Source organism: Alligator mississippiensis, chromosome 15 (assembly GCF_030867095.1).
Source record: "Alligator mississippiensis isolate rAllMis1 chromosome 15, rAllMis1, whole genome shotgun sequence".
In the NCBI taxonomy this organism is placed as follows: Eukaryota; Metazoa; Chordata; order Crocodylia; family Alligatoridae; genus Alligator; species Alligator mississippiensis.
In genome coordinates, this window is record NC_081838.1 from 20,775,568 (window position 1) to 21,333,214 (window position 557,647).

A 557,647-nucleotide genomic window follows, 5' to 3' on the forward strand; every position below is an offset into this window, starting at 1 on the left:
CCAAGGGCCTGGATCTCTCCAGGGCACAGCAGAAGGAATCCCACCTCCTCTCCCATCCATGCCTGGGCTGCAGCCCTCTCCTCAGCATCCAGGCTGGGGTGGGGCCCGGATATGTCTAACCCATGCTGGGGTGGGGCCTGGACACATGTACCCCAGGCCGGCATGGAGCCCAGACTTGTCCACCCTCGGCCACAGTGGGGCCTGGATATGTCCACCTCAGGCCAGAGCAGGTCTACAGGCAGGGTTTGATTCTGCCATCGGGTGCTGCTGGAGTCACCCCAGCTAAAGCTTCATCCCAGGCTTGACTCCAAAGCCGGGGACCTGCGAGCAGTTTGGGGAGATGCAAGGTAGGGGAGGTGATGGCTGGGCTGGGGCTGTGCAGCCCATGGGGAGATGGGTTGGGTTCAGGACTATGTTGGGGGTATGGGAGGGGGGGGGGGGTGTCAGGGCTGGGCTCAGGCTCTGGGAGCAGCTGACCTGACAGCCTGAGACAGGGCTGTGGGATTCCCCAGCTGGAGGAAGCCCAGGCCTGTAAGGTGTACAAGGCTCAGTGCCACGTTGGCTGTGCCCTGGAGAGACAGGCTCTGCTCTCAGGCCCCTGGGGCAGAGCGAACTGGGGGAGCTGGGCTAAGGTCTGCCTCCAAGCCGTGGACATGAATTGGCCCCCCTTGATGACCAGCTCAGGCACTGCTCCAGCCCTGGCTGGCTCACGGCACAGCGGGCACCCAAGCAGACTGGACCACAGCCATGTGCCCACGCAGGCCCCTCGCTCTGTACAGGAGGGGGCCCCTGGGGGTCTCAGGGGTGAGGGTGAACAATGGGGCAGTGTCCAACGTGGAGGGATGGGGCAGGGGGGCTACACAGGCACCAGGGAACTGTCTGCTTGGCTGCTTCCCAGGCTGACTGTTAAGGGACCGGCAGTGACAGCTCCTCAGGGTAATTGGCAGTAATTGCATGGAGTCCCCGGCTGAGGAGCCGCAACCCTGCCACATCCAAGGGAGAAAGGGGCTGGGGTCCATTTGCGGAGGCTGAAGCAGCTCCTCCCTGGCAGAGGGACCCTTCTACCAGAGCAGGGGTGAGGGACAGACCCTCACCTCCAAAGCACCCCTGCCTTAGGCGGCAGACAGGTAAGCCAGGAGCTGGCCTGGGCACAAAGCAGCCCTTGAAGGGCCTCTGCAGCAGCGTGAGCTGAGCTGAGCTGAGCTGAGCTGCTGAGGGTCCCCCAGGGATGGACAGAGGTGAGAACCGAACCCAGGAGTCCCGACTCCCGCAGCCTCCGGGATCCTGGCCCCCAGAGCTGGGAGCAGAACCCTGCAGCTCCCAGGAGGAGGCACAAGGGTCCCTGTCCCGGCAGGGTCCCCTCCAGGCATCGCTCCTACCCGGGGCTCTGCACAGGAATGACTGCCCCCAGCCAGTGCTCCCTGCCTCTGAGACCCCCTCCTCTGGGTGGTCTGGCACCGCCTGCCTTGACCCAAGCCACTGTTGGACCCAGGAAGAGCCCCCGGGACGAGGGGCTCAGGCCCGATTCAGGGAAGACTCTCCCCCTCCTGCTCTGGCTTCTCTTCCACAGCCCCCCCTGCCCCAGCCCCCCATACCTGCCACGCAGCAAAGCAGCAGCCACAGGCTGGCGAGTGCCAGGTGGCAGCTAGGGGGTCTCTCTCCAGGGGCCATTGCTGGGGCTCAGCTCAGTTCAGTGAGCGCATCCTGCTCTGCTCTGCATGGATGGCTCCCAGCACTGCCCCTCTCCTGCTTTGTGCCCAGGATGGCACAAGTGGCCCTGCCTCTGACGCTCCCAGCCCCTCCCCAAGGGCAAGCTCGGCCCCTCTCCTGCACTGGGAGAGAGCAGAGGAGAGGGGTCTGAGCTGGGGTCAGAGCAGGGGCCCTTTGCCCCCAGCCCATCTCCAAGCTGGGGCCAGCTGCCTCTGGGCAAGAGGCCAGAGATGGGCAGCGACTGGCGCCTGCATTTCCTTTGGCCCTGACCAAGCACCGCCTCGGCTCTGGGGGCAGGAGGGTTTCAGTGTTTTCCCCAGGGCTCCCAGGGCCTTGTCTGCTTTGGGCCCAAGTGGGTTTTCCAGACATGATCCCCACCCTTAGGCTGCCTGAATTGGGCCAGCTGCAGGACTGGGCTGGGGAGGAGGGGGGGGGGGGGAAGGAAGGGCTTGAACACACCTGTGGGGCACGCACGTAGGGTGGGGATGGAAGAGGGGGCTGCACTGGGGTTCACGCCATACTCACCTCTGCCACAAGAGGCAAATGTCTGCTGGCTGGTAGGAGCAGTAGGTTGTTACCTTGCATGCAGCCCCAGGGGTTCAGCCCCCAGCCTGGAAGAGACTCCTGTGCTTGCTGCTGGCTGATTCTGGGCCAGGATCTGGCCCCACTGCACAGGCAGACAGGATCCCCCAGCCCAGTACAGGGTCAATGACTGCAGCTGAGAGATGCTCGGAGCTGGGGTGGTCCCACAGCTGGTTCATATGGGAGTGGGGGCGGACGGTTACTGGTGTCATTACAGGGGTGCAGAACCTGCTGCAAATGCCACTAGCTGGTGATGCAGTGGCCAGATCCCACCATAGCCCCTTCTCTTTGCCATCCGGGACCAGCTAGGCCAGTATGGTACAGCTGCTGCCATGGCAGGAGCGTGAGGACTGACCCTGGGGAAAGCAGACTTGCTTTGTATGTGGGGAAGGCCTTTGTGCCTGGGCCCGAGCATCCGGATTAGCTGCAACCCTGGAGCCTGCCCACACATCACCCCTTCTCGCCACTCTGATGCATGTGATAATGATGGAAGGGGGTCTCTAAATGCCCTAGGCTGCCGGGAGAACCCCGGCCCCGAGGGCAGGCAGAGATGTCCACCCCCTGCCCCACTTGCCTCCTCCCTGGGGTTACCTGGCAGTTCAGGCACTGGGCTAGTTCTCAGGTGAGCTGAGTCCTGGCCCCTGCTGTGCCCGGTGCCTGTGGGCTTGCCCAAGGGGATCAGGCTCTTGTGGCCTGAGGTTCCTGCCTGTGCTGTGGGGCCTGTGAGGCTCTTGGGGGCAGCGACCAGTCTGGGTCAGCACTGCTGGGGACAGGGAAATACCCACTGAAGGGATCAACCACCTGCTACAGCTGCACTTCCATCTGGCTAGATTTTGACTCCTTCAGGTGGCTCACTGCAGGGCATCCTGCTCCAGCGCAGCCCAGGATGGAGACCCTGGCGCAGGACTGCCTGGACCACACCAGGCTATGGGCCCTCCGCGGCCTCCAGCTGCAGTTTCAGCTGTGCTAGTCCCCCAACTTCTCATTTATGCTCTTCCCATCTGCAGACTCCTGGTCAAGCTCCTTCTGGTTCTGCCCAGGCTGGCCCCCAGCCTGCCCAGGAAGGAGGCTCTGGCTGGGAGATGGGGTGAGTGGGGGGCTGTCTTCCTCCCTCCTCTGCTCATGTCATCTCACAGGCAGCATCTGTCGCCTCTCTCCACTCACCAGGGGCCAGTCGGCACTGGCCCAAGCACTCTACTCTGGTTCCCATCCAGCTCCCTTCTTACAAACCTGCCACCTCCCTCAGTCCCTGCCCTGATTTTTTATGATCTGTCTCCAGAAATCATCTGCTCCCATTTAAAGCGGACTCATCCCCTTTTTTCCAGGAAGGCTTAGGCTTAGGGTCAGCAACATTTTGGGGCAGAGCACCAAAAACACCTGCAACCTCGACTTGGAAGATGTTGGCGGCAGACAGCAGGGAGCTGAGCGGGGGCCTAAACTTGTGCCAGCGCAGCCCCAGCCCATTCCCCACCGTCTGCCTCGAGGTGTGCACGCACCCGCCAGCAACAAGCCAGGCTGCGGCTCCACGGACCCTGGTGCAGCCGCTTGCAGCCTCCTGGCTACCTGGCACAGCCGGCCCCTGCCGCCCGCCACTGAGCCCAGGCTGCTGGCAGCAAGTGTTGGGGAGGCTGCAGGCAGCTGCACCGGGGTCCAGGGAGCCCTGGCCTGACTTGTTGCTGCCTGCGGGTGCACGTGCACCTCAGGGCGGGCAGCCCCGAGGGGCTGGATCCTTGTGGCAGCGCAGCCCCCACCCTTCCTGCCTCTGCCCCGAGGTGCACGTGCCAAGAAAACACCTTCGTGGGCTGGGCTCTGGTATCTGCGTTGGCTTCGAGTCACTTCGATCACCCCTGGCTTCGAGTCACTTGTTGGGCACTTGCCCACGATCCCCTGGCACAGCCCAAGGCCTGGCTCTAGCCGGGCAGGAGGCTCTGGCTGGGGTCGCCTCATCCCTTCCCGTCTCCGGGCAAAGCCGTGCCGGGCAGCGTGGCTGCGGGGAGGCCGGGTGGACTCTCTGCCCCCGCTCCCAGGCCTGCTTCCCTGCAGCTGTGCCCTGCTGTGGGGCTCCAGCGCCCCGGGCCCGCAGGAACCTGGCAAACCACCACCCCACGTCAGTGCAGGTGCGGGGGCTGCAGCACCCCCAGGCCCCGCCCCTTCCCAGCCAGGGGGCGGGGCTTGCAGGCCGGGGACAGTGGGGAAATTCTCAGCCCGCCGCTGCAGCGCAGAGGAGCTGCAGGAGGGGCGGGGCCGGGCAGGCGGGGCCAGTCAGGTGCAGGCGGAGCGGGTGGGCCCCGCTGCTCCGTGCGGCCGGGAACTTGCAGACGGGGCCTTGCCGCGCCCTGCCGGGGCTGAGCCAGGTTATGCTACACGTGCGGGGACTGCTGGGCCGGGCGGGGCTGCGGGGCACTCGCACCTGCACCGGCCCCGGCCCCGGCAGCACCAGCACCAGCACCATGCAGCGAGGTGAGGCGCCCGGCACAGGCCTGTCCCTGCGGGTGGGGGAAAGCAGCTCAGGTGCCGCAGCCCGGGCTCCTGAGCACGGCGGGGGGGATCAGGAAGGGATTACCACGGAGGGGGGATCAGGAAGGGATTTTGCCCCTGGTCGGATTGCTGTGGATCAGGAAGGGGGGTTGCCTTTCCCTGTGGCAGGGGTATGGCCCCCACCGGGGACCTCTCGAGCATCTCTGGCAATGTTTCGAAGAAGCAGGATATGGATGGAGTGACCCCCGGCTTTCGCAGCTTGGGTGTCCGGTCTGTGCCGCGCGGAGGGTCGATGGAAGTTTTATGTCGAGGTCCGATTGTGGTTTGTCTGGGATGCTTTGCACGGGGCTGATTCCGCCTCAAGCAGGGTTGGAGTAGATGTGACCTCTGGAGCTCCCTTCCAGGGTTTTCTGCCGTGTCATTCCCTGGTCAGACCAGTTTTTTGAATGGTTTTGCTTGGCGCTACCACTGGGATTGTAGCTGAATCCACCTGGCGCAGGCAGCCTTCCCAACAGGTGCTGCAGGCTGGGTTTTGGCCTGGTGCCTGCCCAGCCCAGTCCACAGCTTGTTCACCTGAAAGCAGGTGGCAGCACTTCAGTGCCCCATCCCAGCTGTGCCCCATCCCAGCTGCTCCAAAACCAGGGAGAAAGCCGCCTGGTTTCCTGGCCTGGGAATGTGACGTTGCTGGAGGGAGACTGAGAATGAGGTGGCTCTGAGCCGGCCCCGTGGGCTTTCAGCTCTCCCTGTCTCCAAATAGATCTGGGATGACTTAAATGAGATGCCAGGCTACAGAGAAGGGGGATATGGAGAAGCTGTGCCTTCTGCTCCAGTTGGTAAGGTGGTTGCTGGGTTTACATCATGTACATGAGAGCAGGATTTGGCCTGTGGTGCCTTGGGCAGGCAAAAGTGTACAAGACCACAGGGCTACTGGAATCCTGTTCCCAGGGTATCAGTGATCAGGGGTGATTGTAGGAACCCAAAGCTGGCTTTCACCTTCTCTGTCGTAAGCAAGGCCCAGGTCATGTGTGCTTATTGGGTCGTAGTCTGGGGGAGGCTGGGAGTCGCTCTTCCCAGGCAATGGGAAAGGCTGCTGGGGCACATCTCTTACTGGCTGCAGTCGGGACTCCCCTGGTGAGACCGCACTTTGCAAAGCTGGAAGCAGCTGCCTGACCCTTGCCCATCAGGGGAGGGGCATTGATCTCTCACAGAGAGGGGAGGTGGTGACTGTTGGCTTGTTTCTGTGGTTGATGTAGGTAACAACATCTCCTACGAAGACATGAAGGCACTGGTCGCTGGCGGGGGAGCTCACATCTTTGACGTGCGCTCTCCGGAGGAGGTGGCCAACGGGCACATTGCCAACTCCATTAATATCCCAGGTGAGCATGTCGGAGGAGCTCTCCCTGGCACAGGATGGTGCTGGAGCCCGACGCTCTGGACGGGACGGGGCTTTGTCCCGGTTGTCTGTACGTGGAGGGGGTGGGATCCTCACTAAAGATCCTCTACTTGTGCTGAGGCCTGTTCCCCCTGCTGCCCTGGCCACACTCCACTTGGGGCAGCTGCCCTGTCTCTCTGCAGGGGTCTGACTCCCAAACCCTACCTGAATGTGCCCGTTTCTGTGCCCTACTCGGCTGCTGCATTTCCACAGTGGGTGAAGTGCCTGCTTGTCCTGGGAAGCACTTGGGGATTGGGGATCCCATCCACGGACTGTAGAGCATTATCCCCTGTGCAGTCGCAGGGAGGCTCTGCCCTCAGTCCCTTCAGCGTCGAGATGAGGTCCTCTGCCGTCTGTGCTAACCAAGCAGCTCCATCAGAGGGAAGCAGCAGCAGGCTGCTATCTGGTAGGGACTGAGTCAGTTAGCTGAAGAGGACCTCTTCCTAGGGCTACCCCAGCGCTGCCCTCCTTCCTCTTCTTTCTTTTCCAGTGACAGAAATTGAAGAAGCCCTGAAGATGGATCCTGAGACATTTAAGATGAAGTATGCAGTGGACAAGCCCCAGGTGGATGAGAAGAACCTCATCTTCCACTGCCAGATGGGCCGGAGGGGGGCTCTCGCCGCAGAGATTGCCAAGACCCTCGGCTATACCAAGTGAGCCCACCTTCCCCAGAGCAGCCCCTGGCCATAGTGTGTCTGACCTTTTGGGCCTCTTGTTTGCATGCCAGGAGCACTATGAGCCTGGAGGCATGAACAGGGTGCAGTGCAGCCCTGGGGGAGAGCCTGTGGGTGTGTTCTCGTCTGGCAGGTCACAGAAGAGCCTTGGGGTTGATGGGGAAGGAAAGGGTACTCCTCCCAGGAGGTCCTGGTTCTGCTTTCACTGGCGTGCAACTTGCACCAGGGCCATGGTCTGGTCTTAGGGAGAAGGGACAGATTCCCCAGGGCATGGTCTCAGGCCCCCAGAGCCCAGCCTGCCTTGCAGTGGATCTGTTCCCTCCCCATGTGCTGCCCTAGGCTAGCCTGTTACAGCTGTCTGACCTGGCTGAGGGGGAGCTGGGCTGGGAGAGCTGTAGCCTGTAAGGCAGAGGCCTGATACCAGGGGGACTGAAGGTCCTGAGAAGGCTGCAGGATGTTACTGAGCTTGTCCCAAGGGCCAGTTCCACTGAAGGGAACTGGGTGACCACAGGGATCCGTAAAGTGTGTCCTGTACCATGCTGTCGTGCACCTCAGGTCTGTTGTACAGCTCCCTCCACTGGTCTGGGCTCTGCTGCTTTCATGAGGGCTCCAGGCTGGGACTGACTCTTTTGGCCCTGGCAGCTGTGGGTAAGCCCTGGTGCCCATTATAATCCTGTGCGTCTCCTCCTTTTGCTGTAGTGCCCGTAACTACGCTGGCGGCTACAAGGAGTGGTCTGAGAAGGAAGGGAAGTGAGTGTGGCAGGGCTTGTCAAGGCCAGTGCCTTTGTCTTTTCACCTAAGTGCCAGCACCGCACTGCAGACTCTTCCTCTGCTTCACTGCCATGTCGTCCTCCCCTGGCTGCTTTTGCCCAGTGTTGCGGTGCGCCTGTCTGGACATCCTGCCTAAAACACCGGCCTTTGAAGCTGCCGCTTGACTCTGAGCCTGGCCTTCCGGCCTGGAACCTGCACTTGTTCGTTCTCTACCTGCAGCATGGCTGTCCTCTTAACCCCGGTATTTGTACCTTGGTGGGGGTCCTTCCTCTTCTCCCAGGTCTGTCCTGTTGATGGGGAAAGAGGCTTTTTTAGATGGCAATAAAATTGGATGCTTTGCAACACCCAACTGTGTTTTGTAGCCCCCTGTGCAGGCATGACCCGCTGGGAGAGAGGTGCTGGTGTGCAGTATGGAGTCCATCCAGGGGAGCTGATCTGAAAAAAAGTCCATAGTAGTAGCTCCTAGCAAACATGTGCGTCTCATCCACAGAGAGCCACCAAGCTAGGGCACCTCATCAGTGATCCCAGCAGGTTGTCAACCCTATGCTTGCTGGGCGTGGGGTAAGGACGCTTGGGGTCTTTTCCTGGCCTGCTGGAGGGGGGGAGGGGAGTCGAGTCACTTCTTCGCCTCAATTTCCACACGTGTATAACGCTGACCTTTCTTTTCCTGGATGTCTCTGGGAGAAGAGCCAGGCATTGCTATTCTCTGGCTGCTGCGTGGGTTTGAAGGCTGGATTGGGTGTGCACTCAATGCAGTGATAACAGATGGGAGGGGCAGGACTGGAATTAAGAGATCTAGCACTGAAATGAGGCAATGCTGCAGTTGCACAAGGGTTGCAGATCAGCGGAGAGAAAACCGGCTCCCCAGAAATGCCACCCTCTGCCTTTTGTAGCAGAGAAGAGCATACCTAGGCTTTGCTAGCATCTCATGGGTGGCAGGCAGGTGCCATGAGGCTTGGTAAGTAATTACTGTGGAGCTGCAGGCAGACACAACGTGCAGATGCAAGAGCTGGGCTCCAGCAGCAGCATAACAGGATTCCAGCCTCTCTGAGGAGTCCCGTGGATACCGTATATAGCACCTAGGGGCTGGCTTAGTCCAGGGACTGTGGTAATTGGACCACGGGACAGTGCTAACGAGACAAGCAGGACCGGTTTGGCCATGTTGTCAGAGGAGGTGCCTAGCAATAGCAGCTCTGTAGGGAAATGGTGGGGGGTTCCTTAGAGACAGCCACAAACAAAGCCACTGCCACCTGGCTGGTGCTGTTGCAGGCAGGGCTCTCCAGCTGCTGAAGCCCTCAAGGAGAGGGAGACTGGTCTCTGATGATCTTGTGTGCTGCTGTCTTTCCACCCAAGCCGCTCGCAGGGTGAGGGAGGAAGGGTGCAGTGCAGGACTGTAGGCATGCTGTCCCTTCCAGTCTCTCTGCCCACTCAAAAGTACAGCCTACTGGTACTGTGTGGATAGTGGCACCTGATTCTTAAGCCCATGGACAGACAGTGTTCAGGAATGAATCCCATGTCCCTCTGTATGGAAAGGCTGAATGTTGACAGCTTGGTGGGGGTATCAAAGCTCTCTACTGGTGCAGAGCTCAGAGGCAGATGCTCAGCCATGAGTGTTGGGGATATAGGGTGGTCCAGGGCCTCCTGGGCCATCAAGCCCAGCTCTCCCTGCCTTTGTAAGCAGCCATAGACCCAAGGATTCTCCCAAATCACTTTAGATCCTCCCATGCAACTCCAAGGAACTGACCATAAGATGCTGAGGATCCATCCAGCATGCCACGTGGGAAGGGGGAGCCAAGGGCCCATCCTTGTAATGACAGGGAAGTAGCTGGTTAATACAGGATTCACAGGTACTAATTAGGACTGTACACTGCATTAGGGAGGCGGGGAAAGTCTCCGGAGTCCACGCCAGTGTTATCTAGGGAAAAATCTTTCTTGATCCTCAAACAGGGATCAGGCTAGCCATGAACATGAGAATGAGATACTCTGGCCAAGACTTTTAAGTGGGAGGATCCGTGTACTCCAGTCAAACCCTGCCAGCCTTAGTTGTGGCCCACATGCTGATTGTTGACCTGAGAAGTCCCTGTCCTGTCATGTTATCCCTTCCATAGACTTGCCCAAGTCAGTCTTTAAGCCAGTCAGGTTCAATGCTCTCACCACTTTCCTTGGAAGAGCATTTCAGAACCTGCTCCTTTGGTGGCAAAAAAATGCTTGATTGACAGTCTTCACTTCTCTGTAGCCAGGGTGTGGCCTTTTCACCTGGTGCTGGTGTTGGCTTTTCAGCCTAAAAAGCTCTTCCACTAGTGTAAAGGCTGTTTCTGTCCTCTCCATCTCCAGTTGAAGTAAACCACCGCACTCCTTTGATCTTTCATAAGAAAGTTTCCATTCCCTTGCCATCTTCAGGGCCCTTCTTTACACCCATTCTAATGTAGGTCAATTGATGTTAATTGAACATTGGTGAACAGAACTACACAGAGTCCTGGGGTCTTTCCAGTTCCTTGTGCAATGGTCCTAGGGCCTCGTTGCCTCTACCTGGGGCACCCTAGGATAATAGCTTGCAGCCCCTTGCTCAGTATATGGCAGCTCGAAGAGCACACACAATTTCTGCTGACACCCCGGGGTAAATAAAAGCTAGCCCGTAGCGGCTCGGCTCTCAGTGAAAGAGGTCAGCTTTCATTTACTTCTGGGTAAGAACAGGCAGTTCCTACAGAGCAGCGGATGCAGGACAAATCCTACCTCCCTTATCTCCCAGTAACCAGTTTACTGTATTTGTACAGTATCTAGTACAATAGGAGCCTCCTCCTGGCTGGAAGCTGTTCACATCTAATACAGCCATTCTCAATCTGGCAGTCATGACCCCAGGTGGGGAAATACAATCAGCAGTCAGGCTCATGTATGAGCTGGGCATTGGGTGCTGGAAAGGCTGGGAACTGGTGTTCAAATGATAACACCTGGTCGTGCCCCAGACACTCAGTGATAAATGACTAAATCCTGTTTTGTGCCCCCCGAAAAATGGGGGCGATGATGATAACGTCCTATCCCAGGGGAGTATGGCAAGGACCTGAAATCCAAGTATTCTTTGCCCTTTGAATGCGTATGCAGGGTTAGTATTTTATACTGTTGTCAGTCCAGCACTGGCCACCAGAAGTCAGTGTGTTCCCAACGATGGGCTCACAGTACACGCAGCAGCAATAGAGATGTCCACGGAGTTGGGAGTCATCTGATTTGGAATGACAAAGTCGAAAGCATTGTCTTGGTGTGGATAAAATGGGTGGTGTTAGCATACGTTACAGGCCGGCATGGGCATGGCAGCCTCGATTTAACCGTTGAACTAAGCAGCAAGGTTCCACCCTAGATATTAAGCCAGTTCAGCGTGACTTAGCTATGCTGATATTATCAAGGTCAAGACTTCAAAAATCATGAGCAAGGCCAAAAAACATCATGAGAATAACTTAGAAATAGCAAGAGAGGCAAGGGGGTGTTTGGACAAGGCTTTTGGGTATAAACTGGCATTGGTCAGGTCTGAGCAACGGGTACTTTGTACCCAAAAGTTTGCCTAACATCTCTTAACTATATAGCGGATCCAATAAAAGATACCTCAAAAAAACCCTTGCTTCTTGAACGTTTCCTGGACTGTCATGGCTGTAATAATACTCCAGACCTATTTAAAAGGAGCAAGTTTAGGTTCTTTCTGTTTTCTGAGTCTTCATGGTCACACACAGATACATTTCAAGCTTTTACTTGCATCTATAATGGCTAGAAACAACAAGTGATAATCCCCCTGAGTTGCGTGACTCCAAGAATTAGAACTTGGAGAGAAAACCTGATGGTGTTTGTAGGATTTTCACTGGTGGAAAATCTTTTTTATGGCGCAGTTTTCTGTCTCTGCATCTCCATTGCAAAGCCTTTTGCAGAAACACGCTACCTTTGACCATGTTTTTTAACAGAAAAAAGTCAAAGTGTCATTTCAGCCTTTTTCCCATTTCCCTTATGTTGGAGTTTTGTCTCTGTGGGGTGGGAACGCTTGGGTTTCATTTCAGCTGCAGTAACCTCTAGGGCTGTGCAAAATTTCACCATCAGTTTTGTTTCGATGCTGTTTTGACCTGTTTTGAAGTCAAAACAGCAAAATCGAAACGGAACAGATATGGTTGAAACAAAATGAGGCAAGTCGAAACATTTTGCTGTTTCAATGCTGTTTCAACGTTTTGCCCATGGGCTATAATGGGAAAGGTTGAAACAGCCTATAATTTTATCATTTCTGGCCATATTTAGATGAAACTTGCACAAATGGTAGCCCCTTTTGAGGGCATGATGCCCGCCAAGTTTCAAGAGAAGGTTGCAGGAGGTTTGGAGAAACTGCACTGCAAAATCTTGAAAGCAAAACTCATGTCACATGTATGTGTTAAGCCACAGTGGGGTCAAAACTGCAGAGATGGTAGCCCCTATGGAGGCCACAAAGCCTGCCAAGTTTCAAGGAGATAAGTGCAAGGGGGGTTGGGGAAACTGTACCCCAAATGGTCACAGTCTGGACACCGTAGTTGTGAAGTAGTTTTTCCTAATGTTGAGCCTGAAACAAGCCTTAAACGATCTTCCAGGAGTTTGTGACCATTACTCCTAGTTTTCCCTAAGGGTGCCCTGGTGAACAGTTGTTCACTGATCCCTAGATGCATGCTTCTGATGCAGTGGCAAGCTGCTACCAATTCTCTGCTCAGCCTTCTCTTTTTCAGGCTGAAGAGTCCTAGGTCCTTCAACCTTTCCTCATATGGCTTGCTGTGCAAGTCTCTGATCATATGGGTAGCCCTTCTCTGGACTCTCTCAAGCACTACCACGTCCTTGTTAAGGTATGGAGCCCAGAACTGGACACAGTCCTCCAGCTGCAGTCTTACCAGTGCTGAGAAGAGCTGAGTAGAGCAGGAAAATCACTTCCTTGCAATGGTTTTGCTGCAGATGCATCAACTGATGCATGCCAGCGTATTGTTGGCCCTGCTGGCTACAGCATTGCACTGCTGGCTCATGTTCATACTGTGGTCAGTTATTACCCCCAGGTCTGTGGTGGCGAGTGATGGGGGATCTTCAGTCCTGCTGCCTGTTGAGAGGCAGCAGTTGCACAAGCACCCATGTTACGAGTTTTGTCTGTCAGCAGCTAGAGGTGCCCGGCCCCAGAACCCCTCTGCACTGATCTCCTCCACAGCTGCAGGCTTCGTGGCTGCAGCAGGGCCTAGCAGCCAGGCCTGCAGTAGTTCCCTCCTCCCCCTCCAACCGTGCCCCAAGACAGAGACAGCCAATTGCGCGAGCACCCATGACACGAGTTTGCCTGTCAGCAGCTAGGGGTGCAGGGCCCCAAAACCCAGAACCCCTGCACCGATCTCCTTGACAGTTGGCAGGTGTTGTGGCCGCAGCAGGGGCCACCATCCCTGCAGCTTTCACCCAGCTGCGCCTTAACACACAGTATCACCCCGTCATGAGTTTTGCTTGTCAGCAGCTTGAGGTGCAGTTTCCCCCAAACCCCTGCACCTATCTTCTTGAAAATCGGCTGGCTTTGTGGCCTCCACAAGGACTAGCATGCCTGCAGTTTTGACCCCGCTGTGGCTTAACACACACACATAACATGAGTTTTGTGTTCAGGATTTTGGGGTTCAGTTTCCCACCTATCTCCTTGAAACTTAGCAGCCTTTGTGGCCTCCACAGGGCTACCAACCCCACAGTTTTGACCCCGCTGTGGCTTAACACGTGCACATGACACGTTTTGCTTTCAAAAATTTGGGGTTCACTTTCTCTGAACCCCCTGCACCTATCTTCTTGAAATGTGGCACGCTTCATGCCCTCAGAAGGGGCTACCATTCCTGCACGTTTCATCCACATCAGGTCAGAAATGACAAAGTTATAGCCTGTTTCAACCTTCCCCATTATAGCCTATGGGCGAAACGTCAAAACGGCAAAACGTTTCAATGGAACAAAACGGAGCAGCCGTTTCGACTCGAAACAGAAGTCAAAATGAAACACAGATCTGTTGAAGCTGAACGCTGCCGTTTCGCACGGCCCGAGTAACCTTTGCAGCCCCTAAATAGCGACACTGAGAGATGCACATTTGTAATGATTTACACTCCATCCAGGTAAAGACCTATAGTGTTTATGTGCATTTTGCTTTGGCAGCACCTGAAGGAGATGATTGCGCATGACAAAAACTTCCCGCTGCTTCCAAATCAAAGGGTGTTGTTTCGTTTTTGTTTTTGCAGTTCGGAGCCCGTGAAGAAGTGGGAATTGTGGAGTTCTGGATGGAGATCCTACCCCCGCCCCGACCCGCCGGCCCCTAGCGGTGCGGCCAAGCGGGCCGTGCTCGTTTAAGCAGGGCGACGCATCCTCAGAGGCGAGAAGGATGGCGCCCCGTGATCCCTGCCCCACCCAAACTGTAAAACCAGCTGCCGGGGAGGGCGGTGGCCTTTTTTGGGGCAGTGCTGCGGGAGTCACGCGGCTTCATGGCATATTGTCACCGCCCTGATTCCTGCTCATCTCTCCGCTCCACGGGCCCTAAGGACCCTCCTTGGTTTGTAACGGTGTCCATGCCCCAGGACTCAAACTGTCCTGTGCTCGGCAGTGCTGCTATGTAACGTCTACGGGACAACTGACGGAACAGCCTGAGATAGTTTTGACTATTTCTTTCACCGGTTGTGACTCCTCTGACTCTTCTTGCTCTCTTCACTATGCTTTGACTCTTGGACTATTTTTTGTTGACTCTTTTGACTGTCTGTTGGGTTTCTGTGACACACTGTAGATGGAGCCCGTGTCCCGATCCGATTGTACTGGGTTTTGCTCTGATCTTAAAGTGCGGGCCAGGGCGAGCCCCTGCGGCTATTGGTCAAGTTTTTAGTTTCTCGTGAACTGCAGGGAAATGTGTCATGCTACAAGTAAGGCTTTGCCCCCACACAGTCCTGGATCTGCTGCCACGATGGGGCTCTAATCCTGTACGACTGCACGGGGGTGGGGGGTGCATCCCCTTCCCAGAAGCCTCTCTGATTACCACCCCCCCCCCGGACTGGGGGTGGCCTGGACACTTTAGGGCTTAAAAGGCCCTGGCACAAGCATGGCCCTGTCACCATAGCAACCCAGGTGCCTCTTGGGCGGGATCTCCCTCTCAGGACGTCAGGGAGGTAGTGCCCCTAGCTCGGCTTCTGATTGGCTGCCCTCTGGCCTGGCCTTCCCTCTTCTCCCTTACCTGCGGGCGCTGCCTATCACGTTTCAGCCAATCAAAGCAGAGCCTCAGGTGAGCGAGCCACTCCGGGGGGCGGGGCCTGTTTTGGAGGCACCCACGAGACCGATTCCGAGCTCAAGGAAGGGGGTGGGTCGTATGACCTGGAAGGGGAGAACCAATCCGAGCTTGGGAGGGCGGGGCCTCACTTGCGAGGGGGCGGGACTTCAGCATGGGCGGTGCCGCGGGGCGGGAAGCGGCAGCGGCGATGGCGATGGCGGGGCGGACGTGCAGGCGGCTGCTGCTGCTCTTCGGCTGCTGTGAGTGCGAGATCTCGTGGGGCCGGGGCCGGGACGGGCTCCAGGCCGGGTTGGTCCTGCTCCGCGGCCCCGCCTGTGCTGCTCGATGTCCCCGCGGCCCCCTGACCCCTCCCAGGCTTCCGGGCTGTCCCGAAATGCTGGCAGCGCGGGTGGGAAGGGACCTCCAGCCCCAGCCGGACGCCCGGGGCGCGCAGGGAGCGAGGGGAGCCCATGGTACCGTGGGGGCGCTGCCCAGAGCCCCCCTCGCCCCGCGCCTGCGGCCCTGGCTTTCCGCAAGAGTCAGCCCGAGACCTGCGAGCCGCTCCTTGCTCCTCCGATTTCCCCCGCGAAGCCCAGCCCCAGAGGGTTTCGTCACCCCGGTTATTCCCGCGGGTTCCCGTGCCTGGGCGGGCGGGACGCAGGCACAACAGGTCAAGCGCCGAGAAACCAGGAGCGCGTCCGCCCAGGTCCCCGCCAGACGACCGAACGCGGCTGCTCCCCAGCCCGCTCGGCAGGGCGCTGCCCGGAGAAACCCCCGCCTGTTTCTCCGACCGAGGAGAAAGCCTCTGGTTTTGGCTTTGTGAAACTTGTGGGTTTTATTTTTCGAAGGAAAGGGCTCCGCGCTTGCTGGCGTCTGAGCTGCCGGCAGCGTGGCAGCGACGGGACGGTTATTAACGCACAGTACCCTGCTGTTTCCTACGAGCATCTATGGACAAGCCAAGTGGGACAGATAGGGACGCTCGTAGAGCTGATGCGTGATTAGCAGCTTCTGCTTGGCTCTTGTGGTTAGCTGTGCAAGTGTGGCACAGGGCGGTGGCCAAATCAGTTGTGTGTGATGCTGAAGTAGCTGGGGAAGGCTCTTTCTGTCCCTTTTAAAACCCTCCAGTCTGCCCACCTCCCAGCGCCTGGGGCACCACTGTTCAGTAATCGCTTGTAATGACCTTCTCCTCTTTCTAAGGCACCCCCCTCTGCCCGCTTCTTTGTTCTCATCTTTTGTCTAACCCAAGTCTGTGTGCCACAAGTGGCATCGGCAGCTTTGTGTGCACCAAAAAGGTTGATGCCCGCTGATTTAAACCTCAGCGTGGGAGTTGTTTATGATCCAGTTTGTGCCACGGGTCCTAATTCCTGCTCCGTGTCCTTGGGTACTGCTCTGCCAGAAGTGAAACAAAAAAAAAAGAGAAAACTGCTGAAGACTTCAGACCTTTTACGCAGAGAATAGACGCTGCTTTAACTTGACTCTGAAAACAGGCGCTCCCTTAAATGAGTTAGGTGCTTGCAACAGCTTTTCCCATAAAGGTTTTACTGATTTAATCTGCGGTGGTGGAGTCTCCATCCTTGGAGGGTTTTAAGACCCAGGCAGACAAAACCTTGGCTGGGATGATGCTGGCCCTGCTATGAGCAGGAGTTTGGACTAGATGTGACCTCCTGAGGTCCCTTCCATCCCCCATGCTCTATGATTGTAACCCAAGTGCTGCAAAATCCTTTCAAGGTTGTCCTCGACGGTCTGTGCAATAGTGGCACTGCGAGGTGTGCTACATACAATTCAGGAGAGAAATCCAGAGACTTCCAGTAGGAATCCAGCAAGCCACATGCACCCTGCCCTGCCGTGGGCTTAGCAATACAAGAACTGCTCTAGTATTATTTTTTTTCCATAGTCAAAAAAAATTACAAAGTGGAAACGAGAGCTGTTATTTTCAGAGGGGCCTTGAGTCTAGTGAGAAGCATTGGTTTAAACAGCATCTTCCTTCCCTTCTCGCCTGCACTGGATGGGGAGCAGGGGGGTTGCCACCATCTTTGCCTGTGCTGGAGTAATGAAGGTGATCTATGGCAGCCTCTGTCTGTGAATCAGGAAGGGCACAAGCCAAGGACCCCAGGTAGAGTTTGCTTTCCACCTAGGGCTAGAGATACTGTCAGTGGGCAGTGCCCCGGCAGAAGGGGAAGGCTCCTCAGTCATCGGAGGAGTGTGCGTGCATCTCAGATAAACTCGCTTTGAGCTTGGGACACGCAGGCCTGGCCACGTGTGCTTGCCCTAGGCCATGTCTCCACTTTGGACTAATGATGTTGCCCCAGCAAAAGTCTTCTGGCCTGGCTGAGGGGTTTAGGAGCATGTGAAGTCCTCGGTCGTTCAGCACGGCTCTACATGTCCCAGCACTTGGTAAGAGCAGACCAAGAGGCTGCGTCACCTGCTTTGTTTGCATGTTATATTGCATGAGCCTCAGAGCCCTGCCTTTTTCCAGGCTGTCTTGCGCTGCAGGCTGCTCAGTAGGCCAGCCTTTCAAGAGCTGGAGGGTGTACCCCCCCCAACCTCCCCCCAGCCCGGCCGGTATCTGTTGGTGAGGTCATTTCTGGGAAGTGGGGAATGTGGCTGAGTCAGGACCAGAGCCCAATTCTCCCTAACCATTAGGTTGTTGAGCAGTATGTAGGTGGGCCCTTGCCTTCCAAGTGCAGTGCAGCCAGCCCGGCTCTAGCAGTGGAGCTATGTGGGGTTTGGGTTGTGAATTGTGGGCACCCATTTCAGGCTGCAGAGAATAGCAGAAAGCCCCTACCTCCAGAAGAGGACTGGGGTCCAGATACCTCTGCATCTGGGGTCCAGTTGCAGCAGTCCAAATGGAGCCCATAAGGGGTTCACATGCAGATACCTAGGCATCTCTGGGCATCCTGTGAGACCCTGCGGAGCAGGTGGCTACTGTGAACCCTGGGCCACAGTCCTGTGTGAATGGATGCTTAATTCCCCTTATGGGTGCATGGGCCTACATTTTGGGCAGGACAGTATACAGTCCCTTGGCAGCTGAGTACCCTTGATCTTGGCCCTTGTGTGCACTCAGCTTATACCAAATTCTTCCCATAAAATAAGTTTTACCCATAAAAACATAGCTTTGCTGGAACGACTGTTTACCCGGCAAGCTGTTGCCTGGTCTCATACCCATTGCCTCCTGACTGATGCTGCAATGCTGATGGATTTGCAGCATAGGTTTGGCCTGAGGCAGGCATCTGGCTTCAAGGAATAGCTGGCACTTGGTGCTTCCATGAAACCAGAATTTCTGAATGCCTCTTGCAAGACCATGCAGTACTGTGGACGGGGGTGGGTGGAGAGAGCAACATCGTTCAGCTTTAGGGAAACAACCTGAGGATGCTTGACTTGCTGGATGCTTAACCCCCCCCCACCCGCTAGTTTAAATGCAGATCTTGAAGGAAGGGGAGTGACAGGGCTCTGTGCATGGACTATCAGAGTGATGCTTGTGTATCGTGAGCATTTGGTGTTCAGCAGCCAGAGGGAGATGTTTCCAGTAGCATGCTGGTACTGGCCATGGTGTATGTGGATCTGAGAGCTCTTGGATGGCCAGCACTGTCATGAGTCAAACATTCCCGAATGTCTCTTGGCCTCTCTCGATGTCTAGTGCACATTCATTGTGTGAAGCTCTGAACAGCTCTTAGCTGTCAAGGACTGACTTGGCACCTGTCTGCGGTAACCTGGTATGTATACAAGCATAAACAGATCCACTGCGCACGTTGGCTGTCGTGTTTCTGGGCACGAAATGCCGCTTTGGCAGCGGTGATGCTGCCTCCAGCTTGTCAAGTGGGGGTCAGCCACTCCTGGGCACATATTTGGAAGGAGGCACACAACTGAAGTCTTGGAGGAGAGCATAGGGGAATGGTCAAGGGGAAGTCTGGCTGGAAGGTGTCTTGGGAGGTTACAGCTCATCCAGCCCCCTGTTCAAGGTCCTGTCTGAACCATCCCAGCGTGCACAGAGCCGTGTCTGAAAGGGAATAAGTAGCCAACGCGGAGACTTGAGGCAGGAAGTTGTGTTTACAAGTGCGCATCACTTATCCAAGGGGGAACATCCCACCAACACCTTTGGCCTCCCGCAGGGAGCTCTGCCATGTAGGCTAGAAGTGAGAGGGGCTTGTGGTACAACATAGATTTCATAGACACTGGGGCTGGAAGTGACCTCATAAGATCATCAGGCCCAGCCCCGTGCCCAAGAGGCAGGAAGTCTGCTAGGGTCAAAGGATCCCAGCAAGATAGATGTCCAAATGTTTCTTGAAAGAATCCAGAGTAGTTGCTTGCACCACTTCTGGGGCGAGTTTGTTCCAGGCCTTGGGGGCTTGGACAGTAAAGAAGTTATTTCTTACGTTCAGCCTAAAACAGTCTTGCAGGAGTTTGTGACTGGTGGACCTTGCCATCTCTTGGGATGCTCAGGTGAACATGTGTTCCTTCAGATCCTGATGCACACCCTGATGTACTTATAGGCTGCGACCAAGTCACCCCTGAGCCTGCACTTCTCCAGGCTGAAGAGTCCCATAGCTCACAGCCTCTCTTCATAAGGCCTGTTTTCCTGCCCTCTGTTCATGCATGTGGCTCTCCTCTGGACTCTTTCAAGCTTCTCCATGTCCTTCCTAAATTGTGGAGCCCAGAGTTGGATGCGGCCGGGCTGCCTGTGCCTTTCTCGCTACTTAGACCTGCTCTGCTCTGGGCTGGGTGCCTTTGATTTACTCTTTGTTTCAGGCTGAGCTAAGCCATTCTTAAACCAGAGAGCGCATCTCAGCTGGGGTTTGCCCTGGCTTTCAAACTGCCCCCATCTCAGGCAGGACCTCAGTTTGGAGCCCTCAACTGAGATAGCAGTGCTCCGGCATTTCATGGGCCTGCTTACCACATGCATGCCGGGAGGGCAATTTGGGGACTCCTGCACTGCATTTCTACCCTAGAAGACATGGCAAGAGCTGCTGCACGCTCCCCTGACTTTGTCTTCTGCTTCTCCCAGCAGCCTCTTGGGAAATGGCCCACAGTATGGTGATGATTTTCTTTGGGAATTGGGTTCACCTGCACATGGCTGTTCCTCCAAGCTGCCCTTGTCAGTCCATGGATATGCCACTGAATGGGCTAGGAAAGCAAATCTATCCTCTGTCTAGAGATGCATCCACCAGGGCAGGATGGCACTGTGAGCCCCCCGCATCCTCTTGCCTTCAAATGACCCCCCAGCTCCTGCTGACTGGGCTGGCCTAGTCCTGCTAGACTTAGCAAGCTGCTTATCCCAGCCTCTCCTTGCCTGGAGTTAGAGAGCCAAAGTTAAATAGTTACCCAAATGCTGCAAGTCTCTGCTTCATCATCAGGCTGCGGGGACTGATGTGGAGCAAAGGATTGTTGATTTGAACAACCTGAGTTAAGGTTTTTAGCTCAAACTAAAACAATCTGCAGAGCTGTGAAATGGAAGAGAAACATTAGCTGTTTGTCAGCCTTTCCTGGTAAATTGCAGAAGAAAGGATAGGTGGAATAGTGGAAGATGAAGACCATTAAAAAGCAGAGATGGTCGTTAACATGAACGGAGTGGAGAGTTTAGCAGGAATCAGGGAAATGTCAATGAGCCATGAACTCAAGTGACTGCCTCAGTGCTGCCTGAACAGAAATACTGCTGCCAAGCAGTTGATTTTTAATATCTGAATCATAGAATCATAAAAAAGAGGGTTGAAGGGACCGCAGGACATCACATGCAGTCCAACCCCCTGCTCAAAGCAGGACCAGCCCCAAATGCATCATCCCAGCCAAGGCTTTGTCTAGCCAGGACTTAAAAACCTCCAAGGATAGAGACTCCACCACCTCTCTGGGTAACCTGTTCCAGCGTTTCACCACCCTCCTAGTGAGAGTTTCCTAATATCCAATGCCCTCTGCCTTGTTCAGGTAAAGGAAGAATCAAAGGGGGCGTGTGTGCGGGTGTGCCCGCCAGTGGTGACACACATGCAATGGCTGGGAGAGGAGGGTTGCTCAGCTTCTTTTAATGGCACTGTAGCAGCACCCAGAGCTCCAGGCTGGATAAGAGCCGGGGTGTGCTGGGAGCTGCACGTGTCACCTCCTCCCTGCCTTATGACCTGGGCCACAGCCCTGGTTAGACTGACTTCACAGCAGCTGTCATTACTGCTGCCTTGCAGACTCTCCCCTCTCCTTCTTACTGTGGTAAAAAGCCTGTGTACAGAGGGCAAGCTCAGCTAATGTGGACAGCTCATTGCTACGTGCTGCAGCGCTGGTACGAGCACTTGTGAATTTGCAGACGTGTCATTTTGGTGGGGGAAGGGATGGAGGGGGAGCTGGGATGCCCTCTGGTAGAAGAGAGGAAGACAAACTGCTCACAGCTGCAGGAAGGTGAAGCAGTGGGACTGGGAAGGAAGATGACTCAAGCTACAAACTTGCCTGATGGATGTTGCTGGCTTCTGGGTGATGCATGGAGATTGCCACAGGCCGGGGGGAGGGCCCAGAGTGTTACTGCAGACATAAGAGCTGTGTCTGAACTGGTTGCCGGCCAGCAGCTGGCCCAACTGAGACCCCAGAAGAGTTTGCAGACCAGCTCTGGGCTGGTGCTGATGCATTATCTTCATTCCCATGTGCGCCCCTGCTTTGTTGTTCCCAAGGCGTATCAATAGTCTCATAGAGAAGGCCTGGAAGGGACCTCCACAGCTCATCTAGCCTAACCCCCTGCCTGAAGCAAGACCAGCTCCATGCAAACCATCTCAGACAAATCTATTGTCAAACCTTGTAGAAAAACGAGTCAACCCTGGTGCAACACAAGACCTTGCACCTGAACCTGCCAAGGTGAAGCAGGGGGACCTCCACAGCCGACATCCTGCTGCTGCAGAGGCTGCCCGTGCGCTCCAGACTTTGTGAAGGTTTGGTCCTCCGTCTGCTTGTGCATCCTGGGTGCTGAGAGGGGTTAAACCTTTCCCTCGACTCGCTCCGGTCCAGTGGAAGTGAGTTGCTGCTGCCTTAACCACCCTTGTGTCGGCTCCTGTGTGAACTGCTCCACAGCTGTCTGTTGAGACCAGGTTCAGAGACTTATTTGCTCTTCAAAAGCCACTGGATCGTGCCCGGTAAAATAAGAGTTCCTGCCTTCGCTTGCAGAGTGGGCCAGAAGTAAAACATGGGCCTGCTCTCTTGGGCCACGAGGGATGCAGTAAGTGAGATGGCAGGTCCTAGGCACTGCTACTGTTAAGGAGTAGCTGTTGCTAGACTTGGAGCTGGGGCAGTGGCTTGTGTTGCTGGGCAGAGCCTGTGCTGGCTTTCAAGCTCAGTTCTGCTCTGTGCTTCGGTGCAAGAATCAGTCATGATCAGGAAATATTGGGCCTGACACAGTGGGGAAGTGAAAACATGGTCTTAGCTTCTATTTACTGTAATGCCTGAGTATGTAAGGACCCCATTAAGGAGCAAGCCTTCAATACCCTTGACACGGGGGTGTGTGTGTGTGTGTGTGTGTGTGTGTGTGAAGTCTGGCTGGAAGCAACCTCACAAGGTCATCTAGTCTAGCCAACTTCGGGTCATCTGCAAATTTGCTAAGTGTGCACTCATTCCCATTGGCCAGCTCATTAATGAAGATGCTAAACAATAGCAGATCCAGGACACATCCCTGGGAAACCCCACTTGATACCTCCTCCTGATGACTGACTGCTTGTTGAGCACAGTGATCCAACCAGCTGTGTATCCATGTTACTGTCCTTTTCTCAAATTCAGTGGTTTCCAACCTTTTTTCATGTGCAGACCCCTTTGGAAATGTTGAATGCAGGTGTGGATGCCTTTGAATTGTAAGAGTGGGTATTCGCATACTCTTGATTGATCACAGCCATCTTTTGCAGACCCCTTGGACTAGTTTACGGACCCCCAGGGGTCTGCGGACCACAGGTTGAAAACCACTGGTCTGGTCTGTATTTCCTTAGCTTGCTAATGACAATGTCAAGGGAGACCAGTGTCAAAAGCCTTGCTAACATCAAGGTACATCAAATCCAAAGCTCTTCCCCCATCCACGGAGCCTGTCACCTTATAGAAGTGAATCGGGGCATGGGAAGTGCCGTGGTTCCTGTTTGACTTAGCCCAGCTGGAGACTTGCTTTTTAACTTCCACAGGAAAGTTGACTAACCGGCTCCCAATGAGAGAGGGAGGGGATCTGGGCAGAGGCAAGGAGGTGGGCTTGGCCCGCAGCACAGAACAGGTCAGCAGCAGCAGAGCCCCTCGGCATCATCTCCAGGGCCTCAAAATACCCCAGATGCATTGGGGAGCTGAAAGCAAGCAGCTGGCTGTGGAGGGAGCAGTCAGGAACTGGCCTGTAACCTGGGCCTGGTCAGTGTGGGGTTAATCTGGTGCTTCCAGGCTCAGCAAGGCTTTGTTTTTCAGAAGAACTCGACCTCTGCAGGGTGCCTTCCTTCGCTCTCAGCCCAGGCCCTCTTGCATTGTTCTTCTCTGGGGGGGCTCCCAGCAGAAACCCCTTGATGGCTGAGGGCCATTATTGCCTTGTATGACCTGGATCTTGCTGGGGAATTGCTTTGCTCTCCACCTTCCTGTCAAGAGGGGCTTGTGGCGGCTCAAATCGCATCCCTTGCTGCCACCTACTTTTGCCTTGGGATCCTACCAACGTCTGAGCTCTTTGTTACTGGCCTCTTTCACTCCAGAAGCAATATCGGGCACAGCAACGAGGCACCGAAACGTTTCTGCCTGAATTTTGAAATTGAAGGTCGGGACCCCTGTCCAAAGCTTGCCATTGGATCTGCATTTGTCAGAGTGCAGGGTCTCGAGTGAGGCTCTTAAATGCAGAGTGCAATTCTTGGTGGGAGCTGCCATGTTATTGAATGAGCTGCATGGTTTGGGAAAAAATGAGGCAAGCTTTATTCACCAGGTGTGATGAAGACCTGATGAAGAATGCCGTGCATTCAGTGCTTGTCTAACTATTCCAGCCCTACAGTTAGTCCAATAAAAGATTTCACCCCCCACCCCCGATCCTTGTTTCTCATCATTCCTGGACCATCAGGGCTGTAACATCACTCTAACACTACTCTTCAACGCCTCTTTGTTCCCTTGCTGAGGGTGTTGGCTCAGAGCATCAGGTCTTGGGGCTGAATTCCTGCTTCCTGCAACTCGCAGCTCAAACCCTGGAGGATCGTGGCGGCCCAGTCTTCAGGTGTCCTTTGAGTCCGTTTGGATCTGGTGTTCCTTCCTCTCACTAGCGGAGGAGCAGGTGAAGCCAGACTGCTGTCAAGTTGGCCATCACTGCTCCAATCCTGCCGAGCCCTGCAGCCAATCAAGGGAGCAGGAAGCAGAGACCTCTGATATTTTGAACGCAGAAGAAATTCAAGCAGGGCTTTCCTGAAAAATGGAGTGTGTTCGTACATGGGGATTGGCGAAGGGCAGAAGCAAATGTCTTGTTTTATAGCTCAGCTTGACCAGAGACGAGCAGAAGTTTTCCGGAGGCTGTAGGTGAGCAGTAGAAGAAACATTTTCATGGTGTCCTACCACCCCAGGAAGCAGCATTGTTCCAGGTGTGTTTTTCAGCCTTCATGCTGTGGTCTTGGACACGTCCTGAGTGAACGCTGCCTCCTGGGCAGCCACCGTTGAGCTACCGTGACTTCTAGACCTCTAGGGATTCGTGGTTCTGCACTAGGCTGTAGGTGGCAACTGTGGCAGAAATGCCACCATCTGTGTGTCTCCAGAAATCTGTCCCTGTCAGCTTGGGACACTGGGGTAGGGGATTTTCCCTGCCTGAGTGACAAAAGCCTGGTGCCTAGGCGGTGGTCCCTCTGGTCACCTGAGTGGGGGAGGGAAAACCCCCTGCTCATCTGCCCAGGTAACCAGTGATGCTTTTTAAATTGGTTGGCTAATTGCCAACACTGCTGGCTTCGATTGGACTGGGCTGCTGAGGTCAGAAAGGCGATATAAGGGCCTGGTCCAAGAATGAGGAGGAGAAGCCATTTTTCCAGCATGGCACAAGCATCAGGACACAGGGAGAGAGCCTGATCCATCTGAAACTCTCTGGAAATCTCCGAGCCAGATCTCTACCATCTTCTGAATGATACTTGTAAGCGTTTCTAAAGAGCTAGTCAGTTCACAGTGATGCATTTGCGCATCAAACGGCTACCTCAGTCAGACTGTTTTGCTCAATGGTGATCCCTTGATAGTGCTCTACATCTTACTCTATTCTAACCCTACCCTTTGCAACCAATACAGTTCTCCTTTGTGACTGGTGTAGGAGACTTATTGAGGGGTGGGTTTAATGATGCCTAGGAGGCCCCTTGGGCAGTGGACTAAGGGAGTCTATCCTTTTTGGCCCCTGACTTGGGGCAGTGCCCCAAGTTCTTGTATTGGGTTGAAGTACCCATAAGACTATTAGGCCTGTGTTTCCCTGAGGACACAGGACCCAGACAGTCCCTTCTCAGGGTGGTGGCAGCACACGTTACCCCTGGAAACTGCAGTGGGGCTCGAAAGGGGGTCTGCCGGGGCTTGGGTGCCCCCGGGGAGACTCATGGAGTCCGGTAGGTGGACGGGCGTGGTGAGGTGGGAAGCTCAATGCAGGAGTTTCCCCTACTGGCCCACCACAGCACCTACCAGATAGATGGAGAAGACAGGACTGTCTGTGCCTGGATCTGGCACTGGAGGGCCCTTCAGTTCAGCAGGAGGCAGCGGGAGATCTGAAGTTGAACCTCCAGAAGCGCAAACTGGAAATACAGGCATGTTTTCTGGCATCCTCAGAACAGCAAACCAAAGGCTGGCAGTTGGAGGTCCTATTGCTGCTGATCCTTAAATCTGGCTAGGTTCCCTAAAATCCTGATTTGTGGCTCGCGTGTCCCTGGCTTCATGCAAATATTGTAGTATGGCCATGCAGGGAATCGGCCTGAAGGTCATAGAGCTATTTGTAGTACTTTATACCTACGACTCTTCAGCTCTTCTTGTTTCCCAGGCCTGCTGTTCTGCTTTGCTGTGGAAGCAGGGAGAAAGGGTCAATGCAGGATCATCAGGGTACAGGATGCTACTCCTGCCCTGGGGAATTGTGGGCTGGGTACCCCCAATGCACTGGGTAGAGGGTCGGCTGATGCTTAGCCAGACTGAGTTGGCATCAGTGAAGTGGATCTCTCGAGGAGCTTTGTGTGGAGCTGACTACTGTAATCTGGAACGCCCTTGACCATTTCACTTTCTCACATTTGGCTGTGTTGACCTTCCCTAAAGGAATTGCATTCTCATCTGAGGATGGTGTGGTACTGGCTCTCGCTCTCTAGTTACACAGCTGATGATAATCGATAGCTGTAATTTGATGTGACCAATATCCAGTCTGTTGCCGTCACTAAGTTTAATAAAAATGGTTTGCTATTGCTTAGTGTCTTTGGGCACCTATACACATGCCTGATGTCTTCTCTGATGCGTGCTACTTAGCATGTGTCAGAACAGACATCTGACCCATGTCTAGCTGCTAATTAGCATGCATCAGAGCAGACTTGATTAATGTAGTCCGCTGGAGCATGTTAATTAACACACTCCAGCAGCCTCCACGTCACATCTATTCAGTGTCCCCCGCACCCCGAAATGGTGGTGGGGGCACTTTGTCCAAAGCTGACCGAATAAGGTTTAGTTCAAGCACCCCTACTACTATTTTGAAGCAAGGAATGCTGAATACATGCCATACTGCAGGTGCTTTAATTATAGCGGCTCTGAGTCGCTATAATTAAAGTGCCCCGCTCCACCCCGGGAGCATGTGTACAGATGCCCATTTTTTCCCTTGCTCATTTAATAGTCACAAATGCTTCATATTTCACCTACACCCTCTATTTCATTGCATATGCTTGTACTGCATCATTCTCTGTCTTTCCTTTTCTCATTTTCCTGCTCCACTCCCTGTTCTGGGACAAAACTCAGCAGTATCAATGTAATAAATACATTTGGCAGAAAATGGAGGTGTGGTAAAACAGCCTGTGTGCTCTTTGCTTGTGTTAACATTTGACTTTGACTAAGCCCCTGCGTTAAAAGGGGTTGGGGTTGGACTAGATGACTTATTATGGAAGTGCCTTTCAGCCTGGCTTATCTGTGATCCTGTGAAAGGACCTGTCTGCACCGCACAGACTATTTATTCCAAGACAGCTGTGAAACATGTAGCTTGGTTTTTATCAAGGACCGAACCAGCCCTTATGTGCTTAAGGGCAACTGGGGTCCCTCTGTGTCTTGGCAGGAGGTTGAATTGGGGGCAGCCGCAGTCCTGCTGGGAAGGGATTTCCCTGGGAACCAGAGAAGGGAGGCAGCTGCACTTTGTGCCCCGTTGAACCTGAGGAGGCACTGCATCTTGGGGACAGGCACGGTCTTGTATGGGTCATGACATCGGGTCCTGCCCCTTTGTGCAAGCCTGGAGGTTCAGGGTATGCGTTAACGTCCTTATCTTGGAATGCGAAGCCCTCTGAGGTTGGGATGAGTGCCGTTCCCATAGTTGTAATTTCTCAGCATCTGGCGTAATGCCGTGACATCTGGCACACAGGTGGGTGGCACTGAAGAGACTGAACTGGGCCTTCGTACTTGCTGGAAGGTGGAGCTTGGCTGGTGTCCTGGCTCCTGGATCTCTTGGTTCCTGTAGCTCACATACAAGTGTGTCTTCATTGCGTTTCCTTTTTCCTTCCCACAGGGTCCTTGGTAGCAGGCCAGGTGACACAGAGAGAAGTGCCGGAGAATGACCGTAAGTGCTTTGTTGCCCCCTTTGACCCAGGAGACTTCCCCAGCTGGGACATGGCCTGTGACTGATGTAGCTGGCCTTCCTTCCAGCATGAGCTCCTGTAGTTACTTGGAGGAGCTCTGGCTGGGTATTCATGCTAAGCTGAGTGCGTGTTTGCCAGGGTTCGCTAGTGCCAAAGGCCTGAGTGTGAGGCACGCTCTGGGCTGCCCCAGCTGTCCTGCAGGTACCTGGTCACCGAAGAGCCGCACGCGAATGCCATGGCTCCCATGCTGGCAGAAGTGGGGGGAGGCAGGGCTCGCGCAAGTTTGAACCATTTTGATCGTCTTGGGTTTGATGGAGCACGGCTCTGTTCTGAGCTGGAGTCTGGGCCAGGGTTTGGACCTGGTCAAAGGATGGGGTTAAGCCCCAGTGAGTCTTCCCTCCTGCTTCAAAAGGAGTCGAAGGGATTTGAGAGCTCTCAGAAGGCTCCGAGTACTCCTTCCTGCCCAGCCCAAGTTTGGCTGGGCTTGCAAAGGTGCCAGAGAAACACAGGTCCCTGGCAGGGTTTTCCGGAGCAGACAGGTAGGTCTGACACCCACCTCCCACTCATTTTTCCTGCTTGAAAAATCCTACTAAGTGCCTGTCTGCATCTTTAGGTGCACAGGTTACCATATTTTCTCACATAGCGAGTCCCAGAATATGACGCACACCCTGTTTTTCAAAGGAAGGAGGAAGAGAAGGATCTGTTCTTGTAGTAAGCAACTGAGTAGCCGCATGGAGGGAGTGGAGCCTGCCCGTTGTTGGCTGGGTGCAGATTTTACTGTCCTTTTTGCCTGGGCCAGCTGTAGAAACTTACTGTATTTGTCACAGATGCCGTGCACTCCAATTCCCTGCAGCTGTTTTTTGTGTGTGTTTTTTAGAAAAAGGTGGAGCGAATATGGTACCTTTGAAAATCTGTCCCCAGGATGCTCTGTGGAAATGCCCCTCTTTTTTAGGGGTGCCTTGTCCTGACCTTTCTAATTTTAGGCAGGAGCTGCTTTCCCAGTACTCGACACTTGCTGGCAGTAGGAGGGTGATGTTCTGTCAGACCAGTGGTTTTCAGCCTTCTTGGACTTGCTGGACTCGAGGCAGCCCTCCCTAACTCGTGTGAATTGAGCAGCACCTCATTAAGAAAATTAATATATCTTGTCCAGTGCTAACCTCCTTGCAATGGGGCAAGGGATCTGCCGGGCTCGGATATTATCTGTTTATCTCCTTGCACTTAGGGGCACTCCTCAAAGGATCTGGCGGCACCCTGCTTGAGAATCGCTGCATTAGATTAATAGATTCATAGATGTTAGGGTCGGAAGGGACCTCAATAGATCATCGAGTCCGATCCCCTGCATAGGCAGGAAAGAGTGCTGGGTCTAGATGACCCCAGCCAGATGCCTATCTAACCTCCTCTTGAAGACCCCCAGGGTAGGGGAGAGCACCACCTCCCTTGGGAGCCTGTTCCAGACTTTGGCCACTCTTAACTGTGAAGAAGTTCTTCCTAATGTCCAGTCTAAATCTGCTCTCTGCTAGCTTGTGGCCATTATTTCTTGTAACCCCCAGGGGTGCCTTGGTGAATAAATACTCACCAATTCCCTTCTGCGCCCCCATGATGAATTTATAGGCAGCCACAAGGTCGCCTCTCAACCTTCTCTTGCGGAGGCTGAAGAGGTCCAGGTGCCCTAGTTTCTCCTCATAGGGCTTGGCCTGCAAGCCCTTAACCATACGAGTGGCCCTTCTCTGGACCCTCTCCAGGTTATCCACATCCCTCTTGAAGTGTGGCTCCCAAAATTGCACGCAGTACTCCAACTGCGTTCTGACCAGCGCCCGATAGAGGGGAAGTATCGCCTCCTTGGATCTGTTTGTCATGCCTCTGCTGATGCACGATAAAGTGCCATTAGCTTTGCTGATGACTTCATCATACTGACGACTCATGTTCATCTTGGAGTCCACTAGGACTCCAAGATCCCTTTCTGCTACCTTGCCGCCGAGCAAGTCATTTCCTAGGCAGTAGGTATGCTGGTCGTTTTTCCTCCCTATGTGCAGCACTTTGCAATTCAACAAGGAGAAATGCATTCTTTTGTTTTCTGCCCATTTGTCCAACCTGTCCAGGTCTGCCTGCAGCAGTTCCCTGACCTCTGGTGTGTCCACTTCTCCCCACAGTTTTTGTATCATCCGCAAACTTGGACAGAGTACACTTCACTCCCTCGTCCAAGTCCCTGATGAAGACATTGAAGAGTATCGGTCCAAGGACTGAGCCCTGCGGGACCCCACTGCCCATGTCATTCCAGGTCGATACCGACCCATCCACTACCACTCTCTGGGCATGGCCCTCTAGCCAACTTGCCCCACACCAGACTGTGTAATCATCCAAGTTACAGCCTCTTAATTTGTTCACCAGATGTTTAACCGTAACGTCAATCTCAGCAGGCTCAAAGCTGGCAGGCCCTGGAGTCCTTTCAGACGCGCTGCTTGTCCCTGCTAGTTTCTGCTGCGTCACAGCGTGTTTCCTAGTTAAGTTTCACTCTGCCTTCTGCTGGGCGAAAGGAGAGGTCCTTGTAAACTGTGACCTCTCGGGAAAGCACCGAGACAGACTGTACGTGGTGTTGTCAAATGCACAGAGCAAACAAACGGCTGCAACATTTTGTTCTAGAAATCCTGCAGTACTTAACAGCAGACTGAATTGTCAGACAGGTGTGGTTCGGCTGGGGGCTGTGACTAACTTGTTGATTAAGGTGAGAAGGAACCGGATCCTAACCAGGATTGTATTTTTGCTCCGTTAATCCTACATCACTAAAGAGGTGGTTCGTTGTGGTAGTCAATTAATTTAGTGAGTTCCAAAAGCCCACACCTTTTTGATCCAGTTAGCCTGCAGGGTGCCCCCCTGCCTTGCCAGTCTGTTAATCTGCATTTAACGTAATCCTGTGGCTTTCAGCTAAACTATGATTGCCCAGAAAGACCTTCATTCTCTCTCGGAAGAGGTCAAGAGATGGAGAGAATCGTAGGAAATGAGGGATGAAGGCACCTCAGGAGATCACATCCAGTCCAACCCCCTGCTCAGAACAGGACCAGTCCCAACCACATCATCCCAACCAAGACTTTGTCTAGTCTTAAAAACCTCCGAGGATGGAGATTCCACATCCGTGCTGGGGAGCCTGTTCCAGTGCTTCACCATCCTCCTAGGGGGAGAGTTTTTTCTGATATCTAACCTGAATTTCCTTTGCTGCAACTTGAAACCATTGCACCTTACTCACCAGCTGGGTGCCACCAGATCCTTTGAAGAGAGCCCCAAAGTGTAAGGAGATGAGTAAATCATGTCTGAGCATGGCAGATCCCTCACTCCCACTACCCAGCCCCTTGGCCAGGGGGTTAGCACTGAAATATATAGGTTAGCTTTTGAAATCAGGTGCTGCTCAATTCAGACCAGTCCAGCTCCATCCTCTTTAGGAACCACCCTTCAGGGAGTTGAAAGGTGCTGTTTCCTCAGCAGTGTGTTCTGGTGGTTAACTTCACTTACAAGTTAATTCTTACCTGAAGGCCTGGTTCTAACGTCCTGCCCTTGGCTCTTGTTGTGCCTTTCTGGTGAACAGAGAAAAGTGCTCCTTGGTACTTGGGTCTCTCCTGATGAAGGTACAGAGGCACCATCAAGTGCCTCAGTGGTTTTGATAAACTGCTTGCATGCAAGATCTCTCAAGGCATGTTGTCCTTCAAAATCGGGGGGAGCATAATACAGTGGTGCCCAGCCAGGTCCGTCCACGGGCTGGATCCTGTCCGCAGATCTGAACCAGCTACATGGTGCTTGGGAATTTGGCAGCAGATGGATGGTGATAGTGTTTAATTGCCACCACTCCCCCACTGCCAAATTTCCAGACCCCTGGGGAGCCCCACAGGCCAGCTGATATAGCTCTATGGGCTTAATCATGCATGCAGCCCGGGGCTGAACACACTTGGCATAGTAGATTGACTAAATTATACACCTGAACCACAGACCCTTGTGTAAATGGGACGTGGCCCAGCTTTCTTTGTAGAGCTCGCATGCTACCTGCCCAGCTGTGTTCTGTACAGTGCAATTGCCAACTCCCTGCTGCTCCTTTTCAGCGGTTGACCTGTCTTGTGATGCATATTTGGCGCAGCAGGGAAATCCCCGGATCGAGTGGAAATTTGAGAAGGGCGAGACTGTGACGCTGCTCTACAGGGACTCTCAGTTCACAGGTATAGACCTCTGCGTAGGGGCTGTGAGTGATCCAGGGGGGTTGCTAAGCTGCTTCAGGTTGTAACTTCCCAGCAGAGGTAAGGAGCTGCAGGTGTTGGCACAATACAGTGCTTTGCAGCTGGAAGGCAGTGAAAGCACTCGCAGTAACACAACTGGATCCCAGGGGTCCCAGACACCCAGAGCAGGACCTGTGCATTCTGGGTGTGCCAAGGCATTGCAAAGGCAGGTGAGAATCAGTCAGCCAGTCGTTTTGTGCAGTCTGCCCTGCCCATGGCATTCTTGCCCTTTCTGGCCACCTGCAGCTTAGCTTTCCAGAGGGAGCAAATAGTCTGAAAGATTGCAGTAATATTGATGGATCTACTCTTAAGTGGTTGGAGGAGTCGACTTCCTGAAGTCACATGCAAGAAGAAGCTTTCCAGATTGAACAGTTTGAGAGAGTGGGGAAAGAGCAATAGGAAAAGAAATGTGGTCGATTAACTGTAGATTAGCTTTCAATTTTGTTAAAATCCAGGCCCTCCTTGGAAAATACCAGCATGTAGTTTTTGGTTTTTTGACTACAGAAAAGCAGGTATCTTGCAAGTTTGGGATGTTTTGTATTAGAAATGCTTGGATTGATCTTTTGAATCTTGTGCAAGTGTTTACATACCTAGCGGTGCTATTATTGTGCGGCATCCTTAAAAGGAGCTCATGACTCGCTGGGGTGTCCCAGCACCCCAGGAGAGAATTGCTGCCTTCACAAGTGGGTCATACTGGGATGTGAGCAGCCTAATGTCAACCCTTCCTGACGGAATGGGACCAGTGCCCCTATCTGCCTGGCTCTCAGGGATTGGGCCCCCTGTGCTACACCAGATAGGGGTGGGGGCTTCCTTTGGAGGCGTTTGGTGGGGTGGGAACAGCCTTTCCTCTGGTGTTGACTTACTCGGTGTTGCACATACCTTCATGCCCATGTGCCTCCTCCTGTTTCTCCACAGAACCGTACAAAGGCTGTGTACAGTTCACACCCTCATCGATCCACTTCAGTTCGGTGACCCGGAAGGACACTGGAAAGTACATCTGTGAGGTCCTGGGGGAGAGCGGCCAGCTCTCCAGGTCGGAGGTCAACCTCGTCGTCCAAGGTACCTGCCCCCTCCTGTAGCAAGTCGCGTAGGGGCTGGCTGCATGGAGCTGAGGCGCAATGCCTCTTCAGCCAGGTGGCTTTGGAAATAGCAGCAAGAGGAGTGGGACCTGATCAGATCAGCACTGTTTGAAGGGGCATCCTAACCTTTGCTGCTCTTTTCAGTACAATTGAAGTCTGTTGTGGAGAAAAGAGACCTGCCAGCGGATATGTAGCCCATTGCATGGCAAAGAAGGAAGCATCCTACCAGTGCTAGTCCTGCTGGTGTTTCTGTAAGGGGAGGGCTGACATGTCACCGTTCCCAGGCTGGCAGGTCAGGGACGTATAGTTGGCATACGTTTAGTTTGTCTCCTGTGTAAGTGCTGTCTTTCCCATTTGTGGCATAGTGGAGCATGCTGTCAGCGCTGGCCTGATCTTCCTTTGCCTTTTGCTAGCTGGGAAGGTAACGCCATGTGGTAACAGCTCACAGGGAGGTGATGGCCTTGCCCTCCCTCGGAGGAGGAAGTCAGATGCTTGTTTGCAAAAAAAAGATGATGGAACCCAGGTCCTCAAAAACTGGGTGTGGACACGCAGGCCAAACCCTGCCTCCATGATCACCGGTCCCTATGTACTGAGTCCTGTGCTTACCTTGTGCTGTTGTAAGCCCTGGAGGGAGGCAGCTATTGACTCTGTTGGGGGGCCTTGGCTGGAGATCTGCAGGGTTGGGGAAGGGACTTGTCCTAGTGCCCAGTTGAATGACTTCTGGGCTTTCACTTTCCTCCAACGCACCAGACTGGCCCTGGCTAGAGACAAGACACTGGATGGGGTTGGCAGTGCTCTGAGAAACCTTCCTTGGTGCCTGGCTGATGTCAGCTGCCCAGGGTCAGAGAATTGCCAGATACAGGTCAGGTCAGGAAGGCCTGGGAGAGGCCTTGGTGCAGGTAGGAAACAGGCTGCTTCTCTGGGTCCAGTGCTGACCCCACACCTTTTCAGCTCTCACCAGTGGCAGGCTCGAGCTCAAGCAGTCACTTGTATTCATCTCCCCAAGTGAGTGCAGTGAATATGATGCCCTGTTACCCTCTGCCTTGTTACAGCCATTAGTCAGAGGAGATGGTTTGACAGTGGTGCTGTTCTGATTTGGTTTCATTTTAAGTACCACTTATGGTGGCAGCAGTGACTGCTCCAGAGCTCTGGCAGTGAAGAACGGGGACTATCTAGCCCAGGGTCATAAAATCATAACAACTGAGGTTTGGAAGGGACCTCAGGAGGTCACATCTGGTCCAACCCTGTGCTCAAAGTAGGAACATACCCAACGAGATATTCTCAGCCAAGGCTTTGTTGAGCCAGATCTTAAAAACCTCCAAGGATGGAGAGTCCATCAGCTCTGTAGGTAACCCATTCCAGTGCTTTACTACTCTCCTTGTGCGAGTTTTCCCTAACATCCAACCTAAATCTTCCTTGCTGCAACTTGAGACCATTGCTCTTTGCTCTTTGTTCTGTCATCTGCCGCTGCTGAGAACAGTCCAGCTCCTTCTTCTTTATAATCATCCTGCAGGGAGTTGAAGGGTGCTGTCAAATCCCCGCTCAGTCTTCTTTTCTGCAAATTAAATAAGCCCAGTTCCCTCGGCCTCTCTTCACAAGTCATGTGCTCCAGCCCCCAAACCATTTTCATTCCTTGCCTCAGTGCAAGGAAGAGGTGCTGTCTGGCATCCTACTTCAGAAAGCCAAAGCAACATCCAGGGAGCTGGATGTTATGCGGATGCTTGTGCTAATCTGAAGATAATCAAAGTCTAGTGCAGAGCTGAATCTCTGCAGGGGGCAGGAAGGAACTGCCTCTGGCTCCTGCTTGCATACAGCACCACTCCATTACAAGGTGCATAATCAGAATCCAAAAAGGAGGGTGGCTCGAGGTCTGGATCATGCCCCTGGAGCAGCGCAGGGGAAGTGCAGCCAGCTGGGAAACTGGCCAGCCCGAATGCCTGTTACTGCTCTCTTCACTCAAAATGGCCTGGCCACGTGGTATCGCTGAGTGTGGCTGCTCATTTAGGCCCAGGTCCGTCATAGAATCATAGGAAGTGAGGGTTGGAAGGCAGCTCAGGAGGTCACATCTAGTCCAGCCTCCTGCTCAAAGCACAACCAGCCCCAACCAGATCATCCCATCATTACCTAAGCATGACCAGCAAATGCTGGTATTCCTGTCTGGGGTGTCCTGGTAGCAGCCACAGTGCCTTGTCCTTTGTGCTGACTTGTGCCTCTTCCCTGGCAGTGGCCCCCTCCAAGCCTGTGGCTTCCGTACCCGCCTCAGTGACCATCGGCAACAAGGCTGAGCTGACGTGCAAGGAGTCGGATGGCTCCCCGCCCCCCACCTTCCTGTGGTACAGGAACAACATCCAGATGCCCGTGAACCCCAACACAAGCGAAGCCTTCAAGAACTCCTCCTACGAGCTCAACCCCAAGACAGGGCAGCTGGTATGTGCGCCAGGAGAGTCGGAGATTTCTGGTTCCTGTGGAGTGAGCGTGTGCCTTGGCTCACATATCTCTTGTACCTTCTTTCCCTGCTGTAGACGTTTGATCCTGTGACTGGCTTTGACACGGGGGATTACTACTGCGAGGCACAGAACAATGTTGGGACCCCTCAGAAATCGGACACCTATCACTTGGAAGCTAGTAAGGAAGGGATGCTGTGTGTATGTGCGTGTGGGCTGCAAGGCTTATGCTGGCCTCTGGGTCTCCTCTTTCCTCGTGCCCAGAAGGACGCTGGTTGCCCACAAGTGTGACCATAGATGTTCTGGAAGAAGGGACAAATCCATCTGGGTGTGGGGAGAGAGGAGACCCAGAGGCCTGCTGGGCAAGTCTGAGAAAAACAAACCTGGAAGAACTCTAGTCCCCTAAGAGCTGGCAGGAGGCTCTAGACACATTGTGTCCTGAACGTGACTCTGGGCATGTTGTCTTGGACATGGCCCCGTGTCCTCCTATAAAGAAAAGCAGCTTTGTGTCAGCCCCTTGAGCCAGCCTATGTCACACTGCTTCTGACTTTCCCCCTTGATGTTCAGTGTGGCAGACTGGGCCCTGGGGCAGTAGGCTCCTGGCCACATGCTGGTCTGTTGAGCCCCAGGGATGCCCTCAGGGGGACACGGTTCTGGTATGAAGGTTCAGCCCCAGGGAGTGTAAGGAGACCTCCAGGGTCATGCGGGGCAGCTCTAGCTTCTGGGGCAGCCATACCAGCACCCACCATGGCTCAGCTGCTGTGGTCAGAGGCTGCCCCATCCACACAGCCCCAGCCTCCTTCCCTTGAACAGTTTTTGTCTGATGCATGACCCACAGCAAGTGGCATCTGACACAGGCCACCACTCCCCCACCCCAGGTACCTGCGTAGCTTGTCACCGGGTGCTGCATGTCAAGGGGGTCCTTCTCCCAGGTGAAGATGGGGGTTGGCACTGCTTCCTCCACAGCACAGGACAGGAGGATGCTGCCCCCTTCCTCCCTGCTGCCCTCGTTGGAGCGCACAGGCCGGGAGGGGGGCAGTGTGGGGACACACCAATACCTTACCAGGGGCAGAGCATGCCCCGTCCAGCTCTCCCAGGTGGCATCAAGACCTATCCTAGATTCATAGATTTCATAGACATTAGGGCTGAAAGGGACCTTGGAAGATCATCGAGTCCAGCCCCCTGACCCAGGGACAGGAAATCAGCAGGGATCATAGGATCCCAGCAGGATTAACATTCAGATGTCTTTTGAAGGTGTTCAGAGTAGGTGCTTGAACCCCATCTGGCAGCAGTCTATTCCAAACCTTGGGGGCTTGGACAATAAAGAAGTTCTTCCTTATGTCCAGCCTGAAACGGTCATGGAGGAGTTTGTGACTGTTCGATCTTGTCATCCCTTAGAGAGCTCTGGTGAACAGACGTTCCGCCAGATCCTGGTGAGCACCCCGATAAACTTATAGGTGGCCACCAGATCACCCCTGAGCCTGCGCTTTTCCAGGCTGAAGAGTCCCATGGCTCTCAGCCTCTCTTCATAAGCTCTGCTTTCCTGCCCTCTGATCATGCATGTGGCTGTCTTCTGCACCCTCTCAAGCTTCTCCACATCCTTTTTGAATTGTGGAGCCCAAAACTGGATGCAGTACTCCAGCTGCGGCCTCATGAAGGCCAAGTACAAGGGGAGAATGACGTCCTGGGATTTACTTGAGAAGCATCTCTGGATACAAGCCAGCATTTTGCTTGCTTTACTAGCAGCAGTATCACATTGCAGGCTCGTGTTCATCTTGTGGTCAATCATGACCCCCAAGTTTCTTTCATCCCTAGTGCTAGCCAGCGTAGCACTGCTGAGCGTATAAAGATGCTGCAGGTTTTTCTTCCCAAGGTGGAGAACCTTGTATTTTTCAGTGTTAAACACCATCAGGTTCTCGTCCACCCATTTCCTGAGCCTGTCAAAGTCAGCCTGGATCGCCCTCCTGTCCTCTGGTGTGGACGCTTTACCCCAGAGTTTGGTGTCATCAGCAAAGGTGGCCAGTCCGCTTCTGATACCAATGTCCACATCATTAATGAAGATGTTAAATAGTATAGGCCCAAGGGCAGAGCCCTGGGGGACCCCACTGGTCATAGCACACCACAACAAATTACTTCCGTCAACCACCACCCTCTGGGTCCTACCACGGAGCCAATTGCCCAGCCAGTGGATCGTGGTGTGGCCGAGGCTGCAGTTAGCCAGTTTTACTAAGAGGTGACCATGGGATACCAGATCGAAGGCTTTTTTAAAGTCAACATATACGACATCCTGAAACAAGCAGGATGAACTAGCGCTCCTGCTTGCACTAAACACCTATGGCTTAGTGGGGCTAACGGAAACCTGGTGGGATTCATCCCATGACTGGGCGGTACATATTGAGGGCTATAGATTGTATAGAAAGGACAGGGTGGGGAAGAAAGGGGGAGGGGTTGCGCGCTATGTCAATGAGCGATATACATCAACCCTCATCAAGACGGAATCCGAGGATGAGGAAGTAGAAGGATTGTGGGTTAGGCTACATGGGGGGCAAGGAGAAAGGGATTTGGTGGTAGGGGTCTGCTACAGACCCCCACATCAAGGGGAAGAAAGAGATTCGGGACTCCTGAGGCAACTCTCAGAGACCATAAAAGCTAAAGAGGCGGTAGTCATGGGGGACCTAAACTACCTGGACATCTGCTGGGAGACGCAGACAGCAAAGTCCCACCGCTCACGCAGGTTTCTAACCTGTGTACAGGACCTCCCTGACACAGGAGGTACACTGTCCCACTAGGGGGAATGCTATACTGGATCTGGTATTGGCAACGGGAGATGACATGGTAGCGGACCTCCAGATCGGTAGCCATCTGGGGGACAGTGATCACCTAATAATAGAATACACCATAAGATGTCGAGTGGGTAAGGTAACTAGTAGGGTGGAAGTGCTAGACTTTAGAAAAGCTGATTTCAGTGAACTCAGGGGATTAGTCAAGGACGCACTGCAGAGTAGGAGATTTGAAGAAATGGAAGCCCAAGAAGGGTGGCTGTGCCTTAAGGAAACGATCCTTCGGGCACAAAGCAAGACGATCCCTGAGCGAGGCAAAAGAGGGAAAGGGGTTAGGAGGCTTCCCTGGCTGACCAGAGAAATCCAGGGCAGCCTAAGGGCCAAAAGGGGAGCATATAAAAAGTGGAAACAGGAAGAGATCACCAAAGATGAATATACGTCCTCTGCTCGTGCTTGTAGGGAGGCAGTTAGATGGGCCAAAGCTACCATGGAGCTGAGGATGGCAACCCAAGTAAAAGACAACAAGAAATTGTTTTTTAGATATATTGGGAGTAAAAGGAAGGCCCAGGGAGGAATAGGACCCCTGCTAAATGGGCAGAAACAATTGGTGACAGACAGGGGGGACAAGGCTGAACTCCTCGACGAGTTCTTTGCCTCAGTGTTCCTAAGTGAGGGGCACGACAAGTCTCTCACTGGGGTTGTAGAGAGGCAGCAGCAAGGCGCCAGACTTCCATGCGTAGACCCTGAGATGGTGCAGAGTCACTTGGAGGAACTGGATGCCTTTAAGTCGGCAGGCCCGGATGAGCTCCATCCGAGGGTGCTGAAGGCATTGGCCGACATCATTGCAGAGCCACTGGCGGGAATATTTGAACGCTCGTGGCGCATGGGCCAAGTCCCGGAGGACTGGAAAAGGGCCAACGTGGTCCCCATTTTCAAAAAGGGGAGGAAGGAGGACCCGGGCAACTATAGGCCAGTCAGTCTCACCTCCATCCTTGGTAAAGTCTTTGAAAAAATTATCAAGGCTCACATTTGTGAGAGCCCGGCAGGACAAATTATGCTGAGGGGAAACCAGCACAGGTTCGTGGCAGGCAGATCGTGCCTGACCAATCTAGTTTCTTTTTATGACCAGGTTACGAAATGCCTGGACACAGGAGGAGGGGTGGATGTCGTATACTTAGACTTCAGGAAGGCCTTCGATACGGTATCCCACCCCATACTGGTGAACAAGTTAAGAGACTGTGACTTGGATGACTGCACAGTCCGGTGGGTGGCGAATTGGCTGGAGGGTCGCACCCAGAGAGTCATGGTGAATGGGTCGGTTTCCACCTGGTAGGGTGTGGGCAGTGGGGTCCCGCAGGGCTTGGTCCTTGGACCGATACTCTTTAATGTCTTCATCAGTGACTTGGACGAGGGAGTGAAATGTACTCTGTCCAAGTTTGCAGATGACACAAAGCTATGGGGAGATGTAGACACGCCGGAGGGCAGGGAACAGCTGCAAGCAGACCTGGACAGGTTGGACAAATGGGCAGAAAACAACAGAATGCAGTTCAACAAGGAGAAATGCAAAGTGCTGCACCTAGGGAGGAAAAATGTCCAGCACACCTACAGCCTAGGGAATGACCTGCTGGGTGGCATGGAAGTGGAAAGGGATCTTGGAGTCCTAGTGGACTCCAAGATGAACATGAGTTGGCAGTGTGACGAAGCCATCAGAAAAGCCAATGGCACTTTATCGTGCATCAGCAGATGCATGACGAATAGGTCCAAGGAGGTGATACTTCCCCTCTATCGGGCGCTGGTCATACCGCAGTTGGAGTACTGCGTGCAATTCTGGGCGCCGCAATTCAAGAGGGATGTGGATAACCTGGAGAGGGTCCAGAGAAGGGCCACTCGTATGGTCAAGGGCCTGCAGACCAAGCCCTACGAGGAGAGACTAGAGAAAGTGGATCTTTTCAGCCTCCGCAAGAGAAGGTTGAGAGGCGACCTTGTGGCTGCCTATAAGTTCATCACAGGGGCACAGAAGGGTATTGGTGAGTATTTATTCACCAAGGTGCCCCCGGGGGTTACAAGAAACAATGGCCACAAGCTAGCAGAGAGCAGATTTAGATTGGACATTAGGAAGAACTTCTTCACAGTTCGAGTGGCCAAGGTCTGGAACGGGCTCCCAAGGGAGGTGGTGCTCTCCCCTACCCTGGGGGTCTTCAAGAGGAGGTTAGATGAGTATCTAGCTGGGGTCATCTAGACCCAGCACTCTTTCCTGCTTATGCAGGGGTTCGGACTCGATGATCTATTGAGGTCCCTTCCAACCCTAACATCTCTGAATCTATGACATCAGTCTCTTCTCCTTTGTCCAGGTGATCGGTCACCTGGTTGTAGAAGGAAATGAGATTGGTCAAGCAAGACCTACTTGCAACAAACCCATGCTGGCTATCCCTCGGGATGTTGCCATCAGCCAGCCTGTTAAGAATGGCCTCTTTGATAATCTTTTCTAAGACATTCCCCAGGGTAGAGGTCAGGCTGATGGGCCTGTAGTTTGCCGGATCCACTTTCCCCAGTTTTTTGAAGATTGGCATCACATTGGCTTTCTTCCAGTCTTCAGGCACTTCACCAGAGCGCCAGGAGTTCTCAAAGATTTGTGCCAGGGGCTGGGCTGGGCTGTGATGCTCGCCAGTTCCTTGAATACCCTGCAGCACTGGACCAGTGCAGAGCATTCCTCCTTGGAGGTGGATCCCGTCCGCCTTCCTTCGTAGGTCTGTCTTTTTAGATGCAGGAGGTCCGCTAGTTCCCTGGAGAGCCAAGCGGGGCTGCTGTGCCCTTTTGCTGCCTTTCCTCCGAGACGGGATAGACTTTGCTTGTGCTTCCAGGATCGCACCTTTGAGGAGCAACCACTCATCCTGAACTCCCTGCCCCTTTGAGTAGTGGCCCTTTAGGGCCTCACTGACAAGCCTCCTGAGCTTGTCAAAGTCAGCTTTCCTGAAGTCAAGGACTTCCCTGTTGCTGACTGACTTGCCAGCTTTACGGCGTATGGTGAAGGTGATCAACTCGTAGTCACTGTTACCCAGCTTCCCATCGATCGTTAGGTCGCTGATTAGGTCGTTCCCCATTGCCAGAACCAGGTTGAGCAGTGCTTTACCTCTCGTCTGCCCATCGACTTCATGCATTAGATAGAGTTTCTCCACGCATGAGGGAAAGCTTTGCAACCTCTCAGATTTGACCAAGCGCTCTTCCCATGAGATGTCTGGGTAGTTGAAGTCTCCCATGACAACTATGCACCAGGAGCGTGCAGCCTCAGCCAATTCCCTGGCGAACTCCTGGTCAAGCTCTTGACCCTGGGTGGGAGGTCTGTAGTAGACTCTCACCATTGTGTCCTCTGCGCTGTGTTCCCCACGGATTTTAACCCAGAGGGTCTCCAGTCGTCCGCCCTGGGTGCCAGTGTCGGCTTGCTGGGATGTGTAGCTTTCCTTGACAGAGAGAGCAACACGCCCGCCCCTTTTGTCCACTCGATCTCTCCTGTACAGGGTATAGCAGTCTATACCTGTGATCCAGTCATGGGTGGAGTCCCACCAGGTCTCTGTTATCCCTATGACATCATAGTTATTTGTGTTAAGCAGGAGGACAAGTTCCTCCTGTTTCTTCCCCAAGCTCCTGGTATTTGTGTACAGGCAGGCAAGTGTCCCCTTGGTGGCCCTTGTCTTGCCCGCAGCTCGTTCCAGGGCTGGGGCAGGGGTGGGCTCCCTTAAGCGCGTTGGCCTGCTGGCTTTGCAAGGGCTGCTCAGCGGCCAGCATTGGCAGTGGTCCCCCCCATCCCTGGCTGGCTTAGTTTAAAGCCTGGTGGAGCAGGTCAGCCAGTCTGGCTGAGAAAAGCCTCCTCTCCAGCGGAGACAGGTGGAGGCCATCCCTTCCCAGCATCTCACTGCCTCTCTCACCAAAGAGCAGACTGTGGTCATAGAAGTCAAAGCCTTCCTGATGACACAAGCGCCGCAGTCTTTGGTTCACTACCTGGATCCTCCTCTCCCTCCTCAGCCCGTAGACCAAGACTGGGAGGATCGAAGAAAACACCATCTGTGCCCCAAGACTCTTTAGCCCCACTCCCAAATCCCTGTAGCACCTCATGACCCGGCTGGGAGTGCTCCAAGCAGTGTCATTTGTGCCCACATAGATGAGGAGCGTAGGATAGTGGTCAGTAGGCTGGAGAAGCTCAGGGATCCTCATCACAATGTCTTGGATGTGGGCTCCCGGGAAGCAGCAGACTTTCCGAGTTAAGGGGTTGGGGTGGCAGATTGTCCCCTCAGTCCCCCTCAGGATTGAGTCCCCCATGACAAACACTTTGCGTTTTGTCTTGGAGAGTGGGGATGGTAGCTACAGTTGAGCCTGTGTTGCCTGCGGGAGTGGCAACTAGCAGGCTGTGGTGGGGCTGCAAGAGGTTCATATCTGTTGCTAAGCTTCAGCAGGACAGGGACCTTGGTGCAGCGGGCCTTGGAGCCCTTGACCACCTTGGTCCAACCCCTGGGCTGGACAGTAAGGGCGGTCCTCGAGTCCTCCCTTGTCCTGGAGGGAGACTGTGGTCTACCCTCCATCTCCTGGGAGAGAAGGGCCTGGCAGTAGGAGTCGATCTCCAGCTCAGTCCCTGATGGCGCGCAGTCTCTGGACTGCAGCCTGGATCTCCTCCAGTTGATGTGCTAGACACCCCAAAAGGGAGCAGACCCCACAAGAGGAGGTGGCTATGCTTCCGGGCCCCAGAGCCTGAAAAAGTGTCAGGCAGCCCCTGCAGCCAAGAGCCAGGGGCTCCATCCATGTGGAGCCCGGAACCATGGGTCCATCTGGGTGGAGGCCGCGAGGAGCCGGGTGCGGGGGCCGTAGACCCCGAGGGGACCCGAAGGGTATGGCACGCGCCCGTCTGCAGCATGCTGCTAGTACGCCGGCTGCAGCTGGGACTGTCTACCCCGGGGGGCTCACAGGCAGGGCCTTAGGCTCTCCCACGTGCCAACTCGCGCAGCCTGTATCCGCGGCTCTGGTCGCATGGCTCCCTGGGGGGCTGGGCGAAGTAGGGGTGGGGGTGGCAGGGGTGGGGGCATGACCCTCCCTGCCTCCAACTCAGCCGGCTTCCAGCTGGCTAAATTGGCCAAGTCGCACCCACCACGGGCCCCTGCTTACCTGTGGGCAGGCTGGGCTCGTCAGGGGTCCTGGGGGCTCTTCTGGGGGTCCCTAGGCTCACGGGGGTGCAGCGGGCTTACACCCGTGCATCTCGCCCTACTGGATCATTGCCAGTAGGCACAGAGCTGCAGAGTGGGAAGAATGGGCAGGGTCTGCGGGTCCCCAGTGGAAAGGTCATCCCTATTAGAGACTGGACAGGTGGGCACACGTGTGCCCTCCCACACACACACCTGCACAGCCTCATGCTAAGATGCACAGTTACACGCACTGCACCACAGTGCTGCTCAGTTCTGTACAGAGCCCAGAACACATGGGCAGACATGCTCACATGCATGTGTGCTCTCTAAGCCATGCAGATGCACATGCGGGGCCCTTGGCACTCCTGGCAGAGTGAAATGCATGGACAGGGGACATACCCAGTATGGTGAGCCAGACAGTGCCGATGTTGGGCATGGCATGATTGGGTAGGTTCATCACGCTGCATTGGTAGGTGCCACTGTCTGAGCTGTGCATGGCTTTGAGGGCTAGTGTGACGCTCTGCGTAGGTGGGAAGGCACAGGTCACGCGGCCTGTGTGGTGGACGGCCTGTCCCCACACCTCCCCCTGCTCATAGGCCAGGACCTGCCCAGGGGACATGAGGCAGAACGAGGTCTGAACAAGCTACGCAGCTGGTCCACCTGCCCTGTGCACTGTGGTGATGTGTGTGCAGCAGTGCACATGGGTCATGGCACGTGCTGGGGTCGCACAGGCACTCACAGGTGGGTCTTGGCCCCTTCCCACTCCAGCGCCTGGATCCCAGAGGAAGTCTCAGCACTACTGCAATCGCAGCAGCTACTGCAGCTCATGGGGTGTTGGGGAGGGGCCCACGCTGCACCCACCTGTCGGGGGGAGCTGGGGTCAGCCACAGGCATCACGGTCCAGGTGATGTTGAGACGGTTCAGCGGCACTGTGGTATGGAAGGAGCAGGGCAGCAGGACGCTTGCCCCGCTCGCCACCTGGACACTGGTGGCCCCCACTGACACCTTCACGGCACCTGTGGCTGGAGGAGATGTGGCAGGGATAGCAGGGGTGATAGGATCCTGGCCAGGCCCTTTGAGTGTGGGGAACGAGTTGTGCTGACCCCAGGAAGGCAGAACCCAGGTCAGGGCGTGAGCAGATGAGCTGTAGTATGCCTGCAACCTTTGGTGGACAGGAGGGTCTTGCACAGCCTGCGGGGTCCTGCCAAGAGCCTGGATCTCTCCAGGGCACAGCAGAAGGAATCCCACCTCCTCTCCCATCCATGCCTGGGCTGCAGCCCTCTCCTCAGCATCTAGGCTGGGGTGGGGCCCGGATATGTCCAACCCATGCTGGGGTGGGACCTGGACACATGTACCCCAGGCCGGCATGGAGCCCAGACTTGTCCACCCTCTGCCACAGTGGGGCCTGGATATGTCCACCGCAGGCCAGAGCAGGTCTACAGGCGGGGCTTGACTCTGCCATCGGGTGCTGCTGGAGTCACCCCAGCTAAAGCTTCACCCCAGGCTTGACTCCAAAGCCAGGGACCTGCAAGCAGTTTGGGGAGATGCAAGGTAGGGGAGGTGGTGGCTGGGCTGGGGCTGTGCAGCCCGTGGGGAGATGGGTTGGGTTCAGGACTATGTTGGGGGTATGGGGGGGTCAGGGCTGGGCTCAGAGTCTCGGAGCAGCTGACCTGACAGCCTGAGACAGGGCTGTGGGATTCCCCAGCTGGAGGAAGCCTAGGCCTGCAAGGTGTACAAGGCTCAGTGCCACGTTGGCTGTGCCCTGGAGACAGAGCCTCTGCTCTCAGGCACCTGGGCAGACTAGACCACAGCCATGTGCCCACACAGGCCCCTCACCATGTACAGGAGGGGGTACCTGGGGGGTCTCAGCAGTGGGGGTGAACAATGGGGTAGTGTCCAATGTGGAGGGATGGGGTTGGTGGGATTTGTGGGTACCAGGGAACCATCTTCTTGACTGCTTCCCAGGCTGATCATTAAGGGACCGGCAGTGACAGCTCCTCAGGGTAACTGGCAGTAATTGCAAGGAGTCCCTGGCTGAGGGGCCGCAGCTTTGCCATGTCAAAGGGAGAATGGGGCTGGCGTTCATTTGCGGAGGCTGGAGCAGCTCCTCCCTGGCAGAGGGACCTTTCTGCCAGAGCAGGGGCGAGGGCAGACCCTCACCCCCAGAGCACCCCTGGCCTAGGTGGCAGGCAGGTGAGCCAGGAGTTGGCTTGGGCACAAAGCCCTTGAATGGCCCGTGCAGCAGGGTGAGCTGAACTGAGCTCCTCAGGGTCCCCCAGGGATGGATAGAAGTGAGAACCAAACAAGAGGCAAATGTCTGCTGGCTGGTAGGAGCAGTAGGTTGTTACCTTGCATGCAGCCCCAGGGGTTCAGCCCCCAGCCTGGAAGAGACTCCTGTGCTTGCTGCTGGCTGATTCTGGGCCAGGATCTGGCCCCACTGCACAGGCAGACAGGATCCCCCAGCCCAGTACAGGGTCAATGACTGCAGCTGAGAGATGCTCGGAGCTGGGGTGGTCCCACGGCTGGTTCATATGGGAGTGGGGGCGGACGGTTACTGGTGTCATTACAGGGGTGCAGAACCTGCTGCAAATGCCACTAGCTGGTGATGCAGTGGCCAGATCCCACCATAGCCCCTTCTCTTTGCCATCCGGGACCAGCTAGGCCAGTATGGTACAGCTGCTGCCATGGCAGGAGCGTGAGGACTGACCCTGGGGAAAGCAGACTTGCTTTGTATGTGGGGAAGGCCTTTGTGCCTGGGCCCGAGCATCCAGATTAGCCGCAACCCTGGAGCCTGCCCACACATCACCCCTTCTCGCCACTCTGATGCATGTGATAATGATGGAAGGGGGTCTCTAAATGCCCTAAGCTGCCGGGAGAACCCTGGCCCCAGAGGGCCGACAGAGATGTCCCTCCCCTGCCCCACTTGCCTCCTCCCTGGGGTTATCTGGCAGTTCAGGCACTGGGCTAGTTCTCAGGTGAGCCAAGTCCTGGCCCCTGCTGTGCCCGGTGCCTGTGGCCTTTGCCCAAGGGGATCAAGCATTTGTGGCCTGAGTTTCCTGCCTGTGCTGTGGGGCCTGTGAGGCTCTTGGGGGCAGTGTCCAGTCTGGCTTAGCACTGCTGGGGAGGGGGAAATACCCGCTGAAGGGACCAACCTCTTACTGCAGCTGCACTTCCATCTGCCTAGATTTTGACTCTTTCAGGCAGCTCACTGCAGGGCGTCCTGCTCCAGCACAGCCCAGGATGGAGACCCTGGCGCAGGCCTGCATCAGGGTGTGGCCCCTCCACTGCCTCCGGCTGCAGTTTGGGCTGCAAACAGCTGCACGGGTCCAGGGACCCCTGGCCTGACTTGTTGCTGCCTGTGGGTGCATGTGTACCTTAGGGTCGGTAGCAGGGGAGCCCTGAGGGGCTGGATCCTTGTTGTGGCAGCGCAGTCCTTCCTGCCTCTGCCCCGAGGTGCACATGCCAAGCAAAACACCTTCGTGGGCTAGGCTCTGGTATCATTGTTGGGGGTTGCCCACCCCTGGTTTTGAGTCACTTGTTAGGCACTTGCCCACGATCCCCTGGCACAGCCAAAGGCCTGGCTCTAGCCAGGAAGGAAGCTCTGGGTGGGGGCACGTCTTTGAGCCCCTCATCCCTTCCCGTCTTCAGGCAGAGCCATGCTGGGCAGCATGCCCCAGCTGCTGGGAGGCCAGGTGGACCCTCTGCCCCCGCGCTCCCAGGCCTGCTTCCCTGCAGCTGTGCACTGTGCCCTGCTATGGGGCTCCAGTGCCCCGGGCCTGCAGGAGCCTGGCAGCCCCCCTGGGCCATGCAGATGAAGGGGCTGAAGAGCCCCAGGCCCCGCCCTGTCCTAGCCCAGGGGCAGGGCTTGCGGGCAAGGCGCTCCCCGGGGACAGTGGGGAAATTCCCAGCCGGGCCCTGCAGCTCCGTGTGGCTGGGAATTTGCAGACGGGGCCTTGCTGCGCCCTGCCGGGGCCAGGCCAGGTCATGCTACACGTGCGGGGACTGCTGGGCCAGGCAGGGCTGCGGGGCACTTGCACCAGCACCATGTAGCAAGGTGAGGCTGCCTGGGGGCTGCTCGGCACAGGCCTCTCCCTGCTAGCAGGGGAAAGTCCCGGAGCAGCCCAGCGGTCCTGGGGAAGGAGCTGTGGCCCCTGCTTCACTCCCCGTGTGGGGACTTCCCAGGCTCACCCACTGCCCACCCTCCTGCTCGGGAGGAGGGGGGGGGTGTCTCCTCTATAGGGGACAGGGCTGTGCCGAGGCTGCTGTTGGGAACCAAGTCCTGGCTGGAGGGCCTTATGCCTTTGCTTGGGCTCAGATGCTCGATTTGGGGTTAGGAAGGGATTTCCCCCCTGGTCAGATTGCTGTGGACCAGGAGAGGGGGTTGCCTTTCCCTTTGGCAGGGGCATGGCCCCCACCAGGGACCTCTCGAGCATCTCTTGGCAATGTTTTGGAGAAGCGGGATGTGGATGCAGCGGCCCCCGGCTTTTGCGGCTTGGGCGTTCGGTCTGTGTCATGTGGAGAGTTGGAAGTTTTATGTTGAGGTCCGATTGTGGTTTGTCTGGGATGCTTTGCACGGGGCTGATCCCACCTCAAGCAGGGTTGGAGTAGATGTGACCTCTGGAGCTCCCTTCCAGGGTTTTCTGCCGTGTCATTCCCTGGTCAGACGGGGATTCCTTGTTCCCAGGGTATCAGTGATCAGGGGTGATTGTAGGAACCCAAAGCTGGCTTTCACCTTCTCTGTCATAAGCAAGGCCCTGTCCACTGTAGCCAAGTCACATTTGCTACGTCCCTCCAGAGTGCTTATTGGGCTGTAGTCTGGGAGAGGCTGGGAGTCGCTCTTCCCAGGCAATGGGAAAGGCTGCTGGGGCAGATCTCTTGCTGGCTGCAATCGGGACTCTCCCCCGGGGAGACTGTCCTTGCAAAGCTGGAAGCAGCTGCCTGACCCTTGCCTATCAGGGGAGGGGCATTGATCTCTCACAGAGAGGGGAGGTGGTGACTGTTGGCTTGTTTCTGTGGTTGATGTAGGTAACAACATCTCCTACGAAGACATGAAGGCGCTGGTTGCTAGCGGGGGAGCTCGCATCTTTGACGTGCGCTCTCCAGAGGAGGTGGCCAACGGGCACATCGCCAACTCCATTAATATCCCAGGTGAGCATGTCGGAGGAGCTCTCTCTGGCACAGGATGGTGCTGGAGCCCGACACTCTGGATGGGACGGGGCTTTGTCCTGGTTGTTCCCCCTGTTGCCTTGGCCACACTCCACTTGGGGCAGCTGCCCTGTCTCTGTGGAGGGGTCTGACTCCCAAACCCTAGCTGAACATGCCCGTTTCTGTGCCCTACTCGGCTGCTGCATTTCCACAGCGGGTGAAGAGCCTGCTTGTCCTGGGAAGCACTTGGGGATTGGGGATCCCATCCACGGACTGTAGAGCATTATCCCCTGCACAGTTGCAGGGAGGCTCTGCCCTCAGTCCCTTCAGTGTCTAGATGAGGTCCTCTGCCGTCTGTGCTAACCAAGCAGCTCCATCAGAGGGAAGCAGCAGGAGGCTGCTATCTGGTAGGGACTGAGCCAGTTAGCTGAAGAGGACCTCTTCCTAGGGCTACCCCAGCGCTGCCCTCCTTCCCCTTCTTTCTTTTCCAGTGACAGAAATTGAAGAAGCCCTGAAGATGGATCCTGAGACATTTAAGATGAAGTATGCTGTGGACAAGCCCCAAGTGGATGAGAAGAACTTCATCTTCCTCTGCAAGGCGGGCCGGAGGTCGGCTTTCGCTGTAGAGATCGCCAAGACCCTCGGCTATACCAAGTGAGCCCACCTTCCCCAGAGCAGCCCCTGGCCATAGTGTGTCTGACCTTTTGGGCCTCTTGTTTGCATGCCAGGAGCACTATGAGCCTGGAGGCATGAACAGGGTGCAGTGCAGCCCTGGGGGAGAGCCTGTGGGTGTGTTCTCGTCTGGCAGGTCACAGAAAAGCCTTGGAGTTGATGGGGAAGGAAAGGGTCCTCCTCCCAGGAGGTCCTGGTTCTGCTTTCACTGGTGTGGAGCTGGTGGAACTTGCAACAGGGCCGTGGTCTGGTCTTGGGGAGAAGGGACAGATTCCCCAGGGCATGGTCTCAGGCCCCCAGAGCCCAGCCTGCCCTGCAGTGGATCTGCTTCCCCTCCCCCTGTACTGCCCCAGGCTAGCCTGTTACAGCTGTCTGGCCTGGCTGAGGGGGAGCTGGGCTGGGAGAGCTCATTTGGGACTGGCTGTCTCGCAGAAGCAGCTGTAGCCTCTAAGGCAGAGGCCTGATACCAGGGGGACTGAAGGTCCTGGGGGGGCTGCAGGGTGGGGCTGAGCTTGTTCCAGGGTCAGTCTCACTGGAGGGAACTGGGTGACCACAGGGATCCATAAAGTGTGTCCTGTCTCATCCTGTCGTGCGCCTCGGGTCTGTTGTACAGCTCCCTCCACTGGTCTGGGGTCTGCTGCTCCCACGAGGGGCTCCAGGCTGGGACATAATGGTGCCCATTATGAACCTGTGTGTCTCCTCTTTTTGCTACAGTGCCCGTAGCTATGGTGGCGGCTATGACGAGTGGTCTGAGAAGGAAGGGAAGTGAGTGTGGCGGGGCTCGCCACGGCCAGTGCCTTTGCTTTTTCACCTAAGTGCCAACACTGCACTACAGACTCTCCCTCCACTTCACTGCCACGTCGTCCTCCCCAGCTGCTTTTGCCCAGTGTTGCAGTGCGCCTGTCTGGACATCCTGCCTAAAACACCGGCCTTTGAAGCTGCCGCTTGGCTCTGAGCCTGGCCTTCCGGCCTGGAACCTGCACTTGTTCATTCTCTACCTGCAGCACGGCTGCCCTCTTAACCCCTGGTATTTGTACCTTGGTGGGGGTCCTTCCTCTTCTCCCAGGCCTATCCAGTTGGTGGGGAAAGAGGCTTCTTTACATGGCAATGAAATTGGATGCTTTGCAACACCCAACTGTGCTTTGTAGCCCCCTGTGAAGCGTGACCGGCTGGGAGAGGTGCCGGTGTGCAGTATGGAGTCCATCCAGGGGAGGTGATCTGAAAAAAAAGTCATGATTGTAGATCCTAGAAAACATGTGCGTCTCATCCACAGAGAGCCACCAAGCTAGGGCACCTCATCAGTGATCCCAGCAGGTTGTCAACCCTGTGCTTGCTGGGTGTGGGGTAAGGATGCTTGGGGTGTGTTCCTGGCCTGCTGGGGGGGGAAGTCACTTCTTTGCCTCAATTTCCACACGTGTATAACGCTGACCTTTCTTTTCCTGGATGTCTCTGGGAGAAGAGCCAGGCATTGCTGTTCCCTGGCTGCTGCATGGGTTTGAAGGCTGGATTGGGTGTGCACTTGATGCAGTGGTAATAGATGGGAGGGGCAGGACTGGAATTAAGAGATCTAGCACTGAAATGAGGCAATGCTGCAGCTGCACAAGGGTTGCAGATCAGTGGAGAGAAAACCGGCTCCCCAGAAGGGCCACCCTCTGCCTTTTGTAGCAGAGAAGAGCATACCCAGGCATTGCCAGGCATCTTGTGGGTGGCAGGCAGGTGCTATGAGGCTTGGTAAGCAACTACTGTGGAGCTGCAGGCAGACACAATGCGCAGATGCAAGAGCTGAGCTCCAGCAGCAGCATAACAGGATTCCTGCCTCTCCAAGGAGTCCCGTGGATATCATATATAGCACCTAGGGGCTGGCTTAGTCCAGGGACTGTGGTAGTTGGACCGTGGGGCAGTGCTAACGAGAGAAGCGGGACTGGTTTGGCCATGTTGTCAGAGGAGGTGCCTAGCAATAGCAGCTTTGTAGGGAAATGGTGCGGGCTTCCCTAGAGACAGCCACAAACAAAGCCACTGCCACCTGGCTGTTGCCATTGCAGGCAGGGCTCTCCAGATGCTGAAGCCCTCAAGGAGAGAGAGTCTGGTCTCTGATGATCTTGTGCGCTGCTGTCTTTCCACCCAAGCCGCTCATAGGGTGAGGGAGGAAGGGTGCAGTGCAGGGCTGTAGGCATGCTGTCCCTTCCAGTCTCTCCTGCCCCCTCAGAAGCCCAGCCTACTGGTACCGTGTGGATAGTGGCACCCGATTCTTAAGCCCGTGGACAGACAGTGCTCAGGAGTGAATCCCATGTCTTTCTGTATGTGAAGGCTGAATGTTGACCTTGAAATAATGGCAACTGGGTGGGGGCATAGACCCAAGGATTCTCTCAGATCACTTTAGATCCTCGCATGCAGCTCCAAGAAACCGACCATAAGATGGTGAGGATCCATCCAGCATGCCATGTGGGAAAGGGGAGCCAAGGGCCCATCCTTGTAATGACAGGGAAGTAGCTGGTTAATACAAGATTCACAGGTCCTAATTAGGACTGTACACTGCATTAGGGAGGCAGGCAAAGTCTCTGGAGTCCATGTCAGTGTGATCTAGGGAAGAATCTTTCCTGATACTCAAACAGGGATCAGGCTAACCATGAACATGAGAACAATTTCCTCTGGCCAAGACTTCTAAGTGGGAGGATCTGTGTGCTCCAGTCAAACCCTGCCAGCCTTAGCTGTGGCCAGTGTCCCAGTGCTGCAGAGGAAGACAACTGCTTCCCTCCTCCCCTCAACTGGTGACCAGCAAAATCCCTGGAGCGCAGGATTGCCTGACACCTTCCATGCAGTAAAGAGTTACCCCTAGTCTAGACAGGGATTGCAAATGCTCGATTCCACCTCTCTCACACACTGATTGTTGACCTGAGAAGTCCCTATGCTGTCATGTTATCCCTTCCATAGACTTGCCCAGGTCAGTCTTTAAGCCAGTCAGGTTCACTGCTTTCACCACTTTCCCTGGAAGAGCATTTCAGAACCTGCTCCTTTAGTGGCTAAAAAATACTTGATTTACAGTCTCCACTTCTCTGTAGCCCGTTTGTAGCCTTTTCACCTGGTGCTGGTTGTGGTGGGCCAGTAGGGGGTGCTCCTGCGCTGAGCCACCCACCTACTGCGCCCGACCTCCTCCCAGGCTCCGAGTTCCTCCCTGGGGGTGCCCCCTGTCTGGCCGACCCCCTTCCTGGAGCACACCCGCTAGCCTGGGGGTAGAGCTGCCACCACCCAGGGATGGGCTTGATTCTGGCACTGCGCCCCCTGGGAAACACAGGCCTAGTAACCCTCAAGGGTACTTGACTCACTTCAAGAACTTGGGGTGCTTCCCTCAGTTGGAAGTACGAGTAGTGATTTCCCTTAGCTGAACCAAGGGGAGCCCAAGGCATAATCTGTACCCACTCCCAATAAGTCTTCCACGCTAGTTATAAAGGAGAACTTTATTGGTTATAAAGAGTAGAGTTGGAATAGGGTACAGAGTTGAGTAGTATCAGAGAAATCCCATAGAGCAAACAGGGTGGCTGGAGTAGCCTTACATCATGTGTCTGAGTTACTGCAAGCTATATATCTAGTTAGATCTCCGGTAGCTTACTCACGAGTATCATTCAGAGACGGGGAGATTCCCTCTGGAGGCAGGCAGTTCATTGATCATGAGTTTTGAGAGAGAGAGAGCAAGTTTCACATGGTCCAGCTTCTCTCTCTCTCTGAGTTTTCCTCATGGCTGCTACCCCTTCCTCCTGGGCAGTCCTTAACTTACATAGATAGCCCTTACGGCCTCATTTACCTGGTCCAATAAATGCCAGCACCTGTTGACTGCCAGCCAACCAATTTGAAATGTATCACTGGTTGCTGGGCAGACTGGCAGTCTCTAACCCACCAGGGAGCCCAAGCCCCTCACCCAGGTGTGTGAGTCCAGTCACATAGACAGAGGGAGCAGGATTCCCCCCTCCCTCAGGAATGTATCCAGCTCAGGTTACCTAAAGAGCTAGGGTAAGGTGTGTAGCCTCTGCAGGGCCAAAATTGTCACAGAGCACAGTTTTTGGGGAGAAACAGAGGTGGCCTTCTGCCACACTGGTGTTTGTTTTTCAGGCTAAAAAGCTCTTCCACTAGTGTAAAGGCTGTTCCTATCCTCTTCATCTCCAGTTGAAGTAAACTACCGCACTCCTTTGATCTTTCATAAGAAAGTTTCCATTCCCTTGCCATCTTCAGGGCCCTTCTTTATGCCCGTTCTAAAGCAGGTCAATTGATGTTAATTGAACATTGGTGAACAGAACTACACAGAGTCCGGGGGACTTTCCAGTGCCTTGTGCAATGGTCCTAGGACCTCCTTGTCTCTACCTGGGGCACCCTAGAATGATAGCTTGCAGCCCCTTGCCCAGTATATGGCAGCTCGGAGAGCACGCACAATTTCTGCTGACACCCCAGGGTAAATAAAAGCTAGCCCATAGCGGCTCGGCTCTCAGTGAAAGAGGTCAGCTTTCATTTACTTCTGGGTAAGAACAGGCAGTTCCCATAGAGCAGCGGATGCAGGACAAATCCTACCTCCCTTATCTCCCAGTAACCAGTTTACTGTATTTGTACAGCATCGAGTACAATAGGAGCCTCCTCCTGGCTGGAAGCTGTTCACGTCTAATACAGCCATTCTCAATCTGGCAGTCGTGACCCCAGGTGGGGAAGTAAATCAGCAGTCAGGCCCATGCAGGAGCTGGGCATTGGGTGCTGGAAAGGCTGGGAACTGGTGTTCGAATGATAACACCTGGCCGTGCCCCAGACGTTCGGTGATAAATGACTAAATCCTGTTTTGTGCCCCCCGAAAAACGGGGGCGATGATGATAACGTCCTATCCCAGGGGAGTATGGCAAGGACCTGAAATCCAAGTATGCATACGCATTCAAAGGGCAAAGAAGGGTTAGTATTTTATATTGTTGTCAGTCCAGCACTGGCCACCAGACGTCAGTATGTTCCCAGTGATGGGCTCACAGTACACGCAGCAGCAATAGAGATGTCCACGGAGTTGGGAGTCATCTGATTTGGAATGACAAAGTCGAAAGCATTGTCTTGGCATGGATAAAATGGGTGGTGTTAGCATACGTTACAGGCCGGCGTGGGCATGGCAGCCTCGATTTAACTGTTGAACTAAGCAGCAAGGCTCCACCCTAGATATTAAGCCAGTTCAGCGTGACTTAGCTATGCTGATATTATCAAGGTCAAGACTTTCATAATCATGAGCAAGGCCAAAAAACATCATGAGAATGACTTAGAAATAGCAAGAGAGGCAAGGGGGTGTTTGGACAAGGCTTTTGGGTATAAAGTGGCATGGTCAGGTCTAAGCAATGGGTACTTTGTACCCAAAAGTTTGTCTAACATTTCTTAAATGTACAGTGTATCCAATAAAAGATATCTCAAAAAAACCCTTGCTTCTTGAACATTTCCTGGACTGTCATGGCTGCAATAATGCTCCAGATCTATTTAAAAAGAGCAAGATTTGGTTCTTTCTGTTTTCTGAGTCTTCATGGTCACACACACATATATTTCAAGCTTGTACTTGCAACTTTAATGGCTAGAAACAACAAGTGATAATCCCTCCGAGTTGCGTGACTCCAAGAAGTAGAACTTGGAGAGAAAACCTGATGGTGTTTGTAGGATTTTCACTGGTGGAAAATTTTTTTTATGGTGCAGTTTTCTGTTGCTGCAGCTCCATTGCAAAGCCTTTTGCAGAAACATGCTACCTTTGACCATGTTTTTTAACAGAAAAAAGTGTCATTTCAGCCTTTTCCCCATTTCTCTTATGTTGGAGTTTTGTCTCTGTGGGGTGGGAACACTTGGGTTTCATTTCAGCTGCAGTAACCTCTGCAGCCCCTAAATAGCGACACTGGGAGATGCACGTTTGTAATGATTTACACTCCATCCAGGTAAAGACCTGTAGTGTTTATGTGCATTTTGCTTTGGCAGCACCTGAAGGAGATGATTGCGCATGACAAAAACTTCCCGCTGCTTCCAAATCAAAGGGTGTTGTTTCGTTTTTGTTTTTGCAGTTCGGAGCCCGTGAAGAAGTGGGAATTGTGGAGTTCTGGATGGAGATCCTACCCCCGCCCCGACCCGCCGGCCCCTAGCGGTGCGGCCAAGCGGGCCGTGCTCGTTTAAGCAGGGCGACGTATCCTCAGAGGCGAGAAGGATGGCGCCCCGTGATCCCTGCCCCACCCAAACTGTAAAACCAGCTGCCGGGGAGGGCGGTGGCCTTTTTTGGGGCAGTGCTGCGGGAGTCACGCGGCTTCATGGCATATTGTCACCGCCCTGATTCCTGCTCATCTCTCCGCTCCACGGGCCCTAAGGACCCTCCTTGGTTTGTAAGGGTGTCCATGCCCCAGGACTCAAACTGTCCTGTGCTCGGCAGTGCTGCTATGTAACGTCTACGGGACAACTGACGGAACAGCCTGAGAGAGTTTTGACTATTTCTTTCACCGGTTGTGACTCCTCTGACTCTTCTTGCTCTCTTCACTATGCTTTGACTCTTGGACTATTTTTTGTTGACTCTTTTGACTGTCTGTTGGGTTTCTGTGACACACTGTAGATGGAGCCCGTGTCCCGACCCGATTATACCGGGTTTTGCTCTGATCTTAAAGTGCGGGCCAGGGCGAGCCCCTGCGGCTATTGGTCAAGTTTTTAGTTTGCCCCCATAAAATCCTGAATCTGCTGCCATGAGGGGGCTCTAATCCTGTATGACTGCACTTGGGGGGTGCATCCCCTTCCCAGAAGCCTCTCTGATTACCCCCCCCCCCTCCCCGGACTGGGGGTGGCCTGGACGCTTTAGGGCCTAAGAGGCCCTGGCACAAGCAAGGCCCTGTCACCATAGCAACCCAGGTGCCTTCTGGGCGGGGTCTCCTGCTCAGGACGTCAGGGAGGTAAGTGCTCCTGGGTCGGCTTCTGATTGGCTGCTCTCTGGCCTGGCCTCCCCTCTTCCCCCCTCACCTGCGGGCGCTGCCTATCACGTTTCAGCCAATCAAAGCAGAGCCTCAGGTGAGTGAGCCACTGCGGGGGGCGGGGAGAGGGCGAGGTCGGTTCCCCTGGCAGGGGAGAGTCGCGTGGGCGGGGCCTGCCCAAGAGCCAATTCGAGCTCGGGAGGGCGGGGCCTCTCCTGATAGGGGCGGGGCTCCACCTGCGGGCGGTGTGGTGGGGCGGGAAGCGAGAGTCGGCTCCGAGCCGCCGCGGGGGTCGCGTCGCGGGGCAGCGGCGATGGCGGGGCGGGCGTGCGGGCGGATGCTGCTGTTGCTGCTCTTCGGCTGCTGTGAGTGCGGGATCCCGTGGGGCCGGGGGCGGGCGGGGCTGGGGCTGGGGCTGGGGCCGGGGCGGGCTCCAGGCCGGGTTGGTCCTGCCCCGCGGCCCCGCCTGTGCTGCTCGATGTCCCCGCGGCCCCCTGACCCCTCCCAGGCTTCCGGGCTGTCCCGAAATGCTGGCAGCGCGGGTGGGAAGGGACCTCCAGCCCCAGCCGGACGCCCGGGGCGCGCAGGGAGCGAGGGGAGCCCATGGTACCGTGGGGGCGCTGCCCAGAGCCCCCCTCGCCCCGCGCCTGCGGCCCTGGCTTTCCGCAAGAGTCAGCCCGAGACCTGCGAGCCGCTCCTTGCTCCTCCGATTTCCCCCGCGAAGCCCAGCCCCAGAGGGTTTCGTCACCCCGGTTATTCCCGCGGGTTCCCGTGCCCGGGCGGGCGGGACGCAGGCACAACAGGTCAAGCGCCGAGAAACCAGGAGCGCGTCCGCCCAGGTCCCCGCCAGACGACCGAACGCGGCTGCTCCCCAGCCCGCTCGGCAGGGCGCTGCCCGGAGAAACCCCCGCCTGTTTCTCCGACCGAGGAGAAAGCCTCTGGTTTTGGCTTTGTGAAACTTGTGGGTTTTATTTTTCGAAGGAAAGGGCTCCGCGCTTGCTGGCGTCTGAGCTGCCGGCAGCGTGGCAGCGACGGGACGGTTATTAACGCACAGTACCCTGCTGTTTCCTACGAGCATCTATGGACAAGCCAAGTGGGACAGATAGGGACGCTCGTAGAGCTGATGCGTGATTAGCAGCTTCTGCTTGGCTCTTGTGGTTAGCTGTGCAAGTGTGGCACAGGGCGGTGGCCAAATCGCTTGTGTGTGATGCTGAAGTAGCTGGGGAAGGCTCTTTCTGTCCCTTTTAAAACCCTCCAGTCTGCCCACCTCCCAGCGCCTGGGGCACCACTGTTCAGTAATCGCTTGTAATGACCTTCTCCTCTTTCTAAGAAACTCGGCACCCCCGTCTGCCCGTTTCTTTGTTCTCATCTTTTGTCTAACCCAAGTCTGTGTGCCACAAGTGGCATCGGCAGCTTTGTGTGCACCAAAAAGGTTGATGCCCGCTGATTTAAACCTCAGCGTGGGAGTTGTTTATGATCCAGTTTGTGCCACGGGTCCTAATTCCTGCTCCGTGTCCTTGGGTACTGCTCTGCCAGAAGTGAAAAACAAACAAACAAACAAAACTGCTGAAGACTTCAGACTCTTTACGCAGAGAATAGACGCTGCTTTAACTTGACTCTGAAAACAGGCACTCCCTTAAGTGAGTTGGAACATGCTTGCAACAACTTTTCCCATCAAGGTTTTACTGATTTAGTCTCTAAAAAGAAGCCACAAGGAATCTTTATCCTTAACGTTAAGAGAGCTCTGCAGGGTTGGGGGTCAGTACTGTACGCTCAGGACACCAGCTCCAGAAGGAGGGGAAACTGGTCTAGACTGGACAGTTAGTTACGGGGGTCTGGTCAGGGCAAGGACTTTCATTTTCATTCCAATGTGCCTCTAAAATCAGTGGGCACAAGGTGCTTGCTAACCTGGATGCAGCAGGTGGAATTGCACAGTAAAAACTCATGCAGATGCTGCAGGGAGGCGGAGGAATATCTTTGAATATCTTTGCTGGAAATGTTAACATCTCAGCAGGAGATGAGGAGAATACGGCTTGCTGCTGGTGGTGGTGGGGATTTTATAACCCCTCTGTGGCTCTTTCCTTTTGTAAGTGCTTAGATCTGCTCTGGTGCTCCAGTGCGCCATTCCTGGGTGTGGATTTTTGTTAAAAAGTTATAAGGTGGATCTGGGATAGTGGCAGGTAAAAGCCAGTCTCTGTAGCTAGATGGGGAAGGAGTCAGCACTACGCTGCTTTCTCCTGCAGCTAGCTGAGGCTTCTGCCTGAGGATCTATTCGATATCTTCAGCAAACAGCTCTCGGAGTCATTTAATTAACATCCCTGGCAGAAGCTCGCTGTCAGAAATCTCTTAATGGCCTTTAAACTGCAGTATAAGTGCTGTTAGACATGCAGCCTAGGCAAGTTCATAAACAGATGCTGGCACCGAAGGGGAATCAGTCCAGTCCAGAAGGGTAGGGGAGCTTCCAGGCATCAGCTTCCTGTGGTGTCGGGAGGGCCGATATAGAGAAGTCCAGGCTCCTTGTACCACTGTTTCTTTTCCTGGGTCTCATTCTCCCAGAAAACCTGTGCCCCCTTGAGTTCCAGCTCCTGGGCAGGAGTTGTTGGGTGTCCTCAAGACTGTCCTGGGTGCAAGATGGCTTGGGTGGCTGTCCAGCACGGGGGCAGCGAGCTGTTTGCGGTCCAGCTGTCAGGGGGAGGATGATCTCGGTGCCTGAACCGGCCCTGTGTGAATTTGCTGTTATCCGAAGAATTTGGACCCTGAGGAACCACAAAGGTGCCCAAGCGACAGGCTCATGGGTAGGTTTTTCCTGCTGGTCATAGCCTGATCCAGGTGGGGTGCTGGGAGCTTGCCTACAGCTGGGCTCTTCCTATCATGTCCTCATCAGGCTGATGTGTTTGGGGAACGGGTCACGTTGCTTTTCAGCAGTGAGGGTCTGGCAGTGGCTCAAAGAGGCAACTGCCGCCCTTCTTCGTTGCCATCTTCTGCGGGCAACCCACCCTTGAACTGCCTCTGCTTTGTCTGCTGTGACATCTAGACCTCCTAGCACAAGGTTGGGCAATTATTTTGGGTGGAGGGCCGCTTACTCAGTTTTCACAAGCCATGACAGGCAGCCAGGGGCAGATAAATATTAATTCTCTAAATATTTTAGGGGCCCCGTGGGCTGGATAGAACAGCCTGGTGGGCCATATCCAGCCCACGGGCCACATTTTGCCCACCCCTGTCCTTGCAGCTTTGTGGCTGATTGTGATACCATTAGCCCAGCCTTTTGTTACAGAGCCAGAACTGATGGTCCCCAAGGGTGGTTTTGCAGTCAGTGATACGAGGATGAGGAGCGGGGAGTGCTGGAGCTGAGGCAGTGGGGCCAATATTTTCCTCTTCATTCCACTTTGACAGAAGAGGTGCACGGTGCTATCTGTGTGTTGTGGTCCATGCAGCCCTGGACACTGAACCAGCAATTCTCAACCCTAAAACAGTGATTTCTATAATCCAGTGACTTCTCACAAGGAGCATGGTGAAACACTGGAACAAGCTACCCAGAGAGGTGGTGGAGTCTCCATCCTTGGAGGGTTTTAAGACCCAGGCAGACGAAACCTTGGCTGGGATGATGCAGTTGCAGCTGGTTTTGCTTTGATAAGGGGTTGGACTAGATGTGACCTCCTGAGGTCCCTTCCATCCCCCATGCTCTATGATTGTAACCCAAGTGCTGCAAAATCCTTTCAAAGTTGTCCTCGAGGGTCTGTGCAATAGTGGCACTGCGAGGTGTGCAAAACAGCTACATACAATTCAGGAGAGAAACCCAGAGACTTCTAGTAGGAATCCAGCAAGCCACATGCGCCCTGCCCTGCCGTGGGATTTGCAATACAAGAACTGCTCCAGTATTATTTTTTTGACTATGGAAAAAAAAAAAACCAAGTGCAAACAAAGAGCTGTTATTTTCAGAGGGGCCTTGAGTCTAGTGAGAAGCACTGCTCTAAACAGCATCTTCCTTCCCGCCTCACCTGTGCTGGCGGGGGAGCAGCAGGGGTTACCACCCACTTTGCCTCATTAAGACAAGTACAGTTTAATTCCCAGGTGCACAGCTTGGTCCCTGCCTTCCCCTTATCCCTTCGTTTCCCAGCACCCTGTAATTTGGAGGTGTGTGGGTGTGAGGGAGGCCTGGGCTGGGCTGCTTGCTCCAGCATGGGGCTGGGCTCCCTGCCTTGTTTACCTGACTCCTTTGGGAGCCTTTGGTGGTTGCTAGCTGAGACTGCTCCCCTGCTCTGGGTGGCTGTGCTGAGCTCTGCCTGGCTTTGTCCAGCGTCTCCGGTCAGGTCTTGGGGCCATGATGCATGCTGGAATGGGGGAAGAATCTGGCAGAGCTCATGGCTTGCCTTGTGCCGATGCACGCCTTTCCTGCTGCCCCCCAACCCATTGCTGTGGCTGAGCCCTGGCTTAGGAGCTCTCCATGCTCAGATGCCTGCACATCCCTTGCTCCAAGCAGAGGATTCTTCACCACAGGCTGCCTTCCCCTGAGCCATGGAGTTGGTAGGGGGCTAAGGGCACTTGGAAAGGAACCTGAAATTGTGAGCTGCTCTTAGCGCATGACTGTCCTGAGGGGGCTCTTGGCAGAGGAGGACCCCTGCTCGGTCTAGACCAGAGGCTCTCAGTCTTCTTGGACTCCAGGCAGCCCTCCACAGCTCTTGTGAGTTGAGACCCCATTTCAAGAACTGACATCTATTCTGGGGCTGGTCAGTGGGAATGAGGGATCTGCTGGGCATGGACAAAGCCTGAGCCTGTGATTATGTGCTTATCTCCTCACATCTCTTGTGGCACCCTTCAGAGGATCCTGCAGGATCCCAGGGTACTATAGCACCCTGGTTGAGAAGCACTGGGTGAGACGGACATCGGGTACCTTACATGTGAAACTCATAGTTGGTGCGAGCCCTCGGAGATGGGGCAGAGCTGCCCTTGATGGCCGGAGTGCTCTGTGCTGGCACTTGGGGAAGTGTGGAGGGTTTCTGGTCTGGGTGTGGAAGGAGGACGGGAGGAACTGCATTGCCCTCTGCTGCAGTAACAAAGGTGATCTATGGCAGCCTCTGTCTGTGAATCAGGAAGGCAGCACAAGCCAAGGACCCCAGGTAGAGTTTGCTTTCTACCTAGGGCTAGAGATACTGTCAGTGGGCAGTGCCCCGGCAGAAGGGGAAGCCTTCTCAGTCATCAGAGACACGCAGGCAGGCCTGGCCACGTGTGCTTGCCCTAGGCCATGTCTCCACTTTGGACTAATGATGTTGCCCCAGCAAAAGTCTCCTGGCCTGGCTGGGGGTTCAGGAGCATATGAAGTCCTTGGTGGTTCAGCACAGCTCTGCATGTCCCAGCACTTGGTAAGAGTGGGCCAAGAGTCTGAGTCATCTGCTTTGTTTGCATGTTATTTTGCATGAGCCTCAGAGCCCTGCCTGCCTCCAGGCTCTTGCGCTGCAGGCTGCTCAGCAGGCCAGGTTTTCAAGAGCTGGAGGGTGTGCCCCCCACCCCCAACCTCCCCCCAGCCCAGCCAGTATCTGTTGGTGAGGTCATTTCTGGGAAGTGGGGGATGTGGCTGAGTCAGGACCAGAGCCCAATTCTCCCTAACCATTAGGTTGTTGAGCAATACGTGGGTGGGCCCTTGCCTCCCAAGTGCAGTGCAGCCAGCCCGGCTCTAGCAGTGGAGCTATGTGGGGTTTGGGTTGTGAATTGTGGGCACCCATTTCAGGCTGCAGAGAATAGCAGAAAGCCCCTACCTCCAGAAGAGGACTGGGGTCCAGATACCTCTGCATCTGGGGTCCAGTTGCAGCAGTCCAGATGGAGCCTGTAAGGGGTTCAGATGCAGATACCTAGGCATCTCTGGGCATCCTGTGAGACCCTGCGGAGCAGGTGGCTACTGTGAACCCTGGGCCACAGTCCTGTGTGAATGGACACTTAATTCCCCTTATGGGTGCATTTGGGCAGGACAGCGTTCAGTCCCTTGGCAGCTGGGTACCCTCGATCTTGGCCCTTGTGCTCACTCAGCTTATACCAAATTCCCCCCATAAAATAACTTTTACCCATAAAAACACGGCTTTGCTGGAACGACCATTTATCCAGCAAGCTGTTGCCTGGTCTCATACCCATCACCTCCTGACTGATGCCGCAATGCTGATGGATTTGCAGCATAGGCCTGGCCCAAGGCAGGCATCTGGCTTCAAGGAATAGCCAGCATTTGGTGCTTCCATGAAACCAGAATCTCTGAATGCCTCTTGCAAGGTCATGCAGTGCTGTGGACGGGGGTGGGTGAAGAGGGCAACATCCTTCAGCTTTAGGGAAACAACCTGAGGATGCTCGAGTTGCTGAGACTTTTGAGTTCCCCAAGGTGCCCAGGGTTTGAATGGGTGGATGTCGGCTCCTTCCATTTTCTTCTTGCGTGATACATCTGTGGCAGGGGTGGCTTGTGCTAGTCCTGCTAGACTTAGCAAGTTGCTTATCCCAGCCTCTCGAGTTAATGTGTAGCTACTTCTTGCCTGGAGTGAAAGCGCCAAAGTTAAATAGTTACCCAGATGCTGCAAGTCTCTGCTTCATCATCAGGCTGCGGGGACTGATGCGGAGCAAAGGATGGCAAGGCTCTGTCCGTGCCCTTCAGAAATGCCCCAGGGTAGGTGCTGCTGATGCTTCTTCGCACTGGGTTGGGCCGGTCTGCTCTGAGTAGATTTACCAACCCTGGTGTGGAGCAGAGCCTGTGCTAGTGACCGTGAGCAGCCCTAGGAAATGCCCCTAGTGTAGGCAGGGCAGCGAGAAGCCGTGTCCTGGGCCCTCCTAGATGTGGAAGGGAGCTTGCAAGTGAGCTCAGGTCATGTCTGCATCTGGGATGTGGCCCTGCGTGAGAGCTGGGAGGAGTGGGGAAGCTGAAGGGTTTTGGGAAAGGAAGGGAATGTGGGAGACCAGCAGGAAAGGGGCTGGTAGGATTTGGGCCCAAAAAGAGACCAGGGTTTGGCTGGAGTCTGAGTGGAGAGAGAGGTTGTGGGTTTGAAGTCACCTGAAGGCAGGGCAGGACTTTGGAGGCCTGCTGTGTCAGAGCATCTGATGAAGCAAGCTGTCGCCCGTGAAAGCTCCTGGCTCTCTGAGCCGGTCGGTCTCTAAGGTGCCACCCTGCCCTGCCTTCTGCCTGAGGCTGAAGGAGAGGAAAAGGGCTCAGGAATTGGATCTTGGTGGCGGCTCTTCACCCCCCGCCCCAAGTGCTTGGTGAGCGGAGAGCGCAGACCGCCTCTCTGCGTACAGGCTGCCTCCGGGACGTTGCTCTTGGGTCCGGCTTCTCCCCCTGCTTGAGGTCTTCTCTAGTGATCCTTGCTGCAGTCCTCAGACAGCCTGGGCGGGCGAGGGAGGACAAGTGCCTTTAGTTGCCCTGCTGTGTGGCCTCTCGGAAAGGTCCCTCGCATACTCCGTTTTCTTTACTTTGGAAATGCAGCCAGCTGGGCATGGACTTCTACAGCAGCTGTATGGCTGGGTTTTCGGGAAGCTGCAGCTTCCGGGGTTTGCATCTATTGAAAACAGTTGGGTTAGAAATTGTTCCATCTCACGTTAAACCTTGGAGCAGGCTCAAAAACCGAATGGTGTTGAGACAAGACTGGCAGGTCCGGGCATTGCAAGGGGATCAGCTGGAAGGTGCGGTTTGCAGGGGTCAAAGAACAGTCCTGGCGACCTTGGGAAACTGAAACAACTTGGTATGGCAGGTATGAGGTTAGGAACTGCACCGAGAGCCATTGCTGCCTTCCAGGACCGAGGGTCAGCACACGAACCTGCCGCTCCTTCCAAAGAGGAGATGTGCAACCCTCATATACAATGTGGTCTCGCTACAAAATATTTACCTACGCTGTTTGGGCTTGGAAGCAAACCAAGGAGGAGGAGAACTGCTGATCCAGGCAGTGAGACAGGCACCAGCTCTTGGGGCTTGGACCTTGGATTGAGTTGGAGAGCGGGATGTCACTAGTTACAGAAGTGATGGGGGTCACCCAGGCCTGTCGTCACTCTGTGGTGACCGAAGGCATCCGTCTGGTGTGACGAGGCCTGGTTGTTGCCTCTCTTGCCGCTCAGTAGCTGGACCTTCTGGGCACTTGGTTGGGAGGAGGTGGTAGGTTGGCACTTGGCTGCTGTCTGGCTCTGGCCCCATGCCTGCCCCGAGCCATGCTTTCCTGGTAGAGCTGCTCTTTCCCAAACCTGATTCGCCTGTGCATGGTTTTTAAGCTTGGGTTTTGAGCTTTCTCAACAGTTGTGGTTTGGTGATGAGCTTGGTTTGACCAAAGCAGGGTGCTTGCTGCATCCTTCTGACTGCATTGCATGCAGAATATCAGGGAAACTCCAGCGGAGTTACAGGAAGCAGAGGAGGGGGGAGCATGATTGCCTCACAACGTCCTGGGTAACCTAGCTAAGCCGCTAGCCCTTGGAAGGTTGTCCTGGGCACTGCTTCTTGCCATAGTCTCCGGACGTTGACTGCTCAAAAGGAGATCCTAGAAACAGGCTGGTCTCTTGTCCCATCCGGTGCAGCCCCGGAGGCAGCATGTCCTCCTCTGCTTTGTTCCCTGGAAGTGTGTGCTGCAGCCAGGCATGAAGCTCAGGAAAGAGGCTTGCTGCCCGTGATCCAGCAGAGACCGTATCTTCTGGGGTTTGCCTCCCCATTGCCATGGCTTGACTGAGGCAAACAGTCTTTTGTCTACTGCTGGCTCCACCTCTTCTAGTGATGGGTTGGCAGCCAGCTGCATCCTTGGCACCCTGCACCCATGGGAGTGGAGGCTGCACAAAGCGTGTTGGGGCACGAACGGTGTTTACCAGCAGAAACAACCAGGTAGCAAGCAAGGCGGTTTTGCTGGCACCTGGTGAGACAGAATTGCTCCAGTATTTGGATCAGCTAGAAACTAATTTCCATGGATCCTCACTGTGGCTGTAGGCAACAGGAGGGTTTGCACCTGTGCAGAGGCTACAAAGGGATCTATGTAGCTTTGTCCCATGTCCTGCCTGGCAGCCAGGGCTCCTGGGTTCTCCTCCTGGCTCTGCCGCTTCATAGGCTTGATCAAGGCACGTCTGTTGCCTGTGTTGGGGGCCACCGACCCACCTCTTCTAAAGCATGGAGTCAAATGCTTGTTACTGGTGGGCACAGAAGGTGGGAGAAAGGTGAGAAGGCTGTGGGGTTGCTTCTGAAATCTCCCATTCCCCCTCGTCCCACCTCCCAAGGACAAGTTTTCAGGTTCTCATGGACAGCATTATGAATAGGGGACAGCTAAACACCCTGTGATGCCAAGCCTGGGAACATACAGGCAGGAAGCTTCAGTGCGAGAGCCAAGTTCCAGGCAAAATGCAGTCATGAGGGTATAATTAAACCCCATCATGAATCGCGAGTTCCTCACCCAGGGGCCAGGCCCGAGTCTGCTCCATTTGGCTGCAGAAAGGCCTGATGTCACGTGGGCGAGTCTGTGGCCACAAAGACCTGTTGCATTGTTTGCTATCGGCTGCCACTGCCTCAGCTCTGGCAAACTTGTGCAGTCTGCCACCGTCCAGTCTCCGTGACGAGCTCTGAATGAGGAACCGGGGGACCCAGATGCTTCATATAGCCTGGAGTAATACTGCACCCACCTAGAGGCTTAATGCTCCTTGGTTGAGTTGCTGTCAGGTGGATGGAGGCTAACTGCCCTGGCAGCAGCATCTGAGAAATCAGAACAGTTTGTGTGGAGTCCAGCACCTGTGCATCTTGCTCCATATCTTGTGTCAATGGACAGGCTGGAGCAGGGCAGGAAGGAGGTTGGGCATGCCCCTAATCCTCACGCCTCAAGTGCCCATGCCAGCCTCGAAGGAGGGCGTGAGCACAGAACGGTGGGACTCTTGCATGGAAACTCTCATGTGTGCTGAGCACTGTCGTACCCATGCAGCCCTCCAAAGGGGGTTTTATTGGGATTCTCTTGTGGCCTGGAGTCCTTTCCCATCTTTTCTCCCCAGCACGGCATAAAGCAGAGCCGCAGTTGTGGTGGCCCAGGCACCCGGCCCTGCCTGCCGAGTGATTAGATGTGGCTGGGAAGAGTCACAGGTGCATCACTTCTGCGTCCTGGGTGGGGAAACAGAGCCATATCGATCCAGTCTACCCACTTGGCAGCAGTGTGGGATGAAAGGTCAAATTCCTTCTGCATGATGCTAAGCTTGAATTGCAGCGAGTGCTGTGGGATGGTCAGGCTGGCTCTTCTGACCCTGCTGTGTACCAGTGTGGCTCTGGATTTAATGCTTTCCCAGGCTGCTCCACCCTAGCCACATGGATCTTGATTGCAGGCTTTCTGGGGCACAGCCATGTGTGTGCGCACAGTCAGATCTCAGATTTTGAAAAGGGAGTTCAGATGGGGTGTCGCATCATCACATGTACCAACCTATATTTTACTCCAGTTAAAGAAGTTCGAAGCTAACCAATATGCTGGGAGTCTAGCGCTGTATTATTCAGTTTAAGATCAAAGCAAAAACAAATCTAAATGTATTGATGTGTACTAATTTGCTACATTAGATGTAATTAATTTTTAAAAACACAAGAAACCGGGGGGAAAATTGTGAAAACATATTGTTTCATTAGTAATGTAGTCATTATAGTTGAATGTACATCTGTTATTCAGATTTGTAAAACAAAGTCTGGCCTTCTTGAGTGTCTTTACAGTGCCTCCAATGCTTTGCCTTCAGTCATTTCTACACCAGAGTTAATTTGACCACACCCGAGTTAAGGTTTTTAGCTCAATCTAAAAACAATCTGCAGGGCTGTGAAATGGAAGAGAAACACTACCAGGAAAGGCTGACAAACAGCTTGCAGAATTGCACAAGAAAGGATAGATGGAATAGCGGAAGATGAAGACCATTAAAAAGCAGAGATGCTCGTTAACACGAACGGAGTGGAGAGTTTAGCAGGAATCGGGGAAATGTCAATGAGCCATGAACTCAAGTGACTGCCTCAGTGCTGCCTGAATAGAAATGCCGCTGCCAAGCAGTTGATTTTTAATATCTGAATCATAGAATCATAAAAAAGAGGGTTGCAAGGTACCGCAGGACGTCACATATAGTCCAAAACCCTGCTCAAAGCAGGACCAGCCCCAACTGCATCATCCCAGCCAAGGCTTTGTCTAGCCAGGACTTAAACCTCCAAGGATGGAGACTCCACCACCTCTCTGGGTAACCCGTTCCAGTGTTTCACCACCCTCCTAGTGCGAGTTTTTCATAATATCCAACTCCCTTGCTTTGGATGAAAGCAGCCTCCTTTGTTCAGCTAAAGCAAGAATCAAAGTGTGTGTGTGTGTGTGTGTGTGTGTGTGCCCGCCCACCTGCTGGTGGTGACACGCATGCAATGGCTGGGAGAGGAGGGTTGCTCAGCCTCTTTTAATGGCACTGTAGCAGCACCCACAGCTCCAGGCTGGATTAGAGCCAGGGTGTGCTGGGAGTGGCACGTGCCACCTGTTCCCTGCCCCACAAGCTGGGCCACAGCCCTGGTTAGACTGACTTCACAGCAGCTGTCATTACTGCTGCCTTGCAGACTCTCCCGTCTCTTTCTTACCTTGGTAAACAGCCTGTGTACAGTGGACAGGCTCAGCTAATGTGGGCAGCTCATTGCTGCGTGCTGTGACGCTGGTACGAGCACTTGTGAATTTGCAGAGGTGTGTCATTTTGGTGGGGGAAGGGATGGAGGGGGAGCTGGGATACCTTTTTGGGCTCAGGACACATCCAGCTGGGTCACAGACCCTCTGTCCCCCATTAGTTGCTTGGCAAACCTAACTGGGACTTTTGTTCCTGATCCCAGCTTGTGAGGTTCATCCTGGAGCTCCAGTCCCAAGGCTGGCTCTCTTGCCTGCCAGGCTGCTCCAGAGGAGAGGCTGGTGCTGCCTCTTGGTAGAAGAGAGGAAGACAAATCGCTCACAGCAGCAGGAAGGTGAAGCAGTGGGGCTGGGAAGGAAGATGACTCAAGCTACAAACTTGCCTGATGGATGTTGCTGGCTTCTGGGTGATGCAGAGAGATTGCCACAGGCCGGGGGGAGGGCCCGGAGGGTTACTGCAGACATAAGAGCTGTGTCTGAACTGGTTGCTGGCCAGCAGCTGGCCCAACTGAGACCCCAGAAGAGTTTGCAGAGCCGCTCCGGGCTGGTGCTGATGCATTATCTTCATTCCCATGTGCGCCCCTGCTTTGTTGTTCCCAAGGCATATCAATAGTCTCGTAGAGAAGGCCTGAAAGGGACCTCCACAGCTCATCTAGCCTAACCCCCTGCCTGAAGCAAGACCAGCTCCATGCAAACCATCTCAGACAAATCTATTGTCAAACCTTGTAGAAAAACGAGTCAACCCTGGTGCAACACAAGACCTTGCACCTGAACCTGCTAAGATGAAGCAGGGGGACCTCCGCAGCCGACATCCTGCTGCTGCAAAGGCTGCCCGTGCGCTCCAGACTTTGTGAAGGTTTGGTCCTCTGTCTCCTTGCGCATCCTAGGTGCTTGAGAGGGGTTAAACCTTTCCCTCGACTCTCTCCGGTCCAGTGGAAGTGAGTTGCTGCTGCCTTAACCACCCTTGTGTCGGCTCCTGTGTGAACTGCTCCACAGCTGTCTGTTGAGACCAGGTTCAGAGACTTATTTGCTCTTCAAAAGCGATTGGATTGTGCCTGGTGAAATAAGAGCTTCTGCCTTCACTTGCAGAGTTGGCTGGAAGTAAAACTGTCTCGGGCCACGAGGGATGCAGTAGGTGAGATGGCAGGTCCTAGGCACTGCTGCTGTTCAAGAGTAGCTGTCGCTAGACTTGGAGCTGGGGCAGTGGCTTGTGTTGCTGGGCAGAGCCTGTGCTGCCTTTCAAGCTCAGTTCTGCTCTGTGCTTCGGTGCGAGAATCGGACATGATCAGGAAATATTGGGCCTGATGCAGTGGGGAAGGTGAAACATGGTCTTAGCTTGTATCTACTGTAATGCCTGAGCACGTAAGGACCCCAGTAAGGAGCAAACCTTTGTTACCCTTGGCACCGTGCGTGTGTGTGTGAGCCCCCCAGTCCATACCTCTGAGGCTGGGTCTTATCCTGGAATAGCATCATAGGAAAGTCTGGCTGGAAGCAACCTCACAAGGTCATCAAGTCTAGCCCCCTGCTCAAGGCAGGGTCATCCCTAACTAATCCATCCCAGTCAGGCATCTGTCCAACCTGCTCTTGAAAACGTTCTGGGTTGGAGATTGCAGAATTTCTCTAGGCTGCCTGTTCCAGTGCTTGACCACCCCCATAGTTAGAAAGTTCCTCCTAATTTCCACCCTGTTGCCTCTGCTGCAGCTTGAGGCCATTGTTCCTAGTCCTGTCCTCTGTGGCCACAGAACAGCCCATCTCCATCCTGTCTGTAATCGCCCATCAGGTATTTAAAGACTGTGATCGTATCCCCTGCTGTCTTCTCTTCCACAGACTATATAACCCTAGTTCTTTCAGCCTTTCCTCCTAAATCTTGCTTTCCAGGCCCCTGATATTTTTTGCTCAACACTAGGCTCTTTCCAATCAGGTCCCATCCATCTTGAAGTTTGGGGCCCAAAACTGGGTGCAGTGCTCACCAGTGCTGAATAAAGCGTTAGAAATATTTCTCTTGCTTTTGTGAGTGATGCTCCTATTAGTACAACACAGGATGCTGTTGGCTTTTCTTTTTGCAACAGGAGCACATTGGCTCATACTCAGTGTGGCCTACTGCAGGGTGCTGGGGTATGCTGGAGTACCTTGAGATTTTTCTGTAGACAAAAAAAAGAGTGGAAACAGCTGGCATTTCCCAAGGGGTCCCTTGAGTCTGAAAAGGTTGAGAACCACTGATTTACTGTAACCCCCCAGGTCCTTCATTGCAATACTGCAGCCTAGCCAGGCACTTTCCATTCTGTATTTATGTATGCAATTATTGCACCCCAAGTGCAGGACTTTGCACTTGTCCTGGCTGAATCTTATCTGATTGATCGTGGACCATTTTTTTTTCTGGTCTGTCATGGTCATTATGGAGCCTAGTCCTGCTCTCCTGAGGATCTGCAGCTCCACCCAACTTCGGGTCATCTGCAAATTTGCTAAGTGTGCACTCATTCCCATTAGCCAGATCATTAATGAAGATGCTAAACAATAGCAGATCCAGGACACATCCCTGGGAAACCCCACTTGATACCTCCTCCTGATGACTGACTGCTTGTTGAGCACAGCGATCCAACCAGCTGTGTATCCATGTTACTGTCCTTTTCTCTAGTCTAGTGGTTTCCAACCTTTTTTCATGTGCAGACCCCTTTGGAAATGTTGAATGCAGGTGTGGACGCCTTTGAATTGTAAGAGTGGGTATTCACATACTCTTGATTGATAACAGCCATCTTTTGCAGACCTCTCGGACTAGTTTACGGCCCCCCAGGGGTCTGCGGACCACAGGTTGAAAACCACTGGTCTAGTCTGTATTTCTTTAGCTTGCTAATGACAATGTCAAGGGAGACCAGTGTCAAAAGCCTTGCTAACATCAAGGTATATCAGATCCACAGCTCTTCCCCCATCCACGGAGCCTGTCACCTTATAGAAGTGAATCGGGGCATGGGAAGTGCCGTGGTTCCTGTTTGACTTAGCCCAGCTGGAGACTTGCTTTTTAACTTCCACAGGAAAGTTGACTAACCGGCTCCCAATGAGAGAGGGAGGGGATCTGGGCAGAGGCAAGGAGGTGGGCTTGGCCCGCAGCACAGAACAGGTCAGCAGCAGCAGAGCCCCTCGGCATCATCTCCAGGGCCTCAAAATACCCCAGATGCATTGGGGAGCTGAAAGCAAGCAGCTGGCTTTGGAGGGAGCGGTCAGGAACTGGCCTGTAACCTGGGCCTGGTCAGTGTGGGGTTAACCTGGTGCTTCCAGGCTCAGCAAGGCTTTGTTTTTCAGAAGAACTCGACCTCTGCAGGGTGCCTTCCTTCGCTCTCAGCCCAGGCCCTCTTGCATTGTTCTTCTCTGGGGGGGCTCCCAGCAGAAACCCCTTGATGGCTGAGGGCCATTATTGCCTTGTATGACCTGGATCTTGCTGGGGAATTGCTTTGTTCTCTACCTTCCTGTCAAGAGGGGCGTGTGGCAACTCAGATCTCATACCTTGCTGCCACCTACTTTTGCCTTGGGATCCTACCAACGTCTGAGCTCTTTGTTACTGGCCTCTTTCACTCCAAAAGCAATATTGGGGACAGCCACGAGGCACCGAAACGTTTCTGCCTGAATTTTGAAATTGGAGGTCAGGACCCATTTGCAGATGACACAAAGCTATGGGGAGATGTGGACACGCCGGAGGGCAGGGAACAGCTGCAGGCAGACCTGGATAGGTTGCACAAGCGGGCAGAAAACAACAGGATGCAGTTCAACAAGGAGAAATGCAAAGTGCTGCACCTAGGGAGGAAAAATGTCCAGCACACCTACAGCCTAGGGAATGACCTGCTGGGTGGCATGGAAGTGAAAAGGGTTCTTGGAGTCCTAGTGGACTCCAAGATGAATGTGAGTCGGCAGTGTGACGAAGCCATCAGAAAAGCCAATGGCACTTTATCGTGCATCAGCAGATACATGACAAATAGGTCCAAGGAGGTGATACTTCCCCTCTATCAGGCACTGGTCAGACCGCAGTTGGAGTACTGCGTGCAATTCTGGGCGCCGCACTTCAAGAGGGATGCGGATAACCTGGAGAGGGTCCAGAGAAGGGCCACTTATATGGTTAAGGGCCTGCAGACCAAGCCCTACGAGGAGAGACTAGAGAAACTGGACCTTTTCAGCCTCCGCAAGAGAAGGTTGAGAGGCGACCTTGTGGCTGCCTATAAGTTCATCACGGGGGCACGGAAGGGAATTGGTGAGTATTTATTCACCAAGGCGCCCCCGGGGGTTACAAGAAACAATGGCCACAAGCTAGCAGAGAGCAGATTTAGACTGGACATTAGGAAGAACTTCTTCACAGTTCGAGTGGCCAAGGTGTGGAACGGGCTCCCAAGGGAGGTGGTGCTGTCCCCTACCCTGGGGGTCTTCAAGAGGACGTTAGATGAGTATCTAGCTGGGTTCATCTAGACCCAGTACTCTTTCCTGCTTATGCAGGGGGTCGGACTCGATGATCTATTGTGGTCCCTTCCGACCCTAACATCTATGAATCTATAACCCCTGTCCAAAGCTTGCCATTGGATCTGCATTTGTCAGAGTTCAGGGTCTCGAGTGAGGCTTTTAAATGCAGAAAGCAATTCTTGTCGGGGGTGGGGGGGCTGATATCTTTTATTGAACCAGCTGCATGGTTGGAAAAAAAATGAGGCAAGCTTTATTCACCAGGTGTGATGAAGACCTGATGAAGAATGCCGTGCATTCAGTGCTTGTCTAACTATTCCAGCCCTACAGTTAGTCCAATAAAAGAGATCACCCCCCACCCCCGATCTTTGTTTCTCATCATTCCTGGACTATCAGGGCTGTAACATCCCTCTAACACTGCTCTCAGCGCCTCTTTGTTCCCTTGCTGAGGGTGTTGGCTTGGAGCGTCAGGTCTTGGGGCTGAATTCCTGCTTCGTGCAACTCGCTGCTCACGCCCTGGGGGATCGTGGTGGCCCAGTCTTCAGGGGTCCGTTTGGATCTGGTGTTCCTTCCTCTCACTGGCGGAGGAGCAGGTGTAGCCAGACTGCTGTCAAGTCGGCCATCGCTGCTCCAATCTTGCTGAGCCCTGCAGCAAATCAAGGGAGCAGGGAGCAGAGACCTCTGATATTTCGAATGCAGAAGAAATCCAAGCAGGGCTCTCCTGAAAAGCGGAGTGTGTTCGTACATGGGGATGGGTGAAGGGCAGAAGCAAATGTCTTGTTTTATAGTTCAGCTGGACTGGAGATGAGCAAAAGATTCCCGGAGGCCGTAGGTCAGCGGTGGAAGAAACATTTTCATGGTGTCCTACCACCCCAGGAAGCGGTGTTGTTCCAGGTGTTTTTGAGCCTTCATGCTGTGGTCTTGGACTCGTCCTGAGTGAACGCTGCCTCCTGGGCAGCCACCGTTGAGCTACCGTGACTTCTAGACCTCTAGGGACTCGTGGTTCTGCACTAGGCTGTAGGTGGCATCTACCAGATAGATGGAGAAGACTGGACTGTCTGTGCCTGGATCTGGCACCGGAGGGCCCTTCAGTTTAGCGGGAGGCAGCGGGAGATCTGAAGTTGAACCTCCAGAAGCGCAAACTGGAAACACAGGCATATTTTCTGGCATCCTCAGAACAGCAAACCAAGGGGTGGCAGTTGGGGTCCCATTGCTGCTGATCCTTAAATCTGGCTAGGCGCCCTAAAATCCTATGTTGCGGCTCACGTGTCCCTGGCTTCATGCAAATATTGTAGCATGACCATGCAGGGCATCGGCCTGATGGTCACAGAGCTCTTTGTAGTCCTATATACCTACGACTCTTCAGCTCTTCTTGTTTCCCAGGCCCACTGTTCTGCATTGCTGTGGAAACAGGGAGAAAGGGTCGATGCAGGATCATCAGGGTACAGGATGCTACTCCTGCCCTGGGGAATTGTGGGCTGGGTACCCCCAATGCACTGGGTAGAGGGTCGGCTGATGCTTAGCCAGACTGAGTCGGCGTCAGTGAAGTGGATCTCTCTAGGAGCTGTGTGTGGAGCTGACAGTCTGGAACGCCCTTGACCATTTGACTTTCACATTCGGCTGTGTTGACCTTCCCTAAAGGAATTGTGTTCTCATCTGTGGATGGTGTGGTACTGGCTCTCGCTCTCTAGTTACATAGCTGATAATATTCGATAGCCGTAACTTGATGTGACCAATATCCAGCCTGTTGCTGTCGCTTAGCAAACCATTTTTATTAAATGATTGCTTAGTGTCTTTGTGCACCTATACACACTCCTGATGTCTGCCCTGATGCGTGCTACTTAGTATGTGTCAGAACAGACATCTGGCCCATGTCTAGCTGCTAATTAGCATGCATTGGAGCAGACTTGATTAATGGAGTCTGCTGGAGCATGTTAATTAACACGCTCCAGCAGCCTCCACGTCACATCTATTCAGTGTCCCCCGCGCCTCAAAATGGTGGTGGGGGCACTTTGTCCAAAGCTCACGGAATAAGGTTTAGTTCAAGCGCCCCCACTACGATTTTGAAGCAAGGGGTGCTGAATGCATGCCATACTGCGGGTGCTTTAGAGTGGCTCTCAGAGCCGCTATGTTTAAAGTGTCTCCACTCCACCCCGGGAGCATGTGTACAGATGCCCTTTATTTTTCCTTGCTCATTTAATAGCCACAAATGCTTCAAATTTCACTTTCACCCTCTGTTTCATCACACATGCCTGTACTGCGTCATTCCCTGTCTTTTTCCTTTTCTCATTTTCCTGCTCCACTCCCCGTTCTGGGACAAAACTCAGCAGTATCAATGTAATAAATACATTTGGCAGAAAATGGAGGTGTGGTAAAACTGCTTGTGTGCTCTTTACTTGTGTTAACATTTGACTTTGACTAAGCCCCTGTGTTAAAAGGGGTGGGGGTTGGACTAGATGACTTATTATGGAAGTGCCTTTCAGCCTGGCTTATCTGTGATCCTGTGAAAGGACCTGTCTGCACCGCACAGACTGTTTATTCCAAAACAGCTGTGAAACACATAGCTTGATTTTTATTTATTTTTTAATTGTCAGGATATAGAGAAATGTTCCCCAACAATTATGTTGCATTAATCCTGAAGGGCTTCTGGAATAAATTAGTTTCTTAACATGGTAATGACACTTCTCTTGCACAGAAGGAACTGTGAGTGGGTTGAGGCTAAGTTTGATGAGGCTTTTCACTAGTATATCTAGGCTTGGGGGCTTTGCTGGTTGCCAAATGGGGCTGAGAAGGAATGCTTTTTCCGCCTTCTGTTGCTACATGTGCTGGGGGGAAGGGGTTGCCTTCCTCCAGAGGCACTGGGAGCTGGCTGCAGTGCAGGCTGGGGATGAGGACTGGACTGTGCCAATGATCCTGCTGGCACTTTTCTATCCTCCTGGCACTGCTGTAGTAACCCAGTCCCTCTGCAGCACCTGCCAAACCCTGAGCTCCAAAAGCCTGCGAGATCAGAGCAGATCTGGAGTGCTCACTGAGCAGGCTGGGGGGTGCATGCATGCACACACATGCAGTCACGGGCCTCTACTGCCCTCAGTAACCCTAAAACCAGTGGGGGTTCCTGTGCCCGTCGTACTGACCCTGCTGAGCTGGGAAGGGCAGGAGGAGCCCCTGGCAAAGCAGCACAGGAAGGGAGCTCACTCCCTCTTGTACAGGACCCCTGTATAAAGTCCTGTCTTGTATAAGCAGAGTTCACTGAGCAGGAAGTGGTGCCTATGAGCCTGGGAGGGCAGAGTTGTTGGGTAATACTGGCCAAAGGTTCACTGGAGGAATACAGGCGTAGTTTCCCCTGAAACTTTGCAAGGAGCGGGCACGAGGGAGGGGCCACCCAGAACAGGTAGGACAGGAAAATGCACCAGGTGCCTGGCAGAAGCTAACTTCGGCCTGCTCCACCCCACCCAGTGCCCCCTGCTGATAGCAAGGCTTGGTTTTGCCTCCTTGTTCTCGCCATGTAATTGCCTTCTTTCACTTCCTCTTATCAGCATTCCTGTCTGGCTTGCCCCTGCCCTTCCTCCGGGGCCAGGGCTCTGCTCCATTACCCTTTTCTTCTGCGGCAGTCAGAGGAAGGAGGAGGAGGAAACCTCCCTGGGTTTTAGGCAGGCAAGGTTCTTTGGGTAGGTGTGATTATCTTTTATTAGACCAACTAAATGGTTGGGGAAAAAAAGGGGTTTTTTGTAGGCTTTCAGGCACAAACACCTTTCTTCAGGCATTGGAGAGAGTCTGTTGTTGGTTTGGGTGCTCACCTGGGCTTCACTGTTCCTTAGCTCAGCTGGGGCTTCTCTTGTAAAGAATTCACACAATTTATTTTAGGGTTGCGTATTTGACCGGTCAAAGTTCAGTCCGTTGCCGGGTCAGATATCAGTCAAACAACATAGTAAAAAAAGAAGGAAAAAAAGCTGAGAGGTCTAAATAATACGTTGAAAAAGCACTCATTTCCATTAAGAATGTCAAAAACATTAAAAAAGCACATTTCCATCAAGAAAACTACCAAAAAAGTAGGGTTTTCTTGTAAAATTGCTATAATCTTTTACCTTTTGACCTAGCCAAAAACAGGCAGTCAATTGACAATATTTGACTAGGTTCCCAACCCTAACTTATTGATGAGGTGGATTAGACCTTTCCAGAGGCAGATAGCGGGGCAGCATTACTGTAAGAGATGATCACGCCTAAGCAAGTGGGCTAGTAAAAGAAAATAGGAAGCTAAGCCAGCATGGACTGGATTACACATTAGCTGCAGGCCTGAAGACGCAAGGTTGCGTGGCACACCTTTGTTTGGGAGAGGAAGTTCACCGGGTTGGTCTCAAGTCCGTCAGAAGGCAAACTATGCATATCTAGTGGTAGCTTTGATTACGAGGGAAGACCCAGATCCGTACGGAGATAACTGCCTTGGGTCCCCCAGAAATCAGTTCTGGTCTGGACCTGTCTTTGGTATTGGCCATCTAGGTCTTGTTATCCGCTTTCATAGGCAACAGCCTACTGTGTCAGACGCAAGTCCATTCGTGGCATCTGATGCAGTAGGCTATATTGCTGAAAAAAGCTTGTGCATCTGAATCAGTTGGTCTGAAAGCAGGGTGGGGGAAACTTAGACTAAAATGGGAGTTAGGGAGGGGAAGCAACATGTTTTGCCTGAGTTCAGGAGCTTCTGAATTCACCAGTGGGCCAAACCGTGGAGGTTGTCTGGGCTTAAACTCCTCTCCTCTCCCAGACTGTGCCTTAGCCCCAAAACCACCTCCTGGGAAGGGTCTTGTCTGCTTGTGCTACAGGAGCCTGTGGCTTGTGGGAAATGCGCCATTAGTTATCAGCAATGTGGACCAAGCATTGCGAGCAGCGATGGGGACATGGCCTGGTGTGCGTCGAATCTGGTGCTGGAGAAATCCACCTGGGAAAAGGAGCTTGTGCAGTTGCCTTGGCCTGTCTGTGGGGCTTCACCCTGGGGCGGGGGTGCCCTTGGGACCTCATTTGGTCAGCCTTCACCCTACAGCCTTCCATTGCCTGCCAGGCTGCTGAGACTCTCATGAGGTTCCCACTGTCAGTCCTCTTAGGAGCTTGGCTGTAGCTCGGTGTGGTGCTGCAGTGCTCCTGATTGCAGCAGAGGCTGCCCTCTGGACCTGCAGAGGCAGCACCTGGTCTCTGCTCACAGGATATATTAGAGACGGGGCATGGCATCCACTATATATACATGAGTTGTTGAGCAGCGGCAGTAGCCCAGACGGTGCTTTCACCCGCTCTAGCTAGCCAGGCCCGCAGTCCTCCGTGCCCCATGGCTCTGGCAGGCGGGAATACTGCAGAGCTCTGTGGAGGACTGCTCTTGAACCTGGTTGGTCCCGCGTGGGCTGCCGAGGACCAGTGCGGAGGCTCTCTAACGGTGAGCAGTTGCGGCTCAAGGCGTCAGTGAAAATGTTTGAGCCCTGGGCTGGTAGGGCCGCAGCTGCCAGCAAGAGATGGCTCTTTATCACATCCTAGCCATTGGAATCACTTGGAAGATGCCATGCTCCAGCCTAGACCCAGTGCCAGAGTGCTTTAGCACAAGCTGCAGTCATCTCAGAAAGCTGTTTTTCCCCAAAGAGCTGGCATCGAATAACAGTGTGTCAAATAAAGTGGGTTCAGTTGATCCTGGCAAAAAACCAGCGGGTGGTGACTTCTGGGGCTGGCGCCCATCAGAGCGTATGGGCACATCCAAGGTGGCGTTGGCTTGAAAGGTAACTCTGATGGCACTTGTTGTCCCTGAAAACTGCTTACAGGGCACAGCCGATAACTATGTGCCTGATGCAGTGACAAAAACAGCCCGGGTGGAGCTACAGACACAGCAGATCTGCTGTCTCAGTATCTCGAACGTGCTGTCTTCTGCCTGGCTTTACACTCCTCGTCTGCCTCTGTGCAGCAGATCACTGCTAGAGGCTGCCTTCGATGAGGACACCCGGATGGGAAAGAGCCCTTTCCCCTGCAGAGGGAAGGAGCGACCCTGCTCGGGGCAGGCCGGAGGCAGCCGTGGAGCTGCTCCTTGGCTCTGGACCAGGTGCTTGGGCTGTTATCTGGAGCAGCAGGGGGGAAGCAGAGCATTCCTTCCCTACTGGGAAATGCACGTGACCTGTGCTCAAAATACCTAGGAGGGTCCCTGCAGACTAGGGCCTGGGAAGTTCAGAGTGACCTAGATACACTGGAGGATTGGGCCAAAAGGAACCTCATGAGGTTCAGCAAGGACAAGTGCAAAGTGCTGCGCTAAAGACAGAGAAATCCCATGCACCGGTACCGGCTGGGGGTGACTGGCTGGGCAGCAACTCTGCAGAAAAGGACCTCAGGGAGACAGTAGATAAGAAGCTGAATGTGATCCAGCATGCATTGGTAGGTGTGTTGTGAGTAGTTCAAGGGAAGTGATTCTTCCCCTCTCTTCAGCACTGGTGTCTGTGTCCCGCTTTGGGCCCCCCCGCTACAGAAAGGATGTTGACAAATTGGAGAGGGTCCAGCTCACGGCAACACAAATGGTTCAGGGGCTGGGGGACGTGACTTATGAGGAAAGACTGAGGAATGGGGCTTATTTATTCTAGAGAAGACGAGAATGAGAGGAGACTTAATAGCAGTCTTCAACTACCTGAAGGGAGGTTACAAAGAGGGTGGAGGTGGGCTGCTCTCAGTGGTGGCAGATGACAGAACAAGGAGCAATGGGCTCCAATTGTAGCAAAGGAAGTTTAAATATTAAGAAGAATTTTTTTCATTAGGAGGGCAGTAAAACACTGCAATAGGTTACCTGGAGAGGTGGTAGAGTCTCCATCCTTGGGGGTTTTCAAAACCTGGCTGGACAAAGCCTTGGCTGGGGTGATGTAGTTGGGGCTGGTCCTGCTTTGAGCAGCAGGTTGGATGAGATGTGACCTCCCGAGGTCCCTTCCAACCCTCACTTTCTGTTATTCTAACTCCAGCCCTCAAGAAGCTCTCACGTCCCAACACACAGCTCTGTCAGGAGCGCGGTCATCAGGGTACCATAGCTCGGAGCTGCCGGCGGAGGAGTTTAGACTTGCGACTTCCCTTAGCATAGAAATGGGACTCAAAGAATTCCTTTTCTTGCCTGTCTCTGTTTTTCCAGGGCACAGTTGGGTTCGGCCTCCCCTGGTCTGCCAGAGACATCTTGGGGCTGTTGTGTGGGGTGTAGGGGGCCAAGTGCTGACTGTGGAGCCTGCAGGTCCTTTCCTCCAGCACATTATCCCGAGGTGGCATGGACCATGCAGGCTGCTTGCCCCCTCTCCCCTTAGGGATGGCACTGTGCCCTGCAGCCCTGCAGTCAGGAGGGGACCAGCCTTCATGTGCTTTGGGCAACTGAGGTCCCTCTGTATCTTGGCAGGAGCTTGAATTGGGAGCAGCCGCAGTCCTGCTGGAACGGGATTTCCCTGGGAACTGGAGATGGGAGGCAGCTGCACTTTGTGCCCCGTGGAACCTGGGGAGACACCGTGGCTTGGGGACAGGCACGGTCTTGTATGGGTCATGACATCTGGTCCTGCCCCTTTGTGCAAGCCTGGAGGTTCAGGGTGTGCGTTAACGTCCTTATCTCGGGATGAGAAGCCCTCTGATGAGGTTGGGACAAGTGCCGTTCCCATAGTTGTAATTTCTCAGCATCTGGCATAATGCCGTGACATCTGGCACACGGGTGGCACTGAAGAGACTGAACTGGGCCTTCGTAGGAAAGCCACCTTGCTGGAAGGTGGAGCTTGGCTGGTGTCCTGGATCTCTTGGTTACTGTAGCTCACATACAAGTGTGTCTTCATTGCATTTCCTTTTTCCTTCCCACAGGGTCCTTGGTAGCAGGCCAGGTGACACAGAGAGAAGTGCCGGAGAATGGCCGTAAGTGCTTTGTTGCCCCCTTTGACCCAGCCAGGAGGCTTCCCCAGCTGGGACATGGCCTGTGACTGATGTAGCTGGCCTTTTTTCCAGCACGAGCTCCTGTAGTTACTTGGAGGAGCTCTGGCTGGGTGGGTGTTCACGCTATGCTGAGTGCGTGTTTGCCAGGGTTTGCTAGTGCCAAAGGCCTGAGTGCAACGCACGCTCCGGGCTGCCCCAGCTGTCCTGCAGGTACCTAGCCACTGAGGAGCCACACGCGAATGCAATAGCTCCCATGCTGGCAGAAGTGAGGGGAGGTGGGGCTCAGGCAGGTCTTGAACCATTTTGACTGTCTTGGGACTAATGGACCATGGGTCCCTGTTCTGAGCTGGGGTCTGGGCCAAGGTTTGGACCTGGTCAAAGGATGGGGTTAAGCCCCAGTGAGTCTTCCCTCCTGCTTCAAAAGGAGTCGAAGGGATTTGAGAGCTCTCAGAAGGCTCCGAGTACTCCTTCCTGCCCAGCCCAAGTTTGGCTGGGCTTGCAAAGGTGCCAGAGAAACACAGGTCCCTGGCTGGGTGCAGATTTTACTTTCCTTTTTCCCTGGGTCAGCTGTAGAAACTTACTGTATTTCTCACAGATGCTGTGCACTCCAATTCCCTGCAGCTGTTTTTTGGGTTTTTTTTTTCAAAGGTGGAGCGAATATGGTACCTTTGAAAATCTGTCCCCAGGTTGCTCTGTGGAAATGCCCCTCTTTCTTAGGGGTGCCTTGTCCTGACCTTTCTAGTTTTAGGCAGGAGCTGCTTTCCCAGTACTCAACACTTGCTGGCAGGAGAAGGGTGATGTACTATCAGACCAGTGGTTTTCTTGGACTTGCTGGACTCAAGGCAGCCTTCCCTAACTCTTGTGAATTGAGCAGCACCTCATTAAAAAAATTAATATATCTTTTCCAGTGCTAACATCCTTGCAATGGGAGCAAGGGTTCTGCGAGGCTCGGATATTATCTGTTTATCTCCCTGCACTTTGGGGCACTCCTCAAAGGATCTGGTGGCACCCTGCTTGAGAATCGCTGCGTTAGATGTTTAACCAGAACGTCAATCTCAGCAGGCTCAAAGCTGGCAGGCCCTGGAGCCCTTTCAGACGCGCTGCTTGTCCCTGCTAGTTTCTGCTGCGTCACAGCGTGTTTCCTAGTTAAGTTTCACTCTGCCTTCTGCCGGGCGAAAGGAGAGGTCCTTGTAAACTGTGACCTCTCGGGAAAGCACCGAGACAGACTGTACGTGGTGTTGTCAAATGCACAGAGCAAACAAACGGCTGCAGCATTTTGTTCTAGAAATCCTGCAGTACTTAACAGCAGACTGAATTGTCAGACAGGTGTGGTTCGGCTGGGGGCTGTGACTAACTTGCTGATTAAGGTGAGAAGGAACCAGATCCTAACCAGGACTGTAGTTTTGCTCCGTTAATGCTAGATCACTAAAGAGGTGGTTCGTTGTGGTAGTCAGTTAGTTCCAAAAGCCCACACCTCTTTGATCCAGTTAGCCTGCAGGGTGCCCCCTGCCTTGCCAGTCTGTTAATTTTGCATTTAACGTAATCCTGCGGCTTTCTGCTAAACTATGATTGCCCAGAAAGACCTTCATTCTCTCTCGGAAGAGGTCAAGAGATGGAGAAAATCGTAGGAAATGAGGGATGAAGGCACCTCAGGAGATCACATCCAGTCCAACCCCCTGCTCAGAACAGGACCAGTCCCAACCACATCATCCCAGCCAAGACTTTGTCTAGTCTTAAAAACCTCCGAGGATGGAGATTCCACATCCGTGCTGGGGAGCCTGTTCCAGTGCTTCACCATCCTCCTAGGGGGAGAGTTTTTTCTGATATCTAACCTGAATTTCCTTTGCTGCAACTTGAGACCATTGCACCTTACTCACCAGCTGGGTGCCACCAGATCCTTTGAAGAGAGCCCCAAAGTGTAAGGAGATAAGCAGATCATGTCTGAGCATGGCAGATCCCTCACTCCTACTACCCAGCCCCTTGGCCAGGGGGTTAGCACTGGAATATATAGGTTAGCTTTTGAAATCAGGTGCTGCTCAATTCAGACCAGTCCAGCTCCATCCTCTTTGGAACCAGCCTTCAGGGAGTTGAAAGGTGCTGTTTCCTCAGCAGTGTGTTCTGGTGGTTAACTTCACTTACAAGTTAATTCTTACCTGAAGGCCTGGTTCTAACGTCCTGCCCTTGGCTCTTGTTGTGCCTTTCTGGTGAATAGAGAAAAGTGCTCCTTGGTACTTGGGTCTCTCCTGATGAAGGTACAGAGGCACCATCAAGTGCCTCAGTGGTTTTGATAAACTGCTTGCATGCAAGATCTCTCAAGGCATGTTGTCCTTCAAAATTGGGGGGAGCATAATACAGTGGTGCCCAGCCAGGTCTGTCCATGGGCTGGATCCTGTCCACAGATCTGAACCAGCTACATGGTGCTTGGGAATTTGGCAGCAGATGGATGGTGATAGTGTTTAATTGCCACCACTCCCCCACTGCCAAATTTCCAGACCCCTGGAGAGCCCCACAGGCTAGCTGACATAACTCTATGGGCTGAATCAGGCCTGCAGCCCAGGGCTGAACATACTTGGCATAGTAGATTGATTGAATTATACACCTGAACCACAGACCCTCATGTGAATGAGTGGCCCAGCTTTCTTTGTAGAGCTCGCATGCTACTTGCCTAGCTCTGCTCTGTACAGTGCAATTGCCAACTCCCTGCTGCTCCTTTTCAGCGGTTGACCTGCCATGTGGTGCATATTTGGCGCAGCGGGGAAATCCCCGGATCGAGTGGAAGTTTGAGAAGGGCAACACCGTGACGCTTTTCTACTGGAACTCTCAGTTCACAGGTATAGACCTCTGCGTAGGGGCTGTGAGTGATCCAGGGGGGTTGCTAAGCTGCTTCAGGTTGTAACTTCCCAGCAGAGGTAAGGAGCTGCAGGTGTTGGCACAATACAGTGCTTTGCAGCTGGAAGGCAGTGAAAGCACTCGCAGTAACACAACTGGATCCCAGGGGTCCCAGACACCCAGAGCAGGACCTGTGCATTCTGGGTGTGCCAAGGCATTGCAAAGGCAGGTGAGAATCAGTCAGCCAGTCGTTTTGTGCAGTCTGCCCTGCCCATGGCATTCTTGCCCTTTCTGGCCACCTGCAGCTTAGCTTTCCAGAGGGAGCAAATAGTCTGAAAGATTGCAGTAATATTGATGGATCTACTCTTAAGTGGTTGGAGGAGTCGACTTCCTGAAGTCACATGCAAGAAGAAGCTTTCCAGATTGAACAGTTTGGGAACGGTGCCCTAGGCACTTTTCTTGACCCTGTGCCCCAGGCTGCTATACAGTGAATCAGCTGAACTCCTGTGAGCTAGGGATTTTTGAAAGCCTTGAGAGAGTGGTGAAAGAGCTGTAGGAAAAGAAATGTGGCCGATTAACTGTAAATTGGTTTTCAATTTTGTTAAAATCCAGGCCCTCCTTGGAAAACCAGCATGTAGCTTTTGGTTTTTCAACTGCAGAAAAGCAGATTTCTTGCAAGGTTTTGGGATGTTTTGAATTGGAAATGGTTGGATTGATCTTTTGAATCTTGTGCAAGTGTTTACATACCTAGCGGTGCTATTATTGTGCGGCATCCTTAAAAGGAGGTCATGACTCGCTGGGGTGTCCCCGCACCCCAGGAGAGAATTGCTGCCTTCACAAGTGGGTCATACTGGGATGTGAGCAGCCTAATGTCAACCCTTCCTGACGGAATGGGACCAGTGCCCCTATCTGCCTGGCTCTCAGGGATTGGGCCCCCTGTGCTACACCAGATAGGGGTGGGGGCTTCCTTTGGAGGCGTTTGGTGGGGTGGGAACAGCCTTTCCTCTGGTGTTGACTTACTCGGTGTTGCACATACCTTCATGCCCACGTGCCTCCTCCCCTTTCTCCACAGAACCGTACAAAGGCCGCGTACAGTTCACACCCTCATCGATCCACTTCAGTTCGGTGACCCGGAAGGACACTGGGAAGTACATCTGTGAGGTCCTGGGGGAGAGCGGCCAGCTCTCCAAGTCGGAGGTCAACCTCATCGTCCAAGGTACCTGCCCCCTCCTGTAGCAAGTCGCGTAGGGGCTGGCTGCATGGAGCCGAGGCTCAATGCCTCTTCAGCCAGGTGGCTTTGAAAATAGCAGCAAGAGGAGTGGGACCTGATCAGATCAGCACTGTTTGAAGGGGCATCCTAATCCTGTGCTGCTCTTTTCAGTACAATTGAAGTCTGTTGTGGAGAAAAGAGACCTGCCAGCGGATATGTAGCCCATTGCGTGGCAAAGAAGGAAGCATCCTACCAGTGCTAGTCCTGCTGGTGTTTCTGTAAGGGGAGGGCTGACATGTCACCGTTCCCAGGCTGGCAGGTCAGGGACGTATGGTTGGCATACGTTTAGTTTGTCTCCTGTGTAAGTGCTGTCTGTCCCATTTGTGGCATAGTGGAGCATGCTGTCAGCGTTGGCCTGATCTTCCTTTGCCTTTTGCTAGCTGGGAAGGTAACGCCATGTGGTAACAGCTCACAGGGAGGTGATGGCCTTGCCCTCCCTCGGAGGAGGAAGTCAGATGCTTGTTTGCAAAAAAAAGATGATGGAACCCAGGTCCTCAAAAACTGGGTGTGGACACGCAAACCTGCCTCCATGATCACCGGTCCCTATGTGCTGAGTCCTGTGCTTACCTTGTGCTGTTGTAAGCCCTGGAGGGAGGCAGCTATTGACTCTGTTGGGGGGCCTTGGCTGGAGATCTGCAGGGTTGGGGAAGGGACTTGTCCTAGTGCCCAGTTGAATGACTTCTGGGCTTTCACTTTCCTCCAAAGCACCAGACTGGCCCTGGCTAGAGACAAGACACTGGATGGGGTTGGCAGTGCTCTGAGAAACCTTCCTTGGTGCCTGGCTGATGTCAGCTGCCCAGGGTCAGAGAATTGCCAGATACAGGTCAGGTCAGGAAGGCCTGGGAGAGGCCTTGGTGCAGGTAGGAAACAGGCTGCTTCTCTGGGTCCAGTGCTGACCCCACACCTTTTCAGCTCTCATCAGTGGCAGGCTCGAGCTCAAGCAGTCACTTGTATTCATCTCCCCAAGTGAGTGCAGTGAATATGATGCCCTGTTACCCTCTGCCTTGTTACAGCCATTAGTCAGAGGAGATGGTTTGACAGTGGTGCTGTTCTGATTTGGTTTCATTTTAAGTACCACTTATGGTGGCAGCAGTGACTGCTCCAGAGCTCTGGCAGTGAAGAACGGGGACTATCTAGCCCAGGGTCATAAAATCATAACAACTGAGGTTTGGAAGGGACCTCAGGAGGTCACATCTGGTCCAACCCTGTGCTCAAAGTAGGAACATACCCAACGAGATATTCTCAGCCAAGGCTTTGTTGAGCCAGATCTTAAAAACCTCCAAGGATGGAGAGTCCATCAGCTCTGTAGGTAACCCATTCCAGTGCTTTACTACTCTCCTTGTGCGAGTTTTCCCTAACATCCAACCTAAATCTTCCTTGCTGCAACTTGAGACCATTGCTCTTTGCTCTTTGTTCTGTCATCTGCCGCTGCTGAGAACAGTCCAGCTCCTTCTTCTTTATAATCATCCTGCAGGGAGTTGAAGGGTGCTGTCAAATCCCCGCTCAGTCTTCTTTTCTGCAAATTAAATAAGCCCAGTTCCCTCGGCCTCTCTTCACAAGTCATGTGCTCCAGCCCCCAAACCATTTTCATTCCTTGCCTCAGTGCAAGGAAGAGGTGCTGTCTGGCATCCTACTTCAGAAAGCCAAAGCAACATCCAGGGAGCTGGATGTTATGCAGATGCTTGTGCTAATCTGAAGATAATCAAAGTCTAGTGCAGAGCTGAATCTCTGCAGGGGGCAGGAAGGAATTGCCTCTGGCTCCTGCTTGCATACAGCACCACTCCATTACAAGGTGCATAATCAGAATCCAAAAAGGAGGGTGGCTCGAGGTCTGGATCATGCCCCTGGAGCAGCGCAGGGGAAGTGCAGCCAGCTGGGAAACTGGCCAGCCCGAATGCCTGTTACTGCTCTCTTCACTCAAAATGGCCTGGCCACGTGGTATCGCTGAGTGTGGCTGCTCATTTAGGCCCAGGTCCGTCATAGAATCATAGGAAGTGAGGGCTGGAAGGCAGCTCAGGAGGTCACATCTAGTCCAGCCCCCTGCTCAAAGCACAACCAGCCCCAACCAGATCATCCCATCATTACCTAAGCATGACCAGCAAATGCTGGTATTCCTGTCTGGGGTGTCCTGGTAGCAGCCACAGTGCCTTGTCCTTTGTGCTGACTTGTGCCTCTTCCCCGGCAGTGGCCCCCTCCAAGCCTGTGGCTTCCGTACCCGCCTCAGTGACCATCGGCAACAAGGCTGAGCTGACGTGCAAGGAGTCAGATGGCTCCCCGCCCCCCACCTTCCAGTGGTACAGGAACAACATCCAGATGCCCGTGAACCCCAAGATGAGCGAGGCCTTCAAGAACTCCTCCTACGAGCTCAACCCCAAGACAGGGCAGCTGGTACGTGCGCCAGGAGAGTTGAGGATTTTGGGCTCTCATGGAGTGAGTGTGGGCCTTGGCTCATATATGTCTCTTGTACCTTCTTTCCCTGCTGTAGACGTTTGATCCTGTGACCGGCTTTGACTCAGGGGATTACTACTGCGAGGCGCAGAACAACATTGGGACCCCTCAGAAATCGGACACCTATCGCTTGGAAGCTAGTAAGGAAGGGATGCTCTGCGTGTGGGCTGCAAGGCTTGTGCTGGCCTCTGGGTCTCCTCTTTCCTCGTGCCCAGAAGGACGTTGGTTGCCCACAAGTGTGACCATAGATGTTCTGGAAGAAGGGACAAGTCCATCTGGGTGTGGGGAGAGAGGAGACCCAGAGGCCTGCTGGGCAAGTCTGAGAAAAACAAACCTGGAAGAACTCTAGTCCCCTGAGAGCTGGCAGGAGGCTCTAGACACATTGTGTCCTGAACTTGACTCTGGGCATGTTGTGTCTTGAACATGGCTCTGCCCCATCCAGTAAGAACAGGCAGCTTTGTGTTGGCCCCTGGAGCCAGCCCATGTCATGCTGCTTCTGAATTTCCCCGTCGATGTTCAGTGTGGCAGACTGGGCCCTGGGGCAGCAGGCTCCTGACCACGTGCTGGTCTGTTGAGCCCCAGGCATGCCCTCAGGGGGACACGGTTCTGGTATGAAGGCTAAGTCCCAGGGAGCGTGAGGAGACCTCAGGGGAAGGAGGAGTGTTAGGATGGGAAGGAAGCAGACTCCTCCTTCCTGCTTAGCCTGAAATTCAAGCTTCGGAGGTGGGGCCTGTGTTGGCCCAAGGATTAGTGGCTCACAAGCCCAAGCTTGCCGAAGGCTGGGCCACCTGGGGCAATGCTGCTGTGCTTGGAAACAAATATCACCAAGCTCTGAGCCCTCTGAGGGCTTGGACCTGGGTGTGGGGTTAGTGCAGGGAGCCCAGTCCAGGCCTCTGCAGGGTGGACAGTGGGGTCAGAGCAGCAGAAAGCCATCCCTGGATAGCCAGTCTGGAGTCCTGCTTAGTGCTGGCTGGAGCAGGAGGTAGGGCCTATGGTCTCGGCTTCTCGTTAGGATCTGAATAGATTAAGTACAAAGTAGCTGTCAGTACTGGGCCTGCCCCAGCTCTGACAGGAAGTGAATGTGTTGAATCCTGCCCTGGTGCTCATCCTCCCACCTCTGGGCAGAGGCTTTAGCTGTCATAGAGGAGTCGGGGTGGGGGGGAAGGGGTCCAGCTTGTGCTGATGGAGGTGGAGGTGTGGACAAGCCTTTTCTACATGGGAATGTGCCATGCAGCAGGGAGACTGAAACCAGGGACGTCTGCCCCTTGCCCCTTTCTCTGCCTGCGCCAGGTCCTGCAGTAGGTGCTCAGAGCACTGCCCTGTTTGCATTGGACATGGCCGCAATGATGGATTCTGCCCACTTTGGTGTGTGCCCTGCTGGCAGTGCCTCTGTGTTGTTTCACACCCTTCCAGCTCCCTAAGCCTGCGTGGGACTGAACTGTGTCTAGCCATGGGTGGGAGACTGTCCTCACCCCCTTACCCCCCACCCCAGTGCCTGCAGGCTTCCAGGGGCAAGGGAAGGAGTTGGTCCTGGCACCTTTCCCTTTCCACACTTAGCAGCAAACATCCCCACGTGGTGCCTCCACTGCAGCAGAGTCTTCCTGGCAGGGGCTTTTCTGCTTCAAAAAAACATACAGCTCTCCCCCAGGAGAGAGCATGGCCCGGCCCCCAGGCTGGGAAGGGAGGGATGCTTGCTGAGGGAGAGCCAGCCTGCCAGGGGCTGAGTGGGCTGGACTGGCCTGAGGCATGCTTAGACTAACCTGGGCCTCTCTACCCTGTGGGTCAGCCAGACATTGGGGTAAAAGTATCACGCAGCTTTCCTCCCCTCCAAACCACTGCAGCTGTGTGGTGTGGCTTGTCTGCCGGACCCACGGTGCAGACTAGAGGTCTAGCCAGTCACTTCACTTCCCACCTCAAACTGCCTTTCCCTTGCTGTGCTCATCCAAATCCCCAGCTGGCTCCTTGTGCCTCTATCACTGCAGAATGGGTGCTGATGTCCCTTGCCCTGCTTGAGGTCTTTGAGCTGGAGCAGTGTTCTCCTGCGCGCCTTTGGCAATGCAGCCTGCAGCTGTTGGGGGCTGGGGTGCTGTGGTGTTGCATGCATGCCTGGTCTCTGTCTGACACCAATGCGATTCTTCCACCCAGGTGAACTCAACGTGGGCGCCATCGTAGCCACCGTGGTGGTGCTGCTGATCCTCCTGGGGCTCATAGCCTTCGGCATCTGGTTTGCTTACAGCCGTGGCTACTTCAACAGTGAGTACTGCCCTCCAGGCTCTGCCCTCCCCTTCTCCTGGCAGCTTCTGGGTGGGGTGATGCCTCCTGGGATCTGGAGTTTCTGTTGGAGAGGTCTGTCATGCAAGGCTCCCACTCCTTGAGTCTTGTGATTTGGGGGCCCACAGAAACATGATGGCCCGTGGGACTTTTCTTGCCTAGAGCAGTCCAGGGCAGGTGTGGTGGTGGGGAATGTGGTGCTCGGTGTTGGCATTTAACTGTCCTGCGTCCTTTCTTTTTTCCTTTTCAGAAAGAAAAGAGTAAGTGGAACCTCCGTTCCCTCCCCGCCGGCGGCTTGCTGTGTGCAAGCCTCCCTGCAGGGACCCGCCAGCTGGCGCTGGGGAGCGGGGACGGTGTTCTCTGGGCAGCCGGGAGTCAGCGCAGAGACCCCACCTCCTCCCGAGTCGTTCACATTCACCTCGGATCTTCCCTGGGGCTGGTGGAGTGCAGGGTGCCAGTGCTGATGACTAATGTCTCACTGCCATAGCCCATCCTTTGCTGGACTCCTGTTTCATGGGGTTTGGGCTCAGGCAACTCTGACTTCTCCTCTTTGCCTCTGAAGCATCTTTCTGCTTTCCCTGCCACCAGTCACCCTTTCCCACGACCCACCACTGCTGTTGCAGCCATCCCCTGGGGTCTGCTTCATGGCCCCCATTGGCCCAATTCCTGCTGGATTCAGTCATGAGGAGTCACCTGGGTGTAGTGTGATTTTTCTGCAGCCTCTCAGACTTCAGGGAGATGCTGCCACTGATTGCTGTCCCAGGAAGCAAAATGTGGGAGTGTCCTGGTCACAATCCCCTGTGGAGCAGGACAGTCTGCGGCCTCTTGGCCGGTGTGGGGAGAGCCCCCGAGGGAGCTGGGCACTCGATGGGGAAAAGGCTTGAAAATGAGAGCCTCTGACAGCAGCTGGGGAGCAGCAGCTGTTATTGCTGGGTGGGCCTAAGAGAGAGCAGACCTTTGCATCATACATCTGATCCCCACTCTCTTCTTCTCTCTAGCAGCACCAACAAGAAAGTAATTTACAGCCAGCCTTCCCAAAGGAGTGATGTAAGTACTCCCCTCCCCTCCCCTCCCTTCTCTAGCAGCATGAGCTGGCTCCCATCTCACAGGTCCTCATGCCCCATAGGTGCACCTCTGCTCGGGCAGGCCAGCCTGCAGGTTGGGGCTGGCTCTGGCCTTTTGCAAATGGTGCAGTACACACGGGCTTGGCCAGCCCCAGCTTAGGCAATAGATGATCCTGATCCCTGCATGGAGAGAGGGCAGAGTGGTGGGCATGTTACCTGGCAGCTTGGCTTACTGGAGCTAGAGCCCAGGGGAAAGCCTTGGCCTTTGCACCTGTAAGAAGGGGCTGGTCCAAGGCAAGAGCACTGTCGGGCAGGGAAACTGCTTTGATTCCCTGTTCTACCACTGACTTCCTGGAGGACCCTGGGCAGGTTGTTTTGCTGCTTTGCCCTGGTCCCTTGCTCATACAAAAGGGAAGGTGACTTGCAGGGAGTGGCCAGGAATGCTGAGGCAGTGGAGTACCCTGAGCTGCATAACTCGCACAGCAGGTAGAGTTGGCAGGCTCACTTGCCCCCCCTGGCATTGGGGATAATACTTCAGGGCCTGACCCGGCCTGGTGGAGGATCCCTACCTACTAGCGCTGTCATGTCTGCTGGGCCTTTAAATGCTTTGCAGCCCTCTCGGTATCATAAAATCCTAGAGTTGCTGGGCTGGCAAGGCCCTCTGGAGGGTGCATCTAGTCTAAGCCCCTGCTTGAGGCAGGATTGTCCCCATCAAACCATCTCAGGCAAGTGTCTGTCTGACCTGTTCCTGAATCTGTGGCCAAAGACAGCAAGATCCCCTGAACCTGCCCCAAGGAAAGCAGGGGAACAAGGGCAGGTAGTGTCCTGCTGCTGCAAGGGGTGTTAAAATGCACTTGGAGATCCAAGGCAGAGGTGCACCACACCCTGCATGGCAGAGGAAGGCAAAACCCCTCTGAGCTACCCCAATGGGCTGGACCCTGGCAGGGGCACTCAAAGTGCTGGCTGCTTCCGCATGCCTCCATCTTAGGCTGGCACAATGCTTCGGAAGCACCAGCGTCCAGCTTTCAACAGCAACTAGAAGCGCCTCGCTCAAGGGCCCAGTGCTTGAAGGTGTCTGTTAGGTTAAAAAGGGTGTTGAGGTGCTCTTGGCAAGGCCACTGGGCTCACATGCCTGTTAGCCCCCAGATAGTGGGAACTGAGCTCCTTGCTCACGTGCTGCTTAAAGAGTCATCTGCCACTTGAGGGACAAACGGTCTCTATGCTGAGACCCCAGCACCATGAGGTGTGGAGGCAGGTCTGGCTTGAGAGCCAGAGGTGGGGCCTAGGAGCAGAGGGCTCCTGTCTGTGTTTCTCTTCTGCCCTCAGCGTCGAGTGCACTGCAGGAGCCATGGACTGTGGGGCCGCTTAGAGCCCCAGGCAGAGGAGGGCTGCATAGAAAGGGCTGCAGGGCAGGGATGCGCTGGGTCACCCCCAGAATCGTGCCACCCAGGCCCTGCCTGCCGTGGCCCTGACCCGTGTCAGGGCCGAGGAGGCTGAAAGACCCCCACTGGAGCTGGCAGAGCCCTTGCTTTATGCCTTGCATCCCGCTGAGCCAACACTCCCACCATCTGCCGTTGGGCCGGCACAGACTTAACACAGCCCCATCCATACTCCATGGCCAGTGGCAGAGCCATGAGGACATGGGTTCCTAGCCTGCTCCCTCCATGCTGCCTCTGTCGGAGCACATCAAGCCATGGGAGGTGTGGGGGGACCACAGGCAGCAATCTGCTGTTGTGTGGAGGCGTCCACCACATCTGAGCCTCTCTCTGTTCTTGCTCCCCAGGGAGAATTCAAACAGACATCGTCCTTCCTGGTGTGAGTGCCGGCTGGACCTGCCGCGTGGCGCGTTGGCCCTGCCTTCCTACTTCCCCCAGGACTGCTGCGCCTGTGCCCTGAATCCTGGGCCCTGCCTCAGCATTTTTAGCTGTCAGTTTTTTTTTTTAAAGCTCTCCATGGTGCCTTTTCCGTGTCACCCAACCCTCCCCGCACCCCTTTCCCCCTGATGTCAGGGAACATTGCTGTTCTGCAGATCCTCCTGCCCACCTGTGCAAAAGTGGCTGCTTCACACGAACCCTTGGCCTATCCTCCAGGAGCAGCTGACATGTTGCAAGGGCTCTGGCCCCCTCTGCGCTTCGCTATGTTGCTTGCCTCGTGTTGAGGGCAGGCGTGATGAAGGAGATGCATGCTCTGGGACTAGCCTGTGGCCCTCTCCCCTGCACCCCAGCACTGAAGACAGGCAGCTTGACCTCACTTTTGTGGCTGGAGAGGATTGGGCTGGGGCTTCCCCCTTGGCATCACCAGAGCCTGCCGGTGTGGGGGGAAAGCTGGAACAGCATCATCGTGGCCTCTGACATCCCTGTGGCTGTTCAGCGGGGCCTCACAAAGTCCTGTGCCCTCACCTGGCCTTGGCCTGCAGTGAGTGTTGCTGTGGGGGCAAGGTCTGGGAGGCATTGTGTTTGGAGCAACCTCCCACCCTGGTGTGGCCCTGCCTGACTCACTCCAGCACAGCTATCCTTGCCACTCCAGCGTGGGATGGAGCTGCCTTCTGCACAGCTCTGCTCTGCCCAGGGGGGGCAATCCACGCTGATAGGAGCCATGGCTTGCATAGTGCCAGTGCTGCTGTGGGCCATGTCAGCGGGGCCGGTTGGGCAGGTGATGGAGGGAGCAGCCCCGAGATTTTCCTCTGGGCAGCCCACAGCTCGGTTGCCTGCTGCTAGTTCCTCCTGCCAGCTCCACACTGGTGCTGGCAGCCTGGCGTTTCCCCACAGTGGCTCTTGTGTAGACCTGAGGGGTCAGGCTGCTTCAGGTGGGAGCCTGGCCTCCATTATGCTGGCTGTGGTGTGTGGGGCTGTTGTATGAATGAAACCTGGTTGTAGTTCTGAGTGGGGACGGCCAGTGGGACTGGGAGCAGTCCAGGTGGTAACCCTATCATCACAGCCAGGGAGAGGTCTGGCCAGTCATGGCTGAGACCCAGGGCGATGGGGACTAGGGCCACAGACATGGTAAGGAGGGCAGCTGTGAAGGCAGGTGCAGGGAGCCCAGGCACTTCCCCGGAAGTGGAGCTGGCTGATCTCCGGGGCTGAAGCCCAAGTGGGAAGTTCCCCTCCCCTCCCCCCCCAATCACTTGGGCAGGTGGACCTAGGCCGCAGCTGTCATGGGGTCTCACTGGGCTGCCCTGGGCTGGGTCGTGTGTTGCCACAGCTGTACCAAACTCCTGTGATCTACTGAACGTCTACCTGGAAATAAACCTGTTTGTGCGAGCCTGCCTCCTGTCCCGCCTCCACGCTGCTCCCTCCTTCCCTGGTGCCTGGAGCATCTGGGGGAAGTATGGCTGGGCTGTGCCCATGCTGTGAGGACCCAAGACTGGGTCTGGGCTCCTTATGGAGTAGCAAGGGGGATGGGCTCCATGTCTCAGAAGGGTTGAGACACCCCCCCCCCCCCAGCTGTGCCATGAGGTGGAACCAGCCCTGGTGTCTGTGGCCCCATTACCTTGCTGGCCCAGCTCCTGCCCCAGAGCAGCTGGTGCCAGCCCCCTGCTAGCCCATCCCTGGGAGCTGCCTCCACCCAGTCACCTGGGCGCAGAGCTGCAGAGGGTCCCCTGTGCAACAGGGCTAATATCAAGGGGGCTGCTGGGGAAGGGTCTTGCTCCCCCCCTCCCCCTTTGTGGGGCATGTCCTCAGAGCCCGGAAAGGTGCCCATTACTAGCTGTATTAAGCTGGACTATGTCCCAGTGCGACTCTTGCAGAGTAGCCCCAGCTGCCAGGCAGAGCACACCTCTGACCCCCCTGGGGCAGCGATGGGTTTGTCAGCTGGGCCTAGGGGGCCCGTTCAGTCCCACCAGTGGCTTTGCAAGACACCGCTGCTGGCTGTGTGCCTTGGTCTGGGCTTGGGGTATCCCTTCCACCACCTTCCTCTGCTCCTCCTGATCAGAAGTCCATCCCTGCCTTGAGCACCCCAGTGTCAGGGGGAGAAAAGAGCTTGCACAGGCTCCAGGCACTGGTCCCCTCTTCACCACTGCTCTTCACATAAGCCCAGCTCAGTGCTTTGCAGCCTGGTGGCAACCAGTAGCTCCCAGTGAGTGTGGATACACTAGGTGCTGGTACTTTCCCATGGGCCTGCTCCACCACCACCCCACCCTGCAACCAGGAGCCCTGTATGCAAATGAGTGATGGCATGATGTCGTGGCGCCATGCCTACTGATGTCACATAAGATGGCTCAACAGGCCAATCGGCAGGTAAAGCTGAGATGTGGTCACGGTTTCATCCCAGCCCTTCGTGGGCCAGCAGATGCCCCTGGGTCCAAGCACCCGTGTGCCAGGCAGAGCTGGACTGGCACCAACCCCATCCACATGTGAGCAGCCGGCCCCAGGGGTTGGTGGGGGCCAGCACAGCTGTGTCTGGGAGGGACAGGGTGGAAGGGCACAAGGGAGCGCAGAGGCAGGACTCCCGACTTCTATTCCTGGCCTTCAGAGCGGATCAGGGGCTAGAGCAGCGAGTCTTAGCCAGGGGTACCCTGGGGTGCTTTGAGATCCTTTCAGGGGTGCTGCAGGGTGCCACACCAGGCTAGCACTGGTAGAGGTGCAAACACATTTCCCAGGATAAACCTGGGGGTGTCAAATAGGAGCCCGGAGGGCGAGGAACAGGCTGCCCTCTTGTGTCTTCTGGAGCTCTTTGCAACAGAAGAATTGCTCAGGGACTTTTCTGTAATCCAAAACCGAGTGAAAACAAAGAGCTGGCATCTGCTGAGGGGACCTTGAGCCTAACGGGGGGTGCATGGGTCCAAAGAGGGGTGCTTCGAGCTTGAAAAAGGTTGCGAACCCCTGGTCTAGAGCAAAGGGACTTCAGCCATGTGTCCGTCAGGCTAAGAGACCCTCCTGCCATCCAGCACCTGTCTCCTCTAGCCTCACCAGGAGCCATCCTGAGAGCCTTGCACCATCCAGTGACTGGGGAAAGTCTCCTTCTGGATCATGAGCTCATGTGACCTCATGGCCCCTGGTGTGACATCAGCAATCCCTTGCCTGCCCTGGTGTCAGGGGGTAGACCTGGGGGCAAGGTGCTGCTGGCGCTGGGCTGGGCTGGGCAGGCCAGCAGAGAAGGGGCAACCCCTGGGAGAGTTGCGGTGACCAGGGACCTCGGTGAGGGTCTCAGCTGACCCTGCCCCCTCATGTGAAGAATCGGCCTTTCCCTCCCATGAGACAGGGGCTGCAGAGCCAGTGGGAGCCACCATGGCTGCTCAGCCCCCCAAGGATGTCCTCAGGCTGTCTGCAGAGGAGGTGGAGGCCCTGAAAGTCGCCTTCGAGCAGGGGAGCCTCCCAGCCACTGCCTCCAAGCTGCAGGAGACGCTGGTATTCCTGGAAAGTGTCCGGCTGGATGTGGGCATCACGGGCGAGGCGGGCTCCGGAAAGTCATCCTTCGTCAACGCGCTCCGGGGGCTGGGCGATGAGGATCCAGGAGCTGCCCGCACCGGGGTGGTAGAGACCACGCGGGAGCCAACTCCGTACCAGCATCCCCGCTATCCCGGCGTGACCATCTGGGACCTGCCGGGCATCGGCACGCCTGGCACCCCCCCGGACACCTACCTGGAGCAGGTTGGTTTCTCACGCTACGACTTCTTCATCATCATCGCCTCGCAGCGCTTCACGGCCCACCACGCCGCGCTGGCTCGCCACATCCAGGACACGGGCAAGAGCTTCTACTTTGTCCGCTCCAAGGTGGACATGGACCTGACCTCCTCCCTCCAGCGCCGGCCGGCCAGCTACAGCAAGGCGGGGGTGCTGCAGACGATCCGGAAGGACTGTGAGGAGGGCCTGCGGGCCCAAGGGATCGAATCACCCAGGGTCTTCCTGCTCTCTGCCTTCAAGCTGGGCAAGTACGACTTCCACCTCATGCAGGATACCTTGGAGAAGGAGCTGAGCCACCACAAGCGGCGTGCCCTCCTACTGGCCCTGCCGGGCCTCTCCCGGCACATCCTGGAGCAGAAGAAAGCTACCATGCAGGAGCACATGTGGTTGGTCTCCACCGTGGCCTGTGGCCTCCACGCCGTGCCCATCCCGGGGCTCCTCGTCTCCTGTGACGTGGACCTCCTGGCCAGGACGCTGCAGGGCTACTGCAAAGGCTTCGGCTTGGACCACGACTCCCTGGAGAGGCTGGCAGCACAGACGGGGCAGCCGGTGGAGCAGCTGAAGGCTGTGGTCCGGTCGCCCCTGGCCAGCGAGGTCTCTGGCATGCTGGTGGTGCAGCGGCTGAAGGATGTGGGGGTCGAGGCCCCCACGCTGGCTCCCAACGTGCTCACGGCCATCCCAGTGCTGGGCTCCGTGGCCTCCACTGCTCTGTCCTTTGCCACCACGTACAAGATGTTGAGGAACTTTGTGGACGACGTGGCCGCTGATGCCCAGAGGCTGCTGGTCATGACCTTCAGGGTGGAGGCCAAGGAGTGAGGCGTGGCCCTGGAAACATGGAGGGATTTTGGTGGAGGGAGGTGGCACCAAGTCCAGCCCTGGGGTGGCTGGGGGTCCGGAGACCCACCGAGCTTTGTGCAGTGGCAGGACATGAGATACAGGAGTGAGCCTCCAGGGTCTCTGCTGCCTTTATTGCTCACTGGGTGAAAGCCTTCCTCGTGGATGTGTCTGCCCAATGCCCAGGGCTGTCATGCCTGGAGGGATGTGGGGATCTCCTTTGGGGTAAATCTGGCTGGACGTACTGCCACGAACCTGGTGCACTGTTTGGAGATGCTGGCCAAGAGCCAGCTGCACAGGCATCAGCGGGTGCCGAGGGGACCCTGGGGCAGGGGCTGTGGGGCAGGCCTGGTGTGCAGAAGGGAAGGGAGCACCCCCCTGTGCCCACCCCATGAGGAGCAGTGCTCAGGGCCCTCTCCACCAGGCTGCATTGTATCGCTGGAGCCAGGCCCGTGGGCAAAAAACAGGGGTGCTGAGGAGGTGCTCTGTGATGATGCCGCTAGGTTGGGGAAGTGTAGCCGTGTCCCTCAACAACAAGGGCCCAGTGTGTGCCACCCAGGCGGGAGGGAGGCGCAGGTGTTCTGGCAGGCAGGGCTGATGGTCAGGACACGGGCTTTGCTCTCTCACAGCGGAGCCGGTGGGGTGCAGTGGTGCGAGCTGGGCAGTGGGTCTCAGGAGTCCTGGTTTCTCCACCGCTGGGACCATGGAGCCGTGCCCTGCCCCGGGGGGGCTTGAGGCTGGATGCAATGACTGCCTGTCCTGTGCCCTCTGCAGAGACTGCCTGCAGACCCAGAGGCTTGGAGGCCCCATTACAGTCTCCCCCTGTGACCCCTCCTCCAGCACAGCCCACCCAGCACCCCCTGGCTATAGGATGGAGCATGTTCCCCCCCCTTCACCTTCCCCTGCCCGCTAGGTTGTGGGGGTGATGTGCCAGCCCCTGCAGAAGCAGAGCGTCCAGACATCCAGGGCCCCATCCCACCACATGTCACTTAGCCGGCCTTGGGGTTGCTGCGTGGGCAGGTGTCCATGCTTTCAGGGTCCAATCCACCCAAGGGCATGAGTTGGGCACTGCAGTGATTAACTCTCCCCTCCTGCTGACACCCCCCTGTTAGGCAAACCCTGGCCCTGCTGCTTCGCTCAGCCCTGGGGCAGGGGCGCAGGGGTCTCAGGAGCTGTCATGCTGATTACTCGGGACCCTGCTTGTGGCAGGAGACCTCACAGCTGGAAGGGCCCATCCAGCCGCCAGCTGAGTTGAAGCCCCAGCTTCTCAGAGACTCATCCGGTCTGCGGCAAGGAGCTGGCCAGGGACTGACAGGTCTGGTACTTGCATCCAGACGCCTGTGCCAGTGTGAACCTGCCCCCATACGTGCCCTATTGGCAAACCCAAGTCACGACACCCAAAACAGACCTAAAATTTGCATATTTTTATTTAGTACCTTTTTTTTCCCCTTTCTTCTGAACAGAGGGGAAAAAACAACAAATAAAACATTTTCCCCCCTGAAATAAAATCTGACTTTTAGTGCGCAGTCTGTCCAGTGGATAAAAATGCTCCTTCCCTAATTATATATATATATATATATATATATATATATATATATATATATATATACACACACACCACATATATATAATTGCTCGTAGTACAGTGCAGAATTAACAGGCGAAGCACGCGCGGAGCTGGTCTGTTCTTTTGGAAACAACGATGTTAATGTAAAGATCAGCTAAATTAGCAGGACGGAGTTTGCTTTACTGTTAGGTGTGTCCCCGCAGAGGTGTACACACCGGGTACGCACCCAAGCCTAGGGTTACTGCGGCAATTAGCCGACTACTGCATTTCTCATACCACTAAGCCACTTTGATTTGGTGCCGGGAAGCTGGTATTAAATGCCGTATTAAAAGCACACAGCTCAGCCCGCTGGGGACAGGGCTTGGGGTACTGTGGGCAGTGATTTCATAGAAAATGTCTCAAGGTTTTACATGTGATTATCGTTAAATGGCAATGCATCCTTGCCACCTTTCGCTTTCTCCAAGGACTGCGCCCTGCTACCTCTTGCTTAAGCAAGCAGCTGCCAGTCAGGCCTCTGAGCCTTCTCTCAGCAGGCCGAGGATGAGTTTAATTAGGGACCAGTGACCTTTCATTTAAACCCACATCAGAGGTGGGCAAAAGAGCTGCAAGAAGAAGGTGGCTTTTGCCAGGATCTGAACCACAGACCCAGCACTGCGCGTCCATTCGAACATCTCAGCTAGGTGCCCCAGTTGCTGGGTCCATGGTTCAGATCCTGGCAAAAGCCACCTTCTTCTTGCAGCTCTTTTGCCCACCTCTGATGTGGGTTCAGCTCTGGGGTTACACTTCTCAGCTGTGAATAATGAGTAAATGGTTTCCATCACTACTTCTTCCCACCTGTAGCAAAAGGCATGAGCATATCCATCTATTTTTTTGCATGTCCTGGGTCAGAAATGAACTTCTCCATAAGTACTTTTGTCAAAATTTCAACGGTTTGGGGCTAAACGTCCAAACACATGGTTCACCTGTCTTTCCACTCAGGTTTCAGAGTTAAACAGCCAAACTTCTGACAACAAATGGTTCATCCCAAGTGCACCAGCCCATCTCCACAACATTTCAACACAAGCTACTGCCAGCCTTAGACATTTCACATGGAAGTTTCCCTGTCTCAAGGATTTCCCTGGGATCTTTACACCTTGGTTGCCAGAAACTTTTGCCTCCACCCCTCTGCCCCCACCTCCTCCAACAAAGTGCTCAGTCATTCTGTTAGTTCTCCCTAATAAAATATATAGATTTTCCTTTATAGACATTTATATATTTCAATAGACATTTTAGACGGAGAGCAAGCCACTTTCTCCCTCGTTCTAGCTCTACGTTGCATTGCTTTGGACATGCTGCCAGGACTCACAAAGTGGTGGTTCCAGGATGGGGCCAGCCCCTTCTCTGCACCCTCCTCCAGTAACACATAGTTCTGCCCCAGCACTCCCAGTGGTGGGACTGCTCCACCCCTGCTCTTTCCAGCTAGGCCCACCCATCTGCTATTGGTCTTGGCTGGGACGATGCCCAGGACTAGAAGTCATCAGTCTCCAGTTCTCCAGGTCCTGCCAGAGCAGGAAAGTCCCAGTTCCCCCTAGGTAGGCCAGGACAAGGCCATGCCTCAATGCCCTGCTCTGCTTCCATGGGTGCAGCAAGTGGCAGCCTGGCCCTGCAAAATTCCCCAAATGTGACAGCTCCCAGAGTCACCCCTAAACCTGCTTTCCCCAGGCTCCTGCCAGCATCCACACACCAATCCTGTGACCGGGCACCCTAGTGCAGTGCCCACTTAGCTTCCACTGAAACCACCCGTGGGTCCTGCTCTCACTTGAAATTGGGGAATGTCTTGGGGAATGTATGTGACCTGTGTCCGTAACCCAGGCCGAGCCTCAGGGGCACAAACAACAGTCAGTCCCAGTGTGCAGTTCTGGTGTAAAACCATACATTCACCCAGCCAGCCAGCCAGCCAGCTAGCCATTCATCCAGCCAGCCAGCTGTTTATTCATCTGTGCATCCATCCACCCATCCAGCCAGCTGACCATCCATCCGTCCAACTAGCCATCCATTCAGCCACATACATACACACCAGTCTCTCTCTCTCATATTCTGTATCTATTACACAAATATATTAATAAGAACACAATATTTATACAGAGCTAGGAAAAATTATAACATCTTAAATACATTTATTCTGTCTAGTCATACAGAGAGAGAGAGAGAGAGAGAGAGAGAGAGAGAGAGAAGTGATCTATCTGCATAGCCATATCAGACACTGGTTTAATAGGGACTGTTAATACTAATTATGTGGCATCGATTCCATGCACAAAGTTGCTTTCCCATGACACTGTCTGTAGCTGTTATATATACCTCTGTATATACACACAGCCATAGGCACATACATGTGCCTGTTCATAAGCATATACACAGGCTGGACACGAAGGTTGCATTGAATTGCAAAGCCTGCTCTCCAGCTGGAAAACACAAGTCCTGTATTTCCCTCCTTCCCACTCGGTCACGTCAGCCTACTCCTGTAAGCCCCTGCTCTGCACCTGTCTGTCCCCATGTGCCTGGCCAGGTGTGTGCTTGCACGGTCGCATGTGTGTGCATGGGGTGGGGGGGCAGAACCTGCCTGCCCTCCATCCCCCCATGTTCTGTCCCCATGGCCAGCCCTCCTCTGCCTCTGGCACAGCCCTCAGTGGGCAAGATGTCTCTATGGTGACTACATGGAGCTTGGGCTGTGCAGATGGCGCTCCGGTTGTGCAGGGCTCCAGCTGCAGCTCCAGCCTCCTCCAGTTCCAAGCCCGAGAGACCCCGTTCTGCGAGCTCCCCCACTCTCAGCGGTGCTGACCACAGACTGGGGCCTATCTCAGGCTCCTGGGGATGGAGGAGGGCTGGCGATTCCTCTTTCTCCGTGCCCCTGGCTGTATTGCCCCCCCAGGTAGCCAGTGTCACCAGTGGGGACAGCAGGGGGGAGCACTAGGTTCCCCTCCTGTGACTGGCCCATAGCAATATACCATCATGCTTGTCCCCACTCCAGAGTGGCTGCATTTCAGTGTGGGGTGAAGACTTTCCTTTCCTGCCTTTCCTGGCTGTATGCGGCTCAAGTACGAACCTAAGGAAATCCTCTTGGAAAGTCCTCAATATCTGATGCGGAAGGGCAAAGCCTCATTGCAATGAGGTCGGCTGCAGAGTGAGGCCATGCACAGAGTCCGAGGCCTTCCTCCACGACGGGTGTGGGAGTGCAGAGACCTCTGGCTGTGGGCAGCACTGGGGCTTCTGGGTTTGGGACCGTTCTTCCTCCAAAACTTCCTTCCTTCACTTTCCTGTAGTCTCTGCTGAGAGTCTCCCACCTTCTCTGCATGCCTCTGCCAGGGGCTGTTTCTCCATCGTGGCTTTTATGGCTGCCCTGTCTTGCTGCTCTGTGAGGATGTGAGCTCTAAAAACCAGGGTGTTTGGCATTCTGCAATGCAAAATCTGAATGCTCTGGAAATCCGACTGGCACGGTGCTCTCGAATTTGGGGATGCTACAGGCACAGGGGCAACAGGGCACTACAGTCCAGGACGGTCCAGGGGATGTGTGGGGCCTGGCGTTCCAGACCTGAGGAAGAGCTGTGAGGCAAGAAGCCAAGAAGTTCTGCAAACAGAGACATTTTTGGAAGAAGGGGAAAAAACTTGAATGCTACAGCTGGGCAGTGCTTGGGGTTTGAGAACCCAGATTACCTGACCAGGCCGGATGGTCCAGGACCCCGAACATCTGAGCAGGAGCTCGGTTCTAGAGTGCACAATCTTGAACCCGGATCATCCAACCAGGCCGGACACTCTAGAGCCCAGAACATCTCCGAGGAAAAGTCCCGTCACGCTGGTAGGAAGCAGGCCTCCCAGAAAGCATTCAGGAGAGCACCAGGCTGGCCCAAAGGATACCCAGCTCTGCTACCGACTGACTGTGTGGTCAAGGGCAAGTCCCTTCCTGTGCCTGTTTGCTTTGTCTCATTAGATGACAAGCTCTCTGGGGCAGGCAGGCTCTCACGAAGGGGATGTGCAGCACCCAGCGCATTGGGTACAAAAGCTACTGGGCCATGACTGACAACTCTGTGGACTTGTCAGAAGCTGGATATGAAACTCCATCCTCCATCCTGTTACTCCAGCGTGGCCATGCTAAGGCCCCCAACTCACACGGCAGGACAGCCTTGCTGCACGGACGTCCCAACAGCGTTGTTGCCCATTCCCTTGCTTGCTTGTGGGATCCTGACCAAGGCTTAGGGATTTCCATGTGTTAGGAGGCAGCAGCAGCCAGCGACAACCCAAGTGTAGGCCAGCCCATCCCTTCCCCACCAGGAGATGCTCTCTACCCCCTGGACAGGACAACCTTTCAGGCACTGCAAGTATTGTCCTTGTTCAAACCGAGCTGTGCAAACTATGCTGGGTTCCAGTTTGGTGGCTGGACCAGAAAATTATCCCGGCTCAACCAAAGTGCTTTGTTTCTTATTACTAAACCCCTTTAAAATCCCTTTTAAAATAACTTAAGTCTCCTTCCCACCAAACAAGTCCTTTCAATCCTTCCTCAGTGCTGAAACCTGAGTCAAGCTTTTCCAATAGCTCTTTCTTGTCCCAGCCCAAGCAGGGCACTGGGTTCTACCTCAGTCACCTGAAAAGATGGATTTTGCAGCAAAGTTACCTTTTGAAAAACGCTGCCTGCGTCCAGTAGGAGCCAATGTGCCTCTGCCATGGTTATAAGCAAGCTGAAAACAGAATAACCTCAGTGCGGGGCTTAGGTAAAACTGGCCAGCAGTCGGTGCCGAGTGTCTAGTTAGTAATTCCATGAGTATCTCCGATGGGAAAAGCTCTGTATGGTAGGGGTGAAAACACCAGGACTATATTGAAATTGCAGTGGGGCTATGTGCAATGGAAATGCTGCGGGGGGAGAGAGAGGAGGTTAAAAATTAAGACAAAAAGTGCTATTTGCTGGTGGTCATTTCTGTGACATTGTAGTGCATGCAGGCTGCAGGCTGTTGCTCTCTGCAGGATATTCCAGCCAAGGTCTCACCTCCTTGCTTGTCATGTGGAAAGGAGACCAGCTGGATTTCTCTCTGATGTTCAGCTTCACAAAGTACTTCAGGAGCGCTGCTTCTGCTGAGCACTGGGTGGCGGCTGTGAGATCCCTAGAATCACAGAATCCTAGAAAACGAGGCTGGAAGGGACCTTAGGGGGTCACATCGAGTCCAACCCCCTGCTCAGAGCAGGACCAGCCCCAACTACATCATCCCAGCCAGGGCTTTATTGAACCGGGCCTTAAAAACCTCCAAGGATGGAGACTCCACCACCTCTCTGGGTAACCTGTTCCAGTGCTTCACCGCCCTCCTGGTGAGAGTGTTTTTCCTAAGATCTAACCTCATCTTCTCTTGCTGCAACTGGAGCCCATTGCTCCTTGTTCTGTCATCTGCCCCCACTGAGAACAGTCCAATTCCAGTCCTCCAAAGGGTGCCATGTGGTGCTGTGCAAAATTAGAGCTAGTAGCTATGCAAACACCTGCACATGATTCATGAGATAGGCCTACAGGTTTCCGATAGGAATCCATCCTGCCTGCTGTGGTCTTTTTGCACATTTGGCAATGAACGACTTGCTCTAGTATTTTTCCATAGGCAGAAGAACTGGGTGGAATCAGTTGTTTGAAACTGCTCAGTTCATTACAGTTGTGGAATGAGGTGTCTATGAAAAGTTGAGAACCTGTGAACTGCTCTGTTGCTTCATTTTCACAGCCTCTTCGGCCAAGTGCAGGTGGTTTCTTAACATGTCCTAGAGGCCATGCGTGAATATGTGAGTGGAGTTACAGGGCTGCCAAGGATGTTGGAAGAGCTACCCGCTTGTGGAGCCTTTCTTATAACGCCCACCAAAGAGCCAGCCCCAAAGTGAACAGGCGCAGATGGCTACAGCATGTGCCTGGCTCATGCAAAACCCTGGTCAGAAGGTAACGGGTGTGCAATTGTGCATGCAAAAAACCCACACACGGACACTCTGCCCCTGGTGCTCAGATATACACACACGTACACACACACACACCTGTCCCCTAGTGCTCATGCACACACCCACATACACTCCCTGCCCCTGGTGCTCAGATGCATGTGCATATGTGCACCCCCCCATGTCTCTAATATTCTGGTACAGACATGCACACACACACACACACACACACACACACACAACTGCCCCTAATATTCTGGTACAGGCATGCACACACACACATGTGTACACACACACTGACATACACACACAAACACACACACCTGCCCCTAATATTCTGGTACAGGCACGCGCACACACACACATACACACACCTGTGCCTAATATTCTGGTACAGGCACGCACACACATACACATACCTGTGCCTAATATTTTGGTACAGGGACGCGCGCGCACACACACACACACACACACACACACACACACACACACACACACACCTGTGCCTAATATTCTGGTACAGGCAGGCACGCACACACACACACACACACACACACACACACACACACCTGTGCCTAATATTTTGGTACAGGCATACACACACACACACACACACACACATGCATGCACACACTGACACACACACACACACACACACACACACACGTGCATACACAGAAGTGCATGCTGCCCCCCGGTGTTCAGATACAGTACTACATGTGTTCACAAGCCCACAACTTCCTAAACTCCCAGGACCCCCGTGGCATGGTGTCACTGACCCTGGATACGAGTGACAGAGCCGCCCGGGGCAGGACACAAGACAGAGCTGCAGGGGAAGCCCTGGCGGCAGAGAGGAGTGGGACCACTTGGGAATCAAGGTTCCCATGGCCTCCACATCCGGAGTTGGCATTTCTGCTACGGGTGTTTTGCAGTCCTGGTGAGCCGCTCTCCCTGGGGTGGGCTGTGACCCTCCAGCTCAGCTGCCAGTCTGGGCCATGGGGCTGGTGCTGCGGGTGGTGGGGACAGTGCGGGACTTCCCAGGGAGGTGCTGGCACTGCCTTGAATGCAGGGTGTGCAAGTGCTGGACACGGTGGCTTCCTTCTGCTGCAGTCAGCTGTGCTTGGCGTGGCTGGATGCTCCATGGCTGCAGGGCCCAATGCTGCTCTGGAGCCCCGAGCACCCGGCAGCACCTCCACAATGCAGGGGATCTGTGGCAGCCTCGGGGCTGAGACCTTCACCGTGCTGCTGATGTGAAACCCTCCAGCCCCGGGCACAGCTGATTCCCTGCCTCCCTTGGGTGGATGAGCAATGGGCACCAGAGGCATCATATGCAGCCAAGCCATGTGCAAGTCTCCCTGCTGGCTGGCTCAGGCTGCAGCTGGGCTGTGGGTCCCTGGGGATGGGGGTTTTCTCAATGTGTGAGGGTCTCCCACCCAGGGGTTGGTGTAAAGGAGCAGCCAGACGGGCTGGTCTCTCAGGAAGGGCCTGAGACCTCCTGAGACCTCCTGCCAGGCCATCAGGAGACCTCCACAACCATTGCAGCACAGGCCAGGCTGCAGAGGCATGCTGGGCTGGCTTCATGCCCGGAGTCAGGGAAGGGGACCATGGGCAGGGGGTGGAGGCAGCGGGGCTCCAGGCTCTGCAGAGCGCTTGAGGGGACGTAGCCAGCAACCAGGGGTCCTCACCACCATCATGGAGATCTTCATCACCGGCTTCTTTTGCCTGCCTCCTGCCCAGCGAGGAAGTGTCAAGGCAGCTGTTCAGGGAGGCAGGAAGAGGCTTATTCCCCTGGCTGCTGGACACCTCCCCATACCCCAGAGCTCGGGGCTGCCAGAGCCTCAAGTCCCCCCTGCCTCCACTCCAGCACCTCGTTAGTCAGTGCCCAGCACTGGTCTCAGGGTCCGTTTCTGGGGGCTGCAGCTTTCCGCCAGCCCAGCCTGTGCCAAGGGAGATGCTTCCCCCACAAGACTCCCTGCCAGGCCATCAGGCCAGGTGCTCAGGGGTCTTCCAATGACCACGGTGATCCTTGACATGCAGCAGGCTGCGCCAGGTCCTGTGTCCACCAGTGTTGCAGACAGCAGTCGCCTGTTCCTCCAGGCTTGGATGCAGGGAACGGGACTGGGTGGACCTTGGTGCTGACCCAGTCTGGCCATTGCTGTGCCTGGGGCAGGGTGGGCAGTGCCGTTAGCAGCACCCTGGTATAGGCTGCTGTCCTGGAAGCGCGCCTGTGCCTCGCGGGGGATTAGCAGGGTGTTAAGTGTGAGTTGAGTCTGCAGGCTGGGAGCAAAGGCAGAGTCCATAAAAACAGCCCACTGGGCTGTGAGGCGATGCCACCCTGCTGGCTTGGGCTCCGCAGGGCCCTGGGGTGCCCGGCACTGTGCCAAAATCAATGCAAGCACCAGGCCCAGGAGGAGGAAAAAGGGAGGTTGGCCACCCAGCCTCTCCCTTGGGAGGTCCCAGGGACAAGGTGGGAGCAGTGCTATGGGGGGAACTAACGGCGCAATCCTTCGGCATGGTCCTATGGGAGAGTGGATCACTCGAACTGCCCCGTGAGACTGGCAGGGAAGGAGAGAGAAGAGCGGGGAGGAGGGGAAAGGTTAGAGGGGAAGGAGTAGGCACTGAGAGGCTGGGCGTGAGCCGTGGGCTGCTCAGACGTTGCTGATGCGGACGCTGAGTGGGCTGCCCTCACGCTCTGCCTTCTCCCGTAAGGACTCCTCCAGCTTCAACTTCTCAGGGTCGCCGAACCTCACGGTCTCATGGATGCAGCAGGGTGGTGACACCTTCACCACCTGGTCGAAAAGGCTGAAGTCGGCGACGTACTTGCCACTGGCCGAGAGGGAGATGACCGGCGTGAACTCGTAGCCCCACAGGATTTCCTCAGGCAGGTAGGAGGTGCGCACCTGGCAGGTGGCACTGGTGGACTCCACCGTGCCGCTCAGAATGACGACCAGCTCGAAGTCGCCTTCACCTGTGCGCAGGGACATGTCCCGGAAGGGGCTGACGTCGTCCACGATGTGGTAGAAGGTGAGGGGCAGGATGAGAAAGGGGCTGTCCGAGGACGTGTCCACCTGGAAGTCCACGTTGACCTGGTTGAGCCGGACGTTCTCACCTTCTTTGGTGAGGTAGGTCTGCAGCAGCTTGCCAGTCACCTGGCACCCGATAAGCAGGCTTTTGCGCATGTTGGCCACACGGATCATGAGGCAGGTCTTGCCATTGTGCTGGGACACCGCGGCGTTCTGGCTGAACTTGATGGTCTCCGCTCGCTTCTTGGGCCGGGCGATCTTGGCTAGGAAAGTGCCCGTGATGAAGATCTCCATGATGGTGGTGAGGACCAGCTGGCTGATGAGTAGGACGATGGCCAGCGGGCACTCCTCGCTGATGTAGCGGAAGCCATAGCCGATGGTGGTCTGGGACTCCAGGGAGAAGAGGAAGGCCCCGGTAAGCGTGTGCACCTGCATGACGCAGGGTGTGTGGTTGGCCGGGGGGTCGAATTCCAGCAGGTCCCCGTGCACCACGGCCACCAGGTACCAGACCACACCGAACACAAACCAGGTGCCGGCAAAGGTGGCAGAGAACAGCACGAGCTTGTAGCGCCATTGCATGTCAATGAAGGTGGTCCACAGGTCCTTGAGGTAGAGGAACCGCTTGTCGGCGATGTGCTCCATGCGCACATTGCTCCGCCCATCCTTTGTCATCACCCGGCGCTTGCGCAGGCCCGAGCTGATCAGTGGGCGGCTGTCAGTCTGGGTGGTTTGGCTGTAGTACACCTTGGTGGCAGACGTCATCTGGGAGGGAAGGCAAAGAGAAGGGCACATGGTTAGGAATCACCAAGAGCCATCAGGGCCAGGTCTGGGCAGCGGCAGTGGAAGGGATGGAGAGGCCTGGCTAGGGACACGCATGGATTGATGAGTAGGGAGGCATGGGCAGAGAGGGAGACAGATGGATTAATAGGTAGATAGAGGGGATATATGGGGTTAGATAGATAGGGAGGGAGGTAGCTAACCAGATCGGTAGATACTTAGGGTGTATTGGGATATATGGATGGATGGGTGGGTGGGTGAGTGGATGGATGGATGGATGAACGGACAGGCAGATGGGTGCATGGAGAGATAGATGGGAAGATGGACAGGCAGATGGATGGATGGACGGATGAGTGGGTAGGTTGGTGGGTGAGTGGATAGGTGGCGGGTGAATGGGTAGGTGGGCGGGTGGATGGATCTCTTCAATACATTTTAAGCCCCCTTGCAGTGGCAGGACACTGCCAGCCCTCACCCCCTGCTTTACCTCTAGCAGGTTTGGGGGGCATTAGGTTTCTTTGGGCACTGGGCCTTGTTGCTGTGCAAAAGGGTTGACTGTGTAGATTTAGGACTAGGACAAGCATGTGTCACGGATGACCGAGATCGACAGAGATGATCTTGCCTCGAGCAGGGGATTGGACTCTTATTAAGGGTGGCCAACCTGCGGCACGAGTGGCACAAGTGCCATGCGGCAGATCAGGGTGGATGCAGGCAGCAAGCAGCAGATAGGGCAGGGAGCAGAAAGCAGAGCACGAGACCAGGCAAAGGAGATTGGAGTGGCACTCAAGGTGGGTCTGGGAAAGGGGCTGTCCTAATTTGTGAAATGCCTGCCAAAAAGGTTGGCCCAAACTTCAAGGGTGCTTCCAAAAAGGATGGAGCTGGGCTGTTCTCAGTGGGGGCAGATGACAGAACAAGAAGCAATGGGCTCAGGTTGCAGCAAGGGAAGTTGAGGTTAGATATTAGGAAAAACTCTCTCACAGGGAGAGCAGAAAAGCTCTGGAACAGGCTACCTAGAGAGGTGGTGGAGTCTCCATCCTTGGAGGTGTTTAAGACCCGGCTAGACAAAGCCTTGGCTGGGACGATCTAGTTGGGGCTGGTCCTGCTTTGAGCAGGGGGTTGGATTAGATGTGACCTCCTGAGGTCCCTTCAACCCTTATTTTCTATGGTTCTATGATCTCTTCTGAGTAAAATCCTGGCTCTCTTGAGGTCAACAGCAGTTTTGCCATTGACTTTAGCAAGGCCAAATCTTCACCCTTGTCCCCCACCATCCCCATCACCCTCTCATGACTGGGTGAACTGTCTGTTTGCCTGTCTGTGCACATGTCTGTGATGGATACAGGATGCATGTACACGTGGCTATGGCATCATGCTTTAGTACTTCCTTTTGGAAGCACTAAAGCATGTAAGTGCAGGCGATTACTGTGCCGTGCGGGCAGCGCACACTAAGATTTCCCTGCTATGTTGCTGTAGCAGTACGTTACAGCCACGGAGTGCACTGCTATGGTGACATAGCTGGCGATCACGTGTACAGCTGTGTGATCGCTATGTCATGTAGCGTGCCGTATGGCAACGTAGTGCGTCACTATGTCACCGTAGGGCAGCATGTTGAAATGCCCACAGTCAAGTAGATGGATGCTCTAAGGAGAAACTCCAGTGTGCTGCTTCCCTATGGGCCTGGTAGAATAACAGTCCTCAGTCCAGCTGAATTCAGCTCCATCATCTCACATATGGGAGGAAACAGAGGGCAACTTTTCCATTCCCACACAGTGACTATCTGTGCTGGCCCCCATTTGAGAAGCTGGGCATTTGCCTTCACCATATTCCATCAACAAGGTATTGAGATTATCAGCATCAATGATTATACTTCTAGCCCATCAGAAAATAAGTTACAGTACAGAACGGTGAAGATGATGACGATAAAGCTGCCTTAGACACCCTCTGTTTCAGGCTTCCCTGTGTTAAGCACTTTCCAAATGTAAAACTAAGACCGGCCCTGCATCAGATGCCTTAAAATCTAGAAACAATGTGCTTGTAAATAATTTATTCCAGAGTTAATTTACAGTTGCTAGCCTGGCCCCTGGTAGGAGTGTGAGACCAGAAGTAGCTCACACGTACCCAGTCCAGCAGCATGGTAACGCCTTGGCCTCATGGCCCCTCACGGCCACTGAGCGGTTTTCTCTCAGGCAAGCACAGTGTCAAGAGTGAGAAAGAGGAGTTGTCCTGCTGGTCCCAGAGCAGGGACTGGCAGCCTATGGGCTGGGCACAAGAGGTGGCCCGCTGTCCTGAAATGATGCCATGGCCCCCCTGCTTTATCCGCGGCAGGTTCGGGTGTGAGGTTTTGTGTTGTGTCAGGGTTGATGGTAGTTTTGCTAAGAGCTTAGATGATGGATGTGCCTGGGATGGTTTGGGCAGGGCTGATCCTGCCTCAGGCAGGGGTTGGATTAGATGTGACCTTTGGAGCTCCCTCCCAGCCCCATTTCTCTTTGATTGTATGATGCTAATCCCTGTATGAGATAGCTGAGTCTCAGCATATGAAATCAGCTGCACACAGGCTGGCTGGCTCTCTAGTTGTAGAAGCAGCTAGCTATCGGTCGATCTGTCTCCTGGATTGCTGGAGACTTGCTGGCAGATGCATGGACTCATAGAGGCTAAGGGCCAGGCAATCATCTGGTCTGATTTCCTTCCCAGGCCTGAAATTCCACCTTCTTCTCCTTATGCTGAGCCCAATCACTTGCATTCAATGAAAGCATCTCCCATAGAGGCATCTTGTCTGGCTACAGGGATCAGAGAGGGGGATACCACTGCTTGTGCCAGGCCTTTGCTCCCAGGTTCCTCACCAGAACATGACCAAGTTGCTTGTTTGCTGGAACCACTGGCAAACTCAATGCGAATCAACCCATGAGGTGCGGCCAGAAAAATATATAAGATGCTTAATGGAAGGAGTGGTTCTGGGATGGGAACACAGGTCCTGAGTGGATGCACCTTCCTTCAGCTCTTTGCTAAGGAAATCCTCCATTGGCTTCCCTGCCGCTGTGCTCACAGTCTGCCTGTCCTTGAGGCCTGGATCACTCCCTGCCCTGTGATTACAGGCCCCCTGTATCAGGTCTTGTTTGCAGCTCTCCACCATGCATACCCCGTGGCTCTGCCTTCCCAGCTGGGCTCTTCTCAAAGCTTCTCTGGTTACCTTGTGTCCTGCAGCATTAGCATTGAACTGTATGAAGATGCACTGCCGTGGGAAACAGCTCCTGGAGTCACTGCTAAAAGGGGAGACGGGTCTTTCCCGTGGGCAGAGGGGCCTGCTTTTCCCAGGCCTTCCATGGACAGGGCTTGGGGTCAAGGCCACTGGTGGGAGGAGAGATGAAAGGCTGCGGTGCCCATGTGAGCATGGAGATTAGATGACTTGCTTGTGTCCACATGGGGCACGGGTGGCATTGCAGGAAGGAGCCTGGCTTTGATCTCAGGGGCAGGCTTCCCAGCTACAGTCCCAGATTGTTTTCCCTTTGCTGCTATTATCTGCCTGGTGCCACTTGTTCAGGCGGCAAGGGAGCCAAGAAGACATGACGTCCCTGCCAGCCCCTTATCTCTGCCTGTCTCTTGAAAGAGCTCGCTCTGTTTGGGACACCAGAAGGAGGGTTAGGAGGTGACTGGATTGGGGGCTGTAAGAAGCTCTGTGAGGACAAAACACAGGGCATTCATCTAATGGGGAAAGAGAGAGCCAGCACCGGGGCTGGGAGCAGAAGCCATGCAGATTCAGAGCATTGGGCACAGCATGGAAGTGCCCGACCTCCAGAGCAGAGCAGTGGACTGGCTGCCTTCAAATCTGGTTGGGAGACGCTTTTGCTAGCTTCAAGTGACTGGCCTTGCTGCAGGGGACCTGGGAGAAGCTAGTGCCCTGCGTTGTGCCCTGAGCCGGCCGCACGGTCTTCGACCTGGTGCTCAGTGGGTCAATGAAAAGCTAAGAAAGACCGCCAGTTCCCACCTCTAATTGCAACTCCGAGCTACCTTGGCTTGGTCTCCCCAGCAGGTGGCACCACCAACACGCCCAGCACGGGCACGGACCGCCACCCCAGCACCCGGGATAGAAGCATCAAGAGCCACCGCTGCCCCTCAGCTCACACCGGGCAGGCCCACCACCTCTACCCCTAAGAGCAAGTCACTCGGCTGCAGGGAATCCTGCAGCTGCAGCAGGGACCTACCTCTGCCCACCTTGAGTTGATCCACAGAGGGGTGGTGGTGGAGCTGGGAGGCTGCCCCTCTGCATACAAAGCCCCAGCCCCGCTCCATTGGAGGGAATGGAGCCGGTCACCTGTGCTCAGGCTGAGGCCTCCAGACCCAGCCCCTGACAATGAGCTTTATAGGGACTGGGGGCTCTGACACCCCCTGAGCTTGATGTCTCCCCCTGGGCAGCTCCTGGCAGCTCCCTGCTCAGCGCACGGGCTGCCCGGACCCCCTTCAGAGTGACCCAGACACTCTGGAGCCAGGCTGTAGCTAACCCAGGCTCTAGACTCCCCGGGGGGGAGGGCAGGGTTTTTTTTATTTTTAAGGAAAATTTGTCATGTCCCAGGTCAAATTGGCCAAAGCAGCCGAATCAGTTCCAAATCCTTTGAATTGTTCAAGAACCATATGTGGCCCTACTACCGGGATCCTCCACCCCAAACTTTTCAGCCTGGGGCTTCAGATACTTCCAGAGCTTTTGGCAGGCATCCTATGTGCAAGCCCAAGCATGAAAACTTGGGGTTCAGATGCCTCCAAGTTTTGCTTGCCCTCAACCATACAGCCGCGGGCGCCCATAGAGGGGTGGGGGGGGCCACCTGTGGATTCAGGGGGCTGGCTGTGAGGCCCCCCTCCAGCCCCACGTTTCTGTGCTCCTCGAGTAGAGCGGAGGTGGTGGCCAGGTTGATGGGCTCCCCACAAGCTGAGACGGGGCCTGCATGCAGCCCTGGGTGGGAGCAGAGCTGTCCCATGGTGGGGGGCGAATCAGGGTGACCGCCCCAGGCCCCGCGCTTTGGAGGGCCCTGCGGACAGTGCCATTGGTATGTGCTGAGGGCACCCCCAGTCCATGCAGCCATTGAGTGCCACCATCTCCACGCTCTGGCTGCTTGCCACCCCCTTCCCCCCACCCCACGCTCCAGCTGCTTGCCACCCACCCCGCACAGGCCCTGCACAGGCTGGTATGCTCCAGGCCCTGCACACCCCACAGGGTTGGCTCTGGGTGGGAGGGACTGGGGAACACTGTGTCTGCAGGAAGTGTGTGGGGCGTTCTCCGTGGGTGACTGCTGGGAGGGAGGGCCATGGCGCCTGGCCCAGAGGGACTTGCCCAAGCTCATGTCAAAGTTCAAGGAGCAGCCACAACCACCAGAGAGGCTCCCCGCCCAGCAAGCCCCATGAGAGTCATTTCAGTGCCTCTGCTTCAAGCCCTACATGGTCAGTGCTCACCAGGCAATGCAAGGAGCCCCCTTCCCTCCCCAAGCACCAGGCAGAGGCATAGGCACCAGGCAGGGAGCCCCCTCTTCCCACCCCAAGCACCAGGGAGGTAGCCCTCCTCATGCCTTTCAGACCAGGGGGTTGCAGCAGCAGGTACCGAGACTGGCCTGGTATTGGCACCTGGTGACTGTGTGCTGCAGGGCCAGTGAACCGAACCCAGCAGCAAGCAGGCATGAGGCCACCACTTGCTACTGGGCCACTGACCGCGGATGCCCCATGTGGGCTCTGGCTAGCAGCGGCAGGTAAGTGTCAGCCTCAGTGCCTGCCTGCTGCTGTGTAGATCCCTCATGCCTTGGGGAGCAGGACCCAGACCGCAAATCCGCATGTGGTACCATCCCTGTGCTGGAGCAGGGCCATGAGCCTATCCCTGCCCCGACAGGCACGTGTCCGGTGCTGTTTGGGTCCAGCAGCCCTGCCAGGAAAGCACCATCTTGGCTGCGAGGAGGTGCCACGTTCACAGCCAGGGCTCAGTGTCCATCCATTGCAGGTGTGGGCAATTATTTTGGCTGGAGGGCCGCTTAACAAGTTTTGCTGAGCTGCCAAGGGGCACTAGGGTAGCCCCACCCTCTGACAGGTGCCCTGCCCACTAGTCACCATCTTGGGACCAGAAGCCCTGCCCCTAACCAGAAGCCCTGTCCCTCCCCTAAGGGGAAGGACTTCCTTCCTTTGCCCCTGGAAGCCCCTCCCCTTGCCCCCAGAAGTCTTCCTTTTGGGAAGGGGTTTACCATCTTGGAACCAGAAAAAAATATATACTTAGAATCAAACATCTACAATAAAATATTTTAATTTTATTTAAAAATATATGTTTGTCCTGATTTGTGTGTGTTTGACTTATGCACATAGCTTAAAATTAAGTCTTACTCATGTATGCTGTAGGGGAGTGTGGGTGGGATGGGCAGGTGGGTAGGGTGTTTGTGGGGGCCTGTGGGTGTATGTGTGTGTGTGTATGTGGGGTATGGGTGTGTATGTAGGGTGTGGGTGTGCATGTGCGTGTATGTGTATGTGGGGTGTGGTGGTATGTATGTGGGGGGTGTGTATGTGAATTGTGTGGGGTTTGTGGGGGGTGTGGGTAGGTAGGTATTGGCTTGTGGTGGGGCTGTGGGTGTGTGTGGTGGAGGGTGTGTGGATGTGGGTTGTGGAGTGTGTGTTGGGGGTGTTTGTGGGGATGTGTGGGGGCATCTGTGTAGGTGGGTGTAAGGTTTGTGGGGGGTGTGGGGTGTGTATATGGGGTTTGTGGAGATATGTGTATGGGTGTGTGTGGGGTGTTTGGGGGCTGTGGGGTTTGTAAGGGGAGGGTGGCTGTGGGGGGGGGGTGTGTGTGTGCAGGCCCCTGGGGCACTCACAGCCTGCAGCAGGCTGACCCCACTGGCATTGCATGGTCCCAGCAAGCCCCAGGACTGCCCACGGCCAGGCTACCAGTTCCATTGAGCTCTGTGCTGCCGGGGGGATCTGTGTGTGATGAAACCAGCAGTGCAAGTCGTGAGGCTCGGTTGAGGCGGCAGGGAAAGGGGAGCCAGCCCAACTGCATAGCACAGAGCTCCCCGCCATTCCCCCAGCAGTGAGTGGGGCTGGGCCGCCGGCTGATTCATGCAGGGCTCCCCTGAGCCACGTGGCTCAGGCAGAACCCGGGAACTGCATGTGAGCCCCATGCAATGGAGCCAGACGGTCCCCACGCCTCTGCCAGCCTGGGCTCCACGCTTCTGCCGCCCTGCCCTGGATCCCGGCTGGGCCCCGTGCTCCTGCCCAGCTGCCACTTTGCTCCCACCCACAGCTGCCACCGCCACTCCCCCACCGCTGCTGCCACTGCCACCACTTCCACCCTTCCCCTGCCGCTTCCCTATTTTTCCCCCTGCCTGCTGCCCCTCCTGCCCACCCACCTGCTGCTGCTGCCACTTCTTTCCCATTGCCACCACTTCCCCTCCCCGGCTTGCCTGCTGCCACAGCTGCTTCCCTACCTGCGGGGCCATCCCATGGGTGAAGGTGGGACCACAGTGTGTGCTGTCCCCATGGGCATGAGCAGAGCTCAGCCCCATGTGAGCACAGCAGGGGCAGCCTGGGGCTGGGCCAGATACAGTGAATTGCTAGGCACCTGCCTGCAGGTTGGATGAAATCACCTGATCGGCTGCATGCAGCCCACGGGCCATATTTTGCCTGCCCCTGGATTGGCACCTGGGGTCTCCACAAACTCACTGAGCCCAGCACCAGGCACCCGCCACATGAGCCACAGACACACACCAGTCCATGTGACCATGTGGAACCAACAGGACCTTTGGGATCCACAGAGCAGCCTCCAGGGTAATACCAATGAATGCAGGAAGCTTGTAATGGAAGACACAGACAAGTTCAACCCCGATCTTGCTCTGCTACCCTGTCTGAAGTTACATGGGGTCTTAATTTGGTCCCACTGAAGCTCCCCCCTGCTGTCCCCGCCCTTTGCTGATCTCAGCCCAAGCTACAGGCTTACACCATATTGCTCTTAAACTGGTCTCACAGCATCCACACAGGTATTACTTGATCTTAGCCAAAAAGCCAGCACACAGGAGACTTGCAGTATTTAAACAAAACTAATTCCAAGCCTCGATCTCCGGCAGGGGATTGTGTTTTATAGATTCACAGATGCTGGGGTCAATAGGAACCTCAACAGATCATCGAGTCTGACCCCGTGCCTGGGCAGGAAAGAGCGCTGGGGTCAGATGACCCCAGCCAGGTGCATGTCCAGCCTTCTCTTAAAGACCCCCAAGGTAGGGGAGAGCACCACCTCCCCTGGAAGCCCACTCCAAATTTTGGCTACCCTTACCGTGGAGAAGTTTTTCCTGATGTCTAGCCTAAATCTGTTCTCTCTCAGTTTGCGACCATTGCTCCTTGTTACCCCAAGAGGCGCCCTGGTGAACAGAGCACCTCCCCGCTGAGGAGAGCACAGCCCAAAGTGTCTCAGCTGCCAGACATGAAGGTTTAGGCAGCACGAGCTATAGGCAAACAGAGTCCATAGTGCTGATAAGGGAAGGGGGCTGAGTCCCAGCAGACTCCTTTCTCTAAGACGAAGGGAGCACTCCCAGGAGTAGGCGGTAGGTAACTCAGGGCAGTGAGAGTCAGGTGCATGCAATGAATGGTCATAGTGAAAAACAGCCCCCACCATCCCCTCGAGTCGTGGCTGCATGGCATGGTGCCTGCAGTGACCCAGGAGGTCCCAGTCACACATGGAATAATAATAGCCATTACTGCGCTGGCCCTGCACGTCTCAGCTGGACAGGTCCCTGCTGTGCTGGGTGCTGTACGGATGGATGGTAAGGACTCCATGGAGCTGGATTTTGTTGCAGCAAGGGGGCATCTACATGTCTTTAAATGCCTGATTGCAATTCAGTCCTGCCCTGCTTAAGTTCCTAAAAGCCAGTTAATGCCAAAGGCGGGTTGGTCCTCCCTCTCCTCACTGCCATTTGGTGATGCTGTCTGAAGGGTCAGAGGACAGCATGTTCCTAAAACATCAGCATTCCCAGTCCAGGTTTGGGCTCCCCACTACAGAAAGGATGCGGGCGAACTGGAGAGAGTCCAGCGGGGGGCAATGAAAATGGCTAGGGGGCTGGGGGATATGACTTGTGAGGTGAGGCTGAGGAAACTGGGTTTATTTAGTCTGGAGAGAAGACTAAGCAGGGATTTAATAGCAGCCTTCAACTACCTGCAGGGTGGCTCCGAGAGGATGTAGCTGGACTGTTCTCGGTGGTGGCAGATGACAGAACAAGAAGCAACGGGCTCAAGCTGCAGCAAGGGAAGCTGGTGTTTGGATATTAGGAAAATCTTTCTCCCAAGGAGGGTGATGAAGCACTGGAACAGGTTACCTAGAGAGGTTGTGGGATCTCCATCCTTGGAGGTGTTTAAGACCTAGGTAGACAAAGCCTTGGCTGGGATGATGTAGTTGGGGCTGGTCCTGCTTTGAGCAGGGGGTTGGACTAGATGTGACCCCTGAGGTCCCTTCCCACCCTCATTTTCTATAATTGTATGATCAGGGCTTGAGCAGGAAGTGAATTGAACATAGGCATTCCTTAGGTGCCCAATCAGTGGGAAAGGATCCAGCCCATGGAGTCTACCATCAAAGGCAAGACAGCCAGTGAGGGCAAGATGAGTCCTGGGGCAGGAGCCGGGATGAGGCTGTTCCAGCACTTAATGGCTGCATGGGGGGTTCGTAGCTATGGGGCAGGATCACAGCTCTCCTCCTCCTCCTCCCCCATGGCTTTGCAGTGTGCGGAGCATTCTGCCCCCTTCGTTACATCACTAATTATGGCATCAGCCTGTGTCTGGAGGCCCCAGGACTCCTGCAGCCAGCAGTTCCCCAGAGGCCTGACACTCCCTGTCATGGACCCTGCCACCAAGTCCCTGCAAGCTGTGGCCCTTCTGCTTTGCCCCCAGAGATGACTCATCTGCCTGCTGCTTCTGACTGTCCCAGGCTGGGTAGAGAAGAGATGAGATGTGTGGAAAGTGCTCGTGCTCCTCGTCCCAGATGCCTAGTGTTTCGCATTCTCAGTTTTACCGATTTTCACTGATAAATTCCCTGATTTTTTAAAGTCATTCAGTTTTTACTGGTTTACACCTATTTTTCAGTTCAAATCTCTGTTAGCTGGCATGAGTGGGGGATGGCCCATTTCCCACTCGAGCCGGTTAACAGGGATTTGAACTGAAAAACGGGTGGTGCTGGTAAGCTAAAAATGCTGCTGTGCTTCATAGATTCACAGATGTTAGGGTCAGAAGGGACCTCAACAGATCATCGAGTCCGACCCCCTGCATAGGCAGGAAAGAGTGCTGGGTCTAGATGACCCCAGCTAGATGCTCATCTAACCTCTTGAAGACCCCCAGGGCAGGGGAGAGCATCACCTCCCTTGGGAGCCCGTTCCAGACCTCGGCCACTCGAACTGTGAAGAAGTTCTTCCTAATGTCCAATCTAAATCTGCTCTCTGCTAGCTTGTGGCCATTATTTCTTGTAACCCCCGGGGGTGCCTTGGTGAATAAAACCTCACCAATTCCCTTCTGTGCCCCCGTGATGAACTTATAGGCAGCCACAAGGTCGCCTCTCAACCTTCTCTTGCGGAGGCTGAAAAGGTCCAGTTTCTCTAGTCTCTCCTTCTAGGGCTTGGTCTGTAGGCCCTTAACCATACGAGTGGCCCTTCTCTGGACCCTCTCCAGGTTATCCGCATCCTTCTTGAAGTGCGGCGCCCAGAATTGCACGCAGTACTCCAACTGCGGTCTGACCAGCGCCCGATAGAGGGGAAGTATCACCTCCTTGGACCTATTCGTCATGCATCTGCTGATGCACGATAAAGTGCCATTGGCTTTTTTGATGGCTTCGTCACACTGCCGACTCATGTTCATCTTGGAGTCCACTAGGACTCCAAGATCCCTTTCCACTTCCGTGCCACCCAGCAGGTCATTCCCTAGGCTGTAGGTGTGCTGGACATTTTTCCTCCCTAGGTGCAGCACTTTGCATTTCTCCTTGTTGAACTGCATCCTGTTGTTTTCTGCCCACTTGTCCAACCTGTCCAGGTCTGCCTGCAGCTGTTCCCTGCCCTCCGGCGTGTCCACTTCTCCCCATAGCTTTGTGTCATCTGCAAACTTGCACAGAGTACATTTCACTCCCTTGTCCAAGTCACTGATGAAGACATTAAAGAGTATCGGTCCAAGGACCGAGCCCTGCGGGACCCCACTGCCCACACCCTTTCAGGTTGAAACCGACCCATTCACCATGACTCTCTGGGTGCGACCCTCTAGCCAATTCGCCACCCACCGGACTGTGTAGTCATCCAAGTCACAGCCTCTTAACTTGTTCACCAGTATGGGGTGGGATACCGTATTGAAGGCCTTCCTGAAGTCTAAGTATACGACATCCACCCCTCCTCCTATGTCCAGGCGTTTCGTAACCTGGTCATAGAAAGAGACTAGATTGGTCAGGCACGATCTGCCTGCCATGAACCCGTGCTGGTTTCCCCTCAGCATAATTTGTCCTGCCAGGCTCCCACAAATGTGAGCCTTGATAATTTTTTTTTCAAAGACTTTGCCAAGAACCATCTGTGCTGGTTACCTGAGGCACAGATTTTCGGCTGGATGTGGGGGGAGCAGTGGTGGCAGCCGCATGTGGATTGGTGGGTGGGGGAGTGGCAGTGGCCACGCAAGGGACAGGGGAGGGTGGCTGGCTGCTGGCTCTGACCCTGGGTGGGGCGGGCCGGGCTGTGGGAATCACTCCAGGGGCAGGCAGGTCCGAGCTGCACCCCAGTGGCTCCAGATTTGGCCCTGCCCCAAGCGCTGGGAGCTGCGAGCCCTGTCGGAGGGGGCAGGTGGGAGAGCCTGGCGCCACTCCCTATGGTGGGTGCTGCATCCAGCCGCTCTGCACAGGCCCACGGGGATGGAGCTGCTGCCTGGGGGCACAGGGCTCCTGGCTCTGACCCTAGGAGGAGCGGGAGGTGCTGGTGCCAGGTCCCCCCCTCCACATTCAGCCGCGCACCACTCCCCGCTTCCCCCAAATGCCAGGGCAGCCTGGCAGCAGGCTGCTGCAGCAGGGGTAGGGGCATGAACGCAAAGAAGAAAGGCAGGGCGCAGAGCTATGTGTTTTCTGCCACTGATGTGGGGGCATGCGCCTCCCAGGAAGAGCCCAGCACATCCCCCCAGCCCTCCTGGGGGCATGTAACAGCAAGAGCTGTGCCTCCGCACCCTGCATCCACTGCCAGCTCCCCCCGCTTTGCTCTCTGATGCAGGCCTGGGAGCAGCCTATGGGCTGCCCTGCGTCTCTCCCCCCGCCCCTTCCTACTTCCAGCCTCCCTCCCTCACCGCTGATTTTTCCCCAGTTTAAACTACTTTTTTTCCTTTTATCCTGATTTCAACTTGGTTTTTATGTTTCGAAGATAAGTTCGAAAAATTCCTGGATTTGTTTTAAAAATAAAAACTGCAAACGTGGAACACTACTGATGCCTTCTACATTGGGAAGCCGACCTCACGGGCCCTGCACCTGCTGCCTCTCACCTCGGCAGTGCAAGCCTTTGCCTCTCCTTAGTCAGAGCCTGGGAGCAGCTGTAGGGCTGGGTAGGGGGGTTCGGTGCCTGCTCCCTGATCAGCCTTCGCCCTCAATGCAGAGGCTGCCAGGCTAGTGCTAGGGGCTGTGCTAAGGCAGGACAGCCAGCTTGGGCATTGAGTAGCCTAAGCCCAGCAGGGCTTCACTGCAGCCCTGAGCCTCATCTCTCCTGCCAGCCACAGGGCCCACTCGGTGCTTCCCCTCCAGCTTCCTTCAGGAGGGTCACAAGGGTCTTCTTTGCAGCCTCTGCCCTTTGCAACACCCCCGCACCCGCCATGTCTCCCCTTCAACAGTTTGCCCAGCTCTACCACCTAGGCTCTGGGATGCCTTCATCTGCTGCTGGACATGGTTATGGTTTGCATAGGGCATTGTGTGAAACACTTCTGTATTAGCATCCATCCAGGCTGTCAGAGCCTGGAGTCTAGCAGGACCTGTCAGGGCCCCCTTACTAGCCATCCCATGAGGCTTTGCTCACTCCCAGGGAGGCCAGCTGGGACTCTCCAATACCAGACCCCAAGAAGTGGCACCTTGATGATGAACCCTGGGCCTCACTCTGTCGCAGCCTCATGCCCACTGCTCTAAGGAGGTCAGGGCTGCCTTTGCTGGGGTGGGCACCGGGCTCCTTTCCCCTCCCACCCCTCTCCTTTAATTACTATCACTGCTCCTTCCTGCCACAGAGAGCGAGTGGGGCAGGAGGAGTGGAAACACAAATGCCCTGCAGGAGCTCTGGCCTGTCCCCCACGATGCACAGTGCTCTGGAAACCTGTCTCAGCGCCGCACAGAGCCAGCAGTAACCGGAGAGGACAGCTCCTGTTACCCACATGGAAGACTGCAATGAAAGGCAGCTCCAGAATCCACCCGGGAGGAGTTTGCAGCTGAAGCATGGGCAGGACCGGGGCTCAGTTCCCAGCTGACTTCCTTGGGTGACCTCAGGCCAGTCACAGGCCTGCCTGTGCCTCAGTCTCCCCAGCTCTGCTGTTGGGGATGTGGATACTGGGTGTGATGAAGCTGATCAGCATCTCAGGGGCAAAGGGCTGAGGGTAACAGTTGGTGGCATATGCCAGGGCTGTGCAGAGAGGAGACTCCAGGCTGTGTAAGCTTCAGCGGCCAGCTCCCCATGCACACACCCATTCATTGCATCCTTCCATCTGTGGGTGCTTTGCCCAGCCCGGGTGGTATCAGCCTCTCAGTGCTGAAAGGAGGAAATTCAGGCGCAGAGGAGGGATGTGACTGACCCAAGAGACCCGCTGTCCAGGGAGCAGAGGACCTGTGCGACCTGCCAGATCCTCCATCTGCCAAGTCCCTTGATCTGCTTTGCTTCCCCTCGCCTCTCGGAGCTGGGAACAGAGCAGAAAGCCCTGGCGCTCAGTTCCTGGCTTCAAACACCAACTCATATCTGACCTGACATCAAATACGGGATTAGATTGAGCAGCTGAAGTGTGAGGGCGGAGAGTCAGACCCAGCTCTGGGGGGGGGGTCCCATGGGTAGAGCAGGGCACTGGGACTCGGGCACTGTGGAGCCTTTCCCAAGTATCAGCAGGTCTGATCATTTCAGAAGAAAGAGCCAGGGACCGAAAGCCTGAGACTGGCTTATGGATGACCCCATTAGGGCACACGGAACTCATGCGTGGTCCTGAGCCCTGGTGTTCCCCTAGATCACGTCTTTCAGGTCCCCCCACCGCCGCGCGGGCTAAGACCATATCTTTCTGTTAACGAATGTGGCGGCTCTCTCACTTCCACAATTTGGGCTTCAAGAAAAACACCAAAGGTCCCAAGAGATGTCACACTCAGTCCTCACCCAGAGGCTCTGCTAGCATCAGGGACCGAGCCCAGGCTCCAGCTCTGGCCACTGGACCCCACTCCCCTTCCAGAGCTGGGGCTGGAGCCCAGGAGTCCTGATGCCCGACCCCTTGCTGGTCCAACCACCTGCCTGTCGCCTGTTCGGCCAAGGCCACCCTGTGTTGTACAGGGAGTTGCTGCCTTTGGGCTCACGGGCTAACACATGGTTCAGCTCCTGGGGTTGCTCAATGCTGTCCATACACACACAACACAACACAACACAACACAACACAACACGGCTGTGGATGGTTGCTTGTCCTCCCCAGCCTTCCTACAAATCCCTAGGACAACCTGGCTGCTAGAAGACCTCTTTGTGCCCCCCTGCCTCTGCCCCCATATCATGTCTGGAAGTCACCTGTCCCCACCGCAGCCTGCAGCAGGGCTGCGCTTGTTAGTACCCCTGGGACTTTGTGGCCTGGAGGCCCCAGTTTGCCTTTCCCCATGGGCTGGAGGGACTCTTCACCCGCTGAGAATGAAGGGGCGGCGGAGAGAGGGGAGAAACAACAAGGAGAGAAGGGCCCGGCTGTATTACATAAGGCCCAAAGATCTGGGCTTTATCTCCCCTTGCTAATCCTCTCCGGGGACATCAATGGAACCAGACAGAGACAAAACCGGCCGGGAAGAAAGCGATGTGTGTTTCCGACTGAGTCACGGCCCGGCCCCCCCGGCCCCGCAAGCAGAAAACAAGTACGGAGGGAACAAGAAAGGCCCTTTTCATCCCTGCGTCAATGTTTGGAAACTTCTCCTGGAAGCGAAGGGCTCGCCGGGCCCTCCAATCTCCACTGGCCCCTGCCTGGTCCTTTCTCGTCTTCCTGGCTTTTCCGGTGGCTGCTGAAAGGAGGAGCGTGAGGGGGACAGGGAGACATGGGCGGAGGGCCCAGGAAGCGTCTTTCTGTCCATCCACCCCATTCACCCCATCGTTCGCACCACCCTGAAGGGCCATTTGTCCATCTGTCCATCCATCTGCCGGCTGGAAAGAGGGCACAGTGTTCCCTGCCCGTAAGAAGCCCATGGTTGGCACTGCAGGTTTCCTCTCTGCCGGCCAGGGCCCAGGGCGAGGGCGGCACTGCCAACTGCTGGGGTGAGCTGGCTGCTTTTGCACCGGAGCAGGACAAATCTGCCTTCATTACCATAATTTTGACAGGGCGAGAAGCTGAGATGGAGCAAAGCCTGGCTGGGGTGGGGGCAAGAGCACCGGGTGTGCAGAGAAGCCTGGGGAGCATTTGGGGTCCCTTTTGTCTGACTCAGCCCCATGTCCAGGGGCTCCTGAGGTCTTTGGCGGAGTCCTGCAAGCAGCTAGGTTACCCCCCGTGAACCTCTCCCTGCAGAATGGGGCCTCTTTCCTTCCAGGTTTCCTTCTTGCTGCCGCTACCAACGTGGCCTTCCAAGAACGAGAGAAGAGGACGGGGCATTGATCCGCTGGCTGGCCCCTGGGAAGCCCTGTGTTAACATTCGCCGCCATGCCGAGGGGTACAAAGGCTTGGGCATCCCTTCCGGTCCCTGCTGGAAGGCATGGCCCGCTGGGCTGTTGCCACAGCCCTGACTCAGGGGACCTTAAAATGCCTCTGAGCACAGGTGGCAGGAAAAAATATTATTTGGGGGGGCTGACCCCTGCTCCTCCCTCTCGCAGGGCCAGCACGCGCTGGTGCTGTGTGCGGTGGTGGAGGAGCAGCACCGGGCACTACGGGACAGCGGCGCCGTGGTCCTGCTGCTGTTGCTGGCTACCACAAAATTAGTTTGGGGGACTAAGCCCTATTAGCTCTGGCCTTCCACTGCCTATGCCTCTGAGAAGCAGATTTCCCTTGGGATTTTGCCCCTAGGGCACCCACAATGATGGGCGCCTTTTCAAATGGTTGTTCTCCCCCCAAGCCCTTCCCTCAGCCCCTGCAGCTCTCAGGCCTGCCACGTGCTGGGGTCCTTTCTAGGCCACGTCCTCTCAACTGGAGACGTTCAGCCCTGTATTTACCAACCTATCTTGTCCAGGTGTTTTGTTTTTTTCCTTTCCATATCGTAACAAGCATTTTACTAACTCAGTTGTTGGAAGCCCATGGATGTTTTCTTTTGCTGAATAGTCCATGGGGAATGCATGTTTAACTTGCAAAATAAAATTAAGAAACTGCCAAGGCAGATACCTTGCTAAACATCTGGTTATTACTATTAGGAGTTTTGCCCCCTTTTCAAGCCTTTAATTGTGATGCATGGACCCATTTAAATTTGATTTCCTTTCCCTTTGACTGTATTTTAATTTGGTAAACAGTAGGAGTCGCCTTATTTGCAATTCTGGCAGGTCCAGCCCTGATGGAGCACTGGCTTTTTTCCAGTAAACTGGTACACATAATCATAAAAATGAGGGTTGGAAGGGATAACTGGTCCAACCCCCTGCTCAAAGCAGGACCAGCCCCAACTCCATCATCCCAGCCAAGGCTTTGTCTAGCCGGGTTTTGAAAACTTCCAAGGATGGAGACTCTACCACCTCTCTGGGTAACCTGGTCGAGTGTTTTACTGCCCTTCTCATGAGAAAATGTCTCCTAATATCTAACCTAAACTTCCCTTGCTGCAACTTGAGACCATTGCTCCTTGTTCTGTCATGACCGGGTCACCAGCTCTTCCATTGACAGGTTTTTCAAGCGGCCCAAAATGCCAGTCCATCTGATTACATTTTACCTTTAAAGCTTGGGCATCTGCATTTTTCTCTGCCAGTCATGGCTTAGTAGTGGGAAGTCACTTCACGAGCAACTGCTGTTTTTCACAAAGTCCTGAGAATCAATGGCTATTTTACATTTCACTCTCTGCCTTGTTGGTTCACTACTTCTTTAGAGCCATTTTTAAAGTGTGGCTTGCCCATTTTACTTGCCCAGAGCTCTAGGGATTCTTAATTTCAGAGGCCTGACAAGCCCTTTTTATTAAACTGAATTACTTTCTTATCAGCTTGCTGTAACCTAACCAAATGTGTGTGTGCAAACCACATTTATCCAAGTTCCTCTTCTTTTTTTCCCATTACTTACAATTCAAAATGAGGCACCCATATCAATTAACATTGATTGCCTTGGTGCCACCCCCTTTGTATCAAATTTTGACCTAGACAGAAACAGTTTAGCTGTTTAATGGGTGTCAATGACTGCAAGGATTAAACTGGGGAGGGGCGGGGGGGCAGACAAGTTTGCCCTTTGCTTGGGGGAGCCAAGGCTTTGCCTTGATTCCCCTCCTGGTTACACTTTATAGTCTTCTGCCCAATTTTGTAGCTGTCTTTAGCTCCCTGCATAATTTTCAGTGGCTGCTATCTTTTGTTATGAAAAAGCACTTTCCTGGGGAACAAATAGTTTTAACACTAAGTAATCTACCCTTTACATTAGGGAAAAGTGCTGCAAAACTTTCGGATTCATACATTCCCGATACCAATTCACCAAAATCACCCACAATATAGTGGTTTCCTTTTCTCAGCAAATTTACTGCCGCTGTGGCTCACCAGGCTGTAGCAGTCTGTGGTGCTTTTGCACTTGCACCACAGAATTGAGCTTTATATTTATCAACCTTTTTCTTAAGCTGCTCCCTTTCCCATAGCAAAGCAGCTATCTGTTGTTTGTGGTTTTGAACTAAACATGAATAGTGCTTTGCAACCTTCCAGAGAGCCCACGCGGCTCCTGTTTTCTGCTTTTCCTCAGTTATTTTTGGTTGGTGGCAGTAGCCCAAACACTGAATGCCTTTCAACCTGCTTTAAGGCATCGTGTCCCTGAAAGGCACTCAACTCCATGGACAAGTACCTTGTTTTTTAATCCATTGTTCTAATAGGGCCCATTGCTCTACCAGCGTCTGGTCCCCATCAATGGGAGGATACTGGTTGGGGTGGTCATTCTGGGCAACAGGTTGCGACCCTAGTCACCAAGAAGGACTAGTTACTATAATTTGTGAGTGTCTCAAGTATCGCTTTCCCAAGGTCCAAAATGACCTACATCCATGGTCAGACCGTGGGAATGAATAAATGACCTACCTCAGTCATATCTAAATGACCTACATCCACAGTTGCCTGATGACCTACATCTATAGTTGTACCCTGGGGGAAAACCTTGTCTAAAGCTTAAACAGATGACCTCCAGCCACGATCATCTGACAACCTACATCCATAGTCATGCCTTGAAAACGTGTGTTTTAGATCTCCCAAAATGACACGATCAGACCTGCATCCTTCCACAAACCAGAAATGACTGCACCATGTTGCTGGACCTACAGCCACAGCCCAAACAACACAAGGGAACCTACATCCACCGTCCACACCCGTTACCTGGCTGCCTGCGTTCTCTGCCAATCTATTGCATCCTTGTGACATTGTAATGGGTCTTATATCAGGAAAGGAGACTAAGACACAGTTGTCCTAAACTGAAGGTGAGTTTATTGAACCCTAACAGATACAAGTGGTAGGTATGTTAGTAGGTACGTAGGTGTGTTGCCAGGAGGTCAAGGGAAGTGATTCTTCCCCTCTATTCAGCACTGGTGAGGCCACATCTGGAGTCTTGTGTCCAGTTTTGGGCCCCCCACTACAGAAAGGAGGTGGACAAATTAGACAGAGTCCAGTGGAGGGCAACAAAAATGGTTCAGGGGCTGGGGATCATGATTTATGAGGATAGACTGAGGGAACTGGGTTTATATAGTCTAGAGAAGAGGAGACTGAGAGGGGACTTAATAACAGCCTGCAAATACCTGATGACAATGGAAGGTGTGAGCTGGACTATTTTCAGCGGTGGCAGATGACAGAACAAGGAGCAACGGTCCCAAGTTGCAGCAAGGAGAGTTTTGGTTAGATATTAGAGAACGTTTTCTCACTAGAAAGATAGTAAAGCACTGGAACAGGTTACCCAGAGAGGTGGTGGATGCTCCATCCTTGGAGGTTTTCAAACTTGGCTAGACAAAGCCTTGGCTGGGATGATGGAGTTGGGGCTGGTCTTGATTTGAGCAGGGAGTTGGAGTAAATATGACTTCCTGAGGTCCCTTCACCCCTCATTTTCTATGATGCTATGATTTTAACTCTAATTAGAATTGACGCAGCATTAGCAGTTAAACATTTGAAGTTTGTAGCTAGTCAAAGCAGAGGCTCACCACCATGTAATGTTGTGAAGGCAATTTCACTGGTTGATTAGGCCATGAAGTCTTGTCTGGGGCTCCTGGTTCCCAGGTCTCATATCAAGACAGGATCTTGGATCAGTGACAGGATCCAAGGCTTTCCTCAGGGGCAATCTGGAGGGTTCCCTCTCTCACCTCTCTTTATATACATGCATAAAATTAACTGAAGCCTTCCTCTTAATGCAAATTAATAATTTTGCTTTCGTTTGCCAAATATGGTTCCCTTGAACTGGAATTTTCAATTCCGAGGTAATCTTATCATTCTTGGGAGAAGGTAGATTTTGCTCTGACTGTTCCTCTTTTGCCCAAGTTATAGTTATTCGATGTGGTTAACCAACTTCCTGATTCATTTTAAGTCAGGGACAGTATTTTTCCATCTGCTCCTTTCACTGGGTTCATGTCTCAACTGCAATTTAGCTAAGCATGCAGCTTGAGCTATGCACAAAGATCAAACCCAGGCCTGAAGGCCTCTGGGTCCCAACAGCCCAGCCTGGCCAAATAATGAGATCCCGAACAACACACATTGAAAAGGGCCTGGCGTTCCCTGCTCTCTCAGGTCCAGCTCGGTCTCAGGACTTGGGGGTGAGCTTGTAGGACGGGAGCGCCCAGGGCAGGCGGTGTGTATATGCAGGGCGCTGGCACAGCCCCTACTGTCATAACCCCTTCCATAAGGCTCTTGTCCACCCAGTGAAGCAGGGCTGAGCTCCCATCCCCTTTATAGATAGAAGGAGAGAGACCCAGAGGGATTCAGGGCTCTGCAATGGGGAGGCCAGTATGGAGGCGCTAGGTGACTACCAGCAGTTTGCATCAACCGGTCAGTAGATAAAGCACGGTTGTTACAACAGGGAGTGGATCCCATGTCCCCAGTGCCACAGCCTCGTCATTAGATTTTCTCTCCCAGTTCACCCCTCCAGATGCCCCTCACTTATCCTTGTGCCACAGGCCTCAGAGTGCCAGCTGAGTTGTGCTCAGCACAGACCCCAGGGGCAGGAGAGTGAAGCTGGCCTTAAAGTTTGTCTCTCCCCCTAATTCACTGCAGCCCCAGGGCTGCTGTAATGCCTGCAGCCCCCAGGGGCTTCTGCAGCAGCTGGGGTGCATCAGAGCTCTGCCTCCCCATCCCCTCCCAGGCATGGTTCAAATTGCAGGGGAGTTTGCCAAGGGCTGAGCCGCCCCAAGAGACAAGAACCTGCCACAGGCCGGTAAGCACCCCTTGCCCCCCCACAACAGCCCAGAGCCGATGCACCACCGCACACAACCCCTGGCTCGCCCAACACCTTTCTAAGCAGCCCAGGCTGCGGTGGCATTGGCTTCTTCCGGCTGCCACCGCTGCTAGCCCCAGCCCTGTGGTACTTGCTGGGATCTGTGTGCACAGCCCCAACCCCAGACAGCTTTTTTTTGCAGACCTCCCCCCCCCCCCAAGAGTCAAAGTTTAATTCGAACCCTGATCGCAGGCCATGCCCATGTGCAGGTGGCTGTGAGCAAGGGGCATGGGAAGGAGATGCATCTGCCTACAGCTTCAGCCTCTTCCTTCACAGTGTGATCGGGAGAAAGTCTTTAGCGGGGAGAATAAGCAGTTCACCCATTCCTCCCCCTGCCTACCGAGAGCACAGGTTTATCACAACATAAGGGGGGATCATTTGCAGAGCCCCCCACAGCAGATCACAGGCCCAGCCCCCTTGTATCTGGGCATGAGATTCATAGATTCATAGATTATAGAGTCGGAAAGGACCCACTGGATCATCGTGTCCGTCCCCCTGCCCCTGGCAGGAAAGAGGACCGAGGTCAGACGACCCCAGCCAGGTGATTGTCAAGCCTCCTCTTGAAGACCTCCAAGTTAGGTGACAGCACCACCTCTCTTGGCAGCCCATTCCAGACTCTGCCACCCTTACTGTGAAAAATGTCTTCCTAATGTCTAACCTAAATCCACTCTCCACTAGTTTGCACCCATTATTCCTAGTCACTCCCTGGGTTGCTCTGGTAAACAGTGCATCCCCAATTCCCTGTTGTCCTCCCCTGATAAACTTATAGGTGGCTACAAGGTCACCCCTCAGCCCTCTTTTGTAAAGGCTGAAGAGATCCAGATCCCTCAACCTCTCTTCGTAGGGTCTTTCATGGAGACCACTAATCATGCAAGTGGCCCTCCTCTGAACCCTCTCCAGATCCTCCATGTCCCTCCTGAAGTGCGGCGCCCAAAACTGGACACAGTACTCCAACTGCGGCCTGACCAATGCCGCATAGAGGGGGAGCAGCACCTCCCTCAATCTGTTGGTCGTGCATCTGCTAATGCACGACAAGGTGCGATTGACTTTGTTGATGGCCTCGTTACATTGCCGGCTCATGTTCATCTTGGAGTCAACTATGACTTCAAGATCCCTTTCAGCCTCTGAGCTTCTGCGGAGGTCATCCCCCAACCTATAGATGTGCAGGGGATTCCTCCTTCCTAGGTGGAGCACCTTACATTTATCTTTCATAGATTCATAGACGTTAGGGTCGGAAGGGACCTCAACAGATCATCGAGTCCGACCCCCTGCATAGGCAGGAAAGAGTACTGGGTCTAGATGACCCCAGCTAGATGCCTATCTAACGTCCTCTTGAAGACCCCCAGGGTAGGGGAGAGCACCACCTCCCTTGGGAGCCCGTTCCAGACCTTGGCCACTAACTGTGAAGAAGTTCTTCCTAATGTCCAATCTAAATCTGCTCTCTGCTAGCTTGTGGCCATTATTTCTTGTAACCCCCGGGGGTGCCTTGGTGAATAAAACCTCACCAATTCCCTTCTGTGCCCCCGTGACGAACTTATAGGCAGCCACAAGGTCGCCTCTCAACCTTCTCTTGCGGAGGCTGAAGAGGTCCAGGTGCCCCAGTCTCTCCTCGTAGGGCTTGGTCTGCAAGCCCTTAACCATATGAGTGGCCCTTCTCTGGACCCTCTCCAGGTTATCCACATCCCTCTTGAAGTGCGGTGCCCAGAATTGCACGCAGTACTCCAACTGCGGTCTGACCAGCGCCCGATAGAGGGGAAGAATCACCTCTTTGGATCTGTTCGTCATGCATCTGCTGATGTACGATAAAGTGCCATTAGCTTTCCTGATGACTTCGTCACACTGCCGACTCGTGTTCATCTTGGAGTCCACTAGGACTCCAAGATCCCTTTCCGCTTCCGTGCCACCCAGCAGGTCATTCCCTAGGCTGTAGGTGTGCTGGACATTTTTCCTCCCTAGGTGCAGCACTTTGCATTTCTCCTTGTTGAACTGCATTCTGTTGTTTTCTGCTCACTTGTCCAACCTATCCAGGTCTGCCTGCAGCTGTTCCCTGCCCTCCGGTGTGTCCACTTCTCCCTACAGTTTTGTGTCATCTGCAAACTTGGACAGAGTACACTTCACTCCCTCGTCCAAGTCACTGATGAAGACATTAAAGAGTATCGGTCCAAGGACCAAGCCCTGCGGGACCCCACTGCCCCACACCCTTCCAGGTCGAAACCGACCCATCCACTACAACTCTCTGGGTGCGACCCTCAGCCAATTCGCCACCCACCGGACTGTGCAGCCATCCAAGTCACAGCCTCTTAACTTGTTCACCAGTATGGGGTGGGATACTGTATCGACGGCCTTCCTGAAGTCTAAGTATACAACATCCACCCCTACTCCTGCATCCAGGCGTTTTGTAACCTGGTCATAAAAAGAGACTAGATTAGTCAGGCATGATCTGCCTGCTAAGAACCTGTGCTGGTTTCCCCTCAGCATAATTTGTCCTACCGGGCTCTCACAAATGTGAGCCTTGATAATTTTTTCGAAGACTTTACCAACGATGGAGGTGAGACTGACTGGTCTATAGTTGCCCGGGTCCTCCTTCCTCCCCTTCTTGAAAATGGGGACCACACTGGCCCTTTTCCAGTCCTCCGGGACCTGGCCCGTGCGCCACGAGCGTTCAAATATTCCCGCCAGTGGCTCTGCAATGATGTCGGCCAGTGCCTTCAGCACCCTTGGATGGAGCTCATCTGGGCCTGCCGACTTAAATGCATCCAGTTCTTCCAAGTGACTCTGCACCATCTCAGGGTCTACGCGTGGAAGTCTGGCGCCTTGCTGCTGCCTCTCTACAACCCCAGTGAGAGACTTGTCGTGCCCCTCGCTTAGGAACACTGAGGCAAAGAACTCGTTGAGGAGTTCAGCCTTGTCCCCTCTGTCCGTCACCAATCTTTGTTGAATTGCATCCTATTTCGTTCTGCTCATTGATCCAACCTGTTCAGGTCGACCTGTATCTGCTCCCTGCCCTCCGGTGTGTTAACTTTGCCCCATAACTTGGTGTCATCCATGAACTTGGAGAGGGTGCTCTCCACACCCTCATCCAAATTGCTGATGAAGATATTAAATAACACGGGTTATAAGTGTGCCACTTCTCGGGGCTCCTGCTTTGCATACGCGTGCACATGCACACATGCATGCATATACACACGTGAACATAGAAACACAGGCCAACATCAGAACCACACGTCTGCTCCCTTTCCTTGCAGGGCAAGCAGGAAGGGCTGGAGTTAGTGCCAGGTCTTGTGCAGGGTCAGACTGATGCCATATTTGGGGGTCAGGAAGGATTTTACCTCCTGGGTCAGACTGGTATAGACTGGGGGGTTTTACCTCCCTCTCTAGCAGGGGCACAGCCTCTATCTGGGATCTCTCCAGCATATATTAACACCCTTTACAACAGCAGGACATTGGCTGCCGCAGTCCCCCTGCTTTCTCTGTGGCAGGTTCGGGTGTGATGTCTGGTGTTGTGGCAAGGTTGACTGTAGTTTTGCCAAGAGGTTAGATGACGGCAAGCTGGGCCGGCAGGGCTGAGCTCCCTCCCCCAGGCAGCGGCCCCTGCTCCAGTCGCTGTCTGCCAGCCAAAAACACACTGTGCAAAATCTGAGCTGACAATCTGCCACAGCACTGAATAGCCGGCAGATCTGGTTCCCTGTAACCTCACTCCCGGGACCTTCTCCAAGCAGTTTTCTGGAAAGCCCTTGGAGCTTTGAGAGGCACAAAAGATGGGGAGGGCGGTGGGGAGGGGGATGTATGTGTGTGTCCAGCACTAGAGGCCCAGCTCATATCATTTTGTGGTCTCAGGGGGCCAGGGAAAAGCCACAATGGCGGTCTAAATTTAGGCTCGAAAAGCTTCCCCACCAACCCTCCTGCAAGCTGCAGAGACAAGGAGCCCTACAGAGCAGCACCTGGTGTCTCTAGCCCTGCTCTGGGGTGTCAGCGACCTAGGTTCAGCCCCTAGCCTGGCTGTGCCTGTCCTCTGCCAGCCTCTTCACGTCTCTCTGCTTCAGCTGTTTAATAAAACCCGACTGAATGAGACTGTGGAGAGCCGGGATTTTCCCACTGCCGACAGTGCTGGATCCAACAGCGATGGGTCAGCTTATAACAGAAGATGGTCACAAAAGACACTTCTAAATTGGGAGTGTTTAAGTGTCCAGCTCTGGGGCAGGGCATGAGATTAGCAGCCTGGGCAAAAAAACCTGAGCGTGAGTCTCATTTCCAGTGGGTTGTAAACAGCTTGCGGGGAGGGCACCAGCTCTGTGGGCCCGGGCTGTGGATCTTGGCTCCTGGGATCATGGGGTGTGGATGCCACGAACCTCAGCTTGCATTAAAAAGAGCTCCTAGCCCCTGGGTTGGCAAAGTACCTTTTGCAAATGGGAGACCTGTGGGATGGATACAGCAGCCCCTGCCAGAGTCTGCCAAGAGCCTGAGTCTATTGCCCCCCCATGGTGTTAACCCTCAAACCAGCGGCAATGAGAGCACCCACAACAGGTGTCAGGAGGGGAAGAGCATATTGAGCCTGGCTGGTGGGGCCTGCTTGCCCGGGGGACAGGAGGCATCTCTCTGAACCTTTCTGGGTGCCTGTCCCAGCAGGAGGGGGCCATGACATAAGGGCAGAGCCAGTGGCAGCCCCTGTGGTGCTATGACCCTAATCCACCATGGAGGGAAGCAAAGGCCTAGTCTTGCCCGTCCTCAGTCTCCCTGTGCCAGCCGGAAACAAAGCCGCGGAGCACCGCTCTCAGTGGGGAGCCCCGGGGGGAGCTGGGGAAGGCTGTGCTGCCTGGTTCTTCAATCTCCCTCTGCACAAAGGGGGCTTTGTGGGCCAGCAGACCGGTTTCGCACCTGCACACACTGAGCAGGGCAGCTCTGGGGAGGCAGTGGAAAGCAAGGAGCGCCTGGGAGGCAAAGCTGCTTTACCTGTCCCAGGAGCATGCAGGAAGGGGCAGGGGCTCTGCAGAGCAGCTGGGCCCCTTGCTGCTAGCACTCCTGGGGGCTGGGCTCAGGGAAGTTCTCCCCCTCCCGTTTTTTTCTGTAACTGGAAGATGACCAGCTTCATGTGGCTTCCCATGCACCCAGCTCCTGTCTCTGCACAGGCCTGGGCTGCAGGGGAAGCCTCTGAGAAAGATCCTGTGCCAGGGCACACAGTGCAAGAGATGGGAACCCAAACCCTCCATTCTCTGTTCTCCTTGGTATTCCCCTGGGCTCTGAGTGTGGGCAGTGGCAGCAAGGAAAGGGTTAAATCACACACACAAACACACACACACATGCACTCTCTCTCTCTCTCATGTGCACGTACACACATGCCAGCCTGCGCACATGCAGACACACATACACAAATGCACACGCACATGCCTGCACATGCACACACATGCATGCAGGCACACACACACAGACATGCATGCATGCACACATGCACACACACACACGCACACACACACACACACGTATGCATATGTGCACATGCACTCACACACAGCCTATCTTTTTGTGTTTCAAAAAGCTCCATGGCCAACCCAGAAAACCAGCTTGAAGAAGGTGCTGAGCGTGAGGCTCAGCACCAGTGATCACCCCTCCTTGCTCCAGGCCTGCTTGCAGTTCAGCTGCCCAGCGCCCTGGCAGCATCTTAATGCTCCCTTGTTCTGGGACCCGTAGGCTAATGCATCCCCAGAGATGAAAGCAGAGCGGCGGGGGTGGTGGGCAGGCGGGTGGGGGACTCCAGGTGAGTGCTGCTGCAGCTACATGCTGCGTTGACCTGAAACACAGGCGCAGGCACCTGTAGCCTGGCCCTGCTGCATCTGTCCTGTGCTTGGTGCCTGGGGGCCATACTCACCTGTGTGAGCTGAGCTGCCCTAGCCTGGGGTCACTGTTGCCCCGGTGAAGTCACAGCAGTGCCCAAGCACCACCCCTGGGGAGCCTAGACCCTGGGTGGGTCAAGACAGCCAGTGAGGAACCAAGCCCCCAGCAGCATGGCCCTGCTGGGAAATGATGGGAAGAGACCAGTGCTCAGTGTGCTCCCCAGCACCCAGCCCCATGGTTCTTCACCAGGATTGGGGCTCAACAGCAAGGGAAGGGTGACCCAATGGTTAGGGACTGGCACAAGCTGGGGGCCAAGCTCCTGCTTTGTCCCAGACCCTAAGCATGTCTTTCGCTGCATGCCTCAGTTTTTCCATCTCTGCAAGGGGGGCTATAGCCCTGCATGGCTGCACTAGGACACTGTGAAGAGGTTGGAGAAGCATGGATCCAGCACGAGCTTTCCCCTTTTCCAGGTTCCCCACTGTCTCTGGGACTGAATTTGGATGGGTGTCATTACAACCATTCATAGCAGGCAGGGGTGTGGGCTGGGGGTGCAGAGACCAGGCAAGGGACTAGGAGCTCCTGGACCTCCCTCTCCATCCCCTGAACCTCCTGCCAGTCCCACCATTGGACAAGACCCTAACCCAAAGTCCTCCTCTGTGTGTGCCTTTAGATCTGTGCCTCATTTTCCCCTTGTTTCCAACAGTGCTAATAGCCCCGAGCTACCAAACGAGGGAGGATTAGTGACCAGGCCTGTGTCTGTACCCTGTGGTGAATCATGCAAAAGGCTGCCCTTGTGCCTGGAGCCCGATGAAGCGGGGTGCTGGTCTGAGAGCCCAATGTGTGTGCATCACCCCTTGCAACCGGCTGAAGACCCTGCTTGGTCTGACCTGGGTGAGTGCCTGCTGCTGGGGCCTGGGGCAAAAAGCAGCCCCTAGGCTGCATCCGGCCTGCCAGGCGGTTGCATCTGGCCTGCAGGTGGGTGCCTAGCATGGGGTGCTCACACGCGGCCAACCCTACTCACTCCCATGGGGGCAGTGCACACTGCGCTCACACATTCACCCGCAGGATGGCCCTGACCACAGCCCTGCAAGTAGGGAAGCAGCGGCGGCAGCAGGTGAGCTGGGGAGGGGAAGTGGCGGTGGTGGGAGGGAAGTGGCAGTGGGGGTGGGCAGGTGGCGGCAGGTGGGGGGGAAAGTAAGGAAGTGATGGTGGTGGTGGCAGTGGCAGTGGTGGCAGTGGTGGGTGGGAGTGAAGCGGCAGCTGGGTGGGAGCATGGGGCCCACACCGGTGCACCAGGGCTGGGGCTGCCAGGGATCTAGGGCAGGATGGCAGGAGCACGGAGCATGGGTTAGCAAGGGTGCAGGAGCCACCTGGCTCCATTGCGCAGGGCTCACATGCAGGTCCCCGGGTTGTCCGCCTGAGCCGTAAGCCCAGGGGGAGCCCTGTGTGATGGAGTTGACGTCCCAGCCCCACTCACTGCTGTGTGCAGGTCACGGGGGATGGCGGGGAGCTCTATGCTATGGAGCTGGGCCACATCTGCCCCCCTCTAGGCGCCCCAACCGAGCCCCACCACTTGCACCGCCGACTTCATTGTGCAGGGCTCTCCCTGATGGTGTGGGTCTCAATGGAGCCAGCGGCCCAGCCACGGGCAGTCCTGGGACTTGCTGGCACTGTGCACTGCCAGGGGGCTCAGCCTGATGTGGGCCGTGAGCACTGCGAGGGCCTGTACCCACAATCCCGCACACACCCCCCACAACCACCTCCTCCTACACATACCCCACAAATCCTAAACCCTCATACCCCCACAAACCCCATACACATGCCCACACCCCACACACACACATACACCCACAATCCCCCACAAACCCCATGCCCAGTCCCCCACACCCTTCCACAATATACAAGACTAAGACTTCATTTTGACCTAGGATGCGATCATCTCTATATACATGATACAAACTCACTCAAGTCAGGACAAAAATGTTTTTTGAAATACTATTAAAATATTTTATTGTAAATGTTTGATTTTTTTAGTATATATTTTTTCCCTGGTTCCAAGACGGCAAACCCCTTCCCACAAGGAGCACTTCTGGGGGCAAAGGGAGGGACTTGCAGTGGCAAAGGTCAGAGGTTATGGGGTGGGCCTTTCTGTCCCAAAATGGCAACAGGGGCGGGGCACCTGTCAAGGGGCGGAGCTACCCTTGCAGCCCTCACCGGTCACCAGAAATCTTTAAGCAGCCCTCCAGCCAAAATAATTGCTGGTCCCTGGCCTAGGGGAGATGGATGAACTCGCTGCCCCGGCTGTTCTGCCAGCGGCGTGCCACTTCTCCCACAATGCACCGCGGCCAGGAGCACAGCGATTTGGGAAAGCAGCTCCCTGGATGGGGTTGGATGCCAGTGGACAGGCACCTGTGCGGCATGGCCCTTCCTGCCTCCAGTGTGGTGCAGAAGGGCTGGGGCTGCAGGAGACCTCTAGCGAAGGCCATGGGGACCCTGCCAGCCCCTCACACCAGCCACTCCCAGCACCTGCTAGTCTAGCCTGGGAAGGGTGTCGGGTCAGTCCTGGGAGCCAGGAGCCCTGGGTTCTCCTCCAGCCTGGCAGGGGTGTGGGGTCAGAGCAGGCTGCCCAGACCCCGGCGTTTTGGTGCTGTCTCACGCTGTGGCTCAGACTCATGGTTCAGGCTCATGTTGCTCTGCAGAGATGCCTGTGCTCTCCTTAGACAGTCCTGAGATCTGGCCCCAAAGCCAGCGCCACGGTGCAGGTGGTGGGGGGCCATGGGGCCAGCTGGCCCTATCTGCTCCTTGGAGGTACTGGAGGGTAAGGAGGCAAAAGGAGCTGGCTGGGGCTGTAGGGCAGCACTGTCCCCTTGCCATGGTGTGGCTGAGGGGTCCTGCTGCTGCTGGGAGGCCTCATCCTGTCTAGCGCAGGAGCCTGGCCCCACAGCCGGCCGGACAGCTGGATATGCTCCTCTGGGATGGCCAAGCTGAGCGAGTCGCCTGCCATTTGAGCCATGCCAGCAAGAGGCCAGAGGGGATCATGCCCCAGCCCCTTTCTCCTCCATGCCGAGACCTCTGCTAAGGGTATTTCACCCCTGTGCAGGGTGAGGTAAGTCAGGCTCTTCCAGCGACAGCCCGTGCCTAGCACAACAGCAGATGCAATGCAGCCCAGCAGCACTGAGGCAATGAGAAGCTCTGGCCCCTCCGCCCTGACTTCCCCCACTGTGCTGATCCCACAGACATCTTTCCATTAGGCACCAAGCTCGTCAGCCTGTGCAATGTGTATGCTCAGGCCACGGCCCTGCAGCTGGAGCCTGGATGGGCCACGGCCACGAGGGGGCGACGTGACCCCACACACCTGAACCAGGCAGGCAGGCAGGGAAGTAACAGGCGGCAAAGACAGGTTGGAATTAGGAGCCTGGATGCCTGGGTCCCGTCCCCACTGACCCTTCCTCCCACTGCGCTCTGGACCTGGTCCCTCCTGTCCTGTGTAGTTACATGGTGATGGGCTGGCCCAGGACTGTTTGTGCAGCACGCGGCACCCCAAGGCCCTGACCACGTTTGGGTCTGTAGGCACCATTGCAGTGTAAGGCAGGGCAGAGACTACGGCAGGGCCTCAATGGGAGAAGTAGGGACCAGAAGAGCAGGGCATGGTGGAGCATACTAGCAGAGCATGCACTGTGCCCCCGAGAGCAGATAACCACCTGCTACTGCTGCCTGTTCCCGGAGCTATGCCTTTCACTCCGGTGCAGAAGACCTGGGGTCCAAAACCCACTCGTGGTGCATGCCAGGGCAATGGCATGTGCTTACTCCAGTATCAGAGCTCAGCCGGGGGAAGGGACACGGTCACAGTGAGCCAAGACCTGGTGAGACAGCCCTGCCTGCTGCGAGCGCCACAGCCCCAGGCCTGGCATGGGGAGTGTTGCCGATGAAGTGCCAGGCCTAGCTCTCCCACCAGGTGCTACGACATGATGGGGAGGTAGCCAGAGTGCTTTGCTGGCACGACTCAGAGCAGCGGAGCAGCCTGCGAGGAACCGCATACCTGGCTCCAGGTGCAAACAGGTCCACGCGGCAGGATGCTCTGAGCGCCTGATGGAAAGGAGCCCATGGGGGAGCCTGCAGTTTAGCCAAGTGTCCCATACCAGGGACCGGGTCCAGCCCTGGAGAGTGCTTCCTGGCACTTGCAGAGCCCTGAGTGCTGTCCACAGCTCCTGGTGGGCTACAGATCTGGTCTCTAGTCCCCTTCCTGCCCTTAACCCCGACTGTGGGCCTCAACATCCCCACCTGTGAAATGGGGATAGTGGGGCGCCGTCTCCCATGGCACGGACTCAGGGAGTGGTGGCTGACTGCAGGTACGTGCTTTCCCAACTCTCGTGCCTCCACCCTGTGGAGTAGCTAGTCTGACAGTGCCCCGCAGCAGCCACAGCAGGGATCTCATGTCTGTGATTCACTTTGTCTGACCTGCCACAGCCCTGACCAACGATGAACCGCTGGGACATGCCCCCTAGCTTACTGGGGCTGCTCCACTGCTCCCCTGGGCTCCCCATGCACGGCTCCATCTGCCTTAGGGCTTTCCGCTGAGACTGGGACAGGAGCTACCTCTGGTTGTATGCACATACAGCCCCTAGCGCAGCAGGGCCTCAACGGGTGTCCTGAATGCCCCATCATAGCACAGATAAATAACAGAGGTAGCAGCAGACCAGGGGCCCCCACCAGGCCTCTCAGTCATCAAGATACGTATCAATCGATTATAATAATGACTTCAAATGGTGGGACCTGAAGGTCCAAACAGCCCACCCTCCTGCTGTCCTCTGCCCCTGCAGTTTTGCAGCCTGGTTAACTGGTGCCCACCCTCTGCCTTTCTTTTCCTCCGCTGTCCCCCAGCTCTACCACAGAGCCGGGGCTGGCAGAGACTGGGTGAAGGGATTTTTTGTAGGGGGGTCCTGCTATTAGGGAGGAGGAAGGGGATAGCATCCTGGACAGCTTGGATGAACCAGACGGGAGTAACAGAAGCAGGGTGGAGACCGAAGGCACCGAGTGTGAGGTTGCACACATCAGCTTGGGGCTCTGCAGTCACAAATGGCCAGGGAGGAGGCCCCAGGGTGCTGCACTGTCCCTGGACCACTCTCCACTGCCGAGAGGGTGCTGTGGCAAGGAGAGGCTGTGCGACACTGGGAGTATGGGGAGAGACGGGGCAGGGGCACTTGGACGGCGAATTCAAAGTGAGAGGGGCCAGGGGCCTGTGGAGCATGGGGCTGGCTCAGCCAGGCAAAGCCCTGGCAGGGAGGGGTGAGATGCCTGCAATGAACACTTGGCGCTGGGGAGGCAGTGGGGAAGGGGAGGAGTGAGCGGAGCTGGTGCTGGCACGAGAACAGGGAGCCCAGGCAGGACCGAGCGAGCAGGGCCCAGGGAGAGGGTTTCAACCCAGTGGAGCAGGGAGAAGCTGGAACAGCTTCACAGCCGGAGCTGGTGGGGACGACAACACAAAACTGAATGCCTTGCAAGCAGAAGCTTGATAAGACCCCAAGTGCAAGGGAGGAGGCATCACCCACGGCAGGTCCAGCCTCTGTGACCGGCAGCCCATCCAGGCCTTGTCTCTGGAGCCCGACCCCTGGCCCAGGTGGTGCAAGCTCAACCCCTGGGAGGACTCAGAGGCTGTGTCCATGCTGCAGGGTACTGCAGGGAGGGGATCTCCCCACCCCAGGTATGCCAGCAGCATCCTGTAATGTCCACCCAACTAGCAGGCCTTGCCAGGGACTGTGGGGCAGCGCAGGGTGCAGGAGCCCAGGCTGAAACTCTCAGCATCCACCCCTTTCCCCTCAACCACGCCAGAGCCCAGCCTCCACTACGGCACATTCAGTGTGGGTGTTGGGGATCAGCGAAGGGGGATGACGGCAGCCGCTGCCCACCCACAGTGCATGGGCAGGCATGGTGGCACTGCAATGCTTGTGCTGCCCACGGGGCTACACCCCTGTGGCAGGGAGGAAAGCAGCAGATGCACCCAGGGCCTGAGGACATGGGCTGCAGGTGCCCCAGGACATGACTGGTGCCCAGGCTGTGCTGCCTGCTCAAAGCCCAGGGAACTCCATTAAAGCAGAAATGCTATCAGCAGCCAGCATCAGCCTGGGCCTGTGCTTGTTGCCTCTGCGGGCTCCTCTGCCCGGGGGGCAATGCAGGCCAATAGCGTTCTCCAGAGCCTGACGCGATAAGGGCACTGGCAGGAAGTGAGCCTGGCACATGCACATCCTCCTGGCAATCAGGACCGCAGGGCTCTGTTCCCAGCACCACCTCAGACCTGCTTGGACACACTGGGCACATCCCTCCTCCTCTCTGTGCCTCAGTTTCTCCCGAGAAGCGTTTGGTTTGTAATCACTTCTAGACAGGGCCTCTTTTCCGTGTGGCCAGCTCCCAGCATCATGAGGCTGGCTAATGCTGCTTTCAGAGAAGAGTATGGCTAGGAGGACCGCTGGAGGTAGACACAGTTAATTGTGTTAGTCTGAAGTGAGATCTAGCCCACAAAAGCTTGTGTTATCTATATATGCACACTTTAGTTAGTCTATAAGGTACAAATCTACCCTGCTTGCTACAAGGCCCCTGGAGGTCACATCTAATCCAACCCCTTGCCCAAAGCAAAATCATTCCCAAACCCTCCCACACAAATCCTTGTCTAATCTGCTCCTAAAATGACACAAGCAGACCTGTCTCACGCATGCAAGGCCCGTTGTCCAAACTCAGCAAGAGCCCCTAAACCTGAAAGCAGGGGGACAAGGGCTGTCATGTCCTACCGCTGCAAGGGGTTGTTGAAATGCCCTCAAGAGATCTGAGGCAGAAGCTGTGCCCCTCACACTACAGAGGAAGGCAAAACCCCCAGTCCCTATCAGTCTGTTCAGGCAGTAATATTCCTTCCTGACCCCAAATGCAGCGTCAGTCTGGTGCTGAGCAGAGGGGCAAGACCCCCCTCACCAGGGACGTCCAGGTTTTCATTCCAGCAGGAGCACTGGCACAGCCCAGACACAATCCCCCAGCCTTTGCCGTGGCCAACACCCAGCGCTTCTCAGGAAGGTGAAAGAAAAAACTCTGACACACGTAACGACAGGAGGGAGACAAAAATCCTTCCTGGCCCCACGTGGCAACCAGCAAACACCAGAAACCTGGGAAATACCAAGTGCTCTCCACTCTGTTCTGCAATGTGGGGACAGCAAGCCTAAATCCACACACCATGGCCTTGTACTGGACAGCCAGAACTCCTCTTTCTGCATACAGAGTCACAGTCTCCATTTTATAGATGGGGAAACTGAGGTACAGGACAGGGAAGAGGCATCATGGGTGTTGAGACAATTTTCCTCCACCTCTGGGCTGCTGTCAAGGGAACCTGCTCAGGGCAGGGGAGACAGGTGCATGTTCCTTCAATAGAGAAAGAAATCAGAGGGTATTTTTTTAAAAAAGAAGGATTTCCACCCAGGAAGAGCACACACCAATTGCAGATGCTTCCTCAGCCTGACAAAGGGTATTTATACGCAAAAGCTTGCAAACAAGATTTTTTCCAGCTATTTGAGCTGGTCTAATAAAAAATATCAGGTTTACCCAAAGAACCTTGTCTGCCTGTGTCCTTAGACCAACAACCTACACCCCTGCTTGAGGTTTGCATTTGATCACTCACATCTGCCCAGAGCAGAGCCCGATGATGGGCGACTGCAAGTACCATGATATCCTGAACTTAGACATCTGGCCCAGCAAGCCAGCAGAGAAGAAATGTTTCATTCCAGGGGGAAAAGGGGTTTTGCTGGTGACTGTTTAACTCCAGTGCCCAACAGCCACTTGGGAGAAAGGAGGTCTCAGTGAAACAGCTGGCTCCTTTGCCTCCAGGTGTAAGGACATTCATGGCCCACATCTCCCAGCCCTCCAGCATGCTCCACAGCAGAAACCAGCTTGCAGTTAAACAGTTTATCAGTTAAAATACGCAGGACAATCGCTTTCCCAGCCCTTCTGTTTACCGGCTTTGCAGTGGTTGCCTTCAAGACCCTGATCCCTGGCCTGTGGGCATCCCTGGGCATTGTCAGCCCATGCAGCACTGCAAGGCACCGGTGCTGTGGGATGCCTGGGTGCAAGCAGCTGCTCAGCTCCAAGGCATGAGCCGGGTGGGTATCGGTGGGCACAGCCATTCAGCAAACCAGGGCGCAGGACAGGACTCCGGGTCTCTGTGGGAGCCAGGACCCTGTTCTGGTCATCAAGCTGCTGAGGGGGGTGACCCAGCAGGGAGGGCACAGGGGCAGGACCCTGGACCACAGGGCTCAGCCCCAGCTCGGCTATAACCTACTGTGTGACCTTGGGCACATCCAGTTTCCTCAGCTTTCCCTCCCCAACGTGGTTCATGTAGCCTGTGAGTTTGGCAGATCTGGGTCCATCCCTCCCTCTGCGCCCAGCAGCACAACCCCTGGTTTCTGCAAGCACCCTGGTGAGACCCCCCAGCATCCGCATAGATGCTCAGAGCCCTTTGCTCACACCAGGGCAGCACGGTCTTCCCAGCCTCGGGGGCTGGGGTTAAACTGTAACCTGAACGATGCAGAAGACGGAGGCCAAAGCATGTTTCCAGCTCCAGGGCAGCATTCTGGCCTCCGCAACAAGAGCCAGCTTGTTAAAACCTGTGTTCAGGTGTCAGGGAGCCGGGTCAGGGCATGAAGGGCATGGCTGGGGCCGCAGAGAGGGGGTTCCAGAGGGACCCCGGCACAGTGCCCTGACGGCTCCAGGCACGTGAAGCCACAAAGAGGGGCTGAGGGCAGGTGCTTAGGGAGAAGGGTGCATGGGTTGGGGGTAGGAGGCACTGTGTGTGGGGTTGGGGGTGGGAGCTATGGGTGGGCACTGCGCAAGGACAGCGGGTTGTAGGGAGGGTGTGGGAGTGGTTTGCGTGTGTGTGCAAAGCTGGGCGTGAGGACGTTGCGTGTGGGGGCTGGGCCATGGCACCTGGCCAGCGGGCCGCGCATCGTGGGAACAGTGCTGTGGATGTCACTTGCCAATGGCCTCTGCCGCAGCACGCGTGCAGTCACCACTTTGGGTGCCTTTGTGTGTGCAAGGAGCCGGGCAGCTTGCACGCTCCCTGGTGCGTACGGAGCAGTGATTCTCAACCCTGGGGTGCCCTGAGATCCTTTCATGGGTGCCGCGGGATGCCATGCAATGTCAGCAGTGTTAGTACGATTCACAGGAGAAACCCAGAGATTTCCAGTAGGAATCCAGAGGGTTAAAAAACGCCCTGTCCTGCTGTGATCTTTGCAACAGAAGAATTACTCTATTATTTTCCTGTAGTCAAAACAAAGGGTGAAAACGAAGAGGTGGCATTTTCCCAGGGGGCTGAAGGTCTATTAAGAGATGCCTCAAGTCCATCGAGGGCTTGAGAACCACTGGTGGCGCGTGTCTGCGTGTGCTCACCCGTGCTGCGAGGCTCTTGAGCACGTATGGTGGGGGCAGTGGCATGTGTGGGCTCACTGGCATGTATATCGTGGGCAGGTCTTTGCGTGCATGCTCATGGGTGCATATGCATGGCATGACCTGTCGCGTGCGGGTAATGTATAGTTTAGATGCCTCCTCCCAATGCATTGGTGGTCCTGGCTGAACTGGGGCAGCAGGGTTCAGGCTGGCTCTGAGGTGCCAGGACGTGGCACACACAACCCACCAGCACACAATGCCCCCGCAGCGTTCAGAGAAAGCCCAGGCCAGGCCTCCCCAGCGCCTCCAACCCCCTCAATGCCCCCTGCTCAGGCCTGCTTAGCAGTGGGAGAGCCCTCTGGCAGCCCAGCCCTGGGCTGTGACCGGCTGGGTTGCCTGCCAGGCTGGGGAGTCAGCCAGGGACCCCTCCCGGCTGCACCCAGCTCCCCAGCTCTGCCCCAGGGTGAGGGGAACGGGCTGCCCCGACCCCCTTGGGGACCGCAGGCCTAATCCATCAGCCGCCCCGGGCAGGGCCGCCGGGCTCCAGGGAGGGAGGGGGAATTTGTGAAAGCATCTGACTGTTTGTGGGGGGAACGGGCCGGACAGTGGCTCCTTTGTGTGCCCAGTAGGAGAGGGGCTGAATGGAGCTTCCAGCCGCACAAAGGAGCTTTGACAATGGGCACCTCATTAGCATGCACAGCCCTGCTCACTGCCTCCTCCTGCAGCACTTGATCTCCCCCTCGCCATCGCCCCCACAAAGGCCGCCAAGGTCCAGACCGGGGCTGGACTGAGCCCCCTCCCCACCTTTCCCTGTGGCCTTTCGGTGGCAAGGTGATGTGAGAAGTCAATCTGAGAGAGAGCAGAGCCCCTTCCTAGCCCAGCCCGGCCCCAGCCAGTACCCCAGCTTTAAATCACCACCTCTTTTTAATGCGACCCCCTCCCAGGCACATCCACCCTTCTGCCTCGCCTCTGCCAAGACTCCTTCCTGCTGCGGGAGGGCAGGAAGGACACCTGGGTCCCGTGCCCCTCTGCCCCTGGCTCACGACCTGTCCCCCATTGGGGTCATTTCATGCTGCCCTTGCGGTGGTGTCGAGGGGACAAATTGTGGAACGGGGAGACAAATTGCTCTTATCGCGCGCTCTGGCCACCTGCCCAACCCGGCGCTGGCAGGGCTGTCCCTGGCAGCTCCAAACCCCACCAGCTGCTTCTGGAAGCCAATCCCGGGCTGGGCTTCCGGATTTCCTCCCCAGCAGGGACATTTCTGCCAGGCGGTCCAGATCTCGGGGGCAGGAACTGGGCCTGGAGCAGCACAGGGGCCTGTGACACCTGTACCGTCGGGGCAAAGACGGGCGCTGCATCTCCCTTTCCACTGGTTGCCAGCATCCCTTCCCCTGCTAGCTGGTCACCCACCATCAGGCCTCCTCATTCCCCCCATGTCCTCCAGCCCACTGGAGTTTGTCATGGGGCCGGCTGAGTCTGTACTTCACCTTCATCCCATGTGCCACTGGGGACCTCAGCTGGCAGCTCCTCCACAGAGCCGTCAGCACGGGCGTGTACGTGGAGAGTTTTACTGATACCCCGGTCTTCTGCCCCTTCTGCGGGCAGAGGGAGACCCTGGCACTCATGATGCTTGAGTGTGCCAGGTTGCAGCCCCTCCACCTCCACCGCCAGAGCCTCCTCCTGAGGTTCTGGATGAACTTTACCCCCCACCTTTTTATTTTTGGACACCCCATCCTTGGCCTTACCAAGTCCCAGGACCTCCTGGTCAACCTCCTCCTGGCTTTGGCCAAGCGGGCTCTGTCCATGACCAGGAAGGAGGCTCTGGCCAGGAAGGTGCCCGAGGACCGTGGGGTCACTTTCCTCTCGCTGCTCCGTGCATGCCTCTGAGCACAGCACAACTGGGCAGTATCCACCGGTTCCTTGGATGCCTTTGAGGACCCGTGGGCGCAGCCCGGGGGCTCTGCTCAGGAGCTCTGCTCAGGAGCATTCATTTCACATTTTGACCCTTTGACTCTCATGCCACTCCTGTCCTATTTTTTGCCTTTGTTGTCCCAAGAATTTAGTTGTGTCATTCAGCCATTGGCCCCATACAGTAGGGGCTACTAGTTAGTGGGTGGCCCTTAGGGCAAACTGGTAGATACAAATAGACAGGTCTGGTGGCCCTGAGCTGGCAGGGCCCTCCAGTCTTGCCCCTGTTCAAGGCTCTCCAGGCAAAGCAATGCAGCGACAGGGCTGCCTGAGCTGCAGTTGTCAAGAGCCCCTCTAGGTCCCTGTCCTGGTGCTGAGCTGACCGTGGGATTACAGTCCCCCGCACATCGAACCCAGCACTCTGGGTTTCTCCCGCAAAGCTGCTGTATGAACACGGACTCAAACCCTGAACCCCGCAGCAAACAGCCCTGGCTTTCTAGCTGCTGAGCTGCCCCCCACGGGCTCTGGGCTTGCCTGGCTAAGGGGAAAGCTCCCCCTGGACATTTTGGGGGGCTCTGGAGTTTATTCATGACCGTCAGCCCCCAAGGGAGACCTGCATAGGCCGGTTCACAGACCTGCTTCAGTCAGCATTCAATCCAATGGCCAGGGAAATGTTTCCTGACACATGCTGCCCCCAAAGCAATCCGTGACAATGTGACACTGCTCACGTGCCCTCCATGAAGCCCTGCCCTGCCTCAGTTTCCCCATCTCCCAAAGCCAGCAGCAGCAGTGCCGGCTCCATCTAAGAAGCAGGCTTGGAGAGCGCCGGCCCAAAAGCACTGAGGGTTGGTCATTACAGGAGGGACGAAGGCTGGTGGCAAGGAGAGAGGAGAGGAGCCGCAGCCCCCTCCCGCGGGGAATAGGCTCGTGGGTGTTGTGTGATGTTTGTACAGTTAATGCCAAGCCCCCGTAACCTCCATTCACAGCCCTGAGTCCTGCTTGACTCTGTGGCTTTCTACATAAACGAACGTGACACCAGGGGCTCAGAGACGGAGGGGCACGTGGGGCTGTGGCTGCCGCACCAGCATCTGACACTGCCCTATTATGACTGTCCAGCCGGGGGTGGGCGCCGGCAGGCTCTGACCGCCCCCAGCTCAAAGACCTTTCCCCCGGCTGGCTGCAGCACTGGACCAGCAGCACTCGGAGCCGGGTGGGGGCTGTCAGTTGGGGGTAACCCCTGGCTTTCCACTTAAAGCCTGCAATTTAACTGACCCCTTAATCTCTGCCAAGTCCACACAGTTTTGGGGAGAGCAGAAGAGAAGGGCGGCTTCCTCTGCTTTGGCCGCAGCTGAGAAGGGATGGAGTGGGGCTATGCCGCTGTAAGGGAAGGGAATGGAGAGCAGCTCCCCTGAGTTTCTCGCCCGCTTAAAAATCCACTGCTAGTTAAATTGGCAGGTTAATTAGTCAGCTGGTTAAGCTGTAGCTGGGCAAAGGCTAGTGAAAAAGCTCCTGAGGGAAGGAGAATCTACCCCAGGCAAGGCACTGGCTGCTGGCCTGGGATGACATGGGGTTTGGTGGGGTGGGAGGCATGTCTGCTCTCTTCTTCTGGGGATGTTCCCGTCCCAGGCATCTTGGGCACTGCCCTGCTGCTGCGGGCACCTGGACAAGGTGGTTTCCAGGCTTTGACTCCCTGACTGGCCTCTCCCTGCCTGGTGACAGCTTAAGTGCCTTGGTGCCCTCAGTGAACCTCCATCACTTCCCAGGGACCCTCACGGGCTTTCCAGCTTCTCCCTCCTGCCTAGGGTCTCTGCCAGCTCGCTGCTCTGGTGAGGTCTTGGGGGTCAGGCACAGGGAAGGGAGTGGGGAGCCCCACTCACAGCCCAGGTTGAGGTCTAATTTGCATTGCAATGCTCCTAGGAGCCAGTGCACCTGAGCACAGAGGCCAGTTCAGGGGGGGATGTGTGGAGCAGCTTGGAAATCGGCACTGGCTTCTGCTGCAGAGTAGAGGCAATGTGAGCTCCACTGGAGCTGATCCTGGCCTGGCTGGGCATGTTTGGCCCAGATGGCTGGGGACAGGCCGGTGGACCGGACCAGCCACCTGTGTCTCCTGCACCCTCAAACAATGATGCTCTTATTCCCCTTGAAGAGAGACTTATGATGATTTAGTTTCTGGCAGTTCCTTCCCAGGTTTGGCTAAGCCAGAACAAGGGCCTGGCCGCCTGGCACACACAGGAAACATCCCTGGCCTCCACCATAGCTGCCTCCCACCCCGGGCAGTGTTGAGCTGATTTGCTGACCTGAATCCAGGCCACTTTATTGCTGGATAAGAGTGTCCCCAGGGCAGGGGGTTCCTGAACCCCACTGAGGTACGTGAAATTCATCCCGTCCTTCATTTGGATTGACTTCCCCGCATGTGTCCAGACCAGCTCCAAGCCCGGCGAAGCCCATGTCTGCTGGGCACCATGCTGAAGGGGCTGCAAAAGCAAAGCTGCCTTCTCGCACACAAGTTTCAGGAGACTGGGTAATCAGTGGTGCCGGCAGTGAAGTGCATCCCTGTCGCGGTGGAGACAACACTCGGGGATTGTTTAGCACGAGGATCAAACCATGAGTGACCCCAGCTGCCACCAGCCACCCAGTCTGCTCCAGATGGTGACAGGGGTCCTGGACCTCTGGTGCCTCCACGATGCAGGGTGTGTGGCCATTGGGGAGTGGTTATGCCAAGCTGGTTGCTGTAGTGCCAGGAAGCTCACAGGTTGAAGCTCACAACCCAGCCCCCCTGGAGCACACAAGCCCCTTGCCCTCACCCTGGCCACTGATCCCCAGCGACGGGATGCACAGACACAAGACAGCAGGTGGGAGCGCTGAGGGGGTGCTGCCGAGGGGACTGGCGGCACGTCACAGCTGCCTGCCGCAGACCCCCCATACTGCCTCAATCCAGGTCAGATCTTTGTGAGCCGAATCCTACTTTTTTGCAAGCTGGATCCAACCTGCGAACCAGCCCCATCTCTTGTGAGGGACACCTTTTAGGGACATGGATTAGCAGTGTCAGCTGATCGATATTGAAAACATTGGAGGTACCAGAGAAAGGGTACTTGTATTGCAGGGCTGGTCTGCAGGTGATTTTATAGGGTCATAGAGACAGAGCAGTGAGGCTGGAAGGGACCTCCAAAGGTCACATCTAGTCCAACCCCCTGCCTGAGGCAGGACTGAACAGCAGCCTCAACTACCTGCAGGGGGTTGCAAAGAGGATGGAGCTGGACTGTTCCCAGTGGTGGCAGATGACACACAAGGAGCAATGGGCTCAAGTTGCAGCAAGGGAAGCTGAGGTTGGATACTAGGAAGAACTTCCTCACGAGGAGGGTAGTAAAGCACTGAAACAGGCTACCCAGAGAGGTGGTGGAGTCTCCAGTCCATCCTTGGAGGTGTTTAAGACAGGGCTAGACAAAACCTTGGCTGGGATGATGTAGCTGGGGCTGGCCCTGCTCTGAGCAGGAGGTTGGACTAGATGTGACCTCCTGAGATCCCTTCCCACCCTCATTTTCTAGGATTCTATCATCCTAGGCCATCCATAATCTAACCTCTTAGTAAAACTACTGTCAACCCTGACACAACACAAGACACCGCACCCAGCCCTGCCATCAGGAAAGCAGGGGGACCACAGCAGCCAATGCCTTGCTGCTGTAAAAAGTTGTTAATAGACACTCCAGAGGCTGTGCCCGTGCTACAGAGGAAGGCAACCCCCCAGTCCATAGCACTCTGACCACAAGGGAAAATTCCTTCCTGACCCCAAAGATGAGGATTGGTCTGACCCTGAGTGGAAGAGCAAGACCTTCTAGCCAAGAAACTCCAGGTGTCAGTCCCAGCAGGAGCACTGGCACAGCCCAGTCCCCATCCCCAGCCTTGTCTGCAGCCAATGCCAATGGGAACTGCAGTCACATCCTTGGATCTCTTGAGCTTAATCTAACCAACTCCTTCCTGTCCCTGTAGCAGCAGGACGCTGGCAGGGCCCTCGGTCTCCTGCCATCCAAGGAGCAGGGTAGGGAGCTCAGTGACTGGGGGCATAGGTCTGGTAGTTAGATAAGCAGGTTGTTCATGCAGTTTTAAGACTAGCTGACCAGGGTCAGCTCCCTTAAGAACGGTGCTTGTGACCTGGACACCATCACAGACCACTGTCCCCTCCATCCCCAGCCTTCCCTGCCCTGTGCCAAAGGCTGCTCTCTCACTCATGCCCTCTCCTGCAGCTTCTGCTTACCCTTGCCATCAAGTTTCCATCACCACTGGTGATGGGAAGCAGCACATTCAAGGGCAAGGGTAAGCAGAAGCTGCCTTAGCAGAGCAATGGAGCAGGAGGGCTGGGGCGGCTGCCTGTGCTCACTGAAGAGGGGATCAGTAGCAGGTGGCAGAGGAATGCATGGCACAGGGCAGGGAAGGTGCCACTGCTGCTGCATGTCACCAATCCTTGCCTTGCCACATGCCAACAAAGGCTGGGTCCACTCTCTTTGCTGCCTGGGTCCAGCCCATTGTAGGCTGCCAAGCCTTGGGTTGGACAAGCCTTTGATCACAGAAGATGGTGGAGGTAGGAGGGACCTCCAGAGTCACCTCCATACAGGGCACAGACCTTGCTGGGCCTCATCCCAGACAGATACCCATCCAGCCTCTGCTTGGAGGCTCCAGCACAGCCCTACAAGGACCGGCCTGGCTGAGGCCTACATTGCTGCAGGTGCCCTGGCTTCGCTTCCCTTCTGGCACCCCATGTGGGAAACGTGGCTGCTCACGCTCCTCGTGCACATTCACCCCTGGAACTGCATCAGGGGAAATCCAACCTCAGCTGCTGAGACAGCAAGCTCCCAGGGTGGGGAGGATATCTCTCACCAGGTACTTGTACAGCACCTGGCACGAGTATCTGGTCTTGAGTATCTACAATGGAAGGTCTCGCTTTGCTGGTGATGGGGGAAGAACTTGTTGGGGGTCTCAATGTTACGGACCGAGGGGATCTCTCTGTCCAGGTGATGGGAAGGATGAATGTCCAGCATGCCTACTGCCTAGGAAATTACCTGCTTGGTGGCACGGCAGCGGAAAGGGATCTTGGACTCCTAGTGGACTCCAAGATGAACATGAGTCGTCAGTGTGACGAAGTCATCAGAAAAGCTAATGGCATTTTAGCATGCATCAGCAGAAGCATGACGAACAGGTCCAAGGAGGTGATACTTCCCCTCTATCGGGCACTGGTCAGACCGCAGTTGGAGTACTGCGTGCAATTCTGGGCGCCACACTTCAAGAGGGATGTGGATAACCTGGAGAGGGTCCAGAGAAGGACCACTCGTATGGTTAAGGGCTTGCAAGCCAAGCCCTTTGAGGAGAGATTAGGGCACCTGGACCTCTTCAGCCTCCGCAAGAGAAGGTTGAGAGGCGACCTTGTGGCTGCCTATAAGTTCATCATGGGGGCACAGAAGGGAATTGGTGAGGATTTACTCACCAAGGCACCCCTGGGGGTTACAAGAAATAATGGCCACAAGCTAGCAGAGAGCAGATTTAGACTAGACACTAGGAAGAACTTCTTCACAGTTAGAGTGGCCAAAGTCTGGAACGGGCTCCCAAGGGAGGTGGCGCTCTCCCCTACCCTGGGGGTCTTCAAGAGGAAGTTAGATAGGCATCTAGCTGGGGTCATCTAAACCCAGCAAGGAGGAGCCCACCTGCCCCTTCCCACCCAATAAAGCCAAACAGGTGACACTGCTGCTCCCATCTGACCATATCCCTATGTGTCCCTTGGGCTCCCGGGATGCAGGCGACTCCCAGACGTGTCCACTCCAGTCTGATCAGGGTGGAGGCCTCACCTAGGATCACCTATGGCCTCCCCTTCATTGCCCTGTGCTGCCCGTGGTCCCTTTTAAACATCTGCTAATGCTCAGCTGCCAAGCCCCTAAACATCAGGAGATGGCTGCCAACAGCCCGATGTTCTGTTTAAGAAGACGCATGCTGACTGCTCCTCCTTTGCTTGGTCCCCGGCCTTTCAGGGGCCGCATTTCTCCCTAGCCAAGATCTGAGTCTCATCTAACCACAGGACTCTGGATGCTGGCGCTTTGAAGAAAAGACACCGGCTATTCCAGGAGTAGGATCACGAGAGCTAGGAACAGGGAGATGCTGCTCAATCAGCACCCTGGGGTGCGATCCTTATGTGCAATCATGCTTGCAGTAACAGCGGTACAGGACCAGGGACCAGACAATACAGACAGCATCGGTGCCCCGAGGGGCTTCCAACCCATGTACAGCAGCCACATCCACGTGCCCTCAGCACTCCAACACAGCAGCAGCTGCATTGCATGGGTGGGAATGGCACAAGGCAGCAAAGCACAGCACTCGAGGGCCCAATCCTCCCTGCCAATGTCCCTGTGCAGGAGTCACCGCAAGACCTGCTTGCCCTGAGACCCCGGTAGGAGTCTCGTCCCATTCTGGGCTCTGCCTTTGAAGGAGGCAGGGGAACTGGAAAGGATCCAGAGGTGAGTGACAGGCTGATAAAGGGGCTGGAAGGCAAGCCCTGTCATGAATGATGGAGAGAACTGGGCAGGCTTGGTTTGGAGAAAAGGAGATTAAGAGGGGACATGATAGCAGGTTTCAAATAGCTGAAAGGCTGCCATAGAGAACAGCGCTTCTCCCTTACCGCTGAGGGCACGGAGCGAGGGGCTGAGCCAGCACCAAAGCAGCTTCACATGAAAACCTGCCCAGAGCAGCGGTGTGGTGGCACTAGCTGTGCAGGGAAGCCGAGGCTGGAGGGGTGTCTGGGATGGGATAGGAACAGCCCAGGCTGCAGGGGTCTTCTAGAGCCAGGTTTACCTGTGACAGTCTGTGTTTATCCCTCCCGTGAGAAAGGAGCCTTTTTTCTCCCTGCCTAAGTCAAAACCAGCCCAAAGATTTGGCTGCAGAATGGGAGAACAAGCCCCAAATCTCTGCTTTGGAGCAAAGAGAGCAAATTGAGACCCCCCTCCCACCCCCCCAAAAAAGAAAGAAAGCAAGCAGAAAGCTGGGAGGAGTTTGTTACCCAAGCTAGGCCACAACCCTGGCTGTTACTTTCCCTGCTGTGTCCATGCATTTTCTGTGCACTGCTTAAGGGCCGGTGTTGAGAGCAAACAGACTGTTTGCAGAGGGGCGCATGCTCTGCTCTCCCCATGGAGGCTGGATTTTGGTTTTCTTTAAGTGATGCAGCTAAGAGCCTGAGAAAGATGTGCTCGGGAAGTGGGGGGCAGGGGATCTTACAGGGACCCCGGCTGTTACAGGGCTGTGTATTTAGGGTGTTTTAGCTCCGGCTACACCATTCCTCCTTGTAGCACTGCAACTTTCAGGTTCAGTGCTTGATGTCCAGGCCAAACCAGCAGCCAGCCAATATCATTGCCCCTTGTCTACAGAAAGACCTTGAGCACTCATTACTGTAACACCAATAAAATGCCTGTGCCCACATCCCCATTTCATGCCTGCCTTTCTCTGGTTGCTCTGGCTGCTCAGAGACAATGCGGTTTGGCCGTGCCAGGTAGCAGAAGCCAATCCATTAATTGAGCAGAATCGGATCATCTAATTCCACCTCCTCCCCCCCCATTTTAATTAGAAAATAGGATTGCTTTCAATAGCTGCCGATGCATGAGACAGGATCCTTGAGGGCCATTAGGCACCACTGTACCGCAGCCAGGTCAAGGCTTTACCCACTGCTCCGCTGCCATCTGGCCAAGGGCTTTGACCCACAGACAGGAGTCTACAAGACTCTAAACTGCCTCTCTACGGAGGGGTTGACCTGTGTGCTGAGCCCTGGGCCTCTGCCCTCAGTGCCAGGCATGGGACACCCTGCCCTGCCTGCATCCGTGTAGCCTCCTCTGCCCATCACACTCCAGAGCCGGCTGATTTATCTGCTCAGCACAGACCAGGAACACAATCTGGCGCTAATCCATTCCTAATCCCCAGGCAGGTGAGCTACAGGCCGGGGCAGTGCTGCTCAGTCCCCGTGGCCCCAGGGGAATTGGCCTGGGCTGTAAAGGGTGGGGAGCTAGTGGGGCATGGTGCTGGGTAACTGGGGGATACTGGCTAGAGGGGAGTTATAAAGGGGATCCTATCATGGGCTCTGTGCACCTACCAGTGTCACCCCCAGCTCCCTCCCTCCATGGACATCCTCTGTGGTGCCTCTGCACCTACCAACTCTCAAGCTCTCAGCTGGGAATTTCCAGCCCAGGTCAGGTTCAGGGTCTGGCTCTCTGGCCTGGCCTGAGCAGGTCCTTCTAGTTTCAGCTCCAGGGCTAGTCTCTGCTGCTGTGGTACCCAAACTCCTTCTCCGGCCACGTGCTGATGCCCTTAGGGGCTCGTAGCCCCTTCCCAGGGGTCTCTCTCTCCACTGCTCTGCCGCTGAGCATAGAGCTCTCCCAACTGGCTCCTCTGCCATGTGGGAGCCCGCAAGGGAAACCCGGGGAGTGCTGACCTCCCCGTGGCCAGGGCACTCTTCCAAACAAGCCCACGGGAACCTGGCGGCTTGTCAGCTGCTCTTGGCTTCGGCAAGTCCGTGGGCCTCCACTACACTCCTGTTGGCCTGGCTGCCCTGCACCCAGGCAATTACGCCCATGCAGTGCCGGCACGGACAGCACCCTGCCAGGCGTTCTGCCAGGGCAGGAAGGATCAGCACTCACTCTGTAATGGGAGGGAAACTGAGGTGTGGAGCCCACCTGGCACCACTGAGACCCTGCAGGCGGGGCTGGGCACCAAGGTCAGGGTTCCCCAGGGTTAGGCTAGTGCCGGACAGACCGTGTCCCCTTCTCTGCATCAGTAAATCCCTCCCTTGGTAAATGCAGTTTAAAACGCAGGAGCCCGAGCATCCACAGAACATCACTGGACTGGATTCTCATCAGAAACAAGAGGTCTTCCCCCAGGAGCAAGAGTGTCACCCCTCAGGACATCTGCACTGACTGCAAAACTGCTGCCAGGAGAAAAAAAACATTCAATTCTCAGACAAGACTTTGGGTAAATCTGATATCTTTTATTAGACCAACCCAATTGAGTTGGTCTAATAAAAGATATCAGATTTACCCAAAGAGCCTCGTCTGCCTATGTCCTCAGACCAACACAGCTACAACCTACACTCCTGATTCAATTCTCAGAGGTTTTCAAGCACCCATTGCCTGGAAAACCTCAAGGGCCCAGTTCCTTGTCCCCCCACATCATGCAGAGGCACCTATGCCAGGGTAACAGAGTGAAGAGCAGGTAGAAAACGTGTCACTTCCAGGCTAGGTGCAGGACACAGGGTTTGGAGACTGATCCCTCTGGAGTCCTTTGCTGTCCCCATGCAGCCAGGGGGTTGACTACACACAGAGGTCACAGTGCAGTGGCTGCAAAGTGCGGTCCAGGGTCCATCCGAACTGCACGTGAATCGAAGGGGGAGAAGTTCAGATCCAAAAACCTTTCCTTGGAAAACACTCCGTTTTACACCAGAATTTCCCACCCATTTTGCTGGGACGCGACACTGCATTGCCAAAAGTCCCAAAACGTCATCAGAAGGAAACGGTAAAAAAGGCCCCTGAGCCTAGACCCAGAACTGCACATGTGGGGTTTCATTTGGGGGTGAGAAAAGTGAAATCTGCTCCTCTGAGGTCGATGCAACAACATAGATGTTTTTCCAACTTGCTTTGGTTAAAGATCCTGTTCTCACAGCCCTGCCTTCTGCCAGGGCCGACTTTGACCCCTGCCCATCCCACGGCTCTGTGGTTGCATTTCTCTGCTTTCCAGGGTGACCCCCCATCCCCACATCACTGCTAGCCTGGCTAGGTCCTGGCCAGTGCAACCAGCTCAGAGCGTCCGTCAAGACAGTGTGCAGCCCTGGGCTCGCTGCTGGGCCTGATGCCATGGGGAGGGCCCCAGAGGGGCATGGGGGAGTCCAGCCCAGGGCTCCTCATGCTGTGCCCCCAGCTGGCACCGCCCAAGCCTATGGCATGTCTGCCTGTCATGGCCAGCTACTCCTGCCCATCTCAGTTCAGTGGAGAGGCAGGCCACAGGGAAAGCCTCAGGGCTGGTGGGGGGGGGGGGGAAGGGGGAGTGCACAAATGAACTCACAGCGAGCGGCTCATACATTGAGCAGGAGCCACCTTTGACACCAGCGGGCAGCACCAGGGGATGGAGAGGAAGGCCCCTGGGCCTAACCCCAGGCTGATGGAGCCTGGGGATTCCCAGCCATGAACCCTCCCTGGGGAGCCCAGCAAGAGTCAGCCAGCTCGTGGTCCCCGGAAACAGCTCTTGGGGCCTCCTGGGCAGTGGGAATCCATATCCCGCTCCCTGCGCTGCCCGGGACATGAAGCTGCCCTGGCACCTGCCAGGGGATGGTCCAAGGCAGAAGCTGGGCAGTGTAGGAGGGAGCTGAACTCGGCCCATGCACGCACCCTGCCCAGTGACATGGCCCTTCCTGCCCCGGAGTGGGTGGCACAGGGAAACCCATCCAAGTGCCCCATGGCAGCCTGAGCATCATCCCCTTGGCACAGGTGCCAGGCAGCTCAGCAGCTCACAGCTGCCCGGCATCACTGGAGCCAGGCAGTGGCTGAGTGGGCTCTCAGGGGGCCACAGGGGCAGGACAGTGCCTCGGGGTGCCCGCACAGCAGAGCCATAGTCCAGCAAGAACTTGGGCCCCATGCTGGGTGGCCATGACATGGTGCCCAGCCCACATGCACTGCCCGTGCTGGGGGCTGGGGGCAGCACTGTCCCGAGAGCTGCTCTGCTCCCAGCACACAGCTGGCTGGGGCAGCCCTGCCTGGTCCTGCCCTGGGCCTGCAGACTGCCCCCTGCTCTCCGGGTGTCTTAGCCTTACCTGCACTGCTCCCCAGGCCTTGCTCACCCCAGTCCCTGTGTGGAGGCCTTGCTGGCATCCAGCCCAGCCCTGCCCAGTACTGCACCCATCCCCTGTCCTCTCCCCCAGCCCCAGCCTCAGGGCTCGGCAGGCTCAGGCACCTCCTCACTGCCCTTGCATTGGGACTCTGCCCCTCCACAGGGCTGATGCCCCTCCCTGCACCTTCTGTCATGGCCCCTCTGCACCCCAAGAGGCACAGGCCTCGGGTGTTTTGATGCCCTGGCTGTGCCTCAGTTTCCCCATCAGTGCTCTAGTCCAGCTTAAGGTCCATTCCAGCAACGCCTCCTGCTCTGCTGCCCGGCAGCCCCTACCCTGACTCAGCTCCCTTGCAAGAGGGAAGTTCCTTGTGGGCTCCGCCCTGATAGGCACGGTGCTGCCCATGCACCCGCTCTCAGTGGGGTTTGCCAGGCCTATCGCAGCTGAGCTTCCCTCACTAACACTGAGACCCTCCTGCCTCTGTGCAGCAGGACACAGCCACCCCACCAGTGCCAAGCATGACAGCTCTCCTCAGCACCCATGTCTGCCCTAGGCCTGGACCCAGGGGTCGACCCCCTCACTGCCCTGAACCCACTGCTGTCCTCCTACTCATGCTGGGGCCTGGCGTGCAGATGAAGCTGCTGGGGGTGGAGGTGCTAATTGGGTGCCAGAGTGTGTGCCAAGGGCAGTGCACACCCAGGGCTGCGAGCTACGGGGCACAGGAGACTGTGGGCACGGTGGGTACATGGGGGGAGTCAGGGTTTTCATCACAGACACACACATGGGTCCCTGGGAGTCCCCTGACTCTAGGAGCTCAGGTTTTAGGGAGAGCAGATGATGGCATCAGATCCTGGGGCCAGGACAACTGAGACACCCCATGTCTCAGGGAGGTGCCCAAGGGGGCTGAGCCTCTGAGAACCACTGTCTTTAACCAGAGTCTGTCTCCTCTGCTCCAGGTACACAGCTCCCAGGGTGTCCCAGGGCAGCTGGCTCCCAGCACAAAGGCAAAGGCATGGAGAAGGCTCTCGGTCAGGGGGTGCCTCTGTCAGCTCCTGTGCCCAGCCCCATGGGTGTCCCACAGGGCAGTCTGAAGATGGAGGGGTTCAGGGACTGGCCCACAGGCTGAGAAAGCACCGCCCAGCGCGTGTCACCAGGCAGCCCGACTGTGCACCCAAGCACTCGCCAGGGAGGCACCCGCCGGATCGACGGCGTTGCGCAGTGGGAGCCCCCCGCCCCCTGGCACGTGGTGCCCCGTCCTGCCTGGGGGGCCGTGGCTCAGGCTCAGCCATGAGGCCAGCTCTGCAAGGAGCTCTCTGGCACCACATCCCCCCACAATGCTGCCCGGGCCGGACAGACCATGCTCCAAACCCCACCAGGCCTTTGCCAGCCCCTGTCCTGGCTGCTCTGCACCCTGACTCCCAGCGACCCCAGAAGGGCATCACCCAGGCTGGGGTCTTGGTAGTGGGTCTGCAGGACTGGCACCCAGCTGCCCGGTGCCTCTGGGGACTGCTGTGTTTCACCTGGGGCATCATAACCAGAGACCATCTCTGCCCCAGGTGCCCCCTCCCAGGGCACATACTTCTCACCCCAACCTGAACCCAGCGGCATCAGGGGAAGGACCTGGCTGGGCCCCAGGGACTCCAGCACCCTGGGCTGGCTCAGGGCCCTGCCTGGCGCTGATCTTGGCCTGGCTGCACTGTGCGGGGGGGAGAGGGCTCTCTCTGCTCTGCTGGCTGCGGCTCACCGGAGCGGGCCTGCGATTAACTCTTGTGACTCTCCAGGCCGAGGTCCTGGGCAGCTGCAGGGCCTCTGCAATCAGTGGTCTTTCCCGCAGAGGGACTGGACCGTTCCCCGCGTGGAAGGAGCCCAGGAAAGGGCCCTGTTGCCCCAGTGCAGGAGTGTCCCGAGGAGCCCCTCCAGAGATCGCCACACCTGCAGACAGCAGCCAGCAGGGCAGAGATGGGTGCTGTCCCTGCTGCCAGCCAGCCCAGACCTCCAATACACCTGTGACACCTGCCCCTTATCCGCTGAATCAGGATGTCAATTAGCAGCACCATCATCAACGGTCTGGGGGAGCCAGTGACAGCAGAAGCCTCTGTCCAACGTCCCACTGAATCACCTGGAGTTGGACAACGGGGACGAGACAGACCAAGGCAGCAGGGGCAGCCCCTTCCTAGCTGCCCTGGGCAGTGGCATGATGACTGCCAGGTGCACAGAGAGCAATACGTAGGCTGGGGGAGGTGGGCAGGGGTGTGGGCACAAGGGCTCCAGGGCAGAGCAGGCTTCTGGCTGCATGGCAGGTCTGACAGGGATGGGATGATGCCACCCTCCCAGCCATAGAGCCCGATCCCTGGGCAGTTTGTGCCGCCCCAGCTCCTCTGCCTGCAAGTGCCAGGAGCAGGGACACAGGGGTGCCATGGGGCAGAGGTGGGGGTGCTGCAGCTGTGTAGGCTGGTAGAGGCCACTGCCCGCAGCTCTTGCAGGATACATGTCTTCCATGGCAGCACCCATCACGCACACAGACAGCACCCGGGGGCTGGTGCGGGTGCAGGAGCTGGCCCCAGGCACACGCCGTTACCGTGAGATTTCCCCTCTCCGTCTGCACTTCACCAGCAAGTCGCGCTCCATCACTTCCCCAGCGTCACTCCATCACTCAGCCCTCTGCCTCTCTGGCACCCGGTCCTGCTCCCCCCGAGCCCACGACAGGCCAGGACTGCCCCCACCAGCGCCCCCAGAGATGCAGCAGCATCAAGTCAACGTGAGCGAGAGACCCAGGCAGAAAGACCCCGGCCCATCACCCTGGTGTCGGACCCCGGCGGCTCCGGGGGAGCAGGTTTCTCTGCCGTAGCAAGGTGAGGACCCCCAGACACCCACCCAGGGCGCACACCCAGCCGCCCGCAGCTCTGCCCTTGCCCTGGCCCCGCTCCCTACCTTGAGTGGTGGGCAGGGGTGGCGTGGCAGACCGGGCCCAGGCTGGCAGGGCTGTCCCCGGAGGACACGGCGGCTCCCCGGCGCTGGCGGTGCCGAGACACGCTCTCACGCTCCCAGGTGCGCGGGCGAGGCCGGTGCCCGAAGCGCCAAGGCTGGGGGCGGGCGGGGAGCGGGTGCGGGCCCTTAAGTGCTGCTCCCGCAATCAGATAAGAGGCTCTGAAAGGCCCTGCTCTCGCCTGGGTTTTATGGCTCCTTCTTTCTTTTTTTTTCCGCTCCCCTCTTAGAAAACTTTGTCCAAGTTCCATTGAATGAAAGGATTATTTTTTAAAAGGAGGGGGCGGCTGAGGGAGTTGATTGACGTCCCCGCTGCTCCTATGGGAGAAGGCTGGTGCCAGTGGCCATTGGAGAGGCCCGGGGGGGTGGGAGGAGCTGGGGAGTGTGAAAGAAAAGGGGAGCGAAAGAGAGCTGGCAAGGGAAGGCGGGCGGGGGAGGAGGATGGGGAGGGAAAGTTTTAGAGGAAAGTTAATGAGGTGGAAATCAATCCCTCGCTGCAGATAGGGTCACGTTACCCGCCAGGGCTCCCGGGGAAGGGGGGACGGCCGGTGGGCACTCAGCACGGCCCCTGGGCTGTGGGGGCAGAGCCACGGGGCCTGCGTGGCTGCCCCCGGAGGTGCAGGGTGCTGCAGCGGGGACAAGTGGCAATTTCCATTGCTGGAGCCACGCAAGGGGCCAGCTCGCTGCTGCCTGCCCAGCTCGTCCCGCCGCCGCGGGCTGGGCCCCGTCTCTGGCCGCCCGCTCCTGCCTGTGCGGGAGCTCCCGGTGGACTCAGCGCAGCCAGACCCCGGCCCCGGCCCGAGGCAGGGCCGTCCTGCACACACTGTGTAACCCCCGGGGGGGTTAGTTAGTGTCTGTGCTGCTCCTGTTTTCAGCCTGGACCTGACCCGTGCTTACCTGGGAGCCAAATTAACTTCTTCTCTCTGCTTTGTTTTTTTTTTGCCAGCCCTGATGCATCCCTCCTAGCTACCCCACTCCCACAAGTGTGCTAGACTCAGGCACTGTCAGGCGGCTGGGGCAGAGCTGGTGGCATATGTGTGCATCCTGTGACCCCGGGACCTCAGCCACATGCCCAGGATCCATTGCCAGGCGGTACCACTAGCTCCTACTTTGCTGCTGCCCCTGGGGGCAATGCATAGGGCAGAGGTTGGTGCTGCCTCAGTGACCCACGGCCCCAGCTCTTGTGCCAGGAGCCTGCCCAGGTGACCCAGCCACAGAGCTAGGAGCTGCTGTGCCCATGGGGCAGCTGGGCACCCAGTGGCTGGAGCTGCCTGGAAGAGGCGTTGTTCCTACCACCCCGAGCAGAAGTCCCAATCCCTTGTCCATACGGACTGACCTGCTGCCTCTCCCTAGCCACAGAGCAGGTTGGCTCCCTCGGCTCCATCCGGGAAGCCGGTGTCTGATTCCCCCAAGCACTGGGCTTCTGACATCCGCAGCTCATGGACTACTGGACAAATCAGGGTGGCAAGGACCTCCAGAGGTCACATCTAGTCCAACCCCTGAGGTAGGATGGTCCCCATCCAAACCATCCTAGACATGTCCTTGTCTAGCCCGTTCCAAAAAGGATAGCCCCATCACAGCTTCAAGGCCCATTGTCCAAAGACACCTGGAGAATCCTGATCTGCCCCAGGGAAAGTGGGGGGATCAGTGTCTTGCTGCTGCAAAAGGTGTTAAAATACTCTCCAGAGATCCCAGGTAGAGCCAACACCTCCGGCTACAGAGGAAGGCAAACCCCCTACCCCATCTGTACCAAGCTGAGCAGGGGGTTAAAGTCCAACATGGCATAGGTCTGACCCTGAACGCAGGGGCAAGACCCTCCAGCCAGGACCCTCCTGCTTCAAGTCCCAGCAGGACCACTGGCACAGCCCAGTCCCCATGCCCAGCCTTGGCTGCAGCCAACATCCAACACTGCAAAGAAGGTGAAAAAACCTTTATGTGTAGCAACAGGAGGCAAGAAAATTCCTTCAAAGCATTTCCCAGCCACTTGCTCCTGGGTCCACGCCAGTGGGGGTTATTATGGGTGGGGAAACCGAGGTGCAACCTGGCACACTGACTCCAGGTCACATAGCAGGTGGGTGGTGGAACCAGGAAAAGAACCCAGGAGTCCTGCCCGGAGGTCCCATCCTGTTCTGGGCTCATCGTGTTGCTCTTCCTGGCCCCACAACGGGGCGATTGTTGAGGAGCTGAAGACAGCGAACAAAGTGCACGTTGCTGGCTGCATGGAGGGTACTGGGGTTTGGCGCTGGGCGGGAAGTGCCTGTTGGGGCCTGGCAACGTGATGTTTATTGGAAAACGAGGAATCAGGAAATGCCTCACCGTGCCCCATAGCCCTGTTCCAGGTAGGCAGCTGCAGAGACTAGAGCAAGTTTCAAGGGAGGAAAAACCCCAGGGGTCAGCTGAGGTCACACGTGCCAAATGAGTCCATCAGGTGCAGCGGGTGATGCTGGTTCTCCAGTGCTGGGGGACAGAGGGCCCTGGACCCACCGAGCTGCGAGAGCACCTGGTGCGGAGGCAGGCCGTGCCGTGCCACTCTTCACAAGGGGTGGGAAACCCTCACTACAAGCCCGGACTGGACCCGGCCGGCAGAACCCAGCTCTGTTCCTTGCAGAAGAGATCTCCCGCCGGTGCCAAAGCCTGTTCCCTGGGGCCCCCGCAAGGCCAGAGCCTCCTCCCTCCTGCCCGGGCAGCTGCACCCATGAGATGTTCCCATGTGAGTCTCAGTGCAAGGATGTTCCCCCCAAGCCTGCCTGAGCCTGGGGGCCTCCAGCTCGGTCCCTGGAGGAGGGCATGCATCCTCCCAGAGGGGCATTATGTGGCTAAACCAGGTCTCAGAGACCAGGAGTACCATGCCTGGGAGCTCAGCCCCTCCCACCAGCATCATCTCTGGACCCCCTCTTCCCCCTGGGTTCCCTAAAAGCTGCAGGGAGCTTCCCAGCAAGCTTTGCTTGGGAACTGTAGGGCACATAGGCAGAATACATTGCAATGGTGCCCGCCTGGATGTGCAGCCGAGCTGGTCTCAGCTCAACCGGGCCAAGGTGCAGCATGGGCAACCCCCTTCCCTCATGCAGCCCCCCCAGCACCTCCCTCCCCCAGAGCTCCACCCCCGGCCCAGTCCTCCGCCCCCCTGCCAGGCACTGAGAGCCCTCCCTTACCCCCGTGACCCCCCCAGTGCAGCCTGGAGGAGGTGCACTCAGGCCCCAGGTGGGGCAACAAGGGAGCTCATGTGGTGGTGGGGGGGAGGGGGGGCATCTGGGAATGATGCTCAGGGCTGGGGAAGGAGTTGGGGCTGGGAAGGAGTTTTCCCCTTGGCAGTACTTGTGGCTGCAGGGAGGGAGGTGACCAGAGAGGTTGTGGGCTTTTGCCTTCTCCTGCAGCACTGGGATGCTGGCCACATGTCAGAGGGTCCCTAGAGGGTCACCAAATCATAGCATCACAGTCACCATCTAAGGAGCTGGAAGCAGCCAGGAGCAGAGAGCAGGGGCCTGAGAGTCTGGGGCAGGAGCAGATGGGTCTGAAGGGGCTTGGATGTAGGCAGTCACCCTGGGGAAAACCAGGAGCTGGGGGGTGTCAGGAAGCAGGGGCAGGGATCCAGACTGGAGTCACTAGCTGGGGCACCCAGAGCAGGCAGCTGTTGCTGTACAGGATCAGGTGTGGGCGATGGCCGAGCTGAGCCAGGACCCGCTGTCCGAGGACAGGGGCTGGGCTGGGGAGTGCAGCACGGGGGTGGGGCCTGGCTGGAGACTGCAGGCAGGAAGCCGGATCCAGGAAACAGAAGAAGCCAGAGCCAGAGCATCATTGAGGTTTCAGGTTCTGTGCCTGGTAGGGGGGTGAGGGCTGCAGGAGTCATTGGGGGCATTCCTGGCACTTGTGAACACCTGCTAATGAGGGAAAGGACCCATGGCCCAAGGTCCCTCCCAGCTGTGGCATGTCCCCACATGCCTGAAGGACACATAGGGTTATACTGGCTGCAAAGGAGGGGCAATGAGGGGTTGGTGGTGATCTGCCATTTCCTCCTGCTGTGCACTGCACCAGATGCAGGGACCTAGGGGCACAGGGATCCCAGGCCGCGGTGCCAGCCAGGTGCAGATCCAAGCAGGGGTAGGCAGGTGCAGAAGGCCTGGCTGCATGTTCCAGGAGGTGGCTGCTGGGAAGCACCCTTCCCCTACCCAGGCCGTTGTGGATACATCTGGGATCCCCTCCTGCAGCCTGGCCTGCTCCCCTCTCATGGGAGTGGCCCCCAGAGTCTTGTCTACACTAGGGTTCTCACCACCATGGGAGCTGGGCTGGGAGGAAAGCTGGCCTGGTGCCTCTGTGACTGCGGGCAGGGCACATCCTGCAAAGCCTTATGAAGCCACAAGCAGTCTAGGAAGGCTCTGAGGCAGGAACCCCTGGCCCTGTACCTGGGCTGCGCCTGCCGTGATGAAGCCCAGCCCTTCAGGTGCTGTTCAGCAGCGCAGGCCCAGCCTGGGTCACGTTCCTGCCTGGGATCAAAGGCAAAATTCCTGCATGGGTCCCTCAGACAGGACCCAGCAGGCCTGTCTGGGCAGGAGGCTGCCTTGGCCTCTGGCTCTCCAAGCGGGGCTGTTCTGAACCACTGGACAGGAACGGGTACGGGGTCGTGGCTGGCCCAGGCATGTGCATGGCGGATGGGGGATGTTTCCCCAAAGCGCCAGAGGGTCCTAAAGCAGGTGAGAACAAGCCTCCTATGTGCTGTAGCTCCAGGGCCCAATTTCAGCCCTGGCCTCTGCCAGTTGGTGGAAATGGGTGCCACGTCTGCGTCTGTGACAGTGCTGGCCCATCTTAGCCAGGAAGGCTGTTCTCACAGTACTTAGGGATGTGCTGATGGGTTTATCAGTGCCACATCCTGGTTACCAAGTTTCCAGTTCCAGAAAAGAGGACTCCTGCCAGGGGACACCTCACTCCCAACCTGCAGCCCCCCCCATCCCTGCTGCTGCCCCTCAATCCTGCCCTACAGGCCCCTGGCCCTGTCAGTGCCCCTCACTCCAGACCCACGGACCCTTGCCTGCCTGAGCCATGCTGGTGTCCCTCACTTCCAAGTCGCAGCCCCTGGCACTGCCAGTTCCTTGCACTCCTGACCCACAGCTCCTGCCCCCCCAACCCTGCTGGTGCCCCTCACTCCCCACCCACAGCCCCCTGGTACTGCCAGTGCCCCACACTCCTGATGCGCAGCCCCCACCCCAACCCCTACCAGCATCCCTCACTCCCCACCCACAGCCCCGGCGCCTGGACACCTTGTTCCCACTCCCCTACCTGGCGCATGTGGGGCACGTGTATACGCGTGCAGAAGCACATGGTGCTCCCTGCTTCCAGTCACCCTCCCCCTGCTCACACCAGAGGAGTGGAGCAAAATCCTGGATGCTTGTTCAGATTTCAAAACTATCCAATGGAGATCATAGGACTCAAAAAGAGGAAACCTCTGGGAAAACCCGGACATATGGTAGCCCTAACATCCTTAGCACTTGCCTGAAGAGGCACTGAGGGACCTGGCCTGGCAGAAAGGCCCGAATCAACAAAGCCTTGCCTGGGATGATCTAGTTGGGGCTGGTCCTGCTTGTAGCAGGGGGTTGGATTAGATGTGACCTCCTGAGGTCCCTTCCCACCCTAATTTTCTATGATCCTAAAGTAGAAGCCGTCTGCCCTGGCTCCTGGCCCACAATCCCTCACCACCCTGGCAATGTGTAGGGGGTGCACGGGGGTGCATGTGCACCCCCTGAGAGCACTGGTGCACCCCCTGACCGGCTGTACTTGCCACTCAGGCGATGGGCAGGGGGGCAGGCTGGAGTCCCAGTGCCCGCCCCTGCAAGTGCTGGCCAGGGAGTGGGAGCACCACAACCACTTTACCGTGGTTGTGCTGTGTCAGTCTGGGCCTGGGTGGGCACAGGGGGTGGCAAGAGGGGCAGCTGCAGAGCAGGAGGGGAAGCAAAGGAGAGGTTGCTGCTGGGCCGCCTCAGGGGGTTTGCCCTCGGGGAGGCAAGTAGAGGGGACAGGGGCAGGGGCAGGGAATCAGGGCAGCAATGGGACATGGGGATTCACCTGGGACTGCCAGCAGCAGTGCATACAGGTGCCTACCACAGTGTGTCCGGCTTCCTGGACTTGGGCACAAAGGGTGCCTGAGGAGGATCCTCCTGAAGGGCAGGGGACAGCTAGTCTCTGGGGGCATGGCTGTGGTGATGATCGTGGCTGGGGGCATGAGAAGCTCTGCTCCAGTGAGGGAGACCTAAGCAGCGAAAGCCTCAGCAGCCAGAGCTCCTAGCACTGGGCAGGTTTTAAAGGCCCTGGGAAACGGAGGTCCCTGCAGCACCAAATACTGTGTCCATGTCCCTCCCCACGCAAGGACGGCGTCGCATCAGCTCCTTGGAGCTACCTATCTGCCTTTTCCCCACGAACCACCAACCCTTCACCATGCACTGGACATGTCTCACCTCCCCATGGAAATGCAGCCACCTCTGGGGCTGAAGGCAACAGCATGCTCTCTTCGGCGCCTGTCTGGGACAGGGTAGGAACAGTGCCTCCCTTCCCACCCAGTGGAAGGGAGGGGCCATCACCAAGGAGGATTATACCTCTTTGGTTTGATTGTGGGGGGGCTGTTAGGAAGGCTAAGGCAGAGATGGAGCTGGGACTAGCAACCCAGATCAAAGATAACAAGAAGTCCTTTTTTAAATACATAGGGGGTAAAAAGAAGGTGCCAAATAATGTGGGGCCTCTGCAGGACATGCTTGGTAATCTGGTGGTAGCACCAGAAGCCAAAGCTAATCTCTTTAACATATTTGCTTCCATTTTTCTGAGCAGGGACCGGGACCCCTCCCTCCCACCCCCCGGGATACCGGATGGACCCAGGGGAGACACAGCCAGGCCCAGGGTCAGCGAGGACCTAGTCAAGGAACTTCTGGAGGGACTGGACATGTTCAAATCAGCAGGTCCTGATGATCTCCACCCCAGGGTGCTTAGGGAACTGGCAGAGGTCATTGCTGGACCCCTGGCATGGCTTTACGAGCACTCGTGGTTCTCTGGCGAGGTGTCTGACCACTGGAAGAGGGCCAGTGTGGTCCCCATTTTCAAAAAAGGGAGGAAAGAGGACCCAGGAAACTATAGGCCAGTTAATCTTACCTCGGTCCTGGGGAAGCTGTTTGAAAAAATTATCCAGGAGCACATCTGCGAGGGACCAGCAGGGGAGATCATGCTTAGGGGCAACCACCACGGGTTCATTAGAGGCAGGTCCTGTCCGATCAATCTGGTGGCCTTCTATGACCAGGTCACAAAATCCTTAGACACAGGTGTTGTGGTGGACGTAGTCTTCCTGGACTTTAGGAAGGCCTTCGACACTGTCTCTCACCCAATTCTCATTAAAAAATTAGGCGTCTATGGTGTTGATGCCTACACAGTCAGATGGGTCGCAAATTGGCTGGAGAGAGTGGTGGTGGATGGGTCATTTTCGACCTGGAGGGATGTGGGCAGTGGGGTCCCCCAGGGCTCGGTCCTCAGGCCCGTACTATTCAACATCTTTATCAGCGACTTGGACTAGGGGGTGAAAAGCACCTTGTTCAAGTTTGCAGATGACACTAAGATGAGGGAGAAGTGGGCACAATGGAAGAGAGGGACAGGCTGCAACTAGATTTGGACAGGTTACAGGGGTGGACGGATGAGAACAGGATGGGATTCAATGCTGACAAATGCAAGGTGCTGCACCTGGGAGGGAAGAACCAGCAGCAGACCTACAGGCTGGGGAACGCCCTTCTCATCTGTGCAGAGACAGAGAAAGGTCTTGGAGTCACTATTGATTCCAAGATGAACATGCGGCAATGTGAGGACACGGTCAGCAAGGCTAACCACACCTTGGCATACATCCGCAGATGCATCACGAGCAGGTCCAAGGAGCTGATCCTCCCCCTCTACGCGACACTGGTCAGGCCGCAGCTGGAGTACTGCGTCCAGTTCTGGGCACCGCACTTCAGGAGGGATGTGGACAGCATGGAGAGGGTCCAGAGGAGGGCCACTCGCATGATCAGGGGCAGCAGGGCAGGCCCTACGAGGAGAGGCTACGGGACTTGAACCTGTTCAGCCTCCGCAAGAGAAAGCTGAGAGGGGATCTGGTGGCCACCTATAAACTTGCCAAGGGGGACCAGCAGGCAATAGGAGAGTCCCTGTTCCCCTGAGTACTACCGGGGGTAACAAGGAATAACGGCCATAAGTTGACAGAGAGTAGATTCAGGCTAGACATCAGGAGGCGCTACTTCAGTGTCAGGGTGGCTAGGATCTGCAGCCAACTTCCAAGGGAGGTGGTGCTCGCTCTGACCCTAGGGGTCTTCAAAAGGAGGCTAGATAATCACCTAGCCAGGGTCGTTTGACCCCAGCTTTCTTTCCTGCCCATGGCAGGGGGTCGAACTAGATGATCTGCTTAGGTCCCTTCTGACCCTACCAACTATGAAACTAGGGGGCCAGACTGCGTGAGCCTCAAGGCCTCTTCCAGCATGGGGAGCAGCCTGCCAGCAGTGAAATGCAGCCACCTCTAGGGAGGACTGTGCCGAGACGTGGCGCAGCCACTCTGCACAATGGCGCGGGGAGAGAAAGGGGCAAGTATCCCAAGGGCTGGCTGGAAGGAGCCGTGGGAGGGGCTGCCACCTCGGCAGACAAAGCCCAGGTGTGATACACTCGTCCCGTTTCTCGGGGCAGATAATGCCTGTTTCTTTCCTTTGTGCGCTCCCTTTTCTTCCTGCTTTTAGGCCATCTCTTTCCATCTCACTGGCTGAAAGGGGTTCAGGTTTCAGGGTGGATTGGCTGGAGGGTCCCGCAAGCCCCTCCTGGACTGCCCCAGGGCCCAGCACCAAACAGACCAGTCATCGGATCCGGCCGGGAGCCCCTGCTGCCCAGCGCTGGACCTGTGACTTGTTCACAGCCGGGCTGTGGGGCAGCATGGCCAATGGCCATAGCACATCCCAAGTGGCCCAGGCCCCATGGGTGGCAGACCCCTGCATGGCAGAGCAGAGCTCACCTGGGCATGGCAGAGGCATAAGAGGTGAAACTCCCCCGATGCAGCCGGGGGGCAGCGGCGCCTGGCTCCTGGATGCCAGGAGCTCTGTGGGGAGCCTGGAGCGGTGCCCACGTTGCCCCCCTCCCCCAGGCTTGGCTGGCTGCCATGCTGCACTTGATGCCCAGCCCTGCCCATCCCCACCCTGCCCCCTCCAGGCACAGAGGCACCGGGCCCCTCAGCAGAGCTCACACAATGCCGCCTTATGCCATGATCCTGTGGGAACCTGTTCCTCCCAGGAGCAGAGCCGCCCTTTCCTGTGGCTCTAACCAGGGCCTGAGGCAAGTGCACGCTCACACCTGCCACTGCCGGCACCGGGCACAGGCAGGGGGTTGGCAGGATGGCCTGGCACCCAGGGGGTTCCCATGGACAGCGGGCAGAGCCTCGTCACCTACCCACATCTCAGTGGCACTGACACAACCCGGAGTCAGCTTCCCCAAGACGGGGAGAGACCTGCTGGGCCTGGGGAGTGGGGAAGCTGTCCAACTCTCAGCCCAATGCCCTAGTGGTTTGGGCGCCTGCTCAGGGAGCTGAAGCTCCAGTCCCAGTGCCTCTCCCCCGGTGCCTCCTGCCCTCACAGTGCTCCGGCCACCAGCTAGGCTAGGCCAGATGTCAGCAACCTATGGCCTGTGGGCCAGATCCAGCCTGAGAAGTGATCAGATATGAGGCTGGGGCATCCTCTTGCAGCACTGGGGGCTGATCCCCTTTGCTGCTTATACTACCCCCCCCATGCCAGGTGTTGCCCGGCCAGGGAGAGGCTCAGCACTGTGGCTCCTCCCCCTGGCTCTGCTACCCTCCAGAGGCAGTGGATGGGTGGGGCTTGGTATGTAGGAGGCGGAGCCAGAGGCAAGGCATGGCTGGAGAGTGCAGTCTCCTGGGGGCAGGGGCAGCTGTGTTTGTGCATCGCCAAGCACCCCAGGGCTTGACCCCACCATTGCTGGGTGCTAGTGCAATCCCAGGTGAAACGGGGCTGAGGCAAATGCCATGAGGCTTCAAGCAGCACCAGGCATTGCCAGGGGCCAGGATCTCCCAAGCCACAATGGTGAATCCAAGCTGGATGCACGGGGGGGCCTGAGGGGCCGCACACGACATCACATACCATGGAGGGGAAGTGGCCTCTGGGGCGGGGGTGTGGGGTGCTGAAGGACCCCAGCCTAGGCTCCCTGGAGACCTGAAGGAGGCATGAGAGGGTGCCCAGCCTGGAGCCTCTGCATGGAGAGGGCTTCGCACCCTGTGTTTGCTTTCTCCACCAGCCCCATGAGCTAACGGAGCTCAGTGTTGGGATGCCTGGATCTCTCCATCACCTCCAGACTCCCCTTGCTCTGGCTCTGGATGCTGCCACATCACACCTGAGAGCCCCACTCCTCCCGTCCCTCTGCCACCCCGGCCTGTCCCCTGCATCCCCTGTCTCTGCCTGGAACCCGGGGCCGCGGAGGGATGCAGGCGTCAGCTGGTCTGTGCCAGGCATGGGGCAGCTTGGCGTCACTCCGATATTGCCCCGGGGAGCTGAGGTATGGAGAGATGCCTGCCCACAGTGGTGGCAGCCGGGCTGTAGGGCTGGCTGACCCCAGTCCTTGCCGGGAAGGGGATGTTGGAGCCGTGGCTGGCTCCTGCAAGAGTTGGCCCATGTCTCCAATCCCCGCAGCTCTGGGAGTGGGGGTAGCTCCTGTGCCCTCCTTAGGGCTCAGCAGTGACCCACGTTATCCCCATGAAACCCTGTACAAGGCTTCCCTGCCCCCCCCCATCCCCTTTCAGGGGCCCTGGCCCTGGCCCCACCAGGGCTCAATGCCAAGCTGCAAGGCATGGCCTGGCCAGGGAGCTCCCGGCCTTTATGCCTCAGAGCCACAGCTGCACCCAGGGGCTGCCGGAGCCTGCAGACAGACTGCGCCCCTGGGGGAGGGAGCGCCTGGCTGGGGCAGGGCCCACTCTGCATCTGTCCACCCTGCAGTTAGGGTTTCCCACATTGTTTCCCACAGGCTGTGGACTGTGGTGCCATAAAGGTGGGGGCAGCCCTGCCCAGCAGACCTGGGAGCAGTGGGCCTCGCGGGGGCCAGATCCTGCCCCCTGCTGCCCCCGACCCCAGGGCTGTGCCCCACAGCAGGGCCAGGCCGTGGGCCCCCCAGCACCAGCCCAGCAGAGTCTGAGCCCAGTCCTGTGGCTGCAGCTCCCCATGCGCTGAGTGCAGGAGCCCCGGGCTGGGACAGGCCCCAGCTCCTTCGTGGGGCATCGCTGCCCTCTGCTGGCAGCTGCCAGGCACTGAAGGCACCAGGCGAGCCCGGCCTGATGCCACTCGCTTGCTGCGTCCCCTCGCACCTGCTGCCCTGCCCAGGGACCCTCGTGCCTCTGCCCCCTCCCTGCCCTTTACAGCCTCCCTTCGGGGGCAAGCTCCTCGCCTGTCCCCTCCCACCTGGTCACCTCACAGTGTGGGGCTGTGGCTCCTACAGGGTGGACCAGCAAGACCTGGCATCACTGGGATCCCCCAAGCTTGGCTGCCCCCCTCAGTCTTCCTCCCCGCACTGGTGCCTGCTCTGCCCAGTGGTTTCACATGAGGCTCTGCTATGGGAAGGCACCATGGACATGGGGTAAATGCAGCGCCAACCTGGCCCTGCTGGGAAGCAAAGGGGCAGAGGGGAAGGCCAAAGGGTTGGAGGGCCTGGCTGGGTGGCTGAGACCATGTAGTGGAGCTCAGCCAACAAGGAAACACCCTCCAGCACTTGGAGGCAGCCAGCTCTGGGGTGGATTGTAGGCCCATTCAACAGCAGAATGGCACAAGCTGCTCCATTTGGGGTAGGATGGGGCTGGGCTGGGGCCCAGCCTGCACCCACACGGTCCTGCTCCACCCCATGTCACCCTCCACGGGCAGGTGGGTCTGCACTGCAGAAGTGCATTCTGGGAAAACCTACAGGGCTTTTCCATAATGCCTCCCTGCGGGGATGCCACCCCCAAACCTCACAGCAGTGGAGTCTGGGAAGGAGGAGCAGGGCCCTGCCTGCCCCAGGCAAGCACAGGGTGCCACACTGGGCACGTGTCATTGAGGGCAGTAGCCCTGGGGCACTGGGCTGAATCACCCCTGGTGTAAGGAGGCTGAGCTCCAGCTGCTCCCATGGGGGCTGCCCTGCTCTCAGCTGCACAGCAGGTCCCAGTGGAGTGCATGCATGTGCTCTCTCTGGCTTGCTGTGGTTTCCCTCACCAGGAGTGTGCCACGCTTCCCCCCCTGAGAGATCCCTTCTGGCCTTGGGTGTGAGCATCAAGTGTGCCCCCTCCCTCACCCTGGCTCATAGAGTCATAGGCAATGAGAGCTGGAAGGGAGCTCTGGCAGTCACATCTAATCCAACCCCTTGCTCAAAGCAGGACCACTCCTAACCAGATCATCCCAGGCAAGGCTTTGTTGAGATGGGGCTTAAAAACCTCCAAGGATGAAGACTCCACCACCTCTCTGGGTAGCCTGTTCCAGTGTTTTACTACTCTCCTGGTGAGAAAGTTTTTTTATAATATTCAACCTCAACTTCCTTTGCTGCAATGAGCCCATTGCTCCTTGTTCTGTCGTCTGCCCCCACTGAGAACAGTCCAGCTCCATCCTCTTTGCAACCTTCGGGGAGTTGAAGGCTGCTATTAAATCCCGCCTTAGTCTTCTCTTCTGCAGACTAAATAAGCCCGGTTCCCCCAGCCTCTCCTCCCAAGTCATGTGCCCCAGTCCACAAACCATTTTTGTTGCCCTTCGCTGGATCCTCTCCAACTTATCCACATCCTTTCTGTACTGGGGGCCTAAAACTGGACACAGGACTCCAGATGCAGCGTCAGCAGTGCTGAATAGAGGGGAATAATTACTTCCCTTGACCTACTGGCAACATACCTGCCAGTGCATCCCAGGATGCCGCTAGCCTTCTTTGCAACAAGGGCACACTGCTGGCCCATATTCAGTTTATTGTCCACTGTCACCCCAGGTCCTTTTTCACAGAGCTGCTGCCCAGCCAGTCAGCCCCCAGCCTGTATTAGTGTATAGGACTGCTCTGTCCTAAGTGCAGGACTTTGCCCTTGTCCTTATTGAACCTCATGAGATTCCTTTTGGCCCAATCCTCCAATTTGCCAAGGTCACTGAATCCTAGTCCTCCCCTCTGGCGCATCTACTATTCCCTCCAGCTTGGTGTCATCTGCAAACTTGCTGAGGGTGCACCCCATGCTACCTTCCAGGTCGTTGATGAAAACATTGAACAAAACGGCCCAGGATCGACCCCTGGGGCACTCCACTTGAAACCGGCTGCCTAAACATGAAGCCATTGATTTCTACCCTTTGAGCCCGATGCTCCAGCCAGTTTTCTATCCACCTCACAAACCATTCATGCAGCCCATACTTCCTTAGCTTGTCTGCAAGAATATTGTGGAAAGCTGTATCAAAAGCCTTGCTAAAGTCCAGGTAGATCACATCCACTGCTCTTCCCACACCCACAGAGCCAGTCATCTCATCATAGAAGGCAATCAGGTTAGTCATGCCTGACTTACCCTTGATGAGTCCTTTCCTCTCCCCCGCTGCAGCTGGGATCAGGCCTTTCTGGCTGTCTCTGAAGTTGGTTGGGGGGAAATACCTGACACATCCCCTAGCACCCTGGAGTGGCATCCACATTCCAGCAGGCAGAGGGCAGGTCACAGTCATGGGTTGTTATCCCCTGGTTGCAGGTGTAGTAGCCCCCCTCACTGGCACAGCACTATCGTGCTGCCCCCAGCCGTGAGCAGGGCTTGCCCTCATGCCTAGGCTGCCTTGGGCTTGCCAATGGCATGGAGAGGGACACAGCTCATGAAGCACTGACTCTGAGGGGCACCAACTCATCATGACCCCATCAGCCCTGGTGACAGCAGGGCCCCTTGGGTCCCAGCATGTTGGGCCTATTGTTGTGTGTAGGGTGGGAGCCCAGTACAACCCTGCCCCATGAGCCTGCAATGGGTGGGAGCAGCCAGACACTGGCATCACCAGCACAGAGGAGGGAGGCATCAACCCCCAGCAGGTCAAGGGCAGAGCAGGAAAAGAGCCTGGCATGACTGCTGTGCCTGGAGGGGCATCTCCACGGCTGCATGTTCCAGGGCAGAGCATATGCAGAGCTCTCTGGGGGAAGGGGAGGATGTGGAGCACCTTGGGCGCGTCCCTGCCACAGCAGCTAAGAATAGCCTGTGTCACTGCTTCTGTGCCTTGGATGCTGGGAGCACGGGAGGAAGGGGCTGGCAGCAGGGGTTGGCCTGTGGGGATGCTGCCAAGGTCACTGGGGCCAGCAGTGGCAAAGTTGAGGTAGGGCAGGACCCTTCCCTCACAGGGGGTGAAGCTACAGGGGGGTTTCCTCCTCCCTGCTAGGAGAAAGCAAGGAGGAGTTGCACCCTCCTGCTCCACCTGCTGGCCTCCACCCCATCCCTGGGCGCTGGGAGAGGAGCCGGGCATCCAGAGTCCCATTTCCCCCATGCTTTAGGCAGACCCCAATGCTGCAGCACAGCCTAGAGTAGAAGCCAGGCGTGTTGTCCTGGCAGTGCCATCTCCTGCACCCACCTCTCTCATGAAGCCAGGTCCTCTCCCCCTGGGGGTGGTGAGGCCAGGCCAGGGGCAGGCTAGAGTTGTTGCCAGCAGCCAGTGCCCCCGCACTCCCCTGCACCTGGCTGCTTTGCTACACTGGCTCTGCTCTGCCAGGGCGCGCCGGCTCCATGTTGCAGGTCCCCCATGTCCTGCTCTGAGCACATTAAGCAGCTGATCCCAACGGCAAGCCCAGGGCAGGCATAACAAGAGGCACCTGCCTCTGCCTAGAGTCCCCCCAGGTGCTGGGAGCTGCTGAGCACAGGGGTGGAGAGCCAGGACCCCTGGCTTCTCTGCCCCGCTCTACCACTGGGCTGGTCACACTCTGCCCAGCTGTGAAATGGGCCCATGGAGGCTTGGCACCAGAAGGAGCAGGGGGGACTCTTGTTCGTGCCTGGCCGGGGACGGCCTTGTGGGCCCGAGCTCCGCGCCCTGACGCCTGGATGGAGCTGACCGCCTCTCACTCACTCTCACTCTCATTCCGGCGGGGCCCGTCGCTCCCAACCACGCAGCTCGGGCCGGGGGAGGCAGGTCTCCAGCCCAGTGCTGGGCATTTGGCCCGGGCAGGGGGCAGGCACCCGGGCAGGGGTGGGGGGAAGCTGCGGGGGCCGCGGCTCCGGGCCAGGGGGCTCCGCTGTCCCCAGCGCGGAGGTGCAGGCAGGTCCCTGGGGCCGGGGGGGGGGGGGCGGGGGGAGCTGCCAGTCACGGCCGGCGCCGCCCCCCGCGCAGGGCGCTCCGCCGAGCGCTGGGACCCGCAGCATCCGCCGCCCGGCCCGGCCCCGGCCCCGGCCCCGGCCCCGGCCCCGCCGCCCCGGCCGGAGCACGATGCGGGGGCGCCGCGCCCACGGGCCCCGAGCGCCTCGGCCGGCGGGGAGGAGGTGAGAGCCGCGCGGGCGGGCACCGGGGAGCCGCGCCTGCCCCGATCCAGCCCCAGCCCCAGCCCCTGTTCCTACCCCACCGCCGCGCCCTGACCCAGCCCCTGCCTCGACCCCCGCCCCCGCCCGGCCCCAGCTGCAGCGCCAGCCCCGGCCGCGGGGGCGGGCGGCATTTTTAGCAGTGCCCGGCCCGGGGGGGGCATCTCGCACCCGGCTCAAGGACGTCCGGAGCTGTTGCCGTGGCAACGGCAGGGGAGCAGGGGCGCCTGGGAGCGCCGCCACGGGGCCCGCGGGTCGGGGCCGCCACGTGCGCGGGTCGGGGCCGGGCCGCGGTTCAGCACCGCCGCGGCGGACAGCTCCGCTCCCCGGCCGGGCCGCTCGCCGCTGCCCCCGCCCCGCACACGCGTGGGGGCGGCCCCCTTGCACGGCTGGGGATGGCCCAGCTGCGCCCCCCCCCCCCCCGCCCCATGGGGGTCAGTGGCGGCACAAGGCTGGAGGGATCTGCCCCCGGGTCGGGGCCAGCCCAGGCTCTTGGAGGACTTGGGTCTCTTGCCCAGCGCCTTCCTGCCATCCTGTCTCTGGGTGCTGGAGGTACAGGGCACTGGCACCTTATGTCTTCCTACCATTTCTTGGGCCTGCTTGGGGATTTGGACTGTGTGGGGCCAGGAGGGAGGCAGCCCCTGGCTCAGAGAGCTGGTCATGGAAGCGGGCCTGGCTCCAGACAGAGAGAGCTCCCAGGGTGGGGATGGGATGTTCCCTGGGGTCAGCCCAGGACAGAGCAGAGAGCTGAGGACAGGACAAGCCCCTGCCCCAATCCCTGCCTGCCCAGCTCCTTTTCCAGCCCTGAGCCCCCACCCTGTCCTCTCTCACGGTGAGTTGGGGGGGTGCACCCTGGTGGGCTGTAGATGCAAATAACCATGCATTTTGGGGTGTCTTTCTCTGCCCTGGCATTTCCATGGGGGGCAGGCTGAGCTGGGCATGGGCATGTCCTCCCTGCTCCCTATGTTGTGTCTGCATGTGTCTTGGGTGCAGTGCTCTGTGCATGGTGCACAGCTGCATGTTGCATGCATCTGGGTTGCATCTTGTGTGTGCTGTTCTGGGTTGGGGATATGTGTGTGTTTCTCATGTGGGGTGTCCTGTGTGCCTGGTGTTGTGTGCATGCGTGGGGATGCTCTGTTGCATGTCCTGTGCATGTGGGGGGATGTGTCCCAGGCCAGCCTGGTTTCAAGCAGTGAGCCCAGCCCTGTCCACTTTCCCAGGGCACACTGGCTTCCTCCCATGACAGGGCCTGGTGCCCACCCCATTGGAGGCTGCAGAGCCAGAGTGCAGCTGAGCCAGAGCCTGGTGTTGTACTGGAAAACAGGGTTGTGAAAGCCAGCACCCCTGGGACAAGGGGGCGCAGCTGCACTGGGAAGTGGGGGCCTGAGTCAATAGGCTCCAGCACCTCACAGCACCCTCAATGTTCCCTTGCCCCAGGGCTTTTCCCCCTGCCATTTCTTCCCCAGCCCCTGCACTGCTGCTTATGCCAGGTCACAGCCCCTGCCATGCTCCCCAGAGGTGGCTGCATGTTGGGGTGGTAGATGGTGTTTATGCAGCTTCCATGAGTCTGATCCAGCCCCTTCTCTCAGTCTTAAGCAGAGCTGGGCTGTGCCAGGATGGCCATGCTGGGGTGGAAGGGATCTGCGACTGTTGACTGCAGTGCAGTTGGCTCCCAGTGCCAGGCTGTGAAGGGCAGTGGCAAGACCTTTGCTAGGATGAGCCCAGGCAGGCACTGATGCCAGGCAGCTGCTGGCACAGAAAAAGTGCAAACCTCCCTGCATGCACATCAGCATTTACTGCCAAGCCCCTGATGTGTGTGTGTGTGTGAGAGAGAGACAGAGAGAGAGAGAGAGGGAGAGTAGGGGGGCTGGCACAGGCCATATGTCCTACTCACTGTGGTGGAGCATTGGCAGAGCCCTCTCCCCCTGCTCAGCCTGGGGCAGGCGAGGGGTCTCCAGGTGCTGGGCCAGGTAATTCTGTAAGAGGGTCATTGGTGCAGGTGCAGAGCAGGTTAGCTCCTAGCAGCAGCCCCAGGGTCCCCCCTGTTAGTAACCAGCTCCATCTAACTGATGTCTCTGTCCCCCAGACTCTGAGGAGCACAGCCAGCACGGCCGGTGCTCACGGCGCTGACATGGCGAAGGAGAACTCGGCCTTCTCTGCCGCACCTGAGACACCGGTGCGGGAGGCCAAGCCCCCACTGTGTGCTGCGCCCTCCAAGGCACCTGCCCGGGGCCCAGGCGAGCCCGAGAAGAAGAAGCCGGTCAAGAAGCACCAGCGCCAGCGGTATGTGGAGAAGGACGGGAAGTGCAATGTGCAGCACGGGAATGTACGGGAGACGTACCGCTACCTCACTGACATCTTCACCACCCTGGTGGACCTCAAGTGGCGCTTCAGCCTGCTGGTCTTCATCCTGGCCTATGCCATCACCTGGCTGTTCTTTGGCCTCATCTGGTGGTTCATCGCGTACTGCCGCGGTGACCTCGACCACCTGGAGGACAAGGCCTGGACACCCTGCGTCAACAATCTCAATGGCTTCGTCTCTGCCTTCCTCTTCTCCATTGAGACGGAGACCACCATCGGCTATGGCTACCGTGTCATTACGGACCGGTGCCCTGAGGGCATCGTGCTGCTGCTGCTGCAGGCCATCCTGGGCTCCATGGTCAATGCCTTCATGGTGGGTTGCATGTTCGTCAAGATCTCCCAGCCCAACAAGCGGGCCGAGACGCTGGTGTTCTCCTCCCATGCCGTCGTCTCGCTGCGCGATGACCGCCTGTGCCTCATGTTCCGGGTCGGGGACTTGAGGAACTCGCACATCGTGGAGGCCTCCATCCGGGCCAAGCTCATCAAGTCCAAGCAGACACTTGAGGGGGAGTTCATCCCCCTCAACCAGACAGACATCAACGTGGGCTTTGAGACAGGTGATGACCGCCTCTTCCTGGTCTCGCCCCTCATCATCAGCCATGAGATCAACGAGCATAGCCCCTTCTGGGAGGTCTCCAAGCAGGAGCTGGAGAAGGATGAGTTCGAGATTGTTGTTATCCTTGAAGGCATGGTGGAGGCCACGGGTAAGGCTGGCATGGGACCTGGGCTGGGTCTAACTGGTGCTGACATTGGTGGCCATTGGGGTAGGGCAGGGTTTACATTGGAGCTGGTCCAGCCTCACACAGAGTCAGACCAGTTTTAGGGCCCAGCACAGTCTTACCCACGATCTAGCCCAGGCTTGGGGCAGTGCATACGCTAGGCCAGGGGCGGGCAATTATTTTGGGCAGAGGGCCGCTTACTAGTTTTGGCGAGCCATTGAAGGCCACATGACAGGCAGCCCAGGGCAGATAAATATTAATTTTCTAAATTTTTTAGGGAGCCGGGCTGGATAGAATGGTTTGGTGGGCCACTTCCAGCCCCCAGGCTGCATTTTGCCCACCCCTGCGCTAGGCTTAGATTGATCCCAATTGATCTAGTCCAGGTTTGGGGCCCATTTCAGGCTCCCACTACTCCCAACCTAGTCCCTTCAAGCCTCCCTGGGTCCAGGCCGGGTATGGGGTCAGTGCCTAGAGAACTGCTTGGACCTGTCTCTTCCTGCACGTTCACTCCAGGTTTTGAGCAGACCCAGGCTCGCCCAGTTAGGGGCAGGGGCTGCAGGTTTTAGGCTGGATCCCATCTGGGGTTTGGACTTTGACCATGAGGTAGAGTCCAGCCGAGCCCTGCTCCCCCCCCCCTCCCCCCACCTCTTTCCCCTGAGAACTGCTCAGCCCATGCCCTGGGCACTCACTCCTCAGCAGGATCCCCTGCCCTTTGTCTCTCCATGGGGTAGAGCTGGTACCACAAAACTGCCATATGTCCCCTCCCCACACCCCTGCCTGATCTCCATTTCCCTGCTTGGCCCACTCCCAAAGCCCTGGGGTTCAGGTAACCTTGGATGCACTGCTGTTTCCATCAGCTTGAGCACTGGCCAGTGCCCCGCCACCTCAATTTCCCCAGGGTGCAAGGCTGTGGGAAGGGACCATTGCCTTAGGTGTACATGAAAGTCCCTTTCAGGGGGTCCCTGATTTGGGGGCAGGGATGACACCCCCATTAGTGTGGGGCTGGGCCCAGGGGCACCCTGATCATAGCTGGGTGTCCAAGCACCACCTTTTGCAAGCAGGAAAGGATGGGGCAATGTGGGGCTTTGGGCCATGGTGCAGAGGGGAGCTGCCAGCTCTGCTGCAGATCTCCAGAGCATCAAGGAAGCAGAGACACATTAGCCCAACACTGCAGGCCTTGCACAGGGGATGCTCTGACCTCACACAGGGATGCGCTGACCTTGTGCAGAGGATGTGCTGACTCCATACAGGGATGCACTGACCTTGCACAGGGATGTGCTGACCTCATACAGGGGATGTGCTGATGTTGCATGAGGGATGCACTGACCTTGCACAGAGGATGTGCTGATTTCATACAGGGATGCACTGACCTCACATGGGGATGTGCTGGCCTCATACAGGGGATGCACTGATCTCTCACAGGAATACGCTGACCTCACACGGGGGATGTGTTGATGTTGCTCGGGGAATGTGCTGACCTCACATGGGGATGGGCTGACCTCACATGGGGTGTACTGACCTCACACAAGGGGAGCACTGAGATTGCAAGAGGGATCCTCTTGCGGACTCTGCAGCCCCTCAGAGGGTTGCCATGGGTGTGACATGGTAGTCAGCCCTCCTGCAGTGGCCCTGACTCCCTCAGTCCTTGATCTCACTCCAGGACACAGCCACAGCCCCAGATGAGCTGTATCTGGCACGATTTATAGTGGCCCCTGACACATGCCCATTTTGTGGGCAGAGGGAGACCCTGATGCACGTGTTCCTGGAGTGCACCAGGATGCAGGCCCTGCTCCTTCTTCTCCAGAGCCTTTTATTGAGGTTCTGGCTGCACTTTTCCCCCCACTTGTTTATTTTTTCACACCCCACCCATGGCCCCACCAAAGCCAGGATCTCCTGGTCAGCCTCCTCCTAGCCCTGGCCAAGCAGGCTGTTCACATCACCAGGAAGGAGGCTCTGGCCAGGAGGGTTCCCGGGGATTGTGGGGCCATTTTCCTGGTTTTCGTCCAGTCCCGTCTCTGGGCAGAGCACCACTGGGTGGTAGCTGTTGGTTCACTAGCTGCATTTGAGAGTTGGTGGGAGGTGTCTGCTCAGTGCCCCCCAAGGGTGTACTTGTTTTGAACCTCTGACCTACACGCATGTTCCCTTTTTCATTTGTTGTTCCTCGCAATCATTTGTGCCAGTGTCTCTCACCACCTAATTGGCAGCTCTAGTAAAATAGTGGGCTAGTGCCATGTAACAGCTGAAACAAATAGACCACTGCCCCAGATCACAGGGTCCTTCTTCACTTAGCCTGAACCTGTGGCCCCAGCAATTCTGTGCCTCAGTTTCCCCACCCATGAAACCCCTCTGGAAGCCCCAGCTGAGTCCAGGGCTGCACCACGCTGCACAGCTGCACACCATCTCCTAAGAAGCTCCTAGTGCAGCTGAAGCAGGAGCGAGGCCTGGAGAGATGGTGGAGAGGCCCAGAATCACTCCGTGGGGCAACAGCAGTGATCATGGCAGGAGCCAGTACTCCAGGGGCCCCAGGAAGAGCCTTAGCCACTAGACCAGGTTGCCATCCAGAGACTGGCTGATGCTACAACTAAGGGCGCTGAGGACACGCTCGTTCAGCCTCCCGGGTGCTTGGGGACTGGCTGGACAGGGCCATGGCTGCCTGGCAGCTCCAGCCTCTCGGGTGCTTTTCCCAGGCTCAGGGACACACGCAGTTCCTGGCTGCCAGAAGTGAGTGCGGAGCCAGCAGTGTGCCCCGCCATCTGCCCACAGGCACCGGGCACCCTGCCCAGCATAGCACGGCCCCGGAGCCCAGCACAGACACTTGTCACCTCCTGGCGCAGAGCTCAGGCAGGCAGGGAGGCTCTCGGCCTGCCACGTCTTAGTGCACCCAGAGTTAGACCCTGTCCTGGCCTGCAGAGCTTTGCTGTCCCAGGATACCAGTCTCCCTTGGGACAAGCTCTATCTCCCCAGCCAGACGCTGGAGACACGCTCAGAGCATGAGGCGCTGATCCCACCTGGGTGTGAGCCCAGCTCCCTGCACAGACCTGCAGAGCCAGGTCTGGGTGCTGAGGCAGCCAGGAGGGGATGCTGAAGGGCATGGGCTGCCTGCTAGAGTAGAGCTGGCCCAGAGCAAAGCCCCATGCACCAGCTGCCTCAGAGCCCTCACCCCACCCACTGCACCATCAGTTGCCAGGGACTGGGCAGGTGAGCCTGGACCCCCCCACCCCAGCTGCAATGTCCTCCCTGGGCTGGGGCTGAGCCCCTGGCAGGATTGGGCCCTGAGAGCGAGCACCTGCTTTGTTGGGGGGCTGAGGGGGAGCTGGTCGGGCTGCTCAGCTGCGGGGGCCCGATAAAGCTGGGGCTGCAGGCACCTGTGAGGCTGGCAGCAGCAGAGCAGGAGCTGGGAAACTGCAGGCTGACAGCCCCCCAGTGCCAGGTGGCCCCAATCTCCGTGTGCACTGGGCAGTGCTGAGGAGGGTGCGGGGTGCAGGGGTCCTTGTGAACACCCGGTAGGGTGGCTGGTGCCACTGGGGCTCAAGGATTTATTCCCTCCCCCCCAGCTCCTGGTCTCTGCAAGGGGTCAGAGCTTGCTCCCAGGTGCCAGCCCCCCGGCCATCTCCTGCCACGTCTCCCGGGGGCTTTGCCAGGAGAACCGGAGCCTTTTATTTTTAAACCTCCCCCCCCCACTGCAGTTACATAACCAGAGGCTCGAGTGCAGCATTCGTCACCACAGTAACCAGCGGCCTTGTCATTGCAGAGCATCTCTCTGGCCTCCTCCACCCCGGACCCGCACTCCTTCCTACCCCCCACCCAAGACAGCCCCGGCTCCTGGCCCTGATGCAGGGAGGTGGGCAGGGGGCTGGGGCTGCATTGCATCACCGGCCCAGCTCCTCCGTGGCCTGCCTTGCAGGAGATCCCGAGCCCCTAGCCAGGCACTGGACCCCCCTGCCAGTGCTCAGAGCTGGCTCCCCACAGCCTGCCCCGCTGCCCTGACCCTTCCCGGCTCCCCGCAGACCCATGTGGAACGGCCCTGGGCACGTCCACTCATGGCTGTGGGTGACGTGCATGTAAGCTCAAGAAAGCTTCTGCTCCAGATGGCTCTGATGTAGTTAGTCTCTAAGGTAGTGATGTCTATGTTCTACCACAGGGATTACCCAGGCTCTGGGCTGGGCTGGGCTGGGCTGGGCTGGTTGTCGTGTCCCCCTCCCCCCACTTTCTGCTCCATTTGTCAGGCACTTTGTAAGCCTCCCCCAGAGGCACTTGGTGTTGGTTGCAGCCCAGGCTGGGGATGGGGACTGGCCTGTGCCAACGCTCCTGCTGGGATCAACACCAGAGGGTCCTGGCTGGAGGGTCTTGCCCCTCTGCTCAGGGTCACACTGATGCTGCATTGGGGTGAGGAAGGAATTTACCCCCTTGGTCAGATTGATATGGACGTCTGTGTGTGTGTGTGTGTGTGTGTGTGTGTGTGTAGGGGTTGCCTTCCTCTCTAGCAGGGGCACGACTTCTGCTTGGGATCTCTTGAGTGTATATTAATAACCCTTGCAGCAGCAGGATGTTGCTGCCGTGCCCCCCCTGCTTTCCCTGGGGCCCGTTTGGGTGAGATGTCCGGTGCTGTGTCAGGGCTGACTGTGTAGTTTTGCTAAGAGTTGAGTTGATGGGTTTATCTGGGATGTTTTAGACAGGGTTGATCCTGCCTCAGGATGTGACCCCTGGAGCTCCCTTCCAGCCCCATGGCTCTGGGATGCTATGAAATCTACCCTGCCTGCTGCAGAAACCCCTGCCAGCCGGGCCTGGTTAGGGAGATGGGTCAAGGGCACGTACTGCATATTCATGCCGGTAGATGGCACTCATGCTCCACCAATGCCTTTGAACTGCCAGCACCCCCCTACCCCCAGCACAGGGGGGAGGCTGGAACCGGCCATCCCAGCAGAGCTCACAGGGACCCAGAGTGGCCAGGTCTGCACCCCCACGGCGTGGCCAGGTCTGCACCCCCACAGCCAGTTCCCTTTTCCCTCTCCCAGGGAAACTGCACATCAGTGCAAGGGGGAATCCCTGCCCCTTTCTGCCCCTGGCTCGTGCATCCCTGCCTGTCTGTGTCCCTGCAGCAGCAGAGGCACTGAGGACCCCCAAGGCTGGGGCCTTGTGGGTATTAGGGCCCAAGTGTCCTTCCACCAGGCTGACTCAGTGCTTCCACTGAGTGTGTGAGAACTGGCTGTTCCCCACCACCACCCCCATGCCTGGAGCCAAGGTGCTGGTGACGGGCTGCAGTGCTGGGTGGTGCCAACCTGCTGCTGGGTTGCATCTCATCCAGCCTCCACTGCCCCTGCCCCTTCTCTCTGCCCCATCCCTTTCTCTAATCCCCTCTGGCTCCTTCTCCTCCCCAACTGTCTTCTCCTGAACCCAGCCCCTGTCCCAGGAGCTCCCCCCTTGCAGGGACACCCCCAGAGTCCAGTCCAACCAGTTGCCCCAGCCCTGCGTGCACAGCGTGGCTGCCCACACTCAGGCTCTTGGTAGCAGTTGCTCTTCTGCTGAAGGTTTGGTCTCAAGTCAGTTGCCAGCTGCTCAGAGACAGGCTGGTCCAGGCCCACCCCAGGCACTGGCTCCAGGCCCAGTTTGTCCAGTTTGCCAGACTGGGATGCAGTAGGGAAGCCAATGTGATGTCAGGGCAGAAAGACGTCACCCCATGTGCCACGGCATCCTGGACCTCATCAGAGGTGCTGTCCCCACACTGACAGAGCGCTCAGCTCCATTCCCTCTTGCTCCCAGATCTGATCAGATCTGATCCCCGTATGTCAGAGAGGAGACAGAAGAGCTAGGGAAGGTCCAAAGAAGGACAAGGATGATGAGTGCTACGGAGGGGCCTCCCAAGGAGGAGAAACTCCAGAGGCCAGGCCTGGTCAGTTAGAAAAGAGATGATGAGGGGGGACAGGGGAAGGGTTTCCAAAAACTAAATGGCAAAGAGAAAGTCAATAAGGATCGATTGTTGACTGTCCCTCACCACACAAGAAAAAGGGGTCACAACATACAACTGGTAGGTAGTAGGTTTAAAACTAACACCAGCAGGTCTTCTTCACACAACATGTAATTAAACTGTGGGGCTTGTTGCCACCAGACATGGGAGAAGCTGAGAGTTCAGCTTGATTCACAAATAGATTGGACCCGTTCTTGGCGGAAAGGGGCAGCGGTTGCTATTGAGCATGGGGATGAGGTGCCCGGCCTCTGAGTCAGAGTTTCCTGGACCTGACATGCCGGAGGCTGCAAGGGAGTGAGGAACTGGGGAACAAACCCTGGTCAGACCCAGATCACAATCCCCGTTCAGCAACCTTTGGAGTTGGGCATGGAGGGATCCCAGACCCCTTTGGATATGTTTGTGAGCATGGCTGCAGGAGTCTCGGCCAGGTCACAACAGGGTCACCACAATACTGACCTGGCAGTATCTGGGTCCATGAAGGCAGTTTTCCTTAAGCCCCTGGGGGATAACTGTTTTTCTGGCGTGGTTTAGTACCCGCCGAGGGAGGCTCCTCCCTAGCTTGCTCCTGCAGCTATATGGCTGAGGGCAGGCAAAACTTGGGGGCATCTGAACTGGGCTTGGGCCTGCACGTAGGATGCCTGCCAAAAGACTTTGGAAATATCTGAGCCCCTGGTGGGGGTGGAGGATGTTTGCCGGTTGTAGGGCCACTGATGGTTCTGGACTGACTCATGGATTTGGACTTGATTTGGCTGATTTGGCTTGGGACACAAAACATTTCTAAAATTCAAAAAAAAAAAAAAAAAAAAGTCACAACAGGGCCCAGTTGGAGCTGACAGTGGCTGTGTGTGGAGGCAGGAGCCAGGCAGGCTACACTAGTGCCAGCTCAGCCCCGTGGCTATGGCTGCAACCCCATTCGGCCCATCAGGAACTGCCCTGCTCCATGCCTGGACCCGCTGCCTGGCCTTGCTGCCCCTGTGAGCCACACCAAGCCCACTCCAGCCAGTGGAGCTAGGGAGGGCCAGAGCTGCCCATAGCCCCAGGTGGCAGGCCCTGGCAGGGTGTGAGTGCATGGCCAAACTGGCTCTTGGGATAGGGGCAGGGCTCTCTCTGCACCGATGTAGCCCCCAAACCGGCTGGCCATGGGCAGTTTCCCAGCCTCTGTGAGTCCTCTGGTCTGGAGCAGGGGCTCCCCCCGGTGTTTGCATAATGGCAGGCTGAGAATTTGGAAAAAGGGATCAAGGGGATGGGGTGAAGTTAGGATTGGGCCCTTGGCTTCGGGCTAGGAAAAGAGTCTGAGCAGCCTGGCTCCGGCAGGATCAGGCCCTCAGCTCCAACAGATAGCAGGAGTGGAGGAGGATCAAAGGGGAGGGTGACTGCACCCCCACCTTTCCCTGGATCCACCCCTGTAGCTGGACCAACCCCAGCCCTTCCCTGAGTGACCACAGGCGACAAGCTGAGGGGGTGTCCACCCTGCCAGACAGCTCCCCCCTCAGACAAGAGCTCTCTGGAGGGGAGGGGAGGGGAGGGGAGGGGAGGGGAGGGGAGTGACAAGGGGAGCCAGCCAGGGGAGGGACAAGGGTGCTGACCCTTGCAGCAGGGAGGGGCAAGGAGCCAAACCCAGCTGGGGCTAGCCCGGCTTGTGCTGAGACCTCCCAGTCCTGGGGTGCGCAGGCCTGCATGAGTCCTGGTTGCAGGACAGCGCTTGGCTGAGCCAGCCGCAGGGAAACCAGAGCCGTCTGGCCGGCACCAGGCCTTTGTGCCTGCTGCTGCAGCTGGTGGCCTGCTCACCCACCAAGTGATTTCCCTTGCATGGGGGTTAGGTTAAACCTCATGGAAGCACAGACCTGGCAGAGCCCAGAGGGACCAGCTGGGTTGCTCACTGGGTACCGCATAGACATGGGGCCCTGATCAAGCCTGATCTTCCCAAAGAACCAGGCACCCACCAGTGCAGGTAGGCTCTGACCATGCCCCATGTCCCCATCCCCGTCTGCAAGAGCCTCAATGCCCAGACCCCCTCCTGAAAAGCCAGGGCTGGGTCCAGGAAACTAAGGCATGGAGCGTGGCTGGGACTGGCCTGGGGTTCCCTAGCGGGAAGCCTAGGATCCCTCCTCCAGGCTGGACCATGCACCCATGGCTGTGCTGTCTCTGCAGGGATGACGTGCCAGGCCCGGAGCTCCTACCTGGTGGACGAGGTGCTGTGGGGCCACCGGTTCATGTCGGTGCTGAGCTTGGAGGATGGCTTCTATGAGGTGGACTACAACAACTTCCACCAGACCTTCGAGGTGAACACGCCCAGCTGCAGCGCCCGGGAGCTGGCCGAGGCTGCGGCCCGCAGGGATGCCCACCTCTATTGGTCCATCCCCAGCCGGCTGGACGAGAAGGTGGAGGATGGGACAGAGAAGGAGGCGGGTGGCACCGAGCGCAACGGCAGCCTAGCCAACGCCGAGAGCGAGTCCAAGGTGTAGCCGGGCAGCGTCCGGGTGCGGTGGGGCTGGCCAGGTGGCAGGAGGGCAAGAGGAGTGATGGAGGGAGCAGGGGGAGGCAGCCTCATAGGGCAAGCGTGCAGTAACCCGGGCAGGCGAGGGCAGGGCATGAGCTGGGCTGTGGCCAGAGGGGCAAAGAGGGACGCCGTGTTCAGGACAGCCATGCAGGGACGTGCCCCTGGGCACCAGCAAAGGGCTGGCAGGGGACACTATCACAGCTGGGGGCATTCTTGTGATTGCAGGGAGCCAGTGGGGTGTGATAGCGATAGTGGGGGTGTGATAGGGCAGGGGGGCATTTATGGCAGGGAGACAAGCCTCTGACAGTGGTGGAGGGCAGGTGGAGCAGCTGTGCACCCTGTCCAGGTGCATGGTCTGAGGCCTCAGAAGGAGGCTGGGGCCTAGAGGGATGTGGCGGAGGGCAGGAGCTGGGAGCAGCTGGCTGCAGGGATCCCAGTGGCTGGAGGGGGTTGTGCATTAGCTGCAGGGGAGGCAGGGCTGGTGCTCAGACATCCAGGCCAGGCATTGGGTGCTGAGGCTAGCAACTCTGCACCATGTGGAGAAAAGCAGGATTCACCCCCACACCCAGGTCATGGTTGCTGGGATGGACAGACGCAGCAGGGATGCAGGACAGATGAGGCCGGGCTGCAGCAGGGCAATGCCCAGGGGCCCGCGAGCTGCCCCTCTGACCTCCCACACACAGCCCCATGCCCGGCTCGGCTTGCTGCCTGCTCTTCCTTTGAATAAAGAGATTTTGGACCGGACGCTGTGCCCAACCCTTGGCTCCTGGAGCTGCCCTCACATCCCCACTTGCGGGTGAGGACATGGGTTCAAACCTGCCTCCAGCAAAGGTGGATCTTGGTCCCCTGCAGCATGGGAGGGTACTGGGTACGGGGCACCGTGCCCTCACCTGGATGCCCTGGTAGCAAGGGCACCCCCTGCTAGCCTTGCATGAAAAGGGCCTCTCCTGCCTCCCCAGGGGCTGTGGGTGCACAGGGCTCTGAGGCGCCTCCCTGCAGGTGACAGAGCCCGGAGAGGAGCAGGTGCCAGGACTCCCTGGCCCAGCACCCCCTGTGGCATCTGCCAGCCCCTGCCTGAATGCCATTCAGAGGCCCAGACCTCCCAGGAGCGGTGCAGGGACCTGGGGCTGCTCTGGGCTCCAGAGACAGCAGGGGAGTGGGCGGAAGAGGCAGCCACACCAGGAGCATCCTTGGCCACCCCAAAGCCCTTGCTGCTCTGCTGCTCCTGAGGGTCCCTGGCTCTGTGCTGCCCGGCAGTGCCCTCTGCCCTGATGCCAGGGCCAGTCCCCACAGAGGATGCAGCTTGGGGGGCAGGTGAGGGGGGTGGCCCCCTGCCCCCAGGAAAGCCCCTTTGAGCCAGGCCAGGATGGCTGTGCCCAGCCCTGTGTGGCCCCAACCCCAGAGCTGCCGTGTCATCAGGGTGCCTGTTTTCAGGAGGGTGCAGCATGAGACGCATATGGGCTGAGCCCAGGGGTGCTGAGCACCTGTTGTAGCAGGACACTGCGTGCCAGAGTGCATGGGAGCCTGAGCACTGGTGTCCCTGGGGGTGGGGGACAGAGTGGGGGCTCCTGGGAGAGCAGAAAACTCAACTGTAGCCTCTGTGCAGGAGCAGAGGCAGAGCCCAGAGCCTGTGCCCTGGATGCCACACATGCCACTGTGAACCCTAGCTCCTACTGTGGTCTGCAGCCACCTCTCACCATCCCGTTATCAGTTCCTCTGGCTCCCTCTCAAAGCTGGTTGGGTTGTTAACCCCCTGCCCCTGCAGCCTCCATGTCCCTGGGAATGCCAGGAGCTACCTGGCTGTGGCTGCATCCCCTCCTTGCCAGCTGGCTGCACAGACCCTCGCCTGAAGCTGTCTGGACGTGCTGGGGTCCAGCTGGACACACCTTAGGGAGTCGTGGGCAGAGGACCTCAGGGAGCAGCCTCCTTCTCAGCCCTGCCCCTGCTGCAGAGCCTGTGCTGTGCTGCTGGCTCGGCCCTGCTGTCTGACCCAAGCTCCTAACGTAAGCCATAAGACTACTCAACAATAGTCCTGCTGTCTGACTCTGCTCTGTGCTGTGCCTCGGTTCCCCCCCTACCCAGTGCCCAGCAAGCTCTTGGGGGCTCCCTGTGTGCGTGGCTAAGTCCCCTCCCCACCAGATAGCATTATAATGAGACCAGCAATGGCTCTGCCTGCTGTTAGCTCCCCAGGCCAGGCACCAGGCACCATGAACCCTAGAGCCCATAGGGCCCAGCCCAGTGCCCGTCCCTCGCCCCACTGGCTCTGTCTGGTACAGACCATCCCTGACCTAGTTTCCCACTTGCAGCGGAGAGGCTTGCGCTAGCTAAGGCATGGAGGTAGCAGTCAGGAGCAGGGCCTGTTGGGTCCCTTCTCTATGTGGCACCAAACATGGGGGTCCGGCTGGGTCCGACATGGAGCCGGGTCTGCCCAGAGATGGCTCTGAGCCTGGAGCAGCCTCCTGGCCATTGCAGAGACCAACCCAGCAATGCCAGCAGGGCTCTGCAAGGAGCACAGGCTACGGGGGTGTGGAGCAGGGGAGCTGGGAACAAATGGGGCCCCCATTTGCAAATGGGGCAGTTACATGGACCCATGTCCCCCGCCCAGGGCAGCTGCACTGTGGTGATGAGGTCAAGGTCTCACCCCTCCCTGGTGAGCTGCTCCTTGTGCAAACACTGCACAGCCCTCCCCCAGGCAGGCTCAGTCCCTGCTGAATGTCTCTTGGCCTTTGCTATGCTCCACCCCAAAAGTGGCTGCATTTCTGTGGCTGCTGCTGCCCTCTGGAGGCTGGGGCTCAGTCTGAGTGAGCTGTGGAGCAGTGCCTGTCCCCTTGGCAGGTGTGCAGATGGCCCCGAGCAGGCCGGAGCACAACCCCTGATTCCGAGCGCAGCAGGGACACAGAGGAGGGCCCTGGCACTGCTGCGACCACCAGAGCTGGGGAGGGGTCTGCGGACATATGTGGTCCACTAAGCTGGCTGTGCCACTCAGGTCCTAGCCCCCTTCTGCCTCCCAGAGCCCTTCTCTGCTCCCCCCTTTCTTAGAGGCCCCTGAGCTGGACTGTGACCCAGGTCTGAGTGCCCTGCTGGGGTTCCCTCCCTGGGTCTCTGGCCTGACCCAGCTGCCCCTGGCCTGGTCCCTTTGGAGCATTTCTCTTCTGTGTCCCCCATCCCCATCGCTTTGGGGGGATCTCCAGCTCCATCTGGGTTCAGATTTCTCTCTAGATCTTCTTTCCGCCATCTCTTTGGGCCTCCCTGGTGCACATGCTCCTGCCTCTGAAGTGCAGCCAGCTGTGGGGTGCAGCACCTGGGAAAAGCAGGAGGGTTGGAGCTGTTATCACTCACAGGGCAGGGCCTGTGCTTGGCTCGGGGGGGCCTTGTGGCATGGTTGGGGTGAGCACTGCTGTCAGCCTGGGAACCCCTGGCCTGGCCCATTGTGCCCCCAGCACGGCCGCCCTCTGCCTGGACCTCGGAGCAGCTCCACCGGACCACCGCTGCATCGGTCTTGCAGTCATCGACAGCCCCTCGGCAGGGGGAGGGGGCCGCGGCTCACACTGGCCAAGGGCACCGCAGGGAACTTGCAGGGCGGGAGTGCTACTCTACTGCGCACGCTGCAGTTTGTGCATTTGTGTGCACGCGTGTGTGCGTGCTTGGCCTTGGGCGTGTGTGAGGGGGAGAGAAGGAGCCAAGATAAGCACTGAATGTACCAGCTGACTGTCAGATACAGTGAAGCACTTGGGTGTATGTGTAGCCATGTATGTGTGCGCACGCACGCATTTGTGTGTGTGGGATGGGGAGATGAGGATCCAGGATAAGCACTGAATGTATCAGCTGACTGACACACTGAAGTACTTGTGTGTGTGTGGGTGGGAGGGGCAGGGGGGATGGGATGTGTAACTGTGTGTGGTTGTGTGTGTAAGGGGAAAAAAAAGACTGGAATAAGCAGTGAATGTACCTGCTGACTATCTGATACAGTGAAGCATGGGGCCGTGGGGGGTGCTGCATGTGTTTGTGTGTGTTCATGCATGTGCATATGTGCGTGCATGCGTGTGTGAGCTGGGGGAGGAGGAGATGCTGGCCAAGTCCTGGCTATGCTGCACCGTGCCCCAGGCTGGGATCAGCACAAACGGCTCCGGCTCCAGGTGCCCCCAACACTGCAGAGGGGAAGAAACACTTGGAACGAACCCCGGGGCTGAGCCAGGGCAGGGCCAGTGCGGTCCTGCAGGCTGGGAGGGAGCAGGGGGGAGTGTGGCTCTGCAGGCCTGGGGTTGGGGGGGTGTGGCATGGGCTATTCATGGGGCAGGGGCACCTTGGTCCTGCTGGGCTGTTGGCAGGGGAGCACTGTTTCCAGCACGCTGGCTGCAGGGGTCTGGAAAGCACATTTCAGCCTTTATCCCTTTGATGCCTCCCCCCATGGCTCATCTTTCTGCAGAGCAAACACGAAGCGCATGGGAAGCCGAAGACCCGCAGTGCACGCACGTGCTTGGACAGTGCAAGTGGGCGGAGGAGCGTGGCACGGGAGGGGGCACAAACAGCAGGGAGGAGGCATGACAGGACACAGCAATGTGGGAGGATCGGCCTTGCAACCCAGACTCCTGGGTCCTGTGGCCACTGCCCTGGCCTCTGGCAGTCAAGGATGGGCGCTGCCTCAGCGCCTGTGCAGCACTGAGCATGTAGAGAGCAGAGAGCACAGCTAACCCCCATGCTGGCCTGTGCCCCCATCTCCATGCAGCCTAGGGGAGCGGGGGACATGCCCAGGGGCTCAGGACAGTCACTGGTAAAGAGGAGCCAGACCCTGGGGGCCCTACCTGCCCCCACCATTGCTGCGTCCCTTTGCCATGGGCTGAGATACCAGTGACGGGTGCCTTGGTTGAGCTGGGGCAGAAAAAGGGTGAACAGGACTAACTGCAGTGATCCCATGGGACATGCCCCTGGCTGGGAAAGACAGGTCAGTGGTGAAGCCAACACCACGTCCAGCTGCAGCAGGAGCTTGTGCCCCAGAGCAGGCCCCTGCCCAGGGACACGGCAGATGGACACCCCCAGGCACAGGCCTGGCACAGCATCCCCCTGCTCACCCCAGCCCACCCCTGCACTGCTGTGTCTCTGGGAGGGGGTGGCCCTGGGTCCAGGTGGGCAGCCAGATGGATGCACTGGACACATGCCGCTCTGTGAAGTAATAAAGGGACGGCCTTTGCACTGCAGCAGCTTGGATCTTTATTTAAGCATGGCGTGTTTGGTGCAGCTGGGAGCTGCAGGGCATGCTCAGAGCTGTTGTGCAGTTCTCTGAGGACATGGGGCTTCTTGGCATCACCCTTCAAACCACCCACAGCCTGCCAGGACCCTGCTGATGGACGGACTAGGACAGCAGCTCACCCCACTGCCCTGCACGACCCTGCCAGGCCCTGGACCTGCCATGCTGGTTCTGGCATCAGTGCAGCCAGCCCCATGCCAACGAGTGCTGGGATCCTGTAGCTTGGACATGGCAGCTATCCTTCTCCCAGCTCTCAAGGGACAGGGGCCAGGCCATGACCAAGGGCAGCTGGGAGACAGCAACCCCCAGTGCCAGGGCCAGGCTGGGGCATTGTGGCTGCTGCTGCCCAAGGACTGCCCTGGGGTCAGCACTGAGGCCTGGGGACAGTGCTCCTGACTGCTGCCCAACTATCTTTCTACCCAGTGCCCTGGCACTGCCTGGCCCGCTGGCCGCGACTCACAGGACAGCACGTGGCGTGCAGCCGGCAGCTCCTGCTGACCGGGCCTCTTTGATGTCCAGTGCTGGCTTGCTCCAGGCTCCAGCCAGAGCCAAACAAAACAGCCGGCAGTCTCAGATTCCCCTCTCCACCACAGGCAGCTCCGGCTCAGCTAGCAGCACCGTCTTGCTTCCCAGCAGCTGTCCCGGGGCAAGGCAGGGCAGAGACAGCAGGTTGGACCCAGCCCACGGCCCCAAAGTGCAACCTGTCCTGCCCTGCAGCTGATGCAGGGTCTGGCTAGTGCTGGGGCATCCTACTGGCCAGCTCCAGGGGGCCCCAGCAAACTCTGCCCAGCACTTGCTCACGCAGCCCCTGCACGGGCGCTCCAGCCTTGCCAGAGCCGGGGCCAGCACAGTGCCAGGTGGCACCACCTGTTTCTGCCCAGCAGCAGACATGGAGGGGAGGCTGGGCCAGGCCTGGTGCTGTCCAAAGCAGCACATCTCCTGCAGAAGGTTGGTGCTAGGGCTGGTGGATGGGATCCCTGCCTCCCGCTCGCTCAGTGCAGGGCTGTCCTGGCCCTGGCTCCCTTCAGCCCTGCTGTCCATGGCTAGTGGCCCAGTTCCAGGGCTCGATCCGGCCCCATGACACCTGTCTATCTGTCCATTAAATTACCACGAGCTCTAAGGCCCACCTGGCTAACTAGTAGCCCATACTGTATGGGGGCTAATGGATGAGTGGAACTAAATTCTTGGGACAACAAAGGCAAAAAAACAGGACAGGAGGGACATGAGGGTCAGTTAAAATGTGTGCTCCTGATGGGGACACTGAGCAGAGCCTCCCAGGCTGCACCCACTGGTCCTCGAAGGCGCCCCGTGACACCTGGGAGCTGGTGGAGAACTCAGGAGTCCTGGCTCCCAGCCTGGGGATGGGGCTCTATGACCTCTCCCTCCTCCAGTCCCAGAGCAGCAAGCAGGACTCGGTTTCAGCGGCCACAGGGACTGTAGCCAGGCCAGCTGGCAGTGCCAGCGCCCCAACTCCCCTCAGCCCAGGCCTTGCTTACAATCTACATGTGCGTGCCTACTACTCCCCCTTCTCCCCTCTTGGCTGGGACAAGAGCCACCTGCAACAGCACACCCGTCCCAGCCTCTCCCCAGGGCCTCCACAGGACCAGGTCAGAGCCAGTGGTGCCAGGACTCAAAGGTGACAAACACTGAAGGTGACAGACGCTAGTATAGCTGTGCTGACCAAGCAGAAGGGCCTGGGTGCCCCCACAGCCTCATAGCCATCGCCCAGGAGCAAAAAGCACGTGCCCTCAATATCGCCCAGCCCTGCTGAGCACATGCATGAACCTGGGGTGCGCTGTGGAGATTTCCCAGGCCCTCTGCATCATTAGACCTCAGGTAGATGGGATCCCATCCCCCTGGGGGCTCCTGTCTGGCACAGGCCACTCTCCTGTCCCCATGGAAAGGTTGCCGAGAGGGGCCAAGCGCATTGCACCAGGGCCAGAGAGCTCGGGGCCCGTGGCTGGAAACCCAGAGACGCAAATTGGTGCAGCGGGGTGGCTCCGGCTCTGCTGTGCAGTGATGGGCACGGCTGGACCAGGCTGTTTGAGTTGTGCCTACCAGATGGGGCTCCTGTGTCTGGCCCTGAGCAGATGGAGGCCACGCCAGCGGGTGGAGGCTTTCCCAGCCACCCCAGGGCCATACCTGGCCATCTCCGCTGGCACAAAGAGGAACAGCGCCTGCACTCACACAGGACAGCGCTGCGGCATCAGCCCCAGCCATTCTCCGAGAGCGAGATTCCCTCCCCTAGGTTATTTGGGGTGGGCGGTTGGAGAGGAAGAGCCGCAGTCCGGGGGCCTCTCTGCAGGTTTATTGGCACTGTGTTGGCCTGCTGGGCACCGGCACTGCCTTCCTGGCCCCGAGCGCAGCCGCAGCTTCCCTGGGAGTTGTCAGTCACTCCCTTCCCAGCCAGAAGGAGCAGCACTAGGGCCCTGGCTGGGATCCAGGCACCTCCACATGTGGTGGGGGGATGTGGAGCCAGCACATTCCCCCGCAAGCTGCACAGGTCAGGGCAGCCGGCCATGCTGGGCCACTGGCTGCGGGGCCCTGTCGACCACACACCGCACCTGGAGGATGGAGCCTGAACTCTTTGGCACTTCACTCTCTCCTCCACTCTCCCATGGCTACCGTGCAGGCTAGAAGCAAAGGGGGACCCCCTGGACCTTCAGCCCCAAGATCGCTGCTGCTCTGCATAAAGGGGAGCTCCCTCAGCAGGTTGCATTAGTAGGTTGTTACCCCCTATGCACACGATGCCTGCATCGCTCCTTATCCAAGCCAGGGCACCCCAGCAGGCCTCCAGCTGTGGGATGTGCTGTGAGCAAGGTGCTGAGCCTCTCCCCAGGCACGGGGGTAAGGATAAGGGGGGGTATCCTGCAGAGATAAAGGATCACAAGAGTGTGGATTGCACAGGACAGAACCAAAGGGCCCACATGGGGCCAAATACTGAGTGGGTGGAAGGGGCAGGACAGAGGGCACAGGGGGAAGGGGGTGCAGAGTCCTTAGCAGTGCTGGGAACATGGAGGGGGGACAGCCTCCATCCCCCACCCTGGGACATGCAGGCCTGGTCCAAGGATCCAGGAGAGCAGCCAGGCCAGGAGATGGGGCCGTGCCCCTGCCCTTCGCATCCCCCCCGTAACCCCAGACCGAGGCAGCAGCTTGCTGCCAGGACGAGTAGCCCTGGGTCCATCCCGCCAGGTTGAGTTTGGTCCAAAAAGGTCCTGGACTGGTTCTTCCTGGGGAGAAGCTGGGGGTGGGGATGCTGTGGCACCAGCTGGGAGGTTGCAGTTGTGTGCAAGGGACGAAGATCGAGGTGAAGCAGGAGCCTACAGAAGGAGATAAAGGCAGGGGGTCAGGGCCAGCAACGAGCTCGAGACAGCAGGGGCAGCGAGCATCTGGCCTCCCGGTTGGTCCTGCGGTCGCCCCACGCAGGGCCACGTGCTGACGTGGTGGGCTCTGCCCTGCAGTCAACATTTCCAGGAAGGAAGCAGCAACGCAGCCTGCCTGGCTGTCAGGCTCCTGTCTGGCTCTCCCACAAACAGCTTTCCCTCTCAGCCTGCCTGCCCCTCCCTCCCACAGCAAACCACAGCCCCCACTGGGAGCCTGATCCGGGCTCGGGGCAGGGCTCCAGGAGGGCACGGAGGTGCGGGGCTGACCCCAGCAACCATCCCAGAGACTCCCTGCACTGGAACAGCAGCTGGGGGAAACACGGTCACGGGCAAACGCTGTCATCTTGGCAGCAAACACATTTTCCACCACAAATCCATCACCTGGAGCAGCCCCAGCCAGCCGAGAGGGGGAGGGGGGTGGAGCCCAGGCCTGGCTCTGGCAGAGGCCAGGAGACTCTGCTGGCTGGCTGCAGTACAGGACTCATGCCACACAGGGCAGATCAGCCCCATCCAGTAGAGGGCAGCAGACACGCACCTGCCTTGGGCACCTGACCCCTGCAGCAGGGTAGCCCTGCCTGCCCCGGGGCATGACAAACCCAGGGGAGCAAGCGGTGACCCCACAGAGGGTCACTGCAGGGGGGAGGTGGCTGTAGCAGGGCCTGTAGCCTCAGGGCAGGTGACAACCCCTCGCTTCCTTCTGGCTCCCAGGGGCCTGGATCGGAGCTGGACCGCTGAGCCCCGCTCTTGGGGTGTCCACTCGATGGCACCGGCCTGGCAAGCTACAGAGTCCCAAGCAGGGCAGGGTGGGAACTGGCTCACCAGGTGCCCCTCCACTGCACAGGGCCACTCACCTCCAGAGTCCCAGGCTGGCCCCGGTTCACCTCTTGCGGAGCCGCCTCATGAAGCAGCAGGTGACGGTGGCAAGGATGGCGATGCCCACGACCAGGGCGCTGACCACACCCACCACCAGCGGCACCAGGAGTGTGTCCATGGCTGCAGGGTGGAGAGAGGTGCTTGTCAGACCCATTGTGGCATTGGGAGGAAGAAGTTAAACACTGGGGGGGAGTAGGGGCAGCCCAGATCATAAAAAATGAAGGTTGGAAAGGACTTCAGGAGGTCACATAGTCCAATCCCCTGCTCAAAGCAGGACCAGCCCCAACTACATCATCCCAGCCAAGGCTTTGTTTAGACAGGACTTAAACACCTCCAAGGGTGGATACTCCACCACCTTTCTGGGGAACCTGTTCCAGTGCTTTCTTACCCTCCTCATGAGGAAGTTTTTCCTAATATCAAACCTCAACCTCCCTTGCTACAACTGGAGCCCATTGCTCCTTGTTGTCATCTGCCGCCACTGGGAACAGTCCAGCTCCACCCAGCCCTGTTGGACTACAGGGGAAAGCGGGTTGGGCAGGGTAGTAGGGGAAGCATGGGGGGTACACTTACTGAGAGTGTAGGGACATGGGGGGACTGGGCAAGGGCAGAGGGGGCACTTACCGAGGGCGTAGGGGTAGACAGTGATGGGGCCTGAGCGGGTAGCGCCCGCCTGGTACCAGCTGCGGTCGGGTAAGCGCACCCAGGCGGTGGCAGTGCAGTGGTAGTGGCCCTGGTCGAGGGGCTGCACGCCGTGAAGCCGCAGGCGATAGCACTGGGGAGCCACCTTGTCCACACTCACATGACCACCCGCCAGCCGTGGGCCCAGCTCGGCCACGCCCTCACGGCTCACAGCAGCTACCAGGCGGACTTGTGGCTCTGCGCCCTCTGCTATGGGCATCGGCTCTGCCCACCAGCTCACGGCCACGTGCACAGGCTGTGGCGACTCCAACGACACGTTGCAGAGCAGCTCGGCTGTGTCCCCACGGTAGATGGCTGGGGCGGGCAGCCACGCATTGGCTGCCAGCACCATGCCTGAAAGGAGAATGAAAGCAGGTGTCAGGGCACCACAAAGGGAGCGCAGGGAGTGGGGCAAGCCTGTCTCCAACAGGGGAGCAGGTCAGGGTGGGTGCGCTGGCTTGGGGGGAGCAGACCCCTCTACCCCAGTCCCAGCCCCTCCAGCAGAAGTAGTGTGGGAAGCAGGAGGGGGCACTGGCACACAGGATCCCAAGTTTGTGGAGATGGGTAGGGCCAAGGGTCTCGTACCTTCAGCCTTCATGTGCACCTTCAGCCCAGGTGACTGGCTCCTGGCCACCTCCTTCAGGAGCACACCGGATGCTCGCACATACACCCGAACCACGCAGCGGTACGTGCCCGCATCATCCGGCTGGGCTGATGCCACCCGCAGCTGATAGGGACCAGGGTTGGGTGCCAGCTTCTGCAGTGCAACGTGGCGCCGGCCCACACGGCGGTTGGCATAGCTCTCCCCTAGCACCATTGTCCCGTCAGGGTCCAGCTGGGCCACCAGGCGCTTGGACCCGCCCTCCTCGCCAACCTCCCAGGCCACGGCATAGGCCACGTGAGGCAGGGCGGGCAGGGCCCCCGAGAGGTTGCACAGCAGCTCCAAGGCATCGCCAGTGGTGAGCCGGACTTCGGCAGGGCTGGCTGACACTTTCAGCTGGCTGGCTGCAGGGAAGCCCGGACAAAGCAGAGAGTGAGACCCCCCCCAGCCAGTGCCATCCCCTGCATGAGCATGCACAAGTGCCCTGCAGCTGCAGAGCCCTCTGCCCACCCACTCCAGGCAGGAAGCAATGGAGAGATCCCTTTCCTGCCCATCAAAAGCAAGCTGGGAACCCACCTGGGAGAGTAGCAGGGGCCACTCAGATGGGGCTGGAGGCGCAGACAAGCTGCCTGCCCCACTGCCCAATTCTTCCTGCCTGTCCCAGTGCCCAAGCCTCCTGGCCCCACCCCAGTACTCACCGATAGGCTGGACGGTGACTTCAGCCAGCACCGCTCGCTTCTCGGCAATGAGCTGCCAGCTGCCATCAGGGTCCTGGATCCACTCGCCGGCTGTGCAGTGGTAGGTGCCGGCGTCCTCAGGCTGCACTTGGCCCAGCACCAGTGTGTACTGCTCGCCACCCAGCTTGGCCAGGGCCAGCTCCCCAGCCTCCAAGCGCCCTGCGAAGGCCTTGCCCGGCTCCATGCTGAAGTCACGCCGTATGCCCACCACCTCCTGCAACGTGTGACGCCCCACAGGTGTGCCCGGGGCTGAGACCCCGAAGGAGACTGAGAGGTGGGTGTGCTCCTGTGTCCTGCTCTGCGCTGTGCAGCTCAGCCGCAGCTCCTGGCTCTCCATCAGGCTCAGCTGGAGTGGGGTGGCACTGGCCATGCGGCCACGGAGTGGGGGCTGGGGCGTGGGGGAGGCGGCTGTGACCCGCAGCGAGTCGGAGATCACTGAGGGGAGTAGAAGTGGGGGTCAGAGGGCAGCTGGGAAGGGGGGAAGCCCCTGGCCTTGCTCCGCCAGCAAGAGTACCCAGGAGTCCTGTCCCCTAGCACCCTGATCTAACCACCAAGCCCCCAGGCCTCCGACAGAGCCAGGGACAGGACCCAGGAGGCCCAACTCTTAGCTTTCCTGCTGCGACTCACAAGACCCTGCTCCCCTCCAGGAACCTGAGAGAGGACCCAGGAGTCTTGACGCCTGCTCACCAGCCCACATCATACACACATGGAAACAGACTGCTCTGGCCTCTCTAAACACTGCTTCCCCTTCCAGAGCCCAGGAAAGAACCCAGGAGTCCAGGATCCTGGGCACTCAATCTAACCCAGGGACAGACTTCCCCTGGAAAGGCCCAAGGAAGTTCCCCAAGAGCCCGGGGTGGCCCCAGGACTAGCTCAGCCACAGGAAAGAGGAACCTGGTCTTCTCCTCTCCAGGGTAAGATCATCCCTGCCACGTCCCAGCAGGCAACCCCCCCAAGCTGCTATCCCTCTGACCCACAGCTGGACTCCCACTATGGCCAGAGTTGGGGCAGAGCATGCCCTGCATTGAGCCCCCCATTGGTCCCTGCAGCCTGTGGCATAGGGGCTCAGCCAGAGGGCTATGGAGGGAGCCCCAGAATGCCCCTGGAGGGGCTGCCCCCTGGCCTCGTGCCCCCCTCCCCCAGCCTGGTGCTAGCTCCCATCCGGCTGCTGTTTGCTTTCAGCACATGACACATCTCTGTGGGGGTGGGGGAGCTGCTGCAGTCATGGGACCAGGATCCATCCCAGGCACCGCCCAGGCAGGAGGTGGGGTAGCTGCCAGCTGAACCCAGTAACAATGACCCCTGGCTGGGGCAGGGATTGTGTGTACAGCACCTGGCACAGAGGAGGTCGTGAACCAGGGGCCTGGGGTGATCCAGGGTCAGCTGTACCAATAACCCACCCAAGACCAGACCTTTGTATGGGTGCAACTGCTGCCTGAATGGAGGTGGCCTCGCCTCACCCTGTGTGGGGAACCGTACCTTTCAGCGCCACCTTGCTACTGTAGCTGCCGTGGTACTGGGAGTCGGTGGAGGGAGTGTAACACTCGTAGATGCCATCATCCTCGGGCTGGAGGTGGGCAATGCGCAGCTCCACGGCGTCCCCACGGAGCCGCTGCATGGCCACATCACCGCTCTGCACGCGGGAGCTGAAGACGGCGTAGGGGAAGGCGGGGTCCTTGGTGCTGATGATGCCGATGGCAATCGTGGGTGCAGCTGAGCGGTACACGGACCACTCGAAGTGCTGCAGTGTGGAGCCCTCATACTCTGTCACGTGGCAGGGGATGGCCACGGCTGTGCCCTCTACCCGCAGCAGGGGCCCTGGCGGCACGTGCACCTCCCGCGCTGTGCTCAGCCCTGCGGAGACAGAGCAGTCAAGCTTGGGGGCACGGGTGGGGCTCTCTGCACCAGGCCGGGGCCACAGACCTCTACAGCCCCCTCCCTGCCTGCAGCTCAACCCCTGCCACGTATCACCTGGGGTTGCTAAACTCCAGCCACGCAGCCCCAGGATCCCAGCCATGCATACCCCTCTCACAGTCACATACACTGCCTGGTCCCAGGTCCTCCCGTGCATTACCCGCCCCCCCATTCCCACATACAGCTCTGGGCCCCACATCCCACCCATGCACAGTGAGGTGGGAACCCAGGAGTCCAGCTCTAGGGATGGCAGGTGTCCCACCCCTGCCGGAGGGGTCTCCACTGCGCTACTGCCCCTGCTCCGCACTGTGAGGGAGCCAGCACTGCCCTGGGAAAGGCAGAGCAGCCCTGAGGCAGCTGTAAAATACAACAGCTTCCAGAAAAGCCCTGGGGCAGGGAGGAGGTGAGGCCCAGGCTGGGCTGTGAGGCACCCTGTGGTCACCTTAGACCTTTCCTTGCGAGCATGTCCTTCTCCTGCTGCACCCTGGGGCAGGGCCAGTCCAGCTGCCCACCCTGTTGCATGCCCGCACCCTGTAGGGGCCCAGGCCCTGAGACGTTAAGGTGGCCCTGCCATCAAAGACAATACTCAGGCCTCCCTGGGACCAGGTCCCTGGGCAGCAGCCGGGAGCAGCAGACCTAGATGGCGCTGCCAGCCTGGGACCCAAGCAGCGGTACCAGCACCCAGGGTCCGGCACCAGTGGGATTACAGGGCCATGCCAGGGCCCCTAGCCCCATGACCCAGCCCAGCCAACCCTCATGTGCAGGGAAACCTGAATGGAGAGAGCCCATCACCACCCCCCATTGCATCTCCAGCTGCCCCCACCCACCGCAGGGCTGTGGCTAAACCCAGGCCCCAGCTCCGCAACGCAGGGGCCCGCAGTACCAGGCCCATGCACCCATTCCCAAGTGCTCCCCTCTTTGCCAGCCCCTGCCCTATGCGACGGGCAGGCGACCCGTGGGCAGCCCACAGAGGCACAAAGGCCCTTTCTCCCCCTGGTTGCACAGCTGGATCACGCTCTCCAATCTGGGTCAGGCCACAGCGGGGGGTGGGGGGCTGGGATGGCGCAGCCTGGCGAGGACAGAGGTCACACATGCTGCTGCTCAGCACGCAGCTCACGCCGTCAGGGTGGCTGCGTGGAGCAAGGGGACATGCCCTGCGCCATGGATCAACCCCCCACCCCCACTTCCATTCAACCCAGAGCTCCCCTGACAGAGAGCACCCAGCGATCCCTGGCCCAGACTGGGCCACTGTAGCACCCACAGCTGCAAAGACTGGGAGGGGCAGCTGGGGGGGCACGGGCAGAGTGCCAGATGGGGGGACACCCCATACCCACTCCCCAGGCACCCCTAGCACCTCTGCTTAACTCTGCCATCCTGGGGAAGTGGGGGGCAACCTTAAAAGTGGGAGTCCCTTGCCTCCAGGACACGGCCAAACCCAAGTTTTTAGAGCCCGTCTCCCTGAATGGGCTTGCAGGGGAAAGGCAGAGGTGTGGGCAAGGCAGGGGACCAGGGAAGTGGGGTGCATGAGCCAGGGGCATTGGGGGACCTCTTGCCTCCCATGTGAGACCATCACAGTGAGATGCAGCTTGCACAGACAGCTCCCTGCGCTGGGCACTGTGGGGGAGGGGGCAGCAGATGGCTGTGGTGGGAAGGGCACAGATGGCGTTGCTGGCAGCGCAGGGGATGTATGGTGGGGGGTGGCATCAGCCTTGTCACTGGCACCTTCCCCCGCGCCATCACCAAGTGGGTGGCAGTGCCCTGGGCTGTTCTCCGGCTGCCGCTGTGGCCCCAGTGCTGGTGTCAAGCACAGCTGAGAGCAGAGGCAGGGAGCAGGCGTGCTGGCTCCAGCTCCCACAGGCACCTGCAATGGCACAGGCTGCAGCAGAGCTGCTTAGGGCTGCAAATCCGGAGCTTACGGGCGGCTGGGCCCAGCGCTCCCCGAGCCGTGCTGGGTCCAGGCTGGTCCAGCCCAGGTGCCAGAGCCTGCCCCGGCCCCAGGCACCGGCCACGGAGCAGGGCCCAGGGAACCAGGGCCCTGAGCGCAATAGAGCACCCGCCACCTCCTTCACCCTGCCCCAGCGTGGCTCTGCCACTAACCCCCCTACCCCTGCCAGGCCTCTGCTCCCCACGGGCACAGGTGGGTTCATGCCCTGCTTTCCCCTGCACCCTTTCAGCCCACTTCCCTGCAGGGAAGGGCACCCTGACCCCAGTGTAGCCACCAGCACATGCCCCTGCCGCAGGAGAGTTATTGCAGACGGAGCAACCTATCTCAGTCCCCCTCCGACATGCATGCACACGCAACAGGGGAGAGAAAGTGCAGAGAAATGGTACAGAGACAGCCAACCCGCCCGCCTGCCCAGCGCCCTGTGCACACTCTCCCCCCTCCACCTGGCTCTCTCCCCAGCTCCAGCTGCCACCTCCCCTTCCTGCCCCACTGGGCTCCAGTCCAGCCAGTGTCCCTGATCCATCTCATACTGGGATGGGGGGGGACAGGCCCGGCCCAAGGACTGCAGAGGAGCTGACAGAGGCCAGGCCCAGAAAGAAGGGGGAGCTGGCCGCCGCCCTGCCCGATTCTTTTTCCATAGTGAGCTCCATTCCCGCCCATCCGTTTCAACACTGCCTGGAGCCAAAAGGCAGGAGTGAGTCACCTTCCTTGGCACAAAACATTGGCTCCAGGGCCAGAAAGCCTTGGCAAAGCCCCACAGCCACCTCCCTCAGCCCCTGGCCCTGAACTAGAGGCAGAGAGGCAAGGGAAGTCCAGGCTCTGGCTGGCATGGGGGTACAGGGAAGGGCAGGGGCAGGGCACAGAGGTTGAAGGTGGGGGGAGGCTGGGGCCTGAGCCACGGGCACAGCAGCTGCCTGCAGCTGGATCTCCAGGGCTGCCGGGTGGCACTGCCCCATGCGGGGGAGGGGGGGGGGGACGACCCTGCTACCCCATGTGGGTCAGCTCTGGGATGTGCCTGGTGGCCTCTCCCTGCCCCCAGTGCCCTCGGGGCACAGCCAGGCCTGGGGGCAGCATAGGGAGACAAGGAGGGGGCACTGGAGCAGTCTGGGGACGGTGGCAGCGGGGCTAGGAGGGTCCAGAAGGGAGGGGGGAACACTGGGGTTACGAGTCAAGGCACCTGCCAGCTTTGCTACACATGCACACCCATGTGGGGGTGTGCACACCTCCCATGCACACCCACCAACCCCCCACAACATTCACACAGAAACACCCACACCATGTGCACACACACGCACACACACACACACACACATGTGCACCTGCACACCCACACACACATACATATGCCTGTATGCCCCCATGCATGCGCACACACACGCACCCGTGCCTCTACACCCCCATGCATGCACGCGCGTACACACACACACACACACACACACACACACGTGTACCTCCCCATGCACTTGCAAGCGTACATATGAAGTGGGTGTACACCCTCATGTGTGTGCACACACACATAAAATGGGGACACCCCCCCAATGCATGCACACACAAACGCGGAGATGCGGGTGTACAACCCATGCATGCACGCGCGCGCGCACACACAGACGCGGGTGCACGCCATGCACGCGCACACACACGTACAGCTGCGCACCCCCATGTACACGCCCCCCCGCACCCCGGAGGCTCCCGCGCTGGCCCGGCCACAGGCGGGAACCCGCGCCCCGGGCCAGGGCCGGGCCGGGCCGAGCTGCACGGGGAGCTCCCGCCCCGCCCCCGGCCCGCAGCGCCCCCGCTCACCGAGCAGCAGCACCAGCAGCATCGGGATGGGGGCCGGGAGCGGGATGGGGGCGCCCCGCGGCAGCGCGTCCCGGGCGGCTCCCATGGCGGCGCGGGCGGCTCCGCTCAGGGAAGCCCCGCCCGGCCCCACAGCCACCGCCACGACCACGGCCCGCCCCGCCCCGCCCCGCCGCAGCCCGGCTCCACCCCCGTCTGCAGCGCCCTGGGCCACCGCGCGGGTCCCGGCCCAGCCCCGCGCGCCCGCGGCGCCCCACACGGGGCCCAGCCCGGCGGCCTGGCACCACCTTCCTCCGGCGTCCAGCACAGCTCCACCATAGCACCCTGCGCACCCACCATCCACCCCGTGTCCAGCACAGCTCCACCATAGCACCCTGCGCACCCACCATCCACCCCGTGTCCAGCACAGCTCCACCATAGCACCCTGCGCACCCACCATCCACCCCGTGTCCAGCACAGCTCCACCATAGCACCCTGCGCACCCAGCATCCACCCCGCGTCCAGCACAGCTCCACCATAGCACCCTGCGCACCCAGCATCCACCCCGCGTCCAGCACAGCTCCACCATAGCACCCTGCGCGCCCAGCATCCACCCCGCGTCCAGCACAGCTCCACCATAGCACCCTGCGCGCCCAGCAACCACCCCGTGTCCAGCACAGCTCCACCATAGCACCCTGCGCACCCACCATCCACCCCGCGTCCAGCACATCTCCACCATAGCACCCTGCGCACCCACCATCCACCCCGCGTCCAGCACAGCTCCACCATAGCACCCTGCGCACCCACCATCCACCCCGTGTCCAGCACAGCTCCACTATAGCACCCTGCGCACCCAGCATCCACCCCGCGTCCAGCACAGCTCCACCATAGCACCCTGCGCACCCACCATCCACCCCGCGTCCAGCACATCTCCACCATAGCACCCTGCGCACCCACCATCCACCCCGCGTCCAGCACAGCTCCACCATAGCACCCTGCGCACCCACCATCCACCCCGTGTCCAGCACAGCTCCACCATAGCACCCTGCGCACCCAGCATCCACCCCGTGTCCAGCACAGCTCCACCATAGCACCCTGCGCACCCACCATCCACCCCGCGTCCAGCACATCTCCACCATAGCACCCTGCGCACCCACCATCCACCCCGCGTCCAGCACAGCTCCACCATAGCACCCTGCGCACCCACCATCCACCCCGTGTCCAGCACAGCTCCACCATAGCACCCTGCGCACCCAGCATCCACCCCGTGTCCAGCACAGCTCCACCATAGCACCCTGCGCACCCAGCATCCACCCCGCGTCCAGCACAGCTCCGCCATAGCACCCTGCGCACCCACCATCCACCCCGCGTCCAGCACAGCTCCGCCATAGCACCCTGCGCACCCACCATCCACCCCGTGTCCAGCACAGCTCCACCATAGCACCCTGCGCGCCCACCATCCACCCCGCGTCCAGCACAGCTCCACCATAGCACCCTGCGCACCCAGCATCCACCCCGCGTCCAGCACAGCTCCACCATAGCACCCTGCGCACCCAGCATCCACCCCGCGTCCAGCACAGCTCCACCATAGCACCCTGCGCACCCAGCATCCACCCCGCGTCCAGCACAGCTCCACCATAGCACCCTGCGCACCCAGCATCCACCCCGCGTCCAGCACAGCTCCACCATAGCACCCTGCGCACCCAGCATCCACCCCGCGTCCAGCACAGCTCCACCATAGCACCCTGCGCACCCAGCATCCACCCCGCGTCCAGCACAGCTCCACCATAGCACCCTGCGCACCCAGCATCCACCCCGCGTCCAGCACAGCTCCACCATAGCACCCTGCGCACCCACCATCCACCCCGCGTCCAGCACAGCTCCACCATAGCACCCTGCGCACCCACCATCCACCCCGCGTCCAGCACAGCTCCACCATAGCACCCTGCGCACCCAGCATCCACCCCGCGTCCAGCACAGCTCCACCATAGCACCCTGCGCACCCAGCATCCACCCCGTGTCCAGCACAGCTCCACCATAGCACCCTGCGCACCCAGCATCCACCCCGTGTCCAGCACAGCTCCACCATAGCACCCTGCGCACCCAGCATCCACCTCGTGTCCAGCACAGCTCCACCATAGCACCCTGCGCACCCAGCATCCACCCCGTGTCCAGCACAGCTCCACCATAGCACCCTGTGCACCCAGCATCCACCCCGTGTCCAGCACAGCTCCACCATAGCACCCTGCGCACCCAGCATCCACCTCGTGTCCAGCACAGCTCCACCATAGCACCCTGCGCACCCAGCATCCACCCCGTGTCCAGCACAGCTCCACCATAGCACCCTGCGCACCCAGCATCCACCCCGCGTCCAGCACAGCTCCACCATAGCACCCTGCGCACCCAGCATCCACCCCGTGTCCAGCACAGCTCCACCATACCACCCTGCGCACCCACCATCCACCCCGCGTCCAGCACAGCTCCACCATAGCACCCTGCGCACCCAGCATCCACCCCGCGTCCAGCACAGCTCCACCATAGCACCCTGCGCACCCAGCATCCACCCCGTGTCCAGCACAGCTCCACCATACCACCCTGCGCACCCACCATCCACCCCGCGTCCAGCACAGCTCCACCATAGCACCCTGCGCACCCACCATCCACCCCGTGTCCAGCACAGCTCCACCATAGCACCCTGCGCACCCAGCATCCACCCCGTGTCCAGCACAGCTCCACCATAGCACCCTGCGCACCCACCATCCACCCCGTGTCCAGCACAGCTCCACCATAGCACCCTGCGCACCCACCATCCACCCCGTGTCCAGCACAGCTCCACCATAGCACCCTGCGCACCCAGCATCCACCCCGTGTCCAGCACAGCTCCACCATAGCACCCTGCACACCCAGCATCCACCCCGTGTCCAGCACAGCTCCACCATAGAAACCTGCACACCCAGCATCCACCCCGTGTCCAGCACAGCTCCACCATAGCACCCTGCGCACCCAGCATCCACCCCGTGTCCAGCACAGCTCCACCATAGCACCTTGCGCACCCAGAATCCAGCCCTGTGTCCAGCACAGCTCCACCATAGCACCCTGCGCACCCAGCATCCACCCTGTGTCCAGAACAGCTCCACCATAGAAACCTGCGCACCCAGCATCCACCCCATGTCCAGCACAGCTCCTCTATAGCACCCTGTGCACCCAGCATCCAGCCCCATGTCCAGCACAGCTCCACTATAGCACCCTGCACACCCAGGGTCCCAGCCCCAGCCGCAGCACAGCACCCCCACTGCACTGCAGACCCAGGGCCCTGGCCTCATCTCCAGCCCAGCACCCTGGGCACCCAGGGGTAGTGGATACCCTGGGTGAGCAATCCTCATGTGGGGTGGCTGTTAAATGCTTGCTGGGTCCCACCCCAGAGGTGGCTGCATTGCAAGACCTTGCAGGCCCCTGCAGGCCCTTTCCACCGCTTTGAAGCTCCTAGGCACCATCAATCATCAGGATGCAGTGGGAGGCTGCAGGGATGGCCCCAAGGATCCCTGTGCCAAGAGGGGCAGTTGGGATTACAGAAGGAGAGGACAGTGCATGTTCGTGCCTAGGAGGGCAGGTCACGGGCTGTAGACATGCCTTGGCACTGAGACCACACCGACCGGCAGAGAGCAGACTACTGGCCAAGCTAACACCTAAATTACAAGTGACATGCTGAAGCTGGTGCACAGTTAATAATCACTAAGTTATATTTAAGTCACAACAGTAGCCTACGAAGTAAACTAAAAATGTTGTAGGGAAGCCATTAACATTAAACGAGGCCAAGGCCAAATAGCTGCTGCTTGACTTAAGTCAACCACCGCTATCACCGCCACTATAAGTGACAACTACCCTTTTGCTAACAACCGAGTGATCCGTGGGCAGCTAGGATTTTATTGAAATCACCCTTTATCTTCATTAACCTGTTGTCAGCCCTGGCCATATTCGAGGGGCTGGTGCTCAGCTGCAGACATGAGGCCAGAGAAGGCCACAAACCCTGTCCCAGACCGAGCCTGCCCATTTACAACTGGCTTTGTCAGCAAAGTAAAAGAAACCAAACATGGCAAGAGGGCAGAGGAGCAAAGTCCTCTCTCCCAGGACGGTCCTTTTCACAAGGACACAGGCCCCAGGTAACGTGTCTTTTGAGCCCACAGAAAAGCTGGTTCAGCCTAGTTCCTAAAGCCCAGTCAGACAAACCCACTGCAACAACACCTGGCAGAATATTTCTTTGTGCCGCATATAACTGAGTGGAAACAGGGAGAGTTTGGGGAAGACCGCAGCACGTTCAAAGCAAGCTGCTGCCAGCCTGCATGCCGCTGTCCTCTCTCCAGCTGCTGCAGGTGAGAATATTGTGCTGTTGTGATAAGCATGGAGGGAGGGGCTTATTCTTGTGATTTGGGGTGTAAATCAATAAAAGCTTGGGGTATGGACCTGCTTTCCGCCTCTTTGTCTAACCTGGGTGGTGGCAATACCTGGCCAGCTAAGAGGGAACGGAGGATCATTGGGGAATGTAGTTGTGGCATGATTCAGTGTGCAGAAAGGATAGTCATTAAGTACCTACCTCTGAATCTGTGTCTAAGCTTGCAAAAAAGTCCAGCTGTGAAAGGAAGGCCTGCAGTCTTCTCTCTCTATAGGCTGAACACTACCAGGTTTTTAGTTGTGACTTGGCCCCCAGGACATAGCCATGAGGTCAGGCCTGTGCCTTGGGGGTCTCTAAGATGCTGGTGGGGGCAGAACTGGCCTGCTCCATCTCAGAGCTGCTGGCCTGTGCTGGACCCCCCAGGGCAGCTGCAGGGAGGAGGGGAGCAGGCTGCCAGGGGGGCAAGGAGCTGCCAGTGGCTGGATGGAGGACTCCAAGGGCCAGGGGAGCACCCTCCTGGGGCTAGAGGGAAAAATAAACTGAGGGGGTGGAGGCTGGTGGTGAGAGCAGGGGGATGGGAAGGGGTGGGCCCACACCCCCAGGAGCCCTATGCCAAAAACCACATCAAACCGTGGCTGCCATGGCCTTGATCCATCTCTCCTGCTGTCCCCGGGGCACAATGGCAGGGGGTGTGCTAAGGCCCCGGCATTGCTAGCCCAGTGCCACGGCTGAGAGGGGCGCTATGATCTGGTCTTTTTGGGACATGTGCGTTTGCAGAGCATTGAACATGCCCCTGCCCCTGCCTTGCTCTGGACAGCTCGCAGCCTCCCTGGCTCTGCAGGCCAGTTGCCCCCAGAGCCAACCCCCTTGAGCTGAGCAGAGCAGCCAGACTGCAGCACTGCAGGGGCAGCATGGGCCCCCGCATGCTCCCAGGAGCTGGCTGCATGCCACCCGCTTCTCACCTGGGCATGAAGATGGGCATCACAGGCCCCAGCCTTGCCATGAGAGCAGAACTGGCTCAGAGCCCCATGGCCAGGGGCACAGACCCCCATCCTGGCCCTTGGGCCCAGCTCAGGACTAGGCCCACGGCCAGCCCTGTGAAGGACCCAATCCTGCCCCCAGGAGGGCTGGCCCCAGTGGGTGGTGGGCATAAAACACTGGTGGTGTGCAAGGAGGTCTGTGTGCCACTCACGGGTGCAGGCCAGGCTGGGGCTGGAAGCAGCTCTCTGCCCAGCTGGCCGGCTGCTATCGATCCTGCCCGGGTCAATGCCAATTAATTTCCTGCTTCTCCCCAGAGGATGCCGCTGCTGGGCGGTCGAAGCTGGCGTCTGCTCTTTCCTCCCAGCACTGGAGGGGGTGGGCAGAGCTGGGGTGAGATTCCCCATGTACCCACAGGCTGGAGCAAGGAGGGCAGGAAGGGGCCAGGTGCAATGGAGGGACAGGAGCCAGGAGAGCGCGGCTGGGGTGGGTGAGGGGTGGACACGATGGGGAGGTGGGTTTGGGGGGAGCGGTTGTAAAGGGCATGAGGGGGTTTATGTGGATAGAGGGGGATAGGTGTCTGGGCCGAGCCCTGCTCCCCAGTTCACACTGCGTGGGTTAGAGCAATGGGCCCATGGGGCCTGCTACCTCCCCCCACCCGGCTGAGCCTGAGTTTCCCCAGCCCTGTGCCCCTGGTCTCGCCCACTGCCCCCCTGCCTGCCTGCTGCAGAGCACAGCCCCGGGGCTGAGCATGGCAATCCCTGCCCTTAGCCCCCGGGACCCAGAGCGAAGGACGGTGGGTGTAGGGGTACGGTCATGGCCCTTTGCCCTGTGGTAACACTAGGGTGGGGGGCTGTGCCACGGCATAACCTCACCCCCGCCAAATGGGGACCACGATCCACTGAGCGCCAGGGCCTGAAGCAGCAGGGCGCTACAGCCCAGGGCTGGGGTGAGGGACCCAGGACCTCATGGCAGACACTGACTCCCCCCACCCTGTGCTGCCACCTGGGAGTGTCCACAGTGGAGGGGAACACCCTGGCTCAGCCTCCCTGGATCCTGGAGCCATCCAGCCCTGTCCTGGCAGCCCACAGCTTTTAACTCACAGCAGGAAGGCAGTGGAGGCAAGGTGGCCCAGTGGTTAGGGCGCCAGGCCAGGGTTTGATTACCAGAAAAACACCCTGGTGTGTTAACAGCCCGGCGAGGTGCTTGGACTCCTGGGTCCCACGCTGACTTGCTGTGGGTCATTGGGGCAGCCTTCAGGCCCTGGGCACAGCCAGTGCCCCCTGCTCCCCTGCCAGCCTGTGCAGACCCAGCTGGCTCCTTCAGGCCCCCCAGACCACTGGCTTCCTGGTTGTCAAAGCCATTTGGGCCCTGTGGTCTTGAACCCAGATATGCCAGGTAGTGGCCCCAGGGCTGGGGCATCAGCTATGCTCAGGTCTGCCCCTGTAGCGCTGGTGCTGGGGGTGCGCCAGGAAAAGGGAACAGCCTACTACTGCTGCCAGCACATCCGACTCCTTTGGCTCCCAGGCTCAGCACTGACTGACGGGGTCTTTTGTGAGTAAGTGCAGGGCTCGCGCTGGCTGGGGGCAGGGCCGGGGCAGGGCTTGCAGTCCCTCTACCCCACTGGGGTACTACCCATGCCCCCCCCCCACCGCTTCATCAGCTCCCCTGTCAAGACCTGGCCATGCCAAAGAGGCAGCTGCTACATATCAGCCCAGGCCTGCGTTAGTATGGCCGGTGCGGGCCACCGCCCCCCTGCTCTTGGCCAGGTCCCAGGGGCAGAGCCCTCTGTTCCAGGGGCTACCACTGGGTGGTGCTGTGACCCAGCTGCAGCCACACGGTCACCAGTCTCCCCCCAGGCTGGGGGCCACGGGCTCCCCGAGATGTGGCTGGAGAAGCAGGAGGTCTCACAGTGCCTCCACCTCGCCTTGGGCTTCCTCCACCATCCTAGGTGTGTTGCTGCCATGTTACACACATGTCACAGCACCTTCACCTGCTGTTTCCCTGAGTGGCATAGATGCCATCATGAGTTGCAGGGGGGCAGGGCTAAAGCCCTTCCAGTCATTTACATATATGTAAATAGCTACAGATGAGATCAAGGTTTGGCCTGGGCCCCTGTACTCAAACACCCACAGGTGCTGTGGGAGGTGTCTGAGCAGTATGATGGGGGGAGTCCTCTCTGCCATGCACCCCAGCCTGTAATGCAGCTTGCTCTGGTGTGAGACAGCCCCTGCTGAACTGCCACGCAGAACAGGGGCTGCTCGCCCAGCGATGAAATGCAGCTGCTTCTGGGGTGGGATGCTGTGGCTGCCCACAAGCTATTCAGCAACACTGCATCACAATCACCCCCCTTGGGGTGAAATACAGCTGCCTGTATAAGAAGGGCCTGAGGGAAGAGTTGAAGGCTTGGGGGCCTATCACTCTCCTGAACTTCAACTATAAGCTGCTGGCCAAAGTCCATCCTAGATATCGTCATCCATGAGGACAAGTCATGCGGGGTGTTGGGGTGTCAGATCCATGGGGCCGGCTGCAATTGAGGGACATGTGCCAGCTGGAGTGGGAAAAAGGGCAGAAAGTTGCTGTACTGAACTTGGACCTGGAGAAAGCCTATGACAGAGGATCGTGCAGGTTCCTCTTTGAGATGCTGAAGCAGATGGGAGTCCCCCTGTCCTTTATCAGCTGGATAAGCAACCTCCAGATGTACAGGACACGAACCTCATGGTGGTAGATGGTATTAAAATGGCCTTGAGTGAACTCCAGTCCTACTACCAGAGCTCGGTAGCAGAGGACAGTGAGGACACGGCCGACTCCACCTGGCAAAGGGACACATGGCACAAGACGGGGGGCTTTAAACTAGCTTCGGCGGGCTTTAAACTAGCTTTGCCAGAGGAAGGGGCCACTTTGAGTGGAAAGGATGCTTCACTAGCACACAGGGTGACAAGAGGAAGGGAAGCCCAGGTAAGCATCAAAGTCCAGGGAGCAGGGGGCCACAACTGTCCTGGGAGTGGGAGGGAGGCACGTGCACCCTCAGGAGCCTCAGATGCCTCTACACTAATGCTCATAGTATGGGGGGTAGGCAGGAGGAACTGTGCCTCCTGATTGCAAGTAAGAACCCAGACTTAGTAGGGCTCACAGAAACCTGATGGGACCTTACCTACGACTGGGCGGCAGACATTCGGGGGTACACCCTATATAGAAGAGACAGGACAGAGAGGAAAGGTCGGGGGGGTTGCACTCTATGTCAAAGAGCACCTCACATCATCAAGGATTGGCTTCGTGTTAGAGGGGGGTCAAGCGGAGACACTATGGGTCAAACTACAAGGGGGGGCATGGTGAGAGGGACCTGACGGTGGGTGTCTACTACAGACCACCCAACCAGGGGGAAGAGCTGGACCAGGACTTCTCCAGTCAGCTTATGGAGGCGGTTAGGTCAAGGGATGTTATTGTCATGGGTGACCTAAACTACCCAGACATTTGCTGGGAGAAGCAGACAGCCAGGTCTGATTGCTTGCATAGGTTCCTGGCTGTATTACAGGACCTTCACCTTATCCAGGAGATGCACAGCCCCACTAGGGGTAACGCCTTGCTGGACCTGGTCCTGGCCACGGGGGATGACCTGGTGAGGGGACTGCAGGTCCTTGACTACCTGGGCAATAGCGATCATCACCTGCTGGATTTCACTATCCAACGCAGGGCGTCTAGGGCTCACACCAAGGCTAAAGCCCTTGACTTCAGAAGGGCCAACTTCAATGAGCTTAGGAGTCTAGTGGGGGAGGCACTGAGGGCCCAGAAGGTGGAGGAGATGGGAGTCCACGAGGGATGGTCGTACCTTAAGGAGGCGATCCTCCAGGCCCAAAGGATAACCATCCCTGAGAGAAGCAAGGTGGGTAAGAGTGCTCAGAAACCCCCTTGGCTCAGCAAGGGCATTCAGCAATGCCTGAGGACTAAAAGGGGGGCGTACAACCAGTGGAAGGGAGGAGCTATCACCAAGGAGGAGTACTCCTCCTCGCCCCGGGAGTGTAGGAGGGCTATTAGGAAGGCCAAGGCAGAGATGGAGCTCAGGCTAGCGTCCAGGATTAAGGACAACAAAAAGTCCTTTTTCAAGTACATTGGGAGCAAGAAGAGGGCATCAGGCAATGTAGGGCCCCTGCAAGACACAAATGGTAATCTGGTGGCCACGCCAGACAAGAAAGCTGATATTTTTAACAGTTTCTTTGCCTCTGTTTTCCTGAACAGGGACCGGGACATCCCTCCTACCAGAGGAAGGGACAATCTTGGGGATAGCTCTATCAGGCCTTCAGTCAGCGCAGATGTAGTTAGGGATCTTCTGGAAGTGCTGGACATTTTTAAATCTGCAGGTCCAGATGCCCTCCACCCAAGGGTGTTGAGGGAGCTGGCAGGGGTCATCACAGAGCCCTTGGCCCAGCTGTATGAGCATCCGTGGTCATCTGGCCAGGTGCCGGGGGATTGGAAACTGGCTAATGTGGTCCCAATTTTCAAGAAGGGGAGGAAGGAGGACCCAGGTAACTCTAGGCCTGTAAGCCTCACCTCGGTGCTCGGGAAGATCTTGGAGAGACTCATCAAGGAGCACATCTGTGGGAGGCCAGCAGGGGAGATCATGCTCAGGGGCAGCCAGCATGGCTTCACCAAAGGCAGGTCCTGCCAGACCAACCTGATTGCCTTTTATGATCAGGTGACTAAATCCTTGGATGATGGTGTCGCCGTGGACATAGTCCTTCTAGACTTTAAGAAGGCCTTTGACACTGTCTCTCACCCCATCCTCATCAATAAATTAAGTGACTGTGGCCTTGATGCCTGCACAGTTGGATGAGTAAAAAATTGGCTGATGGGGCGCACCCAGAGAGTAGTGGTGGATGGGTTGTACTCAACCTGGAGAGATGTGAGCAGTGGGGTACCCCAGGGCTCGGTCCTCAGGCCCGCACTGTTTAACATCTTCATCAGCAACTTGGACGAGGGGGTGGAAAGCACGCTGTCCAAATTTGCTGATGACACTAAGATGTGGGGCAAGGTGGACACACTTGAAGGGAGAGAGAGGCTGCAACTAGATTTAGACAGACTACAAAAATGGGCAGATGAGAATAGGATGGGGTTCAACGTAGATGAATGCAGGATGCTGCACCTTGGGAGAAGGAATCCACAGCACACATACAGGCTGGGGAGCTCCCCTCTTGAAAGCACAGAGGCGGAAAGGGATCTCGGAGTCATTATTGACTCCAAGATGAACATGAGCTGCCAATGCCAGAACGCAGCCAGCAAGGCCAGCCATACCTTGTCATGCATCCAAAGGTGCATCTCAAGCCAGTCCAGAGAGGTGATCCTTCCCCTCTATGCGACTTTGGTCAGGCCGCAGTTGGAGTACTGTGTCCAGTACTGGGCGCCGCACTTCAAAAGGGATGTGGCCAGCCTGGAGAGGGTTCAGAGGAGGGTCACCCACTTGGTGAGAGGGCAGCAGGACAGGCCCTACGAGGAGAGACTGAAGGACCCGAACCTGTTCAGCCTCAGCAAGAGGAGGCTGAGGGGGGACCTGGTGGCTGCCTACGGGTTTAAAGGTTTTGCTTTGCGACTTAAAATAAGTTGCCAGAAGGTGTACATATACAACTTCTATATAGAGAGAGATTTTTACAAAAAAAAAAGAAAAAAATGCAGCTGCCTCTGGGGTGCCACAGGGCTGGAGGGGGGCAGCAGCACGGCCTGCGTTCCCCTGCCAGGGTGAGGGCAGGTGCCCAGAGATGCTGCCAGGCTCCATCTTCCTTCTCCTCCATTCCTGGCAGCGCAGTGCCCCCTGGTGGCAAGAGTGGGAGTTGAATGCCAGCAGCCGGTGCCCCCAGCACCACTGCAAGGTGCAGAGGCCCTGGGCCCTGGTTAAACCTGACACCAGTGGGGAAAAGGTCCCCGAGCACCCTGCAGCACAGCCCGGCCCCGGGTGTCGTGGGAGAGGGGACAGGCTGACAGAAGGGCTGAGGCAGCCTCCCCTGGGCCTGGAAAGCAAGGAAAGGGGAGCCAGGACACTTGGGTCCCCTCCGTGGCTGGGTGGCAGAGGAGCTGGGGGAGCCCAGCACCAATTGTGCACCACTTTGTGGTCCAAGGGCCAACTCAAGGCTGGCTCCTGCCCCACAGCAGCAGGGGTGAGAGGGCAGCACCGGCTGAGAATTCACGGGGGCTTTAAAGCAGCCCTGCCCCATTCCCTGCTGTCCAGCCAGGCCGCAGCGGATGCGTTTCCACTTTGATTGTTAACGGTTTGAGGGGTCAAATGTTCCCATTGGCACTGCCCCACCCGGCTGGAGAAGGGCTGGTGGGGTAGGGAATAACCTCACCAACATACACACACACATATATGCACACACATGCATATGCACACATGTACATGCATATGCATACACACACAAGCACACAAACCCAAGCACACAGGTACACTCACATATCCACACACGTGTGCACACACTATACATACCCACATATCCACAACTGTACACACAGACATGCATAAACATGCCCTATGCTTGCACACTCACATGTGCTCACACACTAGGCCTGGTTGGATGTGCCTGCGTGGAGGCAGGATCCTTCCTGCTGCTGTGGACAGGCCCTCCCATGCTCGGCACTGCACAGAGTGCGAAGCCAGTCCTGCCACAGCCCTGCACCGGGGCACCGCAGAGAAGGCTGCACAGTTTGGGGCTGGCATCACAGCACCCAGCAGCCTCTCAAGGCGTCCTGTGGCTCTGCGCCCCGGGCAGTGCCATGGTATAGCTCCCAGTCCCTGGCGCCTGGTGGAAGCCCCCACTCTGCCCTGCGCTGGCCCAGATGCTGAAGCCGGCAGGGGCCACCCACGGGGACCCTGCACATTCCTGCAGCCCACGCAGCCACAACAGGGCCGGGGCAGGGAGTGCGCTGCTCACGGCCAGCACTGGGCTCTGGGGCAGCACCCGCATGTGCAAGCACACGGATTAGCATACGCATCTACACGCACCAATTCTCACGTGTATTATGCCCACAGATCCACCTGCACAGTCGGGTTCACACAGGCTGGCTGGTCTGCACAGGGATTCACACATGCACCCATGTACACACAATCACACAGGCTGGCAGGTGCACTCACTGATTCACACAGATACATACACACAGTCACATGGGCTGGCAGATGTGCACACTGATTCACACACATACAGTCACACAGGCTGGCAGGCGTATGCATGCATGTACACACAGTCACATGGGCTGACAGATGTCTACACAGATTCACACACATACACAGTCACACAGCCTGGCAGTTATGTACACTGATTCACACACACACACACACACACACACACACACACACACACACAGTACCACTTAGGCTATCAGGCATACACACTTCACACACATGTATGTACACAGTCATACAAGCTGGCAGGCATGCACTGTTTCACACACACAGAGATACACACAGACTCTCACATGTATACAGCCACCAATCCATGTGCACATAGTTGCTCACACACACAAGCACACCAATTCTCACACAGGTGGATTCTCCCACACACACAGTCACACGGTGTGACACACACACACAGACTGGCAGGCACGTGTACTCAGTCACACTCCTATGCACACCAATTCACATGCACAGAGATGCTTGCACCCCCCCCCCCCCAAGCTGGGCCCCACTCCCCCAGCTCCACAAAATCTCTGCCAACCTCACACAAGATCAGGGGGAGGGAGGCTGGCAGGGCAGGAGGCCCCTGGTGAGACCGGAGTTTGGGACCCTTCTCTGGGGCAGGCGGGAGCTGGGGCAGAGCAGGGAGCCTGGGCTCCATCCCCCTTCCAGCTCAGGCAGGGAAACGGTGCCATGGCCCGGGGCTGCCCATCAGGGCACCTGCACCCAGACCTGACTGGCAGCACCAGGCCACAGGGCTCTCGGCAGGGCCAAGCTAGGGTTGTGGGGCTGTGGGGATGCACCGAGGTCCAAACGGATCCAGCCACTCCCTGGTAGCTGCTGGGATGGGAGTCAGGCCTAGAGCACCCTGGCGCTGAGCTGCCTGCACGGGGAGAGCCCCAGAGCCCCTCAGAGCAACAGGGGAAACTGAGGCAGGGAAAGGAGGTGCCACCCTGAAGCCTCGTAGCCAGCCAATGGGAGCAGAGGAACCAGTGACAGGCTGTAGGCCCCGGGAGCCAGGATGCCTGGGTCCCCTGCCAGGATCAGGCAGGGAAGTGGCATGGACAGGGTCAGCACCGGGGCTGGGAGCCAGGACTCCTGGGCCCTGTTTCGCGCTCTGGCACACAAGGAAGTGGGACGGAGCAGGTGGAGCCGGATCCCAGGGCCCATTTCCAACCCTGGAAAGCTGGTGGGGGGTTGCGAGCCAGGACTCCTGGGATCCTTCCCCTGCTGCATGACCTCGGGTCAGTCCCGCTCCTGCCCACCAGGCCACGAGCTCTGCCATGGCCCCGGCTCCACGGGAGTGCGGGTAGCAGCGTCATCTGTTTGCTCAGCTTGGACGGAGGCACGGGTGGGGGGCGTCCGATAAAGCGCAGCTGTGACCCCTTCTCTCCCCTGCCCCTCGGCATCACCGCGCTGGGGCTCGGGTCAGCTGCAGCTGCACTTGGGGCCCTGCACAGCCCATGTCCTGCCTGCCTCGCACCCCCAGACCGGGGGCAAGCCTGTCCTTCCCCCTCTCCTTGGCCCAGCATCCCCAGGGGAAGTAGGGAGAAGAAACTGCTGTGGGGCAAAGACAGGCCCTGGATGCCTGGAGTCTATTGTGTGGGGTGGGGGAGCGCAGATCCCGGGGCTGTGCCCATGTGTCCCTCACCCGCCCTGCTTGTACGCTGAACGCTGCCCCCTGCCCCTTTTGTGCCCCAATCTTCTAGCAGGCACGGGCCATTTTTGCAGCAACAGTGTCTCCCTTCCCAGCCCGGCTCAACGCCCTGACACCTCTGCTTGATGCCCCCCGCCCAACCGGAGCCCGGTATCCCATGGCCTTGCTGAGGGCAAGCATGCTCCCCCACCAGTGGGGTTGGGGTACCCAGGGGCCAAGGTTGAGAGCTCCCAGCCACCTCTGGAGCCCTGCTGGGGTCTTCAAGCTGCCCTCTACAATCAGACCCTCGAGCCTGGGGCAGCTTCTGTGGATCGGGGGGAATAGGGCTGTGCCTATCCGTGTGGGTCCTGTGGGGGGGTGGCACTGGGCCCTGTTAGGGCTGGGGCCGGAGCCAGACCTGTGGCTGGTTGGATCCTGCTCAGACCCAGCCCCAGGCCCAGCTCTCCAGCTTACCCAGAGACCAGACACAGCTGCATCCACGGAGCAGGAAGGGAGTGGGGCCAAACCCGGGACGGGGCGTGGTGGGGGGTGGGCAGACATGCCCAGAGCCCTATGGTGTCGAGCCCCGCTGTGGTGCCACCTCCCCCCATGGTGCTCACAATGCTGCTGAGGCCATCACCCATCTCCCCATCTCTGCCCCCGCTGTGTGCCACGCACCAATACCTGTGGCACAGGCAGAGGCAGCCGCTGTACCAGGCACATCCCTCGCTTTGTCATGAGGCTGCTGAAGGGACAGGCGAGCGCGTGTGCCCGTGGCTCCGCTCCCATGGCAGATGCACAGGGGGTGGCTGTGGGAGGGGCAGGCCTGCATGTCCCTACCCCGAGGCCCCCATTGCCCCAGTGCTCTAGGCGCACCCCACTGCAGGCCTTTGCAGGAGGATGGTGGCTATGGGGCCACAAATGCCCTGAAGTGCCAAAAGGTGCAGAGGCTCAGTCTGGCCTGTGGAAGGGGCCCAGGCACCAGGTGTCCAAATCCCCATGGTTTCCAAGGAGGCTCCGGTCTCCCAATCCCCTGGGTGCCTCAGGGAGGCTGCTCTGGGGAGGGGCACCGCAGGGCTGTGATGGCAGGAGCCTGTAGGTCGGGAGAGAGGGGCGTCACAGGGCTGGGGGGGCAGGGGGCTGCAGGTCAGGAGTGAGGGGCACCACGGGGCTGGAGGGTAGGAGCACGGCCCCATCCCTGCAGGCGGGCACAGAAGTGCAGAGGCTGGGGCGGGGGGCGGTGTGCGTGTGTGTGGGGAGGACGTGGGGGGGGGCCCGCAGGGGCTTGAGTTTCGGGGACATCAATAATGCAGCGGGGTTTGGTTGCGCTCCGTGGCCTCCTGGTAATATGTTGTTCTCGGCCTCTGTTGCATTGCCATAACGGGACTTAAATGGATGTTGCGGGAAACCTGAGTGCCCGCGGCTGCCACCACCATGGCCCGGTGCCAGCCCTGGTTCCCGCGTGTGCCCGCAGCCTTGGCTGCACCCCAACCCTGCGGTGAAGTCCATGCCCCCGGCCCGGCTCCTTCCCCTCGCCCTCTCTTGGCCCCCACGAGACCCCCGGAGCCCAGGCAGGTGAGACCCGGGCCTGGGGGCTGGGGACTGTGGGTTGGGAGTGAGACCTAGGGAGGGTCAGGGGCTGTGGGTTAGGGGTGAGGGGCACCAGCAGGACTGGGGGAGGGAGCCAGGGCTGGAAGGGGCACTGCTGGCCCAGTTAGCCAAGCAGATGTGCAGGGAGCCTGCCCGCACCTGTCCCCCCCCCAGGCCAGCCCCGCGACCTCCGTCTCTGTGGGCTCCGGAAGGGCCGGGCAGTAAGCGGACACCCCAGTCCCTGCCAGCTGCTAATTTTAGACCCTGGCACAGTCTGCTGGGCTCTTGGGTGACATAAACATGGCCGGGGCACCCCGTGCTTCCTCTCCCCTTCCCAGCCCAGGACACCAGGGTCCTGGATTCCCGTCTTCGGGACCCCGAGGGGCAGCTCTTGCCCAGAGGCACTGGGGCTGGTGATCAACACAGTGCTGCAGGCACCCCCAGGGCCAGCAAAGGCTCCTGAAGCCCCGCCGTGCTCAGCTGGCCTGGAGGGTACTGGGGGAGCTGGGGTGACCAGGACATTCATAGATTCATAGATTCATAGACATGAGCAGGACCTGAGCTGGGGGGGCTGTGGTTGGGCACAATGCCCCCAGGGGCAGCAGGGTCCCTGTGCCTTGTGTCTATGAGTCCTGACCCTGCCAGGCCAGTGCCCACAGGCCACAAGGGAGCAGCTGGGCACTCTGGGCCAGGTCTGGGAGCAAAGAGGGGACAGACTGCCAGCCAGGAACATTGTGTCTGGACAGATTCGCTCCCCCCTCCCTCCGGCTCTGGTGAGGCCGGCCAGGGCAGGAGAGGTGATGCCTCTGCGGCAGGGGCCATGCAGCCTGCGTCAGAGCCGGCAGGAGATGCTGCCCTGTGCCAGGAGCCTGCCGGCCACGAGCATCTCCCCCACCCGCCTGCAGCTGTCTCAACCCAGGGAATGAAGCCCTGAGCTGCAGAGGGGTCAGAGGCAGGATTAATGTGGGACTGGAGAGGGACGGGAAGGGCCCCGGGGTGGGTGGAACAGAGCTGCCGGCCCAGGGCCCCCTTCCCGTCCACGGGCCTGGGATCCCAGGGCTGGGCAGAGCGGAGCTGAGTCCCCCTCCCCATGTCTCCAGCTGCGCCCTCCATGTGCAGCATCCAAAATAACAAGCCCCCCCTCAAAGTGGGGAAACTGAGGCATGGTACAGGGAAGACACTTGCAGTGGCAGAGCTGGGGGAGAACCCAGGTGTCTGGGCGGCTGTGTCCCAGGCCTCACAACAGCTCCAGGCTCCCCCAGTGCTGGCCGTGTGCCCTTCCTTGAGGCCAATCCCTATGGGGGGCAGTTCGGCGCCGACACAGCCGTGGCCCCCCCCACCTCCCCCACGCCGTCCCGGCTCCTCTGTTGGCGACAGGGATGGAAAATCCTGGCAGGGGGTGGGGGGCCGTTGCCGGGGGACACGGCAAAGCAATTAAAAGCGGCTTTGGGAAAAAAGGCCGTGCCGCACTCAGGCTAATCTGTGCACCGCCATAGGGGAGAGTGGGCGTCCTGCTGGGCACTGCCCCTGCCCGCATTCCTCCGGGCCTGCCCTCCTCCTGCCCTCACCCTCCAGCCTCTCCCAGTCCCCAGAGCATGCACGGAGGCAGCACATTCCTGCCTGCCCCAGACGGCTATGGTGCCCAAGCCTTGAGCTGCCCTGGTGGTGGAAGGGCTCCTGCTACACGCTGGGGTCCTGGGCTCCCTGGGAGAGGGGGTCCAGGCTGAGGCAGGCCCTGAAGGCTAGACTCTGTGCAGAGGCCCAAGAGCCAGGACTCCCGGGCTCTCTCTCCAGCTCTGGGTCATTGCACTTTGTGGTTGGAACCGGGATCAGGTGCCAGGACGCCTCGGTCCCGCAGCCCGCTCTAGTGGTTGGGGCTGGCCTCCGAGAGCCCGGACCCCTGGGGTTTTGTACTGAGTGTTGCTGCCGACTGACGTGGGCCAGTCCCTACCCCTGCCTAAGTTTCCCCCTGCGGAGCACGGAGAGCTGCACCACCACTCCCCCTGAGCACACCCAGGGAGATGCTGCAGGGAGTCAATGCCTAGTGCTGTCCCCATTGTCTGCCCCACGGGGCTGGATGGCATCTGCCTTGCCCCATTTCAGCAGAGGGCAATGCAAGGAGGGAAGGGGGTGCTATCTGGGGCTCCCAGTGCAGCTGGCCAGGCCCTGCAGAGACCCTCTTGGAGGCAGGGGCTGAGTCAAGTCCTTGGCCTTCCCTCAGCCCATGGCAGCTGCCACCCAAGGGGACATGGTGACCCCCTCCCTGGCACTGCAAATGAGGCCCCAGAGGGGCAGGACACTGCCCAGAGCCAGGGAACCCAGGCGTCCTGGCTCCACAGCGAGTGAGCCCCATGCTTGGTATGTGCAGCCAGACTCCCCCAGGCCTCGCTGATCCCGGGACCCACCCAGGCACCCATTCACAGCCACCCCAGGAGCTTTGCACAGGAGGCCCTGAGAGGATAGCATGGGGCCAGGTCGGGGCACCGGGAGTGTGCACAGGGAAGGACAGACAAACCAGGTGTATGGGGATAGATAGATAGATAGATAGATAGATAGATAGATAGATAGATAGATAGATAGATAGATAGATAGATAGGAAATGTGGGTGGAATGCAGGGATAGAGAAAAAGACAGACAGAGGGAGTGTGTGGGAATGGATGGATAGCTAGATGCATGGATAGAGGAGGGATCTGGAGATGCATAGATAGATAGATAGATGGACGGATGGATGGATGGACGGACGGATGGGTGGGTGGGTGGATGGATGGAGGGGGAGCGCTGAGGTAGACGGACAGAGGGGGGTGGATGGGTGGGCTGTGAGGGGCGAGTGGACAGGTGGCCAGGTGGCGGGCTGGCTGGCCCCTGGCAGGACGGTGCTGGTCAGGCCAGGGCTGTCCCGGTCGTGGACGGTCGTGGCGCAGAGGCAGCCGACAAGCTGTGTCTGCTCCCTCAGAGCCGGTCGCTCAGGGGGATCTGTTTCCCTTCGTCATCTGCACTCGGGTCCGCGCTGCTCTTTGATTCCCACGCGGGCAGGCGGGCAGGCCCGAGGCCGTGCCACATGGCTGGGCTCCCTGGCAGGCTGGCCGGCCGCGGGCCTGGGCCACGCTGGGGCGGGGGTGGGATGGGGGAAGGGGGTGGGCGGGGGGAGGAGTTTCCCTCGCCCAAGATCCAGTTTCAGCAAGTGACCCAGTGCAGAGAGGAGCGGAGAAGGCAGCGCTCAGCCCTGCAGCCAGCTCCAGCCTCCCACCCCACCGACCTCCGTCCGCCCCTTCGCCTGCCCTCCAGCTGGCCCTGCCACCATGGGGAGAGGGGTGAGTGCAGCGCCTGGGTCTGCCTGGGGGACCTGAGCTGTCTCAGGGTGATGGGGCTTTAGGAGACTCACGCGGAGGCAGGGGCATGCCAGGGGCATCTGTGCAGCATCGAGGGCAGCACCGCACTCTCCTGCGTGGGCATCCCAGGCTGGCACAGACAGTCCCCTGGGAGGCATGAGGAGGGTCCTCTAGGGTGGCACAGATACTTCCCTAGGAGGCATGTGGAGGGTCCCCCAGGGGGGCACGCAGGAAACCACCCCCAGGCAGGCACACCATGGGCAACAGCTGTGCCCGGTATCATGCCTGGCTCCCCTTTTCCAAGCCACCATTGCCAGCCCCTGTCATCCGGCCCCAGGTGCTGGGTGCTGCCCACCGAGGCACTGGGCATGGGGACAAGGCACCCCAGGGCACTGGGTCAGGCTCCAGGGCAGGTACCGCTGCGGTTTGGCGTGTGCCCAAGCGATTGTTTGCGGATCAGCGTGGCGCTGGTGGGCGCATTCCTTGCCCCACGGTGCCTCCGGCAGGCAGGGGGGCAGGAATGCTTTGAACCCAGCGGGCTCCTCAGCCGCCCCCTCCTCGCCCCCAGCCTCCTCTGGTGCAAGACCGAGGCTAAATCCACTCCCAGCTCTGTGAACTCAGCCCTGCAGCCCCGAGATTGAGGGGGGGAGCAGGGGCTGTCCAGGGTCTGGGCCGGGGAGCTGGGCACCTAGAGCAGAGGCACAAGAAGACCTGATGCACTAGCTGGGTGTTGCAGCCTGCTTGGGTGCCTGCATGCTGTTCTGCACCCCTTGCTTGGGGCTGGACGGCCCCTGAATGCAGGGGATGACCCACCCCTGCCCTGCTGTTGGCTGGCACTGCCCTTGAAGGACCTGGGCAAAGAGGCCCAGAATTGCACATAGGTGCCTGAGCCCACTTCTGCACCCACGAGATGCTGTCAGCCCCATCCCTGGGTGAATGTGGGGGTCCTGTCACAGGACTCAGGGGCCTCAGAGAGCCTGGGGAGGGGTCTGTGAATGAGGTGGCATTGGGACAGGGAGAGGGAAGGCATGCTGGGGGCAAAGGGGACCATGTTGCCCAAGCTTCTGGGGTTTCAACCCAGCTCTGGGGGTGGATGAGGTTGAGGGATTAGAGCAGCATCTTGCTGCCCAGGCTCCGGGGTCCCGTCTTGGCTGGGGGAGGCAGTATGGTCTAGTGGCTATGGTCAGTGTACCGGAGTTGGGATGCCTGGGTGCCCCACAGCCCTGTCACCGATGCACTGGGACCCGTGGGCAGGCACCGTCGCCTCAGCCCCATGCCTGCAGAATGAGGCCCCTCATGTTAGCGTGACACTGCCGCTCCGTGGGTCTCCCCATTTTGTCTTCGAGCCCCTGTATGGGGACTGATCCCTTGGTCTGGAGGGCAGGGGACCATGCTGGGCTGGGGGCTGGGACCTCTCCCATGTCCCTGTGCAGAGTGGTGCTGCGGGGAGTTCCCAGAGGCTTGTCCTAGGCCCTGCGCCTGGGAGCAAGAGTCTGCGGCTCCTGGCAAGAGGAGCTGGATGGGGCGTGGGCTGCTCTGAGCAGGGTCGCATGGCCTCGCTGTCACTGCCCGGCAGAGCCCCCCATGCTGGAGACCCTCTTGCTTATCCTGCCACATGTTGCCACAGCAGGGGAGTGCCTGGCAGCCAGGATGGTGCCCAGGTCATGCTGCAGGGCTGGCACCCAGGCTGCGGGCAGGAGCAGGCAGCTGAGTATGGGGTCAGGGCCCAGCACAAGCCCACAGCCCCTTGACAGCCTCACGAGCCTGGAGCCCTTCACAGAGCGCAGCCCTGGAGGAGTCCAGCCCTGAGCTGGTGGGAAAAGTTCTGCTGAGACATTGTTTTTCCCATGGAAACAAGGCATCTGGGCTGCAGGTGTCCGGAGAGGGAACCAGCAGTCAGGACCCCTGGGAGCCCAGAGCTCTGGGGTGTCATGCAACCGGCCAGGCGTCATGCTGTCCCATTCACGTCTCCAGGGGAAATGGTGATGGGAATGGGTTTTTTTTTAACTCCTTGGAATTTTCCAGGAGGAGAAAAACAAAGACGTGATCCCGCAGCTCTGCAGGGAGCTGGGACAGCTTTGCGCTTGTACAGCGCCATGCACACCGGACCCAGGTGCTGGATCCCCGGGGTCTGGCCGACCTGCCATGGTGTGGCACCGTGGGTAGTGGCTGTCACTGTCACCTGCCCCCTGCCTTGGGTCCAGCTCAGTGCTCTGCCCCAGGGGCCCGGGACCTCCTGTAGCCTGGGGTAACAATGCAATGAGGGACCTGGACCTACTCAAACCCACTGGATGAGCTGACCCCTCCCTTTGCAGCTGGGGAAACTGAGGCATGCTGCCACAGCTTGCTCAAGTAAGGGGTCCTGCCCCCGCAGAGCTGGGAAGTGAGGGTAGGTGTCCTGGCACCATGCCCCTGCTTTGGGGGTGGGGTGTCCAGGTAGCCCCCTGCCCCCCACCCCCCATCTGGAGCTCCCATCTGCCCCTAGTGTGGAAACCAAACCGCAGCCCCAGTGCCAGGGCGAGATGGCCCCAATCCTGTGTGCCTGCCAGGCACAGCCCTTGCTGAAGCCAGTGTGTGTGGGATGCGGTTGGTGGTGCTCTGGACCCGGCGTGGAGCGGCTGCATCTCTGGTGTGGCTGGCAGGAGCCAGCAGGGGCTCAGTCATCCCATCTCTATCCCACTCATATGGGCCCAGAGCCACGGGCAGTGGGTGGTGAGCGAGCCCCAGCCGTGACCGCAAGCCTGACGGAGCAGGCAGCAGCTCATGTCACTGCATCCCCTGCAGTGGGTGCAGCCCCTTCCACACCCCAGGGTGCCCCCAGCCTGCCACCACCACAGCCAGTGGACACTTGCTGGATTTGCTGAGCAGAGCCACAATGGGCAGGGCCAGGGGCGTCCTGCCCAGGGCTGGGGGCTGGGTGACCTGCTGGCCTGGGGTTCCCAAGGGCTTGAGGTAGCTCACAAGGAGCTGGCCCAGCAGCCTTTTTCAGGCATCTCTGAAGGGGCGTCGAGCGTGCTGTGCTACCCAGTCCCACCCCAGAGGCAGCTGCATTTCAGCAGAGAGGCGCTGCCCTGCCTGGCACTGCAGGAGGGTGAAGGGGGCTGTGTATACGTCATGAGGCAGTTAAGTGGAGAAACTCGTTAGTGCCCAGAGCCCGTCAGCTTGGGTCCCATGGAAACAGCAGGCAGCGCGCTGGGCCTTCCAGCCCTATTCATGGCTTTATGCGGGGCAGAAAGGACTCTCTATTCTCCGCCTCCATTCAGGCCATGAGAGGAGCTTTCTTCCTCGCTTCCTGCGCCGGCTTTTGGCTCGGCCTCCCCTCCGGTCGCTCCTGTCCAACACGGTGCTCCCTGGCATGCTCCTGGTTCGCTGCAGGGACCCCACGGGCAGGGCTTCCCACTTGGACTGGCCTCCCCAGACCAGCTACTTGAGCTGGGCACAGTCTGGGTCAGCGCCAGCCCTGGACTGGGGTCCCGCCTACATTGGCATGGTCTGGTGCTGCCCAAGCTGGAACTGGGGGCAGCCGGGCCTGCGGGGCTCTGGGCCCAGGAGTGCCAAGGGCAGGCTGTGCAGGAGCCAGGTGGGGGCAGGAGCTGGCGTCTGCTGCAATGTGGGGGCAAGTGGGACACTGGGCAGTACTGGGTTAAATGGGCCTAATCCGGCTGACTGGGGAGGGCGGCTGGGGGGGACTGTGTCCTTGTGGGGGCAGAGCAGCCCTCATGCTCCCGGCCCTGGCAGTGGGGGGGCTGCTCTGAGCAGCAGCCGGGTCCCTGCAATCATGCCCCCCCTTCCCGCTTGCAGCTGTCCCCCTCGCTCTCACCCATCGGCACAGGCTGATCCTCAGGCCTAGCGCTGGAATTTTCCTGGCCGTCCGTGGCTATTTATACAGGGGGTGGGAGAGGCCCTGAGCCTGGAACGGACTGGGGCATAGGGCAGAACCCCCCAAAACCACCAGGCAGGGCACAGCACCCCTGTAGCCCGAGGAGCATGCTGCACCCCCAGAGACAGCTGGGGGGAGCAGCCAGGCTGGGGTGCACACACCCGCCAAGCTAAACTGGCCTCTTCCCCAGAGCCGCCTCGCCCCACGCACCCCCACTCCACCCCAGCTGCTCTCCAGGCTCCTCCCTGCTCCCCGCCCTCCCCCGGGCCCTGCAACGTGACCCCAGCTCCCAGCCGCTGTTCTTGGCACGGGGGCGACTTTTCCATGACAGCAGAGCCCGGAGCTCCTGAGTGTGTCCGGTGTTCCCAGCCCTGGTTCCCGGCGAGCTCTTGCATCCCTGATGAGAGCAGAAGGGACTGGGGGGCTGTGCCCGCCAGGCCAGGCAGGGCCATTCCAGGATGCACCGGGTCCTCCCATGCTCCGTCAACCCCAGCTGCCCCAGCCCACATCTTTCGGGGACCCACAGACCCTCTGGGAACAGCACCATGCAGGGCCCTGGCAGAGCAGCCTGGGCCCTGGCTGCAAGCCCAGGAGGTGGCACTTCCCAGGCGTGGGCAGCACATGCCCCTGGGGTGGGGTCCTGGCTGTGCCCCAGCACGAAGGGGGAAGTGGGGGGCAGGGGATGTATTCCCTCCCTCTGGCTTGCAGCCCTGTCCCCTGGGAGTCCTGGGACAGGTCTGGCCTCTGCCCTGGCATCCCCGGGGAAATCCAGTGCCACCCTCCTGGGCACCCCAGGGTCCGTGGGTATCATGCAGGGCGTTTGGGCCCACAGCAGCTGGCTTTGTCTCTGGCCCTTCCCCTCTGGAGGCAGCATCCGAACCCGGTCCGTGCACCCAGAGGAGCTAGGGGCTGCCAGCGGGGTTGGATATTGAGCCATGGTGCCCTCCTGGAGGCATCTCCAGACACCTTCTGTTCAGCAGAGAGAAAAAAACCCACCCCCAGCCACCCCGGATGGGGACCCACTGATTCTCAGCAGGGGAAACTGAGGCACTGCAAGTCCATGGTAGCAAACCCAGGAGTCCTGGCCTCAGCCCGGTGCCATGGCTGCAAGTCTTCTGAAGAGCAGTGCCACAGCCCTGGCTGGCTCCAGGCGCCAAGGCAATCCCAGTGCCGCCCTGCCAGGCCCCCCCTGCCCGTGGTACTGGCACACGCAGGATGGCTGGGGTGGGAGGAGGACAGGCCCTCTGGGAGATTTCCCAGCCAGTCCTGTCTTTCCAGCCATGACACCCCTGCAGCTAGCAGGGTATGGCAGCATCTTACAGAAGGGGAAACAGAGGCATGGAGCGGGGGCTGCCCTTGCCTGTGGCCTCCCTGGGTCTCAGTGGCAGGGGCAAGGCCAGATCCCATCACCTGAGTCCCAGCCCAGGGCACGACCCTTGGTCTGGGCAGGTGCAGCCACATGGTGCCTGGCCTGGCACCTGGGCTCTCTGGGTGGAAACAGCCCTCAGCCCCCACGTCCGTGCCACCTGTCTGGGGCAGCTGGGCCCAAGGGCTTCCCGAGGCTGCAGGCACTAGTGCCCAGGGTAGGGGAGCATCAGGGGGCCCAGAGCAGCAGAGACCCAGCGCCCTGGATCTGACCCGACCCCTCTGGTCTTGCTCACAGCAGGTGGAGCCGGGGTCCGGGCTCTAGTCTGCCCACAGGCTGGGGGGTCAGGCCCGGGACCCCAAGCCAGTGGGCATCAGCAACCAGCTCCTCTCCAGCCCAGGCCAGGGACTCACTCTGGCTCCTGCCCTGAGCCGCAGCAGAAAGGGGCTGATTCAGAGCTGCTTGGAGCCCCGCAACCCCCAGCCTTAGTGTGACTGGGCTGGGGGCACTACTGGAGCAGGGCAGTACTGGGATGGACACCGGGGAAGCTGTGCACTGGACCTGTTCAGGAAGAGATTGGACCGGCCCTGGTCCAGGATGCTCCAGGCTCAGTGACGCCTGTTCTGCTGTGGGCATTTCCATATTCTCATGGGTTTCCCAGGCCTCTGGGGTTTGCTGCTTACCCCATGGGGTCAGGAGCAAATTTTTCCCCCCTCCAGCCTTCCCTGAGGCACTGGGTGTTGCATGCAGCCCAGGGTGGGGGTGGTGACTGGGCTGTGCCAATGCTGCTGCTGGCACCAAAGCTGGAGGGTCCTGGCTGGAGGGCCTTGACCCTCTGCTCAGGGTCAGACCAATGCTGCATTGGGGTCAGGAAGGAAATTGCCCCCCTAGTCACACTGGTATGAACTGCAGAGGTAGAGGAGGGGTGGTTGCCTTTCTCTGTAGCCAGGCACGGCCTCCGCTGGGATCTCTGGAGGATGTTAACCTTTTCTAGAAGCAGGATGAGGCCCCACCGTGCTGGCTCGGCGCATGCATCTGGCCACAGAGCAGACGTCCTGCTTGCACCTGGCCCAGGAGGTGAACGCCACCTTGCCCATTGATGCCCTTGCCCGTTTAGAGCGAGTCCTGTGTGAGGGTGGTCTCCCCATGTCCTCCAGCCCAGTGGAGCTGCTGTTGTGGCCTGTGCTGCACCATCTCAGTTGACTGGAGGACACGCTTTTCCATGGTCTACTGTCACCAGCTCTACAAGCTTGTCCACCTCACACTTCATCACGCTGCTCTTGCGTCCTGCCCAGACAACTAGTGGCAGGACACCTTTGGTGAGGGCGAGGCGGACAGACCCGGTGGCAGAGTCTGTATTCCACCCTGATCCCAAGCACCACCAGGCACCTAGGCTGGCGACTCCTCCACGGAGCCGTCGCAACGGACATGTACTTGGCATGGTTCAAGACGTCCCCCAACACACGCCCATTTGATGGGCAGAGGGAGACCCTGGCGCTCCTGGCACTGGGGTGCACCAGGTTACAGCCCCTGCACCTCCTCGTCCAGACCCTCCTGCTGAGCGGCTGGCTGTGCTGTTCCCCACGCAGGTTTCTTTTTGCACTCCCCATCCAAGGCCCCACCGAGGCCCGGGACCTCCTGGTCAAACTCCTCCTGAGCCTGGCCAAGCTGGCCATTTGGCTCACCAGGAAGGAGGCTCTGTTCGGGAGGGTCCCTGGGGACTGTGGGGCCTTTTTCGTGGGCCTGCTCTGCTCCCACCTCCGAGCAGAGTACCACTGCGCAGTAGCCACCAGCTCTCTGGCTGCCTTTGAGAGTCAGCGGGCACTGCCTGGGGTGCTCTGCTCGGTGTCCCCCATGGATGCACTAGTTTTGACTCTCTGACCCCACTGTCACTCCCTTGCATCATTTTTTGTCCCCCATAATCAGTTGATGTCTTGGATCCCATCACTGCCCAACAGTGGCAGCCCACAGTGAACTAGTGGGCTCAAGCTCACGGACCAAGTCCTCAAACAGGTCTAGAAGCAGGATGGTGGGTGCCGCAGTCCCCCTGCTTTATCTGGGGCAGATTCGGGTGTGATGTCTGGTGCTGCGTCAGGGCTGACTGTAGTTTTGCTAAGAGGTTGGAGGATGGATTTGTCTGGGATGGTTTGGATAGGGCTGATCCTGCTTGAGGCAGGGGTTGGACTGGGTGTGATCTCTGGAGCTCCCTTCCAGCTCCCCTGCTCTGTCTCTCTGCCAGCCCAAAGAAGGGAAGGGGCAGGGAAGGTCCCCAGACATGGCTGCAGGTTGAAAGGCTGTTCCCAGGTAGATCCAGCCCTGATCTTACAGCCAGCTTGAGCAGGGCTGGATCCCTGGGATTCTGGGGTCTAGAATGGCTCTGCCCCCTGCAACCCCCTCCAAGCTGGGACCTGCCCCCAACCTGGGTCTGTCAGTGCCAGAAGATGTCTCCAGCAACATCTGCAGTGGGGTTCAGCTGCTGGTTTGGGTCACACTGGGGGTCCTGACTGCTCCTGAGACCCCCTGACGCTGGGGCCCCTCAGCTAGTGGCATGGCGGTGGCCCCCATGGCACTCGGGCCCATGGGCACCACATGATGGTGTCGCTCTCTCTCGGCAGGCAGGGCGGGAGTATTCGCCGGCGGCCACCACCTCCGAGAATGGGGGTGGCAAGAAGAAGCAGAAGGAGAAGGAGCTGGATGAGCTGAAGAAGGAGGTCAATTTGGTAAGGAGCTGTGGGGGTCCGGCCCCAGCCCTTTGGCCACAGGCACAGCAGGATCCAGGGGTGCAGTGGTTGGCCGTGGCATGTAAGGGACTCCTGGCTCCCCAGGAGGTGGAGGCTGAACGCGTTGGGGGCAGATGGGATGGACAAGGCAAGCGGGGCCTGGATGGAGCCTGGAGGTGGATACGTGGGTCCTGGGTGGGCGAAGGGTAGATATCAGAGGCGGAGGGGTGGATCTAGACCTGGATGGATTCTGCAGCCCAGGAGGGACCGTGGATAAACAGGCCAGGGGAAAAGATGGGCAGGCTACCTCCCCGACTTGCGGGGCCTGTGCTGCCCGGGCCAGGCTGGGGCAGAGCCTGGTGCACTGCATACATGACCTTTGCAGTGAGGCTGGTGCCAGTGTAGCTGCCGCAGGCTCCGCTGACCTTCGCCTGTGTCCCCGGCAGAACGATCACAGGCTGTCCCTGGATGAAGTGGGCAGGAAGTACGAAGTGGATCTGTCCAGGGTGAGTCAGTGCGACCGGGCTGGGCGGTGAGGATTACCCTGCCATCCAATGTGCAAAGCACCCATTGTGCCCCCTGCCATCCAGGGCACCCACCATGTCCCCCATGCAGTGCCAAGGGCTCCTGTCAAGCCCGGTGCCATCCAGTGCCCAGAGCACCTCAACCCCCACCCTGACACTGTCTCCCAAGACAACTGGGATCCATGCTCCCAACGATGCTGAGGATGGCGCAGCCTGGGCCCTGCAGTGCAGGAGTCAGCAGTGCAGGCAGCGGGGGGCTTTGCCCAGGCCAGGGGGCCAGGGGAGCTGAGAGCCTGGGTGCCTGCACACTGCCTTGAGCCCCCAGCCCTCGCCCCCCACCCAGTGCCCTCCTCTGCTCTGCCCCGACAGGGCCTGACCAACGCCCGGGCGGCTGAGAGCCTGGCACAGCATGGCCCCAATGCCCTCACGCCCCCACCCACCACCCCTGAGTGGGTCAAGTTCTGTCGCCAGCTCTTCGGGGGTTTCTCCATCCTGCTCTGGATCGGTGCCCTCCTTTGCTTCCTGGCCTACAGCATCCAGGCTGTCATGGAGGACGAGTCTTCCAACGACAATGTGAGCCGTGCGGGGCACGAGGCGGGGTTGGGGCGGGGGGGATGGAGTTGGGCAGGCCGGGGGGCTGGAGCTGCGGGGCTGGAGCCACATAAATGTGGGGCCTGCGGTCCAGAGCGGGAAGAGTAGGGGACAGGTGGGGGCCCAAGGCAGGCGAGCAGGAGCAGAGGTTGGGTCACGCCCTGCGGGATGCGGTTTGAGGCGGGGCACAAACCTTTCCTGGTGGGAGCAGCTCATCCCTCACCCTTCTCAGCCCCCCCGGGCCCAGGCTTGAGCTCGCTCCAGGTGCTCCCAGGATCGGGACCAGGGGGCAAGGGGCAGAGCTGGGGTCCCCAGCCCATTGCCAGGCAGACAGAGCCCAGGATAGCTCTAGCCTGTGCCCTAAATAGAAGCTGCGTAACCGGAGCACCCGGCCTGCCGCTGACTCCGCAGGGAGCTGCCGAATCCCAGCCCGGGGCTGCGGGGGCTGCACGGGAGCTGCTGCCCCCACGGCCACGTGTGGGCACCGTGCTGCAGAGATCACGACCAGCAGGGGGTGCCATTCCCACCCCACGCTGCCTGGTGGCAGGGGCTCGGTAGTGGGCGCTGTCTCCCCCGATGCCCCGGTGGGTGGCTTCCCAGCCTGGCCTAGCACCGGCTCCCACGACACCCCTCCTAACTCACGGTCCTCTCCATGAGGTCACTGTGCCACTTCCTGTCCTAATCGGCTGGCCGGCATGGCCCAACCACTGTCCGGCAGCTGCCTGTGACCCCCAGTGGCAGCCGCCTGCTAGCAGTGGGTGAAGGGACGTCTGGCGGGAACCCGGTCCTTAATGCAGCCTCCTCTCCTCCTAGCTCTACCTGGGCGTGGTGCTGGCGGCTGTGGTCATCGTCACTGGCTGCTTCTCATACTACCAGGAGGCCAAGAGCTCCAAGATCATGGACTCCTTCAAGAACATGGTGCCACAGGTATGGGGCAGGGCCTGGCACCCAGCACCGTTGGACCCGCCAGGGGGAAGAATTTGGGTCCTTTGCTTCCAGGAGAATCCCCACCTCCTGCTGCACTATTGGGTCTAGGAAACATAACACGTAGTGCTGAACCCACCCAGCAGAGGGCAGCATCCCTCTCAGCCCTCCTTGGGCTCCTAACCCCTCTGGGCAGGGAGAGGGTCAGACTGGGAGCTGCAGTCAAAGCTTTGGGGCTGGAGCGGACTCTGGATCTGCCCCCGTGCCTGTAAGACAGGTCCCCTCTCTCCCCGTGGCACCTGCTCCTGTGGGTGGGGCGCTGGCACCCTCTCATGGGGGCCTGTGATGGGGCCAGCAGCTGGAAGGGGCAAGTGATTGTGAGCTGCCCTGGAGCCTGGGGGTGCCCAGCGGGGGGTGGTGGCACGTGCTGGGGTCGGGGGCCATGCCTGATGCTGCCCCCTCCCGCCCGGGCAGCAAGCCCTGGTGATCCGCGAGGGCGAGAAGATCCAAATCAACGCGGAGAACGTGGTGGTTGGGGACCTGGTGGAGGTGAAGGGCGGGGACCGGGTCCCGGCTGACCTGCGCATCATCTCGTCCCATGGCTGCAAGGTGAGAGCTGGACCCCGGGGGGTCGGCCGGCCACGCAGGCCAGCGGGACAGACAGACGAATGCTTTCGAGGTGCCCAGAGTGGGCGGGTAGGGTTGTGGGGCTCCTGGCAGAGGGGCAGTGTTCAGAGGCCACATGGCACCAGGGGCAGCTTGGGGGGAGCATCCTCTGTCCCTTTGGACCATCCCAGCCCCTCGGTGCCCAGCAGCACCATCCAGCCCCCACTCTGGGGCAGGCATCTGCCTGGTTGTGCCCCCCTACACTGGCGGGGCAGGGGTAGCTGTGTGTCCAGGGCCTCAGCACAGCCCACAGCCCTCATCTCCCCATCCTGCACCCAGAGCCAGCGCCTGGCCCTACACCAGGGCTGCCTCCTGAGCCATAGCCTGGCAGGATTGAGAGGCGCCAGCCTGAGGCAGGTCCCCTCTGCCCCCTTGCACCTGCCTGCCCTTCCCTGGGCAGCATCTGCCTGTGTCCCCATGGGTCGGTGCCTCCCGGCAGGTGGATAACTCCTCCCTGACGGGCGAGTCAGAGCCACAGACCCGCTCCCCGGAGTTCACCCACGAGAACCCGCTGGAGACCCGCAACATCTGCTTCTTCTCCACCAACTGCGTGGAAGGTGAGGCCGTGGGGCCGTGGGGTGCTGGGGCTGCCCTGCCGTGGGTGCCGGGGACTGTCATTACCCACCGTGGCCACAGCGGGGCGGCAGACACCCAGGATCGTGGCCCTGATCCCTGCGCTCCCAGGCAGGCTGGCATGCTGTGTCTCCCATGCCCGGAGCTCAGGCCCTGGCTGCCTGCAGGCAAGACAGACAGCTTGGATGGATAGACAGCTGCGGTGCCCAGCACATGGGGGCCTGATCCTGCCCTGTTGAGGCAACCTGCTCTGGTGGTGGGGGGGTTTGATCCCACTCAGGGTGGGGCTGAGACTTGCCAAGCTCGCTGAACGGGCTGGCCAGCAGTTGTGGGGAGCTGGGGCCTGGAGACAGCCCCGCAGCCTGCTTGAGCCGGGATCCCCTAGGACACTCTTGGGGTGCCCCGGGTCCCTTGACCCAGTGGCTGCCCCCCAGCCCCTGCCAGTCCCATGCAGGGGGATCTGTTCCCTCCAATCCAGCCCCTGACCCCTGACCCCTGTCCCCTCCCTGCCGGCTGCAGGCACCGCTCGGGGCATCGTCATCGCAACAGGCGACCGGACGGTGATGGGGCGCATCGCCTCGCTGGCCTCGGGGCTGGAGGTGGGTCGCACTCCCATTGCCATGGAGATCGAGCACTTCATCCACATCATCACGGGCGTAGCCGTCTTCCTGGGCCTCTCCTTCTTCATCCTCTCCCTCATCCTGGGCTACACCTGGCTGGAGGCCGTCATCTTCCTCATTGGCATCATCGTCGCCAACGTCCCAGAGGGGCTCCTGGCCACCGTCACGGTAGCCGGCTCTCCGGGTAGCGGGCTCTCTGGGTAGCGGGCTCTCCGGGCTGCAGTGGGAGGGAGGATCCAGACCCACACACGAGTCGGCAGGACCAAGAACCAGCCCTGAGCCCTGAGTCTCGCTGCCAGCATGGGCCTGCTGCAGTGCAGTGCAGTGAGATCTGGGCCTCACTGCACGTGATGCAGTGCTGGGAGATGTGGGCCTTCCTGCCAGTGCAGGGGTGATGCAGTGCTGGGAAATCTGGGTCTCGCTGCCAGTGCAGGCGTGAGACAGCGCTGAGAGATCTGTGCTTCACTGCCAGGACTGAGCATGATCCAGGGCAGTGAAATGTAAGCCTCGCTGCCAGTGCAGGCATGAAGCAGTTCCAGGAGATCTAGGCTTCACTGGCAGGGCTGGGCATGATCCAGGGCAGTGAGATGTGAACCTCACTGCCAGTGGAGGCATGATGCAGTGCTAGGAGACCTGGGCATCCCCGGTGGTGACCCCCTCCTGCCCCCAGGTGTGCCTGACGCTGACGGCCAAGCGCATGGCGCGCAAGAACTGCCTGGTGAAGAACCTGGAGGCGGTGGAGACGCTGGGCTCCACCTCCACCATCTGCTCAGACAAGACGGGCACCCTTACGCAGAACCGCATGACCGTGGCCCACATGTGGTTTGACAACCAGATCCACGAGGCTGACACCACTGAGGACCAGTCTGGTGAGGGGGGCTGCTGCCACTGCCTTTGCAACAGAGCTGGGGTCAGGTCAGGGCAGGGGCATGGCCAGGGAGCAGGAGCAGGCGGTGGGCAAGGGGCAATGTGGCAGGGGTGACCGGAGGGTGGGCTGCAGGGGATGGCAGCCGGTAGGGGCGCTGTGGGCAGGAGCGCTGGCAGGGCAGCCCCTGGTCGCTCCGACACCGGCTCTTGCAGCGGGTGCTCACCGGATGGATTTGCACAGGTGCCACCTTTGACAAGCGCTCGCCCACCTGGGCAGCCCTGGCCCGCATTGCTGGCCTCTGCAATCGTGCCGTGTTCAAGGCAGGCCAGGAGAACGTCTCCATCTCCAAGGTAGGTGGCATCCAGCGTCGCCGCTCCCGGGCATGCCGGCCATAGCCCCGCCCCAGCACCACCAGCATCCCTGCACCCTGCTGGAGGGGCACCTCCCCTCCTCCAGCCAATGCCTGGCCTTCCTTCCCTCCCATTGGCCATGGTCCCGCCCCGCCTCACCTCCCATTGGTCATCACCTGGCCATGCTTCCCCTCCCATTGGCCACATTCCTACCCCACTTCACTTCTCATTGGTCATCACTTGACCATGCTTCCCCTCCCATTGGCCACAGTTCTGCCCCACTTCACCTCCCATTGGTCATCACCTGCAGTGCTGCCCCACCTTGTCTCCCATTGGCTATCACCTGGCCAGGTCTCCCTTCCTACTGGCCACAGTCCTACCCAACCTTGTCTCCAATTGGTTATCACCTTGTCATGTCTCCCCTCCCATTGGCCACTGTCCTACTCCATTTCACCTTCCATTGGTCATCATCTAGGCATGCTGCCGCTCCCACTGGTCATAGTTCTGCCCACCTTCACCTCCCATTAGGTCTCCCCTCCCATTGGCCATGGTATTGCCCCACCTCACCCTCCATTGGCCATCACCTGGCCATGCCTCCCCTCCCATTGGCCACACCACAACCTACCTCCTCTGCCAGTGGGTCATGGCATCACCCCTATGTCCCTTCCTACTGACCACCCCTGGCCCTCTAGGAGACCCCTGCCCCCCACCTGTAGTAGCTCTAGGGCCCTGAGGCGCCCTCCCGTGCCCCAGCCTGTGGCATCCCTGAGTCTCCCGGGCATGCTGATGGTCTGTGCCCTGGCAGCGGGACACGGCAGGCGATGCCTCAGAGTCAGCCTTGCTCAAGTGTATCCAGCTCTCATGCGGCTCTGTCAAGAAGATGCGGGACAAAAACCCCAAAGTGACCGAGATCCCCTTCAACTCCACCAACAAGTACCAGGTGGGCTGGGTACAACGGGACCCAAGCTGGGCTGTGGGCAGTGGAAGCAACTGGGTACAGGGCAGCAGGGGCAGCCCCAGAGCTGAGCTGGGCAGGGACTGGAGTCAGGGCACGGGTCTGGGCACAGATGGGCAGGGCCAGGATGTGCGCAGAGCTAACATGTGTGCCTGGGTGCCGTGCCTTGCAGCTCTCCATCCACGAGCGGGAGGACGACCCTGAGGGCTACATACTGGTGATGAAGGGGGCCCCCGAGCGCATCCTGGACCGCTGCTCCACCATCCTGCTGCAGGGCCAGGAGCTGCCCCTGGACGAGGAGATGCGCGATGCCTTCCAGAATGCCTACCTGGAGCTGGGCGGGCTGGGCGAGCGCGTGTTGGGTGAGGGCCCGGGTAGGGGGCAGGAGGTAGTGCTGGGGGAGCAGTAACCCCATGTGCAGGGCACGGGGCCTGCCTGAGAAGCAGGTGGGCACCTGCTCGGGTGCCCATGCCCTGATGCCCACTATCCACCCCAGGCTTCTGCCACCTCTACCTCCCCAATGACCAGTTCCCACGCGGGTTCAAGTTCGACTCCGACGAGGTGAACTTCCCCATCACCAACCTCTGCTTCGTGGGGCTTATGTCTATGATCGACCCGCCCCGGGCAGCTGTGCCTGACGCGGTCGGCAAGTGTCGCAGCGCCGGGATTAAGGCACGTGTCCGCATGGGGATCTGTGCGAGGGGAGCTCCCAGGGGGGTGGGGAGGGTGGGCATTCTGAGCTAGGGACCTTGTACTAGTGCACACCTGAGTGTGCAAGACAGCAGGCGTGGGAGAGGAGCAGAACCCAGGAGTCCTGGTGCCCAGCCCTACCCCTCTGTACTGCACCCACAAGACCCCACTCTTCTCCTGGGAATAGAGGCCAGGAGTCCTGGCACCCAGTGCCCACAAGGCCTGATTCTTCCTCCAGAGCTGGGAGCAGAACCCAGGAGTCCTGGTGCCCAGCCCTGTCCCCTTGTTGCAGCCCCCTGCCCCCTCCCGTGGTGACGCCATGTGGCTTTGCCCTTTCCAGGTGATCATGGTGACTGGTGACCACCCCATCACAGCCAAGGCCATTGCCAAGGGCGTGGGCATCATCTCCGAGGGCAACGAGACAGTGGAGGACATCGCTGCCCGTCTCAACATCCCTGTTAGCCAGGTCAACCCCAGGTAGGTCTGGCCCCAACCCCCACCTGGTCCCCATCCAGCCCCAGAGCTCTCATGGCACCCTCTTGCCTGCAGGGAGGCCAAGGCCTGCGTGGTGCACGGCTCTGACCTCAAGGACATGACATTGGAGCAGCTGGACGAGCTCCTCAAGAACCACACAGAGATCGTCTTTGCCCGCACCTCCCCACAGCAGAAGCTTATCATCGTGGAGGGCTGCCAGCGCCAGGTGGGTCTGCGGCCCCCCTGCCCAGTCAGAGCACCCCATCACCTCCCCCTGGAGCTGCCCATCCCTGGCCCACCATTGGGCCCAGAGTAGCCTCCCACCCCCTGTCATGGGGCACCTGTCCCTCCAGGATCTACGTCCACCCAGGGCAATGTCCCACAATGCACTGCACTAGGGGTAGAGCCAGGGATTGTAGGATAGGTACCTGGCAGAGGTAGTACAATAGGACTGTTTGTCTTTGTCGGGGTCGTGGGCTTAAAGCCCACCACATTACTTAGTAGCCCCTACTAATTGGGGGGCTAAAGGGGATAAGGACAACTGATTTTGGGGGACAAAAAAATGACAAAAGGATGTGCAGGTGGTCAAAGGGTCAAAAACAGTGTGCTCTTGGGGGACACCGAGCAGAGCACCCCAGACAGAGCCCACTGAATCTCAAAGGCAGCCAGAGAGCCAGCGGCTACTGCCCAGTGGTGCTCCACTCGGAGACGGGAATGTAGGAGGCCCAGGAAAACGGCCCTACAGTCCCCAGGGACCCTCCCAGCCAGAGCCTCCTTCCTGGTAAGATAGATGGTCAACTTGGCCAGGGCCAGGGCCAGGAGGAGGTTGACCAGGAGGTCCTGGGGCTTGGTGGGGCCATGGATGGGGTGTATGGGGCAGTGCATAGGAAGGAGGGGGCCAGGGTGGGCTGTGGGCAGAGTGGAGCCCAGGCTTCCTCCCCTATTGCCCACCAGACCCTGCCCTGGAGCGTGGCGGGGCTGTGAACTGTGCCCACAGGCACAGGGGAAAGGGCTTTGCTTCAACCACTGGAGCCCCTTGCAATGGCTTTGCTCCAACCACTGGACCCCTTTGCTCCCCTGGATCCCTTCCTGGGGACAGGACCCCATGATCCTACTCCTTCCTCTCTAGGAGTGGGACCCAGGAGTCCTGTCCTTCTCCCCCAAGACCCAACACCAGCCCCTGCTGCCTTGGGGCTCCAGAGCTATCCCACAGCTCAGCCCTCTGGGTGGGGGCTGCTCTGCCCCCACCAGCTGTGTGTGCCACAGGGCAGACATAGGAATGCAGCTGAGTGCCAGTCCCAGACCCAACCCCACAGCATCCCTGGGCCATGGCTGGCACCCCCAAGTCCTGGCCCTTCCCGCTGCCCCCCAGCACTGATCCTCCCTCCCACAGGGCGCCATCGTGGCGGTGACGGGGGATGGTGTGAATGACTCGCCGGCGCTGAAGAAAGCCGACATCGGCATCGCCATGGGCATCGCTGGCTCTGACGTCTCCAAGCAGGCAGCTGACATGATCCTCCTGGATGACAACTTTGCCTCCATTGTCACCGGTGTCGAGGAAGGTGGGGCGGGGGGCAGAGTGCCCAGGAGGGGGAGCAAATGAGGGTGCCTAGGCTGTGTGTGGGGGGCTGACATCTCCTGAACCATGACCCACCCCCCAGCCCAACCCCGCGTGCCCCTCTGCCCCTGACCCCCCACGTGGCCTGCGCAGGCCGCCTGATCTTCGACAACCTCAAGAAATCGATCGCCTACACACTGACCAGCAACATCCCCGAGATCACGCCCTTCCTGCTCTTCATCATTGCCAACATCCCTCTGCCCCTGGGCACCGTCACCATCCTTTGCATTGACCTGGGCACTGATATGGTGAGCAGCATGGGGGTGGGAAGTGGGGAAAGGCATGGGGTGGCAAGCCTGGAGGGAGGGAGGGAGGGATGGATGGGCAATTGACTGGGTGGATAGAGAGATGGATGGGCAGATGGATGAGTGGATGGACAGACAGATGAACAGATAGGGGAATGGGTGGATGGAGGAAGGGAGAGTGGGTGAGATGGATGGATGGACAGGTAGATGGGGGTTGGAGAGATGGACAGACAGGTGTATGCATGGATGGATGGACAGCTGGATGGATGGATGGATGGGCTGCAGGGTGATGATAGATGGACACATGGGTGGATGGGGTGGATAGATGAATGAACAGGCAGGTGGATGCACGGACAGCCGGATGGATGGATGCACAGATGGACAGACAGGGCTGCAGGGTGATGATGGATAGGTGGAGGGGGTGGATGGGCGAATGAACAGGCAGACAGGCAGGTGGACAGGTCTGTATGGGGGCTGATGGACCAAGGTACGTCTGGACAGACGGCCTGCTGCTCTTTGGAGCTTGTGACCCCAAGCAGGTAGGGCCCCAGGAGGCCACTGGGAAGGTCGTCCCATCTCCCCCTACCTGACACCGCTGAGGACACCCCAGTCCTGCCTCACAGCCCTGGCCTGGCCCCATCCATGGCCCAGGCAGCACCTGAGAGCTGCACCCCACCGCCTGGGCCCCTTGCCTGGAGGTGACTGGGTTGGTTGGGGTGCCCCCTGTGCCCCACATGACCCTTGCTCTCCACCAGGTCCCTGCCATCTCGCTGGCCTATGAGGCGGCTGAGAGCGACATCATGAAGCGGCAGCCACGCAACCCCAAGACGGACAAGCTGGTGAACGAGCGGCTCATCAGCATGGCCTATGGGCAGATCGGTGAGTGGGCAGGGGAGCCACACTGCAGGGCATCCCTGTGCCCAGGTGCACCAGGGGCACCTGCTGCAGGAGGGGCATCGTCCCTGTCAGACACAGCAGCCCCCACTGTTCGCTCCTCCCTTCACCAGCTTGCACCAGGGCTGGTCCTGACCTCGTGGCTGACTCGGGCATGGCAGGGCACAACCCTTAGGCCTGGCGGTGCCCAGCTGGGGAACAGCTGGACTAGCTCCTGGGAAGGGGAACAGGCAGCTGGACAATGGAGCAGGGAGACGCAGAGGGAAGGATCCTTTACGTGGCCCTGAGCTTCACTCTGCCCTCTACCCCAGGCATGATCCAGGCGCTGGGCGGGTTCTTCACCTACTTTGTGATCCTGGCCGAGAACGGCTTCCTGCCCTGCACACTGCTGGGCATCCGCCTGGACTGGGATGACCGCTCCACCAATGACCTGGAGGACTCCTACGGGCAGGAGTGGGTAAGTGTGGCCCAGTGCCAGGGGGCAGGGTGGGCTGCCCTGGAGTTCCCAGGGGGAGGGAGCAGCTTGGCCTCTGCCCCATGCCTGGAGCCAGGCCCCCCCACCATCTGGCGCATCCCGCGCACCCTGGTGCTGAGTGTCCTGTGCCCACAGACCTACGAGCAGCGCAAGGTGGTGGAGTTCACGTGCCACACGGCCTTCTTCGCCAGCATCGTGGTGGTGCAGTGGGCTGACCTCATCATCTGCAAGACCCGCCGCAACTCTGTCTTCCAGCAGGGCATGAAGTGAGTCGGTGCAGGGAGCCCTGGGCAGGGTCTGGGGGTCTGTCCTTTCACACCCGGGCCCTGTTTGGTGAACTCATGGTGCCATGCTGCAGGGCAGGGTGGGGTCAGTTGGGGGCACTCTCCCTGCCAGTCCTGGTGCCCACATGGCACGGTGGGTGTCGTGGTCTCAGCTGAGCCCTGAGGCATCAGCTCTGATCTCCCCTCCTCTCTGGGAGAAGCCGCGGGCTCCAGCCCATGCCTGCCCACACCCCCGCTGGGGGCTCCCAGTGCCCCAGGGATGCCACAGGAAGTGACCTGCCCTGGGAGGCACACGGGGGTTTTGGGCTGGACCCCGCTGGCATCAGGCTGGTGTCTCCTGCAGGAACAAGATCCTGATCTTTGGGCTGCTGGAGGAGACAGCGCTGGCCGCCTTCCTGTCCTACTGCCCTGGCATGGGCGTGGCGTTGCGCATGTACCCACTCAAGTGAGTGCCATGGGCAGGGCTGGGCTGCTGCAGCCGGGAGATGGGACTGACTCCTCCCGGCAGCTCTGCCAGGGCCCAGAGCAGAGTTGGTCCATGGGCAGGGCTGCCCCTGGCTTGGCCAACCCTTGGCAGTACAACAAGCAGCAGGACTTGCTTGGGGGTGGGTCTTATGGGGCTCTCCCTCCCACGGTGTCACCCTTAGTGCTGTGCGCAGCAGCCGCCCCAGCGCTAGCCACAGGATTCCCCCCAGCAGGGCTGTCCCCTCATCCCCCACAGTGCCTGCAAGGGGCACGGTCCCTAATGCCCCCATTGCCCCCTGGGGGCACAGTCCCTAATGCCCCCACCACCCCCTGGGGATGCCATCCTAGATGTGCCCACACTGCCCTCTGGCAGTCCCTGATGCACCATCCCCCGCAGGGTCACCTGGTGGTTCTGCGCCTTCCCGTACAGCCTACTGATCTTCGTCTACGATGAAGTGCGGAAGCTGATTATCCGGCGGTACCCAGGCGGTGAGCATCAGCCCCGTGCTCCTGGGCTTTGCTGCCCTCACGTGGGCGATGGGGGCAGCCTCCAGCACGTAGCCCACTGGGTGCCCTCGGGTTGGGCAGCCACAGTGCTCAGTCCCTGCAGACCCCTCACGGCTCCCAGCAGAGCCCATGGGCTGTGGGCAAGGCTGCTCGAGTCTCCAGGGAGCTGGGCCAGGGGGAGGTAGGTGCTGGGAGAGCAGTCTCCCCCCATGGCATTGCGGTGCCCACGCTGCCCTGGAGCTGGCACATGCCCAGGTCCATCTCTCTCAGGCCCTGCTGGCCTGACCTGTGAACTGCATGGGTGATGCAGGGGCAAAGGGTGCTGAAGCCCCGGGGTCAGACGCTGCTCAGGTCCCAGCATGTGGTGCTGGGCAAACCGGGCAGGTGGCTGCATCTCCTGCTGTGCCCCCCCAGTGCCGGCAGTGGCACCATCTCTGACAAGCTTCTCTCTCTCATTTGCTTTGCCAGGCTGGGTGGAGAAAGAGACGTACTACTGAGCCCCAGCCAGGGCGGCCACACCGAGCCTCCCTGTGGCCTGGGGAGCTCTGGATCGGGACCGCCTGGCAGCTTTGGGGTGGGGTGGGGCTGGGGGGGTCCGCATCGCACGCTGTCCTGTAGATTAACTTGTAACCTTTCACCATAGGCACTAACCCCGCTGGGACGGGACGGGATGGGGCAGGGCTCCCCCAGGGCCCTCACCCCTGAGGGGGCAGCTTGGAGGGGCAGGGGGAAGGGTGGGCACAGGGGTGTGAGGAGGGAGCCATGGCACAAGTGTAGTCCCCAGGACTCAGTTCTGCCCTGCTCCTGCAAGGCCCCATGGTGCAGCAGCCCTGAGCCAGGGTTGGGGGAGTAGGGGGCACCTGGAGTCCTGGTTCAGGGGGGAAGCCAGGGCAGGATGGGGCCCGGCAGCCTCTGGCCCCACCCGGACACTGGCAAGGACAGGTCAGTGCCCATGCCAGGGCTGTGTCCCTGCAATCTGTTCTGGGCATCAGGAGTGGGGGCCCAGTCCCTGCACTGGGGGAGGAGGTGATGGGGGGGACAGGGCCCTGATCCCTGCTCTGGGGGGCTGGGAGGGGGCCAGCCCTGGTCCCCACTTTGGGGGACAGTGGGGAGGGCTGGGACCCCAGGAGCCGGCACCTTGTAGGTTTGGAGAGATGCAATAAAAATCCTGTAACCGATTCCTGCCCAAGCTCCTTCCCCCATGCCCACAGCCCAGGGGGCAGGGTATGAGCCCCGGGCTTCGGCCTCAGGCCGCCCAGGTATCTCCCCTCTGCCCTAAGGAGAGCAGGGGGCCCCAGGGGATGGTGGAAGGGCATGGTCCCTTGGTCAGGACATCCCAGCAGGTGCCCACCATGGCCTGCTCTGCCCATGGCGTGGCGGTGGCAGGGTTGTGTGTCCCTGTGGCGGGCCTGTAGGGGATGCTCCTGTACCGAGACACCCGCCTTACTGCGTCCCACCAAAAACTAGGCTTTGGAGGCCTCCTCAGGGGCTCCAACTTCTGACCAACCCCCTTCCTAGAGCACACCCGCAAGCCTGGGGTAACCGCTGCCACCACCCAGGGTCTGGCCATTGCTTGGGGCTGTGCCCCCTGGGGTGTACAAGCCCTGTAGACCTTGAGGGTGCTTAACCCACTGCAAGATCTTGGGGTGCTTCCCTTTGACCTGAAGCACAGAAAGTAGCCTCCCTTAGTCAGCCGAGCCAAGGGAATAAAAAGGCATGCCCAGTCCCTCTCAAGCATGTACCCCAAAGCTGATTATAGCAGATAGCTTTATTGGGTAGAGAGGGAAGGCTTGGGGAGGGGTACGAGTCAGAGAAGCCTCAGAAGAAAATCCCAGAGCAAACAGAAAGGGCTTGCTAGCCTTTTGACAAGCGACTGAAGCCCTAGATTGTAAATGTGCTGCTACTTTTCATGTAAGTTATTCACAATTCTGTCCAGGGGCTGACTGAGCCTGCTCTACAGGCCTCATGGCTTGCTGGGTGTCCCCAAAACATGGGCTACCCCCCCTTCCAGGAAGAAGGGACCTTATATATCCCCGATATGACCTCATCACTAAGTTCCCACTACAAACCAGTATCCTCAGACCACGGCTGATGCCGGCTGGTCAGTCTGAAAAATGTCACCAACCTGAGGTGAGGTTTTAGGGTTACGCGGGACAGCAGAGCGAGCTCCCTGCTCCCTCAGGAATGTCTCCAGCCAAGGTCACAGCTCAGAGGTAAATGAAACGGATGGCGAAAGGGGCTGCCTAATTACAGCAGTGGGGCAAACTGGGGAGGGGACTCCTCCACAGTCCTGAGTGGCCCCATGGTGGGGTGGAGTGTGTGCTATGGGGCAGGTCTCAGTGCCCCCAACCCCAGGGCCACGTGCCAGCCCTGCCAGCAAGGGGGACAGGGAATGCCCAGCTCCCTTGCACCACAGGAAGGGCAGGGGGTGGGTCTGTGCCCGGCCTGCTGGGTGGAGGCCAGTGAGGAGGAGGTGGGGGAAGCAGAGACCTGGAGGAGCATGGGGTTGAGGGGTAGACTTCGGGGCATGGACCTTTTAAAAAACATTTTTTTTAAAGAAATGTTTTGTGTGCCAAGCCAAATCAGCCAAATCCTTGAGTCAGTCCAGAACCATCAAACATCCCCCACCCCCACCAGGGGCTTCAGATGTTTCCAAATCCTTTGGCAGGCATCCTACATGTGGGCCCAAGCCTCCAGGCTTGGGGTTTGGATGCCCCCAAGTTTCTCCTGCCCTCAGCCATATGGCCATAGGAGCAACCTGGGGAGGAGCCTCCCATTTCCATAAAGTGGGCTTTAAGCCCCAACACCTCAGCGGGTACTAAACCACGCCAGAAGAACAATTTCCCCAGGAATGCTTAAGAACTGCCTTCCCAGACCCAGTTACATGGTGTGTCCCCTGCCAGGTAAGTATTTGGGGCACGGACCTGCAGAAGGCTCATGGAGCCATCACCAGCATCTCGCCTGCTGAGCCAATCCAGCACTGCCCAGTGGTGTGTACTCCACCCCGGGCACGGGGTGCCCCCCGGCAGCCATGGGGAGAGTCTCTGCCCGCATGGGCAGCAGCCAGGAGAGTCCAGCTTGGGGTCAGCAAAAGGGGCTGGAGCCCGGGGGGTGGTATGGGCTGGGGTGCAGTGGGCCAGGGCCCTGGCATTTCACACCCATCAAAATAACGGCAGCTGCCTGGCCCCAGCCACCCACTATAAATAGCACGGGTCACAGCTTGCTTTAAAGATGGAGGCTTCCCACCGCAGGTGGCCCATGCCACCTGTGCGCGGGCAGTACCTCTGAGGGCACCTGGAGCCCCCTCCCCACCTGCCCTGCTGGCCTCTGAGTCATCTGGGCAGGATTAGGCCCCTTTGCTCCTCACATCCCTGCTAGCCGCAGCAATGTCCAGCTCCTCTCAAGCATCACAGACCTCCCCCATGCTGGGCACGCTCCATCCACTGCTACAATGCAGCTGCTTCTGGGGTGGAGCACCTCCGCCATGCCACACAAAGCAGAGCAGGAAGCAGCTATCCCTGTGGTCCAGGGGTGGAGATATTGTTTTGTTCTGAGATCAATGCCACACATGGGGGATAAATCAGGCAAGGGCTGGGATGCACAAACATGGGGCTATCACAAGAGGCCATGCTGCTGCTGCAGGGGACAGGTTAAGCTGGCCCCTGGGAAGGGGCTTTGCAGCCACCATCCATACTGGCTACTTGGCATGGGCCAGCGCAGCCGGAGCCAGGATCTGCTCTTGCCAAAGGATCAGGAGCAGGGCTGCCCCATGCCACGGGGGATCTGAGAGCACAGACAGCAGGGCCTTGCTTTGGGGCACGCCCCGCCAGCCAGCTGTGAGGGGCCGGGGACCGAGTTTCCTGCCTCGTGCAGAAGAAGAGGGGTCACAGCACTCAGTCTCTGCGGGGCATTTGGGGGGAGCTCTGGGGTCCTGTCAGAGGTCAGCAGCCCACTGCAGCCGCCCAGCCCCTGTACCCTGTCCACCCCGAGCCCCAGCTGTGCTCCACAAGTGGTGCATCACCTCTCGCCAGGAGGCAATCATGGCCCCTTTCTCCAGCCCTTGGGGAGGGCCGTGGCAGGCCACCCCCCTCAGACCTGAGCCCTGTATGACTGACTGCACTTCCAGGGTGCCCCTCATGATGGTCTCTGGGCGTCTCCCCAGAAGTGAACAGAAGACCCCTGTGACCGCAAACTCCTCTCTCATCCAAGTCCCCCAGCTCGGTGCTCCTAGCCTGCCCTCTCAAGATGTCTGGGGCAAGCGGAGGCAGCTCCGTGTCAGTGCCAGGTTCCCCCAGCCCTCGTGGCTCAGAGCAGATGTGTCTCTTCTCAGAGGCCCTGGTCCAGCAAGCATTCGGCTGCCCCCTGCGAGGCTCCGGCACAGCCCGGCGCGCTCCCAGGCATGACATGAGGGCAGGCTTCAGGCTCAGCCGTACCAGATGCCAAACTCACCTGGGAATCTGTGGACATGAGGCATTGAGGGACTTGCAAGGATCTCAGGTTTCTATTGCACCAGCGGGTGCCTAAACCCCTTTGGAAGCTCAGTCCTGGGTTACTGGGGGAGCAGAACCCACAGCATAGAACCCCTAGTCACCCTGGCACCCCCACCCAGTGTGCCCACTGACCCTGAAGGCTCAGGGCACTACTTCATGACCAGTCCTACTCCCTGCGCCTGGCCTCAGCTGCCTCGTGGGTTTGCAATGAGAGCAGTGCCATTTCCCCTGAATTGGGCCTGGAAAAAGCCAAGGGGTAGTTCTCTGCTGCTGGAAAACTGATGGTCCGGAAAGCATCTGCACACCCTGGGGGGTGGTGAGGAAAGGAGGGGAAAATGGGGGTGAAACAGCAGTGGGAGGAATCCCAGGGCGCAGTCCCTGCATTTCTGAGCAAGAAGGGCTGCAGATGGTGCCCGATTGCTGGCCCCAGCAATTGAGGGGCAGAGGCACCAGGGCAGCGTGGCCGTGTAGGACAGAAAGTGAAGCAGAACCCATGTCCTGAACAGCCCATGGATCAAGAGACAGCGACTGGCATCGTCCCAGGCAGCGAGTACCTCATGCCACATGGCAAGGGACTGAAAGATGAGCTGTGACTCTGGAAGCCCTCCTGGGCCCCCTGCTCAGCACCCCAGGGACCTCAACCCCTCCGGCTCCCTGTCGCTCCCTCAGGGGGTCTGAGAAGGGACCATGCCCCTGTGGAGACCCACATGCCACCCTCCACAGGCTGGAGCCCCAAACTATGCCCCTACACCCATACAGCAGCACAGCACACGGGGCAGACGCAGGGAGCAAAGCATCCCCTATGGGTCCCTGCCCTTTGCCATGCTGCCCCCCAACCAGCTGCGCCACCTGCTCCCCCTGCCTGCAGCACAGCATCCCAAGGTGCCAAGGTGGGGAATGGGATGCCTCCTTGACCCCAGGATGGGGGGAAGCTCTCCAGGCCTGCAGGCAGCCAGTGGCCCCAAGCACAGGACATGACAGTGGGCTTAGAGCTCCTGTAAAGGACTGGAGCCTTTGAGCTGCGTAGGATGGTGCTGGATTCAGGCAGAGGCAGGCACCTGGCAGAGCGGGGGGCGCATAGGTAGCTGGAGCCACCTGTCCTGTGGGAGGAGGTGGGGGAGAGCGCAAGGGCATTGCGGGGCTGCCAGGACCCATGGATTTGCCCCACGCCCCAGCCCAGGGCATTACACCGGTCCTGCCCTGCAGCGCATGTGTGTGTGGTCAGGGCGACTGCGGAATAACCAGCTGTCCCGGGGGGAAGCAGCTCTCTCTAGTGGTTATTGCAGGGGCTAGAAGCCAGGGCGCCTGGGTTGCATCCCTGGCTCGGGGCGGGGTTGGTGTCTAGTGGTTAGAGCAGGACAACTGGACTCTATCCCTGGATCTGGGAGGGGCAACGTGGTTAGAATAAGGGGGCCTGGGAGCCAGGATGCCTGGGTTCAAGTTCCCAGCTCCCAGGGGGCCAGCGGTCTGAGACCAGCTGGGGCTGCAGAACGGAGCGAATTCTCCTCGGCTTGGGGGGGTGACACAGCCCACAGCCTGCGCCCGGGGCTGTGCTATCTGGGGCGCCAGGGCCGGCTCCATCCCCCGCGCTGACAGGCAGCATTCCCGGGGCGGGTGCAGCCATGGGAGCTGCTGAGTCTGCAAACCCAAAATAGAGGGGGGGGGGTAGGGAAGGAGGTGGAGGAAGAGGAGGAGGCCAGAGGCAGGCAGGAGGCAAGAGGCCTCCCAAGGAGCCAGAGCTCCTAAGTGCTACTCAGGTTTCGCTCCAAGGTTTCAATATCCAGCACAGTTTAAAAATAAGGAGTCCCAGACTCAGGGTCATTCGAAACCGGCACCGGCACCAGGGGACAGGGCAGGGCGGGTGTCCAGGCTGGGAAGAGGTGAAAGGGGCCTGCCCCCAGGGCTGGACAGCGCCTGGGCTCAGACACAGCCAGGGCCCCGAGTCCCCATACCCCACATCCCTTCCCACTGCCTCCCCCGTCTCCCCTAGGCGCCCCTATCAACCTGCGGTTCACGTCACGTGTGTATTCGGTGCCCTTGCTGCGGCTCCCATGTGCTCTGGCCAGCTTTCAGGACACGCCACGTCATTGCCAGGTCATGAAGTCACACATGTTGCAAGAACATGTGAGCAAGAGCCACATGTGATGCTCATGGGGACCACATGCATCCTCGCCACGATAAGCTGACTCAGAGGATGTCAGGGCCACAGGTGTCACACTACAGCCACATTTCCCATGAGGCATGGCAATGGCAAGAGCAGCGGCGGGCAATTATTTTGGGCGGAGGGCCACTTGCTGAGTTTTGGCAAGCCATCGAGGGCCACATGACAGGCAGCCAGGGGCAGATAAATATTAATTTTCTAAATTTTTTAGGGGCCCCGTGGGCCAGATAGAATGGCCTGGTGGGCCGCATCCGGCCCGCAGGCCACATTTGGCCCACCCCTGGGCAAGCAGGTCACCTGTGCCAGGTGACCCACAGGGGAGCTACACATGAATCCTGATGATGCACACCAGGGCCCGCTCATCATATCCATAAGGTGGCCACAAAGCACTTGTAAGCAGCGCTGACATGTCGGCCACATCACGGCTGAGAGACTTATACCATTAGAGCCCCCTCCCTTCCTGTCTGGCTCCCAGTTTCTCCTCCTCCAACCCAATAGACCCCACTCCCCTTCTGAAGCCAAGACTAGACCCAGGTGTCCTGAATCCCCATCCTGTGCCCTAATACCTAGCCTCAGTGAGCCATGGCATGCCCTGATCCAGGTGGCAAAGCACCCAGCAAACCCAGAGCTTGGAGGGGCCAAGGTGACCGTAGGAAGGGCCTGGGTCACCACATGGGCAGAGACTGAGGCTCCCAGCACCTGTGCCTTGTGAACCAGTGACACGGGGGAGAACGTGGACCTCAGGGAGTAGCTATGGGGCATGGATGCTACAGCCGGGACACCCAGCACTCCCTGGCTCATCCTGGGGTAGAGCTGCGGCAGGCAGACAGACCTTGTCCACATGGGGACACTTGTAAATTGGAACAACCCTCGGAAGTGACTTAAACCACGTTCACCTCCTGTGAGGGCACTTGTACTTCAAGTCCAAGTGACCTCCCTTCTATTTATTTCCCTCTCTTCCAAACTGAATGAAGGTCCGTCAAACTAAGGCCACTTAATTGCTCAATAAACGTGTCTACACAAGGGACTAATGCGGTTCCACTAATCCACTTTAAACTCCCACCTTTAATTCAGGTTATCTTCCTATCTCGCTGTGTGGACAAGTCCAAAGATGTGCATGGAGCCAAGGTGTTAGGGTGGTAGAGAGAAGTGTTAGGATGGATGGAGGGAGGGAGGGAGGGATGGGCAGATGGAGGGATGAAAGGGTGGTTCTTGCAGCTGGCTAGAGAGAACATGCCCACGGTACATGGCCAGGGGCTGATGCCCCATCATGACACAGCCCACCAGATACCCCCACAGCCCAATGGGGGTATCTGGGAGCCAGTCCCACCTCCCAGTAGCGGATGAGCTCACGGGAAAAGAGCAGGGCCCTGATCGTGGCCATTGGGAGACTCTAGTCTAGGAACACCCAGCACGACATAGGCAGGGGCACAGCCAGGGGTCCTCACGGTGCTTGCTGCAGGCCTCTCCATGCCAACCAGCTGGGCTCAGCTCAGCTGCAGGCTCTGGCGCTGCTTGTCAGCTAAGGGCATGGCCCTGTGGTCAGTGCAAGGGCAAGGGCACAAGCTGGGCCGAGACTGGAAGCTCCTCTTTGCAGGGCCCTTGGGTGCTTGCAGTGTGGGGTTTGTTCCAGTTCCTGGAAGTTTAGGAGGAAGGGAAAGGCCTGGGCCACCTCACGGGCCGGTGGCCTGACTAGCTGCCATGGAGCCTGGGGGTCCGTGTTCAGCTTGCCCCATGGCCACTGCCATGCAGGACAGGTGGGCTGGTGGGAAACTTGATAGCAGCCTCCTTGCAATGAGCATCCCCCAAAAGGCATGACAGCCTCTGCTGGTTCTCGCTCTGGCTGTCCCATGCAGCCCCAGCTGGGAGCCCTGCACTCGCCTCTGTTGGGCCCTGCATGCACTCCCCCAACAAGGATGGCTGAAGGAGCCCCCAGCCTTGGAGCTGCCCACGTGTCGCTACCTTGCAGCAGGTAGTGGAGTGGGATCAGCCCCAACCAGCACCATGGGAGGTGACAGGCGTTGGTCTCACCACCTGGGAGGCTACACCTGGGAACTGAACCCAGGCATCCGGGTTGGCAGCCCATTCTCCCACCTCACTCCAGCTACTAGACCCTACAAGACAAGCCCCAGGAGTCCTGACACCTAATCCCTCCCCAGCCACTGGCTCCCACACCCTCCCTAGTGCTGGAAAGAGAAGCCAGGAGCCCCGCCACCTAGTGCCTGTTGTAACCACTGGCCCCTACTGCCATCCACATGACGGGGCGGGTGCTGCCCATGACGGGGGCATGCTGGTGGCTGCCTGGGTCTTGCGTGTGCCCCACGGCTGCGCATTTGACTCTGGAGGAGTCACTCCCCAGCTGGCCCAGGAGCCAGACAGCCCCGCATCTCACATAGCGGGACGGGGGCTGCCCCCACTTCTTGCATTAGGCCTATGATTTATAGGGCTCCTTGGTTCTCAGCCTCTCGGGTTGCTCCGGCTGTGGCGCTGCTGCAGCTGCTGTGGTGGGGACAGAGGTGCTGGGTGTGATGCATGGCTGGCTGACATGCCAGGGCCCTGCCCAGTGCCTGCTCCTGCCTGCCTTGAAGCAACACAGGCCCAGACCTGTAGGCAGGAGGGCAACCGCTTTCACTCTGGACCCAGCCCAAGCCCCTCCATCTGCCAGAGGGGCCAGGGAGGAGACGGGGACAGGAAGGCTTCCCCTGGGGGATTGTATCCAAAGCCCTGCCTATCCCCATGACAAAATGCGGCCACATCTGGAGTGGAACATACCCTTGCACAAGAGAGGAAGAGACTACCAAGATCACTGCAGAGGCTGCATCAGGCTGATCTAGGTAGTCTATAAGGTGCAAATCTACCCTGCCTTCTGCCTGACTTCAGACTAACATGGCAAATGCCCTCTCAGTTTTATTCTGGCCACCTTTGGGAAGATACATGACAGACTGATGCAGCCTGCTGTTTCCTGGGCCTTGCAGACCCCTTCATTAATCTGCCTCTGCCCTCATAGCCACAACACTCTTCCTAATCTCCAGCCTTGCTTCCCTTGCTGCTATTTCAGGCCGTGGCTCCTTGTCCCCTGTGGCCACTGATGTTTCTCTTTCAGGGATTTGAAGATGATGAACAAGGCCCCAGGGCAGGGTTGTTTTTTGGGGGCTGCGGGTATCTTTTTTTGGACCAACCATAGAGTTGGGAGAGATGCTACACAAGCATTTGTCACAGAGCTGTCCAATAAAAGCTACCACATCCCTGTGCTTCTTGTGTCTCCGCTGGGTCAATGTGACTTCAACGGGGCTCCAGTCCTGATACCAAACCCCCGCAGGCTTCTCTTCTCCAGGCTAAATATTCCCAGTACTTTGCCGTGTCCATCCTGTTTGGCAGGCCTCAAGGCAGAGTTGTCGCTCTCTGCTGGACCCTCTCTCATCTGCCCATGCCTTTCCTGAAGGGCAGGGCCCAGAACGGGATGCAGGGCTCCCTGGGGAGGTCTCCTCAATACTGAAAGAGTGGGGTTGGCAGAGCAGGTTCCCACCCCCATGGCGGTTTGGGGGTCACAATCAGGGACACATCGGGGACCCTCCCATACATGGCCTGAGCCCCAGCCCTGCCCCATGCTTGGCTGCCCTGATCGATGACCTCAACACCCAAGCTGGACATCAAAATCCTGGTACAAAGCCAGTGCAGCCGTCATCCCCCAACCTGCACTGATCCCCCCTCCCTTTGCCTTCCCCGAAGCTGCCTTGAAAGGGTCTGTCTGCAGGCCCCAAATTCCCAGCGCTGGAGGCTGGACTCCTGCGCCCATCAACCAGAGGACAGCACAAGCAGAAAAACCTGCCCTGACCCAGAGCGGCCTCAGTGGGGCTGAGCCAGCACTTAGGACACGTGGCCCACTCAGCCCTGCCCTCTCCACCCTCAAGGACTCTGAGACCCTTGGAAAGGCCTCAGCCCTACTGAGCTCAGGCCATTCGCCCGTCAGAGGGCAAGGACGCTGGGGGCCGAACCCAGGCATCCTGAGACCTCATCTGTGACTAATCCATCTGCACCGCTATGCCAGTCCCCTTGCACCCCCACTCCGGCCCACTTGGATTCAGGTCACCAGTGCTGCCTCTGACCCTGATCGGGTTTTTTTGTCAGCAGCTCCAGCTGCTATATGACATGATGGAAGACGCATGTGTCAAAATATTCCAGCCCTCCTGTGCCAGCACCTCCCGCCAGCTCGCCCGGCGTCCTTCCCGCCAGCCGCGCAGAGTGCCTTCCAGCAGCTGGGGCCGAGCAGAGGGTCCGCTGTGCCCCCCAAGCCAAACTGTTCGTAGTGAAGAAAAGGATGTGGGCCCCACAGCCCTACCTCAGATGCTCACACTGGTGCCCAAGAGGGTTTGATTGCATTTGGCATGTCAAGTCTGGAGACTGGTGGCCAGACCCACTGGGCAGGAGCCCTGCTCTGGGCACAGGACCATCTTGGAAGCTAGCAGATTAACTCATGAGCACTGTTTTGGTTTGTTGTTTTTTTTTAAATATATTTCATATTCCAGGTCAAATTAGCTAAATCAGTTCCAAATCATATCAATTAAGCAGAGCTCAGTTGTTCCAAAAAGTATATTGATTGAACAGGTAAAAACTTAGTCGTTCCAAACACCACGTATGATGCTACAACCAGCCAGCATCCTCTATCCCAGACTTATCACCCTGGGACTTCAGGTGCTCCCAAATCCATTGGCAGGCATCCTACTTGCAGGCCCAAGCCCAGTGGTCTTGGGGTTTGGATGTCCGCAGATACTACAGGCAATCATCCTCCATCCCAGACTCTTTAATCCAGGACTTCAGATACTCCCCTTGATCTTAGCCAAAAGGCCGAGAAGCGCATGAGCACTGTTAGCCAAGGGTACAGCCAGTGAGTGCAGTAGGGCAGGGCCAAACTCTAACTCTGTGACTTGGTGTCAGGCTGGAGTCACCCCAGGTACACCATGGACAGCAGTGGGCCCAGAAAACACAGTAGATGTGACCCCAGCCCCACCTGCCCACTGCTCCACTCACCATCTCTGCTCCACCCCACCGCAGCCCCCCTCCCCAAGTAGCTGGCACTTTGGGTATGGGGCTGCTTTCCCCCTGTCCCGTTGCAGGCTCAGGGCTGGCTGCAACTTTTGGATCGGATGGGGAACATTCCTGGAGTCAAATTAGAGCCTGAAGTTGCTGACGACCGTCCCTTGAACAGTGCAGCTGCTTCACAAACTCGCTGTGCTGGCTGGGCGTTTGCAGTGCTGCTTATTCTCTCCAAAGATGACAACTTGTGAATGTGACCCGAAGGATCAATGGTGCAGAGACCGGTTCCCCCTCCCCAATCCCCTCCCCACCCTGCCTGCTGTTCTCTGGGAAGGGACTTGTGCTGTGCTGGGGGCTGAGCCCCTGCCGAAGGGCCATGCGGAGACACATCCACATCATCTACGAGGGTGAGGTGCATCACCACATATAAAACAACACTTATTTTTTTCTGGTTAAAAAGAAACTAGAAGCTGCACTAATACGCCTGGAGCTGGATTATTCAGTTTAGGTTTGAAGCAAAAATTAATATAAGTTCATGGAATGAGGTTGAAACAGTCTGCAGGGCTGTGAAATAGGAACTTCATGACCAGGAGCAGCAAACTGTATATGAGTCAACTGTGTGCCCTTGTTGTCAAGAAGGCTACCAGCATACTGGGCTGAATTAGTAGGAGTGTTGCCAGAAGATCGAGGGCAGTGATTGTTCCCCTCTGTTTGGCACTGGTGAGGCCACATCTGGAGTCCTTTGTCCAGTTTTGGGTTCCCCACTAGAGAAAGGATGTGGACACGTTGGAGAGAGTCCAGCGGAGAGCAATGAAAAAGGTTAGGGGGCTTGGGCACACGACTTGTGAGGAGAGGCTGAGGGAGCTGGGCTTATTTAGTCTGCAGAAGGGAAGACTGAAGGGGGATTGAACAGCAGCCTTCAACTCCCTGCAGGGGGTTGCAAAGAGGACGGAGCTGGGCTGCTCTCAGTGTGGGCAGATGACAGAACAAGGAGCAATGGGCTCCAGTTGCAGCAAGGGAAGTTGAGGTTGGATATTAGGAAAAACTTTCTCACCAGAAGGATGGTGAAGCACTGGAACAGGTTACCCAGAGAGGTGGTGGAGTCTCCATCCCTGGAGGTGTTTAAGGCCTGGTTTGACAGTCTTGACTGGAATGATGTAGTTGGGGCTAGTTCTGCTTTGAGCAGAGGGTTGGACTAGATGTGACCTCCTGAGGTCCCTTCCACATTCATTTTCTATGATTTTATGAAACAGACAGCAGCCTGGCAAAGAAAAGCCTGGCTTGACTGGTGGAACATCAAGAGCTTTAAAAAGAACCTGTGGAGTGAAGAGTTTAGCAGGGGGCAGGTAGATGAAGATGAGTCAAGTGACCCCCTCAGCACTGCTGGACTAGAACTGCCAGGCAGTTGACTTTAAACTTGTGGTAGAGCAGGAATCAAAGTGCACCCCTTGGATCCCTCTGGGGTGAAGCTATTCTATGATCCTCATCTCGCACGTGCCCAAATTGCTGATTTGTGTGTTCAAAGCCCAGCTCCCGTGAATGCCAGCTGGGCTTTTCTGTGCAGCCCAGGTCCCAGGGGCTCTGCAGGGCTCTGATTGCAAAGCTCTGCCCAGTGTTGCACAGGCGGGGGTAGAAGCCAGTCCTCCAGGATGGCACCGACCTGAGACATCCTCACTCTTGCAAGCCCTTGCCTCATCCATCTTCTGACTTCTGACTGAGGCATGATAATGGCCCTGCCTTCACCCCTACCTGGCCACTCAAGTCTGGTTGTACCAGCCTCTCCCCCCACACCTCTTAGTGCTAGTGGAAACTGGTTACGCTGGCAGCTGCTGAAGGATCTCAGTTTGCACATGCTTAGCGGAGACTTGGTAGAGCTCAACTCTCTGGACAGCCCATCCTCTCTGGGTGTACTCGGGACCTGCCAGCTCCCCCTGCCCACCAGGTCTCCACCATTAATGAGCATGCTCCATCCCAGGGTGCTGGGTCTGAGCCAGACTTTCCCTATGGCAATTGCTGCCCCTGGATCATGGGAGCTGATAGCAGGGACACGGCCTCTCCGGGTCTCCATGCTCCATCTGCTGCCACGAAGGAGGGAGGAACCCTGATGTGAGACAGGAGCAAGCCATGAAGATTTGCAACTACAACACCCCAAGCATGTCCCAAGGTCTCCGAGCCTCCCCAGTCTTCAGCTGTCAGCAAATACCTGTGGAGACCGCTGGTAAAGTGTGGGGCAGGAGCCATGTGGGCAGGCGGGGGAGGAAGTACTTCATCCCCTTCCTCTTGTTCCAGCCTCTCTGTCCCTGATGGAGGATAACAGCCTACCACTGCTAGCTGTTGCTCTGTTCTGAGCTGTGGATTGAAAGCCTCCATCCTTACTGAGTCCCTGTATCAGGCTCTGTACAGATCCCTGACCGGACTTTTGCTTTTTCAGGTGCTTTTGGAAAAAGGAGGAAATTACACCTTAGGACCCCCAGAGCTCCACGGAAATCCTGAGAACACGGCAAAACCAAGCAGTTGCCAGAGCCAGGCAGCCGATGGTTTGTTAGTCTTGAAAGAAACTTCTTGTGATGCTGAACCCAACCTCAAGACCTCATGGTTGCCGAGGCCCGATGGCTGGTGGCAATGGAGGTACCCAGCAATGGGCAAGGGCCATCTGCTGCCTGAGGTTTGTCCGGCCCACAGGGAACGGGCACCGCAAGGAGAAGAGTTTGCAGCCAGGAGGCCGATGGTTTCTGGGAGCTGACAGGCGGCAGGAAACACCGACCTGATCTTGCCCCCATGCCAATCCTGTGCCTGCACTTCCAGAACTGCTGGGCAGGCTTAGGTCTTTCTGGACAAACCAGCTTTTCCCCTGTGCAAAATGGCATCTGTGCCAGTGCTAGAAGGTCAGCCTGGACCGTGCACTTGTGCTGAGGCCTTCGTTGACAGCCAGCGCTGGGAGAGGCCACCCTCGTCACATCCCGCCCACCTCGCCCCGAGGAGCTGAGCCGCGCGGGCAGCCGTCAGGAGCTCCCCACCTGAGCACTGCCTGTACAGTAACTCCGTGGGCACAGCTGGAAAGACCTTGTGCTCCTGAATGGGCAGGATGCCGTCCCAGCACTGCTTGCAATTGGCACCGAGGGCATGATGTCTCCGGTGTCTCTGCTGCCGCTGGCCAGCAGCGGGTTACGGTGGCCGCACGTGGCACGGTGCGAGGGGGCCAAGCAGGCACCGGTGACAATGAACTGGGACAGCTGGGCTTGACCCCCACCTCCCCATGCCCCCAGGCAGCACCAGCACCCCACGATCCTTAGCCTGGCCACGCAGCACTTTCCTCCCTCTCTCTAATTACCCCCCGCCCCCGCCAACCCGGCTTCATTTACCTCCGACTCATCTCATCTTATTTTTAGCATCCCTCCTTCCCCAGTGCCCCCCTCCTTGTGCCCGCCCGTATCTTGTCTCCCTTCTCCTTCCTTAATATGGTGATCGAGATGCCATCAAGTCGGCCTGGCCCAGGAGCGGGGGATGGGAGGAAGAAGAAGAGAAAGGGAGTGAGAGAATGGAAGAAGGAGAAACCCAATCCCCCAATGTGGGAATTTTTTCCCCCCTGCATTAAGGAGGGCCCGACGGGGGGTCGGCCAGGAGGGATGGGTTAGCCATCGGCTGGCATGGAGGCATGAGGCCGGAGCCTGTATATAAGGCTATACATCTGCCATATACATATATAGTCAGGGAGTGTGGGGGTGGGTGCGGGAAGGGGGTGCCAAATTTCTCAGGATAAGACAGGCCTCCGCCCCCCGCAGCCCTCCCTTCCCCGAGGCTCTTTTATGGTCTGCCTCACACTTTTCCTCTTCGCTTTGGAGGCTTCGCTCCCCTTGAAGCAGTCAGCACCGCCCCAGGGCTGCCCCCTCCGCCACCGCCTGCGCCAGCCAAGTGCCCAGTGCAACCCGGGTCCGTGGCCCCCGGCCCCCCACTGCCATAAAGAGCACCGGATAGCGGGCAGGAAGGGGCAAGTGGGCCAGACAGAGGCACAGGAGGGGCCAGGCAGAAGGTGAGCCGTCGCTCAGCATCCCCGGTTGGGCGTCGGACCTGCTGCGGCTCAGGATGCAGTGGCTCAGGTTGGCGCTGGCAGCGCTGTTGCTGGCCGTGGGCAGCCCCGGGGCATGGGGCGAGGAGGGCCTGGATTTCCCCGAGTACGACGGTGTGGATCGGGTCATCGATGTCAACGCCAAGAACTACAAGGCGGTGCTGAAGAAGTATGAAATCCTGGCTCTGCTCTACCATGATCCCGTGGGGGACGACAAGGCATCGCAGAGACAGTTTGAGATGGAGGAGCTCATCCTGGAGGTAACGGCGGAGGGTTTGGCAGGCAGGAAAGAGGAGGAAGGGCTGGTGCTTTCTAACCCCTCAGCTCCCTGAAATGTGCCTAGCCCCTCTGATCCACAGCAGCCCACAGGAGCCTGCTCTGCGGGCCCCAGTCCTTCCCTGGCCCATTACATAGTACCTGTGGGGTGTTTTCTGTAGATGGGCCTCTCTGCCTGCCACGGAGATGCAGCTGCCTCTGGGGGGGAGCGTGGCTGTTGGAAAGAGGGGAGGGGAGTCCAGCCGCGGGCAGTGGGTCTGGAATTCAGGCTGCCTGAAAAATGGGACGTGATTAGGGAGCATTTTGGGTCAGAGATGTGGGGGTGGGGGGAGATGCGCACACATGCACACACATGGCAAGCTGTGTGCACGTTACCTACTTACCGACATCTCGCGTGCCGAGGCCTGGGGAGAGTGACACCTGCCAATCACCTGAGCTTGTAACAAAGGCAGCTGTGAGTGGGCCTGTGACGAAGTCCCCGTCATGGTGCGAGATTCACATGCCCACAGTGGCCTCTTGTGGGAGCATAGCCTCACATCCCTCTGCAGCCCCTGTATACAGTTCTTCCGCCCTGGGTTTCTGCTGCTGGACACGTGTCCTCCCAGGGGCAGAGGTGTGAGAACAAACCTGCTGCTTACTTCCCCTCAAACTCGCCTGATGCAGCCAGGGCGAGGGGCATGGGGAGGACCCCCAATAGGAACCATCCCTGGTTCTGGGCTAAGTGCTCAGCATGGTGCAGACAAGATGAGGTCCCCAGGACAGTCAGGAAGCACCAGCATTGGAGACCCTGATGGTACCTCTGTCCAGCACTGGGCTGTTGCAGAGCTGCTCCTGTGTGGCTCTTGTGACACCAGAACATGACTACAGGGTCATTGCAGTGTTGTTATGGTCTCCTTACAACATTATTCCTCTGTTGCTACAGCTTTACTACGCTGTCGTGGCAGTGTTACAGCAGTGCTGGGGTGCAGCATCCTAGTCAGGTGCGTAGGGGCACCGGGAGCTCCTCACATTCTCTGAAGCTGCTGGAAGTGGCCAAGGCAGTACCAGGAGGCGTTGCTTTCACAGGGCACTTAGGTTTTGCTGGCCGCAGCTTCTGTGCTGCCGCAAGCTGCAGGCACCTTGCCGGGTCTGTGGAGCAGTCCCAGGAGAAGGGTCTAAATTTGCCGCCTCCATAATTGGGATGGGCAGTGCGGTGTGCAGGAGCACACACCCTCTTCCTCTACCCTGGCGGCAGGCAGCCAGGGGGTGGGCAGGATGCTTGGTCTGGTCCCCCCGGCCAGCTGCCAACCCTGGAGCTGAATCAGCAGTGCCCAAGGGGGCAGTGCTGGCTACGGTCCAGTGAGTGGCACTGTGCTTCATGCTCATGTGTCCGGTGTCAGCTGGGGTGATGGGCAAGGGAGTGGGCGGGGGGGTCTGTTCCACCCAGGTGGGCATGGGCCAATGCGGCACTAGGCCGCAGGGGAGGCAGGAGGCACCTACCTATATGATGAGCCTAGGGGAAGGCAACCTTGGCAACCCCCTGGGTGCCAGGCAGGATCAGGGGAATGGGCTTTTCCCTGTTTCAGCGCTGGGAATCCCTCATGACCCAGGCATGCCAGGACCTCGAGTCCCAGTTTCTTTACAGCGTGGCCAATGTATGGGCAGCTTCCGTGAAGAGGTGTAGAAGGGTTCAGTGCCCAGACAGGTGGACTCATTAAGGGGAGAGCCACACTACAGGTGTTTTGGGTCAGTTGGACATTCAGTCCCAATGCTTCTGGAGCCTAGCATAGCCTGGCCCTGCAGGGCTGAGCCCGAGCCATGCATGATGGCGCTCCTGCCTGCTACGGGGTTGGAGTGTGGCCCCCCGTCTCCAGCCCTCAGTTCTGCCTAGCCCTGTTCAGGGAGCTCAGGCCAGCCCCCCTGGCTCAGCCCCACCGCAGAGGGCCCGGGAGGGTGGAGAGGTGCTGTGGAGCCGGTAGGCAGTGTGACATGGGCTGGATGTGCCTCAGTCCATCTCCAAATTGCTCTCCCAGGCTGGGAGGAGGGTGCTTGGGGTGAGGAGTACACATCTGGGCATGTGAAACCTGGGGCCAGTTCCTGATGAGCTGGATGTGGCCCTCCCACCTCACCTTGCCCTGCTGCCCTTTGCCTAGTCTCCTGTGAGCCCTTCAGTGGGGGAGCTGTCTCACAGCCTCTCCGGGCACCCCTTGGTCCACTGGGGTCTGCAGACACCACCGCCATCCAGTGGTGAGCTCACGACAGGGGCCCCAAGTCACGGCAGAGTTGCGGGCAGGGCAGGCGGAGGTGCTGCTGCTCTCCCATTTCTGTGGGGACATAGAAAACCCGACAGCCCCGGGCTGTCAATCCAGCACCTTTCATCAGCTCTGGCGCCTGCATAGCTTTGCATCCACCGTGCTGGGTATTTATATCCCTGAACTTACCCCGGGGCTAATTATATCCTGCTCTTTAGCTGCGGGAGTCAGTGCTGCTAACGCTGTGCAGCACAGCTGGCCAGCCAGCCCCTCAGGTTTGCAGCAGTTGCTGGAGCCCTTGGCTTCCTCCACAGCTGGGAGAGCCGGGCCGTGTGTCATGGGCTCCTGCCAGGGCTGAAGCGTGTCATAAGGAGACACGTTTGGAGGCAATGAAGTGGGGGTGAGGTTCTGCTGCGGTGTCGTGGCATCAGGCTCCGCTTTGGGGCTGGCGAGCATCTGATGCTGCAGTCCCAGCCCCAGCCAGTCCCCAGGCAACAATACTGTGCCAGGAGCACACTCTGGGCCCCTTCAGGCCTGCCTGCCCCATTGGGCCTCTGCGGAAAGTGAATTTTCTCTGGCAGCAAGCAACTGCAAAGGGTCTTGTGGGCAACATGACCCAGGGCGGGGGGCACAGCTGGTCCAGAGGAGCTGTCCCCCAGAAACCGGGGACCCTGGTGGAGTTTGTGCAGATGCATGGAGGGGTCTCTGCACCAGGACGGCTGTGGCAGGAGGGGAAGCCTGAGCTGAGAGGACAGGGAGCCTTTCCCAGGGCAGCGGGGTGCAGGTTGGCTCCATCCTGCATGGCCACCATGGAAATGGAGATGACCTGGGGCCCGTCCTGCTGGCTTGGCTGGCTCTGTGGTGCTCACCCTCTTGGACAAATGTGATTGTAGCTATGAAGGAGCACCAAGGAGGCCCAAATTATGGGCAGAGCCAGTGGGCTTGAGTGCTCTGGCGCCCCTGAGGCTGCCCAACACCTCCTGCTGCTGGCAGAGATCGTCGCTATACAGTGCGTCCAGCCTGCAATGGGATGCCAGAGATGCTGGGGGTGGGGGCACCTGGCCAGGCCGGTCACCCTTGGCTTCACTCGGCTGCCCCCAAGGTCAAAGCTGGCAGTGGTGGTAGGCACAGGGGCAGGCTGAGGCAGTGGGAATGGGCATGGAGGCAGACCATTGCTGTTGGTTTTGCGGGGGCTGGCAACGCCAACAGCACGAGTGCAATGGGCACCAATGGCAAGGGCTTCTGGCTGTCCTGCTTGCAGCTGGTCACATGTGTGATGCCAGGGCCCCTGCACAGGGGGCCAAGAGCCCCCGCCTGATGTGACAGGAGCAGCCTCAAACCCTGGCTCTGACTTCTTCCCCACCACCCCAGCCCAGCTCAGGCTGGCCCCACTGGGAGGCTGCCCTCTGCTCCCGCCTCACGGTGCCACCCGTCAGACAGAAGCCCTCCTGGCCCGGGGGCAGAGCCGAGGGCACTCTTGCAGCACAGGCCAAACCCAAAGCCTGCTGCGGTCAGCAGGATGCTGCCAGCTCCATGGCCTTTGTCCAGCTGCAAAGTGACAGGGAGGCAAGCGGTCTTTGTGTAAACGCTGCCCGAGCCCTTGCCCACGGAGCGGTTCGGGCTGAATGCACGGCCCTTCCCTATGGAGAGCCCCATGGACCTGGCCACTGGCCCCATCCACTTATGTTCTCCCTGGCACACCGGGTGCCAGCAGGGCATGGGGAACAGGCATGGCACAGGTGCCCGAGGGGAGCCTCTGTCACTTCACATCACACATTGCACGCGTTTCCCCACCTCAGCTGCTTCAGCTTCCAAGCCCCGGGGGGAGGCGGACTGGGGGGACGAGCCTTGTTCCAATCTGAGCAACTCTCTTTTCCAAAACCTCTGTAATTGCAGGACTCGGGGTTGAGGGGAACGTTTGCTTTGTGCGTGCATATGTGTCAGGAGGTCTTACGTCTGCCTGAGGGTGAGGGAGTGTGCGAGTGGAGATTCTTCTGTGTCCGTGAATGCGTGAGACTGCCAGATGTCCATGTGCGGGCGTGTGCTGTGTGTCGTGTCTGTGTTGGTTGTGTTTCTGTGTGTGCATGTGGTGCGTCTCTGTGTGTTTCTGAATGAGAGGGTGTGTCACGTGATGCTGAGTTTCTATGTATGCGAGTGTGTTGTGTCTCTGTGCGTTCATTGTGTCCATGTACATGAGTGTGTGTTTTGCTGCATGTTGTTTTGTGTAAGGACATCGTGTGTTTTGACACAGGCGTTGTGTGTGCCCGTGTCATGGTTTTTTGTGCATATGCTTTATGTTTCTGTATGCACGTTATGCATGCAATGTCTTGTGTAATGCATGTGCGAGTGCCATGTGCACGTGTGTGTGAGTGCCTGTGTGAGGGCTGTGCACTGAGAACAAGTCAGTCCCCACTCCGTGCCCGGGGCAGATCCAGTTTCCTTCGTGCCCCTGTGCTGCGATGCACTGTACTGTACGGTGCTCACCCCTGCCCCGCTGCCTTGCCCGGTGTGATACTGTCACTGGTGCTGGCAGCTTGGGATCCACCGTACTGATTGTCAGACAGGGTGTTTCAGCTGCTGGGAGGCAGCGAGTGGCACAAGGGGCCTGAGGCCAGGCTGGCAGCAGTGGGATGGCGTTTCTGACCCCTCCACATGCCGCCGGACGTCTGTGGGACAGGGTGCCAGCTAGTCACTGCCCCAACATAGCCGGGAGGTACTCTCCTCCGGTCATTGCAAGCCCTGCTGCCCCCAGCAGCGGCAGTCCCATCCACCTCCAGTCCCCCTGCCAGCATACCTGGACACAGCCTATTGCCCCCCGTTCCTGATGGCAGCGTATCATGATGGCATGCTGCCACCTTCCTCCCCAGGGGTGGCCACATTACACTGCGAGCAGTGTGCTACAGGTCTTGCGAGTTTGCATCCCCCTAGAAGTGAAACCAGGTTAGCGATGGCAGCTTTGTCTTGTGCCCCTGGGAGCACACAGTGCCCGTGACTCACGAGCCTGGGTGCAGTTCTGGGCAGGTCCCAGCTCAGAGCTTGGGCTGGCGCTTGGTGGTTTGCAGTCGGGGGAAGATCGGTGAGCTGAGGGTCTGTCTCCCCATGAAGGTTTGGGGGGCTCTGAGACTCAGCCTTGGGATTTCTAGGCCAGAGTTTTGGGCTCTGGGGGTAGGTCACTGCGGTGGTGTGAAGGGGCTGGGGCTGGGCAGTTACCGGAGTTGCAGGGGTCCCAGCAACACAGGACTGGAAGGGATGCCTGGGCTCTGGACCCAGCTCTCTGTGATGCCCCGGGGGCCTGAGGAGCAGTTCTGGGCAGGGGGTGCCCAAGAGGGCTCTGATGGGTCAGAAAGATGGTTGTGGGCAGGGGGCACTGGTGATGGCGCTGGGACTGAGCTGTTGGCAAAGGATTTGCTGGTTCTGGGTGACTTGGATGCTGGTTGAGCCAGGGATCTGTACCTGTGGCACGACCCCCAGGGTGGTGCGGGCACCTGGGTGAGGTCTGCCCCCTCCCCTGAGTCTGGCATAGGACCCCCCAGGGAGTTGTCCTGTCAGCAAAGGGGAGGCTGAGGACAGCTTTCCTGGGACCTGAGGGCAGCATCCCCCCAGCTCTCCTTGACCCTGCTAGGAGCTGCCTGGTCAGACGTCACATCTCTGTCCTCTGGGCAGAGAAAATTTAACACAGCCCCCACCCCAGTGCCAGCCCCTGCCCCTCTGGGACCTGCCCCTGCCCACAGGGACCCACTCCCCACCCAGCCCCTCTCTCAAACTCTTTCCTGTCTCTCCTCTCTCTTGTCCTCCCCCTCGGCTCTTCATCCCAGTTAGCAGCCCAAGTCCTGGAGGACAAAGGCGTCGGGTTTGGCCTGGTGGACTCGGAGAAGGATGCAGCTGTGGCCAAGAAGCTGGGTAAGCACCGAGCCGGGCTCCTTGGTGCCGCCCCAAGCCCTGGGAGGCACCCATGGGCCCCGGAGTCAGTGTGGGAGTCCAGCCCCGCCAGCAGACAGGGTCAGCCTATGAGTCCCCTGCCTCCGCCTGGCAGCAGTAGGAGACTGTAGTCCATCCCATGCACTGCCCTGTGGGTCTGATGGGCTGAGCTACGGCGCTGCCAGGGCTCAGACAGAGCAGGAGCTGCCTCTGCCGCCGGATCCACCCTGACAGCGCAGGCACAGAGCCAACCTCTCTTGGGATTGCCTTGGCACCAGGGGAAGGGTCCAGCCCAGGCAAGCCCCATGGCCTGCTCCAGATTCACACGTCCCCACGGGCTGAGCCCAAGAAGGGAGGAGATGGAGCTGGGATGGCACTCGACTGAGCCCCCAGCAGAGGGCGTGGGGAGCCCATGCCAGGCATGGAGAATGCCCCCCAGCCCCAGCACCCGCCATCCCTTGCCCCACTCAGGTTGTACCCCCTCGGCGCCCGAGCCACACACTCTGGCATCACAGACCCCGTCCCCCCAGCTCCCCAGAAGCACAGGAGCCCCCTGCTTCCTTTGGGGCCAGAACCAGAGCCCCCAAACCCCCAGACCCTGACCCCCTGAGACCTCGTCCTGCTGGATGCTGCTTTCACCACCGCACCTCGCTCCTGGCAGGGTTGACAGAGGAGGATAGCGTGTACGTGTTCAAGGAGGATGAGGTGATCGAGTATGATGGGGAGCTGTCCGCTGACACCCTGGTCGAGTTTCTTCTGGACGTGAGTACTGGCCCTCCCCGGTGCTCTGGGTGGCTGCCTGCCCCCCAGATGCACCCCTAAGCTCTGGGCCCTAGCCCCTCACCATGGGGACAGCCCAGCCCCTGCCTGCAGGTCCCCTGTCCCCACAGGGTAGGGGGAAATAAATGGTGGGCTGGAACCCAGGAGTCTTGACCCCGAGGCCCCTGCTCTAGCCACTGGACTGCACTCTTCTCCCAAAGCTGGTCCTGCACCCTCTGCTCCAGCTGACGGATCCTGCAGCACAGCAGACAGGATCCAGGAGTCCTGGATCCCATGCTGAGGCCTTGCCCTGACCCCCTCTGGCCTGCCCTGGGTGGCAGGTGAACCCAGGCTGGCTGTACCCTGCCCCGAGGTGGAGCCCTTGGGGTATCCCCATGATCAGGTCCATGGGGACAGGCCAGCATGTGCCATGAGGCTGCCATGGCAGGAGCAGGGACATGCAGGAGGGATGTAGGAGAGACCAGTGGTGGTCCCAGAGCCCTCCTGCTCCCTACCCCCATGACCGACCCTTTTCCTCCAGTCTCTTCTGCCCCATCTCTCCCCAGCAGCCCTGCTCCCCTCTCACGCCCTGGCCAGGCATTGCAGGGGAAAACATGGAGCCCATCCTCATGCACCCTACATCTCACAGCTGGGCACCAAGGAGGGAGGCCCACTTGGGTGGAGGTGCCAGGCCTGAGACTGCAGCCTTGCTCCTTGCACCAGGCAGCCCTGCCCCCTCCTGTGCAGCTCTTATGCTGGGGGGGTATTAGCTGTCTGCCCTCAGATGGGGGTACAGAGGGGTCTGTGGCCCCAGGCTGAGCCACCACCCCATGCCCTCCCTGCCCCAGGTGCTGGAGGACCCGGTGGAGTTCATCGAGGGAGACCACGAGCTCCAGGCCTTTGAGAACATCGATGAGGAGCCCAAGCTCATCGGCTACTTCAAGAGCGAGGACTCAGAGCGTAAGTGTGTATCGTCATCCCCCGCCCAACCCAGCCCAGCCTGGGCTCCAGTGTCTGTCCTGTGCCTTTGGGGCTGGGAGCTTCCTCCCAGCAGTGTCGGGCAGCCACAGGGGGCTGGGTCAAAGCAGAGGGATGTGTGCATACACAGTGAAGCCCCCAGATGCCTGCCCCAATAAACCCTGGGGAAGGAGCTCCTCTTCTCTCTGCCCAGTCTTCCTGCAGTGGGGAGCTGGGGGGAAGGCCTGGCCCATGCCTGTGTGCAGTGCAGGGGTTGCGCTGGGGGAGGCTCTGCCCCTTGGATGCCAAACCATCGCTGAGGCCCAGCCTGCTCGCAGCCCGGCTGGAGCTGAAGGAGGAAGAGCTGAAGTGTCCCTGGGGTCCCAGCCACACCAGCTCACATGACTGCACACCCTGGCCACCCCACAGGCCCTGCCGGCTCTGCTTCCTGGCCCCCTGGTTTTGCGTGGCTGTTATGTAACTCTCATGCCCCACCCCAGAGGTGGCTGCATTTCAGTGCTGGGCGAGCGCTTGCTGGTCTCAGTTACTGCCCTTCCCACCCCCAGCAAAAATCCATCCCTCTGTGCCGGCTCCTCATCCACGGCCCCCTAGGCTGCGCCAGCAGACCTGACCCCGCCTCATCGAACCACTAGCCTGGCTGGGGCCGCAAGCACATTCTCCAGCTGCCATTTCCCATCCAACTGCATCAGGAGCTAAGGAGACCAAACAGCCCAGCAGCCACTCTCTAGCCCTGATTATGGCCTCCCGCCTCACCCGCATTAAGGGAGCTTAACTTGTCGGTGCCGGAGCCATCAGCGCTCCACTCACCCGGCACTGCCTCCCAGCTATTGTGGCAGGAGCATTGCTGGGCACTGTTTCCTCCTGGCTCAGCGGGCTGTGCTGTATCCCCTGGCGAAGCTGGAATCTGCCTGCGTCCTGCATATTCAGGATTATCTCTCTCCAGACGGCCCCCCGCCACCCCCAGCGCACAGACACAGGTGGCTTTGGCGCTTTCCGACTCTGCACTGAAATGCAGCCTCCTCGGGTGGGCTCTGACAGCTGCTTACTGTCAGCAGTTTCCCCTCTCAGGCCTGCCCCCCATGGTCCTGCTGTCATTCCCATAAGGATCTATAGGATCTGTAGAAACGCGGCAGAGGGGAGCAGCTCAGGGTGGCAATGGGGCATCACCTGTGGGGCACCCTGCTGCTGGGTCCAAGGTGTGTGGGCCCCTGGGAAAGGAGACACGTGTCCCAGGGATGAAGCTGCTATCCCCAACCCTGCTTGAGGGAGAGGGTCCCATTGGATTGGGCTGTTTGGAGCTGTGCCATGCAGTCTCCAGTGCCAGCCAGAGGTCCCTGGCCTGCCTGAGCCACAGTCCCCACTGGGGTTGGCCCTGCACGGGCAGGGAGGTGAAAGTACCCCCAGCTGCACCCTGGACTGACCCCAGTCTGGCTGCTTTTGCCCTCACTCCCCCAGGCAGTGCTGCCAGCAGTCCTGCAAGGGTGGAGGAGCACTCACTACCCCCTACCTCAGGGCAAGCTAGCAGTGGCCCCCCAGGAGCCTCCGGGACAGGCAGTGCCAGGGCTGGGTCACTCCCACTGAGTCCTGCCAGGGGCTGAGCCCCCAACACACTGGGGTGTCTGGCTGGTGCCTGGATGCTGTGTTTCTCACCCCAGTATGCAGGCAGCTCTGACTGGGGGCCAGGAGGGTGCTCCCACGGCGAGTATAGGGCCAGCAGAGCCGTGTCTCAGAGGTGAGGTGTGGTGGGCAAGGCCCTGAAGAGCAGAGCTCTGTCCAGAGCAAGGACGTCACAGGGCCATGCTGGGGTCACATGGGGCTGAGAGGGGCTGGGGGCTCCAGGCACTCACAGACCAGCCAGCAGCCCAGAGCCAGGCCTATCCAGGAAGAGGAGGCCAAGGGACCAGGGTCCAGGATGCTGCAGCCACCTGTGCACTGGGAAAAGAAAGGGCAGCAGGAGCACTGGGGGCAGGGAGCCCGGACTCCTGGGTTCCCAGCAGAGCGTGCCCATGGCGGGGGCTCTCCCAGCTGCGTCCCCAGCTGCATGCTCAGGGAAGGAGCAGCCTTTCTCCAATCTCAGTTTCCCCGTGGGTTATGTGCAAGTCCTCCGCAGGGCACACTGCTGTGACACCTCAGTGGCTTGCGGGGGGCAGTGCAGGCCCTGGCGTCCCTCTGGCTGATAACCAGTTGCCTGGCCCTGAGTGGGGTGAGGGGCTGCACATCGGGGTCCCCCGCCGAGGGAGGGAGCGGCCAGCCGGGCTGCGGGGTACAAGCCTACTACAGCCACTGACCCTGAGCCTGGGGGCGCTGTGCTCTGCCCAGGCCTGGCTGTGCTGGCTGTGACCCTGCTCCGTCTCTTCCAGACTTCAAAGCCTACGAGGATGCAGCAGAGGAGTTCCACCCCTACATCCCCTTCTTTGCAACCTTTGACAGCAAGGTACTGGCGGCACTGGGGTTGGGGGGCTGCACTAGGGGCAGGGGGCACTGGCCCCTGCTCTGCTCCTTGCTGGCTCCATTGGCAAAGCCTGGCTCTCTCCTGGTGGCACCAGTATTCATGGGAGTGCATGAAGCAACCTAAAGCAACTCCTGCTGGGGGGTCGTGGGAAGCAGCACTGTGCCCCCCACTCCCCGGCTGGCTTCAGGATTGTGCCCGTGCTCCCCTACAGTCTGGGCTGTGGTGCTAGCCAGAGGCAGCTGCAAGCGGGGATGGCCAGAGTGGTGACCCCCCCACCCCACCCTCTCCCTGCCACAGGTGGCCAAGAAGCTGACGCTGAAGCTGAATGAGATCGACTTCTATGAGCCCTTCATGGAAGAGCCCGTCACCATCCCTGACAAGCCCAACAGCGAGGAGGAAATTGTGAAGTTCGTCGAGGAGCACAAGAGGTAGGGGGGCTGCCAGGAGGGGCTGTGTGGGCCCGGGACGCCTGGGTTCAGCATTGATCCCCAAGGCAGAGCTCTGAATGTCCAGTGTGAGCAGTGGTTGGAGAGACCGCGGACGTCCGAGTGGGTGCATGGGCAAAACTGGCACCCCACGATGCCAGGCCTGTGCACACTGCCCCCATTCATCCTTCTGTGCCTCAGTTTCCACCCCCCTCCCCATAATATTCCCACCCATTTGTCAGGTGTGGGGTCATTCACTGGCAGGTGCTCCATGCTGTGGGGGTGAGAGGCAAGCTATGGCCAGCTGGCAAAGCAGCCAGAGCCACTGCTCCACATTTGGGCGGCGGTGCTGCAGGGAGGGCAGGGGCTGTAGTCTACCTCCGCTGCATGGGAGCGTTGCTGCAGCCTCCGGGCTGCATTCACTGATGGGGCATGCAAGCCATAGGAAGCAAGTGTCTGGCTAGGCTGAGCCTGGAACAAGTGTCCCCAGGACAACCCAGTCCAACTGGAGGACCTGCACTGGGGGAAAGGTCCTGCGGGGAGCAGGGAAGGGCTGAGGAAATGGCAGGAGCTGGGGCCGAGGCGGGGGTCAGGCTTTGAATCCCTGGAGGGAGGCTATGCAGAGAATAAAGACAGACTCTTCTCTGCGGCCACAGAGGACAAGACATGGAGCAGTGCCCTGGAGCAGCTGGCGGGGGCAGCTGCCATGTCACTGGGTCACTGGGGAGTTAGAGCAGTGACTCACAACTGGGAGAAGTGAGACCCTCTTCAGGGTGCCACAGGCATGGGGTGATATTAGGGGCGCACCTGATTCATGAGATAAACCCAGAGATTACCCTATAACCCAGGGTCGCCTGCCCTCTCCCTGCCGGGGGCTGGCTGAGCTCTTTGCAACATGAGAATGGTGCAGGGGTGCTGGTCATAACCGTGTCGGTCTCTGAGATCTGTTATTAGACGAACTAAAATAGTTGAATGGCTCTAGTATTTTCCCATAGCCAAGCCACGAGTGACTGTGAAGTTTCCCAGGGGGCCTGGAGTCTGGCAGCATTGGGAGCCCTGGCTGAGCTGGTCCATGAGGTGCTGCGGGCCCATCTGGAGGATTCCCGCTGGCCCCGTGGGGCGAGCCAGCTGTCACCCGGGCGGCCACGGGAGCTGGTGCATGCTCCCGGCTCCCCATTGGTCGCCCGTGTCTACGGCTGGGATAAACTTTTGCCCAGCCTGACAACAGCTCTGTTTCTATGGCAGCCGCAGAGCGAGGATATTCTCCTGCTGCCATAGAAACGTGACATCCGGTCGGTCGACCCAGCCTTGGCCCCGGTGGGGCTCAGCTCCTCGTTGTCTCGCAGCACGGGCCCCCTCCACCCAGTCGCTCTCCCTGCTGCGCCATGCAGAGTTGCCCTGCGTGGGGTGGGGGCTGGGGCATGAATCTGCAGTGGGAAACAGCCGTGGGTCAGGGAGGCTGTAAAGCGGCTGCGATGTGCCACCCCAGAGGTGGCTGCATGTCCGTGCAAGGTGAGGGCTCCCTGCGTGCAGTTGCTGGAGGACTGTTAAGTACTTGTGATGTTTCACCCCAGAGGTGGCTGCATTACAGCTTCTAGAAGGCAGCCAGGGGCCTAAATCCTATTGACATGGAGCCCAACCCCCCTGAGAACCCCAGGCACGAAGCTGTAACCTCCAGGCGGGCTGGTAGCTTGGATATGAGTTGCTGAGCCACGTGCTCCCAGGGGGAGACAGGCCAGTCCCACTGCTCAGGCTGATGGAGCTGGGAGGGGCGGCAGGAGTGCCGTGAGTTTGCTGGGGCTCAGCCCAGGCCACAGAGTGAACAGCTCAGCGAGGAGCACTGCGCGTTGGAGGCTTTGTGGGGAGCTGCGGACATGGTCTGGGAGCTCAGTCTGCAGGCTGAAGCATGGTGCCCTGTTCCCCACTCTGCCACTGAGCTGCCACATGCCCTTGTCCCTGTCCCTTGCCACTCCCCAACCCCTACCCTGAGGGCCTGAGCACCTCTCCCTCCCTGCTGTGGGCCCCGCGCCCAATGCCAGGCTCCCATTAGGCACCACTGATTAAGGACTCCAGTTGCCATGGCAGCTGCTCTTTCTTCCCTGAGACGCCTTGTGCCTCCGTGCTGTCGCGGCTCTGGCGTCCCGGCCTCCCTCCCCCTCCCCGTGCCCTATTTCCACGCTGGGATGTGGCATCACACCTGCACAGCCCAGTGCACTGTGATCCCCGTGGCACTGCTGCCCAGCCCTGCACAGGGCGACAGAACCCAGGAGTCCTGACCCCCGGCCCCACTCGCTACCCACTACACCATGCTCCCAGCCAGGAGTCCTGCCTCTTCCTCCCCTCCCGTCACCGTGACACTGCATCAATGGCTCCAGAGAGAGCCTAGGCATCCCCACTCCCTTCCTCTGCTCTGACCATTAGAGCCTGCTCCTCTCCCAGCCAAAACACAACCCAGGAGTCCCTGCCCTCTGGCCCTTGCTCGGAGCCTGGCCTCAGGCAGGGCCAGACCTGACTGCTCAGGGCACACCAGGGGGGTGTGGGCCATGGCAGGACCCCTGCCGCCTGCCCCACGGCCACTCTCATCGCTCTCATCCTGTCTTGCAGGTCAACACTGAGGAAGCTGCAGCCAGACAGCATGTACGAGACCTGGGTGAGTGCGGAGCTGGGCCTGGATCAGCCCAGCTAGCCTAGGCATAGCCATCACCATGGGGCCCAGGACATCTCCCACCTCCCCCAGCACCATCCTGCTACTAGCAGCTGCCAAAACCAGAAGGGACCAGCTGTAGCGAAGGCAGGAGGCTGTGCCCAGAGTGGGAGGGAATCAGACCAAGCCGACCTGCTCTGCCTCCCAGATCCCTGGGGCATGATTTAGAGCCAGACAGCAGAGCTCAGGACTGCCTGGTCCCTGACGTGCAGGGCCCTGCACTCAGGGCCTGGTCCATGAGCAGGTGCAGGCACATGGCACATTCACACAGGAGCCACTTACTCTGCAGTAAATTTACTCTGGAGTAAGGAACGGATGTGTGACAGACACGGGCAGCATGCAGTAGGCGCTATGACAGCCCCAGGCCATGGTGAGGAGCTGGCATGCACCAGAATGAATGACTTGCACAGAGGGAACTTGGCAGTCGTAGTGGGTGCAGACACACACCCCAGGGCAACTGTCTCAGTTGCTGCCCTTCTCCCTCAGAGCTTCCTTTTCCTCTGGGGTAACTCCAAAATGCCCTAAAATCAGGCCATGGAGTGTCAGTGTTAGGAGCTTTTCCCTCTCACCTGTGCAGAAATCTCTGTGACAACCTAGGGGAGTCTCCCTGGGGTCTCCCATGGCGCTGGGCCACATGTACCTCTTTCAAACACTCACCCTGGCTCCTGTCAGCCAGGGAGGATCTGGCAGGGCAGGTACAAGGTCTTCATTTGTTCTCAGGTGTTGCCTTGAAGGGTTTTACCAACCCAGAGCACGTGAAGGTGGCTCCCTGGAGCTGCTTTTTTATTTCAGTGAAAATACTTTCCCCATTTGGGTTCCCTTGCTCTGCAAGGAAAAGGCCACGTGTGTGAGTGCAGGGGAAGAAGGACATGGCATTGAGTAAACACTGGCTGGCATGTGAAATGGGCTAGAAGTGAAGGTGCCCAGCAAGGGAGGGCATAAACGGGAGGTTGCAACTGCTTGCTTTTTTTAATGTCATCAGTAGGGGAAAGGGAATCTGTCTTAGTGCAGAATGCCCTGGCCGCCTTGTTTCATGTCCAGCTTAAATGTGGCACCAAACTTTGCACTTGGATAAATAGCATCCCACATGCCCAGAGCCAGCATGGGACAGAAGCCAGCCCTGGGCCCCCCTTTAGTGCCCTGCTGACAGCCCCTGCTGGTGGCATATGACCCTGTCTGATGTTCCCAACCTGAGGGCTGTGACCTTTTGCACCCACAGAAAAACCCAAGCACCCAAAACTGAAAGCACAGGCCCCATGTTTGAGCCCAGCAATGCCCCAAGGGGCGTTTGACTTCCGACTGAAACTGTATCATCGCCTTCCCCTTTTTAAAATTGCAAAGGCAGGGATCATTCTTTCAAGATATTTTTCACTGCTGCTGCTGGGTTTTTGAGCTACGAGATGCTAGCTGTAGGTTTCTTGCATGTAGGTTTCAGCATCTGGTAATGAGCACTGCTCTTAAAATACGACCGGTCTTGTTCCTTTCTGAGCTACGTGCTTCTCCGGGTGCGTGGGTGTCTTGTGTGTGCATCGCTGAGGACGGGTCTGGCGTTACAGGCATGTGTGTCTGCGTGATCTAGCCAGCGTGCACGTTTGTGCACATGTAATTGTGGGGAGCCTCATACACTGTGTGTGTGCCTGCTTTGCACACGGCATGTGGATGTGGGGTTTGAGCACACACAGGGTGTGCCTGCGTGACAGGTTTGCCCATCCACAGCTGCATCCCTGGTGTATTGCTTCATTTCTCTTCCTTCCTGTGAAAGCTGTTTCCATATTCATGTGCATTTCTGCATGCCTCGCACACGTGTACATGCAGAGAGAGGCGTGCATACTCAGGGGTACACATGTGCTGGGCATGACCTGCCCTGGCAGAGCGTGTCTGTGAAGACACATCTCTGTGTGTCTGTGAAGACACGTGTGTGTGTCAGGGTGTGTGAATGGATCTCCGGGGGCTGTGAACACACGTGTTTCTACAAGGGCTGTGTGGATCCATGTGCATGTTCTCATCCCGTGTAGAGGAGCGTGCATGAGGGTGCCCGGGAGGCTCATGCCTGCACGTGGGTAGTGAACAGGTGCGTGAGCATTTCCTACCCCCCACCTCCACCTTCCCTCGCACAGGTCCTGTCGGTGCCACCCTGACCCCTGCCCACAGTGGGTGCAGGGCTGACCCGCCAACCATTCTGCTCTTCTCTCCCCAGGAGGACGACCTGGACGGGATCCACATCGTGGCCTTTGCAGAGGAGGATGACCCTGGTAAGAGCAGCCAGGAGCTGCCTTGTTGGGGGGCTGGGAGCAATGTGTCCTCCAGGGGCCAGGGGGCTGGGCCAAGCCCAAGGCACAGGCATGGCTGGCTGGTGCAGGGGCAGAGAAGGGGGCTCAGGGGAGGGAGTGGCAGGGGCTGGTACCCCTGGGTGGCTCCAGCACCAGGATGGGGCAGGCCCTGGTCACCGCAAGGTGGGCACAGCTCCTCCTGCCCACTGCTCCCTGACTCTGAGCGGGGCACTCGCTACAGGGCACTCGCTACAGGGCCAGTTGCTTGGGATAGATCTCCAGTCACGTTGTGGGGGCAGAGGTGGCCTGAGCCACGTGCTCGCCCAGTGGTGGGGCAGGGGTCTGCAGGGTTGGAAAGGGGGTGCTCCCAGTGCCTCTGCTGGCCTCACCAGCCTGCTCCCCAATGCAGATGGCTATGAATTCCTGGAGATCCTGAAGGAAGTGGCCAGGGACAATACAGACAACCCCGACCTGAGCATCATCTGGGTGGACCCTGAGGACTTCCCACTGGTGAGTGGGGCCCATGCCCCAAGCCAGGACCCTGGTGACCAGCCACAGGCTAAACCACCCCCTGCCTTTCCATGGGACCTGGGTGCCCTGTGCAAACCACCCCCAACCTCCTGCAGGCCTTGGAGGAAGTGCAGGGGCAGACAGTGGGCAGCCGGGGGTACGTGGGGCTAGACAGAGGCATGGTTGGGTGGAGGAGGAAGAAGAGAGCAGGTGGAGGAGCCTGTCTGGGGGTGCAGGTAGATCCCACGTACCCTGTGGGAAAGCCCAGTGCACTGCAGCAGGTGCAAGAAGCCTGTCACTGGAGGGAGGGTGGCTGATGCCTGTGGATAGAGCAGGGTCCCCAACCACACCCCACCCACCCCACGGGGGTATGGAGGGCTTAGCTGGGGGTCCCTGTGAGCACCCAGCCTGCTCCCAAGCTCCCTTGGCTACCCTGGCAGGCAGCACAGGGCCTGCACGGGAGTCTCTGCTCCCTCAACTACTGGTGCCGACTTGCTGAGCTGCATATCAGAGACCCTCCAGTGCTGTCCCTGGGGGCCCTGTGATCCTGAGCAGTGATGGGGCAGCACTAATGGGCTTTTGCTCTCCCTCCCCCAGCTCATCCCCTACTGGGAGAAGACCTTTGGGATTGACCTGTCTCAGCCCCAGATCGGCGTGGTCAACGTCACCGATGTGAGTGCCCCAGCCACCGACCTCGCCCCAGCTGTGGCCCTGTGTTGGCCTCCCTGGGGGTTCCTGCCACTCTCCTCTGCTGCCCGCTGGCAGGAGGTGTTGGGACAGCCCCTGGACACTGGGGGTGGGTACACGGCTGCCCTGAGCCCTGGGAGCAGACACGTTCTGTGCCCCGAAATAGCTCGCACCAGAGGGCAGCAGCTCCTCGCTTCAGGGGTAACTGTTCCAGCGCACCAGCTGTGCCCCAGCAGAAGCAGGGACAACGTATATCTGCTCCACGCCACTCAGACCCTGACCTTTGACTCCGGATGGGCCACGTATCTGCTTCTGGCAACAGGTGTGGGGCTGCCCTGGGCTTTACACACATGCTGGAGCGCAGACTGGGAATACGCGTCCGACACACTTTGGTGCCAGGCGTGATGCGCAGCCAGCCGGAGCGCCCTGTATCCAAACCGTCCTGCCACAGGCTCCCTTGGCCTCTCCCAGCTGCCTCTGCCCCCTGTGCTGATCTCTGTGCCCCGGGCCTGGTGCTGGCTGCCCCCTCCCCATGGATTGGCAAGGCCCCTGCCCTGCTTGGACCCATCCCAGGGTCAGTGGCTCTGCAGGCCAGGCAGCTGATTCCCAGCCACACCCCACATGGGACCAGGGGAGCTCTGTCCCTGGACTAGCGATGGGACTGGCTTGTTCCACAGCTAAGACCTGCCCTCTCATGACCTTCTGGGAATAGCCATGCCAGATCCACCAGCCCCCTGTGCCCTCTCCACCTTACCCCTGCGCCCCTCCCCTCTCACAGGCTGACAGCATCTGGATGGAGATGGATGACGAGGAAGACCTGCCCTCGGTAGATGAGCTGGAGGACTGGATCGAGGATGTGCTGGAAGGCGAGATCAACACAGAGGACGATGATGACGACGACGATGATGACGATGACGACGATGACTAGATGTCGTCGCCTCCCTGTTGGGTCTCGCCCGGGGCCACACTCTGCCCGGGCCCACCCAGGGCACCCACGGGGTCTTGGGGGTGGGGTGACAGCAGTGTGTGGCCACGGCCACGTGGCCAGACTCTAGCCGTGGCACATTTTTGTATGGATCCTATTTAAGCCGTCGGCTCCCCGGGAACCACATGCTGCCCCTGACAGGTGCTGGCTTCCTTGGGGGGAGGAACCCCCCAATGCAGCCTGTGCCCCCATCCCCTCCCCCTTCCCAAGGCACTCACAAGGCACGAAACAGGGCTTAGCTGAGCTTTATCTTGGCCTTGTTGCCCTGACACCCCTCCTCGAACAGCTGGGGGGAGTCAGGCCACAGCACAGCCCTGACCCCACTAACCCTCAGGCTAGAGGAAAATCCCCATCCTCTCTCAGCTCTATAGGGCTCATGACACTTGAGTGAGTGGCTCCTGTTGCTACCAGCTGAGGCAACAGTGTCCCATGCACTCAGAGCCAGCTCATGCCAACATGGGACAGAAGCCAGCCCTGAGCCCCACTTCGTGCCCTGCTGGCAGCGTGTGACCCTGTCTTCGGGCTCTCCCTGTGACGGGAGCCCTGCAGCCTGCGGGAAGCAGAGAGGGGTCCTGCTGCAGGCAGACCCCAGCTAGAGCCTGCCCCCTTTCCCCCCCACCCTGCCCCGGGGAGCAACCAATGTGCAATTTGTATATTTATAACCAACTTTGTACAGAGCAACATTGCAACCAGCAAGGCAATAAAACCTGCAGTACGGCGCCCGGCTGGTGAGAGCTGTGTCGGGCCAGACCCATGGGAGGGGAACATGGGGTGGGTTTCTGCGTCTCATTGGAGCTCGTGTGGACTCCAACGAGACTGGGTTTTGGGGCCCTGGGACTCTTCCCTTCTCCTTGGTCCTGGTTTGCGGCTGAACTGAATGGACCGTGCTTGTTGGGCTTTGTTTTTGGGGGTTCACTCCATCTCAGTGCTTCCTGCTACAGGGCGTCCCCAGCCCCATCCTTGGACCTGCTCATGGAGGAGCTGTGAAGACAAGGCCTGCTGGGATATCTGCTGCATTTGGGGGCTAGCACACAGACTGCTATGGGGAGGTGGTGGGGCAGAGGAGCTGCAGCCCACAGTGCCAAGGGTGGGGGAGCAGGGGCAGTTCTCTGCATGCATGGAGGGGCAGTTCCAGCCTTGGCTGCCAGCTGGGGGGCAGCTGCAGAGACCCTGGGACATGTGCTGTAGCTGGGAGGATGTTGGGGTATCACGATGGACCCTCTGCACTGGGGCACCGAAGCCTGGCAGGGTCCCAGCCTGCAGGGCCCTTTCCCTGGGCTGCAGGATGGCAGGTCCCTGGGGGGTGCTGCAGGCTCTGTGCAGGGCATTGCTCACCCTAGTGCCCCATGACAGGGCACTCGATTGCACAGGGCAGACATGGGAGGGCCAGGGGTAGGGGAGCCCAGCTCCCATAGCGTAGCAGTAGGGGCTGCCCAGGGGCCGTGAAGTGGGCGCCACGGTGCTGGACTCACCACTCCTGGATGCCCCCTGATTTCATGGGGATGGAGGCAGAAGCCTGGTGCCCTGGCCTTGCCCAATCCTGGGTAATTTTTTTCCACTACAGTAAAATCCCCCAGAGGTTTCAACTGGAAATGAGATTCTCTTTTCACTTCCTGCCCAAGAGAAACAGAAAGAGACCTCAGTGCCCCGATCACCCACCAGTGTAAGGGGGAGCTAGCAGGCCAGCCTGCTCCCTCCTTGCCCTGGATGGAGCATCTGGGAGCCCCCCCAGTAGCCCCACCCCACTGCCACCACGGGAGGTGGGGAGGCTGGGGCCGTGTATCGCAAGTGGTTGGAGCTGCCAGCCCCGAGCAAGGAAATGGTGGCGGCCATCCAAACAGCTGCGGCTCTGGGTTCACATCGGCCAGCTGCAGCCGCACGCATGGGAATGGATCTGGCCTCCCTGGGGCAGAGGCCGGCAGGCCTGGGCGCTCCCCTCCCTCCACGTGAGGCCCAGCACCCTGCCCAACGTGGGCCTGGCTGCCAGGCTGAGGGCGCCTGCCAGCACCAGATCTCTGGCCCCGGGGAAGTGAAAGCCCCGTCCTCGGCCTGCTTCCTCCTTTCAGTCTCATTTTTGCGTGGCACAAAGGGCGAGGGAGCTGTGGGGGGCGGGACTGCGGCAGTAGTGGGGGGCTCAGGGGCAAGGCCGCTGGGTCCAGGGCCCCGTCTTCAAGGCTGCTTATGCACCGCAGCTGCCAGCCTCTCTGGAGCTGACTCTGCAATACTGGGTGGCGGGCACGTGCCAGCCTGCAAACCACGCAGTCCTGCCACCCATTGCTGCAGGGGAGCGAGGACAAGGCAGGGGGCTGCACTAGTGCAGCAGTGAAGCTGAAGGGAACAGCGTGGCTTGGAGCAGCCCCTCTGGGACCCGGGCTGTCATGGGGGACCCTGCTGCATGTGCCCTGTGGGGCAGGTGGCTCTGGCCTGCCCAGTGCGGGGGGCTGGTGTGACCAAGTCAGATGCCTTGGCCTGGTTTGGTTTGGAGGAAAGGAGCTGAGGTGAAAGAGTAGCGGCCGAGCCTGACCCCATGGAGCTGGGCCCTGCCCCTCTTGCCTGGAGCCCTTGGGCACAGGCTGGCTGTTCAGGCCTCGCCTGGCAGGGATGGAGATGCCAGGGGCAGGGGCAGCTCCCCGCCTCCATCCAGCCAGGAAACACATGTGCACATGTACACCCCCCCCATAAGCATTCCCATGCATACATGCACAAATGCCCATGCACACATGTGTGCACATGCATACACATATGCACACCCCAATGGCCACACATGCACATGCACGCCCACACCCACACATATATGTATATACATGCAGGCACAAATGCACACACACACATGCCCACACATATATGTACATACACGCAGACACAAATGCACACATGCATACTTGCACACACACATGCCCACACATATGTACACACATGCAGACACAAATGCACACGTGCATACCCACACACACATACTTGCACACACACACACACGCCCACACATATATGTATATACACGCAGGCACAAATGCACCCCCACATACTTGCACACACACGCACATGCCCACATACATGTACATACATACATGCAGGCACACATGCACACACGCGCACGCCCACACTTGCACAGACGCGCGCACACTATGTACAATCACGTGGGCACAAATGCACACACACACGCAGGCCCACACGCACATACTTGCACATGCACACATTCATGGATGTTCATGCATGCACGCGCCCACGAATGCCCACACACGCTCGCACACTGATGCGTGTGTCCGCACAATCACACACACGCATGTGCCCAGACACACACACACGCAGGCACGCACACCGACACGCGCACACACGGGCGGCCCCGCGCGGCCGGAGCACAAAGGCGCCCGGTGACGTCACCGCCCCGCCCGCCCCGCGCAGGAGGAGCCGCCGCCCGGCGCAGACCGCGATCAGCCCCGCAGCCGCCGAGCGGTGAGTGCCGGCCGGCCGGGCCGGGCCGCGGGGCGGGGGGAGGCGCCGCGCGCGGGAGCCGGGGTGCCCGGGAGCGGGGCGTGCGGGAGGTGCCCGATGCCGCGTGCGGGAGCAGCCGGGGTGCGGGCGGCTCAGGGCAGCCGCCGCCCCGCCTCGTGCCTGCCCGGGGGTGCAGCGGTGCGGTGCGGTGCGGTGCGGTGCGGTGCTGGCCGCTGCCCGCTCCCCTGCCCTGCCCCACAGTCCCGCGCCCGCGCCACGCAGCAGGATGCTCCCGGGCACCGGGGCAAGGGCAGGCCTGCAGCCCCTCGCCCCCCGCGCCAGCACGGAGACGGGGCCCGGGGTCCGGCCTGCCCCTGCCCCTGCCCCTGCCCCGCGCGCTGGGCGGCACCGGACTGGTCGCCTGATCTCTGCCCACGGGCTGTCAAGCCGGGCGTGGCCGGGCGAGGCAGTGGTGTCTAGGAGTTGGGGCTGGGGGCTGCCTGGCAGGGGTTAGAGCTCCCCGGACTCCTGCTTTCCGTGCCCGGTTCGTGCGTGGCGTTTTCTGCACGTGCGGGTCTGGGCTCGGTCTCCCTGTCCGGTGCCCGGGCGGCGGCCGAGGGAGGGGCAGTGGGCAGAGGGCGCGTGCGGGGGGCACCAGGCTGGTGCTCGCGGCGCGCTCCGTCATGTGGCGGCTCTGTGCAGGGCGCTGGTGCCTCGAGGTGGCCAAACCCGGGTCCGGGGGTGGGGGGACCCAGCGCCGTGGGAATGGCTCGCTGGAGGGCGTGGGGCCAGTCTGGTGGGAGCTGGCCCCAGACTTGATGTCATCTCCTGGGACCTCTCGCGGCCCCGCAGGGCAGTGCTGGAGGACGTCCTTCAGCTTGTCCAGAGCCCTTGGCCCCGCGCCGTGATGTCCTGGGGCAGCTTCCGTGTGCCTTGGCTGGCCCCCCTGGGACTTGGGGGTCTCCCGATGGGGTCCCCGTCCGGGCACCTGGCTGTGGGCTGCTCCGTCCCCGTTCTGTGAAGAGTCCCCCGTTTGCCCTCCATGGACCCCACGTGTCAGGGGCCGGGTGGTTGGGGTTGGGGCTGCTCCTCCCTTTGTTTTGGGAACCGGCCTCTCAAAGGCATCTTGGCTTGGGCCCCTTCCTCACGCCCCCATGCCCAGTTGATGCCAGGGCTGGACGTGCGACTGGCAGGCCTGGCTTCCTCGCCCTGAGGTCTGGCTCCAGCGCCATGCCCTGGAGCCCGCTCCATCCACGCCGGGAGCAGCAGGCTGACTCTGGTGGTGGGGCTGGGGCACCTGCCATGGGCATCTGGCGGGGCCTGGCTTGGGGGGCTCTGGGCTCAGGGCAAGGCCTCGTGATGCCGGCAGGCCAGAAGGGGGCTGGGAGTGGAGCTGCCCGTCCTGTAATCTGCGCGCGGCTAAACAATCACGGTTAAACAATCACGGCGGAAATTGCCAGCTGTGCTCGTCGCCGCTCCTTCACACGCCGCCGTGGCACTGGTCCCCTCCTCCCATGGGGCCGCCGTGTCAGCCCCCCTTGCCAGCCTCCCTAGCTGGCACCGGGTCTGCAAGTGGGCACACGTGTGTGCCTGAGCAGCCTCCGCCCCCCCCCCCCCAATTGCCCTGCTAGGCCAACTCTGTGCTGTGGCAGCTTGTGGCCCTGCACGGCTATGGTCGGGGCACTCGTGGTGCCGGGCGCTGCATGGAGAAAGCAGAGGCTATCACGGCCAGGCAGATGAGGCAGGCAGAGGCTGGGAGGGGGAAACTGAGGCATGGGGTGGCCACATCCCCCCGTAGGCCAGTGGCAGAGCCAGGGGGAGCAGGCAGGCAGGGGTCCATTCTGGTGCTGGTGAGGATGCAGTGGGGGGGATTTGGGGGCCCTGCCAGGCTCCCTGCCCCGCTCAGCTGTATTTGCATACATGGGAACTTAACCCTTTCCCATCCTAAACAGAGCCTGCCCACAGGGCCGGATCCCTGGAGCCCGTCATGTTCCCAGCCTGCACGCTCACGCGCTCGCAGTCATTTCACAGCCGCCACTTGTGTGACAGTCAGTGCACACTTCCCCCTGGGCTCAACATGGCCCACAATTGTGATGTACACCCCAGCACCCTGCCACGCGCAGGGCACGCTCCGTGTCTGCATGCAGTGCACACTCACCATCCGTGCGGATGCATGTGCAGGCTCAGCGCACACTTTCACGTGTGTGTGCCCACGCTCGAATGAACATGTACAGATGTTCCCATGTGAACATGCCTAGTCCCCCTACCGCAGGTGTCTGGCAGCGATGCTCCGTGGAAGGGTTGAGGTCAGACAGGCACCATGGGGCATCCTTTGGCCCCACAGTAGACGCCCCATGGTACCCATCTTACCTCCACCTAGCCGGGGGAGCATCGCTGCCAGGCAGCTAGGGCAGGGGGACTATGCATGTTCACATGGGTATGCACGTGAAAGTTATGCCTCCCTTCCTCAGGGAGATGAGGCCTCCCCTGTGCCCAGCCCTGCTGCCCCTAGGCTGGGCCGTACCTGCCCCTGCGAGTAGCTTCCCAGCACTGGAGGAGGCAGCCTCTGTCTCTGCCTTTTTCCCGCAGTCCTTCATCCAGCCAATCCTCGCTGCAGCCCTGGAGCCGCGACTTGGGACCACATCGCCCCCGCAGAGACGGCGCACTGTGATCCTGCCACCCCCAGTCTCTAATTATCTCTCCCAGATGCAGTGCCCAGGTGCCCACACCAGCCACATCCAGGCCCGGTGAGGCCTCTAATTACAGCCATATTCGCCCCAGCCCCAGGCAGGGCAGGGAGTGGCATTGAAACTGCTGCGAGTGGCATTGGATCACAGGAGGGAAACTAAGGCACGGGGAGAAAGTGATTGTGCAAGTGAGCTGGGAACAGAGCCCAGGAGTCCTGCTTGGCTCCCCACTTCCACAGCTGGGAGTAGGGAACCCAGGAGTCCTGGCTCCTGGTCCCTCTTGCCCTACAACGGTGTCCTCCTGTTCTGGAGTTGGGAAAGGAACCCAAGAGTCCTTACCTTCCTCGCCAGCCCTTCTACTCTAACCGCTAGGCCTCCCTCCTCTCTGAGCTGGGAATTGAACCTAGAAGTCCTGAGTCCCCACCCTTTCTGCTCCAGCCATTAGACTCTACTCCCTCCCCCTCCATGCACAGACCAGGCTGGGACACAGGTGACCCCCCGGTTGGGGGGCATATCTCTGCCAGGGATGATGTGAACCCTTCCCCCCCTCATGCCCCAGCCTCATCCCTGAGCTGTGGGGGGTCCCCAGGGCCTTTGCCTTGGACCCCCCAGCTCAAGTGGGGTGAGGTGTGGACATGCTTCAGTCTCGGTGAGGGGAGTAGGCGTGAGTGGTTAGAGCAGGTGGGATGGGAGGCACGTCATGTCTGGTGGCTTGAGCAGGCAGCCTGGGGGCGAGCTGCACCGTGACTCAGTTTCCCCGCCTGTCCCACGTGGGTAACGATGCCCCCAGACTTGGGGCTGGGTCAGGCTGGCTGTGGGGGTGGCAAGGAAGATGTCTGATGGACACAACCAGTGGGCAGCTGCACCCCGCTGCCTTCTCCTGTAGGGACTCGGAGCCACTCCTCTGTGTGCCATAGACCCTGTAGTGCCAAAAGCCGATAGTGATTCCCTGTGATGGGGGCAAGGGTAGTGCTTGCGCTATGTCCCTCTCCCCCAGCACCACGTGGGCTCCATCATCCTCCCCAGACACAGGGGCTGACCTGGGAGCCCTCCGGTCCCCGGCACCAGTTGCAGCTCCAGGCCAGGGCTACGTGTCCCCCTTCCCCCAGCCTGTGCCCAGGTGTTGGTGCCGTGGCCGCCAGCCGCTGCGCATTGTCCCAGGCTGCGGGTGCGAGAGGGAGGCACAAAAGGCCCATTGTCCGGGCCTGCTCGATGCCCCCCTCCGCTCTCGCCTTTTGTTTGTGTCCCTGAGCCGGGCAGTGGCGCGGCCGGACGTTCCAGTCCGTTCCCGGGGTGGGCGGGGGAGCCGGGCCCCAGGACCCACGAGTCGGATCACGCGTGGTGCGTGTGCCGGGCAGCTGCGGGGGGCCTGGGGCTGAGAAGGGGGCGCTGAGGCCGGGAGTGAAGGAGGGAGAGCGGGGAGGGGGAGGGAGCCGGCCCCTCGGCCATGTCTGCCTCGATATTGTTTCCATCTGTCTGGAGGAAATCTGAACCTGCCAAGCGGCTCCGGCAGGCCTGCCAGGCCCCCCCTCCCTGGCCAGAAGGGGCCAAGCACCGCCGACGCTCTCAGCACCAGCATCGCTCAGCGAAGGAGACACGGGGGCCTGAATTCCTGGCTTTGCCGTGGGCGTGAGGCATCTCCCCAGGATAGAGCTGCCTTTGGGGCAGAGGGGAAGGGAGTGGGACTGGGGGCAGCGAGGGTGCCTGGGACAGCATTAGGGGTTTCCTGGCCTCAGGAGAGCTGCAGCCCAGCTCTGAAGCCTTGGGCCTGGGGCACCAACGGGGACCGCAGCCTCTGGAAACCCCAGTGAGACTGGGAGGGCAGCTGTGAGGCTCGGGCGCTGGGCGCTGCACAGACCTGCCAGGCCAGCCGCAGCCCCGCCAGCCCTTTGATGCCAGGGGGAGCAGGTGTCAGCCCCCCGTGCGGGTGGGGATGGGACATTGCAGAACAGAGATGCTACGACTGCAGCCCGGGGTATTGCCACGCTCCACGGAGCATCCTCCCTGTGGGGCCGTGCGGGCCATCCCAGCACAGGGCTGGCACCTTGGGCCTGGCTGGCCTGTCCTGAGCTCCGGTGGCTCTCTGCTTTCTGGAGCCATCCAAGAGGACATAGCGTAGGTGGAGCAGCCTCAAGGCTGCTGTAGCTGGTCCTCGGGCAAGGCAGGCCTTTGTGTTCCTGCAGCCAGCGACTGTGGGGCTGTTTGGTGCCAGGGTCGGGAGGAGGGGTGGGTGGGAATTGGCCCATGCTTGTGGGGGAAGCAGGGGCCCAGAGAGGCGAAGGGGCTTTCCTGAGGCTACATCAGTCTCAGCTGTGCACCCTGCCTGGGCCAAGCCGTGGCCCCACTTCCCCTCCGCCTCCGATGCGCTGAACTCCGGGCTTTCGCTTCCTCTTCGCCCCCTCCATGCCCAGGCTGGCATTTCCCGCAAGCCTCCGCCAGCATGAAGGAGGCCATGCAGAGCAATGGTTAGAGGACTCTGGGGTTCTCTTGCCAGCTCTGCCCCGTCTGCCTGCATGACCTTGGCGTAGGTGCCGCACCTCCTAATTATTGCAGAAAATGGGGTGGAAAATGGTGTGTGGCAGTGCTGGGCTGCACCTGGCGCTCACAGGGGGTCGGGCTGGGCTGGGGGCTGCAGGCTGGCATTGAGCCTGGGGGCAGGGGGATGCTCTGTGCCAGGTTGCGAGGAGGCCCCTGTGGGGGCATTCCCAGTTGCCCCATCTCCTCCCCAGTGCCCACAGCGCTGCTGGCACCCACCACACCACGCTGTCATGGTGTCAAGGGGATGTGGAGATAGGAAGGCCCTGTTCCTGTGCTTGCGTGGGACCTGGGCCTGCCCAGTCTGGTGCCCCCGGGGTGGCACAGGCAGGCCTGGCACTGCGTCTGACCATGGGACTCAGAGCCGAGCCCGGACTGTCACGGGAATGGACGAGGCAGAGACGTCCACGCCCTGGAGGCTGATGAAGGCCCCTGTGCTCACAGGCATGAACGGAGCCATCCCTGGTGCTGGCTTCTGCCCTGGCCCCTGCGGCGTGCTCGGCTTGGGACCGAGTGCCCAGCTCCGAGATGGCCCCCAAACTGGCGTGGGGGCAGCTGGGCTCTGACCGGAGCAGCGTGGATGGTCCCGCTCCCCCCTCGCACACCTGCGGCCGGCAGGGGAGCGGACAAAGCCCGGAAGGCATGTGGGGGGCAGGAAGGAAAGGAGCGAGCGGCGGGCGCTGCCCGTGACTCTTCCTCTGCCCAGCTGCGCTTCCTGCATCCCGGTTCACATCTCTTTCCCCCCGCCACCGGGTCTCACCCCTCCCCTCCACTGCCTGCTGCTGGATTTAGGGCACTGCCTCCTTGGGAGGGGGGAGACCCAAGAGCCAGGGGATTAGTGCAGCTGCCGCCCGCTAAGCCGATTGGCATTGGGGCTGCGGCAGGGGGGTGAGGTCCATCCGTCCCAGAGGTGGCTCCATCTGGCCTGGGCAGGGCCGAGCCTGGAGCATTGTGCCCCTGTGTCTCGGTGGGCAGCTCGGGGGCCTGGCTGAGGGCTCTGCCCCCCCCCACAGTGGTGCCAGGTTGGTCCCGGGAAGGTTCCCATAGTTTCGGACCCGCCTCAGCTGCAGCCTTCCCCCAAAGTCCAGGCCCAGTCGGACCGACTGTCCCACTCCACCCCACCCAGCCCGGAGGCTTTTGCTGTGAGCAGGGGTGCAGGCACCTGTGCCTTAGCACTCCAGCTGTGAAGGGCACCCTGGCTGAGCCATGCTGGAGCCCAGCCAGCCTGCCTCGCACACTCACTGATCTTCCACTGCAGCCCTCCGGGGGTTAAACACCCTCCCACCCAGGCTGCTGGATGGAAGTGGAGGTCGCAAGTCAAAGGTCGCTTGTCTGCCAACACCAGGTCACTCATTAATGTGCTGACAGGTCATTAACCCTGGACTCCCAGGTCCCTTCCCCGGGCCAGGCTGGTGCAAGGCAGAGGATGAGGGTCAGGGTGATGGCAGTGCTTTGAGGCTCTGCCTGGCACTTGGTGCTAGGTGCTGCACATGCCCGTGCACTGGGACTCATGGCTGCCCCCAGCGATGACCCTGGTCCCCGGGCTGCACTGTTTGCAAGCACAGGCTGGGTGGGCACTTGTGGCCCCTTGGTCTCACAGTGCCCCTGAGCTGCACAGGGATGTGTCTGAGCCAGGAGACAACCCTGGGCAGAATAGACCTGACAGGTGCTGGATTTGGCCCCTGTGCCCTATAGAGGGGTCCAGGCAGGGACATCCTGCACCCAGAGAGTTCAGGAAGCTACAGAGGAACACGGCGGCCCTCAGAGAGGGGGACAGTCAGGTAGCACCACTGCAAAGGGGAGTAGGATTAAGTACCCCCCCACCCCATCGCTGCCTCCTGTGGGAGCACTGGGACTCACTTGCTCTGTCCCCTCCTCTCCCAGCTCCCCCACACTGCATGCGTGAGAGCAGGGAGCCTGCCCCAGGCATTGCCAGCATGGCCAGGGCGGGGGCTCCCAGCTCTGCTTCCATTCAGGAGCCAGCGCACTCACATCCCAGTGCCTCGGGAGGGTTCGGGGGCTGCCGCGTCTACCTGCTCTGCCCGTGCCTGCTGCAGGCCCTCTGACCCGCATCGGAGAAGTGCCAGGTGCTCCCTGCAACCTCAGCTGTACGAGTTTGTGCCTCTCTGGTGTGGCATGCACGGTTCACGTGTGCATGCGTGTGTGCACATGTGCTCTACTGGGGGCATATCCCAGGCTTCTGAGCTTTGCTGGTTGCCACGTGGGGTTGGGAAAGAATTTTTTTCCTTTCCTGTTGCTACCTGTGTCAGGGTTTTTTTTCACAATTCCCTCATCGGGTGTTGGCTGCAGCCCAGACTGGGGATGGGGACTGGGCTGTGCCAATGCGCCTGCTGGGATTTAAAGGCAAAGGTGCTGGTTAGAGGGTCTTGCCGGATGCTGCATTGGGGTCAGGGAGGACTTTCCCCGGAAATTCATATTAGGGTCAGATTGGTATGGACTGAGGGTGGTGGGGGCCTTCCTCTGTAGTGGGGCACAGGCTCAGCCTGGGTTCTCTGGAGAGTATTTTAATGCCCAGGATGTTGGCCATGGCCCCCCTGCCTTCCCTAGGGCAGGTCCAGGTGTGATGTCAGAAGTGACTGTAGCTTTGCTAAAAGGTTGGACAATGCATGCATCTGGGCTGGTTTGGACAGGGCTGATCCTTGGGCCAGGGGTTGGACTGGACAGGACCTCCAGAGCTCCCTTCCAGCCCTGCTCTTCTGCGTGTGCACGTGTGTCTGTGCATGTGCACACGCACACAGGCCCGTGCTCCCTGTGGCCCCCTCCCCCTCCTCTCTCCCAGCAACAGGAGAAGGCGTGGATCCGAGCTCTTCTGCGAGATGGGGCAGCGAGGGTTAAGGACTGCGCGCTCAGCTGTTGCCATGGCGATTTCTTTGCGCCTAGAAACCCAAGCACTGATGCCTCCGTCCCCTCGGGCCCCCCAGTCCCGGGCTGAGCCCATTTCACATTGCATCTGGGGCGGGAACGCTGATGCGCTCTGTCACTGCAGCCGGGTGCCCGGGGCTCTGTGGGGCTGGGGCAGGCTGGTTCCCGTCGCCCCGCGTGGCTCTGGGTCCATCCTGCCGCCACCCCCAAGGCTCCCCGTGGGCTTTGCTGCTTTCTGGGGTCCCTGGGCCAGCTCCGTGCCCAGGATCCCACCGCTCTTCCCAGCAGAGAGCAGGAAACTGAGTCACCGGGAGAAAGTGACTGGTCTGAGATCACACCCCGGGAGCCGTGGGCAGGGAACCCAGGCATCCAGGCTGCCCCTGCACCTAGCACCAGCGCTGCGCTCTGCCAGCCAGAGGTGGGGGTCCTGGCTCTGCACAGGCCCACTTATGGCCACGAGCCAGGGCAAGGCCTGAATGGGGAGCGTCTGTCTTTCCTTCCCATCAGCCCATCCTTCGCCTGCCGGGTGCTGGGAAAGTGCTGGTGGCTGGAGGAGGACAACGGGCATCTCCAGGCAGCCCCCAGCTGGAGCCCGAGCTGTCACTTTGTGAATGGGGCTCCTGATCACACCCCTTCATGCATATTCACAAGGCACTTTGCATGCAAAGCATGAATGGAGGCGACGGGGCCCATCTGTTGTTCTCATCCCACCAGGGTCCCTCCTTAGGGCCAGACGGGGCTGCCCTGAACTTCTGCCCCCAGAGCCTCTGCCCCCAGCCTGGGTGCTACCCTCCTCCTCCTTCCCTGTACTCAGCGTGGAGGGCACCTCCCTGCGGTGCAAGCTGCAACCCCAGGTCCATCTGTGCCCAGCAGCTTGGGTGACGCTCTCCCTGGATGCTGCGGCTCCCCACTGGGCCTCCCCCTACCTCTGGAGCCCTGTTCCTCAACAGCCAGGAGCAAGTGCCATGCAGCCATCCTAGCGGGGCTTGGAAAGCAGCCCCCTGCCCCCGGGGAGGGCAGAGGGGGGACAATACTCTGCTTCTCTAAACTCCTAGCAGGAAGTCAGACAGCAGCGGGGCGGAGAAGCTGAGAGGCAGCAGGAAGCCAATTGCTTCGTTCTAAGAGAGCTCCTTGTTCAGGGTTGGAAGAAAGCTGCTCCGTCCTATCGGCCCCTGGCACTGGCACCTCCTTGTATTCTCTGGCCCCAAAGCAATTCTGACTTAGCTGCTGGGGGCAGCAGTGGTGTCTTATGTCTGCACACCCGTACACGGAGCCAAGCACAGCCGTGCACGCCCGTGCATGGAGCCGACCGGGGGCCCTGGTCCTCACCTAGGTGCTTCTGGGATGCAGGGAGTACATGGAGAGATCAGTGCTCGATCAGGCTGTGGCCCACGCTGCGTATCTGGCAACACCTCCCCGCACGCGCACACTCCAGCCTGCTGCAGGTGTTGGAGAGGGGAACTATTGTTTGCCAAATTTTTCCACCTTTTTTTCTTTTTCCCTGGTGGGGTTTCGAAAGCATAATGATGCATCGGGCTGAGAGTTTATCCCAGGACGGTCTGAGCCATGATTCTGTATTGCACTCATCCCCTCGCCCTGAATGAATAGACCCAATCCGCTGCGTTAGTCACCAGCCCGATGAGTAGCTGTGATAGAACGTGTCCCTCCAGCCAGGGGAGGGAGCGCCTGGTAGCAATTAGCTCTCCACGGGTTCGTTGTTGCATATCCAGGCTGTTTATCGCCAGCCTTGCTGACCCGTCTTCCCTGGGGGAATAGGAGTCTTAATTCACTAATGTGTCTTCTGAGCTTTGGGACTCTTCAAGGGATCCAGGGACTCGTAGAGCATTAATTGTTAACCCACAGACGATGGATAGAGATGGATCGGAGCTCCCAGTCCTGTGGGGTGGAGGAGGGGTGCAGCCTTGGCAGATGTGGAGACTGAAGCATGGGGCAGGGATGTGGGGACGTGAGCCAGGCGGGCACAGGGTTTCTGGTTCTAACCCTGCGGAACTGGGCAGAGTTGCTCGGGTTCAGCCAAAATGCATCGTTGGACCCAGATGGAGAGATCTGGTTCATGACCTGCGGATGTCAAGTCGGGTTCTCATTGGCTGGAATCCGCTCATGTCTTTTAGATGACATCACGACTGGCTTTTCCCAGAGGTTTCTCCCCCTCCGTCCTCCCTTTCCTTTCCCCTCTCCTGCTTTTTCCTGGCCACAGCTGCTCCTCCAGCTCCACCCAGATCCATAGATCACCTCCAGCAGCTTGATGATGTGTTTGCTATAAAGCTTTGACCCAGCAGAAGACCGGGGTCCCAGCTGCCCCCCGAGCGCTAGGAGCACAGCTCTGCTTTGGAGCTGGCAGGAGAACCCAGGTGTCCTGACCCTGGCCTGGGGCTTTATAGGCTAAGGCTGGAGGAGCCTCTCAGCGAGGGCACGGAGACAACAGTCTGCAACTGGCTCATCCTGGTTCTGGGTTTCTCCCACCCGCCCCAAAGTGGGTGGGGGAGGGGACAAGAAGCAGGGACCCTCATGCTTTGGTGTGACCCCCCCCGTGCTGTGGCTCACCCAGGCAGAATGGCTTCATAGAAGAATTATAGGTAATGTGTGATAATGTGGCTGGGCTGGCTAACACGGGTTCTAGAGTGCTGCAGGGACGCGGCTGGGCTAATGGGTTCTAGAGCACTGTGGGAACGCGGCCAGGCTAAGGCAGGTTCTAGAGTGCTGGGGAGATGCAGCTGGGCTAAAGGGTTCTAGAGCGCTGCAGGGACGCAGCCAGGCTGCCGGGTTCTAGAGCGCTGCAGGGACGCAGCCAGGCTGCCGGGTTCTAGAGCGCTGCAGGGACGCAGCCGGGCTAATGGGTTCTGGAGCACTATGGGGATGCGGCCGGGCTAAGGCAGGTTCTAGAGCACTGGGGAGAGGCAGCTGGGCTAAAGGGATCTAGAGCGCTGCAGCGACTGGTTGAGCTTGCTGCTCTGGGTCCTGGAGCGCTGAGGTCATGCAGCAGGGCTGGCTGGCGTGGGTGCTAGATCTGCATTGCGATGAGGCGGGGGCAGGTCTAGTTCGTGTGGCCGGGTGGCGAACGCGGGTTCTAGAGCAGCCTGTGGGCTCGGTCCAGCTGGCAGCGGGGTCGCCAGGGCTCAGCCCGAGCCTTGGCTGGTGTGTGGCCTGCGCTGTGCGGGGCCTCACTCTGCTCTATCAGCTTAGCCCTTTGGGATCCTGAGATGCCTGGGGCACATCTGGGCAGCACCGGATGCCTTCCCCCATTGCCTGCTCAGGACCTCAGAGCCCTTGCCCCCATCCCCACCTTAGGCCCAGGCCTCACAGGTTTGATCTCTGCATGGTTGTCTGGACCTCAGCAGTCACCCCAGCTCTCCTGGCCTCGCACTCAGGGCCGTGTCCTTCACTGAGCTCCTACAGCCTTTCCCCGTAGTTACCTTCCTCCTTCCCACAGCCAGCTCTTTCCCCAGCCCTGAAATGCAGCCACCTCTGGGGTGGAACGGGGCAGCCGGCTGACATCTGGCTCAGGGGCTGCCCAGAAGCAACCGATCCCACAGGGCTGTGGACACTAGATCCCAGGTGTCCTGACGCCCAGGCCCCTTTGCTCCAGCTACTAGACCCCCCTTCCCTCCCTCCCTGCACTAGGAACAGAGCCCAGGAGTCCGGGCGCCCTGCCCCCTCCTGCTCTCACCTGCTCGACTGCACCTGCCCATGGGGGACCCTGGCATGCCCACGGCGCCATCCACATCCAGGGCCTGCCTGGCAGCTGGGTTCATTGCCTCGTGCCACCCAGCGCGCCTGGGAAACGGGCAGGGGGCCAGGCCGGGCTGTTTGCTGTCCCCAAGGGGGACAAAAGGGAGAGAAAGGGGGAAAGCGGAGAGGGACGGAGAAGAAAAGCAGACGGGAGAGCATGGGGGAGGGGGGTGCAAAGTGAAAGGGGCGGATGGTGGTGGGGGGGGTGCTCTGCAAGGGGGAGAATGAGAAAGCTGGGCAGAGAAAGGAGCAGACGCCCCCCCAAACGCAGGCGCTCGAGGCGCGGACGCTGCCCGGCATACTGAGCGCGCAGACCTGCCTGCAACAACAGTCGGGGAAAGGAACCCGGGCGACCGGGCCGGGAGCCCAGCCACTGACTCATTGTTTCAGGAAGACGGGCCAGCTGGGAAACCTCTCCCCTTCAAGCAGCACCGCGGGCGCTTCCGCCGCGTGGAGAATCACAAGCAGGCCTGGGAAAGAGGGCAGCCGGCGCCGGGGGGAGCGGCAGAGCGAGGCCAGGGCCAGGACCGCACGTGCATGCACATGTGCATGCGCCCCCCCGATGCCGCTGGCGCAAGGAGACCCCGGGCTGGACGAGCAGCAGGCGGGTGCAGGGCTCCCAGCCTGACGTCCTGCCTCCCAGCTGGGACTTTCCCAGCCTGGCTCCGGCTCTCCCATGGATGAGGCAGCCGGGCAGGGCGCTGGCACGTGTCCGGGGGCAGGCCTGGAGCTGGGGTTCGACGAGGGGCTGGTGGGACGAGGGGAGCCCCACGCTGCTGGGCCAGCCTGGCACAGGCCTGAGGCTGGGCCAGCGCCACCCCAGTCTCTGCCCTGAGCCTGGGCACGCGGTTGATGCGAGTGGCGTGGGCTGGGACGGGGTGACAGACGGACACCTGCTAGGTGCGGACAGATGGAGGGGATTGCTCCCTGCACACACGCCCCCACCCCCTAGGCCCTGATGAAGCCGTGCCCGGCTGGCACCGCCAAGGCCCGTGTATGGGGAGGTGGGGGGGAGGCCTCCCGTGCCGCAGGGAAAAGGATGAAGAAAACAAGAAATGAAGGAAATAGTGGTTGCTACAGCGACCGCCTTTGCCGTCATGGTGGAGGACAGTGGTTTCCAAGGCAACCAAGAGGAAGCAAGAAAGGGAGTTTGGGCCGGCGCGGGGGCGGGTGTGGGGACAAGCATGACCCTGGCCCTGGCCCTGACCCTGCGCGGCCAGCACCAGCCTCAGCCCTGGAGGTGCCGGGGGGTCCCAATGGCCCCTCGGGCAGGGCACGGGGCTTGTGGGGGCAGGACACAGCTCTGTACACGTGTGTGCACTGGGGGCAGGACATGGGGCACTGAGGTGTGCCGTGCCGCCTGTGCCCTGAGCCTTGCGGGGCTGGCCTGCGGGGGCTCCGGCGGCTGTCCAATGCCCCCTCTTCTCAGGACTTGAACCAGCCCTGATGGAGGTTCGCTTCACCTGTCCTGGCCCGGTGCTGCTATTCAGTGCATTCGGTAATGATTTGGATGCTGGCACAGGTGGCACGAAACGGGGCAGGGCTGCAAACAAGTCGGAAGGCTTCAACAGATGAGAAGGCTGGATTGGAGCTAATGGGGAAAGTTCAATGCTGGTAAATGCAGGGGCTGCACCTGGGGGAAGGGTCAAAACCCCACATCCCAGATGGGGGACCCTTGGCTGGGCAGCAGCTCTATGGAGGAGGGTCCAGGAGTCTTGGTAGATCGCAGACCGCGTGAGTCCGCAGTGCCATGCAGCTGCACTGAAGGCAGGTGCGGTTTTGGGGTGCATCATAGGTGCAAGATGCGGGTGGTGATTGTGCCTCTCTGCTTGGCATCCGGATACTATGTGCGGCTCTGGGCTCTGCATTTTCCAAAGGATGTGGAGAAGTTGGAGACGGTCTAGAGATGGGTAACAATGATGAACAAGGACTTGGAAAGCAAATCCTAGGAAGAGAGGCTGAAGGAGTTGGGCATGCTACACAGGGGGTTGCAAAGAGGATGGAGCTGGACTATTCTCAGTGGGGGCAGATGACAGAACAAGGAGCAATGGGCTCCAGTTGCAGCCAGGAAAGTTGAGGTTGGATATTAGGAAAAACTTCCTCACGAGGAGGGTAGTAAAGCACTGGAACAGGTTACCCGGAGGGGTGGTAGAGTCCCCAGTCCTTCCTTGGAGGTATTTAAGACCCAGGCAGACAAAGCCTTGGCTGGGATGGTGTAGTTGGGGCTGGTCCTGCTTTGAGCAGGGGGTTGGATTGGTTGTGACCTCCTGAGGTCCCTCCCACCCTTTTTCTCGTGGATTTCTGTGATTCTGTGTTCAGCCTGTGGAAAAGAGACTTAAGAGAGGACATGACAACAGTGTTCAAATAAAATACCTGAAGGGCTGCCATTACAGGAGAGAAAAAGCACCTTTTCTCTCTTGCTGCAGAGAGGAGGAGGTGGACCAGCGGCTTGAAGTTGCAGCAAAGTAGGTTTAAATTAGATCAGGAAGATCTCTTCCCTCTTAGAGCAGGAGGCAGTGGACTAGGCTCCAGGGAAGGGGTGGACTCTTCATCGCTGGGGGTGTTCGCTGCTGCTAGGCATGTCAGGGGTTTTTTCCACCGCCCTCAGAGGCACGGGGTGTTGGCTCCAGCCCACGCTGGAATGTGGACTGGGCTTTTGCTCTTGCTGGGACTTAAAGCCAGAGGGTCCTGGCTGGAGGGTCTTGCCTCTCTGCTCAGGGTCAGACCGACACCAGATTTGGGGTCAGGAAGGGATGTAGAGGGGGTGTGACCTCTGTGCTGGAGAGATCTGAAGCATTATAAAGCTGTTACAGGAGCAGGACAAGTTAGATAAGCACTTGTCTGGGCTGGTTTGGACGGGGACCATCCTGCCTCAAGCAGGCCTGGACTAGACGGGACCTCTGGACTAGACAGGACCTTCTACGCAGGCCGTCCCTCCTCTTCTGCCAGCGCCCACGTCTGCAGGATGCTTCCCAACGGCCATGCTTCAGGAGCCGAGGGGGTCAGCCCATGGTGCAAGAGGCTGGACAGAACCCGTCCAGCATGCTCCTCCCTGCATGTGTGTGCATGCGGGTACGTGTGCACACAAGTGTGCACCGGAGCGTGGCCTGATTGCTCAGGCTTTGGGCTTCAGCGCTCTGCTCCCTGTGTCTCCTGCCTCTGTCAGAGCCAATGAGTGTCACATGCATCACGGCGCAGCATCCAGGAAGCCCCAGCCTGCTCCTTCCCCAACCCCACAGCTTGTGTGTGTGTGTGCGTCTGTGTGCATGTGTGTGCGTTTGAATTGTGGAGTGGTGCAAGTGTGACCGAGTCTATCGCATGCATCGCTGGGGGTGCTGGGGAGTGGCTGTGTGGGGCTGCGTGCAGCAGGGGTGCCTGGTTGCGGAGAGGAGTGGGCCTGAGTCTGCCATGTTGGATGGAGGGTGTGTGTCCCGCGTGGTGCTGTGTGCCCAGGCAGGGGGAGTGTGGGGTTGGGATCTGCGTGCCATGGCGGCACGGAGGCTGTGGTGCCTGTGGGTCCTCGAGTGCAGCCCCCCATTTCTCCCCGCTCTCGGGATGTGTCAGCAAGCGGCTTGTCTGTTGGAGGACGGGGGCGGCGCCATCACATTCAGGTCAGCGCTGTGGGAGTGCACCCTCATCTGCTGAGTGCCGTCTGGGAAGCCCATCGCCTCCCCAGTCCCTGGATAATTCGCCGCCGGGTACGAGCAGAATTAATGGGGTTGGCGGCTCTGCACGGGAGGGGGAAGGGGGGAGTCTCCCTCCATCGCTTTGTTCTCTTGGAAAATCAAGGCCCCCGGTTGCTGGCTTGTGTGCACAGCGCGTTTGGGCCCCTGGCCCCACTCCCTCCCCACCACCCTGTCCAGGCCTCTGGGCTTTGCCCTTGGCTCTGAATTCCAGGACAGTGGAGCTGCTGCCCCCCGGCTGGGGTATGACCCCCTGCGAGGTCTGCGCAGGCTGCACCAGGAATTCGGAGACAATGGCGGGGTCTTGGGTGAGTCCAGTGGGACCAAAAGTGAGGATATGGGTTTGCGGAGGTGGAAACTGGCAGCATCGGGAGATCCAGCAGCTGCAGAGCTTGCCGCTTTGGGACATGATCCACTTCCCAGCCTGAGCCGGGCTTGGGCAGGGGCCACCGGCTGCAGCAAGCTGATCTCCTGCTGCACCCGCTGCCCCGTGGCATGCACACGCTCGCCCCCACCTCCCTGACAAGCCCCCAGCCTCTGCCCGCCAGCCTCAGCCGCACAGACAAGCGTGAGCCAGCGGCATCCTTGCATCGCACACCCCCATGCAAGCCCCTGCCCTGAGCCTGCAGCTCGCGCGCCTGCGCCCTGTGATGCTGTTCCCTGGGGCCTGCTGCGTGGGGCTTGCACACAACTGCCAGGCAGGTCACAGCTCCGGGGGTCTGTGGGCATGCGCCCAGCAGGGCACGGCCTGTGCTGGGTTAACCACAGCACTCCTCCCCCTTCTCCCCCACAATGTACCCCTAGGCCAGAGCTTTCAGTCAGGCTCTTGAACTTCGTGGAGCAGCTGAGCAGAGCTGGCAGGGCTGCCAGGCTGCAGCCATCAGCTTGGAGATCTCCAGGGCCCAGGAGGGCCTACTGCCCGAAGGAGGGGGGCTTGCCCCCCAAAGCACAGAGACAGGGCTTGGCCAGAGAGATGACATTTTCCAAATGGAGGTGCCACTGCTAACACTAGTGCGGGGGGTACCGATGCCAGGGACAGCCACAGTGTTTCAGGGGATGGTGCCAGGGCCCTGCGGCTGCCCCCGAGGGTGCTCTGTCCCTGTTATTAGAACATACCTGAAGCACGTGCGCATCTTCCCAGGGTGGCGGTGGAGGGTGCCAGGTGGGGCTGCGCCAGGAGGGGATGCTGTGCTGCCACGAGGGCTCCCCCAGCTGGTGGCCTTATGTGCTGTGCCCTCCAGTCTCATGGGGAACCGCATGGCGCCCAGAGCCACCTCTGGCTGCTGGTCCCAAGCTCTGGGAGTCCTGGCGCTGGGCTCTACCTGGATGGCACCTGCATGCCTATCTGCCCTGTAAGCAGAGCCATGCAGCACATAGGCCCCAGATGCCAGTTCCCAGCTCTGCCACTGGTTTGCTAGGTAGCCTTGGGTGACTGCCTTTCCCTGCTACGTGGCTTGGTTTCCCCGTGGGTACAGTGGTGCCGACGCAGTGTACTCCCAGATCTCAGTGGCAAACAGCCAGGTCAGAGGCAGGGCTGGGCAGGTAACTCAGGCATCCAGGCCCTGTTTGGGGCCTGAACCACAAACCTACACTAATACACTCTGCCCTGGGAGGTCCACCTGGCCTCGGGCACGTATCTGTGCTGCCCTTAGCCCAGCCTGGGATGGCTGTGTGCTTGGTATCGTCCTTGGTGCCAGCTCACTGCACGACCAAGGGCTTGAGGCCCAGCAGCCTGCTGGGACCATCTGAGTTCAGTGGATGAGGCAGGCCTGGGCTCCAGGACACCTGAGTTTCATGTCCAGCCTTGTCCTGGCCTGGGGCCTGCTGGGGACACGCTGGACGGGGCCTCAGTGATCTGGGCTCTGTGCCTGGCTGTGTGCCCTTGGGCTAGGCAGCTCCTTGCCCACCTGTGTCTGCCTCTGCTGTTCACTGTGTTCAGGGCAAGGCCTGTCTCTCCCAAGGTGTCTGTGCAGCACCTGGCACGCGGGGGCTCGGCTGACGGGTCCTGGGGACTGCAGAGCAGGCTGCACTGTTGCGGAGCCCTGGGAGCGAGGCTGAGGCCCTGCAGACTCATTGCACTATGGGGGCCAGTGGAGGGGGTGGGGGCACGGGACCCGTGAGTGACCCGCCTGGTCCCGTGTGCCCCTGCAGAGATGGCCGAGTACTGCAGCCTGCTGGAGGAGCTGGCGGAGAACATCACGCGCGAGGACCTGGACCAGCTGAAGTCGGCCTGCAAGGAGGACATCCCCAGTGAGAAGAGCGAAGAGATTGCCACCAGCAAGGACTGGTTTAGTTTCCTGGAGAAGCACAACAAGCTGGACAAGGGTGAGCGCGCGGGACGAGGCCCTGTCCCCAGCCCCTGTCCCTTCGGCCGGGCACCAAAGACTGCCCCTGCAGCTGCTGCATGAAGATCTGGGTCTGCGGGTGGGAACCACCCTCCACACCAGCAGCTGGCGAGGCCCTTGGGGTCCCCTCCTTGCCAGCTTGTAGTACGGGGCACTTGGCAGGCAGGCCCTACATACCAACGTATGCTGCTCCCATGGCTGTGACCAGAGCAGCCATGGGAGCAGAGAGCAGGGGCGCCGGGCAGAGACCTGAGATGGTCCGTGTGCCCAGCCCTTGCAAAGCCACATGGTGCATGTGCGTGCACACACATGTATATCCACATGCACATGCACACACACCCTCCCATAAAGCCCAGTGAGCAAGAGATACCCATGTGCAACTGAGATCCCCTCCCTTTGACAAGTGAGAGCACGAGGGGGACGCAGCCTCGGTGTGAGCACACACACATCCCAATTTGCCCGAGAAGGACACAACAGGTCACAGACCCGGGGAACACACTCACTCCTGCACACAACCTGCCACAGACACAGGCCGGGGAGGGAGGTGGGCACACAGTGGCCTGCCTGAGCAGCACCCAGGGGCCTGGAAACCTGGTGGTTCCCATGAAAGCGCTCTGGTAGATGGGGCCCTGCTGGGTCAGGCTCCTGGTGGGGAGGGGGTGTGTGGGGAGCACCCCCGAAGACTGCTGAGCAGATGTATGCCCCCCCAGTCCAGTGGAGCCTGGTGCATGTTGGGACAGTACATGTTGGTGCTGCCCCATGCCAGAGGGATTTGCCCCCTCCCCGTGGGCTGTGCCGAGCAGGGCTGCCCTGGGGCCGCAGTGCTGGGGACTCCCCACAGCCTCCCCCACCCTAGAGCAAAGCTGCTGGGGCCTCGGGGTAGCGGTCAGTGCTGCCTTCCTGGGGAGAGAAAGGCAACTGCCCTTCTTGTGTCCACACTTTCCCCAGCACCCGCACCCCCCAGACAGCACCTACCCCTCAGCTACTTACACCCAGACAGCACCCACAACCCCCTGACAGTACCTACACTCCCCAGCTGGCACCCACACCCAGACAGCACCTACATCCAGCCAGCACTTGCATCCAGACAGCACCCACACCCAGATGGCACCTACTCCCTCCAGCTGGCACCCACACCCAGATGGCACCTACATTCCCCAGACAGCACCTACACACAGACGGCATCTACACCCCCAAGCTGGCACCCATATCCCCAGACAGCACCCACACCCAGCTGGCACCTGCATCAGCCTGCGCCATGGTGCCTGCTACCATCACATGCACATGCAGCAGCGCCAGTCCTAACCTGCAGTGCATCTCCCTTCCCTGTGCACTCGCACACTCTCACCCACCCCATCCAAGCGCTGTCCCCTCCTCTCCTCCCTACCCACCCTGAACTCTGTTTTTCACTTACCTACATGCTCCCGCACGGGGCCTCGTGCCCAGCACACCTGAGGGCCTTCCCCAGCTCATGCCTGCTGTCTCCCCCAGACAACCTGTCGTACATCGAGCACATCTTTGAGATCTCCCGGCGCCCAGACCTGCTCACCATGGTGGTGGAGTACCGCACCCAGGTGCTGAAGATCTCTGAGGAGGACGAGGTGGACACCAAGCTGACCCGCATCCCCAGCGCCAAGAAGTACAAAGGTCTGGCTGGGGCTGAGCACCCCTATAGGCTAGGGATGCCAGGGTGACCTATACCCAGGGGATATTCCCTGCTGCGGGGGTGGGAAGGCCCAGAGGCCGGGGGGATGGGCACTTCCCAACAGTCATGCGTGGGGGTGGCAGGGTGCCTTGGATGCATGAAGAAGCATGTTGGCAGGAGGAGAGAGGTTTCAGGGGCATGTGTGCATGGGGCCATGTGGAAGGGACGTCTGCAAGAGGCCTGGTTGCGTGTCAGACCCGTGTGCTGATGGTGGCAGGGGTGTCAGCGTGGGCACGTGTGTACAGGAGAGAAATACACGCAGGGCATATGGATGTCTGTGCAAGGAGGGGAGGGTGCAGACATGAAGGGGAGGTGGGGGGAGGCGTGTACCTGTGTGTGAAGAGCTGGTGTAGGAGGAGGCTGGCATAGCCGGTGTGTGTGTGAGGGGCAAGGGTGGCCGGGAGGTGTCTGCAGGGGTGGAGGGGAGCAGTGTGCGAGCAAGGTGTGTGAGGCAAGCGAAGTGGGCTTGACCAGTGTGTGTGTGTGTGTGTGTGTGTGTGTGTGTGTGTGTCAGGGGGAGGTGGCATGGGAGGGCTGAGGGGGAGGCAGTGGGAGGTGCTGAGGGAGGGAGGGAACAAGTGTGTGCATGCACGTGTGTGATGGGGAGGTGGTGAGGGGTCCTGCGGTGGATGGGCTCTCAGTGTCTCTAGCCCCCTGTCCTCTGCGGCTGACCCCATCTTGGAGCTGCTGCTTGGGCTGGCACGGGGCCCTGGGACCAGCCTGGCGAGGGGCTCTGCTGGCACCCAGTGCGAGAGCTGCTCCTGGTGCCCCGCAGTCCCAGGCCAGGCACGGCCCCCTGATGCCCCTACCAAATGCAGGTGCTGGGCCCCGGGGTGGGCAGCACCGAGGCCCAGAGGCTCCTCCTGCCCTTGCCCTCTGCAGGGGCCTCAGCAGCCCCCACCTGTCACCCAGGGCTGGGGGGGTTGGGGTAGAAGTGGGCCCCCGTCCTGGTTCTGCTCACCGCTCCCCTCTCTCCACAGACATCATCCGGCAGCCCTCAGAAGAGGAGATCATCAAATTGGCCCCCCCGCCCAAGAAAGCCTGAGAGGGGAGGTGGAAGGGGCAGGGGGGAGTCCAGGCCACGTTGCCACCCCCAGCCCCCTCTGCCACCATCACCCCCCCAGCGGCCCTGCCCCTGCCACCCTGCCCCCCTGCCGCATGGCCAGATGGGAGGGGGTGCAGGGGGGGCCGCCTTGGTCACTAACACCGTCTTAACACCCAACACCTGGCCCGGGGGAGCAGGGGGGGGTCTGGGTCCGCTCTGGGGCTGGCTCTGGGGAGGGGGGGTCCTTACCTCTTTCAGCAGAAGCCTGCGCCCACCCCTGCCCCTGCACCTGCACCCCACGGGGCGGCACCCGAAGCGAATGTCCCCGAGACAAGAGCCCGGTGGGCGAGAGAGAGGGACAGGGCACGTTGGGAGGGAGAGAGGAGGATGGGGGAATGTGGCTGGGGGGGAGGGGGGATGAGGCTAAAGAGTGGGGGGGCTGCTCCCTACCCAGGCCGCTTGGGCACCCCTAGCCAGCATGCTGCCCCTGGGCACACGAGGGCTTTCACCATCCCGCTTGCACACCCCTCGCGCACCCGTGAACACATGTGTTCATGCCCTGGCACATGTGAGTGGATTTGCACAAGGCGGGACGCCGCCGCGCACACCCCCACACTGCACAGTGGCGCACGCACCCCCAGGAGCACTTGCACAGCCGGGCCCTTGCACGCAGGCACGAGCAGCCCCCGTGGGTCAGGAGGGGCTGGGAGGCAGGGGCTGGGTGAGGGAAGGGGCCGGAACACCCCCTGCCGGCTCCCTGCATGGCACCAGAGCTGGTCTGGGTGCTGGGCACAGCTGGGTGGGGGGCTGTGGAGGGTGTGGGGCAGAGGCGCAGGCACCGGGCGAGCCGTACAGGGCAGCAGGGTTGAGCGGAGGGAGCAGGAGCTAAGGCAGCGAGTGCGTGGGCTCTTGGCAGTGGGCGTTCGGTTCAGGTCCCCATGTCCCTTCCCCGGCTGTGCCTGGAGCCCCCCCGTCACTGGCCAGGAGGGGCCTGGGCACAGCTCTTGGCGTTATGGTGGGGACCCCTCCAGGCCAGTGCCTCCAGCCTGGCTCTCACAGGCCCTGGGCTGTGCGCGCTCAGTCCAGGAGGGAGGCTGGCGGCACCATGGCAAAGGCACTGGATCTTTCATCAGCCCCACCTGCACCCCACTGCTGCCCCCCCCCCACCCCGTCTGCTCTGCCTGGCTCTCAGGTGCAACCAGTGGGCGCTGGGCTTCTGGCCTTGATCGGGAAGGTTGCTGGGCTGGGGGCTGTGGCAGCCTGTGCCTTGTGCCCTTGTTGCAATCAAGGCCTGGCTGTGGCAGGGCAGGTCCTGGTGGGCCTGAGCCCCCCAGGCCATCCCCTGCCCTCAGGGTTGGGCGGGAGAACCGGGCCTCTGCAGGGGCATTGGAGGAGGCTGGGGCGCATGCTCACACTTTGTCGGCACACTGCTCGTTGTGGGGGCAACCAGGCAGGAGGTGGATGGCTCTGGGGCGCTGCCTGGGCAGCAGGGGCGGCTCGTGGGGCTGTGGCAGGGGCTGGAGTTGAGGGCATCTCTACCCTCTGGTTTCATGGCCAGGTCTGGATGGGGTCCACTGGGCCTGTGGGACAGTAGGTGCCTGTGCTCAACCCATGCCCATGTCCCAGTGACTCCAGCCCGGCCCCAGGGGCTTGGCCCAGGCTGCAGAGCCTTTGCTCTAAAGCACAAACCGCATCCACGAGGCTTGAGCTGGGGCTGCCCCATGGTTGGGCCAGTGCCAGGACCCACAGGGGAGCCTGCGTCCCTTGGCCCCAGGCCGGCGTCTCAGCCAGGGCAACCCGGTGCCTGGCCACTGATGTGCCCTGGGGCAGACACTGGAATAGCCCTGCTCCCCGTCTGCCTGGGCTGGAGGGAGGGCTCCGCTTTGCCCCTGTCGCACAGCAGGGCCAAGCTGTGCTCAGGGCCCCGGGTCTCAGCACCACGTAGGATTGGCCCCAAGGTCCTCCTAGAGGGGAGTGTGTGGGGGGGTAGTTGGGGTGACAGGCCAGGAACAGGCGTGGTTCTTGGTAACAGCTTCACTAACACGGGGGCGGGGGGTGGGGTGTAGGGCTAGTGAGGGCATTCCCAGCCTCCGATTGAAGAGATTGATGTTAATATATTTTATTTAATAAAAGCTCAGATTGCAGCGTGCATCGTGTCTGTAGCCAGCGCTCGTGTCCCCGGTGCCCCCGTCCTGCCCCTCGGCGGGGCGCCACCTCCCTGGCCTGTGGCCCTGCTCTGGTCCCAGCGTCTGGCCCGGTGGCTGCAGGGCCGAGTTGCCCCTGTCTCCGGCGTGCGCTGGCCAGGCCAGGCGGGGATGCGGGGCACCTTCTGCTTCGCGTGACCCCTTGTTTCCGACCTCTCTCCGTGTGAAACGACTGTTCAGAAACTCCTTCCCTGCTCTGGCGGGGGAGACCCCAGCCCACGGAGCGGGGCAGGGGGAGAGCACTGGCAGAAAGCAGCTTGTCTGGAGGTGGGGAGCCCCCTGCCCCCCATGGGCACAGACCAGGCACTGAGAAGCAGCAGGTTTGAATCCCACCACTGCCACCAAGCTCCAGCCACATCCGCTCTGTGCTTGTTTCAGGGGTCACAGAGAAAGGGTGAGTCTGGACGTGCAGCCTGGACCCTCTTGCCTGCTGGAGGTTGCGGGAGGCTCACTGCCCAGTGGACACTGCTTGTAACGACCCCAAAATGAGCGGCAGCAGAGCTGGGCAGTGGCTGTCCCTGCCCCCACCCCAGAACATCCAGCTGTGCCCAGAGAGTACAGAGCTGCCCTGCCCAGCTGTGACCATTGCTCCCCCAGGTGCGGGTCTGGGTGCTCCCAGTGGTCAGAGCTGGTCTGCATCTGGCCTGCCAAACAGACCGGCCCTCATGCTCTCAGCGGTGGCAGCCTGGGGCGAGCCTTGGGGGATCTTAGCTCATGTCCCCGCCCTGCAGATCAGGTTGGATGTGGGGGACAGGAGGCCCAGAGAGACGGGGTGGGATGTGCCTGACTTCCTTGCTTTCTGCCAGCTCCCCCTTCCCCGCTCCCCTTCCACCCCCTAACGCTCAGACCGCGCTAACTGTGTGTACATATATATTATAAATATATGTATATTAAATATACTCCGGAGTGAGTGGTTCCTTTGTGCCGTTCAGTGTTAACTTATTTTTGCCAAGCAAACAACAACAGGGAAAGAAATACAAATGGACACAAGACCCCTCTTACACCAGGACGGGTGATTGGCGGGGGTGGGAAGGCAGGGGGGCACGTTCCTTTTCTGCTCGTGCCCCGTGCTTGGATGGCAGGTGGACTCCGATGCCCCCACCCCGCAGGGCACCCCCTGCCTTAACCACACCTGCAGCTCTTCAAGGCATCCAGGCTGCGCAGACCTGCCTTGACCCAGCAGCCACCAGCAGAGCTCGCCTCCCAGCTTGGCGCCCTCCAGCTCCCCTGAACCGAGGGCGGGTGCAGGCTTTGCAAGGGCCAGGCTCCACCACGCTGACACGAAGGGGCAGGCCTGGGCCCCAGGACAGGAGCGAGTGCTCGTCGGCCTGGCAAGGTGAATGCAATGTAGAGACGAGCGCTGCATGGGGGGCTGCCATGGCCTTGGGCCTTTCTGTTTCCCACCTGCCTCCCACTGTACAAGCAGTCGTTGTGCTCTGAGTAAATAAAGTCGATCGCTGGTGTGGACCCATGCGTGGCTCCGTGTGTCCGCGCCGCCCTGGGCTGGGGGCTCTTCATCTCACATGGCTTTGGGACTGGGGTGACACCCACCCCCAAGCCCTCGCCCTGGGCCAGGAGGCGAGTCTCAGCCTCTTGTGCAAGGCTGATGCCTGGCAGCAGCGAAGGGGAAGGAGATGCCCAGGGCTAAGCTGCTGCCTGAGACCCGGCGGCTTCTGCTTTCATGGAGCCTGGGGCACTCGAGGGGCAGCAGGATGGGGCCGCTTTATGCCCCAGCTCCTGTGCCTGTGGGTGCCCTTGCTGTCCAGGCAGGAAGGACCCTCCTATTTGCCCCCTGGAGGTGCAGGGGGATGGCCTTGGAGGGGGGCTGTCCACCAGCTCCTGTGCCATCCTGCTAGGCCTACCCACCCCTGGCCATGCATGCAGCTAGCTCAGCCCTGCCCCCGGGAAAGGCTGGGCTGCCTTCCAGCCAGTGCTCTGGGCACCCCACAGTGCGCCATGCCTTTGGGCTGGGCAGGACAGTGTGGCTGCTGGGGACAGTACACACACGGCCCCAGGGGAGATGTCAGGAGGGATAAAAAAGCCACCGAAGCAGAATGGGCCGGGGCACCGGTGGCCAGGGACAAGGCTGAACTGCTTGAGGGAAGTGGGAGGGCACCAGCAGCCTGTACCGCAGCCCATGCCAAGGTCTTGCCCAGTCTGGGGGTGCATGCAGTGTCCAGCGCATATGCTGCATAGCTCCCCAGGGTTCATGAAATGTATGGCAAGAGCAGTGGGGGCCAGACCTAGCCCAGCTGTGGCCACCTCCTTGGTGGCTTGAGGCTGTAGTGATGCTCCTGCTGCTGCCAGCCAGGGTTGTGGGAGGTGACCCGGGACTGGGGCAGGAAAGGGATGACAGAAGCAACAGCTACAAGGCAGGGGATGGGGAGGGGCAGGGGGCTTCATCCCTGGGGACTCCATCCCTGGGGACCACCTGGCTGCTTCAGCCCTCCCTGCTGCCCCAGTGGTCAGCCAAGCAGAGTGCAGCCTGTGGGACTGCTTGATTTGGCCTTTTCTGCCCGTTTCAGGAAAAAAACTGTCAAGAGATGCTGGGAATTCCTGTTGGGAGGGATGGTCCCCCTCCTGCACCACCACCCCCTGCCCTGTGCCCTACAGCATCCTTACAGTAGGTGCACACCCAGCCTCCAAGAGCAGCCCCTGTCCCAGAGATCCAGCACATGGCTGGGGAGCAGGGTAACAAGCCCCCAGCCCAGCCCATCCTGGCCAAGCTGGGGGGCTGGGTGGGGTGGAGCAGGGAGGAATGAGTGGAAGATAGTCCCTGCCCTACCAAGGAACTGCTGGGAGCAGTGCAGGCTGGGGCGGGAGGGCAAGGGGCTCCTGCCTAGGTCCATGCTGGGGAAGGCCATGGGTGGTGGCAGGGGCCATAGTGCCTGGGGTGATAAGATCCTCCTGCCCCCGCTACAGTTTCCTTCTGCCCACCTTCACCCAGACTGGATCCTTAGGGCAAGCCCAGTCCTGTGAGCAAAGTGTCTGGAGCCAGCACAGCTGGGACTAGGGAGGAGCAGAGGCCCCTGCCCAGCAGCTTGGTGCCCTGTGATGCCATGCGATGCCCAGTCTCGGCTGGCACAGGAGCAGGGCAACCAACGCATTTGAGACCTGCTTGAGCAGGGGGGTGAGCTGAGCCCCAGGAGCTCTCAGGCCGGGGTCCCAAGCCCTGCAGCGGAGCAGGAGGCATAACAGGTCTTGCTCCTAGTCCCAGCCACGGCTGCAGCCACTGCCAGCACCCAGCCCCCATGCTCTAAGTGCCTGCCTCTGCAAACCCTGAGCCAGGGAGCCGAGCTGGCCCCACTGCGCCCTGCTCCTCACACGCTGGACATGGGGCCCAGCACAAGCAACCCCATTGTGCACAAGACCGAGGGCTATGACCGGGGCTCACAGTCCCTGGGAAGCACCAGGAGCTGGCGGAGGAACTGCAGAGAGGATTGTGTAAACATGGATTGGTTCTCCCCTAATCTCTCCACACAGACAACCATAACCCTCAAGGTCATGATGCGACTCCCTCCCCGGCTGTGTAGCCCTGGTCACCCTATCAGACCTCCTGCTCTGAAAGCCTCAAGCTCATTTACCAACACAACCTTCTGCAGAAAGCCTGGGGGCTGCAGTATTATCCTCCCCATCCCTTAGTGTTTTACTGTTATTAGTTCACCCAGCTTAGGCATCAATGCAAGCACAAGAGCTGCTGCTTTCCATCCAATCCAAGGGCACCCAGTGCTTCCTACCAGGGGCTGGGGGAGGGGGGGCAGAAAATCAGTCTTCACCGAGCCATCAAGCCTGCTAGCCAAGTGGTCACACCAGCAGGAACCAGGACCCCCAAACTCTAACCCCATGCCCTAAAGTAGTTGACACTGTGAAGGCAAAAGGAACCAACGTATAGAGGGAGTCTGGCACATGAGTCCTGAGTCCCCTCAGGCCCCAGGGGAGGAGGGAGGGATCATGCCTGCAGTAGCTCCAAAACCAAAAAGGAGAAGGCTCAGCACTGCTGGAGCTGTCGTGGCAAAGAGCAGGCACCAGCAGGCAGCTGGGATGGGGCTGGCTCTGAAGGGAGTGTGGCCCAGTTCATGCCACCTCCCATCCTCTTTCAGTGTCAATCTTCTGCTCAATTGCTGTCAGCATCCAGGCTTTGCTGACCCCCGCTACACAGATGCTGGGACTGCGGGACAGGGACCGACGTGTGTCTCAATTATTTTTATTGCATTTATATATAATATATATTTAAACCTTTACAATAATTTTAACTTGATAACATCCAAGTTCGATTTGGTTCGCGGTTGTTTTTTTTTTCTTTTTAATACATATATAAAATTAGGCCTCTACACCAGCGCTGGGAAACTTCGGCCGCATCTCCCAAAACAGATTTTTCAAAAAAGTAACAGAAAAATTAAAGGACTTTCCTTTGTTTTCCCCTCCATGGAGACTGAGGCAGAGACCCAGCCTTGGGGCCTTAAACTTGGAACTATTGCCCCAGGCCTTCGCCAGCCCCGAGACAGCAAGGGCAGGGACCTGCTTGCTAATTAGCTTTGTTTTGATGGGGATCCAGGGGGAGCTGGAGGAGGAGTCAAACCAAGTGCAAATCACTGATATGTACAAACTAGGCAAGAGTCTCTGCCAGCGCCAGGGTAGAAAGTGGTCACAGAGCAGCCCTGCAGCACGGTAGATGGGGTGCTCGCCAGGCGGGACACAGGCAGAAAGAAGCCCCGCACAGAGACACAGGCCCGAGACGCTCTCATCTAGGGGGGCAGAAAAACACACAAACCAAGAGCACGCAGTGGTGCCCCTCCACGCACACACGTGCTGCAGCCACCACTTGGGCTCCCACCGGTGGCTCGAGGAGAAAAAGAAAAGAACAAATCAACTCAGCACAGGCTCAACCGAAGCTGGGGCAAGAGGCATGTGTGGCAGGCAAGCGCACTCTCCTCAGGGGGAAATCTTCTAGTACAAAAATAAACACAGCCCCCTCCCTGCCAGCCCCCCCCAGGCACACACAGCCAGCACAGGGGGGCAGGGGCTGGCGCTCACCGGCAGTGCTGGGGTCTTGTGCCACCCTCCCACCTGCTCCTTGGCGTGAGGGCAGCCAAAGTGCAATGTCGTGGAGCTAAGCCCGGGGCAGGGCCGTGAGGACGGGGGGGGGGACTTTTACGTTTCAAGAAAAAGCTGGAAGTGTTAGTAGGGATTTCTCCTCATCTCCTCCCCCTGCCCCAGCCTCGCAGGGGCTGCGCGCCCATGGCCTCACGAGGGCATGCACTGCACCCGGTCCGGGCCCTCCTCGTCATTGTCCGAGCTGTCGGAGGAGCTGGGGGACTCGTCCGAGTCACCGTCGGTGGCACCAGGTTCTCTTCGGCGCTGCCAAGGAGAAGCGCTGCGTTAGCGGCTGTACCACCCCGCCCCCCCCAGAGCTCCCAGCGCTCCACAAACCGCCAGCCCTGCTGAGTCAGCTGGCAGACACACTTGCCAGCACAGGCTGGCATGAAAAGAGATGGAGGGGAGGGGAGGGGAGCGAGGGGGTGGCTGCAGTGGTGGGGGTTGTCACCAGGGAAGCTGCTCCAGGTGACTGGAGCTGCAAGGGAGATGTGGTTCCTGCTGAGGCAGAAGTCACCTGCTGCGCGAGGAATAAAAGCTATAAGATCTGGGGCCCAGCCCTGTGCTCACGATGCTAGAGGAACCACTACGTCCAGGAGATTTCAGAACCAGGTGCCCGCTCCAAAGCGGACACACTGGGGAAGGGCAGCAGGGTCTGGGCAGCTGTGGCAACACTAGCCTTGCCTGCCCTCAAGATGCTGCACTGCAAAGCAGCTGGAAATGAACAGGATGCAGGCAAGGGGCTGCAATTTTGCATGGATATTCAGACCCCCCCCCCTCCACCCCTCTTGCTGCTCAAGGGTGTATGAGAAAGCAGAGCTGGGGTGGCAAGGCATGGGCACCTACCCGGTGATGGCGTCTTTGTCTAAGGTGGTGCATCAGGAACCACAGCATGTGGCTGTCAAACAGGTCAGTGTGGTGCAGGCTGTCCTCATCCCGCTCCCGCTTGTTCTTCTTGATCACCTGAAGGCAGCAGCATTGTGGGGTGGGGGGGTGGAGAGGGAAGGCGTCAGTGGGGACTGCAGAGACACAGCTGCCAGGTGCTGCACAGAGCTTCCCAGAGCATGTAGGAGCCAGACATGTCCCTGGGAAAGCCAGGCAACGAGAGGAGCCATCAGGCTCCAGTCAGCCAGTGTCACCAGGAGGTCCTGGCCCCAGGGGTGGACAGAGCATGCCCAAGGGCTCCCTCAGAGCCTGGAGGGCAGGGCAGCAGCAAGGCACTGCCTGGGAAGTCTGCTTGCGGAGCTCTCTGCTCCCCCACCCCAGTCAGAAAGGTCACGGCACAGCTGAGAGAAGCTCTAGGCCTGCAGGGCCTGACCCTAGGACAACACTAGCTTGTCTGATGTCCCACCCCCCACCCCAAGCCCAGCAGAGAACAGCCACTGCCGAGAAAGAAGACACAAGTGGAACTGCAAGCGAAACAGAGAAGCAGGCAGGAGACTTGGGGAAGCAGAAGCAGTGGCCAAGTCAGTGCGTGGCTGGGGCATGCCCACCTGCCTGCTGCTCAGCGGGGATGATGGGAATTGCTGGCAGGTTGTCATCAGGCCGTCTCTCATGGGACAGGCTGAGCCCGCAGCCCCCCCAAGGCTCATGGGTGGCAGACAGCAGTCACCGGGTGGATGAGAAGCATGGCAGGGTGGTCAGGGACGGCCGAGGCACCGAGAGGTCAGGGTGACTTCTCCTTGCTCCCCACTGTGCTGGGGGCACTATGAAGCAGTCAGCACTGCAGTTTCCCAAAAGGCCCCATAGAGGTGGGGTCTAGAGGGTCACAGGCCAGTAGAGGTGACAGATGCAAGGACCCAGCCCTAAGCAGCCATCGAGCCAGCCTGGCCCTCACCTCTTTCAGCCCGCTGAGCTCCGTGGGATTCTCTGCTGTGGGTGCCCAGATCTTGACATCATGATCCAGCCCGCTGGTGGCCAAGACAGGGAGGTGAGGATGCGGCTCCAGACAGTTCACCTGCAATGGAAAGGAACAGGCCATTAGGTGTTGAGAGCAGCTGCTGTCTGCTGGGGAGACCTCCAGACAGACCCCAGCCCTGCTCTGCCCCAGATCTGAGGGCCAGAGCACAAACATGATTACTACAGGGCAACCTGCCCCAATTTTACTCAGAATTAAAGGGTGGACAACCAACCAGCTCCTGGCTCTAAGTGCTGCTACAGACTGGGCCATTAGGCATTAGAGCCAGTAACAGCCTGTTTACACTGAGCCAACTGCTACTCTGGGATGAATCTAAGGGTGCAGATGCACAACACTTACTCTGCATAACCCAGGGTTAAATAAAAAAACCCCCAAAACCCCCTCAAAAAATCACCCTAGAAGAGACCCATTCTGCACACAGCTATGTAAGAAACACTTTAGAGATCTTAGCATAAGTCCCTCCATCTTGTCTGCGTCCTCCATTATTTAAAGGTTGGACCAAACTTTGGGTTACTTTGTAGAGACAGGGTGGTACAAGCAGATCCTGTAGTTTTGCTGATGTAAACAAGAATGCACTGATTTAAGTGTATCATTATAGCCCCACAAACCAAGCAATTGAAAACAATTACCATAAGAACTAGCACTCACTGTAAAGAGCTGAAACCAAAGGCCTTCCTAGTTAAACAGCTGTTAAGTATGACATAAATTCTTCCTGGGGAGGGGGGTGGTTTCATGATCAACCCCTTTCATTAAGGTAGACCCAATCAGGTTGTAGAAAGATGCATGTCAGCAGTAACTGTGTGCTCACAATACACACACGTGTACATACATAATATGCATTCATGAGTGTGGATATAGATATATAAAGTCAGGGAAAGTGGAGAATCATGGACCCGAGGTCTTGGAAGAACTGAACAAAAGACCCAGAGCTGCTGGGGTCCATCCTCCTAGGCATACATTTTCGCTTTCCCACTGCTTGATCTGAATACTTAGGTTTAAGCTTTCCAATAAAGTAAGGACAAAGGGACTTTGATCCCGAAAGCTTGCAGAAAAGGACAATTTTCTTGTAATTTTCCAGTTGGTCTAATAAAAGGTATCATTTTGGAACCAAGAAAGAGTTCTAGTTTTTTGTATGTCTTTGTCTCAGACCAACACGGCTACCAAGTACACCCCTGAAACATGGAAGATGCCGAATTTTAGCCGATTTTGGATTTTAAACTTCACTGCAAAACAACAAGGACGTTTTTTGCCTCCCTGCCTGCCAACTGACACCTCCAGTGAAGGAATTTCTACCTGATCAACACATCAAAGAGCTACTCAACACAGCTCACAAAGACACTCTCATGGACCCAGAGGGACAGACTTCCATCTTCAGCTCCCTCTGTGCATAAATGAAGTTTATTTCCCACCTATGGGGACTTTTTACCATCTACACTTTTCCCACAGCCTGACGAAGGGACTTTGATCCCAAAAGCTTGCAGAAAAGGACAATTTTCTTGCCATTTTCCAGTTGGTCTAATAAAAGGTATCATTTTGGAACCAAGAGTTCTAGTTTTTGTACGCCAGTAAAGTAATGCACTTGAGAAGAGACAGCTGCTCTCTCTATTTCACGGCCCCATCCAACAAGGTAAGTTCGCTTTGTTCCAATCTGGGGATGGAGGGCTTCCCTTTAGACTGCGTGTCATGCACTGGCTTCATTATGGGAGGAAAGTAGATTTGTTCTGCCATGTCCACACCCTCTGGTACAGGGCAAATTGCTTCCACTCAGCCTCAGTTTCCCCGTCCAAGAAACAGATAAAAACAGCAACTCTCCACTCCAGATAAAGGAAGCTCTGTCAAGCGTCTCAAGCTCGCTCAGCACAGCATAAGGCAGGACTGCACCCAAACATCTTCACAGCCCAAGATGCAGGCTCCCCTCCTCCCAAGGCACAGCCCCACTCCAAGCAGACTGGTTTCCATGCCTCAGGTGCCCACCTGCACAAGGGGATGGCACAGCACTACCTATGGAAGGATGAGGGCATGAGGCTTGATTTGCAGAGCGAGCAAAACTGAAGGGAGGAAAGTGCTAGCGCTCTCGGCAAGGCACTGAGGCAGTGCAGAGAGGCGGCAGCACTCATGATACCGTGGAGCAGAGTGTGATCGACTTGTCAGACATGAGTTGGGAGCCCGGGATGCTGCACTGCTCTCAGCACTTGACTGGCAATGGCAGCAGCTGGATCAGCACTCCCAAACCGCACAGCAGCAGGAAGCTGCTCTCCCTATGCTGGCATTAACCATAGCCCTTTGTACAAATTATCTCCAGTCTGTCCCCAGGACAGGTGGGTCAGGGAACGAAGCAGGCACCCCGCAGGGACACTTCCTTCCTTCTTCAGACTTATTCCCTGGGGGGAGTCTCCTGGTTTCTCTTAACAGCCACTGCAGCCAAGAGCCATGAATTCACATTTTCAGGCAGTGGACCCGCTCTAAAAAATACATATCAAAAAATCTAGAGACCTGACAGAACCAACATGGAGTCTTACTTGGCAGGTGTTACCTCCCATAAGTTAAAGCCAAACAGTTTGCTGCACCTCTCAAACAGAATCAAAGAAAAATGAGGGTTGGAAGGGACCTCAGGAGGTCACATCAGGACCAGCCCCAACTAGATCATCACAGCCACAGCTTTGTTTACCTGGGTCTTAAACACCTCCAAAAGGATGAAGACGCCACCACCTCTCTGGGAAACCTGTTCCAGTGCTTTAAAACTATCCTTCTCATGAAGAAGTTTTTCCCAAGTTCTAGTCTCAACTCCCCTTGCTGCAACCGAAGCCCATTGCTCCTTGTTCTGTCATCTGCCACCACCGAGAACAGTCCAGCTCCACCCTCTTTGCAACCCCCCTGCAGGGAGTTGAAGGCTGCTATTAAATCCCCCTTAGTCTTACCATCTGCAGACTAAAGCAGCCCAGTTCCCTCAGCCCAAGTCCTGTTCCCCAGCCTCTGAACCATTTTCATTGCCCTCTACTGGACTCTCTCCAGTTGGTCTAATTCATCCTATTGTGCTCAGGCAGCAGGCAGCCAAGTAACCAAACCGCCCTCTCAGTGAGTTGAATGCAGCAACCAAGAGGAAACACTGAAACCGAAGTCCTGGAGGAGAGCATTCAGCAAGGAGGTGAACCTGCTTGGGAACAGCACGTGCCAAGAGACAAACTTGGGAGTAAAAGCCAGAGTGCGACAGCATTATGTAAACTGCTTGGAAACAGCTTTTCAGTCCAGATTCCTGGATTCGGGCTTGGAATGAATCTAAACCAGGGGTGTCAAACACCCTGGGCCCTGGACTGGATCCATCAGCAGCTGTGGTGGGTTTGGGGACAGACAGCGGTACAGGTCTGGGGGCAGCAGCAGCATGGCAAGCAGTGGCTGCATCTGCACAGCCCACTGCTGCAACTGGAGCCCTTACCACTGACAGCCATGTCCATCCAAGTCCGGGGACCCGAAATTCTGCAGCAGGACATGCCCCCAGCTCCCGGTGGCCTGCCAGACTGCCGACGGGCTGGCTACAACGGTTCCACAGGCCCCATGTTTGATGCCCCTGGTCTAAACTAAGTGAGCTGCAAATCGCCAGAAAAGAGGTCCATCTCTCAGACGTGCAGCTTCAACACTGAATAGAAAGCATGGCCCACTGTCACTAGAAGGCGAGTACAGCCTCTGTGGGAGGTTTGGAGAGTGAGTGTCCTGCTCCCCTCAGGTGAAAGACAATCCTGGAGCACTGCTGACCAGACAGCTCCTGCTTGTCCACAGCCGAGTCATGCTGCTAGCTGGCAGCCCCAAAGAGACCAAGGCAAACAAGGGAGCTAGGCAAGGCCTGCTTGCCAAGGATCTGCTTCACCGAGGGCTTTGTGAGCCTTCAAGACCCACTAGATACCCACTTCTTTAATGCAAAACCTGGGGCCACAGGCTGCACTACTGCCACGACCCACATTTCAGCCTGGCCCCATGGCCTATGCTGAGCCTCATCCATGGTGCTGCAGCCAGTGCTTTCCAAGCAAGTGAAACCCACCTCTTGCCACTTGCTCTGCCAGGGCTGGCTAGCCTCCCCCCACCCCCAGCTCTCCAGGCTTTAGCAAGCTATTAATGACCAGGAAGAATCAGAAACAGAGCCCTGGACATCCACTACAAAGGATGAAACCTGAAGTGCACCGCACAGTGAGGCATCCTGTTGAAAGCCCTTGGCTCAGGTGTCTGTGCAACAAGACACCTGGTACGTCCTGTTTTTCGTGGTCCTGCAACGGCAGCACTAATAAGACTGCCGATAACAGACCCGACAGCAACAGCCAGATAGCTTTGTCTGAGACCCAGCTCTTTTGATCCAGCTTTAGCATGAAATCAATGGGCGAGACAGCCCAACACAAACACTGCCCTGATTTGATGAGCGCTTCCTACATGAAGGGGCACAGGTCAGCTCACAGCTAAATGCTTTCCACCAAAGGACAGCGTTCAGAGCAGAGCAGAGCAGAGCAGCAGAAACTCCAACTCTCAAGACACCACAGAGAAGGAGCCGCACAGCACGCTGCCAACAGTCATCCCACGCTGGCCTCCCACCATCTCCACCTACTGCAGTTCTCCTGGACAGCCCAGAACTAAGTCCTGTGCTGCTTCCAGTGTCTTGTAGGCTTTGTGCAAGATCAAGGAGCTGGAAGTGGCAAGACCACATGAGAAAACAGTTAGGTCCATCAAAGAGTCAGGGGTTGTGACATGCATTCATCTGAAAGACTTCCAGAGGCCAAAGCTTGCAGCTTTTTCTATGAGTTCAGGCCTCACGCTCTCTCAGCACCCATGGGCAGCAGTGGGGAACTGCGTGCAAAGAAATGAAGTACTCCCAAGATGCTTGGGGAGTGTTGCTCCCCCTCATTGCATGCTGACCGACTGGGCTTGGACATGCTTTCTCTCCTGAAAAAGGATCAGGCTGATATGAAGGTGGCAGCTGTGCTGCGCTAGGCCAGCTGCACTCTAAGGAACTAGGCTGTATCCCCCCCAGTCACTGTTACATCGTTCTGTTATTCCCGTGGGCTGAATGCAGACATCCAGATCACCCCATGGATGAGTGAGCCACTCCAATCAGGGCCTGACATAGCTGCCCACATGTGCCCACAAGCTGCAACCCACTGCAGCCAAAAGCAGTCTCATACCTCCCTGGAACGTTACCATGTGCTGCCGCACCTGCTAAGCAGGTGGCCAAACTCGTAGCTGCGAGGACCTGTATCATGGCAGCCGAAACAATGACTCTGGCTGCTAAGCCCCAGGATCGACCCAAGAACAAAACGAAGGGCTGCAGGACAAGGTAGGCAGTGTAGCCAACTGCCCCTGGTGCTGACTGGGCTGTTCCCAGCTCCGATTTCCATTGTGACCCTGGACAACATGTACCCTAAGAGCAAAACTCCAGGATACAGGGATGAGAGACAATGTCCCCCTGCAAAGCCTCCCCAGTCTGCTCAACCCATCTGCCTTCCCCACCCCAAAGTCAGCTGTTCTGTTAGTGCCCCACCAAGATAGTTATCACACAGTGTGCTCCGACATCTGTCTTTGCACAGATCTGTTCTTGGGGGAGGCAAGATTAGCCCAGTGGTGTAACTGCTCAGCATGAAACCTCACTGTGACAGGCCAGCCCCACAAGCAGCAGCAAATATATATTCCTGGGTTCCAGGGGGGAAATTCACAGCACTGAAAGCTCAGGCTCCAGCAGATGCACACCCAGATCCCTGTGAATGGGGAATGCAGAATGCTGATGAGATGACCTTTCAGCCAGCACCAGAGTTGAACTTCTGCATGCAGCAGCCCAAAAGGTGAGTGGGCTGGTCCTGGGCTCATGGACAGCTCCTACGTCCATAGAGCACCAGGTGCCAGGAAGCTCCCAGCACAGTGCATGGTCAGCTGGGCTGGAGATCACAAGTCGCCTGGGACAGCACAGCTGGAGGAAGCCACTGGCTGGCACTGTGAAGCTGGCCAGGAAGGGACAGGATGGTGCATCCCCATGAGCAAGTAGGGACGGGTTGGGTCCACTGGGACGAAGCCAAAGGAAAGGGAAGCAATGTCATTAAACAGCAGCCTGCAGAGGCACCAACTACCTTATAAAGGGGTGTGAATGCAGCACAAATGCTTGAGAGGCTGGGGATGAGGCTCTTCCCAGAGAAGGGAAGCAGTCGCACAGGGGTCTTAGCAGGCATCATCTGTATAGGTGTCACCCCCTTCACTACCACACCTTCAATTCTCCTATGAAATATGAACTTTAATTTCTACCCAGAACTTTCACAATCTTTTCTCCTATGCACGATGAAGAGCGGTTGTGCCTAAAAGCTTGCAATTAAAGAATTTTTTTTGCAAAAATATAGTTGGTCTAATAAAAGATATCACCTCTACTATAAGTTCTGATTGCTTGAGAAAGCAAGGGACATTCATGCAGTACTGCTTTGTTCAGCAGCTGCAGGCAGCCTGTCACTCAGCATGCCAGTGCCTGCACAGACCAAACCAAAGCAGCCCCATTACACAGTGCCCCCACTATGGCCCAGCACTGGGCGACAGGGAGCTGGTGTGTGGCCTGCAAGTGTCAGTGCACAACAGCCAAGGAAGACGAGCTGAGAAGCAGCAGCAGAATATGCTTTTAGCTGGGATAAGCCACTGAGAAAGTGCATCTCCTCAGGTGCCCCATCCCCATCATCTGCCTCATCTAGTAGCCTGGCCTCTCACACCACCCTGCAGCAGTTCTCAACCCTCTCTATGCCACACAGAAAGCATGCTGCACAGGAAATCAAAGGAGTTTTGGGAACAGAACAGAGCACAAAGCCAAGCTCCTACCATCAATGCTGTCACAGTCCCTGCCAGAGGGCATGCAGACCAAGCTGATGCAGCCCAGGGCTCAGCACCTGGAACAGGCTGGTCTGGTCTCCCCCCTCCTGCCAGGTGTCCACACATGAGCATTCATGGAAGGCAGTTTCAGCTCTTCCACCAACTCCCTGTGCAACCATAGGCAAAGCCCCATGTCTCTCTAGCCTCATTCCCTCACCTTCAGGGCAGGCAGCAAGTCAGCTGCCACCTACAGCGAGCATAAGGAGCCCTTGCTTAGGAGGGCCAATGGCTCTGCAGAGCGGCTGCACGTGGGTCTCTCAGCTTCTGCCAGGCAGCAGGGATATTTACCGTGTGTCCTTGAGCCGTCGCTCTGCCAGCCAAGGGAGAACCCGCAAGAGACCCTCAGTGATTTACACCTCAGAGCAGTCCCCTCTGCCAAGGTTCAATGCAAGGGGCTCACAGCCTCACTCATGAACATGCCAGGCTCCACCTGGGCAGGTGCTTGGCATGACACCTGCCACGAGAGGAGCATCAGCCACAGCCAAGGGGAAAACTACTCTTCCAAACAGCGGCTGGTGCAGGAGGCAGAAGAGTTTCTGATTTAAGTGAAACAGACAGACCTTGGATATGGCGAGAGCAGTGAGCCAGAGTGCCAACAGCTGATGCAGCCCCTTGGGCCGCACTAGGGGTCCTGAGTGTGGGGGAAGCAGCACTATGTGGGTGGAGGTACTCCAGGAAAGGAATTCTGGGGCCCCTTCAAAGCACAAGACCAGTGTGGTCTGCTGGGCCCTGCTGGTGCACACTTCTAGAGTCAAGCACAGGCCAGTACTGCTGGACTGAAAGCCGCAGAAGGTGGCATGGAGGCATTGCCCACCCCTCACTGCTGAGCTTGGCACTTGCTGCTATTTCTACTCAAGAGATGAGCCCCTGCATGTAAATGGTGGGGGAACGAGGGCAGTGAGCACTCCTGTCTGCCTGAGAAGGGACCAGAAGCTCCATCTCTTGGGACTTTTGCGCTGGGGAGGAACATCCCACTCACCAGGCTGCCAGGTGGGGCCTGCTCCGTGGCTAGGACATCCACAAAGCACAGCCACGCACATGTTTCAATATCTGCTCTCAAACCAATACTCCAGGATTTTTCCAGGCTCTGTCCTACTAGACCACCTGTGGCCCTTTCCTACCTTGGCTTCAAGTCAGAACAAGGACACGCCAAGAAACTTGTTTTCTTGGCTGTAACTGAAACGGAGCCCGGCAGCACACAGGTGTTATCTGCAATCGCAGCAATTGGCTTGGGAACAGGCGCTTGTTCCCCACTGAGTGGGATGGTGGGAACAGGTAGGAGGCTGTTTATCACAGCATGGCTCAGGGAAGAGTTTGCAGCTGATGGGGATGCTGGGATTTCAGTATGGGGAGGGTGGCAGATGCCAGCTTTTCTTGCGTGGCTCTCATGACCCACTGCAATACCACAGATGAGGAAAGCTGTTTTCAGAGCAAATCCTTGGCTGGCCACCTCAAAAGCAGCCTCCCTTCATAGTCACAGCCTTTAGCCACAGGCAGGCGAGCAGGGGGGCCGTCACATGACAGGGTGGACACTTTAGGAAGGTCTCTTACTCCCTTTGGACAACACTGTGAAGTTGCTCTCACTGTCATTATCTTGGCTACAAGTACTTCATTACTTTTCAGAGGCTTGACTTTCCTTGACTGATACCAACTCGCATCCTTCAGCTTGACTAGACTAGCTGCACTTCCTGCATCTCCTGCACTAGCCCTGCTTGCAGAGGAGAAAGCCAGGCAGCCTCCCTCAAAGCACCTTTACCGAAGGAATAAACTCACCTCCTACTTCCCAGGCGGGGACCAGATAGGGCAGGAAACAAGGCAACAACCAGTAATGCAAAGACCATGTTCTGCTCCCAGTGCTCTCAGACTCACTGTGTAAGCTCAAGTCACTGCCCCAGTAGGCCTGGTTCCCTGCCAGGACTGGGGAACAGCTATTTCCATAAATACCTCAAACAGCTTTATATGCACAACCAAACGCTTGCACTGCGCACTTGTGAAAACAACTTGAGTCAGTGACAGAATTGGAAAAACAAAAAACCACACAGTCTCACTCTTAGGCAAGTAGCTAGAGAACAGCACCCCCAGTGCCCTGGCTTCCTACTTTGTTAGCCTCCCTACCACTCAGCTGAAAGATCTGTCCAGGAGGCTGCTGTGCTGGTAGCCTGGGGGACTTGCTCATGCCACACTCACCACTCCTCCTTTATCGCCTTCCATGAACTGGACAATCTGGCAGGATGACTTCTCCCACAGGAAGATGTGCCCACAGTCGCTGCCACTCACCACGAACTCACTCTTTGGGCCATAGAAGTTTACGCCTTTCACTGAAAGCAGATAGAGGGTTTCAGGTGCACAGACCAAAGACATCAAGAGCCCAGGGAGCAATCCTTCCAACATATGCTTGCTGTCAGGAAGGAAATAAACAGGTTTCCGAGGTTACCAACAAGGATCTGTTCAATTGCCCAGCACCCAGGGGCTCCCTGTGAGCATGGCCAGAAGGCAGAGCTTAACTTCTCATAACAGACGGACCAGAGGAGAGAGTGACAGGGGACACCTATTCCTGCCTTGCTCCAGAGCTGTGGATGCCCAACCCAAACCTGCAATGCTTGCCCTGCCGCCTGCATTAGCTGTTTGATAAGCAAGTAACTCCCCTGATCCACCAATGCCCCTCAAGTCCAAACTGCATTCCCCACCAGGCCGCTGCGGAGTCCAGGGGGTGAATTTAGTCATCACAGAACAGCTGGGGCAAAGACATCTGGCTGCGTGTCAGAGGTGATCTCTGTCTCCAGAGAAAGCAGAGCAGGGGTAAGAGCAGTGCCATCAGCATCACTGGCAGGAGTCAGCCCCAACCTGGGAAAGATGGCTCTCGGAGACAGCGGTATCAGAGACCCGAAGCACGTCTCCAACTCATTTTCACTTAATTTCATCCCTGGGCCTGGTCCAAACACCATACAGGCCACAGGGTGCTCAACACACTGTTCCAGCATCATTACCTGTGGCATTATTGCGATGCCCCTTGTATCTCTTGATATACTCTGCTCCATCACTGTGAGAAGAGTTGAAGAGATAAATGTCTTCATCGTTGTAGCTGGCCAAGAGCTCTGCCATGATACAAGAGATTAGGGGTGGGAGAATGTTAGAATCAACACATTTAGCACCAACATGCCCTGCCATAACGGGCAGAGCAACCATCTGCCCCAGTACACCTAGCAGGAGCTCCAAGCCCAGAGCCAGGCTGGCACAGGGACACATGAGCTCATATCCCACATTGTGTTCACGTAGCATCTCCAAGCCCTTTGCGGTAGGCAAGCCAGTGTCATTCCCACACTGCACCCAGGGATGCTGATGTATAGGTATTGAGTGACTCATCCCAAGACAAGCATGATCTGTGACTCATCTGCAAACAGAACCCAGATCCCAGGAGTTGCTCTGTTCCCAGATGTCTGGCTGTGCATTCCTGGCTTTCATATCCGTTTCCCCACCTCCCTGACACTCAATCTGACGACTGCTTTGTGCCTTTGGAGCACTCAGGCTGCTTTGATGACCATAAAGGCCAGATAGGAAGACTTAAATTCAAAGAGCTCATCCCTGCTCAGTACTTTAGCCACAAGTGAACGTGACAAGGGACAGCCCTAAAGGCAGAGAAACAAACCTACCAGATCCATCATGGCTGTACACAAGACAGGTGATGTTTGCTTTGGACTCGCTGTTTACCTGGAGGAAGAAGAACCACAGAGACAACTTTGACCACAATTGTGCCAAGAGCCACAGAGCTATTATATTCTGAAGTGGGCTTCAAAGTAGGGCATACAAATCCATGGTTCTCTTTAGAACCAGCTGGCCAGTGGGTACAAGACTTTGCACAGGGTTAGAACATCGCAGCTGCTCCATTCTTTGTCCACCTTATACCACCTGTCCTTGATTTGGCAGAGAGGGAGGCGCCAAGGATGCCCAGTGCCACAAGTCGGTTTAAACATCTGCTCTGAAGTGAGCCAGAGCTAAAACGACCCTAACTCAAACTCTGTGGGATGGGATCTGGGCTTCACTAACTAGCTGGGGCAGAGAACATGCCAGCTTGACTAATGGGGCCTGGACATGTCCTACCACCTCCATCAGGGGCTGCATTCCCCTTTCGATCTTGCTGACAACTGGAGGGTTTACAGGCATCTCTCCTGTAGGATGAAACATGATCCCCCAACAGCTGCACCCTGCCTACAGCTCTGCAGGTCCCACAATGTAACCCCCTACCTCCAGCCATTAAGCCACCTTGGAAACTATCATACAAGCTATCTTAATTGCTTTGGAACAACACTGCTGCACACACGCACGCCCACACAGCACCTGACAAATCCACAACAGGGAAGAAAGAGATGCTGAGGAACAGCACACACCATCTACTGACCCACCCCCAATACAAGCTTCCCCACACTGCAACACCAGCGCATGCAGCGTAGGCTGCAGACTGCAGTGACTCAGAAACAACTCACACTCATTATCTGGGGTAAAAGAGCTGCCTACCAGGTGCTGCGGGCAGAACTTCTTCAGCACGCCATTGTTTTCATTCTCGTCTATTTTCCGCTGATCGTAGATCCTAGACAAGAGAGCAAGAAAGCTGGTGAGAACACCGCAAAATACGTTCACACAGATTCAAAGCTTTTCAACCCCATGACTTTCCAAGTGTCCTCAGTGCACACTAACGTACCCAAGACCCTTCTCCAGCTATTCAGCGAGTCCCTTTCAAAATACAGTAAGGCACCCGTGTAAGGTCATATTCCACCAAGATCCCGAGCAACTATCGGGAGCTGCAGAGCCACTGGAACTAGGACTCAGCCACAAGACTGCAGATGCTGGTGCCCCAGCTCCTTCATGAGCCAAAGGGCCCTTCACGTCAGAGAGTGACCAAGGTGCTAGACAGCCTTACACGACAGGAGATGCACACCTCCAGCAGTCATCTGGTGGGATGCCACCATCTGAACTTGCCTGTGCACTGCTTGTGAACGGTGGCTGCAACTCTGCTTGGCATACAAGGCTTTCCCCACCTTCCCCATTGCCTGCACCTCCCTGTTGGTTGGATATTCCAAGGGGTGGAGAATATGGAGCTGCTAGTCACATGGAAAAGCCTGGTGACTGTCAAGTCTTTCAAGTCTGTACCCTGCAGGGAGGGAACATCTGTTGGGGGACTGGTGACAGGACATCAGGAGGTTATAAGAGACCCTCTTAGCCACTAAAGATAGGCAGAAGGAAGCCTATATAGCAAGCGGAGGGTAAAAGGAGACTCAGTTCCTCAGAAGAGAAGCTATGTGCAGAGAGAAGGATCTTGGACTCAGACACTGGCCTAATCCTGAATAAACCCTTAGAACAGCCAGGCAAGGAAGCTTGTAGAGGCATTTATTTCTTGGGCAGCTGTACCAGTGGCAGGCTTTGTGAAATACTCATAAAAGCAGTATGTTACGTGCATAAACTGCAGTGCAGCCTTGGTGAAGCAGACCGTCAACCGGAGTGCCCACTAGGCTCCTGGGGAGTGCAAGGTGCTGGCTCAGGTCACAGCTCTAGACAGCTCACATGGAGGGTTTCAGCTCTGAGGAGGGGGGTGAGGGGCTCTAAACATGAACTGCTCTAATATGAGGTCTCAATGTTTTTATCTACTGTTTGACAGCAGAAAGGAAGAGAATTCAGAAGCACCAGACAAGGGAGAAACAGACTTTCACATTAAAGCAAGGAACCACAGTGCAAATCTCAAGAAAAGCATTCCAGACTGGAGCAGCTGCATAGAGAAACAGCTCTTACACTGGAAAAGGAAGCCAAGGGGCAGAGCTAGAGAGAAGGAAAAACCCACAGGCAGTGGGTGAGGCCTGACTATGCATTTGGAGATGCTTTCCTCCACAAGAGAGACCAATCCTTTTCGACTCCTACTAATCCAACTTGGCCTCGATGCAGCCCCATGGCAGAAGTGACTTCTTCCGTGAGTTAAGAAATGCACGTCAGTGTATTGGGCAACACAAAGGAAAGAATTTCTGGAGTCCTCACAGCTGCTGTCTTCTCCAGGACCCCAGCTGCAGAGTTCAGCCTGCTCAACTCACTCCTGCCCTTCTCAGCATCTTCTGGGAGACACTCACCTGACAAACTGATCTCTGCCTCCTACAGCAAACTGGTGCGTGTTTGCAGGATTCACGTAGATGGTGTAGAGACCCACTTTCTTATCCTTCTCCTTTGTCACCACCAGTTTTCTTCAAACAAGAAAAGGAGAAAAAAAGAGAAAGATTCATGTTTTAATTCAAAACAGTGCCCAGATGGGAAGTGTGTGCATGGCTCTCAGCTCACTCAATCTTACTCACTCTGAAGAAAAACAAATTATTTCTACTTCCAAATTGAAGCAAGCACATGTCACATCTACAAGTCAACAAACGGCGCTGCATGAAGTCATCTGCTGGCTTTTTTCTTCCAAACAAAATTTAGCAGCATGTCCTTGAAAGGTTCTATGTATGTGCCAGTCTGATGCATCCAAACAATTAGTAATAACCTAGTACCCTGCAGGATGCATACCACACTTTCAATTGACTTGTTTATTTTAGCTAGGAGGAGGAAAATAGCAGCAGTATTGGAGGGGGGGGTGGGTATGCAAACAGTTCTCAATATTTAGGTTCTGTACGAGTTCATATGAACACAAATGGTTTCTTGGAAGCTTTGCGAGATGACCATTCCTATCTTACCATTAGATCCAATAGCAACAGGAAGCTATTATAGGAATGGTGTGGAAAGCAAGAATAACCAAGGCTAGGTTGGTTTTACTGGCCAAATCAAGTTTTGCATTACTTCTGTTGTAGACAAACAAAAGGCACTGAAATGGTTCTATGATCAGTGTGATTGTTTTGACAGTCTCCCTTTAATCTTTAAAACCATCTGCTTCATAACAAGGCAAAATGGTAGGCAGATATGTGTGTATACCCAAAACAAAAGATTCAATAAGAGAAGCTTTGATGCTGTCAGCTTTCAAGCTCTTCACTTTAAAATAGGATCATCTTCAAAAAGATTCCATTGCATTGGAAAAGTACCATGTTCCCTGAGCTGGAAGTCTGCTTTGGAACCTGACAGTATATTTATTTTGGAAGGCTGTCAAAGCCGACAGCTCGACATGCAATGAGGTTGAGATACTGTACACAACACGCAGCTGCTAGCTAATTATTATTTTTCAATTAACTGCAGTAGTGTTCCAATAACAAGAGGTTTGCTCAGGCTAAAAGCTTCTAGCTATTGTAAGTGCAAGGAGCTCCAAGTGCTGTAATTAATTAGACACATTGCTAAACAGAACCAGAGCAGGTACTTGGGTACTTTGCACCTGTTGAAGTCTCAGTCAGTGATCACAATGGCGTGCTTTGAAGGAGGAATGGAGACGTGCATCAGACTTTGTGCACAAACGCTTCAGGGCTGGCTGAAAGCCTGGAACAGCAGCCTCCGCACAGGGGTGAGGATGCTGGGGTGTGAACGTGAACACCTGCAGGCTACCGTGTGCATGCTGGAGGGACCTGCTCTGGGCAGCAAAAGGAGAGCTCAAACTGCTGGACCACTTTAGGAAGACTGCCAAACAAATACAGCAGGCCAAGAGATACCCAACTTGTTATGCAGGTCCCCAGACACCTGCCGATGTGGAAGGCAATGGAGTGGATGGGGGGCAGCAGCACCAGTACCTTGTGCTCGAGTGAGGAGGCTTCATGAGCCATTCAGTGATTTAGTCATGAAAAGATGCAACTGCAAAGCAAACTGCTCTACCAGCTGGCAGATAAGTCCATCTCTCGGTCAGGTGAATAGCGTTGCAGCTCTGCAGACAGCCAGGGCATGCCCAGGAAAGCGTGAAATGACCAAAAACCAAAGTCTGGCAAACCACACCAGAGCACCCAGGGCTTCAGGACCTAGAAGGAGCCTGAAGGTCATCAACTCCCTGATAAATCAACAGAAGGCAGCAAGGAGTGATACTCACGAGGCAGGCCGGTCTTGTCTCAGGTCGATGGTGAAGACCACGGCATCTTCACCGGCTGAGAGGAAAGTGCATGGGGAATCCGGTTCTAGGGCCAGCTGCAAGACAAACACTCATTGATTTCTTTCTTTCTTACTCAGACTGATTCGGTCTATTCCTTTGTATCCTCCATCTCTGAGCTCTCCTGATAGGAAGCCTCCAATGTTTGGCAGATACCCTTAAGATTTTTAACCTGCAAGTGACCCTGCCATGTGCAGCAGTCCGCTCAAGGATCTGAATTCCCTATAGGGCCAGAGGGAAGTCTTACACCACAGGGCTTTGGGGCCCTGCATGTAGGTCACAGCAACCAGAGACTTAGCTAAGTTGCTAGAGCAGATAGCGTATACTCCTTGTGATAAAAGTACTGGGAGGGCCGGGGAAGGCCATTAGTTCTCATTTTCAGCCTCAGCTCAAAACAGGCTGGCCAGCTAAGAGGGGCAGGATTTAGGCACAGGACAGCTGCTATACTTGGGCTCTGGCTCCTATAAACTGCTGGGCAGGTTTATTCTGACCTGCCACTTAGATGGCCACAGTACAATGCATGGAGGAGAGCAGGGTTTATAACACTACCTCCAGAGGCTGCAGCACTTGATGGAGGCACAAATGCAAACAGAAGCAGAGACAGGCAGAGTTAGCAGGGCCCTTTGGACAGCACCTAGTACAGCCCCTGGCTTGAAGCAGGAGCAGATGTGGTCCCTGTGGTGAAAAGTCGCAACCCAAGATTAGACACATCAGTCACCTGCTTGCACCACTGGGGTTTACAGGCCCATTAGCTTTACAACTGGTCAGAGAGGTGGAGGGTACAGAAGCAGCAGCTCAGAACCCTTGTATCTGTCAGCATGTCCTCCTCTTGCCCACAGGAGGGAGACACTGATGGCTGGACAGACACCCAGGGTGCTGCAGGGAGCAGCCAAAGGCAGGATTGCCTGCTATGCTGAGGCCATGCCCTAACAAGCAGGGACCTCCTTCTGGTGAACTGGAGCTGTCCCAATGGATAGATGTAGTGGAGTGCATATTGCGATGCACAATTTTCATGGGCTACAGGCCATGTATGAGAGCCACAAGAGCTGCAAAAAATCTGGCCCTTGTGGCAGCTCCCATCAACCCTTATACCCTTCTCCCGCCACCTTATACCCCTCCCTCCCACCGAACTAGTGACCACAGGGAACACAACGAGCTTCAAGAAACCCCTGAATGAGCAGGTATCGTGCATCAGGCAGGAGGGTAGAAACCCAGTATGGACGGGCAGCAGGGGTCAAAAGATTCCATGACTCCCTACATGTCCAGAGTCTGCTCCAACATCATGGCAAAGCTAAGTCCTGGACAACTCTGCACAAGAGCCACCAAGAGAGGTGCCGAGAGGGCAGGGAAGGCACAAATCAATTCTCTCTGACCCCTGGCCAGAGCCGGGCTCCTCTGGACCAGGACAAGTAGAACTGAATCTTGCCACCCTCCGAGACCTCTCCTTGGCAGGCCTTTCTGGGATCCTTTACAGAGCCTGAAACAGAGGAAGGGCAGGTAGGCACTGGCTGATTAGTTGCTGAACAGAAGGGGTTACAAGCTGTTCTAAGAGGCAGCATGGCGGTCACAGGATGCCCAGGTGCTGGCAGGGTACTCACCTTATGTGAGGCTCCCTTGTGCTGTGCCACACGCTTGGTGTTCTTGCAGCACTGGGTGGCAGACAGTTCAGCGACACGGACCTGGCCATCACGAGCACACATGGCTAGAGTTGAGTCACCACTATTGGGAAGGAACTTCGCCTGGAGGAGAGCACATGGGAGAGGCTGCGGTCAGAGCAGGCACGGAGCACGTCCTCCTCCCTATATGGGGGAGGGATTCCTTTCCATTCCCACCCTCAGCCCCAGCATGCAGCAGGACAAAGCCTGGAAGGTCAGCAAGGCCACCACAGAACACAAGGCTGATGGTAATAGGAACCCCACCCCTTTTCAGGTCCTTTAGCTCTGCAGCACCAGGTCTGCAGCACTTGAGGCAGCTCTGAGCACAAGCAGCTCCCAGCTGGGAAGAAGGCCCATCAGACTAGCGCCTCCATCTAGCCCCCAGGTTCTGCAAGAGGTAAAGCAATTCCACTCACTAATGACAGCTGTTGACTCACCAGAGGCTCTGAGACAGCTCTGAGTGCTGCATATTTCAGCCTCTTGCCCTATGCAGCAAGCCTGGGGAACGGCAGCTCCAGACTTCATGGACACAAAGCAAAGGGCTCCCCACGTGGGAGTGGAGCCAGCATCACCCCCTGGGCAAGTGGAGGTGCGGCAACATATCCAGAGCATCACAGAAAGATGTCAGGAGGGCTGGACACTGAACCAGGGTCCTGGCACCCCAGTAGCTGCTCCAGCCAGCAAGCAGCCCCACATGCTCCTAATGTTACATCAGCACCTTTACTGGACTGGAAGGAGCACCCTCCCACCAAGTCCTCCATGCCACCCCAGCCTTCTCACCTGGAAGACGTTGCTCTTGTGGCCGCTCTCGAACTCCAGCACTGGCTGCCTCCTAACCCAGTCCCACACTACCACTTTGAGGTCATCGCTGCCACTGGCCAGCCACGTGCCACGCTGGTTAAAGTGCAGGGTGTTGACGCAGCCAGCGTGTCCCTCCAGCCCATGTTGGAGTTGAAAGCGCTGCACGAAGATGCTGGCCCCACAGGCGTCATGGACAAAGCGCAAGCTGGAGCCAAGCTCCCTCTCCCGGAGGGCGTGAACTGCCCGCCAGCGGGGCCGGGGCAGTGCGGTCGTCTCCGAGGACACCCAGTCCTCCAGGGCTCGTTCGTCATCTGAGGAGTCTTGGTCATGGTTGGCACGTTTGCGCTGGGCACGGCGGCGGGACCGCTGCTCCTCCTCATCATCCTCCTCCTCGTCCGAGTGGGACCGGTCATGGGTGCGATTCTCCTCATTGATCGAGTAGTGGCCTGTGTCATCCATGCTGTCCGAGTCTTTGTCTTCCCCTGAGCTCTCTGTGTCTGTGTCCCGGCTCTCCGTGCTGGTGCGGTTGGGCCCCACGTCATCCCCAGTGAGGCTCAGGCTGAGGTCGGAGGCCTCCACTTCAATGCCCGAGGAGGTCTCGCGTCCCTCCTCAGCTCCAGACATCTCCTCTGGACTGCTGGACAAGCTCCCTACATAGCATAGGCAACAAGCAGTTCTTAGGTCAATAGCTTCTCACATCTACATTTTGGGAAGAAGGCAGGGCAGGGTGGCCCTTAAAGATGTACTGGTTCAGAGAGGCAAAAGCTTTTGTAGGCTGACTTCAGACTAACAAGCCTCCCTACCTGCATCTACAGCTCAGGATTCCCAAGCATCCCTGGGCACCCAACAGAACACCATCACTTTCAGGATGAAGTCCAGTGCATCCAAAGGGGAATCAAGTCTGGCCAAAGCACTGCTTTTACCAAGTCCTACAGCATTTTCAGCTTGGGCGCAAAGGCTACATCCTGGGTTGGAAGGTCTGGTTCAGAAACCCAGACCCACCGGCTGCCTGGAACTCCACAGACTACCTTAAAGGAAAAACTTCAGCCCCCTGGGGTCTAATTCAAGAAAGCCTGATGTTCAGATCACTTCTGCATGACCTTGGGGCACTGCTTGCTTAAACATCAAGTTCCATGCAATTACTTCGACAGACAAGGTTTTTTGGGTGAATCTGATATCTTTTATTAGACCAACTTAAATAGTTGGAAAAAAAAATTTTAAAGCAAGCTTTCAGGTTCAAAAACCCTTCATCAGGCTGAGGAAGTTTCAGCAGTTGGTGTGTACTTAAAAATGTTTTCCCATTTAAGTTGGTCTAATAAAAAGACAACAGATTCACCGAAAGAACCTTGTCTGACTATGTCCTTAGACCAACACCTACAACCTACACCCCATGCAATTACTTGACCTCTGTTACCTTTAACTGCAGTGGCATGGGAAGCACTTGTGACCGCAATTGTTTTCTTTCCTTTCCCCAAATCGAGCCTCTCACTTCCCAAACCCATCTCCTGATGAAGACTAAGTAACCCCTTCTTTTCCTGCTTCTGGTACTTAACAGAAGCATGAACTTTGCTGTAAACCAGGCTCCTGATCCACAGCCTCTTTTCAGACATGATCCCTACTCCCACGCATAGGAGGCTCTATGGAACCTCCTCACCCTCCAGTCAGCAGTTATCTTGGCCATGTAACAGGGGATCCCTCTGCTCCCCTAAACTTGGGGACATTTCTCCCCTTTGGTCCGGCCCTGGCTTTTCAGGGCTCATCTGTGCCTGTTCTTCCTCCTGAGGGCACCCTAGCCATCATCTAACTGGGACTTTTGGAGAGAACAGCAGAAGCAGACCATCAGGAATCCAGGACCAAATCCTGGTTTCCCTGAAATCAGAAGAACATCATGGTTGACTTTACTGGGATAAGCACCAGCACTGGTGCTATCTGGCACAATAAACATCTGTTCTGAAGCAAGGGGAGTACACAGCACAACCCAGACAAGGGACAGGCCACGGGCTTGCCAAGGGACACAGAGATGGGATGCTGGATTCTCCCTTATCCACAGCCTGTCCCTGAACTGCTTAGAGCTGTATCAGGGCCAGGTGAACAATTAACTGATTTATCAGGCAAACAGGGTCCCTTTTGCTTCTATTGACCAAGATTTGCATGCATTTGCATGTGAAGTCATTCAACAGCATCCTGCCTGAGGACTGCTTGAGAACCTTCAATCTGCGAGCAAGCACTTGGTGGGCAGTGCTGTCATTTGGTAAGGCATTTCTTGGTACTGGGTCCAAGATTTGAGAAAACACTTTTGTACAGAGAAAACCCCTTGATCTGGGCATAATGCTCCTTCCTACCTGGCTGATCCAGAGGATTGTCAACAGGCTCAGAGAAAGCATTAAGGCACCTCTGATCTCTTGCTCTTCACTGAGCTCTAGGCAGGCCTTGGTCTTTGCTTAAGACAACTCAAAAAGAGGGCTCATATTCCCCTTCCTTACCATTAGCTAGGTCTGTCTTTCCATCCATGCTACTCCCCTTATCCGACATCTTCTTTTCTTCTACGTTCACCCTAAGCTCAAGAGATTAAAAATAAAACGAAGGTTGGTAAAATTGGAAAGATTTGCTTTGAGACTCACGGAAATGCAGCGCTCTGCCCTCGAGCTGGTAAAGCAGCACATTCAGTGTGCTCACATTATCCAGGCTGAGTCAGGAAGGTCAGGGCTTGCTAATAAGGTTTGATCTAGCAAGGGCTGTGTGTTCCTAGAAACAACCCACTATGCCTTGACCCAGTGTACTTTGAAGTTGTTTAAGTGATGCTGCTTTTGTGCCACTTATCACAAGACGGGTACTCTCAAGCGCATTGTAAAAAAATACCAGCCTCTTAGCTGGCCAAGGCTTGCAGCAAGCCTTTGGTTAGTAGATACCTAGCAACAAGATCGCTTCACTTATCAGAATCCTTGAGCTGCCTGCTGTCCTGATAGCATTCCCCACGATAAAGACCCCCCAACTCAAGTGCATCTTCCCCCCAGAGGAATACACATTGATCTACAAGTTCGAGAGGCAAGAGATCTTTGCCAACCACCTCCGAGAAGGAAGATGCAATTGCTGAGTGATGAAATGTCACGGCCCTGCTGTCCGCCGTATGCACGACAGGGGAAATTCACAGGAGGCAATGGGACTGCTCACAGTAAGGTGTGACGAAAATGCAGAGGCGATCACCCTGGTGGTAGCTTGCCACAAACTGTTTGCAACGGCATCCATTTAAGCTTCATTTGGCAAATGGTGCCTACAGCAGCCTAATGCCCTCTGCTGGGTTACTAGCTTGTAACACAATCAACTCGTTACCAGCCAAAGTCACTGGCCCAGGCAGTTTCCCCATAGCAGTCTGAGGGCAGCTTGTCCCCTCCTCTCCTGTCCAGCCATTCCTGCACTGGGAGAATACTCCGAGACCTCCCCGACTCACGCATGAACAGGTACATCATTGTTGGACCTCCAATTCCATTGCCTACATTTCCACACCTGCCCCACTAATCCCTCTGAACCTGCTCCCAACTCTCCTGAGCTGGGGCCTCCATCTCCACCTCTCATTCAGATCCTCCCATCCAGCTCATGCTGCTCTGTTATGCCCCAAAGGGTGAGGAGTTGCTACTACTCCTGCTACACCAAGAGGCAACTGCCCTGAAGGCGGCAGTTTCACACCCACTCCTAGAAATAAAAAGACTTCAACAGTTAAGATCTGAAAGACAGTGGAGGAAGGCAGCCTGTGCACACAGCCAGCCCTGGCCATGGATCTTGCTTGCAACCCACAGTGACTAAGAAGCCATTCAAGAGGTTTTCTTAACCTTTTAAACACCCTCACACATACCAACTCACCCCCAACCTCACCACACCATCGAGGGAGCGTTTATACATCACAAGGGACAGGGCACGCTCACCGAAATCCAAACCACTTTGGAAGTCATTTCCTCTTACCGGCCTGGAGCCTAAGTCTTACTCTCCAGGGTCCACTTATTCCTCTCTCTCTCTCTCTCAGAGAGAAGGAGCTCCAGCACAGAGAGCTATGCTGCGAGGCTCAAAGCTCCCCTGGTTTACAGTGGAACAAGCTGCGTTCTGTAGTTTCGTATGGAGGCATGAAAAAGAGTCAACTGTGAGGAATCCAGCATCTTTAGCTGCTGGATTACCCCACAAAACCATTGTAACAAAGGAGGGGTTGGATGGATATCATTTTTCAAGAGCGCTCTGCAGTCTCTCTAAAATCCTATTCATCCCCCAGGAGAGCTACCAGGGTAAGAGAGTATGCTGCTGCTCTCTACTAGGAGCAGGACTGTTTCTTCCCCTTTCTGAACATGGCATTTTCACTTCCTGGCCCCAGCCAAGAGTTTTGTCATCAGCTCTAGGAAGGAAAAGCAATTTCAGCCATTGGCAACAGAATTGTAGCCTGGCACCTAGTGCTTTTGCCACAGAGGAGACATCACAGCTTGGAAACTGCTAGGGGCAAAGCAGCTGTTCCACATTGATCTTTCCATGTGGAAGCTACGAGCAAAAGCTGGTTTGCTGAACTCACTGCAGAGCTGTCTAACAATTTCTTTTCTCACTCCTATCGCATGGATCTGGGCCACAGGGACCCCTCCTCCCACTAGCTTTTAGCAACATTAACTTTTATTTATTTTTTTTTAAACAGTAGCATTGATCCCCTCTCCCTACTTCGTAATGCTTGGAAAAGGTCGTTTCTCTTTACTGACTGGCCCCTTCCAGTGCAGCTAATGGAGCCCCGGGCACTTTGCCGCTATGTCCATCAGCGCCAATGATTTCTGAGGACAGGCTGAGGGAAACTGGGCTTCTTCAGTCTGGAGAAGAGAAGGCTGAGAGCAGCCTTCAACAATCTGACGCGGATGGAGACAGACTGCTCGCAGTGGTGGCAGATGACAGAACAAGGAGCAATGAGCTCCAGCTGCAGCAAGGGGAGTTGAGGTTAGATATTAGGAGAAACTCTCACGAGGAGGATAGCAAAGCACCGGAACAGAGGTGGTAAACTCTCCATCCTTGGAAGTATTTAAGACTTGGCTCGATGAAGCCTTGGCTGGGATGATGGAGGTGTTCAAGGTCCAGTTAAAAAAAAAAAAACACTGGCTGGGATGATGCAGTTGGGGCTGGTTCTGCTTTGAGCAGGGGTTGGACTAGATGCGACCTCCTGAGGTCCCTTCCCACCCTAATGCTCTACGATTAAGGATGCCCACACAGCACTACAGCACGTGGCAAGCCACCCCGGGCAATGGTTCAACAAGGCTGGTGGAAACACGCAGGTTAGTCATCAGCCTGAATTCGCTCTTACCTGTGCACTTGGGCACACAGTCTACAGTGTGACTAGGCACAGGGGAAGCCCAACCAGAGATCCCCTTCAGCAGGGTTGAGAACTAAGCCCCGGCAGGTGTTATCTTGGGTACACCAAATCAGTTGCATTCAAAAGCTTGGGCCTGAACTGCCGGCCCATTTCCCTGGGGGGATCACACTGTTCCTACCCAGGACAGAGGAGGGAGGAACACCTTTAAAAAGATAAGTCAGTGACTGGCAGGGACAGGTGCAGGACACTGCTACTTTCCATATTTTTTAAAAGCTTTCCAGATTCCCCATCTCCAGTAGCCAACTGATGTTCTCAAGTCTCTTCCATCCCCTAATTTTCTATGAGTTCTGGCCACGTGGTACATCCCAGATATTATTAAAACCACTTTAGCTATGACATCTGCATGCTTGAGTATGAACAGCATTAACATGTAGTCTCTCTAATCAGCCAGCTGGAAAGCCAGTTAATAACTTCTCTATAATTCCACTAAGCGATTACACTTACAAAACCTGGCACTTAGTTACTTCACCCTTAATACATATATCGAACCTGGAGTTAGGAAAAAAAAAAAAAAAAGACAGCAAGACTAAAATATACAGGTATGGGCTGAGCTGCTAACATGCTAGCTTTACAAATCACATGCCCGTCCCAAATCACTGAATCAAATAAGTTATTAACGCCATTTCAGGATAATGTTTTCATCAAAGTACAGAACAAAAAAACCCACTTTAAGAGGAAAGCAATCCATTACTAGGTAATTAGTCTGAGTCTTACCCACCCACTCCAGAGGATTATAACCTAGCTATGAAATAAGGAAGCTAATTGGAACTCAGCTGTCTTGCAAGGCACTTTTGATGAGGAGAGATTGCTCCCTTTTGCCTCTCCATTACCTGCTTCCTCTAGCAGGATTAAATCAGACACTAAAGAGAAAAACATATTGTAGTCATTAGACATCTTTTCTGTTCAGGTAGTTGAAGGAGTTCAAAGCATTCATGGCAAGGGCTCCATAAGCCAATTTGTATTTAGGGAAGGGAGAGAGAGTTCGGCCTACAGAAAGCCTTATCCAATATTGCCAATTGCAGTAATCCAATTCATATAAGGTTAAGAAAGTTTAACTTGACAATGAGATTAAGTTGTGCTTAAGATGAACCCCTGGGGGCATGGACTAGGTGCACTGGGTTGAGTACACTGTCAGCACATAATGGCAATAATGGAGATTAAACAACAGCAATTGGAGATCAAGTGGGAAAGCAAGCTAGGACTTTTGCGCAGGAGCAAAATCCTGCAGTCCCTGCAAGAGGTGACTCACTACCTCCACCTGTTTTTACCAGGGTATGATACACATGTCCCCCTCTCTTCTGCATCCGAATCAGGTACCAACTGACCAGCAAAGCCCCTTCCAAATTAAATCCTCATTGCCCAAGCCACATTTCTCTTTGTGCTGTTGTATTTGGTGATTAGGTCAAGCACGGGGCCACATGGTATGGCAGTCCAAATGGAGGGAACTTGATTTTAAGGTATTTTCCCCCAACTGGTCTGCCAGACCCAAGGCTTGCTGGATTTTTTGGATACAGCCAAAGCCTCTGAGGATGACTTTTGCCTTCGGCTGCAAGGTGTCAATATGTTTGAGCAAGATGGATAGACATCTCCTCTGTCAGGTTAGTGATGAGATATATTTGTATTCATAAGATGCAGATCAAAGTCCTGTGCCTGCAGCATTTCACAGGTGCTTGGGGTATGGCTCAGAGAAGACATGACAATAGGGGTGCTGCTTCCCTTCTCTTTATGCACTGGCCTGTGTCAGAGGGCTGGGGAGTCACCCCAGAGCCTCCACTAGAACAAGGTGACTTGCCGCCAGTTTTTTTGCTCACTGCTCCATTGTACACACTGCAGTAGGGTCCATGCCAAATCTGTCCATATTCCCCATGATGGAGCTGTGCACATCACCTCCAAGGGGTGACACACTGATGGACATAAATCACTGTCTACTTCACATGTGTGATGCGGTTCCAGTACAGGCTTCCCCCTAGTTGCTTTGCATACCCTTGCCTGTCTGTGAAGCCCAAGAGAGACCTCAAGCCCCACTTTATAGATGGTAAATAGAAAAACTGGCTGGATCATCAGGCCCAGAGGGTAGTCGTCAATGGCTCAATGTCTAGTTGGCAACTGGAGTGCCCCAGAGGTCAGTCCTGGAGCCAGTTTTGTTCAAATTTCTTCACCAGCTACCTGGAAGATAGCACAGAGTACACCCTCAGCAAATTTGCAAATGACACCGAGCTGGGAGGGGGGGGGGGGGGGGGAGAGGGGGGAGTAGTAGATACACTGGGTGATAGGGCCAGGATTCAGAGTGACCTAGACAAATGGGAGGACTGGACCAAAAGAAGTCTCATGAGGTTCAATAAGGACAAGTGCAAAAGTCCTGCACTTAGGTGGGAACAATCCCATGCACCCATACAGACTGGGGACTGACAGGCTAAGCAGTAGCTCTGCAGAAAAGGACTTGGGGGTTACAGTGGAGAATAAGCTGAAAAGAAGCCAACAGGGTGCCCTTGCTGCCAAGAAAAGTTAATGGCACCCTGGGGTGCATTAGTAGGAGTGTTGCCAGCCAAAATCGAGGAAAATGATTCTTCCCCTCTATTCTGCACTGGGGTGGCCACATCTGGAGTCCTGTGTCCGGTTTTGGGCCCCCACTACAAAGGATGTGGACAAGCTGGAGAGAGTCCAGGGGAGGGCAACAAAAATCATTTGGGGGTTGGGACACATAACTTGTGAGGAGAGGCTGAGGAAACAGATTATTTAGTCTGGAGAAAAGAAAACTGAGGGGAGATTTAATAGCAGCCTTCAACTCCCTGCAGGGGGGTTGCAAAGATGGAGCTGGACTGGTCTCCGTGGGGGCAGATGACTGAACAAGGGACAGTGGGCTCCAGTTGAAGCAAGGGAAGCTGAGGTTAGACCTTAGCAAAAGTCTCTCTCAAAGAGGACAGTAAACCACTGGAACAGGTTACCCAGAGAGGTGGTGGACTCTCCATCCTTGGAGGTGTTTGAGAGCAGGCTAGACAAAGCCTTGGCTGGGAAGGTCCTGCTTTAAGAAGGGTTGGGCTAGATGCAACCTCCTGAGGTCCCATCCAACCCTCTTTTTCTATGATTTTAAGCAGGAGAAACAAATGACAGGGAGACAAATGGATCCCGTGTAACCACAGAAGAAAGCTAGCCAGCCAGCAGACCCACTCATGGAACATGTGAAGCAATGTTTCCAGGGTGCAGAAGTGATTACTGGCCAGGGACAGAGACAGATGAAAGGTCAGTAAACTGTGAAAGAGGGGAGGGGGCTTATTGCAGGCTGCTTTAAGACAGCAGATCTTTGAAGCCACTCAGGGCTGGGTTCTCAGAAGTAAACCTGGGGGAGATGGGCTAGCAGGCAAGTAAGGGCCAAGAGTGCAAAGTCAGCAGTTTGCCACAGTGGCTCTTCCTACCATATGCTGCAAGTGGTTTTTACGACGAAATACTAGATAGGCTCCATGAGTGCAGTTGGGTAACAACCTATACCGCAAGCCACGACAGCACTAGCTGTGCCTGGCCCTTTCAAGAGACAGCAGGCAGTCTCATGTACACTGCAAGGGACTTGTCCACAGCCATGTGATCAGTGCAGCAGGCCCGATATACCAGCCAAGAGCCCCAAATATTAGTCATGTGTTTCACTACTAGAGACCTGGATCCATGAGGGCGGCAGGTTGAAAGAAAGCCACTTATCTGGAACTGAAAAGAGTTCTGGACATGTTCCAGCTACAATAAGGAACTCAGGAAGCAAAGGGGCTGAGAGTGCTGGTCAAGTGAAGCCCAGCTGGAGTAAGGGTCAGAACCAGAATGCAAGGAAGTAAAAGGTAGGAACCAAAAGACCAGGTGAGGATGAACCAGAAGCTGTACTGTTTTTACATTGTGTAGGCAACGTGAGGAACTCACTGCCATGGGAAGCTGGAGAGCACAGAGTACAGCTAGGTTCTCAAAAAGGATTAGACACATTCCTGGAGGACAGGTACATCAAGAGCTACTAAACAGAACTTGGGATGTGCCCTCTGCCAGCCCTAAGCAAGTGGTGATTGATGCCAGGGGGAGAATGACTGGGGATGGATCACTAGACCGGTCTCATTCATACACTGTTCCCCCAAGGTGTCTACTACTTGCTACCATTGGAGGAGAATGCTGGGCTAGGGGGACCATGGGTCTGACCCTGCACAGCACTGCTCATGGTGTTAAGTCTATAGGATCATGAGCAAGAGCTGAATGCAGCAGTGAGAGGGCTGTGGAAGAAGGCAGTCAAGGACTGGGCTCTCCCAGAGGGGAGGGAGGAGGTTTTGAACACAAGTGTGAAAGAGGAGCAGTTTGGTCAAACAAATCAAGGAGGATGATATTTTAACCTAGCTCATTTTAACTTAGCTCATTGCCAGAGACTTCTGGGTAGCTAATCAGCTACCTGGCAAAAGCAAGCTCCAAGAGGGCAAGGCCTCCTGAGGTATGCTTTGCCAGCATGGCTATATTGGTAGAAGACAATGACACTGGTACCCTGCATCAGAGAGCCTCTTTGCTCCCCCAAAACAGCACCACTGTGCAGCACAAACCAGAATAGCCACACAAACCAAAGCTGTCACTGGTATAACGCATTCCAGAGGAGGAAATCTCACTAGACCAGCGAAGTCCAGCTACAGGTCAAGGCTGAACATTTTGCCAATGGAGAAACTGGGATAAAGCACTGTGCACACAGACACAGCCTAATGTACTGGCTGGGGAGACGGTGCAATACAGACTCCTTTCAGGCTACTGTACTGAGACACTGCACTGCAAGAAAAGGAACTGCACTCAGCTGAAACTGCAGTGAGAAGGAATGGTTGTGGAGCTGATATGCAAGTCATAAAAGCAGGGCTGAAAGGGCCCTTGGGAGGTTACACCTGCTCCAAGCACTGCTCAAGGCATATTGTCCCCACCTAACCAAATCTCCAGGAAGGGTTTGTCTAATCTCCTCTTGAAAGAACCCTCTTGCAAGTGCAACTCACTGCAGGCAAGACAGAGGGATGATAGCCCAGTCAGCAGCCTGCCACTGGAGGACAGGACGGAGTCAGTTAAGATGCCACAGCACCGTCCCATGAGAAAGGCCTCAGCAATTACATTAGCCATAAGTCTGGGGCAGCAACCTGGCTACAATCAAATATGCCATGGGATCTTTGCCGACTGAGTCATCAGCTCAGTGCTACAGATTGCTGGAAGGTTGGCAACAGCTCCTCATGCTTCAAAGTCCTCCGTCAGCTTGAGGCAGAGGCCAGCTGCTCCAGCTTCACTCCAAGAAATACTTTAGTCTTCAGTCCTTAAAGCAGAAGGAACTGCAGTTTAGGGTGTGAAACACCATTTCCCAACCCCCTGGATTAGATAAGAATGGTTAAAATGCCTGAAGGCTGAAGCCCCAACATTCTCCCAGAAATGCTGGAAGTGGTCTCAATGGAAGCCCTGGCCCTATGCTGCCATGGCCCTACCACTGCTGGGTCTCTATGAAAGCTGGCCACAGCAACATAGGTAGGGGCTGCTAGAAAATGGAGTCTGGCCAATGGCTGGATCCACCATTTTGCCCACCCTTGCTCTAGAGAGCTCCTCACCAGGCAAGAGCTCAGTGTACTGCAGTCTAGATTTCCCTACTGTCCGGGGTGCCAAGGCACTGCCCAGCCCCTCCATAGCATAGTCAAGTTGATGAACCCAGAAGTCTTGCCAAACAGGGGAAGAAAAGTCGTAACCACATTTGGAGTCATCTGCTCCAGAAAATGCTTCCAGCTTTCAAGCAGGCACCACGAAGATGCGAGAGGAACAGCAGCAGATGACACTGCGGCTCCAGAGCCGTGAAGTCTCCTACCAAACCTATGGCATGCGGACAGGCAAGGCACACCCAAAGGAATTGGCAGGGAGCAGCGAAGTGCCCCATGGTGTAAACAAGAGTTGCCCTCCCTCCAGCAGTGCGCTACTTGATGAAGGAGGGTAGAGCCTTTCACTGCCCTCCGCTCCAACCAACTGAGTGCCACTGGCACCGGACAGCTTTCTGGAGGCCTCCACTGGGGGAAACTGGATTAACCAGCCCCTTGTGACCTCACCCCCTGCATAGATAGAACCACCCCACTCCCCTGCTGGGAAAGGCCTCCAGACAAGCCAGTGTTAGCAATGAGCCAGGGAGCAGATAGTCTGCCCAGAAGCAAGGCACAGGAATAAGAGCTGAGAAGAACTTCTATTTCCAGCTCTGCTGCAGACTCTCAGCGGGACGTCAGGCCGGCACTGCCCAGCTCCGCACCTTGACTTCCCAGTCAAATGTGGACGATGCCTATTTCAGAGGAAAGTGGAGGCGCACACACTTCCAGGTCTGTGGCTGGGAGGGAAGGGGTGAGATTTAAAGTAGCACAGGGGATTTAGCACATACCCTGCTAGCCAGAACCAAAGCGGGACAGCCAACGCTCCCAGGCAGCCAGGAACAAGGGCAACTTTTTTTAGAACAGCTCTAAGCCCCCCACATGCTAGGCACTTTCCAGAGAGCAATGTTCCCAGCACCTGGGAGATTACACACAAACTGTCATGTGTTCCACTGTTTTATCAGATGCTTGTACATTGCAGATTCAGACATCTAGTGGTGCCAATTAGCAGAGGCCCGTTGCTAGCCCTGTCCCCTTCCCAAGCGCACCCTTGGGGGCAGAACGCTTGGCTACACTTTGCTGTACACAACCCAGAGTTTAACAACACTGAACCCAAGCAGTGCAGACCGCCGTGGGTTCTGGATGCAGGGCATGTGTTTACAGCTGGTTCATTGCTGAACTGCTGGTTAGTCTAATATTGACATAGATATGTGCACCTGCTAATGGACCACCCCTGCCAGAGCGCACAGCAGCCAGGCCATGCTTAGACTGAGCAGCACGAAGCCAAAGGGTGTAAAAGTGGGGCAGCAGCATGAGAGACACCAGGCTCTCTTTTGGTGCGCTTACCTAGTCACCCTGATTCCAGGGCACAGGCTCTTCATACAGGAAGCTCTACTGGAGAACAGCCCCACTTACTTGTCTCTCCTGGACTGCTTGTACACATGGCTGTGCCCTTAGCCTTACTTAAGTGGCTCTTCTCCCAAGTACAGAAGTATGGAAAATTCACTCATGTGCTGCGATTGGGGAGCACTGTTTCACTTTGTGGAAAGCAGACAGCCAGCAGGGGTCTGGAAGTGGGAAGACTGGCACTTTGGTCTGGAAGTGGGTATGAAGGCAACTGCAGCTCTCTGACCCCCAACAGTTCCCTGGAGCTGGCCTCTTCAGCCCAGTCCCTGCCTCTCAAATGTCATGGTGTTGTGGAGAGTGCAATAACACTGTGCTTGTGCATGAGATGCAAAGTTTGAGCCCTGAACTTTGTCACTGAGGCCACATGTAGCTCTGCCCTTACAGTTTCCCCATCCACCAGCATTCACTTCCCATTTGAGCCAAGCAGCACAGCTGGGAAAGGACTGCCAGGCAGCCCACAGTTCCCAAACCCTTCCAGCTGCACTCAGTACCATCTTAACAAAATGCCTGGGGAGCAGGAAGGGAAGGGGGACAGGGACTGAATTAGCTTCACTGGAAGTCAGACATGTTCCTGTTGCTATCGTGATTGCAGCAAAGTGATCCCCAAGGGTGCTGGGGACCCAGACTGTGCTTGCGTGGGAGAAGCAGAGCAAAACAGAGCATCAAGTGCAGCTGCTCCAGCAGGGTGGAAGAGCAACTAGAAGCTAGGAAAATCCTGCCAGCATCAGTAACGCAGGGTCTAACTGACTAAAAGACTTTCTGCTCTGGGAACTGAGGGCCTTATAAGGAGGGATGGATACTGCTACAACACAGTAGATGAGGAAACACAGACACAAGAGGGAAGGGACATGCCTAACCTTTTGGTTTGTGGCAGAATGTAGAGTAGAACCAACAGCTGCTAATTGCCAGCTCAATGCCCTGTTCACCCGCCACACTGCTTCAGAGCCACTCAGCAAGCTCCAGGGGACTACTCCAAGTCTAAATCGACACTCCCCACTTCTTTCCCCAGAAAGGAGACATGCAGGGACAAGTAAAGAGTCTACATAAACCAGCAAAGCAAACAAAACCCTGGCCTGCATTTATCAATGCATCTCAAGCAAGACCCAGGAAGTCATCCTCCCACTTTACTTGGCCCTGGTGAGGCCACAGTTGGAATACTTCATCCAGTTCTGGGCTCCACATTTTAGAAAGGCTATGGAGAAGTTTGAGAAAGGGTCCAGAGGAGAGCCACACATGATTAGAGGACAAGAGAACAGGCCTATGAAGAGAGGCTGAGAGCTATGGGACTCTTCAGCCTGGAGACATGAAGGCTTGGGGGGGATTTTGTGGCTGCCTGTAAGTACGTCAGAGGTGTGCATCAGGAGCTGGGAGAACGTCTGTTCACCATGGCACCCCAAGGGAAGACAAGGTCTAACTGCCACAAACTCCAAGAAGACTGTTTTAAGCTGGACATAAGAAAAACATTCTTTATTGTGTGTCCCCAGAACCTGGAATAGACTCCCCCCAGAAGTGGTGCAAGCACGTACTCTGGATACTTTCAAGAAACACTTGGATGCCTATCTTGCTGGGATCATTTGACCCCAGCTGACTTCCTGGCCCTTGGGCAGGGGTCTGGATGTGATAACCTTGCAAGGTCCCTTCCAGCTCTAATATCTATGCAACCTACATAAAATGCCTGAAGAGCCTTGCAATAAGTCCTTGCACTGAGGAGCTCCATGTCATAGTTCACAAGAGAACCCTGGTCAACAACGGGGGATTCAGGGCACTGCCTCTTGCCTGGCCATAATGCACTCGCTTTGGTTCAGCACCTGCTAGATTAAAGTAACTGGAGACTGATGTGAAATCACACCCACGTAGTAGTAGGGGGAGCCCACCTCCTCCAGTGGCACCAGCTAAGTAAGTGCCCATGTCACACCAGCATTTTGGCCAATCCAGTTCTGACTGGGAAGAGCCATTCCCATCTGTTGGCTACAACTCATTCACAATAGGAACATTTCAAACTATTAGCACTACTAAGACCACAAGACCCAGGCCTGAGAAGAGAATCACAGGGATACAGCTTCCACTCACACAGAGCAGAGCAGAGTTGGGTGCCTATATAGACAGTCCAACAGCATCTAGATAATACTGCTACCATGCAACTCTAGCTGGTGCAGGTCTAATCCAGATGTTGCCTGTCTACAGTAGTACAGGCTCTAGCAAGGGAGCCAAACCAGTGGTGGGAGAAGCCCACTGGACAGAGACTCTGATTCTACTCCCAGCTACACCCCTGGTTTGCCAGGTGACCTGGAGCAAGTCATTTCATCACACTGTGCCTCAGTTTCCCTGTAAGAAGGGGGTGGACTATTACATCCTGTGCAAGCAGCTTCAAGACCTGCCAGCAAAGACCCCAGCTGAGCCCAGCATGCATTAGAAAGCTCTATTCCACACAGAGGACAAGGAAGCCACCTCAGCACTGCAAAGTTGCAACAACTAGCAGATTCCCCAGTGAAGTGTACGCCAGGTAAGCAGAGACACAGGCTGTTCTTTTCCAGCAGTGGCCTCTCGAGTAGCATATACATCAGCTCCCAGTCTCCTTTGGGAGCACTAGAACCAGGTCTTAGCCCTTTGCTCAAACACCTTATAGGCATGTGGGGGAGGGAAGGGAAAAAACAGCACAGACCCAGCCAGTCAAGGTGCACAGAAATAAAGCACCATGTGGGATCAGACCACTTTGATGCCTGAACAATGCCCTGTTCTTCAGCACCCCAAAGCACTGCTCCTCACAGCTCACCCAAGGCACTCCATTCAGGCTCTGACAGGACAAGCTACAAGTGCTACCTGTAACACACATGCCGCGAGGATCTTTCCTGCTCTAGCAACACAACCCACTTATAAGCTTTTACTTTAACATTTGTTCCAGCCTGGGTGGAGGGATCAGATGCTGCATTCTGAAGGGAGAGAGAGGAGGTCAGGGCTCTGCCCAAGATCACACCACCAGGTAACACGATGACAGGCAACTGCATTAAAATACATCAGACTCACTTGAATTACTCGCACGCTTCATGGCTTCTCTGCCCATAGGAATGCAGTGCTTTATACTGATAGTTACAGCAGTTCAACCCCAGTAATACCAGCAGTTACTGCAGGAACAAGAAGCCTCCAGTAACCCCATTACTCTTTGTCTTGTTGAGGAACAGTTGAACCAGGTGTCCCCACTAGACCCGTATTAACCCCTGCATGGATGGAGCTGGACAGACTGGGTTAGAAGGTTGCTTTCTTAACCAAAGAGACGCGCTCTCCAAAGCAGACAAAACCCCAGTTAACCTGTCACTTGGGAAAGAGGTACGGGCATCGTTTGGGATGCTCCGACGTGCGGCGCTGTTACCTTCCCCTGAAATACAGCAGTACCAAAAACAGGAAAGCAAGTATGAGAAAGACAGCAGGATGCATCGAGTGCACAGAAGGGACGTCCCGTCCCAGAGAGGCTGAAGAGCGAGGGCTGGGGTGCAGCGCTACAGACGCGGGTCAGGTGCTGGCCCTTCCCTGCCTGGGAGAAACAGAAAGGAGCCAGTTACGCTGAAAACAGCAACACGTGGAGCTCGCCGCACGCGAACGGCACAACCAGAGCGTGGAGCTCGCTGCCACGAGCCGGTGTTTGCAGGCTAAACAAGGAGATTAACGACGCGCCATTAAACGAGGCCCCCTCTTACCAGGTGCAACACACAGCCTCCTCCTCGAGCGAACCAACCAACCATCGACCGCGGGGAGACGCGGCACAACCCGCCCGCGGGACGCTCCCACCCGCCCGCTGCAGCATCCATCCCCGGACTTTTCTCCGGCGGGCGGAGGCTGCCCGGGCCGCGGCCGCGAGGAAGGACGACGTTTTGTACGGTCTTAGCCACTCGGGCCCGCTTCGACTCCCCGAACGTGACGTGAGCGCACCCCACACCCTGCCGGGAGCGGCAACGACAATATCCCGCCGGCAATCCCGTATGACGGTAACCGTGACGACGCTCTACTCACCTGTCAGACAAGCCCCAGGAAAGAGACGCTCGCCTGCCCCGCGCAGCCCCGGACCCCGCGGCGCCGCTCCCAGAGCTGCGGACAGACCGAGAGGGGAGAGGGGTTTATCGCGACGCCGTCACCGCCGCGCGGCCCCCAAAGCACGGGGGGGCACGAGGCCTGCGGCGGCCCAGATGCTCCTTTTCGGCCAGAGGAGCAGCTGCCTACACCGGGATTAACCCAGGTGGTAATCATGCTCGCTACATCGGTACAAACCCGCTCTCCCCCCGCCCCCACCCCCGGGCAGGGGCAGGGGCGGGCCCAGGGGCACGGGCTGGGCGAGGCCCCGGCGCAGGCCCGGCCCGGCCCGAGGGAGGCGGCGAGGCCCAGACGGGGCGGGGGCGGCAGGACCGGGGTGGGGCGGGCAGGCAGACGTACCCCGGCAGGGGCCCGCTCAGGCCCGGATCCCGCTGCCCCGGGCCGCTCCGCCGCCGGCCCCGGGCCCAACCGCCGCCATCTTACTGCGCCGCCGCCGCGGGGGGAGGGGGCGCGCTTTACGGCAGCCGCGGCTTCATGATATCCCCCGCGCATGCGCCGCAGCCACTGGGAGGGGCGCTTTACGGCAGCCCCGGCTTCGCGACAGTTGCCTCGCGCGTGCGCGCTGCACTCCTTGCTGAACCTGAGCCTGATACCTGCCAGACGTGACAGCGATCGCGCGTCGCAGCTGTTGCGCCATAAAGAGAGCGTTCCCGCCACGGAACTGGAAAAAGAGTTCACCCGCTAGGAGGGTGGCAGCTGGGAACGGGGACCAGCTCCGTCTCTCGTGTCCCCCTGGGAAGCCCCGGGCCGGGATCCTCGAGAGACGTGAAAACAGCCATTGAAAGGCTCAGCGCCCCAATCCGTCTGGCTTAGTCCCCGATGTCACGCAGGTCCCCCGGTCTGTCTGACCAGGCTCTGGGGCCGTTTTCCTGTGCCTTGTACAGGGGCAGCGTCTGCTGGGTCCTCGGACTTGTTTGAGGGTCCCTTTCCAGCTCCTCGTTACAGACCCGTCACCTCGCTCCCTTCCCTGTGTTTTTGTCCCCAGGAATCAGTTGCCGTGTCCTTCGTGGCCTCTCTCCTTAGGGAGGAGTTACAGTTTCCTTGGTGGGCTTTGGCCTCCCTTTGGCAGAGCAAAAAGGCCTGCGTCGCACAGCGGACACTGAAAGGGAGAGAAGTGGGTTGGACTAGGGTTTTCCACGCTGCTCCTCTCTCGCCGGCAGCCTCCAGCGCTTAAGGTTTAGACCTGGATTCTTGCCCTCCCCTGTAAGACCTTTGCCAAGTCACCTCTCCCCCCTCCCCCCCGCCCCACACTCCACCCCCAACCTCGGTTTCCCCACCTGCGAGTCCCGACCTCTGTAACACGGGGATCTGCTGATGGAAAACAGGTGGTGAGAGCCAGGCATATCCACAAACACTTCCCTTTGCCTTTGGGTTGGATCCAGTCCCTCATTTTGCTCCAGCATCCCCTGCTCCTGCAGCTGTACTTTCAGATGTGCTGTGCCAGAGAGGACCCAGCTGCAGCCACGACCCTGGGAAGGCCGTGTCCAAAGGACCCGTCCTTGCAGTCGCTGCCTGAGGCCTCCTCCTTCCCAGCCCCGGCCTGAGAACTGGGACTTGTAGACCTGGCTTCAAACATCTAGGGCAGGGGCAGGCAATTATTTTGGGCAGAGGGCCGCTTGCTGAGTTTTGGCAAGCCACTGAGGGCCGCATGACAGGCAGCCCAGGGCAGATAAATATTAATTTTCTAAATTTTTTAGGGGCCCCGTGGGCTGGATAGAATGGCCTGATGGGCTGCATCCAGCCTCCGGGCCACATGTTGCCCACCCCTGATCTAGGGTCTACGCCTGGTGTTGTGTCAGGGCTGATGGTAGTTTTAGTAAGAGGTTAGATGATGGATTTGTCTGGGAGGGTTTGGAGAGGGATGATGAGAGGGATGGTCTAGATGATCTCTGGAGGTCCATTCCAGCCCCACTTCTCTAGGATTGTATAATCTCTGGCCCCTCAGTGAGGGGCTGAGCTCCCACATGCTCTAGGAGCGGGCTGCCAGCATACAGGGGAGAACAGTCCTCATGCCCTGAAAGCAGAAGTTGAGCAGGGTCGGGAGAGAGCCTGGGATATTGGTCAGCAATCAACCAGCCCCTGCTCCCGACAGCACACGAGGTAGTTGCTGCCAACTTGCACCTCCTGAAAGAGCTGTGATCCGCCTGGGCTGGATTGAATGGCAAGGCCAGCTCAGCATATTGGCTCCTCTGCTGCGCTGGATCTGCCACCAGCCTGGTTCCCCTGGCTTCGGTGGACTCACTGCTGCCGAGGAGCTACTTGGCTTTGAGGCATCAGAGAGACTTGGGCACCCAGTGAAGGCCTTCACAGCCAACACTACAGATAGGTGTTAGTCCAGCACAGGGCTGGCTTTGCAGTCAGGACTTTTGCCCCTTGTGTTGTTTAGTGGGTAATAGAGAGCTGCTTCCAAAGGTGTAAAGCTAGCGAGACCAGTGAATCTGAGCCACGTCATAGCTGGAGCCAGGACAGGGACAGGGATATGTGCTTGGACACTTGGCTTTGGGTTGCTGCTCACACCAGGGATAAAGGGAAGGACCCAGAAGAGAGTGGGCAGTGCTGAAAGCAGGGGGCCCAGCTCTTGGAGAGGATCCAAGCAGCACAGTGGTGCTAACTCCTGCAGCACCATCTCCTCCAGTTGCTCATCTGCAGGCAGCACCAGCCACCAAGCCCTGGCTCCTACACAGTGCTGCTGGCTGGCATGGGTGGGAGCCACGGTCCCTTGCTATTCCCTTCATGCTCCCAGGAGCACGCTAAAGAGGCAAGAGGCCAGTTTCCATCTCTAATTACAGACCAGAAATCACACTGAATAAAGGACTGTTTGTTTGATGAGAACAGTTGACCCTGGGGCAGGCAGCAGTATGTAGCTCAGCAACTTGCTGTGGAGGGGCAAGGGAGGAGACTGTCACCACCTGAAGGGCAGTCAGGGGTGGGCTTTGTGGGGGGAGGCAGTTGCGAAAGCCCTGTGCTTTGCATCTCACACCAGGGCAGGTCGCAGGATGTGCTCCAGGCAGTGCCGCAGCCTGGCAGGGCCCAGCAGAAGAGAGTTAGGCACTTCTGGAAATTTAAGCCTGGGGCTCAGGGCCACCCAGTGCCACTAGGCGCCACAAAAGACCCAGCCAGACTAAGCGGACATGTGCATGGCACCCCTCCAGCGGCTGCCCGTTTTGCACAGGGATCCAGCAATATGGTTGCTGGTTGGCTCGGCCCGATGTACTGCCCAAGGAAGTAGGATATTACTGTGTCCTGAGGGGAGAGAGGTGAAGGGCCAAAGCAACTCCAGCCCCCATTCACATTAGCAGCAGAGGGGGACTTGGGATCTCCAAGGAGGGCTGGGCCAGCCAGGACTCTCCAGCACTGCCCAGTGTAGGAGCCCCAAGCACAATGCAGATTTCCCACTAGAGCCCAGTGGTAACAGCACAGCCTGGTCCCCCCCAGGCCCAGCTTGATGGGAAGGAGAACACAGCCACCCCTTGAGCAGGAGAGCCTGGCTAGGGCTGCTGGCACTGCCAGACCTCACCAGCTGAGTGTGGTCTGCACCTGGGGGAGCCATGGACTACAGCCCAGGCATGTCTCAGGCTGTGCAGTAGCTGCATAGGGCTGATGCCTGGGATGCCACAAGGGACTGTGAATGGCCACTACCTGGAAACTCCTGCCCTGGAGTCTGGACTCAGGACCTGTGGTGGTCAAAGATTACACCCCACTGTGCATTGAAAAGGAGCATCCTTAGCCTCTCCTGGTGCGGATCCATGAGGGCTATCACTGCCCACCATCTCCAGCAGCCTGGGCAGTGCCAGCCACATGGGGCAAGCAACCTGGGAGGAGCTTTGAGAGATTCTCCCTATCAAGAGCAGCCAGGGCAGCCGCAACCCCCTGCTGTGTGCCACTTTCCTGTTACCATATAGCTGGAGGTGTCCCCACAAGGGGAAGCAGAGCCCAGTGGCCAGAGCCCATGGTACTGCCCTGAACAAGGATGAACCCGGAGGGGGGAGTGGAGCTGTGTGGCTGTCAGTGCCCAGAGGACAGCTCTCCCCCATCAGGGTCCCCTCCCCGAGCCCATAGAGGGAGACAGGAACAGAGCCAGGGAGATTGCCACCACCTTTATTTGGGTCATTCAGGTAACCCATCACGTACAGCCAAGTCCTGCCAGCAGGGGCGGGGAAGTCCCACCAGAGCTGACACCTGGACACTGGCCAGCAGCAGCCCCGGGAACATTCCTGCTCCAGGGGCAATCCTGACGCAGCCTCTGTGCCTCTCCAGAGGGGGCTGCATGCTAGGAGGAACAACATCCTCCCTGTACATAACGGCCAGCAATTGAAACCGAAGTCAGCAAGGTCATGGGCAGGCAAGACAGAGCCTCACTCCTGGAAGACCTCCCCCTGTGCCCAGATTCAAAGGTCCTAGTCAAGGAGGCGCTGCACAAACCACCATGAGCAGGGGTCTCCCAGGGCAGTGACTGCTGGTGTCAGGTACAGGAGGTCTGAGGGGTCAGGCAGGTCTTACACCAGCTGCTCCTGGGGGCTGGGACTGGCATTGCTTTAGCAAAGGCAGCAGCTGGTGGACTAAAGAATAAACCCAGCTGCTTCAAATGGAGATGGAGGTCCTGGCTGCTGCTGATGCAGGCCAAGTGAAGGGAATGCCAGCCTGGCACAGACTGCAGCAAGCTGCAACTCCTTTCCCCCTTTCAAGGGAGTTGATTAACCCATTCCCTCCCTGTCCTCGAGGGGATGTGCCCCTGCATTGCTGACCACCAGAGACTGTTGGCAGGCAGGGCAGGATGGGAGCCTGAGCCCGATGGCTCAGTTGTAGCAGACAGATAGCAAAGTTCCCCCAGCCCTGCCCATCTGGGGATCTGTGCAGCAGGAAGGGGCTTAAATCAGAAGTACCTGGGCCAAGGGAGATGGTTGTTCCTTCCAGCCGGGAACGGATTTCACAGCACAATCGATCAAATGCAGCCCTGCGCTTCCTAAGATGCATCCTACAGCAGGGGTTGCTCCACAAGACCCCAGCACCCATGGGGTTAAGTAGGAAGAGTGAGAGCACCAGTCTGGGGCACCTCCAGGGCAGAGGGCCCAGGCCAGGGCAGTGCTCCAGACAACCCTGCCAGGCACCAGTCCGTTAGTCCTGGCCTCTCTGGAGGCCTCCGATTAGGTCCCCCTAGCGGGGCTGTGATTATAGGTTAATGAGCTCTAGACACCGCAGCCAGGGCAGGGCCTGTGCCCCTGCTAGCACCTGTCCCCCCTCGCCATGACTGCGGGGGAGTGGGGTCACATGATCCGACACTGTTCGCCTCCAGCGCTGGCTGCGTCCGGCAGGTTCAGCCCCTCAAGGTCGAAGTTCAGGCCTGGGGGCTGCGGAGAAAAAGCAGGATCAGGAGGTGGAACAGCGAGGCCTGGCCACAACGTGTCCAGACTTCACAACAGGACTGGGGCCTCTCAAGGCCAACTCGGGCAAGATGAGAAAACTCAGGAGTCCCAGCTCACCTCCCAAGGCTCTGGCTGCTTCCTCCATCAGAGAGAAGGTCTCCCTGGAGCACAGGAAGCTGCAGGGCTCCAGGCAAGAGGCCCTCCCCACCCAGCCTGCTCCTGGAAACTCCCTGGACAGCCCCCGAGGCTCATGGAACAATGTGCCAATCCTGAGCCAGGAGCGTACTGGGTTCCTGGGACAGCTCCCAAGCTGATCTCTGCTGTGACCTGCCACGGGGAGGAGTAAAGTGCATCCCATCCTGCAAGCTGGCTCACACTGATCCTGACTCTGTCCAGCCACAACTAGCTTGCCATTTCCTCCTGTTGGTGACAGGCCATGCAGCCAGACGCCTGGCACCAGGGCACTTTCTAGGGAGCAGGGGTGAAAATCAGGCCCTAACAGCAAGTCCTGCTCCCAAATCTTCTCCCAAGCAGATCCCACAGCACTACCTGAGACTGGGGTCGAGCCAGGTCACTGACAAGAGCCTGACAAGGGGAAGGAGGGATGAGGTTGGGGCCCAGGCATTTCAGAACCATCCCATCCTCTCGAACACACCCGACCAGGTCATGGAGGGGGAGAAGAGGGAGGGGGCAGCCTTCTCCCCTAGAAATCCCATTGCCCAAGATGAACCAGGCTGTGGAGCACTCAGGACCAAAAAGGGCAATTCTGCTAGCAGTCAGCAGAGGGCAGTGACATGCTCGCAAAGGAGGCACCATCCCTGCATGGGCAGGGTAGGGCAGGGGCAGAGCTGCCAAGGGCTGTCTGCAGTCTCAGAGCACGTGGGAGCTCCCCCGGCCCAGCTGTGTGCAGGACTCCAGGGGAAGGGCCAGGCAGAAGACAGGCCTGAGTCCTGCACTCCTGAGACAAGAGCTACAGCACTAAGCCAGCCAGCAGCAGAGGGCAAAGGTCTGCAAAAGCAGCTCAGTTCCAAGCCCTGATTCAGGAGAGGGTGTGGCAAGGAAAGGGTTAAGACCAGCCTGGGCTGATGCCAGTCTCAAGGTGGGCAGCTCTCTTTTGCAGTCCTGGGCTCCCAAATAACACAGCTATCTGCCCAGCGCCAAGCCCTGCAGGCTGCGTTCCTCAGAGTGCACTCTCCTCCCCACATTTCGCGCTGACAATGGGGGAAAAAGCAAAACAAGCCTTGGCAGGAAGACATCAGCACCCACCCTAATGCAGGGCCTGGAACCTCACAGCTGGAGAAGAAAGCCCTGCTGGCTCTACAGCCTACCTTGCTCGGCCTGGGGCTGTGCAGGGACCGGGATTCTCCCTGTGCCAGATCCCAGCAGTGAAGTGGTGAGCAGAGAACCCCCCAGAGCAGGTGCCCTTGCAGCCAGAGGGCAGGCAAGGATGTGGGTGGGCTGGGGGGCCATCTCAGGATCCTGGCCTGGCCTGTGAGCAAGTTCTGGCTCAGGAGCGATTTCTTGATAGTTACCTGGAAGCGCCAGTATGGGATATTCCTGTGCCCGCTTGACCCTATCTGATGGGGATGGGACTGTGTCAGTGCTCCCCAGTGCAATGACTCTTCTCATCATGATGGGCTAGAGGGAGGCAGCACCTCTGGGTTTGCTCAGGAAGAGCTCTCCTTTTTCAGTCTGCTGACCTGGTTTCTTGCCAGTGCTGTCTGCCCTCCCTCCCCACTGCCACCAGGAACAGGTTGGCTGGACCACAGCAGGAGATGACCCATCCAGGACCTACCAGGAGGGGCAGCCCACAGGCAGAGCAGTGCTACCTCCCCAGCCTCCAAGCACCCCACAGCCAGGAAGTGTGAGGCTGCATGGCTGCTCCTAGACCCCAGGATGTGGAGAGGAGAATGGCGAGTCCATGGTCCAGCCAGCCTGACTCCCTTGGCTGCCCAGGGGGTGGGAGCCCAGCACCAAGACCCCTACAAAATGCCCCAGCACACTCACCGACTCCCCCGCCAGCTCCTTCGGAGGATGCCCCAAGTCCTGCAGCTGGAAGAGAGACCGGCAGTATCAGAGAGTGCAGCTCTAAGCAGCATCTAGGGCATATGTGCTGGGGGGAGGAGGAGGGGGCACACAGCCTCTCACTAGGCACCTAGATCCCAATGCAGTCAGACATGGCCTGAGATGATCACTGCTTGTGGCTCTGCCACCAGGCTGTAGCCAGGCCCAGCCCCCAGAGGACAGGGATTCAAGAGCCAAAAATGCCGAGAGAGGGGCTACATCTCCCTGGATGCTGCTTTCCAGGACGAGGCCCAACTTCTCACCTGCTGCATGAGGTCCAAGACCATCTCAAAGCGAGCCTTCTGCTCGACATCACTGTCCGTCGGCTGCTCGGCCTCAAACTGCTGGCAGATTTTCCCCATGATGCTGTGCTGCTCCTGGTACTTCTCATACTGCTCTTCAGGCAGGGAGTCACGGTGGCTGTGCAGCCACTCGGGGTACTAGAGGGCAAAGGAGACGGAGATGTGGAGACTGGGGTGGGGACAGGGGCTGCGCCGCCACCAGCACCCACCACTTACTTTCTCTGTGATTTCTTTGAGGGAGGGGTAGAGCACGTCCTTGGAGAGTAGGTTCTGCATGATGCTCTGCATGATGGGCAGGATGTTCCCCTCGCCCTCGCCCTCCTCCATGCCCAGGCTTTCCATGGCTTTTGCCAGCTCCTCTTCGGATACACTGGGGTTCTGCGGGGAAGCAGGGCCCGGAGTGAGGCCTATGCGGCCCTGCAGGCATGGCACAGCATTTGCCAGTTGCTAACCCACAGGCAAGCGTGCAGGGAGCTCCAGTGGCACCGAGGTGAGAACACCCCCTGCTGAGCTGCCACTCACTCCCCCATAGAGCATGACATGAGTCATGTGGTTTGGCTCCCAGTGAACAACAGGCCTGATATTTAAGGAGCAGGAAACATCACTCCTGCGTGTGCCCGGCATGTTTCTAGACTGCTCTCCTTTAGGAGAGGCCAGCCCATGGCCACCCATCATCACCCTGATCCCAGGACCCTCGGAACAAGCCCCCGCTGAACTCTCACCTGGAGGTCATTGGCGTTCTTGGCTAAGCCACTGAGCGTCTCTTTCAGACAGGAGGTGAACTCTTGCTGGGATGCAGCATCACTTCCTGGGGACACCAGGAAGAGGCTTGGTTAGGTAGCTATCAAATAACCAGGTTCTTGGGGGCTCAGCGCTCTCAGCTCTTCCACATTGGAGGGGAAGATTTCCAAATGGGCTAGAGCTGGAGCTGGGGGATGCAAACACTGGCTGCCTTGGTATCCACTGTGCTTAGCTTTCCCGCTGCTCTCATCTCCACACACTGCAAAGCAGCAGACAGACTGACCTAGGAGGGACAGACCCTGGGGGCTCAGCGCTTTCCAGTCCTGGTATGATGTCCTATCCAGGGGCCATGGCACCTTGATGACTTCACATGACATCAGAAGTCTGCTGATAACCAGGAATGGAGACAGAACTCCACGCCACATCTACAAGGCACCCGGCATCTGGTCTTTTTACCCAGCCTAAGCAGCACTGGGAGAGCCCACCCCAACCTGCCAGGAGGGCAAGGAACAGCCTGGTGTTTTCCCCATCGTGTCCAAAGCAAGAGGTTGCCCAGAGCCAAAAGATTTGCAAAGAGCTTTCACAGGTTGTTTCTAGAGGCAGGTCCCATAGCAGGGCACAGTCCATAGGGTACACCAAGGTGGGGCAAGGCAGGACCACGTACCCCACAGGTTTCCATCCCTTGCTAGGCCTCACATACCCACAATGGTACTGTAGTTGCAGTGTCTCCAAATGGAGAATGCCGAGACAGCTCAGCCGCCCTGGCTAGCTAAAGGGTTCTACAGAGCTCAAACCTAGACCTGTGTGCTCCCTGCAGAGTTCAGAGGCTTGTAGTGAAAAGCTGGCAGCTCCTACCGTTGCCTCCAATCAGATAAATGGAAGGGGGTTAAATGGAGCTTTCCAGGGGAAGGGACCAAATCAGCAATCATTGCACGTGTGAAGCCCCACAGCACTCTGCATCTCAAGGGAGCTCTGTTCTGTGCTAGACAAGATCTTCACAGCCACAAGGTGTAAATGCAAGTCAAGGGAGTCAGTACCCTCCCCACCACATCCGAAGCTTTGCTGCTGCACTTAGCTCCCTGCTCCCTAGCACATCGACAACTTGTATTTGGGATCAGCCTGATGGGGGCATGTGGTTCCTCACAGCCACAATTCTCACCTCTCCACCATCCCTCCAAACCCCTGAGGCCTGAAGGCAGCTGCAGAAACTTTGCAGATCCATGAGCACTTTCAGAACCACAGTGAGTGCTTCATGCACTCCCTGCATAGACTACAGTAGGCCTTAGGCTATTTAATGATAGGATAGAATTGAGTTGATTGTATTTGCCTGGCTGTAGTTTAAACAAAGGAAGTGTCACAAGGTGGGAGCCATTTTAGAAAACTTAGGAAAGATGGACTGAAAAAAGTAGGGTAAAGGTTGTAAAGCCACTTCAGGTACTTCAGTGGTTTGATGACAGATGATGGTAATCTTAGACAAGGCAACACTTATATAGGGAGTAAGAATAGGCAGATAACTATTAACTAGAGTAGCACCTATTAGGAGCGCTTCTATATTTTTATACCTTATTAACTGCTTTAATATTTTAACCAAGCAACAGGTCATAAAAACTGGGTCCACTTTGGGATTTTTCCCCTTCAGTCTTGAACTATGGTTCCTGCTGAACTTCCCACTTGTAGATGAACCTGGTTAGTAGGCCTGTGTGAGTCGGCGGTGATCCAATCCGACTTTGGATCCGGCTGCTTTGGATACCAGTGATCCGATCCGGAGCTCTGGACTGGGTTTCCGCCTCAATCCAGCTGAAGCGGCTCCGAAGCTTCGGAGCTGCCTTGGAGATCTAGCCATAGGGTATAATGGGGAAATCAATTAAATATCTATAACTTTGTTGTTTTTTTGTCTGATTTGGATGATAGTTGTAGGGGTGGTAGCCCCTGCTGAGAGCGTGGAGTCTGCCAAGTTTCAACAAGATCAGTGCAGGGGTTTGGGGGGAACTGTACCCCAAATTCTTGAAAGCAAAACTCATGTCACATGTATGTGTTACACCACAGGGGGGTGAAAACTGCAGAGGTAGTGGCTCCTGGTGAAGCCACAAAGCCTGCCAAGTTTTAAGATTGGTGCAGGGGTTTGGGGGGAACTGCACCTCAAGCTGCAGACAAGCAAAACTCGTGTCATGGGTGACACTTTGTGTGGTAAGGTGCAGCAGGGTGAAAGCTGCAGGGATGGTGGCCCCTGCTGCGGCCATGACGCCTGCCAGCTGTCGAGGAGATCGGTGCAGGGGGGTTCTGGGGCCGGGCACCTCTAACTGCTGACAGACAAAACTCATGCCCTGGGTGCTTGTGCAACTGACTGTCTCTGTCTTGGGGGAGTTGACCGTCTATATTAATTATTTCCTCTCCTTAGTCTCTGCTTTTGTAGGTGTTAATTTATGGTAATTAACTGGCTACATTAGCTAGGTCCTATGTATTGAGCTGGTCCCTGAGTGAATCATGATTGGGTGGTAACTGGGAACACAGTAGCATAGCAGCCAGGCCTGTGGTAGTGTCTCCCACGCCCCAAGACAGAGACAGTCATTCCCACAAGCACCCATGTCACAAGTTTTGCCTGTCAGCAGCTAGAGGTGCAAGGCCCCAGAACCCCCCTGCACAGATCTCCTCGACAGCTGGCAGGCTTTGTGGCCGCAGCTGGTGCCACCATCCCTGCAGCTGTCACCCCGCTGCGCCTTAACACACGCAGTGTCATCCATGGCACGAGTTTTGCCTGTCTGCAGCTTGAGGTGCAGTTTCCCACAAACCCCTGCACCAATCTTCTTGAAAACTGGCAGGCTTCATGTGCTCAGCAAAGACTACAATCCCTGCAAATTTCATCCAAATCAGACAAAAAACAACAAAGTTATACATATTTCATTGTTTCCCCATTATACCCTACGGCCGGATCGCCGAAGTGGCTCCAAAGCTTTTCTGAACCGCTTCGGAAAGCCTGACGAAGCCAGCGCTTCGATCTGGACATGCTGCTTCGGACGCCGAAGTGTCTAAAGCTTCTCCAGATCCGAAGCTCTGTCCGAAGCCTTGTACAGCCCTACTGGTTAGTGCTATTTAGCAATTTAGTTTTTTGAAACCTGGGTAAAAAGGTCCTCTCTCTCTTCGACTGGACACCTGTTAAAGGCTTTTAAAGATTTTAAGACGAAGTTGCTTTTGAATATCAGTAAGATGGTATTAGATGCCTTTAGATAAATGTGCATTTTAGAAGTTTTGATCATTTAAGCAATGTTTAGACATTTATATCTTTTCTGTATTTTGGTTCTGAATTTGCCATTAAGAATGTAGATACTCTTATGCTGCGAGTATTTGATTGTGGTGGGACAGGCTCCTCAAACATTTCTTGGTCCTCAGAATCCATCAGAGGGTCAATACTGGCCCTGCCCCTGCTGAGGGAACAGCTTGTCCTAGTCCCAGTTTGTGCACAGGAGATGATGTGCTGGGACCAACCCAGTAACTCACAGCCAAAGCCCGATCAATCTGACCTCTCTCTGTGTCCAGGGAGCACAGCCGGCACAGCAAGTTGCTCAGGGCCCCAGGCAGGCACCTCAGCTGCAGCAGCTGACAACATAGTTGGAACAGCTGCACTTGCTGTTTTGCTCAGGCCACCGGGTTAAGTGGGACAAAGATAGCCCATGCCCCCTCCCTCCCCCCCAGGATCTGCTTGCACAGTGCCCTTGCCACCAGAGGGACTGAGGTCTAAGGAAACAAGCTTTCCAGGGTTAAATATTAACAGACCAAGGAGAAACCAGAGCCATCCCAGAGCAGACAGATGGCACAGCCCCAGCCCAGGCCCAGCAAGAACAGGGCCTTAAACCTAGCATTCAGGCTGATGAGGTGGGAAGTAACGGGTAACTGCCAGTCTGCCAGGATGAGCTCCAGCCTGCTGTTCAGCCGGACTCCCTGTTCCTGGCACTGCCTGAAACTGCCTCAGCGCCCTGTGCCGTACCACCCTAAAGCTGCCAATTGGCCCAAGGGACATGCCAGTTTGGCTCAGAGGCTGGGTCCATCAACCCCACAGGGTCTTCAATGGCTCAGAAAGCCTCCCATGCAGCTGGTGGGGTGGGGTCACAATGTGGCTGGCTCACCATGTGGCTCTGTGGCAGCGAATCAGCCACCTACCAGGACCCTTACACAACACCCCAGCCAGGAGCAACCAGGGTCATTAAACTTTGACGGCTTCTATTCAAATCAGCAAGAGCTGGGGACACAATGGCCACATTCTGGATAAACAAGGCCTCTAAATTCTGATGGGAGCTATGGACTGGACACTGGAAAACCCTCATACAGGACAGACAGCAGCTATCGGTAGCCCAGGGCTTGGTCTGCACCACAGCTGCGCAGCACAGAGCTCTGAGCACATGCAGTCAGGTGCCCACTGGCAGACAGACACTCCTTCACCCTCTGTCAGCCATCACAGCCGCTGACTTCCCTGGGTTGCAATGTGAGGAGTGGTGCAGCTGCTGAGCGGTGCCACACAGGACCGACAGAAGCATGTGGGTGTACACCTGCGTTGGCAGCTGCTGTCAGTCACCTGAGTGCTGCTGGCAGAGCACGGTCATTACCAACGAAGCCTTGAGGGTCTGTGTGGAGGTTGCAGGGATCCTGAAGCTTGAGCAGAACTGAAGGCCATGCTCTCTCAGCAGAGAGGTTCTGTGCAACTGCAGGAGCCACCACTGGAGGGAGAGGAGGAGTTGGATCCTGGACTCCTCAAAGGACTCAGGGCTTCAGCCAAAGAATACTTAGGAGGGTAGGAGGCTGAGCTAGGTGACACTTACCCAGGCCTCACTGCTCCTCTAGCCCTGTGCTAGTTGCTACCAGGAGTGACCAGGTTGTGGAACCACTGAATGCATTGGCTCCCAGGAGACACTGTGAGCATAAGCATGAGTGCCTGCTCAGGGAATCAGCTGCTGGGCCACCGCCCCTGTTTTTGGGGGGAGGGAAGAGCTAGTGCTGCAGCCCCCGCAGAAGAAGGGAAGCCTGAGCAGAGGCAGACCCAGCCCAGCAGCCTGGGGAGCACGTCCCTTCCCAAGCTGCATGATGCCAAGATGCAAGTTGTGACCAGTTATAAACTGCCAGTGCAGCGAACCTGGGGACTGAAATCCTGGCAAAATGAACACAGCAACATTGTGATGATGTGAGAGAAACAGGCTGGGCTAGAAGAGGATTAGGCTGCCGGAATTCAGCTGCCCCAAACTTACTGAACAAGGCATGGGAGGGCAGCAGAAAGGGGCTGGCCAGGAAGTCAAGATTCAACTTTTGCTCACAGATGGCTTTGGGGCCTCAGGAAAGTTGCTGCCCCACCTATACTTTGGTTTCCCCCACAGCTAAATGGATCCTCATCAGCTCCCTTTGTAAAAGCCTTGCACACAGCCCCAGCTAGAGGAGTGTGGTTTGTTACACGGCTGCCCACTGGTCACAGCCATTGTTTCCAGCCCTAGGATAGGAGTTTTCAGGTTCAAATCCCTTCAAAATGCCCATATTTTGCCCCCTCATACCACATTATTTTGTCTGCTAAGCAAGTCTCTTCCAGGACAAGTACACTGCCAGATGGTCTGGCAAAAAACATTTGCTGACCCCTTTGAGGATTCAGTTTCCTTTGCACTGCAATACAGGCAACCCCCGCTTAACGCTGTTTTGCTTAGTGCTATTTTGCTATAACGCTTGTTTTACATTGATACCCAAGTTTTGCTTGGTGCTTAGTGAGTTTCGTTATAATGCTCATGGTTGCCATCTTGGTTCGTCAAAAACTTTCGGTTTCGCTTAACATTATTTTGCTTAACGCTCATTTGTTCAGGAACCAATTAAGAGCACTAAGTGGGGACTGCCTGTACTGGCAAGGCCAAGACAATGCGCGTTCACAGAGAATGACAAAAAGGAACGGGATAGCCTCAGGGGAGTTTAAGTTCCAAGAGCCTGAAGGCCACTCAGAAGAGATTGCCTGAAGGTGCTGACAATGGGCTGAATTCTGCACAAACTACACAAGGCAACACCAGGCCTGAGCAGGTTGGAGATGAACAGGGCTCACAGACAGGAAATTCAACCCCCTGGCAGCACTAGCACCTCTCACTTGTGACCTCAGCCCCAGAAACCAGGGCCCAGTCAAGAGAGTAAATGTCTGTTTTAAGAAACAGACTTGCCTGTCACAGGATTTTTGCTACCTGTAAGTGCTGCAGGAGCTGGCAGTACTGCCACATCAGCTGGAGCATTCCACCAGTCTAGCTACACTCGTCCTGCCTTGGGTGGATGCTATTATACTATTAAAACAGTTGCTTTAGAGCAGGAAAGTGTGTATTTCTTCCCAAGTTCACACAGACAGATAACACAGCATCTATACCAGTACGTCAGCTACATACGGTGCCAACCCAGATTTTTTTTTAGGTCTGGGCATGAGGAAGTATGATTCATTATCAGCCAAAGTGTGCTGGCAAAAGCTAGTGGTATAGCTGCAGTTACCCCAGCAAGACTGTGTTTTCACCTGTGGTGGGGGCAGGGTGGAATAAGCAGTACGGACACAACTGCCTGGGATGAGCCGAGTTCATACCAAAGGGCTTGGCTGGAATGCTGCAGAACCTATCGCTATACAAGCTCAGGAGTTTTGCCAGGACTACTGGCCCTCTATCACCTCAGCCCCAACTAGCCTCTGCCCATTTAGGGTCAGGAGCACCCAGCGCTTGTGATTTCAGGGTTTCTTGCACCTCTTGAGGCAGCTGTTCCTGGATACAGAGGCCACGCTAAATAAATGCCTTCCAGTCTGATCACCCATAAGCAAGGTCCCTTATAACTCACAGAGTGAAATACTAGTTGATGATGCTTCTGTTCCTCAGCTTACCTCTGCAGCAGCAGCCTGTGAGGCCAAAACCTGGAGGAACTGTGAAAGCTGAATGCCCCTCTTACCTTCCTGTTCAGTGCTGAGGCATGCACTGCCCCAGTGTGGGCAGCCTATACAGCCCCTGCCTCTGCTGGGCAATCAACACACCAGGAAGACATATAATATTTTCCTGGGGGCTCTCTGTGGGGAACCTCCTTGTCCCACAAGCAGGGGGTGACTCCCTTCAGAGCCCCAAGAGGAAGTCACAGACAAAGAAGCATCAAGACGGAATATTCCGCTGTAGCCAGAGCCTGGGGCAGAAACCAAAGTCCTGACTCCCAAGCCCTGCTCTAAACAAAAGGCAGCTGCCTCCTTCCAATAACTGGCTGGTTCCACGCAGAGAGGAACGGTGCCCCTACTCACCCACTCTGCCCGCTGCCTCCGAAAGCTTCTGAAACTGCTCCACAAGGTGAGGTTCTTCTTCGGCCAGCTCCTTCATGGCCTTTTCAAACTCGGCCGTGGCCTGCGATGCCAGCTCGCTGTCAAACAAGTCCTGGAAGAACTTTTCCTGGGAGGCAAACAGAGAGTCCTGGAGGAGAAGCACAATCGTGTGGGATTGTGGGAACTCCAGGCCCTACTCAGACAAGGCTTTCCATGAAGACAGGCAAGCAAACACACAGCTGCCCCCGGGGAAACCAGCAAGAGTCCAACATCCAATTCCGCTGCTGATTCAACCACCTGGGGATCACCTGCGAACAGGCTCTTGCAATAATTCCCAATTTAGCCTCAGACAGACACCTGGGCAAGAACAAACTAGACAGATCAACACTCCAAGTCTTCATAAAAGCCATCCCACAGGTACAGAACATTCTGGGAACAGCAAATGTCAAGTCCAGGCACGTCAGCTGGCCTGCATGGGCACACTTTCAGTCACAAGAGACCAGGCGGCAGAAAAGGCATACAGCTAGCATCTTTATCCCGATTTCACAAACAGGGAGGCTGCCTGCCTGTGGTCACAAAGAACCTGTAGCAGAGCCAAAACAGAAGCCAGGACTTCTGACGGCCAGATCTCGCTCCAGGAATCTGAGCTCAGCCCAGACCCTGCCACAGATGGATCCTAATGCATTTACCACAATGGGAAATATTTCTGGGGACACTTGTTGGCCCACCATGTTTGGAAGTCATGAACTTTACCCCAAGCACCTGCCAATTACTGAGCTTGACTGGACTGGGGCAGCTGTCATTGGACTCATCTTTCAACATGTGCCCCAGCAAATCGGAGGTGTAAATGCAAGACACAAGGGCATCCAGAGCCTGCTTCTGAGGCTGGCAATAAAACCAGTCAACTGCAATGACATGAGATTGAAGAGAAGTGGCTACTGAGCTACTGAGGTGCCTGGCTCCAGAACCAGACCATCCCACCCACCCACAGTTTCACAGTTGATAGGGTCGGAAGGGACCTGAGGAGATCATCTAGTCCGACGCCCTGCCATGGCAGGAAAGAGTGCTGGGGTCAAATGATCCCGGCCAGATGTTCCTTCAGCCTCCTTTTAAAGACCCCCAGGGTAGGAGCCAGCACCACTTCTTTTGGAAGCTGGTTCCAGGTCCTAGCCGCCCTGACAGTGAAATAGTGCTTCCTAATGTCTAGCCTGAAACTACCCTCCGCTAGCTTGTGTCCGCTGTTTCTTGTAACTCCCAGGATTGCTTGGGGGACCAGGGACTCTCCCAATGCCTGCTGGTCCTCCTTGACTAGTTTGCAGACTGCCGCCAGATCCCCTCTCAGCTTTCTCTTTTGGAGGCTGAACAGGTTCAGGTCCCTCAGTCTCTCCTCATAGGGCCTGCTCTGCTGACCCCTGATCATGCAGGTGGCCCTCCTTTGGACCCTCTCCATATTGGCCACATCCCTCCTGAAGTGCGGCGCCCAGAACTGGATGCAGTACTCCAGCTGTGGCCTGACCAGTGTCGCATAGAGGGGGAGGATCACCTCCTTGGCCCTGCTCGTGATGCATCTGTGGATGCACGACAAGGTACGGTTGGCCTTCCTGACCGCATCCCCACACTGTCAGCCCATGTTCATTTTGGCATCAATAATGACTCCAAGATCCTTTTCTATCTCAACACAGGTGAGAAGGGAGTTCCCCAGGCTGCAGGTGTGCTGCTGGTTCTTCCTCCCCAGGTGCAGCACCCTGGACTTGTCAGTGTTGAACCCCATCTTGTTCTCTTCGGCCCACCCCTGTAACCTGTCTAGATCTGCTTGCAGCCTGTTCCTTCCTACTAGTGTACCCACTTCACCCCACATCTTAGTGTCATCTGCGAACTTGAACAGGGTGCTTTCTACCCCCTTGCACAAGTCACTGATGAAGATGCTGAATAGTGCGCAACTGTCCCTGCACAACTGGGTGGGAGAAAATGCTACGTGTTCCCAGTTCAACAACTCTGCCCAAGCTTAAGACAAGGGAAATACTTCCCCGTACCCTTCCAGCCCATACAGCCATGGGTGGTCACTGCTCTTACTTTGGCAGCATCGTTAGGAGACTTCTCAGCACTGCTGGCATCTCCTGCTCCGGCAGTCGCTGGGGGTGGTGGGGCCGGCTTGGTCTTGTCAAAGTCATCAAGAGCACCTTCAGGGCAAAAGCAGAGAGCTCAGATGAGGGGATAAGACCACACAGGTCCCAGACAAGGGGGAGATAAGGGAAGTCAGACCAAGGCCACAACACCAGGGCAGTCCTGAGCAGCATGACATGGAGGAAGCCAGCCAAGACGTTTGCAGTTCACTACATGTCTTTGGATGTCACGTATAGAGCCATACTCTGCACCAGCGCCCAGCCAGTCCCTCGCACTGCTCTCCAAGCTAAGGGGATTCAGACCTGCTGCGGATGAGATGCAGCTTCAACTGGGGACAGAGGGATGTGAGCACACCGTCACCGACCTACGGGTGACATAACTGTTCCTTCAGTCGCACCAGCTGCATTTGAGCCTGAGCTGCCCAGTCGTAACTGCAGCCATCCCTGCACAACGTTCCCGAGTGAGGGGTGGTGAAAGGATTCAACTGGCTCCGAGTGAATACGACACAGCATTTGCGAGAGGATGCGACAGCCCCTGACCTCCACGGGGACTGCCCCGTGCTCTGAAATCCCACTCCTACTTTTAAATCAAGCTCTTCAGGCTCAGGCTGGCACCCCCGAAAAGGCCGCTGCAGAAGCCGGGACCCAGGCGGCTCAGCATCCCAACAGCCAAGGCGGGAGGAGCTGGCACGGCCACACGGCAGCTCCACTCCCCTCCCGAAGCACTTGGGCCCCTATTGCTTCGCTGGGGGGTGCTGGTCTCCGGGGACCTCTGGGTTCAAATGCTGCTGGCAGTCAGCGCCTTAAAGCCAGGTTCAGCTGCAGCACCTGGAAACGCCGACTGCTGCACCCACAGGAGGGGTTTGCCTTTCGGATGCTGGCGTCTGCTCTAGACCTCTGAGAGGCCCGTCGGACACCCCCTGCACACGGCTGACCAGGGCAGTGCTCCCAAGAGGCGCCATCGTGGAAACCGTGTCACACACACACACACACACACACACACACACGTGCCATTTGCACCTCTGCAAAGAGCCGTGTTTTTTAACCCGCGGCACGTGCGCGTGCCAAGAAGGGAACGTCTCTGATGTCGTGACAACGTCAGAGGCTGGCGTCTCTCCCATATGGCAACAAAACAAAGGCACAACAATTGCCTAGAGAAGACAGGGGGTGAATAGCTGCGGGGGGGGGGGGGGTGCAAAGAGGATGGGACCGCAGGGAGAACAACACAACCCTCTTCCTCGCGGGCCGGGCAGCCGAGCCGTGCCGTGCCGTGCCGTGCCGGGAGGGGGCACAAAGACCCGGCTCGGGGGAGGAGAAGGAGGCCCCTTCCCGCCCCGCTCCCGCACCCGGCGGCCCCCGCATGTGAAGAAGGAAGTTCCCGCAACCCTGAGCCCCGGCTCCGCCCGGCCTTACTGTCCAGCAGGTCGTCCAGCTCCCGGTCCGGCCCCGCCGCCGCCATCTTGCCGCTGCCTCCCCAGCTGGGCGGAGCTACCGCAGACCCCGCCCCCCGCCTCGTTCTGAGCTCGGCCGGCTTCCTGCGCCCGTGTGGGTGGGATGCGGCCCCGCGTGCGGCGCGCGTGCGCCCCTGGTGGGCGGGGGCGGCGCTGCCTGGGCTGACCCGCTCCGGGCGTCCAGCTCTGCGCAGTCCGCAGCCTCGGTTGCGCTTCTTGCGCTTTACTTCTTGCCCTGTCCGCTGGACTAGGCGCAGCGCTGTACAACGTTTCGAGTTGCAACGTTTCCCACCTACAACGTTTATAAACGGACGCCCTGTTTCAACTTCTGACCTCAGTTGCGACTTTATGGCACTTGATCCGACACGACGCCACGCCGGCGAACAAGTTCACTGCGTCGCTCAACTCATCTGTGCAAACTTCCTTGGACTCTTTCTTTAAGAAAGCAGGTGAGACTCCAGAAAAACCTGCCGCCGGGACTCCTGAGAAGACACAGCAGCCGAGAACCCTTCAAAAAGTCCAGCAAAGTCACCTCAAAGAAGTCCTTCCAAGTCCATGTGAATCCTATTAACCATGTACATGCACTACAGGCTTAAGTACCACCAGCAAATTTTTCATACACATAGGTAACAGGCTGTGTATTAATACAACATCAAAACCTTTAGTAATCATAAAACATTGTTTTACCGGTTACGGTAGCCATATAAAACAATTGTAAATTGGAAAAAAAGACGGTGTAAACCAGGGGTAGGCAACGTTTTCGGCCAGGGCACTGAAAAAAACTGCTTTGTGTATGCTGTAAGGTGCCAGAGTGCCGACACCCCAGAAAAACAAACCTGGGGTGGGGGCTGCATGGCAGGACACACTGCAGATTAATATAGTTAATAATCATAAATGTGGCTGCTTCTTCTTTTTTTTTTTTTACAGTAAATAGCAGGTTTTCTCAAAATTCTAAACCTGGTGACAATAAATAAAACCTCATGTGCTACCTTTGTTCTTGTGTCTTCTTTTTTGTTAAGCACATTGTGATGAGAGAGAAGGAAGAGAGAAGAGAGATGGGGGAGAGAGAGAGGAGAAAGAAAGAGAAGAGAGAGAGGGAGGGAAGAGAGAGATGGAGAAAAAAAAGAGAAGGGAGAGGCATGGGGAGAGCAGGTGTTGGGGGGGACAGGGGAGGCAGTGCAGTCAGGCTGGCCTGGCTGGCCCTTGGGAAGGCTGCAGCCAGATGAGCAGGGGCCAGGTGGGGAGCAGGGGCTCCCCTGGGGCTCCACCGACTCGGGCTGCAGGGGGGATGCTCAGCAGTACCGGAGGTGGGGCCCAGCCCAGGCTGTGCAGCCCCACGGGGATGGGTCACAGCCACCCTGCCCACAAGGGAACGCTGCCTGGCCGGGGCAGGACACCAGGCTCGGGGTTCTCCTGGCTTGGGCTCTGTGCATGCCAGGTGCAGCACAAGTTGGACAGAGCCCCCTGGGCCACAGCATGGACTCCGTGGGCTCCGGAAATAGCCGCTGCAGGCAGTGCTCAGAGCTGAGCCGCCTGGGAGCCTGCAGTGCAGCCGCCCCCGCGCAGCACCTGCCCTGGCCCCAGCCCCTTGAGGGCAGTTGCAGGTGGGCAGGGCCAGGGCTCAGGCAGGCTGGGGCAGCTGCAGGCAGCTGTTCCCAGGTGCTCCCGTGGCCAGGCCCTTGCAGCAGGGATGGCTCTGCCCTGCTCGCACTGTGCCCAGTGTGCAGGGAGGCCAAGCCCAGAGCTGAAAGCCCCCCTGAGCCAGGTGGCATCCCCTCGTGGAGCTGCACGGGCCCAGCCAGGCCCCACCTTCGGTGTCGCTCTGCACCCCCACCCGCCTGCCACAGTCAGCCTGCAGAGCTCAGCGTCATATCCCAAGCCCATTTTTATCTTGCCTGGGATGACATAGGCTTTGCCGGGGCATCAGGGAGACTCCCACCTGTGTGCACCCCAGGTTAGGCACAGGGGCTACCTGCCCCCCCAGATTTATATGTGGGGTGGGGGCAGCTGCTGCTGCATGCTGGGGTCTGAACATGGGGAGCCGCACACGACACCACGTGCCTTCTGTGGCCGGGCAGCCAGCGCATGGAAGGCAAGTGCAATCCTCTGTGATCGTTCAGGAAATGCTCTAGTGTCTTGTAGCCGTATGTGGTGCTCTATCCCTATGGCCAACCCCATGTCTCATTCGTGGAGCAAGAAGACCTTGGGCATAGCACTAAGTTTCTGCTGTAATGGAGCCTTGCACTCCAGGGGCACCAGTGAGCCTCCAAAATAAACCTGGGCGAGGTCCAACTCTCCTCCTTCAGTGGGACACAGTGGCAGCAGGGCCTGCTGATACCCCTCACTCCTGACCTGCAGCCCCCTGCCCCCCCAAGCCCTGCTGCCCCCGAAGAACCCCTCCGCTCCCTTCCCCCACTCTGCTGCAGACCCAGCACTGGCAAGCACGCCCACGCACACATGCACACACACACACGCACACCCTCTCTCTCTCTCAGCATGTGTGGGCACACACACACACACACACACACACACACACACACACACACATGCTTTCTCTCTCTCAGCTGCCTGCGGCTGCATGTGATGCCCTGCCTCCAATCACCTTTCCCCGCTGTCCCCAGCAACTCCTTTGCTGGGGCAGAGGTAAAGCAAAATCCTGGACATTTGCTGATATTTTAAAAAAACACCCAGATGGGGGCATCCAAAAAGTGGACATGTCCAGGAAAACCCAGACGTATGGTAAACCTTCACAAACATTTATTTACAATTTCTAAATCCAAGAATATAAACAGTCTAGGCTGGGGGCAGGCCACACATGACCCCCTGGAAGTCCCCTGGCATGGGCTGGGCAGTGCGCAGAGACCCTCGGTCCTTGGGGCCTGGCTTCATCAAGCCCACGCACTCCACACCTAGGCAGTATTTCTCGGGTGGGCTGGTGGCTCTGGAAACAGGAAAAAAACTAGTAAGAGCCCAGACCACTGCCATGGAGCAAGACATGGTACAGGGCCACCTGCCATGGCATCTCCATCTGTGCCAGGGCCCAAAGCCAGCCCCAAGGGGCTCAGCAACACATCTGGCACCTTGGCCCCCCGGGACCAGGGCTGACTTGTGACAACAGGTGACGGCTGAGCCCAGCTGGAGGGACTCTGCTCTGGCTTTGCTCCCATGGGGACAGCCAGCCCCCAGTGAGCACGGGAGCATGGAGGGCAGAAACGAGGCTCAGAGTAGGTGGCAGGAAGGGCAGCTTGGTGCAGCACCCAGTAAGGTGAACTGCCTCCCGCCCTCCCAACCAGCTCCCACCACTGGCCTGGCCAGTCCTGCTGCAGCCGTCCTGCCCTTAGCCCAGGGCCTGGGCCCCCTGCCCTGCTCCCGCACCAGCTGGCAAGTCTCAGGGGCTCAGCTTGCCCTAGGACATGGCAAAGGGAGAGACAGCATGAGTTGTGCCAGATGTGGTGGGCGACGCCCCAAGACCAGCACCCCTGCAAGCACCCACAGTCCAGCCCCTACATAGTCCCACCCTCACCGGAGCTCCTCTATCCTCTGCCTCTTGAGCTGGGCAATGTGGTCAGCATGCCACTGTCTCTCTTTCTGTAGATGCTTCTTGTCCTCAAAGGAGACAACCCGCTCACATGCCAGCTTCTCCTGATACTTCTGCATCTGGTGCTGAATGTCCTTGGCATCCACCATTCTCTGGGTCGCCCACTTCTCCTGCTGCCTCTGCTCCTTCAGTGCCTGCTCCCTGGGGGAAATGCCAGTGCTGGTGATAGGGGCCAGCCCAGGCTGGAAAGACCATGACCTTCCTGCTGGGGCTGGCCCACCCCCTCCCGCATACATGGGGTCCTATGTCTACCCGAGCCAGGTTGTCTCCACTGCAGCTTGTGCACCCCAGGCTCAGCCAGAGCTGCAGAGGGCAAGCCTGATGTGCCCTAGCTTAGTTCCCCCACAGGCACACTCTCCAGGGCCTGCAACCCCACTGTCATCCTGGGGCCAGGCCACGCCTCGCACTACCTGAGGATCTGCTGGAAAGAGCTGCGGTTCTGCTGTGCCTGTATGACCGAGGCACGCTCCAAGTGGCTCTGCTTCAGCATGGCCTCCATCTCTCTGTACAGCCACTCCGTCTCCTTGGCCTCCTGATGCTGCTTGACCCGGAGAGCATCCTGCCAGGAGGGAAGCATTGATTGCACTGCCCAGGCAGCAAGAAGCCAGGTGGAGATTCTGCTCCTGCTGCCCCAGGGAGCCAGCCCCAACCCTTGGGCTGCCATTGCCTGGCTCCTCTTGCGGCTGTATAGAGCCAGCTGGGCTCTCCTCCCACTCCTGCTCCACATATGGTGCTGGCTGTTATGGCAAATCTGGAAGGACCCAGGTAAGCTGTGGAGCCTTGCCTGCCTGCTTCGGGGATCTAACGTCCTCTTACCTGAGGCCCCAGGCTGCTGCACACCAACCTGCATCCTGCTCAGCCCTAGGGCTCCAGCTGGGGTTCAGTCTGCCCTGCTGCAGTCCCAGGCAGAAGCATCCCACACTATGCCCCACAGGTGCGTGGGTGTGAGGCCCTCCCACTCTGCTGGGTCCCAGGTGGCCAGAAGGCCAGGGAGAGAGCTAGGGAAGGAGCTGCCACATGCATTACCTTCTCAGCCTGGTGCTTCTGGGCTCTCTCCTGTAGGGCTCTCAGACGGGCCATCTCCAGCTCCTTTTTGAGGTGGATATTCTGCTGCATTTCAAACCCTACTTCTTGCTCCTGCCACAGTACAACCCCAGCTCTGTGAGCCACAGGGCCACCCTAAGCCACTGACCTCTTCCCTCCACCCATGCACCAGTAGACATTGGCAAAGCTGTGATGGTGTCACACATATATGTGCGTGTGCGCACATGCGCTGGGTCACTCAGGTGTGTGTAGCATTCTCACGTGTGCCCAGCGACATGCAACCACGTGCAGCATTAACATGCATGTGCAGTGTTCACACAGTGGATCTTTCACAGTGGCATTTTGCAAATGTTCTGCGGAGTGAACTTCTGGATGCGCTTACCAGCTTGAAGATGGCACCAGTCACCTTTGGAGCCCCAGCTCCAGTTCAGCTCCATGTCAAGGAGTCGAGCTGGTTCATGTGGAATCAGCACACAGGAAACAATCTCCTACCCCTAAAGCCTTGATCCCCTAGCCCCTAACCTGTGCCGAACACTGGTCCCCTTCCAGCTCTGGTGACCAGCTCTTGCAGGATATATTCATTTAGCTGCTGTGTGGATCCGACTGGGTTCAATGCCAGTCAAACATGCTGGTACTAGTCCAGACACATGGAAAAATGACTACTTGGACTGGCCCCATGGACTCCCCTTCTGGTGGGTCTATCCCACACTTCAGTTCTATCTGCTCCAGTGGGAGGTCAGGGCAGTGCAAAAGGGTTTGACCACCTGCCCCCAGGAAAGATGGTGAGTCAGAGTGTCCTTGGAAAGAGGGGATTGGAAGTCTGGCTTTTGGGAAAGCCAAGCATTCAGCAGGGATGGACTGCCACACATGCTGGATCCTGCAGACCTGAAGACAGCCCTCTCCAGGAACAGCCCTTTCCTGGCCTTGATCTTTTGGGTGGACCCTGAACTGACTGAACACCCACAGCCCTGGTCTGGCAGGACCATGCCAGACCAGCCTGCAGGCACTTGAGCTGTTGATGGATGCAAAAAGCCCTGTTCATCCCCCAGGCAGGTTTGAGGCTTCAGTGCCCGAATCTCAGGACAGCCCTCGAGCAGCCCCAGTGTACTCAGCCCTGTGGCACAGAACAAGCGCTGGAGACTGGCACTGAGTATACTGCTGGGACTGAGCATCTCTGCAGTCTGGGGGAACAGGGGGGCTGGGAGCAGGCACAGGGCACGGCTCTGCCAACCCCTCACAGCCACTCACCAGGCTCTTGCCCCCGGGCACCGGGCCTCTCCCCACGCTGTCCCCTTCTTGCTGGCAGCGCGGCGGCATGTTCTGGAGTGGAACCCGCACCCGGACCAGTCTCCGGTTGGGGCTGGGCCGGCCAGGAGGCGGCCGTGGAACAAGGTGCCCCCAAGGTCTTCCTGCTTCGTGCGGCTGGCAGAGATGGAGGAGGAGGAGAGTTACTCAGCAGAAGCCCCCTGCAACACCTTTCCCCAGCACTCAGCTGCCAGGCTCCTGCCCCCATCCCTTGGCCTGGCCATAGGCAGCAGCATCCCTGGTCCCAGGAGAGCTATGCTCAGCCTGTGCCCGGGCACTGCAGAAGGACTCTGGTTTTTCACACCCCATCCCCTACTGTAATTATGGAGCTCAGGAGGCCTTGTGCCTGCTGCAGTTTCCACCCTGGAGGCACCGATGGCAGCTCAGCCAGGCCAGAGAGGCTCAGCAGGGCCACCCTCTTGGCTTCACCCTGCTCTGGCCCTGGCTGATCAGCCTGAAAGGCTCTGCCATGGGAATTGGGCCAGGGGCCCAGGTGCCCAGCAAGGCCGGGCTGGACCTCCCGATCCTATCACCCAGCAGCATCTAGACCTGGGAGGGGAGTGTAATTATTTTAACTGGAGCACCGCTTAATGTGTTATGGTGAGATGTCAAGGGCCACAAGGTTAGCCCCACTCCTTGATGGGTTCCCTGCCCCCTGGTCACCGTCTTGGGACCGCAAGTCCCAACCCCTCACCCCTGACCTTAGCCACTGGCTTCAGTGGTTTGAGGCTTCAGTGCCCAGATCTCAGGACAGACCTCGAGCAGCCCCAGTGCACTCAGTCCTTTGACACAGAACAAGCGCTGGGGACCAGCACAGTGCGCTGCTGGGACTGAGCATCTCTGCAGTCTGGGGGGACAGGGCAGCTGGGAGCAGCTGCAGGGCATGACTGCCAGCCCCTCACAGCCACTCACCTGGCTCCTGCCCCCAGGCACTGGGCCTGTGTCCACACTGTCCTTGATTTGCTGGTGGTCCGTTGGCTTTTCCTGGAGTGGGGCCCGTACCCAGGCCAGTCTCCGGTTGGGTTTGGAGCTGGGCCAGCCAGGAAGTGGCTGCGGAACCAGCTGCCCCCAGGATCCTCCCACGTTGTGCAGCTGGGAGAGATGGGGGAGGAGGAGAGATGCTCAGCAGAAGCCCCCCCTGCAACTCCTTCCCCCAGCACCCAGCCACCGGGCTTTCAATGCCACCCCTTGGCCTGGCAATAGGCAGCGGCATCCCTGGTCCCAGGAGAGCTCTGTTCAGCCTGTGCCCGGGTACCGCAGGAGTACTCTGACTATTCACCCCCTGTCCCCTACTACAATTGTGGAGCTCAGGAGGTCTCGTGCCCACTGAGGATCCTGCCCTAAGGGCACCAACAGCAGCTGAGCCAGGCCAGAGGGGCTGGCAGGGCTTTCCTCTTGGCTTCTCCCTGCTCCCGGACCTGGCTGATAAGCCTGAAATGCTCTGCAGTGTGCATGGGACCCAAGCCCAGGTGCCCTGAGGGGTCATGTTGGACCTCCCCTGTGTATTACATCTATATTCCTATCTATCTCATAGCTCACTATTACTATCTATCTACTATGTTGCTACTAGATCTGTCTACAAGAGCTGCAGTGGTGAGTCCCTTGGTTAGCTGACATGACCAGACCAAGTACCTGGCTAGAATTTATTCTCTGCCCCGCCCCAGTCTCCATGGTGATGGAATGACATAGATGTGACATCACAAAGCTACCTGTGACTGTCCATGGAGTTGGGGAGGGGCCCTGGGCCAGATCCTGCTCCCCCACTCGCCCTCTCCCAGGGCCTGCGGTGTCCAAGCAGGGTCTGATTCTGCCCCAAACCGTTAAGGACCAGAGGGTCTTTCCCCTCCTTTCCAACTAGCCAAGCCACAGCTCAGGGCAAGATCAGCTGTGTTTCTGACCCCTGCTAGTCAAGGTCAGGGAGGGCTGCAAGGTTAGCCCGACCCCTTGATGGGTGCCCCACCCCTTGGTCATCTGTCTTGGGACCGCAAGTCCCACCCCCTCACCCCTGACCTTTGCCTGTGGATGTCCATCCCCTTGCTCCGCAAGTCCTCCTTTTGGAAGGTGGGGTGCTGGCATCTTGACACCAGAAAAAAATAAACAAATGGTATACTAAAGAAATAAAAAATCTACCATAACTTATTTTAGTTGTATTTAAAACATATATTTTTGTCCTGATTTATGCGTGTTTGAGTCGTGTATCTAGAGGCAATTGTATCATAGTTCAAAATACTGGAGGTGCACCAAAATATTGGTACCATATTGGATCACCACGGATAAAAAGAAAATTAACGTTATTGGCAATTGGCTTTTTTTTGGCCGGTGTAGCCGATCATGTAGTGATAAATACAATATGCCCTTTGGCTGGGGCTCCTGGACTCGGCATGCATGCGCACAACCACAGCATGCATGTGGCCAGGAGTGCAGATCGGCAGGGTGGAGAGCTGTGCCCTGCAGGTAAATCTGCAGAGGGGAAGAGGCAGAGGAAGGGAGGGGAGGGAAGGGGAATGAGGGGGTGCAGATCGAAGCCCCCACATAGAGGGAGGGAGAGGGGCTGGGGCAGGGGCAGGTGCTGCGGCTGGGGGAACTGCCCAGCCAAGGTGGTGAATGGGACTACAGTGCCATGGCAGCTCATCCAAAGGCTGCAACGGGGGTGTGGGGAGGGCGGGTGGCTCCTCACCTCTACATGCACCCCTGGGAGAAGCATATACCCCCCTGGATTTGTGCATGGGGAAGGGTGGAGGTGGGCTTCCTGCTGGGGGCCCAGAGCTCTCTGCCCTGCTGGCTTTCCCTTGGGAGTCCTGTTCCAGCCACTCATCCCCTGCCCCTGCCCCTGGCCAGGGGTGGAGGGGCAGAGGAGGCAAAGGGGGCCACAGAAGGGGGTGAGAGGGGCTGAAGGGCAATAGGGGTGGGGGCTGGAGTGGGGGGGCAGTGGGGTTGGGGCTGCAGGGAGGGCTGAAAGCAGTGGGAGGTGAGGGCTGTCATGGTGGGGCTGGGGGCAGTGCAGGGTGTGGGCTGGCATGGGAGGGGTTGGGGAGCAAGGGGGAGAGGGGTGCTGGGGATGCAACAGGCCCCATTGATCCTCCAGGCAGGCTAGAGGCTTCAGTTCCCAAATCTCAGGACAGCCCTCGAGCAGCCCCAGTGCACTCAGTCCTTTGGCACAGAACAAGAGCTGGAGACTGGCACCGAGTGTAGGGACTGAGCGTCTCTGAAGTCTGGGGGGAAAGAGGGTTGGTAGCATGGCTCTGCCACCCCCTCACAGCCACTCACCTGGCTCCTACCCCCAGGCACTGGGCCTGGGCCCACACTATCCCTGATTTGCTGGCAGGCTGGTGGCTTGTCCAGGAGCGGCGCCTGCACCTGGATCACTATTCTGTTGGCCTTGGGCAGGCCAGGAGGAGGCTGCGGAACGAGCTGCCCCCATGATCCTCCTGCTTTATTCAGCTGGGAGAGTTGGAGGAAGAGGAGAAATGCTCAGCAGTGACCCCTTCCCTGACCCCAGCACCCAGCCACCAGGCTCCCACCCCCACCGCTCGGCTTGGCAATAGGCAGCAGCATCGCTGGTCCCAGGAGAGCTCTGCTCAGGCTGTGCCCAGGTGGAGCAGGACGACTGGCAATTCAGAGCCCATCACCTACCATAATCGTGGGGCTGAGAAGGCTTTTTGCCTGCCGGGGTTCCTGCGCTGAGGGCATCAACGGCAGCTGAGCCAGGCCAGAGGGCCTTTGCAGGGCCATCCTTTTGGCTTCTCCCTGCTCCCAGCCCTGGATGATCCTCCTGAATGGCTCTGCCATGGGCATGGGGCCTGGGGCCCAGGTGCCCTGAGCAGTAAAGCTAGGCCACCACTATGTACTATACCTATATTCCTGTCTATCCAATATCTTTATTATTTCTATCTAATATCTATATGTTATCTATCTATCTATTATCTTCTTTTAAGTCTGTCCACTGTTACGAAACCAGTGAGTCTCCTGTTTGAGCAGAGACTGATCAGACAAGCACCTGGCGCTAGAATTTATTCTCTGCCTCGCCCCAATCTCTGTGGCAATGGATGACACAAACGTGACGTCACAAAGCCACTTGTGACTGATGCTGTGCATGGAGTTGGCAAGGGACCCTGGGTCAGATCCTGCCCCCCCACTTGCCCTTTCCCAGGGCCTGCAGTGCCCAAGCAGGATCTGATTCTGCCCCAAACTGTTAAGGACCAGAGGCTCTTTCCCCTCCTTTCCAACTAGTCCAGTCCCAGCTCAGGGCAAGATCAGCCGTGTCTGACCCCTGCTAGGCAAGCCCAGGGAGGGTCACAAGGTTAGCCCGACCCCTTGATGGGTGCCCCACCCCCTGGTCACCATCTTGGGACCAGAAGTCCCACCCCTAATCCCTGATCTTTGCCACCAGAAGTCCCCCTCCTTGCCCCAGAAGTTCTCCTTTTGGAAGGGAGGGTGCTGCCATCTTGAAACCAGAAAAAAAGAAACCAAATTGTATGCTAAAGCGATCAAACATCCACCATAACTTATTTTAATTGTTTTAAATACATATATTTTTGTCCTGATTTATGTATGCTTGTATTGTGTATCTAGAGGCAATTGCATCATAGCTCAAAATACTAGAGGTGCACCAAAATATCGGTGCCATGTTGAATCAGCACTGATAAAAGGAAAATTAACACTATTAGCTACTGAATTTTTTTAGCCGGTGTGGACAATAATGTAGTGATAAATACAACATGCCTTCTGGCTGGGACACCTGGATGCCATGTGCAGCTGGGCAGCATGGAGAGCTGTGCTCTGCAGGCAAGTCTGTGGAGGGGAAGGGCTGGAGGGGAGGGAAGGGGAATGGGGTTGCAGATCAAGGCTTCCAAAATGAGGAAGGAAAAGGGGCTGGGGCTGGGAGTCTTCCCAGCCGGGGTGTTGAATGGGACCCCAGGGCCAGGGCAGCTCATTCTGGGAGTCCGGGGAGGGAGCGGGATGGCTCCCTGCCTCTGCCTGCAACCTCAGGAGGGGCATGGGGTGCATGTTCATCCCCAGATTTGTGCATGGGGCAAGGGCAGAGGTGGGCTGCCTTCTGTGGGCTTGGGGTCTCTGCCCTGTTGGCATTCCCTTGGGAGCCCTGCTCAGTGTCATAGCAAGGAAGTTTGGTGCCCGGGGCACAATCAAAAAATGCTACCCCCAAACTTTAATAATTCCAAAAACAATAATTTTAACTGTGTGCCAAATAGGAAAAATATTACATTTATTACCATGTATACAAAAATTACAATTCAAAAACATACTTTCCGAGCTTTCAGTATTGCAAATTCATCTATAACATCATCATATTTTAATGAGTTAGCAATGTTATGTTCTGTTTGACAAAATTGCTAAATTAGACAGTTTTTCCTGGCCCATGGATGATAGTAAGTAATTTTTCACTAATTTTAGTTTGCTGAAGCTGTGCTTGCATGATGCCATGGTTACAGGGATAGTCAATAAACTCTCTTTGATGCTGTACTATTCATAGATCTTTACATATTGAATTATCTGTGTCATCTGTTCCTTATGTGATACGTCTGGTGTACAGTCAAAAGACAACGAGTAGTATTTGGATTTCTACACCTGAGAAACAATTTCTGCTCTTACTTTTGAACCCAGTAAATGTATCATTTCATTTTGAATATCAGGTGAAAATATGATATAGTTGTGAGCCCTTTCTTCATATTTTCAGTGTGGAAAACTTCATACCAGCCCCCTCTTTTTGGATTAGTTGTTTTTCTCTTTTTTTTTCTCTCTCTCTCTCTCTCTGCCCATGTATCTACCAACCTGGCTACCTAGGGGATCCCCTAAGCAGAAGGGAATTCCCTCTTCCTGTGTCTAAGTCCTTTGTGTAGCCTTCCCACCTTCTAGCTGGAGGGGCGGTCCTAAGGCAGTGGTCACTTCTCAAGGTAAGTGCTGATGTTTTTCAAACAGACTGGCCAGCGTCAGTCCTGCTCAGAAAATACCTGATTTCAGCTGGGTCCAGTGGGTCAAAAAGATTATTTAATGTGTCCCTCCATCTTAGATAGGGGGGACATTTTTTTGGTCACTGAATCAAGGTATGGACCTCCACAATTCTCTGGATGTAGATGTAAGTAAATTACCTGAAATTTAGCTAGGAATTTAGAATAAAGTGTTTTAGTTGTATATAAAAAGGTAACAAGCTTACGCTGTTTTGCTCAAGGGTAGCTCTCGTTCTATATTCTGGTGTTTTATAGCCCTTTCTCATCCTATCCCTCTTTGATCACTAAATCTATCTCACAACGTGTGCTTAAGAGGGAAGGGACCAGTAGTGTGTGCCTAAGAGGGAAGGGACCAGCCTTGTCGGCTTACTTTTCTAGGCTGGCTAAGATGAGCTTGGCTTTTTACATTCTTCCTGTACAGGAGGCAGCTTGTGAATGCTTCAGCCTAAAAGAAGCATGCCAGCATCTCACAATGGCTTAAGCACCCACAAGGTCTACAAGGTCTGTGTACCCCAGGTGGCACAGAGCCCTAACAAAGACCAGACCCTGGGTGGTGGCAGAGGTTACCCCAGGCTTGTGGGTGTGCTCCAGGAAAGGGTTCGGCTGGATGTAGGCACCCCAGGGAAGGCATTTGAAACTTGGTTCTTGGGCGGGCACAGTGAAGTGAGTGGCTCAGGGCAGAAGCGTCCCCTATTGGCCCACTACATTCAATATGAACAGCAATTTCATTATTGTACTTACCGATCAGATTAACAACATTAAGAAACATCCCGGAATTTGAAGAACCAATCACATGAGCTGAACCCCTTAAAGCAAGATTATTATTTGTACAGGAGATAATAGCATCAACTACAACTTTCAGAACATGCCTCCATTTTTCCTTTTCTTTCGAAATAGCCTTTTCGAGTTCATCATTAATCGTGTACCCTCCTTCTTAATCACACACTTCTCAAAGTCTTTCCAATTCATTCTGTGGAATTTTCATGTTCAGAAATTCTAGGATTTAATTTTTTCCAGTTGCAGAATCCTTTTGCTAGTTTTTCTATGACTGGGGTTATTTGAGTTTGTATGGAAAAAGCAAGGGAAATAAGGACAACTCCTTTAGTTTTGCTATATAGAAGCCATTTCCTTTCAACTATATCTCCATCTGAAAGAATCTTGTTAACCCTCTCCTTACTGAAGTGCCTCCCATCTTCTGTCACTGACTGAGAAGAATTGGCTTTGATCTCTTGTTCAGGACCATGTTCTACTATTGTAGAAATGAAATTACGTGCATAAGGGTGTTGCTACATTGCTGGATCACTGAAATGTATGGCTATATCAGGACAAGATGCAACTGTTATTTCTATCTGTAGGTTGTTAATAATGCCAACATTTCCCTCTTTGTCAGAATATTTAACACAAAAGTTCAATTCTGATCTTCATGTCTCTTCTTGCTCATTTGGTTCTACCACTATTGGTTCTTCTTGCTCACTTGGCTCTAACTCATTTGTTTCTATATTAGAACATGACAGAAGGCTCTTATCATTCTGTTTTTGATAGCCATTTTTCCCAGGACTTAGCAAGGTTCTTCTCATCTGCCTTTTTCTGCTTCACCTTCATCCTTTTATATGCTCTTGATTTCTTTGGTTCCGTGGTTTATTGGGGTTTGCACTCACCATCAATACTACCGCAAGTTACACATCAAAATCAGGATCATAAGAGTATGTCATAAACATGCTCCATTTGAATGGGAACTCCATTTGAGAAGCAGGCTTTGAAGTCAAGCTTGTGAAGAGACATCAGGGGACCTTAACTGATCTGCACCCATGCTCCCCTCTTGGAAAGGGGTGGTTTGGATTTCAGTTCCTTGGACACACACTCCCTTACCTACACACATTGCCCCCAACCTCCTCCACCCCTTAGAAATTCAGTAAGTAACAAACATATTCAAAATGTGCTGAGCAAACTCTCATTCCCTCCCTTCTTTCTGTGGCCACCTCTGACAACAAGACAAACCAGCCCTCCCACCAGAAAACTGAGGCTTATTCAGAAGTCACAAGTTTATTTTCTTAAATGCTGTAATATAGGGAAAGTGGGGGAGGGCAGATTTATACACCTAGGGTGGGGCGGGGTGGGGTGTATTAGAAGAAAGGACAATTATAGAGATGAATGAGCATGCTCCAGGATGGCTTATTAATCTCTTGGAGTAGCCCCTACAGGACACTCATGGAGCCAAAAGGCTTTGGCATTAGCAGTGAAGCCTCAGTATTCCCAAGGGAGATTACAACTTTCTGCATTTCACCCAGCAGCCCATGGTGGGGTGTGAGGGGTGTCGGGGGGGGCGGTATGGGTGGGTGGGTGTGGGGTTTGTGGGGAGCTGTGGGTGGGTGGGAATGCAGGGTTGTGGGGATGTGTGGATGTGTGTGTTGGTATAGTATTGTGGGTATGGGAGCCATGTGGAGCACAGCAGATAGCAGGTGGGCAGGAATGTGGGGAAAGCGGTGGCAGGGAGCAGTGGCAGTGGAAGTGAGAGGAATGCGGGGCCTGCACCGGTGTCCCAGGGCTAGTGCCGGTGGAGCCCAAAGCAGGGCAGCAGGAGCACAGGTTATGGGCTGGCAGGGGTCCATGCAGCTGGGCTGGGCTGCCAGGAGGGAGAGAGGGGGAGCTGGCCAACAGCTTGGTTTTAGGCCAGCTGTAGTGTGCCTTGGCCTCCCGCTCCTTCCTGGCATGTGAAGCAGAGCAGCCCTTGTGGCATGCCTCTGGGCTGCTGGTGTGGCCCTTGGGGCTTGGCAGTGGTAGTGGAAGAGGAGGAGGAGGTGGGCTCATGGTGGTGCTCATGGTGCCACTCACAGGAGTGGCTGCTGCCGCCATGGTGCTCCTGCCGCTCCCAGCTGCTGCACCCCGCCTCCCTGTGTGGCTACTGATGACGACCCTGCACCCACTCTTGTAGCTGCCGCTTCCACAGCCGCCATCACTGCTGTTCCTGGCCACCATAAGCACCTCGGCCTGCTGCGGGGTCGACACCAAGCTCAAGAGGCCATGCTGCAAGAGGTGCTCGGGTTTGTGGCAGGGGCACGGCAGTGGCAGCTTGGTGGCAGCCACCCACTGCCACAGTAACAGCCATGTGGGGAGGCAAAATGTGGCAGCCAGGTGCGGTGGCAGGAGCACCACAGCAGCAGCAGCCGCTCCTGTGAGTGGCACTACGAGCACGGCGACAAGGAGAAGGTGGTGGCAGTTGAGCCCGCCTCCTCCTCCTCCTCTGCTGTGGCTGCCACAACCACGCTGGTGGCTCCAAGGTGCACTGCAAGGGCCACTCTGCCTCATTGCTGTGGTGGTGGGTGGCTGCCACTGGGCAATGAAGCCAGGATGCCCCCACTGCTGCTGCGCTCCCGCCATGAGACTGAGCACCGTGGCTGCTTGCGCTTGGTGCTGTCCCTGCAGCAGGCTGAGGCACCCATGGCGGCCAGGAACAGCAGCAACGGTGGCTGGAGGAGCGGTGGGTGCAGGAGTGGGTGTGGGGCCAGCAGTGGCAGCCACATGGGCAGGCGGAGCACAGCATCTGCGCGTGGTGGGATCACCATGGTGGCAGCAGCAGCTCTAACAAGTGGCACCGTGAGCACTGCAACAAGTGTGGCGACAAGGAGAAGATGGTGGTGACAAGAAGACGGTGGTGGCAAAACCCACCTTGTCCTCCTCCTCCGCCACGTCCACCGAGCAGGGCCCGGAGCGGGGCAGCAGAAGCTCAGGGTGTGGAGCCAGTTGTCTTGAGGAGGGCACCCTATTGTGAAGGCACTTCTTCTCACCCTGGGAGCACTGACTGCTTTTAGGGAATGATGGAGATGTCACAGGCTCCAAGGCTGATGCAAAGATCATCTCCTCACACATTCCCCCAGCAACTGGGCTGGCCTCTGCCTGAGGTGTTTCCTTTTAACTCCTCCCCATCATCAAACCTTGGGGGCCAGCCTCTGTGTCCTTAGGGCTCTGCCGTGTCCTAGAGGGGCTGAAGGATGGGTGAACTCATGCATGTATCTATGAGTCTATGTAGCATGAGGCTACTTGCACCCCTACACCCTGCCTTACGCCAACCACGGGTGTTAATTTCTGACTGGCCACTGCACAGAAGTTATTCTGCCTTTTTTAGTTAGAAAAGTCCAGTTTGGATGGTGTGTCATCCAGATTCAGGCCGTATCGCATCTGGCCTGTGATCTCCTTTTACCAGCCCTGGGTTACCTCGCTTCCCGGTATGCTCTTCTATCTCTGTCTTGCGTCTGTCACAGTCCATGGATCTGTGTCTTTTCCTTCCCCACAATTCATTGCTGTCCCAGTCTTGCCCAGCTGGATCTGGGATCCACAGTTTGGTCTCTGGTAAGTAGCAGGGCCCTCCTGGGCTCAGCTTATTTCTGTTTGCCCCCTCCTGGGGATGCCACCACCTTCCCTTGGTGGGGCTATGATCTACTCCGGGCCCAGCAGAGGACTCAGTTCCAGTCATCTCTGTTCCCGGTCCGATGGGGCTTTTATGCCCCCTTCGGGGAGCTGGCTGATGAATCGGTGCTGGCATGCCATCATAAAGCGGATCCATGCTGGCCCCAGCCCCTTCCCCGGCCCCGGCCCTGGCCCCAGATCTCCCCGGACCTGCTGTGATTTTTTTCTTCTATCTTCATTGCAGCATTTTTTCCTGCCATGGCCCCATTCTCGCTGCACTTCTGGTGTGCAGTGGTGTCTCGTTGGCTCCAGTCCTCTCCCTCTCCAGGTAAGATATTCTTTGTGCCATGGTCCCTGCCACAGTGATAGTATTGCATGTCCATAGAGCAACCAGTTTTGAAGAATTACATACCATTAACAATGTCGTCTGTAATACATTTCAGGAAGCAGCAAGAAGACAATATTTGCTGGCCAATGATGAAGAATGGGACTGATGTCTGGAGGAAGCAGCTGGAATTCGAGTGCCCAGACAGTTGAGGCAAATGTTTGCATTTATTTGCATATTTTGTAAATCATCTAATGGATTGCAACTATGGGAACAATGTATGGATGCCATGACAGAGGACCATAGGAGACATCACGATAATGACATGTCAGTACAAAAAGCATTGCTGGATATACAAGAATTGTTGCTGGTTCATGGAATGAATTGTAGTTCTTTTGATTGACCAAAATAATGACGGCCTTTATGACGTGGACAAAGAATTCGCAGAAGCAGAACAACAAATTAGAAACCTCAACGCTCAACAGAAATATGTCTTCGATCAAATTGTTAATATCAAAGAAATCATTAAATAGGTTAGCCTTGTCGTCTGGTGTGACAACCAGATTTTCTAGCGTGTCTTGCAAAGGTCCCAAGTTACCCAGTACCTTCTTTTTGCCCCCTATGTATTTAAAAAGGGACTTCTCGTTGTCCTTGATCCGGGTCGCTAGTCCCAGTCCCATCTCCGGCTTGGCCTTCCCGACCGCCCCCCTGCAGCCCCGAGCAGCCGAGGTGTAGTCCTTCGTTGTGATGGCCCCTCCCTTCCATTGGGTGTACGCCTCCCTTTTAGCTAGGAGACGTTCCTGTATGCTTTTGGTGAACCACGGGGGTTTTTGCGCCCTCTTGCCCCCTTTGATCCTTGTTGGGATTACCTCCCTTTGGGCATGGAAGATTGTCTCCTTAAGGAACGACCACTCTTCTTGGACACCTGACTCCCCTCCCCTCCGGGACCTCAGTACCTCCCCAATTATTCTTCTTACCTCATTGAAATCCACCCTCCTGAAGTCCAGGGCTGCTGCCTTGCTGCTGGCTTTTACCACTTTGCGCTGGATGGTGAATTCCAGTAGGCGATGATCACTGTCGCCCAGGGGGTCGAGCACCTGCAGTCCCCTCACCAGGTTGTCACCTGTGGCCAGGACCAGACCCAACAAGGCGTCTCCCCTGGTGGGGCTGTGCACCTCCTGGGTTAGATGGAGGTCCTGTATCTCGGCTAGGAACCTACATGAGCGGTCAGATCTGGCTGACTGCTCTTCCTAGCAGATGTCTGGAAAGTTCAGGTCACCCATGATGACCATGTCTTTTGACCTAGCTACCTCCGTGACCTGACTTAAGAATTCCCGGTCTAGCTCTTCCCCTTGGTTGGGTGGTCTGTAGTAGACCCCCGCCGTTAAGTCCCTTTCCCCTTGACTCCCTTGTATTCTTACCCAGAGCACTTCAGTGTGCCCCTCCTCTGACCTTGTGCTACTAGATGAGGATGTGTATTCCTCCTTGGTGTAGAGCCCCACACCCCCAACCTTTCCTCCCTGTCCTGTCCCTCCCGTACAGCCTATAGCCCTTGATATTCACCGCCCAGTGGTGTGTTGGGTCCCACCATGTTCCCGTGAGCCCCACTATGCCTGGCTTGGTGTCAGCTAGCAGGAGGGTAAGTTCTTCCTGCTTGTTCCTCATACTACGAGCATTTGTGTAGACGCATTTGTGGGCCTAACGAGAACCAGGAATGAAAACAACTTAAAAAAATATATTTTACCGGTGGAAAACAAACAAGGAAATCTAAACAGTGACAAGAAAATATTCACTGAAAACATCGTCTTTAATTTCATAGATTTCTAGTAGGGCTGTGCAAAATTTCATTGGCTGTTTCGTTTCGTGCTCAAAACAGCGAAATGGAAACAAAAGGCTTTGAAACAGCCTTGAAACAAAACGAGAGCAGTTGAAATGTTTTGAAAGTTTCAAAATGTTTCAAAGCTGAAGCTGGGCTTGCCTGCAGGGAAACAGAAAGTAAGGGGAGCGGAGGGAAGGACTGCTCTGATAGTGACTGTGACTGTTTGGCTGCCTGAGATGCTGCTGATGCTACTGTGCTGCTCACTAAGTTACCACCTGTTGTCATTTAAAGTGGTGGACCGGGATGAGGCTGTAGGGGAGGAGGAGATCTCATTGGGACACACTACCGTGTTGTGTAGAGGACCCAGCACCAGTGGGGGAGCACCTCAACACATACACACAGTCACGAGTTTTGCTTGTCAGCAGCTTGAGGTGCAGTTTCCCAGAAACCCCTGCACCTATCTCCTTGAAACTTGGTAGACTTTGTGGTCTCAGAAGAGGCTAACATCCTTGCAATTTTCATCCAAATCAGGCAGGAAATGACAAAGTTATAGGTATTTTCATGATTCCTCATGCTAGCCTATGGGCAAAATGTCAAAACAGTGTCGAAACAGTGAAACAGTTTTGACGAAATGAAATGGAGCAGTGCTTTGAAAAAGCAAAATGAAACACTGTCCCTTCAAAATGGCGAAACGGAATTCAAAACAAAACGGTCCTGTTTCGCACAGCCCTACATGCATACCCCCCCCCCCCACACATACACTTTATACCATAGCAAATTTTATGTATATATACACCTATATACACAGGAACACATACACGTATATATGACTTAATATATATACACATATAATTTGTGTGTGTGTATGGAGTGTAAATGCATATGCGTGTGTGTATAATTTGCTATATTATAAAGTGTGTACCTGTGTATGTATATGTGTGTGCATATATAATTAATGTGCTGTTATAAAGTGTATGTGTATAGATATATATAATTTCATATAAGTTTTGTGAATTTACATGTATGTGTGTGTGTGTATGTACGTGTGTATACACACACACACACACACATATACGCAAAATTGGTGTTTTATAAATATGTATGTATATATAAAATTTCCTAAGCTAAAGAGTGGTTATGTTTATATATATCATAAATTTGCTGTTATAAAGTGTATGTGTGTGTGTGTGTGTGTATAAATTGCTATGTTATTAAGTGTATGTATATAGAATTAATTTGCTATGTTATAAAGTGTGTGTATGTGTGTGTGTGTGTGTGTGTATGTATGTGTGTGTGTATATATATAAATCGCTGTTATAAAGGGGTGGGGTGCACCTGTGTGTGTAAAATTTGCCCACACACATGCCACAGCCAGCATCATGACTCTGTGCATGTCAGAGCAGTGGCATCTGCCCCGAGCCAGGCGCTGCAGGTTCTCTGGAGGTAGTGACTGCCCAGTTGCTAAGGGGAACCTGGTGTGGGGATAAGCCATGGGGCAGAGACACTCATCTCAGCCCCCTGACACCAGTGTCTAGTGGGATAAAAGACACATCCCAGACCACACTGAGCAGTGCAGACTATGGCCCTAGCAAAAGCCTGAGTTATGAATGATGTGCTGAACCTGCTGAAATTTGTTCCCTCTGGAGGTCAGCCAGGGCTTTAATTGATTAACCTCAGCAACCAGTAAGCTTGCAGTTAAATCACAAGCAGTAGCCTTGGCAAGTTGAATCTGGTTATCAAGCCACTAATATTAGATTAGGCCAAGGAAGGAGAACTCCTGTTCAGAAAAGGGTGGGAGAGCAGTGAATGGTAACAACTGATGTTTTGCCTTTTGATTACCACAGAGCTGTAGGTAGTCAGCTAGACCCTGGGTAACCTGTTTGTGGTCAGCTGTGGCCACTTTCAAGGGGCTGGTGCTGAGCTGCAGAAGTGCGGCTAGAGCAGGACACGCAGCCTGTTCCCGAGTGAACGTATGCCCCTGCTACAACTGGCCTAACCAGCAAAGTAGAAGATGGAGCATGGCACGGAGCACTCCCGGGGTGACAGAAAGGGGTAAGGACTTCTCCTCTCTCCCCTAAGCATGCTTACCTCAAAGCCACAAGCCCAGCTAATTGGCATCTTCCAAGTCCACAGGGAAACTGATTCAGTCCAGTTCCAAAGTATCAGTGAAACTGCAGCCTTGCCACAGGACATCCTTCATGGGACACACGTGTCCGTGCTGCCATCCCGTGGCCATCCATTGTGACTGCACCGTGTGCTCACATCATACCACGGGGCTCCACGCTGCATGCCCCGCATTACTTCCACCTGCAACTCACAGCCCCCAAAACAGCCTTTGAGCAACAGAGCAGATCTAAACCCCTCATCAGGACAGCAGCCCTTGGGTGGAGACTCCTGCAGCCCTGGCCCAGGCAGACACGGTCTGGAGCAAAGAGGAGCAAAAACATTCTGCAAACGACTGTGACCTGTGGATAGTGTTCTGCATTCTCAGTTTTTACCGATTTTCACTGATAAATTCCCTGATTTTTTTTAAGTTATTCAGTTTTTACTGATTTACAGTTCAAATCCCTGTTAACCGGCATGAGTGGGGGATGGCCCATTCCCCACTCATGCCAGTTAACAGGGATTTGAACTGAAAACCAGGTGGTGCTGGTAAGCTAAAAGTGCTGCCATGCTGGTTACCTGAAGCACAGGTTTCCAGCTGGACGCAGGGTGGGGGTGGAGCAGGGATTGGGGGGGGGGGGGTGGCGGTGGTCTTGTGGGGCCCAGGGTTGGGGGGCTGGAGATGCTATGAAAGCATTGTGAACAATCTTTAAAATGGATTCTCCTTTAAAGCAGAAAAAACGTGGGAAACGGTAGGTTTTCCCTGCAGACTGGCAGAGTTCCTGTTGTGTCTCCTGCCCCCGGCCCCACCACCTGCTGCACTTCTGTCAGCTCTGCTCAGTGTCCTGCACCCCTCGGGTGAGGAAGGGACCTGGTGCTGCTGGCACAGGGAAAGCCCTGCTATTGCCCTGGACTGGCACATGCCTGAGGCAGCCACAGACTTCGGCATGTGGGAGCAGAGAGCAAAGGAAGAGTTGCAGTTTCACGGTCCATGAACCTGGGTTGAGCCCCAGGGACTCTGTCCCTCCCCAGAGCAGGGATCACTGCTCCGTGACTGAGCCGTCATGGACATTGCTCCCTGAGGGATACCCGGGGGCTTGGGGCCTGTCCCAGGATTCAAAGTATAAGGAGAGCGTGGAGGGCAATGCAAGGGCAGTCTGCTCCAGGCTGCGAGTTGGGCTTGCAGGGAGACACCAGGAGAGCAGGGAAAGCCCACCTGCGAGCACTGAGTCTCACTGCTTGTTAGCCTGGCAGCACTGCAAGGCCCAGCCAAGATAAGGGATCTTTCTGCTAGGGGGCTGCCCACCTGCGTGAGAACAACCAGGGCGGCTCACCCTGGCTGCTGGCAGCTCAGATGTGGGGCCCTGTGGCAGCGTCTTGTCTCATGAGGGGTCTGTGGGAAAGGAAGAAATGACACAGGCCATAGGGAGGGGGCTGGCTCCCCAACACCCAGCAGGGTCCCCTGGCTCCTTTGCCCCTCTTCCCCCACAGCCCACTCACACTCCCCAGCTTCACCTGCAGCCCCCACGCCCCAACCGTGTCCTAACAGGACCCCCTGACTCAGTCCCATACGGCCCCTCCTAGCCCTCTCCTGCACAGTCCCGGCATACCCAGAGCTCTCCTCCCCCACAGCACCCACCTGGCCAGCAATCACTGCCCTCACACCTACCCCCCACAGCCCCCTGCACTGTCCCACATCCAGCCCCACAGCCCCCGGCCTCCATTTCCCAACTGCCCTCGTAACCCCCAGTCCCACCCTGCAGCCTGCTATGCCAGAGGGACTCACCCCCACCCCCCTTGCCCTGCCTGGCAGCTGCAGCCCCAGCACCACTGGGAGCAGCTCCTGCAGCACCCCTGGGACAGACCCCTTCCCTGCAGCTGGCACCGGGACACATCAGTCGGAGTCTCCGCTGCAGCCCCGGGTCCGGCCTCCCCCTCCCCTGCAGCCCAGCCCCTCCACCCACACCCCCTGCAGCAGATGCAGCTCCAGCTGGGGGAGCATAAGGTGCTGGGACGCTCCCTGCACTCTGATTCGTCCCCTGTCCTGCTCCTATTGGCTGGGCTGGGAGGAAGGGGCGGAGCTTCATGAGGACTGGGCCCTGGGACCTGCTATAAAGCTGGCGCCTGTGGAGAGGAGCGGGCAGGACCTGGGGCTGCAGTGCGCCACTGCACGTGGCCCTGGGGGGGGAAGAGCCGGGCAGTGCGGGCAGGGCCCTGGGGAGGGCTCCAGTTAGGACAGAGGCTGTTGAGGGGTGGGGGATGTGAAGGGTTAGGGGGGCTTGGGCACCATGGGGTGACCTCATTCCTGCCTCCCCCCCTCCCCCTGCTGTAACCTCTGCCCCTGGTAACCCCCACCCCCGCCCTTCCCCCCTTGGAGCCCCCCCAACAAGGCCCCTAAGCAGCACCCCCCCCGCCCCCCCCAACTCCCTGGGAGGTTGAAGTCGGTTCCATATTCCCAGTTCCCGGCTCCTTTTTCAAAGCTAATCTAGACCCAATAAAAGCTTGTTATTAATGAATTACACATCCTAAAGAGGGAGAACTTCATTAGTTATGCATATGTACTAATTAATATGTAAAGTAATATCCCACATCAAGTACAGAGCCCTAAATCAAGGTCAGATTAGGCTGGGATTATGGGGGAAAATCCTTCCTGGGCCACCCCAGGTGTCCTGTCGATGCCACCGGGGGACTGTCCCAAAGACCCTGACCACAGTCCTGCCCAGCCCAGAACGCGGTTTGGCCGTGCCAGGCTGACGGCTCCCCATGCCCACTGCTGAGTATAATGACTCACATCAGGGATTGCTTTTGTGCTGGGATTATGGCTGGAAATCCTTGGGCTACCCCACACCATGCTTCTGTGGCACCAGAGGACTCTTCCAGACACCCCTGACCACAGTCTTGCCTCCCAGCCAGATCGGACCCAACTCTGCATTGACAAATACAGTTGAGAGTTAGAAAATGGGAGGGCATAGTGAGAAATAAAGTTGGTATCATCGGCAGGGGCTACAGGTCAGCAGTGAGGAGCACTGGCAGTGGGGAGAACTCAGGGCTAGGGGGTCTGGGGGAGACAGTAGCAGGGTCCAAGGGCTGTGGGTACAGGATTGCCAGCCTGGGCCGTGCTGCTGCCCTGGGGTGCAGGTGTCATGAGTCTGGGGCGTGTGCCCTGCCTACCGCCAGCTGGCCCTGCACCCAGGGAAGCACCTGCCAGGTGGGTGCAGGATCCCTGCCCCATTGGAGCCCTATGCTGCCCCACGCTGGTATGCCCTCCCCTGCTACACCCCTGCCCCAGCCCCCATCACACGCACACAGAACCCAGGCATCTGTGACCGTGTGTGCGAGTGTGCGCGCACGCACGCACGCACACACACGCGCATGTGCGCCTGCAAACAACAACAGGAATCCCGACATTCAACACAACCCCCGCAAAGATCCCGTTTGTCCAACACAGCCATGCACGCACATGCATATCCCTCATATCATGCAGGCTCAGACCAGAGGGGCTCCACTGACACACAAACTGCCCCCACCAAAGAACCCATGTGTCCGACACAGTCATGCACACACATGTATGTCCCTCGTGTCTTCCAGGCTGGAACCAGGGGGATATCCCCAAGGTTGTCACCACCGCAGCCAGTAAAGCAGCAGCTATAGAAGGAGCCGGTCCAATGCTGGGAGGTCCTGGGGCAGGAGGTGATGCAGACCATGCAGCCCCCTTCCGAGACTGAGATTCCCTCAGAGACCCTGCAGCTGGCACTGGGGCATGACTTCTCCACCCCAGAGACCTGGCGTAAATGCTTCCGAGGCCTCCGCTACCTTAAAGCCAAGGGGCCGTGGGAGGTTTGCATCCGCCTGTGGGAGCTTGGCTGGTGCTGGCTGGAGCCCCAGCACCGCAGGAAGGAGCAAATCCTGGAGCTGGTGGTGCTGGAGCAGTTCCTGGCCATCCTGCCTCGGGAGATGCAAAGCTGGGAGTGGGGATGCGACGTGGAGACCGGCGCCGAGGCCGTGGCCGTGGCTGAAGGGTATCAGCTGTCAGAACAACCAAAGGCCTATCGTGCGGACAGGCCTCTGGAGGAGTCAGGAGAGAGGCAAACCCCAGGGCCTGGGGACAAGCCACCTTGTGTCTGCAGAGAGGAGCCCCTGCCCCACCAGGAGTCAGGTGAAGTACCAGACATAAGGCCCGAGCATGGTCCGGGTGCCTGAGTGTCTGTCCTGCATGCAGGGAGAGAGGCTTGAATGTCTGCCCCAGCCCGTGACAGGGCTGCAATATTTGTAAATGTGTAACCCTGTGGCTGGGCTGGGCCCGAGCTCTGATCTCTGTGGGTGGGCAGCTCCCAGGCTGGGGGCCCTGATCTTTCTCTCTGCATGTCTGCAGCACCCAGCAGAGACAGGCGTTATCTTGTTTGGGCCTTGTCTTGCTGCCGTGCTAACAATCAGTGATGTAATTCATGTTCCAACAATCATGCCCTTGTGAGTGCTGTGTCCAAAATGGGGCTGGTGCAGGTGGTGAAGAAATGAGACTCCCCAGTGGCCTCCGGCTGGTTCAGGTACAGTTAACCCAGGGCTCTGTCCTGCTGCAGATTTCCCTGTAACCGAGGAGACCTGGGAGCAGTCAGCAGATGAAAGCTCCTCAGGCTGGTGCCCCAGACGAGGCCCTTCTCCTGGAGCAGGTAAGGAGCAGTGGTTTTATCCTTTCCAGCAGCAGGAGCCACCGTCTGTGGAGAAATCTCTGCCAGAACATTGTGATGGGGTCAATGCTCCAACAGCTCAGCAACTCTTCTTCTCCCAATGCTGCTGGAAGCATTTCACAAGCCCTGGAAAAGACTGACCTTGCATTTTCCCTCCCATGTTCTTAATGTGTGGATGCTGATACAGCTCCCACATCCCTGGAGCTTCTTTTCAAGGGAGTGATGTCTCTGCAGACCCTGACACAGTGCTGGGATCACCACCCCACGCAGAGACAGAGTTACTGGGGCTCATCTCCAGCCTCATGCCCATGGAGGTCTATTAGCAAGAGCTGTGGGACTTGGAGTCTTCCTTCTCCCCCATCTTCCACACACACTGAAACCTCTATCTTTCTTAGTCCCAGACCAGTATAGGAGACTAGCAGGGGTTTCCCTGTGCCGGCAGCACCAGCGCTACCCTGTGCATTCTCTTCCCCACCCTGCAGGTGCTGGGACCGTGAGGATAGGTGAGCAGAAGCCTCCTGGAGAAGAGCCTATAACCCTGGAACTGCAGAGGACTTCCCCAGGGAGACTGGAGGAGAGGGGCTCCCTGACACCTGAGCCAGGCCAAGTGCAGATCCCAGAGGTGTTTGAGGCTGTGGCAGTGTATTTCATGCGGAAGGAGTGGGAGCTGGTGGAAGATGAAGACAAGGTGCTTTACCGGGACCAGATGCTGAAGAATTACCAAGACCTCGTTTCTCTGGGTAAGGCTCTGGTTGTTGCTTCTCCCTGGAGATATGCAAACTCTGAAGTTTTGTAGTCATCTCCCTGTGTTTCAACAGTCTCATCCTCATGGACTTTTGCCTGGTGGTTTCAATCTCCTTTCTCCCCATTGCATTGTCAGTGATCAGACCTCTCTCACATTTCATATTGATATATCCTTCTTTACTTAATCCAGCTGCTCTCACTTGTATTTTCCCCATTCTTGTAATTCCTGGTGTTTCCATATTCAGTAGTTTCTAGGCAACATGACCTCCCTTTCCCTTCTCCACGTGGTCATATCATCTCCAAATTATTGTGCCTAAAATACAGAAACAGCTCTTCCTTGAGGAATTATTCATGGATGTTTTTCCCTGCCACAAGTCCTCGCTTTAAGCCTTCACTGAAAATAAACTCCTTTCTGCTCCTCTTCCTTGAATTACACTGATAAGAGAAATGTCACCCATCCATAAGTGTGTCCAATGTCTCTTCTTTTTGATACCTTGAAAGCAAAGTTTTATCCTTCTGCTCCTAGTACATCACAAATCATTGCATCTCCATGACTGTCTCTGGTGACACAGTCAGTATAATGCCCTTTCTAAACCAGGAGGGGTTGGTGCTTTGTTTCCTATGACCATCCCTCTACAACCTGTGTGACAAGGACCATTGTCTATTGAAGACTTCTTCCTGCAATGCCTTCTCTTTCTTCCTAAATGCTCTTTCTCCCTTGTCCATCAAGGGCCTAATAGAAACGTTGAATTCACTGGATTCATTCCTCACATTCGGTTGGTTATTCTGTATCCAGTACCCAGTCACAAACACTCTTTAATCATTACCCCAAACAGGATATTGAGGTCCCATCCCTGACTTAACCAGAAGTATCCAGCAAGGACAAGTGGAGCTCTGGGGCTGTGATGATGAGGACAGTGGGGAAATCTCAAGGTCGGAGGATCTGCTGCCAGGTGAGTTGCAGCTGTCCCCTTCACCCAGCTCTGCTCTTAGAAGTGCTCCATGCCCAGAGTGCCAGGAGGACCGGGAAACTGCAGACCTGGCCTGTGTGCTGCCATTCCAGGGCACTGACCTCGAATACAGTACATTATGCTGTAATGGGTCCAGGCAGGTGTTGTTCCCACTCACTGAAATTCAGTGATGTGGAGACAAGTAACTTTTCCCTTCTTTTTCCTTTAATAAGAGATATTAGGGGACAATCAGGTTTGCTGCCTTGATTTTTCAGCCCAGATGTGCTTCCCCTGGGACACCATGATCTTAAACTTCCATCTTCACTCAGCAATGTAAGAGTTCATTCCCCAGCTCAAAGTAGCCATACCTCTCTAATAGCCTCTCCCAGGTTATGATGGGGTTTGTAGTCCCCCATGCAAATCAGCATGGTGTGCAGAGACTCTGTGTAGCCGTTACTGTTGGATAGGAAAGAAACTGAAGCTGTCCTGGCTTCTCCTGGTGAGATGACCTGGAATACAAATGTTTCAACATGGTCTCAGGCTGCGTTAAATGACTCTGTGGCATGAGTGGGATTCAGAAGCTTTCAGGTTGTGGGGGGAAGTGGATACCCCATGGTTTGCACCAGAATTGTCTCCTTGATGTCCAGAATTGTCTCTGGGGCCCTGAATGTCACAAAGCTCGAGACTCAGCAAAGAGTCCAGGTTCATGCCAAGGCCTTAGACACAGTGCAGACTCTTGTGACATAAAGGCCACCTGGGGCCTGTTGGCAGAGGAAAGCTCATTCCCTGCATTAGATGCAGCTGTGCTCTTTTCAGAAGAGAGAGCCACAGCTCTAAGACCTTCAGTGCACATGTCCCACATATCCTTCTCTTAGCAGGGCCAGAGGTGATGGGGCTGGCAGCTGGACCAGAACCTCTGAGTCTGACTCTGAACTCAATTGAGTAGGGAACATTAGGCTGGTACATGGTACTGCCCCTCCCTCACCCCCAGTACGTGGGGTTTTGGCAGGAAGACCTTGATTTCTTGAGGGAATACAGGTGCTAAGGTCCAAGCCTGCTCTGAGCCTCATCCCAGCAGAAAGAATAGAAGTGTTTGCCCTTTGCCGGCAGAATAGGGATTAATTTGGGGTTTTTCTTCTCCGTGAAGGTGGTGCCTGGCTGCTGAGCACAGCTGAAGAGCAGGCTCCTGCGGAAGGGTCTGTGAACCTGGAGCCACCATGGACTTCCCCAGGGAGTTTGGGTGAGATGGACTCCCTGAGACCTGAGAAGGAGCAATGGCACAAGAGTCAGCGGATGCCCAAAAAGCAGAAGGAGAATGTAGCAGTGAACCAGGTACAATCTCCAGTTGAGCGTGAGAGTGGAGAAGGGGCAGAACCCAGAAAGAGCCCTGAGTGCAGGGAAGAATTTGTGGAGCTGAGAGACCTAAAGAGCCCCTGGAAAGAAGCACTGCATCGAAGCCAATGCAGTGGGGTGGGCCTCAGATGGAACCAGGAGCCCACCCCTGCCTCAAGGTCAGGAAACCCTTTAACTGTGCACCACTCCTGGCTCTTCACAAATAAGGAGAAGCCCCACATATGCACCATGTGCGGGAAGCGCTTCACCTGCCTCTTTACCTGGGTGGCTCACTGCTGGATCCATTGAGCTCCCCACTGCTTCCCCAGATGTGGGAAAAGCTTTTTGTGCCCCTCAGACCTGGTTAAGTACTTACATGAGCACAGGGGAAGCATCAGTACTCCTGTGTCAAGTGTGCTAAGACCTCCCATTTCTTCTCTCCGTCTTAGCACCAGTGCTGGCCAACTACCAGCTCTGTGAAAAAAAATCCCCCTTTGCCTGTCTCCCTGGTCTGAGACAGCCCAGCCTCCGCCCCCTTCTGATTCAGCTTGACCTGGTCACCTAGGTGACTGGGCTATAAAAATTCCTAAGGGAGGGTAAGTTCGCTCTTCCTTTGTCCTGCAGCAGACATTTTTTGGGAAGGAGAGGCAGTCATTTTGGGGACTCAGCCAAGCTTGGACCTCTAAAGAGATGCTCTAGATGATTATACTGTTAGTGGATATGAAACTTAGCCAGTATATTGGGGCTAAGTGTTTTAAGATGTGTGCTACAAGGGCCACAAGCCCATTTTTGTATGATTCAATTTATTAGAGATTACTTAAGGTGTTTGGGTTTTTTTCTCTTACATTTTCTCTGTTCTCTACCCCCATTCTCTCCTTCTCTGATCAATGCAAGCTATCTGTTATAGCATGCCTGGCTGTGAATCTCTGAGGGGAGAGACAATCCTTTCTAGCTCCCTTTGCTCAGCTAGTTAAGGTGAACTTGGCTTTTTACTTTCTTCTGGTACAGGAGGCTACTTTTGAATGTTTCAGGCTAAAAGGAGCACTGAGAAATACTACTAGTGGGCAAAGCACCCCCAAAGACTTCAGGGTTTGTGTACCCCGGGCTGCCCAGAGCCCTAACAGAGACCAGTGCCCAGGTGGTGGCAGCTTTACCTGAGGCTTGTGGAAGGTCTCCAGGAAGGGGGACAGCTGGATGTAGGCTCCTCAGGGGAGATTCCCGAAGCGTGGTTTTGGGCCTGGTTCAGTGAGGTGGGTGGCTCAGCATCATAGTGCCTCCTATTGTCCCACCACAAGCTTTTGGTGCTTGGAGTGTGGGAACAGCTTCACCCTACCCCTCCACCTGGCCCGTTACCAGTTTCCGTTACCAGTTTATCCACGCGAGGGAGAAACCACATGGGTGTTCTGTGTGTGGGAAGAACTTCAACCAGTCTTCTACCCGGGCCTACCACCAGCTCATCCGCACTGGGGAGAGGCCTCATTGGGCTTGGAGTATGGGAAGAGCTTCAACTGATCCTACAGCCTGGCTCTGTACCAGCGTATCCACACAGGGGAGAAGCCACGTCTGTGCTCTGTGTAGGGGAAGAACTTCACCCGATCTTCCAACCAGTTCATCCACACAGGGAAGAAACTACATCAGTCCTCAGAATGTGGGAAATGCTTCCTCTGTTCCTCCAAACTGGCCCAGATCCAGGAGCATCCGTAATTCTGCCAGCAATGCAGGAGGGTCTTGGGAACGTTTACCTGCTTAGCACCCACCAGGGTCTGCATCCTGGCAAGTAGCCTCATGCTTGTGGACTCACCCATCGTTCAGCCCTTCAAGGGCACCACAGAACCCAAAGGAAACAGAGGCTGGCCCCCAAGGTTTGATGATAGGGAGGGGTTAAAAGGAAACACCTCAGGCAGAGGTCAGCCCAGGTGCTGGGGGAACCTGCGAAGAGATGATCTCTGTAATTGTCATTTCTGCTGATACCACCCCCTCCCTTGAGTGTATAACTCCACCCCCTTTCTCTATGTAACTGTGTTTAAGAAAATAACCTTGTGACTTCTGAATGAAATCAGTTTTTTGGCAGGGGGCTCATTTGTCTTGTTGCCAGAGGTGGCTGCAGAAAGAAGAGAGGGAATGGGAGTTTGTTCCACACATTTTGAATGTGCCTGTGAATTTCTAAGGGGCAGTGGAGGTTGGAGGCACGGCGTGTAGGTGAGGGAGTGTATGTCTAAGGAACTGAAATCAGCACCACCCCTTTCCAAGAGGGGAGCATGGGTGCAGATCAGTTTAGGTCCCCTGATGTCTGTTCACAAGAACTGACTTCAGAGCCTGCTTCTCGAACACAGTTCCCACTGTTTTTTTGCGTCATAGCCTTGTGGAGAAGAGAGTGGTATGTTACAGAAGTAGATGCATAAGCATTTGTTGTGGGGCCCTGAGCAGGGTTGAATAGGAGCACAGGGAGGCACCAAAGTCCACTAAGGCACCCACTAGCCAAACTGGGTTGGGCCCCAGGTGCGGATGCCACCAGCCTCATTTGCTGCAAAGAGAAAGGCCACATGTCTGCTTCTGTCCCGTAGCATCTCCATCAAGTGAGTGGGAACATGGGGAAGTCCAACTGAGACCCGGTGATGAGGTCAGGCCTCCGCTTGCACCCATGGCCACAGCCATATTAGATTTCAATTCCTACTGGATGATGGCCTTCCCACCAGGAGGGATACAGCTAGTAGATTTTCCCTTTTGATTTCTTTCCCCTTGGTTCCAATTCCAGAGACCCGGAGGGCTGTTGAGCAGAGCGAAGTTGGAGGTGGAGATTTAGATCTCAGCCACCATGTACCTCACTGCCTGGCCACCCAGCAGTGGGACGCATGTGGCTTTCCAAGCGGTGGCAGCGAGGTGCGGAGCCTCGGAGCAGAGGCTGAGCCCATCTCATAGCTGCGGCCTGCCCTTGCCCGTGCAAAGGTCAGGAGGCCACGTGGCATCCCCACCTCCCCCAGCTATCTGGTGCCGTGCCCCTGGAGGAGCCACCGGGCTCTTCCTGGGGACAATGTGGGGCAGGCCCGGGGGCTGCATCCCCTCTAGCAAGGCAGTGCAGCCGAGGCTGGCCCTGCTCCAGGCCCTGACTCTGGGCCCCCCGGACAGTGCACAGAGGGGCTGGAGTGGGGAGGCAGCCGGGGCTGGGGCCAACTTGGCCAGGAGGTGGTTGGGGCCAGGTCTGGGTCCAGGGCCGGTGCAGCCAGGATGCAGCTGGGGCTGGGACTGGGGCTGGGGCCTGTGCAGTCGGGAGGCAGCTGGGGCAGGTGCCAGGGATGGGAGGCTGAGGCTGGTGCAGCCAGTGCCAGTGTGGCCAGGAAGCGGCTGGGGCCAGGGCTGGTGCAGCTGTGAGGCTGCCAGGGGTATGGCTGGTGTGGCTGGACCTGGGAGGCAGATATGGCTGGTGCGGCGTCCAGGGCTGGCATGGTCAGGGCCAGGAGGTGGCTGGGGCCAGGGTTGGGAGGTGGGTGCTGCAGCGCCGGGCAATGCCGCTCCCCCCTTGGCCCTTTCCCCTCCCCCCTCAGACTTTCCCATGGTGGGGTGGGGTATGTGTGCACGCATGTGCGCACACTCAGCCCCCCCAAATGTTCTTTTCTTCCTCCATCTATGCCTCTGCATCTGGCTGCTTGCCACTGCCGGCTTCATGTCCAGCTGCTGCCGCCGGCTTCTTCGGGGTAGGGGGCCCCCAAACTATTTCTTGCAGGGGCCCCCCAAAAATGGTGGGCTGGCCCTGCTAGTTCCCCTTGGCATTGGGCCCTGCTGCCCCTATGAAATGTTACTGCAGAACCAGGTGTCTGTAGCAAGGAGCTGCAAGCTGGCAGTTTAGCCAGATTCAAAAAGGAACTGGACAAATGCAGGGTGAGGATGAAAGGAATGGTCTGCCTGGTCTGAGAGACCAGCGTTTCTGTGTGCGTGGTGTATGGTGCACAGTGCGGATATTGTAACAGGTCTGGGTGGCCCGTGGGCCTTTGTACGGGTGCGCGGGCTGTGCAGGTGCGGTTTTTGTAACGGGTTATGGTTTTTCTTTGTGGAGTAATACTCAGAGTATAGATATATATATAACCTTATATATAGAGAGATATACATTTTTCAAAAAAGCATTCTTGGAGGAAAGGTGCATTAGTGACTACTGAACATAAGAGTTAGGGGAGCAACCTCTGAATCAGAACTTCCCAAACCTTAAATGCTGGAGGCAGCAAATGAGAGAGGAATGATGGAAAAAACCCCTGGTCAGACCCAGCTCCCTCTCCCATTCACCACCTGCTCTGTGTTGCTGTGACACAGGAGACTGGGCAAGGTGGAGCTATCATCCACCCCCAACAAGTGGCAGTTACTGTGTTCTTATGGAGGAGAAGCCCGAGGAGGAGCAGACCTTAAATTTGGATCTTGGAAGCTCTTTAATTAGGAAAACTGTACTCAAACCTGCACAGCTGAGCCAACACAAGAACTAATGAAGGTGCCAGGCCAGAGCAGTGCATAGAGCAAGGGGGGTCCTTGAGGCAGAAGCCTGTACCCGGCACAGACGAAGTGCAGGCAGGCTTCTGGGTGCCAGCACAGACCTGCAAGCCATGAGGAGCCATTCCAGGGGCATCAGAAACAGCTACCACTCCCTCTGCACCTGGAGGCTGCAGCCAGACCCGTGGGGCAGACCAGCTCCTAGCTCTCTGGGCTGAGTGCATCAGACTATCATTCCAGTAGTGTGACCAGTGAAAGGCAAGTGAGGGTGAGCCCCAGGTGCAGGCTTAGAGGAGGCACCAGACAGCCTCTGGGGAGCCCACGCTGCCACGGCAGCAGCCAGGGCAAAAGGACACTGAGCGGTGGCAGCAGCAGCACCAAGGGCCTTTGAATCTCCAGGCAAGGCAAGAAACACACATGCATGCATGCACATGCTCTCTCTTACACACACATGCACACGCTCTCTGGCATCTCTGTCCAGGGTGTAAAACTTTTCAGTTCTGCCTCAGTGACACTCCGACAGCGAGGGACTTGGGGAAGGGTCTGAATGGCAGTCCCTCCACCTCTCCCCAGCTCATCTCCTCCCAGTCACATTGATGCTTTCTCCTGGTGAACACATGCAGAACGATGATCCCAGGGACCAAGACTGCCAGCACCCCCAACAAGACAAGCCCCTTGGTGTGGCAGTAGGACAGTGATGGAGCACCTGAATAGATCAACACATGATTAGGTGTTAGGTCAGCTTAGAAACAGAAATCAGGCAGGCAGCTGGAGCTCAGATTTAAAGTACTTGCCTTGGGACAGGCCAGAGGCAGCATGGAGAATCCCACTTGCTCAATCACTAAATCTCTGCCTAAACTGCTGATGTGTTAGTGGTTTGTAGAGCACACCCAGGGCACACTCAGCTGACATAAGCAGCACTCTAGCACCTGCTAGGCAGTCATAAGTGCAGGATGCATGGGAACAGCAGGCTGGAAAGCAAAAAGAGTGTTTTTCTGCAGCCCAGTGATGTGGGCATTTAGGGGGCTCCTTGCTAAGAGCATCATTTCTTTTTTATAGACAGTGACTGTCTAATGGAAACAGTCCTGGCCTGAGAGCCAGCGTGAGCCAGAAAGAAACCCTGGCAGGCCTTCAGCATGATGACACTGGGCTGCAATCTCTACAGGTACAGAGGGATGCTCATGGAGGTGGTGCAGGCAGCCAATGGTGGTCATGAAGTTGGATGGAGAGAGAAATGGAGGGGAGTAAGCATCAAGGGGGAGATTAAAATTATTTTGAAAAAAAATCAAATGTACAAAAATTATTAATTTTGTCACAAATGTATCGTGATTCATTTTTGCTTGCTTGCTTGAACACGGTCTGCCTGGCACCTTGAATGGTGCATATCCTCGTGCAGGGCAGGCCTACTCAGCCAGGCTGTTTCTGATGCAGCAACCAAACAAGCTTCAAACAGATGATTGTAGCCATGACAAGCAGGGCTTGTAACCCCCCTGTAATGGGACATGTGCCCTGCTAAATGCACCCACCAGAGACTTGTACAAAAAGGATGTAGACAGGTTGGAGAGAGTCCAGCAGAGGGCAACAAAAATGGTTGTGGGGGACATGATTTGTGAGAAGAGGCTGAGGAAACCAGGTTTATTTAGTTTAGAGAATGGAAGACATTTAATAGCAGCCTTTAACTGGTCCCAAGGAGGACAGAGCTGGACTCTCAGATGACAGAACAAGGAGCAATGGGTTCCAACTGCAGCAAGGGAGGTTTAAGTTGGATAAGATAGGAGGGTGGAGAAGCACTCAAGCAGGTAACACAGAGAGGTGGTGGAGTTTTTTAATGAATCCTATGAACCAGCTCTAGTCCTTATTGTCTGTACCATGGTTAAGGGCTGGTGAGGTCCCTCCAGGTGGAGTTTGAACCCAGTCCCTGGCTTAGGCCAGTGCTTGATCCATTGTGCCACTGGGGTTCCTTGATAGATGGCTTCCCAAAGGAAGGAGTTACCTGTCTGTACCCATGTGTTCTCAAAACAAGGGTTGATGATGAATGCTTTTCTTCTGGCACTTCATAAGAATTGCCATTTACTGGGTCAGAACAGATCCCTCATGCCCAGCCTCCTGTGTCACACAGTGCTAGACAGTGGATGCTAAAAGGCAGAGCAAACAGGACCGGACTAGTGTATTTTGCACTGTTCCTGTTCCACTGGCAGCCTCCAGTGTTAGAGGTCTAGGAAGTTGTGATTCAGAGGCTGTATGCTCTAGAAGAAGCTCCTGGCCATCATGCTGTCATGGAGGGCAACATGAACCCCAGAAGCCAGGGGTTGCTCGCTGGCCACCTGCTCCTGCTCGCCGACCTGTGGCGCTCACATGCCTCCCTCACTGCTCACGTGCTTCTGCCACTGGTGTCAAGCCTGTAAGCTGGCCAGCCACTCCTCCATGATGGTGACCAGCTTGCCCAGCAGGAGGGTGCTGTCTTAGGGTGCTGGTGGAGACGGTGCATTCAGAAGGTTTTGGTCATTGGTGCGCCATTCCTCATGCTGCATCCCCGGTGGCAGCTGGTGCCTCTCCCCCACGTGCAGCTGCTAAACCTGCAGAGCAAGAACACTGTGGACATTTCTATGTGTCACTATGGCGATACTGTTATTGCATCATGATTTAGTATTTCCTTAAATCAAGGTGCAGTAACAGCCCATACTACGCCGTGCGTGTGGCACACCATTATTTTTAGCAGCATGCTGTACAAGGGGAGCACACTGCTGTGGTGATGTAGCTGCTGGTCATGTGTAGATACCCACAGACACTACTACATCATTGTAGTGCATTGCTGTAGCAACCTAGCATCACATGTAGACATGCCCTGCAACAGGACTTCCCGCAGCCCCTGTTCAAAGGGTTAGAAGAGAGTGGGCCAACTCCTTCCCTTCTCCTCCTGAGGCCAGGCAGTTTGCTCCCATGGGGGCAGGCTCACGCTGCCCAGGATCAGAGGAACTAGGGCTCCCACTCATCCGGGACACAGAGCTGGTGATTCCCCTGTTCTGTCCCTAGTATGTCTCACCAGGAAGGTGGGATGGGGCATTGCCCCCACTGTGCCCTGATGGCCTGTGCCCCGAGCATGCCTCTACCGAGACTTCCCTGGTCACACCACAATGAGCTGTTTGAGCATACTGAGAGGTGTCCAACCCACTATGCCCTGCTGCTGCTGATTGCAATGATGCCCAGGGTGCATATGAGAACCTGTTTGTTGCAGGACTGAGCTTCAAAGGTGCCCCAGGCAATCCCACACTTCCCCACAATGTGTGCCACTGCCTGGAGGGGTACTTCTGCCTATGATATGAGTCCCTGACCCCTGCAGCTGAGGTGGAGATCACCAGTGCCAACAATGAGTTTCTCTGCAAGTGACAGGCAGGGGGTAGCTAGGCCAGGCAGGGAGAGAAGGGAGGGACTAGCAGGGGATAAGGGGCAAGCAAAACTCGGAGGACATCCGAACCCCAAGCCTCCAGGCTTGGGCCTGCAAGTAGGATGCCTGCCAAAGATTTTGGAAACATCTGAAGCCCCAGATGGGGGTGGAGGATGTTTGCTGGTAGTAGGGCCATTGATGGTTCTGGACTGACTCTTGGATTTGGAATTTGTTTGGGCTAATTCGGCTTGGAATACAAAAAAAAAAAAAAAATCTCATCGCTTCTCAGCCTTTTGGCTCAGATTAGTGCCTATGCTTGTCATGGATACACCGTGACCACTGCGGCAGTTTTCCTAGTCGCACCCAGGGATGACCACTTTCCTGACACGGGGGTAGCACCCACCAAAGTAATGTATAGTTAACCTTCCACTTACCTGCTGGAGTGTGGAGATCTTGGCTTTATGCCCACTTTGTGGAAATGGGAGACTCCTCCCTAGCTTGCTCCTGTGGCCATGTGGCTAAGGGCAAGCGAAACTTGGGGGCATCTGAACCCCAAGCCTCTGGGCTAGGGCCTGCACTTAGGATGCCTGCCAAAGGATTTGGGAACATCTGAAGCCCCAAATGGAATGGAGGATGTTTGCCAGTAGTAGGGCCACTTATGATTCTGGACTGACTCATGGATTAGGAATTGCTTTGACTGATTTGGCTTGGAACATGGAAAAATTAAAATAATAAGAATAAAACATATCTCTCCTCTTGCCCTGAGACCAGGGAAGGATTCCTGCAAGAAACAGTGTATTGGATGAGGACATGGAGAGCACACTGTCCAAATTTGCAGATGACACCAAATTATGGGGAGAGGTAGACACAGTGGATGGGAGGGAATGAACGCAGGCAGATTTGGACAGGCTGGAGAGGTGGGCAGAACAAAATAGGATGCAGTTCAACAAAGATAAATGCAGAGTGCTGTGCCTAGGGAGAAGGAATCACCAACACACATACAGATTGGGGGATGACCTCAGCAGCACAGCAGCAGAAAGGGATCTCAGAGTCATAGCTGACTCAAAGATGAACATGAGTCGTCAATGCGAGGAAGTGATCAACAGAGCCGACTGCACTCTATCATGCATTAACAGGTGCATCACAAACAGGTCCAGGGAGGTGATACTTCCCTTCTATGCAGCACTGGTGAGGCTGCAGCTGGAGTACTGCATCCAGTTTTGCGTGCCGCACTTCAAGAGGGATGTGGATAACCTTGAGAGGGTCCAGAGGAGGGCTACTCGGATGGTTGGGGACCTTCAGGAAAGGTCCTATGAGGAGAGATTGAAGGACCTGGATCTCTTCAGCCTCCGTAAGAGAAGGCTGAGAGGGGATCTGGTGGCAGTCTACAAATTTGTTGCAGGGAGTGGGCAGCAAGGAATAGGAGATGCTCTGTTTACTAGGGCACCTCTTGGAGTAACTAGGAACAACAGCCAGAAATTGATAGCAGATTCAGATTGGACATTAGAAAGAACTTATTTATACCAAAACCTGGAATGGGCTTCCAAGAGAGGTGGTGCTCTCCCCTACCTTGGAGGTCTTTAGGAGACTGGACAAACCTGGCTGGGATCACTTGACACTGGTGCCCTTTCCTGTCCAGGGGCAGGGGGTCGGACTCAATAATCTTCCAAGGTCCCTTCTGACCCTAAGAATCTATGAAATGTATTAAATGAATACAGGAAAAAGGAAGAGGAACAGCCAAATACCAAGACTGTGACCCAGGCCACACATGCAGGCATTTGTTAAGTCTATCCAGCCCCTCTTGGGCACCTACATTCCCAGATGCTTTTAATCACTGCAGGATGCCTTCAGCACCCATCCCAGGACAGGAGGACTCGCATGGAATGCTGGAGCTGAAAAAGAGATGTGGGGTCCTTGCGGAAGCACAGACAAAGTCATCCTATCACTTCCCCATGGTTACATTTTTTCATCTCTTTTCCAGTGCTGGCTGTTTGTTTCAGAACTGCCCAGTGCTTCCTGATCAGCCTTGGACCATGAGATTGAAGAGCACCCAAAACCTTTGGCTTGTTTCTCCTTGGAGTGAATTAGGATAGAGGGAAGAGTTCACCATTACTTTTATTTTTCAAACCCTGGACAGAAACACCTTTACTTGTCCTGCATTGGTGGTTCAGTGGTAGAATTCCTGCTTGCCATGCAGGAGACCTGGGTTCAATTCCCAGCCAGTGCAGGTGCTCCAGTTGATGCCCCTTTGTAACTTTTCCTCAACTCTTGACTTAAAAAAACCACACAAAACATATCTTCCAGTGCAAAGAAGGCAGAACAGCATTTCTTTTACACTATTGATTCCTTTTTGTAACTTCTGGATTTATCTTTTGAATCACATGCAGATGTGTACACAACTAGCAGCACTAATATTGTGTGGCACCATTAAAAAAGCTCATGGCACCCCAGAGTGCCCAATCACCCTGGCGGAGACTTACTCCTCTAGATTATTTCAATAGCACTGAGAGCATGCTACAAATAAGAAGATGAACAAAAGTGCAGCCTTCACCCCCATGCCTTTCCCAGAAGGGAAAATGAATAGTGCAAGAAAGAGAAACCCCACATATGTAATACCTTAATTTTATTTCAGTCTTCACAAAAAAGGCGAGCTGTCCATTGAGAAATGCATCTGGCAGAAAAAGAAGGGGAGGAGAGAATGAGTGGGAAGTTCAAAGCTGGATTTCTGCTGGGGAGGCCAGCACCCTGGACATTAAATCCTAAATTTCAGTTCCAAATTGAGCAGAGACACAGTTCAGCTCTTTCCATCTTGAATGACCTCTCCTTTGCCACACTCCTCTTGCACTGCCCTTTTCTATTTTGTAGTCCCCTTCACACCTAGCTTGCCTCCCTTTCCTTTCCTTTTTGTTTTCAGTCTTCAGCAAAACTCTGGCGACTATTGCAGAAAGGGTGTTGATGCTGTACCACTCCCCAGGAAGGGCTGTTTCCCCAGAGCCAGGCATAAAGTACCACAAAAGGCATTTTTCTACATAAAATTACACCTCAACAAAGGAGTTCTGTCCCATCCCTTCCTCACCACCACAACCATAAAATGCTCTTCAATTCACAGGGTAGATGAGAAACCCCAGGGAGACCCTCTTGTCTGGACATGGAACAGAGATCACTGAAAGGCCTAAAATTTAACACTGCTGTGCAGCAACACACTTGCCTGCACTGCCCCAGGGCTGCCATCAGGAGCAGGTCCCATCCACCCCCTCTCGTTCCATGCTCACTGCAAATCAAGGCACTGTGGTCACCAGAGAGGAGAACTTGAGTCCATGCCCCCAAAACCAAGAGTCTGAAAACAGGTTGGGACATGGCCAGGGTTACCCCAAGGGGATATTGTCATCTTGACTATAGGTCTGGTGGAGAGAAGGGACATTGGGAAAAGTGTGCTGTAGGACCCTTGGGGTTGGGAAGGGGGCTGCAAATCAGAGTGGACCTAATCCATGTAGAACTAGGTGTGTTTTGGGGATGGTGGGCTGGGAATGTGTTTGGCTTAAAGCTCGGTGTGGAGCTGGAGGGGGTTGGGCTGTGGTGGGAGGTGGGGTAAGCAGTACATAATTGCCCTGGCTCAGCCAGGCCAAGAGCCACATTCCAGTTTCCAGCCCTTGGATCTAGTTTGACCTTTGTCTGCAAAACTAAGGAGCCCTTTCCTCTCCCATTTCCTTTCCCCTTAAGGGGACATCCAGACTTTGACCCCTGCCCTCCCCTTGCCCTTGTTCAGCTGCAAAAGGCTCAGGCCCCAGAGCTCAGACCCCTGCTAGCCTGACTCAGCAGAGACAGTTCCCCATGCATAGGACAGGCTGAGCCATGGAGAGAAGTCCACACCCTCGGGGGTTACAGTGATCCTGCACCAGGGGAAGGAAGCACCCGCTTGCTTGTGTATGGACCCACCACAATTCATTTCAGAGATACGAAATCGTGATCAGTTCAGTGTAGAACTGACCCAGAGATGAAAAGCATCCTCTGTTTCTCCTCTAAGTAATCCTGGATTTCCAACTCATTCCTTCCTAAGAAAGGACTCCCAGATATTCCTGTTAATTAATTACATAAAATTGACACATGAACATAAATTGCATATATAACAATATAAACTATGCATGTTCTATACATGTGACAAGTAGGCTGTAACCTATGGAATTCCATGCCTCTTTGAACAGGGAATCTATGAGGTGCCAGCCAGCACCAGCCCAGGTGCAAACCCACCCCCCAACACCCCACCCAAGAGGCAGCGGCACCTCGGGTGTGTTGGATATCTAGCCCCTGATGCCCCCACCTGCCACCTTGTATCCCACTGTCCTGCTCTGGGTCTAACACTTTCAGGAGCTGGGAGGACAACTGAACTAACTGAAGGAGGTGGTAGGGATTGGCTGGGGTCCTGCCCCACTCCCACCTCAGTGGGGTAGGCAGTGCCACAGCATCTGATGCAAGGAGGCCAATATTTTCCAACTACCTATACTGTAGTTTGCCCCTCCAGGGCATGGTGACCCCGCCATGCCTCTCTTTGTCTTCCTCTCCAGAGCCCCACTTATGCCCCAAGATGTTGGGCATGTGGATCTGTCTCCATCCAGGCACTGGCACACAGGAGCTCATGTAGTGGTGCTTGTGCCTGGCTGAGAAACAGGCCATGGCCAGCAAGAGACCACTCTGCCCTCATCTAACCACAATCTTGGCCTTGGTCTCCAGCCCTAGGAGCTGGGCTGGCTGGGCGGTGCAGTTAGTTCAACTCTCCTCCCAGCTCCTGAAGGTGTTGGACCCAGAGCAGGACAGTGGGCATGCTAAGCAGTTGATGCCCGTAGGGTTTGGGAGGGGGCATCAGCTGGACCAGGGCTCTGGGGGCCACACAAGCGGGGGGAACAACAGGATTAAATGCTCACGCGTGACAGGAACAGAACACACTGTCATGCTTGGCCCTGTTGTGACATCCCACACCAGTCAAGAACAGCCCTCGCCCACCAGCCCTTAGCAGCCACAGAGCCACCTGAGTCATACAATCATAGACAATGAGGGTTGGAAGGGACCCTAGGAGGTCATGTAGACCAGCCGCCTGCTCAAAGCAGGACCAGCCCCAACTAGATCATCCCAGCCAAGGCTTTTTCTAGCTGCCTCTCAAAAACCGCCAAGAACTAGAGAATCCACAAATTCTCTGGGTGACTTATTCAAGTGCTTTACATGCCATGCTGGTTCCCTGGGGGTGGGAGACAGAAATGTAAACCCCAGGCCCTGGGTCCCAGACAGGTCTGTGAAAAACTTGCCTCAACCCCCTTCCGCCTGCCCCACCACCAACTTCTTTAGCCTGGGAGAAATACTTTTGCCTTAATTCCCAAAGCAAACAAGTGCTCTTCACTTGGTGGAGAAGACAGAAAGGCAGGGAAATCAATTTCAATGGGCACTGTGGCTTAGCTGGTTAAAGCACCTGTCTTGTAAACAGGGGATCCTGGGTTCAACTCCCAGCAATGCCTACTTTTCACTATCTAACACAGTGCAAGGATTAGGTGAGATCTTTGCATTTGGAGACATTGGTAGACTCTCATGGGGGGCAGCCTAAGCAAAGTGTAAGGGACCCTCTAACTACACCAAGGCATTTGAAGCTGAGAGGAAAGGTCTCTCTCCTGCCAGATAAGTTAAACCACCTGGGCCAAAACCCATGATCATGGTACAAATGCAGGGGCTGTGACCTGTTCCTGGTAGCAAGTTAGGGGACCATGGGTTGCATCTAATATGTTGCAGCCTGTTAAGAGAAAGCTTCACTAAGTTGGACTGAGTAATGGTCAGTCCAGCTTAGTGCAGGGACTATCTGAGGACAATAAACCTTGCTGAAGTAAGGAAGGCACTAAATACCTGAGCCCTCTCTGTGCCGTGAGATTGCCCTTCGATTCACCCTCCTCAATCCTTTTCTTACTTCCAAAATTCTTTTTGAAGTCGGGGGTTACTCCCCCTTCTTAGCAAGTCCAGAGACCTTGAGGGGGTGGCAGGCCCTATACGGGAACCCTAACCTCCATAAGGATAGTCATGGTCTGTAGGGAAACCCTGACTGGCCGTCACCTAGCAAGGGATCATGCAGTCCATGGGGTGGGGCTGCCCTCTACAAGCTCCCCAACTTCTGTGGGGGTGGGCTTCTCTCTGTGGGTCTCTGGTGCCCCCCAGGCCCTACTTTTCTGGCAGTGGGGGAGACCTCCGTTCCCAGCAGCGCCTACCTGGTTTTATTCCACAGGTTGGCCATGTCAAATCATGTCAGTGCCCCTGACCACGGGTCCCAGCCCAGGACCTGTATGGCCTATAGCCACCCTGCATGGGAACAAAGAGAGGCTAGACCAGTGGGTCACAGCCCTTTGAGACTTGAGGCACCCCAGCAGCCCCTTGCCCCCCCCAGCCCTGCCGGCACCCCTCACTCCCAACTCGCAGCCCCTTTCCCACCCGCCAGCCCTGCCAGTGCTCGTCACTCCCGACCCGCAGCCCCTGCCTCCCAGTGCGGCTGGTGCGCTGCACTCCTGCCCCATGGCCCTGCTCCCTCCCAGCCCCGCTGCCCAAGCAGCTTGCTCGCGCACGCACCCGGCCAGCTTCCCCACTGCCCCCGGCCCCGAGCAAAAGCAGAGGCAAAGCGAAAACCTGGACATTTGGCCGCCTTTTAAAACCACACATTTGGCGCTCCGGCTGGAGCACCAGGGCCCCAAAAGAGAGGACGTGTCTGGGAAACCCGGGCGTGCGGTAGGTCAGCCCGCATCGCAGGAGGCCCTTCCCGCGGGCACAGGACTGGCAGGAGGGCAGGGAGGGAGCAGAGGCAAGACAAGGAAAGGCGGATTCCCAAAGGCCTTGTTGGGCCACCGGAGTCCAGTGACCAAGGAGCTTGGAAAGGGGCAGGAGGGAGCGGGGCATCCACACCGCGGACGGGGCGCAGCGCGGGGACCACGCCTCCGGGCGCAGGACCAGCCCGCGGGCATCGCGAGCCCAGCAGCACGTGGGCGCTGCCGGTGACGTCACCAGGGGGCGGGGCGGGGTCAGGAGGGACCCGCCCCCCTCCGCTCTCTGATTGGCCAGGCCGTCCCCCTCCCCCCTGCTCCTATTGGCTGGGCCGGGAGGAAGGGGTGGAGCTTCTCGAGGCTGGCTGTCGGAAGCAGAGCGGAGTCCGGGCGCGGTGAGAATAGGTCGCGGCCGGGTTTCGGCGGCTCCTCGGGCCCTGACCCCCGCGCCCGCTCCAGGGCAGGGCGCGGTCCGCCAGGGCGCCGCGCGGAGCGGCCGGGCCCTGCCCTGGGGCGGAGCGGGCCTGGCCACCGCGGGGTCACCCCGGCCCCTCCCCCCACAGCGAGGCCCCCCCGGGGCAGGACCCAGGCGAGCGGGGCCCTGCCGCAGTCTCCCGCTCCCAGCCCCGGACCTGGCCCCGCAGAGCGGGTGGGTGGGGGGCAGGGGCCGGCCAGCGCTCTGCCCAGCCTCCCTGGCCGGGGGTGGGGACCTGCGCGGGGCGGGCTGAGCCCCTGCGAGCCGGAGGAGCCGTGCTCCTCGCCCGTGCGCCGGCCCCTGCGCTGCTCGCTGCCCGGTGCGGGGGTGTCCCATACCGCACCCCCCGTGCTGAGCCTGGGGCAGGGACGGGTGAGGAGAGGCTGAGGGCGCTGGGCTGCACCAGTCTGGAGAAGAGGCGACAAGGCAGGGATTTAATAGCAGCCTTCAGCCCCCTGCGGGGGGTGCAAAGGGACGGAGCTGGGCTGGTCTGAGTGGTGGCAGGTGACGGACAAGGAGCAATGGGCTCTGGTTGGAGATGGGGGAGTTGAGGTTGGATATTAAGAAAAACTCTGTCAGCAGGAGGGTGGTGAAGTGCTGGAACAGGTTCCCCAGAGAGGTGGTGGAGTCTCCATCTTTGGAGATGAATTTCAAGATCCAGCTAGACAAAGCCTTGGCTGGGATGATGTAGTTGGGGCTGGTCCTGCTTGGAGCAGGGGCTGGACTAGATGTGACCTCCTGAGGTCCCCTCCCGCCCTCATTTCTATGATCGGTGATTCTATGAATGTCTTCATTTCATTTCATTTCATGCTGCACAAAAACCCTTCAGTTCTCCATTGATAAATACAGTCGAGTAAGAAAAAGGTAGGAGATGGTGAGAAATACATTTTAAGTTGGTACCATGGGCCGGGACTACAGGGTAGGAGTGAGGGGCACTGGCAGTCTCAGGACTAGGAGATGTGGTGGGTTGGGGGAGACAGTAGCGGGGTCCAAGGGCTGTGGGTACAGGATTGCCAGCCTGGGCCGTGCTGCTGCCCTGGGGTGCAGGTGTCATGAGTCTGGGGCGTGTGCCCTGCCTACCGCCAGCTGGCCCTGCACCCAGGGAAGCACCTGCCTGGTGGGTGCAGGATCCCTGCCCCATTGGAGCCCTATGCTGCCCCACGCTGGTATGCCCTCCCCTGCTACACCCCTGCCCCAGCCCCCATCACACGCACACAGAACCCAGGCATCTGTGACCATGACCGTGTGTGTGTGTGTGTACATACACATGCACACCCATCTCACACACACAAGGACCCTGGCTCATGACACCGTCCCGCACCCACAAGAGCCGATTTGTCTGACAGGCCGTCACACACGTGAGACATCCGGGACACGCAAGCCAGCCATCATTCCCCCTCCAAGAATCCAAGCATCTCTCCTGTGCACCTGCAAACAACCACAAGAATCCCAGCATCCGACACACAAACTGCCCCCACCAAAGAACCCATGTGTCCGACACAGTCATGCACACACATGTATGTCCCTCGTGTCTTCCAGGCTGGAACCAGGGGGATATCCTCAAGGTTGTCGTCACCACAGCCAGTAAAGCAGCAGCTGTAGGAGGAGCCAGTCTGACGCTAGGAGGTCCTGGGGCAGAAGGTGATGCAGACCATGCAGCCCCCTTCTGAGACCGAGATTCCCTCAGAGACCCTACAGCTGGCACTGGGGCATGACTTCTCCACCCCAGAGACTTGGCGTAAACGCTTCCGGAGCCTCCGCTACCTGAAAGCCAAGGGGCCGTGGGAGGTTTGCAGCCTCCTGCAGGAGCTTGGTCGGCGCTGGCTAGAGCCCCAGCACCGCAGCAAGGAGCAAATCCTGGAGCTGGTGGTGCTGGAGCAGTTCCTGGCCATCCTGCCTCGGGAGATGCAAAGCTGGGAGTGGGGACCTGGCGTGGAGACCTGTGCGGAAGCCTTGGCCCTGGCTGAGGGATACCAGCTGCAGCAGAAGGAGGATGAGAAGCTCCAGGTGAGAATGTTTCACCCTGATCATGGATGCTTCTGTCTCCATCTCCATGTGATTGGGGGATGTTCCCTCTCAGCCCCATCTCTCCTAGGATTCCAGCTCCCCAGTGATATATTTATCTCATCCCCAGGTCACAGTGAGTGTAAAGGTCAAGGAAGTCTCAGATAAGATGCAGTCCACAGCAGCACTGCAGGAACCTGGTGCTTCCTGCCCGGAGCAACCAAAGACATGTTGTGTGGAAAGGCTTCTGGATGAGTCAGGAGAGAGGGAAACCACAGGGCCTGGGGACAAGCCACCTCATGTCCGCAGAGAGGAGCCCCTGCCCCACCAAGAGCCAGGTGAGGTACCAGGTGGAAGGCCCAGATGCGAGTCTGGATGCCTGAGTGTCTGGACTGCATGCAGAGGAAGCAGCTCGAATGTCTGCCCCAGCCTATGACAGGGCTGCAATATTCCTAAAGACATAACCATGTGGTTGGGCTAGGCCCAAGCTCTGATCTCTGTGTGTGGGCAGCTCCCAGGCTGGGGGCCCTGATCTTTCTTTCTGCATGTCTGCAGCACCCAGCAGAGACAGGCGTTATCTTGTTTGGGCCTTGTCTTGTTGCCATGCTAACAATCAGTGATGTAATTCATGTTCCAAAAACCTCTGCGCCAAATAAGGGGCTGTTGCAGGTGATGGAGAAATGAGACTCCCTAGTGGCCTCCGGCTGGTTCAGGTACAGTTAACCCAGGGCTCTGTCCTGCTGCAGATTCCCTTGTAACCGAGGCGACCTGGGAGCCGTGGTACCCAAGACGAGGCCCTTTCCCTGGACCAGGTAAGGAGCAGTGATTTTATCCTTTCCAGCAGCAGGAGCTACTGTCTCCCAGTGCAGAAATCTCTGCCAGAACATTTTGATGGGGTCAGTGCTCCAACAGCTCATCAGTTCTGGTTCTCCCAGTGCCCCAGAAAGCATTTCAGGAGCCCTGGAGAAGACTGACCTTGCGTTTTTCCTCCCCCTTCCCTTTAACATCCCTGGAGCTTCTTTTCAAGGGAATGATGTCCCTGCAGGCTCTGCGATCACCACCCCACGCTGAGACAGTTACTGGGGCTCATCTCCAGCCTCGTGCCCATGGAGGTCTATTAGCAAGAGCTGTGGGGCTTGGAGTCTTCCTTCTCCCCCATCTTCCACACACTGAACCTTCTATCTTTCTTAGTCCCAGACCAGTATAGGAGACTAGCAGGGGTTTCCCTGTGCCGGCAGCACCAGCGCTACCCTGTGCATTCTCTTCCCCACCCTGCAGGTGCTGGGACCGTGAGGATAGGTGAGCAGAAGCCTCCTGGAGAAGAGCCTATAACCCTGGAGCTGCAGAGGACTTCCCCAGGGAGACTGGAGGAGAGGGGCTCCCTGACACCTGAGCCAGGCCAAGTACAGCTCCGGGCGGTGTTTGAGGCCGTGGCAGTGTATTTCACGCGGAAGGAGTGGGAGCTGCTGGAAGATGAAGACAAGCTGCTTTACCGGGACCAGATGCTAAAGATATACCAAACCCTCGTTTCCCTGGGTAAGGCTCTGGTTGTTGCTTCTCCCTGGAGCTATGGAAACTCTGAAGTTTTGTAGTTGTCTCCCTGTGTTTCAACAGTCTCATCCTCATGGACTTTTGGCTGGTGGTTTAAATCCATTTTCTCCCCACTGCTTTGTCAGTGATCAGACCTCTCTCGCATTTCATATTGATATATCCTTCTTTATTTAATCCAGCTGCTCTCACTTGAATTGTCCCATTCTTATAACTCCTGGTGCTTTCATATTCAACAGTTTCATGGCAATATGATCTCCCTTTCCCTTCTCATCATGGTCATATCATCTCCGATTTATTGTGCCTTAAAATACACAAACATCTCTTCCTTGGGGAATTATTCATGGATTCTTTTCCCTGCCACAAATCCTTGGTTTAAATCTTCACTGAGAATAAGCTCCTTTCCACTCCTCTTTCTGGAATTACACTGATAAAAGAAATGCCATCCATCCAAAAATGTTTCCCAATGTCTCTTCTTTTTTGGTACCTTGAAAACAGTCAAAGTTTTATCCTTCTGCTCCTAGTACATCACACATCAGTGAATATTCATGCCTGTCCCTGGTGACTGTCAATTTAATACCCTTTCTAAACCATATGCGTTTGGTGATTTGTTTCCTATGGCCATCCCTCCACAACCTGGGTGACAAGGATTATCGTTTATTGAAGGCTTCTCCTTGCAGTGCTTTCTCTTTCATTCTAAATGCTTATTCTCCCTTTTCCATCAAGGCCTTAATAGAAACCTTGAGTTCATTGGGTCCATTCCCCACGTCCTGGTAGGCTATTGTGTATCCAGTACCCAGTAACAAACACTCTTTAATCGCTACCCTGAACAGGGTATCAAGGTCCTACACCTGACTTAGTCTGCAGCATCCAGCAAGGACAAGTGGAGCTCTGGGGCTGTGATGATGAGGATGGTGGGGAAATCTCAAGGTCCGAGGATCTGCTGCCAGGTGAGTTGTAGCTGTCCCCTTCACCCAGCTCTGCTTTTAGAAATGCTCCATGCCCAGAGTGCCAGGGGGACCGGGAAACTGCAGACCTGGCCTGTGTGCTGCCATTCCAGGGCGCTGACCTCAAATACAGTACATTATGCTGTAATGTGTCCCGGCAGGTGTTGTTTCCACTCCCTGAAATTGAGTCATGTGGAGACACGTAACTATTCCTTTCTTCTCCCTCGGATGATAGATGTTAGAGGACAATCAGGTTTGCTGCCTTGATTTTTCAGCCCAGATGTGGTTCCCCTGGGACACCATGATCTTAAACTTCCATCTTCACGTAGCAATGTAAGAGTTCGTTCCCGAGCCCAGGGTATTCATACCTCTCTAATACCCTCTCCCAGGTCATGATGGGATTTGTAGCCGCACATCCATATTAGCATGGTGTGCAGAGGCTCTGTGTAGCCGTTACTATTGGACAAGAAAAGCTAAAGCTGTCCTGGCTTCTGGTCAGGTTGATCTGGAACCCAGGATTTGTTTCATCGTGGTCTCAGCCTGCATGAAATGGCCCCATGTCATGAGTACAATACAGAACTTTAAGGTTGTGGTGGGGAAGTGAATACCCCACAGGTTGCACCAGAATTGTCTCCTTTGTGTTTTGTGTTCGTGGCCCCAAGTGTCACAAAGCCTGAGACTCTGCACAGAGTCCAGGTTCAGGTTCATGCCAAGGCTTTAGACCCAGTACAGACTCCTGTGACATAAATCTCCCCTGGGGCCTGTCAGTGGAGGAAAGCTCCATGAACTCATTAGTTGCAGCAGAGACAGCTCTGCTCCTTTCAGAAAAGAGAGACGGAGCTCTAAGACCACCTCCCCTCCTCTTTGGGTCATTATAGCATGAAGCCATTCAAGTACTGTCCTAATGAACATGTCCCACATGTCCTTCTCTTAGCAGGGCCTGAGGGGATGGGGCTGTCAGCTGAGCCAGAAATACTGAGTTTGGTTCTGAACTTCCGTGAATAGGGAACATTAGCCTGGCAGAGGGTACAGCCCTTCCCTTCCTCCCAGCACTTGGGGTTTTGGCAGGAAAACATTGATTTCTTGAGGGAACACAGGTCCAAGCCTGCTCTGAGGCCTGTCCCAGCAAAAGGAATAGAAGTATTTGCCCTTTGCTGGCAGAGTAGGGATTAATCGGGATTTTCTTCTCCGTGAAGGTGGTGCCTGGCTGCTGAGCACAGCTGAGGAGCAGGCTCCTGCAGAAGGGTTTGTGAACCTGGAGCCCCCACGGACTTCCCCAGGGAGTTTGGGTGAGATGGACTCCCTGAGACCTGAGAAGGAGCAATGGCACAACAGTCAGCGGGTGCCCAAAAAGCAGAAGGAGAATGTAGCAGTGAACCAGGTACAATCTCCAGTTGAGCGTGAGAGTGGAGAAGGGGCAGAACCCAGAAAGAGCCCTGAGTGCAGGGAAGAATTTGTGTTGCTGAGAGACCTAAAGAGGTCCTGAAAAGAGGCACTGCATTGAAGCCAATGCAGTGGGTTGGGCCTCAAATGGAACCAGGAGCCCACCCCTGCCTCAAGGTCAGGAAACCCTTTAACTGTCCAGCCTCTTCACAATAGTTGCTCACTGCCAGATCTATTCTGGGGAGCTCCCCTATTGCTTCACCAAACATGGGAAGAGCTCTTTGTGCCCCTTGGACCTGGTCAACCACTTATGAGAACACAGGGGAAAGCATCAGTACTCCTGTGTCAAGTGTCCTAAGACCTTCACCCATTTCTTCTCTGTCTCAGCACCAGCGCTTCCACCTGCGGAAGAAGACACACCGCTGCACCGAGTGCAAGAAGATCTTCAGCTGCTGGCAAGACCTGTCCCAGCACCAATGTGTGCAGAGTGGGGAGCAGCCACACCACGTCACCAAGTGTAGGAAGACTTTCAGGAAGACCTCCAAGCTGGGCAGACACTGGTGCATGCACGCAAGGGAGAAGCCGCATCAGTGCTTAGATTGTGGGAAGAGCTTCAATCTGTCCTCCAGCCTGACCAAACACCGGCTCATACACACAGGGGAAAAGCCACATCGATGGTCAGAGTGTAGGAAGAGATTCACCCGATCCTCTGACCTGGCTGAGCACCAGCGTATCCACACAGGGGAGAAGCCACATCAGTGCTCTGTGTGTGGGAAGAGCTTCATCTGGTCCTCCCACCTCACCCGGCACCAGCTTATCCACACAGGGGAGAAGCCACATCGGTGCTCACAGTGTGGGAAGACCTTCAACAGATCCTCCAACCTGGCTGAGCACCAACGTATCCACACAGGGGAGAAGCCACATCAGTGCTGTGTGTGTGGGAAGAGCTTCACCCGATCCTCCAAGCTGGCTGAGCACCAGCGTATCCACACAGGCGAGAAACCGCATCAGTGCTCTGTGTGTGGGAAGAGCTTCAGCCTAGCCTCCAACCTGACCAGACACCGACTTACCCACACAAGGGAAAAGCCACATCAGTGTTCTGTGTGTGGGAAGAGCTTCACCCGATCCTCCTGCCTGGCTGAGCACTAGCATATCCACACGAGAGGAGAAGTCACATCAGTGCTGCTTGTGTGGGAAGAACTTCAACCAGTCCTGTAGGCTGGCCAACCACCAGATCTGTGGAAAAAAATCCCCCTGTTCCTGTCTTTGTGGTCTGAGACAGCCCAGCCTCCGCCCCCTTCTGCTTCAGCTCTACCTGGTCACCTAGGCGACTGGGCTTTAAAAAGTCCTATGGGAAGGGGAGCTCGGTTTTCCTTTGTCCTGTAGCAGGCATTTTTGGGAAGGACACGCAGTCATTTTGGGGACTCAGCCAAGCTTGGGCCTCTGGAGAAATGCTCTAGATGATTATACTGTAAGTAGATATGGAAACTTAGCCAGTATATTAGGATTAAGTGATTTTTAGACGTGCTGAAAGGGTCACAAGCCCATTTTTGTATGACTCATTTTATTAGTGATTGCTCAAGGTGTTTGGTTTTTTTTTCCTCTTAAACATATTCTGTTCTCTACCCCACCCCCACTCCTATTCTCCCTCTCTCTGATCAATCAAAGCTATCTGTTACAGCGTGCCTAGCTGTGAATCTCTGAGGGGAGAGACACGTCTTTATAACTCCCATTGCTCGGCTAGCTAAGGTGGGCTTGGCTTTTTACTTTCCTCCGGTACCGGAGGCTGCTTTTGAATGCTTCAGGTAAAAGGAGCACCCAGATACTACCAGTGGGCAAAGTTCCCCTGAGGTCTGCAGAGTCTATGTACCCCAGACTGCATAGAGCCCAACCGTAGACCACTGCTTGGAAGGTAGCAATGTTAACCCAGGCTTGCGGGATGTCTGCAGGAAGGGGGATGGCCGGACATAGGCTCCCCAGGGGAGACTTCTGAAGCATGGTTTTGGGCCTGGTACAGTGAAGTTGGTGCTTCAGTGTAGTAGCACCCCCTAGTGTTCCACTGCAGGCCCATCTACATGGGCTGGGGGAGAGGCCCCATTGGTGCTTGGAGTGTGGGAAAAGCTTCCCCCGATCTTACAACCTGGCTGTGCACCAGCATATCCACACGGGGAGAAGCCAGATCAGTCTTCGGAGTGTGCAAAGTGCTTCCTCCACTCCTCCAAACTGGCCCAACACCAATGCATCCAGATCCAGGAGCATCTATAATTCTGCCAGCAGTACAGGAAGGTCTTGGGAACCTGCTCAGCACCCACCAGGGTCTGCATTGTGGCAAGTAGTCTCCTGCTGGTGGACTGCAGCAAGAGTTCAACCATTGTTTGGTCCTTCAAGGGCACCACAGAACCCAAAGGACACAGAGGCTGGCCCCCAAGGTTTGATGATGGGGAGGGGTTCAAAGGAAACATCTCAGGCAGAGGCCAGCCCAGGCGCTGGGGGAACGTGCGAGGAGATGATCTCCATAATTGTTCTTTCTGCTGATATCCCTGCAGTGTATAAATTTCCCCCCACTTTCCCTTTATTACAGCATTTAAGAGATTAACCTTGTGACTTCTGAATGAGCTCAGTTCTTTGGCAGGAGGCCCGGTTTGTTGCCGGAGGTGGCCATAGGAAGAAGGGAGGGAATGGGAGGTTGTTTGACACATTTTGAATGCACCTGTTGTTTACTGAATTGCTAAGGGGCAGCAGAGGTTGGGGACAAGGTGTGTAGGTGAGGGTGTGTGTCTAAGGAACTGAAATCAGAACCACCCCTTTTCATGCGTGCATGGGTACAGATCAGTTAAGGTCCCGATGTCTCTTCCCAAAGCCTGATTTCAGAGCCAGCTTTTCAAATGCAGTTCTCACTGCTTTTTGTGACATAGTCTTATGGAGAAGAAAGTAGTGTGTTACAGAAGTAGATGCTGCACAGCATCTCCAGCAAGTGAGTGGGGACATGGGAAAGTTCAACTGAGACCCTGGTGATGAGGTCAGGCCTCCAGTTACACCCATGGCCACAACCATGTTAAGCTCCAGTTCCTGTTGAATGATGGGATTCCCACCAGGAGGGATAAGCCAGTACGTCTTCTCTTTTGATTCTCTCTCCTTAGTTCTGATTCCAGAGACCTGGAGGGCTGCTGAGCAGGGCGAAGTTGGACTTGGTCAGTTGGAGCCCAGCTGCACTTTCCACATCTGACAGCCTGTGCCAGGTTTATTGTTCTATTGCTAGCTCTCTCCCCACCCTACTAAGTAAAATCCTCCAGTTGTACTGGCCTGTGGAAGCCCAGTGAGCTTTTGGATGAAATGGGCCTTCACCTCTGCCCCATGCTAGTTTGTCCAGACCCCACCTTGTTGCTTGCGGTAGAAATAGATGCATCTAGCACTCGAATAGGTGTGGTGCTCTCACAATGGCAGGTCCCACAACAATCCTGCATCTTCTTTTCCTGCAAACCCCCCAACAGAAAAGAAATCTTGAGATCCTGACCTGTCAACTCATAGGTATCAGAGTGCCTTTTGGGAAGTGGTGGCAATATTTTGAAGAGCCATGGCACAAAGTACAGGTTCTTACAAATCACAAAAACCTAATTGCTGACCTGGAGCCCCAGAAACTGGCCCAAGAAGCAAGGGGAAGTTCCCACTTGTATATAGAAAATCATAGGGGTTAGGATCACAAGTCAACAGGCCAAAGGGAGGGAACAGCAACATTGTGGTAACACACTCAGCGCCTTAACTCCCTACCACCCCTCTCCCCCTGCCACCTCCAGCAGTGTTCCCCAAACAAGTTTTTAGTCCCAAGAGTGGTCAGAGCTGCAGCTGCTCCCAAGTGCGCAGTTCCTTCAGTCCACAGTCCTGGTTGCCTGAGCCTGTGAGATCTCCAGCTCCCCTGTGCGCTCCTGTGTGGGGCTGGCCAGGTTCCACCTGCACACTGCTCTTTCCCTCTTCCTTCAGCCTGCACCCTCTTCCTTTTTCCAACTTCCCCAACCCCAGTGGTTTCTGGAAGCTGCAGTCCAAACTCCCAATGCGCACATCTCTGCAGACTCCCCCGGTTCCTCCTGCTGACAGACATTACCTTGACATTATACTAGAATATTTGTGTATATCCAAAACACTCAACCTAAGGCAACTTTGCTGTGGTGGGTGTTTTTCTTGAAGGCCCACTTAGACTTTCTGATGATGCAGAAATGGGAAGGTGGATGCTGTTTCCCAGAAAGCGGAATTTGACTCCAACCTGGTGCAGGAACCATTGAACCCTAGTCCCATTTTGAGGCCACAGCATCCTCGCACCTCCGTGCCAATGGCTCTGCTGTCTGCCGCAGCCAGGAAGAAGTCCCGTGTGAGGAGCAGGCCACCTTCACGTGACCACTGCCCCAAATCCAGGATGGTCTCTTGTGTCAGAGTAAGGTTTACATGCCTCTATGTCTACGCAGGCCCATGGTACTGTTTAGCCATGACTCCTTGTTAGCTGCGTACCCTGGAATGGAAAACTATCAAGTAATCACCTGCTACTTTGGTGGCCAATCAGTGCCCCCGTGGTCTCTTCCAGTCCCTTTCCACTTCACCCCAGCCTGTTTTAGGCTAAGATCAAGTGTGGTTCTTCCTCAGTTGAGTGGGTTCTCTATGATCTGGATGGTGGCAGATTTACTAACCTGGTATCCTGCATCCTGTGTGTATGTCTGCCCTAGGGTGAGCATTTGTGCAATTAATGGTGATGGCAGATTGCTCCTGACTTGTTCCTTCACCTTTTGTTGTGAGGCAAGCGAGAGACTCGGGGGCATCTGAACCCTAAGGTCTCCCAGCTTGGGGCTTGCATGTGGGATGTGTGCCATAGATCTGGGGGTGTCTGAAGCCCCAGGCTGACAGCCCGAGGCTGTCTAGCTCCCTGGCTAGACAGCAAACTACATGGGGCTGGAACATGCAAAGGAGTCCTATAAATCTGGACACTTGGTCATAGCACTAGGAAAGAGCTGGAGGGATCCCTCCTCCCCATGCAAGTGTCTGGGGTGCTCAGGTTGTGAGACATGAGAGCGGAGCACAAGGCAGGAGCTGTTCAGTACCTGATCCTTGGCTCCGATTCTGCTCCAGCCTGCCCCATTCTAGGTCCCTGCCCAGGTCCAGGTGAAAGCACCGCAAAGGAGAGGAGCCCTGGCAGGAATGAAGCCCACAATGTACTGCCAGTGGTCTCCCGTGCCCATTGTGGTCTGCACCAGCTGAACACGTGCTGTGAGCAGCTTGGATCGAGGGCAGCTGGAAGCTTGCAGGGTACCTTCACCTCAGCTGCACGCCACTCGTCCACAGGACAAGCAATTCTCTGCTCCATGCAGCAGTAACAGAGGTGCTGACTGTCATGGGGGGATGCAGTGGGGCTTCCAGCAGCACCAGGAGCGACGGCCTGAGACGGGAAGCGAGAGTGTCCATGGGGAGGGCACAGCACATATATGTCCATGTGTTGGTGCAGCCCTTCGTGCAGGCAGGAAGGACAGTGTGGCCCCTGAGCTGGGCAAGGGGGAATCGCAGCCCCCAGCTCCTTCAGAGGTGTCAACAGCTCCCTATGGGGTGTCTTTGTGTGGGCTCTGGGGGCAAGACCATGGGGCTGGAAAGCCCTGCAGCTCTTCCCCGAGACCACAGGGAAGATGGAGCCCCCCAGTCACCATGGGGGCAGGCAGTGCCCAGAGGCCCTGGCAGGAGGGAGAGCGGGATGGAGAGGAAGCTGTGAGGACTCGGGGCCGGGGCTGTGGGGAACGGGCTCAGCTGACCAGTGTCTGGAGCCGGGCAGTGGATGTCAGTGTCTGTGTCCCCCGTGCAGCTGCCCCCGCGCTCCTGTGCTTTGCCTTCACCCCAGGACTTTGGATGACGGCCCCTTGCAGACAAGACCCAGGCTTGCTCTCGGGTTGGCAATGGCAGGTAATACTGGGGTGCACTGGACAGGGAGGAGGAGGAGACCCCATTGCCCACTCCAGTAGGCTCATGACAGGCTTGAGCCAGATTAGGGACAGAAGGAGCTGAAGCCCAGAGGGACTCAGGAGGACCCACAGGCACAGGGAGGTCAGTGGCACAGCTGGGCCATGGGCCGGTGTTCCCAGAGCCCCACCAAGCACCTCCCGTGCCCTCTCACATGTGCATACGAGGAAACTGAGGCAGGGAGCGCAGCCCTAGGCCCTGCAGCAGCTCTGGAATAGACCCTAGCTCCCAGCTCCTTGGTCCAGACCAATCCTCCGCCACTGCATTGTGTGGCCTCCTTGTCAGCGCTCCCTCTACTGTCAGCTGCCGTGGGGACAGCCACGTGCCTGGAGAGCCTGAGCATACTCAGGGGATGCCTCAGGCAAGCAGGAGGCTCAGCGTGTTGGGATGGGGTTGGGAAGCCCTTTAATCAGGACTCCTACTCCAAACAGCCCCGGACCCCCCTTGGGAGCTGAGAAAAGCACTGACTTGAGAGAGGTGTGTCCCGCACTCCCAGCAAACCCCCTGCCCTCATCTTGGCCCCCTTCCTGAGGTGGACTCCTCATGATGAGCATGTCTCGGCTTCCTCCTGGTGAGCATGTGCATGGCCAGGATCCCGGGGACCAGCACCCCCAGCAGGATGAGCCCCTTGGTACGGCAATAGGACAGTGATGGGGCCAGGGCGGTGCCTGAAAGAAATGAGACATGTCCGGGGGTTAGTTCTCTGCAGAAACCTGCTGCTGGGCTGCACTTGGGCAGCAGCGGGCAACGGGGTGTTGGAGCAGGAACAGCTGCCCTGTGTACCCTGGGATGCCATGGCCATGGGGAACGACCCCACTGCCCCTGTGGCTGAGCATCACCTTCACAAGCTGCCTTGGGGGAGGCTGTGGCCGAGCTGTTGCTGACGGGGTTTGTGGCCGTGCAGGTGACAGGTGAGTCCTCATCTCCAGGCTGGTGCTGCACGAGCAGGGATTTCCCGGGGGTGACCACGGCACCTCCTCCTAGGTGGGCCCAGGTATACGTGGTGTGCGGGTCGGGCTCCCCAGCGCGGCAGGTGAATGTCACATTGCAGGTGCCGTCCACCTCCCTGGTCAGGCGGGTGCTGATCTCCAGCTCTGGCAGACGCACTGGGGAGGCAGGAGGAGAAAGGGCTGCAGTGAGGGGCTGCTGTGGACACAACCGGCTGCAGGCTCCCCCCTGCCATGGCTGGGGCTGGTGGAGAAGGGACCCAGGGACAGTGTCCCCTCAGCCCTGGGGACACCACCCCAGTGAGCGCTGGGGCGGCAGGAGGCACAGGTCAGGGAGCTGCTCCTTGCAGAGGGGGCTGGCTCTGCCCCGGGGCAAGCCTGGGCTCTGCAGGGCCGTGCCCCAACCATTCACTCTGGGGCAGGAGCCTGGGATGAAGCTACCTCCCCCCTTGCTCTTGGTCTCCCCTGTCCTTCCTCTGCCTCCTCCCCGCTCTGCTTTGGCTCATTTCCCCCAGCCCCCTTTGCTGTCCTGGTCCTTTCCCACAAGGTGGGCGCCAGCCCCACGGCACACACAGCGGCTGTGTGTCTGTCTGGATGTCTACCCTCATTCCCACTCTACTGCCACCCCCCTATACCCCCCCCCCCACCCCCGACCATGGAGGAAGGGCTGTGACTCCCTGCAGCCTCAGGGGTGCCTGGGTCAAGTGACAGCCTGGCCTGTCCCTGGGCATCCCCCTGACCTGGAGCAACCTTGATGCTTCCTTGACAGCTCCCTGTAAAGCAGCTTGTTTGACTTCCACCTCCATCTGCGTGCACACACACGTGAACTTGCACAAAAGTACACACCTGAAAGCACACATGCACGCGCATCCATGCACACACACTCACCGTACAGATTCAGCAAGTAGGAACACTCGTATATATTAATTCCCTTTCTGTTTTCTCTCAGCCGGTATTCGCCCGCATCTTGCATCGTCAGGGTGCTGATTTCCAGGGAGTAGTTCTGGTCAAAGAGTCTCACTTTACCTCTGTACCTCTGGTCTGGCACGGAGATGTGGGGCAGCTCTCCAGGCCTCCGCGGCATGATGACTGCCAAGGGCACCGCTGTGCCGGATGCATTGTGGAGAGGATTGGGGGGGAACCATGTGATGCGTTTGAATCCAGGTGCAGCGTTGTGAGGAAGGACAACCGACTCACCAAGGATCCCATTTAGCCGCACAGGGCGGCAAAACATTGTCGCAGGACTCACGCCTGACAGCAGTGGCAAAAAGGCAGCTTTGTGCTCAGGGCTTTGACCTCCACAGCCCTCGGCCCTTGGCTGGCACTGCCCAGGCTGGGCCAGAGCCCGTCACACAAAGGAGTGAGCAGAGCCCCACCACAGCCCCGGGGGAGGGGAATGGTGCAGTCCTGACCCTTGAAATTCCTCCCTCCCTGCAAGGCAGGAGCCTTTCCCCTAAACCAGTGTTCCCAGCACCAGGGCCCTGCAGGACAGGGGGTCACATAGGGATGCAGCATCGACCCACTGGACAGGGAGATACCAGGCCCCGAACGGGCAGTGCCTGGTGTGCGTCAGCCAGCATGTCACTGGGAGCCCAGATAGGAAGGAAGAGGTTTGTGGGAACATGCCCAGCCCAGGGAGAGGGCTTGGACAAAGGGGGACCACCATCCCTCGTTGGATCGGACAGTCCTGCAACGGGATCATCAAGTCCTGGTCCCAAGCTGCACAACTCCAGGACTGTATTGGTGCCAGATTCACAGCCTCGTGCAGGGATCGGGAAATGGCAAGTTCCCTCTTGCAGGTGGGCTGCGTTGCAGCCTGCAAGGGACTGCTTGGGGCTGCCCAGAGTGGGGCCCAGATGGCCCCATATGCATATTTCCACCTGCACACATGCACGTGGCTGGGAACACAGCCGGCCAGCGTGGAGAACAGCTCCTGCAGGCTGTCTATGGGGTGGGGGGCATGGAGGGAGCTTGAGGCCCCCACAGTCAGGGTGAGAGTGGGGCAAGGGCTGGGGGCACTGTCCAGCCAGAGTGGTGCATGGGGCCTGGGGCCCGGGGCCAGGAGAAGGACAGAGCCACGGGCGGCTCATCCAGGGGGCGGTGGGGAGGAAAGGGGAGAATGTGTCCCGCCTTTCCATTTTACAAAGGTGGTCACCCGACATGGAGAAGAGACTGGGTGCCCAGTGTGACGTGGGCGATGGCGTTCTTCCTGCCATGCCTTTGTCTCAGCCCCACAGGCACCCCACGTGAGTCCCACACGCAGGATCAGGCCCACACACTGGCCAGCCTGAGACTGCTGTGTCCTGGGCTGAGAGCCCAGCCCTACCCAGCTGCTGACCTGGCCCCGCGCAGCACTGAGCCCTCCCTGCTCCTCCCACGCATCCCTCGAGGATTTCCAGGCCTGGCACTTGCAGGGCTCCCAGCGCCTGCGCCCCTGCGGCACTCACCTGGGGGCTGGGCCAGCACCAGCACAAGGACGAGGGTGGCATGGAGTCCCCGCTGCATCCTGGCAGTGCGGGCACAGGCTGCTGAGCAGAGAGGCCGAGTCCTGGGCTGGGCACTCGCCCCAGGCACTTGGGCACGCCCCGGGATGTCCTGGGGCAGGTCTGGCTGGGAAGGAAACTCCTAGGATACCCCTGTGTAACCAGGGCTGGCATGAAGAACCCGAACCCAGAGGCGGCAGCTCGTGCTTCCTCTTACAACACTGCTCGTGCTCCTGGCCAGCACAGGATGAGATAACAGGGCCCGTGACTCAGTCAGAGGACAGGGGAAGGAGGGCCCAGGCCCAGGTTCTGGCACATTTGCATGAGCCCACATCCTGGACCCACAGCAATGCTTTAAAGCAATTGTGTCTGCGGACAGCCACAGTCAGGAGCCATTTCAGGACATTGCATCCCAGCATCTCCACACAACTCTGGTTCCCTGCTGGCAGCAGCCGTTCGGGGACATATCTTAACATCTCCCAATGCTTCAAAGCCCTTCCTATCTCCGCAGCCTCAGCCCTGTGGCCTCCAGCAGTGTGGAGCAAGCCACGGGATGTCATGTTCTGCGCTGCTCATGTCACTTTGTACCAGCCCTACAAACTCTGTAAGCTAGGCACATCAGGGGATGAATAGCTCCCACATCTGTGTAAGATCCTGAAAATAAAGTGGGAAGACAGAATACCAAAACAGAGGTCCTGGGGCATGCAGGGCTGACACAGAAACCACTCTCAGGATGAAAGGGTTTGGATGAACGGGAGGAAACCACAGCCCCAAGACTATTGCGTACAGTGAGATTTGAGAGGGCTCCAGGCAGCGGGGTCGCCCTCTATGGTGGTACCTTGATGTGTGCAAAAATGATATGAAGTTGTTCAGCATCAATGGAGGAAGGTGGGAGGAGTGCACAGGATCTCAGACAGTCTGGAGGGAACATCTGGCCCTGGGTGCAGCTCAGCGTGAAGTGGCTCTGACCCAGAGGGTGGAAGCAAAGTGAGAAAGCAGAAATCAGCCTGCTGTAAACTTGAACTGCAACTCCATTACACAAGGATCTGTGAAACCTGGAACAAGCTGTGTCCCTCTCCCTTTGGGCTTGCCAGCTGCAAATGGTATCATTGGGTATGTGACTAGATCTCTTGATTTCCTGTGTGAACATGAGGATCCTGAGGATCAAGATTTGCCTAATACAACCTGTGTTGCATGCGCCTCCGTTTCCACTTAGAACCATAGGCCGAGTCCAGATGAGCGGAGCCGTGTGGCGGTGCCACAGCCCTGACTGCAGCACCACACACCACACATTCAGGCATTTCCTGCACAACTTCCTTGCAGCACGGGGGTTTTATTGGCTTGGGGAGATCCTGGGGTCAAAAAAAACCCACACAAAAAAAAGTGGGTTGCCAGACGTGGCTGCAGTGCACTCAGTGGCGATGTGTAGGGGTGCATGGGGGCGCACATGCACCTCCTGAGCTCACTGGTGCCCCCCCTGACCAGGTGCGCTCACCGCTTAGGCGATGGGAAGTGGGGGCAGCGGGGAGTGCCAATTCCCCCCTTCAATCGCTGGCTGGGGAGTGGAGCGCCATTGCGTTCCCAGAAGCAGCCGCAGCTACTCTGGGAAGTGGCTGCAGCGATTGACTGCAGGGGAGCCTTTCCCCCGGTTGGTCGGATTGGCCATAGGGGTACCCCTCCCCCCCCAGTTGCTGACTGGTCACTGGAAGGGCATGTGCCCCCCCTGAGGTGGCACCAGTCACCCATGAGTGCACTCAACCCAAAACTGGAGCCTGGAAAGCTGAAGCCATGCTCTGGCTGCTGGCCAGGCTCTGAGCTGCAGGAGGGCCACGGCTGCAGCTCCCCCGGCCCCCAGGGCCCCGGGTAAGGCTGCTGGGGCCAGCACAGATGGGTGCATGGCATGGGCATTCCCTGCAGACAAGTGGCAGCAGCCTGGGATGTGTGATGTGGCAAAGTGGAGGGCAGGAGGGGCCCCGATCGATGTCTACTGAATGCAGCAGAGCAGGGAACGTGGGGAAGGAGCCAGTCAGCCACAGGGCAAGGTTGGCACATGGACCAAGGGGCAGCAGCAGGCTCCAATGGCTCCAAGGCTGGGAACCAAGGGCAGGTTGTGGCCCACAGGGAGCTGAGGCAGGAAGCAGGTGGGTGAGCGGCCTGGACCCATTCCCAGGGGGCTGGTTGGGATTGGCTCAGAAGCGCAGACACAGCACTAGTAATCACAAGGGACGGATGTGCTGGCTCAGGAGGTCCCATCCGGCTCCATGTCCATTGAAGCGGCATCGCACAACCCCGATTTCTGTCGCCCTGGAGGTCATGTCCCCACAACAGGTATCCAAAGACCACCCAGGATGCAAGTACCGACTCAGTGCTGGGACCTTTATTGTGGAAGACCAGCAGTGGATGGAGATGCACGGATGCTCTGCCCCACGCAGCCATGCTGGAGGTGGCTTTGACCTCCTCCACCCAGGGGCTGGCACAACTTTTTCCACCCAGCTGAGTGTCAGGATTCCTGAAACCTGGAATTGGGGAAGTGGCTGGCAGAGAAGACCGGCGCACTCTCTCTCACACACACAGGATGATCCTGAGCTGCAGGGCAGTCGGCCCCGAAGGGCCAGGAGTTGCCATCACCTAACAAGCCTCCAGAAACCATCCCCAGAGCCATGCTCTCCCCACTATAGCCAAGACCAGGCGGGAAGGCACCACTGACCCACCACCACGGTACTTGTGAGCAGCACAAAACGGGTCCCCACTGTTCAGTGGCCCCTTTGTTGGGACAGAAAGAACCAGCCAGAAAAGCACAGGGGCACGGAGGCTGGGGCTGTACAGAGACCCCCAAAGGGCCCTAGCTGGGACAGGCCTCCCAGCCCTCAGCCATGGCAGAGGGCTGCCCAAAAACAAGCAGAGGCTCCTGCCCCACTGACCTGACAGACTCCATGTCTTATTGTGGGCCATGGAGGCACCTGCAGACACAGAAGCCTCTGGTCCTTCCCTCCACGCAGGGCCTCCGGTGCACGGGGAGCAATCTGTCCTTATTAGCCAGTCTGTATCCCCAGGGCTAGCTCTTGGTACCACACAAAGAGCCAAAGAATGGGACATTCCCCACCCCCAAGGTTTGCAGAGAGCCAGGACAGGGACATCCATCAATTTCATAGACATTAGGACCGGAAGGGACCTCGCAAGATCACTGAATTCAGCCCCCTGCCCAAAGGACAGGAAGTCAGCTGGGGTCAGATCACCCCAGCAAGACAGGTATCCCAGCATTTCTATCAGGTGTCCAGAGTAGGTGCTTGCACCACTTCTAGGGTGAGTCTGTTCCAGACTCTGGGGACTCGGACGGTAAAGAAATTTTTCATTGTGTCCCGTCTAAAATTTTGAGAAAATTATCCTGGCATATGTCCACGAGGGGCCAGCAGGGGAGATTATACTTAGGGGCAACCAGAATGGGTTCATTAGAGGCAGGTCCTGTCAGACCAACCTGGTGGCCTTCTATGACCAGGTCACAAAATCCTTAGATGCAGGTGTCACAGTGGATATAGTCTTTCTGGACTTTAGGAAGGCCTTTGACACTGTCTCTCACCCCATTCTCATTAAAGAACTAGGGGACTGTGGCGTCAACACCTACACAGTCAGATGGGTCACTACCTGGCTAGATGGCCGCACCCAGAGAGTGGTAGTGAATGGGTCTTATTCGACCTGGAGGGATGTGGGCAGTGTGGTTTCCCAGGGCTCGGTCCTCAGGCCCGTACTGTTCAACATCTTTATCAGCAATGTGGGGTGAAGTGGGCATTGTAGAAGGAAGGAACAGGCTGCAATCAGATCTGGACAGGCTACAGGGGTGGGCGGATGAGAACAGGATGGGTTTCAACATTGACAAGGGCAAGGTGCTGCACCTGGGGGGAAGAACCAGCAGCAGACCTACAGGACAGGCTGGGGAACTCCCTTCTCATCAGTGCAGAGGCAGAGAAGGATCTCAGAGTCATTATTGAAGTCAAAATGAACATGGGCCGACAGTGTGGGGATGCGGTCAGGAAGGCCAACCACACCTTGTCGTGCATCCACAGATGCATCTCGAGCAGGTCCAAGGAGGTGATCCTCCCCCTCTATGCGACGACACTTGTCAGGCCGCAGTTGGAGTACTGCATCCAGTCCTGGGCGCCGCACTTCAGGAGGGATGTGGCCAGCATTGAGAGGGTCCAGAGGAGGGCCACCTGCATGATCCGGGCACAGCAGGGCAGGCCCTACGAGGAGAGGCTGAGGGACCTGAACCTGTTCAGCCTCCACAAGAGAAGGCTGACGGGGGATCAAGTGGCCATTTACAAACTAGTCAGGGGGACCAGCAGGCATTGGGGGAGTCCCTGTTCCCCCGAGCGCTACCAGGAGTGACTAAAAATAATGGTTGCAAGCTGGCAGAGGGTAGATTCAGACTAGACATCAGGAGGCACTACTTCACTGTCAGGGCGGCCAGGATCTGGAACCAACTTCCAAGAGAAGTGGTGCTGGCTCCTACCCCGGGGGTCTTTAAAAAAAGGCTGGACGAACATCTGGCTGGGGTCGTTTGACCCCAGTACTCTTTCCTGCCACTGCACGGGGTCGGACTTGATGATCTGCTCGGGTCCCTTCTAACCTACCAACTATGAAACTATGAAAATGGTCTTCCAGCAGTTTGGGCCATTAGACCTTGTCTTCCCTTGGGGTGCCCTTGTGAACATACGTTTTCCCAGTTCCTGATGCACCCCCCTTATATACTTATATGCTGCCCCCCTGAGCCTTCGCTTCTCCAGGCTGAAGAGTCCCATGTCTCTCAGCCTCTCCTCAAAAGGCCTGTTCTTCTGACCTGCAATCATGCATGTGGCTCTCCTCTGGACTTTCTCAAGCTTCTCCATGTCCTTTCTAAAGTGCAGGGCCCAGTATTAGATGCAATACCCCAGCTGCAGCCTCACCAAAGCCAAGTAAAGCAAGAGGATAACTTCTTGGGTCTTGGTTGAGATGCATCACTAGATGCAAGCCAGAGTTTTATTTGCTTTGTCATCGGTAGCTTATGGTAGTACATTGGTAGCTCATGTTCATCTTGTGGTCAGTCATGACCCCCAAGTCTCATTTGGTCATGGTGCTAGTGAGTGTAGCATTGCCAACCCTAGAAGTATGATGTGGAGTTTTCCTCCCAAGGTGGAGCCCCTTGCATTTCTCTATGTTGAATGTCATCACCAGGTTTTGAACTTCCCACCTTGTGAGTCTGTCTAGGTCAGCCTGAATCGCCAGCCTATGTTCTAGACTAGAGTGACCACACTTGCCCATAATTTGGTGTCATTTGTGAACTTAGGCAGTCTGCTTCTGACACCCGAATTCAGATTATTTAGAAACATACTAAAGAGTACTGGTCCGAGTACTAAGCCCTGGGGGACGCCACTGGTCACCATGCACCATGTTGACTCGGTTCCATTGACTGTCACTCTCTGGGTCCGACCATGGAGCCAGGTCCCCAGCCATTGGATCATAAGGTTGCTGAGGTTGCAGCTCCCCAATTTTACCATGAGGACATCACGGGAGACCAAGTCAAAGGCTTTTTTGAAATCCAAGTAAATGACGTCAATCTCTCCTCCCTGTCCAGGTGATGCATCACCTGGTCATAGAAGGAAATGAGGTCGGTCAGGCAAGACCTACCCGCAATGAAGCCATATTGGCGATCTCTCAGAACACTGCCTTCTGGTAGCCTGCTGTTGATGGTTTCTTTGATGATTTTTCCAAGATCTTTCCAGGGATTGAGGTCAAACTGATTGGCCTGTAATTCCCTGGATCTTCCTTCCTTCCTTTCTTGAAGACAGGCACCACATTGGCCCTCTTCCAATCTTCAGGAACCTCTCCTGAGCACCACGAGTTCTCAAATATCCTCACTAGTGGTCATGCTATGATGTCAGCCAACTCTTTTAGCGCTCTTGGGTGCATTCCATCCGGGCCAGCTCACTTGTGGCTGTCCCGCCTCTCAGGTTGTTCCCTCACACGATCTTCGCCAATTACAGGCATATGATCACCTTTACCCCGGTAGTCCTGCATCCTGTCAGGCAGGATGATCCTCTTGGGCTGGTGGAAAACCGTCGCAGAGTAATCGTTGAGATTAGGAGAACAGACTGAGATCAGGGCCCCCGCTCCACTGGTGCCAGGCGCTGTGCAGCCCCCCCCAGTCCTGCATCCAGCCCTCATGCAAGGGGCATGAGCAGCAGGTCAAGGGGGGTGCACGGGGCCCAGCCCCTGCCCCAGGCCAGGGCAGGAGTGGATGGGGGGCTGGTGGGGGGCCAACCCGACCTGCTGGTAGGAAGCCCGGCCCCTGGGGAGGGAGCAGAGCTAGCCGTCCTTGCCCAGCAGAGTGCAGACAGCGGGGACAGGTGCCACAGCCACTTCTCACGGACCTTAGTGTCTGGGCGACGAGCCGCGCAAGAGCTGCAGCCCCCAGCACGGGGTGGCCACGAGTGTGGGCTGCTGCTGGGAGGTGCGCGGGGGTCGCGCACGCGCGCGCGCGCCCGGAGCCGGAGGGCCCTGGGAGCGCGGCCCACCCCCCGCGCTCTCTGATTGGTCGGGGCTCCCCCCTCCCCCTGCTCCTATTGGCTGAGCGGGGAGGAAGGGGCGGTGCTCTCAGACGGAGCTCGCGGGTGAGTCGGGCGGGGGTTGCGGGCGCGGTGCGGTGCGGTGCAAGGCGCGCCGCCGCAGTGGGCTCCGCGGCCCGGGGACGCCCGTGCCGGCCCCGGCCCCGCCCCGCCCCGCCCCCGGCCCCGCAGAGCTGGGGAGCGGGCGGACCCGAGCAGCGCTCCGCCCAGCCTGCCTGGCCCGCAGGTGCGGACCTGCGCGGGGCGGGCTGAGCCCGTGCGAGCCGTGCTGCTCGCTGCCGGGTGCGGGGCTGTCCCGTGCCGGGGGCCGGGGCCGGGGCGGAGGGCGCTGGGCTGCACGGGTCTGGTGAAGAGACGCGAGGGAGGGTTGACAGCAGCCTTCGGCTCCCTGCAGGGGTTGCAGAGAGGAGGGAGCTGGGCTGGGTCGCTGGGGCAGGTGACAGCAAGGAGCAGTGGGCTCAAGCTGCAGGGAGGGGAGTTGAGGTTGGATGTTAGGAAACGCTGTCAGCAGGAGGGTGGTGACGCGCTGGAACAGGTTCCCCGGGGAGGTGCGGGAGTCTGCGTCCTTGGAGGTATTTAAGACCCAGGCAGACAAAGCCTTGGCTGGGATGGTGGAGTTGGGGCTGGTCCTGCTTGGAGCAGGGCACTGGATTAGATGTGGCCTCCTGAGGTCCCCTCCCGCCCTCATTTCGCTGATTCTGTGAATGTCTTCGTTTCATTTCACACTGCGCAAAAGCCCTTTAGCTGTCTTTTGACGAAAACAGCTGAGAGTCAGAAATGGGGAGGACAGAGTGAGGGATTAAATTTAAAGCTGGTGCCATGGGCAGGGGCTGTAGGTTGGGAATGAGGGGCACTGCCAGCTGGAAGAGCTCAGGGCTAGGGGAACTGCGGGGCTGGGGGAGAAAGTTGGGGGGTCCAAGGGTCACGGGTGGGAGGGCTTCCAGGCCAAGCTAGGCCTTGCCTGGGTGCAGGTGCCATGAGTCCTGGCGCATGCGCCCTGCCCCAGGACCCACCCTGCCCCCCCGCCAGCCTGATCTGAACCCAGGGAAGCACCTACTAGGTGGGTGTGGGATCCCTGCCCTGCGGGAGCCCTGTTCTGCCACCACAGCTCTTTGCCCCCCCGCCTCCTCTCCATCATTGCACCCTTGCCCTAGCCCCCAGCACATACATACACAGAACCCAGGCATCTGGGACCGTGCATGTGTACACACACACACACACACACACACACACGAACCTGTGCAGCTGATACGCCATCTGCCCCCTCCCACTCATAAGAACCTGTTTGTCTGACACGTGTGCACACATCCCCCCTCCACGGACTAAGGCATCTGGGACACATCAGCCATCACTCCCCTTCCAAGAACCCAGGCATCTCTCTCTCTCTCTCTCTCTCTCTCTCTCCCCCCCCCCCCCCAGGTATATGACACACAAACCACCCCCCCACAAAAGAATCCACAGTCTATCTGACACAGTCATGCACACACATGCATATACCTCGTGTCTTCCAGGCTGGGACCAGGGGGGCCTGAGATTCCCTTAGAGACCTTACACCTGGCACGGGGGTTCGACCTCCCCACCCCAGAGACCTGGTGTCAGTGTTTCCGGGGCTCCCGCTACCTGGAAGCTAAGGGGCCACAGGGGTTTGCAGCCACCTGCGGGAGCTCGTGCAAATCTTGGAGTTGGTGGTGCAAGAGCAAATCTTGGAGCTGGTGGTGCTGAAGCAGTTCCTGGCTATTCTGCCTCAGGAGATACAGAGCTGGGAGTTGGGGGCCCAGCATGGAGACTGGCACCATGGCCATGGTCCTGGCTGAGGAGTTTCGGCAGGAGGATGAGAAGCTGTAGGTGAGAACATTTCACCTTGAGCCTGGATGCTGCTGTACCCGTTTCCATGTCTTGAGGGATGTTCCCTCCCAGCCCCATCTCTTATAGGTCCCAGCTCCCCAGTGACATGTTTATCTCATCCCCAGGTCAGTGTGTGTGAAGGTCGAGGAAGGTCGAGGACTGCATCCTCAGACAAGATGCAGTCCACAGCAGCAATGCAAGACCCTGGTGATTCCTGGCTGGAGCAACCACAAGCCCATCGTGCGGACAGGCCTCTGGAGGAGTCAGGAGAGAGGCAAACCCCAGGGCCTGGGGACAAGCCACCTTGTGTCTGCAGAGAGGAGCCCCTGCCCCACCAGGAGTCAGGTGAAGTACCAGACATAAGGCCAGAGCATGGTCCGGGTGCCTGAGTGTCTGTCCTGCATGCAGGGAGAGAGGCTTGAATGTCTGCCCCAGCCCGTGACAGGGCTGCAATATTTGTAAACACGTAACCCTGTGGCTGGGCTGGGCCCGAGCTCTGATCTCTGTGGGTGGGCAGCTCCCAGGCTGGGGGCCCTGATCTTTCTCTCTGCATGTCTGCAGCACCCAGCAGAGACAGACTTTATCTTGTTTGGGCCTTGTCTTGCTGCCGTGCTAACAATCAGTGATGTAATTCATGTTCCAACAATCATGCCCTTGTGAGTGCTGTGTCCAAAATGGGGCTGGTGCAGGTGGTGAAGAAATGAGACTCCCCAGTGGCCTCCGGCTGGTTCAGGTACAGTTAACCCAGGGCTCTGTCCTGCTGCAGATTTCCCTGTAACCGAGGAGACCTGGGAGCAGTCAGCAGATGAAAGCTCCTCAGGCTGGTGCCCCAGACGAGGCCCTTCTCCTGGAGCAGGTAAGGAGCAGTGGTTTTATCCTTTCCAGCAGCAGGAGCCACCGTCTGTGGAGAAATCTCTGCCAGAACATTTTGATGGAGTCAATGCTCCAACAGCTCAGCAGCTCTTGTTCTCCCAATGCTGCTGGAAGCATTTCACAAACCCTGGAAAAGACTGACCTTACATTTCCCCTCCCCTGCTCTTAACATGTGGATGCTGATACATCTCCCACATCCCTGGAGCTTCTTTCCAGGGAGCAATGTCCCTGCAGGCTCTGATGTGGTGCTGTGATCACCACGCCACGCAGAGACAGAGTTATTGTGGCTCATCTCCACCCTTATGTCCATGGAGGTCTATTAGCAAGAGCTGTGGGGCTTGGAGTCTTCCTTCTCCCCCATCTTCCACACACTGAACCCTCTATCTTTCTTAGTCCCAGACCAGTATAGGAGACTAGCAGGGGTTTCCCTGTGCCGGCAGCACCAGCGCTACCCTGTGCATTCTCTTCCCCACCCTGCAGGTGCTGGGACCGTGAGGATAGGTGAGCAGAAGCCTCCTGGAGAAGAGCCTATAACCCTGGAGCTGCAGAGGACTTCCCCAGGGAGACTGGAGGAGAGGGGCTCCCTGACACCTGAGCCAGGCCAAGTACAGCTCCGGGCGGTGTTCGAGGCCGTGGCAGTGTATTTCACGCGGAAGGAGTGGGAGCTGCTGGAAGATGAAGACAAGCTGCTTTACCGGGACCAGATGCTAAAGATATACCAAACCCTCGTTTCCCTGGGTAAGGCTCTGGTTGTTGCTTCTCCCTCGAGCTATGCAAACTCTGAAGTTTTGTAGTCATGTCCCTGTGTTTCAACAGTCTCATCCTCATGGACTTTTGGCTGGTGGTTTCAATCCACTTTTTCCCCACTGCTCTATCAGTGATCAGACCTCGCTCACATTTCATACTGATATATCCTTCTTTATTTAATCCAGCTGCTCTCACTTGAATTGTCCCATTCTTATAACTCCTGGTGCTTCCATATTCAACAGTTTCATGGCAACATGACCTCCCTTTCCCTTCTCAGCATGTTCATATGATCTCCAATTTATTGTGCCTAAAAATATACAAACATATCTTCCTCGGAGAATTAGTCATGGATGCTTTTCCCTGTCACAAGTCCCCACTTTAAACATTCACTGAGAATTAGCTCCTTTCCACTCCTCTTTCTGGAATTACACTGATAAGAGAAATGTCACCCATCCATAAGTGTGTCCAGTGTCTCTTCTTTTTGGTACCTTGAAAACCGTCAAAGTTTTATCTTGCTCCTAGTACATCACAAGTAACTGCATCTCCATGCCTGTTCCTGATGAGTGTGTCAGTTTAATGCCTTTTTCTAAAACAGGAATGATTCATGCTTTGTTTCCTATGACCATCCTTCCACGACCTGGGTGACAAGGACCATCATTTATTGAAGGCTTCTCCCTGCAGTGCTTTCTCTTTCATCCTAAATGCTTGTTCTCCCTTGTCCGTCAAGGCCTTAATAGAAACCTTGAGTTCATTGGGTCCATTCCCCACATCTTGGTTGGTTATTCTGCATCCGATAGTCACAAACCCTCTTTGACCACTGCCCTGAACAGGATATCGAGGTCCCACACCTGACTTAATCTGCAGCATCCAGCTAGGACAAGTGACACTCTGGCACTATGATGATGAGGACAGTGGGGAAAACTCAAGGTCAGAGGAGCTACTTGCAGGTGAGTTGTGGCTGTCTCTTTCACCTAGCTCTGCTGTCAGTAATGCTTCATGCCCAGAGTGCCAGGGGGTCCTGGAAACTACAGATCTGTCTTGTGTGCTGCCATTCCAGGGTGCTGACCTCAAATACAGTACATTATGCTATAATGTGTCCCAACAGGTGTTGTTCCAACTCCTTGAAATTCAGTGATGTGGAGACAAGTAGCTGTTCCCTTCTTTTTCCTTTAATAAGAGATGTTAGGGGACAGTCAGGTTTGCTGCTTTGATTTTTCAGCACAATGTGGTTTCCCTGGGATCCCATGATCTTAAACTTCCATTTTTACTCAGCAATGTAAGAGTACATTCCCCAGCCCAAAGTAGCCATACCTCTCTAATACCCTCTCCCAGGTCATGATGGGTTGTGTAGTCAATGCAAATCAGCATGACGTACAGCGGCTTTTGGAGCCATTACTGTTGGACAGGAAAGAAACTGAAGCTGGTCAGGTTGACCTGCAACCCAGGAAGTGCTTCAGCATGGTCTCAGGCTGCATTAAATGGCTCCATGGCACGAGTGGGATTCAGAAGCTTTCAGGTTGTAGGGGGAAGTGAATACGCTACAGTTTGCACTGGAGTTGTCCCCTTCCTGTTTTGTCTGTGTGGCCCTGAGTGTCATGAAGCCTGAGACTCAGCACAGAGTCCAGGTTCAGGTTCATGCCAAGGCCTTAGAGGCGGTGCAGACTCCTGTGACATAAAGGCCACCTGGGGCCTGTCGGCAGAGGAAAGCTCATTCCCTGCACTAGACACAGCTGTACTCTTTTCAGGAGAGAGCCACAGCTCTAAGACCTCCCCTCCTCCTCAGCACATGAGAGTAGGAAGCCATTCAGGTACCATCCTAACACACTTATCCCACACGTGCTTCTCTTAGCAGGGCCTGAGGTGATGGGGTTCACAGCTGGGCCAGGAAGTCTGAGAGTCTGGCTCTGAACTCCCGCAAATAGGGAACATTAGCCTGGCACAGGGTACTGCCCCTCCCTCACTCAAAGCACTTGGGGTTTTAGCAGGAAGATCTGGATTTCTTGAGAGAACACAGGTGCCAAGGTCCAAGCCTGCTCTGAGGCCCATCCCAGCAGAAGGAATAGAAATGTTTGCCCTTTGCCGGCAGAGTATGGATTAATCTGGGGTTTTTCTTCCCCATGCAGGAGATGCCTGGCTTCTGAGCAGAGCTGAGGGCCCTGAGGTCCTAGAGATGGACTCGCTGAGACCTGAGAAGGAGCAATGGCACAAGAGTCAGGGCAGGCATGAAAAGCAGGAGAATATAGCAGCAAACCAGGTACCATCTCCAGTTGAGTGTGAAAGCGGAGAAGGGGCAGAACCCAGAAGGAGCCCTGGGTGCAGATAAGAATTTGTAGAGCAGAGAGACCTAAAAAGGCTCTGGAAAGAGGCAGTGCATCCAAGCCAGTGCAGTGGGGCAGGCCTCAGAGGGAACCAGGAGGTCACTGCCAGGCACAAGGGCAGAGCCCACCCCTGCCCCAAGGTCAGGAAAACCTTTAACTGCCCATCACCCGTGGCTCTTCACATGATAAGGCACTTTGGGTAGAAGCCCCACGTATGCCCCAAGTATGGGAAGCGCTTCACATGCCTCTTGACCCTGGTTGCTTACTGCCAAATCCATTCTAGAGAGCTCCCCCACTGCCTCACCAAACTTGGGAAGAGCTTTTTGTGCCCCTCGGAACTGGTCAAGCACTTAGGTCTGCACAAGGGAACCATCAGTACTGCTGTGTCGTGTGTGGTCAGACCCTCACTGATTTATTCTCCCTTTCTCAGCACTGGCGCATCCACCTGGGGAGGAAGATACACCACTGCACCGAGTGCAGGAAGAACTTCAGCTGCTGGCAAGACCTGTCCCAGCACCAGTGTGTGCAGCTGGGGGAGCAGCCACACCATGTCAGCAAATGTGGGAAGGGCTTTAGGAAGCCCTCTGAGCTGGCCAGTCACTGGTGCATGCACACAAGGGAGAAGCCACATCAGTGCTCAGAGTGTGGGAAGAGCTTCAGCCTGTCCTCCAGCCTGACCAGGCACTGGCTCATCCACACAGGGGAGAAGCCACATCAGTGCTGCGTGTGTGGGAAGAACTTCACCCGGTCCTCCCACCTGGCTGAGCACCAGCGTATCCACACAGGGGAGAAGCCACATTTGTGTTCTGTGTGTGGGAAGAGGTTCACCCTACCCTCCAACCTGGCCCGGCACCAGCTTATCCACACAGGGGAAAAGCCATATCAGTGCTCTGTGTGTGAGAAAAGCTTCACTGGATCGTCCCACCTGGCCCGGCACCAGCTTATCCACACAGGGGAAAAGCCACATCTGTGTTCTGTGTGTGGGAAGAGCTTCAACCAGTCCTCCAGCCTGGCTCAGCATCAGCGTATCCACACAGGGGAGAAGCCACATTTGTGCTCTGTATGTGGGAAGAGCTTCACCCTACCCTCCAACCTGGCCCAGCACCAGCGTATCCACACAGGGGAGAAGCCACATCAGTGTTCTGCTTGTGGGAAGAGCTTCACTGGATCCTCCCACCTGGCCCGGCACCAGCTAATCCACACAGGGGAGAAGCCACATCGGTGCTCAGACTGTGGGAAAAGCTTCACCCGATCCTATGACCTGGCTCAGCACCAACGTATCCACACAGGAGAGAAGCCACATCAGTGCTGTGTGTGTGGGAAGAGCTTCACCCAATCCTCCGCCCTGGCTCAGCATCAGCGTATCCACACAGTGGGGAAGCCACACGAGTGCTCTGTGTTTGGGAAGAGCTTCAACCAGTCCTCTAAGCTGGCCAGTCACCAGCTCTGTGAAAAAAACAACCCTTCGCCTGGCTTCCTGGTCTGAGACAGCCCAGTCCCTGCAGGCTTTTGATTTAGCTCTACCTGGTCACCTAGGCAACTGGGCTATAAAAATTCCTAAGGGAGGGGGAGCTCACTCTTCCTTTGTCCTGTAGTAGGCATTTTTGGGAAGGAGAGGCAGTCATTTTGGGGACTCAGCCAAGCTTGGACCTCTGGAGAGCCACACTAGATGACTATACTGTGAGTAGATATGGGAACATAGCCAGGGTATTAGTATATTAGGATTAAGTGATTTTAGAGGTAAAAGGGCCACAAGTCCATTTTTGTATGACCCAATGTATTAGAGATTGCTCAAGGTATTTTTTTTTCTCTTAAACTTCCTCTCTTCTCTACCGTCCCCCTTCCCCACCCCCTCTCCCTCTCTGATCAATAAGAACTATCTGTTACAGTGTTCCTGCTGTGAATCTCCGAGGGGGAGATGGAAGAGACAAGCCTTTATAGCTCCCATTGCTAGGCTAGCTAAGGTGGGCTTGGCTTTTTACTTTTCTCTGGTACAGGAGGCTACTTTTGAATGGTTCAGGCTAAAAGGAGCACTCGGCAATACTCCCGGTGGGCAAAGCACCCTCAAGGTCTGAAGGGTCTGTGTACCCCAGGCTGCACAGAGCCCTAACAGACCAGTGCCCGGGTGGTGGCAGCATTACCCCAGGCTTGTGGAAGGTCTCCAGGAAAGGGGACAGCTGGACGCAACCTACCCTTCCCTAACTGGCTACCAGGGACAGGTCACACAACCCGTGCATTTGTACTATGATCATGGTTTTTGGCCCAGGTGGTTTTACTTACCTGGCAGGGGAGATGCCCTTCTTCTCAGCTTTGAATGCCTTGATATAGTCAGAGGGTGAATGCCTGTCCCCTGCACTTTGCTCAGGCTGGCCCCCACGAGAGCCTACCAATGCCTCCAAATGCAAGGATCTCATCTGTTCAATTAATGGTGATGGCAGATTTCTCCTGGGCATTCCCTCTCATTTGCTCCTTCACCTTTTGTCTTGTGCCAAATTAGACTTGGGGGCATCTGAAGCCCAAGGTCTCTGGGCTTGGGGCTTGCATATAGGTTGCCTGCCATGGATCTGGGGGTGTCTGAAGCCCCAGACTGAAGAGTCTGGAGGGGAGGAGACTCGCCGGTGGTTGCACGACACAGACTTGAACAGTTGAGTTCTGCTCAGTCGATAGAATTTGGAATGAATTTGGCTCATTTGGCCCAAGACATGAAATTTAAAAAAAGAAAAAAAAGTCCCCCCCCACCCTCCCGCCAGTTCTTCTCTCTCTCTGCTGAGATGATCATCTCCACTTGTTTCTTTTGAAAAGTTTACACACCTTCACTTTGCTTTCTTGTGATCTCTGTCTCCCTCTCTATCTTCTTTCTTTTTACATTGATCCTCAAGTTTTTCAGCTGCTGTTTTTTTTAGTTTTTTCTTTGAATCAGCATCTTTTCACTCATTATTTGGGGGAGGAGGGGGGTTCTTCCTTTCTTATCAGTTCATCTAGTGGCCATGAGGCCCCTTTCTTCCAGACTGCTTTTCAGCACCTTAGCTTATTATAATTTAGTGTGACTACAGTATAGAATAACCAGTACTCCTAAAGCAGTCATCAGCAGCTAAAAGTCTAACTGGGAGGAGGTATCAAGTGGGGCTTCCCAGGAATGTGTCTTCTTCAGTATTTTTATTAATGCTTTGGATTACAGAACTGAAAGCATGCTTAGCAAAATTGATTGCCTTGGACAGTAAGACTAGGATCCAGAATAACCTTAATAAACTTGAGAAATTGACCAAAGTTAATGAAATGTGATTCAATAAATCCTGAACTTGGACAGAACAGTCTCATGCACCAGTACAGACTGGCCAGGCTGCAGGACTGCAGACAAGGATCTGGGGATTTTAACTAACCATAAACTGAATATGAGCCAGCAGCATTTTCTTGCTGCCATAGGTGAAGAGAGTGACAGTCAATGGAACTGAGTCAACATGGTGCATGGTGACCAGTGGCATCCCCCAGGGCTTAGTACTTGGACCAGTACTAGTTAATATGTTTATAAATAATCTGAATTCAGGTATCAGAAGCAGACTGCCTAAGTTCACAGATGACACCAAATTATGGGTAAGCATGGTCACTCTGGTCTAGAGGATAGGCTGATGATTCAGGCTGACCTAGACAGGCTCACAAGGTGGGAAGTTCAAAACCTGGAGATGACATTCAACACAGAGAAATGCAAGGGGCTCCACCTTGGGAGAAAAAACCCACATTATACTTCTAGGGTTGGCAGTGCTACATGCACTAGCACCACGACCGAAAGAGACTTGGGAGTCACGACTGACCACAAGATGAACATGAGCTACCAATGCACTACTGTGAGCTACCAATGTCACAACTGGCAAAGCTAATCAAACTCTGGCTTGCATCTAGTGATGCATCTCAACCAAGACCCAAGAAGTTATCCTCTTGCTTTACTTGGCTTTGGTGAGGCCGCAGCTGGAGTACTACATCCAATACTGGGCATTGCACTTTAGAAAGGACATGGAGAAGCTTGAGAGAGTCCAGAGGAGAGCCATACATGCATCATTGCAGGTCAGGAGAGCAGGCCTTATGAGGAGAGGCTGAGGGACATGGGACTCTTTAGTCTGGAGGAGCGAAGGCTCAGGGGTGACTTGGTGGCAGCCTATATATAAGCAGGGTGCATCAGGAACTGGGAGAACATCTGTTCACCAGGGCACCCCAAGGGAAGACAAGGTCTAATGGCCCAAACTGCTGGAAGACCATTTTAGACTGGATGTAAGGAAAAATTTCTTTACTGTTTGAGTCTCTGGAGTCTGAGTCTCCATAGCCGAGGGCTGGGAGGCCTGTCCCAACTAGGGCCCTTTGGGGGTCTCTGTACAGCCCCAGCCTCTGTGCCCCTGCGCTTTTCTGGCTGGTTCTTGGAAGACCATTTTAGATGGGACACAATGAAAAACTTCTTTACCATCTGAGTCCCCAGAGTCTGGAACAGACTCACCCTAGAAGTGGTGCAAGCACCTACTTTGGATACCTTATAGATATGCTTGGATGCCTATCTTGCTGGGGTGATCTGACCCCGGCTGACTTCCTGCACCTTGGGCAGGGGGCTGGATTCAATGATCTTGCGAGGTCCCTTCCAGCTCTAATATCTATGAAATCTATGGATGTCCCTGTCCTGGCTCTCTGCAAACCTTGGGGGTGGGGAATGTCCCCTTCTTTGGCTCTTTGTGTGGTACCAAGAGCTGGCCCTGGGGATATAGACTGCCTTTGTGGCCACCTTTGTTTCTTCCCCAAAAACTCTGCTCTGTGACAATGTGATTAGGATGGGCCCAGCAGAGGAGACACACATTTACCCTATCTGTTTGGGTAGCCTGAGCTGGATACATTCCTGAGGGAGGGGGGAAACCTGCTCCCTCTGCCTATGTGACTAGTATCACCTACTTGGGTGAGGGGCTTCCTTCCTGGAGGGCTAGAGTCTGCCCAGCAACTAGTGATGTATTTCAAATCGGTTGGCTGACAGCCAACAGGTGCTGGCCTCCATTGGACCAGGTAAATGAGGTCACAAGGGCTATATAAGTTAAGGACTGCCCAGGAGGAGGGGGCAGCAGCCATGAGGGATACTCAGAGACAGAGAAGAGCTGTACCATCTGAAACTTGCTCTCTCTCAAAACTCATAATCAAGGAACCAGCTGCCTCCAGAGGGAATCTCTACCTGCCTCGGGATGCTACTTGTGAGTAAGCTACCTGAGATCCACCTAGACATATAGCTTGCAGTAACTCAGATGCGTGATCGAAGGCTACCCAGCCAGGGGAGTTTGCTGTATGGGATTTCTCTGATATTGCTCTACCCTGTACCCTAGTCTCACCCTAACCTCCGTAACCAATAAAGGTCTTTGTACCTAGTGTGGGAGACTTATTGGGAATGGGTCTAGTTTATGCCTTGGGGTCCCCTTGGTTCGGCTGACTAAGGGAGACCACTACTTGTGCTTCTGACTGAGGGGAACATCCCAACTTATTGAAGTGAATCAAGTCCCCTTGAGGGCTACTAGGCTTGTGTTTCCCAGGGTGCGAGTACAAGGGGAGAATGACATCCTGGGATTTGCTTGAGAAGCATCTATGGATGCAAGCCAGCATTTTGGTCGCTTTACTAACCGCCGCATCGCATTGCAGGCTCATGTTCATCTTGTGGTCAATGATGACCCCCAAGTCTCTTTCTTCCATAGTGCTAGCCAACATAGCACTGCTGAGCCTATAAGGATGCTGCGGGTTTTTTTTCCCCAAGGTGGAGAACCTTGCATTTATCGGTGTTGAACACCATCAGATTCTTGTCCGCCCACTTGCTGAGCCTGTCCAGGTCAGCCTGGATCACCCGCCTGTCTTCTGGTGTGGATGCTTTGCCCCAAAGTTTGGTGTCATCGGCGAACTTGGCCAGTCCGCTTCTGACTCCAGTGTCCACATCATTAATGAAGATGTTGAACAGTATGGGTCCAAGGACAGAGCCTTGGGGGACCCCACTGGTCACAGGACACCACGATGAGTGACTTCCATCAATTACTACCCGCTGGGTCCGACCCTGGAGCCAATTTTCCAGCCAGTGGATCGTGGAGGACCCTGTGCGGGCCGGGGGCAAGCCGGGCCCGTCTTTGTGCGTGTGGGCTGTGGCCAGCAGCCCAGGCACGCAGTGCTGGAGAAAACCGCGGGGCGGTTTGGTACGTGCGAGCTAGAATTAGTCACAGAGGCGTAGTGGTTGATTGAAAAGATTATTTACTTACACCCAAGATGGTCGCGGTGTAGGCTGGACAGTTTTCCAGGTGCAGCTCTGCTTGAGTCCTCGTTGGAGGACTCTGACAAACTCGGTTCTTTGGCCCCGGAGTGGTTTAGGCTCCGCGGGTTCGGCAATTCTTTCCTCACGGAGTGGCTGAATCTCCGTGGATTTTGTTCGGTTCCCAGGTCCCCCGGAGCTGTTAAGACTCTGTGGGTTCGAAAATTGGGTTCAAAGGATAGGGATACGTCTAGGATTGCGCTCGGCGATGGGGAGAGGCCAGAGGCTGTTTAGACCTCTGTTGCCTGCTTAAGAAAGGCACGTTGGGTCCGCAAGGGTCCACATCGCTTAGAGAACTTCACACAGCGCAAAGTCTCCTCCTCCTGGCGAGTTCTGTCTCTCTCCAGTTTTCCTCTCTCTCCGACTTGGGCGGAAACTACCCAAGCCTTTTGTATGGCTAGGAAGCCAATAGCTAGCCGCCACGTGTGCCTACATTTAGAACCGGCCAATAATCTGGCGCGAATCTAAATACAAATGGCGGGAACTCCTTTGCACCGTGCATCTCTGAGATGCAAAAGAAATGCACCATGCAAAGAAGCTGCAAATTGGCAGGAAATCCCCTGTTGCACCAGAGTTCTCTCCCGCAGCAGAGAACTCCACCGTGCAAGGAAACTGTAATTTAAGCGGGAACATAATTTAGCGTTGCCGAAGCACACACAAACAACAAATCACAACTTTGGGTTGTGACAGACCCAAGGCGACAATTGGCCAGTTTCTCCAAGAGGCGATCATGGGACACCAGATCGAAGGCTTTTTTGAAGTCAAGATATATGACATCAATCTCTTCTCCCTTGTCCAGGTGATAGGTCTTCCCACTTTATTTTCAGGATCTTACATAGATGTGGGAGCTATTCATCCCCTGATGTGCCTAGCATACACAGTTTGTAGGGCTGGTACAAAGTGACATGAGCAGCGCAGAACATGACATCCCGTGGCTTGCTCCACGCTGCTGGAGGCCACAGGGCTGAGGCTGCAGAGATAGGAAGGGCTTTGAAGCATTGGGAGATGTTATGATATGTCCCTGAATGGCTGCTGCCAGCAGGGAACCAGAGTTGTGTGGAGATGCTGGGATGCAATGTCCTGAAATGGCTCCTGACTGTGGCTGTCCGCAGACACAATTGCTTTAAAGCATTGCTGTGGGTCCAGGATGTGGGCTCATGCAAATGTGCCAGAACCTGGGCCTGGGCCCTCCTTCCCCTGTCCTCTGACTGAGTCACGGGCCCTGTTATCTCATCCTGCTGGCCAGGAGCACGAGCAGTGTTGTAAGAGGAAGCACGAGCTGCCGCCTCTGGGTTCGGGTTCTTCATGCCAGCCCTGGTCACACAGGGGGATCCTAGGAGTTTCCTTCCCAGCCAGACCTGCCCCAGGACATCCCGGGGCGTGCCCAAGTGCCTGGGGCGAGTGCCCAGCCCAGGACTCGGCCTCTCTGCTCAGCAGCCTGTGCCCGCACTGCCAGGATGCAGCGGGGACTCCATGCCACCCTCGTCCTTGTGCTGGTGCTGGCCCAGCCCCCAGGTGAGTGCCGCAGGGGCGCAGGCGCTGGGAGCCCTGCAAGTGCCAGGCCTGGAAATCCTCGAGGGATGCGTGGGAGGAGCAGGGAGGGCTCAGTGCTGCGCGGGGCCAGGTCAGCAGCTGGGTAGGGCTGGGCTCTCAGCCCAGGACACAGCAGTCTCAGGCTGGCCAGTGTGTGGGCCTGATCCTGCGTGTGGGACTCACGTGGGGTGCCTGTGGGGCTGAGACAGAGGCATGGCAGGAAGAACGCCATTGCCCACATCACACTGGGCACCCAGTCTCTTCTCTCCATGTCGGGTGACTACCTTGTAAAATGGAAAGGCGGGACACATGCTCCCCTTTCCTCCCCACCGCCCCCTGGATGAGCCGCCCGTGGCTGTGTCCTGCTCCTGGCCCTAGGCCCCGGGTCCCATGCACCGCTCTGGCTGGACAGTGCCCCCAGCCCTTGCCCCACTCTCACCCTGACTGTGGGGGCCTCAAGCTCCCTCCATGCCCCCCACCCCATAGACAGCCTGCAGGAGCTGTTCTCCACGCTGGCCGGCTGTGTTCCCAGCCACGTGCATGTGTGCAGGTGGAAATATGCATATGGGGCCATCTGGGCCTCGCTCCGGGCAGCCCCAAGCAGTCCCTTGCAGGCTGCAACGCGGCCCACCTGCAAGAGGGAACTTGCCATTTCCCGATCCCTGCACGAGGCTGTGAATCTGGCACCAATACAGTCCTGGAGTTGTGCAGCTTGGGACCAGGACCTGATGATCCCATTGCGGGACTGTCCGATCCAACGAGGGATGGTGGTCCCCCTTTGTCCAAGCCCCCTCCCTGGGCTGGGCATGTTCCCACAAACCTCTTCCTTCCTATCTGGGCTCCCAGTGACATGCTGGCTGACCCACACCAGGCACTGCCCGTTCGGGGCCTGGTATCTCCCTGTCCAGTGGGTCGATGCTGCATCCCTATGTGACCCCCTGTCCTGCAGGGCCCTGGTGCTGGGAACACTGGTTTAGGGGAAAGGCTCCTGCCTTGCAGGGAGGGAGGAATTTCAAGGGTCAGGACTGCACCATTCCCCTCCCCCAGGGCTGTGGTGGGGCTCTGCTCACTCCTGTGTGTGACGGGCTCTGGCCCAGCCTGGGCGGTGCCAGCCAAGGGCCGAGGGCTGTGGAGGTCGAAGCCCCTGAGCACAAAGCTGCCTTTTTGCCAATGCTGTCAGGTGCGAGTCCTGGGGTAGTGTCTTGCTCCCCTGTGCGGCTAAATGGGATCCTTGGTGAGTCGGTCGTCCTTCCTCACAACGCTGCACCTGGATTCAAACGCATCACATGGTTCCCCCCCAATCCTCTCCACAATGCATCCGGCACAGTGGTGCCCTTGGCAGTCATCATGCCGCGGAGGCCTGGAGAGCTGCCCCACATCTCCGTGCCAGACCAGAGGTACAGAGGTAAAGTGAGACTCTTTGACCAGAACTACTCCCTGGAAATCAGCACCCTGACGATGCAAGATGCGGGCGAATACCGGCTGAGAGAAAACAGAATGGGAATTGATATATACTCGTGTTCCTACTTGCTGAATCTGTACGGTGAGTGTGTGTGCATGGATGCGCGTGCATGTGTGCTTTCAGGTGTGTACTTTTGTGCAAGTTCACGTGTGTGTGCACGCAGATGGAGGTGGAAGTCAAACAAGCTGCTTTGCAGGGAGCTGTCAAGGAAGCATCAAGGTTGCTCCAGGTCAGGGGGATGCCCAGGGACAGACCAGGCTGTCAGTGACCCAGGCACCCCTGAGGCTGCAGGGAGTCACAGCCCTTCCTCCACGTTCGGGGTGGGGGGGGTATTGGGGGGTGGCAGTAGAGTGGGAATGAGGGTAGACATCCAGACAGACACACAGCCACTGTGTGTGCCGTGGGGCTGGCGCCCACCTTGTGGGAAAGGACCAGGACAGCAAAGGGGGCTGGGGGAAATGAGCCAAAGCAGAGCGGGGAGGAGGCAGAGGAAGGACAGGGGAGACCAAGAGCAAGGGGGGAGGTAGCTTCATCCCAGGCTCCTGCCCCAGAGTGAATGGTTGGGGCACGGCCCTGCAGAGCCCAGGCTTGCCCTGGGGCAGAGCCAGCCCCCTCTGCAAGGAGCAGCTCCCTGACCTGTGCCTCCTGCCGCCCCAGCGCTCACTGGGGTGGTGTCCCCAGGGCTGAGGGGACACTGTCCCTGGGTCCCTTCTCCACCAGCCCCAGCCATGGCAGGGGGGAGCCTGCAGCCAGTTGTGTCCACAGCAGCCCCTCACTGCAGCCCTTTCTCCTCCTGCCTCCCCAGCGCGTCTGCCGGAGCCGGAGATCAGCACCCGCCTGACCAGGGAGGTGGACGGCACCTGCAATGTGACATTCACCTGCCGCGCTGGGGAGCCTGACCCGCACACCACGTATACCTGGGCCCACCCAGGAGGAGGTGCCGTGGTCACCCCTGGGAAATCTCTGCTCGTGCAGCACCAGCCTGGAGATGAGGACTCACCTGTCACCTGCATGGCCACAAACCCCGTCAGCAACAGCTCGGCCACGGCCTCCCCAAAGGCGGCTTGTGAAGGTGACACTTGGACACAGAGCATGGGGAGTGTAGGGGTCTTCCCCATGGCCGTGGCAGCTCAGGGCACACAGCATGGCTGCTCCTGCTCTGAGACCCCACTTCCTGCTGCTCCCCTGGCTCTGGGTCCTGGACGCACTCACAGCCCCTCCAGGCATTCCCCTTCCACCCCTTCCCCACCCACCCAGCACCCTGCCCTCACCCCCAGAGCCCCTTGCACCCCCTGAGCTGGCTCTGCTCAGCCTGCAGCTCCATGGCTGGGTCTGAGCCCCCGCTGTGTGCACCTGTTTCTCTGCACAGGCAGGTTTCTTGATCCAAAGGGGAGGCCTGGACCCTGCCAGTGCCTGTCACAAGCTCTGGGACTGTCTTTTGGCAAAAGATCCCCGGGTCCCAGCCACAGGCCCCTTCACCCAGGGGGAAACACACCCCGCCAGGCCAGGCTGCCTGTGCCAGCTGGATCTGCAGCCTAGCACACAGTGAGCACCACTCGAGGGCTCCCAGCCTTTCTAAAGGGACCCTACCAGACCCCATGCACCCAGTTCCCTGCAGGCCCTGCCCTGGGCAGGAGGGTTTGCAGGGGGTGGCTGGGAGTGCAGTGCGTGGCTTGTCTGGCCACACCAAGTGATGCAGTGACCCTGTCCCAGGTGCTCCAGGATGTCCCTGAGCCCAAGTGCAGCCCAGCAGCAGGTTTCTGCAGAGAACTAAGCTCCGGACATGTCTCATTTCTTTCAGGCACCGCCCTGGCCCCATCACTGTCCTATTGCTGTGCCAAGGGGCTCATCCTGCTGGGGGTGCTAGCAGTCCTGGTCCCCGGGATCCTGGCCATGCACATGCTCACCAGGAGGAAGCCGAGACATGCTCATCATGAGGAGTCCACCTCAGGAAGGGGGCCAAGATGAGGGCAGGGGGTTTGCTGGGAGCGCGGGACACACCTCTCTCAAGTGGGTGCTTTTCTCAGCTCCCAATGGGGGTCCGGGGCTGTTTGGAGTAGGAGTCCTGATTAAAGGGCTTCCCAACCCCATCCCAACACGCTGAGCCTCCTGCTTGCCTGGGGCATCCCCTGAGTATGCTCAGGCTCTCCAGGCACGTGGCTGTGCCCACGGCAGCTGACAGTAGAGGGAGCGCTGACAAGGAGGCCACACAATGCAGTGGCGGAGGATTGGTCTGGACCAAGGAGCTGGGAGCTAGGGTCTATTCCAGAGCTGCTGCAGGGCCTAGGGCTGCGCTCCCTGCCTCAGTTTCCTCGTATGCACATGTGAGAGGGCACGGGAGGTGCTTGGTGGGGCTCTGGGAACACCGGCCCATGGCCCAGCTGTGCCACTGACCTCCCTGTGCCTGTGGGTCCTCCTGAGTCCCTCTGGGCTTCAGCTCCTTCTGTCCCTAATCTGGCTCAAGCCTGTCATGTGCCTACTGGAGTGGGCAATGGGGTCCCCTCCTCCTCCCTGTCCAGTGCACCCCAGTATTACCTGCCATTGCCAACCCGAGAGCAAGCCTGGGTCTTGTCTGCAAGGGGCCGTCATCCAAAGTCCTGGGGTGAAGGCAAAGCACAGGAGCGCGGGGGCAGCTGCACGGGGGACACAGAGACTGACATCCACTGCCCGGCTCCAGACACTGGTCAGCTGAGCCCGTTCCCCACAGCCCCGGCCCCGAGTCCTCACAGCTTCCTCTCCATCCCGCTCTCCCTCCTGCCAGGGCCTCTGGGCACTGCCTGCCCCCATGGTGACTGGTGGGGGGGGCAGGTTGGGAAGGCTCCATGTTTCTTGTGGCTAGCCTGGCTTCAGCCCCATGGGCTCCATTGGGTGGTGGCAACCATTTTTACAGAGGGAAGCCCCTTGTGCCACCCTGCCACCTAAGGTTGCCATCCATGCTGGAGGAAGTGCAGCGATGTGAAAGCAGACGGGAGCCAGAGGATGTCAGAGAAGCAGCCTTCCTCATGACCCTCCATCTGGGGATGAGCCAGAGTGCTGCCAGCCCCGCGGCCTGTGCCCAGAGCCCAGACAATGCCTGCCTTTGATACCCCAGAAGGAGCTGTTGATGCCCCCACAGGGAGCTGGGATTTGTGACTCCCCCTTACCCAGCTCCAGGGCCACAGACTCCCTCCTGCCTGCACGAAGAGCTGGCCCACTAGGAGAAAATATGGGACATGTCCTTCCCACGGACATTCTCGCCCCCCCAGTCTCAGACCATCTCTCCTGGTGCTGGTGAAGGCCCTCGTCCATCTCCTCCATCACAGTCAGCACCTCTGCTACCGCTGCACAGAGCAGGAGGATTGCTTGTCCTGTGGATGAGTGGCGTGGTGAAGGTGCCCTGCAAGCTTCCAGCTGCCCTCGATCCCAGCTGGTGACAGCACATGCTCAGCTGGTGCAGACCACAGCCGGGAGAGGATCCCAGTGGCAGGACGTGGTGGGCTGGATCCTGCGCTCCAGGATCCTGCACTCTCCAGCTCTGTCACCTGGACCCAGGTGGGGACCTAGTATGGGGTTGGCACGAGGCTGCTGGAGCAGAATCCGAGCCATGAAGCAGGCACTGAACATCCCCTGCCTTCTGCTCCCTGCTTGTGTCTCACAGCCTGAGCAGCACCCCAGACACTCGCAGGGGTGAGGACAGATCCCTCCTGCTGCCCGCAGCCAGGCCAGCTCCTCCCTAGCGCTAAGACCAAGTGTCTATGGCTGCATGTGCACACCACGAGATTTCCCATTTATGGCGCCACAACTGCCTTTGTGTTTGCACGAGCGGGATTTCCCCTCGGTTTAAAAGTCTTTTGGGTATGTAAAAGTAAAACTGCTTGGACATAGTTTAGTTTGTGTCGCCGCTGACTACATCTTCGCATCTATGGACTCGTGACGTGTAAACGCCAAGTGACTCAAAGTCATGTAATGGCTTCTGTTTGCCACCAGGTGCACTGCAATATTTCTGTAGTTCAGGCCCTTGGTCAGTAGGTACCACTGATATTTTGCTGTTCTTCTTTTTCTTTTGGGGTGGGGGGGCTGCTGCTGCTCATCCCTCCCTCCCTTCCCCTGCCCCAGCAGCTGACTGCAGGCAGCCAGGGCACATTGTGGGGGGCATCTGAATTAGTTACCCTAGCACTTAATATATTAAGAATACAAAATGCAGAATACGTAATACAGAAAGAAAGAAATAGAGGAGCAACCCATATGGCCAATTACTGTTGTTTACTACCCTCTGCTAGAGGTCGTGCCCAGACCACCACCAGCGGTCCTGTACATGCTCCCCCTGTGCCCTCCGCCCACTGCTCCCACTACGGTGGGTCTGAACCGCCGAGCACACCGGCATCACCAGCATGGGAAGTTTGCAACTGTTTGGAGTGTGGCACCTCTTCTTAACATTTTCATATTTCATCAGTAACCTTCCTATTTCTTATAAATTGCCATTGCCATTCCAGAAGCACGATGAATAGTGCAGGCGGATGCTGCACGCTAGACCCATCCCCAAGATGTGCAGCCTCCTGGGTGATATGTAGGTAATATCAAAAATGTCCCATAAAGCCTGTGTGGAGCAGGGTGTGGGGAGTGGTAGTGGGGTGGCAGTGTCAAAATGGTGATGTTTGGACTGTGGTTCAAAACCCCATCCTCCTCTTCTTTCTTCCCCTCCTTGCAGAAGACTTTCAAGATCAGAAATTGAAAAGCATGAATAAGGAAAGCACCAAGAATCCACACCCACCAGTAGAAGCAAGTTATTTAGCAGTAGTGTACTAGTTAAAAAGTGTATAATGTATGTAATAAGTAGTATATAGTGCAGGGGTCAGCAACCCCTGGCACATGTGCCAAGCATAGCACGTAAGGACATTTTGCTCAACACGCCACCACCAACCCGGGCTCTCAGCAGCTGCTGCCAGCCATGGAGCCCAGGCTGCTCCCAGCAGGCAGCTGGGAGGCTGCAAGCCCTGCTGCAAGCAGACTGGGCTCCTTGGGCCGGCTGCAGCCGGGAGGCTGCAAACAGCTGCTCTGGGCTCCGGCATCTCACCACTCTGGCACCTTCCAAGGTAGACATTGTGGTTTTTTCAGCACTCTGGCCAAAAAACGTTGCCTACCCCTGCTATAGTGTATAGTTAAATAGTACATATATGTATATAGTGTATAGCTATAGATAGTATATAGATACTCGTGTATAGTGTATAGATAGTGTTTTAATAAACAATGCTGTATAGATACAGAGGTGCTGGGGAGGAAAATCCAAACTATTTTTCTACTTATTTTCCATTTTCCTATTTTTCTAGTAATTTAACAATTTTTAAAATTTTCTTTATTTATTATCTACATTTTTTTTAATGATGCCTTTTTGAGAAAAAAAAAATGTTAAGTGCACCGCACCATGATTTTATTTTTGAAATAAAGATTTGAAATTGCGTCTATATGTGTGGCATGTTTTCTTTCATAGGCAGATTGGCATGCATGGCAGTCCATGCGATTTGGGGGGGTGTGGGTCGGGAGAGCTGATGACCATGCCCACCCACCTCAGTTTGGGGATCCTTCACTTGGGAGTGCTTATGGAGAGATGGGATTACTAGAAAGAGTTGCAGGGTGGACTGTTATGGGAGGTCTTAGGCTCGTCCAATGCTTGTTTTACTCCCAATCCCAATGTACATGGATCCTGGCAAGCCTCTCTGAGGGTGCAGCACCTTTTTTCAAGAAAGACTCGCCCCCTCCATCCCCCCACCCCCAACAGAGCACCCCATCCTGAACCCGACAAGACAAGAAATAGCAGCAAGCAGCAATACTGCGCCAGGCAGAGGAGAGCCAGTGCCAAAGGGAGGTGGCTGGTGATCGTGATTATAGCCCTTTAGACAGTTAGGACCATGGGGTCATGACTTGGATTAATAGACTCCAGTATTGGAGAGCCGGTGTTCAGGGGGTTGGAGCACGACAGGAAGAGCAATGTCCAGATGAGTCAGAGCCTCAGCCAGAAAGAGATAGAGACTGAGTTTGGTGCGGTCAGAGCCCAAGAAAGAGACTGACCAGTGGGGTTGGGGTCCAAGGTAAGTGGGCCCACTTGGATGCAAGCCAAGAAGAAAAAGAGTCCTGCCCTGAGGAGAGAAAGGAGGGTGAGGATGAACAGAACTGGGTTGATAACCAAGAATGCATGAGTGTCAAGACTGAAAGGGCCATGGACTGTTATTTAACAAGTTACCATAGGCAGGCTGGAGTCACACCAGGCATCCATTGCAGTCTGAGTTGTCAGGCCAGGGGTTGAGCGGGTAGTGTCGCCAGGGCAGATAGTAGAATAGAGCTGTGAGGTACAAATACAGCAGGGACAGGGATGGTGGTTATGCAAGAGAAGGGCTGGGGTCAGATTGGAGTGAAGTGGAGGCCCAGAAGCACAAATGGGCATATTACTGCTGGGACACGTCCCACACGAAGTAGTAGGGGTTTTATAGTACCCTTGTCAGGGGCTCGTGGTTTGCATGGGTTCCTCCTGATCGCCTGTCTTCTCATCAATGTCCTCATGGGAGGGACCACACTGGGCTAGGCCTGGAGTCTGACAAGCTGCCTTGTGGCATCACAGACTTTGCCTCTGCCTGCTGGCTTGGCTGCTCTAGATTCAAGTACCAGTGGTTCAAAGAATCAGCTTCATAAATCCCACACCTGTGTACAAACTTCCACCCCAAAGGCAAGTCCTCACTAGCCATTTTGTTCCTACACGCCAGCCACAACCTTCAGCCTCCCATGCTCAAACTTTTCCTCTGACATCTTGGCCATACTAAGACCTTGTCCTGAGCTCCAGGGATTCTTGAACACCAGACAAGCAACCAGAACAACAGGCTTGCCATGCTCCAAGGTAATAAACCTCCTTCTCCAACAAAGGATGGGACCCTGGAACAACACCTTACCAGGGACCTCAGAGATGTGCAGTTGTGCGCCGTACCCCTTGACTTCACAGGCTCTTGGGCACTTTACCTTTGGGGGGGGGGGGGCAGCAAAGCACGGTGGGACTCAAGCCCTGAAACCCACTCACACAATGGAACAATGTGCTGCCTTCTCACTTGACCCCAAAGTCTCCTCCCTTCCTCTGAGTGTGAGTAAGTCCATGAGAGGAAGGTTAGGATGCTTGTGGGCCACTTGTCTGGAAAACACTGGCCCTCCCTTTTGCCTTCTTTTTCTCCAGATGACATCACCTCACCCCAAGTCTGTGTAATGAGGTGCAGTCTAAAATGACCATCTGGAGCAGAAACGCTTGCTAGTATCAAGGCATACACCCCTGTGCCATCCATCCCACCTTGAGGTACCACAGGCATATTCTGTGGGCATCCAGCAGATCCTAACCTTGTACTTGAAGAGCTCCCTGGCATCCAGGTAGTGCTTCAGGATGTAAGAGCTGAAATCCCAGTTTTAGGCCCACACAATCCTAATTGAGAAGGCAGGAAACAGGATCTACCTGCTCCACCCTTTAAAGCATTCCCCAAGACAGCAGCAGGCTCTCTGGGCAAAGACTCTGGCTCTTATCTCAGACCCCTTCACAGTTCTTTGATTCCTTTCTCACCTAAACCTCTGGCTGCACATCTGGCTTTCTAAACTTTGGCTTTGACTTGTGGTTCACCCTGAACTTGTACTTAAGCTTCCAGTTTACCATGAACCCCGGTCTTGCCCTCTTGCTCTATGACTTGTGGCTTACTGTGAACCCCAGTTTGACTCCTGTCTCTCTGTGAACTACTCTCTTGATTTGCCTTATTAACTAGGTAACCTACCTGCACCACCTAGGCCACAGGCTCTAAGGCATGAGGCTAGGGAAGTATAGGTAGGTAGGTGTGTGTGGAAAAAAAGGCCCCTGTCTCTCTGTAGAGATCCCCCCTCTCTTTCTGCCCTGCCTTGGACACACATCCTTCCCCTTTCACCTCTGTGCTGTTTGGTTTTAACCTGGTCATCTATGTGACAGAGAGAGAGAAATTCCCAAAGTGTGTGTGTGTGTGTGTGTGTGTGTGTGTGTGTGGGCGGGGGGGGTGTGGAGGTTGCTCTTCCCTTTGTCCTGGAGCAGGCACGCTGGGAAGGAGAGGAGTCACTTTGGGAACACAGATAAGCTTGGACCTCTGGAGAGATGCTCCAGGTGATCTTACTGTGAGTAGCCTTGGAAACTTAGCCAGTATATTAGGATCAAGTGATTTTAGCCACGTGTTAAAAGGGCCATGAGCCCATTCTCTTTTGTTCAAGGTGTTTTTCTCTAAAATCTTTTTGCTCTGTGACTCCCCATTCTCTCTCCCTCCGATCAATAAATGCTATCTGTTACATTTTTGAGGGAAGAGGGAAGGGACTAGCCTTTTAGCTCCCTTTGGTCGGCTAGCTAAAATGGACTTGGCTTTTTTACTTTCCTCCAGGACAGGGGTTACTTTTGAATGCTTTAGGCTATCAGAAGCACCCCAAAATACCACGGTGGGCTAAGCACCCCCAACATCTGCAGGGTCTTTGCACCCCAGGCTGCAGAGGGACCTAACAGAGACCAGAGCCTGGGTGGTGGCAGCAATTACCCTAAGCTTGTGGATGTGCTCCAGGAATGGGGTCAGCCAGATGTAGGTATCCCAGGGGAGGCACCCAAATCATAGTTTTGGTCGGGCACAGTGAGCCAGGTGGCTCAGCACCGTAGCACCCCCATAGCCTGCTCCCAGAGAAGGAAGGCAGGGATCATTGCCAATTCAGAATTTATGTAGAGAGCCCCATTAGCAAATAGTTCCTCTTCTGGTGTTGTGGATCTTACACTAAAACATGGATGCCACATAGGTGAAATGCCCCTACTGAACCACAATATCCTGAAGCATGTCAGTAGTTGTCTTACAGCTGATGTACTCTCAGCCACCATGGTCCCCAACCAGGAAAGAAAGGCCATCCAGGCTGGCTTGGCTATGACTTCCTGCACAAGCTGCTCAGTGACAGTGATTTCTGGATGCTGTTGCAATCTTCCTTCACAGCTGCTCAGGGTAAGGAATTTCCCATGTCAAAGTGGTTGGCAATGAAATGGAGTCCATCAGAGGATCCCAGCTTCCAGATGGGAATCGGCACCTACGCTCCATGTCCGTGGGCATCCACATGCTAGTGCTTTGTGTCTTAGGTGAAACATCCCTCTCATCATAGGTTTCCTGAAATTCTGTGCTGCTTATTGTTTTAGGACTATCCACTCCTATCGGGTACTACTTATGTGTCTGGCCCTGAAGCGGATGCTCAAAGACTGGAGGTGGTCACAGAGGTGACACCTTCTCTTACTTCTTGCCCCATTGGCAAGTAGCTCCTTGACACAAAGTGTACGTAAAACAGAGAAGTCTTATCTGAAATACCTCCTGCTATCATGCCAATACAGTCCAGATGCCAGACAAGCTGGAAGGAAAGCATGGTCAATGCCAAGGCATTGCACTATGAAGAGGAGGTAAGAGCCAGTGCCTCACGAGACTGCTCTGTAGATCATGGAGAGTAAGAAAATGGTTTGGGTGTCTCCTGTGCTCTTGCTCTGAAGGCAAAGTCTAAGCCCAGCCTTTCTATCATGAAAATGATCAGTCACCCAGTAGAAGGAAGTCCTGAGTAGAAAGCTCTGCTGTTGCTATTCATCTGCTTTCAGAAGCCTTGGGCATCATGGCCAAGAGGCATGCTGTGATTTTTGTTCACTAGCCCTAGAGCTGTGCAGCATTATGGCAGCAGGGGCCCCAGGACATTTTGAGTCATTGCTGCTGGGGAAGCCTGTACTTTTTTACAGTGCTGGAAGATCATACCTGAAGTACATTGATGGCTTGTCTGTCCAAACCTTTAGACGAGGACTCTGCCTCTGCTAGTGGAGTTGAGCAATCTACACTTCCCTTTAGAAAACTGATGAAAGTAGTGAAACACCATGGGTTAGGGTTTTTTCCTAATATTATCACCTGCCAATTATCTACAGATAAATCAATATTCCAAGCAAGTCAAAAAAGATATATTCATCTAAGTCTGTGGTTTTATGGCTTGCAATATTGCCAATTGCTGAGCAAAACACTTCAGCTAATTACACAAGAGATACTCTGTCCCACAGGTACCCAGAGAATATTTAGATGAACAAATTCATGTTTCATCACAGAGCCTGAAAAATATTGGCTGTATTTTTTCCTAGAGGGGACGAGCAGCAAAAGAAGATATTTATATAGGATCTACAAACTAGTAATATTCCCATCCTCTTCAGCTTTTTCCATGGTAAAGAGTAGGGAGCCGTCTTGTGTTCCCTGTTTGTCAGGGACAAAGGGCTAGGGAGAAAGGAAGTGAGGGCAAAGAGGTAGGAAGACAGACAAAGAGACTAAGCAACCACTGAGTGGAATATGTGTTACTTTTGCTCCTTTGATTTTTTCTCTCTTAAAACAGTCCCTTTAACATGAACAGCCCCATTTCTTGAAGAGAAAAAGTGTAGCACTTCAATGAGTGCATCAGAGGTGGTTCTTTCTCTCTCTTTGCTCGGTGACAGACATCATGAACATTTTCTATATGGATTTTCAGTGAGTGCATTCTTATTTTATTTTATAATCTAGTGGGTGGGAGTAATGTATGAATGTACATACATTTATTTTTGTTTGTGAATGTTTATATACATGGACACACACACATGCATACATGCATATATACATACATACATACATGTGAGTATGTCATTTTAGAATTAAAATGTAACATAACATATTGGAAAGACTTCCTCAGGAATAAGGTATATAGTGCTGGCTACCGATCTTCAAGGAAAATGAATTCCAACAGGAACAGGTGCAAAGAAGGGCAACGAGGATGACCAAGGGGATGGTCTAAAAGAATCTGACTTGTTTATCGTAGGATAAAAAGGGTATACCTGGGAAAAGGATGCCTTTCTTCAAGTGTAGTGGAGGGAGGGTGTAAAAATAAGGGAGATAATAGAACTGTTTAAATGAAAAGATAGTGTCAGAATAGGAAAACTAACAGGTAAATGAACCATCCATAAATGTGTGTAGGTTGTGCATTAGATAGGGGATATATAACAGGTGTGTCCAAAATACCTAGGGCTCTACGTGATGATTGGTGAGTTCTTTCCAGGCCTAAGTCTTCTTGGCCACATCCACAAAAGAGCTTTTTTTACCTCAGTTGGAACGGGAGTGAAATGTAAGTGCCTGCATCCAACCTTACAGTGTGAAACCCTCTGTTAGGTGCTACCTACCCCTGGATGTGCCTAGACTCTACAGGCATTTTCATGTTTGTATTTCAAGTTTCCCAGGTGCCTAGATGGACCATCTGTGCTAGGTCAGGACAGACCCAGCCTAGATTCAGTTTTGCAGACAGGTGATGCCTACACCCGGGCACAATTGAGAAATTAGTTGTTCTTTTGCCTTGGGCTCCTTAGAAGCCTAATCTAATAGATGTGCTGAGAGCATGTCTAACATGCACACACACACACACACACACACACACACACACACAGAGGACTCGGTATCTCACCAAATCCAATGGTGTCCACAATCTTGTTTTAAAATCTGACTGGAGATGGTATTGGTGCCACCTTCCTTTTAATCAGTAGCTCAGTGTTTACTTTTAGCACACTTGCCCAGAACACGAGGCACTGATAATTCCCTGGTTTTCCTGAAGGAGCTCACACTCACACCCCACAGGGGACCACTTAAACCGCCTGAGTCATGAGGCTGAAGCCTAGGGTGACATCCTATTCTTTTCTGGATGTCTAGATTTGGTTTTGTACATGAGTATTTAAGTACCAATGGAAGGGGTGGCATTCTGGTTCTGGGTACATAGGTAGCCATCCATGTGCATAGGGATACATGCCACAGAAATAGTTACCACCTCTGCATAGGTGGCCCTTCTGGGACTTACGTGACTAAATCTGTTTATCCAGGAGCCCAGAAAAAAATACAGGGCCACCCGAGCATTTAAGGCATTATTTTTGCTCTGAGTGTCTCTTCTGTTCTGGGCGGCTCTGTCTTTTTTTCTGCCCAATGACCATTCAATGGAAAACACAGAAGCACTCTCTGGAGTAGGCACCAGAACCAAAGATTTCCCCCTCCTAGGTGAGTCCCCATATCAAGCCTGTGTAGAGTCAGACTCCTTTTGGCATTTTTTCATTTGCCCCCTCTGGTCCAATTAGCCTTGATTTCTGTTCTGCATAATGGAAAAGTTTGAAGAGAAGGAATGGGAATGTTGCTGTTGGCTTGAATGCCATGGAGAGGATAGGTGTCTCTCAGCTCTTCCATGTGTCAGGTATCTTTCCAAGGAGGAAGCAGTTTTGACCACTTGAAACCTGAGATCCTGCTCCTGCCTTTATTCAAGGTCATTTGCATCATCAGAGAGACTCCTTACCAGCTAAGCGCTGCCTGCCCAGAGGAGTTTTCCATCCACTGACTCCTCTGTAAAATCCTATGAAATACAAACTTTCATTTCTACCCAGGAGGACTTTTACAATCTTTTCTCTGATGCCTGATGAAGGGTGTTTGTGCCCAAAAGCTTGTAATTAGAGATTTTTTTTTTCTTTTTTTGCAAAAAATCTTGTTGGTCTAATAAAAGCTATCACTTCTGCCACAAGCCCTGACTGGTCAAATAATGTTTTTTTCAGGTACAGGGTCAAAGTGAGAGACTAGGGAAAAATCAGTCTGAGTTGAAACAGAATTGCTCCCAATCTTGCAGCAGGATCCAGGCAAATCTGGCAGGCCAACCAGTGCGTACAAGGGGCTCGCTGAGCACATCCAGGTCAGTGATGTAGGCTCTCAAATGCTGTTCGATCGTGAAACATATCCATAGGAAAACATCATTTGCTATATATTCATCCAAGGTACTTTAGTTCATTGAGAACAAGTTCTGCTAAGGTTACAGGGAAAAAGACAGGAATGCGAGCCAATAGAAATTGTTTCACTTCAGATTCATTCTTCCTTCTCTTCGAATCCACAAGCAAATTTCTATTGAAGCCAGTTTGAAGTCCCTGGATTACACGAATCTGACTGAGAGCAAAACACATAAATACATGCTACTATTCGCTCTTTTTTGTTCAGTTACTTGGGTGTTGTCGGGAGTGGGAGGTGATCCCTGCTGCCCCCCATTGCCCCACGCTGCGTGGGGGGCTCTGCACGAGCCCCCCAACCCCGATCCCCCAGCCCCCACATGGCTGCCCCGCCTGCCCCAGCTCTGGCACTTTAAGGAAAAAAATATCCAAAAAACCCTGGGCTCACTGGTTCCTGCCTGGCGGGGGGTATCCCTGCTGGCCCCACTGCCCCGCACTGCGTGGGGGGCTCTGCCACGAGCCCCCTGAAGCCCCAAGGCCACTGCAGGAGCTGGTGAGTTTGGGGGCTTTGAGGTTTTTGTTTCCTTAAAGGGCTGGAGCTGGGGTGGGCAGAGCAGCCATGGGGGGTTGGGGGAGGGGGGCTGTCTGGGGGAGCATGGCAGAGCTCCCCGTGTGGCATGGGGCAGTGGGGGGCAGTGGGGATCACCCCCCAACCTGGCAGCGCCCAGTGAGTGCGGGTTTCTTTTTAAAGCATTGGGAGCTGGGGCAGGTGGTGCAGTCATGGTGGGGCTGGGGGAGCGGGTGGGGGGCAGGGGGAGCCCGCAGGGGGTGGGCCTGGCAGGGATCCCACCACGGTCCCCTCCTCTCTCCTCCAGCCCCCCTCCCCCACCCCCCACTTACTAGCTCCGAGTCTGGCGCCAGCTCCCTGCTGCAGCCATCGGGGACTGCCCAAATCATCAAAGCTCTCCGAATCTTTTCCAAATTGATTCGGGGAGCTTCAAAGAGATTTGGACCTTTTAATTGGTCCCCTGATTTGATTTGGATTTGGAGATTTGGCCACCGAATCGAACCAGCACGCAAAGCTTCGCATGGCCCTAGTGCCCAGTCCTTGACCATCATCAGGACAGGCCTTCCTTTTGACTTGATATAAAGTTACAATCCTGAAACCCGCTCAGGTCTGGCTGTAAATGAGGTTTTGCGCTCAGCTCCAAAGCAGAATTAATTTATAGATATCTGGCTCAGCCCAACTAGAGGCATGTCTCTTAAAGCTGCTAGGTGCCCTGCCACAGAGCAGGGATTTGGACCCTGGACAGCCTACTTGAAGCACTATGTCTCTTTGACACTTAGGCAGCATGCTAGGATTGGGAAATTTGGAAGTAAAATATTCAGACTTTCTCCGATACCAAATTTCTGAAGAGCTTTCCTTTGAGCTAGAAATTAGCTTCTCAATTTGGTTATTAAAACCCATCAGCTGGCTTTGAAAATACCACGTTTCTACTTATTTCCCTATTTTGGAAATTCCTTTCACGGTCATTATGCTAAGTCCAAATGTTTTGCTCTTCTTACAGGTCACTGCCTGGGAATGGAAAACCAAACCACTGTGACTGAGTTTATTCTCTTGGGACTTTCCAGTAACCCACAACTCCAAACTTTACTTTTTTGTGTGTTTTTGGTGATATACCTAATCACCCTAGTGGCTAATGTAGTCATTATGTTGGTGATACGAGCTGATTCTCATCTTCATACCCCCATGTATTTCTTTCTGTCTCATCTATCCATTGTTGATATGTGCTATTCTTCAACTGTTGTCCCACAGATGCTGGTGGATTTACTAGCAAGACATAAAACTATTTCTGCCAATGCTTGCTTTACCCAGATATTCTTCACCTTTTTCTCAGGTACTTGTGAAATATTCATTCTCTCAGTAATGGCATATGACCGTTATGCTGCTATCTGTAAACCTTTGCATTATGCAGTGACTATGAACAAAAAAGTGTGCGGGAAATTAGTGGGTGGTTCGTGGACAATGAGTCTTATTAATTCACTGGTAAATACAGCTCCTGTATTAAAATTGCACTTCTGTGGGCACAATGAAATTGCACATTTTAGCTGTGAGCTTCCCCCAGTACTAACGGTGTCCTGCACTGGGACGTTCATCAACAAAGTAGCTCTTCTTTCTTCTGTTGTGGTCACTGGTTTCAGCACGTTCCTCCTCACCTTGGTTTCCTACATCCAAATCATTGCCACCCTCCTGAGGATGCGCTCTGCAGAGGGTAGACGTAAAGCCTTCTCCACCTGCAGCTCCCACCTCATTGTGGTGGGTTTGTTTTATACAACGGCTCTTTTTCAGTACCTGAAACCCAGCTCCATTTCTTCAGCGCTCCTAGATCAAGTCTTTTCTGTCCAATACAGCATCTTAACCCCCATGTTAAACCCCATCATCTATAGTCTGAAAAATAAAGAAGTGAAAACAGCCTTGGGGAGAATTTGGGGGAGTTTGGGGGGGAGTTCCCAACTGATATAAAAAATGCAATTGTAAATACTGATGTCCAATATCTGTAATTGAAAATAAATACTATGAAAAATACAGAAGTATAGGAAACAGCTACCTGGATGAGGCTAGAACACAAATGGAAATGACATGTATTTAAAAAAAACATCCTGGCTTGTATCTGCCACTGAACGTAGAGGACATCACATGAAGAGAAGCAACACAATTGTTTTATCTCGGTTTTAAAACATGCTTTAGTTCAAGTCCAGTTCTCTCAGTTAAGCCTGACATTTTCTTGAAAGTAAGCCTGTTTTGATTGCAGTTCAAATAAGAATGAATTCACTATACATTTTTTACCTGTACTAGTAAAACTGGCTGAGTATATATCCCAGAATTTATGTATCCAGTAGCTTCGTAATAAGCCTGTCCTCCCTGAAGGGGCCTCAGAAATGTGGTGGATGAAATCCCCTTGACTTAAAATTGATTGTAAGTATCTTATTCCTGAAATGCTTGAGAAACCATTTTGAATATCCAATGATGGAGGCCTGTGCAGAGCGGCTAGTATTCACTTCGGATTTGGATTCAGTCGATTTGGGGAACAGTGATTCGACTGGTGATTCAAATCACTGTCCCGTATCGATTCAGCCAAGTCTGATTCGGAGATTCGGATGCCGCCCAATCTCTGAATCACCCCGGCCAGGCCCATCCCCTGTCCAATCTCTCAGCTCGGCAATAGCTGCCCGCCCGCCACAGCTCCCAGCACTTTGAAAAACAAAAAGCCCCAACTCAGCGGGTGCTGCCAGGTGGGGGGCGATGCCCACTGACCCCCACTGCCCCATGCTGTGTGGGGGGCTCTGCATGAGCCCCCCAATCCCCCATCTCCCCCAGACCCCAACCCCAGCTCCAGCCCTTTAAGGAAAAAAAAAGAGAAAACCTCCAAACTCACCAGTTCCTGCCTGGCAGGCTGCCCCACACTGCCCCATGCTGCACTTGGGCTCCAGTCACGATCTCACCATCAAGGGCAATGGGTCCTTGGCCCCCCACTTTGTCTCATTTTGGACTTTATTTCTGCCTGGTTTTGGGCACAATCTCTTCCCTACTCTGGCTATGACAGCGCCCTACTCACAAAGGCTGCCTGACCAATGTCTCCATGCTGGGATTGTATGCCATGCACTGCCCACCCATGTCTCTCCCTGGTCACTACCTCATGCTTCATCAGCCCACAACTCACTGAAAATCTCCCCCCTGGTTTCACAAATATTGTGGGGCATGCAGGCTGACACTATAAAGGCTGTTATGTTTTCTGGCTCCAACCTGAGCCTGCAGTTCAACGCCTCCCACCGTGCTTTGAGGCAGCCAAAGACGCATTGAATAGCCATCCTGCATTTGCTGAGATGGTAGCTGAAAACCATTTTCTGTGGATCCATACCATGCCCTCCATAAGGCTTCATGAGCCAGGGCTTGAGGGGACGAGCCACATCCGCTATTATAAGTGGGGGGATGGCAACACCACGGATCACTGTCTCGGGGACTCTGGGAGCATAGTGTCCTTTCTCCATCAAGCCAGGCAGTGGAGAGTTTCTAAACACACACGCGTCATGTGCGCTGCCTCCCCACCCTGTGTAGCTGTTTGTGAATCAGCCCCAATGATCCACCATGGCTTGCAGAATCACTGAGGCAAATCCCTTCCTGTTCATGAATGACCACCCCCTCCTGGGGGGGATTGAACAGGGATGTGTGTGCTGTCTAAAGCCCCCATGGCATTGAAGCCATCAATAACTTCCTGGGAGCTACCGAGGCAAATCAAGTTGTTCACCGTGACATCCTGCAGCAGCTGGCATACTGCACGAGTCACTCGTCTGGCTGTGCAGGGAGCTATGCCAAACTGGTTCATGATGCAGCAGAGGCTGACAGGGGTGGCCGGTTTCATGATGGCCATGGCCACCCTCTTGCCTGGTGCAATGGCCCAACTCATGACAGTGTCCTAGAGCCACTGTTGATCATTCCAAGTGGTTTGTATGATTTGCTCCCACCAATCCAAGCTGCTCGTGTGGGCCCAGACCCTGTGGTTGCTGCTCCTGAGCGTGATCCACAGAGCCCTATCAGTGTCCACTTCTGTGCCTGCCTCTTGGCTATGTCACTGCACATCTAAGTGCCTTTTTTCACGAGGCACGTCTACATGCAGGTGTCTCATTGCAAGTGTTTAGAAGCAGGAGCATAGCATATACTGCCATCATTAGCTGTGCCTCTATTTTATGCAGTAAGTCCAAAGCCAGCAGCAGGATACTTAACAACAATTCCTCCTCCTCCTTCTCCTCTTCCTCCTCACCCATTTCATCCAGATTCTCCATTACTCATTTCATCACCATTCTCTATGTCTCTGTCCTCACATATTTTGCCTGGGATCTCCATTTGGTCCTCCTCGCTCATCCCATCTGGATTGCACGAAGCCAGGGTGTTTGACCGTATGCAGCAGGGCCGCTTCTCAACACACAGCACCACCACCAAGCAGGGGGCTCTGAATGGTAATGGGAGCTGCATACAATCAATTAGCATTGCAAATGACCTCCTATCTGCATGTCAGTGATGACCCCAGTCAGGTGTCTGTGCACTGGGCATTGGCACAGCAGAGCCTTTTCCCTTTACCATGGTGGGTGGGTGTGGGGAAGGTGATGTAACACCATCTACTTCAAACTCAAGTGTAGGGTTTAGAATGACCCTTGGAACCCGTTCATGCAACCTGGGTGCACGATACTGGCTTTTAGTGGGTTAATGAATAGGCACACCTGAGACGTATCTACCCAGGAAATGATAGATAGTTCTCAGGTGTGCCTACTCATTCTCGGGCTATTTTCCTTTGAAAGTAGCATCTCCCCAAAAAACAGGCCTGCCCTGCTAGAACCTTGTTTTGAAAGAAACATCTCCCCAGAAAAGAGCCTTGCCCTGCAGTAGCCCAGGTTTGGCGGAAGCATGTCTCCCCAGAAAAGAGCCAGGGCCTACAAGAACCCTGGTTTGAAAACAACCTCTCCCCAGAAAATCCCCCCAAAAACTCGCTCTGCAAGAGCCCTGGTTCAAAACAGCCTCTCCCCAGAAAAGAGCCTTCCCCTGTACTAGGCAATGTTTGAAACAGGGATGCGTGATGGACAGCGTTATGTCTCAACAGCTACCATTAACACCTCTCAAAAGCAACTAAGGCAGGCAGAGTCACCACAACCATCAACTCCTCTCCCAACAAATGTACCTCCATATTTGACCCCCACCTGGTTTTGGAATGGACCTTTGGTAGCAGACACACTGTATTTGTAGTGCTGGATGAGCATGGTGGCCTCCGGCACCCCACTCTCCTCCCCTAACCTGTTATAACGGGTTCTGCACCCCCCCCCCGGGATATAATTCCATCGTTCTTTTTGTTCATCACGAAAAAGTTGAGGTTCTGGCAGTCAAGGACACTGCCATTCATTGATTCGGTGGGACAGTGAGGCTAGGGGCAATTTGGCCTGTAGGAAGAGCAACCAGGCATAGACACTTGGGTGTGATTGTCATTGGGACATTATGGGACATTATCGAGCTATTTGAACAGACAATGGGAGGTGATTTGGGCCAGCCTAAGCCTATCACCATTGCTTTGTTCATAAATTGATTACATTGCCCTGCCTGCTGGTTGTGAGACACAGTTGAAACAGTTGTTTTCAAACCAGCCCTCAAACCAGCCCTCCTGCAGGACCCCACCGTGACACCACCCCCAAAACTGCACACTAGCACCACTTGGTTTGCCTCTGTCCAGGAGGTAGCCAGGAGCATTGCAGCTGAGCCTGTTCCCCCAAACTCAATGCAGTCAACTGTGGGATGCACCAATGCCAGCATGGCCAGGCAGGCACCACTGCAGTTCAGGGAGCAAGAAGGTAGTCATCCAGGGGGTGCACAGCAGGAAAAGAAGGCCAAGTAATGTACTGCACAAGGTACTACACTATTCTATGTGTTTTTAGCTCCTGTTTCACTAACTTCTCTGTTTCCATTACTTTTGTGTGTGCTTCTTATCAAATTCTGCCTCTGGGTGGGAGTGGGGGTGGGGCAGGGAGGGGAGATTCATAGATGTTTGGCTTGGAAGGGACCTTAGCGGATCATCGAGTCTGACCCCCTGCCCTGGGCAGCAAAGAGCGCTGGTGCATGTCCAGTCTCCTCTTGAAGACCCCCAGGGTAGGGGAGAGCACCACTTCCCTTGGAAGCCCGTTCCAGATTCTGGCAACCCTTACCGTAAAGAAGTTGATGTCTAACCTAAATCTGCTCTCCGTCAGTTTGTGGCCATTGTTCCTAGTTAGTTTATCCCTTGCTGTCCCCCCTCACCTCCCCGATGAATTTGCAGGCAGCCACAAGATCACCTCTCAGCCTTCTCTTGCAGAGGTTCAAGAGATCCAGGGACCTCATTCTCTCCTTACAGGGCTTTTCCTGCAGGCCCCTAACCATACGCGTCACCCTCCTCTGAACCCTCTCGAGGTTGTTTACATCCCTCCTGAAGTGTGGCACCCAAAACTGGATGCAGTACTCTAACTGCGGCCTGACCAATGCCGCACAAAAAGGGGAAGTATCACTTCCCTGGACCTGTTTGTCATGCACCTGCTAATGCATGATAAAGTCTGGTTAGCTTTATTGCTTCACCACGTCGATGACTCATGTCCATCTTGGAGCCAACAATGACTTTGAGATCCTTTGCTGCTGCTGTGCTGCTGAGAAGGACCTCCCCGAGCCTGTAAGCTTGCTGGTGAATCCTTCTCCCTAGGTGCAGCACCTTACATTTGTCCTTACTGAACTGCATCTTATTCTGTTCTGCCCACATTTCCAACCTGCCCAGATCCACCTGGATTTGTTCCCTGCCATCTGGTGTGCTAACTTTACCCCATAATTTGATATCATCTGCAAATTTGAACAGAGTGCTTTGCATGCCCTCATCCAAGTCACTGATGAAGACCTTGAACAGCACCGGTTCAAGGACCGAGCCTTGTGGGAGTCCACTACCCACATCTTTACAGGTCAATACCAACCCATCCACCACCACTCCCTGGGTGCGACCCCTAAGCCAATTTGCCACCCACCTGACCATGCAATCATCTATGTCACAGCGGCTCAGTTCATCTGTGAGGATAGAATGAGATACCGTCCAAGTAGATTACATTTGTGCAATTGAAATGATGCGGCAGGGAGCAGACACATGGCACAAGAAAAATAAGCGGCAGCCAAGAGCTGCATTCAGTCAGGGGTGGGGGCAGGTAATGGGGTGACAGCGCCGTTGTCACCCTGACAGGGAATGGCCAGGGCATGAGTGGCGGGGTGTCCTTCCGCAGGTGTCCATACAGAATAATGAACACTGATGCACATTGGACTGGGTGGACTGCTGCATCTGCATCTGCTGCGCTAACCTGGCATTCAAGGAAACACTTTACATCCATTTATTGAAACGGGACAGCTACAATTCAAAGCAATGACTGGTGGACAAAGAGGATCATTACATGTCTTTGAGTGCCTTTTGTGTTTGCATGCAACAAGTCCATGGATGTGACACTTTAATTCATGGTTAGCCAAACTAATCTATGTCTGAGGAGTTTTACTTTAATGTACCAGAAAGACTTTCAAAGTATCTGGAAAACCAACTCATGCAAACAGTCATACCATGGAAGCACAAGAAAGGGCAAAAAACATGACGTGCACAAAATCATAGAAAATTAGTGCTGGACGGGACCTCAGGTCACATCTAGTCCACCCCCCTGCTCAAAGCATGGTCATCCCCAACTAGATCACCTCAGTGAAGGCTTTGTCTAGCTGGGTCTTAAAAGACTCCAAGGATGGAAATTTCACAACCTGTCTATGTAATCTGTTCCAGTGCTTTACAAACTTTCTGGTGAAAACGTTTTTCTTAATATCTAACCTAAACCTCCCTTGCTCCAACTTGGGACCATTGCTCTTTGTTCTGTCATCTGCCACCAGCAGTGAGAACAGCTTAGCTCCATCCTCTTTCAAATGCCCCTTTAGGGTGCTAAAGGTTGATGTTAAATCCCATCTCAGCCTTCTTTTCACTAGGCTAAATAAGTCCAGTTCTCTCAGCCTCTTCTCACAAGTCATGTGCCTCAACCCCCTAAACATTATTGCTACCCTCCACTGGACTCTCTCCAATTTGTTCACATCCTTTCCGTAGTGGGGGGCCCAAAACTAAAGCGAAGTTCATAGGCTCATCTGTGAAAAGTGCTTTGTAAATTCAAACAAGCACTGAACCACACTAACCTCATCACCAGAAGCCAACTTCCTTCAGCCCAGAACACACTGACTGTATCCAGACTATGCCATGTCAAGAAATGGAAACCCTGCCAACATAATAATCCAATCTATTACAGACAAGAATACCCAACTACTTGTGGGGTCACATTTCTCACAAGAAAGCCAACCTGTCTCCAGTCTCTCAGGCCTGATCCTCAAAGGGAATTTACAAACCAGTTTTCACAGATGAGCCCATGAACTTCACTTCATCAACCGCCTAGATACAGAAACTCATGGACTCAATATAGACATTGCATTTATGACACTATAGCCTGCCCAACATCTGACTCCCCAGGTACCTCTCCACTTTTACCTGCTACATCCCCCTTCCTCCCTCCCCCTCCCAGACTGTCCCTCACCCCGTGACACCTCCATTTCCATCTTAACTGACTGGTTTTCTTGCCTGCATTGCATGCCAGTCACTGGCCTCTCCACTATTCATTCCATCCAGGAAGATCAGGGGGCCTTCCTAGTGCGGGTGAGATCTTGGTCACCACACCTGTTTGTGGGCCAACTGCCCACCCCTCTTTCACCTGCCATGCCTTGATGTAAAATCAGTTCAGATGTTTCCCAGACAGAAGGCTGCCCATTTATACCCGTGATGTCTAGGGGTGACATGCATCCATTTCACAGCTCCATACCTCCCCTAACACTGTGGCTCATGCCTCACAGATGGCATCCCAGGCAGCTAAGCTCACCTGGAGCCTCACAACTCCACTGCAACCAGCAAGCCTCAGGCCTCTCAAAGATCCTACAGGTCTGGGCTTTCCCTAGCCAGGACTCTGTGTGTGTGTGTGTGTGTGGTGGCTGGAGGTTATAAAGTGCCTCCTACCCACCTTTCACCAGGGAGGTCCTTGGTCCTGGCATTTATTGGGGGCTGCTGCACCACTGGCAGTCTCACCAGAGCTCCCAACCCTGGCAGGGTGCAGTTTTAGGTCATGTCCAGGACCTGGCACCTCCTTATTTCCCGTAGCCCCAGCCCATACCTCCAAGTTCCTCCTGTCATGGAAGGTCAGCAGGGACATGTTCTTCCCCTGCTGGATGGTGATGCAGTGAGTGCCACCTCCAGCTCTGAGAGCAGGGCATTAAATGGCTTTTAAAAAATGGAAAAAGGAAATCGGTGCAGATGGAGTGAGGAGGGTGGCATTCACTCTATCTGCACCTGGAGCTGGGGGAACCCCAGCAGTGAGAGGGTCACTTTGAGGAACACCAGCTGCTCCACCAAAGCAGGATCCAAGCAGGTATGGTGGGGTGTCACAACATCTCCAGCGATGCTGAACACCCTCTTGCTTGAAACACTGGTCGGTGGACAGCAGATGTGTTCCCGAGCAACCGTGACCAGATCCTTCCACATCTGGCTGCAGGTTGTCCAATAGGCCAAGGGGTTGTAGTCCAGCGACTCCACATCCTCAGCAAGATAGGTAGCCACCAAAGCCTTGACACTACCTGCCGGGGGCTGGGATCTGGTGCTTCTGGACCCCAACATTGAAGCCATGCCCTTGGCCCACATTAGCAGCAGCTGGCATGGAGGAGACTGGCTGGTGCTGGTGGTGGGAGTGCTGGCACGGGAAAGTGGATTACCCTCTTCCATGTTGCCTTGGCCCTTTTGCTTCCCTGACTCTGTTCACCAGCACCTCCATCCAGTGATTGAGGGTTTTGGTGCTGCACATACTCTTCTTCACCCTCAGGTTGTACAAGCCTGCCAGCACATGGACTGTACTGGACCCCAATGGATCCAGCCATTTTTTGATGCCCTCCTTCAACCACTTCACCAATGCCTGCACCTCTGGAGAAAGCAGCTTGCCCCAGCCAGGAACACTGATCCCCTGAAACATCTCCATTTGGTTCTTAAGCTCCTTGACTACAGGGATCACCTGGATAAGGAAGGCATTGCCAGCGCTGAGGGTGTTGGTGGCCTCAAGGAATGGCTTCAGGACCACGAAGATCTGGGAGATGGTATCCCTTCACTTTGTTAAGGGGCTCGCTGATCTCAATCTCCCCGAGCAAACCCATCTCATGGATGGCCTTCTGTTGCTCCACCAGCCGTTCCAGCATCAAGTATGTGGAGTTCCACCAAGTCTCTACATCCTGAATGATTTTGTACTGCAGGATGCTCAGCTCTGCCTGTTTGTCCCACAGCATCTTGCCCCACTTGATCCTGTGGTGGAAGTAGCCCACCACCTTCCTGCATTTTGAAATCAGTTGGGTGGTAGTGATGGCACCATCACCTGCAGCCCTGCCCTGCTCCAATGCGTCCCTTACTATGAGGTGGAACTTGTGTGCCACACAGCAGATGTCAACAAAGTTGGCATCATGGACCACCTTGACCGTATTGGCCCTGTTATCTGTGACCATGAACCCACAGGCGAGCTCACCCTGCCCAGCGAGCCACCCCTGCTCCATGTGGTTCATGGCCACCATGATCTCCCTTGCCATGTGGGACTCATCCATCACCTCCACTTGAAGGAGAGCCCACCAATGGCCTGACTGATCCCACCAGTGCCCTGCATGGCTACAACCTGGATACCTGGCATTTTAAATTTTTTCTCCTGATTCAGTTCAGATTCGGTGATTCAGCCTTCGAATCAGGCCGAATCATCTCTGAATCAAATTGGTGACCAAAGCTTTGCATACCCCTACTGTGCAGCATTACAGCAGCAGAGGCTCCAGGACACTATGAGTCACTGTAGCTGGGAGGGGGATGTATATTTGTCCAGCCCTGGACCACCAGATCTGAAGTACTTAAACTGCTTTTTCTCTCCAAACTTTCAGGAAAGGTCTCTGTCTCTGTTAATGGAGTTGGCCAATAAATGCTTGCATATAGAAAATCAGAGAAAATGGGGAAATACCTCTGGGTTAAGGATTTTTATAATATGATCACCTGCCAATTTTCTACATATAAATCTATATACCAAGTGAATCAAAACAGACACATCAAAACATGGTTAGATAATTACACAAGAGAGACGTTGTCCCAGAGGTCCCCACAAAATATTTAGATTCTCCAATTAATGTTTAGTCATAGAGTCTGGATGATTTTGGCTGTCTGTCTCCTAAAAGGGAGGAGCAGTAAAAGCAGGTATTTATACTGGATCTATAAACAAATAATAATCTATCACTTTGAGCTTTTTTCATGGTAAAGAGAAGCATGTATTTTTGTCTTCCATGTGTGTGAGAGAGAATGAGAGATAGGAAGAAGGAGTGAGGGGATAGAGGTAGGAAGATAGACAAAAAGACTAAGCAACCACTGAGTTTATTCTTTGTTACTCTTGCTCCTTTTGACTATTTCCCTCTTAAAATATTAGCTTTAAGATCAATAGCCACATTCCCTAAATAAAACAGTGTAGAAGTTTATTGGGAGCATCATAATCTGTTCTTTCTCCCAATCTTTTAAGGAACAGACATCACATGAACTGTTTTGATATGAATGGTTGGTGAGTGCATTCTTATTCTATTCTTCGCTCTGCTGCGTGGGAGGCTGGGTGGAGCAATATAAGAATAGATATAGTTGTATTTGCATTTGTGAGTGTGTGTGTGTGTGTGTGTGTGTGTGTATACAAATGTCATTTTGGAATGAAAATGTAACATACAGTATTTGAAAGATTTCATGGGGAATAATGTATACAATTCTGGCTACCAATCTTCAAGGGAAATGAATTCAAACTGTAACAGATGCAAAGAAGGGCAATCATGATGACCAAGGGGATTGTCTAAAAGCATATGGCTTTTCTAGCCGAGGGTAGAAAGGGTATAATAGTGAAAAGGAAACTTTTTGCAACTATATAGGGCAGGAGGTAAAAATAAGGGAGTTAAAAGAACTTGTTAAATAAAAGGATAGTATCAGAATACAGGACAAAAAGGTGTATGAACTGTCCATAAATACACATAGGCTGAGCATGAGAAAGGGAATATTTAATAGGTGTGTCCAAAATACATTGGGCTGTACTTGATCCCTGAGTTCCTTCTAGGCCTAAGTCATCTTGGCCAGATCCACAAAAGAGCTTTTGTGCCTCAGTTGAAACTAAGGGGCAATGTAGGTGCTTACATCCAAACTTGCAGTGAAAGCCTCTGTTAGGTGCTACCTAAAGCTGCATGTGCCTAGACCCTAGAGACATTTTCATGTTTGAATTTCAAGTTTCCCAAGTGCCTAGAATTGAACTTTGCACTAGGTCCAGACCACTTTAGGCTAGATGCACTTTAGCAATGCCCGAGCCCAGTCAGGACTGAGACCCTGTGTGTTCTTGTGCCAAGGAGTCCTGTGAAGGCCCACGTAGTAGGTGTTCTCAGAGCGCATTTAATACACACGCGCAGGGCTGGGTTTCTCACAAAATCTGGTTGTGTCCACAATCTTATTTTAAAACAGGAGTCAAGGTGGCATTGTTGCCGCCTTCTTCTTAATACATTAGTCTTTAGTACACTCAGTGTTTAGTTCACTTCTTCATGATATGGGACACTAATATCAAATTCCCTTGTCTACCTGATGGGGTTTAAAATCACACCCCACACGAGACCACTCAAACCACCAAAGTCATGATACTGAAGACTAGGATGACATATTATTCATTTCTGGATGCCTATATTGGGCTGTAGACTAGGGCTGTGCGAGGCTTCGGACAGAGCTTGGGATCCGGAAAAGCTCCAGATGCTTCGGTATCCAAAGCAGCATGTCCGGACCGAAGCGCTGGCTTCGTTAGGCTTTCTGAAGCCACAGAAACAGTGTCCACCTGTGCATAGGTAGCCTTTCTCACAATTAGATAACCAAACCTGTTTATCGAGGAGCCCAGAAAAGGATACAGGGCCACCTAAGCATTTAAGGCATTAGCTTTGCTGCGGGTATGTCCTCAGTTCTTCACTCAACAGTTTGGGCTTGTTTTTATTCCTCCCAATGACTGTTTCATAGAAAACACAGAAGTAGTCCCTTGCCCACGCACCAGAAACAAGGATTTCTTTCTTCCTTTTGTGTTTTCTCATTTGCTCTCTGGTCCTTTTGTCTTCAGTTTTGTTCTGCTTAGTGGCACAGACTCCACAGAAGGGATGGGGATTTTGCCAGTGGCTTGAATACCATGAAGATTGTAGTCCTTGTTTCTAAAAAGTCTCTGTTGTGAGGGAACTTGAAAGCGTGGATTGAAAAAGGTTGTCAAATAGCTAAAGCTAACAACTCACTGCTAGTCAGTTCTGGTCAAAGAAAACCATTTCTTTTTCCTGGAAAGGTTTGCTATTTTTGAGATTATTTTGTTTGATACTTCTGTCATTTTTTGTTTTAGTTTATTTTGTTTTATCTAGGCTTAAACCTTCAAAAATGTCTACATTTTCACAATTGAAAACTAGAGAGCTACCAAAATCTCCCCATTTTCTATGCTATGTTATCATATTCTGTGTTAGAATGTATTCAAAAAAAAATTCAGGAATTTTAAAATATGTTTCTGTTTACTTAGTTGGCTTCAGGCTACCTTCACTGCCCCACTTCAGGCAAACTGTTGCATGGTTTTACTTTATAATTTAAAATACATTAATCCTAGTTATACAGTATAATGAACCAGACTGTAGAGATTACTCTAAAGGCATGGAAACTATGAAGAATATTTATATAGCAAGCTAAAACATGACGAAAGGCGCAGTCATAAAGTAGAAATGAGAGAGAACAACAAATGAAGAGGAACGTGTTGTTGTTCTAATTAGAGATTAGCTTTAATTAGTGATTAGGATGGGATGAAGGAGCTGAACAAATAATGAGTAGTTGGAAAAAAGTTCTTAGTGAGTTTTAGAGCGCAATCACCTGGGGAAGTCTCTGCTGTTCACTATGCATGAAGAAGGGTGATTGCACCAGAAAGCTTGCTAAGAACTTTTTCCCAACTAATCAGCAGGTCTAATAAAAGTTCTCACATCTACTCATTGCCTGCTTATGTCCTTAGACCAGGGATGGGCAAAATGTGGCCCATGGGCCAGATGCGGCCTGCCAGGCCATTCTATCCAGCCCGTGGGACCCCTAAACAATTTAGAAAAGTAATATTTATCTGCCCCTGGCTGCCTGTCATGCGGCCCTCGATGGCTTGCCAAAACTCAGCGGGCGGCCCTCCACCCAAAATAATTGCCCGCCCCTGCCTTAGACCAATATGGCTATAACCAAAACCCCAGGTCACATGAAAATAACATTTACTATTTAAGCACCTAAGGTACTTTAGTCCATCAAGAACAAGGTCTGCTAAGATTACAGGAAAATAGAAGGGAGTGAGAGTCAATTAAAAAAAATGGTCACTTGAGATTAATTCTTCTCTTCTCCATCAACATGAAAATTGCGTTAAGGACATTTTGAAGTCCTTTGATTACCTGGATTTGACAGAGTGAAATAAATCTGCAGTGGGATCAAATAGGCCCCACAATTGCATCTGAAAAAGCCGTATTGCTGAAGGGCAGGGTTGTGGGTGCCTTGAAATTCTCAGTGCACAACTGGAGATACCTCAAGGACACTGATTTTTTTTAGAAAGTGCTGGATTTTCAGTTTAAGTAAACCAGGAGGTTTGGAGGTTTCTGATGTTGACCATCTATTTGGAAGATCTTGGTCTACAATATCCTTTCTCAAAAAGAGTACAACTACTGATGACTCAAATGTTTGACATGCACAAATGAAAAATAGCCATAAATATTGGTTATTTTTTATGTTGAAAATAGAAATATCATACACAATGCTTCATGTGCTTCTGCTTTAACACCCATTTATGCTGGGAAAATTCCACTGAAGTCATAGTAGCTGTACTACTATAAAGCTGCAGCAATGAAATAGTGAGCCAAACCTACTGATATCATCCACTAAAAGAGAAGAGACATTGACCTTGATTCTGGCATGTTTAGTTAAGTCATCTAAGTTTAACCACACTAATTAGGAGATGCTTTTCAATTTTAGCTTCTTCCTGCAACCCCTCACAATGATTTTGAAGTAGAAACTATGGGACTGTGTTTATGGAACGGTTGTATGGGAAACGTCTCCAAAAGCTTTCTTTTTTGTTGGCTCAGAAGAAGTTGAATACCTGAAATGTCCTTGGACAAGTTGTTGACACCTGTTTAGTTATAACAAATACTAAAAAGACACTAACTCACTCAATGTTATTAATTTACTTGGAATGAGAAACTGAATATACAAACTGGCACAGAGCTGGAAGTAATGTTTTTCCTGGGAATTTCCACATTGCAGCTCAATACCTCCTGTGCAGAACATCTCAGGGTTGGCTATTTTTTGCTGAATCCAAGGAAAAATTTTAATGGATATGCTTGGTAGACTGACCTTGTGTGGATTTTTCCATGCTTCCGTGCCTTGGGACAGGTAGCTTTTCTCTGGGTGGGGAAGTGTTAAAAGACGGGTGTCCTCTTCAAGAACTGTCCATCCAGTGGGTCTTCCTACAAATCTTGACCTGAATTAAGTGCCATCATATGAACTGCATGGTCCAAGTACCCAGAGATTTTAGGGCCCCCAGTTCTTTACTGCCATTGGGAATGGTCTTGCATGTTTCTTGCTATAAAGCTGCAATCTTGACCTGGTTATAAATGAGGCTAAGCTCTCAGGTTGGAAGCAGAAAAGCCAAAGCCACGTCTCTTGGAGCTTCTAGGTTCTGTGCTGCAGAGCAGGGACTTGGATCCTGCAAAACCTAGATGAAGCACCTTGGCACTTGGGATTGGGAATTTGGGGGTAAAATATTGTGACTTGCACCAGAACCAAATGTCAAAATTGTGAAATTTCCTGTGACTTGGAAACCTGCTTCTCAGTCAGTTTGGATTTTCAAGCCCATCAGCTGGCTCAGAAAATAGCAAGTTCTTCCAGCTCTCTCTGTGTCCTTTTGAAAAATCCTTTCATTGTTATAATGTTAATTCTGAATTTTTTCTTTTCTTACAGGTCAGTCCCTAGGAATGGAAAACCAAACCACTGTGACTGAGTTTATTCTCTTGGGACTTTCCAGTGACCCGCAACTCCAAATGTTCCTGTTCTTTGTGTTTTTGGTGATATACCTAATCATTCTAGCAGGGAACATAGTCATGATGTTGGTGATACAAGCTGATTCTCACCTTCATACCCCCATGTATTTCTTCCTGTTCCATCTATCTTCTGTTGACCTCTGCTATTCCTCCGCCATTGTCCCTAAGATGCTGGTGAATTTACTAGCAATGCATAAAACTATTTCTGTCAATGCTTGCTTTACCCAGATGTTTTTCATATGTTTTTCTGCTAGTTGTGAAGCATTCATGCTCTCAGCAATGGCTTATGACCGCTATGCTGCCATATGTGATCCCCTGCACTATGCGGGGACTATGAATAAAAGAGTGTGCAGACAGCTAGTGGGAGGATCCTGGACAATGGGCCTTATGTATTCACTGGTCAACACGGTTCCTGTATTAAACTTGAACTTTTGTGGGCCCAATGAAATTGGGCATTTTAGCTGTGAACTTCCCCCACTCCTAACTCTGTCCTGCACTGAGACACTCATCAACAGAATGACTCTTCTTTCTTCTCTTGCTGTCCTTGCTGTCATCAATATCCTCCTTGTCTTGGTATCCTACATCCAAATCATCTCCACCATCTTGAGGATATGCTCTGCAGAGGGTAGACATAAAGCTTTTTCCACCTGCAGCTCCCACCTCATTGTGGTGGGTTTATTGTATGCAACAGGGCTTTTTCAGTACATGAAACCCAGCTCCATTTCTTCAGTGATCCTGGATCAAGTTGTTTCCATCCAGTATAGCATCTTTACCCCTATGTTAAACCCTATCATCTACAGTCTAAAAAATAAAGAAGTGAAAATAGCCTTGGGAAGACTTCTGAAAAAAAACAACAAAGAAATCAAAGTCCCAACTCGTGTAAAAAAGAACAATTTTAAAAAGGCATGTTAACTTTTAAAAATTTAAATAAATGCTATTGAAAATACAGAAGTACGGGAAACAGGTACTGGGATGATGTTAAAAACAAATGGGAATGACTTTGATTGGAAAAATATCTTGTATTGTACCTGCTACTGAAAGTAAAAATTATTACAAGAAGAGAACCCACACAAGTGTTGTAGTTAGATTTTAAACACTTTATATCAAGTCAAGGTGTCACAGGTAAGCCTGAATTTATCTTGTATTTTACCCTATTTTGGTGGCAGTTCAATTAATAATTAATTCAACATAAATTATTACTTGAAGCACTACTACTAGTAAAACTGACTGAATGTTGACCAGAAAATATATCAAGTCAGAGGTTTAGTTATAAGCTGGTCCCCACTGAAGGGGACTTCGGCATGTGGTGGATGAAATTCTATTGACCTAAAATTGACTGTAATCACCTAACTCCTGAGGTCCTTGTTCAACCATATTGGCAATCCTACCATGCTGGCAGTTTTGCAAATGAACCAGATGACAGAAAAGTAGAACAGAGTAGGGTACAAAGAAGTTATGTGTAGCAGGAGGAGAGCAAAAGGCATAGCAGCACCTCCTAGCATCTGTGACACTTGAGCTTGCTTGGTGCCAAGGCTTTTCTCCTTCTATCCCCTGTCACGCCTTTCTTGTTACTTTTGGAGGAATGCAAGTTGGGAGATGCCTGGGATCCCTGGGTGAACTCTTGTCTAGTGCCTAAAATTACTTTCTCTCAGTATCTCGCAATATTAAATGCCTTAAGGTGTGCACCCAAGGTCTTCAAGATCTTTTGCAGCAAAGCCCATGCCTTGGCGGTGTTACTGTCCAGTAGGGCTGTACAAAATGGAAGCATTTCATTTTGACTTTTTGACAGAACTGTGTTTCATTTTGATTTTTGTTTTGAGTCAAAACAGCTGTTCTGTTCTGCTCCATCAAAACGTTTTGCCATTTCGACCCTGTTTCGATGTTTCGCCCATAGGATATAATGGGGAAGGTCAAAACAGGCTATAACTTTGTCATTTCTGCCCAGATTTGGATAAAACTTGTAAAATTGTAGCCCCTTCTGAGGGTATGACAGGAGCTATATTTGACAAAGATAGATACAGGGAGTTCGGAGAAACTGCATCCCAAATTCTTGAGAGAAAATCTTATGTAAGGTATATGTGTAAAGCCACAATGGGGTCAAAACTGCAGGGATGGTAGCCCCTGCTGAGGCCACAAAGCCTGCCAAGTTTCAAGGAGATAGGTGTAGGGGGTTTGGGGAAACTGCACCCCAAATCTTGAAAGCAAAACTCATGTTACGTGTATGTGTTAAGCCACAGCAAGGTCAAAACTGCAGGGATGGTAGCCCCTGCTGCCACCACAAAGCCTGCCAAGTTTCAATGAGATGAGCATAGGGTTTCAGGGGAAACTGCACGTCAAGCTGTGGACAAGCAAAACTCGTGACATGGGTGACACGGCGTGTGTTAAGGCGCAGCAGGGTGAAGGCTGCAGGGGTGGTAGCCCCTGCTGAGGCCACGATACCTGCCAGCTATCAAGGAGATGGGTGCAGGGGGGTTCTGGGGCTCTGCACCTCTGGCCACAGGCAGGCAAAACTCATGACATGTGTGCTTGTGCAGCTGTGTCTGTCTTGGGGCAGCCTGGGGGGAACTACTGCAGGGCTGGCTGCTAGGCCCTGCTGTGGGCACTAAGCCTGCAGCTGTGGAGGAGATCAGTGCAGGGGGGTTCTGGGGCTGGGCACCCCTAGCTGCTGACAGGCAACACTTATGACATGGGTGCTTGTGCAACTGCTGCCTCTCATCAGGCAGCAGGATTGAAGATCCCCCATCACTTGTCACCAAGAGCTGGGTGTAATAATTGACCACAGTATGAACATGAGCCGGCAGTGCGATGCTGTAGCCAGCAGGGCCAACAATACGCTGGCATGCATCAGCTGATGCATCTGCAGCAAAACCATTGCAAGGAAGAGCTGGGGTTTTTAGCTTCTCTGAGTAGTGGATCAGCTGTTCAGCTACACAGGCTACAGTCTGGAAGGGCTCTCCTCCTTGTGAGCCTATCGCTTGATAGGCATGGGTTTCAGACTCAAAGGCTATCCATAATGAAGCCTTACAAGAATCCAAAATATAAGTATTGCACTGCCTAGGCCTCTGGTGGGGTTCGTTCCAGTAGGTGGTGACTGTACAACATAAAACCTGTTTGATGATTAGCCATGGGTATTATGTAGTTTAAAACAAAAGACACGATTCAATCAGGGCTAAATACCAATTAATGTCATAGTCTGAGAGCTATTGCTTTATGTACCACAATGGCACTAACACAGGTGTGTCCCTAGAACTTGTGGCCCTTCTACCAGTGATTCTCCAAGGGTGTGCCACAGCACAGTAGTGTGCCTGGTGGGTGACCGAAATTTGCCAAGGAAAATGGGCTGGATGAGGGCAGGTCAGTGCAGCAGGCTTGGGCCCATGCTGGGCCAGCCCTGCATAGAAATAGAAAAGCACTTTCTTAATTTCTTAGAAAAAGTTTCTTAGAGAAGCACTTAATGCAGCAGGGACCCTTTACGCATAATCAACAGCCTTCCTCAAAAAAAAAAAAAAGGCTGACCTACTGCAACTTGCACTTCTCTTCAGTGGATGAATCCACTGGGAAAGTTTTTGCCCCAAGGAGAACAAGAACCCAACCCAGAACCCATGCTAAACCCTTTCCTGTGCCATCTCGGCCACACTGAGAGCTGGGCCTAAGCACCAGGGTCTCTTCTGTGTCATCCTGGAAAACAACCCCCAACAGGCTTGTCATGGTGAAGGGGAACAAAGCCCCTTCTCCAAAACAGGATGAAACCCTGGAACAACTCCAGACCCCTTAACCTTCCAGGTTATTGGACACTTTACCTTGTGGGAAAGCAAGGCACGGTGGGACTCTAGCCCTGGAACCACTCACAAAATGGAACAGCATGCTGCCTTCTCACTTGGCTCCAAAGAAACCTGTCCTTCCTCCGGGACTCAATGAGTCTAAGGGAGAAAGGTTAGGCCACTTGTGGGCCACTTACACGGAGCACACTTCCCCTCCCTTTTTCCTTCCTTTTGTCCAGACTACATCACCTCACCCCAAGTCTGTGTAACAAGATAAAACGCTCATCTGGGGCAGAACTACTTGCAACCAATCAGGCACACACCCCAGTGCCCTCCAGCCTGCCTCTGCTCCCTCGTCTCAGTTTCTGTTCCCATGAAAGACTGCCTTCCGAATCTCCGAATCTTTTTCTAAATCTTTTCCGAAATAATTCGGCGGCTCCAAATCAATTTGGAGGGTATTTTTACCTTCCCAATTCGATTCCGATTCAGTGACTTGGCCTCCAAATTGGACTGAAGCTTATCCAAATTGAGTCAGCGACCAAAGCTTTGCACACCCCTACTGCGCAGTATTACAGCAGCTGAGGGGGGCCTGTATGTTTGCCCAGCCCTGGACCACCAGATCTGAAGTACTTAAACTGGTTTTTCTCTCCAAACTTTCAGGCAAGGTCTCTATCTCTGTTAATGGAGTTGACCAATAAATGCTTGCATATAGAAAATCAGATAAAATAGGGAAATACCTCTGGGGAAGGGATTGTTATAATATGATCACCTGCCAATTTCCTACAGGTAAATCTATATACCAAGTGAATCAAAACAGACCCATCAAAACACTGCTAGCTAATTACTCAAGAGATACGTTGTCCCAGAGGTCCCCACAAAATATTGCGATTCTCCAATTAATGTTTAGTCTTAGAGCCTGGAAGATTTTGGCTCGCTGTCTCCTAAAGGGGAGGAGCAGTAAAGGCAGGTATTTATACTGGATCTACAAACTAATAATAATCTATTACTTTGAGCTTTTTTCAGGGTAAAGAGAAGCATGTAATCTGTTCTTTCTCCCAGTCTTTTAAGGAACAGACATCACATGAACTGTTTTGATATGAATTTTTGGTGAGTGCATTCTTATTTTATTCTTCACTCTGCTGCGTGGGAGGCTGGGTGGGAGCAATATAAGAATAGATATAGTTGTATTTGCTTTTGTGTGTGTGTGTGTGTGTGTGTGTGTGTGTATACATATGTAATTTTGGAATGAAAATGTAACATACAGTATTTGAAAGATTTCATGGGGAATAATGTATACAATTCAGGCTACCAGTCTTCAAGAGAAATTAATTAAAATTGTAACAGATGCAAAGAAGGGCAATCAGTGAAAAGGAAACTTTTTGCAAGTGTATAGGGGGAGGATAAAAATAAGGGAGTTAAAAGAACTTGTTAAATAAAAGGATAGTATCAGAACATAGAACAAAAAGGACTGGCCATAAATTCACATAGACTGAGCATGAGACAGGAAATATATAATAGGTGCATCCAAAATACATCGGGCTGTACTCGGTCCCTGAGTTCCTTCTAGGCCTAAGTCATCTTGGCCAGATCCACAAAAGAGCTTTTGTGCCTCAGTTGAAATTAAGGGGTAATGTAGGAGCCAACATCCAAACTTGCAGTCTTGAATTGTTAGGTGCTACCTAATGCTGGATGTGCCTAGACCCTAGAGACATTTTCATGTTTGAATTTCAAGCTTCCCAAATGCCTAGAATTGAACTTTGCGCTAGGTCCAGACTGCCTTAGGCTAGATGCACTTTTGCACTTTGGCAATGCCCAAACCCAGTCGGGATTGAGACCCTGTGTGTTCTTGTGCCAAGGAGTCCTGTGAAGTCCCATGTAGTAGGTGTTCTCAGAGCACATTTAATACACACACACAGGGTTGGGTTTCTCACAAAATCTGGTGGTGTCCACAATCTTATTTTGAAACATTAGTGGAGGTGGTATTGTTGCCACCTTCTTAATCATTAGCTCAGTGTTTTGCAGACTTCTTCATGATATGGGACATTAATAACAAATTCCCTTGTCTACCTGATAGGGCTCAAAATCACACCCCACACGAGACCACTCAAACCTCCAAAGTCATGATGCTGAAGACTAGGATGACATACTATTCATTTCTGGATGCCTATATTGAGTTGTGGACGTGATTATCAGAGGCACCAAAATGACACTTAGGTATAGCAGTGACACACTACTGCTGGGTACATAGGTAGCCATCCATGTGCATAGGGATACAGGCCACAGAAATAGTGACCACCTGTGCATGCTTAAACCTTAGACCATCTATCCTTAAACCTTAAAAAAAGTCTACATTTTCACAACTGAAAACTAGCAAGCCACCAAAATCTCCCCTTTTTCTGTGTTATGTTATCATATACTGTGTTAGAATATATTAAAAAAAACAGAAATTTTAAAATATGGTTCTGTTTACTTTGTTGTCTACTGGCTACCTTCACTGCCCCACTTCAGGCAAACTGGTATGTGGTTTTACTTAATAATTTAAAATACATTAATCCTAGTTATATAGTATAATGAACCAGACTTTAGAGATTAATCTAAAGGCATGGAAACTATGAAGAATATTTATATAGCAAGCTAAACCATGGTGTAAGACATAATCGTAACATTGAAATGAGAGAGAATAACAAAACAGGAGGACAGTGTTGTTGTTTTATAGTTTCATAAGGCTTAGGGTCGGAAAGGACCTAAACAGATCATCAGGTCCGACCCCCTGCCCCGGGGTCATAACACCGAAAGTGAAATATCTGTCCAGCCTCCTTTTGAAGAGCCCCAAGGTAGGAGAGAGCACCACCTCCCTTGGGAGTCCATTCCAGAGCCTGGCAGCCCTAACTGTAAAGTAATGTTTCCCGATGTTCATACTGAACCTGATCTCTAACAATTTGTAGCTTTTATTCCTAGTAACACTGGGTGGTGCCCTGGGGAATAGAGCCTCCCCCAATTCGTGTTGGTCCCCCCTGGTGAGTTTATAGACGGCCACCAGATGCCCTCTCAGCCTTCTCTTGTGGAGGCTGAATAGGTTCAATCCCTTCAGCCTCTCTTCATGGGGCCTGACTCATTGCCTCTTGACCATGAGGGTGGCCCTCCTCTGGACCCTCTCAAGGATAGCCACATCCCTCCTGAAGTGCGGCGCCCAAATTGCACGCAGTACTCCAACTGCGGCCTGACCAGTGTCGCATAGAGGGGGAGGATCACCTCCCTGGACCTGCTTGTGATGCATCTGTAGATGCACGACAAGATGCGGTTAGCCTTACAGACCGCTTGCTCGCATTGCCAGCTCATGTTCATCCTGGAGTCAACAATGACTCCAAGATCCCTTTCAACCACTGTGCTGTTGAGAAGGGAGTTCCCCAGCCTATAGGTGTGTTGCTGGTTCCTTCTCCCTAGATGCAGCACCTTGCACTTATCTGTGTTGAACTCCATCCTATTCTTATCCGCCCACCTCTGCAAGCTGTCTAGATCTAGCTGGATCCTGTCCCTCCCCTCCACCTCAACCCACATCTTGGTGTCTTGGTGGGATGAAGGAGCTGGACAAATAATGATATATCAGATATGTGTTCAAAGCAAAAAATTAGGGAGGGGAAGTGTGGGTTGAAACAGAGTTGTCCATTCTGAAACACAATTGCTCCAAATCTTGCAACATAATCCACACAACTAGCTGTCTACAGCGTGATGGGTCAACGAGTATGTACAAGGGGCTGTCTCCGCAGATCCAGGTCAGTGACATGGGCTTTCGAATACTATTTTATTGTAAATTGTATTCACATGAAAATGGCAGGTAAGGTTCTTTGAGTAGATGTTGAATACCTGAAAAGTCCTTGGACAAGTTGTTGACACCTGTTTAGCTATAGCAAATACTAAAAGGACACTAACTCACTCAATTTTATTTTCTCTTATTTAATTTACTTGGAATGAGAAACTGAATATATGAACTGTCACACAGCTGGAAGTAATGTTTTTCCTGGGAATTCCCACATTGCAGCTCAATACCTCCTGTGCAGAACATCTCAGGGTTGATTATATTTTGCTGAATCCAAGGAAAAATTTTGATGTATGTGCTTGGTAGACTGACGTTGTGTGGGAAAGTGGACTTTTCCATGCTTCCTGGCCATGGGACCGGCAGCTTTCCTCTGGACTGGGAAGCATTAGCAGACCTGTGTCCTCTCCAAGAACTGTCCATCCAGTGGGTCTTCCTACAAATCTTGACGTGAATTAAGTGGCATCTTATGAACTGCATGGTCCAAGTACCCAGAGATTTTAGGGCCCCTGGTTCTTTACTGTCATCGGGAATGGTCTTGCATGTTTCTTGCTATAAAGCCACAATCCTGATCTAGCTATAAATGAAGTCTGTCTATAAATGAGGCTAAGCTCTCAGGTTGGAAGCAGAAAGGCCAGAGCCACGTCTCTTGGAGCTTCCAGGTTCTCTGCTGCAGAGCAGGGACTTGGATCCTGCAAAACCTAGATGAAGCACTTTGGCAACATGTTGGGATTGGGAATTTGGGGGTATAATATTGTGACTAGCACGAAAACCAATGTCAAAATTGTGAAATTTCCTGTGACTTGGAAACCTGCTTCTCAGTCAGTTTGGATTTACAAGCCCATCAGCTGGCTCAGAAAATAACAAGTTGTTCCAGCTCTCTCTCTGTGTCCTTTTGAAAAATCCTTTCATTGTCATAATGTTAATTCTGAATTGTTTCTTTTCTTACAGATCAGTCCCTAGGAATGGAAAACCAAACCACTGTGACTGAGTTTATTCTCTTGGGACTTTCCAGTGACCCACAACTCCAAATGTTCCTGTTCTTTGTGTTTTTGGTGATATACCTCATCACCCTAGCAGGGAACATGGTCATAATGTTTGTGATACGAGCTGATTCTCACCTTCATACCCCCATGTATTTCTTCCTGTTTCACCTATCCTTTGTTGATCTCTGCTATTCCTCAGCCATTGTGCCGAAGATGCTGGTGAATTTACTAGCAAGGCATAAAACTATTTCTGTCAATGCTTGCTTTACCCAGACATTTTTCATATTTCTCTCAGCTAGTTGTGAAGCATTCATGCTCTCAGCAATGGCTTATGACCGCTATGCTGCCATATGTGATCCCCTGCACTATGCGGGGACTATGAATAAAAGAGTGTGCAGGCAGCTAGTGGGAGGATCCTGGACAGTGGGCCTTATGCATTCACTGGTCAACACGGTTCCTGTATTAAACTTGAACTTTTGTGGGCCCAATGAAATTGGGCATTTTAGCTGTGAACTTCCCCCACTCCTAACTCTGTCTTGCACTGAGACACTCATCAACAAAATAACTCTGCTTTCTTCTATGGCTGTCCTTACTGTCACCAATATCCTCCTTGTCTTGGTTTCCTACATCCAGATCATCTCCACCATCTTGAGGATACGCTCTGCAGAGGGTAGACATAAAGCTTTTTCCACCTGCAGCTCCCACCTCATTGTGGTGGGTTTATTGTATGCAACAGGGCTTTTTCAGTACATGAAACCCAGCTCCATTTCTTCAGTGATCCTGGATCAAGTTGCTTCCATCCAGTACAGCATCTTTACTCCTATGCTGAACCCTATCATCTATAGTCTAAAAAATAAAGAAGTGAAAATAGCCTTGGGAAGACTTCTGAAAAAAAACAACAAAGAAATCAAAGTCCCAACTCGTGTAAAAAAGAACAATTTTAAACACGCATGTTAACTTTTAAAAATTTAAATAAATGCTATTGAAAATACAGAAGTATGGGAAACAGGTACTGGGATGATGTTAAAAACAAATGACAATGACTTTGATTGTAAAAATATCTTGTATTGTACCTGCTACTGAAAGTAAAAATTATTACAAGAAGAGAACCCACACAAGTGTTGTAGTTAGATTTTAAACACTGTTTATATCAAGTCAAGGTATCACAAGTAAGGCTGAATTTATCTTGAATTTTACCCTATTTTGGTGGCAGTTCAATTAGTAATTAATTCAACATAAATTATTATGTGAAGCACTACTACTAGTAAAACTGACCGAGTATAGATCACAGAATATATCAAGTCAGAGGTATAGTTATAAGCTGGGACTTCGGCATGTGGTGGATGAAATTCTATTGACCTAAAATTGACTGTAATCACCTAACTCCTGAGGTCCTTGTTCAACCATATTGGCAATCCTACCATGCTGGCAGTTTTGCAAATGAACCAGATGACAGAAAAGTAGAACAGAGTAGGGTACAAAGAAGTTATGTGTAGCAGGAGGAGCGCAAAAGGCATAGCAGCACCTCCTAGCATCTGTGAGACTTGTGCTTGCTTGGTCCCAGGGCTTTTCTCCTTCTGTCCCCTGTCACGCCTTTCTTTTTACTTTTCATAGATTCATAGATGCATAGATGTTAGGGTCGGAAGGGACCTCAATAGATCATCGAGTCCGACCCCCTGCATAAGCAGGAAAGAGTGCTGGGTCTAGATGACCCCAGCTAGATACTCATCTAACCTCCTCTTGAAGACCCCCAGGGTAGGGGAGAGCACCACCTCCCTTGGGAGCCCGTTCCACAACTTGGCCACTCGAACTGTGAAGAAGTTCTTCCTAATGTCCAATCTAAATCTGCTCTCTGCTAGCTTGTGGCCATTGTTTCTTGTAACCCCCGGGGGCGCCTTGGTGAATAAATCCTCACCAATTCCCTTCTGTGCCCCCGTGATGAACTTATAGGCAGCCACAAGGTCACCTCTCAACCTTCTCTTGCGGAGGCTGAAAAGTTCCAGTTTCTCTAGTCTCTCCTCGTAGGGCTTGGTCTGCAGGCCTTTGACCATACGAGTTGCCCTTCTCTGGACCCTCTCCAGGTTATCCGCATCCCTCTTGAAGTGTGGCGCCCAGAATTGCACACAGTACTCCAACTGCGGTCTGACCAGCGCCCGATAGAGGGGAAGTATCACCTCCTTGGACCTGTTCGTCATGCATCTGCTGATGCATGATAAAGTGCCATTGGCTTTTCTGATGGCTTCGTCACACTGCCGACTCATGTTCATCTTAGAGTCCACTAGGACTCCAAGATCCCTTTCCACCTCTGTGCCACCCAGCAGGTCATTCCCTAGGCTGTAGGTGTGCTGGACATTTTTCCTCCCTAGGTGCAGCACTTTGCATTTCTCCTTGTTGAACTGCATCCTGTTGTTTTCTGCCCACTTGTCCAACCTGTCCAGGTCTGCCTGCAGCTGTTCCCTGCCCTCCGGCGTGTCCACTTCTCCCCATAGCTTTGTGTCATCTGCAAACTTGGACGGAGTACACTTCACTCCCTCGTCCACGTCGCTGATGAAGACATTAAAGAGTATCGGTCCAAGGACCGAGCCCTGCGGGACCCCACTGCCCACACCCTTCCAGGTCGAGACCGACCCATCTACCACGACTCTTTGGGTGCGACCCTCCAGCCAATTCGCCACTCACCGGACTGTGCAGTCATCCACGTCACAGCCTCTTAACTTGTTCACCAGTATGGGGTGGGATACCGTATCGAAGGCCTTCCTGAAGTCTAAGTATACGACATCCACCCCTCCCCCTGTGTCCAGGCGTTTCGTAACCTGGTCATAGAAAGAGACTAGGTTGGTCAGGCACGATCTGCCCGCCACGAACCCATGCTGGTTTCCCCTCAGCATAATTTGCCCTGCCGGGCTCTCACAAATGTGAGCCTTGATAATTTTTTCAAAGACTTTACCAAGGATGGAGGTGAGACTGACTGGCCTATAGTTGCCTGGGTCCTCCTTCCTCCCCTTTTAGAAAATGGGGACCACGTTAGCCCTTTTCCAGTCCTCCGGGACTTGGCCCGTGCGCCACGAGCGTTCGAATATTCCCGCCAGTGGCTCTGCAATGATGTCGGCCAGTGCCTTCAGCACCCTCGGATGGAGCCCATCCGGGCCTGCCGATTTAAAGGCATCCAGTTCTTCCAAATGACTCTGCACCACCTCAGGATCTACGTATATTTTGGAGGAATGCAAGTTGGAAGACTGCCTGGGACCCCTGGGTGAACTCTTGTCTAGTGCCTAAAATTACTCTCTCTCAGTATCTCATAATATTAAATGCCTTAAGGTGTGCACCCAAGGTCTCCAAGATCTTCTGCAGCCAAGCCCATGCCTCGGAGGTGTTACTGTCCAGTAGGGCTGTATGAAACGGAAGCTTTTCATTTTGACCAGCGTTTTGACTTTTCGACAGAACTGTGTTTCATTTTGATTTTTGTTTTGAGTCAAAACAGCTGTTCTGTTCTGCTCCGTCAAAAAGTTTTGCTGTTTCGACCCTGTTTCGATGTTTCGCCCATAGGATATAATGGGGAAGGTCATAACAGGCTATAACTTTGTCATTTCTGCCCAGATTTGGATAAAACTTGTAGCAATTGTAGCCCCTTCTAAGGGCATGATACGAGTCACATTTGACAAAGATAGATATAGGGAGTTCGGAGAAACTGCACCCCAAATTCTTGAGAGAAAATCTTATGTAAGGTATATGTGTTAAGCCACAGTGGGGTCAAAACTGCAGGGATGGTAGCCCCTGCTGCCACCACAAGGCCTGCCAAGTTTCAATGAGATGGGCATAGGGGTTCAGGGGAAACTGCACGTCAAGCTGTGGACAAGCAAAACTCGTGACATGGGTGACACGGCGTGTGTTAAGGCGCAGCAGGGTGAAGGCTGCAGGGGTGGTAGCCCCTGCTGAGGCCACGATACCTGCCAGCTATCAAGGAGACGGGTGCAGGGGGGTTCTGGGGCTCTGCACCTCTGGCCACAGGCAGGCAAAACTCGTGACATGGGTGCTTGTGCAGCTGTGTCTGTCTTGGGGCAGCCTGGGGGGAACTACTGCAGGACTGGCTGCTAGGCCCTGCTGTGGGCACTAAGCCTGCAGCTGTGGAGGAGATCGGTGCAGGGGGGTTCTGGGGCTGGGCACCCCCAGCTGCTGACAGGCAACACTTATGACATGGGTGCTTATGCAACTGCTGCCTCTCATCAGGCAGCAGGATTGAAGATCCCCCATCACTTGTCACCAAGACCTGGGGTAATAACTGACCACAGTATGAACATGAGCCGGCAGTGCGATGCTGTAGCCAGCAGGGCCAACAATACGCTGGCATGCATCAGCTGATGCATCTGCAGCAAAACCATTGCAAGGAAGAGCTGGGGTTTTTAGCTTCTCTGAGTAGTGGATCAGCTGTTCAGCTACACAGGCTACAGTCTGGAAGGGCTCTCCTCCTTGTGAGCCTATCACTTGATAGGCATGGGTTTCAGACTCAAAGGCTATCCATAATGAAGCCTTACAAGAATCCAAAATATAGGTATTGCACTGCCTAGGCCTCTGGTGGGGTTCGTTCCAGTAGGTGGTGACTGTACAACATAAAACCTGTTCGATGATTAGCCATGGGTATTATGTAGTTTATAACAAAAGACACGATTCAATCAGGGCTAAATACCAATTAATGTCATAGTCTGAGAGCTATTGCTTTATGTACCACAATGGCACTAACACAGGTGTGTCCCTAGAACTTGTGGCCCTTCTACCAGTGATTCTCCAAGGGTGTGCCACAGCACAGTAGTGTGCCTGGTGGGTGACCGAAATTTGCCAAGGAAAATGGGCTGGATGAGGGCAGGTCAGTGCAGCAGACTTGGGCCCATGCTGGGCCAGCCCTGCATAGAAATAGAAAAGCACTTTCTTAGTTTCTTAGAAAAAGTTTCTTAGAGAAGCACTTAATGCAGCAGGGACCCTTTACGCATAATCAACAGCCTTCCTCAAAAAAAAAAAAAAAAGGCTGACCTACTGCAACTTGCACTTCTCTTCAGTGGATGAATCCACTGGGAAAGTTTTTGCCCCAAGGAGAACAAGAACCCAACCCAGAACCCATGCTAAACCCTTTCCTGTGCCATCTCGGCCACACTGAGAGCTGGGCCTAAGCACCAGGGTCTCTTCTGTGTCATCCTGGAAAACAACCCCCAACAGGCTTGTCATGGTGAAGGGGAACAAAGCCCCTTCTCCAAAACAGGATGAAACCCTGGAACAACTCCAGACCCCTTAACCTTCCAGGTTATTGGACACTTTACCTTGTGGGAAAGCAAGGCACGGTGGGACTCTAGCCCTGGAACCACTCACACAATGGAACAGCATGCTGCCTTCTCACTTGGCTCCAAAGAAACCTGTCCTTCCTCCGGGACTCAATGAGTCTAAGGGAGAAAGGTTAGGCCACTTGTGGGCCCCTTACATGGAGCACACTTCCCCTCCCTTTTTCCTTCCTTTTGTCCAGACTACATCACCTCACCCCAAGTCTGTGTAACAAGATAAAACGCTCATCTGGGGCAGAACTACTTGCAACCAATCAGGCACACACCCCAGTGCCCTCCAGCCTGCCTCTGCTCCCTCGTCTCAGTTTCTGTTCCCATGAAAGACTGCCTTCTGAATCTCCGAATCTTTTTCTAAATCTTTTCCGAAATAATTCGGCGGCTCCAAATCAATTTAGAGGGTATTTTTACCTTCCCAATTCGATTCCGATTCAGTGACTTGGCCTCCAAATTGGACTGAAGCTTATCCAAATTGAGTCAGCGACCAAAGCTTTGCACACCCCTACTGCGCAGTATTACAGCAGCTGAGGGGGGCCTGTATGTTTGCCCAGCCCTGGACCACCAGATCTGAAGTACTTAAACTGCTTTTTCTCTCCAAACTTTCAGGCAAGGTCTCTATCTCTGTTAATGGAGTTGACCAATAAATGCTTGCATATAGAAAATCAGATAAAATAGGGAAATACCTCTGGGGAAGGGATTGTTATAATATGATCACCTGCCAATTTCCTACAGGTAAATCTATATACCAAGTGAATCAAAACAGACACATCAAAACACTGCTAGCTAATTACACAAGAGATACGTTGTCCCAGAGGTCCCCATAAAATATTTAGATTCTCCAATTAATGTTTAGTCTTAGAGCCTGGAAGATTTTGGCTCGCTGTCTCCTAAAGGGGAGGAGCAGTAAAGGCAGGTATTTATACTGGATCTACAAACTAATAATAATCTATTACTTTGAGCTTTTTTCAGGGTAAAGAGAAGCATGTAATCTGTTCTTTCTCCCAGTCTTTTAAGGAACAGACATCACAGAACTGTTTTGATATGAATGGTTGGTGAGTGCATTCTTATTTTATTCTTCGCTCTGCTGCGTGGGAGGCTGGGTGGGAGCAATATAAGAATAGATATAGTTGTATTTGCTTTTGTGTGTGTGTGTGTGTGTGTGTGTATACATATGTAATTTTGGAATGAAAATGTAACATACAGTATTTGAAAGATTTCATGGGGAATAATGTATACAATTCGGGCTACCAATCTTCAAGAGAAATTAATTAAAATTGTAACAGATGCAAAGGAGGGCAATCAGTGAAAAGGAAACTTTTTGCAAGTGTATAGGGGGAGGATAAAAATAAGGGAGTTAAAAGAACTTGTTAAATAAAAGGATAGTATCAGAACACAGAACAAAAAGGACTGGCCATAAATTCACAGAGACTGAGCATGAGACAGGAAATATATAATAGGTGCATCCAAAATACATCGGGCTGTACTCGGTCCCTGAGTTCCTTCTAGGCCTAAGTCATCTTGGCCAGATCCACAAAAGAGCTTTTGTGCCTCAGTTGAAATTAAGGGGCAATGTAGGAGCCAACATCCAAACTTGCAGTCTTGAATTGTTAGTTGCTACCTAATGCTGGATGTGCCTAGACCCTAGAGACATTTTCATCTTTGAATTTCAAGTTTTCCAAGTGCCTAGAATTGAACTTTGCGCTATGTCCAGACCGCCTTAGGCTAGATGCACTTTTGCACCTTGGCAATGCCCAAACCCAGTCGGGATTGAGACCCTGTGTGTTCTTGTGCCAAGGAGTCCTGTGAAGTCCCATGTAGTAGGTGTTCTCAGAGCACATTTAATACACACGCGCAGGCCTGGTTTCTCACAAAATCTGGTGGTGTCCACAACCTTATTTTAAAACCTGAGTCAAAGTGGTATTGTTGCCACCTTCTTAATCATTAGCTCAGTGTTTTGCAGACTTCTTCATGATATGGGACATTAATAACAAATTCCCTTGTCTACCTGATGGGGCTCAAAATCACACCCCACACGAGACCACTCAAACCTCCAAAGTCATGATGCTGAAGACTAGGATGACATACTATTCATTTCTGGATGCCTATATTGAGTTGTGGACGTGATTATCAGAGGCACCAAAATGACACTTAGGTACAGCAATGACACACCACTGCTGGGTACATAGGTAGCCATCCATGTGCATAGGGATACAGGCCACAGAAATAGTGACCACCTGTGCATGCTTAAACCTTAGACCATCTATCCTTAAACCTTAAAAAAAGTCTACATTTTCACAACTGAAAACTAGCGAGCCACCAAAATCTCCCCTTTTTCTGTGTTATGTTATCATATACTGTGTTAGAATATATTAAAAAACCAGAAATTTTAAAATATGGTTCTGTTTACTTTGTTGTCTAATGGCTACCTTCACTGCCCCACTTCAGGCAAACTGGTATGAGGTTTTACTTAATAATTTAAAATACATTAATCCTAGTTATATAGTATAATGAACCAGACTTTAGAGATTAATCTAAAGGCATGGAAACTATGAAGAATATTTATATAGCAAGCTAAACCATGGTGTAAGACATAATCATAACATTTAAATGAGAGAGAATAACAAATCAGGAGGACAGTGTTGTTTTATAGTTTCATAAGGCTTAGGGTCGGAAAGGACCTAAACAGATCATCAGGTCCGACCCCCTGCCCCGGGGTCATAACACCAAAAGTGAAATATCTGTCCAGCCTCCTTTTGAAGAGCTCCAAGGTAGGAGAGAGCACCACCTCCCTTGGGAGTCCATTCCAGAGCCTGGCAGCCTTAACTGTAAAGTAATGTTTTCTGATGTCCATACTGAACCTGCTTGCTAACAATTTGTAGCTGTTATTCCTAGTAACACTGGGTGGTGTCCCGGGGAATAGAGCCTCCCACAATTCGTGTTGGTCTCCCCTGGGGCGTTTATAGACGGCCACCAGATGCCCTCTCAGCCTTCTCTTGTGGAGGCTGAATAGGTTCAGGCCTCTCTTCATGGGGCCTGACTCACTGCCTCTTGACCATGAGGGTGGCCCTCCTCTGGACCCTCTCAAGGATAGCCACAGCCCTCCTGAAGTGTGGCGCCCAAATTGCACACAGTACTCCAACTGCGGCCTGACCAGTGTCGCATAGAGGGGGAGGATCACCTCCCTGGACCGGCTTGTGATGCATCTGTAGATGCACGACAAGATGCGGTTAGCCTTACAGACCGCTTGCTCGCATTGCCAGCTCATGTTCATCCTGGAGTCAACAATGACTCCAAGATCCCTTTCAACCACTGTGCTGTTGAGAAGGGAGTTCCCCAGCCTATAGGTGAGTTGCTGGTTCCTTCTCCCTAGATGCAGCACCTTGCACTTATCTGTGTTGAACTCCATCCTATTCTCATCCGCCCACCTCTGCAAGCTGTCTAGATCTAGCTGGATCCTGTCCCTCCCCTCCAGTGTGCCCACCTCACCCCACATCTTGGTGTCTTGGTGGGATGAAGGAGCTGGACAAATAATGATATTTCAGACATGTGTTCAAAGCAAGAGACTAGGGAGGGGAAGTGTGGGTTGAAACAGAGTTGTCCATTCTGAAACACAATTGCTCCAAATCTTGCAACATAATCCACACAACTAGCTGTCTACAGTGTGATGGGTCAACCAGTATGTACAAGGGGCTGTCTCCGCAGATCCAGGTCAGTGACATGGGCTTTCAAATACTATTTTATTGTAAATTGTATTCACATGAAACTGGCAGGTAAGGTTCTTTGAGTCGATGTTGAATACCTGAAAAGTCCTTGGACAAGTTGTTGACACCTGTTTAGCTATAGCAAATACTAAAAAGACACTAACTCACTCAATTTTATTTTCTCTTATTTAATTTACTTGGAATGAGAAACTGAATATATGAACTGTCACACAGCTGGAAGTAATGTTTTTCCTGGGAATTCCCACATTGCAGCTCAATACCTCCTGTGCAGAACATCTCAGGGTTGATTATATTTTGCTGAATCCAAGGAAAAATTTTGATGTATGTGCTTGGTAGACTGACGTTGTGTGGGAAAGTGGACTTTTCCATGCTTCCTGGCCATGGGACCGGCAGCTTTCCTCTGGACTGGGAAGCATTAGCAGACCTGTGTCCTCTCCAAGAACTGTCCATCCAGTGGGTCTTCCTACAAATCTTGACGTGAATTAAGTGGCATCTTATGAACTGCATGGTCCAAGTACCCAGAGATTTTAGGGCCCCCGGTTCTTTACTGTCATCGGGAATGGTCTTGCATGTTTCTTGCTATAAAGCCGCAATCCTGATCTAGCTATAAATGAAGTCTGGCTATAAATGAGGCTAAGCTCTCAGGTTGGAAGCAGAAAGGCCAGAGCCACGTCTCTTGGAGCTTCCAGGTTCTCTGCTGCAGAGCAGGGACTTGGATCCTGCAAAACCTAGATGAAGCACTTTGGCAACATGTTGGGATTGGGAATTTGGGGGTATAATATTGTGACTAGCATGAAAACCAATGTCAAAATTGTGAAATTTCCTGTGACTTGGAAACCTGCTTCTCAGTCAGTTTGGATTTACAAGCCCATCAGCTGGCTCAGAAAATAACAAGTTGTTCCAGCTCTCTCTCTGTGTCCTTTTGAAAAATCCTTTCATTGTCATAATGTTAATTCTGAATTGTTTCTTTTCTTACAGGTCAGTCCCTAGGAATGGAAAACCAAACCACTGTGACTGAGTTTATTCTCTTGGGACTTTCCAGTGACCCACAACTCCAAATGTTCCTGTTCTTTGTGTTTTTGGTGATATACCTCATCACCCTAGCAGGGAACATGGTCATAATGTTTGTGATACGAGCTGATTCTCACCTTCATACCCCCATGTATTTCTTCCTGTTTCACCTATCCTTTGTTGATCTCTGCTATTCCTCAGCCATTGTGCCGAAGATGCTGGTGAATTTACTAGCAAGGCATAAAACTATTTCTGTCAATGCTTGCTTTACCCAGACATTTGTCATATTTCTCTCAGCTAGTTGTGAAGCATTCATGCTCTCTGTAATGGCTTATGACCGCTATGCTGCCATATGTGATCCCCTGCACTATGCGGGGACTATGAATAAAAGAGTGTGCAGGCAGCTAGTGGGAGGATCCTGGACAGTGGGCCTTATGCATTCACTGGTCAACACGGTTCCTGTATTAAACTTGAACTTCTGTGGGCCCAATGAAATTGGGCATTTTAGCTGTGAACTTCCCCCACTCCTAACTCTGTCCTGCACTGAGACACTCATCAACAAAATAACTCTGCTTTCTTCAATTGTGGTCCTTGCTGTCATCACTTTCCTCCTTGTCTTGATTTCCTACATCCAAATCATCTCCACCATCTTGAGGATACGCTCTGCAGAGGGTAGACATAAAGCTTTTTCCACCTGCAGCTCCCACCTCATTGTGGTGGGTTTATTATATACAACAGCTCTTTTTCAGTACATGAAACCCAGCTCCATTTCTTCAGTGATCCTGGATCAAGTTGCTTCCATCCAGTACAGCATCTTTACTCCTATGCTGAACCCTATCATCTATAGTCTAAAAAATAAAGAGGTGAAAATAGCCTTGGGAAGACTTCTGAAAAAAAAAGAAAAGAAATCAAAGTCTCAACTCATGTAAAAAAGAACAAATTTAAACAGGCATGTTAACTTTTAAAAATTTAAATAAATGCTATTGAAAATACAGAAGTACGGGAAACAGGTACTGGGATGATGTTAAAAACAAATGACAATGACTTTGATTGTAAAAATATCTTGTATTGTACCTGCTACTGAAAGTAAAAATTATTACAAGAAGAGAACCCACACAAGTGTTGTAGTTAGATTTTAAACACTTTATATCAAGTCAAGGTATCACAAGTAAGGCTGAATTTATCTTGAATTTTACCCTATTTTGGTGGCAGTTCAATTAGTAATTAATTCAACATAAATTATTATGTGAAGCACTACTACTAGTAAAACTGACCGAGTATAGATCACAGAATATATCAAGTCAGAGGTTTAGTTATAAGCTGGTCCCCACTGAAGGGGACTTCGGCATGTGGTGGATGAAATTCTATTGACCTAAAATTGACTGTAATCACCTAACTCCTGAGGTCCTTGTTCAACCATATTGGCAATCCTACCATGCTGGCAGTTTTGCAAATGAACCAGATGACAGAAAAGTAGAACAGAGTAGGGTACAAAGAAGTTATGTGTAGCAGGAGGAGAGCAAAAGGCATAGCAGCACCTCCTAGCATCTGTGAGACTTGTGCTTGCTTGGTCCCAGGGCTTTTCTCCTTCTGTCCCCTGTCACGCCTTTCTTGTTACTTTTGGAGGAATGCAAGTTGGGAGACTGCCTGGGACCCCTGGGTGAACTCTTGTCTAGTGCCTAAAATTACTCTCTCTCAGTATCTCGCAATATTAAATGCCTTAAGGTGTGCACCCAAGGTCTCCAAGATCTTCTGTAGCCAAGCCCATGCCTCGGAGGTGTAACTGTCCAGTAGGGCTGTACGAAACGGGAGCTTTTCGTTTCGACCAGCGTTTTGACTTTTCGACAGAACTGTGTTTCATTTTGATTTTTGTTTTGAGTCAAAACAGCTGTTCTGTTCTGCTCCGTCAAAACGTTTTGCTGTTTCGACCCTGTTTCGATGTTTCGCCCATAGGATATAATGGGGAAGGTCATAACAGGCTATAACTTTGTCATTTCTGCCCAGATTTGGATAAAACTTGTAGCAATTGTAGCCCCCTCTAAGGGCATGATACAAGCCACATTTGACAAAGATAGATATAGGGAGTTCGGAGAAACTGCACCCCAAATTCTTGAGAGAAAATCTTATGTAAGGTATATGTGTTAAGCCACAGTGGGGTCAAAACTGCAGGGATGGTAGCCCCTGTTGAGGCAACAAAGCTTGCCAAGTTTCAAGGAGGTAGGTGCAGGAGTTTGGGGAAACTGCACCCCAAAATCCTGAAAGCAAAGCTCATGTCATGTGTACGTGTGAAGACACAGCGAGGTCAAAACTACAGGTAAGCTAGCCCTTGTGGAGGCCACAAAGCCTGCCAAGTTTCAAGGAGATAGGTGTAGGGGGTTTGGGGAAACTGCACCCCAAATCTTGAAAGCAAAACTCATGTTACGTGTATGTGTTAAGCCACAGCAGGGTCAAAACTACAGGGATGGTAGCCCCTGCTGCCACCACAAAGCCTGCCAAGTTTCAATGAGATGAGCATAGGGGTTCAGGGGAAACTGCACGTCAAGTTGCGGACAAGCAAAACTCGTGACGTGGGGGACACTGCGTGTGTTAAGGCGCAGCAGGGTGAAGGCTGCAGGGGTGGTAGCCCCTGCTGAGGCCACGATACCTGCCAGCTATCAAGGAGATGGGTGCAGGGGGGTTCTGGGGCTCTGCACCTCTGGCCACAGGCAGGCAAAACTCGTGACATGGGTGCTTGTGCAGCTGTGTCTGTCTTGGGGCAGCCTGGGGGGAACTACTGCAGGGCTGGCTGCTAGGCCCTGCTGCAGCCACAAAGCCTGCAGCTGTCGAGGCGATCAGTGCAGGGGGGTAGAGCCCTGCACCCCTAGCTGCTGACAGGCAAAACTCATGACATGGGTGCTTGTGTAACTGCTGCTTCTCAACAGGCATCAGGACTGAAGATCCCCCATCACTTGTCACCAAGACCTGGGGTAATAACTGACCACAGTATGAACATGAGCTGGCAGTGCGATGCTGTAGCCAGCAGGGCCAACAATACGCTGGCATGCATCAGCTGATGCATCTGCAGCAAAACCATTGCAAGGAAGAGCTGGGGTTTTTAGCTTCTCTGAGTAGTGGATCAGCTGTTCAGCTACACAGGCTACAGTCTGGAAGGGCTCTCCTCCTTGTGAGCCTATCACTTGATAGGCATGGGTTTCAGACTCAAAGGCTATCCATAATGAAGCCTTACAAGAATCCAAAATATAGGCATTGCACTGCCTAGGCCTCTGGTGGGTTTTGTTCCAGTAGGTGGTGACTGTACAACATAAAACCTGTTTAATGATTAGCCATGAGTATTATGTAGTTTAAAACAAAGACACAATTCAATCAGGGCTAAATACCAATTAATGTCATAGTCTGAGAGCTATTGCTTTATGTACCACAATGGCACTAACACAGGTGTGTCCCTATAACTTGTGGCCCTTCTACCAGTGATTCTCCAAGGGTGTGCCACAGCACAGTAGTGTGCCTGGCGGGTGACCGAAATTTGCCAAGGAAAATGGGCTGGATGAGGGCAGGTCAGTGCAGCAGGCTTGGGCCCATGCTGGGCCAGCCCTGCATAGAAATAGAAAAGCACTTTCTTAGTTTCTTAGAAAAAGTTTCTTAGAGAAGCACTTAATGCAGCAGGGACCCTTTACGCATAATCAACAGCCTTCCTCAAAAAAAAAAAAAAAAGGCTGACCTACTGCAACTTGCACTTCTCTTCAGTGGATGAATCCACTGGGAAAGTTTTTGCCCCAAGGAGAACAAGAACCCAACCCAGAACCCATGCTAAACCCTTTCCTGTGCCATCTCGGCCACACTGAGAGCTGGGCCTAAGCACCAGGGTCTCTTCTGTGTCATCCTGGAAAACAACCCCCAACAGGCTTGTCATGGTGAAGGGGAACAAAGCCCCTTCTCCAAAACAGGATGAAACCCTGGAACAACTCCAGACCCCTTAACCTTCCAGGTTATTGGACACTTTACCTTGTGGGAAAGCAAGGCACGGTGGGACTCTAGCCCTGGAACCACTCACACAATGGAACAGCATGCTGCCTTCTCACTTGGCTCCAAAGAAACCTGTCCTTCCTCCGGGACTCAATGAGTCTACGGGAGAAAGGTTAGGCCACTTGTGGGCCACTTACACGGAGCACACTTCCCCTCCCTTTTTCCTTCCTTTTGTCCAGACTACATCACCTCACCCCAAGTCTGTGTAACAAGATAAAACGCTCATCTGGGGCAGAACTACTTGCAACCAATCAGGCACACACCCCAGTGCCCTCCAGCCTGCCTCTGCTCCCTCGTCTCAGTTTCTGTTCCCATGAAAGACTGCCTTCTGAATCTCCGAATCTTTTTCTAAATCTTTTCCGAATTAATTCGGAGGCTCCAAATCAATTTGGAGGTATTTTTACTTTCCCAATTCGATTCCGATTCGGTGACTTGGCCTTCAAATTGGACTGAAGCTTATCCAAATTGAGTCAGCGACCAAAGCTTTGCACACCCCTACTGCGCAGTATTACAGCAGCTGAGGGGGGCCTGTATGTTTGCCCAGCCCTGGACCACCAGATCTGAAGTACTTAAACTGCTTTTTCTCTCCAAACTTTCAGGCAAGGTCTCTATCTCTGTTAATGGAGTTGACCAATTAATGCTTACATATAGAAAATCAGATAAAACAGGGAAATACCTCTGGGGAAGGGATTTTTATAATATGATCACCTGCCAATTTCCTACAGGTAAATCTATATACCAAGTGAATCAAAACAGACCCATCAAAACACTGCTAGCTAATTACACAAGAGATACGTTGTCCCAGAGGTCCCCATAAAATATTTAGATTCTCCAATTAATGTTTAGTCTTAGAGCCTGGAAGATTTTGGCTCGCTGTCTCCTAAAGGGGAGGAGCAGTAAAGGCAGGTATTTATACTGGATCTACAAACTAATAATAATCTATCACTTTGAGCTTTTTTCAGGGTAAAGAGAAGCATGAAATCTGTTCTTTCTCCCAGTCTTTTAAGGAACAGACATCACAGAACTGTTTTGATATGAATGGTTGGTGAGTGCATTCTTATTTTATTCTTCACTCTGCTGCGTGGGAGGCTGGGTGGGAGCAATATAAGAATATATATAGTTGTATTTGCTTTTGTGTGTGTGTGTGTGTGTGTGTGTGTGTGTGTATACATATGTAATTTTGGAATGAAAATGTAACATACAGTATTTGAAAGATTTCATGGGGAATAATGTATACAATTCTGGCTACCAATCTTCAAGAGAAATTAATTAAAATTGTAACAGGTGCAAAGAAGGGCAATCAGTGAAAAGGAAACTTTTTGCAAGTGTATAGGGGGAGGATAAAAATAAGGGAGTTAAAAGAACTTGTTAAATAAAAGGATAGTATCAGAACACAGAACAAAAAGGACTGGCCATAAATTCACAGAGACTGAGCATGAGACAGGAAATATATAATAGGTGCATCCAAAATACATCGGGCTGTACTCGGTCCCTGAGTTCCTTCTAGGCCTAAGTCATCTTGGCCAGATCCACAAAAGAGCTTTTGTGCCTCAGTTGAAATTAAGGGGCAATGTAGGAGCCAACATCCAAACTTGCAGTCTTGAATTGTTAGGTGCTACCTAATGCTGGATGTGCCTAGACCCTAGAGACATTTTCATGTTTTGATTTCAAGCTTCCCAAGTGCCTAGAATTGAACTTTGCACTAGGTCCAGACCACCTTAGGCTAGATGCACTTTTACATTTTGGCAATGCCAAAATGCTAACTCTAACTAGAGCAAAATGCTAACTCTGCCGGCGAGTGAGTTAGCGCGGAGTTCACGCAGGAGGGTGTGCGGGAGGGCGCCGGACCCTGCCTGCGCACCCCCCAGGGTAGACAGCCCCAGCCGTAGCCAGCCTACGAGAGGCATGACATGGATGGGCACGCGCCGCACCCCGAGGGTCCCCTCGGGCTCCCCCCCGCCCCCCGGCACCTCAGAGACCGCCGCCCAGACGGAGCCCCTGGTTCCGGGCTCCACGCGGACGGAGCCCCTGGCTCTCGGCTGTGGGGGCTGCCTGTCCCTTTTTCAGGCTCTGGGGCCTGGGAGCATGGCGACCTCCCCTTGCGGGGTCTGCTCCCTTTTGGGGTCTCTGGTGCACCAGCTGGAGGAGCTCCAGGCCACAGTCCAGAGACTGCGTGCCATCAGGGTCTGCGAGCAGGAGATAGACTCCTACTGCCAGGCCCTTCGCCCCCGGGAGGCGGAGGGTAGATCGCAGTCTCCCTCCACACCAAAGGAGGACTCTGGGACCTCGTGCTGTGTCCAGCCAGGGGCATGGACCAAGGTGGTCAAGGGCCCTAAGGCCCGCTGCACCAAGGCCCCTCCCCCGCCACAACTGAGCAACAGGGACGCACCTCTTGCTGCCGCAGCAGAGCCTGCGGAGTTGCCGGCCCCCACAGGCAACATGGGCCTAACTGCAGCTCCCGCCCCTGCTCTCCCCAAGACAGAACGTAAGGTGTTTGTTGTGGGAGACTCCCTCCTGAGGGGGACGGAGGGGCCAATCTGCCCCCCCGACCCCTTAGCCCGGCAAGTCTGCTGCTTCCCAGGGGCCCGCATCCGGGACATTGCAGAGAGGATCCCCAAGCTCCTCAAACCCACAGACCACTATCCCATGCTCCTTATTCATGTGGGCACCAATGACACGGCTCGGAGCACTCCCAGCCAGGTCATGAGGCGCTACAGGGATTTGGGAGCGGGGCTTAAGGGTCCGGGGGCACAGGTGGTGTTCTCGTCGATCCTCCCAGTCTCAGGCTATGGGCTGAGAAGGGACAGGAGGATCCATGTGGTCAACCAAAGACTGCAGCGCTGGTGTCGTCAGGAAGGCTTTGGCTTTCATGACCACAGCCCGCTCTTTGGCGTGAGAGGCAGCGAGCTGCTGGGAAGAGATGGTCTCCACCTCTCTCCCCTGGGGAGGAGGCTCTTCTCAGCCAGACTGGCTGACCTGCTCCACCAGGCTGTAAACTAAGCCCGTTGGGGGACGGGGGGACTACCGCCACTGCTGGCCCACTGAACAATCCTTGCAAAGCCAGCAGATCATGGCACTCAAGGGAGCCCACCCCAGCCCCGGTAAAATCTGTGGGCAAGGAAGGAGCCCCCAGGGGGCATTTGCCTGCCTGTATACTAATGCCAGGAGCTTGGGGAATAAGCAGTAGGAGCTCATCCTCCTGCTCAGTGCAAACAATTACGATGTCATAGGGATCACGGAGACCTGGTGGGACTCCACCCATGACTGGACCATGGGTATAGATGGCTATACCCTGTACAGGAGGGATTGTGTAGATAAAAGGGGCGGGGGTGTAGCTCTCTATGTTAAGGAAAGCTACGCGTCCCTGCAAGCCGATATTGGCGACCAGGGTGGACGGCTGGAGACCCTCTGGGTTAAAATCCGTGGGGAACACGGCACAGGGGACACAATGGTGGGAGTCTACTACAGACCTCCCACCCAAAGTCCTGAGCTTGACCAGGAGTTTGCCCAGGAACTGGCTGAGGCAGCTTGCTCCAGGACCATGGTTGTCATGGGTGACTTCAATTACCCAGACATCTCGTGGGAGGATCGCTCAGCAAAATCTGAGCGGTTGCAAAGCTTCCTCTCGTGCGTGGATGACCTCTACCTGACTCAAGAAGTCTATGGGCCAACGAGAGGCAAAGCGCTGCTCGACCTGGTACTGGCTACGGGGGATGACCTAGTCGGCGACCTAGTGATTGATGGGAAGCTGGGTGACAGCGACCACGAGCTGATCACCTTCACCATCCACCGAAAAGCTGGCAAGTCAGTCAGCAAAATGCAAGTCCTTGACTTCAGGAAAGCCGACTTTGACAAGCTCAGGAGGCTTGTCAGTGAGGCCCTAAGGGACCATGACCACAGGGAGAGGGGAGTTCAAGAAGAGTGGTTGCTCCTCAAGGGAGCGATCCTCAATGCACAAACTAAGTCTCTTCCATCTCGGAGGAAAGGCAGCAAGAGGGCACAGCAGCCCCCCTGGCTCTCCAGGGACCTAGGAAAACTCCTGAGGCTAAAAAGAAAGGCCTACAAAGGATGGAGGATGGGAGTCACCTCCAAGGAGGATTATTCTGCACTGGTCCGGTCCTGTAGGGAGCAGACCAGGAAAGCCAAGGCTGCAACTGAACTCCAACTAGCTTTGAGCATCAAGGACAATAAAAAAGTCCTTTTTAAGATATGTGGGGAGCTGGAGGAAAAGCAGGGGCAACATTGGACCCCTGCTGAACCAGATGGGGCAACTGACAACTGACGCCCAGGAAAAAGCCAGCCTATTAAATAGGTACTTTGCGTCGGTCTTTCATCAGCCCCATGGGACGCCCATGCCCGCTACAGGGCCGGGAAGTCTGGGTGAGGGTGATCCCCTGCCCTCCATTAATGCTGACTTCGTGAAGGAACATCTTGAGAAGCTGGATACCTTCAAGTCAGCCGGCCCTGACAATCTTCACCCCAGGGTACTCAAGGAGCTGGAGAGCATCATAGCCCAGCCTCTAGCGCGGATCTTTGAAAACTCTTGGCGCTCTGGTGTAGTGCCCGAAGACTGGAAGAAGGCCAATGTGGTGCCTATCTTCAAGAAAGAGAGGAAAGTGGATCCGGCTAACTATAGGCCCATCAGCCTGACTTCTATCCCGGGGAAGATCTTAGAAAAGTTTATTAAAGAGGCCATCCTTAATGGACTGGCCGACGCCAACATCTTAAGGGATAGCCAGCACGGGTTTGTTGCAGGTAGGTCTTGCTTGACCAATCTCATTTCCTTCTACGACCAGGTGACCTATCACCTGGACAAGGGAGATGAGATTGATGTCATATATCTTGACTTCAAAAAAGCCTTCGATCTGGTGTCCCATGATCGCCTCTTGGAGAAACTGGCCAATTGTTGCCTTGGGTCCCCCACGATCCACTGGCTGGAAAACTGGCTCCGGGGTCGGACCCAGAGGGTAGTAATTGATGGAAGTCGCTCATCGTGGTGTCCTGTGACCAGTGGGGTCCCCCAGGGCTCTGTCCTTGGACCCATACTGTTCAACATCTTCATTAATGATGTGGACACTGGAGTCAGAAGCGGACTGGCCAAGTTCGCAGATGACACCAAACTTTAGGGCAAAGCACCCACGCCAGAAGACAGGCGGATGATCCAGGCTGACCTGGACAGGCTCAGCAAGTGGGCGGACGAGAATCTGATGGTGTTCAACGCCGATAAATGCAAGGTTCTCCACCTTGGGAAAAAAAAACCTGCAGCATCCTTATAGGCTCGGCAGTGCTATGTTGGCTAGCACTATGGAAGAAAGAGACTTGGGGGTCATCATTGACCACAAGATGAACATGAGCCTGCAATGCGATGCTGTGGCTAGTAAAGCAACCAAAACGCTGGCTTGCATCCAGAGATGCTTCTCAAGCAAATCCCGGGACGTCATTCTCCCCCTGTACTCGGCGTTAGTGAGGCCGCAGCTGGAGTACTGCGTCCAGTTTTGGGCTCCACAATTCAAAAAGGATGTGGAGAAGCTTGAGAGAGTCCAGAGAAGAGCCACGCGCATGATCAGAGGTCAGAGAAGCAGACCCTACGATGACAGGCTGAGAGCCCTGGGGCTCTTTAACCTGGAAAAGCGCAGGCTCAGGGGTGATCTGATGGCCACCTACAAGTTTATCAGGGGTGACCACCAGTATCTGGGGGAACATTTGTTCACCAGAGCGCCCCAAGGGATGACGAGGTCGAATGGTCACAAACTACTACAAGACCGTTTCAGGCTGGACATAAGGAAGAATTTCTTTACTGTCCGAGCCCCCAAGGTCTGGAACAGCCTGCCACCGGAGGTCGTTCAAGCGCCTTCATTGAACACCTTCAAGATGAAACTGGATGTTTATCTTGCTGGGATCCTATGATGCCAGCTGACTTCCTGCCCTTTGGGCGGGGGGCTGGACTCGATGATCTTCCGAGGTCCCTTCCAGCCCTAATGTTTATGAAATCTATGAAATCTATGAAACCCAGTCAGGATTGAGACCCTGTGTTTTCTTGTGCCAAGGAGTCCTGTGAAGTCCCATGTAGTAGGTGTTCTTAGAGCACATTTAATACACACGCGCAGGGCTGGGTTTCTCACAAAATCTGGTGGTGTCCACAATCTTATTTTGAAACATTAGTGGAGGTGGTATTGTTGCCACCTTCTTAATCATTAACTCAGTGTTTTGCAGACTTCTTCATGATATGGGACATTAATATCAAATTCCCTTGTCTACCTGATGGGGCTCAAAATCACACCCCACACGAGACCACTCAAACATCCAAAGTCATGATGCTGAAGACTAGGATGACATACTATTCATTTCTGGATGCCTATATTGGGTTGTGGACGTGATTATCAGAGGCACCAAAATGACACTTAGGTACAGCAGTGACACACCACTGCTGGGTACATAGGTAGCCATCCATGTGCATAGGGATACAGGCCACAGAAATAGTGACCACCTGTGCATGCTTAAACCTTAGACCATCTATCCTTAAACCTTAAAAAAAGTCTACATTTTCACAACTGAAAACTAGCGAGCCACCAAAATCTCCCCTTTTTCTGTGTTATGTTATCATATACTGTGTTAGAATATATTAAAAAACCAGAAATTTTAAAATATGGTTCTGTTTACTTTGTTGTCTACTGGCTACCATCATTGCCCCACTTCAGGCAAACTGGTATGTGGTTTTACTTAATAATTTAAAATACATTAATCCTAGTTATATAGTATAATGAACCAGACTTTAGAGATTAATCTAAAGGCATGGAAACTATGAAGAATATTTATATAGCAAGCTAAACCATGGTGTAAGACATAATCATAACATTGAAATGAGAGAGAATAACAAATCAGGAGGACAGTGTTGTTGTTTTATAGTTTCATAAGGCTTAGGGTCGGAAAGGACCTAAACAGATCATCAGGTCCGACCCCCTGCCCCGGGGTCATAACACCGAAAGTGAAATATCTGTCCAGCCTCCTTTTGAAGAGCCCCAAGGTAGGAGAGAGCACCACCTCCCTTGGGAGTCCATTCCAGAGCCTGGCAGCCCTAACTGTAAAGTAATGTTTCCTGATGTCCATACTGAACCTGATCTCTAACAATTTGTAGCTGTTATTCCTAGTGCCCCGGGGAATAGAGCCTCCCACAATTCCTGTTGGTCCCCCCTGGTGAGTTTATAGACGGCCACCAGATGCCCTCTCAGCCTTCTCTTGTGGAGGCTGAATAGGTTCAATCCCTTCAGCCTCTCTTCATGGGGCCTGACTCACTGCCTCTTGACAATGCGGGTGGCCCTCCTCTGGACCCTCTCAAGGATAGCCACATCCCTCCTGAAGTGTGGCGCCCAAATTGCACACAGTACTCCAACTGCGGCCTGACCAGTGTCGCATAGAGGGGGAGGATCACCTCCCTGGACCTGCTTGTGATGCATCTGTAGATGCACGACAAGATGCGGTTAGCCTTACAGACCGCTTGCTTGCATTGCCAGCTCATGTTCATCCTGGAGTCAACAATGACTCCAAGATCCCTTTCAACCACTGTGCTGTTGAGAAGGGAGTTCCCCAGCCTATAGGTGTGTTGCTGGTTCCTTCTCCCTAGATGCAGCACCTTGCACTTATCTGTGTTGAACTCCATCCTATTCTTATCTGCCCACCTCTGCAAGCTGTCTAGATCTAGCTGGATCTTGTCCGTCCCCTCCAGCGTGCCCACCTCACCCCACATCTTGGTGTCTTGGTGGGATGAAGGAGCTGGACAAATAATGATATTTCAGACGTGTGTTCAGAGCAAGAAACTAGGGAGGGGAAGTGTGGGTTGAAACAGAGTTGTCCATTCTGAAACACAATTGCTCCAAATCTTGCAACATAATCCACACAACTAGCTGTCTACAGTGTGATGGGTCAACCAGTATGTACAAGGGGCTGTCTCCGCAGATCCAGGTCAGTGACATGGGCTTTCAAATACTATTTTATTGTAAATTGTATTCACATGAAAATGGCAGGTAAGGTTCTTTGAGTAGATGTTGAATACCTGAAAAGTCTTTGGACAAGTTGTTGACACTTGTTTAGCTATAGCAAATACTAAAAAGACACTAACTCACTCAATTTTATTTACTTTTATTTAATTTACTTGGAATGAGAAACTGAATATATGAACTGGCACAGAGCTGGAAGTAATGTTTTTCTTGGGAATTCCCACATTGCAGCTCAATACCTCCTGTGCAGAACATCTCAGGGTTGATTATATTTTGCTGAATCCAAGGAAAATTTTTTGATGGATGTGCTTGGTAGACTGACCTTGTGTGGGAAAGTGGACTTTTCCATGCTTCCTGGCCATGGGACCGGCAGCTTTCCTCTGGACTGGGAAGCATTAGCAGACCTGTGTCCTCTCCAAGAACTGTCCATCCAGTGGGTCTTCCTACAAATCTTGACGTGAATTAAGTGGCATCTTATGAACTGCATGGTCCAAGTACCCAGAGATTTTAGGGCCCCCGGTTCTTTACTGTCATCGGGAATGGTCTTGCATGTTTCTTGCTATAAAGCCGCAATCCTGATCTAGCTATAAATGAAGTCTGGCTATAAATGAGGCTAAGCTCTCAGGTTGGAAGCAGAAAGGCCAGAGCCACGTCTCTTGGAGCTTCCAGGTTCTCTGCTGCAGAGCAGGGACTTGGATCCTGCAAAACCTAGATGAAGCACTTTGGCAACATGTTGGGATTGGGAATTTGGGGGTATAATATTGTGACTAGCACGAAAACCAATGTCAAAATTGTGAAATTTCCTGTGACTTGGAAACCTGCTTCTCAGTCAGTTTGGATTTACAAGCCCATCAGCTGGCTCAGAAAATAACAAGTTGTTCCAGCTCTCTCTCTGTGTCCTTTTGAAAAATCCTTTCATTGTCATAATGTTAATTCTGAATTGTTTCTTTTCTTACAGATCAGTCCCTAGGAATGGAAAACCAAACCACTGTGACTGAGTTTATTCTCTTGGGACTTTCCAGTGACCCACAACTCCAAATGTTCCTGTTCTTTGTGTTTTTGGTGATATACCTCATCACCCTAGCAGGGAACATGGTCATAATGTTTGTGATACGAGCTGATTCTCACCTTCATACCCCCATGTATTTCTTCCTGTTTCACCTATCCTTTGTTGATCTCTGCTATTCCTCAGCCATTGTGCCGAAGATGCTGGTGAATTTACTAGCAAGGCATAAAACTATTTCTGTCAATGCTTGCTTTACCCAGACATTTGTCATATTTCTCTCAGCTAGTTGTGAAGCATTCATGCTCTCTGTAATGGCTTATGACCGCTATGCTGCCATATGTGATCCCCTGCACTATGCGGGGACTATGAATAAAAGAGTGTGCAGGCAGCTAGTGGGAGGATCCTGGACAATGGGCCTTATGCATTCACTGGTCAACACAGTTCCTGTATTAAACTTGAACTTCTGTGGGCCCAATGAGATTGGGCATTTTAGCTGTGAACTTCCCCCACTCCTAACTCTGTCCTGCACTGAGACACTCATCAACAAAATAACTCTGCTTTCTTCTCTTGCTGTCCTTGCTGTCATCAATATCCTCCTTGTCTTGATTTCCTACATCCAAATCATCTCCACCATCTTGAGGATACGCTCTGCAGAGGGCAGGCATAAAGCTTTTTCCACCTGCAGCTCCCACCTCATTGTGGTGGGTTTATTGTATGCAACAGGGCTTTTTCAGTACATGAAACCCAGCTCCATTTCTTCAGTGATCCTGGATCAAGTTGCTTCCATCCAGTATAGCATCTTTACTCCTATGCTGAACCCTATCATCTATAGTCTAAAAAATAAAGAAGTGAAAATAGCCTTGGGAAGAATTTTGAAAAAAACAAAGAAATCAAAGTCCCAACTCATGTAAAAAAGAACAATTTTAAACAAGCATGTTAACTTTTAAATTTTTTAAATGCTATTGAAAATACAGAAGTACAGGAAACAGGTACTGGGATGATGTTAAAAACAAATGACAATGAATTTGATTGTAAAAATATTTTGTATTGTACCTGCTACTAAAAGTAGAAATTATTACAAGAAGAGAACACACACAAGTCTTTTAGTTAGATTTTAAACACTGTTTATATCAAGTCAAGGTATCACAGGTAAGCCTGAATTCATAAGCAAAGTCATAGCATAAGTATAACATATTTTAAACAATAATAGCATATTTCAAAACTTAGTCCAACAGGGCCACCTTTAAAACGAAGGCTGAAGAAGGCCCCAAGATCAGGCCTGTGCATATCCAGCCTTTGTTCCATTATCCCTGGGCCAAAATTTCTATTCAATAAATCCCAGACCTGAGTACAAACTGTCATGACATAGGCAAGTCCTCACGAGCCATCCTGTTTCTGTGAACTAGCCACAGCCTTAAGCCACCCATGCTTAAATCTTTCCTGTGCCATCTTGGCCATACCGAGAGCTGGGCCTAAGCACCAGGGTCTCTTTTGTGTTGTCCTAGAAAAGGCTCCCCAACAGGCTTGTCATGGTGAAAGGGAACAAAGCCCCTTCTCCAACACAGGATGAAGCCCTGGAACAACTCCCTTACCAAAGGACTCAGGGAAGTGCAGGTGAGAGCCAGACCGCTTAACCTCCCAGGTTATTGGACACTTTTCCTTGTGGGAAAGCAAGGCACGGTGGGACTCTAGCCCTGGAACCACTTGCACAATGGAACAGCATGCTGCCTTCTCCCAAAGAAACCTGTCCTTCCTCTGGGAGTCAATGAGTCTATGGGAGTAAGGTTAGGCCACTTGTGGGCCACTTACACGGAGCACACTTCCCCTCCCTTTTTCCTTCCTTTTGTCCAGACTACATCACCTCACCTCAAGTCTGTGTGACAAGATGCAGGCTAAAATGATCATCTGGGGAAGAATTACTTGCTACTAATCAGGCACACACCCCAGTGCCCTCCAGCCTGCCTTTAGGCCCCCAGAGGCACATTCTGTGGTCATTCAGCAGCTCCTCACCTGGTACTTGAAGAGTACACAGTCCTAAATGAGGCTGCAGGAAACAGGATCCTTCTCTACCCTTTAAAACATGGCCCAAGACAGCAGATTTCATTCCTTTTTTTTACCTAAAACTCTGGTTTGAATTCTTGCTAACATAATGCTGACCTTCACTGGTGGTAGACCCTAAACTTTGACTTAGGCTTCTAGCTTACCATGAACACTGGTCTTGCATCGTACCTCTGTGACTCAGGGCTTTCTGTGAATCCCTGGCTTTGACACCTGGCTCTCTGTGAAGCAGTCTCCTTCCCTATTAACTAGGTAGCCTACCTGTACCACATATGCCACAGTCCCAAAGAAATAAGACAAAGGAGGCATGGGAAGGTAGGCCTAGTCCCGAAGAGGAAGTGGGGATGGTCAGCCCTTCAGATTTTATGCTAAGAGCACCATGTCCAAAGAATTCCTCCTTTGGTATTGTGGACTTGACACTTCAAAGTACAGACCACATAGGTGACATGCCCCTTCTGGCCCACAATATCCCAAAGCATGTTTGCAGCTGATGTCCTCAAACCTTTAATGGCCCCCATGCAGTAAATAAAGGCCATCCAGGCAAACACCTCCTGTAGAAGCATCTCAGTGCCAATGGTTTCTAGACGGTGTGAAATCTTTCCTGGGCAGATGATCTGGGAAAGGACTTACCCATGTCAAAGTGGCTGGAAATGGAACAGAGGCTATCAGGGGGTCCCAGCTTCCACATGGGAATACTCATCCACTTTCCATCTTCATGGGACACATACATCTCATTGGAAACTTACTGAATTCCTGCGGCTGGTGCTCTTTATTCCAGGTCCTGAGGCTATCCACTCCTACTGGTCACTGCTTATGTGTCTGGCCCTGAAACATACAGTCAAAGCCTGGAGGTGGTCACAGAGGTGACGCCTTCCCTTAGTTCTTGCCACACTAGCATGCAGCTCCCCAATAGAGGGCACATAGACTAGCCTGAGGAGTCTTCTCTCCAGGGCCTCCTGCTGCCAGACCAAAACACACCTGCTAACAGACGGGCTGGAAGCAAAGCATGGCCAGGTATGCCAAGATGTTCCACTATGAAGGGGCGGTAAGAGCCAGTACCGCGTGACACTGCTCTGTGAGTCAGAAGGAAAGGTAAGGATATGGTATAGGTCCCTTCTGTGCTCTTGTGGGCATGGCAAAGTGTGAGACCAGTCCTTCTAGTGTGAAAACAACCAGTCACCCAGCGGTAGGAAGCCTTGAGTAGAAAGCTCTGCTCTTGCCATTCATCTGTCTTCAATAGCCTCTAGGAGATCATCGCCAAGAGGCAAGTTGGGATGTCTGTTCACTAGCCATGTAGTTGTGCAGTATTACAGCAGTAGTGGCTCCAGGGCATTATGAATCACTACAGCTGGGGGAACTGTATATTTGTACAATACCAAAAGCTCAAAACTGAAGCACATCGGGAACTAGAGTATTGAAAACTTCAGACAAGGCCTCTGCCTCTGCTAGTGGAGTTGAGCGACAAACACTTGCTTGTAGAAAAATCTGAGAAAGGGGTGAAACAACATTGGGTTAGGGTTTTTTTATAATATGATCACCTGCTGATTATCTAGAGTTTATCAATATTCAAGGATAAATCAGTGTTCAAAATGAGTCAAAACAGGCACATCAATCTAAATACGTAATATTCTGGCTTGCAAAATGGCCAGTGGGCTGATCAAAACATGGTTAGCTAATTACACAAGAGATACTTTATCCCAGAGGTACTCAAAAATATGAAGATTCTCAAATTGATATTTAGTCTCGGTGCCTAAAAATATTGGCTCTGTTTCCTAGAGGGGAGGAGCAGTAAAAGGAGATATTTATACTGGATTTATAGACTAGAAGTACTGCATCACCTTGAGCTGTTTTCAGGGTAAAGAGTAGCAAGTCTTCTTGTGTCCCATGTTTATGAGAGAGAGAGAGAGAGATAGGGAGAAAGGAAGTGAGGGGAGAAGAGGTAGGAAGATAGACAAACACAATAACCAACCACTTCATTTCCTATGAGTTACTCCTGCTCCTTTTGACTATTTGCCCTCTTAAAACAGTCCCTTTAAGAAGAGTAGTCCTCTTCCTTCAATAAAGAAATCTGGAGGTTTAGTGAGAGCATCAGAATCTGTTTTCTCTCTCCCCTAAGAGACAGATGTCACATGAACATGACCTATATGGATATTTGGTGGGTGCATTTTTATTTTATTCTTTAATCTAGTGGGTGGGAGTTGCAATAGGAGTGTGTGTGTGTATCTATATCTATATAGATAGATAGATATAACTGCTAGCTAGCTAGCTAGCTAGCTAGATCTGTGTGTGTCTCTGTGTGTATTTATGTCATTAGAATGAAAATGTAACATAAGGTGTTGGAAAGACCTCGTGGAAAAATCTGTACAATTCTGGCTACCCGTCTTGGAAAAAAAAGAATTCAAATTGGAACAGCTCCAAAGAGGGGCAATCAGGATGACAAAGGGAATGGCCTGAAAGATTTTGGCTTGTCTAGCATAGGGTGCAAAAGGTATATCAGATAAAATTGTCTATCTGAAAGTATATTGGGGAGAAGGGGTAAAAAGGAGTTGAAAAAGCTGTATAAATTAAGTGATAGTCTGAGGATATTCATCAATTAGCTGTAGGAACTGTCCATGAATTGGCATAGGTTATGCACTAGACAGAGAATATATAATAGATGCATCCAAAATATTTTGGGCTGTCCTCGATGATCCTAGGGTTCCTCCCAGACTTATGTCCTATCGCCAGACCCCCAAAAGAGCGTAAGTGCCTCATTCAGAACAAAGGTGAAATGTAGGTGCCTAAATCCAAATTTGCAATCATGAAAGCCTCTGTTAGCTGCCACCTAACTCGGGATCTGCCTAGACGCTATTCAAGCTTTGCCATGTTTGAATGTAAGGTTTCTCAAGTGCCTAGAGTTCAGTCTCTGTGCTAGGTCAGGACAGTCCTAGGCTACGTGCAGCTTTGCACCTAGGTTATGCCTAAACCTGGCAGAAATATGTTTTCTTCTGTGCAGGATTCCTGAGAAGCCTAGTCTATGAGGTGCTCTCAGACTACGTTTAACACACACACACACACACACACACACACACACACACACACACACACACACGCACGAGAGACTGGGTTTCTCACAAAATCCAGTGGTGCTCACAATCTTGTGTTAAAACATGGCTGGAGGGGGTATTGGTGCCATCTTACTTTTTTCAGTAGCTCAGTGTGTAGCACACCTGCCCAGGACATGGGATACCAATATTAAATTCCCTTTCCCTTGGCTGCCTGAAGGAACTCAAACTGACGCACCACAGGAGACCACTCACACCACCAAAGATACGAGACTGAAGTGTAGGGGGGCACTCCGTTTTTCTTTGCATGCCTAGATTTGGTTGTGTCCATGATTAGCTAAGTATAAAACAATGTCACTTATGCAGGGGAGTGACATTGTTTCTGGGTAGGTACATAGGTAGCCATCCATGTGCATAGGGATACAAGCCACAGAAATAGCGACCACCTGTACATATGCAGCATTTCTGAGACTTAGACGACCAAATCTGTTTCTCTAGGAGCCCGGAAAAAAAAAAAAATCTGTGACACCCTGGCATTTAAGGCATTATTATTGCTGTGGTGTCTCCTCAATTCTTGACTGAACATTCAGAGCTGCTCTGCTTTTTTTCTTTCCAATGATGATTTCATGGAAAACAGAAGCACTTCCCAGAGCATGCACCAGAAACCTCCTACGTGAATCCCCATATGATGCCTTTATAGCCTTTTGCATTGACTGTCTGTGGTCCTTTTAACCTTGCGTTCTGTTCTGCATTGCACCAAAGCCTCAATAGGGGGATGGAAATGTTGCTGTTTGTTTGAATACCACAAAGAGTGTCGTCCTTGTTCCCCAAAAGTCTCTGTTGCATGGGAACTTGAAAGTGTGGATTTCAGGCAAGTTGACAAATATCTACGGCTAATGAATCACTGCTAGTCAGGCCTGGTCAATGAAAGCCATTTATTCTTCCTGGAAAGTTTTGTACTTTTGAGTTACTTTGGTTTGAACCTTTTCTCATGTTCTGTTTTCTTTCATTTTGTTTTAACTGTCTGTAATTTTAGATTGGATGCAAACCCAGAATTAAACCTTCAAAAACGGCCTGGCTTTCGACAAGTGAAAACTACATAGCTACTGACATCTCGTTGTGTTTTTGTGTGTTTGTTATTATGGTCTGTGTTAGATCATATAGAAATCAAGAAATGTTAAAATATGCTTTGTTTACTTAGTTCTCTGCGGGCAACCTTCAGTGCCCGACTTCAGGCAAAAATGTGCATGTATTTGTTTAATAAGGAAAATCCATTAATGCTAGTTGTATACTATAATGAGCAGGACTTCAGAGATTAATCTAAATGCATGGATGCTATGATGACGATTTATATAGCAAGCTAAGGCATAATGAAAGATGCAGTCAGAAAATAGGAGTGAGACTAAGAAATTAGTAAGAATGCATGGGTGCTTTAATTAGGGATCTGTCCTTTAGGATGGGATGAAACAGCTGGAAAAATAATGGTTTTCAGGTATGCAATCAAAGCGAGAAATCAGGGGGAAAATAAATGTGTGGAGAAACAGAATTGCTCCCAAAACTGCAGTAGAAGCCATACACATGGGTGCCTGCAATTTTACAGGTCAACAAAGGTGTACAAGGCACTGTCTGGGCAGATCCAAACCAGTGATCTGGGCTTTCAAATGTTGTTTCGTTGTGAGATGGATTCACATGAAAACAAGATTTGCTATTTCAGCACCCCAGTTACTTTAGGTCATTGAGAACAAGGTCTCCTAAGCTTACAAGAAAAAAGAAATGAGAGACCTGAGAAATGGGATCACTTGAGATTCACTCTTCCTACTCTTCTAAATCAACAAGCTCATTTGTACTAAGGCCAGTTTGAAGGCCCTGGAATACATGAATTTTACTGAGAGCAAAACACACCAGCAATTGGATATTATAGATTCCACAACTGGGTTTGAAAAACCCGTATTGCTTATGGTCAGGATTTTGGGTGCCTCAAAATTTTCAGTGTACAGCTTTCTAAAAATCAAAATCTACTGGCTTAGTTGATTCTGTAAATTAGAGGGTTGGAGGTTTCTGACATGGATCTATTTCAAATATCTTGTCCTGCAATATCCTTCCAGAAAGAGAGAACAACTATAGATGTTCATGTCTCAATGTTTAATATTAGGGGAGGAAAAACAGTCAAAAACAGTATAGAGGTTGAAAATTGCTGACCTGTGATACACAACCCTTCATGCACCTCTTGTTTAACACCGCTTTTGTGCTGGAAGACTGCTACTGAAATCCTGTAGTTGTACTGCTGTAAAGCTGCAGTAATGAAATATTGAGCCAGACCTACATATACCATCCACTAAAAGAGAAGAGACTTCGACATTGATTCTGGCATGTTTAGGAAGTAATCTAACTAAGTATAGCCACACCACTTGGGAGATGATTTTCAGTTTAGCTTCTTCCATAATTTTTTTCACTTCTGCAACCCCTTGCAATGGTTTTGTGGTAGATACTATGGAACGGTTTTTATGGAATGGTTATATAGGCAATGTCTCCAAACTATTTCTTTTTTGATGGTTTGCAAGAGGTTGAATACTGAAAAATCATGGGACAAGCTCTTGACATCTGTTTAGTTGCAGCAAATAGAAAAATGCCACCAATTTGCTCCATTGTGTTGAGTTACTTGAGGTGTGAAACTGAATATATGATCAATCAACTGTTGAGGTCCCTTCCAATCCTAGCATCTATGAATCTATGAAACTAGCACAGAGTTGGCTGCCATTTTTCTGGTAAAATAGCTCCACAGCAAAACCCTTATTCATTGCAGCTCAACGCATCACAGGTTTGATTCTTTTTTCCTGAATCCAAGGTAAGTTTCTGATGGATATGTTTGGTACACTGACCTTGTGTGGGAACATAGATGTTTCCATGCTTCCTTGCCCTAGGATAGAAAGCTTTCCTGTGGGCCAGGAGGCATTAGCAGACCCGTGTCCTTCTCCAAAAACTGTCCACCCACAAACTTTGACTTGAAGAAAGTGCCTTCAGATAAATTGCCTGTGGTCCAGGTACCCAGAGATTCCAGGTCCTCAATTATTGATCGGCATCAGGATAGGTCTTGCATGTTTGTTGCTATAAAGCCATACACCTGAAAGTCCTGATGGGTCTGGCTTGAAATAAAGCTTAGCTCTCTCCTTGGAGACAGAAGGCCTACAAGCCTGGGGAATCATGGCCAGAGCAACATCAACATCTCTTAGAGCTCCTAGGTTCCCTGGATCCTGGAAAGCTGAGATGAAACACCATGGTTCTTTGGCATTTGGGCAGCATGTTGGGATTGGAAATTGAGGGTTAAAATATTCTGACTTCCAGTGAAACAAAATGTCTAAAAAGTGAAATTTCCTGTGAGGTGGAAATCTGCTTCTTGGTCATTTGGGAGATTCAAGCCCATCAGCTGGCTTTGAGACATTCATGTAGTCCATGTAGTCCCACCTGTCTATACTTATTTCTGTCTTATGGGAATTCCTTTCACTGTCATTAATTCCAACTTTTTTGCTCTTCCTACAGGTCACCACCTAGGAATGGAAAACCAAACCACTGTGACTGAGTTCATTCTCTTGGGACTTTCCAGTGACCCACAACTCCAAATGTTCCTGTTCTTTGTGTTTTTGGTAATATACACAATCACCCTAGTGGGGAATGCAGTCATCCTGCTGGTGATACGAGCTGATTCTCACCTTCATACCCCCATGTATTTCTTCCTGTCTCATTTGTCCTTTGCTGATATCTGCTACTCTTCAGCAATTGTCCCAAAGCTGCTCATGAATTTACTAGCAGCACATAAAACGATTTCTGTCAATGCTTGCTTCACCCAATTGTTCTTCACCATTCTCTCAGGTACTTGTGAATTATTCATACTCTCAGTAATGGCTTACGACCGTTATGCTGCTATATGTAACCCCCTGCATTATGTGGGGATTATGAACAAAAGAGTATGCAGGCAGCTAGTGGCTTTTTCCTGGACCATGAGTCTTATGGACTCACTGGTAAATACAATCCCTGCGTTAAAGTTACACTTCTGTGGGCCCAATGAAATTGGGCATTTTAGCTGTGAGCTTCCCCCATTACTAGCACTTTCCTGCTCTCAGACATTCAACAACACAATAGCTCTTCTTTCTTCTGCTGTGGTTGTTGGTTTTGGCAATTTCCTCCTCGTGTTGGTTTCCTACATCCAAATCATCTCCACCATCTTAAGGATACACTCTGCAGAGAGTAGACATAAAGCCTTCTCCACCTGTAGCTCCCACCTCACTGTGGTGGTTTTATTGTATGCAACAGGGCTTTTTCAGTACTTGAAACCCAGTTCAATTTCTTCAGTGATCCTGGATCAAGTTTTCTCCATCCAGTACAGCATTGTAACCCCCATGTTAAATCCCATCATCTATAGTCTGAAGAATAAAGAAGTGAAAACAGCCTTGGGGAGAATTTTCAAAAAAAATCCAGTTCTCAACTGATGTAAATGAAATACAACTGTAAATAGAATTTCTAAATATTTTTTATTTAAATAAATACTCCTGAAAATACAGAAGTCTGGTAAACAAGCTATTAGGATGCTCTGAGTACATGTACCTGGATGATTCTAGGACACAAGCAGCAATGATTTTTTATTTTTAAAATACCCTGGGTTGTATCTGCCACTGAATGTAGAAATTACCACATGAAACGAACCACCCTTAGTGTTTTAACTAGACTTTAAAAGATGTTTAGTTCAAGTCAAGGCATCTCAGTTAAGCCTGAATTTATCTTTAATTTTAGCTTATTTTGATGGCAGTTGAATTAATAATTAATTCAATATACATTATTACACCAAACACCTCTACTAGTGAAAATGGCCAAGTATAGACTGCAGAATATATTAATCTCACAGCAAAGCAACAAGTCCATCCTCCCTGAGGGACCCAGAACTTTAGGGGATGAAGTTCTGTTAACTTATAGTTGATTATAAGCACTTGATTCCTGAGGTCCTTGAGGAACCATATTGTATATCCTATCATGCTGCAATTTTTGCAAAAGAGCCAGATGACAGATACGTAGCACAAACTAGAATAGGTGGTAGCCATCTGTAGCAGGATGAGAGCAAGATGCATAGTAAAACCTCCTACCATTCATCAGACTCCTGCTTGCTTGGTCCCAGGTAGCCTCTTGTTCTCTCGCCTACCACACCTTTGATGTTACTTTTGGAGGAATAAATGTTGGGAGACTACCCAGGAGCCTCAGGGAACTTTTTGTCTAGTGCCTAGATTCTATCCCTTTCTCTTAATATTTCTCATTACTAAATGCCTGAAGAGCTGTGTTCATCACCTCTACAGCCAATCCCATACTTAACAGGTGGCACTGTCTGGTTACTTTCTCTTGTTGGGGCTCAGCCTCCTCGGCACTCACCATTCTGCTCTCACTGGCCCCCTTTGCTAAGGCCCGCTGCACTGGACCTTAGTTATTGGGCACCAGCCCTTACCTTGTTCTTCCTGAATTTGGGCCTCAGACTGATCTTGCCCTCTGGGGCCCTTGGCCCCCATGTGTCTATCTCTTTTTGGGATCTATCTCTGTCCTGCACTGGACACAATCTTCCTCACTCTGGACATTGGCTATCCCCTTCTCTGGGCAATGCTGGATCCTTCTTCTCCCTCCTACTCCCAGTTCAAATCATGAGTTATAGAACAAAAAAAATGGCAGGGTCACATCTCAACCCAATGCACCCTACACCGGGTACTCTGATGTTAGACCCCCAAAAGTATGCTGTTACGTTCAAAGAGGCAGCTGTACAACATCCCCCCCACCCCCCACCCCCTTCCAAATGAGCCATTGCTTCAACACAAACCACATTGTCTTCACTCAAGTGAACAAATGTCCCTCAGGGCAAGACCCAACCTTGGACTCTCACCCTGCTCCTGAGGCCTCTGTCTATTGCCTGAGTACCCCAATAAGGTGTTCAGCTCCAAGCAGAGATTTCTCCAGTCACTGTTCTTTTCACAGTCCTTTTTTCCCTGGAAGTCATGCACCCTCCTCCTCTTGCCCTTATCTAGCTCCTTTAAGTACTACCTGCTAGGGCTGTGCAAAAGGGCACCATTCTGTTTCAACATTTCGACAGGATAGTGTTTCATTTCATGTTTCATTTTGTTTTGAAACTACTGTTCTGTTTCGTTTCGTCAAAACTGTTTCACTGTTTTAACGCTGTTCCGATGTTTTGCCCATAGGTGATAATAGGGAAGCATGAAATTGCCTATAAGTTTGTCATTTCTTGCATGATTCAGATGAAATGTGCACAGATGGTAGCCCTTTCTGAGGACATGAAGTTCGCCAAGTTTCAAGGAGGGTTTTCAGGGAAACTGCATTGCAAAGTCTTGAAAGCAAAACTCATGTCACTTGTAAATGTGAAGGCACAGGTGGGTGAAAACTTCAGAGATGGTAGACCGTAATGAGGCCACACAGCCTGCCAAATTTCAAGGAGATAGGTAGAGGGGTTTCTGGGAAACTGTACCTTAGGCTGCTGACAAGCAAGACTCGTGACATAGGTGACACTGTGTGCGTGTTAAGGCACAGCAGGGTGAAAACTACAGGCGTGCTAGGCCCTGCTGAGGCCATGGAGCCTGCCAGCTTTCAAGGAGATAGGTGCAGAGCTGGGCCTATAAACTTCACTTCATCAGCCTCCTAGATAATAGGTACAGAAACTCATTGCTTCATTGGGGCACACTACCACGTCATGTAGGGGCCCCAGCATCAGTGAGGGCGCACCTTAACACACACACACACACACACACACACACACACACACACACAGTCACACATGTCATGAATTTTGCTTGTCAGCAGCTTGAGTTGCAGTTTCCCAGAAACCCCTGCACCGATCTCCTAAAAGCTGTTCCATCAAAACAGAAGTCGGAATGGAACGGTGCCGTTTTGCACAGCCCTACTAGCCTTCCTGTGCTGGCAATGTCTGATATTCCCACCTACAGCCCGTGTGGTCCCCACTATGACCATTATTCACACACACACACACACACACACACACACACACACACACACACACACACACACACACACAGATGCACCAACTGGACTTGATCCAACCCACAGAGCGAATGGATTTGGCCCATTGAACCAGAGCCCTTTGCTGCTGCCCATGCCCATTCTACAGATGGGCAACAAGGAGCTGTGCTAGGACCAGGCAATTGAAAACTCCTCCCGCATTGCCACCACTTCTCCCTGCTCCCCTTTCCTTTAGCTCCAGCATGAGAACAGCTGCACTCTCACCCCAGCCAGCAAGTGAAAAGGGAGCAGGGGGCCTGTGAGAAGTGGTGGCAGTATTAGGCCATGGCATAGGCACAGGCAGCCCCAATATCCTCTCACCACTGTTGAAAGATTGACAAAGCCAACCAGTCTGCACCAGAGAGATGCCAGGTTATTTCAGCTCAAAGCTTACAGAGCTGCCAGCCCCTGCACTCAAGCAACACAGTTGTGGCCTGAACACTGTGCTGGTGCAGCCCAGGGACTGTGGACAGCCCTGAGAGTAACCTGCAACACTACATTAAGTATGGCCTTCACTAGCCATCCTTCAGCTTGGGATAACTATTGAATCCCAGCCCAGAGGATTTGAACTGCCTGGCAAAGGTCAGGATAAAGCCAACTTTTCTCAATTCATCACAGAGCAAGTTCTGTTTTCCATTACCCCCACACATGTAGCTAGGACAAACGCACACACTGAATGGAGTCATTTCAGGGACAGCAGGGATGTATTTCTGCACTTGTCTTCAGTGTATGTGTGTCTGCACATGCACACACACATGCACTGAACAGGACATATTCCCTTCTGCTGAAACAAAATCAAAAGAGCAAAAGGCATCAAAACGTATAGATACACACACACGTATGCATTAAAAGATATCACATAGTATCACCTAGTTATAATGCTGCATATTCACAGAGCAAATGAAGATCTACCTTGATTCATTAATTGTTATTTAGCAAGCACTGGCAGCTTGTTATGCAAGCGCTCCTTATCCCCAAGGTAGTTGAAAAATATTTAGTCGCCCAGTAAATATTCCGAACAAAGAAGGATGTTGATTCTTTGTTTCCAAGAGGGGAGGGGCAATCAGGGCAGGTATTTATATTGCATTTCCAACACCCGGAAAGACCTTTTTTCAGGGTCAAGACTAGCATGTATGATTATGTTCTTTATTAGTAAGTGGGAAAGAAACAAGGAAGACTACAATGAGAGGTGAGTAGTAGGAAAGCAGGCAAACCTACTGATGGCTCACTGAAAGTATATCATGATGCTCTTGTTCCTCTTGAAAAATGCCCCCCTAATAGCTCTCTTATCTTAACACCAGTACGTTGCTCTTCGAGTTAGGCAGTGCCGAACTCCAGTAAGAACAAGGAGTCCTGTCCATCTCTCTGTCTGTGCTGGGGACAAAAAAAATAATCCCCCTTTTTTTTTACCGATGTGTGGTGAGTGGATTATTGTTTTATTCTTTAATGTGCTGGGTAGGGTTCTATGTGTGAATGGTGGAAGTATATATGTGTGTATTATTTAAATAGAGATATTTCAAGTATTCAAAGAAAATGTAGCCTAATGTATTGAAAAGACTCGGGTAGAATAATATGTACAATTCTGGTTACCAATCATTAAGGGAAAAAAATAGAAAACTGTCACACATACAAAGAAGTTCTGCTAAGCTGAGCATATGATCTGTCTGAGGTTACTTTGTTTAGCTTGGGGAAAAAAGGCTGAGAAAGAGAAAGAACTATTCTCTTTGAGTCAATCAAGGGTGGTAAAAATCAAAGGAAGGTAAAGAGGGATTTAAATTAAACAATAATGTCAGCACATGAAAATAAATGTATTTAAATTGGCCCTAAATATGGCTGAGCATTTGAACAAGATTTTAACCATTCCAGTTCTGAAGTCCTGGTACAGATTTCCAAGAAGTTTAATGGGAAGCAACATAGCCTAACACAACTGAAGACTGAGCCTGACCACTTTCAGAAAGAAAATATATAATGCAATTGCACACCACCATGAGGCTGCGCTTGATCCCTCAGAGGCCTTTCCAGTCTTCTTTTCTTTGGGCCAGACCTAAAAAGAGCTTAAGTCCCAAAATGGGGACTTTGGCAAAATGTAGGTGTCTACATCTAACTTGTAACTCTGAGATACTATGCTGAGCAGGAACCTAACCCTGGAAATGCCAAAGCCCTTTTGGGCATGTCCCCTGTTATAGCTTAAAGTTTCCCAAGTGCCAAAAATTGTCTGGTGTGCTGGCCCTGACAACCCCAGCTATGACAGTGACAAGCATCTCTGCATATAGATCATGCCTAACCCCTGCAAGGATTCGCAAATTGTGATCTTCAACTTAAGGCTCCCGAGGAACAAAAGCTGGCGGTTGTTCAGGTCTGGTCTTGCACCCTCCCTCTCTCCCACACACACACATGCACACAATTTTTTTTCTCACAATGAGTGATGGTGCCTTCCATCTTTTTAAACATGTCCAGAGGTGGAGGTTGTGTCACTTATTTTAATCAATAGCTCAGTTGTTAGAACATTTACCTAGGACGTAGGGTACCGATGTTCAATTCCCTCCTGAGCTTGAAGGAGCAAAAATGCACACCTCCACAGACAGTGTCCAGACCAGCAAAGTCAGGAACCTGTTGGCTACTGTTCAGGGTATTCATCTTGTGGGTGTCTGCTCCACTTTAGTCCTCACTTTCAGGTCTATTTCTCTTTTCTTTTTGTTTTTCACCCAAGGACATTTAACGTAGAATACAAAGACATTCATTGGGGTAGGGACCAGAATCAAAGATTCCCTCCTCCCAGGTGAGTCATGTTCTCCTTTTTGCTCTCTGACCTCCTAATCTGTGTGCTCTATTTTGCAGAGGGCCAAAGCATCCACAGAAGGGTTAGGGATCATGCTCTTGGTTGAATGTCACTGGAACTTGGTCCTTATTCCCCCAAATTCTCTGTTGTCGGGGACCTTGAAAGAATGGATTTTGAATAGTTGTGACTTTGGCCAATCCTTTCACTAGTAAACATAGTCAGGGCTGGTTAAAGATGCCATTTGTTTTTCTTGGAATGATTTGCAATTTTGGAGATTTTGCTGCTCTTTTCATTTTCTGCTGGGTTTTATTTCCTTTCAATTGTCTGTGATTTTAGATAGGATAAAAAGCCACATAAAAACCCAGCAATAGTCTGGTTTTGAAAACAACTCAGTATTTTTGTAGGTTTTTTATGGGGTTGTCTCTGCTAGACAACAGAGAAACGACAAAAGCATTTTCCATGCAATTTAATAAAGATAAATGTCAGGTACTCCACCTGGGAAGGAGGAACCCCAGCACACCTATAGGTTGGGGAGAGTCCCTCTCAGCAGCTCGGAGGCAGAGAGGGATCTTGGAGTCATAGCTGACTCCAAGATGAACATGAGCCGGCAGTGTAACGAGGCCATCAACAAGGCCAATCCCACCTTGTCCTGCATTAGCAAGTGCATGACTAATAGATCAAAGGAGGTGATGCTCCCCCTCTATGCGGCACTGGTCAGGCTTTAGCTGGAGTACTGTGTCCAGTTTTGGGCGCCACACTTCAAGAGGGACGCGGGGAATCTTGGAGGGTCCAGAGGAGGCCACTCGCATGATTAATGGCCTTTGTGATAGACCCTACGGGGGGAGGTTGAGAGAGCTGAATCTCTTCAGCCTTCACAAGAGACAGCTGAGGGGAGATCTTGTGGCCGCCTATAAATTTATTAGGGGAGGTCAACGGGGAATAGGTGACGCGCTGTTTACTATAGCACCCCAGGGAGTGACTAGGAATAACGGGTGTAAACTACTTGAGAGTGGATTTAGGTTAGATATTAGGAAGAAATATTTTTACAGTAAGGGTGCCAGGATCTGGAACGGGCTTCCAAGAGAGATGATGCTGTCACCTAGCTTGGAGGTCTTCAAGAAGAGGCTAGATAGTCACCTAGCTGGGGTCATCTGACCTCGGTCCTCTTTCCTGCCAGGGGCAGGGAGTCGGACACGATGATCCATTGTGGTCCCTTCCGACTTTACAGTCTATGAATCTATGACGTATGTGTTTATTCGGTTTTAGTTTTGCACTGAGAATTTGGACAATTTTAAGGAAAAAAAGTTTCCATACAAAATCCATTTACAGAGTCTGCTTCTCTGACGTTGTCAGCATCTTCCCTTTCCCTTATGATCATTTGGAACTATTGGCTGCCATGTGCTTAAAGCAAGTGCTGAGTCCCTTATTAAATGACTTCATTGCCTAATTGTAGGCAAAAACCAAAGGCTTAAAAGTTAAGGATTTAAAATACAGGGTCAATACTAGCATGTATTATTATGTTCTTTATTAGTAAGAGGGAAAGAAAAAAGGAAGATGACAATGAGAGGTGAGTAGCAGGAAAGCAGACAAACCTACCAATGGCTCACTGACGGTATATCGTGATGCTCTTGTTCCTCTTGAAAAATGCCCACCTAATAGCTCTCTTCATGGTATTTGTAATACAATTAACATGACATTTTTCCAAATTACTGGGAATGAGCTGAAGAATGTACATGCCAAATTAAGATATGATAAGACATTTTGAATGGAAGAAAAAAGAAGGAAGAATGCATGGCTGATTGAATGAATAATTTGTCTTGAGAATGCAATAAACATGTGGTAAATCATCATTTTTTCAAGTTAAGTGACCAAAGTAAATCATTCGGTTTGAAATAGGTCTGGTCCTGATCCTGCACCGCAATCCATGTAAATATGTCCCTGCAATTCAGCATACCTTTAGATGTTTACAGGATCTGCCTGTGTAGATCCAGTTCAGTTATCAGGGCTTTCCAGTGCTGTTCTGTTGTGAAATATATTCACATGAAACAACATTTACTTTTCAACCATCCCTTTTTCTCAGTCCATAAAGAATCACATCTGCTAAGGCTTAAAAAAAGGAAGGAGGAAAAGTCAACAAAATTAATGGAGATGGAAATTGATTCTTCCTCCTTTTCTAGATAAAGTAGTCAATTTTACAATAATTTGCATCAAGAAGTCAGTAGGTTACCCAGATTTAATTAAGGGCAGAGTAAGGCAAAGGGGTCAAATACATGTCAGGATTCGTTTGGAAGAACCTGTATTGCTGATGATCAAGGTCTTAAGTGACTCTTGGTTTTCAGTTCTGAATAAAAGACTAAAATAAGATTAAAAAAAAAAAAATAAAGTGCCCCTTCAGCAATATTGGAAAATCAGGATCCTTCAAAGCAGCAGTGCCCAACCTCCAACCCATGGGCCAAACTGAGCCTGCCAATGGAGCTGAAAATTTGGCTATGGGGGAGAAATTGCAGCACTTATTGCTATGGCTTCCAGAGACTCAACAATTGATGCCACCATCATTCCCTTGTTGCCAAATTTCTGGCCCTGTGGAAACACTGTGAGCCAAATGATATGGCCCCATGCTCTGGATCAGCACACAGGGCCTGGATAGCATGTAGGTTTGCTCCAGGGCTCAATTTAGCTTTCAGGGCTGAGACAGGGTCCTGCATCCCACTTGTAGACTGGCCCCATGTACTGTTCTCATTCTGGATCCGGCCTATGGACCAACCCTGCTTGTGGGTTCCAGCCTGTGGACTTGCCCCCTATCACAACTGTCTGGCTTGCAGGGCCAGATAGTTGAGCACCCCTGCTTTAAAGTGTCTTGAGTAGACTTTCCAAAAAATAAGATGAACTAGAGCATTAGAAACATCTTGAAAAATCTTAGCTTGTAAGTTTTCCAGAAAAAGACAATAGTTATAAATGTTCAGATCTAAGATTTTTAACATACGGTGAAGGAAACTAGTGAAAAAGTGTATATTGTTTTGTGTTGAAATGTGCACACCTCTAATATACAGGGCTTTGGACACTACTGTCTTAGGCCACCTTCATGCTGAGATGATGCTATTAAACTACTTTCAGTAGTACACAAGTGTTGATTCTGCTGGATCCTGGCTTATACCCGAGATGTCCTTGTGAAGGAATCTCCTTCCCACCTTTTCTCATAAGTTTTTTTCCCCCTTCCTCTTTCTTTGCCTTTTCACATGTCTGTCGACCTGGTTGCTGCATACGTGTCCACACCACATGGGGGAAGGGGCTTCAGCCCGTGTCACTCCAGTAGGTAACTGTAATGTTTTTCAAATTGATTGGCCAGCATCAAATAACACCTGTCCCTGACTGGGTCCAGCTGGTGAGGTCAGGAGGGCTATTTAAGAGGGTCTCTCCAGAAAGAAGGGGGCAGACATTTTAAAACACACACATAGAAGTGTGGACCTCCGCAGTTGTCTCTCTCATGCTCAGTATGCAGAAGTGAGTAGCTTACCAGAAACCTAACTAGAAGCTCAGTTTAATGTACTCTAGTTGTGTTTCAAAAGGCTGACAAGCCACCTAGATTTGCTTAAGTTTGGTTTTCTTTCTATATTTTGCTATTGGTATTCCTTCCCCATCCTATCCCTCTTTGATCAAAAAATCTATCTGTTTTAGCACACCTTGCTGTGTGTGCTTAAGAGGGAAGGAATCTGCTAAAGTGGCCTCAGCTATTTAACTTTCCTCCTGCATGGGAGGCTGCTGGTGAATGCTTCAGGCTAATAGAAGCACCCCAGAATCCCCCGGTCTACAGGGCCTGTGTATCCTGGGCGGCACAGGGCCCAGACAAAGACCTGAATCTGGGTGGTGGCAGCGGTATCCCAGGCTTGTGGGTGTGCTCCAGGAGGGGGGTTGGTCAGATGTGAGTCACCCCAGGGGAGGCACTTAGAGCTTGGCTTTTGGCCAGGTGCAGTGAGGTGGGCAGCTCAGCGCAGGAGCCCCCCCTACGGTCCCGCTACAGTCCTCAGGACCTTTGACACATACACCTAGGCAGGAGTATAGAGGAGTAGAGGCTGCCCAAAATTTCCTTCCCTCTTTTAGACCATTGAGACAGAATCCAAAGACCAGACTCAGGCCAGACATTGGGTGCCCATATGGTTGTAGCTCTATGCACATACAGGTATCAAACCCAGATTTCTTACATGGTGGACAAGTAGTCTACCACTGAACCACAACAGCAGTAGTATTTTTTAGTAGTATTACTACTTTTTTTAGTAGTATTGCTGTTGAGCTGCAGTAACAGTGGTGAACAGGGCCCATTGTGGAGAGCCTTTGACAGATAAGAGACATGGAGATTCACTAAGTCATATTTAGGAAGCCATCTAATTAAAAGCAACCACATTAATTAGGTGAGATAATTTTCAATTTAGTGTCTTGGCATTCCATAATATTTCTCCACCTGTTACCCATCACTCTTAGCTGTGGGCTGGGTAACATGGGATTCAGCGTAGACAAGCGGATTGTATACATAGTGTCTCACACAAGATTTTTGTTTTATAGCTTCCAATATGCAGAACATGTGGCCACTCTTTGGACAAGGTGTTGACACCTAAATAGTTATAGCAAAAGGCAATGGAAGCAATTCACTTAATTATGTTCAGTTTCTTGGAGCATGGAACTGGATTAATAAACTGGCATAGAGTTGTATGCAAATTTTCTGATCCAATAGTTTCATAGGAAATTACTTATTCATATGATCCCAGCGTTTTCTCATGCAGATCACTTTGGACTTGACAATTTTTTACTCAATCAGAGGTCTTTCTCCAGTGAATCCAAGCCTATATGTCTAATGAACTGACCTCATGCTGAGAAATAGATATTCCAGCCTCCTTTGTGCAGACAGACTTCTTCTGGGCCAGGAGGCACTGGGCAACCTGAGTTTCTTGTTCAGTGACTTTGCATTGAGTGGGCTTTCCTACAAGCACTGAATGGAGGATGGCTCCTGCCATTGATCTGCTCTTGAGCCAGGGACCCAGGGATCCTAGCATCATCAATTCTAAATTAGTCACATTGGAGAGTCTATATATCCTGTTGTAAAGCCAGAATCCTGAAAGTAGTAGCAGGCCTAGCTCAAACTGAAGCTTGGCCCTCAGCTTCACAGCAGAAAGCCTGGAAGTCTGTGCAGCTCTGGCCAGAACTCGAGCCAGGTCTCTTATGGATCCTGGTCTTTATCATGAAAAGGATAAACCTGTAGAAACTGGGATGAATCCTCCATGTTTTGGACACCAGAGCAGCATATTGAGATTGGAAAAAATCAGGGAGATTTTGTTTTTACTTGAACTAAAACCATATATCTAAAAGTGAGATTTCTGGTGAGCTGGACATCTGATTCTCAGTCAGCTAGAAAATTCAAACACTCTGTGTAACCTTGGAAAATATCACCACATCCATCTTTCTATCTGTATTTATTTCCATCCACTGGAAATTCCTTTGACTGTCATGATAATAATTAATTTTCTTACAGGTCACTATCTGGAAATGGAAAACCAAACCACTGTGACTGAGTTTATTCTCTCAGGACTTTCTTGTGACCCACAACTCCAAATTTTACTGTTCTGTGTTTTTTTGGTGATATACCTGATCACCCTAGCAGGGAATGCAGTCATCATGATGGTGATAAGGGCTGATACTCACCTTCATACCCCCATGTATTTCTTCCTGTTTCACCTATCCTTTGTTGATATCTGCTATTCCTCAGCCGTTGTCCCTAAGATGCTGGTGAACTTTCTAAGAAAGCATAAAACTATTTCTGTCAATGCTTGCTTTACCCAGACATTCTTCATCTTTCTCTCAGCTAGTTGTGAAATATTCATGCTCTCAGTAATGGCATATGACCGTTATGCTGCCATATGTAACCCGCTGCATTATGTGAGAACTATGAACAAAAGAGTGTGCAGGCAGCTAGTGAGTTTTTCCTGGACAATGGGGCTTATGGATTCATTGGTAAATACACTTCCTGTATTAAAGCTGCACTTCTGTGGGCCCAATACAATTGGGCATTTTAGCTGTGAGCTTCCCCCACTACTAACCCTGTCCTGCACAGAGGCATTTGCCAACAAAATAATTATGATTTCTTCGGTTGTGGTCATTGGGTTAAGCACGTTCCTTCTCATGCTGGTTTCTTACATCCATATCGTCTCCACCATCCTGAGGATACATTCTGCGGAGGGAAGAAGGAAAGCCTTCTCTACCTGCAGCTCCCACCTCATTGTGATGTCTTTACTGTATGTAACAGCCTTTGTCCAGTACATGAAATCCAGCTATGTATCTTCACTGGTCCTAGATCAAGTTTTTTCTATTCAGTACAGTATCTTAACCCCCATGTTAAACCCTATCATCTACAGCCTGAAGAATAAAGAAGTAAAAATAGCTCTGGGAAGAATATTAAAACTACCAAGGTCTCAAAGGATTTAAACTGATTTTACAGTTTTGAATAATTTAATAACCTTAAGTAAATTAAGATGAAAACATATTATTATGTCGACTTTTGGGTGTGTTGAAAACATGTACCTCAGTAGCGGGCAATTATTTTGGGTGGAGGGCCACTTACTGAGTTTTGGCAAGCCATCGAGGGCCGCATGGCAGGCAGCCAGGGGCAGATGAATATTAATTTTCTACATTTTTTAGGGGCCCTGCGGGCCAGATAGAATGGCCTGGCGGGCCACACATTTTGCTCCCCCCGATGTACCTGGATGATAACAGAACACAGATGTCAATTAACAGTTTCATAAAAACTATCCTCGGTTTTAAGTGCCATTAAATATAAAAATATCCAGCAAAGAGGACCACCTAAAATTTTGTCTAGACTTCAAGAACAGGTCATATTTAGGTCAATTTAAACTATGCCAGGCTTGCCAATATGTATCTTGAATTTTTGCTGTTAAAATGGGTGAGTATAGATAGGCCTTTCTCCACATATGTCAAGAATGTGATTTAACATGTGTGTCCTTCCCAAAAAGGTGCTTAGGAATTTAGGAGCTGAGATTATATCAACTTTACCTTGGTAGTGGGTGCTTCTGTCCTAAGAGAGTACTTGAAGACATACCTTACATATCCCATGATAATGGGATTTCCATAAATGAACCAGGTGACAGGCAGGTAAAAAGATTAGAGAAGATGGAAGACATCAAACAGCTGACTAATTCATATAAGACACATGATTGTTTTCTGAATTTTCAAGTTTAAAACTGTCTGCATATATGTTTATCCAGTGATTGATCAACAATTCTATCTTCCATGAAGGAGAGTCAAGAATTTAGGAAATCAAATATCTTTGCCTTTAGATTAGGAGGGAGCACCTCATCCCTGAGATCTTTGAGGAAGCTCATTGTATATGCTATCGTGATGAGGATTTTTGTAGAATCAGTGGACTTTGTCAAAAACTAGTGAAAAGAACTGGAGAGCAAATTGCATTCATCTTGTAAATGCCAGACTGTATAATCTGGAACCAGTTCCTTCCAGAATAACGCCCCCTCCCCAAAAGTGGAATGTCTTGATGGAGCCTACAGAAACATTTGAAAGAGATTAAATCAGTTTGGGCAAGAATCTAAGTCCTCTAAGTATAGACTGACTCCAGAGTAACCGTCTTGAAATAAAGACCTTCAGAAGCTAGAATGCAATAATGTAGTGTTAATGATTGTTTATTTTAACATGAAAATGAATTCAGAACACTAATCCATTACCGCATGAAGGATATACTGTGGGTTAAATTCTTTTAAATTCTATATGCCTGAATGGCATATACACAGACTTGTAACTTTAGTTTTTGGCACTTCTGCACAGACTCCATTTGTTTCACTCGGGAGCTAAACAAACAGACAAGGTGTGGGAAAGCAAATAACATTAAAATGAATGATCATGAATTTGAAATGTATTACCAGAGAGATGAGAGGTAATATCTGTTCAAATGCCCCAATTGCTTCATGCTAAGTGAATGCTAAAATGGAAAAATATTTCCCCATTTAATTTGGGTGTAAGCTGCTGTTATTTACTTTCTTTTTCTCGAGGGTTACTTTTAGGCAGGGGCGGGCAATTATTTTGGGCGGAGGGCCGCTTACTGAGTTTTGGCAAGCCATTGAGGGCTGCATGATAGGTATCCAGGGCAGATAAATATTAATTTTCTAAATTGTTTTAGGGGCCCTGCGGGCCGGATAGAATGGTGTGGTGGGCCACATTCGGCCCACGGGCCGCATTTGCCCACCCCTGCTTTTATGCATACAAACAGTTATGGCATTTTTTTATTTGATTGCATGCATATATCACATAGATCTTCCCTTTTTATTCTTATTGAAAATAATCCAATTGTGCCTAAAGAGACATGTCAACACATTCATTAATGTGCCATAATTATGGTGCATTGTGTACTACCTGTAATAACTTAATGTGCTGTAATTGGGGCTACTGTGAATTAGCACAGATAAACACTTGTCGTGTAGTGCTTAATGCCCACTGGACTGATGTATTGCACATTAGCACAGTTTTTTCTAGCTGCTCTAAGGCGCAGTAGAATTAGTCCGATGGGCATTAAGTGTCTCACGTAGACGCACACAAGTGGCCTTTTGATATGTGAAAGTTTTATTAAGGCACAGCTCTGCCCATATGTCTAAAATATCTGAGCTCCTATGTGCAGATAAGATCATGTACCAGTAGTTCCATTAACCAAAAAGGAACTTGCAGTGGTTTGTGATGAGTCCAATGTTTCCCATGGTTGTTGGTTTAAACTCAAAATATTTTAATGAATTAATAGGGCTGTGCAAAGTGGCACCGTTCTGACCTGTGTTTCAACATTTCAACAGAACAATGTTTCATTTTGAATTTTGTTTCGATTCAACTGTTTTGTTTTGACGCTGTTTCGATGTTTTGCCCATAGGCTATACTGGGGAAGCTCAAAACAGCCTATAACTTTGTCATTTCTGGCCTGATTTGGATGAATCTTGCAGGAATGGTAGCCCCTGCTGAGGTCATTGAAGCCTGCCAAGCTTCAAGGAGATAGGTGTAGGGGTTTCACATTGCACCTCAAAGTCTTGAAAGCAAAAAAATCATGTCACCTGTATGTGTTAAGTCACAGCAGGGTCAAAGGGCAGGGATGGTAGCCCCTGCTGAGGCCATGAAGCCTGCCAGCTGTCGAGGAGATCAGTGCAGGGGTTCTGGGTTCTGGGGCCCTACACCTATGGCTGCTGACAGGCAAAACTCGTGACATGGCTGCTTGTGGGACTGTGTATTTCTTGGGGCACAGGGGGGTGAAAACTGCAGGCCTGCTAGGCCCTGCTGTGGCCATGAAGCCTGCCAGCTCTTAAGGAGATAGGTGCAGGGGTTCTGGGGCCCTGCACCTCTAGCTGCTGACAGGCAACACTCGTGACATGGGTGGGTGACACTGTGTGTGTGTGTGTGTGTGCGTGTTAAGGTGTGCCCTCACTCAGCTGACACCAAGGCAGAAGGCAGGGCAATTCAAACAATGCTGCTTTTTATGCAGTTTTTCCATCCCTCTCCCAGAGCACTGGGATTGAAAAGGACCTCAGGGAAGGATGACAGTCACTGGCCAGCTACATAGTCAATAATGAGAGCAGTCCTTCCTCCCTCTTCCCCCTCCCTCTCCTTACTTTAGTTCCTGTTTCCCTGCAGGCAAGCCCAGCTTGAGCTTCAAAACTCAAACTTTAAAAAAAATTTGAAACATTTCGCCTTGCCTCATTTCATTTTGAGGCTATTTTGAAGCTCTCTGTTTCATTTCAAGCTCGAAACGAGTCAAAATAGTGTCAAAACAAAACTGCCGGTGAAATTTTGCACAGCCCTAATATTTGATGGTTAATCATGGGCATTATGTCATACAAAACAAAGAAACAATTCAATCAGGGCTGTATACCATTTAATGCCATGGCCTAATTTCTCTTGCTTTGGACCCAGAATGGCACTGATACAGATGTGCATCTAGAATTTTCAGCCATTCTACCAGGGACTCACAGGACGTGCCACAGCTCAGTAGTGTGACGTGAGGGTGATGAAATTATGCCAAGGAAAACGGATTGGATGGGGGCAGCTCCATATGGCTGGCTTGGGCCTAGCTGGGGCAGAAGTGCATGGAAAGCTTGGACCCTGGATGGGCCAGTACTGCATGCAGGACTGTGCTCTGTCTCATCTGACTCATGCAGAGATATTGGGCCTGGGTTGGGCCAACCCTATTGGACTGTCTGGTGCAGAGACTGGGCCATCCCCACTCAGTTGGATGGGTCTTTGGCCACGACAGTGCCACACAGTTGGATCAGGATCCAGCTACTCCAGTCCTAGTCAAAGGGATCAAACCCTGGCTGGGCCAGTACCACACACAAGATCAGTGAGTGAAGTGTACTGCCCTTTTTCATCCACAGTAAACTGTACCCCCAGAATCTAAATTAAGGGAAATTCAGTAGAATCGCCCTGTGTGTGCACCTTCTAGATAGACCTGCCTGCATTTTAGCCCAACAGCCTAGTGTTTAGGCCACGTTCCAGGGAGCAGGAGGCCTGGTTCTAGGTCACTCTAACCCACATGGGGGTTGAATCTGGATCCTTTGCTTCTTAGAAAAACACTTAATCCATCCAGAAACATTTAGGCATAATCAACAGCCTTCCTCTAAGAAAAAGCTGACCCACTACATTTTGCATTTATATTCATTGGACAGACCCACTGGGAAAGTTCCTGCCCCCTGGGAAGCCAGAGCCCAAATGAGAACCTAGGGCCCCTTCCCATTCAGGGCAGAAGCCATTTCATTGAGCAATACTCTTTTATAGTGTGCTGTTCCTTGTGGCTTCACATAGCTCCTTTTCTTGGAGGCTTTCATAAGACCCTACAATTAGGCGTGTGCATAACCAGCCTCTGTTCCATTATCCCTGGGCCACAATTTGTACTCCATAAACCCCACACCTGAGTACAAATTATCATGCCACAGCCAAGTTTTCACTAGTCATCCTGTTCCTGCATACCAGCTATAGACTTCAACCCCCTATGATCAAATATTTCCTGGTCCATCTTGGCCATATTGGGAGCCACTTCTAAGCACCAGGGTCTGTTTTGTGTCATTCCAGCAAACACCCACCAACAGGCCTGCTATGGTACAAAGCAAAAAAGCACATTTTCCAACAGAGGATGGGACCTTGAGACAATACCCTTACCAAAGGACTCGGGATGTGCAATTGGGAGTTGCACCCCTTGGCCTCATAGGTTCTTGGGCACTTTACCTTGTGGGTAAGCAAAGCTCTGTGGGACTCTAGCCCTGAAACCATTCTGTTCGCCGTGGCATCTTAAGTTTTTAGCATCACCACCATCTTGAAAATCTCTTCAACCACTGGGAAGCAAAAGGCATATTCTGCCTGTTCCTCTCACCTTCTTGTGGTAGCTGTGATCTATGGGACCTGATTGTCATCTATGTGATGCCAAAAACTAATGTACTCAGAGAACTGAACAAAGTGTTGTCTGTATTCTACACTGTCTGGACTCCCCTGGCAAATCCCCTGATATACAGCCTCAGAAACAAGGAGGTACAGGAATGCCTGAGAAATATTGTCAGTAAATGCATAACTTCTTCTCAATTCTGAAGAGTTCAATAGAAAGAGGAGGCACAATCTGGCTTGGATAGGTAGACTAGCTTTAAGTCGTATCCCCTAATGCCAGCCAAGCAAATCCTTCTCAATAAAAGTAAAGGCAGAGACTTTTTTTCAGGAGCCCTCTTTCTGTTTGTCTCAATACTGGCATTTATTGTGTCACCTAGCACATTAAATGTGCAAATGGGGCTGTTAGGTATTTAACAAAGGTTGCTTGAGATGCAGTGAATGAGGATCATGGGCAGAGGATGTGGTAGATTTCATAGACATTAGGGCTGGAAGGGACCTCGGAAGATCATTGAGTCCAGCCCCCTGCCCAAAGGGCAAGAAGTCAGCTGGGGTCATAGGATCCCAGCAAGAGAAGCATCCAGTTTGTTCTTGAAGGTGTTCAATGAAGGCGCTTGAACCACCTCCGGTGGCAGGCTATTCCACACCTTGGGGGCTCAGACAGTAAAGAAATTCTTCCTAATGTCCAGCCTGAAACGGTCTTGCAGTAGTTTATAACCGTTCAACCTCATCGTCCCTTGGGGTGCTCTGATGAACAAACATTCCCCCAGATCCTGCTGGTCACCCCAATAAACTTATAGGTGGCCGTCAGATCACCCCTGAGCCTGTGCTTTTCCAGGCTAAAGAGCCCCATAGCTCTCAGCCTGTCCTCGTAAGGTCTGTTTTCCTGACCTCTGATCATGCGCGTGGCTCTTCTCTGGACTCTCTCAAGCTTCTCCATGTCTTTTTTGAATTGTGGAGCCCAAAACTGGATGCAGTACTCCAGCTGCGGCCTCACCAAGGCCGAGTAAATGGGGAGAATGACGTCCCGGGATTTGCTTGAGAAGCATCTCTGGATGCAAGCCAGCGTTTTGGTCACTTTACTAGCCGCAACATCGCATTGCAGGCTCATGTTCATCTTGTGGTCAATGATGACCCCCAAGTCTCTTTCATCCGTAGTGCTAACCACAGTAGCACTGCCGAGCCTATAAGGATGCTGCAGGTTTTTCCTCCCAAGGTGGAGAACCTTGCATTTTTCAGTGTTAAACACCATCAGGTTCTCGTCTACCCATTTCCTAAGCCTGTCCAGGCCAGCTTGGATCGCCCTCCTGTCTTCAGGTGTGGATGCTTTGCTCCAAAGTTTGGTGCTATGATGCTCACCAGCTCCTTGAGTACCCTGCATCCATACGTGAACCAGACAGAATAAAATGGACAAGGTCTACAACACAAATCAATATCCTTAACTATGTTATCTTTTTCAAATCCCATTCATGATTTATAAATGCATAGGGCAGATCCTGCCTTGTGCACATCACCGTACCTCAATCAACGTCAATGATCTATGAAACATTGACATTGAAACAAACAAAAAACTGGTTCCATTGGATGTAATGGAGTGAGGCTGATTGGAAACTGGAACCATAACTGTATTGCAGCTACAATGAATTACCTCTTTTAAAGATATAGCCAGTATAGAAGAATGGATCTACATTGTACCCCGGAACATATAGTGTATTATGATACTATGACAACACTTGTCTTTGATGTGAGGGTGGGGAAATATGGGGAAATAAATTGAAATAAAATTAAAAATTAAATGAGAGAGATAGAAGGAAAATTCTCTATTTTTTCCACCCCCTTCATCCTTTATACCAGCCCAGCCCCCATGCAACCTGGCTGAAACAGAACAGGAACTGCCTTCACCCCCCAGGACAGAGGGGAAAAGTGGCAGTGGCAGATTGGGGGCGGGGGGAGAGTGCGGAGGGTTTGCCTCTGAACATATGTCAGAAAGACAGGAGAAATTTTTAAATTTCTTCAGAGACTTAAGTCCACAGGTGCTGCTCCAGCCATGTGGTCAGAAATAGGAGTGCCTCTGTGCTGCTGCCCCCTTCCAATCTGCCCCGATAGTCTCCCCTTTTTTCTTGACCCTGAGGCTTTCATACCTGCTATTTCATACTGCACCTCCAAACAAGTGCACGACTTTTGTACATAGAGAGCAACACCACCTCCTTCCTGGTGCCTTTCACTCTGGAACAAGCTATAGCTACACGCAACAGTATCCCAGCCTTATGAACTATCCTGCCAAGCCTGTTGCCCCAGGTAGGCCATTCACTGATGCATGTACTAGGATTTAATTCCATCCCCTGAGCTTGGCGATGCACCCCTGCAAAAAGGTGCCACTGGCAGTGCCAGGCGGTCACCGCTTGCCCCCCCACTCCCACCCCTTGCTGCCGACACTGCTGGCGGCATCTGTGGATGGAAAGACCCATTTTGTTTGACTCAGGCTCATTTTGCTTTTTACTTAGGATTAAAAAAAAATTAAAGAAAGAAAAAAATGTTCTGGGCTCATTAAAATCCTCCTCCTTATCAACGCATCTGCCGAAAGAAATCTCTTCATTAATCCGCACAACACATGTAGCTCTACAGAGAGTTACAGCAGGATGCTGTGTTCAGTCGAACTTCATGCGCGATAACAAGCACCCCGAGGAGTATGAGAGTGAGCTGTTGAGATCTTGACTCTGTGGGGAGTTTAGGCAAACCTCTCAAGGGATTTAGGGCAGAGAGAGAGAAACAAAATCGCTTGTTATTTTAATGGGTCCCAGTGAGGGTTATGGAAGTAGAAACATGGTAGTGTACTGGTCTGAGTGCAGTCCCACTGGTGCTAGTGAGAAAGTCAAGAAACAAAGATAAGTCAAACAAAGGAAAGAAATGGATGCTTTGTATGTCGAGGGGTTCCTCATCTGAGAAGTGAAAGGGGCCAAATGGTAATCCCCAGACCAGTGAAAGGAGATCCCTTTCTTCATGATTTCCATCCGGCTCTTACGTAAGGGAGAAATGCATGGAGGTGCAGTGCAGTGACCCAGACGTACGAGCAAAGCCCAGGCTAGGCCTGGCAAGATGAGCCGTTTTGCAGATCTCCAGGTATTTCCTGGTTGCTCGGCTTCAGTGTCAGACACCAGCCAGTGCCCTTTCCTTATGACAAGCACTCTTGTCTACCTGGGACCTTGCATCCCTGCACTGCCAACGGCATCAGTCCTCAGCTCCAACCCCTTTGCCATTGCTGCTTTCCCACATAGAGCTTTTGTCTATTTTAGCCATGGCTTCTGTACCCTACAGTTTTCCAATGCTAAAGTGGTCTTGATGCATGGCCCCTACCCCTAGACCTGATCTTCCAACCTGTACCCCCAGCTCTGTCAAGATTCATTCATCCTGGCCTGCATCCTCCTGCTGTCCCATCCCATGGGGCCTCATAGGCTGATATCTCTCCACCCCAAATCACAGGCCACTACAATTACACCCTAGCTTCAATCACAGCCTTCCTGACCTCTTCACTGCCGACTCCGGCTACTCCCCAGCTTTGCAAATATATTGCAGCAGCGAATCACAGGGCCCAGCTACACATTCAAATGTCAGCTGCATAGAAACCAGCTCTAGAGCTGTTACACCTTTTCACAGAATAACTTTATAGCTGCTTGGCTCCTTTTTTGGAGTTGGATTATCACTTAATCTTAATCAGTTTAGACCAGCCACACGTGCAAAGTAATTACCACATGGTAATTACTTTGCACGTGTGGCTGGTTTAAACTGATTAAGATTAAGCAGTGAAGTCCATTATACATCTAACGTGTAGCAGGGGCCACAGATCCCTCTATTATTGCTGTCTTCAGCAGCTGGTCTATGGTGGGGAGACTGGGATGAACAGCTTGGGAACTGAGTTGGGGGGCTGATGAAAAATAGCCATCACTGGTCACATCATTACATGGCTGGCTCATCCCAAACAAGAAGCCATGCCAGCTCTCGTCGGTATAGGCACTCTGCTGTATTGCCCCACTCATAACCTTTCTTCCCCGTGCTACCAATGTCCTAGGTCCCTACTGTCATAAATGAGTCCTTGAAATAGTTAAGTGCTCCTGTCACAATGGATTGAGCGAGCAGCCTACCCCACCCTCCAGAAACTGATGTTGCCCCTTAGTGTGGATGTGCCCTATGTAACTGTCAATCACCGTAGTTGATGGTTCTGGCCTCTGTGGAAAATTCCATTGGCTGGATACGTATGGCACCGCAAAAGTAGGTCACAGCAGGAAACTAGGTCACAAGTGGAAAATTCCACTATGCCAGGACCCAAGAACTATATGCCGTAGTAATGGAAAGTTATAGCTTAGAAAAAGTTCCCGCCATCTTATACAGATAAGTGCACCCCCATTGGCTGGTTGTAAATTATTCTTGCTTAGCGGTTAGCTATTGGCTCGCTAGCCATGTAAAAGGTTAAAGCAGTTTCCGCCTGTCGCAGGGCAGTGCCTGCTCCTAGGGAGTAGAAACTGCCAGGGGGAGAGAGAGCGAGCCCTGGCATGACATAATGAGCCCAGCTGAGGGTTGCCTGGGGTAACGAGCACAGCTGCGGGTTGCCGGGGTAACTAAGCAGAGCCAGCTGCCCGTAGGAGGCAGGGCCCGGCCCTTATAAAGCCCAGGGCTGAGGCCAGGCTGGCAGTTCCCTGCCAGCAGCCAGAGGGGCAGGAGCTCCTGCAGTTAGGATGGGCGGACAAGCCTAACAGCAAGTATAGCTCGCGAGAGCTCCAGAGGCTGGAGCAGTGATATTGGGTTACAGCCAGGAGGCTTATGTTGTTATGGCCCAGTGCCTTATGTTTGAGTTATAGCCAGGAAGCTCGAGTTTATGTTCAGGCTTTGATATTACACTGGTGGTTTGGGCGAGGCTGTAGGGGTTGGAGGAGGCCTCATAGGGGGGCTCATGGTAAAGTGGGGCCCCCGGCGCCAGTGAGGGCGCACTAGGCCCTGAGAGTTGCAGGGCAGTCGTGGGGTCAGTTAAGCTCAGAGAGGAGCAGCTGAACCTCATAGGGACCCACAGGGGGTGGGACCCTAGCGCCAGTAAGGGCGCAACTTATGCGGTGCGTAGACCCCAGCCCCGGAGAGGGGCGTTTTGAGAAGCCCCAGCGTGGGCACGACGAGCCCCAGGAGGGGGCACTACCAGGAAGCCCGAGTGTGGGTGTGGCGAGCCCCAGGAAGGGGGAGTGCACTTGAAAGAAGCCCAGCGTGGGCACAGCGAGCCCCAGAGAGGGGGAGCGCACTTTAGAGAAGCCCAGCGTGGGCTCGACGAGAGTCCCAGTGAGGGGCTGTGTATTAGAGAGAGCCCAGGAGTGGGCTAGATTACAGAGGAGGCCCGGGAGAACGGGCGTGTATCGTGACAGACCAACGTCCAGCACATCAGCGAGGCTTGGGGCGTGGTATTAGGGGTTGGTAGGAGCCCGCATGGCCCATAAGGCTAGTGTGCCTGGGGAGCACCCATCATACCGGGAGACCCCAGGGGGTCCGGGAACACACGGGGACAGAGGTCCCAGCTAACCGTGCCCAGGGAGTCGTAAGGCAGCCTCCCAACTATATACAAACATCAGAGACGTGGCGGGCGAGAATTTGAGGGTGCCCTTGGGCCGACTTGGCATGGTGAGGGGGCCGTAAGGAGATCACGGCCCTCCTGAAGGACCCCACTGTGACACCACCCAAACCGGAGAGCTCAGAAAACTGCGAGGAGAACTCGGTGCACACCTGCGGAGATCTCTGAGAGTACCTCACAGACGGTTGGCGGCCTGATCACCCTCCAACATCTCCCCGTCATCGACCTTCAGGACGTACTCCCGTTCTTTGCCGGCTCGCTGCGTTAACGAACTTATCGACTCGTCTGTTCCGTTACCTGTTCCGTTACCTTCTGAGTTACCTGTAACCAAGCAAGCACTTCTCACCTACGCCAGTGTCAACAGAGGCATAAGTAAAATCTCTTGGTAACCATTACGCTGTCTCGCCCTCTCCATCGCTCGCCTACCTGACGATCCTATTTAAGTAACAACACCACTTTCTGGACCAGCTGGGCCGGCTCCCAGAACACCTACCTACAGCCCTCCTGGTCCCGACTGTGCTCAATATTCACACACATAAACAGACCTCTTTCCGTGCAATAATACAGGGGTCAGAAGAGCACAGTCTCTGGACTGGATCTATCCCACAGCCACTAGGTTTGGCCCGGGGAGCTGGAGGGCTTTGCTGCTGCCCTGCTCGTAATGAACCAGAAGGAGCTATGCTAGGACCAGGCAATTGGAAAATGTGCCCATGTTGCCACAGCTTCTCCCTGCTCTGCTGTCCCCCGGCTACAGCATAGGCACAGCTGCTCTTGCATCACAGCCAAGCAGTGGTCAGGGAGTAGTGAGCTGGGAAAGCAGCAGCGTTGCTTGGCCCTGGCACTGATGCAGGCAGTCCCCCATGCTCTCACCACTGTCGATAGACTGGCAAAGCCAACCAGTCTGCAGCAGACAGGTGCCAGGTTGTTCCAGCTCACAGCTTACAAAGCTGCCAGCCCCCGCGCTCATGCGATACAGTTGTGGCCTGAATGCTGGGTGTTTGCACACGTGACGCTGTTACCACTTAACTGTGATGAAATCTGCCCATTTGTGTGGCCTAATGGCATCACAATGTATACGTGCTCCAGTTTCGAACTATTTAAATGAGGTTGTGTCGTTGCAACCCAGAGCCCATCCTGAGGTAGTTTAGTTTGTCACGCCACAAATTGGAAAGAAAGAGTCACGTGTACATGGAAATCGCTGGGTGACCTGTACTGAGGCCCTTTTGCCCACCAGATGTCACTGCACTTTTGTGTACTTAGCCCCTTCGTCCACCCCGTGTCCCTGTGTACCATGTCTTCCCATTTGATGGCTCATAGTAATAAGCATTTGTCTGACCAAGTGTCTAACTTCCATTTTTCCCAGAGCCCAGCAACTGTACTCCAAAGACCGACGTCTTCTTCCTTACATGAGAGGATTCTGACCATTTTAATTTAATTTCGGTCACCTTTTTAAACATTTTTTTTGGAAGAAGGAGCTGTTTGGCCCAATGCTTATTAAAGAACAACTTTTTTTCAAATACTTATTTAGTTGGTCTAAGAAAAGATATCAATTGTAACCAGGGACTTTGTCTGCTATGCATCACAGGGGGCTGCTGGTCCAAGTTAGGTGCACTGTCAGGGCCAGAGGCTTGGGGGTCAGAAGCCAGATAATGGTGTTGTCACAGCCCTGCTTTCCCCAAATCCAGTACTCCTCAAACACCCATATTAAGGGCCCCCCTCCATGGTTTAGCCAAGGGGCGAGCCCTATTGAACCCCTCATAGTTTCTGCAATAAAGCGCACCCCTTGAATATCCCTTTTTTGCTGCCTGCAGTTTACTTGCCTTGCTTATTAAAATAAATTGGTTTTCCATTCTTTCATTACAATGATACCGGGGTTCAGTCAGAATCCAGCCTTTTTGCTGTTTGAATACTGGGCTCCCTTAAAGTGATCCTGGGATTTTTATTACCCCAAATCACGGGGCTCGCTCAGAGCCAGGCACAACATTCAGGCTTCCCACTTGTATAGGACTGAGATTCATTAAGTCAGTGTCCAGGTTTTTATGACCCTGATGCCTGGGGTTCGCTCAGAGCCGGTGTCAGCATTAAGCTTTCTCCACTGTTTGAACTGGGGTCTCCCTTTTGGGTTTTATTAAACCAAAATCCACTCCTGGGGTTCAGTCTCTGCCTCATAGATTCATAGATGTTAGGGTCGGAAGGGACCTCAACAGATCATCGAGTCCGACCCCCTGCATAGACAGAAAAGAGTGCTGGGTCTAGATGATCCCAGCTAAATGCATATCCAACCTCCTTTTGAAGACTCAGTTTCCCCTAAACCTGCACCCCCTCAAACACCCATATTCAGTTGCTGCTGCTTACTTTTCCTGCTTCTGCAAGGTGCTGGCTCCCCAATCTAGCCCTGTGCCACACTCCCCTGATCCCAGGGCGAGCTCAGGTCAATGACACTGTCTGGTGCCAAAACTTTGCCCTGCACAGAAACCTGTTCAGCTCACAACTTGTTGGGGCATTGACCCCCCCCCCCCCCCCACTTCTCAGGTTCTTAACCACCCCAAAATCAGGATTCTCGCAGAGCCGCTGTCAGCATTAAGCCTTCTCTGCTGTTTGAATTGGGGTCTCCCTTTTGGGTTGTATTAGCCCAAAATCCATTCCTGGGGTTTGTTCTCTGCCTCAGCTTCTCCTAAACCAAGCCAACTGGCACATATGCCTAGATGTTGCCCGGGGAATGGCTGAGTGGGGCCACACCAGGACGCCAGACCAGTGCCATAACAAGGCTAAGATGTTATGGCAAAAATTACGTGGGGTGGATGCAAGAGCACAGCATAAGACATGGGCAACTTGTGCCTCTCGAGTCGGCGGGGAATGGTGTCCCCCAGCCGCCAATCACCAACCAGGGGGGGAGCAGGGTCCCTCCGCGGCCGATTGCTGACCGGTGGCACTTCTGGTTTTGTGCCTGGTGCTTCCAGGGGGTGCACGGCTGATCTCAGGGGGTGCACGTGCACCCGTGTGCACTCCCTATGCATTGCCAATGGCATGAAGGCACCCCTGTGCATGATGTTGACCGCTACAGGCAACTCAAGCCATTACTGGAGGTGCTTCAGCAGCAAGGCCGCGCAGGGACAGAGGCCTCCAGTGTGACATTGTCACCTGCCTTGACATTCCCACCCATTGCTGCAACTCCCAGTGGAGGCACGAGTGCAGAAGAAGTCCTTGTCATGTCTCCTGCAGGTTCATCAGATGAGGACAGAGCAGAGAGCTCGACCACTGCATGTGGTATGTGCTATAACCCCTTACCTCAGTGTCAGGTGAAGTGACAGCTGTGTCTAGGTTGGCAGGCGAGGCCAAGGGGTGGGAACGGTACAGGGAGAATAGTGCAGTGCTTGCAGTGTCCCACTGCTTGTCACTCGATTTCTAAAATTTCTTGCCTTTCAGCTCCACTTGAAACACCCCCCCACAGAGCACCCCAGGGCACCAAGGCAGGCTGATGATGATGCTTGCGTGGAAAGGTTGGTGAGCACCATTCAAGATTGCAAAAAATGCCTGTGTGAGATTGCCAGGCAGATCCATCATGCCTCAGGCAGATTCTTTGGCAGGGAATGCATGACACAAGTCGTGCGTCCCTCACTCGTCCCTGCCTATGAACAGCAGAGGCCAGTATGCAAGCGCACCATGCAATCCAGCAGGTCTGAGGCAAGCACATCCAGTTAGAAAGATTTTAAAAATTAATTATGCATTTAGATGATGCCTTAATAATGAATCATACATTTAAACTGAATCATCTATTTTAAAATAATGTTCCTGTGTTCTAGTACTTACTTATTCATCTTTCTCTTGTGGAAGCTGTTATGAGGTTGCTAATCTGTTTGCAAATAAAGGTTAATAAATGAGGGTTTACAAGTAAATAACAATTTGTGGTTTATATTTGTTTTGTAAATAAAGGTTTCTATTTCATTTTTTCCTTGGTTGGTGACTATGCTGCATGTCTTTTGGGGAGAGGGGGAAGGTGGGGGAGAGTGGCAGGAATTTGGTAGGTGGTGGGCTATGCATCATGTAAGCCCGAGCCCTTATCACTGTTTGAATACCGGGTTCCCTTAAGGTGATCCCTGATTTTTTATTACCCCGACTACCGGGGTTCAGGGTGCTAGACATGTGTCTTTTGCAAAGAAGTGAGGAAGGCTGTGGGGCGGGCAGGGGATTTGATGTGTCTCACTGTTATTTCATGGGATTTGCATCACCTGCCCCTTTCCCCATTCATTGAGCTGCTGCTATCAACTCCTAAATTCAGTGCAGACAGCCCATTAGCACCTACGCCTGGCTGCAGGGACAGGAAATTTGCATTACTCTAATTCCCTGGCAATCACCCCCACCCCGCTGCCTTCCAAACATTGTCTTTTTCCACTACCTCAGTGTGTTTGAAACAACCCTTGTTTTCTGCCTATGCTTGCCTTACTTTCCCTCCCCGCAATCAAACCACACCTTGTACCAACCATCGAATTAAAGTGCACAGACTCGCTTGAGACTTCCTTTTTATTTCACAAAAGCAGCAGTAACAGAACCAGAACCAAAATGATGAACAGAAAGCGTGCCCACTCCCTGAATTCCTACTTTCTACATTCAGAGGCAAAATTTAACAACACATCCAAGTCACAGGCTCTTCTTTCACTCCCCCACTCCCCGCTCCCCACCCCCATACCTCTGCTTCACCCTCGCTTTGTCCATAAAGCATTGCAGGGCTCTGATTGCCCTGCGAGTGGGAATGCCCCTTGCTCATAGGTACGTGTCTGCGGATGAACTCCGTTGGTTAAGTAGCCTCGCTATAAGCATGCGCCCCATTTGCTGGGCCTTGGTAATATCCTAGTGGCTCTGTCTGGCCAGGTCAAGCAATTCACCTGTCCTGTCCATGAAAGAGCATTTAGCAGCTGCCTCTTGCTCTTCAATCTTGCTAAACATCTCCCCAGATTCATCCTGCAAATCATCTGTGGACTGGTCGCGCAATTCTGAGGCCCCCACCAAAGCCTCCATCATGCTTTCTCTTGACCATTGCTGCCTGCAGCAGTGCTCATGCATTCACACAGCTCCGGTCCATGCTGGGGTCCTCTGTTTGGGCTTACATCCTAGATTTGGATGTGAACCCAAACAGCTAACATAAATGGAAACGAATAGTGGGTGCCATTAACTCACTCCCAGGTACAGTTCTTTGACCTCATTACAAGAATCCAGTGAAACCCACAGGAGTACTAAGCCTGTCTGCTTTTGCAATAGCGAGTGCCATTAACTCACTCCTGGGTACAGTTCTTGAACCCAGGACTGGGATTCCATGAGACCCCGTGAGAGCGCTAAGCCCACCTGCTGTTGCAGTAGCGGGTGCCGTTAACCCAGAGGTAGGCAAAATATGGCCCACAGGCTGGATCCAGCCGCAGAGAGGCTGTGTGTGGCCTGTGGCAGGTCCATTCATCCTGCCTGGCCCAGGCACTGTCCCGTTGTGGAACATCCTGCCGTGGGTTTCTGTCCTGCTGTGGCACCCCCTGGGCACGCAGTGGGGCTGGGGTGGCTCTGTGGCTGGATTGCTTCTCTAGACAGCCCAGAAGGCAGCAGGTACTTCTGGCTGCCAAAGCCACAGGCCCCAGCCCCGTAGTACTGGTGGGGACCCATGCACAGCCCCGACTTACCCTGTGCCTGCTGCAGACTTGCCTGCTCATGCTGAACAGCTGCAGCAGCAGTGCCTGGATGGGGGGCTACAGGGAAGGGTTGGCTATAGCGCACCAATGCCTGGCCCAGCAACCCCCACCATGCAGCGTAATTTTGGATTTCTTCTTCCTAAAGAAGGGAAAAAGTATATACATATATTATTTTGTTATTTTTAAAAATATATAAAAATATAGAGTATGATAGGAATACAAATTTAAATCACAGGAAGACAGGTCTGTCTTCTGTTACAGGGATTTCCATTGAGCTGTGCCCCCAACTGCAAGAAAATATAGAGGACATCAGCAGCAGTACATTTATGCAGCACCAGCTACAGGGATATTGCACTGCTAAAACATATCATCTCCCTGACAGAAAAGTATGCCACACGATGTCAATTGATGGAAATTTAACACATGTCAATTCAATATAGGGACCACAAAACTCCCATCATGTGTACAAGTGTCCTCTGCACTGGTCCAGCCCAGGGACTGTGGGCAACCCTGGAAGTAACCTGCAGCACAAGATTAGCATGGCCCTCACTAGCCATCCTTCAGTTTGGCATAACTATTGAATCCTAGCCCAGAGGAGTTGAACAAACTCAAAATGGCTGGGATAAGGCAAAGTTTTCTCAATTCATCACTAAGAAAATTCTATTTTCCATTACCCCCAAATAGGACCATAAAATATATGGCAAAGACACATGTACAAATTGAATGGAGTAATTTCAAAGATAGCAGAGATGTATCTCTGTGCTTGTGGATACACGCATGCACATGCACACACTGAACAGGACTTATTCTCTTCTGCTGAAACAATATCAAAAGAGCAAATGGCATAAAAGCTGATACATGCACACACACTGATACATATTAAAGAAAGATATCATATAAGTCTCCTAGTACAGTTCTGCATATTCACAGTGCAAATCTAGATCTACCCCTGCACTTTAACTGTTGTTTAGCAGGCACATGCAGTGGGTTATGTAAGACCTATTAATTCCCAAGGGAGGTGGAAAATATTTAGACTCCCAAGTTAACTCCCATTGTCAAAGTCAGAAGGATATTGATGCTTTGTCTCCAAGATGGGAGGGGAAATCAGGGGAGGTATTTATATTGCATCAATGAGTGATATCCCCAACACCCGAAAAGAGCATTTTTTCTGGGTCAATACTATCATGTATTTTTATGTTCTTCATTAGGGAGACAGAAAGAAAAAAAGAAGATTACAAGTGATAGGGAAACAGAAGAACCCATTGATGGCTTACTGAAGGCAGATTGTGATGCTTTTGTTCCTCTTGACAAATTCCCTCCTAATAGCTCTCTTAACAACAGTAGTTCACTCTTCAAGCTAGGCAGTGCAGAACTCTAGGAAGTGCAAGGAATCCTGTTTGTCTGTCTATGCTGAGAACAAAAAATCAATTCCCATATTTTTATATGGATGTATGGTGATTGCATTATTATTTTATTCTTTAATTTCATGGTTGGGGGTCTATGTGTGAATGGTATAAGTATATGTAAATATGATTTAAAACAAGGTATTTAATGTATTTGAAGAAAATGTAGCTTAAACAATAATGTCAGCACCTAAAAAGAAGTGCGTATAAATTGGCACTTAATAAATATAGGCTGAGCATATGGGCTAGGGACAGACATTCAAAAAGCCAAAGCCTGATTCAATCTTTTTAGGTTAGTCTAACCTGCCTACGTTGAATCAATTTGGAGGTGACTAGACATTCATTTTTAAATCAAGAAATACAGGCATATGCCTGCAGTGGCTCAGGCTAGAAGCTGGGGGTGCTAGAGCAGCCCTCCCTTCCCTTCCATACTGCTGAGCATGGCCAGGCCCCGGCAGAATGCTCTGATTAGGGAGGGGTGTAAACCCCGACCCTGCCTGCACTCTGGCTTTTCTCTGCTTGTTTTTCAAGGGGCGGGAGTGTTGCCAGCCCCCAGCCCCTGGCTAACACTCTGGGGCAAAGGGGAGGTGTTCAGTGCGTGTTAAAGATCCTGAGCTTTTCAATCTCCCTCTCACTGCTTCTTCATACTGTCTGCAATCCTGACAGGTGGGGGAGCCAACAGGGAGCTGATAACACCGATTTATCAGCCCATCACCAAGCAACAGCCTCTCTCATTAGTTCAAGCTCTTCTTAAACAGCTTTTTCCAAGGAAGGAGCAGAGGGATATTACCAGTTGATATGCTGATTACCTTCAAAAAGCCCTAAGTAGACACTATCCTGTCTGCCTGTCCCAGTGAAACTGGAGACATACACACAGACCCCTGTCATCATTAGCTAGCATAGCACATGCCTAGGGTCTGTGGGGCTGTAGGAGATGGGAGGGAGGAGGGGAGGGAGGGATTCCTTCTTGAGCAGCAAGTGGTTGCGGGGGGAGAGGGCAGGAGGAAGCCAGGCTGATGCTGCTCTGCCTGCAGTCTCCACTGGAGCTCCAGCTACAGAGCAGAGGGGCGGGGCCAGCCCTGTCCTCTGGAGCAGAGAGGACAGCCCAGCACAGCACAGCACAGCCCAACCCAGGGCTGCAAAGCATCTGGGATGCTGGGGGACTCTGGTTTAACTTAAACCAGGAAGGGGTCTGGGACAGACATTGCATAAACCACTTTGACCCTGTCTGTCTTAAATCTGATAGTACATTCAACCAGGGACCAGACTTAAGGATTCCTTCATCCCAGGTGAGTCATGTTCCCTTTTCTGATCTCTGGCCCTATCATCCTTGAAGTCTATTCTGCACAGGGTCACAGCTTCCACAGAAGGGTTGGGAATTCTGCTCTTGGTTGAATGTTACCCGAATTTGCCTCCCCTCCCCCACAAAATTCTCTGTTCTAGGACCTTGAAAGCATGGATTTCAAATAGCTGTCACATTGCCAATGCTATCACTAGTAAAGGTAGTCAAGGCCGGTAGCAAAAAAAAGATGCAAAAGATGCCATGTGGGGATTTTTTTGGAATGAGTTGTAATTTTGGAGATTTTGGTCTTGCTTTCATTTTCTGCTTTCTTTCATTTTCTTTCAATTGTCTAGAATTTTAGATCAGATGAAAAGGTACACTAAAAATATCTGGGTTTTGAAAACTAATAAACTCTCATGGTATTTTTAGGGGTTTTTATTGTTGTCTGTCTTAGAAAACATAGACATTGGAATTCCAATGTCTATGTTTTCTAAGACAGACAACAATCTCCAAAATTAAGGTGTATGTACATGTTTAGTAGGTTTTAGTTTTTCATGGAGAATTAGAAGAATTTGAATGAAAATAATTTTCCTGTTCAAAATCCATTTGAATTCCCATTCAAAACAACAAAGCTCCTTCTCCAACAAAGAATGAAACCCTGGAACAATACCCTTAAAAAAAGACGCAGAGATGTGCACTGGGGAACCACTCCCCTTAACCTCAGAGGTTCTTGGCCACTTTACCTTGGAGGAAAGCAAGGCACTGTGGGAGTCTAGCCCTGAAACCACTCACACAAGGGAATAGCATGATGCCTTCTCACTTGACCCCAAAGACTCCTCCCCTCCTCTTGGTGTCAATGAGTCCATGAGAGGAAGGTTAGGCCACTTATGGGCCACTTGTATGGAGCACATTTCCCCTCCCTTTTTCCTTCCTTTTCTCCAGATTACATCACCTCACTCCAAGTCTGCATAAAAAGAAGTAGGATAAACTAATCATTTGGGACAGAACTACTTGCTAGTATCTAAGCCCAGGCCCCAGGGCCCTCCAGCCTTCCTTGAGGTCCCCACAGGCACATTTTGAGACCATCCAGGACCTGCTCTCCTAGTACTTGAAGAGCTTCTTGGCATCTGAGTAATATTTCATGATATAATGCTCTCAGATTTGAGTGCTAGGCCCAGCGAGTCATAATTGAGGTTGCAGCAAACAGAATCTACCTGTTAAACCTTTTAAAGTGTGCTCCATTATAGCTTGAGGTTGTCTGCACAAAGACTCTGTTCTTCTTCCTGTCCCTTTCACAGTTCTTTGATTCCTTCTTTATTTAAAACTCTGGCTTTCATTCTAGTTTTCTTAACTCTGGCCTTAAATTGAGGTTTACCCCAAAATTTGACTTAGGCTTCCAGATTATTTGAACCCTGATCTTGCTTTTGTGACTCATGGCTTACTGTGAACCTTGGATCTGACTCCTGGCTAGCTATGAACCAGTCTCTAGACATGCCCTATTAACTAAGTGATCTACCTGCACCATCTAGACCAGGCTTGTCCAACTTTTGGCCTGCGGGCTGCCATGTGGCACACCAAGCCATTTTATCTGGCCTGCGGTGGCACCGCCGCTGCGAGTCACAGAGCCGTGGCAGTGGAGTGTGGCACCGCGGCGGTGGTGCGCGGATCCACAGCAGTGGTGGCGGGGCAGCGGCGGTGGGGCAGTGGTGAGGCAGGCAGGGCTGGCCCGCGGGCCCCAGCTGGCAGCAAGGGGAGGGGAGCTGCTTACCCCCACGGGACCTGGCTCTTCAGTGAGCTGGGTCCTCCTGCAGCTGCCCCAAGGGCTGCGCAGAGCAGGGCTGCCCCAGCCACGCCTGATTGGAGGAGCTGGGAACAGGCTCTGCCCCTTGCCCTTGGCATGTGGCCAGGGGAGTTGAAGCATGGTCTGCATCCTACCTGCATGCGTGGTGGACGGCGGCACGAGGTATGTTCCCGCGCAGAACTGGGGGTGCCTCGGGGCCAGCTAGGGCGGACAGAGGCACGGGGTAAGTTCCTGTGCGGAGCTGGGGGCTCCTCGGGGCTGGGCCGGGGCGGACGGAGGCATGGGGTAAGTTCCCGTGCGGAGCTGGGGGCACCTCGGGGCCGGGCTGGGATGGATGGAGGCACAGGGTAAGTTCCCGTGCGGAGCTGGGGTGGGCAAAATGATCACGGCCAAGATGCATTCTGGGATGTCTCTTCATTAGCCACATAGCTGTAGTGTGCAGCATTACTTTTAGAAAACTATAAAATTTGGGGAAACACCATTGGGTTAGGGATTTTTTTAAAGATGATGAACTGCCAAGTATCTATAGATGAATCAATATACAAAGTGAGTCAAAATAGATACATCAATCTAAGTCTGTCCTGTTCTGGCTTGTGATATGTCCCATTGCCAATCAAGTCACTATGAGCTAATTACACAAAAGATTGCTTTCTCTCAGAGGTACCCAGAAAATATTTAGATTATCAAATTAATGTTTAATGTCAGAGCCTGAAAAGTATTGGCTCTTTGTTTCTCAGAGGGGAGGAGCAGTAAAAGGAGATCTTTATATTGGATCTACAAACTAAAAATACTGCATTACTTTGAGCTTTTTCAGGGCAAAGAGTAGCATGTATTTTTTGTGTTCCATGTTTGTGAGAGATAGAGAGAGAGAGAAAGGAACTGGGCGGGGAAGAGGGAGGAAGATAGATGACAGAATAACCAACTACTGAGTTTACTGTTTGTTACTGCTGCTCCTATTGACTATTTCCATCTTAAAACATTCACTTAAAAATCAGTAGCCCCATCCCTTGAATAAAGCAGTGTACAACTTTAGTGAACAACTTCAGTGAGATCATGAGAAATAGTTCTCTCTCTCAGTGCTAAGGGGCAGACATCATATGAACATTTTCTATATGGATGTTCGGTGAGTGCATTCTGATCTTTTTCTTTAATTTAGTGGGTAGGAGCCTGGATGGGAGTAATATAAGTATATATGTATGTACTTATGGGAAATACATACATACACACACACACACATATACATACCTGCATATATATATATACACACATACATATACACACACACATATATATACATATATATGTATGCATGTATATATATGTTTTTGTTTTTGTCAATGTTTACATGCATGCACACATGCACGCACATATATATGTGTATCTGTGTGTGTGTGTGTCTTGTGTATGCATGCCGTTTTAGAATGAAAATGTAACAAAGTTTTGGAAAGATCTCATGTGGAATCATGTATACAATTCTGGATACCAAATCTTCAAGAAATATGAATTCAGACTGGAACAGATGCAGAGAAGTGCAATCAGGACGACCAAGGGGATGGTCTAAAATAATTTCCCTTGTTTAGCGTATGGGACACAGGGTATAACAGGGAAAAGGATGGCTTTCTGTAAGTATATCAAGGAGAGGGCTTAAAAACAAGGGAGATAAAACACCTGCTTAAATGCGAGAATCATGTTAGGATGCAAAACAAAATGGTATATGAGCTGTCCATTAACTTGTATAGGCTGAGACAGTAAATATATTATAAGTGTGTTCAAACCACATTGTGCTGTACTTGATGATCCCTGGGTTCCTTCCAGGCCTATGTCCTCTGGGACAGAATCACAAAAGAGCTGATGTGCCTCAATTGCAATTAAGGTGAAATGTTGGGTGCCTACATCCAAACTTGCAAACATGAAAGCCTCTGTTAGCTGCAACCTAACCCTGGATGTGCCTAGATTCAAGGCATTTTCATGTTTGAATGCAAAGTTTCCCAAGTGCCTAGATTGATCTTGTACGCAATGTCAGGACAGCCCTTGGCTAGGTGCTGCTTTGCACCTAGGTTATGCCTCAATTCAGTCAGGCTCGGGATATTATGTGTTCTTGTGCCTCAGACTCCTGAGAAGCCCAACCTAATAGGAGTTCTCGGAGAATGTTTAACACATACGTGCAGGACTGGGTTTCTCCCAAAAATGATGGTGTCCACAAGCTTGTTTCCAAACATGGCTGGAGGCGGTATTGGTGTCACCTTCCTTTCAAGACGTCACTCACTGTTTAGCTCACTTGCACAGGACATTGGACACCGGTATTCATTTCCCTTCTCTGCCTGAAAGAGCTCAGACTTATACTCCACAGGAGACCACTCAAAGCCCCAAAGTCCTGAGACTGAAGCCGGTGGCACTCTAGTCTTTAAGGATGCCTAGATTTGGTTGTGTCCATGAGTACCTAAGTCCCCAAAATGCCATTTATGCAGCGGGATGGCATTCTACTTCAGGATTAGTAGGAAGCCATCCATGTGCATAGGGATACATGGCACAGAAATAGTGACCACCTGCGTACAAGTGGCATTTCTGGGACATAGGTGACCAAATCTGTTTATCCGGGAGCCCAGGAAAGAATGCAGGGCCACCCTAGGTGTTAGTTTTGCTCTGGGTGTTTCCTTAGTTCTGGTCTGAACAGTCAGGGTTGCTCTGTCTGTTTTTCTTCCCAAGGACGGTTTCATGGAAAACACAGAAGCAGCCCCTGGAGCAGGCACCAGAACCGAGGATTCCCTCCTTCTAGGTGAGTCCCCATACCATGGCTGTACAGACGCAGACTGCCTCTTCCATCCTCTGATTTCTTCCCTCTGGTCCTTTTCACCTTGAGTCCTCATCTGCACAGCAGCATGGGCTCCACACAAGGGATGGCTCACATACCATAAAGAGAATAATCCTTGATCCCTAAAGGACGCCCTTGTGAGGGAACTTGAAAGTGTGGAGTGAAAAAAAAGTTGCCAGATAGCCAGAGCAAACAAATAACTGCTAGCCCCAAGGGGAGCCACCACTGCAGAGGGAAGGACTGGGCGCCCCACAGCTCAGGGGCTGCATAGCCTGCCAGCATCTTACACAAGCAGGCTCCACCGGGGCGGGGAGGAAGGCGAGGATCCCAATCCTTTTTGTTTTTTCATGGAGCCTGTCTGCCTCTCCCACAGCCAAGGGGTGAACTGCTTGTGGGCCCTGGGATGTGGGGAGGCCCCAGTCCTTCCCTTTGCAGGAGCAGCACCCCCCGGGGCTGCCTAGGTGGCCAGCTAGTGCGTGCAAGCTGCCCCAGCCCGACCCGACTCTTCCCTGAGCCCAAGCTGGGGCAGCATCCAGCCTGCTAGCAGCCCACCCCGGTGGGCCCAGAGGGTGCCACCACAATGGAGGGAAGGGGTCACTCGGCCCGCCAGCAGCTCACCCCCCAACCGTGGGACACACATGAAGAAAAAAAAAAAGGATCAGGCCCCTTAGTGTAACAGTGATGGAAGCCCTAATCATCACAATTAAAATCCCACCTTTTCAATGTAGGGGACTAAACCCCCGTCACATGTACAAGTGCTCTTATATACCCAGTTAAGACATAATGAAAGATGCAGTCAGAATATAGGAATCAGAGAACAGAACAAATTAAGAAGTGTGTGTGGTTGCTTAAATCAGTGATTTTGCTTTTAGGATTAGATGAATCATTTGCACTAATAATGGTTTTTCACATTGGCGATGCGTAGGGGTTGCACACGGGTGCACGTGCACCTCCTGTGATAGGCCGTATCCCCCCGACCAGCCAGAAAACTGGAAGTGCACTGGGGGACACCCCCCCCGGTTGGCTATCAGCCACTGGGGAACCCCCTTCCCCCATTGGCGATCTGAGCCCTCCCAGACTCAGGATGCACCAGTTGCCCATGGTTTTTCGTGTATGTGGTCAAAGCGAGAAATCAAGGAAAAGATCAATGTGGGCTAAAACAATTACATCTAAGCTTGCATCAGAATCCACAATCTATACTGGTTTTCTTTATTTTTAAAATTGCAGACCTTTCTTATGCAAAGCTTCATATGCCTCTGCTTAAGTCATGGGAGATGTACTTCTGGAAAGGTGTAACATGGAAATAGTGAGACAGACATATTGATACCACACACTAAAAGAGAAGAAACATTGACTTTGAGTCTGGCGTGTTTCAGAAATCATCTAAGTATAACCACACTAATTGGAAGACGATTTTCAATTTCACTTCCATATTTTCCCCCTTTTGTTATCCCTCACAATTGTCTTAAAGACTATGGGATTGTGTTTACAGAATGGGTGTATGAGCTATGTCTTTAAAAACTTTCTTTTTAATGGCTCACAAGAAGTTGAATACTTGAAAACTCACTGGACAAGTTGTCAACACATGGTTATGTACAGCAAATACAAAAATGACACTAATTCAGTCTATCATGTTTACTTAGTTGGAGTGTGAGCTGAATATATGACCTAGCACAGAGTTGGTTGTCATTTTTCTGGTAAAATAGTTCCACAGAAAAATCCTTATTCATTGCTGCTCAACATTTCTCATGCGGATCATCTCACAATTAATTACTCTTTCTTGAATCCAAGGCAAGTTTATAATGGGAATGCTTGGTAGACCCACCTTGTATGGATGTTTCCAGGCTTCCTTGTCCTGGGAGGGTAGCTTTTCTGTGGGCCAGGAAGCATTAGCAGACCTGAATCCTTTTGCAACAACTGTTCACCCAGTGGGTCTACCCACAAGGCTTGACCTAACCAGCAGATGAAATGCCCATGGCCCAGGTAGCCAGAGATTTTACAGTGCCCAGTTCGTGACCATTATTCAAATTTCCAAAAAGTGAGATTTCTTGTGATCTGGAAACCTGCCTCTGTCAGTTGGGTTGTTCAGGCCCAGCAGCTGGCTTTGAAAAATGCATGTGGTCCTTGTACTCCTGTCTGCCCATACTTATTTCTGTCTTTTGGAAATTCCTTGCACAGTCATTACGTTAATTCCAAAAGTTTTGTTTTTCTTACAGGTCAGTCCCTAGGAATGGAAAACCAAACCACTGTGACTGAGTTTATTCTCTTGGGACTTTCCAGTGACCCGCAACTCCAAATTTTACTGTTCCTTGTGTTTTTGGTGATATACCTAATCACTCTAGTGGGAAACACAGTTATCATGTTGGTGATACGAATTGATTCTCATCTTCATACCCCCATGTATTTCTTCCTGTCTCATCTATCCATTGTTGATCTCTGCTATTCCTCAGCCATTGTGCCGAAGATGCTGGTGAATTTACTAGCAATGCATAAAACTATTTCTGCCAATGCTTGTTTTATCCAGATGTTCTTCATCTTTCTCTCAGGCACTGGTGAAACATTCATGCTCTCAATAATGGCTTACGACCGGTATGCTGCCATATGTAAACCGCTGCATTATGTGAGGACTATGAACAAAAAAATGTGTAGGCAGCTCGTGGGTGTTGCCTGGACAATGAGTTTTATTGATTCATTGGTAAATACAGTTCTGGTATTAAAGCTGCACTTTTGTGGGTCCAATGAAATTATGCATTTTAGCTGTGAGCTTCCCCCACTGCTAATGCTGTCATGCACTGAGACTCTCAACAACAAAATAACTCTTCTTTCCTCTGTCCTTTTCATTGGTGTTTGCACTTCTCTCATCATGTTGGTTTCTTACACCCATATCATCTCCACCATCTTGAGGATACGCTCCGCGGAGGGTAGGAGAAAAGCCTTCTCCACGTGCAGTTCCCATCTCATCGTGGTGGGTTTATTGTACGGAACAGCTCTTTTTCAGTACATGAAACCAAGCTCCATTTCTTCTGTGATCCTAGATCAAGTTTTCTCCATCCAGTACAGCATTGTAACCCCCATGTTAAACCCCATTATCTATAGTCTGAAAAATAAAGAAGTGAAAACAGCCTTGGGGAGAATTTTCAAAAAAAAATCCAGTTCTCAACTGTTGTAGTAAAAACATGATTTTGAAAAGTAAGTTTCAACGTTTTATTTTAAAATAAATACTATTTAAAAGAACAGACATATGGGAAGCAGCTATCTGGATGATGTTAGAACACAATTGGCAATGACTTTTATTCTAAAAATATCCTGGGTTGTACCTGCCACTGAATGTAAAAAATATCACAGGAAGAGAACAAACGTAGCTAGACTTTAAAACATTTTTTAGGCAAAGTCAAAGTGTCTCAGTTAAGCCTTAATGCATCTTGAATTATAGCCTATTTTGATGGCAGTTCAATTAATAATTCAGTATACAGTCTACACCAAACATCTCTACTATTAAAAGTGGCTGATCATGGATGCCAGAATAGTAGGGCTGTGCGAAACGGCACTGTTCTGTTTCACCTTGAGCTTCAACGGTTCGAGGGAAGAGTGTTTTGTATCGAATTTCACTTCGAGATGAAACAGCTGATCCGTTCTGTTCCTTCGAAACAGAAAAGCTGGTTTGACGCCATTTTGAGTTTTGCTGGGGATTGGGAGTCAGACCAGCTACATCGCACTGGGGTGGGAGGCAGCTGGGCTGCTTCCCAGGGTCCCGTGCTTGATTACGCCGGGAAAAATATTTTATAACAACACATTTTCTGAAAACTATTCCACAGCAATATTAGTTTATGATTTGTACTTAAAAGCTAGGGGGTTTTAACTTCAGTTTTCACAAGTGGGGGCAGCAAACAGATGATGAGTGCCATTGGCAGCAAAGAGAGAAGGAGACAAAACAACCTAGAGTACTAAAAGACCAGGTTAGGGATTACTTAGATTGCTTAAAGTTGGCAGGTGCAGGAGGAATGCTCCCTAGGGTACTGAAGGAATCGGCAGAGGTAAATTAAGAACCTTTGGTCAGATGTTTTGAGAGCTCCTAGAGGTTGGCTCCTAGATGAGTGAAAAGCAAAAATATAGTGTCTTTAAAAAAGAGAAGGAGGATCAGGGGAATTACAGACCAGTCAGCCTGAGCTCAATAGCTGGAAAGATCATGGAGCAGGTCCTCAAGGAAGCTATAGCGAAAGGAGAGCAAAGTGATCAGGAAGAACCAAAATGGATTCACCAAACAAATCGTGTTGGCAAACATGATTTCCTAATCTGAGAAAGCGGCAGGCTCTACGAATGGGGAGAGCAGTAGCTTTGATATACTTTGACTTTATCAGGGCTTTTGACACTTTTTCTTATGACAATTATTAGAAAGCTAAAGAAATGCAGACTAGAGGAAAGTAGTATAAAAATGGACACATGACTGGTTGGATCACCAGGCTTCCAATGTAAGCGTCCAACACGCTGAGCTCTTGTCCGGAAAAAGTAAAAGGTGTCCCTCCCTCATTCTTTTGGTAGTGACCAATGTATGCACTCAGCCACACAGATAGGGCTACACATGCAGAGACAAAATGCCAAGCTGTACATAAGTGACATTTTTGGCCCTCTAATGACCATGTAGACAACTACATTAGAACACTTCGGGTGACAGCCTATATTTTGACGATAATCTCAGGAGCCATTTTTTGGTTGTCTACAAGGCACTTCTGACACTTACATGCCCAGGGGTATCCTATTCCTCGATGCCTCTGGGTGCTTATGTCACCAGACCGACTACAATAAAAACAGATGTTTGTCTCCAGACCAACCCCAACAAAAGCAGAGATATTTTTCTCCAAAGATCTGAGGGGCTAAGACAGGGGTAGGCAAAATGGTGCATCTGGCCAGTGGCTGGATACCATTTCCAAGCAGCCCCTGCCTGTGTCACTGTGGCCAGTTTTCATGGAGACCACAGAAATGGTAGGGCTGTGACAGTGCAGTCCATCATGGACCCAATCTAGTCCACAGGCCAGACTTTGCCCACTCCTGGGATAAGATGAGTACTTTAGGAAGTGAGAGTACATGGATACTAGGCTCCCCTCATCCACACGTAATTTTAACCTGGTCTGACTGGCCAAGACAGGAATATATATGTGGAATCTCTCTCTCTCTCTCTCACTCTTCAATATATATAGGGAGAGCGAGAGAGAGAGAGATGTGCAGTTATTTACAATGTCACTTGAGCACTAAAAAGTGAATAAGTGAAATATGATTGATCCTTAAGTGAGAATTGGTTGTGGTCACTTCCATTTGGGGGATGTCTAGTCAGAAACACTGAATAGAATTACTCTTTGTGCATGAAGGCCAAAAAGTACCATGTTTAGGGACTTCCATTTCTTCATTCATCACTATGGCAGCAACTTTTCCCTCACTCTTTCTCCAAGTGCTACTTGGGCCAGGTCCTAGTCCCCAAGTCTTTGCCATGGCATGCATGATACCACAGGTAGGTCTCTCTTAGACATGAAACACAAGAATACATGCTACTCTTCACCCTGAAAAGAGCTCAAGGTGATGAAGTTTTATTTGTTTGTAGAGCCAGTATAAAGATCTCCTTTTACTGTGCCTCCCCTCTAGGAAACAAAGACCAAATATTTTTCAGACTCTGGGACTAAACATTAATTTGGGAATCTAAATTTTCTGACTGCATTTTTCATGGTCTCTTAGCTTGGTATTTGAATATTGCTTGTCACATCCATGACTTCAGATTAATATCTAAAGTCTTACTTGTTATAGTATACAACTATACTATACTGACTTCTGGTCAGACCGCAGTTGGAGTACTGCATGCAATTCTGGGTGACGCACTTCAAGAGGGATGTGGATAACCTGGAGAGGGTCCAGAGAAGGGCCACTCGTATGGTCAAGGGCCTGCAGACCAAGCCCTACGAGGAGAGACTAGAGAAACTGGATCTTTTCAGCCTCCGCAAGAGAAGGTTGAGAAGCGACCTTGTGGCTGCCTATAAGATCGTCACAGGGGCACAGAAGGGTATTGGTGAGTATTTATTCACCAAGGCGCCCCCCGCGGGTTACAAGAAATAATGGCCACAAGCTAGCAGAGAGCAGATTTAGACTGGACATTAGGAAGAACTTCTTCACAGTTCGAGTGGCCAAGGTGTGGAACGGGCTCCCAAGGGAGGTGGTGCTCTCCCCTACCCTGGGGGTCTTCAAGAGGAGGTTAGATAGGCATCTAGCTGGGGTCATCTAGACCCAGCACTCTTTCCTGCTTATGCAGGGGGTCGGACTCGATGATCTATTGAGGTCCCTTCCAACCCTAACATCTCTGAATCTATGAATCTATGAACTAAAAAAAAAGGAAAAAACAAGTATCAAAAATTGCAAACCTTTCCAGGAAAAATAAATGGCTTTCTTTGACTAGCAGTCATTTTTTTGCCATACCTATTTGGCAAATATTTCAAATCCAAACTTCCAATATCCCTTATGACAGAGACTTTTTGGGAAAAAAGGACTTAATCTTTTATGGTATTCAAGCCAAAAGCAGAATTCCCATCCCTTCTGCTGAGTCTGTGCCACGAAGGTGAACTCAAGGTGAAAAGGACCAGAGAGAGCAAACGAGAGAAGGCAAAAGAGAGTCTGACTCTATACAGGCATGATATGGGGACTCACCTAGGAGGAAGAAATCTTTGTTTCTGGTACCTGCTCCAGGGAGTGCTTCTGTGTTTTCCAAGAAACAGTCATTGGGAAGAAAAAAAAGAAAGAGCTGTCCTGACTGTTATCCAGAATTGAGGAGAGACCTACAACAACACTAATGCCTTAAATGCTAGGGTGGCGCTGTATTTTTTTTCTGGGCTCCTTGATAAACAGATTTGGTCATCTAAGTCCCAGAAATGCCACTTGTACACAGGTGACCATGTATCCCTATGTCTATAAATGGCTTCCTGCTTTCCCAGAAGTAGAATGTCTCCCCCTGCATACGTGGCATTTCTGGCACTTAGATCAGCGTGGACAAAACCAAATCTAGGCATTCAGAAAATAATAGACTGTCACCCTAGATATCTTCCTCATGACTTTGGTGCTTTGAGTGGTCTCCTGTGTGGTGTGCGTTCAAGCCCTTTCAGGCAGACAAGACAAATTACTATTGGTGTCCCATACCCTGGGCAAGTGTGCTAACCAGTAAACACTGAACTACTGATGAAAAGGAAGTTGGCAACAATACCGCCTCCAGCCGAGGCGGTATCTCTTAAAACGAGATTGTGGATGCCATTAGATTATGTGAGGAATTGGTCCCGTGGGTGTTTGTGTGTGTGTGTAAGTGGGTATTAAACATGCTCTGAGAGCATCTACCACATTAGGCTGCTCAGGACACCAAGGCAGACCACCTGACTTCTCAATCCAGATATGGTTTTAGTACAACATGCGTGCAAAGCTGCACCTAACGTAGGGCTGCCCTAATCTAGCACAGAGGATCAATCAAGGCACTTGGGAAACTTTACATTCCAACATGAAAACACTCACAGGGTTTAACAGGGTCTAGGCACATCCAGGGTTAGGTAGCAGCTAACAGAAGCTTTCACACTTGCAAATGTGGATGTAGGCACATACACTTAGCAGAGTGGTGCAGCAGAAGCATGCTGGGCCCATAACCCAGAGGTCGATAGATCGTAACCGTCCCTCTGCTACCGGGGGTTGGACTTGATGATCTGTTCAGCTCCCTTCTGACCCTAGAAACTATGAAACTTCACCCTAGTTCAAATTTAGGCACATCTGCTCTTTTGTGGATGTGGCCCACGGGACATAGACCTGAAAGGCACCTCGGGATTATCAAGTACAGCCCAGTGTGTTTTGGACACACTTATTATATATGCCCTATCTAAAGCTTAGCCTAAGCAAATTTGTGGATGATTTGTATACCTTTTCATTTAAACAGCTCTTTTAACTCCCTGGCAGGCAAGGTTTTAGGGTAGTTGTGATATCTTTTATTAGACCAACTGAATAGTTGGAAAAAAAGTTCTTGGCAAGCTTTTGGGCACAATCACCCATCTTCAGGCTTAGGGAGTCTCTGCTGTTCTGAGACTCTGAGGAATGAGAGAGATGCCAAAAATGTGGCGGGATGTCAGTAAGAATGTAAATAGGCAGAAATGAGGAAGACAAAAGGTAAAGCAGGTAAGGGAGGGGGAAGAAAGCAAGGACGGGGGGAGGCCAAAGGGAGACATTAAATGCGCTTGACTGAAAGTAACATACATCAGGAACAGGATCAAATACATTCCCCAGTTGGGTCTGAAACCCTCATATTGCTGATGGGCAGGATTGTGGTGCCCCAGCATTTTTAGTGCACAGCTTGAGAAAGCTCAAGGAGACTGATTTTTAGAAAATGCTGGCTTAGCAGTTTCTGTCACTCAGCAGCCTTGGAGGTTTATGAAGTGGACTA

The 557,647-nt window shown here is 54.9% G+C and overlaps 25 protein-coding genes and 2 non-coding genes across 36 annotated transcripts; 21 read left to right on the forward strand and 6 right to left on the reverse strand.

Moving 5' to 3' along the window:
- The first annotated feature begins 4,539 nt into the window (after nt 1-4,539).
- Nucleotides 4,540-14,504, forward strand: TSTD1 (thiosulfate sulfurtransferase like domain containing 1). Of its 3 annotated transcripts, XM_059718857.1 has the most exons (5): nt 4,668-4,752; nt 5,528-5,603; nt 6,024-6,146; nt 6,693-6,855; nt 13,881-14,504. In XM_059718857.1, the coding sequence occupies exons 2-5, from the start codon at nt 5,549-5,551 to the stop codon at nt 13,987-13,989; spliced, it is 450 nt and encodes a 149-aa protein (XP_059574840.1). In that variant the 5' UTR covers nt 4,668-4,752; nt 5,528-5,548; the 3' UTR covers nt 13,990-14,504. The 3 variants fall into 3 exon arrangements, with proteins under 3 accessions (XP_059574839.1, XP_014457513.2, XP_059574840.1); XM_059718856.1 differs by lacking the exon at nt 5,528-5,603 and having other exon boundaries at nt 4,540-4,752; XM_014602027.3 differs by lacking the exons at nt 5,528-5,603; nt 13,881-14,504 and adding an exon at nt 7,576-7,991 and having other exon boundaries at nt 4,552-4,752.
- A 551-nt stretch (nt 14,505-15,055) lies between these two features.
- LOC109281933 (junctional adhesion molecule A-like) lies at nt 15,056-55,867 on the forward strand. 2 transcript variants are annotated; one of them, XM_059718854.1, is made up of 9 exons: nt 15,056-15,150; nt 27,540-27,590; nt 31,695-31,808; nt 32,781-32,924; nt 35,169-35,371; nt 35,467-35,569; nt 48,362-48,484; nt 48,973-49,135; nt 55,204-55,867. In XM_059718854.1, the coding sequence occupies exons 1-9, from the start codon at nt 15,063-15,065 to the stop codon at nt 55,310-55,312; spliced, it is 1,098 nt and encodes a 365-aa protein (XP_059574837.1). In that variant the 5' UTR covers nt 15,056-15,062; the 3' UTR covers nt 55,313-55,867. The 2 variants fall into 2 exon arrangements, with proteins under 2 accessions (XP_059574837.1, XP_059574838.1); XM_059718855.1 differs by lacking the exon at nt 55,204-55,867 and adding an exon at nt 49,868-50,283.
- A 482-nt stretch (nt 55,868-56,349) lies between these two features.
- On the forward strand, nt 56,350-93,157 carry LOC102571629 (junctional adhesion molecule A). Of its 3 annotated transcripts, XM_059719384.1 has the most exons (9): nt 56,350-56,453; nt 79,947-79,997; nt 82,733-82,846; nt 83,917-84,060; nt 86,300-86,502; nt 86,600-86,702; nt 88,708-88,819; nt 89,832-89,880; nt 91,681-93,157. In XM_059719384.1, exons 1-9 carry the CDS (start codon nt 56,402-56,404, stop codon nt 91,714-91,716), a joined length of 864 nt encoding a protein of 287 aa, XP_059575367.1. In that variant the 5' UTR covers nt 56,350-56,401; the 3' UTR covers nt 91,717-93,157. The 3 variants fall into 3 exon arrangements, 1 of the variants encoding a protein (XP_059575367.1); XR_009457623.1 differs by having other exon boundaries at nt 88,708-89,880; XR_009457624.1 differs by lacking the exon at nt 56,350-56,453 and adding an exon at nt 62,658-62,728 and having other exon boundaries at nt 88,708-89,880.
- Nucleotides 93,158-93,361: 204 nt separating this feature from the next.
- On the forward strand, nt 93,362-97,972 carry LOC102571404 (interferon-inducible GTPase 5). Its single transcript, XM_059717907.1, has one exon. The coding sequence runs from the start codon at nt 95,123-95,125 to the stop codon at nt 96,332-96,334; it is 1,212 nt and encodes a 403-aa protein (XP_059573890.1). The 5' UTR covers nt 93,362-95,122; the 3' UTR covers nt 96,335-97,972.
- Nucleotides 97,973-100,090: 2,118 nt separating this feature from the next.
- KCNJ10 (potassium inwardly rectifying channel subfamily J member 10) lies at nt 100,091-159,707 on the reverse strand. Its single transcript, XM_019498224.2, has 2 exons — nt 159,312-159,707; nt 100,091-107,632 (listed from the first exon to the last, which is right to left on the reverse strand). The coding sequence occupies exon 2, from the start codon at nt 107,630-107,632 to the stop codon at nt 106,496-106,498; it is 1,137 nt and encodes a 378-aa protein (XP_019353769.1). The 5' UTR covers nt 159,312-159,707; the 3' UTR covers nt 100,091-106,495.
- Nucleotides 159,708-176,983: 17,276 nt separating this feature from the next.
- KCNJ9 (potassium inwardly rectifying channel subfamily J member 9) lies at nt 176,984-187,143 on the forward strand. The gene is made up of 2 exons (XM_019498223.2): nt 176,984-177,941; nt 186,073-187,143. Exons 1-2 carry the CDS (start codon nt 177,008-177,010, stop codon nt 186,384-186,386), a joined length of 1,248 nt encoding a protein of 415 aa, XP_019353768.1. The 5' UTR covers nt 176,984-177,007; the 3' UTR covers nt 186,387-187,143.
- A 6,816-nt stretch (nt 187,144-193,959) lies between these two features.
- IGSF8 (immunoglobulin superfamily member 8) lies at nt 193,960-203,728 on the reverse strand. The gene is made up of 7 exons (XM_059719416.1): nt 203,598-203,728; nt 199,418-199,792; nt 197,900-198,373; nt 197,186-197,605; nt 196,544-196,954; nt 195,901-196,042; nt 193,960-194,986 (listed from the first exon to the last, which is right to left on the reverse strand). The coding sequence occupies exons 1-6, from the start codon at nt 203,680-203,682 to the stop codon at nt 195,927-195,929; spliced, it is 1,881 nt and encodes a 626-aa protein (XP_059575399.1). The 5' UTR covers nt 203,683-203,728; the 3' UTR covers nt 193,960-194,986; nt 195,901-195,926.
- Nucleotides 203,729-222,509: 18,781 nt separating this feature from the next.
- Nucleotides 222,510-243,519, forward strand: LOC102575084 (sodium/potassium-transporting ATPase subunit alpha-2). The gene is made up of 23 exons (XM_059718095.1): nt 222,510-222,634; nt 230,514-230,618; nt 231,065-231,124; nt 231,512-231,715; nt 232,547-232,660; nt 233,132-233,266; nt 233,763-233,880; nt 234,416-234,684; nt 235,187-235,385; nt 235,625-235,734; nt 236,540-236,674; nt 236,862-237,051; nt 237,186-237,361; nt 237,720-237,856; nt 237,929-238,079; nt 239,247-239,415; nt 239,565-239,719; nt 240,472-240,595; nt 240,922-241,067; nt 241,221-241,351; nt 241,713-241,814; nt 242,232-242,323; nt 242,810-243,519. Exons 1-23 carry the CDS (start codon nt 222,623-222,625, stop codon nt 242,836-242,838), a joined length of 3,063 nt encoding a protein of 1,020 aa, XP_059574078.1. The 5' UTR covers nt 222,510-222,622; the 3' UTR covers nt 242,839-243,519.
- Nucleotides 243,520-257,807: 14,288 nt separating this feature from the next.
- CASQ1 (calsequestrin 1) lies at nt 257,808-277,007 on the forward strand. The gene is made up of 11 exons (XM_059718352.1): nt 257,808-258,352; nt 264,415-264,499; nt 265,179-265,279; nt 266,125-266,236; nt 268,615-268,688; nt 269,004-269,134; nt 271,736-271,781; nt 274,033-274,087; nt 274,515-274,615; nt 275,213-275,287; nt 276,081-277,007. Exons 1-11 carry the CDS (start codon nt 258,110-258,112, stop codon nt 276,228-276,230), a joined length of 1,173 nt encoding a protein of 390 aa, XP_059574335.1. The 5' UTR covers nt 257,808-258,109; the 3' UTR covers nt 276,231-277,007.
- Nucleotides 277,008-279,656: 2,649 nt separating this feature from the next.
- PEA15 (proliferation and apoptosis adaptor protein 15) lies at nt 279,657-300,553 on the forward strand. Its single transcript, XM_059717797.1, has 4 exons — nt 279,657-279,740; nt 297,409-297,582; nt 299,094-299,249; nt 300,288-300,553. The coding sequence occupies exons 2-4, from the start codon at nt 297,411-297,413 to the stop codon at nt 300,350-300,352; spliced, it is 393 nt and encodes a 130-aa protein (XP_059573780.1). The 5' UTR covers nt 279,657-279,740; nt 297,409-297,410; the 3' UTR covers nt 300,353-300,553.
- A 6,191-nt stretch (nt 300,554-306,744) lies between these two features.
- DCAF8 (DDB1 and CUL4 associated factor 8) lies at nt 306,745-343,847 on the reverse strand. 3 transcript variants are annotated; one of them, XM_006261462.4, is made up of 14 exons: nt 343,739-343,847; nt 343,322-343,396; nt 329,410-329,480; nt 326,906-327,576; nt 326,069-326,209; nt 324,414-324,508; nt 322,555-322,665; nt 320,957-321,029; nt 320,095-320,152; nt 319,432-319,539; nt 318,632-318,762; nt 309,488-309,607; nt 308,497-308,613; nt 306,745-307,914 (listed from the first exon to the last, which is right to left on the reverse strand). In XM_006261462.4, the coding sequence occupies exons 3-14, from the start codon at nt 329,456-329,458 to the stop codon at nt 307,801-307,803; spliced, it is 1,788 nt and encodes a 595-aa protein (XP_006261524.1). In that variant the 5' UTR covers nt 329,459-329,480; nt 343,322-343,396; nt 343,739-343,847; the 3' UTR covers nt 306,745-307,800. The 3 variants fall into 3 exon arrangements, with proteins under 3 accessions (XP_006261524.1, XP_019341041.1, XP_059575135.1); XM_019485496.2 differs by having other exon boundaries at nt 329,410-329,485; XM_059719152.1 differs by lacking the exon at nt 343,322-343,396 and having other exon boundaries at nt 343,739-343,843.
- A 3,630-nt stretch (nt 343,848-347,477) lies between these two features.
- PEX19 (peroxisomal biogenesis factor 19) lies at nt 347,478-362,794 on the reverse strand. 2 transcript variants are annotated; one of them, XM_006261461.4, is made up of 8 exons: nt 362,691-362,794; nt 361,228-361,334; nt 359,137-359,281; nt 351,851-351,936; nt 351,345-351,506; nt 351,090-351,266; nt 350,770-350,814; nt 347,478-348,747 (listed from the first exon to the last, which is right to left on the reverse strand). In XM_006261461.4, exons 1-8 carry the CDS (start codon nt 362,734-362,736, stop codon nt 348,664-348,666), a joined length of 852 nt encoding a protein of 283 aa, XP_006261523.1. In that variant the 5' UTR covers nt 362,737-362,794; the 3' UTR covers nt 347,478-348,663. The 2 variants fall into 2 exon arrangements, with proteins under 2 accessions (XP_006261523.1, XP_006261522.1); XM_006261460.4 differs by having other exon boundaries at nt 359,137-359,302.
- Nucleotides 362,795-365,470: 2,676 nt separating this feature from the next.
- On the reverse strand, nt 365,471-370,361 carry LOC109282685 (cilia- and flagella-associated protein 45). 2 transcript variants are annotated; one of them, XM_059718757.1, is made up of 5 exons: nt 369,588-370,361; nt 367,353-368,792; nt 366,737-366,885; nt 366,252-366,467; nt 365,471-365,669 (listed from the first exon to the last, which is right to left on the reverse strand). In XM_059718757.1, exons 2-5 carry the CDS (start codon nt 367,440-367,442, stop codon nt 365,522-365,524), a joined length of 603 nt encoding a protein of 200 aa, XP_059574740.1. In that variant the 5' UTR covers nt 367,443-368,792; nt 369,588-370,361; the 3' UTR covers nt 365,471-365,521. The 2 variants fall into 2 exon arrangements, with proteins under 2 accessions (XP_059574740.1, XP_019341037.2); XM_019485492.2 differs by lacking the exon at nt 369,588-370,361 and having other exon boundaries at nt 366,737-367,433.
- Nucleotides 370,362-386,805: 16,444 nt separating this feature from the next.
- LOC132245783 (zinc finger protein 202-like) lies at nt 386,806-389,647 on the forward strand. Its single transcript, XM_059718662.1, has 4 exons — nt 386,806-387,448; nt 387,870-387,959; nt 388,460-388,717; nt 389,558-389,647. The coding sequence occupies exons 1-4, from the start codon at nt 386,986-386,988 to the stop codon at nt 389,563-389,565; spliced, it is 819 nt and encodes a 272-aa protein (XP_059574645.1). The 5' UTR covers nt 386,806-386,985; the 3' UTR covers nt 389,566-389,647.
- An 11,370-nt stretch (nt 389,648-401,017) lies between these two features.
- TRNAG-GCC (transfer RNA glycine (anticodon GCC)) lies at nt 401,018-401,088 on the forward strand. The gene has a single exon. It is a non-coding gene; the product is annotated as a tRNA-Gly (tRNA).
- Nucleotides 401,089-404,291: 3,203 nt separating this feature from the next.
- On the forward strand, nt 404,292-404,365 carry TRNAT-UGU (transfer RNA threonine (anticodon UGU)). The gene has a single exon. It is a non-coding gene; the product is annotated as a tRNA-Thr (tRNA).
- Nucleotides 404,366-406,309: 1,944 nt separating this feature from the next.
- LOC102564873 (zinc finger protein with KRAB and SCAN domains 7) lies at nt 406,310-439,188 on the forward strand. Its single transcript, XM_059719096.1, has 15 exons — nt 406,310-406,982; nt 407,658-408,125; nt 408,253-408,460; nt 408,869-408,934; nt 409,401-409,658; nt 410,504-410,620; nt 411,814-411,998; nt 412,388-413,148; nt 415,979-416,075; nt 429,988-430,207; nt 430,629-430,718; nt 431,216-431,473; nt 432,313-432,429; nt 433,606-433,736; nt 434,231-439,188. Exons 2-15 carry the CDS (start codon nt 407,763-407,765, stop codon nt 435,284-435,286), a joined length of 3,927 nt encoding a protein of 1,308 aa, XP_059575079.1. The 5' UTR covers nt 406,310-406,982; nt 407,658-407,762; the 3' UTR covers nt 435,287-439,188.
- On the reverse strand, nt 418,438-420,161 carry LOC132245784 (SLAM family member 5-like). The gene is made up of 3 exons (XM_059718663.1): nt 419,824-420,161; nt 418,828-419,094; nt 418,438-418,656 (listed from the first exon to the last, which is right to left on the reverse strand). Exons 1-3 carry the CDS (start codon nt 420,017-420,019, stop codon nt 418,499-418,501), a joined length of 621 nt encoding a protein of 206 aa, XP_059574646.1. The 5' UTR covers nt 420,020-420,161; the 3' UTR covers nt 418,438-418,498.
- A 2,441-nt stretch (nt 439,189-441,629) lies between the features above and the next one.
- LOC132245782 (SLAM family member 9-like) lies at nt 441,630-448,487 on the forward strand. The gene is made up of 3 exons (XM_059718661.1): nt 441,630-443,183; nt 443,908-444,174; nt 444,904-448,487. Exons 1-3 carry the CDS (start codon nt 442,556-442,558, stop codon nt 445,068-445,070), a joined length of 1,062 nt encoding a protein of 353 aa, XP_059574644.1. The 5' UTR covers nt 441,630-442,555; the 3' UTR covers nt 445,071-448,487.
- Nucleotides 448,488-454,165: 5,678 nt separating this feature from the next.
- LOC132245884 (olfactory receptor 5AP2-like) lies at nt 454,166-458,395 on the forward strand. The gene is made up of 3 exons (XM_059719098.1): nt 454,166-454,172; nt 457,440-457,895; nt 458,181-458,395. The coding sequence occupies exons 1-3, from the start codon at nt 454,166-454,168 to the stop codon at nt 458,393-458,395; spliced, it is 678 nt and encodes a 225-aa protein (XP_059575081.1).
- A 4,630-nt stretch (nt 458,396-463,025) lies between these two features.
- LOC132245885 (olfactory receptor 5G9-like) lies at nt 463,026-481,171 on the forward strand. The gene is made up of 4 exons (XM_059719099.1): nt 463,026-463,109; nt 466,522-466,624; nt 472,554-473,512; nt 481,160-481,171. The coding sequence occupies exons 1-4, from the start codon at nt 463,026-463,028 to the stop codon at nt 481,169-481,171; spliced, it is 1,158 nt and encodes a 385-aa protein (XP_059575082.1).
- A 2-nt stretch (nt 481,172-481,173) lies between these two features.
- LOC132245886 (olfactory receptor 5AR1-like) lies at nt 481,174-482,151 on the forward strand. Its single transcript, XM_059719100.1, has one exon. It carries the CDS (start codon nt 481,174-481,176, stop codon nt 482,149-482,151), a length of 978 nt encoding a protein of 325 aa, XP_059575083.1.
- A 9,081-nt stretch (nt 482,152-491,232) lies between these two features.
- Nucleotides 491,233-492,180, forward strand: LOC132245887 (olfactory receptor 5AR1-like). The gene has a single exon (XM_059719101.1). It carries the CDS (start codon nt 491,233-491,235, stop codon nt 492,178-492,180), a length of 948 nt encoding a protein of 315 aa, XP_059575084.1.
- A 12,060-nt stretch (nt 492,181-504,240) lies between these two features.
- Nucleotides 504,241-505,185, forward strand: LOC132245888 (olfactory receptor 5G9-like). The gene has a single exon (XM_059719102.1). It carries the CDS (start codon nt 504,241-504,243, stop codon nt 505,183-505,185), a length of 945 nt encoding a protein of 314 aa, XP_059575085.1.
- A 3,833-nt stretch (nt 505,186-509,018) lies between these two features.
- LOC132245889 (olfactory receptor 1052-like) lies at nt 509,019-513,860 on the forward strand. Its single transcript, XM_059719103.1, has 2 exons — nt 509,019-509,073; nt 512,914-513,860. The coding sequence occupies exons 1-2, from the start codon at nt 509,019-509,021 to the stop codon at nt 513,858-513,860; spliced, it is 1,002 nt and encodes a 333-aa protein (XP_059575086.1).
- A 6,905-nt stretch (nt 513,861-520,765) lies between these two features.
- On the forward strand, nt 520,766-525,682 carry LOC132245890 (olfactory receptor 5G9-like). The gene is made up of 2 exons (XM_059719104.1): nt 520,766-520,778; nt 524,733-525,682. The coding sequence occupies exons 1-2, from the start codon at nt 520,766-520,768 to the stop codon at nt 525,680-525,682; spliced, it is 963 nt and encodes a 320-aa protein (XP_059575087.1).
- Nucleotides 525,683-546,507: 20,825 nt separating this feature from the next.
- LOC132245891 (olfactory receptor 5B21-like) lies at nt 546,508-552,370 on the forward strand. The gene is made up of 2 exons (XM_059719105.1): nt 546,508-546,551; nt 551,380-552,370. The coding sequence occupies exons 1-2, from the start codon at nt 546,508-546,510 to the stop codon at nt 552,368-552,370; spliced, it is 1,035 nt and encodes a 344-aa protein (XP_059575088.1).
- Nucleotides 552,371-557,647: the final 5,277 nt, after the last annotated feature.

Excerpts from the sequence above, each read along its gene's own strand:
- TSTD1 (XM_059718856.1), top strand. The coding sequence starts at position 4,650 with ATGCTACACGTGCGGGGACTGCTGGGCCGGGCGGGGCTGCGGGGCACT. Across the intron at positions 6,147-6,692 it reads CAACTCCATTAATATCCCAG|TGACAGAAATTGAAGAAGCC; the intron begins GTGAGCATGTCG and ends TTTCTTTTCCAG. Across the intron at positions 6,856-13,880 it reads AAGACCCTCGGCTATACCAA|TTCGGAGCCCGTGAAGAAGT; the intron begins GTGAGCCCACCT and ends TTGTTTTTGCAG.
- LOC109281933 (XM_059718854.1), top strand. The coding sequence starts at position 15,063 with ATGGGCGGTGCCGCGGGGCGGGAAGCGGCAGCGGCGATGGCGATGGCG. Across the intron at positions 32,925-35,168 it reads GGTCAACCTCGTCGTCCAAG|TGGCCCCCTCCAAGCCTGTG; the intron begins GTACCTGCCCCC and ends CTTCCCTGGCAG. Across the intron at positions 35,570-48,361 it reads CACCTATCACTTGGAAGCTA|GTAACAACATCTCCTACGAA; the intron begins GTAAGGAAGGGA and ends TGGTTGATGTAG.
- LOC102571629 (XM_059719384.1), top strand. The coding sequence starts at position 56,402 with ATGGCGGGGCGGGCGTGCGGGCGGATGCTGCTGTTGCTGCTCTTCGGC. Across the intron at positions 86,503-86,599 it reads ACCCCAAGACAGGGCAGCTG|ACGTTTGATCCTGTGACCGG; the intron begins GTACGTGCGCCA and ends TCCCTGCTGTAG. Across the intron at positions 89,881-91,680 it reads AGCCTTCCCAAAGGAGTGAT|GGAGAATTCAAACAGACATC; the intron begins GTAAGTACTCCC and ends CTTGCTCCCCAG.
- LOC102571404 (XM_059717907.1), top strand. The coding sequence starts at position 95,123 with ATGGCTGCTCAGCCCCCCAAGGATGTCCTCAGGCTGTCTGCAGAGGAG.
- KCNJ10 (XM_019498224.2), bottom strand. The coding sequence starts at position 107,632 with ATGACGTCTGCCACCAAGGTGTACTACAGCCAAACCACCCAGACTGAC.
- KCNJ9 (XM_019498223.2), top strand. The coding sequence starts at position 177,008 with ATGGCGAAGGAGAACTCGGCCTTCTCTGCCGCACCTGAGACACCGGTG. Across the intron at positions 177,942-186,072 it reads AGGCATGGTGGAGGCCACGG|GGATGACGTGCCAGGCCCGG; the intron begins GTAAGGCTGGCA and ends CTGTCTCTGCAG.
- IGSF8 (XM_059719416.1), bottom strand. The coding sequence starts at position 203,682 with ATGGGAGCCGCCCGGGACGCGCTGCCGCGGGGCGCCCCCATCCCGCTC. Across the intron at positions 199,793-203,597 it reads GCTGCTGGTGCTGCTGCTCG|GGCTGAGCACAGCGCGGGAG; the intron begins GTGAGCGGGGGC and ends CTGTCTCCGCAG. Across the intron at positions 196,955-197,185 it reads GGTGCACATGAAGGCTGAAG|GCATGGTGCTGGCAGCCAAT; the intron begins GTACGAGACCCT and ends TTCTCCTTTCAG.
- LOC102575084 (XM_059718095.1), top strand. Across the intron at positions 231,716-232,546 it reads ACGAGTCTTCCAACGACAAT|CTCTACCTGGGCGTGGTGCT; the intron begins GTGAGCCGTGCG and ends CTCTCCTCCTAG. Across the intron at positions 237,857-237,928 it reads GTTAGCCAGGTCAACCCCAG|GGAGGCCAAGGCCTGCGTGG; the intron begins GTAGGTCTGGCC and ends TCTTGCCTGCAG.
- CASQ1 (XM_059718352.1), top strand. The coding sequence starts at position 258,110 with ATGCAGTGGCTCAGGTTGGCGCTGGCAGCGCTGTTGCTGGCCGTGGGC. Across the intron at positions 269,135-271,735 it reads TTCGTCGAGGAGCACAAGAG|GTCAACACTGAGGAAGCTGC; the intron begins GTAGGGGGGCTG and ends CCTGTCTTGCAG. Across the intron at positions 271,782-274,032 it reads ACAGCATGTACGAGACCTGG|GAGGACGACCTGGACGGGAT; the intron begins GTGAGTGCGGAG and ends TTCTCTCCCCAG.
- PEA15 (XM_059717797.1), top strand. The coding sequence starts at position 297,411 with ATGGCCGAGTACTGCAGCCTGCTGGAGGAGCTGGCGGAGAACATCACG. Across the intron at positions 297,583-299,093 it reads GCACAACAAGCTGGACAAGG|ACAACCTGTCGTACATCGAG; the intron begins GTGAGCGCGCGG and ends TGTCTCCCCCAG. Across the intron at positions 299,250-300,287 it reads CAGCGCCAAGAAGTACAAAG|ACATCATCCGGCAGCCCTCA; the intron begins GTCTGGCTGGGG and ends CTCTCTCCACAG.
- DCAF8 (XM_006261462.4), bottom strand. The coding sequence starts at position 329,458 with ATGTCGGATAAGGGGAGTAGCATGGATGGAAAGACAGACCTAGCTAAT. Across the intron at positions 321,030-322,554 it reads GGCAGAGATCAGTTTGTCAG|GATCTACGATCAGCGGAAAA; the intron begins GTGAGTGTCTCC and ends TCTCTTGTCTAG. Across the intron at positions 318,763-319,431 it reads GCATCGCAATAATGCCACAG|TGAAAGGCGTAAACTTCTAT; the intron begins GTAATGATGCTG and ends ATCTGCTTTCAG.
- PEX19 (XM_006261460.4), bottom strand. The coding sequence starts at position 362,736 with ATGGCGGCGGCGGGGCCGGACCGGGAGCTGGACGACCTGCTGGACA. Across the intron at positions 359,303-361,227 it reads CTCCTAACGATGCTGCCAAA|GACTCTCTGTTTGCCTCCCA; the intron begins GTAAGAGCAGTG and ends CTTCTCCTCCAG. Across the intron at positions 351,937-359,136 it reads GGAGGCAGCGGGCAGAGTGG|GAAGTGATGCTGCATCCCAG; the intron begins GTGAGTAGGGGC and ends TGGTGTCCCCAG.
- LOC109282685 (XM_019485492.2), bottom strand. The coding sequence starts at position 367,176 with ATGCAGGTTGGTGTGCAGCAGCCTGGGGCCTCAGGTAAGAGGACGTTA. Across the intron at positions 366,468-366,736 it reads TCTTTCCAGCAGATCCTCAG|GGAGCAGGCACTGAAGGAGC; the intron begins GTAGTGCGAGGC and ends CATTTCCCCCAG. Across the intron at positions 365,670-366,251 it reads CAGAGGATAGAGGAGCTCCG|AGCCACCAGCCCACCCGAGA; the intron begins GTGAGGGTGGGA and ends TCCTGTTTCCAG.
- LOC132245783 (XM_059718662.1), top strand. The coding sequence starts at position 386,986 with ATGCAGACCATGCAGCCCCCTTCCGAGACTGAGATTCCCTCAGAGACC. Across the intron at positions 387,449-387,869 it reads CCTGCCCCACCAGGAGTCAG|ATTTCCCTGTAACCGAGGAG; the intron begins GTGAAGTACCAG and ends GTCCTGCTGCAG. Across the intron at positions 387,960-388,459 it reads AGGCCCTTCTCCTGGAGCAG|GTGCTGGGACCGTGAGGATA; the intron begins GTAAGGAGCAGT and ends CCCACCCTGCAG.
- LOC102564873 (XM_059719096.1), top strand. The coding sequence starts at position 407,763 with ATGCAGACCATGCAGCCCCCTTCTGAGACCGAGATTCCCTCAGAGACC. Across the intron at positions 408,461-408,868 it reads CCTGCCCCACCAAGAGCCAG|ATTCCCTTGTAACCGAGGCG; the intron begins GTGAGGTACCAG and ends GTCCTGCTGCAG. Across the intron at positions 416,076-429,987 it reads CATCTCTGCAGACTCCCCCG|GTCAGTGTGTGTGAAGGTCG; the intron begins GTTCCTCCTGCT and ends TCTCATCCCCAG.
- LOC132245784 (XM_059718663.1), bottom strand. The coding sequence starts at position 420,019 with ATGCCGCGGAGGCCTGGAGAGCTGCCCCACATCTCCGTGCCAGACCAG. Across the intron at positions 419,095-419,823 it reads CTACTTGCTGAATCTGTACG|TGCGTCTGCCAGAGCTGGAG; the intron begins GTGAGTGTGTGT and ends CTGCCTCCCCAG. Across the intron at positions 418,657-418,827 it reads CCCCAAGGCAGCTTGTGAAG|GCACCGCCCTGGCCCCATCA; the intron begins GTGATGCTCAGC and ends CATTTCTTTCAG.
- LOC132245782 (XM_059718661.1), top strand. The coding sequence starts at position 442,556 with ATGCTGCATCCCTATGTGACCCCCTGTCCTGCAGGGCCCTGGTGCTGG. Across the intron at positions 443,184-443,907 it reads CTACTTGCTGAATCTGTACG|CGCGTCTGCCGGAGCCGGAG; the intron begins GTGAGTGTGTGT and ends CTGCCTCCCCAG. Across the intron at positions 444,175-444,903 it reads CCCAAAGGCGGCTTGTGAAG|GCACCGCCCTGGCCCCATCA; the intron begins GTGACACTTGGA and ends CATTTCTTTCAG.
- LOC132245884 (XM_059719098.1), top strand. Across the intron at positions 457,896-458,180 it reads ATTAGTGGGTGGTTCGTGGA|TCATTGTGGTGGGTTTGTTT; the intron begins CAATGAGTCTTA and ends GCAGCTCCCACC.
- LOC132245885 (XM_059719099.1), top strand. The coding sequence starts at position 463,026 with ATGACTCATGTCCATCTTGGAGCCAACAATGACTTTGAGATCCTTTGC. Across the intron at positions 463,110-466,521 it reads AGAAGGACCTCCCCGAGCCT|CTCCTTGACTACAGGGATCA; the intron begins GTAAGCTTGCTG and ends TTGGTTCTTAAG. Across the intron at positions 466,625-472,553 it reads CCACGAAGATCTGGGAGATG|GTCAGTCCCTAGGAATGGAA; the intron begins GTATCCCTTCAC and ends CTTTTCTTACAG.
- LOC132245886 (XM_059719100.1), top strand. The coding sequence starts at position 481,174 with ATGGAAAACCAAACCACTGTGACTGAGTTTATTCTCTTGGGACTTTCC.
- LOC132245887 (XM_059719101.1), top strand. The coding sequence starts at position 491,233 with ATGGAAAACCAAACCACTGTGACTGAGTTTATTCTCTTGGGACTTTCC.
- LOC132245888 (XM_059719102.1), top strand. The coding sequence starts at position 504,241 with ATGGAAAACCAAACCACTGTGACTGAGTTTATTCTCTTGGGACTTTCC.
- LOC132245889 (XM_059719103.1), top strand. The coding sequence starts at position 509,019 with ATGATCCTAGGGTTCCTCCCAGACTTATGTCCTATCGCCAGACCCCCA. Across the intron at positions 509,074-512,913 it reads CGCCAGACCCCCAAAAGAGC|GTCACCACCTAGGAATGGAA; the intron begins GTAAGTGCCTCA and ends CTCTTCCTACAG.
- LOC132245891 (XM_059719105.1), top strand. The coding sequence starts at position 546,508 with ATGGTCTGCATCCTACCTGCATGCGTGGTGGACGGCGGCACGAG. Across the intron at positions 546,552-551,379 it reads GTGGTGGACGGCGGCACGAG|TCATTACGTTAATTCCAAAA; the intron begins GTATGTTCCCGC and ends TTCCTTGCACAG.